This window comes from Hippocampus zosterae, chromosome 1, assembly GCF_025434085.1.
Source record: "Hippocampus zosterae strain Florida chromosome 1, ASM2543408v3, whole genome shotgun sequence".
NCBI lineage: Eukaryota > Metazoa > Chordata > Actinopteri > Syngnathiformes > Syngnathidae > Hippocampus > Hippocampus zosterae.
In genome coordinates, this window is record NC_067451.1 from 2271230 (window position 1) to 2832885 (window position 561656).

At 46.7% G+C, this 561656-nt stretch overlaps 38 protein-coding genes, 4 long non-coding RNA genes and 1 other non-coding gene across 98 annotated transcripts in view; 29 read left to right on the plus strand and 14 right to left on the minus strand.

Annotated features, from left to right (window-relative positions):
- Nucleotides 1–2218: 2218 nt before the first annotated feature.
- On the minus strand, nt 2219–12756 carry ufsp1 (UFM1-specific peptidase 1 (non-functional)). Of its 4 annotated transcripts, none has more exons than XM_052068254.1 (3): nt 12263–12756; nt 4260–4358; nt 2219–3529 (listed from the first exon to the last, which is right to left on the minus strand). In XM_052068254.1, the coding sequence occupies exons 2-3, from the start codon at nt 4315–4317 to the stop codon at nt 2922–2924; spliced, it is 666 nt and encodes a 221-aa protein (XP_051924214.1). In that variant the 5' UTR covers nt 4318–4358; nt 12263–12756; the 3' UTR covers nt 2219–2921. The 4 variants fall into 4 exon arrangements, with proteins under 4 accessions (XP_051924214.1, XP_051924223.1, XP_051924198.1 ...); XM_052068263.1 differs by lacking the exon at nt 12263–12756 and adding an exon at nt 10603–10706; XM_052068238.1 differs by lacking the exons at nt 4260–4358; nt 12263–12756 and adding an exon at nt 10603–10716.
- On the plus strand, nt 10674–18970 carry epoa (erythropoietin a). Of its 3 annotated transcripts, none has more exons than XM_052068436.1 (5): nt 10674–10701; nt 15750–15880; nt 15958–16044; nt 16128–16292; nt 18222–18970. In XM_052068436.1, the coding sequence occupies exons 1-5, from the start codon at nt 10689–10691 to the stop codon at nt 18363–18365; spliced, it is 540 nt and encodes a 179-aa protein (XP_051924396.1). In that variant the 5' UTR covers nt 10674–10688; the 3' UTR covers nt 18366–18970. The 3 variants fall into 3 exon arrangements, with proteins under 3 accessions (XP_051924396.1, XP_051924405.1, XP_051924387.1); XM_052068445.1 differs by lacking the exons at nt 10674–10701; nt 18222–18970 and adding exons at nt 10887–11103; nt 16710–16732 and having other exon boundaries at nt 16128–16326; XM_052068427.1 differs by lacking the exon at nt 10674–10701 and adding an exon at nt 10889–11103.
- A 569-nt stretch (nt 18971–19539) lies between these two features.
- LOC127602482 (uncharacterized) lies at nt 19540–269767 on the minus strand. Its single transcript, XR_007962809.1, has 3 exons — nt 269488–269767; nt 82351–82424; nt 19540–19730 (listed from the first exon to the last, which is right to left on the minus strand). It is a non-coding gene; the product is annotated as an uncharacterized LOC127602482 (long non-coding RNA).
- pop7 (POP7 homolog, ribonuclease P/MRP subunit) lies at nt 20168–21869 on the minus strand. Its single transcript, XM_052068513.1, has 2 exons — nt 21741–21869; nt 20168–21220 (listed from the first exon to the last, which is right to left on the minus strand). The coding sequence occupies exon 2, from the start codon at nt 21204–21206 to the stop codon at nt 20748–20750; it is 459 nt and encodes a 152-aa protein (XP_051924473.1). The 5' UTR covers nt 21207–21220; nt 21741–21869; the 3' UTR covers nt 20168–20747.
- On the minus strand, nt 22566–111886 carry nlgn2a (neuroligin 2a). Of its 5 annotated transcripts, XM_052067918.1 has the most exons (9): nt 104913–105632; nt 76477–77132; nt 63535–63588; nt 48803–48952; nt 31192–31377; nt 28657–28922; nt 28431–28584; nt 27273–27639; nt 22566–26411 (listed from the first exon to the last, which is right to left on the minus strand). In XM_052067918.1, the coding sequence occupies exons 2-9, from the start codon at nt 76937–76939 to the stop codon at nt 25577–25579; spliced, it is 2475 nt and encodes an 824-aa protein (XP_051923878.1). In that variant the 5' UTR covers nt 76940–77132; nt 104913–105632; the 3' UTR covers nt 22566–25576. The 5 variants fall into 5 exon arrangements, with proteins under 5 accessions (XP_051923878.1, XP_051923868.1, XP_051923859.1 ...); XM_052067908.1 differs by lacking the exon at nt 63535–63588 and adding an exon at nt 111772–111886 and having other exon boundaries at nt 28431–28922; nt 104913–105027; XM_052067899.1 differs by lacking the exon at nt 63535–63588 and having other exon boundaries at nt 28431–28922; nt 104913–105027; nt 105428–105637.
- Nucleotides 113075–114272, plus strand: tmem256 (transmembrane protein 256). The gene is made up of 4 exons (XM_052068525.1): nt 113075–113394; nt 113476–113513; nt 113614–113694; nt 114030–114272. The coding sequence occupies exons 1-4, from the start codon at nt 113316–113318 to the stop codon at nt 114171–114173; spliced, it is 342 nt and encodes a 113-aa protein (XP_051924485.1). The 5' UTR covers nt 113075–113315; the 3' UTR covers nt 114174–114272.
- Nucleotides 116879–121392, plus strand: tmem102 (transmembrane protein 102). Of its 2 annotated transcripts, none has more exons than XM_052068033.1 (6): nt 116879–117027; nt 118017–118228; nt 118350–118694; nt 118795–118988; nt 119059–119271; nt 120497–121392. In XM_052068033.1, the coding sequence occupies exons 2-6, from the start codon at nt 118027–118029 to the stop codon at nt 121088–121090; spliced, it is 1548 nt and encodes a 515-aa protein (XP_051923993.1). In that variant the 5' UTR covers nt 116879–117027; nt 118017–118026; the 3' UTR covers nt 121091–121392. The 2 variants fall into 2 exon arrangements, with proteins under 2 accessions (XP_051923993.1, XP_051924002.1); XM_052068042.1 differs by having other exon boundaries at nt 116905–117051.
- Nucleotides 131278–166837, plus strand: fgf11a (fibroblast growth factor 11a). The gene is given in 8 exon segments (XM_052068408.1): nt 131278–134356; nt 154358–154468; nt 160845–160948; nt 164936–164978; nt 164981–165033; nt 165035–165100; nt 165103–165136; nt 166516–166837. Coding segments are annotated over 8 exon segments (747 nt in total). The 5' UTR covers nt 131278–134163; the 3' UTR covers nt 166659–166837.
- On the plus strand, nt 171135–178119 carry chrnb1 (cholinergic receptor, nicotinic, beta 1 (muscle)). The gene is made up of 11 exons (XM_052068059.1): nt 171135–171385; nt 173288–173421; nt 173709–173753; nt 173826–173935; nt 174721–174829; nt 174916–175060; nt 175605–175790; nt 175878–176101; nt 176194–176372; nt 177143–177290; nt 177413–178119. The coding sequence occupies exons 1-11, from the start codon at nt 171325–171327 to the stop codon at nt 177548–177550; spliced, it is 1479 nt and encodes a 492-aa protein (XP_051924019.1). The 5' UTR covers nt 171135–171324; the 3' UTR covers nt 177551–178119.
- On the plus strand, nt 179243–185936 carry chrnb1l (cholinergic receptor, nicotinic, beta 1 (muscle) like). Its single transcript, XM_052068055.1, has 11 exons — nt 179243–179724; nt 181676–181809; nt 181891–181935; nt 182461–182570; nt 182646–182754; nt 182827–182974; nt 183045–183230; nt 183303–183526; nt 183817–183992; nt 184383–184521; nt 185735–185936. Exons 1-11 carry the CDS (start codon nt 179640–179642, stop codon nt 185873–185875), a joined length of 1497 nt encoding a protein of 498 aa, XP_051924015.1. The 5' UTR covers nt 179243–179639; the 3' UTR covers nt 185876–185936.
- On the plus strand, nt 187978–194108 carry cldn7a (claudin 7a). The gene is made up of 4 exons (XM_052068176.1): nt 187978–188491; nt 190795–190959; nt 193350–193434; nt 193505–194108. Exons 1-4 carry the CDS (start codon nt 187993–187995, stop codon nt 193671–193673), a joined length of 918 nt encoding a protein of 305 aa, XP_051924136.1. The 5' UTR covers nt 187978–187992; the 3' UTR covers nt 193674–194108.
- si:dkey-112a7.4 (uncharacterized) lies at nt 194419–196694 on the minus strand. Of its 3 annotated transcripts, XM_052068562.1 has the most exons (4): nt 196409–196692; nt 195918–196079; nt 195158–195282; nt 194419–195060 (listed from the first exon to the last, which is right to left on the minus strand). In XM_052068562.1, exons 2-3 carry the CDS (start codon nt 196075–196077, stop codon nt 195206–195208), a joined length of 237 nt encoding a protein of 78 aa, XP_051924522.1. In that variant the 5' UTR covers nt 196078–196079; nt 196409–196692; the 3' UTR covers nt 194419–195060; nt 195158–195205. The 3 variants fall into 3 exon arrangements, with proteins under 3 accessions (XP_051924522.1, XP_051924531.1, XP_051924513.1); XM_052068571.1 differs by having other exon boundaries at nt 194419–195282; nt 196464–196694; XM_052068553.1 differs by having other exon boundaries at nt 194419–195282.
- On the plus strand, nt 197316–203809 carry LOC127602383 (cornifelin homolog A-like). 5 transcript variants are annotated; one of them, XM_052068470.1, is made up of 6 exons: nt 197317–197466; nt 198052–198206; nt 198321–198475; nt 199574–199710; nt 201362–201481; nt 202513–202667. In XM_052068470.1, the coding sequence occupies exons 2-5, from the start codon at nt 198104–198106 to the stop codon at nt 201465–201467; spliced, it is 501 nt and encodes a 166-aa protein (XP_051924430.1). In that variant the 5' UTR covers nt 197317–197466; nt 198052–198103; the 3' UTR covers nt 201468–201481; nt 202513–202667. The 5 variants fall into 5 exon arrangements, 4 of the variants coding, with proteins under 4 accessions (XP_051924430.1, XP_051924438.1, XP_051924458.1 ...); XR_007962787.1 differs by lacking the exons at nt 201362–201481; nt 202513–202667 and adding an exon at nt 200136–200700 and having other exon boundaries at nt 197316–197466; nt 199574–200055; XM_052068489.1 differs by lacking the exons at nt 197317–197466; nt 198052–198206; nt 198321–198475; nt 199574–199710 and adding exons at nt 199752–200055; nt 200136–201099; nt 203380–203809.
- Nucleotides 207553–209139, plus strand: ugt5g1 (UDP glucuronosyltransferase 5 family, polypeptide G1). Its single transcript, XM_052068007.1, has one exon. It carries the CDS (start codon nt 207553–207555, stop codon nt 209137–209139), a length of 1587 nt encoding a protein of 528 aa, XP_051923967.1.
- On the plus strand, nt 210359–212029 carry si:dkey-165a24.9 (G-protein coupled receptor 4). The gene is made up of 2 exons (XM_052068300.1): nt 210359–211221; nt 211299–212029. Exons 1-2 carry the CDS (start codon nt 210641–210643, stop codon nt 211714–211716), a joined length of 999 nt encoding a protein of 332 aa, XP_051924260.1. The 5' UTR covers nt 210359–210640; the 3' UTR covers nt 211717–212029.
- LOC127602264 (uncharacterized) lies at nt 212778–214947 on the plus strand. Its single transcript, XM_052068314.1, has 6 exons — nt 212778–212921; nt 213000–213323; nt 213903–214226; nt 214316–214444; nt 214528–214574; nt 214653–214947. The coding sequence occupies exons 1-6, from the start codon at nt 212879–212881 to the stop codon at nt 214776–214778; spliced, it is 993 nt and encodes a 330-aa protein (XP_051924274.1). The 5' UTR covers nt 212778–212878; the 3' UTR covers nt 214779–214947.
- On the minus strand, nt 212814–214497 carry LOC127602478 (uncharacterized). Its single transcript, XR_007962808.1, has 2 exons — nt 214351–214497; nt 212814–214254 (listed from the first exon to the last, which is right to left on the minus strand). It is a non-coding gene; the product is annotated as an uncharacterized LOC127602478 (long non-coding RNA).
- LOC127602244 (RNA-binding protein 4.1-like) lies at nt 216532–219557 on the minus strand. The gene is made up of 4 exons (XM_052068276.1): nt 219411–219557; nt 218507–218925; nt 217774–218428; nt 216532–217512 (listed from the first exon to the last, which is right to left on the minus strand). The coding sequence occupies exons 2-3, from the start codon at nt 218913–218915 to the stop codon at nt 217800–217802; spliced, it is 1038 nt and encodes a 345-aa protein (XP_051924236.1). The 5' UTR covers nt 218916–218925; nt 219411–219557; the 3' UTR covers nt 216532–217512; nt 217774–217799.
- tifa (TRAF interacting protein with forkhead associated domain) lies at nt 220189–221378 on the plus strand. 2 transcript variants are annotated; one of them, XM_052068384.1, is made up of 2 exons: nt 220189–220354; nt 220423–221378. In XM_052068384.1, exon 2 carries the CDS (start codon nt 220434–220436, stop codon nt 221001–221003), a length of 570 nt encoding a protein of 189 aa, XP_051924344.1. In that variant the 5' UTR covers nt 220189–220354; nt 220423–220433; the 3' UTR covers nt 221004–221378. The 2 variants fall into 2 exon arrangements, with proteins under 2 accessions (XP_051924344.1, XP_051924335.1); XM_052068375.1 differs by having other exon boundaries at nt 220203–220341.
- LOC127602204 (RNA-binding protein 4B-like) lies at nt 221257–225098 on the minus strand. Of its 5 annotated transcripts, XM_052068226.1 has the most exons (5): nt 224949–225057; nt 224149–224577; nt 223206–223850; nt 221828–221861; nt 221257–221723 (listed from the first exon to the last, which is right to left on the minus strand). In XM_052068226.1, the coding sequence occupies exons 2-3, from the start codon at nt 224555–224557 to the stop codon at nt 223213–223215; spliced, it is 1047 nt and encodes a 348-aa protein (XP_051924186.1). In that variant the 5' UTR covers nt 224558–224577; nt 224949–225057; the 3' UTR covers nt 221257–221723; nt 221828–221861; nt 223206–223212. The 5 variants fall into 5 exon arrangements, with proteins under 5 accessions (XP_051924186.1, XP_051924169.1, XP_051924177.1 ...); XM_052068209.1 differs by lacking the exon at nt 221828–221861; XM_052068217.1 differs by having other exon boundaries at nt 221257–221861.
- fxr2 (FMR1 autosomal homolog 2) lies at nt 226772–239761 on the minus strand. 2 transcript variants are annotated; one of them, XM_052067958.1, is made up of 17 exons: nt 239089–239761; nt 237395–237447; nt 234550–234643; nt 234345–234416; nt 234006–234154; nt 233818–233911; nt 233569–233685; nt 233315–233485; nt 233150–233228; nt 232959–233068; nt 232455–232541; nt 230862–231081; nt 230595–230774; nt 230308–230502; nt 230113–230220; nt 228306–228394; nt 226772–228201 (listed from the first exon to the last, which is right to left on the minus strand). In XM_052067958.1, exons 1-17 carry the CDS (start codon nt 239137–239139, stop codon nt 228091–228093), a joined length of 1980 nt encoding a protein of 659 aa, XP_051923918.1. In that variant the 5' UTR covers nt 239140–239761; the 3' UTR covers nt 226772–228090. The 2 variants fall into 2 exon arrangements, with proteins under 2 accessions (XP_051923918.1, XP_051923910.1); XM_052067950.1 differs by having other exon boundaries at nt 232911–233068.
- Nucleotides 240883–243058, plus strand: haus4 (HAUS augmin-like complex, subunit 4). Its single transcript, XM_052068160.1, has 9 exons — nt 240883–241050; nt 241158–241297; nt 241404–241535; nt 241645–241785; nt 241849–241945; nt 242045–242190; nt 242299–242429; nt 242527–242595; nt 242691–243058. Exons 1-9 carry the CDS (start codon nt 240984–240986, stop codon nt 242875–242877), a joined length of 1110 nt encoding a protein of 369 aa, XP_051924120.1. The 5' UTR covers nt 240883–240983; the 3' UTR covers nt 242878–243058.
- Nucleotides 244128–275417, plus strand: dock11 (dedicator of cytokinesis 11). 2 transcript variants are annotated; one of them, XM_052067843.1, is made up of 54 exons: nt 244128–244444; nt 248102–248218; nt 248781–248870; nt 250242–250324; nt 250422–250488; nt 251291–251386; nt 251451–251585; nt 251921–252104; nt 253850–253929; nt 254220–254303; nt 254408–254548; nt 254658–254921; nt 255026–255148; nt 255241–255323; nt 255417–255539; nt 255746–255822; nt 256437–256621; nt 256702–256767; nt 257522–257614; nt 258797–258920; nt 259009–259121; nt 259213–259296; nt 260218–260307; nt 260387–260508; nt 260604–260673; nt 260745–260870; nt 261024–261095; nt 261162–261308; nt 261382–261465; nt 261553–261664; nt 262017–262055; nt 263579–263760; nt 264972–265073; nt 265147–265222; nt 265334–265422; nt 265669–265789; nt 265880–265946; nt 266051–266098; nt 266202–266347; nt 267604–267719; nt 267795–267932; nt 268069–268251; nt 268319–268432; nt 270325–270540; nt 270620–270677; nt 270760–270866; nt 270946–271068; nt 271140–271253; nt 272099–272245; nt 272333–272543; nt 272810–273000; nt 273065–273162; nt 273241–273379; nt 274601–275417. In XM_052067843.1, exons 1-54 carry the CDS (start codon nt 244340–244342, stop codon nt 274688–274690), a joined length of 6255 nt encoding a protein of 2084 aa, XP_051923803.1. In that variant the 5' UTR covers nt 244128–244339; the 3' UTR covers nt 274691–275417. The 2 variants fall into 2 exon arrangements, with proteins under 2 accessions (XP_051923803.1, XP_051923810.1); XM_052067850.1 differs by lacking the exon at nt 262017–262055.
- Nucleotides 275418–275735: 318 nt separating this feature from the next.
- Nucleotides 275736–284156, plus strand: LOC127602182 (uncharacterized). Its single transcript, XM_052068109.1, has 10 exons — nt 275736–275977; nt 277593–277720; nt 277804–277960; nt 280017–280116; nt 280233–280399; nt 280480–280610; nt 281406–281547; nt 282319–282415; nt 282498–282582; nt 283536–284156. The coding sequence occupies exons 1-10, from the start codon at nt 275863–275865 to the stop codon at nt 283656–283658; spliced, it is 1245 nt and encodes a 414-aa protein (XP_051924069.1). The 5' UTR covers nt 275736–275862; the 3' UTR covers nt 283659–284156.
- Nucleotides 284157–285363: 1207 nt separating this feature from the next.
- Nucleotides 285364–290087, plus strand: LOC127602196 (uncharacterized). 2 transcript variants are annotated; one of them, XM_052068135.1, is made up of 10 exons: nt 285364–285615; nt 286093–286238; nt 286402–286525; nt 286597–286696; nt 286778–286971; nt 287049–287182; nt 287321–287444; nt 287525–287615; nt 287686–287758; nt 289325–290087. In XM_052068135.1, exons 1-10 carry the CDS (start codon nt 285543–285545, stop codon nt 289439–289441), a joined length of 1176 nt encoding a protein of 391 aa, XP_051924095.1. In that variant the 5' UTR covers nt 285364–285542; the 3' UTR covers nt 289442–290087. The 2 variants fall into 2 exon arrangements, with proteins under 2 accessions (XP_051924095.1, XP_051924105.1); XM_052068145.1 differs by lacking the exon at nt 285364–285615 and having other exon boundaries at nt 286087–286224.
- Nucleotides 289781–289854, plus strand: trnar-ucu (transfer RNA arginine (anticodon UCU)). Its single transcript has one exon. It is a non-coding gene; the product is annotated as a tRNA-Arg (tRNA).
- Nucleotides 290088–291318: 1231 nt separating the features above from the next.
- kirrel1a (kirre like nephrin family adhesion molecule 1a) lies at nt 291319–315252 on the plus strand. Of its 2 annotated transcripts, none has more exons than XM_052067935.1 (15): nt 291319–291643; nt 303541–303690; nt 305710–305859; nt 305976–306133; nt 306223–306373; nt 306534–306639; nt 308638–308786; nt 308878–309005; nt 309120–309246; nt 309341–309441; nt 310730–310946; nt 311034–311141; nt 312206–312333; nt 312509–312622; nt 313702–315252. In XM_052067935.1, the coding sequence occupies exons 1-15, from the start codon at nt 291595–291597 to the stop codon at nt 314350–314352; spliced, it is 2487 nt and encodes an 828-aa protein (XP_051923895.1). In that variant the 5' UTR covers nt 291319–291594; the 3' UTR covers nt 314353–315252. The 2 variants fall into 2 exon arrangements, with proteins under 2 accessions (XP_051923895.1, XP_051923901.1); XM_052067941.1 differs by having other exon boundaries at nt 312545–312622.
- Nucleotides 315253–317628: 2376 nt separating this feature from the next.
- On the plus strand, nt 317629–321396 carry ndufs2 (NADH:ubiquinone oxidoreductase core subunit S2). Its single transcript, XM_052068100.1, has 14 exons — nt 317629–317796; nt 318017–318120; nt 318193–318383; nt 318454–318574; nt 318653–318765; nt 318833–318907; nt 318979–319056; nt 319137–319222; nt 319348–319467; nt 319536–319665; nt 319731–319826; nt 320873–320956; nt 321166–321223; nt 321285–321396. The coding sequence occupies exons 1-14, from the start codon at nt 317681–317683 to the stop codon at nt 321320–321322; spliced, it is 1410 nt and encodes a 469-aa protein (XP_051924060.1). The 5' UTR covers nt 317629–317680; the 3' UTR covers nt 321323–321396.
- A 98-nt stretch (nt 321397–321494) lies between these two features.
- fcer1g (Fc epsilon receptor IgFc epsilon receptor Ig) lies at nt 321495–323830 on the plus strand. Of its 2 annotated transcripts, none has more exons than XM_052068546.1 (5): nt 321495–321665; nt 322361–322449; nt 323282–323320; nt 323409–323432; nt 323521–323830. In XM_052068546.1, exons 1-5 carry the CDS (start codon nt 321599–321601, stop codon nt 323572–323574), a joined length of 273 nt encoding a protein of 90 aa, XP_051924506.1. In that variant the 5' UTR covers nt 321495–321598; the 3' UTR covers nt 323575–323830. The 2 variants fall into 2 exon arrangements, with proteins under 2 accessions (XP_051924506.1, XP_051924498.1); XM_052068538.1 differs by having other exon boundaries at nt 321499–321665; nt 322358–322449.
- A 1459-nt stretch (nt 323831–325289) lies between these two features.
- On the plus strand, nt 325290–340167 carry nectin4a (nectin cell adhesion molecule 4a). Of its 2 annotated transcripts, none has more exons than XM_052067968.1 (11): nt 325290–325604; nt 327491–327676; nt 328220–328387; nt 329893–330174; nt 330251–330368; nt 336091–336245; nt 336355–336514; nt 337492–337567; nt 337856–337906; nt 338099–338248; nt 339467–340167. In XM_052067968.1, exons 1-11 carry the CDS (start codon nt 325550–325552, stop codon nt 339827–339829), a joined length of 1764 nt encoding a protein of 587 aa, XP_051923928.1. In that variant the 5' UTR covers nt 325290–325549; the 3' UTR covers nt 339830–340167. The 2 variants fall into 2 exon arrangements, with proteins under 2 accessions (XP_051923928.1, XP_051923938.1); XM_052067978.1 differs by lacking the exon at nt 325290–325604 and adding an exon at nt 325924–326047.
- A 146-nt stretch (nt 340168–340313) lies between these two features.
- On the plus strand, nt 340314–343178 carry LOC127602292 (ubiquitin thioesterase OTUB1-like). The gene is made up of 7 exons (XM_052068365.1): nt 340314–340878; nt 341333–341394; nt 341494–341592; nt 341666–341784; nt 342189–342273; nt 342344–342538; nt 342648–343178. Exons 1-7 carry the CDS (start codon nt 340836–340838, stop codon nt 342843–342845), a joined length of 801 nt encoding a protein of 266 aa, XP_051924325.1. The 5' UTR covers nt 340314–340835; the 3' UTR covers nt 342846–343178.
- A 550-nt stretch (nt 343179–343728) lies between these two features.
- On the plus strand, nt 343729–362836 carry LOC127601814 (citrate synthase-lysine N-methyltransferase CSKMT, mitochondrial-like). Of its 6 annotated transcripts, XM_052067509.1 has the most exons (3): nt 343729–343892; nt 344778–345409; nt 362153–362301. In XM_052067509.1, the coding sequence occupies exons 1-3, from the start codon at nt 343814–343816 to the stop codon at nt 362159–362161; spliced, it is 720 nt and encodes a 239-aa protein (XP_051923469.1). In that variant the 5' UTR covers nt 343729–343813; the 3' UTR covers nt 362162–362301. The 6 variants fall into 6 exon arrangements, with proteins under 6 accessions (XP_051923469.1, XP_051923462.1, XP_051923461.1 ...); XM_052067502.1 differs by lacking the exon at nt 344778–345409 and having other exon boundaries at nt 362153–362836; XM_052067501.1 differs by lacking the exons at nt 344778–345409; nt 362153–362301 and adding an exon at nt 357814–358497.
- On the plus strand, nt 343768–367175 carry LOC127601883 (citrate synthase-lysine N-methyltransferase CSKMT, mitochondrial-like). The gene is made up of 2 exons (XM_052067548.1): nt 343768–343912; nt 366492–367175. The coding sequence occupies exon 2, from the start codon at nt 366497–366499 to the stop codon at nt 367154–367156; it is 660 nt and encodes a 219-aa protein (XP_051923508.1). The 5' UTR covers nt 343768–343912; nt 366492–366496; the 3' UTR covers nt 367157–367175.
- On the minus strand, nt 345555–346876 carry LOC127601932 (ependymin-like). The gene is made up of 6 exons (XM_052067655.1): nt 346751–346876; nt 346634–346668; nt 346413–346547; nt 346142–346325; nt 345962–346049; nt 345555–345879 (listed from the first exon to the last, which is right to left on the minus strand). Exons 1-6 carry the CDS (start codon nt 346815–346817, stop codon nt 345762–345764), a joined length of 627 nt encoding a protein of 208 aa, XP_051923615.1. The 5' UTR covers nt 346818–346876; the 3' UTR covers nt 345555–345761.
- On the minus strand, nt 349900–364224 carry LOC127601888 (ependymin-like). Of its 10 annotated transcripts, none has more exons than XM_052067643.1 (6): nt 364107–364224; nt 350977–351011; nt 350758–350892; nt 350487–350670; nt 350307–350394; nt 349900–350224 (listed from the first exon to the last, which is right to left on the minus strand). In XM_052067643.1, exons 1-6 carry the CDS (start codon nt 364171–364173, stop codon nt 350107–350109), a joined length of 627 nt encoding a protein of 208 aa, XP_051923603.1. In that variant the 5' UTR covers nt 364174–364224; the 3' UTR covers nt 349900–350106. The 10 variants fall into 10 exon arrangements, with proteins under 10 accessions (XP_051923603.1, XP_051923595.1, XP_051923585.1 ...); XM_052067635.1 differs by lacking the exon at nt 364107–364224 and adding an exon at nt 359768–359889; XM_052067625.1 differs by lacking the exon at nt 364107–364224 and adding an exon at nt 355429–355547.
- Nucleotides 364520–379828, minus strand: alpk1 (alpha-kinase 1). Of its 4 annotated transcripts, none has more exons than XM_052067057.1 (15): nt 379612–379828; nt 379390–379502; nt 379168–379322; nt 378575–378773; nt 378442–378501; nt 378278–378364; nt 378129–378205; nt 377959–378054; nt 377777–377881; nt 376209–377634; nt 375990–376137; nt 375759–375921; nt 375503–375689; nt 375230–375419; nt 364520–364764 (listed from the first exon to the last, which is right to left on the minus strand). In XM_052067057.1, exons 2-15 carry the CDS (start codon nt 379499–379501, stop codon nt 364626–364628), a joined length of 3144 nt encoding a protein of 1047 aa, XP_051923017.1. In that variant the 5' UTR covers nt 379502; nt 379612–379828; the 3' UTR covers nt 364520–364625. The 4 variants fall into 4 exon arrangements, with proteins under 4 accessions (XP_051923017.1, XP_051923022.1, XP_051923024.1 ...); XM_052067062.1 differs by lacking the exon at nt 364520–364764 and adding an exon at nt 368868–369103; XM_052067064.1 differs by lacking the exon at nt 364520–364764 and adding an exon at nt 373220–373442.
- LOC127601940 (ependymin-like) lies at nt 367256–368565 on the minus strand. Its single transcript, XM_052067665.1, has 6 exons — nt 368446–368565; nt 368333–368367; nt 368114–368248; nt 367843–368026; nt 367663–367750; nt 367256–367580 (listed from the first exon to the last, which is right to left on the minus strand). The coding sequence occupies exons 1-6, from the start codon at nt 368510–368512 to the stop codon at nt 367463–367465; spliced, it is 627 nt and encodes a 208-aa protein (XP_051923625.1). The 5' UTR covers nt 368513–368565; the 3' UTR covers nt 367256–367462.
- LOC127601999 (uncharacterized) lies at nt 368760–369887 on the plus strand. The gene is made up of 2 exons (XR_007962680.1): nt 368760–368867; nt 369001–369887. It is a non-coding gene; the product is annotated as an uncharacterized LOC127601999 (long non-coding RNA).
- Nucleotides 370836–371514, plus strand: cskmt (citrate synthase lysine methyltransferase). Its single transcript, XM_052067760.1, has one exon. It carries the CDS (start codon nt 370836–370838, stop codon nt 371493–371495), a length of 660 nt encoding a protein of 219 aa, XP_051923720.1. The 3' UTR covers nt 371496–371514.
- LOC127601946 (ependymin-like) lies at nt 371595–372907 on the minus strand. Its single transcript, XM_052067681.1, has 6 exons — nt 372785–372907; nt 372672–372706; nt 372453–372587; nt 372182–372365; nt 372002–372089; nt 371595–371919 (listed from the first exon to the last, which is right to left on the minus strand). The coding sequence occupies exons 1-6, from the start codon at nt 372849–372851 to the stop codon at nt 371802–371804; spliced, it is 627 nt and encodes a 208-aa protein (XP_051923641.1). The 5' UTR covers nt 372852–372907; the 3' UTR covers nt 371595–371801.
- LOC127602005 (uncharacterized) lies at nt 373081–374226 on the plus strand. The gene is made up of 2 exons (XR_007962682.1): nt 373081–373206; nt 373340–374226. It is a non-coding gene; the product is annotated as an uncharacterized LOC127602005 (long non-coding RNA).
- A 32-nt stretch (nt 379829–379860) lies between the features above and the next one.
- On the plus strand, nt 379861–397684 carry LOC127601678 (RAS guanyl-releasing protein 2-like). 3 transcript variants are annotated; one of them, XM_052067227.1, is made up of 18 exons: nt 379861–379981; nt 380160–380215; nt 387301–387421; nt 387513–387615; nt 387721–387777; nt 387846–387977; nt 388190–388340; nt 388438–388611; nt 390176–390292; nt 390483–390764; nt 390849–390922; nt 390983–391106; nt 391183–391298; nt 391389–391530; nt 393940–393976; nt 394570–394728; nt 395902–395963; nt 396943–397684. In XM_052067227.1, the coding sequence occupies exons 3-17, from the start codon at nt 387352–387354 to the stop codon at nt 395958–395960; spliced, it is 1797 nt and encodes a 598-aa protein (XP_051923187.1). In that variant the 5' UTR covers nt 379861–379981; nt 380160–380215; nt 387301–387351; the 3' UTR covers nt 395961–395963; nt 396943–397684. The 3 variants fall into 3 exon arrangements, with proteins under 3 accessions (XP_051923187.1, XP_051923179.1, XP_051923170.1); XM_052067219.1 differs by having other exon boundaries at nt 379865–379981; nt 380130–380215; XM_052067210.1 differs by having other exon boundaries at nt 379935–380215.
- A 54340-nt stretch (nt 397685–452024) lies between these two features.
- Nucleotides 452025–561656, plus strand: part of LOC127601505 (neurexin-2-like) — a 344756-nt gene continuing 235124 nt past the window's right edge. For 2 of the 10 annotated variants that reach the window (XM_052066842.1, XM_052066859.1), the window contains exons 1-5: nt 452029–452324; nt 491495–492607; nt 515905–515925; nt 544553–544582; nt 556191–556208. In XM_052066842.1, coding sequence (XP_051922802.1) covers nt 491896–492607; nt 515905–515925; nt 544553–544582; nt 556191–556208 — 781 coding nt within the window. In that variant the 5' untranslated portion in view covers nt 452029–452324; nt 491495–491895. Of the gene's footprint in view, nt 452325–459921; nt 460568–491494; nt 492608–515904; nt 515926–544552; nt 544583–556190; nt 556209–561656 lie in introns of those variants that run through there. The other 8 variants (XM_052066883.1, XM_052066875.1, XM_052066893.1 and 5 more) reach the window with 8 other exon arrangements.

Sequence of the window (561656 nt, forward strand, 5' to 3'; positions counted from 1 at the left end):
AGTGATTAGGACATTGTGACTTTCTAGACATGTTGTAGAAATTATTACTTCAAAAGGTAAACATGATCAGAGTCTGCAAATGAGTATGATCAAGTATTAATAATAACACATACTAATATTATGAAAAGGTAATTTGAGAAAATACGTTATTTGGATGTGTATCGATTTGGTCGGACAATGAGTACACAATAAGGCACTTTTACTCTGGGTTAGATGTTTACTAGTACCTAGGGGTTGTTTAAAAAAAAAGAGCAGAGAGCATGAACAAGTTTTCTCAAAAACACGACTTGGGTTTTTTGTTTGGGTGGGCAGATGTGCTTTTACTGAGGACGACGGGGATTAGAAAATACATGGCGAGTATTTGGGCCAATTATACACTCTCAAAAGGATGATCAAATTTGATGTTGAGTAATTAGATAATGAATTGCATTAATTGATGCAGTGACTTTGCGAGCACCAAGTTTCCACTACTGCAGAGCTCCAAGCTATTTCAAAGATTTCGAGTAGCTCTCCGAGCTCGCCGTCTTTTCGATCACATTTGGATTTGATCGTGTTCTCTGCAAAGCACTTTGACTTCAAAACACGGCGCTTATAAAACCCGATTTCACTCCCTGGTGCACCTTCAATGTGAACTGGTGGCAAAATAAACAGCAAAGACGTCGCGCTGACTCACGCAATCCACATTGTTTGGTGGTATGAAATTAGTACCGCGCCGGGTTGTTGCTTGAAAGAATAAATGGCACAGATTGAGGGGGGTTGTCGCACCATGATCCAAATTGTGCGGTGTCCGCAGCTAGTAGCGTCGAAATTCGGTGTCGATGGCCGAGGCCTCGGAGGTTCAAATGACACAAGCAGCTATGATGGCGGAAGGGGGGCTGAGTGTGGGGCTCCTGCGGGCCTGCTTACCAACGGCCAGCGCTCGCTTTCAAAGTCCACGGCGAAGGCGAGAAAGCAGAAAAAGAGAGGGAGAGAAAGCGAGAGAAAGACAGCGAGCGAAAGAGAGCGAGCAAGCGCGGGGAGTCCCAAAAGTCAACCGCGGCGACGCCATGTTAGCACGGCTGCTAAAGCGAGGCAGCTAGGTCGCGATGAGGAACCAGGAGCTCCGCAAGCGCGGCTAAGCTTACCTTCACTTGTTTCCAATCGCAAGCACCAGCCAGGCTGCGTCGCCTACAGCCGATTTAATGCACGCGTCGCTCTCCGAACACTCGTCAACGCGTTCGTTCGACACGATGGTACTCCCGGGAAGCTGTGCTCCGTGGCCGATGTCGTATTTTTGTTCTTCCTTGCCTTCCTCCAACGGTCGCATCAGTGTGTGCGTGTGTGTGTGTGTTGCCTGCTAGTCTTGTTTGTGTTTCTGAAACATGGCCGTCCGTGTGATACCACGTGACTGCATACTACAGCGGCGAGCCAATCGGAGCTGGCCAAAGTACTGTACTCCAAACTCGAGTCTGTACTCAAATGCTTGCGTAAAAAAAGACTATTCTGAGTCAGAATGTTGGTTCCGCACAAGTCTTTCGTAGCTGCACCAGACAAAAAGTTCAATATCAGGGTTGAAGGGATTAATTTCACGTTTTAATCACGGGTATACAGACTCGTAACGCTAACGCAGCTAACCGACGTGCCCAAGTAGCTGCCATATTTGTAGGGGCGACGCATTTATGCTGCATTCGCGGAAAGTAGGAAGTGGGGTTTATTAATCCCACTCGGATTGTCCCAGTTTCAAACTCAAAGCGTTCGAGGTGAATTTAAATAACAAAGATGGCCGATTCCGACAAATTGTTCTGTTTCATCACAGCACATTCTGGCCTCGAGTAAATTCTCTTCCTAATTTCCTTACATGCCTCCAAATTACTTATGGCTGCGAGATGACGGCATCTTATGTTACGTGGAGTTAACTCAATCAATGTATAAATTAAGCAGCTTGGGTAATGGATGGATAAATAAATACGAACATTTAGAATCGTACAAATTATGTTTTGCTATTCACGGTCCGTGTCTCAATGAAGGTGCGCCATTGTCAAGTGACATCGGATGGAAGCTGGTGGGTGAAGTTGGTATCCTTTTTTTACCGACTCCGGAACTCGGACCTCCCAGTTCAAAGGGGCGTTCGAGCGCACTTCACTTGTCGGAGGTCGGAAAGGTCGACTTCCTACCTTCCCCGAATGCAGCATAATTCCGGCTCCCCGTCGATCCTCAAAAGGCACAGAGTCAATAAATCTAAAATTAAAACTTTAATTGGCATCAAAATGTCTTAAATCCACATCATTCACAAAAAGAACACCGCCAACGACCTGTACCGGAAATAATACCTTTGGTTTTGCCATACGCGGAAGTCAAACTCAAACTTGTCATGTTTGAACGTGATAACATGGCATGTTAAAGCGTGAAACTTTAATACAGTACTAAACCACGAAACTTCAGATCATCCTAGTCCTGTAGTAGCGGTTTTTGTTCAACAGAGGGGACTGTTGAACAACCACGGAATGAAGTTCAGTACAAATGAGTCAATAAAACTTCTGCTTCAGAGATCGCACATATAGGCAACTACCGTACGATTTGCAGAATATATTGCGAAATCTGCCGTGAAAAAAAATCAAAGAGGCCCATTCAGCACTTTTGCTACTAGATTTACCAGCCTTTACTGAAAAGGTTCGTCCTGTAGCAACTAATTTAACTATATGCTTCGTAAAAAGCTATTTTGCACAGACTGGATAACCGAATTAAGTAAAAACAAACAGTTGTTTGAAAAACAACTCTTGCGTTTATTTTGGGATTCAATGTAGATTGTGACACTTTTCTCAATGTCAATTTTGGATTTTTAGTACCCTAAGTTTGAAAGAAACAAATGAGCTAAACAAAACTTTGATAACATACGTTTACTTCATTGATCACGAGCAGCACACAATGTCCATTTTACGAGTTCAGGTGTGGTTTCTGTCAGTCTGAGGTAAACACAGATTATAAAAAGAAGACTGATTGAAAGACGCCAATCTTTTCCACGATGCCCAGCCTCGCCTTTGTGCCTCTCCGCTCTCCAACTGACCTCCATAGTAGTGGGGGTCCACGATTAGCAGGTAGCTCCCAGCGGCCCCGGTGCACACCCCGAAAACCCCTTTTGACGAGTTGTCCCTTTCCCCACCCATCATGACAGGACATCCGCGTTTCCCAAAGTGCTGATGCAGCTCTTCTACGGCGTTCTGCTCCAACTCTCCTCCACTTCTGATATGCAGCAACTTACAGGGAACATCATAAAAATAAGAGAGCACCAGAGAGGCTTCAAATGTCCCAATCCACTCATTAGAACCCAGAAATGAGCTCGGTTTGTCCATCATGGACACTAAGGCTTGTTGGATCTCTGGAATGCTCGGTGGAGGTTTGTTTTCGATTCGAGGTTTCACATTATATCCCAGCCAGGAAGCCATAGTCTGTATGGTGCGGTATCCACACCCCCAGCCTCTGTCATCTTGTCCATCGCAGCCGTAATGGTAGTAGTGGTAGTCCCCTTTGACGAGGCTCGTTTGCAGAGGATCTGCAACAGGGGGCGGCAGACCAGTATGGACGTTCGTCAAAAGAGTTGACACCTTCGTCATAGCATTTACATTTCCAATGGCGCTTCCACCCCAATCGATCACCATCTCGCCTGCCGAATCGAGATCGCTTTGGTCCATGTTTAAAAGTCATGTTTTGTGTTTTGCTCTAGTCTCTAAGTAGAAGACGACTCGCTTCACATAGACTTCCTGTTTTGGTGTAACTATATTATTCTTTCGTGTGATTGCAGCGAAGTTGCGGCGGATATTTGTTCCTACCTATGACGTACAAATAGAACAAAAAAAATCACATTTAAAAAAAGTTTACTACATGTTTGAATCTTTTTTCAGATGGACTGTTACATTGAGACTTACAAATTTGGCGATAACAAAAAAGGTAAAAAGATTTATTTGTTTATTTGGAGTCTGCCAACAATTTGTCTATATATTTACAAAAAAGTTAGACGAGTGTGTAATCTTAGTTTAAAATGTAACTGATTGTTTGAAAACTAATAATTATTGGCTATTATTCTTCTGTTTATGCCCGATATTGCCTTAAAAAGATAATGTTTTTACTAAATGTTACCAAAAAATGCACAACCACAATCCTCCAACTGCAATGACTTTGAAATTAAAATAAAAAAACACATTTGTATCTCGAAGTTCTCTTGTATAGGTGCTTGCAGCTTTCCTGGCAGTTGTCCATAGTTCCAGTAGTGGGGAGCAGTGTACCTAGAGGCCAGTGCAGAGGCCCCTCTGCACCTGAGTTCATTACCATGCATGGGTTCATGCATGAGGAACTGACTCATGGACCACCTGCCGCATTGTTTCCTGAAAGATGAGAGCATGAAAAGTCTACTTTTATATTATGACACAAATTAAGAGCAGAGTTTATACTGTTAAATATTACAATCATGTGTTTTTATTCATTTTACTGCATCTACTTATGTCCTGTTTGGAGAGGAGAGCTGCCACCACGAAATGGGCACCCCACATGGCACTGTCTTAACGCCACTCTGATTTTCGAAAGTCTTTCTGGATGAAAAATAAAACTGAGCATTAAATGGTGTAATCCGAATAGTAAACTGTAAAACGGCCTGTTGGCATTCAACTCCCAGAAAGAATGAAATCAATCTGTGGTGCTACTTAGCTGTTAGGATTTACTTCACGCTGTGTAAACGTGACTGAGATGATGCATTCACAGTTGACGTATTACGTATCAAGCAGTAATTTATACAAATAATAAGTAAAAAGTACATTTTTGTTGTTATTTTGTGACACAGGGCTGTTTTGAATTGGTCATAACAAGGATGCAAGTCAATCAGTGTCATGATTGCCTTCCGCTTGGACATTAAGCTGTGTTTTGTTTGTTGTTTGGTGCTGCGGGCCAACCATGGAGATCGGAATTTTGTCATAATGTGTAAACAGGAGTTGGACCTCAGCGCCATACTTTGTCAATAGCCACTCCAGAGAAGTGACGAATACAGGCCACGGCTCGCGTGTTTATAAGAAAACTTGAGAAAGGAAAACGTGCGACATCTGACAAACTTCCACCACTAGGAAGTGCAGCTTCTCTAATTTGTCTGTCGCATGGATGCCAAGGATGTTTTGGAACACTACTCAGGCGCCTCTAATTACATCATTGTTGTTGCAAAATTACAACATACCGGATCAATGTCAGCTGGTGGGTTTCCCGTAAAAACTATTGAACAAATAAATGGATAATGACATGATATCAGGTTAAGACAAGTATATTTTTCAAACTGGAATAAAAAACACCCCATTTTTTGTTCACTGAGCATTAAGACTATGATTAGACAAATTATTATTTTTTTTTGCTGTCGGCACCGATGTGATGAAAGCCAAGTCGAAGAATCAAAGTCAATGGTGTTAGTGACCCTCAACCTTTGACAGATTGGCATTCAAGCAACAAAAATTGACTAATAGGAAGACGAAAAACAAGTGGTTAGTGACTAGTCGACTTCAAGCTCAAGTCGACTAGGCTGCACTATGCGTGTAACCGTCTTACAACGTGCTTCTTTTTCTGTATCATGCAAAGCATCAATGTTTTTCCAATGACCATTAACTGTTGCACAGCTGATGATTTTTTTTTTAACCGTCGCCACTGATGTGATGAAAGCCGAGTCAAAGTAGATTGGTCAATGGTATCTGTGACCCCCAAACCTTTATAGCACCATGAACCGGTGTCACGTATAGACACGTTTTGACGTACCATCACAGAAACAACCAAAATTGTTGAATAGAAAGACAAGATGATAAAAACAAGTGATTAGTGACTAGTCGACTTCAGGCTCAAGTCGACTAGGCTGCATTATATGTGTATCTGTGTTCTGATGTGTTTTTTTTTTCTGTATTGTGCAAAGCATCAATGTTTTTTCTCGTGAGCATTAAGGGCTGCAGGACTGGAGATTATTATTATTCATTCATTCATTCATTCATCTTCCGTACTGCTTGATCCTCACTAGGGTCGCGGGGGGTGCTGGAGCCCATCCCAGCCGTCTCCGGGCAGTAGGCGGGGGACACCCTGAATCGGTTGCCAGCCAATCGCAGGGCACACAGAGACAAACAACCATTCGCACTCACACCTAGGGACAATTTAGAGCGTTCAATCAGCCTGCCACGCATGTTTTTGGAATGTGGGAGGAAACCGGAGCACCCGGAGAAAACCCACGCAGGCCCGGGGAGAACATGCAAACTCCACACAGGGAGGCCGGAGCTGGAATCGAACCCGGTACCTCTGCACTGTGAAGCCCACGTGCTAACCACTGGACTACCGGGCCGCCATTATTATTATTATTATTATTTTATTTTATTTTTTTACAGATGCCACTAATGTGATGAAAGCCAAGTCATAGGTGATTTATCAATGGTGTCAGTGACTCCCAACCTCTGTCGCATCATGAACCGGTGTCATGTAAAGATGCAATTTGACAAAGTGCCATTGAAACAACAAAAATTGACTAACAGTAAAACAACGTGCCCAAAACCAGTGATAGAGAATAAGAGAATACCTTTATTAGTCTCGCAATGGAGAAATTCCAGATTCACAGCAGCAAAGTTATGAAAGGAAGAAGTAGAACAACAAAAAAATAGGAGCTGCTGGAAAGGCAGCCACTCTCGCGGCGCCATTTTGAAGTCAAAATAACAAAAAAAAACATAAGACAACACATAGGACACAGACAGTCGTTCAATCTTCACCAATTTTCTGCATACACTTTGTTGTCTGAAGCAGTTCTAGATGAAAGAGGAGAGGATCAAAGTGTCCTTTCACCAGTGGATCAGAGACATCATGCTGAAAAATGTGCACACGTCTGCTACAAGCAACGTTTTGAAAGCAAACACGAAGCTGTAGCGTCCATTGACGAAAAGAGATTAGTTCACTTCTCCTGTCCCACATAATCCGCTTCAAACTCCAAGCCGCGACTCCCAGCTCCAAATCCGCATCGGCGATGAGTCAACTTCATGTTGCAATCGACTAGTCAGTCGAACCTCGAGTGACCATGAGTAGTTCACCGCTTCTCAGGATGCATTTTGGCTTACATTGACGACACTACACAGGGGACAGCAGATGCTCATTCCACGTTTGGCAGTACTTGACCAACTCATTATATAGGACACGACTGTATATGATAGATAGTGCGAGATTCCAAATAGTGTACGGCCATATTCTGAGGGAAATCACAACGATCTGGTTCCTGTCCTATAATGCCCCCCCCCCCCCACCCAGTAACATTTTGTCAGTGACACGGGATCACAGCAAGGTCACCGTATTCCTGTCACCGTGGCCGCCTACAAGCCGAAACAAGGAATTCCGGCCCCCCCAGTCGGTGGCTCCCACCTCGGCTCCGGTGTACCTAATAGCCCCACGCCCCCTCCATTCTTTTATGTCAGCTTCCTGTCTTGTGTCGCGCCAGAGGAGGAGACCTGGCTGGCCACGAGCCCACAAACTGTGGATGAGAAATGGAGACGCACACAAACGGCGGCAATGGGCCGGACGTTGCCTCTATATGCGCTCATAAAGCCGCGAGGTTTAGCCTTGGCAAACCTATATGCAACCGATGCAATGTTTGCATGCCGATGGGTCATGACGACTACGCTCCCACGCCAGGCCTTGACTACACACACACACACACACACACACAGGCATGTAACCACGCACACACTGAAACCCCCTGGAGTTACCTTCCACCCTGAGCCCTCTGATCATGAAGCATGGCTCGCAGCACGTACCTTGTCTCGCTCTCCCCACGCTCCCGTTCTGGCTCAGACAAAAGCAAACAGCGAGAGCAAACACGGCAACAATCTGTCAACATTGTCTCCTTCACTTTAACTTGGCGGCAGTTGAGCTTTCAAGCTGCGATTCATCATGCGCAGGTACACGTGCGTCTAAGTTCCCGCTTTGGAATTGCGCCGAGACGCGATTCCTTAAATTAAACTGCGTTCGACCGAGGTTGGCAACATATTCAAAAGAGCACCTGTGTGTGAGCGGAGCGCCAATCAAACGTGAACGTCGGGGTGTTTGGCGAGGTCAACTCGTGCATTGTGGAGACCGTATATAATTCCCCACTGACTCTGTGAATGAACTGAACGGCAACAAGTCATGGTTGGCTACTTGCGCCACTGAAGCGTGTGACATTGCATGACATACAGGCATGCTCTTTCCCCCTCCCCTTACGCCGCATGACAGCAATCGTAAGGGCCACACGGAGGGAACTTCCAGGAAGGATCGATGCCTTTTAATAGCCGAGCTTCCACGGGGTCACGGCGAGGATGTTTAAAATTGGCATATAGATCTGACATGTGCATTTGATTCTCATGCAATCGATCCAGCCCCGTTTAGCTCGACTGGTTCCATAACACGAATGAAGCCAACAGCCAATGACAGCCATCTCGCCTCCTGTGCGCGTCCGGGGGCCATTTGTGTCTTTCATATCACAAGGAAGCCATATCATGTCTCGCCTATTTTAGAAACACTGCCCGCTCTCACTCGCGAGGCCGCCGTGGACAAGATTCTCGGAATCCCTGCCTCTTCCTGAAGCGCAAAATTGCTTTTCCAGGTTCACAGTGGACTTGAGTTCTAGAAACAAAATCGCAAGGAGGCTTGAGCGCATGCGGCCTCCAATGCGGCAAACCCCAATTGAAGACTGAAGAGTCTATCTAGTGATGTGAAATAGATTTACGTTGGAACAACTTGAAAAGTTATTGATATTCATGGCAACAATTTTTGTTGACTTAGATTTGGTTTTGCTGTTCTGTGCTTTCTACCGTCTTTGTGACCGATTTGCTGTTTATGTTAATTGCTTCATGTACAGCGCTTTGTATGCAGCGATGGCTGTTTGAAAGTGCTCGAGAAATACTGTTGACTTGAGCAAATGAAGCAAGGTGTTCGCTCCTAAACCATTTCTCCGCAAATGTTTTACTTATGCCTTTAAGTTGGCGGCAGAAATGCAAGGTACAATTTGTTTTGTCAACTATCATTTTTTTTTGGGTTGTAAAATGTGGAAACGCTTCAAATATTTTTTTAAATTGCCCAACTGAACTTAGTTTTTTGGTGTACAGTGCACAGCTGCCCACTGCCTTGAAAAAGAAAATTATGAATGTACTCAATTCAATTCAAAATGACTTAGATTTGTTCTTGATTTTACTGTTTGGTGCTTTCTACCGCTTTTATTACCGATTTGTCTTACTGTTTATTGTGCATGTTAAATCGCTCCATGTACAGTACTTTGTATGCAGCGATGGCTGTTTGAAAGTGCTCGAGAAATACTGTTGAGTTGAGCAAATGAAGCAAGGTGTTCGCTCCAAAACCATTTGCGGAGTTGTTTTACTTATGCCTTTAAGTTGGTGGCAGAAATGCAAGGTACAATTAAATTAAAATCATTTTTTTGGTTGTGAAATGTGGAAAAGCTTCAAATATTTTGCTAAATTGCCCAACTGAACTTAGTTTTTTGGTTTAAAGTGCACAGGTGCCCACTGCCTTGGAAAAAAAAATGATGAATTTACTTATTTTCTTGATTTTACTGTTTGGTGCTTTCTACCGCCTTTATTACCGATTTGTCTTACTGTTTATTGTGCATGTTAAATCGCTCCATGTACAGCACTTTGTATGCAGCGATGGCTGTTTGAAAGTGCTCGAGAAATACTTTTGACTTGACTTGAATTGAATTTTATAGCTCATCAAATGGCTGCACAAAATCAATTCATCTGCATCCAAATATATGTTTAAAGTAGATGAAGAGTCCATTTGGAAAATTTCACCTGGATCCAGCTGACAACTACTTGACAAAGTAAAATGAAGTCAACTATGTCTCTGTCCTATGTGTTGTCTTGTGTTATTTTTGTTATTTTGACTTCAAAATGGCGCCGCGAGAGTGGCTGCCTTTCCAGCAGCTCCTATTTTTTTGTTGTTCTACTTCTTCCTTTCATAACTTTGCTGCTGTGAATCTGGAATTTCTCCATTGCGAGACTAATAAAGGTATTCTTATATCTTATATCTTATATCTAAACAAAACCTTTTATTCAGTAGAATAATCTAGAATTAGAAAAATCCAATTAAGGTCAATACGATTTAATGTTTAAAAACACATATACACACGCTCGCGCACACATTTTTTTGCAACCCTTGTGAACCTGGAAAAAAAAATCTGAAAATCAATTTGGTACAGAAAGGAAAAAAAAGCGTAACGTCAGAAATGTATTGTCTAATTTAAATGAGCTGTCATCTCTCTATGACGCAAAGAGTCATTTGAAAAATAAATTGTGTGTGTGTGTGTGGGGGGGGGGGGGGTGGAGGTGCAAAAACACCCAGCAAATGGAAGGCACCCAAACAATGGATGGGAAGTCTCAGCACCTTGTTAGCGAGCCACTATTTACCTTTTTGGGAGCCATTCTTTATAAACAGCGAAAGAAAGCCTTTCGTTGGGACAAACAATGACAGAAAACATTTTTGGGGCTGCAGTGGGATTGTCACCAAGCGGACAATGCAACCGTATCCCCCCTGGGCATTAATTATTTACAGACAAAATAAAAAGCATCACTTTTTAGAAACACCTACCGGATAAGCGGCGTGCATCCCCAAGACCCTCGTTCCCAATTAACGGTCCGAAGCGCGCGGACGGTGCGAGCGATGCGGATGGTGCCATGGACTTTGCCGGTGAGTTATCGAACTGTTTTTTTTTTTTTGTGGCCCTTCCACGCTCTGCTGGTGGGGGAGCTGGAGGGGGGTGGGGGGAGACGCGCGCGTCCTCGCCTTCGCAGCTCGCGCCTTTGGGAGGGCGCGGGTGGCTGCTGGGGTGGGGGTGGTGAGGCAAATAAAAAGCTTTCGCCAGAGCCGAGCGGTGATGCAAACGCGGTGTGCTGGGGGAGGGAGGGGGTCTCGTTCTCTGTACTACACAGGCAGACTTCCTCGCCACGGAGCTTTTTAAATTTTTTTTTTTTTTGGAGGGGGGGGAGTTGCGACTTTGCTGGCCGCTGCAAGCTTCGTTGATGCGCATTTGCTGGCATGTTGGTGAAAGATGAGGCAGCCGTGTGCGAATGTTGCAGAACACCGGTAGAGGTAAGAGACCCGTCACGTTGTCTGATCAGGTGCTGACGAAGCATGATCCAGCATGTCTACGCAAAGGAGGAGGGGGGGGGGGGTGCTATTGACATTGTCGCTGATAGCTTTGGACACTCATTCGTGCTTCGAAACACCGTCCCACGCGCGCGCGCGCACACAAAAGCAACCAATCTACTTCAATCCGTTTTTGAATTTATGATTACGTGGTCATTTTCCTGCTCTGAAAGCTCGAGTCAAGTTTAGCAGAAGGGCTGAGGGCAAACTGCGTCTGCACGCACTGCAGCACACATTCAGTTCAAATGCTGAATAGCCACAGATTCGTTCAGCTTTCTGCATGTAACCAATTACTGGAAAGCCAAGTCCCAGAGTTGCGAGGGTCAGGTAACACGATGACTTGTGACAAGTCATTATGCTCTTTAGATGACGCCGTTCTCACAGTCAGCATATGGAACATGAATAAATCTGACAGTTTCTTACTGCACATTTACCCAAAGCCACGCAGCAGCGCAAAGTTTCAATTTGGAGTTCCTCACAATCGTTCTTGTCGGCATCTCCGCGGGGAGAACGAACCGGCACTTAAGTATAACCAACTACGTCTGGCTGATAAGGAGAAATCTTCAAGCAATTGACTGGAGGCTGTTCTTTCAATGATAATTCATAATTCCAATTCTCTTTGGCAAAGTGGTCTACAACAAAGGAAATGATATTGTCTGTGGATACTGGAAATGGATGTAAAAGAATGCCGGTTGGGCACGGAAATGATCCGATCCATTTTGGACCCGGAGGACGGGTCTAAACCATCGTGCATCGAAAGAGGCTAATTACTGCGTTGGGGGGCTATGTGCACACACTTAAGTGCAAAGTGACATTATTCCGAAAATGCGTCAACCTCAGCACATTCCGCCGCTGCAAAGTCGATGGCATTGGACTATACTTGTGAAAAGCTGTAAAACTTTTTAAGAAGCATTCATCCGACAAACGCCACCGTCAGAAATAGGGGTGCGGTTGGAGTACCTCAAGGTTCATTCACGTGCCCCCTGCACTTTTCTCGTGGGAACACCTTGGTCCCGAAACTTAAAACCTACAAATGCATGAAGAGTCAATTGCGTGTAATGTGAACACTGACTGTGCAGATTCCAGCAAAGTTATCACCTACTCGGGGGTGCAGAGGTTATCCTCTGGATTCCAGCTCGGCCAAGGTGACAGTGGCGTCACACCAACAAGCCGGCCCAACCTTGGTGAAGGAGGTCAGGAGGCAAACGCTCCTCAAAATGGCATCTCCTCTTCTTCTCACTCCCACATTTAGCCTCCTGCTACGTTGGAGTGGGTAAACCCGCAATGTCGGAACCTCACGTGCGCATCCCAGCGCCTCTGGGACGCTTGCCACCGTCCGCTCGAAGCCACTTGTGCACGGCTCGAATTTAAAATAGATTAGTTGGCAGACGTGGCTCGTCGGCCATTTTCAATTCTCCCGCCACGCGAGGTGATAACGCATTCCCACGTAGGCAATGGCGGAGGTGCAGAGGTCAAAGTTAATCCTCACGGGGGAGTCACACACTCGTTCTGTTTGCGAAGGAGGCTAATGATTTGCACACACCTCTGCCACTAGAGTATACGTTCGAGAAATTGTCGGCCCTCCGAATGAAATCATCAATCATTACGACTCGGATTGGGCGCCTTCCATCTGAGTCACTGCTCAGAGATTTGCACGCCTCCAATTTGGTGGGAAAACTCCTTATCTGTCCCTAAGGCATGCCTGGATGAGACGGCATATAAAAGACATGCCTGGATGAGTTTGAATCAAGGTCATTAGATGAAACGACACAAAACGGTCGACCTAATGATGTCGAATGACTGTCACAAAAAAAAAAAAGTTGTGGAGTGGAAATCATTAGCTGCTTCTCAATTGTAAAAACATCCGTAAATCCGAAAGTCCACTTGAACAGTCCAGAACTTGCATAAACCTGAATTGACCAAGAAATGTCCCGATTCAATTAGAACCGGTGTTTAAAAGGGTCGTCCTCGTCACAATGTTCACACTTTGACGTCATGAGAGCAAGATGACACCCAACAATGGATCATCAGTGCATTGCCGTTGCGATGCTTCAAACACGACTTATGAGCTTAGAGCAGGCATGTCCAAAGTCCGGCCCGCGGGCCAAATGCGGCCCGCGGTCGAATTTCATCCGGCCCTCGGCCCCTGTCATAAAATCAGTGCCGTCTGGCCCGCAGGTTGGGCGCAATGGAACACGTGTTGCATTGACTGAGGTCTCGTAGACTGGTGAGTGATGTTTCCTAGAGTACTGCTTCCCTCTAGTGGCTAAATGAGTAATAGCATTTAGACACTAGAGGGCATCACTCACGAGTTAACAAGACATCACTCCGTGTTTATATTGACTGATATGTCATATTTCAAATTCCTGTTTCAAATGAACCAAAAGAAATTCTTAAGATTGTTGAAATTAAAATAAAAATGGAAATGTGAAACAGACTGGCTTACTAAAATTTGCTGAACAATATTGTTGTTCAATGTAAAGAATGTCAGCCAAGGTCGGCCCCCCGACATTTTACCACATAAAATCTGGCCCCCTTGGCAAAAAGTTTGGACACCCCTGGCTTAGAGAGTCACAGAGTATCATCAGCAGGTTGCCAAAGCGATTCACAGAGACTGGAAGAATCACAGAAAGATGTCAAAGTGGCCATCCTTTGGTCACATCCCATGCTGATGAGCGCTACATTGTGAACAATGCCCTGAGAAACCGAATGATGAATGCGGGTCAACTCCCGGGAGGTGTGAGGCACCTGTGGCCCTCAGTGCTGTCGTGCTTTTAATGGTGGGGGTGTTCCAACCAAACAATTCTGACCAAACGCAAATGAATTAAAAGTTGCTGAATTTGAAAGCCACACGTGAAAATGAAATAAAAACGAACCAAGCTCCAGTCAAATTGCGCCGCAAGCCCGTAAAAGTTGGCCTTCATCTGATGATCCTCTATGTCGTCGCGCCCTGCGTCACACTGTGGCTGCAGTGAAAGAGTGCATTCAGCTCGAGGTGCGCAAGGGCCAGGCGGCGTGCCCACATGACAAGACAACAAGAGACCTGCTCTCATTTGCCAAGCACACCCGGTGAACCGGCCTCGAGTAAACACAATCGTCCAGCCGCCGTGTGCGTTGTGCGCGCGAGTTCTTTTAGCATGAGCGCAAACAGCGAGAGATGAACGACCCCCAACTCAGGCTGAACAATTGATTCAGGGGTTGGGGGGGGGTTGTTGGAATTTTCATGAGGGAAAAATTGCTAGGGCGTCATAAAACAGATGTTTGACTGCAATGTCACAAGTCCTCTCAGCTCATCAATGCGGCACTAATATGTGCCTTTCTTTGCAGAGGATAAATAATGTATGTCTGTGACGAATGCACATTATCTTGACACTCTACACAAGGGATGTCAAACCAATTTTTTTGTCACAGGCCACATTGTAATTACTGCTTCCCTTGAGGGGACATAAGGACTGTGAAACCGTATTAAAAGAAAACTCAAGATTAATAAATAAAATATTTATTTATGAAAAATTATTATTATTATTATTAAATTATTATGAATAAGGGCGGCCCGGTAGTCCAGTGGTTAGCACGTCGGCTTCACAGTGCAGAGGTACCGGGTTCGATTCCAGCTCCGGCCTCCCTGTGCGGAGTTTGCATGTTCTCCACGGGCCTGCGTGGGTTTTCTCCGGGTGCTCCGGTTTCCTCCCACATTCCAAAAACATGCATGGCAGGCTGATTGAACACTCTAAATTGTCCCTAGGTGTGAGTGTGAGCGTGGATGGTTGTTTGTCTCTGTGTGCCCTGCGATTGGCTGGCAACTGATCCAGGGTGTCCCCCGCCTACTGACCGAAGACGGCTGGGATAGGCTCCAGCACCCCCCGTGACCCTAGTGAGGATTAAGCGGTCCAGAAAATGGATGGATGGATGGATGGATATTATGAATAAAAAATAACAATAATAATAATAATTTTTATCCATTTGTGATCATATTGTATTTAATTGAAAGATGTTTGTTGTTTTTTTTCTCTTTCTCCTTTCTACATACATTCTTGCTGCTGGAGGCTGTACATTTCCCCATTGTGGGGCGAATAAAGGATATCTTATCTTATCTTATTAATGGTTTATTCAACTACAGTATTGTCTAAGATAGTGTAATAAGAGGTTTGGTAACAAGAAAATGCGTCCAACGTCTGTTATTTCTTAAATATGAAAATATTAAATATTGGTACAGATTTCAGCGAGTATCATGAAATGTTTGATTTGCTTCCGCGGGCCACATAAAATGATGTGGCGGGCCAGATCTGGTCCCTCGGGCCTTGACTTTGACACCAGTGATCTACACGTTGCGACACTGTGGGTGTGTTTGATCAGTTATGAATGGGCAATAGCATTGGAACTAGCAGACTAAAAAGCCACATCTGGCTTGTGTGTTCTCTTTAGATTATGTTTCGTTTGAGAGTAAACGTACTCGCTACCTCGAGTTAAGTCAAAGGAAAAATAAAAACAGAGCAATGATGTCAGAATCCTAATTCGGGGTCACTGGTATTGTGACGTTGAAATCGCAAATCGCATCAGAAGCATCTTAACGGAGCGACTTGTTCCAGGACTACTTGCCTTGCTGTTGATGGTGTTGGAGTGGACCTGCCCAAGCCTGCCATCCCCGCTGGGGCCCATCTGCGACCTGAGGGTGCTGAACCATTTCATCAAAGAAGCGCAAGACGCCGAAGTCGCCATGGTGAGCCCGCGGGGATCGTGATACGGCAAACGCTTCACGGCCACGCCATTTCGTCACTCCTGCGCTTGTTTCCTTAGAAGTCATGCCGGAATGGATGCAGCCTGTCTCAGTCCGTCAGCATTCCCCAAACCAGAGTAGACTTTAACGTCTGGGAGAGGAAAAATGTGAGACGTCCATCGACATTCTTGCTGCGAGATCCTGCCGGTAGCTTACCTGTACTTAGCGCGTCACTTGTGTTTTGAGCAAGGCCATGGAGAAAGCCCAGGAAGTGCAGTGCGGACTGTGGCTTCTGCATCAGGCCCTCGGCGTGCTGCGTAGCTCGGTCACCAACGCGGCGCTGCACGGCCACATCGACAACTCGGTGAAGAACGTGCGCAACATCAACGGCGTGCTGCGCAGCCTCAACATTCCGGTGAGTCGGCACGCCCGCGCTCCTTCGACGCACTGTTAAGGTTATATTATTGTTAGGGTGGCGGCCCGGTAGTCCAGTGGTTAGCACGTCGGCTTCACAGTGCAGAGGTACCGGGTTCGATTCCAGCTCCGGCCTCCCTGTGTGGAGTTTGCATGTTCTCCCCGGGCCTGCGTGGGTTTTCTCCGGGTGCTCCGGTTTCCTCCCACATTCCAAAAACATGCGTGGCAGGCTGATTGAACACTCTAAATTGTCCCGACGCGTGTGAGTGTGAGTGTGAGTGCGAATGGTTGTTCGTTTCTGTGTGCTCTGTGATTGGCTGGCAACCGATTCAGGGTGTCCCCCGCCAAATGCCCGAAGACGGCTGGGATAGGCTCCAGCACCCCCCGCGACCCGAGTGAGGATCAAGCGGCTCGGAAGATGAATGAATGAATATTGTTAGGGTTGAATATTATTTATCCTCTGCAAAGAATGACCAATGGGAAAAAAAACAACATATTTTTGTTGATAAAATAAAATCAGAAATGCTTGACAAAAACGAATTGAAACTACATCTTGCGTTCATTACAGGAACTAAAGCTAATATTAAAGTGAAACATGTCCTTCAAAAAGAACAACAGGTTACTTTCCTTTGTTAGACAATACTTAGTGAACTTATTTTTATCTTGCACTCAACAAATTCCAACTCTTAAAAAAAAACAAAATAATAATGACTAAAACAAATCAAAGCTAAACTAAAATGAAGCATTTTTCAAACACCTAAAATTGACAAACCTACTATAAAAACGATTTAAAACCAACCACATTTAAAAGACGAAAATGAAACTAAAATTTAAAAAAAACCTACCTGGAAGGTAACTCAATCTGCTTCGCATAATTCAAAGCACAACTGTAAACATCTTTACAAACAAAAGAGTTTAAGACATTTAAAAGCAAAATAAAGGAATGAAAAGTAGCTCTCTAAAAATGACTTAACGAAGGTACAGTGCAAGAACACGATTTTGGAAAACAGGATTTGAAAAATTCTTTGAAGGACCTGAATCGTAGATATGGCGGGGTAGCGGGGGGGGGGCATATTTTTTAACCTGGATTCATATTTTTTAACCCCCCCCCTCCCCGAGGCTGACTTCACTTCTGTTCGAAGCTTATTCCATTTGCGTGCAGCATCACAGCTAAACGCTGCTTGACCATGTTTGCTTCGAGCAGTCATTTATAGATGACATTTTATGAAGGACCTAGCTTGAGTTGTTCTCTCAAATCCATCATGTTGGTGAGCCCTGATCTAAATATTCCTGGTCCAAATAGGGATCCGAGAGATCAATGTGCAGTGGCCTTTCCTTTTTTTTATTTTTTTTATTTTTGCCAAACAGTGATCTTTTTTTGTGCCTCAAAACAAGAGCCAAATTGTTCTCCTTTTCGATGAAATTAAGTCTGTGGGCACTGGAACACATGCCGCTCTTCAAACCACGGCTCCGTTTGCCTCAAAGCAGTTTCATTCTCGATGCCAGGCTCTAGAAACAGGGCTTTAATTTACATAAATCTATAGTTTTGTTTTTTTTGTGGTCCTTCTTCATCTAACTGAGTCATTTTGGACTACCGTGACCTTTGTGGGAAAAGTTTGGTCCAGGCGTAACTGCGCCCCAGGGAACAAACAAAACAAGGTCCTCGGAGGCCTGCTTGGACGTGACAAACACCAAAGCTAGACAAACACCAAACACGGAGTGGTATCGACACCAGTAACTTTGGACCAGACATCTTCCCAGAAAATGTTTGCGACATGTGGCCCACAGGTGCTCTCCAGGGTCGGACAAAAGAATCTTAGTTCAGTTGTATTTCGCTTTGAAGTACACCCCCATTTGCTTTGAACCTCTTTCACAAGCGCTTCCTTTTGAAGATGTATTCACGCATGTGACAATTCCATCTTTACGGCAGGAATACACGCCTCCGGCGAGCCTGGAGAGCACATGGCGGGCGTCCACGGCGGCCGACTTGCTCCAAGTGCACGTCAACTTCCTGCGAGGCAAAGTGCGGCTCCTTCTCACGGACGCGCAGGTCTGCCAGCAAGACATTAGCTGATTGCCCCCACTCCACGCTTCTGCCGCTTTATCCTGCCGTGGCGAGAGAAAGGCCTCCCCCCCTTCTGATGACCTACTTGCTAGCTGCTAGAAGTGGTGTGGAATTGAGGAGACAAAAAACAAAGCCACAACCATCCTTCTTTTTTTTTTTTTTTTTAACTAAGCGAAGTGAGGGCAAAGAACGGTCACAGCCGGAGAGAACGGCACCTTGAAATGTCCTCGCGGACATACGCAAAGAAGCGCGGCTCTTGCACTTTTGGTGTATGTGCCAGTTAAGACTGCACATGGGTGTATTTGTCTCTTGCCTGACAGTTTAACCTTTTGGAATACGGAACGGGATCCGGTGAATAATTGATGACCTACAAAAAAAAAAAAAAAAAACGTGGATGAGGCCTTGTCACACACTTTCTGTTTGGTGTTTGTTTATTTGTACACAGTGACCAGGTGGCATATCTTTTTTTTTTATAAAAATTTCATAATGACTATTTATACAGATTTTCTACTTTTGAGCTTTGTATTTGTCAAGTGTTCATCTTGGGCGTGGCTAACAGATGTTTGGAAAAGCCACCGTTTGCTTTGTGTCATCCCGTTCTCTTCCCCCGCACCCCTCAAAAGGATGCAGTGAATGGGGCAGCCAGAGTTCAATCGGGAGTACATGAGAACCCTGAAGCTGCTCCGTCACTATCTGTCAAGCAGAGCCTGCACAGTGATAGCCTGCTAAAAGAAACAAAAACATCCTGCAAACTAACCACGTCTTTGAAGAGCAGGAAAGCCGTCTGTCCTCTGAATCTGCGTCATTTGGATAAAATGGAAGTCCAGCTATTCCAAACTCATTCACTTTTCTTCCTTGTTGTTTTCCTCTTTTTTTTTGTTTTTGTTTTGTTACTTGTTGCGCTAGTGCAAGATGCTTTTTGAGGATGTTTGCACATGTTCTCCTTTCCTGTTTTCACATTACCAGTCCAATCACTGTAAAAGTTGCTATTTATGTACAAAATGTTATTCTTGGATAAAGAAATGATAGAAACAAGTGGTCCGTCTTCGTTTTTTCCTTGTTAGCAAATAAACAAATGTGATCCGAGGACAAACTGACGATTCTAAATTGACACAAGTGTATTAATTCACTTGGAAAAAAAATATCCATCCATTTTCCACTGCTTATCCGGGGTCGGGTCGCGGGGGGCAGCCCAGCCTTCCCTCTCCCCAGCCACTTCTTCGAGCTCTTCCTGTCAGATCCTGAGGCGTTTCCAGGCCAGCTGGGTGACATAGTCTCTCCAGCGTGTCCTGGGTCGTCCGCGGGGTCTCCTGCCAGCGGGACATGCCCGAAACACCTCACCAGGGAGGCATCCGAATCAGATGCCCGAGCCACCTCATCTCATCTTCTCCTCTCGATGTGGGGGGGAAGCGGCTCGACTCTCAGCCTCTCCCGGATGACCGGGCTTCTCACCTTACCTCTAAGGGAGAGCCTGGACACCCTGCGGAGAAAACTCATTTCGGCCGCTTGTATAAACGGGATCTCGTTTTTTCGGTCACGACCCATAGCTCGTGACAAATAGATGAGGGTTGGGACGTAGAGCGACCGGTAAATTGAGAGCTTCGCCCTTTCGCTCAGCTCCTTCTTTACCACGACAGACCGATACAACGTCTGCATCGCAGCAGACGCTGCACCGATCCGCCTGTCGATCTCTCGCTCCCTTCTGTCAATATCAATAAAATAAATAATAAAAAAATAATCACTTAAGTGGATGTACATTTCCATAAGTGCACTGAAGTGAGGATAAGGAATACGATGCACAAATTGCCGGCTGTGTTCCTAATATTTTTATTTGTAGATTGCAAAACAACAAAAACAAAAGACTTCCACTGGCAAATGTTTGGGACGCTAGAAGAAAACAAAAGGTACCCGTGAAGCTTATTAACTACTGACATTCAATACAACAACACAACTTGCAAAGTAAACATTACTGTACAATGTAGCAATGTGAACAATACTTGGTGCATATGGAAAGCAATTTTTGCACAAAATGGCATGCAAAACTAAAGAAGCATGTTCCTAACATACTATGAAAAAAAAATACTTCAGTCTCACTTGTTAACTTTGCTTAAAGACACACAAAAAGACCCCGGCCACTAACCTGAACCGGAATAGCTTTGTTTTGTTTTGCTGAAGACAGAAATCAAAACCAGTTACTAGTCAAAATTTAGTGTGGCATTTAACATTTTTCCCCATCAGCACGCCTCTGTACAAAACTCAGTCCTCCAAATAAATTACACGTTTACCCCATCAGCACGCCTCTGCACAAAACTCAGTCCTCCAAATAAATTACACGTTTGACACACACGCATGCAACTGAAGACAAGTTGCTCTGGCTGCTTCTTGCTGCCTTCACTTAGGGTCGGGGTAGAAAACCTTGATATGGATGGCCGAGTTGTTACGCGTTCGCGTCAGGGGCTCGGCGACCTCGTCCGGGTCCTCGGGTTCCAGGTCGTCCACCAGCTCTACCGTGGAGGTATTGGCGGCCAGCTGCAACGCCCCCTGGCTGCTGGCCTGCAGCTGCAGCGCGATGTTGATGGCCCGATTGATGGCCAGGCCCAGGCCGTGCACGCAGATCTCCCGGTGGCCGCTACCGCCGTCCAACAGCTTCTGGCAGCGGGCGAGCTGTGCCCGGAAGTCCGTCTTCATGTTGACGTACACGTCGTTGCGCCTCTTTGGGAGCTTGCGGGGCAGTCTTTTCCGAAGGGTGTACTCCACCGGGTCGATGTCGACGGCGCAGGGACTGTCGGAGGGTTGCACGGGGGCGACCGCGTGGAGGGACGACATCCCCGGCTTGCGAGGCTCGCTCATATCACGCCGAAAAGCTGCATCGGGAGGAAAATTGTATCACCGCTGCCTAAAAATGGCTGTGGTTTACACTTCACTACAACACATTGCAGCACTGAACGCGAAATAAGATTTTAAAAAAAACATTTGTTAGTCTCGCAATGGAGAAATTCCTAATTCACAGCAGCAAAGTTATGAAAAGAAGAAGTAGAACAACAAAATATAGGAGCTGCTGGAAAGGCAGCCACTCTCGCGGCGCCATTTTGAAGTCAAAATAACACAACACATATGACACAGACAGTCGTGCAATCTTCACCACTTTTCTGCATACACTTTGTTGTCTGAAGCAGTTATAGATGAAAGAGGAGAGGATCAAAGTATCCTTTCACAAGTGGATCAGAGACGTCATGCAGCATATGTGCACACGTCTGCTACAAGCTAGGGTTTGAAAGCAAACACGAAGCTGTAGAGGGACACAACATTGGCTAATAAATGCGTTTTCTTCTTCTTGACCAATAACGTCATATTAAATCAAAGTCTCCTTGCAGTATTTCTTACCTGCGGCTGATAATTGGGGAAAAGATTCGCTTTTTTCTCGTCGATTAATACAGTAGCATTTTAGCACAAGCGGTTCAAGTCGTCACCGTGACCCGGATGTTGAAGAAAACAGGAAGGGGGGACGCATCGCCAGCGTAAATAAATGTCTGGGGGGTTTTTTTTTTTTTGCTTTTCAACCAGCAAATGAATATTAAATTATCGACGTGATTCTGTATTTCTTATCAGGGGCAGTGTCTTTTGTTGTCGCTCAGTCGTAGTGGCATCTTAGCACAAGCTGAAGAGCCGTGAACCGGAAATACTATAGAATAATAAAATATGTATTCTTCAATAAAAAAACACGTCTTATTAAGCACTGAAAATGAAAACTAACGGAATTAACAATAACGCAATGTGGTAAAAACATGGAAAGTTCAACGCAAGTGATCAATACAAACCGAAGTGAAAGAGAAGCATATTCATGCCACAAAACGTGTGTACCTATCAGGCGTTAAGTTGTGTTGGGTTGATTGGCATCCTCCTCTATAAACTCTTCAAAAAAATGAACACAAATTGTAAAACATTAAAAAAAGAAAAGAAACTACGCGTCTGGTCATGGGCTAAACGACGGGGTCTGCCGCCACCTTGCGGTCAATGATTTGTCACACTGAATAGGAAGCGATTTTTTTTGGGGGGGGGGTCCAAATATGCATGCTGAAAGGTCATTTTCGGACGGGGGGTAGGGGGATATTCCCCAGTACATTGATATTGATAGACTAGTGCACTTTAGAATGTTTATTGTCGGTAATGTTATTGAATAGCAGCTTCAATAAAGACGCCCGGTACACACACTGGCTATGAATGTCTTTAATGTTCCCAAATCAGTAATCACAGCATACAGTGGATCATAACTTCAAAAGTAAACAGAAAGATCACCTTAATAACTTTTCTCTACTCTTTTAGCACCTTTTTTTCCTCCAAAATTCCCCTCTGGAACAAATTTCTTCTTAAGTCTTGGGTTACCAATTAGATGAAAAAAAAACTGAAAAAAAGGAGACAACAGGTGCAACCTTGCGTCGGAATCCAAGCAGGAAGTTCATGCGCATCTGTGTGGTTGCTATTGTGTGCTTGCATGTGCCATTAACTTCAAACAAATGACCTTGTTTGACTCCTCCCTTCAGAATAAACATAACAGGCAACACAGTGTGCGGACAGTATCGTAATAACTGTAAGATCTTATTTTGGTGTGTGTGCGAGGCATCTTATGGTGTCAAAGCCCTCATGTCAGACCCACATTGAAGTGGCTTCATGTAAACATGATTACATGTGAAGTGAGCTAATCGAGGGCCTCGTTTCACCATGGATCAATGGCGGCTTCCCTTCATCTCCCATTTTGTGGAGCACAAAAGCATGGCTAACTTTGACTTTAACATTTATGCAGAACTCAGCTCGTCAGGTATGCTTAAATAACAAGGTGTACTTTTAAAGTGAAAGAATGAGAATATTATGTCAGTGGCAATTATATTTCTGGCACAAAATGAGATTAATCTGATTTATTTTTAAATTTTTTTTTGTAATTCAGAGTAGCATTTATTTGAAAACCAGCGTGATGTATTTCTGCTACAGTGTCTCATTGCTACAAAATGTCCACAGTCGTAAGTGCGATAAGGACAAGACAAAAACAAAATTAGCACGGCCGCCCTTTCTTTGCAAACTGCACCTGTTGTCATAAGTCGTCACAAAATTTGGGCATTTCGTTTAAACCCACCCCAGCCTCACCCCCCAAAAAGGAAAAGGAAAAACTATCAAGAAACTTAATATTTACAAATATTTTATCCGGTTGATTCTTACACTTAAAAATGTACACTTTTGATTTGTTTGCACGTTGGTGTGTGTCTGTGGAAGTCCTTCAGCCATCTCGCATCCTCGTTACGCACCGCAAGTCATCTTCCAGTGGCAGTTTATAAAATAGACAAGAAAGAAGAACAGCCTAGCGCGGCGTGCTTGCGGTATTCTGCTTCAGGTGGCGTCACGGTCCCTTCACCTCATGACCCCCACCCGCCACTCACTGACTTTGACCTCACAATGGGGTACAAAAGCGTGGATCGGGCATCCTCCAAAGGACAGAAATGCAAAAGTGTCATCTTGGCAAACAGAGAAGATACAAAGCTGGCCATGCCTCGAAATGTCAGCTCAATATGTCCCCTTTATGATTTAAGGCTTTCTGCAAAGTCTCTTTTTTTTTTTTTCCTCCATCATCGGCTCTGCAGAGCTCCACCACACAGGCTCTTTTTTTTTTTCTTTTTGTCTAATACATTGTGCAGGTGTCTCTCTTTTTGCAAAACTCTCAGATTGAGCGCTCAGTGAGGCGATGGCCTCCGGCACCTTTGCCCCCTCACTTGGATCGGAATACAACGAAGAAAAAAAAAACAACAAAGAAACAGGCTAAGAGCTAGCACACAAGCAACGACAGCACCGGTGACAGAAACAAAAAAAAAAACGGCATAATCGTGGACAGCTTCACATGTTGCTGTTTTGGGGGTCCCACATAACTCTCCGCAGGTCAACCCGCCTGTGTGCTTAGAGTGGCCATTTCAGGTCTTACTTTACCTTTGAGCGACAGGATTAGAAATAGAAGAGTCAAATTATCACGAAAAGAGACACACACGCACGCACACGATGATATGACGCACACTCTTTGCGTTGGACCGAACACACTTGAAGCAAACCATGGGACGTGCGGGATCGAAAAATGAGACGCAATTACAGCTTTTGGTAACTTGTGAAAGCGCTGCGCAGATGGCCAAAAAGCAGAAGCTTGCTGTCGCTGGCGTCACTACAACAGAAGGTTGCCCAAATATATCCACATGGGGAGATGGAGTGAGATGAAGATCGTGCTCAAGTGTTGTCTTTTGTTTTTTTTTCTTTTTTTTTTTCCTGAACTGATGCAGGGAGGTGAAGCGTTTTTGTCGGATTGGGGAAAATGTGTGACAGCAGTGCCGCCCCCCTCCCCCCCCCTCCGCCCCGAACCCCCAATGAGCCTCCTTTGAAAAGAATTCATGCATCGATCCCCAACTGCAAAATACCCAATTATATAGACTTTCTCCTTTGTACACATATACAACTATATATTTTTAGATATACTTTCTCTATAACTATATTTTTCAACGAAACAAACTGCTGTTGCACATTAAAAAAAACAACAACAACAACTGAACAAGAGACAAGCAGTGAAAGAAATAAAAAGCACAATCAAGGGCCACTTTGGCACTTTGTCATGAGAACACGTTTGTTAGTGGACAATAAATATTGTCTTTTCTTGAATTTTTTTTTTTTTTTTTGCCCGTCATGAGAATGCAAACATCGAACTTGGCACCGAGAATGCTGGTTGAATGAAAGTATAAGATAGAAGATGCTTTTCAGAGCCGACTCCCACTCCATTTTACAAACACCGGAAAACAGGCGAGGGAAAAAGCAGGCTTCCGAGACAGATTTAGAAAAGAGAATGACGCAGAAGGGGAATGAAACAGTAGGCGACACCACTATAATTGGAATAATTAAAGACAAAGAAAAGGCGAGAGTTCCCCTTCAAGAAATTTCAAGGGGCTGCTCGGAAAAAAAAAACAAAAAACAAAAAACATCCCAGCACTTTTGAGAAGAGCTGGTTCTCTCAAAACGCACAGTTTGGTTGCTATGCCGACTCTTCTCTTGAGCTTGGCCGCACAATACGGAAGTGGCGGAGATGTTCTCAGAGAATCACAGAGAACCACTGATTCCAGAGGTCGCCCTTGCAGGTTGTCAGAAGCACAACCGGTCTTCCTGGTTCTTAGATGGTGCTGCTAGTGTTGGCTCAGCCCCAACTATACTCGGGTGGTGGAGTGGGGGTGAGGCAGAGTGTTGTTGTGGCCGGTGGTGGGGAAGGTATTGAAGGCATGAAGGGGCTGCATGCTCGTGATGGTGCTGGGGATCATGGTGATGGTGTTGGGCGTCATCAGGGGCACGTCGTCCGGGGCCCGGCGCAGCGCCAGCGTGTAGTCGGGCGGGCAGGCGGGCCGTAGGATATCGTGGGGCCGCAGGGGCTCCATGTCGTGGTGAGCGTCGTGCTCGGAATGCTTCATCTGCAGGGACATGATCTCCTCTTCCTGGCTGTGCGTTAGGTCATTGGCGGGGCCGCCCCGCTGGGGAGAGAGCCGGTGGCGACGCATCTCGTGCCTCTTGTCGCGCTTGTAGTAGAGGGCGGCGAAGGCCAGGATGTTGAGAAAGAGGAGGGACGCCCCCACGGCCACCGTCACGCTCAGCTCCGTGGAGTAGTCGCGGGTGTCGCCGGGGAAAAGGACGGGAGGCGGACGCTCCGAACTGTCGGACTCCGGGTCGTACGAGAAGGTAGGGTAGGGGCGATGGGTGGTGCGCGGGCCTGTAGTTCTGGTTCTGGGGGTGCCGGGGCCCGGGCCGGGGCCAGGAGGTGAGCGAGTGGTGGTTGAAAAGAGCTCATCGTGCAGATTGTGGAGATGGGGGACCAACTCCAACCAGAAGGCCACCTTGTTGGCCCTGTAGTTGTCTCTGACGCGAGGTTTCAAGCCAATGTGGAGGTACTGCTTGTCCTTGGAGTTGAACTTGGTCCAGATGACTTCTTCAAAGCGATTGGGCTTGGTGTGGATGAATTTGGTGTCCTGGGGCACTGGCAAGTTGGGATCCCTGGCGGAGGACCAATGAGACAATGTCAAGGTCACGCCACTGAACATCAGTAAATTTGCCAAAAACCAAGGTTGACCCTTTGGGGCTCTCCATTGTACAATCTAAAGTAGGTACAGTGAAACTCCTCTACAACAAAATCATGTTTGCAGCAAGAAATTTTTCACAACAGGGGTTTTTTTCACTGTAGCAAATTTGATCTCAGATATAAACACACACACACACACACACACACACACACACACACACACACACAGACAAACGTATGTGTACTCTTTATTTTTATTCCAATAGTGCATAAGTATGAGCATACACTTATTTGACACTTCATAATTGTCAGTATAGAAAGAAAAAAAAAGGAAAGAAATTCATTCACTTTCACTTTCATCAATTTCTTGGAAAATGTATTTTATTTTGCTTCCTCTGTCTTTCATTTTGATCACTTTTACCCTCTTCCGGCGTCAGAGCTCTTCTTATCTTAGCTGCTTGACATCCAAATGTCTGTTTTGTGGACATTTTAGCAATGCAACGTTCTTGCTGCGTCTGAAATTAACAATAACAAATACTTCCTGGACTACGGCGCATGGGTAAACCAGTGTGGTGGTTGCTGTTGCCGTTTCCGAACGACGTAGTAGAGGTCTCTGTTGGATTAGACTTTGTTGTAGTGAATCTCGTCGCGAGGCAAGAGCAGAAAAAAAGATTTCGTATAACGCAACAGGGTTTTTTTTTCGTTGTATGGGGGGGGGCAGGAAAGTGGGAATGGTGCATGAAGATTTTTTCACATTAGGGGGGTATTTTCGCCCATGCAGGTTTCGTTGTAGAGGAGTTTCACCGAATCGGAATGTGAAAACCAACAATACTCACCCGGTCTTGGCAAAGTTGGTCCAGTAGGTCATGACGACAGCGCTGAGCATCACATCATTCTTGGAGAAGTTGCACGGGAACAAGTCCGTGGCACCGATCATGGGCACCCCGAAAACATACGGTATCTCGTCTCCGTGGGCGGCGTCGGCCCACTCGGGCCTCGTCTCCGTCTGGCAGTGGTGGTAGAAAGTGTAAAAGTAAACGGGCGACTGGAACTCGGCGTGGAGCTTGGCGGTGGCCACCGCCGGCGCCACCCACTGGTGGTCTGTAAACAGCGCTAGCAAGGTCTTGCGCCGCATGTCGCCGTTGTCCCTGTCTGCCCAGTCTGTGTACATGAACTTAATGGTCTCCCTCAGGATGTCTTTGCCTGGAGGAGGAAAGAGAAACTGTGATCAATCATCAGTAAAGCTCGTTGTCAGAGCCCCACTGACACGAATGTGACAGAGATGCACTCAAGGCCAAAAGGTCGAACGGGTCTCTACAGGAGTGACAGGCAGGGCAAGCGCACTCTCCATCTGGGTTTGTTTGGGTTTTTTTTTATGGAAGCTTGCTATGTCGGCAGTTGGATTCTGCTCGAAAAGACGGCGCTGTGATTTGAAGATTCCACAATCTGGGATGGCGGGAGATGGCAAAAGCACCCGCAGAGCCTCAAAGCATGGACCTACCTTGGTGACAGATCATCCTCATGACGGGGGATCTCCTTTGTATGCCAGACCACTTTATTTGCTTCAGACACTTGAGTGGCTTTCGTCGCTCATTTTTCCTCTCGCAATGTTGAAATGGTCGTTGTTATTTTGTTGGGAATAAATGCTCTTGGTTAGCGCGTCGACCTCACAGTGCAGAGGTTGTGGGTTCGAGCCTGGATCCGGCCTTCCTGTGTGGAGTTTTCATGTTCTCCCCGTGCCAGCGTGGGTTTTCTCCGGGTACTCTGGTTTCCTCCCACATTCCAAAAATATGCACGGCACGCTGATTGAAGGCTCTAAATTGTCCCTAGGGTTTGAGTGTGAGCACGGATGTCTCTGTGTGTCCCGCGATTGGCTGGCAACCTGTTCAGGGTGTCCCCCGCCTACTACCCGAATCGGTTCCGGCACCCCCCGCGACCTTTGTGAGGATAAAGCGGATTGGAAAATGGATGGTTGGATGGATAACATTTCTTACCCTCGGGGTATCCGTAGAGGTTATCAACAAAGTTGGAGATGGTGTAGTCAAACGCCGCCGCTGAGATGCCGTCATTGTCCTCGCTATCGTCGACAAACTTCAGCCCCTCTCCTTGATTGACGCCAATCAGCATGTCGTAGTTCAGGAACTCCCCCTTGAGGCCGTCAGCAGGAAGGAAACGATCAGTGCCGGACATCGCAAGGCTCATGCAAAACATCTTCATTACCTGCTGCATGAGGATCTCGGGATCGTCAGGGACTACGTCTCCGTCGACCACGGGGCCGAAGGCGATGTGGTAGCGAGCCGGCTGAATGTCCTGATCCACGAGCTCCCTGAAGTTCTTGCGCCTCAGGCAGTCCACCAGGTCAGCCGTCTCGGTGTATGTGCAGCCCACCTTGCGAGCCAGGATCTTGGTGTACTTCAGGGGCTGGTAGTTGACAGACCAGCTGGAGATGGCCGTTCCACTTTGGGCAATGGCCCTGTGGAAGAGGCCTGGAAAGAAAAGGAGACCCTAAATGTTGTCGATTTCACGAGCATATGGAGTGGAATCATCTGCTCATTAGCATTTAAAATCTTCTCCAAAGCTGGCGGATGAAGCCTCACATGCGGTATAATGTAAGGGATGCTAATGAGAGGGTTTGGAATGAACCGTCAGACTGCGGTGGTCTCCCTCATCTTCCTTAAGTCTGTCTGACTCAAGTTCTGTCACTTCGACTGCCCAAGTGGCTCGTTAGGGGGCCGCCCGCATCACTCGTTTTTCGAAACACTTTCTTTTTCTTCATGTCCCCGCCTCACTGCGTCGGAGTACCGGCCGCTAAATTATTAAGCCCGACTGCAGAGCCCCCGTTTCCCTTAGAAATCAATTACCGTACACTGAGAGAGAAGTATGGTGGCAGAAGGAGAAGGCAGCTTTTCTTCAAAAACAGTTTTTTCTTTTTTTGTGTGATTCGCCTTCCTCCATTTAGCTCCCATGATCACGCCGGTTTAACCACGACTGTTTTTATTCCAACACCCCTCACTCATTCTCCCTCCAGTGATTCACAACAGTTTTGGCAGCATGATGGCAGATGGTAGACGGACTCCTTACCTGCGGCCCTGGCGGAGAAAACTGGGGGAGTGACAGACACATAGCATCGAAAGAGGCCGATGCTGGAGATGGAGACGAGGACGATGGCAGCGATGACGTGATGACAATGAAGACAACATTTTTTAGGGGGGGGGTGTTTGTTTTCAGGGAAGGAGGCAGCAAAAGGAGACAATGGGTTAAGACATGTTAGCAATCGATGGCTGCTGAAGGGGGCTACTCTGATGAATCAACATTTCAAGTCAAGTCAAGTCAACAGTATTTGAGGACAAGTCTTGCAATCCAGTCCAGTGATTCCCAAGCAGTGTGTCATGACACATTTAATCCAAACGATTCACGACAAACAATGTACCTGTGATCATCTCTCTATGCCGGTGAGGTGTTGTGACAGGCAGATCAATAAAAATGCTCTTCCATTACCTGTTGCCATTCAGACAAAGGAATGACGGCCTTGCGTTCAACTCAATCCGACTTGATCATTATTTTAGACAGTTCTTTTCTGTTTTTGGCGTTGTGCCATGAGATTTTATTCGAATGTAAAATATGTGCCTTTAGGGTTGGGGAAAAACTGCTAGTCGGTGTGCATTCAGCTGTCTCGTCAAGTAATCGGCAGCAGTGGTGCCTTGGGATATGAGTTTAGTGCTATTATGAATTCCACTTGACTTCTAGACAGCCCAGCCTGGCAGGGCATGGCTTCACTGAGAGGTCTCAACACCTCCTTCTGATCATCAGTACGACACTAGAAGTGGCGGTTCTACGCAGAGGATGAAGAATACTAGTTATTTTTATACAATGCATCTTCATACAGCAATTTGCTTAGCACAGCGCAAAGGCAGGAAGAAGATCAGCCTCAGCTGTGAAAATGAGTCTTCCAGCAACTAGTTTAATGAATTTAGTGGGATTTTGTACCGTATTTTCCGCACCATGAGGCGTTTTGGAATATAACCTTCAATGAAAGGCTTTTAAAAACTGTTTTCATATACCGCATTATAAGGCGCATTGAATAGAAGCTACAATAGCGGTTGAGGTTGCGTTATGCATCCACTCGATGGAGCTGCGCTAAAGGGAATACTTTAGCGAAAAAATTGAATGTTTTAGAGTGTGCCTCAGTGCGGAAAATAGGGTCATGCCATAATTAGTTAGTAGGTGCGTTTATGACATGTAGCAGGACATCATACAAAAAAGTAGAACACTGATGTTTTAGGGGCGGTTAGCTGAAAAATCTGAAACACGGTGAGTGTGTGAGCGTTTGGCTGCGGGTCATCAATCGCTCAGATCTGATTCCAGAAGAAAGGAGATTGCTCCGTGGGCCTCTCGCTGAAACAGTAGTTGCTAGTAGGGAGCAGGAGGTTAGCTGGATGTTGGTTTTTGGTGGAGCCCAAAGCTCAGTGCAACGGACCATTGTGAGAAGCACGGGCTAGGTTATGAGCGCTAATGTCCCCTGTCAGTCCATGGACGAGGGCACAGACTGGATCAAACACGGGCACTGCTTTGAGTTCAAATCCGATGCGGTTAGCTTAAAATGCTCAGCTTGAGAGCGTCACACAACAGCTTCTGGGACTTTTTTTTGTATCTGAATTAGACACGTCTTGAACGGTACCACTGGTATCAAATTTGTATTTGGTATCAAAGCATTTTGTTCTTGCCGCAGACAGAGGCGATCAAAGACAATTGTACCCTCCGAGTGGTGTGAGAGGATGAGGAGGTTGACACAGGATGCCCCAGCTCCCGATCCAAAAATGGTGATCCTCTCTGGGTCTCCGCCGAAGTGACCGATGTTCTCGTTGAGCCAGCGCAGCGCCTGAATCTGGTCCAGGAGGCCGTAGTTGCCCTTGGCCGACTGGTCACCGGTGCTGAGAAAACCTGCAGACGGAGAGCAACGGCAGCATGACGTTAGCATCTACAGCGAATCTCTTAGCCCCATTGTTAAGAGATTCCGAGACAAGGCCGCCCGGGGGAGTGTCCTGAAGCCTCGTCGGGGGAAAATACTTACGAAATTCAAGGCCATGATTGGACTAGTCAGCCACCTCCATATTTACTCAAACCCAGAACACAACTAAGAGAGAGTGCAATGAACTCAACTCAACTCAACTCAACTCAACTCAACTCAACTCAACTGTATTGATAGAGCGCTTTAAAACCGCCATCGCTGCCGCATAAGAATATCTCTTATACAAGGCCAGTGTATTGTTTTCTCTGAGAGTTCTGTTATAGTCCTGGTTCTTTTGTTAACAACCTCACAGTTGAGGGAGTCAATAATCAGGCCAGAAAACAAGTTCAATTTTGTATTCTCACCGAGTGATCTGTCGTCTTAAATTTTTTAAAGCCTTTTCATCTGTTTTTCTAACTGTGTTGGTCCAATATGAGGAAATTCTCAGTTGTGTCTCCAGACCATCCAGCCCTGACTTCAATTCCTCTTATAAAATAGTTCAAATGGGGAGACTGAGTGATGTGTCCGTCATTTGCCCACACACACTGTGGCTAAGAGAGCCTCATGGTGAGAAACAGCAAAGGAAACTATAACAGGCCAGTTATTTCAAGAGCCTGCATCAAAATCAACTTTTTGGAGCTTTTAGCCATGTTAAAATGTTAATGCCTCACTCATAACAGCCCCAAAGTGGTCTTTTCTTCCAATCAACGATCTCTTAGCATTCCTGCTGTCTGAGCACCAGTTCTACACAATGCCCTCAAAAATATTGAGTCCTCAGTCTTACATGTAACAAATCGAGGAGCCACAACCGTACCGCCTCTGCAGATTAAACACAAGACCACTTTCTCGAGCAGCCAGCAGGACTCCTGACTAGCGTATCCGGGAAAGAAACGTGATGAGCGGTCACCTCGGGCCAAGGCGCAGGACTTCCCGGCTGGAGTGCCACTTCTGTGCGCTTGCCCGCATAATGTGTGTCCAATGAAGGTGCGCACAGAGCAGCCTCCCTGGCGATTTTCTTACTATTTACTGTTCCATGGGTGGTGCGTGATATGGGGAGAGGCGGAGTTTCAATGAGCTAGGGTAGGGGGGGGCGGGTAGAAAAATAGTCACCAATGTAACTCACATTGCAAAGGAAATATACAGTATAATCAACAACTGTATATGCCTATAGGTAACTTTGGAAAAGTTAAAATAACATGATATAGGCCACGGGTCTCAAAGCCATTTGAAAAAAACAAAACAAAATAATAATATTGAACCGGTAACATTTCGTTTTTGGAGTGCATGTGGACAGAGAGGCAAGCTGGCAGTTTTCCCAAGACCACATACTCATGTTGTTCAAACAAATGTAATACCTAACAATCCTGAAAGTTTTCCCGTTGTACTTTGACATTTGCCTCCATAATCGCCGCTTAATATCTTCGATTGTTCCGACAAACAGGCCGGTATGTTCTATTCATCCTCCATTGATCTTAATTAGACCCTTCATTAGATGTGCGGAAAAAAAGGTCACCCATTAAATGCATACAGTGAAGGTCCATCATTCAGACAAGGCCTATTACAATCACACAAGTACATAAAATGAAACATCAATAGGGATGTACTCCGCCGTTTCCTTTGAACAACGGCATGATGGCAGAAGCGGCACGGAGAGAACAACTGCAGCAGTCCATTTGAGCCCATCTCGCCGAGCACATTCATTCGAATCTGACAAGACGCTCGGACAAAAGTGACGGTGTGCTGCGTGTGAGATGAAAGCGAGAGAGAGAGAGAGAGAGAAAGGAGGATAGTGGGTGTCCTGTGAGACCTGAACAGAGGAACACTGTTTCATCCGACTCCGGACCTCCTGCGCCATGCAAATACACTTTTGCCCTCGAAATGAAGATGTGATGGCAGCAGCGCCCCCTGCTGCTCTGCTAACATAACGAAAGAGCAGATTGATTGATTTCAAATGGACATGGCAGTGCTGTAAAGCGCAATTTTCAAATTGTAAATTTGGGTTATTGCTTGTGTTTGTTAAGAAAATATATGGGAAGAGGGCCTTGGAAAAAAAAAGATCATATATTCAATCGTATTGTTGAGAAGAGGAAAAAAAAAATTGCAAATAAGTCAAAATCATCCCGGGAAGCGTTTCTCAGGCAAAAATAGACCAGAGAGAGGAGGCGTGGTTGTCAAAACGTGGGCCCATTCATCCGCTATGTGTGTGTTTCTCTCTCCTCTCAAGGGATTTCCTTTTAAGCTTTTTCAACATTGTTTTGATGTCTTCTCAAGCTGCACGACGCGTGTGTGGACGCTGAGTGAAAGCAGGCCAGCTCCCGGCAGAGCACACGCGCTTGTTTGCATGCGTGTGTGTAGAACGTGCACTGTGCCCCCCCCCCTCTCCCTCGCAAGCTTGAACTCCCAAGGTGTGCGAGGTGCGCATCATCACTTGAACTGATTTCACCAGCAGCAGGTTCCTCTGGGCCCACAGAGTGCGCACCCACGCACCTCTTAAAGGTTGGCAAAAGCTCGTATTGACATCATCAGTTTGTGCAGGTGTGCCTTTTTTTTTTGTTGTTGTTTTTTTTTGGAATGGCAATTGGGTTTGGCAGCTAATAAATCCAGAACTGTGATTGTGCTGTTTGCTGGTAAAATGCTGCACCACTTGAAAGAGAGCTGGCCTAGATTTTGGGAGTCCTCCACCAACCGCCTCCTCCTCGTACTTGGCTGCGGCGCGGTGCACTTGAGCCGAGCTTGGAGCTCGTTCAGCTTGTGTCATTCACGCCGTTTGCCACATTTTGTTGACCAAAAAAAAAAAAAAAGCACAATCAGTGGAAAGACTCATTTCCCCTCGCATGTACATTGCGTGAATCCACCATGCCAGCAACATGAGCTTATTTGTGTTGCTGTCCAAACAAAACAAAAGACATGAATCACACATGCCAACCCAATCTGATTTGCATGAATGATGGCTCTGCCTGATCATTAATGGCTGGCCTCCGTCTGATATAGAAGGAAAAAAAAAACTAATTTCAATAACGCACCAAAAAAAAAAGGCACAATTGTATGCCGCCTGTCGATATGGGAAAACGGATCAAATTGAAAGAAGAAAAAAAAATGTATCCCTCACTTCATGTTCATTTGAGAAAATGGCTGCAATGGACCTTTACAAAAAAACATTTTTTATGTTATTTTTTTAAATATTATTTTGTAATATTTTTCATACAAATCGATACCGATGGACTGTCCTGATATAATCTGCTATTTTTATGCATTATTAACCAATTTAAAGTGTTGAAAATTACTCAACAACCACTCTAGAAACTCTCTTGAAAGGTCACGCGTGGTAAAAGTCACTCTTCCCTCACTCGGCGGGAGACATGAAGTTATACTATTGCAACTGCGTGTCTGCAAAATGCAAATTTCCCCAGGGTGGGACAAAAAAAGGTTATCTAATCTAATCTAATCTAATCTAATCTAATCTAATCTAATCTAATCTAATCTAATCTAATCTAAATCTAATATTGCCTCGAGATTTCAAGAATGAGTGTTTTTTTTTGGTTTTTGTTTTTAAAGATGAGAACATGTGTTAATAGATACATTTGAGTCAGCCTGTTTTGTTAAAAATGGATCACTGCACGCTTAAATGCAGAAGGAACTGGTCACCCACAAAGGTAAAAAGAATGATGAGGTGTTTGCTAACTGAAGAGGCATTTATTATTATTATTTTTTTTTTAAATTTCCAGCACAGTACGGATTTTGGCGTTGCGAGGGTTCCATCTCAAACCATCCATCCAACCATTCATTTTTCCGATCTGCTTTATCCTCACAAGGGTCATGGGGGGGAGGGAGGGGGGGGCGGTGCTGGAGCCTATCCCAGCTGTCTTCGGGCAGTAGGCGGGGGACACCCTGAACTGGTTGCAGGGCACACAGAGATGAACGACCATTCATGCCACACAATCATACCTCGGTACAATTTAGAGCAGGGGTCTCCAAACTTTTTCTGTGAGGGCCACATAACTTTTCCCTTCTCTGATGGGGGGGGTGGGGGGGGGGGCCGGTGTCAGTTTGTAGGGGACCTTAAAAGATCGTAGGGGAGCTTAAAAAATGTATTGTTTACCAGAAAGCCAGACATTACCAAATAACCCTTTCCAGGTTCTTTACAGAAAAAAAAGTCAGGAAACAAATAATAACAATATTAATGAAATAAATAATAACTGGGGCGGCCCGGTAGCCTAGTGGTTAGCACGTCGGCTTCACAGTGCAGAGGTACCGGGTTCGATTCCAGCTCCGGCCTCCCTGTGTGGAGTTTGCATGTTCTCCCCGGGCCTGCGTGAGTTTTCTCCGGGTGCTCCGGTTTCCTCCCACATTCCAAAAACATGCGTGGCAGGCTGATTGAACACTCCAAATTGTCCCTCGGTGTGAGTGTGAGTGCGAATGGTTGTTTGTTTCTGTGTGCCCTGCGATTGGCTGGCAACCGATTCAGGGTGTCCCCCGCCTACTGCCCGAAGACAGCTGGGATAGGCTCCGGCACCCCCCCCGCGACCCTAGTGAGGATCAAGCGGCTCGGAAGATGAATGAATGAATGAATAAATAATAACTAAATAACCCTCTCGGAGTTCTTCACAGAAAAAACAGGAAATAAATAATAACTAAACAATCTCGCTCTTTATAGCCCCTTGAAATCCACAAAAAAAGAGTTCTGCCATCTGTGAGAGCGCCACCTATCTTGTCTTGTTTATGTCTGCTACCGTATTGTTCACGTGTTCTACTAATTGATCTGAGACACAACTAAAACACTGAAACATTCTATGGTGTGTAAATAACTTTGTGACCTTCATTTCAACCCTATTTGCATCGTGGGTCATTTTGCCCCGAAGACCACCTTTGTACTTTTTTTGGTACAGCTTCCATGGAAATATGAATAAAAACAACATTTCATTGTTTCTGCAGTTGGGGACAATCTAGAAAAAGTCATAAAATTACAAGTTTAAAAAATGATCATTCACGGGGGTTTTGGGGCGTTTTTAACACAGTGACGGGTCATTTTGACCCGAGGAAAACAGGAGGGTTAGAGGGCCGGGTCAAATGTGCCCGCGGGCCGAATCCGTAGTTTGGGGACCCCTGATTTAGAGTGTTCAATCAACCTGCCATGCGTATTTTTGGAATGTGGGAGAAAACCAGAATACCCGGAGAAAACCCACGCAGGCACGTGTTTGTGATGAAAAAACACGGACAAAATAGTTTCGTCCACTCTTCCGGTCAGACTCCACGACCTTGACAATTAAACGTCGCAAAGTTACACAAACGATTGACCCGCTTTCTCCGAGCGCGGGCACGTGGAGGTGTGGGAGGGGATAAAGCAACGTTACCAACCGTGTCTTCCGGCGCAGCGCGATGGGCAACGAAGCGAGCAATTTGCAGGAGCACAAAGCGAGAGCACCTGTCAAGACATCTTCGACAGCGTTTATCTCTGAGCGCCGCACCCCCTTTCGGGAAGGAAATGGACCACGTCTGAATAGCTCCGAATAAGCCGCCTTTCCGCCAAGTGTGAATTCACGTCGCTTCAGCTGGCCGGCGTACGGTCGGAGGCAAATCAACCGTGTCAAAAGCTCGCGTTTGTAAATCAGTCGCCGTCACCGTAAAGGATATTAAACACGTTGCCAGGCCGTAAAGGCCGCCATCGATCGGCCGGCCGTCGGCAAAAGGGAGAACGAGAAATGAGAACGCAGGCGGCCGGCCGCCTTTTGTTCTTGAGTGGATTGGGTAGCGTGGAACGCAGATACGCCGCGCTGTAAGGACGAAGGGCCGATCCGGAGCAACGAGACTTCAAGTCACGCCCCGGGGGGGTTAGGAAGTGGTCTAAATAAGACTTTGAATGAAAGGAACGTGCCGAGTGTAAAGAACTTTGGTGAAATATTGAAAGGTAGCGAGAGGCTGACACGCCGACTGCCATCAAAGGCATCGAAAAGGCCTTGATGAATAATTTACAAAGCGGCATAAAAAGATGCAAAGGGAGGCAGCCCGCACCCAAAATATACAATGTTCAGATTTAGAATTTAAATCAAGGCAGCTGCCTTAAAAGTTGATAAAAGATAATGCACATGAAGAGAAATGTTGCTGTTTTTTTAAAAAAATATATAGTTTTCAAAATTAATTACACTTGAGGCCCGAGTGGAGGAGTTTCATCTTTGCCCAAAGTTCCGAAAAGGTCGGAGGCAGAAGAGCAGACGAGGGAAATGATTAAATTCTTGAATTTCAACCAACAACCGTCCATTTCGAAAACTGCCGGCCCAAAGCACGGGACAATCGCACTCACCCTAGCCGGAGTTATCAGGGGGAGGTCGGCTCTCTATTTGGCAGGCGGGGGGTACGCTTCGGCTCTCAACCCGCCGGCCTAAAAATACATTGTTGCAAAAACTGGCCCTACAAAATAAGGCAAACAAAAACCGAGATCTTTTCCCAGCAAAATGAAGAAATAGGACGTTCATCCGCTCCATTCATTCATTCATCTTCCGAACCGCTTGATCCTCTCTAGGGTCGCGGGGGGTGCTGGAGCCCATCCCAACCGTCTCCGGGCAGTAGGCGGGGGACACCCTGAATCGGTTGCCAGCCAATCGCAGGGCACACAGAAACGAACAACCATTCGCACTCACACTCAAACCTAGTGACAATTTACAGCGTCCAATCAGCCTGTCACGCATGTTTTTGGAATGTGGGAGGAAACCGGAGCACCCGGAGAAAACCCACGCAAGCCCGGGGAGAACATGCAAACTCCACACAGGGAGGCCGGAGCTGGAATCGAACCCGGTACCTCCGCACCGTGAAGCCCACGTGCTAACCACTGGACTACATCATCCGCTCCAGCCTTCCCCAAAACACAACAAAATTGTTGTCGGGTGATTGAAACGGTTTTTTTGTCACACTCTCCCCTGCAACACAGATTTTGCTGTATGTCAGACAGCCCGACATTGAGATGTCTCAGCTCCTCTCAGCTCATCAGTGCAGCACTCATTCGAAGAGTCATTCTTCAAAGAGGATAAAGAATTTATGCAAAGCGCTCCAGTGTATGTATTGGACTATATTTCGCCTTGATTACAGATTTTTCAAGTGAGCCACGAAATAGAAAAAGAATGCCGTTTTCACAGCCCTCCTATCAATTTAACAATGTGTACCGCCCAAAATAGATATGTTTATCCTTCCGCTTTGAATAATATTGGGTTTTCCGCCGCCGTCGTTTTCCTCCGCCCTCCTTCCTCGTTCACCTCCATCTCTCTCTTCTTTCGGCACGTCAGGGCTAGGAATGATTAGTCCACTAATGAGCTCTCACTATCCCTCATTTACCCTCGGAATCCATTCCTTCTCTGATTATAACGAGGAAATGACATGGGGGGCCTATTAAAGATTAATTGGTCTGTGACAGGGAAAAAAAATGGAGTGCAAACGAGAGAAGGGGGGGAAAAAAGGTGACATCATCGAAAATAATCAACAAAAGTTTAGCTCTGCGGTTTGTTTTCGCTCAGTGAGTTCCAAGCTTTCGATGACAATACGGATCGCTTTCGCGGCCTCGCCGGGCCCTCGCGGCGTCTCACTGTCGAGGTGTCGCGTCCTCGCCGAGCCGTCGGAACTCCGCGAGGGGAGATGGAGCAGTTCGGGATGTCTCATTAAAAGACGCTCGCGCCTTTCACTTTTTGCGACACATCTCCGGGATGGCGCGTTAGGATAATTAATGACTTGAAAGATTTCCTCGAAGAGCTCCAGGATGTCCGAGCCCAAATGCTTTGTTCTCACTTTGAGTAAGAGCGAAGACCAAGAGGCACTTTTACCGACGTTTCCCCCAAGTGTGCTTTCTATCAGCGTCTGAGGTGTAAACATCTGGACAAAAAGAGCAGACGCCGTTTGTCAAAGGCGTCGCTTCGGGTTTGCGAGGAAAGGCGTTGATGAAAACCTTGACGGATGACGCCCGGCCGTCTTCCAATGTTGCGCAGAACAAGACTCTCCAAACGACGGCCCGGGGGGCTATTTGTGGCCCGCCGACCAATTTTTCATCGGCCTTCGGCATGCCCGGAAAAATATCAAATACAAAAAAAATGACATCTGACACGGGCCACAAGTTGAGTTCATAAAAGTGAAGGTGGGAAGCGTGGACCATCGAACTTGTCGCTCTATTCGAAGATATAAATAAATGAAGAAAAGAGTCACACAATTCATCTTTAAAACGGTGAATAAAGGGAATTCAACGTGAGAGGCAAAAATAGTTTCTTCCATTTTGTGCTCCGTGGGCTGATTTATGAAGACATTACATTAATGATCCTCAAGAAACTGAAAAATGGTCACCTGACCACAGTTTGCTATTTTTTTTTTGGAGGGGGGGGGGTTCTGAATGTGGAGATGGGAGTCGGCTGCTGTGAAGTGCAGAGCTGGATCGATTCTGTGAGAGTCCCAAAAAAAAAAAATAATAAAAACCTCTCATGATCCTGTTTTTGTGCGTCTTCAGCAGGGGGCAGAGGAGGGCTTTCCCTCCAGCGTGCAAACCTGCTGCCGATGCGTTTGTCAAATCAGGATTGTAGTGAAGGACTTGCGAATCATCGAGCCTCTTTTGGATGATTGACCTTGTTTGCTACTCGTGCTCAAGTGTTCTCATTTTTGCTCTCTTGTCTCTCGCTTGTATGTATTGTAAGACATTATTTTGTCTTCTCATCTCGCGCTTGTTTTGTTTCGTGAGATTGGACTCTCGTCATTTCCTTCGTAATCTCGGCTTGTCTTTGCGAGGGCTTTTTCTTTATGCATTGTTTTTCCTGGCTCTTCGTGACCCGCCATTTCTGTTTATACTTTGTCGCTGTGCTTTTGTTGATGAATAAATATTTTTTTTTGTTCTGTATTTTGTTCATGTGTGTACGTTTGTGGGATACCGATCGCCCTTCAGTTCGTCCACGGACCGTGTCCAAAACTGTGCCTACAAAAAAAATAAACATTTGCTTTCTTGACTTTAGCGTGTTTCCAAAACGTTGACAACTTGGCATTTGCAAAGCTTCCATTGAGAGGTTGTCTATTTGTTACATAATTAACATTTGCAGGCACTAATTAAATCACCGTCATATGCGTCTATTTTTAAGCAGCGTAAATATCTGTTGACTCACAAGCGAGGGAAAGCTCACATTGCACACATTTCCACAACCAGCAAGGATATTTACATCGCGCGTCGTTTGAGGATGTGATTTTACGATAGATTCATGATTCATTAGCAAACCTTGATATGGGGAGATGGAGGTGGCGCTCCAGAACATCAAATTTTGTCACATTTGGGCTCCGCCGCACGCAAACGTGATGGTGGCGCGGCTGCTTGAGCTCACGTCACAAATTTGTCTCTTTGATGAGAAGCTGCGAGCGGTACAGGTGTCGGGATCGGAATGGAGAGGCGATGAGGGATAGGAGGACCGCGACTCAGGCTTGCTGGTGCGCCAAATCCTATCCTATCACTTTGAAATATGTCGAGATACGTATCGAATCGTCTTTGATTGGAGAGATAGATCTGCGGAGGAAATGGCATATTCACAGTCCTGACAAGTTCATTCGAATAGACCACCGAAAATGACAATAAAATATTCATTGCATCGTTCCCTCTCGACCTGAGCCATGCCATATCGACTTGAATTTTATCCCCCCTCTGCGTTGAACCGAAAAGAAGATTGTTACACTTTCAATCTCTCTCTCTCTCTCTCTCTCTCTCTCTCTCTCTCTCTCTCTCTCTCTCTCTATATATATATATATATATGTATGTATGTATATGTATATGTATACATACACACACTGGCGGCCCGATAGTCCAGTGGTTAGCACGTCAGCATCACACTGCAGAGGTACCGGGTTCGATTCCAGCTCCGGCCTCCCTGTGTGGAGTTTGCATGTTCTCCCCGGGCCTGCGTGGGTTTTCTCCGGGTACTCCGGTTTCCTCCCACATTCCAAAAACATGCATGGCAGGCCGATGGAACACTCTAAATTGTCCCTAGGTGTGAGTGTGAGCGTGGATGATTGTTCGTTTCTGTGTGCCCTGCGATTGGCTGGCAACCGATTCAGGGTGTGCCCCGCCTACTGCCCGAAGACAGCTGGGATGGGCTCCAGCACCCCCCGCGACCCTAATGAGGATCAAGCGGCTCGGAAGATGAATAATATATATACACACTCACACACACACACACATATATCCATCCAACCATCCATTTTCCGATCCGATTATGGGGGGGTGCTGGAGCCTGTTCCAGCCATCTTCGGCCAATCGGTGGGGGACACCCTGAATCGGTTGCCAGCCAATCGCAGGGCACACAGAGACAAAAACACTCACACCGAGGGACAAGTCAGAGTGTTCAATCAGCCTGTCATAGACGTTTTCGGAATATGGGAGGAAATTGGAGTACCCGGAGAAAACCCACCCAGGCACGGGGAAAACATGCAAACTCCACACAGAGATGCCGTAATTTGCACTGTGAGGTCCATGCGCTAACCACTCGACTACTGGGTGGCCACACACACACACACACACACACACACACACACACGCGCACACAAAACCAATAAGTGATCAATTCAAAAGTGGGTTATTTTGAGATTTTAGATAAGTTTTCCACTGGCATCTTACAATAGTCACCTGCTGGTCAGTTGATAGGGTGAGGACAGACTTTTTTTTTCTCTCGCAGAATGGACAGAAAAACAAAAGCAGTCATCGTGTGGTTGCCAGAACACGAAATGCTGTCCTTCCATCCGCCTACCACATCCAGTGCTGGAAACAAACCAGGATTTACAGTTCCCAAACTGAAATGGACCACAACAGTAATTGTTGGACTCGGGTTCCATCACGGCTTGCCTCCTCCTCTGCATTCACGGATGCGCATCTCGGACTCTCCGCGGCAGTTCTGCGACGGATGGATGTGTCCCGCGGGACACCTGAGGCAATCACGAAGAGTTGATTGCTGTCCCACTTTCTTGCCGTGTCCGTCCTTTTCTAATCTCACCCTGGCAGGACGCTCGGCGCGCATCCAACTGCTGCCTTGCCTCAATAAGGGCGCATGGGCCGAACTCTCATCTCCTCTTATACTGGGAATATCATACTCCCCAATTATTTGCCTTTCCAACTCTCCACGAGGATTTAAATTTGATGATTTATCAATATTCAAATTACGGCCTGACTGATGTGGATTATTTATTTATTTTTTTTAAATGATGACCATTCTGATATTTGACAGAGAAAAATCCGATAACCAGGGCGGCCCGGTAGTCCAATGGTTAGCACGTCGGCTTCACAGTGCAGAGGTACCGGGTTCGATTCCAGCTCCGGCCTCCCTGTGTGGAGTTTGCATGTTCTCCCCGGGCCCGCGTGGGTTTTCTCCGGGTGCTCCGGTTTCCTCCCACATTCCAAAAACATGCGTGGCAGGCTGATTGGACGCTCTAAATTGTCCCTAGGTGTGAGTGTGAGTGCGAATGGTTGTTTGTCTCTGTGTGCCCTGTGATTGGCTGGCAACTGATTCAGGGTGTCCCCCGCCTACTGCCCGGAGACGGCTGGGATGGGCTCCAGCACCCCCCGCGACCCTAGTGAGGATCAAGCGGTACGGAAGATGAATGAATGAATGAATGAATGAAAAATCCGATAACCTATTAACCGTATTGTTTTGTGTTTTTTGTTATTGTAAAGTGTCCTTGTGTGTCTTGAAAGGCGCTTATAAATAAAATGTATTATTATTATTATTATTATTATTATTATTAGTCGGACAATTATTGCTTTTTCAGAGTGATATATAGGCAAATAAACAGATCCCCACTACGTGTCCTTTTCAATGTGTACGTGATCAGCTATGTGATCAGAATTGCCAACAGTCCTTCCAAAGGCGGTGGGAGAAAATCAAGAGCATGCCGCAAGGAATTCGAGCACTTGACACAAACTGTATGATAGCAAGAACGCTGGAGGGCCCCTTGCAGTGTTTGGCTGCGTTCACTTCATGCATTATCCATGCGGTGGATCTAATGTATAAATCAACAGCGGGTGCTAATCTGTAATTGTCAGGGAGCAGAAGCTGAGGTTGCTCAGGTTTGATAGTTACCACGTATCGCGGCGAAAAAAAAAGTTTACACACCCTGTTCAAATGCTGGGTTAAAAAAAAAAAATCATTCGATCTCTTCGAGAGAGGAAGCAAAACCAAATTGTCATGTGGTTGCGCAAGTGCGGTTGTGTTTAGAATTCAAGTCAGTGCACATTTAACATGGCATACATTTAAAACGACTCAGGTTAACACCAAGTGAAGTTCAGCTCTTCTAACTCATTCACTCCCAAAGACGTTTTTAAACGTCTTTTCAGACTTGGTCCAGAATTGGTTGGTACTGAATGAACTAATGGGCTTTGTGGCAACACCGACTACTATTTCGATCTGTTCATAATTGCATAGGTGGAGTGAATGATGAGCAGTTCATAATAGCAGTCAAAACATTCATTCATTCATTCATCTTCCGTACCGCTTGATCCTCACGAGGGTCGCGGGGGGTGCTGGAGCCGATCCCAGCTGTCTCCGGGCAGTAGGCGGGGGACACCCTGAATCGGTTGCCAGCCAATTGCAGGGCACACAGAAACGAACAACCATTCGCACTCACACTCCCACCTCGGGACAATTTAGAGTGTCCAATCAGCCTGCCACGCATGTTTTTGGAATGTGGGAGGAAACCGGAGCACCCGGGGAAAACCCACGCAGGCCCGGGGAGAACATGCAAACTCCACACAGGGAGGCCGGAGCTGGAATCGAACCCGGTACCTCTGCACTGTGAAGCCGACGTGCTAACCACTGGACTACCGGCCCCCCAGGTTATAATTATGATAATTTATTTTTATTTTATTCACAATTGAGTTGCATAGATTATAGGTGACCTTGAAAAAAAAACATTGATCTTGGTTCCACCTTTTTATATCACAAAATCCTTGCATTTGCACAGGGGTGTGTAGACTTTTTAAACTATGTGGGTTTTCATTTGCATTTGTACTGTACATGAGTGGGTGATCTAAAAAAAAAACAAAAAACAAAACTATAAAGCCCCACCCTGGGCCTGTGATCCTGCACCATATTCTCTGGCCTGACACGGAGGGCAGGAAGGCAAAGGAAGACTGCCAAGCAGTCAGATCAAGCGCCAAGTCCCGTTTGCTCCTTCCGCCCCTCACATCTGCTCAGCCAGGATAACCCCCCACCCCACCTCTCCACAAAGTCACCTGGACATCCACATCGTAAGACAAAGCTCGCGTTTCTTTTTTTTTTTTTTTTTTTTTTTAGACTAGTATTTCAAACCTCGGGGAACTGTGTTGTATCTGTGTATTTTGGAGCATGGGGGGGGGGGGGGGTGAGTAATTGTGCGCAAATGCTACCAGTGGCCCCAGGTGCTCCTTCAGCCGGGTTTGATGGGATGATAAAGGGGCGATAGCGAGACTGCCGTCAAGTACGCATCATCTCGCATGAAACTACGGCGCGCCTTTGGAACATACAATACATGATGGACGCAGCGGCGTGTCGAGTGGCCAGGCACGCAAAAAAGGCCAAAGGCGGAGGACTGGGCAGAGCGAGAAAGCGGGAAAATGAGAAACGACGCAGAGATAAGCGGAGATGTCTTCAGATTGTGCTGGAGGGCCGCCGGCACGCGTCAGGGCTTCTGATGTCACCGTCGGGGTGGGGGCAAACCCGACAAGGGCACTTTCCCACAGAGATCCATTCAAATTGGACCTATTCGAGTGTATAATAGCTTGATTTTATGCTCGCAAAAAACAGCCTGGCGTGGCAAAAAAATTGTAAAAAGAAGTTCACACTGTCCTGCCAGTTTTGACTAAACATGCAGACGATTGTTGTAGGCTCTGTTTTTGTTTTGTTTTGTTTTTTTTTAGCCCCCAATGTCGTTTGGGGTTCCACTGGGGTCCATTTTGGGGCCCTTGCGGTTTTCATAGTTTTTGCTGCCCCTGGCTTGCATCTTACCAATGGATGGTCATTCCTTTCACTGCTATGCAAATCAGGTCCATCCAATTTTCAGCATGCTCAACCGGATTGAGGTCAGGTGAACCACTTGGCCATTGCCAAACACTACGCCGAGAGCCTTCAAAAACGATTTTGGTGGCCTTCGACGTGTGCTTCGGGTCACTGTCCATCTACGCGTTTGGATTTGCCTGAATATGAGCCGATATTATTGCCCACTTCAAAATTCATCCAGATGGTTTTGTCAGCAGCCATTGAATGAATAAACACAAGGCGAGCCGGTCCATTGGCAGCCATTCACGCCCACGCCAGGCGTCACTGTTGAGGTGCTTCGGCGCCTCGTGTCAAAACGCGGCAGAAAACAAATGCCGTCCCGCAGTGTCACATTAACCGGGCGGCACTCAAGCATCTCCGCCGCCATATGTTGTTTACCTGCGGCGCAGCGAGCAGACAATTCGCGGCTTCCAAGTCGGCGGGAGCACATTGCGCAAGTCGCTCGTCCGCGAAGGTGCGCTTGGATGGACGAACCTCATCAATCACCCTCGGGATAAACTCAAACGGAGAGCGGCGGCGCGGCGCTCGACCGGTTGCCACGTCCGCCTGTCAGTTTTGAGGTTGGGCGTTCTGATCTCGGCTCCCATCCTACTCATCTTGGGTCATTCATCCCCGTTAGATTGGAGCCTTCTGAGAATATGCCCCAAATACAGTAAGCCATTGTCCCCCCCCCCCCCCCCCCCCCCCCCCCCGCGCGGGGAGGAACGGCGTCGTCCCGCGGTTATCCCGGGAGCGCCTCGCGCGCCGACTCAAAGCGTAATGATGATCAATCCCGGCTATTAGTGGCCCGCAGTTCCCCGCCGACAACGCTTTTGACAGTGAAACACGCAGCCGCCTAATCGGGCCCATAACTCCCGTTTTTGCCGGGCACTTGCAGCAAAAAGAAAGAAAAAAAAAGTGGGTTGCGATGAAGAGGGACAATGGGGAGCGGAAATGAAGGAGCCCTGATGAGCAAGGCAGGCAGGTAACCAAAGTGGTAAAGTCGCAAACACGCCATCGAGTGAACGCCTGCGGGGACCGCTGATTGGCGAGTGGTGAGGAGAATGTCAAAACTGAACAAGGACGACGTTTGTCGCCTCTGAGTTGCAAATAGCGACCACAAATAACTAAATACGACAACAAAAATAAACTAACAAACAAAAACAATAACTAAACAGTTTTTTAATAGTCTTGAAATATTCCAATTGCTGTTGTGATTTTGTTTTTGTTTATTCATTTGCTGTTGTGATCAGTTTTTGCTTTTGTGTTTTGTCGATTTGCGGTGGTGATCAGTCATTTTTTTTCATTTGCTGTAGTGATGACTTAATGTTTAGTTTTTGTTGTTTTTTTCGCTATTTTTATTATTTATTATAAGGTTGTTTTTTTTAAATTTGCTGTTTTGTTTTTAATTGAGTGTTGCAATCATTTTTTGTGGGGCTTTTTTCATGTGCTCTTGTGATTTTTTTTCATTTGCTGTTAATGCTTATTTATTTGTCATTGTGTTTGGCACTTCAGAGCCACCGTAGACAACAAGATTCATGCCTCATAATGTACAATAATAACGTTTTTTGCATCAATTCCTATGGATGTTGCTATGGAGACTGAGAATTTAGTGTATTGATCTATCGTGTGTGTGTGTGTGTGTGTGTGTGTGTGTGTGTGTGTGTGTGTGTGTGTGTGTGTGTTCATCATGGCAATGTGCTTGAGCTCTTCTGTTCATGTGTCTCGAAAATTGTCTCAAGTCATGTCAGGTTACTCTCACGCGGCTGCGTGATACCACGTGCACATACAAACATGTACACACACACACACACACACACACACGCACGCACATGCACGCACACACACACACACACACACGCACACGCAGTCGCGTGCGCACAAACACTTACACACACTCGCGCACACACACACACACACACACACACACACACACACACACACACACACACACACACTCGATTCGGAGGACCCTGAGCGGATTAGATTGGCATGGCAACACATAGATGCTGAAATGTGATTGGATTAAAAAAAAGTGAGATTGACACACTTATTAGAAGCAAATGAAGACAATATATTACAGGAATAAAGCCGGAAGGCCTTTCAGGTCCCGCTCGCCCCACTAGTATCTTAATAGGAATTCATTAGCTTTTACGACAAGCACGCTTTGCGTGTGTGTGCGTGTGTGTGTGTGTGTGTGTTGTGTGTGTTTAAGAGCATTTTAAAACATAATTAATTCGAAAGCCTACATTTTGTGTGTGGCACTCCTAGGGGATAAGATGGTGCCTTAACTGTGGCGAGAATGTGTAACAAACAAACACACACAACCACACACACACACACACACACACATCAAGAGTGTGCAACAACACGGGCTCTGCCGCACACTGAAGCGGCTCTGCGGGTTTTATTTTTAGCAACACGGGCAAATCCACCTCCCCCCTCCCGCTCTCCGGCCTCCAACTCATCTCTCTCATGCCACCACTTCTCTCATCTCTCACCCTCATCTTTGTGCGTGCGCGCTTTGATGCCCTCTGCTCCCGCAGTCATTGATCACGTGCAAATGCGTTGTCTCACTTTCATCTCGCCAGGTTTTTTCATGACATCTGTCGCCACGGCAGCCGAGCAGCGATGAGGTCAAGTGCCGGGCGGGCTATTATGTATTTTACGGTTCCCTGCAAATTCACGTGTGCAGGGATCGCGGGCCTTCCTGCACGTCTGCCTGCTGCAGACGATTGTTGTATGCTCAGTTTTTTTTTTGCCCCCAATGTCGTTTGGGGTTCCACTGGGGTCCATTTTGGGGCCCTTGCTGTTTTCATTGTTTTTGCTGCTTACATCTTACCAATGGATGGTCATTCCTTTCACTGCTCTGCAAATGACAATCAGATCCTGCTACGCAAAACGGAAACTTTCTCCTGAAGGCCACTTTTGTCGTGTCTGGAGGAAATCAAAGCTGGAATGGCATTGAACTTTTTCAACTTCAATTAAAAGGAAGCAGAAATTATGGTGTCCATTCCCAGTGGCCCCTGTACCCTGTTGAGTTCGTATGTGTTGTTGCTCCGCGTGTGTTAGATTAGCAGCTGGTTGGAGGTTTTGAATCACCCTCTTTCACTTCCGTTAGATAAGAATACTTTGGTGTTTAGACCGTATAAACAATGCTTAATTCTCTTTTGTTTGTGTCAGTTTAACAGTAAACTTCAGCTGGGGGTGATCAACAGATTTACGCAAGCATGCTTCTCTTGTTTGTAGAACCGCGCAAGCGAGAAATTCTTTTGGCATTCTCAGTATCCCAATTTAGCGAGCGACACACAAGCCTGTTAATCAGAACAATCAATACAAAAGCTCCGTGACTCACCCAGCACACCGAGACGATAATTCATGGTCACGACGATGACGTTGCCGTAGGCGGCGAGGACGCTGGCGTCAAACATATTGCCAGTGCCTTCCATGTACGAGCCTCCGTGTATGAACAGCATCACAGGCTTCTTCCTGCGGTCGCGAATATCTGCAAAAGGAGAAGCAAGAACACATCACGGGCTTAATGACACTTCATTGTATCGTCTTTGATTACATGTTGCTTTTGATAATAAGAGCAAATTGTAAGGTCGGATTAAACTCCAACATTTGATTGAGGAGCCCTGCTCAACAAAAAAGTAGTTTGATCAGTACTTTAACAATTTAGGCTAATTTAAAATAATAGCGCAAGCAGTCTTGCTGATTGTGAAGTGATGTGCATCTTCATTACCATCCAGAGATGCAAAAAAATGTATTTCTTGACTCACATCTTTTCCTCACTGTTGCTTGGTGGGGGAGGAGGAGGGTAAAAAAAATAAAATAGCTTGAGGTCATTTCGGTTGTCGATAACAACTTGCACAAACAAGCCAAGGTTTCCTTTTGAACGTCTCCAGAAAGCGTGTTGAACATGTTTATCTATTTGTTTTTGGACTCCGATAATGTATCTTTTCAGATCAAGGCCAGCGAGACGTGAATGCAGAAGAGAAGAACTGAGGCAGCGGCGGGGCAGGAAAAGGTAGCATCAGCCATGATGTCTGCCACTGGTAGACAAAGAATGGGAAGAGGTGTGGGGGGGGGGGGGGGCGGTGGACATCAACATCCAATGTTGGGTGTCCCGCGTCCATTGCTGTCCAGCTCATGACAGACCACCAGCTGTGTTTCTATCCCACATTTCCATAATCCCCCCCCCCCCCCCTCCCCGCCCCCCCCCCCCCCCCCCTCGGCTAGCGCCTCGACTCTCTTACAAATGCATAAATCAGCGGCTCCGGCGCTGAGCTGCAAGGACGGTTACATCAACATCTTTCTGGGTCAATTCCCCAGTGGTCCATTTCCAGGAAACATATTCTCTCTCGGATGCTTATTGTTGTGCGCTGGCAGGGCTGCGGCAACGGGAAAATGACCCAAAAGTATTTCACGCGAGCAGCAACGCGCCGTAATTGTCGTTTAGAAATCGTCTGGATGCCATATTGGTTTGTGATGAGGAGAAAAATCTGCTGTTGTTGCCATAGTGACCTGGCATCACCAACGTCAGTGCTCCAGTCATGCCTTTTCTTTGCATTGGTCTTTACACTGGCCCCATGCTGAGCTATCAACTTTACACAAGGCCCTTGGACTCACACTACACAGTGACATATCGTTCTCTGGAAACAATGCATCCCAAGTACCTGTTTGCAAATCAATAGGATCGATCCCTTTCGTTGACGGACGGCTCCCTTGCAGCTGCATTCGAGCTCCTCTGGCCAAGCACGTATGCAGCAATTGCTGCACATTTACACTGCACTGTAGTCATTGTGGAATCCAAAACTATACAACTGAAGTAATGTGGTTGAACGTGTAGTAAGTGCCAAGGAGGCTGTGTTTAAAAATTGCCAATGGCATTCTTACTAATGTTAAATAGGAGTCAGCACACGTTTGCCTTGATTTCAATTGCCCCTAATAAAGTTCAGCTGTTCCAGGAGTTGCTGGAAATTCCTGCAATTGCTTCCTATGTTGTACTTTATTCATTCATCTTCCGAACCGCTTGATCCTCACTAGGGTCGCGGGGGGTGCTGGAGCCTATCCCAGCTGTCTCCGGGCAGTCGGCGGGGGACACCCTGAATCGGTTGCCAGCCAATCGCAGGGCACACAAAGAGGAACAACCATTCATGCTCACACTCACACCTCGGGACAATTTAGAGTGTTCAATCAGCCTGCCACGTATGTTTTTGGAATGTGGGAGGAAACCGGAGCACCCGGAGAAAACCCACGCAGGCCCGGGGAGAACATGCAAACTCCACACAGGGAGGCCGGAGCTGGAATCGAACCCGGTACCTCTGCACTGTGAAGCCAACGTGCTAACCACTGGCCTACCGGGCCGCTTGTTGTACTTTATATTTATTGCCAAAGAAAGAGGCACTTGATAGGATGGCAGGATTTGTGCTGAATCCAATTTAATACGATTCAGACTTAGATTGGTGCAATCTGAATACAGCTGCATCTCCTTTCATGAGGATGTGGACGCTTTTGCAACCATACCTCAGTTGTGTAATTTTACTTTCCCTGTCGAAAATATATTTTGTTCTCAATTGAGTTGCGCGGGTTAAAAGCTGTATTAACGGAGGTAATGTTTTGAAATTATTTATATCTTGTTTTTTTGATCGCACAGAAACTTGGCAGTCCAAGAGAATTGTCCTGGGAGCACAGTAAATACGGCGCAACGAGGGTGAACACGCCGACCCCGCTCGGAAAACTTGAACAAGAGGGGTAGAGATGGCAGAAGGCTGGCACCCCGAGGAGCCAGATGCTCTCAAGCAGAACAGTAGACAAAGGCACCATTAGGCCTGCACTCGTGTTCGGCTCACCACCCGCCGACGAGCCCCGGGACGCCACCTTCTGCTCCCCTCGCCATACAGCTGCTTGACTGATGACTGATGAGCAGAGTCTTGAAAAGCAACCACATAGCTTCGCCATTCAATCTGCTATCTTAATGCACATGGCCATTAGCATTTACGTGGCAGCGCTTTAACCCTTTAAGAAACGGATTGAAGACAGAGATTGCAGCAACACCAGACACACAAAAAAACAAAAGAGATAGTCATATGTTCTTTATCCTCTGCATAGAACAACACAATGTTGGTGCTGTAAGGATGAGCTAAAAGAGGAGCTGGGAGAATTTAAAATTTTGGCAGAGATTTTCGCAAGCGCCCGGTAGTCCAGTGGTTAGCACGTGGGCTTCACAGTGCAGAGGTACCGGGTTCGATTCCAGCTCCGGCCTCCCTGTGTGGAGTTTGCATGTTCTCCCCGGGCCTGCGTGGGTTTTCTCCGGGTGCTCCGGTTTCCTCCCACATTCCAAAAACATGCGTGGCAGGCTGATTGAACACTCCAAATTGTCCCTAGGTGTGAGTGTGAGTGCGAATGGTTGTTCGTCTCTGTGTGCCCTGCGATTGGCTGGCAACCGATTCAGGGTGTCCCCCGCCTACTGCCCGAAGACGGCTGGGATAGGCTCCAGCACCCCCCGCGACCCTAGTGAGGATCAAGCGGCTCGGAAGATGAATGAATGAATGAATTTTCGCAAGCATTATGGAAGTTGACGTGTTTGATTTGCTTTCACGGGCCACGTAAAATGATGTGGTGGGCCAAATCTGGCCCCCCCCGGGCCTTGAGTTTGACACATGTGCTCTTCAGGGTGAGCGGCGTTAAAAATGGATGGATAAAACTATTTCTTGCATACTCTTTGTCACGCAACCCACCCAGGTTCACAGTTAGACCCATAGCAACATGCTTAACAACCAAAATGCTTTTATTCGGCATTCTCCGGCGAGTGACGTCATTTACAGAATGCCGCGTCGGTGGTCAGCCATTGTACTGCATTGAAAATTGTCCCATTTACTGTTCTTTGGCATTGTTATCGAGTTATTCGGCGATGTGTGGCGATGCACTGTTCACATTCAGGCAAAGAGTTGTTAAAAAAACAATTGGGCATTTCAAACGACCAGAAAATTGGAATGATCCACTTTCGTTCTCACAAAGCAGGATGAATTTCACGCCGGTGCCGATGAGCATTCTTCTTACAAGCCCTTCGAAGACCTCTGTTTTCTCAACCGGATTTGCAAAAAAAGCTAGGCGTGCTGATTATTGAACGACTCCGGCTGTTGTTTATGAACGCAATCGGTTCCAAGTATTATACGTGGATGTAATCCTGCACGAAAACATTCAAACTATGTGAGTGCCTGGATGGAATCATCTGTCATGGTTTACAGCTGACAATGCTGGAGATATAAGGTGCGCAGTGGCCAACAGAACTATATTAACAGACACCAATACACTATAATGTGTGCTGTCAGTGTCTAGCGGGAGTATATCGACCAAGTGGGTCATCCCACGGTGCGCAATTTACAGCACTGCAAAGCATCGAAATGCAAACAATAACGCGAGGGTAATACCCGCAGCCTATATATCATACCGTTCTTCCAGTCTCAGTGGATCTCGTCTCCACTCAATGTCCGGCCATTCAGGCACATTATGCGCATCCTGAGCATCTGGCTCGTATACAGTATGTATGTTCCAACACACATCTTGCTAACAACCTCCTCTCTCTGCAACCCTCGGAAAACCTGGATCCCTTCGGATACGTTTGAAACGTCGCTTTCCCAATCAATTTTTAACTGGCCTTGTACACTTTCCATGGTGAGCCCCGCTGTTGTTGTCTGAAAGTGACATCACACTTTCCGGGTTTGACGCTCATCGGTATCTCACTTTGTTGAATATATGAAATAGCAACTATTTTTTTCATGCTTTAATTAATATATTTTCTTTAATTACTTCTGATATAAACATATTTCATTTGGGATTTTCTAAAATGACTTCGCAGTTGACCTTTTGAAATCCAATTAACTCTAAAAAGTTACAGTGCATTTCGGGGTCAGCATATATTTTGGCAAGTAGTGTATGCCCATGTGTGTCAGTGACGAGACGAGTGTCACATGCGTGCGGGTTATTGGGAGGCCACAATGATGGAGGACCAGAGTTGGAGAAGAGACGTGCGGTGATGAATGGGTCCTGATGAGATGCACAGCGGCAGAGCTGGCCCACAGGCCGCGACGCTGCCTGAAAGACCAATCGTTACTGTGCAATGGATCGCGGGGCCAACTGATTGCAGCCGAGATGTGTTTGTGCGTGTTTGTCTTCATGTGTGTGTGTGTGTGTGTGTGTGCGTGAGTGTGTGTTCGTTGAGGATGTATGCCAGCTAAGGAAAGGTAAAGTGGATGTGACTGTGTTTAAGGGGCATTGAAACGGACTTGGCCTTTAAACATCAAACACACGTGCACAATCTAAAAACATATAGTAACGTAAGCGTAGAGTTTGACAATCGACCAATTTGAAGTACTTGTATCATGACATCCGTTTCAGTCATCTTGCCTAACCCTCTGTATCAACCTATCGATCAATCTATCGATCTCTGTCAGCCTAGGTTCTTCGAAGTACCCCTCTGCCCTTTTGGCAGGTGGTGTTTCACAGGGTTCTATTTTAGGGCCCCTGCTGTTTTCACTGTGTTTGCTGCCCTCAGTTCCATCCTTTGTAATTTCTTCCATTGCTGTGCAGATGACAATCGTATTTATGTCCCGCTGAGCAAAAAAAAGATGCCTTAATAATAATAATAATAATAGATTTTATTTGAAAGCGCTTAAGACCACTTTTGTCCCGTCGCGAGGAAAACAAAGCTTGGATGTCAGAGAATTTCTTCACGCAAAGAAAACAGAAGTTATCATGTTTGGTCCCAGTGGCCCTTGTACATCCCATCCTGTTGACCTGGGTCCCCTAATGTCTGACCAAAAGCCAAAAGTCTCGACTGTGGGTCTTAAAATGGACAGGCAAATTGGTGCTGTTGTGAAAGTTAGCTTCTTTCATTTTAGGCAGCTGGCTAAGGTAAAACCCGACCTTTCTCAGGAGCACTTAAAAATGATCATCCATGCCTTTGTTACATCTTGGCTAGATTATCGCAATGCATTTAATTTTGGAGTCAGCCAGTCCTCCCTCAAGCATCTCCAGTTGGTCCAAAATGCTGCTGCTCACCTCTTAACTGGAGCTCGTAAGAGGGAGCACATCACCCCGATTCTGGATTCTCTTCACTGGGTCCCAGTACATTTTATAGTTCATTTTAAGATTCATTTATTTGTCTTAAAATTTGTAAATGGTCTCATCCCACCTCACGTGTCAGCAGACGTTACTGGAGGAACGAAGATACCATTTTCAAAATGTTGAAATGGCCTTGCTACCCTCTTATCTTCCTGAGCTCCTTCCCCGCTTCGCATGTGTTAGTATCATTCATTTGTGTTTTAATGTACTGTTTTCACTTTCTTTTGTAAGTGGATTATTCGTCTGCATATATATGTTGTCAAGATTTCTATAACTAACGATATACAACATACCCAAACAAAAATGCTGCGTTTTGAGAAATTCATTAAGTTGCTAATCAGAGAGAAACGCTGCTTTTGCTGCTGCTGCATTCGGCACAAGAAGCGCAAGTGAGGCAAAACCTACATTTATTTAAAAAATAAAAAAAAGGTGGAGCGGATGTGGTGAGGCGGCGCGGCGGGGAAGAACAGCTACCTGCTCTGATCAGGATAAATAACACCTTGAAGAACACAACGCACCTTGGCATTTAAGTGTTTGCGCCTCGTCCTCACTGGCCTCCCATCACGCGGGATCCATATCAGGTTGTTTACGGAGCCTACGGCAGGAGCAGAAGCTACAACTGCCTTGTCCCCCTCCCCGCTGTCTTTGCTCATTTAGGCCAAACAAACTGGCAGCGAGGCTTGCTTTGCTACTTTTACGAACTAAATTCTATTTCTTCCTTGAAATTGTATTCGTATAACCCGCAACAGGCCATTTTTCTTCAACGGGATTCATTTCCCTTAGCGGCAATGCTTCCACAAAATATACATGCAAGATGCCCCGCCCCCAATCAGATTTCAGTCTCTCTTTGTTGCCAAGTCAATCAAACCTGCCCTGGGCCTTTTTTTCTAATCCTGTCCCATTCCATTTAAATTCTTCTCAATGGGACCGTTTCTGAAAATTGATGTTTTCAAATTCATCCTCATCGGCCTGATGACATCATCATTGGTTGCTCTCTGGTCAGGGTGATTATTTGATTCAAATGGTTTTGTCATGTCCGTTGATAAAGATCAGGGATCCACACCATTTTTTTTTTATAGGGGGACACAGCGCCCCCTAACTGAAAATCATGAGAGTCACAAGTAGAAAATTGACCCGAAATTACTGGTGAATGCTTTGACAATAAATGCAGAATCTTGTTTATTTACATTGGCACCGTTTGTTGTTTTTCACTCCAACCTAATTGGTGCCCTCCTCCTAACTCCATCTCTGCTTCACTGTAGACTATTTCATTCATTCATTCATTCATCTTCCGAACCGCTTGATACTCACTAGGGTCGCGGGGCGTGCTGGAGCCCATCCCAGCTGTCTCCGGGCAGTAGGCGGGGGACACACTGAATCGGTTGCCAGCCAATCGCAGGGCACACAGAGACAAACAGCCATTAACGCTCACACTCACATCTAGGGACAATTTGGAGTGTTCAATCAGCCTGCCACGCATGTTTTTGGAATGTGGGAGGAAACCGGAGCACCCGGAGAAAACCCACGCAGACCCGGGGAGAACATGCAAACTCCACACAGGGAGGCCGGAGCTGGAATCGAACCCGGTACCTCTGCACTGTGAAGCCAACGTGCTAACCACTGGACTACCGGGCCGCCCTGTAGACTATTTCATTCATTCATTCATTCATCTTCCTAACCGCTTGATCCTCACTAGGGTCGCGGGGGGTGCTGGAGCCTATCCCAGCTGTCATCGGGCAGTAGGCGGGGGACACCCTGAATCGGTTGCCAGCCAATCGCAGGGCACACAGAGACGAACAACCATTCACACTCACACTCACACTCACACCTAGGGACAATTTAGAGTGTTCAATCAGCCTGCCATGCATATTTTTGGAATGTGGGAGGAAACCGGAGCACCTGGAGAAAACCCACGCAGGCCCGGGGAGAACATGCAAACTCCACACAGGGAGGCCGGAGCTGGAATCGAACCCGGTACCTCTGCACTGTGAAGCCAACGTGCTAACCACTGGACTACCGGTGCTTTCACTCCTTACGGAAATCTGCAAATTGAGCGGATTGGGCAGGTCGATCCGAGCTTTCGGGTGACACAGAAGCAACCACGCGTCTCGGCGCCAGCACTGCATGAGACAAACGGCACAATTCCAGGCGTTCTGGCTTGCTTTCCCTCCTTTAATTTCTTTTTCCTTGCATGCCCGGCGTCGCTATCTTTGAGCCTTAAGCCTCTTGGACTCACGTTGACCCCGCCGCCCCCCCTTCGCCGCTTCTCTCCCGAGTCTTTCACGTCGGCTCGATTGCTTTTGTTAACGCACAAAACATTTCATCCATGGATTGTGACTTTCTAAGTATGCGCGAAAGGCCCATTTTCAGCCGGAACGGAAAATATTCTCAAACGCACAGAAAGGAGAATCTTGGCTCGTCGCTTAGCGGTCAATAACGGGGGATGAAAATGCTATTTAATTATTTACAATATTCATTTCGATTCGAGAAGAGGTTCCCATCAGGATTTTGTGGAAAATGACTCAAATGTAAGCGTATGTTATCTTATCATTACATGTTTGTGCATCATATTATGACACGTTAAGATGAGCTAAATTATATTCTGTTGTTTAATAATTGCTGAGACATATTTTATGTGGATAGCTTCTGATTGGCTGAAGAAAAGGAAAGCAGGAAGTGATTCCATTGCCGAGAAGTGTGTGTTTTCGATCGTGCTCCGCTGCAGGCGTTTTGAAATAACTAAATAATAACTATAAATAATAATAAATAACTAAATAAATACGTTTTTGAAATAACTCAAACGGAGTCCATCTCTCATTTTGCCGTTTCTTAAAGTAGAGCCATCCATTCATAAACAAGGAACCTCTCAACTTACACAAATATTTACCATTTCTTCTCATGCAACAATTCCCATACAGTTTTTTTTTGTTTTATGTCATGAAAAACAAGAGTCCAACTTTACTGAAGTTCCAAGTGAGGACTGTAAACAGTAAAAAGTACATTGAAACGAAACGGCACTATGGATTCGACATTGGCAAGATGGAGGCAGCGGGGCGAGGATGAAACCACCGAAAGGTTTGGGCAGAAACGAGGGCGGACAACGGGAACGCGTTCCCTTTCCTCGCTCGCTTCCGTCCACACGCGGACGACGCAAAGAAACGTGACACCGTCCTCGGGCAGCCTCCCCCCCCCCCCCCCATGCGTCGCTCACAAGGCCGTGCCCTTAGCCAGCCGTTCACCGGCCGTCTGAGGTTCGAACCATTGAGCAAGGACGGCGCTTTGATAATCACCGCGAGACTTCGATGACTTCCCCCAGCGAAGAATGCATGAAATCATTTCGCCAACGTATACTTGCGGTCCAGTCTGTCCGTTCGCAATTCCAAATGCTGATTATTGTGTCTCCGCCCCCCATCCCCAAAAAAGATGACATGACGGCATTTCTCATGTATTTTCGATTGAGTTGAAAAAGGAGAAGCTTTGACGACTCCAAGGGGAGGCTGTCAGAGAGGATTCTCCCCCTCGAATGCAACAGTGCCGCCTTAATTGGGTACTGCTACTATCCACTCAGGACTAAACACAAGGAGAAAGTAAAAACAAAAGCACCCCCCCCCCCCAAAAAAAGAGAGAGAGAGCGCTCAGACCGGGAGAGTGACACTGTGGATGACTTGTTAGTATTTCTGCCTCACGGTGCAGAAGTGCAGGGTTCGATCCCGGCTCCAGCCTTCCTGTGTGGAGTTTGTAAGTTCTCCCCGGCCTGCGTGGGTTTTTTTTTTCCAGGTGAGCCGGTTTCCTCCCATATTCCAAAAACACGCATGGCAGGTTAATGAAACAGTCTAAATTGTCTATATAATGTATATATATAATAATCCACCCATCTTCCAAGCCGCTTGATCCTCACTAGGGTCGCGGGGGGTTCTGGAGCCTATCCCAGCTGTCTTCGGGCAGCAGGCGGGGGACACCCTGAATTGGTTGCCAGCCAATCGCAGGGCACACAGAAATGAACAACCATTCACACTCACACTCACACCTAGGGACAATTTAGAGTGTTCAATCAGCCTGCCACGCATGTCTTTGGAATGTGGGAGGAAACCGGAGCACCCGGAGAAAACCCACGCAAGCCCTGGGAGAACATGCAAACTCCACACAGGGAGGCCGGAGCTGGAATCGAACCCGGTACCTCTGCACTGTGAAGCCGACGTGCTCACCACTGGACTACCGGGCCTATATATATACTGTATATATATATATATGTATTTATCCTACTTTAATGTTCATCTTGATTAGGATCCTTTGATTTAATCTCATTTTAAACATTTTTTTTTCCTTTGCCTCTGCCACGCAATCTGGATTTGCTGTCGATAAGAGTGTCATGTTGACACAAATAAAGTTGCCTTGCTTAACAGGATTTAATCAAATAATCATGATGAGAAATGGAACCACGTCTTAATGACCCTCAATTTCAGACTGTAATTAAAACACAGTCGAACGCGCGGTATTCTTATCGCCGGCAGTGCTTATTGGAAAAATCCAAAGCTCATACGCATGCATCAACGGTCAACGCCCGGGGACGGACCAGCGCTTGGAAATAAAATAATCAGGCTGTGAAGAAAACTTGTTCACAATATTAAAAAGCAAAACATATTAATCAAAGACCGTCATTATTTCCTATTTGTTTTTGCCGGGGATTTCCATATTGTTGGGATCTACACCTCCCGGAGTCCGAGTTGACAGTTTCCAAATTAACAGCTGGAGTCGGTCATTTGTTTCTGCACTTTAATTAATTGCTAAATGCTAACCTCCCACACTTCACTCGGCTGCCATTATTTCCCTTGGATGGAGGCCACGCGAGCTGTGCTGTCGCCGGAGCTCGATAAGGATGCTCATTTAAAGGCGCGGCCGGGAATCATGTGGCTGGAGGCAACGGAGTCAGAACGGAGCACAGCGTGTTGGGGTGATGAGCGTGATCAACCCCGACAAGCCTCGTGATGACCTTTCAGCTGGCCCTCCCGCCTCGTTCGTGTGCGCAATCTTTGGACGTATCACAAAATAAGGTAGCGGACGGCCATTTCAACTGCTCTCTTTTTAGTAGCACACCTAATTGCATACCCACAATATCGTTTCACAGAAACTGAAACCAAACAACCTGCTGTTATTCTCTGTCCAGTGACGCCGGTAACTGACATGTTTTTTTTTACAGTCAGGATTAACGTAACCCATTATAGTTCTCTACAAGGTCATAATTGGCTACTGCATAGTAATGAATAATAATGACATTCAGCTCACAGAAATTGGCCACTTACCATTCATTCCCAATCAAGTTGTTGTACCACTCACTGCCTCTTGGGGGCGACAGTGACAACAAGTGACAACACTTGTATCGGAAGCATACGTATCCATTCATCCGTCCATTTTCCGATCCACTTTATCCTCACAAGGGTCGCGGCGGGGGTGCTGGAGCCTATCCCAGCCGTCTTTGGGCAGTTGACGGGGGACACCCTGAACCGGTTGCCAGCCAATTGTCGGGCACGCAGAGACGAACAACCATCCGCGCTCACGCTCACACCTAGGGACAATTTAGAGTGTTCAATCAGTCTACCGTGTAAGTTTTTGGAATGTGGGAGGAAACCGGAGTACCCGGAGAAAACCCACACATGCGGGGAGAACATGTAAACTCCACCACACAGGGAGGCTGGAGCTAGAATTGAACCTGGCACCTCTGCACTGTGAGCTAAGCATATACAGCGTGGCAAATAAGTATTTAGTCAACCACCAATTGTGCAAGTTCTCCTACTTGAAAAGATTAGAGAGGCCTGTAATTGTCAACATGGGTAAAGCTCAACCATGAGAGACAGAATGTGGGGAAAAAAACTCCCAACTATTCTTTCTCCTCCAAACACGGGTTCTCGTGTTTGGAGGAGAAAGAATACTGAATTGCATCTGAAGAACACCATACCCACTGTGAAGCATGGGGGTGGACACATCATGCTTTGGAGCTGTTTATCAGCAAAGGGACCATGACGACTGATCTGTGTAAAGGAAATAATGAATGGGGCCATGTATCGAGAGATTTGGAGTGAAAATCTATTTCTGTCAGCAAGTGCATTGAAGATGAGACGTGGCTGGGTCACTCAGCATGACAATGATCCCAAACACACAGCCAGGGCAACAAAGGAGTGGCTTCGGAAGAAGCATTTCAAGGTCCTGGAGTGGCCTAGCCAGTCTCCGGATCTCAACCCCATCGAAAAGCCGTAGAGGGAGTTGAAAATCCGTGTTGCCCAATGACAACCCTGAAACATCACTGCTCTAGAGCAGATCTGCATGGAGGAATGGGTCGAAATACCAGCAACAGTGTGTGAAAAGCTTGTGAAGAGTTACAGAAAACGTTTGGCTTCTGTTATTGCCAACAAAGGGTACATAAAGTATTGAGATGAACTTTTGGTATTGACCAAATACATATTTTCCACCATGTTTAATGTAATTTTTTGAGTTTTTCCCCCCTCATTCTGTCTCTCATGGTTGAGCTTTACCCATGTTGGCAATTACAGGCCTCTCCAATATTTTTCAAGTAGTTTATTTTTATTTTTATTTTTAATTATTATTATTATTTTATATATATAAGGGTGCGGCCCAGTAGTCCAGTGATTAGCACGTCGGCTTCACAGTGCAGAGGTACCGGGTTCGATTCCAGCTCCGGCCTCCCTGTGTGGAGTTTGCATGTTCTCCCCGGGCCTGCGTGGGTTTTCTCTGGGTGCTCCGGTTTCCTCCCACATTCCAAAAAACATGCGTGGCAGGCTGATTGAACACTCTAAATTGTCCCTAGGTGTGAGTGTGAGTGTGAGTGCGAGTTGTTCGTTTCTGTGTGCCCTGCGATTGGCTGGCAACCGATTCAGGGTGTCCCCCGCCTACTGCCCGGAGACAGCTGGGATAGGCTCCAGCACCCCCCGCGACCCTAGTGAGGATCAAGCGGTTAGGAAGATGAATGAATGAATGAATGAAATAGTCTACAGGGCGGCCCGGTAGTCCAGTGGTTAGCACGTTGGCTTCACAGTGCAGAGGTACCGGGTTCGATTCCAGCTCCGGCCTCCCTGTGTGGAGTTTGCATGTTCTCCCCGGGCCTGCGTGGGTTTTCTCCGGGTGCTCCGGTTTCCTCCCACATTCCAAAAACATGCATGGCAGGCTGATTGGACGCTCTAAATTGTCCCTAGGTGTGAGTGTGAATGGTTGTTCGTTTCTGTGTGCCCTGCGATTGGCTGGCAACCGATTCAGGGTGTCCCCGCCTACTGCCCGGAGACAGCTGGGATAGGCTCCAGCACCCCCCGCGACCCTAGTGAGGATCAAGCGGCTCGGAAGATAAATGAATGAATGAATGAATATATGAGTGTTTTTTTCCCCATCATGATTTTCCTTTGCGCATGGGCAACAAATTTAAAAATGAATTAAGACACGGGGCAAACAACTACGCATTATGCATGAGAGAAGCCAAAAGGAAGGAAAACTGACAAGTATTGTGGGATTTCACAAAATGCGTTTTTGCCGGAGAGAGTGACGTCACGTATGTGCTATGTCGCGTTTAGGGCCACGTGAAAAATCCCAAAGGAGGAAGCAGAGAGATTTGTGTTTTCAGGCTGGAAATTCAGTAACTTTTTTGCGTATGTGTCAGCTGAAAAAAAAATATGAAGGTACGTTGAATATTCTGTGCTGTTGACAAAGTGTTATCTAGCTTCAAAAACAGTACGATGTGTCAAATTGGAAATAAAAACAAAACATTGACGACAGCACATTCGAGCTAAAAGAGAAAGACCCTCAAGGCTGTGTGGCTGCATGAGGTCCCCACATTTAATCATCATATTAAGAAAAAAAAATGCACATTATAAATATTCAGCCATGACAAAATACACAGTAAAACATGTCTGGCCAAAACAGACTGCCATCAAACAATATATTTCTGTGGATCGAAGACTAGAAAGGCTATTTCAAAATAAAAATAACTTGCCATTTCTGACAAGTAAAACCAGATGGATCTTTTTTTGAAATAACAATACGAACTTTTATTCAGTCAACAAAAGGGCTTTTATTTTATGTGTAATAATTTTAAAAAAACACTTCATTCTTTAAAATCACCATTATAAATTTCCATTTAAGTGTTGTTAAGTTTATGTCGACATCTGTTTCATCCAAAAAACGAAGAAACTTCTAATCACTTTGTTTGTTGAAAAATATTAACTTTTAAAACCAAGTACTGTATTCAGTCCCCCCCCCCCAAAAAAATTGTTACTTCTTCAAGGTAACCGTGGCAACACCGCTTCTGTCCTCCCCCTCAAACCCCCGCGCAGGAAGGCCATCCAGTCTTCAGCTTAAAATGGTGCTCATCTATTCTGAACCAGTTTGACGCCCCGGGAAAGAGCCTCAAACATGTCCAAGAAGAAAAAGATTCCCTCCACACAACCCCCAAGAGGAAAAAAAAAAGTGTCAAGAAACAAGAAGGATGATAAAATCAGCTCCACTGCTGCAGCGAGGAGATAAACGGCTAACATCCTCCAAGGGGGGCCACAAGTGTCCTTGGTTGCCCCCCCCCCCCCCGCCCCAACCAACCTGATATTATTGGCCAGCGATATATATTTGTGGACTCTGGAGCAATTTCACCCTTGAGCTGAGGGATTGAGGTCCAATCATGGTGTGCCTCGTTGTCATAAGGGCTCATCTACATTTTGGGGACAAAGCTGCCGCGGTGCGTTCAAGGTCGCTTCGGACGTGGTGATGAGAATGGAAAACACACACGGTGACTTCCAGATCAAGAGTGGTCATCCTAGCCAGGGTTAACGTCAGCACATTTATGCGACTGTGTAGATCGTCGCCACCTAGTGGTGTGTGTGTGTATGCATGTGGGTGTGTTTTCCATACACACCCCCAAAAAAGACTGGCGAACAAGAAAAAAGGCAAAACATGCATCAAAAATACCTTCGTCTCGAGGCTTGTTGGCTGCAGATTCATCGTGTTTTTTTGTGAGCGGACCTAGGGTTCAGAAAAAAAGGGGAGGGGGAAAAAGAGAAAAGAGAAAATTCAAAAAAGATTACTGGTAAAAAACGTTTAAAAAAATGAAAAGACAAAAAAAGAATAAGAAAAAATAAGAAAAGAAGCAAGAGCAAAAAGGACAAAGCAGTCAGAGTTGTTGCTGTTGTTGTTTTGTTTTTGGTGGTTGTTTCAAAAGAGGACAAAAACAAAATGCATCACAGACACATTCATCACAAGAAAAGGCACAAGATCAAGAAAGTTGATGATGTCATCATCTCCTCTTTTGCTTCTCTCCTCCTGCGGGAGAAATGCACTCGAGCCCCCCCCCCCTCCCCCCTCCGATCACTGATTAGTGTGTTTGCGTCTGAGTGGGTCTACGAGCTGAGGTGCTGACACTTTTAAAATTTCTATCCCCAAATTTCAACGGAAAAAAAAAGATCTGTAGCGGAAAATTAGCTGATTTGATATCTTCCCTATTTGAGCTGCTAATTAAGCAATGAAAGAGAATCTGCAATTAGTCCACCATAGGGCCACACCGTCAACCCAAACCCCCCCGCCAGCAGTCTTCGATGACGCTGCTGCCTGTCACGGTTATACGCGTGTTCGGGGAAGAAAAAAAATAAACGTCTGCGAGGTGGTGCGGGGGCGCACTGTCATTATTCACAAAGTCAGTCAATAATTACACAACACAACAAGAGCGGCTGATTGAGGAGCGCGGGTGAAGAAGGGGGGAAGAAAAAAAAAAGGTAATTTGTTCCCTGTCTGCCCACCGGCTGCTTTTGGGAAGAAAAGAACCAAGAAAATCAAGCGTTTATTTGACGTACTTAGGTTACCTTGAAAGAAAATGACAGCAAATGACTGAGTAAGTGCCCGTGTGTGCCGTGTATAAGAATGAGTGTGTGTGTGTGTGTGAGAGAGTGTGTGTGCACGCATGTGTGTATGTGAATATATATATATATTCATTCATTCATTCATTCATCTTCCGTACCGCTTGATCCTCACTAGGGTCGCGGGGGGTGCTGGAGCCCATCCCAGCCGTCTCCGGGCAGTAGGCGGGGGACACCCTGAATCGGTTGCCAGCCAATCGCAGGGCACACAGAAACAAACAACCATTCGCACTCACACTTAGGGACAATTTAGAGTGTTCAATCAGCCTGCCATGCATGTTTTTTTTGGAATGTGGGAGGAAACCGGAGCACCCGGAGAAAACCCACGCAGGCCCGGGGAGAACATGCAAACTCCACACAGGGAGGCCGGAGCTGGAATCGAACCCGGTACCTCTGCCTATACCCTATATATATATATATATAGGGCGGCCCGGTAGCCAAGTGGTTAGCACGTGGGCTTCACAGTGCAGAGGTACCGGGTTCGATTCCAGCTCCGGCCTCCCTGTGTGGAGTTTGCATGTTCTCCCCGGGCCTGCGTGGGTTTTCTCCGGGTGCTCCGGTTTCCTCCCACATTCCAAAAACATGCGTGGCAGGCTGATTGAACACTCTAAATTGTCCCTAGGTGTGAGTGTGAGTGCGAATGGTCGTTCGTTTCTGTGTGCCCTGCGATTGGCCGGCAACCGATTTGGGGTGTCCCCCGCCTACTGCCCGAAGACAGCTGGGATAGGCTCCAGGACCCCCCGCGACCCTAGTGAGGATCAAGCGGCTCGGAAGATGAATGAATGAATGAATATATATATATATATATATATATATATATATATATATATATATATATATATACTGTATATATATATATATATATATATATATATATATATATATATATATATATATATATATATATATGTGTGTGTGTGTGTGTGTGTATATATACACAGTATATATATATATATTTTAGCAAAAGTGGGGATTATGTAACAATATTCACCGGTTTGAGCACTTGATGGTATTTGATAGATATTACAATGAGCGGCTGAGAAGGCGAGAGGTGGGAATCAAGGGGGGGGGGGGGGGGAAAGAAGACAATGACGCCGTTTTATGGAATGTAATGGAACTTTCATTTCAGTTTCACACTGTCATGGAATGTAATACGCAACCTTTCAAATCTGTTCAATAGAGTTATGATAAACTACTTTTGTCTTGTCGTTTTCCCTTTCAATGGATTTCATGGAATGATGCCCTCTAGCTATGCCCGTCTATCTGCAGGATTATGCAAATCCCGCCAAGACCAATTTCACAACATAAGCCCAAAGATCGGCCCCACTTGAAATCGGGTCAAATGTGTGTCGACAAACGTTCAATCATGCAGGGATTCGGCCTATCAGAGAAGCGGATGACACCACCGCCATGGGTGACCGTCTGCGTCAGGACACAGAGGAGACGGGAGGTCAAAATGCCGAACTGTCCGGGTAACATATGGAGGGTGGGGGCGCCAAAATGTAAACAGATGATTTTGGCGGCCATGTCATGTGAAACCGGGTGTGAACTGGAAGCAAACAAGGCAGACGCGCCGAGTGATGGGGAAGCCGAGGGAATGACATTTGCAGAACGGTAATCATCAAGTAGGCGTGAAGGTTAAAGCCATTTTCTACCCACGGAGCCCGCCGCACATTGAATACACACAAACACACACTTGTCGGATTAGGTATTCGTGCTTTCACCACTGCCAAACCTGACTGCAAATGAGATCAAATAAGGCAACTAACCACCCCCCCCCCCAAAAAGGCATTTTCCATTCATTTCACTGGAGGAAAGATGATTCTCTCTCTCCACATGACCAATATTTCATCTGCACATCTTTCATGAAAAAAATAAATACATATTTCTAATTCATAATATTTCCTTGTGTCCAGATTCTGTATTGCAAAAATGAGGTTCACTTTTGTTCCCGAATTTCCCAATAGGAGTGACCCAAATGTGGACCATTTGGACCTGGGAGGAAGCAGTAATAAGAGTACCACATCGACATCTCTCATAAAGTCGACCAAAATCATCCAATAGTTAGACAACTTTATTTGGTCTGTCCACTCCCACGAGTAAACGCCGCATTTACGTCTTCTTAATGAAAAACAGCTTCACCCACCCCCCACACCCCCATTCTATTCACTTTGCAGTGATTTCTTAGAACTCCTTCCATGGGTGAAAGGTTTATAAAGGCATTGAAACTCCCAAAAGGATGTTTGCATTCTCAAGGAGAATTTTGAAGACATTGCGGCAAATGGTTCTCACGGATGCTCCGTGTTCTCTCTTCCCAACTGGATGCCGTGGCTGTCCTCCACTTGTACACCAACAAATGGAGACGGCATTTATCTACCTGTATATATATATATTATATATGTATACACAGTATAATATGGAGCAGAGCCTTCAGTGGTGCTGAAATGTGGCTTTAAATGATTCACAGGCGCTCCGGCATTGAGCACAGTGGGAGGTACGGGCTATTGGTGTGTGCGGGTACGTGAGTGGGAAGGAACTAAGGATGGTGGTGGTGGTGGTGTAGGGGGTGTCAATTTGCATCCATAGCCAATTTCATGCTCAGTTTCAGAGAGCCTGGAGGGAAGAAGAGCTGCCCCTTTGAGGGGCCCGTTGACGGTAGAATCGTCTTGGTATACGTACGTACAGCGCTGCAGCGCAGCATCCCGTCATATACGGTCCCTCATTGGGTGGTGACTACAGTGTGTGTCATTGTGAGAATATCTCGAGGGCTCCTAGATGCGGAAAGCGGCTTGGTATGCAGTTTGAGGTCCATGTACCGGTAGGATCTTCGTTCTAAGTCGCACAACAACTACGGCATCCTCGTAAGACACGTTACAAGCGGAGCAAACTGTGCACAGACGCACGCGTACGAGTACACGGACCGCAAGATGGTTGCTTTGTGCATATTTGTCAGCTGGAATATAATCAGTGAGTGCCGGCAGTCTATACTCGATACACTGCACAGTACATCAAGTATATTTTTCAATGGGCAGGCCAAGAGGAGGATCTCGCCCAGCTTAACTGTGAACAAGCAGAGCATTATAGCGTAAGTGTGTGACAACCGGATATTGTGTCGCAATACGTCGTGGCAACTATGTGCTGCGACTGTGAGAAAGGATGATAGCCCACAGAGTGAATGGCAAAGGCCACGTAAGAAGGCCACGGATTTTTTTTTTCTTCGCTGGATATCTGTAATTAGATTATGTTGCTATCAAACCCCCTTTCTCCAAATTAATTTGCTGAAAATGAAAAAAATGAGCTGCAGCAACCAAGTTACTGAAAAGTGAGGACAAAGAGCATACGAGTACAGACCTTGCGCTGGAAATGAGGAAATGGAATAAATGCTCAAAGGTCTTTTTATAGCGGGATGTTTTGGGAATGCTTCCGGCTTAAGGTTGCTTGAGGACTTGAAAGTGTCACAATAAAGTTTTCTACTGTCCACTGTCATTTACTTCCTTGTCCACCTGGAATCAAGAGTCCGCCACAAGATGGCCGACTGCACTTGCTTGAATACTGCTGACCGGGCAGCTCCGAACGACAACTGCGCCATCTTAATGAGATGGAACACAAGACCTGCATGACAAATTCTGCCTTGTCAAAGATAATAACACTGCCGTTTATTTAAAGTGTTTGACAGCGTTGCGAACTCCAGTCACAATAATAAACACGTTCTGAAAGCAATCCCTCTCTCGCAGACTCAATCAAACCCGAATGCTATTATTCTCAGAAATTCATGCCTGAAATGAAGTTTTTAAGAGATATATTCAGTCACTGGGATAAATGGAGCGTGCGACGTGGTGGTAACACTCCTGTGATCTTTAATAGAACACAATCCGAGGTACTTCTTGCACCCGCACTTAAATCAGACGCGCTTGCAGATTGTGTGATTATTTAAGTGCCGTTGAAAAGTCAATTCACTCCGCCGAGCCTAAATGGATCATTGAAATGAGCAAGCAAAGTCTTATTACTGTCTCTATTGCTCATCTATCGGCGGGGGGAAAGCTGCAAAGGGATAATAGCGACGGCGCAAGACAATGAGAGAGATTATGAGCATCATGTCGAATGCAGGACAAAAACCCACCTCAGGGTACGAACCACAACTTCCACCCCCACAATATAGCTTGCTAAAAAAATCACGAAAACTGAGTTGGCTAACTTTCATTTGGAGCCAAGAGGAAAGGCCAAATGGATGCAGCCTTCGATGCCTGATACTACTCTGCCCCACTGTCGTACGGTGTTCCGCAGGGTTCAACGTTGGGGCCCCTGCTGTTTTCATTGTATTTGCTGTCCCTGGGTTCCATCTTCCAGTGGCCCGGTACATCTCACACTTTTGACTTGGCGCCCCCTGGCATCTTATCTCATGTCAATAGTCTCAGATTTGGGTTTTAAATTGTAGAGCACTACTCAGACCTCTACAGCAAAGAAACCACCATCTCCGATACCACCCTAGAGTCTGTTGAGCGCCTGCCCAGCATGGAGGAGCTAGACGAGTTACCAAGGCTTGAGGAGCTCAGCAAAGCCATTGACAGCCAGCCCGTCGGGAAAGCTCGTGGCCTTGACGGTATCCCAGCAGAGGTGATCAAGACCGGCAAAGGACCTCTGCTGCACCACCTACACAACCTACTCTGCCAGTGCTGGGAAGACGGTGAGGTACCTCAAGACATGCGTGACTGAAACATCATCACCCTCTACAAGAACAAAGGCGACCGCAGTGACTGCAACAACTACAGAGGCATCTCCTTACTGAGCATCGTGGGGAAACTCTTCGCCCGAGTGGTCCTGAACAGACTCCAGAACCTCGCTGACAGGGTGTACCCCGAATCACAGTGTGGCTTCAGGTCGGAACGATCCACCATCGACATGATTTTCTCGCTCCGCCAGCTCCAGGAGAAATGCAGAGAGCAGAACCAGTCATTGTATGTTGCCTTCATTGACCTGACCAAGGCCTTCGACCTTGTGAGCCGCGACGGCCTCTTCAAAGTCCTTGACAGGATTGGTTGCCCGGGGAGGCTGCTGAGCATCATTCGTTCCTTCCACTCCGGAATGAAGGGTGTCGTCCAGTTTGACGGCGTAACATCTTCCCCTTTCGAAGTGAAAAGCGGTGTTAAGCAGGGATGTGTACTTGCTCCGACCCTCTTCGGCATCTACTTCACTATCATGCTCAAGCACGCTTTCGGGAACTCCACTGAGGGTGTCTACCTCCATACTCACTCTGACGGCGGCCTCTACAACATGGCGAGGCAGAGGGCCAAGACCAAGATCCGCAAAGTCCTGATCAGAGACATGCTGTTTGCGGACGATGCTGCTGTCACTGCCCACAAGGAAGAACATCTTCAGCATCTCATGGATCGTTTCTCGAGGGCGTGCAGCGACTTTCAGCTGACCATCAGTCTCAAGAAGACCAACATATTGAGTCAGGACACGGAGAGCCAACCCACCATTTCCATTAACAACTACCAGCTGGATGTGGTCAAGGAGTTTACTTACCTTGGCTCCACGGTGACAGACTCGCTTGACTTGGACCCTGAACTGAACAGACGGATCGGCCGAGCCACCACAACTCTTGCCCGGCTCACCAAACGCGTGTGAGAAAACAGCAAGTTGACGACCAACACCAGGATGGCAGTCTACAGGGCCTGTGTTCTAAGCACCCTACTATATGGCAGTGAGTCCTGGACCCTGTATGCACGTCAAGAAAAGAGGCTCAACACCTTCCACATGCGAAACCTCAGGCGAATCCTTGGTATCAAGTGGTCAGAATTCACCACCAACAAAGACGTCTTGGAACGTGCCAACATCCCCAGCATGTACTCCGTCAGCGTCGCCTTCGGTGGCTCGGCCACGTCCGCAGAATGGAGGACGGTAGGATCCCCAAAGATCTGCTCTATGGAGAACTCGCAGTTGGAAAGAGAACACAGGGCCGCCCACAGCTTTGTTTCAAAGACGTTTGCAAGAGGGACTTGAAGGCTGCTGAGTTAGATGTGAAGGGATGGGAGTCACTGGCCCAGAACCGCCCAAACTGGAAACAATAACTGGCACGTGGTCTGTGCCGAGGGGAGGCGAAGATGAGAGCATCGGCCGAAGACAAGAGAGCCAGGAGAAAGAAGAGCCAGGACAAACAAGCGCCCCCCTCCAACTGTGTGTTCAGGTGCATCCACTGCAACAGGGACTATCACTCCCGGATCGGCCTCTTTAGCCATACCAGACGGTCTTCCAGTCAGGCACAAACAGATAATCACACTGTGATTGAAATGCCAATGAATGAATGAGTCTCAGATTTGGGTTTTAAATTGCACAGTGATTTGAAATTGAATCCACGAATTGGTGCTCTGGTTAATTCCATCTTTTTTTGGGGGGGGGCAAAGATGAAGAGCTTGTTCCAATCAACTTGGTGCCGACTAAGTAGGCTCTGATCCACAAAATGAGAAACGGACACAATGAAGCTGTGCGCTAATGTTTGAATAAAGTCTACTTATTAGGGTAACTCTTTCTCCAAGCTCGACTGGGTTCTACCGCCAAGAAAACTCTGCGTTAAATGGTGGAGGGGAGAATTAGAAAGTCGTGTCCAGCATTATGCAGGAAGACACATGGGAGATGAGATTGTCTCTCACAACTAAATAGAGTCTCGGTGAACAAAGTCCTCAAATACGAGGGGACGGTGAGTGGATTTATTTCTGCAATTAATCAAATTATCGCTGGGCAAAATGCTATTTGTTTGCCTCTTGGTTTGGCCGCAAAATGCATTCGCTTGCTCTCACACACACAAACGTAGAAATTCTTTTTGTGCAGTTTTGTTTCTTTTAGAGAAGCAACCGAGTCTGGCAAGAGAGGTAAAAAAAGATGAGCGCGACCATAAAAGGGATTTTTGTGGGCATCGGCAGTCATACATCACATTTTATTGCAGTGGGCTGGCACTCACTTCTTCCATGATTCACTTATTCATATTTTTTCCTTCTTTTCTTCTTGCTTATCGGGACATCTTCATGGCAATGTCGCAGCAGTGTCAGTGCCGCGACGGGCCTGCATTACCGCGTTAGCATCGAGTCGCTCCCGATGGATCTCGAAAGGAAATTGAAATATTGCACGATTGCGAAGTGTGTGTGTGTGTGTGTGCGATCCGGGTTGACGCGCGGAGATGAATGGCGCTGCGGATGGAATAATTATGAGCACGCGGGCGGCTACCACGCCCAGGAAGCCTGGCGCTAACGAGGTTGGGATGAGAGGTTGACATGCCGGAGCATCGTCTGGCAGAGCTCCCTGAAACACTCAATCAGGATAAACGAATTAACCCATTCTTTGTCAGGCGTTTCCAAAGCAGAGTTTGATCTTCTAAGACAGTGGTCCCCAACCCCCGGGTCGCGGACCGGTACTGGTCCGTGGGTCATGTGGTAACGGGCCGCACAAAAATAATAAATAACTTACATTAGAACAACTTACTTGTTATTTATTTTGGAATCGCAAAGATGTTTTATTTTGAAAATTTACCGGATTCCCTGTTACATTCGTCGACAGCATGTCACTCTTGACAGGACAGAGGCCAAGGCGCGCTTCTCGGTCACGTGATAGGTTACCGCTAAAATGAAACCCAGGAGCTAGCAAAATGAGTAAAAAAAATAAAAATAAACGTCTTGGAATGTTTCTTTGGGAAGGGGAAAAGGCCCAGCAAGGAAACTTTCAAGAAAAAGACGGCTATTTTTAATAGACACTATCAGGAGTCCTATTTAAATTTATCTCAACGGGAAATTCCCACGCACTGCGCCCACTCTGCATTATATGCGGCGATGGTGAGTCGTATTGTTCATGCATTTTGTATTTGCGGTGTATCTTATTTTGAAGGCACATTTAAACATTACCATAGCGACCACAGAGCGTTGTGGCCAGATAGGATGTTCCTCATGTCATGATTCGTGTTTATTATCCCATTTCGAAAATACCGCAGTTTTCATGCAGGTCATCTCATATTATTTTGTTGTATTAATGCGCCACCCCTTAAAGGCCGGTCCTTGAAAATATTGCCTGACATTAAACCAGTCCTTGGGGCAAAAAAAGGTTGAGGACCGCTGCTCTAAGACATGCTGAAGATTGTGTAACATAACGTATGATAATATATGATGTGATAAGATAAGAAAAGCTTTATTTATCTCATAGTGGAGAAATTCCCAGTTTAAGTCAAGATGGCGCCCGAGCAGGCAGCCGTCAGCAAGTGCTCCCATGAGCCTTGCTTTTTTTGTTGTTCTTGTGTTTCTTTTGTCACTTTGTGTTTGTTGTTACGTCGTGTGGACTTGATGTGGACCTTTTTTGGCATTTTTTGGCCACGACATTCATCAAGGAGGAGACTCTGTGCTTGGTGGTTGGGCCTTCTCGGCAGCATGGGTATACCAGCACTGTTTTTGACTGGAGGAATGTCGGCGCCATTTGACTGTCGTTGTTGGACAGTCCCAGGGCGCTTGTGTCTTGCGCCTGTAATGGGCAGCATTTTTCACAGCCCCGCTTTGTTCAGCGTGCTGTTGAACGGTCTGCGGCTGGATGGATGGAGGTCTTGAGGAGCCGACGATGAGAAGAAAGGAGCGTTGGCGCGGAGTGCCGATGCGGATTTGGAGCTGGGAGTCGCGGCTTGGAGTTTGAAGCGGATTATGTGGGACAGGAGAAGTGAACTAATCTCTTTTCGTCAATGCACGCTACAGCTTCGTGTTTGCTTTCAAAACTTTGCTTGTAGCAGACGTGTGCACATTTTCAGCATGATGTCTCTGATACACTGGTGAAAGGACACTTTGATCCTCTCCTCTTTCATCTAGAACTGCTTCAGACAACAAAGTGTATGCAGAAAAGTGGTGAAGATTGCACGACTGTCTCTGTCCTATGTGTTGTCTTGTGTTATTTTTGTTATTTTGACTTCATAATGGCGCCGCGAGAGTGGCTGCCTTTCCAGCAGCTCCTATTTTTTTGTTGTTCTACTTCTTCCTTTCATAACTTTGCTGCTGTGAATCTGGAATTTCTCCATTGCGAGACTAATAAAGGTTTTCTTAAACTTAAACTTAAGCACCAAACGTAGGAAACTATAAAACAAAAAAAAAAGACTGGGAAAGGGATTTTGATGGCAAAATCCATTTTGTTTACGCTTTTTGTTGTTGCCGTTTATGCTCAAAGTTGGCAATGCCCTCCGTTTTGGAAGTCTCCAATTCAGATCAGGTCGGAAGTAGAATGCACGGGGTGAAGCGTGTACTTTGTCTGCGTGTTCCAAGCTAGCTGGGAATGACCCCGCCCCCGACACACACGCCGCCACGCAGAAACCCCGCGACGTCACCTCCCTCCCATCGATCCAGCGTGTCTCTGCAGGAGCAGGAAGAACAGCTCTCGCTATGATGAGAGCAGCCTCCCATGTCGCTCTTCGGAACCGACATGAGTTCCGAATAGGTTGCCGACGTGATCTCCTTCTAAGGAATGAAGTAAGCTCGGCAGCCTCCCGCTGATATAAATCACGTTCAAACCAGCATGAATACAAATAAAAGAATGTGCTTCTGAATAATACAATGAACTGATGGCAGAATATTTTAAAAAAAGACCACAGGGGAGACTTTTTGGTGATCAGTGAAGGAAAAAAAAAAGAGTGCAGGCGAGTACTGCAAGTGCGAGAGCAAGTCTGCACTCAAAAGAAAGACGTCAAATAGAGAGATGTGTACTCTTGCTATCACAGACACAATGGAAATGTTTCCCATGCACCTTTGCCATGTAGATTGAAAAAAAAAATCTATCCACAGTATCGGTGAATATTGACGTCGAAAGGTGGAGGCAACTTGACCGTTGAGGAACTTATATTTAGATAACCGAGCATGCGATTGCACCTCAACAGATCCAGCTGTCAAACTCATAAAGTTCGCAGACGACACCACGGTCATCGGTCTCATCAAAGACGGCGACGAGTCTGCGTACCGCCAACAAGTGGAGCAGCTGGAGCTGTGGTGCGGCCGACACAACCTCGGGCTGAACACTCTCAAGACTGTAGAGATGATCGTGGACTTCAGGAAACATTCTTCTCCTCAGTTGCCCCTCACACTATCCAACTGCCCTGTGTCAACCGTCGAGACCTTCAAGTTCCTGGGAATCACAGTCTCCCAGGACATGAAGTGGGAAGTCAACACCCAAGTCTCCATCCTGAAAAGGGCCCGGCAGCGGATGTACTTCCTGAGGCTGCTGAGGAAGCATGGCCTGCCACAGGAGGTGCTACGACAGTTCTACACGGCAGTCATCGAATCAATCCTGTGTTCTTCCATCACGGTTTGGTTTGGGGCCGCCACAAAAAAGGACAAAATCCGACTTCAACGGACAGTTAGGACGGCGGAAAAAATCGTTGGCACCGCCCTACCCACTCTTGAGGACTTGCACACTGCAAGAATCAAGACAAGGGCACGGAAAATCCTCCTGGATCCCCCGCACCCTGCCCACCACCTTTTTCAGCCACTCCCCTCAGGCAGACGCTACAGATCCATGCGCACCAAATCCAGTAGACACTTAAACAGCTTCTTCCCTCTAGCCACTAACTCCTTAAACAGTCACTGACATAGTCACTCTTCTTGCACCACAAAATGGTACTTCAAAACTACTGGTATACTCTAAAATGGTTCAATGATTTTGTTGTTTACGATGATACTAGTGCAGCGTGTTATACCGGAGACAAATTCCTTGTGTGTTCTACATACTTGGCCAATAAAGATGATTCTGATTCTGATGCTCGGTAGATAAGCGGATGGATGGATGAACATATTTTAAATTAAACCAGCGACTTAACTGTTGTGGTAACTTACTATCTGCATTTCCGGACGGATAGCAGGGGACCTTCCCCAAACTGTTCGAACCAAAATTGAATGACAAACATGAAGAAGATTCGAGGGGCATTAAAAAGGGTCTACTCCATTGCATGATTGATTCTTAAATCTAACCAGCAAACTCAATTTAACCAGCTATCCCAATTAAAATGAATTGGAATATCATAAATTGATTCCAACTCCCAAAAAGAGGAAAGAACAAAAAGAATTGCACTCAAGGTGATGATACCCAAACAGGGCTCAACTAGAGAGGAAGGACATGTGACACGCCAAGTCTCCAACTCGTCATCAGAACTCCTCTCCATTGATCTCATTTCTAATCTGCTTCTCCTCACAAGGGTCGGAACTGACTTCGGGCCAGTAGGCAGGATCCGCCCTGAACTGGTCGCCTGCCAATCACAGAGCACTCACAATCGCACCGAGGGACAATTTAGAGTTTTCCATTAGTCTGCAATGCATGTTTTTGGAATGTGAGACGAAACCGGAATACCCAGAGAAAACCCACGCAGGCACGGGGACAACATACAAACTCCCTACATGGAATCGAACCCTGCACCTTCGCTCCCTGAGGCGGATGTACAAACCAGTCGCACACCGTACCGCCCGATCAAAACGCCATCTAAAGAAAACCATCGTGTGCTTGCATTCACACCACCAATCAAACAGAACATCTACCGTGGTCTCATTTTGGGACAGAAGGAAAATGTGAAATTTTACTTCGGTATGGGGTCAACGACCCCACAAGTGGGGAATATCTGGTCGGCGTAAGTAACGAGAAGCCAGAGTAGAGAAGGGTCATTTTGACCCGGTTGTGCCACTCTACAAAAACACATTGACATCAGTGAGTTCCTTTCCTTGTATGTCAAGGTAGCACTGTTCTTGTCGGAGAATTATTTAAAAAAAAAAAAAAAAACATGAGGGTTAAGAAACTTCTTTCATTGATGACAATCTGCTAAGACCCTCCCCTTTAAGGGCGTTTGGCCAATCACAGCTTTGCAGTCCTATCAACCACATTATAGAGCTGCGCGCGTGTGAGCGGCGACTGAACCGACTGCCAGGGGGGAGGGGCTTGGCGCAGAATCCCGCCCCACCCACCCCATTTACCCGTCGCCCCTCCCACCCAGCAGCCCAGCACTCACCATCCTCCGTGGGCACGTAGACGTTGAGATAGAGGCAGTCCTCGCTCTGGTTCTGGATGTAGCCGGCCGCGACGTCCAGGTTGTCGGTGAACCACACAGGCAGCATGATCTCAGGCAGCACCCCGTGCACGTTTTGGGGGCACACCGGGGCAAACTGGGTGGCGTTGCGGATCTCCTGCCACGAGCCCGGGGCTTCGGGCGGCTGAAAGCGGCGGTCGCCTATGGGCGCCGTGGCGTAGGGCACGCCCAGGTACTGCTCCACCGGCCCCAGGATCTCGTTGTTCAGGTCCTTCTTGATCCCTCGTACCTTGCCGTAGTTGGTGGTGACTACGGGTTGCTTGGAGGGCTCCGCTTTTTGACCGCAGGCCACGTTTAAGAGGAGGGCCAGGCCCAGCGGCACGCACCAGTCTGCCATGAGGGAGGTTTGTCTTTTTCGTTCACTTGCACGGCGAAAGAGCCGCATGGCTGCTTACGGAAGAAGCAAAAAGTCGGAGTCCAAAGGCGACTGACGAAAACGGTGAGCGGGGATTCGCAGGGCGGGCCTTCGCGGGGGGTGCCGGGTCAGTGCTGAATACGAGCCAAGGCTTCCCCAGCCACGGTTCTGTTACGTTCCATCCCTCTAGGGCCCGTCCCGGTGATTTCATCGACGTCTGCACCTGCATTGAGATACAAGACCGAGAGAAAAAAAAAAAAAAAAAAGAGAGTGATTAGCTGAGATCTCCAAACGTACGACATCTTCCCTGAAAGGAGACGAGCTAAACTCAACTGGGTTCATTTAAGGGAAAATCCTTTTGGTGCACAGCACCGTGATGACTTCGCATGAGCCGAAAATAAATCCGGCCATTGGTATGGTGTCACGTGACCCCGGGGGAACCTCCCGCAGAGCGAGTTCACTCTCCCGCCGCCTGTGCTTTTACGCATCACGGGCCTAATTGGAATTCATTTAAACTTGTCCCGGTGTAACCTGCGCGAGGACGGCACTCACACTCAAAAGTAAATACAACTCCAAAGGTTGAGATATTGCTCAATCTCCCCCGTCAACGGTAAATAATACGAGGGGTTGAAGGGGGGGGGGCACTTTAAGCGGTTTTGTTTGTAGGCAACATTCATGCACAGGCGCATGCAAATGAGGGCCTGGGAGCTGTACATCCATTCATGTAATCTTTGGTTCAAATCCTCATGTGACACAGCCCGTCACAAATGCAAGGAGGAGATTACAGTGTCATAATAACATTGTTGGGTGCTTACGCAACGGCGCGGGATGCGGGAACAGCCATTCGCAATGTTTAGTGTGCGACGAGAGCTCTTTTCCCATTGCCGCGCGCTCTCTCTTTGCTTTATCTTCCGGCTTTAATTGCCTAATTTAAAGTTGCCATTAAGCGCATAATTGCATCACCCGCACACACCGGAGCAACTTTACGCCGTCGTCTTATGTCCCCTTCTAACCATTTCCACACTGCCAAGCGAACAGTTTGCATTTAAAAATCCAACATCCTGAGGAGCGATGGAGCATTTTTTTTTTTTCAGACCCGACACCAGCATGAGAGTTCACTCTTTTGAGTACCGTATTTTCCACACTTAAAAGTGCACTGGATTATGAGGCGCAACTTCAGTGAATGGTCGATTTTGTAATTTTTTTTATATAGTGGGCGCACCGCATTATAAGACACAATCTACAATGCCTCCACTAGATGGAGCTACGCTCAAGGAAACATCAACAGAACGATCAGATGTCAGTAACACTTAATTTTATAAAATTAATTTATATTTTATTTAAATATAATAATTAATTATAATAATACTTAATTATAATAATAATTAATAATAATATTATAATATATAATAATATAATAATAATAATAATAATAATAAAATAATTAATTAATATTTAATTTATAATTTAATAAAGCAGCGACACAGTTCACGTAACCAACAGCAAGTTATAACTTTAACTCGTTAACGTTGAACTCTCTTGCTGCTGCTCTATTTCCGTGTTCAACTGCGTAACCCTATCGCCTTAAGTTTGAACTCTCCGTTGTCAGCATGTCTCGAGCAAGGAGCCATTCTGGGGTCGAAATATTATCGTAATGACCATACGCAAGGCGCATCGGATTTTAAGGCGCGCTGTGATCTTTTAAGCAAATGGAAGGTTTTTAGGTGCACCTTTTAGTGCGGAAAATACAGTACTCACAAATACCGAGTACCGACACCGCTGGTATTTTTTTTTTTTAGGTATAAACTTCATTTGACACAATGACATTGACATTGTGAACAAAATACTTCATGCAGCGCCAACTACTGCAGAGGAGGACTTACTCCAGGCCAGCTTTTTTTTTTGTTTCTTTGCCTCAAGGATCGGGGATGGTATCGGTAGCCTCCACAAGGACTCGATTCTTTAAAAGAAGCCTCATATGGGCCCAATAGAATACCCGGTATCGGTAGGAGAATAATTTAAGGCCTCTCAGCCACTCGGGTGGCTAATTTCTGCCATTTACAATCACATTTCTCCTCTAGCCTCTAAAACAAACATACCAAACAAAACAAAAAAGAGGTTTGGGCTCATTGAAGCTTAAAACCCGCCGTGTGCCTTTGGTACAGTGCGTTCAGCCGAAATGCATCTGCAGCACCTGCTTTTGTTTTTCCTTGCCGTCCCCTTGCTGACAAGCAAGCAGAAAGAAGACAAATCAAAAAATAGAAGAAAAAAAAAAAGAAAAAAGGGGCAAAGCTTTATTTTATAATGCGGTGTCAGTCTGACTGCAAACTTGCAGGGTGCATCTGAGGTTTTCAACGCAAACCGGCTCAATTGAGCAGACAGAATTGATCCAGCTTGTGTGCTCGCAGTGGGCAAGCATAAGTGATTGATGAGGCAGGGACGCAGAGACGAAGATGGCGGACCCGAGAGCTCGGCTTTTGCTGCCATAACCTGAAAGGGAAGATTCCAGAAGGGGATTGTGCACTCGAAAGTAGTTCGACAAACGTGACACAAAAGCGCACGAGTGGGTGCACCTTTGGTTGACCTTTCGCCGAGCTCTTGTCGTCGCAGGGCCGCCTCCGGGTGACGCCGTGCATCGCAATCAATTTCACCGCACCCTGATTCCACTGCTACGGGGCTGCGAAGGTGGAACGTGTTTCGAGATGCTTATTCAAAGCGTCACCATGGTAACCGCACCGTGCTAAGGTGAAACCTCCACGTTCTCCGTGGATGTTTAAAAAAAAAAAAAAAAAAGAAGTCTAGTTTGACAACGTCAGGCATAGAAAGCACAGACACCTGATTTCAAATGTGGAGAGTAAAAGTCAAAAGTCAGCAGACAATGAATACTCCATAGAAGTACAAATATATATTTTTTTAAAAAGCATTGTATGTATTTGGGCCTAACCGATTAATCGGCCGACCGATTTAATCGCCTGATACATATACAAATATATATACAGTGTGGGGTTTTTTTTTCTAAAATTCATGATCAGCCAATTAATTCAGTTATCAGACTTCAGAGTTTATACTGCCACTACTGCATTGGAATCGGCCTTTAAAAAATTCATTCATTCATCTTCAGTACCGCTTGATCCTCACTAGGGTCGCGGGGGGTGCTGGAGTCTATCCCAGCTGTCTCCGGGCAGTAGGCGGGGGACACCCTGAATCGGTTGCCAGCCAATCGCAGGGCACACATAGACGAACAACCAACCACGCTCACACTCACACCTAGGGACAATTTAGAGCGTTCAATCAGCCTGCTATGCATATTTTTGGAATGTGGGAGGAAACCGGATCACCCGGAAAAAACCCACGCAGGCCCGGGGAGAACGGAGCTGGAATCGTACCCGGGCCGCCCCCTTTAAAAAATAATAAAAATTAATAAAAAAACATTTCAGGCCCTACTAAGTATTTGTACTTTGTTACTTGCCACTTCTGGTCATTTGTCTTATACATCCGTATGTTGTCTTTTTAATCCAACCAAACCGCTCTGCCTTAAGATTTCCTCCCATTAGCTTAATGACTAATAAAAGGAAAACGTAAATGACAGGTAAACAATTCGCGTTGATGTAGGTTATGTGATTAATAACGGATATTTACACATCTTAATTTTTCACCCCCCCAAAAAAATGGCAGAGCATTCTTTGGCTCTTCTTTGTTTGTCCTGTATGACTTTTTCACGCTGCCCCCTGGAGGCCCACCAGGAGCAACTGCACAATAAATTGAATTGAAGCATAAAATCCCGAGCGTTTCGTTATTTACATTCAATTTGATGTCATTACTCTACAATTTAATGTTCATTATTTTCATTGGCACGCTCGCACAAAAATAAGTGACATTCCAAAACAGGCGACTGTACTGGACGTTTTTATAAAGTGCAATATTTGACATCTCGATAAACAGGCAGGCCTCCTCTTTCCGAAGGATATATTCCATTTTGGGGTTAAGAAGGTGTAGCCTCCTCTTTCCAATTACTGCGTCGTCGGCACCTCAAGGCGAAGCCAGCCAGTTGGCAAACTCTGCAATGTTAATCACACACCATTTTGCGCCTCCTGCTGTTTAGCCCAGCCTCTCCCTCCCCTCCCCTGCCCTTCCTCCCTCACTCTCTTTCTTCCCCATCAGCCGCCAAGCTCAGCAGCAACTGGCGAGCTTGCTCAAAGGCACAGCAAGCCCTTGTTTTCGCCTCACTCGCATGATGTGTTTTACAGTCGCGGGTTTGCTTGTTTGTTTTGCCAAATGAGCAGCCCCCCTCGACTCGTTTGGATTCTCCTTTTATTTTATTTTTTTTAGTCTTAAAAAATGGCGACTCAATGCCTTTATAAGAATACAAGGTGTCCCAAAAGCCACAACACACTTCCCTTTTTTTTACCCTAGTTTTATTTCGGGTATCATTCGGACAGACAATTGAATTCCCTTGCCCGTGGTTTGCCAATTGACACCAGGCCAGCGTTTGCAAAAGCGACGTCAGCGAGACATTTTTCAATGCCAGTTTCAGAAGGAATCTGGCCAACACATCGCTCCGACGCGTCGTACGATTGACGTGATCCATGGCAAATTTCCACCAAACAGGATTTGTTTTTGACAAACCGCAAAGCGGATGCTCTGCTACGACCATGACTGATGAAAACTGTGAAATCCTCGAGCAGGTGTTTGCTCAAAGCTGGAGAAAGTCTCTCCGGAGGGCGACGGATGCTTCGGACAGTGATGAAGCTTGACCAGTCGCCGAGGTTATTACAGTTCACAAAAATGAACAAAAATGATTTTCCAAACCAAAATGGCATCTTATGTTTATAAAACTAACTATAATTATGGTAAAAATGCCATTGGTTTTCATCATTGTCAATGAATATCATACACTTGTTTGACAGTTTTACATTACTTGAGCTTACACTATCCTTACTGAGCTTTAATTTTTTTTTCCATCGTGCACTCAACAAACACTTCATCTGAAAAAAACTAAAACTAAAACTAAAACTAAAACTACTAAAAACAACTACAATGTTGCATTAGTGAAAAAAATGCTAAAACGAATAAACTTGAACCGCTGGGCTCTAAAAACGAACTGAATTTAAAAACCAAAAAGTCAAAACCAAATAAAAACGAACACTATTGAAAATTACCTAAGCATACGAACCCAATGTACTTAACGCTCACCATCCATCCATCCATCCAGGCCGGGTCGCGGGGGCAACAGCTTTAGCAGGGAAGCCCAGACATCCCTCTCCCTAGCTACTTCTTCCAGCTCTCCCCGGGGGATCCCGAGGCGTTCCCAGGCCAGCTGGGTGACATAGTCTCTCCAGCGTGTCCTGGGTCTTCCTCGGGGTCTCCTCCCGGTGGGACATGCCCGGAACACCTCACCGGGGAGGCGTTCAGGAGGCATCCGAATCAGATGCCCAAGCCACCTCATCTGGCTCCTCTCGATGTGGAGGAGAAGCGGCTCGACTCTGAGCCCCTCCCGGATGACAGAGCTTCTCACCTTATCTCTAAGGGAGAACCCGGACACCCTGCGGAGAAAACTCATTTCGGCCGCTTGTATCCGGGATCTCGTTCTATCGGTCACGACCCATAGCTCGTGACCATAGACCAAGTACTTAACGCTCACTGCACTGTATAAAAGAGGCCAATGGTTACTTATTTATGTTTTGCTCTTCAATTAAAAAAAGCAACCCCCACCCCCCCCCAAAAAAAATAAAAACCATATACCCTGATCCTAAACCGCCAAATAAATCCTCGTTAGAGCGCGTTGAGTAAATTATCGCAATACGGCGAACAGCCAATTTATCGGAAGTGGCTGCAATGACTTGGATGAAGATCAAATCATTTGAGCCAAGCAAAGGTTGGATGCATCAACTGGTAGTCAATTAGCCCCCCCCCCCCCACACCCGAATGCTGCAGTTGGCCGTAATTAATGTGTGAGCCTCCTTTAATTAGCACCAAGTCTGCCTGACATTAGTCACTGCCACTCCCAGACTGAGACTTCACCACGGGTACTCAGATGCATACGTGCTGTGCTTCTCCTGCGTGGATAAAGAGACAGCCCAGTGACATTCCGGCAGAACCGCGTGTGCCGGCACACCGATTAAAAGGTTAAAATGGCGCTTAGCAGGCCCAATGGTGGATGACTCGGCGCAGGCGGGGAGTGCGTTGTGTGCTCCACCATCACTGAGAACAATTAACACGGCGACAGCTGCAGCCGCTGTGACGGGGGCACGCCGTCAAATCGGCTGGTCCGGATGGCCGAAGAGGAGATCAGCGCACCCTCCCTCAGCAAATACATCATCGGATTAAGCTCTCTGGTCCTGATTTAAATTTAGCACCTCGACGTGCGGAAAAAAAAAAAACACACACTTTTATGACACGCCCGTAAAAATCACTTCACGCAAGAGGTCGGTTGTTCGTTAGCACCCCTGACGTCTCTGACGAATTGACTCCTTTATACGAGTGGAAGTGTGAACGGGGAGGGCGGGCGGCGAGCATCGTCGCCTTCTCGTGCTCCAAAGGAGGATGAAAGTCGCACGCTCACACTTGCTCAAATACACGCGGAACAGACGACAGCTGTGATGTCAGTAGCATTTTTTTTTTTTTTAAAAAAGCTAAGATGGAGATGCAGTACAAGAATCAGTAGTACTTCATCATTCTTGGCAGAAGATCAAGAATATATGACTGCGTGTATTGTTGATTATCTACTGCAGTGTGTGTTCAATCCATTAAAAGGGCGATAGCGCTGCAACATCGGTGCCATTTGGCGTTAGCACTAAGCTAGCGGACCGTAAAGCTAAGCTATGAGGCTCTCAAGTGGCTCCGTGACGGTAAGTGAATCCCTTTGAGCACATTTTTATCATGAAGTCATGACTATTCTCATCTTTGCAATGGCAGAATTTTGGCACAGCTCCTCGTTTGGATCCGTGCACACGTACCTAATGTGACGTCCGCTGAGAGTACACGATCACAACACGCGAATACAAAGCTTCCGTCTGATTGCGCACCGCCCATGCAGGCTGGCTGAGGCTTTTTTTTTTTTTTTGTGTGTCTGTGTGTCACACTTCCTTCAAAGTGTTGCTATAAATAGACGCAACGTGCCAAGCTATGCAGTGTGATGTGTTATATAAACTCGAAAGGCGCACGCATACAGACCAGTATCAGCGTACTTGGCGGGGGCGCTGCATGGATGGACCGATCATCATCCACCCACCATCCACCCGCCTTACATTTCTGAGCCAGCTTCTTTTTTTTGGGTGGTTTTCAGTCCTATTCAGGTCTTTGGTTGTGTTCAGCGTTTGTTCTTGTTTCCTGCAGTGTTGGCGTGTGGCAGAAGGCACGGCTGACCTACATTTGAGGAGTTGAAGCCGCGCACACCTGAATTCCGCCGGGTTTGATCATGCTTCCATTGCGCTTCCCGTGCTAACTGATCTCAATGATTTCAGCTTTCATTTGTTTTGTCCTCAGCCATTAACTGGAATCTGACATTGTACTGTTCTTCAACGGATCGGTGTGAAAAGTGGCCTCTTATAACGCAGTGTAATGATTGACCTTTTTTTTTTTGCTGGAGATCAGCACAGTTTTTGAGTAGAAGACAAAGACTCTTGAATAGAGTTACATCCATGTGTGTTGCCAACAGTAATGCATGTCTCTCCCTCTTTCTCGCTCTCAAAAAAATATACATATAATTTACTATACTCAGGCGGCCCGGTAGAGTCCAGTGGTTAGCACGTCGGCTTGACAGTGCAGAGGTACTGGGTTCGATTCCAGCTCCGGCCTCCCTGTGTGGAGTTTGCATGTTCTCCCCGGGCCTGCGTGGGTTTTCTCCGGGTGCTCCGGTTTCCTCCCACATTCCAAAAACAATGGCAGGCTGATTGAACACTCTAGGTGTGAGTGTGAGTGCAAATGGTTGTTCGTTTCTGTGTGCCCTGCGATTGGCTGGCAACCGATTCAGGGTGTCCCCCGCCTACTGTCCGAAGAAAGCTGGGATAGGTTCCAGCACGCCCCCGCGACCCTAGTGAGGATCAAGTGGCTCGGAAGATGAATGAATGAATGAATGAATATACTACACACACACACACACACACACACACACACACATTTACGTATCCATCCATCCATCCATTTTCTGATCCGCTTTATCCTCACTAGGGTTGCAGAGGGTGCTGGAGCCAATCCCAGCCATCTTCGGGCAATTGGCAGGGGACAACCTGAACCGGTGTCCAGCATTACACGCTAACCACTGGACCACCGGTGTAGATAATATTATATTGTGTGTATGTGGAACAAAACTAATAATTAATTTTTAAAAAATACACGAGGAGACACCATTTGGCGATAAAGACACACAGCAAACAAATGCACATTATGCAACACAAAACGAAAAGTATTCTGGGACTACTCAACCTGCATTAGCGTCTTGGAGAGTGTCGTCCGGTATGCGCCGTGCACGTTTGGACCATGCAAAAAATATCCATGGAGGAAAGAGTATCAGATTTTGACGCTGCAAACCCAGTCACCGTTTCAAGTTTGTCAGGTGAAAAAAAATATATTTTATGTTGTGTTGCATATGCTGACTCTGTGCTGTTGACAAAGTGTTATCTAGATTCAGAAACCCTACCAGGAAGAAGAGATCCATAAAAAAAAAAAAAATTGAATAAAAAGAATTAGGTTCAGCCAAGCGGCCCGGTAGTCCAGTGGTTAGCACGTTGGCTTCACAGTGCAGAGTACCGGGTTCCAGCTCCGGCCTCCCTGTGTGAAGTTTGCATGTTCTCCCCGGGCCTGCGTGGGTTTTCTCCGGGTGCTCCGGTTTCCTCCCACATTCCAAAAACATGAGTGGCAGGCCGATGGAACACTCTAAATTGTCCCTAGGTGTGAGTGTGGGCGTGGCTAGTTGTTCGTCTCTGTGTGCCCTGCGATTGGCTGGCAACCGATTCAGGGTGTCCCCCGCCTACTGCCCGAAGACAGCTGGGATAGGCTCCAGCACCCCCCGCGACCCTAGTGAGGATCAAGCGGCTCGGAAGATGAATGAATGAATGAAAGGTTCAGCCAAAAAATGTTGTCTCTATGTTATTTTAAATTAAACTTCATTTTTAAATGTCACTGTTAAAATATATATTTCCAATTAACTATCATAAAAAAGCCATATGCATTTATTCCAAACCCAGTGACAAGTAACATAAAAGTGAAGGGGACTTAGTGGGTTTCTTGTATGTGTCATCTGGTATCTCGCTCCTATCTTGGCGTCTCATCCCCACAAAATCCTTGTCATACTTTCTTTTTGTCCTACACGAGCTCACCTTGGAGTGTCGCTTTAAATCTTGTGTGAGCACTTTCATCATTCGCCGCTAATCTGTCAGCCGGCGCCACCTGAACGCCCCCACCCCCTCTCTTCATCCCTTCCTTCCTCTTCTATTTCCGCAGTGTCGCGGTTCAGCACACACATGACGCCTGACGCTCCGGATGATCGCAGCCACACACACACACACACACACACGGGCTTTGAGATGCAAACGCTTGCTCAATCTCCAAGCAGGGAATGAATGAGGCTTTATTGAACGATGCTTTTCCACATCCAATATGGCAGTGACATTGCCATGGAGATCTCCCTCTCCTTTATACTGAAACGTCAAGATCACTGGAGAGCTATCACATACGCTGACGACCACATGGGAGAGGAAAAGCATGCAGGATCACTGCGAGGATCAATAGCGACGTGTGTTTTGGAGATGGAGACTCAATTTGACCAACCCACTTGTGCAACACCTGCATGCGGGTTTCTTTACTTAGAGACGAGCGTACAAGGTTACTGGCCTCGGGCCATGAAGATGTGTGCAATAAAATCCTGCAAAATATGTGGCGCTCACTTGTGGGGATACAGATTTCAATTATTTTTCACCATTTCAGATTTTGCGGGGATGAAATGCATTCTCCAGCTATAGAGCGCCTCATTGTCGATCGTGAGTGCGTGCGGGTCACTGAGGGAAGCACCACGTTGTCAGCAAGGTTATTAATAGCAAACGAAAACTAACAATATAACTAACGTTGAATAAGCATTGTCATTAGGTATTCCGTAATTTTTTTTTCAAAATCCCCATGTATAGAAAAAAAACCTAAAACTAATACTGAAGCTAATAAAAACTAATTTAGAAGCGTGTTCAAAAAATACAAATCGGAAAAACGTAACTTACCGACTTGTGTGCGGGGCAGTATGGGACATGGATGGATGGATGGATACGAACTTAATTGAAAAATATCTAAAGTCAAAACCAAAAAAAAAACCCAAACATTAACAGTCATGAAAAATCACACCCTTTTAGAACACTGGATGTCACACGACCACCCAGTGGGATATATTCCACCCACTGCATGCTTCAGAGCGCTACATTGTTCGAGGTAAATTATGCAGAGAAAGATGGACGACCCAGGATGGGGGAGGGGGCTTTATTTGATTTTACTTCAATGTGACTGCACAGTCAATATATGGCTTCACTCTAGCCTTCCCGCTTTAGAACGCCTCATTGTCACGGTGTGGAAAATCCCAGTGATAATATGTTCCAGGATATTGAAGCTTCACTTTGGAAAATCAGATAAAATGGGCCATTCAGCTAATGCTCTCTGTCAAATTCCGAAGATTGTGATTTTTTTTTTCCCCCTCGACTTTTAAGTGCGTCCAAAGTAGGCTCGTTTGTCCGCTGCACCCTCTCAACTTTAAAACCACCACCGCAAACCATTTGCGAAACAAGGCGCTTGTAACGCGCACGCCTGGTGTTTTATTGTGCCAATAAACCGGCTGTGTTTTCCTCGTTTGTCTGACTCGCCGAGGTTTCTTAAGCCGGATGCCTAACAGACAAGCACGCTGATTGAGATAAATGGCGAGGGAGCGATCAACGCGCGGCAGCCATGCATCAGCTCCGAGCGCCAGACGAACGGGATTGATGGAGTGAATCGCGTTGCGTTTGTCCTCTCCTTCCAACGCGCTCTTTACTATTCACGGCGGAGGCCCAAACACATCGGAGCCAGCGAGGCTCCCAAACGGCCGGCGCCGCGCTTCGATAAATAAAGAGCCATCGTAGGTAGTGTCGACTTTGTTCTCCATCCCAAATTTTTCAAAAAGAGCCCAACGGGGCTCGCAAAATAGCTGCTCGGTGAAGTAACTAGAGGGAAAATAATGCCTTTAGATTTCTTCAAAACAAAGTCCGTCTATATGAACAAATTGTTGACAAGGCATCCGGGCGGGTCCACCAAGGCCGCGAAACGATTCTAAATTGTAATATTTTTCCCCATTCCATTTTTTTTAACAAGCAATAAATTTATCCGCAATACAATCTCAGATTTGCTAAACATAAACGGCTTCCAGTCTGGGTAGGTGGAAGTTTTTTTTTTTTTATCCAATCAGATTTCAGCCCCGAGATGTTGCTAGGTCAATCGAAATTTGCACAGGTGATTTCAACTATAGCAGCGACGACAGTGTTTCTCGAACCAATCTCATTCCAAATTTGTCTAACAGGGCCAGCTAGCCCACCCACATTAATGTCAACATTATTTCTTTCTCAGGCGGCAAGGTGGGCAACTGGTTCACACGTCCGCCTCACAATGCTGAGGTACCGGGTTCAATTCCTGCTCCGGCCTCCCTGTGTGGAGTTTGCATGTTCTCCCCGGGCCTGCGCGGGTTTTCTCCGGGTACTCCAGCTGCTTCCCGCATTCCAAAAACATGCATGGCAGGCTAATTGAACATTCTAAATTGTCCTGAGGTGGGAGTGTGAGTGTGGATGGTTGTTCATCTGTGTGTGCCCTGCGATTGGCTGGCAACCGGTTCAGGGTGTCCCCTGCCTACTGCCCAAAGACGGCCGGGATAGGCTCCAGCACCACCCTTGTGAGGGTGAAGTGGTTCGGAAAATGGATGGAGGGATGGATGGATCTCTGATTGGTTGTGCCGATGAAACCTATTTCGATTTGTAGTGATAGAGATTGATCAAAAGTATGATTTTAGAGTCACCATTTACCCAACTGCTTCTCATACACGGATGACTAACTGGCGGAGGGCCCCTTCATTCACCACGGAAAAAAACGTTTTTATTCTTTATTTTTTTAAACCCAAATTCTTCACAAAACGCAGAGAAATGGGGGGGGGGGGGGGTCCCATATAAATTGTGAAAAAAAGAAGGAAATATTGAAAACAAAAATGTGCAAATATGTGAATATGTGGGTTGCAAACTGCAAATATACAGGGGTCAGCTAGTTGGAAGTTGTAATGTCACCAATCACCACTAGATGGCAGACATAGCCTATAAGTCCCAGTGGGACTTATACTGTCCTATACTTCAACGTGAGGCCTAATATTTTGGGGAAACGATATGCAGGCCAAATATAGTACCTCAACAACATTAAAAATTTGCGTGAGTGGACTTTCGTGGGGTAAAAAAAAATTACAAAATGAACTTAACATTAGTTTCCTGTTCAACAGTTTTGTGCCGCCGTTGAATTGTATTGAATTTTTTTTCAAAATCCTTTGTTGTTGGGTGAGGACTGAAAAATGGATTATAAAAACCGAAATATATTATGATTTTGTCCTGATTTAAAAATCCAGAGTTTTAGTTGAGAAACCCATGGCGCACTATGTGACCCCCCCAGTAGCACTGATGAAAACTTGTGGCCCCCTTCAACATTAAAGCTGCCCGTCTCTCTTTCTAACACTTCATACACGGCGCCACTCCAAAATGGACTTTCATATATTTGGACACCGTTGTCCTTTTCGCCTTGTGCCCGTACAAGTCAGCCCAAAATGTCTCATTGAATATTTCATGTGTGCGTCGGTCTAACTGTGGCGGGGCCCCCCCCCCCCGAGCATGCCTCCAATTATGCAGGCTTCCACCACTGAGTCATCAAGGCCGCCACGGGGTGCGGTGGCTCACCTCTGCTACCCTCCCCCCGCCCGCCTGGACTTTTCCTCCTTTCTCCTCATTGTCATCGTCAACTCCCTCCCCGCTAGAGACCTTGTGCGCCCTCACGTTTTGGCAGGGGAGGACTCGCAATTGGCCTTTGCGCCGTTCTCCGTCTGTCTGCCTCCAAATGACATTAAATGCACATTACATGTCTATGTATAGTAAATTGGAGCAGACAGGAAGCAGAGGGCGGTGCAGTGGAGGTTGGGGGAGGGGGAAGTCGAAGCAGTATTTAAATGGCTGCATTAGCCTGCTGTTAGGCGTGGAGTGCTGCCACGGCTTTGGCACACGCCCCACTCATGAATATGCAGAGCAGCTGCAACGGTGCCCGAATACGCGCGGCGTACTGATGACAGAATAAAATGGCGGGAATAGTAACAGCGGAAGCGCGATTGGGTTCGTCTCCAGCAAAAGGGACGCAGGGTTGAAAATAGCCCGGCTCGTGCTGTCACAATCTTGCTCACGCTCAGAGCGTCCATGCGCATTCTCGTGCATTTTAGCATGCTAGCACAAAAGCACATTTAAGTGCATGTTCGATATGTCCTTGCATGGTGCCCTTGAGCGAAGAGGGGATCTACTGTGCTCTTGTATTATAGGCGGGCGATGTAAAAATAGAGACGCACGGGTCTTCAAGGATCCTCCATTTACATTTGCATGCATGACTTTGTCCCTTTCAATCTTTCGGAGGCTTCTCCCATACAATCCAAAATGGAAGAATGTGGCATCATCAACATAGTGGAACCTGGCCTTTTGTGCAGGGAGTTTATTAACAAAAACGGCATAACACATTCTGCTTCAGGTCAGACTTTTAATTTTTAAAAAAAACGGAATATAAGAACACTTTGTTTGGCTATGTGGTGGCCAAAATTAATTTCCAAATTGTTTGACGGTGATTGTTATTATTCAGGTGTTATATTACTGAGGCCAATTTGGCAGAATAAAATTCTGATGAACCGATTATCTGGCCAATTAATTTTTAAAAACCGTGATGAATGAAATTGTGTTTTGGGGGGACGGACCTCCATCACTGTCGTGCCAACAAAAAAAAAAACTAAGCAAAACATTTTACAATTTTCCAATCCTTTGTCCTATTGTACTTTTTTCACTTTACATAAGAGATAAAATAGACAAAAAATAGCCGTTTTTTGAGGGGAGGGAAGGGGGAACATTTGAATGTCATTATTTTTTGTCTTATTTTTTAATGTGTTGCGAGGTAAAAAAAAAAGTGTAAAAAGAAAAAAAAAGGCAAAAACAAATCAGCTGATTTTTGCCACTTACACAAGTCAACAGCAAATTGTAAAAAGTGTCTCGAATTTTTTTCTACCACATCCCGATTTTTAAGAATGGATTTTACCATGTGCTGTAATTTATAGCTTTGACGTTTCCAAAAGAAAAAAAGAAAAAAATCCATCTGTCGTAGAACCCAACCCTTGATTCATAAATATTACTAAATGTATTTGATATTATCTACTGAAAACATAAGATAAGATATCCTTTATTCGTCCCACACTGGGGAAATTTACAGCCTCCAGCAGCAAGAATGTAGGTAGAAAGAAGAAAGGAGAAAGAGAAAAAAAAACAAGGGCAGGTTTGAAATCAGTGCAAAAAAATTTTTTTTCAAAAGTTTACTTGCATCTCTGATTAAAAACGATCGATTATGCAGTCTGACAACGAGCTACAATTCAGATTCTAATATGCTTTTATTTTGAAGGCCTGACTTTTAACAGGACGCTGCGCCATTGTCGCTCCAACTTTTCCCGATGTTGCAAAGGAGAGCGAAAGGCTTGTCATTATTGCGCGGGGTTGTGGCGTGGTGGAGGAGCCATGTCGGGGGGTCGACCGGTTTGAAAGATGATTGGCGGGGGTTGGGGGGCACACAAAAGTCATGGGGTCGCCGTCAAATTTCAAACTCTGAGCCTTGAGTGGATATGAGTCACAAGAAGTCAAGGCAGTCCGAGCAAATTAAATGTGCTTGTGCATAACGTGTGTGTGTGTGTGTGTGTGTGTGTGTGTGTGTTCTTGTACTCACGACATTGGGAGGACCGGTATGAGTTTTTAACCAACAGAGTGAGGACATTTTGACGAAGTGAGGACATTTTGGCTGGTCCTCACTTTGAAACCCTCTAAATTGTGTGTGTGTGTGTGTGTGTGTGTGTGTGTGTGTGTGAGGAAGTTGTGAGAAAATATGTGTCTGGGTGTGTGTATAATTGGATCAATCCACACGGAGGAGAGGTTGAAAGAGTAATGACCTAACTTCAGTTTTAATCATCTTATCTCTATTTCTCTCTCCCTCTCTCACTTTCCCTCTCACACAATCAGATCCTGTGGGACTTCCAGATCCAGACTGACAAGATGGTAATGGCGAACCAAGCAGATATCGTGATCATAGATAAAGGGCTGAGGAAAGCCGTTGTAGTGGATGTCGCGGTCCCAAGTGATGGAAACATCAGAAAGAAGGAACATGAGAAAGTGGAGAAATACCAAGGGCTCAGAGAGGAGCTGGAGAGAGCCTGGAAGGTAAAGGTGACAGTCGTGCCTGTGGTGGTCGGAGCACTCGGGGCAGCGACCCCCCCCAAACTAGATGAGTGGTTGCAACAGATCCCGGGAACAACATCGGACATCTCAGTCCAGAAATGTGCAGTGCTGGGAACAAGCGCAGAACCCTCAAGCTTCCTGGCCTCTGGTAGAGGACCCGAGCTGAATGAGGGACGGACACCCCCCCCCCCCCCGAGGGGTGAGATGAAGATTTTTTATATATATTTTCCAGTAATAGCCCCTCCACACTGACATTTGTTCCCCTTCACTTAATCTTTTCTTAGTCTTCCCGCCATCCTTGGTGATCCTCCATTTCTCTTGTGTTGACACACTCGCCTTTTTATTTTTATATTTTTGGGGGCGGGGGTGAAATTCCTTTCAAGCGCCCGGCACCATCTCAGCCCCAATAATTCAAACAGAGGAACCTTTGATGCATCATTCATGGTTTTGTTCCCTAATGCACTCTCTCTGTCTCTTTCGCAGTATCAAATCTCCATCACGGGCTTTTATCCAGCGTTGCAGCTTTGTCCATTCCCTCTTGCTTTAAGAGTCTCATCTTGTTGCCGCAGCCTCGCCCCCTCCCTGCTTTTTTTTTTCCCCCTCCTCATTTCCACCCATGCACCAAAACTGTCCCTTTCAGCTCTTTTTCTTTTTTCTTTTCCTCACCCTGCATTCCCTCTGCCGTCCCAACACGTGCTCATTTTTCACCCACCCCGCAAGTTCCTCCCGCCATCTCCCGCATCCGCCATCTCCGGCATTCCCCCCTCGAGGTGAGCGGCTGAGCGCTCATGCACAGGCACTCGGAAAGTCATCGCTCATCGCCATATCCGCGGAGCCGGTCGTTAAACGCGTCACTCGAAGGTGTCGTACACGTTGGTGTGCGTGAAATTAAATCACAGGTGAAGAATGAGGTCAATGCAGCGATGGGATCTTTCCGATTTGCGGGCTGGTCTCTGCAGTTTTCGCTGCACTGACGAGTTGAAGAGCTTCAAACGCTGATGCGTGAAACGAGTGGAGTCCTGCCAGAAGAGAGGCGTGAGGACGGGTAGCGTTGACATGCAGCGGGACCAGGACGCAAACAAATCGGCCTCCACTACCTGCCGCCTCACAGGAAATCAAAGAGGATAAAGAATATACGCAATGTGAAATGTATCGCTGCACCACTTGTGTTTGAACATCAGTTGCCAAAGGCAAAGGCAAGGCAGCTTAGGTGATGGAGCGTATTTCACGTATAAGGTAACTCAATGTGCTTTGCGAAATGTAGACGCAACATTTGAGGGCAAAAGAATTCAAGATCGTTTTGAAAAATGAAGAATTTAAGGCATTTAAGAGGTTAAGTCGAGAAATAAAAAGTAATTTACTTCCATTTGCGTGCAGCATTAAAGCTAAATGCTGATGCACCATGTTTACTTTGAACACCGAACTCCACTAATTCAGCGGTCCCCAAGCCCCGGGCCGCGAACCGGTACCGGTCTGTTGGTCATTAGGTACCGGGCCGCACAGAAACAATAAGTTACTTTCGTTTTATTCATTTCGGAATCTGAAAGGTGTTTTATTTTGAAAAATGACGGGATTCTCCGTTACATCCGTCTACAGTACGTCACTCTTGACACAAGTGAAGGTGAAAAATGAAATGAAACCCAGGAGCTAGCAAAATGAGTCAAAAACAAACGTCTTTGGAAAGTTTCTTTGGGGAGGGGAAAAGGCAGAAGAGCAGCCTATGACTTTCAAGAAAAAGAAGGCTACATTTAATAGACAGAAGCAGGAGTCGTACTTAATACACGGATTTATCGCAACAGGAGATTGCCAACCACCAAGCCCGCTCTTGCATGATATGCGGCGATGGTGAGTCGTATTTTTCATGCACTTTGTATTTGTGCTGGATCTTATTTTGAAGGCACGTTTAAACGTTCCCATAGCAACCAGAGAGTTTTGCGGCCAGATAGGACGTTCTCGTGTCATGGCTCGTCTTTATTATGTTACGAAAATACCACAGTTTTCATGCAGGTTTCAAAGGCCAGTCCCAGAAAATATTGTCTGACATGAAACTGGTCCGTGGGGCAAAAAAGGTTGGGGGCCGCTGCACTAATTGACACGAGTCTGCTGACTTGAGAACCCGACTGGTCCCACTAGCATTTCTCGAATTACTATATTCAGGACCAAAGCCATGCAGTGATTTTCAGACCAGTAAATTTTTTTTTTAATCGATTCGACAGCTGCCTGCGAGCACGTGTAAAGTATTTAGACATGGACTAAGAAAGGGTACGGTATGATTTTCCCATCATGTGCTATCGATCCCATTAAGCTAGCAGCTTGTTTTCAATACAAATTGTGGAAATCTCCAACTACTGCGGTATTGTATTGTAAATACAGGATTTTGGACATAAATACTAGCACTGCACAACAGCTACCCAGCAACAATTCATTCATTCATCTTCCGAGCCGCTTGATCCTCACTAGGGTCGCGGGGGGTGCTGGAGCCTATCCCAGCTGTCTCCGGGCAGTAGGCGGGGGACACCCTGAATCGGTTGCCAGCCAATCGCAGGGCACACAGAGAAGAACAACCATTCGCACTCACACTCACACCTAAGGACAATTTAGAGCGTTCAATCAGCCTGTCACGCACGTTTTTGGAATGTGGGAGGAAACCGGAGCACCCGGAGAAAACCCACGCAAGCCCGGGGAGCACATGCAAACTCCACACAGGGAGGCCGGAGCTGGAATCGAACCCGGTACCTCTGCACTGTGAAGCTGACGTGCTAACCACTGGACTACCGGGCCGCCCCCCAGCAACAAGTACCCGTAAATATGTCCTGTCCGAAAAGGATCGATTCTGTTGAATCCACATTGCCGCGTTTGTGCTGCTTCCAACGTTGGCTTTGGAAGAAAAATGTGAGCGAAGGAGGACAGACGGGTAAAGCAAGAGTATTGCAGTTTTGCGATTGGTGCTCCATTTTTCACCATCGAAAGGCACCACTGCCTGTTTGATAGTTTTATCGCTCACCTTGGCCCGGTGGAAGCCCCGGGGAGCATTCGCCTCTCACGCCTGGAAGAGTCATATTTAACTTGTTCTCATCGCTGGGCCCGCAAATCCGTATCTGTCGTGACTGACCTTGAATTAAGGCTTTGACGTGACCAAATGTAACAGCGTCGCAACTGTTGCCCAGGCAAGACCCCGGGGGGTGGGAGGGGGGTGTTGAAGCGGAGGCACTTGGCAGAGCCGATTATTCCCAAAAACATATTTACCCTCATGCCGCAGTGACAAGCGACAGCGAAAAGCACCCGAGGCTAGTAAACCTGCGTGCGCATGACAGGCCGAGCCGCGGCAGCCGGGAGAGCCACTTAGGCGACTTAATGTGGCCAGACGACAAAGAAGACCGCTCATCACCGCCCCCCCGCCAAGAACATTTCCGCTGTCGTCCACACAATAGCAGCGGGTGACACAAAATGCTCAGAGTACCAGGAAACACAGTTCATTCATTCATTCATCTTCCGTACCGCTTGATCCTCACTCGGGTCGCGGGGGGTGCTGGAGACCATCCCAGCCATCTCCGGGCAGTAGGGAGGGGACACCCTGAACTGGTTGCCAGCCGATCGCAGGCCACACAGAGACGAACAACCATCCACGCCCACACTCACACCTAGGGAAAATGTAGAGTGTTCAATCAGCCTGCCACGCATATTTTTGGAATGTGGGAGGAAACCGGAGCACCCGGAGAAAACCCACGCAGGCCCGGGGAGAACATGCAAACTCCACACAGGGAGGCCGGAGCTGGAATCGAACCCGGTACCCCTGCACTGTGAAGCCCACGTGCTAACCACTGGACTACCGGGCCGCCCGGTAACACACGTACTTAAAAAAATAACGCTTTAAAACGCGATGCAATGTGTGAACAGGAAGCAATGCATCCAGCACCTCCTGGGCATGCTCTGCTTTCCTTCTCCCTGCAGGCATTGCGTATCTGAGAATCTTCACTCCTTTTTGTAGTGGAGACCGCATGGGACGCATGTGGCGTTGTGTGTGCTTTCATGCTATCAGGAAGAATTGCGCTGAGTCGAGAAAGATCCAAGGAATCCACAGCACGGGTCGAATGATCAACCGAGGAGGTGTACAAACGGACGGCGGGCTCCGAGAAAGGAAGCCTATGCGTGGTATCCACGGTAACCCCCGAATCAGTGAGGTCACCAGCCGTCCCGTAAAATACGGAATCGTCCTTTGATTGGGAATTAAATGTTGCGCCCTGCGGCCCGGTAGCCCAGTGGTTAGCACGTCGGCTTCACAGTGCAGAGGTGCCGGGTTCGATTCCAGCTCCGGCCTCCCTGTGTGGAGTTTGCATGTTCTCCCCGGGCCTGCGTGGGTTTTCTCCGGGTGCTCCGGTTTCCTCCCACATTCCAAAAACATGCGTGGCAGGCTGATTGAACACTCTAAATTGTCCCTAGGTGTGAGTGTGAGTGCGAATGGTTGTTCGTTTCTGTGTGCCCTGCGATTGGCTGGCAACCGATTCAGGGTGTCCCCCGCCTACTGCCCGAAGACAGTTGGGATAGGCTCCAGCACCCCCCGCGGCCCTAGTGAGGATCAAGCGGATCGGAAGATGAATGAATGAATGAATGTTGCGCCCTGTAGTCGCGCAATCGTCCCATGCCTCTGTCACACACAAACACGAAGACTGAATTGAACAATAATAAACAAAATAAAAGGCTGGAAATATTCAAGACAGCAACGTATCCTACGCTTGAGGTCTTCTCCTCTCCTCCGTGCCCAATCCTCTCTGTCTGTCTGCCTGCACGCAGGTAGCCCAGCCTGCGTTACGCGCTCACTGCACACTAAATATCAGGCTGCGTGGCGGGTTTTAAAAATGTCAACTGCAGCAGTTTCATTTTTTTTTCTTCCTCCTAAAGTAAAGGTGTCCCCCCAGTTGTTTACATTTACAGCACTTTATAGGCTATTTGCTTTAAGTATTGTCCTTTTTCAGTCAAAATGTCCCCAGATAGGCGTTGTTTAATTAACACCACTTTATACGGATACAATATAATACTCAAGTTCGGGCTATTAAGGGTTTCATCATTGTTAAAAGTGTTCGAATATACATCTTTGTTTAATTTACAGCACTTTGTAATAGCCTATATGCTATGCTAAGGTTCAGGCTACTTCAGTCCATAAAAAAAGATAATGTCCATTGCTAATAAAGCACTTTAAACTTTAAGTTTGTCTCAAAGCTGTTAAATATTGTCAATTAAATCAAAGCATTTTGTTTTTTTTTTTCTTTTAAAAAAACAAACAAACAAACAAACGTGTTTTGATACATTTACCTTGTCCATTGCTAGCTGCTCAAGCATTACCGGGAGAATGCTAGACGCTAAGCTAACTTAGCTACAAGCTGTGGATTGTTAGCTCCGAGCTACACTAAATCTTTCAAGGAGGGCAAAGGGGCAGTTCATCATGCGACACACTGAGCAAGAAGAGAAAAAAGGAGAAAACTAAGAAGCCACGCTAACTGCTAGTTCACGTGAAATGTAACGCGGAGAGAATTCAACTCTGAAGAAAAATGAATAAATGAAACCAAAGCTTCATTGTCTGGGTTGTGGAAGGCGTTTTCTCATAAGTATGTACAAAATATTTGGTTGTGATTTCATTGCGTCGTTTAGCAAAACATATCGGCTAATCTGCTAGCTAACCTCGGCTCCACTTCCCGGTCAAAACAGCACATCTTTGCTTTTATAATACAGTACCTACTCCAGCAGTGCTTGAAGTCAAATCCAATTCTGTGCCTTTGGGATTTGGATGTAAACAGAAAGGAAAGAGAGCAGGATGGAACAAGAATATAAAGGCAGGTCCTTGACAACAATAACCTCTGAGATCCTCCTAATTGAACAAATCACCGAGCAGAGACACGGCGTCCCACTCGAGTCAGGCGCAGGCCACATGAAAAGATGGGGAGGAAGGAAGAGAACGGGGGGTGAAGCTTTTGAGCCACAAGAGGGCCGCCATGAAAAGGTTGCGCTATGCGAGCTGAATGAATCGAGGGGATTGTACAAGAGCGGCATTGACCTCCACCCAACTTCCTCGCCGCTTCAAATCCCATGTCCACCATCTTCAACCTTTCGACGGTGATTTGGGGAGGGAAGAGAGAGGGGGGGGAGGGGCGGAAATATTCGTTTCTGCCGCTAATCACGAGAGAACTGAGGGCCCAGTTTGGCCGAGGGACCTCGCTGGCTCGACGGCAGCAAATTGCGAGAATAGTGAGAGGCGTGAAGGAAGCGGCAGAGTCGTCTCTAAAGGCCTTTCTGGAAGGGTAATTTATGTGCGCCCTGATCAATGGGTTAATTAAATGGAGAGCGGGAGAAACGGGGGAGGGTCATTGGCACAGAGGGACGGGCGAGGGCTAAGTGGGACAAACCGTTTACATCTGGAGCATATCGAGCCCACCGTGGACGCTTCAAACCGTCATGAAATGGACGAGCGCCACCCAAATCTTCTCCCTGGGGGGGGGAAATTGTTCATGTTAGTGATGATGTCCGCCGGAGGATCAATACGGCGTTTGCCTCCTTTGGGATTTGTCAAAGTCTTGTCAAAATAAATAAATGGAAAAATAAATAAATAAATAAATAAATAAATAAATAAATAAATGAATGAATGAATGTAAGCTGTCAAGGAGGCAATCCGTGGGGCGGTCTTGGAGAGACCTTTGGTCGGGAATCAATTCTGATATTCAGTCGTCAATAAAATTGGCAATGGGAAGGAAGAGGAAGCGTCAGGCAGGGCAAAAATGTGCATTGGTCGTCCAGGATGTTCGGTGTGATCCCCGGGCCCAGTGTTCTACCCGCACGAAAGGCCTGGGAGGTGGAAAGCACCCCCCCCCCAAAAAAAAAAACAGAAAAAATAATAATAATCCTGTGTTGACTTGCAGGCTTTGAAATGGCCTCTTCCGTTCCTTGCCTCCAAGTCCCTCTAGTGGGAGCCCAAATGGAACCGGAAGGTTTTACGGGGGGGGGGCGCCGGGGGAGCTCCGCTTTTTGCTTTCTTCCCACGTCCCGCAGGGCCACTAGCGAACCCTCCACCCGACCGGCCCCAGCGTCCCCATCCAATCCCGGCAGCCGTTTCCGAGCGATACGCGCTAACAGACATCCCAGCGAAGCAATCTGCTTTGCAACTAGCGCGTGATCAAGGTTACACTCCCTTAGCAGGGCTAATTAGGCTGACAACACCCCCCTCCCCCCCCCCACCCCCACACACACACATCTTTCTTCCTCGAATGCCGAACTCTGCGTCTATACATTCGTGCATCTTTAATAAGTTCCCTACAATAGTTTATTTTTTTGTGCTCCACCTCAGGTAGTTTAAAGATTGTGCGAACGTGACTCATGAAGGGCACGGCATGGGCTTCATTCCCCCCCCCCCCCCCCACCCCCCACACCGGGATGATAAAGCTGCGGGCCAAGTAGATAGGAGCGTGCAGTTAAAGTTCAGTGCCGGCCACTGACATTTACGTGCCGACCGCTACCTGCGCAAAACAGATTGGGGCTGAAGCCCACCCCCCCCCCTCCCCTCTCTTCTTTGCATTTGTCACCAAAAGGACACGCTCCGGCCTTGGAGCGCCGTGGATGAACGGTTGGAGCAACACGAAGGCACGGAGGACACGCATGCGGCAAATATCAAGGCCAGAACAACAACAAAAAAGTGTCTTTCCTGAGAGCCAACCCGAGAGAGAAGAAGCCAAAAGTTCTGTCGCGGCATCTCTTGTGCGTTTGTGTATTCTCACACGCGCGCATCGCCGTTCACACCCACCCCTCACCCCCCCTCCTCGGTTGTGACAGTGACAACAACCATCATGGGCTGCTTGGCATCAGCTGAGCGTGAAAGTCCAATGCTGACACCAAGGCGCTCATTCGTCACTGTCAGCCGCCGTCTCGCCCCGGCCGAAGCGTCAGCGCAGCCACACAAATTGCCAACCCGGAAAAGAGCAGAGCTAATTCTCCGACGTCTTGGTTGTTATTATTGGATGACATGCTGACAGTCGAAAGCCCGGCAGGCCTACAAAGCATCAGCGGGGGCTTGAAATGATGTAATTGCTCAATAGGACGTCTGAATGTTTTTCAAGGTGCGTTTAGGAAGTCGCGGCGCCAACGGCGAGCGTGAAAATAATTTTCAAAGGAAGGTATATGGTTGCCGTTGAAAAACACACGGCGGGAGTCCAAAAACCCGCGCGCGGCTCCGTCAGCCTTCTGTCGAGCTCTCGCTTTGGGAAAATAAATGCCCAGCTTTTCATTTCTATTTCACTTATTGCAAAGTTTTGGAATTTGAGCGCCGACTGGCACCCAAAATCAAAGGACGCCTAAATGGTTTTGACTTTCTTTGGGCGTGTGGTGAATACGTTTGGTGCACTACCACCAGTGGTAACCCACCAAAAGTATTTTTCAACCCCCCCCGCACACCACCGCAACCCCCATAATAAAAAAAATAATTAATAAATCAACTCCAAGCGGCCCGGTAGTCCAGTGGTTAGCACGTCGGCTTCACAGTGCAGAGGTACCGGGTTCGATTCCAGCTCCGGCCTCCCTGTGTGGAGTTTGCATGTTCTCCCCGGGCCTGCGTGGGTTTTCTCCGGGTGCTCCGGTTTCCTCCCACATTCCAAAAACATGCGTGGCAGGCTGATTGAACACTCTAAATTGTCCCTAGGTGTGAGTGTGAGCGTGAATGGTTGTTTGTCTGCGTGTGCCCTGATTGGCTGGCGACCGATTCATGGTGTCCCCCGCCTGCTGCCCGGAGACGGCTGGGATAGGCTCCAGCACCCCCCGCGACCCTAGTGAGGATTAAGCGGTTCGGATGAATGAATGAATGAAATCAACTACAAAATGAAATTGTAGAAACATTCCTGGCAACTAATATGTGACGAGTTCAGCATGCAACTTCCTTACACCGCAACACTGATTTCCACCACCAAAACGCGCAGTAGTTGACCGCGATTCTATCTTGGGCCACGATGCGACGCAGGAATCGAGTTAAGGTAAGCCATTTTCAACTAAAAAGTAAAATGCAGCATATGTTGTCAACCAATCAGCAGCTCGCGCCTGGACTGTTTCCATCTGGAGGACCTGACAAACTTGGATCCAGCACTCCTTTTTTGGGGGGAGGGGGGGCACGCTGAAGAACTGAACGGCACATTTGAACAAAGTTCTGAGTTTTTCAAACGGTGGGAGCGAAGCACTGTACACTCGGAGCAAATTTTCAAACACAGCCACTATTCGGGAGATGGGCATTTCGGGTGCGAGCCTGAGCTGCTCTTGGTCTCCGTTTTCCCCAAATAATGCAAATTATACCCCAGAGCAAATTATTATGTTTTTTTTTTTCTTTTCCGTGACTCATATTTTGGCTGTTGCGACTTACATGCCGGAGCAATTTACAGACCCCAAAATACAGTCTAAACGAGTTCTTCCATTTTTCAGTGACGGATCGCACTCCGGATCCCCTTTGTGAGGCGGTCCAGGTTTGTCCATGCAATCCCCAACGACCAGGAGGTGAGGTGTGTGTGTGTGTGGGGGGGGGGGGGCTACTGTCAGTCATTCCCAGTGGCCGGCTGAACAGCTGCTTCCCACCCCCAGCTGTCTGTGTCACGCTTTCTATTCAAGATGCATGAAACGCTTCTTTTTTAATCTTCGCAGGATTGCGGGAGGTACGTGACGGTGGGCCGGCGGGCCCTGCGGGCAGTTGCGTTTTCTTTTACCTTTTATCTATTCGAGAAGAAGACCGACAAATGTCCATTGATCCCGGCCGGTGTCACCCGCTCTCAGCCAGGGTGGTGAGCCGGGGGGGGAGAGGAGAGCGGAGAGAGTTCAGCCCATCTCCAACCTCCTTAAATGAAGCCATGGCTAATAGGCCGAGTGAGGTCTGAAGACACGGGATAAGATGCGGACAATAGCAATTGAAGCAGATGTTTTCATTCACACGGGAGCTTCCTGGAAACGCTCACTTCATTGTCCTCGTAGGATGCGCAAGGCTCTTTGTGTTTTGTAAGGAAAGCAACCGCAGATATTTGAGCACGGTGGCGTCCAATTTGTTTCGGCCAAAACTTGAGTCTGTCCCACATTTAGCTTTGCAAAATGTTGCTGCAGTGCAACAAGACACACTGGAGCGAGCCAGGGCTATGTTGGGGAAGCAAATTGAACGCGACGTACAAATACACGGTAAGCACATCAAGCACGAAACGCATACGGAAATCATGACCAATAGGCAATAAACAGAAAGGCCCCTGCTGGCTGCACACTTAAGTCTCACAAGTCAATTTTGTCGCGACGGGTGAAGAAGCGCGGCGCTTCCATGTCGCGGCTTTACGTGTTAGCGTTTGCGTCAATTGTTTACACAGCATGGCGGCGCTTGCCTTTGCACAGCAATAATGTAAACATTCATCGGTGGGAAGAATGCAAAGGAAAAATATGATCCACAGTCTTGAGATGCGTGTTTGCACAAAGCGCACCCCTTACGTGGCTTCGGAGGACAACCGACAGCTTCTGGTGCCTTGAGATGCCATTAATTCTTTCCAGCCCTTTGACTGGAAATAACAAAATTGTGTTGAGGATAAAGAATATATGCCTGCGAGTATTGCATTGGGCTCACTAGCCTTTATGAAAATGAGAGCAAATTTGGGGGTACTGATTCAATGCAAAGGATAACCAGTTTGATAGACCCTGCACGAGGACTAGTAAATCACAATGTCCGATCCCTGGTGAGTTATAAGGTCCTTGGCGGCTACCACGTTGGAGACACTTGGACCAAACATGTCAAACAGGGCTGAACCATTTTGAAAAATAAGCATATTTACAATTTTAAATATTGTAAATATTTTAAATTTTTTAATAAATTATAATTTAAAGATATATTAAATATATTATATAATTTAAATTAAATTAAGGGCGGCCCGGTAGTCCAGTGGTTAGCACGTGGGCTTCACAGTGCAGAGGTACCGGGTTCGATTCCAGCTCCGGCCTCCCTGTATGGAGTTTGCATGTTCTCCCCGGGCCTGCGTGGGTTTCTTCCGGGTGCTCCGGTTTCCTCCCACATTCCAAAAACATGCATGGCAGGCTGATTGAACACTCTAAATCAGGCATGTCCAAAGTCCGGCCCGGGGGCCAAATCCGGCCCGCGGTCGAATTTCATCCGGCCCTCGGCCCCCGTCATAAAATCAGTGCCGTCTGGCCCGCAGGTTGGGCGCAATGGAACACGTGTTGCATTGACTGAGGTCTCGTAGACTTGTGAGTGATGTTTCATAGAGTACTGCTTCCCTCTAGTGGCTAAATGAGTAATAGCATTTAGACACTAGAGGGCATCACTCACGAGTTAACAAGACATCACTCCGTGTTTATATTGACTGATATGTCATATTTCAAATTCCTGTTTCAAATGAACCAAAAGAAATTCTTAAGATTGTTGAAATTCAAATAAAAATGGAAACGTGAAACAGACTGGCTTACTAAAATTTCTTGAACAATATTGTTGTTCAATGTAAAGAATGTAAGCCAAAGTCGGCCCCCCGACATTTTACCACATAAAATCTGGCCCCCTTGGCAAAAAGTTTGGACACCCCTGCTCTAAATTGTCCCTAGGTGTGAGTGTGAGCGTGGATGGTTGTTTGTCTGCGTGTGCCCTGATTGGCTGGCAACCGATTCAGGGTGTCCCCCGCCTGCTGCCCGAAGACAGCTGGGATAGGCTCCAGCACCCCCCGCGACCCTAGTGAGGATCAGGCGGCTCGGAAAATGAATGAATGAATGAATGAATGAATTTAAATTAAATAAATTTTTAATAAAATTTTTTAAATATCGCCCTCGACATTCCATATGCGATTTAACACACAATTACTTTTTCAAGGCTTTTCATTCGCGGGTGTTTTTGTCCTCACATCCACAGTGACCATATAGGGCAGGTGAACTGCATGAAAGGCAACCCGCCCCCCCCAAAAAAAAGAGTGCTAATTAAGCCGCGCCAGGCTGCGGCTGAGCACAGAGGTCTTCCTTGTCCCCGCTGAATCCTGTCATCTAGCAGGCCCCGTTGATCCGAGCGGGCCACAACAGACAGCAGCCTGCACGGCATATCAATGCGGCCCATTCTTTGTGTGCCGCTTGCATTTCGGGGACCATGCCCTCACAGCTATGGTGTTTCCTGTTTTGCGCTTTTTTTTTTCCCTCGGTCGAGGAAAGAAAGGAGGCCCGCGTGGACGTGAAAGACGGAACACCATGCCACACGGGTGTACGCCGCAGTGTACACCTTCATGAACATGGGACGAGGACTGAGAGCAATTTGCATTCAAGTGAATGAACAGAAGCCCGCGGAAGCCGCATTTCACTACGAGGTGTTCAGTAACGGAGCGGAGGTAAATATCAATACGTCCCAAAATATGATTTAGGATACAAGCGCACACATTATTTGGACAAGTGGGTGTGCATTTCTTCGGGCGTTTAACAGTACGAGCGGCAAAGAGAACACAAAGTGCAGATGAAGATGTGTGAAGCACTACCTGTTAATTTGGGGTCCCCAGGTGCTGATGGAGAGCCAGGTTCCCACTGATGTCCTTTCTTATCTCCTCGGATTGTGTCCTTCGCTTGCCAAAAAGCCCATTCAAGCAACAGAGTCTATAAAGATGATTACAAAATAATAATAATAATACATTCTAAATTAAAAAAATAAAATGAAAACTAATTGACAACAGCAGTCCCTCCCTTCTAGAGTCGAAGTGGGCGATTGACACCGGAGACTGAACCCACATGCAAATATTAAAATGCGTCTTAAAAAAAAATAAAAAATACGCCGGGTGGCGGAGGGATAATCAGCAGGAGGCTCTACAGCTGCGGAAGCCGCATCCGTGCGCGCTCAGCCGCCGTCGTCTCCAGCAAGACGGCAGCACATTCGCTCATGGTTTCACCGCCTAGCAGCTGGGTCCACATCGGGCGTAATTCGAGGCCCGGCCGAGCCACACCGGAACCTCCGAGTGGCGTGGACGCGTCTGCGGATACCACATCGCCGAGCAGTCACCTGTGATTGCAACTCGGCTACGCTCGTCCTCCGCGTCGTCGTGGCGGCGAATTCCACAAACCAAACGCCAAAAGGCTCCCCCCGCCCGCCCCCCCAAAAAAAAAGAATCCGGTACAGTTTCGGTGGGCAACTCGCGGTCTCTGCTCGCCTGCCGCTGAGGTGAGCCGCCTCGGCGCGCGCCCCCGTGACTTGCGCGTCTTCGCCGGCACGCCCCCGCCGCGCGGGGCACGCGCCGCAGTGTCCTCCTACAGAGCGAGAGCGGGTCGCCATGGCAACGCTTGCCTATGACCTCAATACGACGGCGCGTGATCCAGCCTCAGCATCCTTTGGACGGATGGAAAGAATTGGCGCTGAAGGGGACCAACTTGATTTTATTTTGATTTTTTTTTTCTTCCAGCGCCATCAGCGGGTCGAATTTGCAACTGTGTGATGTCAGAGGACGGTGTTGGAGCAAATGTCCATTTTGTCTCGTCACAGCCAGCAAATCCGGGGTTTTCAAAGCACCTTCAACTCTTTTGGATGCTGTCATCAAGTCGAGGGGAGATGTAAACGTGCTTCCTTTAAGGTTTTCGTATTCAAGTTTCTGTCAGTCGATATTTTGTCATTTTCAATGTGAAATGACATGTGACGTCATAGGACAGCAACTCCTGAGAGCCGCCAAAGAAAATTGTTGAACAAAGACAAAAGGAAGGTCCTTAGCGGTCAAGAATCCATCGTAGCGGAGTCGAATGTTAAAGTTGAGCCCATATTGAGCCACACCTTGAAATGCATTCTGCAGCCATGGCTTATTTGGGTGGGTTGTATTCATCTGCAGCACCCCCCCCTCTCCGCTACCCCCCCCCCCCCCAACCCTCTATGACCTCGTCCCCTTCAAGGGCTGATAATCAGATCGCTTTCAGTGTGTTTCAGTCCCTGAACTCATCGCAGCACCTGCGCCTCTGGATGCAACATGTGTGATTACACCAGCGGCAGTGCAGCCAAGCATCACCCCCCCCCCCCACCCCCGCCCTCCACCGCCAACAGTCGATGCCTTTCCAGCCTGACACGGACTTCCCTGATCATCAGATTACACTTTGGGCCCGAGCTACCAAAAACATGCTCAATTCAGCATCCGTGACTAAGGTTCTTCGTAAAATCAGACCGAGCGTAAGATGCCACCAGAGCATGTGAGCAGGCCCCATATGTGGTCATGTCGTTTCAGGCGGTAGAAGTGGGCCCAACGTTACAATCTTTTCGGTTCGCTTGGGAGACAGCGATGTCCAAGAGAAACATTTTTCCAAGGACCATATTCCATATTCCACACGCCTATGGATATAAACTATATAAAAACATACATTCATATAGTGGGCGGCCCGGTAGTCCAGTGGTTAGCACGTCGGCTTCACAGTGCAGAGGTACCGGGTTCGATTCCAGCTCCGGCCTCCCTGTGTGGAGTTTGCATGTTCTCCCTGCGTGGGTTTTCTCCGGGTGCTCCGGTTTCCTCCCACATTCCAAAAACATGCGTGGCAGGCTGATTGGACGCTCCAAATTGTCCCTACGTGTGAGTGAGAGCACGGATGGTTGTTCGTCTCTGTGTGCCCTGCGATTGGCTGGCAACTGATTCAGGTTGTCCCCCGCCTACTGCCCGAAGACGGCTGGGATGCGCTCCAGCACCCCCCGCGACCCTAATGAGGATCAAGCGGTTCGGAAGATGAATGAATGAATGAATGACATACATATAGTAAACTAAACATAGTTTACTATAAACATAAACTATGCGTGTGTGTGTGTGTGTGTGTATGTGTGTACATACATATGCCTATCGTGTACATACACACGTTCACATCTATAGAAATTCATATATATACAATATATATACTGTACAAATACACCTACACGTATGTAAATATAGGACGGTATGGGGGGCCAACAGGTTACCATGTCTGCCTAACAGTATAGAGGTCCAGGTTTCGAATCCGGATTCCGGCCTCCCTGTGTGGGGTTTGCATGTTCTCACCGGGCCTACGTGGATTTTTCCCCGGGTACTGCGGTATCCCAAAATATTTATGGGAGGTTAATGGAACACTGGCGGCCCGGTAGTCCAGTGGTTAGCACGTCGGCTTCACAGTGCAGAGGTACCGGGTTCGATTCCAGCTCCGGCCTCCCTGTGTGGAGTTTGCATGTTCTCCCCGGGCCTGCGTGGGTTTTCTCCGGGTGCTCCGGTTTCCTCCCACATTCTAAAAAGATGCGTGGCAGGCTGATTGGACGCTCTAAATTGTCCCTAGGTGTGAGTGTGAGCGCGGATGGTTGTTCGTCTCTGTGTGCCCTGCGATTGGCTGGCAACCGATTCAGGGTGTCCCCCGCCGACTGCCCGAAGATGGCTGGGATAGGCTCCAGCACCCCCCCGCGACCCTAGTGAGGATCAAGCGGCTCGGAAGATGAATGGATAAATGAATGAATGAATGAATGAATAATGGAACACTCCAAATTGTCCGTAAGTGTGAGTGTTTGTTTGTTTTTCTATGTGTGCCCCTTGATAGGCTGCCAACTGGTTCACGGTGTACCAATACTGCCCCGGGTCACCTGGAACAGCCTCCAGAATGTCCACAACCCTCATGAGGTAATAGGACCAAAAAAATCAAGACAGGCAGGAGTGATTAGTTGAATGTATTTGTTTCCTTTGTGCACCAGTTGGCTTGCACGTAGGAAGGCTATTTAATTGTGAATTCATTTGGGGACCACCAAGCCTTGGCTTGGAGGTCCTCAGGGGTCTCCAGACCCTAGTTTGAGACACCCTGTGTTTCAAGGTCTATTTAGTACCACCAAAGCTCACGCAGCTCCACCGAGAATAGACCCTGACAGGTCGATTTGGAGCCTCCATCGGGTAATTTGTGTTTGCAAATGCTCGTCACCGCAATCTTCTAAAACCATTAACCTTTCAGTCGGAGGGGGCCCCGAGTAAGACAATAAAGCTCGTTTTCTCTCGGCTTAATTTACCTTTCCACGAGCTGAATGACTCCAACGAAGACGCCAACGCCCTCCGCCGCCATCTTAACGTGTTGTCAAAACGCAAGAGGCCGGCCTGTTTTAAGATGTTGATTAAGGCAGTTAGACAGCACGCTGGACCGCTTGCATAATGTCCCCCTACCAACCGCCACCCCCCCTCGCATCTCTAACATTTCACTGAACCTTCACTCCCAAACTTGTGAACAAATCCTTCCAGTTCAACGGGCAGGCTTAGCCAAGTTGACGAATGAGGTTGAATGTATTAAATTGGCTGGACGTTTTCATTTCCTTTGTTTTTATCGCCGCCTTGGAGAAGTGCAGCCGAGACAAATCGAGGGGGGGGGGTGCACCGGTGCACTAATTTCGAGACGGAAATAAAGGGGGAAAATAAAAATAATCAACCCGAGCGCACAGTTAATTGAACCACTTTGGATGTATAGAATCTCGCGGCGCGGAATGTAAAACTTGCCCTCATTTTCGCCTCCATTACGCCATCTGAGCGGCGCCGCGTTAAATGACGCAGCCGCGCTGGTCAAGACACGCCTCATCAATATCTCGGCTCATTTGCGAACTTGGGAACCGTCAAACTTTATTTTGGGTTCGGGCTTCGCGCGAGCTATGTCAGGATGAATGAGCTATTGTTTGTTCTTCCTTAAGAAAAAAAAAAAAAAGTGAAATGCTACTTATCACATAAGCCTCCACTGCAACCGAGTATCCGCTCTGTGATGGGAGTTGAAATAAAAAAAAATTAAAAATGGAACTGGCTTCTGCAGAAAATACATTTCTTCCCCCTGTGATAAAACCCCTCACTGCAAGCAAGTTTCCAAAGCTAGAAGATCGACATTTTGGGCCTAATTGGTGCCAGTGGCTAAATCGCATCTATTTGCATTGATCTCCTTTGAAGAGCCATGCAGATGAGCTTAAGCAAGCTACTAATTATGCTTGCACGACGACGTGGGGAGACTGCTGGAACTGCAACTGTGTGTGTGTGTGTGTGAGGGAAGGATCTTTGCGGGTGCACAGTAGTCGTTTGAAGTGGAAGAAATGAAAGTTCAGCGTGTGCAGATGCAAACAACGTGACAATGAAGAGTACGACCAGCGTTTATGGTGCACCAACTAATATCCGTGTTTGGTAGTCAACAACAGTGATGCCGGGCACGCATGAGAAAGTCACACGCAACCCGAATAAACACATGTATGTGGAACAAAGTGACTAGTTAACAAATAAAATACAGGAATAGAACCCATTTCTAGAGACACAGCATACAACTGTGCATTAAGAACGCTTTAGAAAGGTGGACTCGAGTATGGAGGAGGTGGGCAACAGAAGGATGCTAACTAAGCTAAAAGCTATTATGGCCAGTCCCTCCCACCCCCCCCAGCCCGCCCTGACAGCACTTGGTAGCTCCTTCAGCCAGAGACTGTTACACCCGTGCTGCAAGAAGGAGAGATACCGACGCTCGTTCCTACCGACTGATGTCAGGCTGATGAATAAAAAATAACAATCATAATAATAATTCATTCATTCATCTTCCGAGCCGCTTGATCCTCACTCGGGTCGCGGGGGTGCTGGAGCCTATCCCAGCCGTCTCCGGGCAGTAGGCGGGGGACACCCTGAATCGGTTGCCAGCCCACAGAAACGAACAACCATTCGCACCCACACTCACACCGAGGGACAATTTAGAGTGTCCAATCAGCCTGCCACGCATGTTTTTGGAATGTGGGAGGAAACCGGAGCACCCGGAGAAAACCCACGCAGGCCCGGGGAGAACATGCAAACTCCACACAGGGAGGCCGGAGCTGGAATCGAACCCGGTACCTCTGCACTGTGAAGCCGACGTGCTAACCACTGGACTACCGGGCCAAATAATAATAATAATTCAATGATGTGAAAGACAATTGTAAATAGCACTGCGATGTATCCATTTTGTGTTTATATTGCACTTAATTGAACGGTGTTTATTGTTTTTTTTTTCTTCTTTCTTCTTTCTACCTACATTCTTGCTGCTGGAGGCTGTAAATTTCCCCAGTGTGGGACAAATAAAGGATATTTCTCTTATTTACAGTTTGAAGTGAAGCATTCTGCGACTTCACGATTTGAATTCCCATCTGGGGGGGAGTGATGTCACGTGCTTGTCGTGTCACATCTCGATCACTTTTTCAAACGGGAAATCCAGTCGCTGTTTTGAGTTTGTGTCCGCTGAAAAGAAAATATGACGGTACGACGCCTACCTGTGCTGCTCGCAAAGTGTTATCTAGCTTCGAAAACCCCACCAGGATGTCAAATTAAAAAGAATAAAGCATGTGGATCGTAGCGCATTCCAGCTTCAAGAGAAAGACCCCACAGGGCGGTGTGACTCTATGAGGTCAATGTACTTTAGAAATAGTTGCCAATATGTACAGTTAAATTTGTTTATGTGAAGTGAAATCCAGAAATACCCCCCCCCCCCCCCAAAACAAAGAAAATAACGATGTCCCTAGCTGTGAGTGTGGGCGTGGCTAGTTGTTCGTCTCTGTGTGCCCTGCGATTGGCTGGCAACCGATTCAGGGTGTCCCCCACCTACTGCCCGGAGACAGCTGGGATAGGCTCCAGCACCCCCCCGCGACCCTAGTGAGGATCAAGCGGTTAAGGAAGATGAATGAATGAATGATCAGTAAAAACAAGGTTGCCTTAATTTTATGCTCGATTAAAAATTAAATAAAAAAATAAAAAAATGTATTTCCAATTAAGCATGGTCAAAACTGGCTGGGAATTTTATGTAAAGCGGAGTTGTGGGCATCTGAGGACTTGGAAAAAAATCAAGTAACTTGTCATCTGTTGCTTTTAAAATCAAATAATTAGGAAATTGCGGCCCGGTAGTCCAGTGGTTAGCACGTTGGCTTCACAGTGCAGAGGTACCGGGTTCGATTCCAGCTCCGGCCTCCCTGTGTGGAGTTTGCATGTTCTCCCCGGGCCTGCGTGGGTTTTCTCCGGGTGCTCCGGTTTCCTCCCACATTCCAAAAACGTGCGTGGCAGGCTGATTGAACACTCTAAATTGTCCCTAGGTGTGAGTGTGAGTGCGAATGGTTGTCTGTTTCTGTGTGCCCTGCGATTGGCTGGCAACCGATTCAGGGTGTCCCCCGCCTACTGCCCGAAGACGGCTGGGATAGGCTCCAGCACCCCCCGCGACCCTAGTGAGGATCAAGCGGCTCGGAAGATGAATAATTAGGAAATTAACCGTGCCATTTACATAGATAGGTCATCAGTAAAGTAACACAGGGGCTTGTTTCAAGGTAACTGTAGCAGCACTGGTCAGCGCACAAAAGGGCTATTTCGCAGCCAAAAGAATATCGTTTTGTTGACATGACTGTTTGCACACCCGAGGCTGTTTTGGTCGGCCGCGCGCGTGCGCGTGTTCCGTTGCCAATGACTGGTGTCGCCTCCCTTTGCACACAACAGCCTGCGTAGAGAGACAAAATGTCAGTGGACAGCCCCCCCCACCCCACCCCCGCCATCCCCGCTGTTTCTCGCAGCATCCCCTCCGAATTCCTTCTTGGCTGAGAGCGATGGAATGACACAAGTCGTTGATGTGAAAAGCTGTGACACGCGGGCCCGCAGTGCCTCCGTTTTGTCGGGTTAAACGTCTCTAAGTCGCCATCACGCACAATCAGATAATTGGCTACTCGAAGTGAGTCAAGACACACAAAGAATGTTCTAACTGGTGCTCACGTGCGCGCGTATTTTTAGTCTTAACTTTGCAACACACTATAGGAGCAAAAAAAAAACCCCAACAACAAAACAAAACAGGGTCACGGCTTTGATTCGATTTTTTTCAGCTTTGAGAGCTGTTTTTTTTTGTTGCAAGTTTCAGAATCACCTGTGACGCCTGTGACTCATACCAGGCTTGATTCTAACCCTGCAATCATTAAAACGTGTTAAGTAAATAGCTTTGTCTCAATGCTGTTTCAAAGTCACCTGAGGACAAGGCTTGCTTGGTGGGAAATAGTCGAGGACTCTCCATCCTGACACACCTAAGCACAACAGCGCCCCCCTCTGGCAAGCTCTGTATGAATTGGTGCCTCATTAAAGAGGTTCCAAACAACAAAAAAACTAAAGCATACATCCCCTGCAACAAACCTCACTTCACCCTTTCACTATTTCCCCCAATTTGCAACTAGCAAAGCATAGTGTTAACCCCTCTGCACGGCTCCTTTGGTGCTGTGCCAGTTTGGCGAGATTAATTATTCATACAGAGGAAAGTGCGGTCCTATAATGCAGCCATTCTATGAATAATACATTTTGAATATGAGTTCTGAAACAAAGCACTGACTGTGATTAATGTGATGATTTCACACACACAGTCACACACACACACACACACACACACCCTTAGTCCCGCCCCGCGATCTCGGTCAGGTAATGGTTACTTTTCGTTACTATTCAGTACTAAAATGAAGGGGGGAAAAAGACATGCACTTTTTGTTTCTGTGATTTTAACTAGGCCCCAGCACACTAAAGGATGCATTTGACTCGTAAAAAGGGTCACTTAAATATCGCTCGATAAAAAGCCAAGTCAGGGTTTAATCATTCATCTGAATTTGAATCGTCCGGTATGCTTGCCACTTTCTGTACGTCATTGGAATACCGGAAGCGGAAGTGAGTACTTATGTGTGGTACTGTTGCGTTCTAAGGTATTGTGAAATTACGCTTTTTATCACGTGAAAAACTACTCTTAGACGTTTTCATGTATGTGAGGTATATATATTATTTTGATAATATTTAATATAAAACGTGACGTTCAAAGTAGTAAATAATATCCTGACATGCAACGGGGTCGTACGGCTTGAAAAAAAAAATCTGGAGTACGTGAAGGCAACATGTTTGCCTGTCTTCCGGTAGTGTGGAGGTCCCAGCAAAGCGATCATGACCGCTGTAGTAGTCCGCCGTCTTGCTGCTCTTTCTGGGGCTTCGGCGGTGGCACTTGGTGCCTACGGGGCGCATGGTAGGAATTCCCCATGAGCCAGCACTGCAACTTGCTTTCTGCTGTGTTGGCATAACATAATATTTCACTTTCTCTTTGCAGGTTTTAAACACAGCGACCCTGATGATTACCAGAGAGTGGTATGGCGCGTTCTCGTATTCACAATTAAGAGTTTTGTCATTTTTATTTTTTCAGCGGGACACAATTGGTCTAACCGCTCTTTCCTGTGTGTTTATGTAGCTATTTGAAACAGCCAACAAGTACCATTTCTATCACAGCCTGGCCCTGCTGGGTGCCGCCCACTCCAGCAAACCTGCCGTGGTGAGTGAGCTTTTCAAGAAACGGATTAGACGTCTATTTGAAATATGGCTCGTGGCTCTTGTGTGCAAAGTTGGTGATGAAAATTCAGGTGTGCTTCACAATGATTCGATTTGAATAAAGTGACAGCCTTCTCAGCAGGGGGCTGCAACGCATGGCGTCATCCAGAAGTTTTGTTTTTGCACAGGGGGGAAAAAAACTCAAGTCAGGAGCTTATATGAAAGTGTTTAGGGGGCCCTGGACATGAATATTGCCAAAGAGGGAGCTCTCCTGACAAGCTGTCACCATCCCTTTTCGTCTGTGCCATGGTAACGTTTCCTCTCTGCATCTTAACTCAGGCTGGCACTCTTCTGATTGCCGGCATGGGCATGTTCTGCGGATCGCTCTACCACCAGGCCATGACGGGGGACCCCGGTCTTCGCAAGGTGGCCCCCGCGGGAGGCATGGCGATGATCGTCGGCTGGCTGGCGCTCATCCTCTGACCTTTTGTTTGCTTGTGTGTTTATGTTGTAATGATGCCTGTATAGACTTTGCTGATCTACTTTTTAGAACAAAAATATAACTTGGTGGCAATGATTGAACTGGATGTGCTCATTTCAATTTTTAAACGTTTGGAAGCGCTCCACGACATTTCAAGTGAGCCTTTTTACCCGCCTCCAAGGTGGTTGGGGCAAGATAAGGTGCAAGGGGAGCCAATTGCAACCTCATATCGCATGTGCACCTCTGGATTTTGCAGTATCTTCCAGTTGCACACTGAATACTGCAACCCTTTGTCCCTCAAATGGCAGACTACTCACAAAAAGTTTGAGATATTTGGTTTTCAGGTGAAAGTTATGGAAAATGTAAAAAGTACACGCTGCAGTGATATCACATGAAAGCAGGCAATTTTAGTCAAGTCAAGTCAACAGTATTTATAGAGCACTTTCGAACAGCCATCGCTGCATACAAAGTGCTGTACATGGAGCGATTTAACATACACAATAAACAGTAAGACGAATCGGTAATAAAGGCGGTGGAAAAGCACCAAACAGTAAAATCAAGGACAAATCATGCTGAGTCGAACGCCAAAGAATACAAGTGAGTTTTGAGGAGGGTTTTGAAGATGGGCAGCGAGGAGGCTTGCCGAATGTTCAGTGGGAGGTCATTCTGGAGAGAGGGACCAGCAACAGAAAAGGCTCGGTCCCCTCTGAGCCTCAGTTTAGCTCTTGGTACCTCTAACAAAGACTGGTCCACAGACCTGAGGCGCCGGGCAGGTGTGTAGGGGCGGATGAGCTCAGAGAGGTAAGGTGGCGCGAGATTATTCAGAGATTTGAAAACAAAGAGGAGGAACTTGGAAATAACTCTAAAATGAATGGGGAGCCAGTGAAGGGATGCCAGAGTGGGAGTTATGTGCTCCCTCTTACGAGTACCAGTCAAGAGGCGAGCAGCGGCATTCTGGACCAGCTGAAGGCGCTTCATGGAGGACTGGCTGACTCCAAAGTACAAGGCATTGCAGTAATCCAGCCGGGATGTGACAAAGGCATGAATTACTGTTTTATTATTTTAGTAGAAAGATGCACTGGTGATTTCGCTTCAAACATTTTATTGGAACAAAAGTGAACAATCTTTTGTGGTGGGAGGACCACCACAAAACATTTCAACGTCTCAATAACTCGGCATGCGCCCTTGAGCATCAATTACAGCTTGATAATGACGTCTCATGCTGTTCACACTCTTCTTGAAGGGCAGCCCTCAGATCATTGAGGTTCTGGGGTGCAGAGTTTCCAGCCTATGGTGACTCAGCTGAGCCCAGGGGCTGTAACAGTTTGTTATTTTAGTGTGGGACCACGGCACACGATAGCGTGGATTTGTTGCGTCAATTAGTCATCACCTTTTTTCCTTAAACTTCCATAGTATACTTTTTTTTTTGTTTTGTCATGGATTCGGTCAGGTGTACCGATGTGCTCTTAAGTAGCTTGTGGTAAAGCGGAGTGACTTTCTTACAGGATAAACAATTGTTTGTGGAAGCTCAAGAAGACGGCTGGCCAACAGCACTTGACCAGGGTTGGTTTCCTCCACGGCTCACACCACCACATGTTCATACCTGTCGACTCATACGGTTTAGCCATAGTTCATACGGATTTTGTGGTGAATTTTACCTATATGGCCGTATCGCACAAATCATACTGATTCTGAACATTTCCGGTTTCTTTTTTTTTTTTTTTTTTTTTTTTTCTACCCCCCCTAACAGGTAGTTCCGTTTGCTTTTTTGCCCGGAATGGTGCTAGTCTACTCGAATGCTTTCATTTCTGGTAACTTAACTTAATTATCATTGAAAATCGGCCCGGTAGTCCAGTGGTTAGCACGTCGGCTTCACAGTGCAGAGGTACCGGGTTCGATTCCAGCTCTGGCCTCCCTGTGTGGAGTTTGCATGTTCTCCCCGGGCCTGCGTGGGTTTTCTCCGGGTGCTCCGGTTTCCTCTCACATTCCAAAAACATGCGTGGCAGGCTGATTGAACACTCTAAATTGTCCCTAGGTGTGAGTTTGAGTGCAAATGGTTATTCGTCTCCGTGTGCCCTGCGATTGGCTTGCAACCGATTCAGGGTGTCCCCCGCCTACTGCCCGAAGACAGCTGGGATAGGCTCCAGCACCCCCCGCGACCCTAGTGAGGATCAAGCGGCTCGGAAGATGAATGAATGAATGAATGAATCATTGAAAATTTCGTGGTTTTTTTTCTGCCATTATTTTGACATATAAAATGCTTTTATTTTGACATATAAAATGTTTTGGTATGTTATAAGGATTTTTTGCTCTTTATAAGGATTTTTTTTGGGTTGTTTATACAGGTTGGTGCTCCGAAAGGTTGACAGGTATTCACGTTACAAAATGCACATATTGTGTTCTTATTTTTCGACTTGTAAATTTTGTTAAATACAAATGTTGCTCCTTCCATCATGAAACTTGCCTATCCTGGCATAAACTCTGTGTGTGTGCGTGTATGCGTGTGCGCGCGCGCGTGGGTGGTGTGTGTGTGTGTGTGTGTCTGTGTGTGTGTGTGCATGCATGCATTTGTACATTAGGGGTCGGAGCCAACCCATGCCTTCGTGCACATGTACGAGGTGATCCTCGCCTCGCCCCTCGTTGCTCGGTTCTCAGTAGCAGCAGAAGCTTTGCTCGGGTGCGTGCGTGCCACCATCCGGCGCCGCTTTTAATCCGCGGATCCTCCCCGGGGAGCAGGACGCCGTTTTCCGGTCAGGCGGCGCTGATCGAGGACCTGTTGGGAGATGACAGCTGACCAGGGAGGACTGAAAGGCAGGCAACGAAGCACCCCACGCCCAGGAAGTTGCCGTGTGACCGGTGTGCTTCTTTCCTAGCTTTTAGGTTGAGATTTTGTTTTGCTCTTGCGTGATTGCGAGGCTTGGAGGGTTTCCAGTGTCCACTTAATGGCCCCCCCACCCGTGTCACCCTCACCTGTCAAGTTAGCTAGCATGCTAGGTGGCTAAGTTGGCAAATAAAACAAATGAGCAGCTCAGGACCAAGCCCGAAATGCAGTCTGTGATTCCTCTGATTAAACATGTCACGCATATTCCGCCTCTATTTAGCAAGTCGCCAAATTAGTGCCAAGGGGGCTAATTAGCTCTGCGATTAGCTTAGCCATCTTGCTAATTTAGCAAGTTAAGAAGGTGCAAAGGCCGTGTTATGTTTGCAAGTCGGGTCTTGTTCACGTTGCACTTCGGCCTTTTTCAACTTCCATTCCATCGCGTTAGCTCACTCAAATGTTACGATGCTCACGGAGATTGATGTCATGTCACTCCAAACGAATGGCAGCCTACTCAATCGTAATAATAATAGTAATACTGTAGTAATAATAATAAATAATGACCGACGCTTTCATTTGCAAACGCGTGCAACCTCGCGGAAATGCACCAGAGAACCAATGATTGAACTGTGCAATATTTAGCATGTTTACTTTTTAAGAATTTTCTAAAATTATTATTTTTTAATTAGTCGGGCGATCAATAATTTGGCCTATTTTTGTGAAATGTTATGGACCAATCCAGTAACTGAGTCAATGAATTCACGTTTATGCCTTTTCTGACTGTGAATTTGAAATATATATATTTTTTTTTTTTAAATAAAGGGGTGGAAATAAAAAAATGATCTGTCATTGATTAATAAAAAAAAACAGCAAATAGTCGACTGACTGGCTTATTAAAATAATGATTCATTTGAAGTTGCACAAGGATGATCATTTCTAACTTATATATACTGTTTATATATAGATATTACTGTATATATTATTTTAATTATTTTTTTTTTAATTAAAAAAAATTTTTAACCCCCAGAGCCGTCTCCATGGAGTCCCTGATGAGTGCCGTGTCGCCTCGCTCCCTGGCGCCCGGCAAGAAACTCTGCGAGGTGGACTTCCGCTCGGGCGCGTCCCTGGAGCAGCTGTCCACTCAAGTGTCCGAGCTGGTCCTCCTGGAACAGGGCGGCTTCGGGGACCAAACCGCCTTGGAGGTCCACACGGCAAAAGATTTCATTTTCAACATGTTAGGTACGTCAAATAACATTTGATTGTCCACGTGATGTGTCAGACAGTAAATCAATCTCCAGGCTTTTAAAACGGCACCACAGAGAAGTTGGAGGAGGGGAAAAAAAAATCATTCTCTCTTCAGGTTTTGTCCAGAAGGTGGATCAGCGCCTCCCGGTGGCCAACGAGTACCTGCTGCTGTCCGGAGGTGCCCAAGAGGGCGTCTTGGACCTGAATCCGGAGGATTTGGGCAGTTACGCCAAAGGTGCTGACTTTGACCTGGACTTCACCCTGCTGGTGCCGGCCCTCAAGCTGCACGACCGCAATCAACCCGTCACCTTGGACATGAGACACTCGCCGCCGTGCCACTCGTGGCTCAGCCTGCGTCTGTGCGACTCCAACATCCTGTCCCGCTGGAGCATCTGCTGCCAGGAGGAGAGCGGACTTCCTGTTGAGGAAGACGAGGAGGAGGAGGAAGAAGGAGAAATTGGTAAAAAGAAGTCCTTTGAGATGTCTTTCCAGCTGGACCACGGCTACGGTGAGGGAATTTAACATTCCCCCCCTCCTTCCTTTTCCCTTTGCCTCCCCAGGGAAAGGCTCTATTCCGTCACTAGACTCCCCTCAGTCCCTCGATGGCTGCTACTTCTCCCCCACCCTGGTGACAGACTGGTTCTGGGGGGTGGTGAGCGAGGCGGTGGACGAGCTGCGCCGAAGCCCCCAGAGAGGCATCCCCACCCCAGAGCGACTGGAGAGGAACGGGCCACTCACGACCGTCATCCTTCAGGTACAATCAGACTTTTTTTTCGGGCGTCAATTGTGAGGGAGTGATTTTCAACTCTCGGGTCCTCCTGCAGGCGGGGTCCAGCAGGGTGCTGTACGACCTGCTGCCCGTGGTGTCGTTTCGGGGTTGGCCTGCCGTGGCTCAAGGCTGGCTGACGGCGAATCACTTCTGGGATGGGAAAATCACGGAGGAGGAGGCCATATCGGGTTTCTACCTGCTACCCTGCTGCTCGCCGCTGGGCGGGAGGCCCGACAGGGAGTGGAGACTCGCCTTCTCCCGTAGCGAGGTACTTTTCTCGATTGTTCTTGCCCAACGTGGCATCGAAGGATGGTCCGAGTACCGATACCTGGTATCTCGTGCCAAAACTAGCCTTATTTTAAGGTATCGGGTACAGTGTTCCATCAATTTTCATGGACCCCCCCAACAATAGGTGAATTTCTACACTGTATAGGTTTTTTTTTTCCAACGATTTTTCTGACTCCCCCACAAATGGTTTCTACGCATTTAAACATTGGTTTCACCTCATTAATGTAATTTTGAAAATGCAAAATAAATAAATAGCAAGACTGTAAATTCTTGTACTACTGGCGGAAGTTCTTTGTCCAGAAAAAAGAATCATGGTAGTCACGGAAACTAGATTTTGGTTTCCACAACAAGGATTTATTGAATCCAAAGGCGCCTTAACCGGCCAGGATTGCACCTTAGGGCTCAAGTGCAATGCAGGATTCTGGTTAAGGTAAGCCATTTTCAACTAAAAAGAAAAATTTGTATGTGGTTCTGGGCGGCCCGGTAGTCCAGTGGTTAGCACGTGGGCTTCACATTGCAGAGGTACCGCGTTCGATTCCAGCTCCGGCCTCCCTGTGTGGAGTTTGCATGTTCTCCCCGGGCCTGCGTGGGTTTTCTCCGGGTGTTCCGGTTTCCTCCCACATTCCAAAAACATGCTTTGCAGGCTGATTGAACACTCTAAATTGTCCCTAGCTGTGAGTGTGAGTGCGAATGGTTGTTCGTCTATGTGTGCCCTGCGATTGGCTGGCAACTGATTCAGGGTGTCCCCCGCCTACTGCCCGGAGACAGCTGGGATAGGCTCCAGCACCCCCTTGTCCTCGTGTGCTACTGGTGGCATGTGTTTCAAATGTTTCCTTGTAACCGCATGACACACTCGGCACCAGTTTTTTGGTGCAAGCAAAACCAAGTCTTACATAAAGTAAATCCTTCTCGGCAATAGTTGGCACGATACTGTGGCAGTTTGACACAGAGTGAAATCATCATATGTGCCAGGGAGAAATTGTTTTTTCAAAATTTTTCTTCTCAATGTGTTGTACAACATTTTCTAGATTAAAAGTAGTTAGCGCTATTGGTTTTCTGTATCTACAAGTACTCAGTCTCTGATCGGTTCTGCAGTGTTTCACCAAATTTCAGGGTGAAAGAATGACATTTAAGGTCTTTGTATTGTTGTGAAATGTCAAAACCGGCCGTAAGGGTAAAAAGGAGCCTTGTGTGTTGTAAACCAGGTCCAGTTGAAGAAGTGCATCCCGTTCCCCATGGCGCAGGCTTTCCAAGCCGCCAAGGCGGTGTTGTCCCGTATCCTGGCTCGTCCCCGTACGGGTCTCAGCCTCTACCACCTGCGCACGCTTCTCTTTTGGGCTTGCGATCGACTTCCCGCCGCCTACCTGTCCTGCCCCGACTCGGACAACCCCGGCCGTCTCTTCCTGGGTCTCCTGGATGACCTGGCGCATTGCATCCTGGGTAAAAACTGCCCAAACTACTTCCTGCCGCAGTGCAACATGCTGGAGCACCTGACGGACGGCCAGGCTCTTCTCGTGGCCCGCAAACTAGCGCACGTGCGCTCGGATCCCAGTGAGCACCTGCGGGCCGCTCTGGACCAAGCCCAGCAGGCGGGCCAGCTGAAGAAGGAGCTGGCGAGCAGCGCCAACGGCTCGCCGGGGCATCACCCCGTCAACGGCATCATCTCGCCTTCCGAGGATAAGCTGGCCCAGCGTCTGCAGCAGCTGGTCACCGAGAACCCCGGCAAATCCATCTCGGTCTTCCTCAATCCGGACGACGTCACCCGGCCGCACTTCCGCATCGATGACAAATTTTACTGACGCGTTTGAAGATGGAGGAAGAAGTCGAAATATGGTCAACGGGGCTGGACGTCGCCGGGCTGATGCCGAGGAGATTGCCGACTCCTAACGAGCTCCGACGGGCGTACACTGGTGAGGGCTGGCTTTCATCGACTGAAGGCGTGAACACGATGTCGATGTACGCCTCAGGCTCATCACATTTCATACACTCCAAAAAAGAGGCTGCAGCATCCCCCCCTTGCGGATTTTTCTTGATCGTTTTTCAATATCATGATCAGTGTGTGACCTTCACCATCTGAAAGCAAGAACGGCGTGAGGATGATGGGAACCGAATGTAACATTAGGGAAGAGACCTTGCGCATCTCTTCTCGCTAGCGCCCACCCATGTTTCACTTTTGGTCGCCATTTCTCAGGTACCGAGAATCCTTACATTGCGAAACGGGAGCTCTTCCCTTACTTCAGCGGACAACGGAATGTACCAAAGAGAAACGCACACAGGAAGCGGCCATTGCAATGGCTGATTTCAAAAACAGAAGAGAGACAAACATTTCTCTCAAATTAGGGTCTTGACTCATCCAGTCTTAGGTTAAGACTTTTCTCTTAAATGGCTTTATCTCATGTGTGGTGATAAAAGGCACAAGCCGGCCAAGTTTACATACAAAGTGACTGAATGTTTTCTTGGAGCTAAGCTGCTGTTTTCTCTACAAGTTGGATGTGTTTACTGCTGAATTGTTGAAGCTACACTCTTTTGTGTGAGTGCGTGTGCGTGTGCGCGTGTGTGTGTGTGTGTAGTGAAGCTGAAGTGACTACCAAAGTGTGCAGAATGTCGACTGCGGTGCGTTTAAAGTTTAAAAAAAAAAACGCAAAAAGACTAAATAGTCCAGAATATACTCGGCACAGTTTTCTTTTGTCATCTTGCTGCTTTTTAGACTCGCGCTGCTGAAATCAAAACTTTCGTTTTCAATCTCTCCGAATACTTAAGTGCTAATTGTGATTGTTCTCATTTTGACGGATGACTGATTTCGCGTATTTATTATCACTTGATTCTGAGGGCTTTCTATTGTTCCGTTTGCGCTTCTAGCGTTGAATAAATGACGACCTTTTTGAGTCACAAGGCACCAAGTGTTATGATTGATTATGATGTCACGAGAAGCTGGCAATGGTAAGAGCAAAACTGCAGCGCATATTTTCGTCAATAGAGGGCGCCCCGAGACTACACAATGTCCTCTAGCGCCGGGACAGTTGGAACGCAATTTGCATTGGTAATCCACATCGCAAAATGTAGGACTACATATCACAAAGGTTTCAAAATTATTTATTCACAGTGATGACTTAAATTGGGAAAGTGTTACATGTGCACAATTGTGAGCTCTTCCCGTCAGTGGTCACCCAACCTCATCACCAGATACCAAGTGCACATTCATTATTTAAAAAAAAAAAAAAAAACTACTCAAATGTGTCCCCAGCCATTTTAGTCGGGGATCTAATAAATCAGCATAAAGCATTTACAAGCACATTAAGCCGCTTCCGGGTCTTTAAAGGTTCCGACAAAGATAAGCTCTGTGAAATTGGTCTGGCTTCGGAACTGATTGGGGCCAGATAGATCTGCATACTAAAGCGTCCACGCTCAGTGCACACGTCAAGAGTGGGGGAGAAACGAAAGAGTTAACGAGAAGGAGATGAACTTGCTTTCCACCCAAATGGCACCAGAGTAGAATGGCATCAAAAGATTAGCCCTGGGAAAAAAAAAAATGTACCGGTAATCAAATATTTGCGCACACACCATCATTTTGTAATTTGTAAAAACCGACAGTATTGACAGAATCAAGAATTGAAACACTTTTTTTTGGCCACATATACTGTATGTGCTTCAATTCACTCGATATTGTGCTGCTCCTTCTGATGTGCCCACCTTGACCACCAGGGGGCAGTGCAGGTAATTTCTCAACAAAGGATAAAGAATATCTGCCAATGAGTTGTGTTATATTGTCTACATGTGTTGCTACTCTGTGCTCATATATCCAACCTTGAAAAGGTACCTTTCTATAGCGTTTTCTATTGTTTTGTTTTGTTTTTTTAGCTGCATTGTTTGTTAGCCGTTAGCATAAAGCTACACGGATGTGAAGGCAAAAATCGGTGTGGTTGTTTTTAAACGCACAGTGTGTCATTGTCATTTTGTTTAGTTTGACATTCAAATTAACTACAAGTATCAGAGAATAGCTTGAAGCCTTTGTTTTTTTTTTTAGAGGAATCCTTCCGGTAACGTAAGCCTGCATATGAGACGCTCGGAACACAGCCAGGCTGAAACCGGATCGTACTCGGATGCATGTCACTGAGTACATTACCACATCTCAATTTCCCACTGCATTAATGAAGAAGCGCCGGTTGTTGACGGTCTTTGTTTTTGGATGGGTTCGGTGTGGAAGAACCCCCCACCCACCCACCACCACCACCACCACCACCAAATAGCCTGGGGATGAATGTAGTGTCGTAGATGTGATGAAGAGGCGAGCAGGCAGAGTGGCGAAGAGGGACGCATTAAACCGCCGGCAAGAAAACTGATGAGACGGAAGGAACAGATGGATGGAGAAGTCGCAGGAGCGAAAAGACATATTTGGGATCCACCAGAGATTCCTGGGAGTCAACATTTGCCAATGAGAAAAAAAATTGGCCTGTGAGCTTTAATCTCTTTTTTCCCCCCCTCCTCCTTGTCCCTGTTCCCACATTAATTAAATGTGCATGTAATTACTGCCGTTGAGAATCGGAGGCCAGCAGACGAGATTGGTCACAGTCTGCCTTATCTCTGAAGTCGACGTCACTACTTTGGCTAAACTTTTACCTCCCTCGGGGTGAAAGGCACTCCTGTGTGGAAAAGGGCGTTGGATTGAAGAGCCTGCGCACGCACCTGTTTGGTCTGGCTCCAATAGCTCTGCCGTCAGGTTGAAGCGAGTGGACAAAGGAAAGGCCGAGCGCATGAATAATTCCACAGCAGAGGTGTCGCTTCTCAATAATACGCAGTCGTCAAGCTCATTTTCCTAACGAGTCTGCCCAGTCAGCAAAGGCATCTGGCCCGGATTCGGCATGAGGCTGGCACAGCCGGCCTTGAGTTGGTACTGGCATAATGCATGTGGGCCGAACATGGCCCAGGAGTGGCAAAGGAGGCACTGGCTTGACTCTGGCAAACCAGATCAGGGCCAGTTGTGGAGTGAATTATGTGGGCAAAGGAAAGACATATTGTTTTGGTTGTTTATAGCAAAGTATGGTATCATTTTAATGGTCCGGCCAACTTGACATCTACCGAGGCCGTATGTGGCCCACCATGTGAAATGAGTTTGACACCAGTGATGTATAGTAAGGCGTTTTGATCCGAAAAAACAATCATGTGTAGTAAGGCGTTTTGAGCCGAAAAAACCGACCACGTCTAGAAAAGCGTTTTTAGCCGAAAAAAATGACCATGTATAGTAAGGCGTTTTTTAGTCGAAAAAAAACGACCATGTATCCAGTAAGGCGTTTTTAGCTGAAATAAACGACAATGTATAGGAAGGCGTTTTTCGACGAAAAAAACGACCATGAAAAGAAACGTGTTTTGAGCCGAAAAAAACGAGCATGAATAGTAAGGCGTTTTTAGCCAAAAAAACCGACCACGTACAGAAAGGCGTTTTTAGCCGAAAAAAACTCAACCATGTATAGTAAGGTGTTTTTAGCTGGAAAAAAACCCCGACCATGTATAGTAAGGCGTTTTGAGCCGAAAAAAACGACCACGTTTAGTAAGGCGTTTTTAGCCGAAAAAAACAACCACATATAGTCAGGTGTTTTTAGCTGAAAAAAACGACCATGTAAAGTCAGGCGTTTTTCGCCGAATATAACGACCATGTATAATAAGGCGTTTTTAGCCGAAAAAAATGACCATGTATAGTAAGGCGTTTTTTAGCCGAAAAAAAAGACCATGTATCGTAAGGCATTTTTAGCCAAAAAAAACGACTATGTATATAGTCCGGCGTTTTTTGCCGAAAAAAATGGGCCATGTATCATAAGGCGTTTTTAGCCGAAAAAAACGACCATGTGTCGTAAGGTGTTTTTAGCCGAAAAAAAAACGACCATGTATAGTAACGCGTTTTTAGTCGAAAAAAACGACCATGTATAGGAAGCTGTTTTTAGCCGAAAAAAAGACCATGTATCGTAAGGCATTTTTAGCCGAAAAAAAACGACCATGTACAGTCAGGCGTTTTTCGACGAAAATAACGACCATGTATAATAAGGCGTTTTTAGCCGAAAACAAACAACGAAACTAAAAAGCTAAAAACATTTTACTATACACGGTCGTTTTTTGGGGGGGGGGGTAAAAACGCCTTACTGCACACGGTTGTTTTTTTTCCGCTAAAAACGCCTTATTATACATGGTCGTTATATTCGGCGAAAAACACCTGACTATATGGTTGTTTTTTTTTCGGCTAAAAACGCCTTACTAAACATCGTCGTTTTTTTTCGGCTAAAAACGCCTTACTATTCATGGTCGTTTATTTCGGTTCAAAACACCTTTCTTTTCATGGTCGTTTTTTTCGTCGAAAAACGCCTTCCTATACATTGTCGTTTATTTCGGCTAAAAACGCCTTACTGGATACATGGTCGTTTTTTTTCGACTAAAAACGCCTTACTATACATGGTCATTTTTTTCGGCAAAAAACGCTTTACGATACATGGTCTTTTTTTCGGCTAAAAACGCCTTCCTAAACATGGTCGTTTTTTTCGACCTAAAACGCATTAATATACATGGTCCTTTTTTTCAGCTAAAGATGCCTTCCTATACATGGTCGTATTTTTTGGCAAAAAACGTCTTCCTATACATGGTGGGGGTTTTTCTTCTCCTGACCTTCTCCTGCTTCTTCTTTTTGCATGTGTCATCAATCCCCAGTGATACATTCCCGGATGTTTTTTTCTTTTTTCCCACACGCGGAGCGAGCAAAACACGAGTGTTATTAAACCGAAGCGTCGCCTGCGTGAGCACGCGCCGTAACACAATTGCAAGGCAGCAGAACTTCAGTGCACACTGCTGTTCACACACACATACATGTGTGCAGCCACATGTGCTGGACGACAAAAAAAAAAACAACTTTGTCATCCTCCTCCTCACTCAAAAAAGCGCATTCGGTGTTAAATATTTATTTCACCCATGCTCATGCGCTCGAGCGTGCCGAATGATGATGTTAAGCAAACAGCGACAAACCAAAACAAAGACCAAGGCCTGCTCTCGAAAACGGAATATTTTCCTCACATTCCGCTGCGGTGTACTACGATTCCGTTATCTGCCACCTGAAGCACCTCTTTTAATTTGAGGTCAACGACTGGATCAATCACGGCCTTAATCAATGATTACACCGGGGAAGAATTTGTTTCGTGAACATTCTCTTCTTGGCCTCACCTGACACAATCGATGTAATGACATCACGCCTCGGCGCCGTCACGGCTAACATGCTAGCGGTCCGCCAATGCGGGGCCACCGTGGGCAAGAGAAAGGCCACTTGTCCTCACCGCATGATTTGGAATGTAAAATGACAGCACACTGGTGCTGGTTGTCATCAACGGCGGCATAAATCCGCACGTGTGGGAAGCGGCGGTGTGACAGCGCGCCGGGCATTCAATGAGCGCCTGCGCTTATGCATCAACTTGTCCCTGACTTGTTTCAACGCGGCCTGCTGTCCTCATCAGTTTTCGGCTAATCCCTGCGGCGGCGTCCTGAACATCCACACGGGCGCGAACGTGCATGTAGCCGCGTTGGCTCTTTTTCAAATTAAAATGAAGACCAAAAAAAAAAAAAACAGGGAGAATTTAGGTAGGTTGCAATGAATTGAATGTGTTTGTCAAATCATCCGCAGCAACCATTTCGCTCTGATGGCATGAATCGTATGGTCTCGGGATGCTTTTGGTATCAAATATACTCGTAAAACTGTCAGTGTGTGAAATAGCTAACCCAGGGTTGGGTCTAATGCTGGGTTATTTATAACCCATCCGTTGGGTTGAGGAGTTGGCCCGGGGTGTTGGGTTGAGGAGTTGGCCCGGGGTGTTGGGTCGAGGAGTTGGCCCGGGGTGTTGGGTCAAGATTTTGCTTCATATTCAGTGCGGAACAAAATAGTGTCCAAATTTTAGCCTGCCTGCCTGCTGGGTCAATATAACTAACCCACCATTGGGTAAAATTTCTGCTCAAATTCTGCTCAAATTCCACAGTTATATTTTGGAAGTTACGCAATTATGGTTTTAAAATGCGACAGACCAATATTTAAGTCGGTTTGACTGAAATTTTCTCGGTTGTTTTGCACAAAACAACCCAGAAAGTTGCGTCAAATTGACCCAAGTAACAATTTGGTCCCAAATTGGGTTCTTTTTTTTAACCCAACTGTTTTTTGTTTCAAACTGTACCCAACAAGTGGGTTAGGAAAACAATCCAGCATTTTATTAAAAATGTTAAAATAAAATTTAAACATGTTAAAATTAAATTTACAATTTTTTCATCCATCCATCCATCCATCCATTTTATGATCCGCTTTATCCTCACAAGGGTTGCGGCGGGTGCTGGGGCCTATCCCAGCGGTACTCGGGCAGTAGGCGGGGGACAACCTGAACTGGTTGCCAGCCAATCGCAGGGCACACAGAGACGAACAACCATTCGCACTCACACTCACACCTAGGGACAATTTAGAGCGTCCAATCAGCCTGCCATGCATGTTTTTGGAATGTGGGAGGAAACCGGAGCACCCGGAGAAAACCCACGCAGGCACAGGGAAAACGTGCAAAATCCACACAGGAAGGGCGGAGCCGGGATGGAAACCATGACCTCTGCATCATGAGGTCGACGCGCTAACCACTCGACCACCTGGCCGCCATCATTGAAAGGTGTGGGGGGGGGGGGGGGCATTCACATTTTTCAGGGTGGTGAACAATGCTCTCTCAGCTGTGTTTATAGTTTCCCTTCACAGGCACATTTGTAGGATATCAAGGAAAGCGGCTCTGAGTCCATTACCCCACTTGAAAGATAAGCATGGGATGTGCTCGCCGGTTTGTGCACATCCGAGTCCTCTCGGTGCAGGGGAAGGTCACGAGAGCCTTCCTCCAGGTGGGCCGAGAGTTGCTGATGTACTCGCCTCTGCAGAGGTCACGTGTGCCGTCCCCAAAGCCCACAGGCCTGAGAAAGGGACATCAATCACGGCAGACCTTGGACGCACGCGCCCGCCAGAAGGCCGCCGGACTACCGCGGCGACGCTTCTAAACCGAATAAACTATTGCGTCGTTCGCAGGGATGTCGGCAACGCGTTACTCCAAAATGCGCGCATCGTGTGAGCGTGTGTTCGCAGTATGACAATCCAGCATGCGTGACGAAGTGACGTGCGAAAGCAGTGTGGGGGTGAGAACATAGATCAAGTTCAATTTCCTGAAAAGTTCATGCAAAGTTCATGCGTAGTTCATGTCCCGGTGCGGTGTTTTTCTTCCAATTAAATGTTCTTTTGCAATTCAAGTGCCATTTTTTAGTGTTTTTTGATGTTGTTCAATCGAACCTCAGGGGTGCGACCGAGCCTCTGGCAAGAAGGTTAAGACATCCCCGACTCAACCTGTCATTTAGTTGTGACACACCCGCATGGATGTCACTGGCTGCAGATGATCACATGACATTGCTTGCCCAATCAGTGCTGCGGGAAATTTAGTTCGCTGAGTGGTCAACGTGACAAAATGGATTCAAATACATCACGGAATCTGCACGCTTGTTTATTTATCTTTTTTGGTAAAGTTAATGAAAATTCAGTTCTATTCAGGAGGTGGCGCTGATCCAAATGAGCCGCCTTTGCGCCGCCCGACAGTTGATGAAAACGACATCATTTCAAAGATAATGGAACGGCGAAAGCCGCCAAGCTGTGCGATCGCACCTCTTTGCATTTCACAGCTCGCCGTATTAGCCGCGCGGCGCGCATGTGGCATCCCGCTGCCGCGCCACGTGTTCATACATTTATGCAGGGTTTAATTAAATCTACACGCCCGCGGCAAACAATCGCACATGAGCGCGGCAAGAAGGATGGCGATTTTATTCTGCATTAGCCAAAAACTTTGGCCGATATCAATTTTTTTAAAAAAGTGCAAAGAAGAAGCGGGGAAAACAAAAACATTGACCCCGATGACCTCACAGTACTGCCAACATGGCGGCCAGCTCTGGCGCACGTGGCGACGGCCATGACGTGAGCATCGGACAGCAGGCAAAGCGCAAAAGCAGAAGTACGAACAGGCTACGCAATAAACGCTAATGATTAAAAATGTGTTTTTGACTCAATCGCGGGGCCTCATAAAACAGATGCTCCTCGCCTTTGCGTGCCGGTTGCCGCAGCTGCCGCGCCGCACTCGACGAATGCAAAGTGGAGAGTCTCGCCGAGATTTATGGCGGCGTAATGGCGCGCACATCAAAGCGAGCGTCATTATGGGCAAAGTGGAAAATAATTGGGGGTGATTTGAAGCTCCCCTCGTTAGCCTTTATTTCCTCCACGATAGCCACAAAATTAGGTACACCTCGGCGCTATGATGACAAAAAGCGCTTCAAAAAAAAAAAAAGCGTCCGCTGAATGCGCTGAAACCACGCCCCGCTCAGCTGTCAATCAAATACCTCTTCTCCAAACAGGAAAAATGGACGCTATTTCGTTTCACGTCTTCGCTACACTTAAAATATAATGTATTGATGTTAAGTCTACAAAGGATATTCTTTCAAATAAAACTATTACGTTCAATCAAAAAGTTTTGATTTTCCATTTGATTTTTAACTCATTCAGTACCAGCCAATTCTAGACCAAGTCTGAAAAGACGTTTAAAAACATATTTGGGAGTGAATGCGTTAACTCACAAATTAACTCACGAGTTAACTCATGAGTTAACTCATTCACTCCCAAAGACGTTTTGGGGTCTTTTCAGACTTGAACATTCCAGCTGCACGTCCAATTAAATATTGGCAAAAGCAGTTTGATATTAACTCATTCAGTACTAGCCAATTCTGGACCAAGTCTGAAAAGACGTTTAAAAACGTCTTTGGGATGAGTTAAGAGGGTTTGTCGGCGTCGGCTGAAAGTAACTAATAAAGCAAATTTTCTACGTTACTCATGAAGGTAATCAGCAAGGTAACAAAGTGACAAGAAGGAAAGTGCGGCAAGACTGCAGGGAACCACATTTCCGAGCTGCGGAAATACAAGTCTATCCGCACGCACCATTGAAAGCTTCCGGCAGCGAGAAATTATCCCACCGGGTTGTCCCACCGCAACAGCGAGGCGCTCTAAAGCCGCAAAACCTCCTGTCCAAATGTCGGGATGCAATCTACAGAGGCTTTAAACGGGCCACGGTCTTATTCCTTATCAGCCGAGTATTCCAATGAGCCACGTTCAAAGGGGCCTTCCAGGGAAGCGAGCCACAGTGGACTGGTATTAAATAAGCGATAATGACTGCTGGGTGTTCATCACGGGATGCGGTGCACACGGACGACCGCGTGGACAACAAGCAACAACTAGATTAGTTATTGACTCGGAAGTCGATCAGGACATTCCGCTGACAAACTGGACCGTAGTGCAGAGCTGCCGGTCAGCCTCGGGTGCCCACTTTCCACATGGGGCCTTATGGGGTAGATCAGCTGTCAATCATGTCATACGGAAGAGACCGCCCTCCACGCTAACCGATGTTAGAAGAAGATATGGTTTCCCAAGGTATCACGACACGTTGACACTGTGCAATATCTCTGCAATATCTGAGATACTGTCAAATTCCCGAATCTTTACACATTCTGTTGTATGTGTATTTTTTTTTTCTTTTTGCACTAGCTAGACAAGGGATGGGCAATTTGAATGCTGTCGGTAGGCCGCAATTTTTCATCAGGGCTACTAGGGGGCCATAAACTTCCTAACCAGATGCATGACAAAAATCCGACTGCAATTCTGGTCAAAATACGTGTAAAATATGTGATCTTAATATTTAATACTTAATATTTCATTTTGGATAGGACGTTTTTCAATACACATATCAAAGATCGTAACCCAAAAACAAAAGATTTGAAGCAAACAACAAAATTACTTGCACCAAAAAAAAAAAGAATTCAAGAACGGCACGAAACTATTGAACAAGAACCCACATTAAGTGCAAAAAACCACTTAATTCAACATTTTTATTTTTAAAAAAAGTAACAAAAAAAATCAAGGGGCCACTCAACGATCTGATGATTGTTAAGTAATTAAGGTCGGGCTATCCAAAACAAAAAATGACAACAACAAAGTCAACCGTGACTACGTTTACATGCAGTCAATAACCCTTTTAAAACTCAAATATTGGCAGTATTTGTGTTTTTAAAGGTCATGTTAACCCGCGCAAAAATGTAATCTGACTCGAGATGGGCACGGAAAATCCTCCTGGATCCACCGCACCCTGCCCACCACCTCTTCCAGCTACTCCCCTCAGGCAGACGCTACAGATCCATGCGCACCAAATCCAGTAGACACTTAAACAGCTTCTTCCCTCTAGCCATTAACTCCTTAAACAGTCACTGACGTAGTCACTCTTCTTGTACTACAAAACGGTACTACAAAACTAGTGGTTACTCTAAAATAGTTCAATGATTTTGTTGTTTACGATGATACTAATGCAGCGTGTTATACCGGAGACAAATTCCTTGTGTGTTCTACATACTTGGCCAATAAAGATGATTCTGATTCTGATATTTAAAAAACCCGAATAAGACCCCTGGGTTACCCCTTTTCTAACTTAACTATTTGTTCATCTAAACGCGATCGAGCTACTTTTGGAGTAGGAGCTTTTGGAGCGCGGAGGAAACGACCAGTGACATGAATACAACGCGTTTTATTGAGTAAAAATTAAGAAGCGGAAACAACGTCGAGCTGACGGCGTCCCCGTTTATATCGGGATATTCAAATCCGGGTTAACTGTCTCTGCTCACGCATGTAAACGGGTGTTACTCTAAACATTTCACAAACTGGAATTGTGACCTCAAACCGAATATTGACTGCTTGTGAATGTAATAACTGTTGGGGAAAAAAAGACGAAAAAAAAAGCCCCAAGGAGAAGATTCCTCTTCCGAATAATAAGAAGTACTTTACCCGCTCCAATCTCCAGGGCGCACTTCTTGCTACATGCCGCTTTTCTCCTCGGCGGCTCCCGGAAAGCTAATCTCAATTTGTTTCACTGCGATATCGCGCCACCGCTCCAATGTGGGAGCGGCCCCCATTCTTTCCGGGGTTTGTCCTTGCCGCCTGCCAGCCTCGTCGCTCTTGCTCCCTCGCTCTCGTTTTGGCCGACTTAGTGTGTCGCTCCGTAGGCGGCGCGCGGGTACTAAGCCGCCCCGCTCTCCAACCCCACCCCTCAGTGATCCCGGCAAGCAGAAATCGACTGCAAAAAGTCTCATTTTCTTTGGTGAGGGGGTAGGGGAGGGGATAAAATTTGAGGCAATGAATCCTTCAAAAGGGGCGGCCGGGTAGTCCAGTGGGTTAGCACGTCGGCTTCACAGTGCAGAGGTACCGGGTTCGATTCCAGCTCCGGCCTCCCTGTGTGGAGTTTGCATGTTCTCCCCGGGCCTGCGTGGGTTTTCTCCGGGTACTCCGGTTTCCTCCCATATTCCAAAAACACGCACGGCAGGCTGATAGAACACTCTAAATTGTCCCGAGGTGTGGGTGTGAGCGCGGATGGTTGTTCGTCTCTGTGCGCCCTGCGATTGGCTGGCAAAAGGTTCAGGGTGTCCCCCGCCTACTGCTCGAAAACACCCAAGATATGCTCCGGCATGTTCCGTGACTTATGACGATAAAGCGGTTCAGAAAATGGATGGGTGGATTGAGTAAGCTAGCTTTACAGTCAGTATTTTGTTATGAATCCTCTTTTGTATGAAAATGCTTTTAAATATCGTACTTTTGATGATACGAAGCACACCGACTTAATGAGCGTATGAAACCATGTCAATAAAACGACCTTGCCTTGCCTTGCCGTTACCTGTTGCTTTGGCATGCCCACGAGCATCTGCGAATGCCTTAGCGGGAAAAGAAAACCCAAAACGATTGTGTTGGGAAATGCAGGCTCACGGTGGGATTGACAGGGACACCCTTTTCGGGCTTTTTAGAGTGACAGAGAGAGCGAGAGAGAAAGAGAGAGGTGGGAAGTTCCGTCTCTCGGTCTGAAAGGCACCGTTTCTTCTGCTCATTAACCACATCCACCCCGAAGCAGATCAGACTTCTCCAGTCCACTGTCTATCGTGCATACCTGCCAGCTAGCGCCTCCCTCTGCTACCGCACCTCCCTCTCCCCCCATCCCCCTTTCTCTCTCCCTCTCGCTCTCTCTCCCCGCGTCTCATTCCACTCATTCATCCCTCGTTCTGCCAGCTGCAAGGCAGCGAGCGCAGCTGAAGGACACGGAAAGCTCGATCCGACAATGGGGGCGTAGATAACCCTCAGCGCTCTTCTTCTCAAGCCCTTCCTTTGGCTTCCACTCTTTGAATGTCACCTCTGGAAGAACGCTCGAATGGAGCGCTCGCTCCACGTCCGCTCACTTGCCCGCTCAGGAACGCAGGACGGCATGTAGGACTCGGAAAGAGGGAGTAAGTCAGGTAGCTTCCTCGTTTCGAACTGATACCTCAGGTCTGATCAGCTTGTGCACTTCTCGGACCGACGCCGTCAACGTGTCCGAACGGTGACAGGAGGACCGTTGACAGTCAGTCTTGAAAGATTACGCGATTGGTTCAAATGTTGGAGTCAAAGTTCGGCGCCGCTGAAGGAGACAGGGGCTGGATTGAAGTGGAACTGATGTATTTTGTTGGTTAAGAACATGAACCATCCAAACAAAAGAACTCAAGCAAATCCATTCGGGACTCACCAGATTGGAATCTTCAACAAGCTCCCGATTCAGCTGAGCGGTTTTTGAGAGCACACCCCTTCTTCTTTGCCTTCCGTCCATTTTCCTTCAGCTCATCGGCCCAAGACAACCGCAGCGCTGTTCCGTCACCCTGGGTGAACGGGCAGGGGGGTGGCCCGCGGTACCCCCCAAGATCTGGGCGCCAGTGTGCCGCCGGCAGGGCCCGAGCTGGCAAGATGGCCGCCCTTGCCAGCTCCCTCATTCGGCAGCGTCGGGAGGTCAAGGACCCCCAGACCAACTGCCAGATCGCCAGCAAGCGAAAGCCGTGCCCCAAAAGCAACAAGTCGCTCTGCCAGAAGCAAATCCTCATTTTGATATCCAAGGTCCGATTATGCGGCAGTCGCGGGAGAAAAATGGAAAAAAGACCAGGTGAGCTCCACTTTTTAAGCGCTTCTGCTCCTTCTGCTCTACGTCTGCCGGGTTGTGACAGCTGATGGTCTCGGGCCAGATGTCAAATTAATCCTGAGTGCAAAGGACATCCATGCTGTAATTTCCAGTCCAGATCTTAATCCCAATCTGGGAATCCGTCCAGCCTCTCTTTCTATTGGCTGCTGACAAGCCAGAATGGGATCATTTCCTTTCTCGGCTGCAAATCCGCTGTCCCAATGTCTGCTTTGCATGCCGGTTGGTTCCGCTCAATAATAAAGCAATATCATGACAATTCCGTTGTAGAGGTGAGTAACAGGTGACCTCTGGGGCGTATTTTGTGATCCCTGGAGGCCCGAAGTCTCGCGTGAGCTACTTTTGCAGGCATCGAAGGCTAGCAGCACATCATTTCCGGTTGTCTTGCGCGTTAGCATGCTAATTGCGCAATTAGCCACTCTAGCTCAAGAAGCTCAACGTCACATTTTGCTCATTTTCAACATCCCGCTCAGAGACATTTGAATCGGAACTTGGACCGGACCAGTGTACCAAAAGAGCATTGACGGATTATGTCCAGTTGAGACACGTGACGCCAATGCTAATCAGTTGCCACCAAACAGTTCTGGCTGCACACTGGACACTTCGTAAGGCAAAGTGAGAGCACCTTGTCTGGGAAACGGTGAAACAGAGGTAAAGGTCCGATCTGAGGTTCCTCAAAGGAAGGGTCTCGGCTGATTGAATTTTATTTAGGGCTGGCGAATGAAGAGGAAGAAAGGAATCGTGATGTCTGAAAGACATTTAACCCTTTCGAGGACAGCAGGTACTGCAGTGGACAGTTTATCATGTCATGGACTATTGAGAGTCAGGTCGCTTTCCCAGTGGACACACAAATATGTGTTTCAAGGTCACGAAGGAGATTATTGTATGTCAATATCGAGATGAGTTTTCTTGATCTTTCTCGAGGAAAATGCCGCTGGAGTTTTTCCGGCGTGCCGGCGCGAGGTGCTGTTGACTGCGGTTGTTATGCGGCCGCGTTTATGCGCAAGGTTCACGGGCGATGATGACGTGGGCAACCTCTAACAGCAGGCAGCATCTGCAACCGGCTTGCGTGATTACACTCGTAAAATATGTGGGACAGGTCGCGGCAGCGCAGAGGGAAAGCGGTGACATCGAGCCATTGTTGTGGGGAGCGTCGCCGTCGGCGCTTTTCACACACTGATGGGTTTATTATGGTAATGTGGGGACCTGAGTGAGGAGGCTGAGGTTAGAGAGCCATTATCGCGTTGACCGTTTCACCGATGGGGTCTGTGTTAAGTACCACGTGTGGCAATGTGCATCTTCATCATTCCCTCAACGAGGCCGCGCACGCATGCGGCCGAGACACTGCGGTGACCTCCGGCGGTCGTTTGCGAGCGCTCCTTCCCGCTCGACGCCCAAGCCCGAGGCTGCGCCTGACCCTTTTTCAGCTGGATGACATCAGAATCAATGTGGATGTCATCGGCTGTTTCTAATATTTAGTTTGGGTTGTGTGGAGGTGTCATAGCGCAGCCAAGGCTGTCCGCTTTCGTTGCCTCGGAAAATTTTGGCCAGCCGTTTCGCTGAAGGCCGTTTCAGGTCGTTGGTGCATGTGCACGTGCGGGCACGGCACCCGAAAACTCGAAAGGGCAAATTTTCTTGCTGAAGGGCCAAATTGGATATTTGGGCCACTTCAGAGCAATAAATAAATAAATAAATAAATAAATAAATAAATAAATAAATAAATAGGTAAATAAATAAATAAATAAATAAAAATGGTGTTAAATATATAAACATATGTTAATTTTAACTTTATTCATAAATTATAAATATGCTGAGGCTAAAAATAATACAATAGGAGTTTAACTCATATTTGTCTTTTGTCATATTTTGACTTTTAACCCATCTTGGGTTATTTTAACCTCCTTTTGAACGGTGTATATATTTTTAAGTAACAGTAATACTACTACTACTTCTAATCATAATCAGAGCAATAATTCAAATTATTTTTAAATCTATTCCTCTACATATAATCTAACTATATTCAGAATACAATAAAACAAATACAAATATTTTTCCCATCCTCATTATAATTTTTTGAATATATCAAACAAAATCAAGTAAAATTTAAATTAAATTAAATTAAAAAATCTAAAACTAAACTAAATTATGTCTACGTTTTATATTATTCAACATGTTTAATTAATCAGCTTAATTGAATAAAATGTAAACAGCCACTCATTGTAATTATATTTTCAACAATTTCATTCCAATGATTTAATGAAGTAACAGACAAGAATTTACCAGTATGTTTTCTATTATTATTATTATTATTATTATATTAAATTTTCAATGACTATTGATTAAAATAAACCAGTGAGATAAAACTGAACAATTTTAAAAAATATGTTATTATTTGTTATATATGTCATATTTTAATTATTATTAATTATTTTAAATAATAAAACAAAACATTTAACTCACACTTTTTCTGTCATTATTTACAATGAAAATAAAAAAATATGTTATTATTTGTTATATATGTTATATTTTAATTATTATTAATTATTTTAAATAATAAAACAAAACATTTAACTCACACTTTTTCTGTCATTATTTACAATGAATCAATGATGCAATGAGATGAATGCGCACACAGTCAAATGAAAATGAAGAAACGCATTCGAATCAACCACTTCAAAGACCAACTGGCAAATGGGAGCGCCACAGGCCTCGTAATAACGCATGTGCTCGGCGCTCGGCGGGGTCGACTTTGCTCACTTCCACCTTAACTTTCAGTGTCTTGTGAGTGATGGATGCGTGCGGGTGGGCCATGTGCCGGAGTCCCGGCCTGACCCACATACCTTCCCTCGTTACGCAAGTAACCGCATGCAACCGTGCAAACCACGACTCCACTCGTCTTATGCCAAGGTCGACTTGACCCGCGCGGAACTCCCTAATGAAGCGCCTCACGCACGTGCCGAAGGCAAAACGCACATTCCGGCGGGGGCGCGACGACGTCGTCAGCAGACTGATGTGCTTGCACAAACAAACGATGAGACGCCGTGATAATTGAGGAAGCGGGTGCAGAGGGGAGATAATGTCGCCAACTCCCGTGCGTGCGCTTGTGCGTCCGATATGATCTAATGAGGGCGTTAAGCCGCCTATTGGATATCAAAGCCGAACCGAAATAGCTCGCGTTGTCCTCTGGAGTCGCCGTGCAACCGCGGCCTTGAGGACAACAGCTCCAGTTCTGGTCTAAGCCGAACCGGGTGGGTACGTCGTCGCTCGCGTCGTCATTTGTCAACTCCTGTTGTGAAGGCACACCGGTCGGTCAAGAATGCGCGAATGTCGAGCGTCCCACCGGACGGGACCGCACCGAGCAGCAAGCGGCCTTCTTCTCAAGGACGTCGGGCCTTCCGCCCTCCCCGCCATGTTTTCTCGCTAAATCATTTCGTTTTGGGCCACGGATTCCGCAGCTATTGTGTTGCTGCGTTGTATCCTGGCGGCGCCGTTGTGAACGGATCAGTGTAAAACAGCCTTGCTGAAGACAGAAGCAGCGAGTCACAATATTAGGGACACTTGAGCGACACTCATGCTGGAGAAACAACGTCCACCGCATTGCGTCGCCTTGTTAAAAGCTGTTAAAAGTTGATGCAAATATTTCGCGCCTGCCATGATGAACGTGCCTCCCCCCACCACCGTCTTCTGGCTTTTTGATTGATGCTTTGTTTTACCGCAAAATGTTTTGAGGGAAGCGGCTGGGGAGTGTATCAATCATCGTTATCAGATCATGTATTTCTGCTATTTTTTCCACCCCCCCCCCCCAAAAAAAATATTTCATGCCAGGATCTTTAATTTGCAGAGAACTGAGTGCGCTTCAGACTCCCACAGCTAGATGGCAGAATATATATATATATATATATATCCATCCATTTTCCGAGCCGCTTGATCCTCACTAGGGTCGCGGGGGGTGCTGGAGCCTATCCCAGCCGACTTCGGGCAGTAGGCGGGGGACACCCTGGATCAGTTGCCAGCCAATCGCAGGGCACACAGAGACGAACAACTAGCCACGCCCACACTCACAGCTAGGGACAATTTAGAGTGTTCCATCGGCCTGCCACTCATGTTTTTGGAATGTGGGAGGAAACCGGAGCACCCGGAGAAAACCCACGCAGGCCCGGGGAGAACATGCAAACTCCACACAGGGAGGCCGGAGCTGGAATCGAACCCGGTACCTCTGCACTGTGAAGCCGACGTGCTAAGCACTGGACTACCGGGCCGCCAGAATATATATATATATATATATATATATATGTGTGTGTGTGTGTAAATCCTGTATATATACTGTATATATACACACACACACACATACGTACGTAAATATACATATACACACATACACACATACACACACACACACACACACACACACATATATACATAAATATACATATTCACACACGCACACAAGTAAAACATACATATACACACACACAAACACACTTACTTAAATATTCGTATATACCAGTGGTCACCAACATGGTGCCCGCGGCCACCAGGTAGCCCGTGAAGACCACTTGAGTAGCCCGCCAGTGCCTGGACATTGTGATTTGCTAGTAGAAATTATGATTTAAAAATGCAAACATTGGCAGTACTGTGAGACATTTCGAAACACGATCAAAGTCTGACAATTTAAATCATCAAGTATTAAAAATAACACATCCTCATATTATTGAAGGTATTTTGGACAAATATGTTATTTCAGACGTGTATCAATTTGGTAGCCCTTCACACAATCGGTACACATGAAGTTGCTCTCACCCTCAAAAATGTTGGTGACACCTGGTATATACACACACACACACACACACACACACGCACATATATGTAAATATACATATTAATACACATACACATTTGTAAATATACATACACACACACGTAAATATACACACACACGCACACCAACACACACACACACACAGTGATCGACTGTGTCGTTTTCAATTACAATATGACATCTCACCATAGATGCCAGACGCGTGTTAGTTTTTCCGCTGACATTGGGTCATATATGTTGGTTTCTCGCTCAACAGGTTTGTGCCGTCCTTAAATGCTCATTTTTATGCAAGAGAGCCCTTCGTACTGGGGAAAAAAAGTTCCAATTTTCATGGTTTGCTTCTAACTCTTTGTTGTTGAGTGAGGTAATTCCTGCAAAATGTATTTGCCGAAAATGAATGACACTATGAGCACGTATTTTGCACGTATCCATGCAGAATGTCGTGTTTTTGCTATTTGTCATCTGGTTAGGAAGTGCGCGGGTCTACGTAACACTGATGAAAAACGGTGGCCCCCTCCACCATTGAATATGTTCAAAAGAAAAAAAATCCAGAAACAATGTGCCAAGATTCTGGTATTTGACTGTTCAAATATTGCAGTTTGCAGAGATATTGCACCGTGTCAACTGTCGTCATGACCCGGTAAACCACTTCATCGCTTTAACGCTTCAGTATGGGTCTTTTTTTTTTTTTTTTTACCCCTTTTTGGATCAAAATCTCGACCTGACGCGTCGGCTTGAATTCTCAACCCAGCATTTGCTCGGAACCTTCTGGACCCAGCACTCTTCTTCGCTCTTTCACCCAATTTACATCACTTTTTGACCCAGCGGTTGATCACACGCGATCCCCGGTAATCGCGATCCCTTGAAAAACAGTGCTGACAGTTCCAGATCAGGATCGTAAAGCCGGCATTAGCATTTTACGGGCAATCAATTTGCCGCATGGTTTGTGCGCAGTAGCCGGCGAGACGCAGGGGTCACATGGCGGCGTCACTTGGGTTCCGCGCACACATCCACTTGAGTATATGTCAACACGCAGCGGGGTGGTCACGAGCCTCACTTTGTCCCTGACCAGCCTGACACCGTCCGGACTCATGAAGTCACACGTCATCTTTGGCCACTCGGGTGCGTGTTTAGCTCCCACACAAACAGGCGCACGCTGCCCTGTCACTCATCGTCTTGCCAGAATAAATTGTCCCCAGCAGAAGTGGCTGCGTGCATGCGTGCTTGCCTTCATTTACTTTGATCACACGCAAGATTGTGGCACCCGACGGGCGGTGTCGGATTCGCTGACAGTCGGCGCTCTGTGACTGATGTCCAAGTGGATCCGCAACATTTTAGAAGGTGGTTACAACAAAACGGAACCAAAAAAAAAAAAGAAAAACCCCAAAACATTCATCTTCCGAGCCGCTTGATCCTCACTAGGGTGGCGGGGGGTGCTGGAGCCTATCCCAGCCGTCTTCGGGCAGTAGGCGGGGGACACCCTGGATCAGTTGCCAGCCAATCACAGGGCGCACAAAGACGAACAACCGTCCACGCTCACACTTACACCTAGGGACAATTTAGAGCGTCCAATCAGCCTGCCATGCATGTTTTTGGAATGTGGGAGGAAACCGGAGCACCCGGAGAAAACCCACGCAGGCCTGGTGGAGAACATGCAAACTCCACATAGGGAGGCCGGAGCTGGAATCGAACCCGGTACCTCTGCACTGTGAAGCCGACGTGCTAACCACTGGACTACCGGGCCGCCATTAATACTATTATTTATTCATTCATTCATTCATCTTCCGAGCCGCTTGATCCTCACTAGGGTCACGGGGGGTGCTGGAGCCTATCCCAGCCGTCTTCGGGCAGTAGGCGGGGGACACCCTGAATCGGTTGCCAGCCAATCGAAGGGCACACAGAAACCAACAACCATCCACGCTCACACTCACACCTAGGGACAATTTAGAGCGTCCAATCAGCCTGCCATGCATGTTTTTGGAATGTGGGAGGAAACCGGAGCACCCGGAGAAAACCCACGCAGGCCCGGGGAGAACATGCCTACTCCACACAGGGAGGCCGGAGCTGGAATCGAACCCGGTACCTCTGCACTGTGAAGCCGACGTGCTAACCACTGATCTACCGTGCCGCCAACCCCAAAACAAAACAAACCAAAAAAAAAAATTGGAAGAAAGGCACGAACACCCCAATCGGATTGCGCCATCTTTAACCGTCCTGCTTTTCCTCCACTTTGATGACTTTCCTCCCCCCGCTTGTCTTTCCTTCCCCGCGGAACATTTTAAACATGCACGCATGCATCCCCACTCTTAAAGCGCGGCTGCCGAGTGAATGCGTGCATCACGCTGAATAATGGAGATCCACTGTAGGCGTGTGCGCCCGCGCTTTTCAATGTGTATGTACCGCTGTCGATTCGGGACCTTGGGGCGATTCGTTGAGTTCGGAATGATAAGCTAAGATAAGATAAGAAAACCTTAATTTCTCTCACAATGGAGGAAGTCCCAATTTAAAACACAAGGTCACGTGGTGGGCTTGAAATAAAAAACAAAAAAACACCTTGCATCTCCACGGCACATTTTGAGTCGGGCCGCATGCATAAATCCAACTATTCACGTTTAGCGAGTTTCGCGGGATCTGCAGGCCACGCGCAGGCGGAGGGGGATGGGGAAAGCACGAAACTCCTCATCATGAAATGCTTGCAAATGATATGCCCCTCGGTTAATTTTTCACATTTGATCGGGCGCCGTCCACTCAAAGCTTGAACAGCAAAACACATTTTTCTCTTGATGACGGAGGGAAATAACACATCGATGGCCATTTTCTTTTTCAAAAGCTGAAGTATTGAGCCCAGGAGCTGAAGAGCGATGCTCTCCGCAGTGCTGACCTTACCACCGACAGAGACATTAGCAACGGAGGCACCCAAGGTGGGAAGGAACGGAGATCCATCTTGGCCAGATGGGCCGATAAGCGAAGAAGTAACAAGAGCTAAAAAGACGCTTCAAAGTAGCGAGGAGGAGATGGCGGCGATAGGGAGAAACCGGGAGTTAAGCGGGCCAAGGGAGGAGGGAAAAACAGTCGGCTGAAGGATGGAGCTAGCGGAAAAGCTCACTTAAGCAATGGAAGGTTGACTCACGCAAAATCGGATTTCCAGTCAAATGAGAAGTCATGATTGATGTGTTGTTTCTGGCATGTGCCATTTGTGCGGCCGCATTGGACGGCCTACCCGGAAATGGGTGGCAACATTCTCCCAATACACAGTATTTCGTATTTGCCACACAGATTAGCCATCCATCCATGATCTGAACCGCTTTATTCTCACGAGGGTCGCGGGGGTTCCCGGAGCCTGTCCCAGCTGTCTTTGGGGAGTAGGCGGGGGACACCCTGAACCGGTTGCCAGCCAATCGCAGGGCACACAGAGACGAACAACCATCCGAGCTCACACTCACACCTAGGGACAATTTAGAGTGTTCCATTAAGCTACCATGCGTGTTTTTGGAATGTGGGAGGAAGCCGGAGTACCTGGAGAAAACCCACGCAGGCACGGGACGAACCTAGAAACTCCACATAGGAAGGCCGGAGCCAGAATCGAACCCTGTACCTCTGCGCTGTGAGGACGAACAACGAACAACCACCCGCGCTCACAGTCACACCTAGGGATGATTTAGAGTGTTCAATCAGCCTGCCACGCATGTTTTTGGAATGTGGGAGGAAACTGGAATACCCGGAGAAAACCCACACAGGCATGGGGGAGATCATGCAAACTCCACACAGGGAGGCCGGAGCTGCAATCGAACCCGGTACCTCTGCACTGTGAAGCCGACGTGCTAACCACTGCACTACCGGGCCGCCAGCCCCAAAACAAAACAAACCAACAACTAAAAAAAATTGGAAGAAAGACATGAACGCCCCAATCGGATTGTGCCATCTTTGCCCGTCCTGCTTTTCCTCCACTTTGATGACAGTCACACCGAGGGACAATTTAGTTTCATTTTAGTTTTATTTTAGTATGTTTAATTTCAATCAGACTGCCACACATCTTTTTTGGAATGTGGGAGGAAACTGGAATACCCGGAGAAAACCCACACAAGCATGGGAATAGATCATGCAAACTCCACACAGGAAGGCCGCAGCAGGAATCAAACCCTGCACTTCTGCACTGTGAGGCCGGCGTGCCAACCAGTTATCCACCACGCCTAGATAGATAGATAAATAATCCATATCTATCTATAGATGTCGTCTTTCTAGACTTAACATGTTGTGTGTGAAATGGTCGTGCTGTGGAATGGAATATGAATTTGTGCCCTCTGTAGTAGAGATCTGGTAGTAGAAGTACTTTTAAAAAAAGTATTGTTTTTGTTGCTGTTTGTTTGTTTATTGAACATAAAACATATACAGTAATAATTTGACAGAAAATAAGGTAGATAAAAAATTAAAAAGAAAGAAATCAGTCTTCATTCAACACAGTTATTATGTTCAAGGGAGTAGGATGAAGTAAAAAAACGTATCTAGTCCTACCCCGTTATTTGTTTATGTCTACTCAATCATTTTTATATCAATCAGAAAAGAAAAAATAATAAGAAGAAATACAACTGCCGATTCAAATGCTTGATTTCAGTAAACCAATACCAACTCTGAAATGTAAAAGTCACAGTTTATTTATTCATTCATCTTCGGTACCGCTTGATCCTCACTAGGGTCGCGGGGGGTGCTGGAGCCTATCCCAGCTGTCTTCGGGCAGCAGGCGGGGGACACCCTGAATTGATTGCCAGCCAATCGCAGGGCACACAGAGACGAACAACCATTCGCACTCACACTCACACCTAGGGACAATTTAGAGTGTTCAATCAGCCTGCCATGCATGTTTTTGGAATGTGGGAGGAAACCGGAGTACCCGGAGTAAACCCATGCAGGCCCGGGGAGAACATGCAAACTCCACACAGGGAGGCCGGAGCTGGAATCGGACCCGGTACCTCTGCACTGTGAAGCTGACGTGCTAACCACTGGACTACCGGGCCGCCCACAGTTTATTTATTTATTTATTTATTCTGCGATTGGATATTGCGATATATGCGATTGGAACTATTGAATGACTGAATATGTATTTATTTATAATGAACTTGCATGGTGATCATACTGAAATGGGAAAGAAAAATCACACGACACACCTTTGTGATAAAACTAATTTTGACAATGTCGTGTCGTCATCTATGGAGCTTGAAAAAAAAAAATGACAACATTACTTTGGACAGAAGTCTCAAGTCTTTGTGCTTCACTTTACACTTCTGCCCAAAATTATATAAGAAGGAAGAGATGTTACTGCTCCATCTCGGTGTGACTGCAACGCTCGGGCTTGAGACACGGCGGCATCAAATATTAACGACCTCTCTCCACTCCCCCTTCAACGCCCACGCCCTTGGGGCCGTGCGGTGGTTTCCTGCGGGAGCATAACATGTAAGATTCATGTCATTGAGGGAAGGCCGGGGAACACCGTGCGAGCGCACGGCAAAGGACAGAACGGGGGTCGGGAGTGCGCGCCTCGCCGCTGACGTCCGAATGCGGCGGAGCGAGGTTTGCGTGCGGCAGCGGGAAACACTCGGGGAGAGTCGGGAGGAGCGTTTGCTGGCACATAACCCGAGGGGGGGGGGGGGGGAGACATCGAGCCCGACTGTGCGCGCAAAGGACGAGAGTTGTGACAAGTGCGCACTTGAGGTGCAAAGTGGGATATTGCAAGAGCGATACCAGTAATGTGTTAGAAAGTTACACAGAACTCGACTCGAGAGATTCACATTTTCAAGATGGCGGCCCGGTAGTCCAGTGGTTAGCACGTGGGCTTCACAGTGCAGAGGTACCGGGTTCGATTCCAGCTCCGGCCTCCCTGTGTGGAGTTTGCATGTTCTCCCCGGGCCTGCGTGGGTTTTCTCCGGGTGCTCCGGTTTCCTCCCACATTCCAAAAACATGCATGGCAGGCTGATTGGACACTCTAAATTGTCCCTAGGTGTGAGTGTGAGCGTGGATGGTTGTTCGTCTATGTGTGCCCTGCGATTGGCTGGCAACCGATTCAGGGTGTCCCCCGCCTACTGCCCGGAGACGGCTGGGATGGGCTCCAGCACCCCCCGCGACCCTAGTGAGGATCAAGCGGTACGGAAGATGAGATGAGATGCGATTTTCAAGATGGAGAAAATAGGAAGGTACGCTGCCCACTCTGTGCTGGTGACAAAGTGTTATCTAGCTTCAAAATCAAAAAAATAAATATATGTCCCATGGGCATCAAGTTTGACACCTGTGCAGCGTTGCATGGATTTGAATGAAGCCGGGGCCAGACTGGAGGAGAAATTCTCTACAAATCAGTTTAATTAAAGAGTAGCGATGCATGAGATTGCACTGGGAGCCTATGGTGCAAAGGATATGATTACACAGGCAAGCACACACAGATTGGGGAGACAAAAAAAAAAAAAAAGAAACATGCTAGTAGATTCTGCAGTGAGATTTTTTCAGTGGGGGTGGGGCTGGGGGTGAGAAGTTGTTTCCCCGGCTGTGCTCCCACTTGGAGCAAGGTGGCATTAAGCGGATGATCGATACAGTCTGGATGCAACACGTTACGGATTGTGAGCCGGCTCGCATTCTTGGAGGATGAGTTCAATCACTACAATAAATAAATAAATAAATAAACTAAAATCTAGGGGTGGCCCGGTAGTCCAGTGGTTAGCACGTCGGCTTCACAGTGCAGAGGTAGCGGGTTCGATTCCAGCTCCGGCCTCCCTGTGTGGAGTTTGCATGTTCTCCCCGAGCCTGCGTGGGTTTTCTCCGGGTGCTCCGGTTTCCTCCCACATTCCAAAAACATGCATGGCAGGCTGATTGAACACTCTAAATTGTCCCTAGGTGTGAGTGTGAGTGCGAATGGTTGTTCGTTTCTGTGTGCCCTGCGATTGGCTGGCAACCGATTCAGGGTGTCCCCCCCGCCTACTGCCCGAAGACGGCTGGGATAGGCTCCAGCACCCCCCGTGACCCGAGTGAGGATCAAGCGGCTCGGAAGATGAATGAATGAATGAATGAATAAAATCTAGTGAATTTATAGATTTGCCCTCTACCACTGAATCAAAATAACACTTATTATTGTCCTTATTGCATCTGTCTCACTGTGAAAATAACTTCAAGCACGTCTACTTAAAAAACAAAAACAAAAACAAAAAAACCCCAATGCATCAACGTTGAATGCTAGGCGCTACGATTGTATTATTGTCCAAGTTTTATGTTGTGTTCTATTGTATTCTTGTTATTTTATGTTAAATGTTGCAGAAAGCGTTTTGTTCCAGCTGCAGCCGTTGCAAAAAGTGCGACGTAAATATAGGATGAAGCTAAGTTAATTGCTCGACACAAGCCGCGCCTAGCTAGCTAGCTTGCCCTGCTTAACACTGTCCTGCCACGGCTCCTCGAAGTCACTTATCGTCGCCTCCACAGTGGCAAATGAGATAAACTTCTCACAAGTATTTGTTATCACTAAAAGAAGACGAGGAGTAGTAATAAATAAATACATAAATAAATAAAAAGAAGCCATGCTAATTGCCAAGCTAACAGGAAATATGGAGCAGTGAAGCCACTTTAGTGAACTTTCACTAGAGAATATCGAACTATGAACAGCAAATTAGCGGGGAAATAAAAAGAAGCCATGCTAATTGCTAAGCTAACAGGAAATATGGAGCAGTGAAGCCACTTTAGTGAACTTTTACAAGAGAATATCGAACTATGAACAGCAAATTAGCGGGGAAATTAAATATGGCGTAATAAAACTTTTTTTTCCCCACAATATAAAACTACATTTGCACCCCCCCCCCTCCCGCTGTATATGTTTCCCAATTATGCAAATCAAGGATGCCAGAATCTGCAGGTCATGAGTGAAGCCAGAAAGACGTCCAAAATTAATGAAAAGAAAACAAGGGACGAGAAAAAAAAAAGACAAATTAAGACAAATGAGCCAAAATCCTCATCGCGCAATCTAATATGTGCATAATAAACCACAGTGGGGCGATGAGACGCTTCCATCCGCGACATGGCTGGCATTTCCGTAGGTTTGACTGATGGACTGCGGCACATCACTCATCAGAAACGGACGGTCAGGGCCGATGTTCACTTTGCAAATGAAAGTGATACGACCTGCGGCAAAATTAACAACAACAACAAAAATGACCCCCAAAAAAGTTCTCGTTAGGCATGTCTTAATTGCCTCATTTGGGAGAGAGGAGAGAAAGTGTCGCTTCTTTTTTTTGCAAAGACTCCTGACGCTCGTTAAGACTGCATTTTCAGTCTCCTGTGTGTGTGTGTGTGTGTGTGGAGCCTGATTAGCATTGTGCCCCATGTTCCACTGCTGTGGCTTCTGAGAGAGGCTATGACAAAGCAAGCATGGAGAAGAATGCGAAAGGGTGAGTGAGAGAGAGAGAGAGAGAGAGAGAGATACATGAAGGAGGAAAAAGTGCTGGCTCAGCATTGTGCCATGCAGGGCAGGAAGGAGAAGAGAGGCGGGAGGTGAGCGACGTGTACATCCGGCGGCCAAAACATTAGGTACGACCGCACGTCTCATTCTCTCCGTCACAGAGCTCTTCATATCGTTGCTCTCGAGCGGAAAAATGGAATGGTATCTCGCATCTTTCGTGTCATCAAAAATCTGATGCAATCACAAAGTTAATTCACCAAAGAACTGTACTGACAGTTTGACCAGAAATAAAATAATTCATTCATTCATTCATTCATCTTCCGTACCGCTTGATCCTCACTAGGGTCGCGGGGGGTGCTGGAGCCTATCCCAGCTGTCTCCGGGCAGTAGGCGGGGGACACCCTGAATCGGTTGCCAGCCAATCGCAGGGCACACAGAGAAGAACAACCATCCACGCTCACACTCACACCTAGGGACAATTTTAGTGTGTTCAATCAGCCTGCCACGCATGTTTTTGGAATGTGGGAGGAAACCGGAGCACCCGGAGAAAACCCACGCAGGCCCGGGGAGAACATGCAAACTCCACACAGGGAGGCCGGAGCTGGAATCGAACCCGGTACCTCTGCACTGTGAAGCCGACGTGCTAACCACTGGACTACCGGGCCGCCCAAATAAAATAATCAATAATATAATATATAAAATACATAAAATAACCAAAATAAATCAATATTTCACAAAAGCAGAATGACTGTGGTTGCGTCGTCTTCCCAAATGCTTTCTCGAAACTCCGTGAGTGATGCAAGAAATGAAACGAGCTGAGAAAGCATTGCAAGAAATCTGCACACAATGACCTTTGTTGCTGACCAGTTCCATTCTGAAAACCATTTGTGACAAAATAGACGTATTCAAATATATCTAACCTATTTTGAGTCTTTGTTTGGCAGGCAGGACTTTGTATGGTAGCCTTGTTTCTCTGAGTGAGTTTTATGGTGTTCCACAGGGTTCAATTTTGGGACCCCTGCTGTTTGTATTGTATTTGCTGCCTCTGGGTTCCATCTTAAGAAGGCATGATATTTACTTTCACTGCGATGCAACAAGGACACGTTCACCATTGGGCTACTTTTGTATTGTCTGGAGGAAATCAAATCCTGAATGGCACTAAACTTCTTGAACTTCAAGGAAAAGAAAACAGAAGTTATAGACATGATGCGGCACCCTCCCGGTCTAGAATGACATATGCAGGTTCTTTCAGCAGGGCTATTGTGCGACTTTGTCGCCGTCACTTGTGCCGGAGTCAAACACTTCAAGTGTGTATGGACAGGAAATTGGTTTGTATTTGCCCCTTAATGGCTCCTGGAGGAATATTGCCATTCATCTTGGTAGAAGTGTGCACTTAGCATGTAGCGGAGACGTACAACACTGCATTAACCAGCTGAAAGATGGAGGCTACCAAAGGAGGCGGGGCAAAAAAAAGCGATACAGAGAGGAGAGGGGAGAGTTAACTGCGCGTGGGTGGGAATTGTGGTTCCTCTTCATTGACTTCCTTTTCATTACAACGGCGAGGTGATCGATCTCCCCGCACCCGCTATCATCATCATCGCCTCCCTCTCGCACCTCCACGACCTTCATCGCCCTTCGTATCCTCGTCCTCGGCTTCATGTCCCCCGTGCCACCTTCTGCAGATACCATCTCCTCACCTTCGCTCGCCGTTCGCTACTTATCTAATCGTATGCAACTGACTCTATTTCGACTCTATTTGGCCATATCTGCTACCTCTGAAGACGAGCGCTCTTCAACTTGATTGATGGGAAACCTCTATAGCCCGGCGCTAGCTGGAAGGGCAGATCCTGATGTGGCATCAGAGAGTAGCGTCGATTCATTGGACAAGAATTCCAAGCGGTCTACCCCCCCCCCCCCCCCCCCCCCGCCACCGACCCTGCTCGGTGTTAAGTACGCCATTTTGGTGCCCCTCACAACTTTTGCTTCTGGAAACTGATGAGAAATGTGCCTCAAATTCGGATCCCAGTTCCAGAAGCAAGTTCCTGTGGCACTTGCTTTTGAGGCTATTTACACACACCGGACTTTGTATCTCACGCCACCCCCGTCACACCCCCCACTTCGGCTCCTCACTTTATGTACGCCTTTGTCTTCTCTCTCTTTCTCTCTCTCTCTTTCATCCAGTTTTCTATCTGGCCCTTTATCCCGTCTGCTTATCTTCCTCCCTACACGCACTCTCTGCTCCCTTTCGTCTCCGGCGGCTTCTTTTGTCCCCCAGACTCGATCATTAGGCCCCTTTTATTTTTGTTGTTTTAAGCTTTATATCATTCTCTCTTAGGGTACAGTTTGACCTCGTCGTCTTTGCCTTGGCGGGAGTTTTTTTTTTTTAATTGCTCGAGTCCATTCACGTTGCGGACGTTGTATCGGTCTGTCGTGGTGAAGAAGGAGCTGAGCCAAAAGGCGAAGCTCTCAATTTACCGGTCGATCTACGTCCCAACCCTCACCTATGGTCACGAGCTATGGGTCGTGACCGAAAGAACGAGATCCCGGATACAAGCGTCCGAAATGAATTTTCTCCGCAGGGTGTCCGGGCTCTCCCTTAGAGATAAGGTGAGAAGCTCAGTCATCCGGGAGGGGCTCCGAGTCGAGCCGCTTCTCCTCCACATCGAGAGGAGCCAGATGAGGTGGCTTGGGCATCTGATTCGGATGCCTCCTGAGCGCCTCCCCGGTGAGGTGTTCCGGGCATGTCCCACCGGGAGGAGACCCCGAGGAAGACCCAGGACACGCTGGAGAGACTATGTCACCCAGCTTGCCTGGGAATGACTCGGGATCCCCTGGGGAGAGCTGGATGAAGTAGCTAGGGAGAGGGAAGTCTGGGCTTCCCTGCTAAAGCTGTTCCCCCCACGACCCGGCCCCGGATAAGCGGTAGATGATGGATGGATGGATGGATGGATGGAGTCCATTCACCTTTCAACATTTGCTTGAACCGCCCATTCCGTGAGCAGTTCTTGACCGTCGACTATTCGTAAACTCTCAGCGAGTGATCAGCAGAAGTGGGAGTCAGTCAAAAGTCTCAACCTTCAAGTTTCAGATCCCGTCATGGCGCAGGTGAACCGATCCCACGCATAAAGTCAAAATCGTTGAGCCCCCTGTGTATGCAGCTCAAATCCTTAAAACCTTTCCATCAGACAAAGACACGTTTTTCAAAGTGTCCTTGCCAACGCTCCGACAGATGAAGATGAAATGGAAATCCAAAAGAACGTCTCCCGGTTCAATGTGACCATCGTAATCCTATTACAAAATAGATAAATAACAACATCGTCAAAGCCTCCGGGCAGTACGCAAGCAGCTTGACTCGTTATTTATTTCTTTTAGACATTTTTTTTTTTCACGTCAACTTCACCCGATAAACTTTTTTTTTTTTCTCGAGTCGGCTTGAAGCGGAGTTTGTCTTGCGTGTGTCTCGGGTGACCTCGTGTGTGGCTTTGTACTTTCTCGCTAATTCTCAAGGACCCTATTGCTTGGCCCCCCCATACCCCCCCCCCAAAAACGGTTCAGAAAAAGCGAGGCGGCGGCTGATCTAGTGGTCAACAAGAAAGAGAAGCAGTTTATTTTAAAGCTCCTCCATCTCACTCGCTCGCTGTTCTTGCGGTCAAAATGATCTCGCTTCGCCCTTGCTTTCGATGTTCTGTCACCATGACTCCACATGTTCCATCATGTGTTTACCATTTGATGCCATAAATGCTGAGGGCTGAAATATTACCGGTTGTAAAATCCATACCGTATATCCACGCATTAATAGCCCGGGGCGTCTCGTGCTTATGGCGAGCGAGCGGCAGAGTGAGAGAGAGAGAATATTGGAGTCAGTAGGGAGTAACAAGCTTATTAACTGTGGAAAAGAGGCAGGAAGCGGTTTTGTCGGAAGTAGCACGTGGCTGTAGTCAAGCAGGACTTTCCCTAAAAAGCTTCTTTGGTCAATGACGTTGACCTTTGCGGCGGCGAAAAACGGTGGATGGCCCAGTTTGACTTTTCTGGCGTTCCGCATTCCGGCTGGTGTAAAGCCAAAGTTGACGGTGCTCCGTCTCCAGCTGTCGGTCGGCGACGACAGAACCGAGGAGGTTGCGTCGTGATACGCAGATCACGCAATGGGAAGGGTCAGCCTCTGCCGCAGGGAGACATCAGCTCTGCGCCTGCGACAGTCAGCGCATTGTCATGGAAAGCAATTACTGCTGCTTTATTTCGAAACAATTTTTACTTCTGTGGATTTTGGGAACAAGTCAGGCAAGCAAATTTGACTCCTTTTTGTTTGGTATCATCAGCATTTCCAAACAGCTCCGAGTTGGTTAAAACGGCGCCGCGTCCACTTTACGTTGTCACCCCATCATCCCAGATGCGCTAGCGAATGCGAGGCGCTAAGCTAACCTGCTCTGTAGAATGTCTTCGGGAACAGCGCCGTGTGGATCCGGGGGCAAATAAGATACACTTGTCACAAGTGGCGCAATCACTAAAGTAGTGGCGAAGCATTCGACACCAAGTTACATGAGACCATAGAGAAGCTAATGCTAATTGCTAATGTCAGCTGTACGCAGCTGTTTACGCAGAAGTGTGTCGAGAACCGCGTGAGTGCGGCTAGCAGCCAGTACTGAACAGAAATTTCGCGTTACAATTATCTAGCGTGGGCGGCCCGGTAGTCCAGTGGTTAGCACGTGGGCTTCACAGTGCAGAGGTACCGGGTTCGATTCCAGCTCCGGCCTCCCTGTGTGGAGTTTGCATGTTCTCCCCGGGCCTGCGTGGGTTTTCTCCGGGTGCTCCGGTTTCCTCCCACATTCCAAAAACATGCGTGGCAGGCTGATTGGACGCTCTAAATTGTCCCTAGGTGTGAGTGTGTGTGTGAATGGTTGTTCGTCTCTGTGTGCCCTGTGATTGGCTGGCAACCGATTCAGGGTGTCCCCCGCCTGCTGCCCGAAGACAGCTGGGATAGGCTACAGCACCCCCCGCGACCCTAGTGAGGATTAAGCGGCTCGGAGGATGAATGAATGAATGAATGAATTATCTAGCGTCAAAAGAAGGCGACAGCTGTGTTGTCAGCACACGCTAAAAAATAAAAATTGATCCTCACTAGGGTCGCGGGGGGTGCTGGAGCCTATCCCAGCCGTCTTCGGGCAGTAGGCGGGGGACACCCTGAATCGGTAGCCAGCCAATCGCAGGGCACACATAGACGAACAACCATTCGCACTCACACTCACAACTAGGGACAATTCAGAGCGTTCAATCAGCCTGCCACGCATGTTTTTGGACTGTGGGAGGAAACCGGAGCACCCGGAGAAAACCCACGCAGGCCCGGGGAGAACATGCAAACTCCACACAGGGAGGCCAGAGCTGGAATCGAACCCGGTACCTCTGCACTGTGAAGCCGACGTGCTAACCACTGGACTACCGGGCCACCGCTTTGAAATATCATGTTCTGTCCAAAGAACTTGTGCATGAATTCAAAATTCGAAACAAAAAAAAAATGTAACGGCCTTCAAGATGCCGTGGTAGAAATACAGTTTAACAGTATATTCTGAAGTCCTGCTCCAACCGCTTTGGTGTTACACCAAAGCAGATGCGCAAAGCGGCACATGGCCGACGATGTGATTTGAGGCTTAATTTGGGATTAACACTCAGGATATTCCAGATTAACACACTCCAGTTTGACCTTCTACGTCCGGCCAGCCGACCACGAACGAGTGAGCTTTTATCTGCGGCGCTTTACAGAACGTCGGTCTACCTCGCTGAGGCCCCTGGCGTCCAATCGGAGGCCACGGCGTTCTGTTTGTTGACGTGTTTCTTTCCCTGATTACGGATTGACATTTCAAGCAATGTGAAACGGGGTGCGTTGAAAGGATTACATTTTGTCGCCGTAAATGATTTGCAGAGATGTGCTGAATAAGACGGTGAGAGAATTCGTTTTTACACGGAGGTGCGTTTCGATGAAAGGCTCACGCGCACACACAAGCCTGCTGCCGTCTCGGGGCAAACTGCCAGCTGCTCCCGTATATCTCTGTTCTCATTCATAGTTGATGTTTCCTCATTAAAAGTTGATCGCGGGAACACTTGCGCAATGCTTCTTCTAAGTCGCCGTCTTCGGCTCTTTAGTTTGCAGCGTCCTCGGACTGCGTACGACAGGCACAAGATCATAATTCGGCCGCAAATTGGCCCACTGCGAAACAGAAACCCGATATGAGCGGGACTGCCAAGCTAAAGTGAACCCCCCCACCCTGCCCCTAAAAAAAAAAAAATTCACCATTAGGGACTCTTCCGCGTACACCGAGCCACTGAGCCCAACGCTTCTTCTTGACACGCTGCGGCATAAAACTAAAACCGGGCATTGGGGATCCAATGCCCGGATGCGGTATTAATTTCTACTGAACCGCAAAAACATGGTGGGATTGGTCATAAAGTGAGGAAACGGCGATAATAAAAGGGAGACGGTCACTGTGGATATTTTGGGATGCCGATATGATACGGCGATCGATTGGCTCGGTGACGATAGCGCCGCCTTCCCGCACAGAGCAAACAACCACGTGGCGTCTCGGTAATCCCGCAGAAGGTCACAGCCGCACGCGTCGCAGCGACTTTTTTACTATTTGACCAGTTGCCAGTGCAAATATCAGGACTCTGGCTTTCCTTCCCCATGCACGTCCGTCCGTGTAACCCTTTTCCTCGTGTGCTTTTTGCTTCGCAGAGCCGCAGCTGAAGGGCATCGTCACGCGGCTGTACTGCCGCCACGGCTTCTACCTTCAAATGCTGCCGGACGGCACCATGGAAGGCACAAAGGACGAAGGCAGCTCCTTCTGTAAGTGTATTGTATTGTATTGTATATTGTATTGTACTTAAAAGTTAAAGACAACTGAACAATGTTACTGGAATGTGCTTAAATATACTGTACTGTAAGAACAATTTAAAAAATCTGTTTTATGTTATGTGTTGTGTTTATTATTTTACTTTATGTTAACTGTTTTGTAAAGCGCTTTGTTACAGCTGCCGCTGTTGTGAAAGCGCTATATAAATCAGCATGTATTGTATTGTATTGTATTGTATTGTATTGTATTGTATTGTAGAAAGGTGCATCCCGCAATTGTATTATGGGATGTCGCTCATGTGGCATTTTCCTGTCACAACGTCGATCCGGATGGAAACGTGAAGTGAGCACAACGGCGACATTTACGGGTAAGCGGGAGAGGACAATGGCCTCTTTTGGCCGCGGAGCCGCTGCTGGTCCTTTTTCCGCGACTTGAACATTTGCTGAGCGGAGATTTTGTTTGCTTTAAGGTTTGGAATGGGCCAAGCGGTAGGCTTGAGCAACCCCCCTTGTAAGAAAAGAGACCGTGAAATCGCCCTTTGTCGTGTCTTCTGATGTCTGATCATGGAGTCTTAAAAACGGGCGTTGAGGGTTGGACTGCAGCCCACGGCGAGAATTATGAAGACACTGATGCTGCAAGAGTGACTCCATCAACACTCTGCAAAGATGAGACTTGAAATGGTGTCGCTTTGTGTCGTGCCGCCGTCTGACCGTGACACAGGCGATCCCGTCTTCCCGGGACAAAAACACGGGGCGCCACCTGTCGGGCCCTATTTGTCACCCACGCTCATGGACTGCCTGGCGAGACTTGGACAAAAACGGCCCCAGGGGGACAGTATCGCCCCTTTCAGAGAGGAATCCGAAAACAGACAACAAAGATTGGGTCAGAGGGCTTTAACCTCCTTGGACGCCGAACTCTTGCATGACTGCACTGTCCACGTACATTCAGCGAATTAGTTAAAATTGTGAAATGCTTTGCATAGCACTATCTAGAATAGCAACAGTAGAAGTCACTTCACCGTGCTTCCCTAAATTAGAACCTCCATTAAATTGTCGTATTATTTGACAAAGAAAACAAAGAATTCTTTTTTTACTTGATGAAACGTCCTTATATGTGGACGCCGGGCCCTTATACTCCAAAATTTAACCTTATAATCTTCAACGCCAAAGACGTCATGTCCACACACGTGGACACACAGGCCACAGGACAAGAACAAGAAGCATTCTTGAAATCTCCTCAAATTATTTCGATGTTAGTAGTGACAGAGTAGAATACATGCATTTTATAAGAAAGAAGATCCGAAAATGATTAGATATACCAATCCATCCATAGTCTGAACCGCTTCATCCTCACAAGGGTCGCGGGTGCACTGGAGACTAACCCAGCTGTCTTCGGGCAGTAGACGGGGGACACTCTGAACCGGTTACCAGCCAATCGCAGGGTACTTAGAGATGAACAACCATCCGCGCTCACACTCACACCTAGGGACAATTTAGAGTGTTCCATTAAGCTCCCATGCGTGTTTTTGGAATGTGGGAGGAAGCCGGAGTACCCGGAGAAAACCCACGCAGGTACGGGACGAACCTAGAAACTCCACATAGGAAGGCCGGAGCCAGAATCGAACCATGCACCTCTGCGCTGTGAGAACGACACGCTAACCACTCCGTCACCGTGCCACTGATGTGACAGTCTTTCTAAACTTTACATAAATATTTAGGGGATTTTTTTAAGTCAGTTTGTTTTGGCCTTATTTGGACATAATAATGTACATTCATTCATTCATGCATCTTCCGAGCCGCTTGATCCTCACTAGGGTCGCGGGGGGTGCTGGAGCCTATCCCAGCCGTCTTCGGGCAGTAGGCGGGGGACACCCTGAATCGGTTGCCAGCCAATTGCAGGGCACACAGAAACGAACAACCATCCACGCTCACAATCACACCCACGCAGGCCCGGGGCGAACATGCAAACTCCACACAGGGAGGCCGGAGCTGGAATCGAACCCGGTACCTCTGCACTGTGAAGCCGACGTGCTAACCACTGGACTACCGGGCCGCCCTAATAATGTACATTGTTTTATAAACATAATCATGAAATGTGGGGACCTCAGACAGTCACACTTTGCAACGTGACTGTCGTCAGATTACCCAAGTGAGAAAAGCAGCATTTTGCGGTATATATGGCCATTTTTTTTTTGCATTTGAGATGCAGGAACACGGCTGAGTCTTGAGCTGAGGAGTTGGTCCGCCTCTGTTGTGACATGCGCTCACTCACTGGTTGCTGAGTTTCCCCCGATGTATACGTGGGGGTGCAGTTAATGGCTGGAGGGAAGAAGCTGGTGTCTACTGGATTTGGTGCGCATGGATCTGTAGCGTCTGCCTGAGGGGAGTGGCTGGAAAAGGTGGTGGGCAGGGTGCGGGGGATCCAGGAGGATTTTCCGTGCCCTTGTCTTGATTCTTGCAGTGTGCAAGTCCTCAAGAGTGGGTAGGGCGGTGCCAACGATTTTTTCTGCCGTCCTAACTGTCCGTTGAAGTCGGATTTTGTCCTTTTTTGTGGCGGCCCCAAACCAAACCGTGATGGAAGAACACAGGATTGATTCGATGACTGCCGTGTAGAACTGTCGTAGCACCTCCTGTGGCAAGCCATGCTTCCTCAGCAGCCTCAGGAAGTACATCCGCTGCCGGGCCCTTTTCAGGATGGAGATGGTGTTGACTTCCCACTTCATGTCCTGGGAGACTGTGATTCCCAGGAACTTGAAGGTCTCGACGGTTGACACAGGGCAGTTGGATAGTGTGAGGGGCAACTGAGGAGAAGAATGTTTCCTGAAGTCCACGATCATCTCTACAGTCTTGAGAGTGTTCAGCCCGAGGTTGTGTCGGCCGCACCACAGCTCCAGCTGCTCCACTTGTTGGCGGTACGCAGACTCGTCGCCGTCTTTGATGAGATTGGGGTTTCGGTTGAAATGATCGTATTTGCGCACGATGGCTGAGGAAGCCAAGGTCGGGCTTTCCACCAGACACCACGTCTAACTGATTGTAACGTGGCCATAAGACTATAATCCCATTCCAAATGTTTTTTTTCCGCGACCAATTAAGCGTTCCACTTCATTTGACCCGAAACAAGTCTGTTGCAGAAGGAAAGAGGCGAGCTGAAGATCCCTCAAGACAAAAGGAGGAAAAAAGAAGAAAGAAGAAAGGAAAGTAAGATTGGGGTGATGAAAGCCATATTGACTCTCAGCGTGTAGATCAGAAAGCCACAAGGAGCGGCGTCATCCTCCGACTTTTATCCTCTTTAATTTGCATCTCCCGCTGTTGGAAGGAAATGTTATTTATCTGCGTCTTTGCTCTGGAGCATGTCGCGCTCGCTTCCCCTCCTTCCTCCCCCCCCCCCCCCCCCCCAAAACCCTTCCATCTGCGTCTCTTTGTCTGACTTTCCCCCCGTGCTTGATATCATTCAGCGAGAGAAGAGAAATCAAAGGCTCGGAGAACTGCGAGGAACAAGACGAAGACGGTGAGAGTGAGCGCTTGAGGAAGAGCAAAAGACGAGAAATGAGACGGGGGAGATGGTGTGTCTCATGTCACAACACAGCACACAGGAGTTCAACTCAAAAACAGAATCTCAAATCACATTTCCCCAATTGAAATAATGGAAAAGCCGTTAATTCGTTCCAGCTCCCCAAAAACACCAACAGAGATTGTTGTCTTCTGCTTTAAATAAGGAAAAACAGCACTGTACAGGTCCATACCTGACACATAATACTTGCAAATTAATATTTTGCGCCTAATCAACAGATATCATCTAGCAAAACTGAGACTTAAACGCCAAGACAACCGTCAAATTTAAGTATCAGAAGTAAAAGACCCACCAAGACGCTCCTCAAAAACTCACGCCACCAGCACGGGTGGTCAGGAGCCCGAGAAGTAGCTAGCTAGCAACAGCTACAGCTAGCAACAGCTACAGCTAGCTACAAGTGCGCCTAAACTTGTTGCGGAGTCGCTCCTAAGTCGGTAAGCATCTCCCCCGGTGCGGTGAATCAGTTCCATCATACTGACGACGGATGACTGATGACAAAAGACGCGGAGCCATGCTAGATACTAAACTAACCTAGGAATGAGACCGCTAGTGTGTCGAATACCGCAAATAAGTGCTTCTGTGATTAATTACACATTTTACAGACATCTGGCTTGGCTGTAACCGCATTAAAGCAGAGAGCATTCAACTTTGAAGAGCAAAATGGCAGGATAATGAATAAATGTGTTTTGGGGAGAAAATGTTCATCATAGTTCATCTTTTGTTTTGGGGTTTGGGGAAATACATGTACGGGGGGGCGGGGGGGGGGGGGGGAAGCATAATAAGATCATGCTTCTGGCTATTTTCCCTTTCGTATACAGCATTAGGGCGGCCCGGTAGTCCAGTGGTTAGCACGTCGGCTTCACAGTGCAGAGGTACCGGGTTCGATTCCAGCTCCGGCCTCCCTGTGTGGCGTTTGCATGTTCTCCCCGGGCCTGTGTGGGTTTTCTCCGGGTACTCCAGTTTCCTCCCACGTTCCAAAAACATGCATGGCAGGCTGATTGAACACACTAAAATTGTCCCTAGGTGTGAGTGTGAGTGCGAATGGTTGTTCGTTTCTGTGTGCCCTGCGATTGGCTGGCAACCGATTCAGAGTGTCCCCCGCCTACTGCCCGAAGACAGCTGGGATGGGCTCCAGCACCCCCCGCGACCCTAGTGAGGATCAAGCGGCTCGGAAGATGAATGAATGAATATACAGCATTATATTTAGTGAGCATGTGGCTGGTCGTCAAAATATGCCTGAATAAATTAATAAACGGAACTGAACTTCAGCATAATTCGTTGTGTTCCTCAGAGGATAAAGAATATGTCCCCTAGAGCATTGTTATATCGTCAATCGACACGTGTCGCCGCGGTTGTTGTTAAAGAGAAACTTGCTGAATGGTTGATTATGTAAGCGCCGCAGTCATAATGCCAATCTTGCCGCCCGCGTTTGCTACGACGCGTTAGCATTAAGCTAACGGATTTTGGTCAGTCAATTACATAGCGCGTATTTCTCCCGAGGTACCACTGTCCCTTGCTTTGCAACTGCATTCCGGGTGCAGCACAATGCGGCGGCAAGGTCGCACAAGCCCGCCGTTTGCATCGCTTAACTTTGTGTCCCGCTGTCACCACCAACCCCCCGCCCCTCCTCCTCCCCCCGCATCCAATCTACCTCCACGTTCTCCTTGCTTATTTATTGTCTCTATGATCTCCAGGCCTCAAATTGACTGGCGGGATTGATTTGGCAACACCTTCCCTCCCGTCCCTTTCATTTCCTCTCCCCGGGGAACGACCAAAAAAAAAGTAAACAAGAACTTTTTTGGGATGTTCTTTTTTTCTTTTTTCAGAGTCGATTTGAATAAAACGGATGAAGAACGCGTTATCCAGGAATAGTGATGATGATGATGATGATGATGGATGTGATAGCGAGGCCTTATTTATCGCGGGCTGTGGAGGAAAGTCAACGATTTGTCAGTTTGCAGGCGGAAATTATGCAAAAGACGGCGGAGGGCCAGCGAAAGTCAAAGCAGCACTTGAAAGGCGGGCAGGAGGCTACAGTACAAAGAAAGCTTGGATCCCAACATTGGATTCCCCCCCCCCCCCCCCCCCCCCCATCCCACGCGCTCTCCCCTCTATTTGTCCTCCCATTGTGACACTTGGCTCATTTGCGAGAGCGCCTCTTTGAGATGCAGAGATCGATGAGGCAAACAGAAGCAGAGCCCCCCTCCGGAAAGACAAGGAAGAACACAGGCGGTGGGTGAGGGGCTCCATGTTCCAAATAGAACCGACGTGACCACAATGAGGCGCTCTCTTTCAGTGAATGGAAAAATTCGGATGCGTTTCCCAGCAACGCACCTCCTCCCCCCCCCCCCCCCCCGTCACTTGCGCCGACTCCCAAACTTTTTCTTCTCCCCATCGCAGCCACGATTGACTTTCCGTCTCCATCCGTGGACGCCGATACGACTCTCGACTTGAAATTGATTGGAAACTTGCTAGTATTACATTTTTCATTTCCGTGGAGTGGAGGGGCCGGGGGTGTCTCCTTCATTCATCCATCAACTTAAAAATGCACACATGTAATCGAGGTCGATGACAATAGGCATGGCTGACGTTTGCGCCTGCGCGCGTAATTCCAAGGTTGCCTTTGAATGAGCAAAAATGGGGATTTTACGTCATCCGCTGCACCCGAATGTCTTTCAGCCGCGTGTCCGGCCGGATGACCTGAACGTCCTTCCATTCCTCCTGATCCCGTCCTCCGAGCCGCTTTCTCACACTGATCATCATTTATTCACTTTTGCGTTTTTTTTTTCTTCCCAACAGTGCAGTTCAACTTGATTCCTGTGGGCCTCCGCATCGTGGCGATCCAGAGCACCAAGACGGGGCTCTACGTGGCCATGAACAGCGAGGGCTACCTCTACACTTCGGTACGGACCTCTAATGGATCAGCGCAGTGAGCAAACCAGATCTCACATTGGATCTTACTCCATTGCTCCTCATTGAGTGGTCACGAGTAAATAAATGGAGCTTTTCTCTCATTCGCAGTACATTTGATCATTACGTTGATCCGATCCAATTGAGCGCTCTTGAAATTAGCCTTTGAGCGTACTCCACCCGCCTCTGTCCAGCTCAGAGCTTTAAGCAGCCTCACCAGTGGCAGCGAGTCCCCCCCCCCCCCCCACTTCCACCCCAAATAAGAACCAAAAAGTGCCATTGATAAGTCAAATTTTGAGGCCGCATTGTGTACAATTGTGATTTTGAATCATTAAATTTTAACGATATTCATTTTTGCACAGTTGAGAAACCCCGCATTAGTGACCCACTTCTCTTCAACGCAGGGAAAGCACCCCTGCGGAAAAAAGTTTGAGAAAATCCCTGCGAGATGACAGAGAAAGGCGGGCAGCCGGATGTGTAGGGTGTGAGGACGGGAGAGGGGGGGGGGTGGCGGGGTTGCTTCCCATCCCAACCTTAAATAACCTGCTCTGCTCTTATTCTCTGCAAATGTAAGCCTCCAAATGAAAGATAGAGGGCAAAGCTGCAAGAAAGAAATTGAGGAGGAGTTTTTTTTTTTTTTTTCACCTTAGAGAGGCGATGTCGCTGGAAATGTGCAAGTAGCGTGGTGTCCCTCGCCCCAGAATGAATCCAAAAGAGCCTCAGTGAGCGCTGGCTCTGCAATGCGGGAAGAGGAGTGATCGTCCGGGCTGCAAAAGGGTGACCATCCGAGCAGTGCAACCTCATTAAGGGAAAGGTTACGCTGCTAAAACTTGCTGTGTCCTGCTGATCAACTGGCACACTCAATATCCTAACTACTGCAAGAAAGTGGACAGACACTTTTTAGTGAGGAAGAAGAAAAAAAATGATTGCAACCAATATAAGCAAGGCAATTTAAAAATACTGTATATATTTTTTTAAAAACCTGCACATGTAAAACAATTGTTGGGTCCAACCCTCATCTATGGTCACGCGCTATGGGTCGTGACCGAAAGAACGAGATCCCGGATACAAGCGGCCGAAATGAGTTTTCTCCGCAGGGTGTCCGGGCACTCCCTTAGAGATAAGGTGAGAAGCTCGGTCATCCGGGAGGGGCTCCGAGTCGAGCCGCTTCTCCTCCACATCGAGAGGAGCCAGATGAGGTGGCTTGGGCATCTGATTCGGATGCCTCCTGAATGCCTCCCTGGTGAGGTGTTCCGGGCATGCCCCACCGGGAGGAGACCCCGAGGAAGACCCAGGACACGCTGGAGAGACTATGTCACCCAGCTGGCCTGGGAACGCCTCGGGATCCCCCGGGGAGAGCTGGAAAAAGTAGCTAGGGAGAGGAAAGTCTGGGCTTCCCTGCTAAAGCTGTTGCCCCTGCGACCCGGCCCCGGATAAGCGGTAGAAGATGGATGGATGGATGGATGGATGGATGGAAGTTTACTGCCAAACTAAACATAAAACAGAGGATGAAACATTGTGTATGACACTTTGCCTTACAAAAGTAATATATGCGAACACATAATGCAAATTTCCTCAGTGTGGGACAAATAAAGTTTTTTTAAAAAATCTTATCTCAATGGACAAATCCAAAAATGAGCTCACGAACAGCATTTAGATGACGATATTAAGCGACAGGTATTTGAATACATCAAGTGCAGCAGCACTTATAGACAGACAACCGGACACTATTTACGAGCATATGTAATTGGCCTTCTGCCAAATTACTTCCAGGACTCTTCCTAATTTATTGATGTGTAATAAATTACGCAAACCTATGAAACCAAACCAATTTATCATACATCTGAAATTGTTGATTGTAATACAGGTGAACCCTTTCAGGGACAGCGGTTACCACAGTGCACAAGTTCTCATGTTATCAGGTTACAGGGTGCATAAAAGGGTTAATTTATCACTCGTGTTAAATTAAAAACTAATGATAATAATAAGGGGAAGATGGGATCTTGAAAATATAGTCACATGATGAATCACAGTCACAATATTAAGGGAGAATTTTTCAAAATCGTTCACCCCCCATCTTAAAGACAATATTAAAAGCGCAACATTTAAAACACAAAGGGCTCTTGCTCCAACGGGACGAAATAACCTTTGTTAGGAAAAATGAAAAATAAATAGCGCTCCGCTGAGGACATTGTGGCCCATTTTCTTAAACGTGGGGTGTGGAAAATCCTCCTGGGAAGAGACAAGAGGGAAATGACGTGTGGCTGCTCTGCTGCGAGTGTGCACGTGTGTGTACAGGTATGTGTGTGTGTCTTTATTATACAGTTTAACAAAGCATGACCGCCCACCCTCCTATATCCTACACACACACACACACACACACATTCTCGCCTGGTCAATTTGGCTCCCCACCACATGCCCTCAGCAAAGCTACATGTGCAGTATATACACAGAAAGGAAGGCAGACGTAATTGGGCCGGACCGGTATCGGGGCCTCCACTATCCTCCCCATAGGGAGAAAAAGTTGTTCAACTCCAAACTCTGACAACGATGAACACAGCTTTGACCCTTGGGACCTAACATTGAGGAGGAGGGTATCGAAGCAAAGATCGATGCTAAACTATTCATAAACTTTAGATTACATATACAGATATGATATCGCTGAGAGCCGGCTGGCAGGTACCCCAGTCGGGGTCCTGTGCCGTCCTCCGCTTCCAACACCTTCAACAAGACTATGGCGCTCAAGTAAAAATGTTGATAAGCTCATGCAGGAAGGAGTCAAGAAAAAAAAATAAGAGCAGAAAACAAGTTGAATTTTGTATTAAGCTAATAAGTAAAGTCACTCAGTAAACAACCTAGCCCCCAGACCACAGAGACCACCCGCTAGGCACACTGTCTCACCACTAACATGTGTCCTCTCGGATAGAGCAAAGGTGGCGAGGGGCAGAAAGCGGCCCAATATTTTGCGTACCCCAAATGCTCGACGGGGTGCACCTGTCCAGTTGTTTTCATGATGACATACCCCAGCGTGCAGCCTTTGCTGCAGCCAGTTGCACAGAAACGAGCTGAAGCGGATCGAAAATCGCTGCGCGTTTAGAGCACCCTCTGCTGAACAGTCAAGGAATTGAAGCAAGTTCAGGGTGTCTTCCTTTCGTCTCAAGGTGACGAGGGGTGACCAACAGACCCTTGAAATGATGAGAATCTGCGTGACGGCTCGTCAGAGTAAAAGCTTGGCAGACCACCCGTGCCCCGTGAATAATTCAATGACTTAAATGAGTACGTTGTCACACAAAGTAGCAAAACTGACGGCACCCTGGGGTGGGGTCGGTGGGCTGGGCTGTGATGAATCTCTACGCCTGTTTGCGAGTCTAATGCCCAGGTGTTCGCAAAAGGGCATGGACATTTTTTATTTGTGACTGTCCAAAGGTGGATATTCCGCCGAGGATTCAGGAAAAGCTCCAGCATCAGACGTCTATCTGAAGGAATGCGAGTGAGCGAGAGAGCAAAGAGAGAGAGAAAGAGACGAGAGAGAGAGAGAGAGGGAGAGAGAGAGAGCAAAGTCCTTATTCAGGCCTTTTCTGCTCACCCGTCACATCAAGGCTCCAAATCAATCCTGCAAATTGGTTTGTTCCCTGACAAGGTTGCAACATGACAGAGGGATGCGAAGGGGGGGGTAGGGGGTATGGCGTGAACAGGGAGAGGCGGAATGTGGCGTGAGAGGGAAAAATGTGGGAGCTGCAGGAGGAGGAAGAGTTGTGGTGACGGAGGGGGGGGGGGGGGGGCTGCGCCGGATGTCCCGCTGTTGACGTATTGCCGGATACAAGCGTGTATATGTCTGTTTGTGTACTGAAGGCCGAAGCGGGGTTGCTGGACCATCCAGAGTAACGGGGGGGGGGGGGGGGGGGGGGGGGTGGGGCTCCGTTTTCCCATATCCCAAGTGTGCTACCTCCCACCTCTCACCTTTGCGTGTGTGTCTTCAGGAGCACTTCACGCCAGAATGCAAGTTCAAAGAGTGCGTGTTTGAGACTACTACGTCACCTACTCGTCCATCCTGTACAGACAGACGCAGTCGGGCCGGGGCCTGGTACATCGGCATCAACCGGGACGGCCAGGTCATGAAGGGAAACCGCGTCAAGAAGACGAAGGGGCGCCTGCACATTTTCTACCCAAACTCATTGAAGGTAGATCAATAGCTGCAAGCTCGCCGTATTGATTGCCCATTTGGTATCGAGGCCTTCAGTGTGGACGAATCTACCGCCGCTCACATGCCATTTATTAGAGGGCTCATCAACACGATACGAAAAAGGGAGCTGTTTTCCATTCCAATAAAATGCACCACACCACCAAAGATGCTGATTAGTGTGCGCTGATAGTGAAAGATGTGTTTTAGTGAGCAAACGAACTTGGCTAAAATAAGTTTTGATTTATCCAACAACCAAACAGAGGACGGAAAAATACTGATGTCATGAACGGTCGCTTTTGCTAATACAGTATGGTTTAAACCGAAACTAAAATTCACATTTGTGAAACTAACTGCAATAACTATAATTACGTCAAAAATATCCGGGTGCTCCGGTTTCCTCCCACATTCCAAAAACATGCGTGGCAGGCTAATTGAACACTCTAAATTGTCCCTAGGTATGATTGTGAGCGTGGATGGTTGTTCGTCTCTGTTGTGCCCTGTGATTGGCTGGCAACCGATTCAGGGTGTCCCCCGCCTACTGCCCGGAGACAGCTTGGATAGGCTCCAGCACCCCCCGCGACCCTCGTGAGGATCAAGCGGTACGGAAGATGAATGAATGAATGAATATCCTTCGTTTTCGTCTTTGGTAATACTTTTCGTTCATGAACGATCGTGGTTTATTTTAAATATTTTTATTTTGTATAATGGCCATACCAAGGAAGCAAGGTTGAACCGTTGTTTGGGAATTTAAGTTTACTTTATGACACAATGCTTGGAAAACGGTTTTTTTTTCCCCCATTTGCACTCCACAGATATTCATATCCGCCCACCCAAAAAAAACTAAAACTAATACTAAAACTAAACAAAAACAAGGCTTTTTATCGAAATAAATAAATAAATACAAACTACAAACCCACTGTAAGTCCAAATTAAAACTGAAAAAAAGTCCTAATTAAATATAAACTAATGGGTTATTTTTGGTTATATTTTCAAACTATTATAATCCTGATGGTATGCACTACTAATTCCTCAAAGGGCAAATTAGATTGAAAGGACAACACTCGCCGGCTGACATCTGACAATAAGATCAAGCATCCACTTAAGTATATTGGAAGCATAGAAACCAAGAGAAAAGTGAAGAAAAGAATGGAATTCACTGTTGGAATAAATGAATACATTCATTCATTCATTCATTCATCCATCTTCCTAACCGCTTGATCCTCACTAGGGTCGCGGGGGGGTGCTGGAGCCTATCCCAGCTGTCTCCGGGCAGTAGGCGGGGGACACCCTGAATCGGTTGCCAGCCAATCGCAGGGGTACAATTTCAGTATAATTCAGATGAATTGTTCAAATGTTTTTCTTATTCCCGATATACAGTGGCCATGTACAGGGAGCCGTCCCTCCATGACGTCGCTGAACAGAGTCCGCCTCGGAAAACGCCCAAGACCTCCAGTGACTCGCCTGTGCACCAGAACGGCAAGAAAGACCCTCAAAGCAAAACCAAAACCTTGTCGTCCTAGCGCTGTGACAAACGGGGCTGGGATGAGGATGGACCCCTGGAGGACGCCCGAACAGGGTTGGAAACTGCAGAGAACATCCTCCGCATCTACCTTCACGTCCTTACCTCTGTGCGAGTATAATTTGGGAAGCAATAACTCCATTAAGAGGTGTGGCCTTCTTGCCAAGAAGCACTGTGGGGTTGTTTTTCCCCGAAGTCGGTCCAGCAGCTGAGCAAAAAGTCTTCCTGGCATTTATCATAACGGGTGCAAAGGTGGATGCTGATTGGATTTGACTGGTTCCATCAATGTCTTCCATGCATGTCAGCAACTTTTTAAGAAGCCCCGTGTGTGTGTGTGTGTGTGTGTGTGTGTGTGTGTGTGTGTGTGAGATCTTCCATTTACCACTGGTGTGATTTGATGAATTTGTGACTTGTACTAAATTTTTCACTCATCATTGCTCATGATGTTGATCACTACCTGTCAACCTTCCCCCCAAAAACACACTGACACACACACACCAAATGAATATCCCCCCTAAATAATAGCCATCGATCCAATAATGTCGTGAAATTACAATAATACCAAAAATGATGTTGCTCTTTACACAGGTAAGCATCTTTTCTCACTTTTAAGCACGGGATGACTTAATGTAAAGACCGTAAACTTTCAATTCAATGAACCCATTTAATGCTGCCGTCATTGTTACAGTTGTTCCAAGCCGTTAATTGTTGAAACGCCACTTTCGCACCCGGCGGAAGCGTTTTAGACCTTAATTAAATCGCTAAATAGATCTTCAGGTTGCCATGTTTGACCAATCATCCCCTATGGATCACAAAGTCCATTAAATGTTTGACTATTCTCCACAAAGTAATTACACAAATGTTTAATTAAACACCGCCGCTGCTCGAATAGAATTAAGACGATGGGTAGGAATTGCTTGGGTGGAGGTGCGGAAGATTTAACTGTGAAATAGAAAAAATAATCTTGGGTAACTACTTCATTCTAAGGGCTGGGACGTTTCTAGGTTGCGATATTTATTTATTGATTTGTTTTAGGTTTGTTTTCAGGGTTTACTCTAGAGGCAAGAAGCTGCAAAGGGCTGATGGTAGCGGTTGAGTTTTGAAATACGAGATGAGGTGGAACATTTGAGGGAGGTCGCATTGTGGACGTTGTCGCTAAAACATGATTTCTTGGTTTTGATGCCGAAAAACAAATCCAGTACAGTGGTGCCTTCGGATACGAGTGACCGGACTTAAATGAAATTTTAAAAAAACAACAAAAAAACTGAGGCTTCGAGCGGTTTCATGCCACAGCCAATTTAAGTTTCTCCACATGAATTACACATGTACTTAAAACGACAACATAACACAAATCCGCTAGCTTAGGACTAATGCTAACTTAGGCCTTAATTGGTTTATGGTTTATGTGACTGAAAGAGTGGACAGTCGTATTGTATTCTTTATCCTCTGTAAAGAACTACATGACTCCCACTTGAGTTCTACACAGGACATACCCCATTGCAATCTGATTGGCTCCTGAATCCAGTCAAGAAAATCAAGTGCAATTGGCCTTCATACTTGCGCCAGGTGGCTAAGGTGGATGAATTTCCCCTTTCCACCATTTCCATCCGTTACAACTGGGAAAGAGAAGTCGCGATTTCACAAAACGAATGAAACTTGTATCTCAAGGCACCGTCATATCACAAATATCGCACACAAGCTTTGCATATCTGACTCGAGGATGAAAGCGGCGATATGGGCTGCAATTGCGCAGTACTGTAATCTCCTCCCTGGGGAGTCCCTCGCCTCCATGAGGTACTGACCACCGCAGTGAGGGTCATCTTAGTCTGAGAGAGATGCTTCCACAGCCCTGTCACTTAAACTGGATGTGGCATCCATGGATACTGTATGAGGTGGACGTAATTTGCATGTGAGAGTCGGTGGAGGAAGAATCAATGAGTGCGAGTGACTGCCCCCCCCCAACCAAAAAAAAAGGCAATAAACGCCATTAACAAGGTGCAGCCACCATCATGTCTGACGTGGGGGGAGGGATGCGGGAAGGGGGGAGGGGATTAATATTGATATTGCAAGCTCACGTGTACTGTACAGACTTTGATTCGTGTGTTCCCTTGAGTGCGGGTGTGTTTGCGTTACTTTGCGGTGGAGTCCCTAAGCCACATCTGCAATGCAGCAGAAAACACCAAAAAAAGAAAAAGAGTTAGTGTGTGAATGTGTTTATGTGTGTGTGTGTCGGTGGAGGGGGGCTGAGGGGGGGGTTCTGACAAAAGAGTGACGCTGTCCTTATTCTTCGACTTCCAGCCCCCATACGAAGCTTTACTATTATTGTAATGAGGATGATGATTCTGTTTGGATTCATCATAGCGCGAAATGTAGAGATTGCGATTGTCGGACGGCGTGCCAGCTTCCAGAATGAACATAGAGTGATCTTTCCATGCACACACACACACACGTCCACCCACGATGAATTTCTTCCCCCCCGAAAGCAAATGCACCAAATTCATGTTTCCGATTGGCCGTTCCGTCCAAACCCGGACCTCATCCGCCGAGGCGTCTCCCGCTTCCTCACCAGGAACAAGCTCAGAGGACCTGACCGAGCTCCGTCACAGGATTTTAACCGCACAACTCGCTGTCGACCTTTTGAAGTGTCTCACGTCATCCACAAAAGTTTTGTTGTTGTTGTTGTTGGTGTCGTTGTTCTTTATACTTCCCGGACACCTTCTGCAGAAAAATCATTGTCTTCCAATTTGCAATTCGCTTGAGTCTTCCAAGCTGTCAAAGCTACAATGACACTACAGTATTTTTGTATGGAAATATATCCAGTCTAACTGTGTCAAAGTGTCCCCACGTGAGAGCGACACGCAGCGCGGGGGGTGGGGGGTGGTTGGGGGGGGGGGGGGGACGACAAGCTTGCATGCGCCACAAATGAACTTTGCCCTCTATTTACTCTTGAATCCCTTCGTGGCCTCCCTCAACCTGCCGCTCACCCTTCCGAATCTTCACCCTGCATTTGCAATATGATATGCATTTATTTCTATAACTTCCCTCAAGTCAAAGACAATTGAATAAAACAAACTAATATATTTATATGATTGTAACACTGGTGGTCAGAGTGATTTTTTTTTCCCCTGATAGAAGGTGATGAATTGAATTTAAGATTTAATTCATTCATTCATTCATTCATTCATCTTCCGTACCGCTTGATCCTCACTAGGGTCGCGGGGGGTGCTGGAGCCTATCCCAGCTGTCTCCGGGCAGTAGGCGGGGGACACCCTTAATCGGTTGCCAGCCAATCGCAGGGCACACAGAGACGAACAACCACTCACACTCACACCTTGGGACAATTTAGAGTGTTCAATCAGCCTGCCATACATATTTTTGGAATGTGGGAGGAAACCGGAGCACCCGGAGAAAACCCACGCAGGCCCGGGGAGAACATGCAAACTCCACACAGGGAGGCCGGAGCTGGAATCGAACCCGGTACCTCTGCACTGTGAAGCCCACGTGCTAACCACTGGACTAAGATAAGATAAGAAAACCTAGAAGTAGAACAACAAAATAAAGGAGCTGCTGGAAAGGCAGCCACTCTGGCGGCGCCATTTTGAAGTCAAAAAAACAAAAATAACACAAGACAACACATAGGACACAGACAGTCGTTCAATCTTCACCAATTTTCTGCATACACTTTGTTGTCTGAAGCAGTTCTAGATGAAAGAGGAGAGGATCAAAGTGTCCTTTCTCCAGTGGATCAGAGACGTCATGCTGAAAATGTGCACACGTCTGCTACAAGCAAAGTTTTGAAAGCAAACACGAAGCTGTAGCATCCATTGACGAAAAGAGATTAGTTCACTTCTCCTGTCCCACGTAATCCGCTTCAAACTCCAAGCCGCGACCCCCAGCTCCAAATCCGCATCCGCTCCTTTCTTCTCATCGTCGGCTCCTCAAGACCTCCATCCATCCAGCCGCAGACCGTTCAACAGCACCGATCTCTCCGCTGAACAAAGCGGGGCTGTGAAAAATGCTGCCCCTTACAGGCGCAAGACACAAGCGCCCCGGGACTACCGGGCCGCCCATTAGATTTAATTCATCCTCACCAAAATAAACAAGACGGTAATAAGGTGGAGGATTTCTTAATTGAATGAAGTGTGCCGAGCGCCGTCAAATTGATTTTGCGAACGGACCTGAGAAAACAATCCAATTTAACTCCGCCGATGAAAAATGCGAGTCATCTGTTGTCGATGGCCTCCTCGCCGGTTGGATGTTAGCACTTTGCTTCTATGCTAATTAAATTGGACGTGGACCAAATGGCGGCGGGAGCGGATCATAAATGATGTTGGCATGTTGTTTGTCGTCGCTGAGCGTCTCGTCTCGTTTTGTTCTACTGGTTGGCGAACGAGGCCTGAATCCGGTGTGACACGGAGGAGGGACACACACGCACATAGACACACACACACACTCGCGCCCTGGCCGCCCCCTTGTCCATCGTAATTTGAGCAGTCAGCAGATGGCCCGACCGGCCTGACTGACAGACAACATTCCGCTCGGACTAAAAGTCACACGGAAGATCTCTCCGGAAGACTTCCGCGGGAGCAGAAAAGACGAAAGAAAGTCGACAGACTAGCTAAAAAGAAATATATTTTCCGACTTGGAGTTTTGTTGTTTTTGTGACGATGAAAAGCGCAGACTTGTTCCTGTTAGTGTGTTGCGTATGCAGCCTGAGTTCACTGGGAGGTAAGCAACAGGAGTGTGTGTGTGTGTGCGTGTGTGTGTGTGTGTGTGTGTGTGTGTGTGTGTGTGTGTGTGTGTGTGTGTGTGTGTTTGCACGCATGCGCCTGCATTCAGTGCATTGCCATCCAATAGGAGAACCGTATGTAAGGGCTTTACACAAAACAAATTCCATTCGGTAAGAATATACTGAGCCTGATTATTGTTCCACATGAAAAATAAAAAAAAGTTTCATCAGATAATAAAGATGCCATTTTAAATATATATACTGTATATGAATGACGTTTTCATTGGAGAGGCATCATCTCACTACTAAAAATTGTCGGCTTAGTTCACCAGACTACAAATCAAGCTAATCCAATGGCCCAGTTGGTCCCCAAACCGACTTTTTGTTTGTTTTATTGCTCAAAGTATGAACATCGGGGGTGCTCATAACTGTAGCGTAGGTGATCCGATACCAAAATAATTATTTCTTCATGTGGGACGCCACCCACCCCTCCCGTTGAATAAAGGCGGTTGAATTAAAAGTTGGCTGTATACTTATATCAGGGATGGCAATGGCTAGTGATGAAAAAAAAGTGGAAAGGGGCGTGGCCTGGAGGGGGCGACCAATCACAACAAGTTAGACATCATACACGTCCAATCGCAGGACTGTTTATAATCGGAAAGATGGAAAGACCGATCGGGAGAGCTCGTGAAAACTCGACGATAAGGTACCAGACCCCCACACCCCTTTTAAAATGTTCAACGGATTTTGACGATTCACAAAAATGATCAATTTAAGAAATAAAACGGCTGATTTCGGCGTATCCGCGGGAAATGGCCATCCCCTACTATATATGTGTAGACAATGAACCAGCATCTCTTACAATACAATACAATACATGCTGATTTATATAGCGCTTTCACAACAGCGGCAGCTGTAACAAAGCGCTTAACAAAACAGTTAACATAAAGTAAAATAATAAACACAACACATAACATAAAACACGGACAGTCGTGCAGTCCTAACCACTTTTCCGTCACACGCTTTGTTGTTTGAAGCAGTTTGAGATGAAAGAGGAGAGAATCAAAGTGTCCTTTAACCAGTGGATCGGAGACGTCATGCTCAAAATGTGCACACGTCGGCTACAAGCTAAGTTTCAAAGTCAACAAGAAGCTGTAGCATCCATTGACAAAAAAAAGAGAAGATTCACTTCTCCTGTCCCATGGAAATCCATTTCAATTCCAAGCGGCGACTCTCGGTTCTTAGATAAAAAGGGCATGAACAGCACAAGAAATCAGCATTAGTTACTTACCGATTGGATCAGTGATTGGACCTGGACTGATTCTCGAACCATCAGGACTGCACAACTCTCTGTCCTTGCTCAAGAGAGTCCAGGTGGAACGGTGGCCCAGATTTTTCATTCCTGGCAAGCAGACATCATAGTGAAAGTTCACGTCTTGAATTAACAATGACGTGACAGCAATGACCTCATTCAAGTCATCACGGAAATGTGTCCACGATATCCTCTAGGTTTTGATATTCTCCTCTAACGTGGTCACAAATTAGGATGAAAATTGTTCTTTTGGATCTAGATTGCGCAAAATGATAATTACATAAATTTTCCTGGGTTGGACATATCGCACATTCTCGGGAAGTAATAAAAGATCATCAGTCATTGTTGGGGACGCCCTAATTTGATCGTATTTGTCAAAGTACATCTGAATCAATAAAAATTGGGCTCCCGACGGATTTGATTCTTGATGCTCCTCATCACCGACACGCCTCCGACACGATTTGAGAGCAGAACCAGCAGTTGACGATTCATAAAGACGGCGTTTGATCCCAAATATAGACGATCGGCAGCACGTATGGTCAAGACTGGACGCATGAGCTCTTTTTTTGTTTGATTTGGAACCGTTCAGGAGCAGGAGATGTCGAGCAGGCGCTAACGAAGCAGGTCTTCACCAACTACAACCTCAAGGTCCGGCCCGCGCGCACCCCGACGGAGCGAGTGGTGGTCCGAGTGGGCATGATTCTCTCCTCATTTGTTGGAATGGTGAGTTCAAATGAACGGATGACATTTGGATCGCCCTTTTGTCCCTCGTACTTTGCAAAATGAGTTCCGCTGCTTCCAGTAAGCGTCCCCCCGGCTCAGTGGCTGTCCCAGCTGTCTGCCTGACATTCCTCGCTGTGTTTAAAATAGCCGGGTCGGACACACACACACACACACACGCACACAAGAACGCATGCGTGGATACTCGAGCAGTGAATCAAGTTTCTCGATTTATACCCTTGCCAACCGTAAAATACATTTTGCCTTTTTTAATTCTGTTTTGCTTTCAGAACATGAAAAATGAAGAAATGAGCACCGTCGTCGTCATGAATTTGGTAAGCGCCGATTCAAAACGTGCCTTCCACCCGAACTTTTTTTTTTTTTTTTTCAAAGAACTTTGCAAACAGGAGTGGACAGATTACAACTTGTCATGGGATCCCAAAGAGCACGACGGGATCGAGGTGTTGCGGATTCCCGCTTCAAAAGTGTGGCTGCCGGACATTTATCTGATTAACAAGTAAGGCCACTGCATCCGTGCTGGGATTTAACCCTTAGGTCCTTCGAAACAAAAAAAACCCCCTAAATTACGCGTTTTACGATTTTGGAAATAATGTATGTTGTGTTATACAAACATTCTTTTTTTTTTCAAACACTCAAAATGTTCAGAGGCATCTGTGCTATCCATACATATATAGTTTTTATTAGTTCTTTTGGATTTTTTATTCTTTATTTTTTGCAAAAGGGAAAAGAAATTGTGTCTGGAAGTCCCAATCCCGACCGGACGTGTTCATGTGAAATGCATTGGTTTGAAGCCTCCTGCAAAAAGGCAAACTCATTTGCGATCCTCTGGCGCCACCTAGAAGTTGCACAATTGGAATGACCTCAACCCAACAATGTGGCATGCATGCGTCTGTCCAAGCGAAAACAAAACGATTGATGTAAAAATCGCGTGAAATGCATGTTTACACATTAGGTTTACGATGCATTCAAAAATATGAATTATAATGGGTCTCTATGGTGCAAAATATGTAAATTGTGAAGATTACGGAATCAAAACCTTTTTTTTATTATTGCTGCAATGCCTGAGAATGATCAGCCGGTGACGTCATGAAATTTAGGCCATTTTAGAACCCCCCCCCCCCCCATACGTTTCAGCTCTCTCGTGTTTTTCCGAATGCCTTTGCCTTTGATTCAAAGACATAATTTTGCATTTATCGCAAACGGTGGACTACGAGGGTTAAAACGACAACACAGCCCACACATTTTGTCCTCGCCGTGTTTTTTTTTTTCGTTGACTTACAGCAACGACGGCGTGTTTGATGTGGCGCTGCATGTTCACGTCCAAGTGCACAGCAACGGCAGGGTGACCTGGACCCCACCTGCACTCTACCTGAGCTCCTGCGGCGTTCGGGTGAGGGGAGAACATCCTTGAGCAACAACGCAACATTTCTGCTTTCTCCCCGATCTAAAGATTTCCTTTCCGGCCCCCGCCCCCAGGTGACGTATTTCCCCTTCGACTGGCAGAACTGCAGCATGCAGTTCCGCTCCTACACGTACGACTCCACCGAGATTGAGCTGCAGTACGCCCTGGATGCCAACGGCAACGAGATACGAGAGATCCAACTGGACGAGGCCTTCAGCGGTGAGGCAACAAAGTACACTCAAGGGGACGCTTCATTCTTCGAACGTTTTGTTTGCGACTTTACTTTGGAGTCAGCCAGCTCACGAATGCTCGGTGGCACTTTTAAACACCTCTGACAACTCCGGAGGTTGAAGATGCAGCGCTTCCTCTCGTACGTCGCTTACGTCAGAGTCATCGTCAGTTGTTTTTTCTCAGTTACCGCCAACGTGCGAAGTATCAACACAAGCCGAGAGCGCCCTCTTGTGGTTTAATGTGTACAATGTGTTAACCATTTCACACATAAGTCGCTCCAGAGTACAAGTCGCGCCCCCGGCCAAACTATGAAAAAAAACAACAACGTATACTCCAAAAAATACGGTAAGTTATTTAATTTTCTGTGCGGGCCGGTATCGAATGATTCACGGACCAATAGCGGTCCGCCGCCCAGGGTTTGCTAACCACTGCTATACAGCGCTTCCGTTCGTCCGCGGTTCTTCCTAAATGCTCGGCAAACAAAACTCAGTTGAGTTGAGCTGTATTAATGTGCTGACCGCACGACCCCCAGAGAGCGGCGAGTGGCACATCAGACACAAGGCGTGCAGGAAGAACATGAACAAGGACCTGTACGAGGACATGAGCTTCTACCTGATCATCGAGAGGAAGCCGCTCTACTACATACTCAACATCATCATCCCTTGCATCCTCATCACCGTCATCGCCATCTTTAATTTCTACCTGCCGCCCGATGCGGGTACGGTCTGACGCCGGCGCGCCAAAGAAAAAAAAAAACACGTCCACATAAACGTTCTATTGGCGTCAACTCTGCTCTCCGCCTCAGGTGAAAAGATGGGACTTTCCATCAACGTTTTGCTCACCCTCACCGTCTTCCTGCTGCTGTTGGCGGACAAAATTCCAGAGACGTCGCTGGGCGTTCCCATCATCGTCAAGTACATCATGTTCACCATGATCCTGGTCACCTGCTCCGTCGTCCTCAGCGTGGTCGTGCTCAACTTGCACCACCGTTCTCCCAACACCCACATGATGCCCCTGTGGGTCCGCAGGGTGAGATCACGCCACGCGTCATACGATGGGGCGGTGGGGGGAGGACATTTTCCCATTGGCCCTTAAAGTCAAAGAGATTTCCTTTTCCACAGATCTTCATCCACATGCTGCCCCCGTACCTCTGCATGCTGCGCCCCAAAGTGGAAGTGCCCCTGGCCCTGAAAATGCTGCCTGCCCAGCGGGAGAAGAAAATGTTTGCCATCAACAAGGCCGCCGACGAGTACTTCATCCGAAAGCCGGACTCCTCCATCTTGTTCCCGAAACCCAACAGGTGAGGCCACGCCTATAAGCGATGAGGTCATCTGCGTTTCTGCGTACCTCTTCATTATTGTCGGGGGGGGGAAAAAAAGCATTATAATGAGCGCCAAGAGCAAAAGGTCAGTCCGGTAAGGGTCTGTAAGAGCAATTTGATGAGGCCGCACTTTGTTCCAAGATACACACACACACACACTTAATTGGATTTAGTGCACGTCTTGGCACCCGACACAGCCAATTTTAGTTGAATTAGTCTAATGAATTGTAATTTACTCCTTGCTGAGGGGCTACTTTAAGCATGATGCAAGGGGGGGCAAAAAACAGAAGAGAAAAATTTACGAGGTAAAACAAGCCTGTTCTCTTCCTCTTCCGTTATCCCGATGTCCACAAATGAGGCCTAACCCCCCCACCCCCCCCTCCCCATACCTTCCCCTTGCATCCCAGAGGTCACACCCTCTTTGCCGGGACCACCACAGCATCGTAAACTCATCTAGCGTTTGAAGTGAATACCAAGCAGGCTGTTTCACGCTCAGGCCGGTCCGGGATCCAAAGCCACACTGCCCTCTGGCGGTCAGTTGTCGAACCACAGGAAAAAGTAAAAGCAAGAATCTGAACTGCTCAGCTATTGCTCCCAATTTTTAAATATACTGAAATACAAAAGTCTAACTGATTCTTTTGATAATATACACACACACACAAGCTCTTCATCCTCCCAACACTACAAAATCCAAATGATGACGTCTGTACGTTTTGTCATCTTCTGCCATCCTGTTTGTTTGAACGCAGGTTCCAAGCTGAGGGCAAACCATCCGATCTAAGGAAATTCATCGACGGGCCCAGTAGCTACCTCTCACTGCCCCCCGAACTCAAGTCCGCCGTTGAGGCCATCACGTACATCGCCGAGGCGCTGCAGGCCGAGAAGGACTACGAAGCGGTGAGATTTGCGGCATCCACAAAGAATCTCTTTCATTGCAAAATGGGGTGTATGTGTGTGTGTGTGGGGGGGGGGGGGGGTTAAGTATGCCTCTCTGATTCTGCCTCCCGCATGCATTGCAGCTGAAGGAGGACTGGCAGTACGTGGCCATGGTGGTGGACCGCATGTTTCTCTGGATATTTGTCATCTTCACCACCGTGGGCACCTTGGCGATTTTTATTAAGGCCAGCCTCAATCGCGCGCCCACCGACCCTTTCTAACACGCCGTTGGAAAGAAAAAGTAAATCAACTTCAGCATTTGTTTTTTGGGTTTTTTTTTTCTACCGACTTGCGTGGAAGTGTGAAAGTTGAGGTGGGTCGGCCAAATACAACACACCAAAGCCCGAGCCCAGATTCCAAGTGGGAACCTCAGAACTGTGAGACGGACGTGCGAATCCGCTAGTTTGATTCTGTGCTAAAAATATTCATACGTGTTCATCCACGTGCCGGAGCGTGGATCCGGCACGGCATAAATATTCCGACGCCGTGTCAACAAATAAACACATGAGGCAGAGCAGATGCCATAATGACCCGGCTGTATGCTTTTCATTTCAATGTGTCACAATGCGCCGCGGTGTGTCACATGCTTGATGGATATTCCTGTGCCTAAACTAATCCTCTTTGTATTTAAAGCACTTATGTGTGTTTGCACAGGGAGGCTATTCTTACGTCGCAGCTGTGAATAGCTTGCGGAATTCCCACTGTATAGGTGACCTTTCTGTATGTTTTGTTTTTTTCCTCGTTCCGTCCTCAACTCCGCGGTCTGGATGTCAAATATGTTTTTTTTTTTTTTTTTGTCGACATTAATTTCAATAAAGATCTCAAACGGCTTCATTTGTTTTGAGAATACTAGCAAGCCACACACACACACACACACAAGCTGGCACTGGTTCAGTTTCCCGCATGGACTTCCCTAACATTAATATGTGTTAATACAGGGCCTGGACGCACAAAGACGTAACACACATACATATATAGTAAATATTCATTCATTCATTCATCTTCCGTACCGCTTGATCCTCACTAGGGTCGCGGGGGGTGCTGGAGCCTATCCCAGTTGTCTCCAGCCAATCGCAGGGCACACAGAGACAAACAACCATCCACGCTCACACTCACACCTAGGGACAATTCAGAGTGTTCAATCAGCCTGCCATGCATATTTTTGGAATGTGGGAGGAAACCGGAGCACCCGGAGAAAACCCACGCAGGCCCGGGGAGAACATGCAAACTCCACACAGGGAGGCCGGAGCTGGAATCGAACCCGGTACCTCTGCACTGTGAAGCCGACGCGCTAACCACTGGACTACCGGGCCGCCTATATAGTAAATAACGAATCCAAAATTGGATGAAGAAAAAGAAACTAGCTCCATAGCCACACCGGTAACATTAGCTTGCCGATCGCGACGTCCTGAAATCGTGGCGGCAAAGAACGAAGCAAGGCGATCCACAAGGAGCCTGTGTCATTGAAGCATTTATCCGGCGAGCAGGCACAAGGCAGCCGGCCGAGCTGGGGACGTTTTCCCTTTAGCCACCATCAACCTGTGGCTGATTAATGACCCGTTTATGTTTTCCCTTCAGGGAGCTCGGCCGTTGCAAGGTAAACGTGAAACTCTGACCAAAGACACGGGAGCTGAATGTTGAATGTACAGTATTATCATTCTGTGGAACGCATTCTTGCCCTGACCGAAAAACACAGTGCGGTGCCATGAATTGTAATCACCGTGGAGATGTACGGTTCAAGGCGCAGCTCGGGAACGGACGTGTACTTTTTTTGGACCTTGCAAAAGGCACTTGAAAGTCAGTGTGGACTGACCTATAGATCAGGAAATCATAAAAATTCAGTACGTGCCACCCAAGCACGCTCTTCCCCCAAAATATCTCCATCGTCATCGCGCATAACCCGCCGCTGGTCCTTCATCCCCATCGGACCAAGACCGCCGGCCCCTCCATTTCCTCTTTGTTCCTCCCCACCCACCGTAGCCGCGGTCCCGAAATTCTCAGATCGGTGCGCAACAACAGGTGTCTGCTCCAAAGGCTTCCCAGTACAAACACATTCCAGCCCCTAAAGTCACTCTCGGCACCAGTAACCAATCAGGCCGTGGGTTTCCCCCATCGGCGAGGCATGACCCGGAGCAGGCGAAGACAACGGCGAGAGAGCTCTTTGTTGGATGACGAGCTGCCAAAAGGTGCCAAATAGATGAGCGGAAGCGTTTGCTTTTCTGATCTGGAGCGATCGGGGAGAGCCACGTCCATCTGGGTGAAGGTGCAGAGGGGGTGACCTTCGTGGGGTCTTTGGACTACCGCAAGAAGATGAGTGGAGCACATAACGTGAAGGAGGTTCACCTGAACGTCAACCGACTCGTTATTCTCTGCCTTTGTCTCTCGACGACCACCGGTAAGAATATGACCGCTTTCTAAAAATGTTCCTTTGGCATATTTCGGAACCGATTTGGATGCAGGGACGGCAAGATCTCCTCCGTAGTACATCCCAAAGGTGTTTGATGGGAGTTCTTTGACCTTCTCCAAACTAATTCCTTCATGTTGGAAGCGTAGCAACGCTCATCTATACACAATACACATCCTGTATGATGGTTTCATTTCACTAAAGCGGAGATTGTCATACAAGGGTGACCCAAAAAGATGCGTACCCATGAAAATGTCAATTGTGAGTTTGATTAAAAAGCTATTTATTTCAAATTACAACCGCACATTATTCAGTTTATGGCTATTTCTGTCAATTTTTAGTCCATTTATGGCTTTCCCAAGATGTGTTCCAAATGTCCACCATTCCGTTGCAAGCAAACCTGTACTCGTCTGACAAAGTTGTCAATCACTTTTACACACTCCTCTTTTGAGATGGCTCTTTTTCCTGCCTGAATAAGTTCCCCCTGTGGCTTTAGAACATAAGTTCACTACAGTCCCATGCTCTCTGAACTTCGTAACCCAACTAACAATCGTTGATTTTGGTGGAAAGTTGCGACAATGGCAACGTTTTCGAAACTGAATCTGTACACTCTGCTATGATTTTGTTGCAAAATAGATCTCCAGGGAGAATATCTTCTGCTGATTTGTCCAAGGCATTTTTGGGGCAACTATAGCTAAAAACGATCATCCATAGGTTCACCTTTCACGTCCTGCAACAGAAAAGACATTTGTTAAAAAATTGATTTTTTTATCAAATAAAATATGGGTACGCATCTTTTTGGGTCACCTGTTAGAAGGTCAAGAGAGGACTTTGGATTTTTACAAAAGACCCGATACAAACGACATTGCACACATCTGACCACCACGGCCATGAGGAAAACCAGTAGTGGGCCCTCGTCTGATTTCTATTGACTGCACACTTCCAATAAATTTATTTGGCAACCATGATGTTCTAATTCCAAACGACTTGAGACCGCCATCTCTGGTACACTTAATAAAACATATTAACACATCATTGTTTGATAATCAGAGTCTATTTGTGGCCCAGATGGCGCTGGCATCCCAGACATCCCTTTGATCCCGCTCCCCTGCTGCATATCAATTACATTAGCTCAGTCACCTTTGCGACCCGCCACACGCCACCAGCACCTGCCCAGCTCACCGCTCGCGCCGCGCGTCCTTGTTGTCCTTCTTTGTGTCTGCCCCTTGGCACCACATATTTGCCAGGAAGGTCCAGTTTGGCATCAGAGGACATATTTGGATTCCCGTGTCATCAAACTTTGTGCAAACCATTGACTCCCAGTTTGCTATCCGCGCTCTCTGCTTGGTTGTCGCCATTTTCCCTCTCATTCGTGGTAATCCGCTGCTTACTTGACAATCACGCCATGTTCTCGTGGTCTCATCTCTCATCTTCCGTACCGCTTGATCCTCACTAGGGTCGCGGGAGGTGCTGGAGCCCATCCCAGCCGTCTCCGGGCAGTAGGCGGGGGACACCCTGAATCGGTTGCCAGCCAATCGCAGGGCACACAGAGACGAATAACCATCCACGCTCACACTCACACCTCGGGACAATTTAGAGTGTTCAATCAGCCTGCCATGCATATTTTTGGAATGTGGGAGGAAACCGGAGCACCCAGAGAAAACCCACTTAGGCCCGGGGAGAACATGCAAACTCCACACAGGGAGGCCGGAGCTGGAATCGAACCCGGTACCTCTGCACTGTGAAGCCGACGTGCTAACCGCTGGACTACCAGGCCGCCTGTTCTCGTGGTATCACAAATAATACGGTTCGGAAACAAGGTCCATGTCCATGTCAACCTTTTGGCGTGCAACAAGCCCAAAATTCACACCGCCGCTCCATTTCCGATCTGCGTCACTAATACGTATCGCCCGTCTGTAATTGACCGTGCGTGTTGCCGCAGGGGCCTCAGAAACAGAGCGGAAGCTCCATCAGGAGATATTTAAGGACTACAACTTGAAGGTGCGACCCGCACAGTACTGGGAGGAGAGAGTGATGGTGCGGGTGGGAATGACTCTGTCCCAGCTCGTCAGCTTGGTTAGCGCACACACACACACACAAATGCAGTCATATATGACAAATGGTTGACCTCGGATGCGTGTGTCTACCTGACTACAGAATGAGAAGAATGGCGAGATGACGACCAACGTGTTCATGAATCTGGTATGAGGGTACAAACACACAGAATCACTCCAGCCAAGGTCACTTTTCACTTATCGTGCCCCACAAAACGATTTCCCATTCAAGTTTGTCCTTTTTCCATCTTTTGCCGGGCGCCAAATGACAACTGGGGGAGGGGCTTTAAATTTGAAGCCATTCGGCAAGCCTCCTCGCTGCCCATCTTTAAAGCCCTCCTCAAAACTCACTTGTATTCTTTGGCGTTCGACTCAGCATGACTTAGATTTGTTCTTGATTTTACTGCTTGGTGCTTTCTACCGCCTTGATTACCGATTCGTCTTACTGTTTATTGTGTATGTTAAATCGCTCCATGTACAGCACTTTGTATGCAGCGATGGCTGTTTGAAAGTGCTCGACGAATATTCTTGACTTGACTTGACTTGACTTGAAGCGGTACGAATGAAGTATTGTGACCTCAATCATAATGAACCGCGGTAAACGAGAGCAAAGCTAATCCGCGCGGCTGTTGAAGCCGTACCATCGAGGTCAAAAGTATGACCATGTCGGCAGGAGTGGAAAGACTACCGCTTGTCGTGGGACCCGAAGGATTACGACAACATCAATGTTTTGAGGATTCCCGCGAACAAGGTGTGGCGCCCTGACGTCTACCTCATCAACAAGTGAGTGTCCAGTTCTTTCCGCTGACTTTCCAAATGTTGAGAAAGGCTGACTCGTTTTCTTCGTTCTCTCCGCAGTAACGATGGGCAATTCGACGTGGCGTTATATGTCAACGTCCTGGTGCACAACGACGGGACAGTCAACTGGCTCCCACCGGCCATCTATCGCAGTTCTTGCTCGATCGAGGTGCGGTTCAGTCGTAGAGGTCAATCCGGTCATCGTCCCAAAGCTCTTTTCGCCAAGCGAGTTCTTCCATAGGTTGCGTACTTCCCCTTCGACTGGCAAAACTGCAGCATGGTTTTCCGCTCGTACACCTACGACGCCTCGGAAGTGGAGTTGCAGTATTATCTGGACGACGATGGGCAGGAGATCCGGGAGATAGTCATCGACGAAAACGCATTCACGGGTGGGTGACGGACTTCGCTTGCCCTGAGCCATTGTTCTTGACATCCTTTCCATTTCCTGTGGCGTAACAGAGAACGGCGAGTGGAACATATGCCACAAACCCTCGAGAAAGAACGTCAAGGAGGATCTGTACGAGGACATCACCTTCTACCTGATCATTGAGAGGAAGCCTCTTTTCTACATCATCAACATCATTGTCCCCTGCATCCTCACGAGTGTCTTGGCTATCTTTGTCTTCTACCTCCCCCCCGGAGCAGGTGTGAAACTCAAGTCGTCTCACCCTCGTTCGTGTAAAAGCGCCTCATCGTCCGTCACACTTTGCTTCGTAGGAGAGAAGATGACCCTCTCCATTTCGGTTCTCATCGCCTTGACCGTCTTCATGCTCCTGCTGGCCAACAAGGTCCCCGAGACTTCGCTGGCCATCCCCATCATCGTCAACTACGTGATGTTCACCATGATCCTGGTCACTTTCTCCGTCATCCTGAGCGTGGTCGTCCTCAACTTGCACCACCGCACACCCAGCACGCACATCATGCCCAGCTGGGCTCGCAGTGTAAGTCGGACGCCGAGTGAGGTCGTCGTCTTCTTTGCCTTTCGGATCGTATTCAGGGTTGCCCGCTGTAAATTGTCTTCGAGTCCTTTGCGTCTTCCGCTTAAGGTGTTCCCTAACTGCGTCCGTAAATCTTTTTGGTTTTCCTCTTTGCCTCCGACCTGGCAGCGCCATTTCTGGTGTCCGTTCCCAGCTTGGAATAATGTCAACATATCTCGACTTCCCTTGGAAATTGAGCAGAGACGTTCCAACTGCTTTAGAAAGCACTCCGATTTCTGACTTTGTCCTTCCAGTTCTTCATAAATTTCCTGCCCAAGTACATCGGCATGACACGGCCCGAGCAAGAGTGTCTTTCGAAGGAGGATTCCAGCGACCAAACGCCCACCCCAAGCTTCAACGGACGACATCCTGGAGGGGAGTACTTCTTCCGCAAGATCAACCCCGATCTCGTCATACCTTGGAGAGGCAGGTAAAGTCGTACAAATGCGAAAGCAACATTGACTCGGCTTTCCCGCCGCCGCAACCGTTCTTCAGTACATCCAACAGCCCGCGTCAGTCAAGCTAAGCCCCGCGACCAAGCCACAGCCGCCAGCTCCTAAGCCGCCATTTTGGTTGGGCATCAAGGTCTAATCCCGCTGAGAATGTGTGAAGATTTGTGTGGTGACGATCTGTGTCACACTGAAGTTTATTCCTTCACGCTCTTTATCTCGAAGGACCGTTTAAAGCGAGGCGCACCATTTATAAGGATGACTGCGTTCTGATTTATCTCCTTTTTTTCCGTAAGAATCAGCTCAGCAAGCGTTGTGCTGATTCCAACTGATAATAGTCGAAGGGTCCCGTGTCTTCCTCATCCTTGTAGGTGCGAGAGTCCGGTGCGGCTCCAAAGACTTCCGGAGACGGATGGATTCTGTCTGATTCTACCTCCCAACCTGAAGTCGGCCATCGCCGCCGTCACGTACATGGCCGAGCAGTTGAAGAAGCAAGACACGGACGATTCGGTGAGAAACGTGATCCGTCAGGACCTCTTTTTACAACCTCAATTCTCGCATTTGAGCCATGAAACTGGATTCATTTCTTTCCAACGGTCCATCCATCCATCCATCATCTACCGCTTATCCGGGGCCGGGTCGCGGGGGCAACAGCTTTAGCAGGGAAGCCCAGACTTCCCTCTCCCTAGCTACTTCTTCCAGCTCTCCCCGGGGATCCCGAGTCGTTCCCAGGCAAGCTGGGTGACATAGTCTCTCCAGCGTGTCCTGGGTCTTCCTCGGGGTCTCCTCCCGGTGGGACATGCCCGGAACACCTGACCAGGGAGGCACTCAGGAGGCATCCGAATCAGATGCCCAAGCCACCTCATCTGACTCCTCTCGATGTGGAGGAGAAGCGGCTCGACTCCAACGGTCCATTCTCTGAATTTCATGAGATATTTTTTTTTTGTCAAATCAGATTGTAGCTCTTCTGTTGTCCCACGGCCTTCGCAATCAGTCTTGTTGGCCTCTGTAACTTCAACTGGACTCCATTAACAGTCGAACTATTTCTTTAAATCCATCCATCCATTTTCTGATGCACTTCTCCTTACGGGTGTCGCGGGGCGTGCTGGAGCCTATCCCAGCTGTCTTCGGGCAGTAAGCGGTGGACACCGTGAACTGGTCGCCAGGCAATCGCAGGGCACAAGTGGACGAACAGCACAAGGGACAATTTAGAGTGTTCCATTAGCCTGCCAGGCATGTTTTTGGAATGTGGGAAGAAACCAGAGTACCCGCAGAAAAGCCACGAAGGCACAGAGACAACATGCAAACTTCACACAGGAAGGCCACAGCCGGAATCGAAGCCTGCACCTCTGCGCTGCGAGGCTGACATGCTAACCAGTTAGCCACCCTCTCGAAACAGATCAGATCAAATCAGATTCCAAATACGTCCACACAGGGCGACAGATTTGACAATGTCAGCAATCTTCTATACTCTTATCGGTTGGTCTGAGCAAAACTTGTTCCAGACAGTTGCAACTTGTGCCTGCGTATACATTTGAATAATCAGCATCTCCGGTGACGAGACGTATTTTCATGAAATATTTTTTTTCGTGTTTCGAATCAATTATGATTGTGAACTGCTCCTGATGATGCACGCGGCACAACTTGCCAGCTGTTTTCATGGCGTTTTTTTTTTGCACACGATGGATGTTTTTTTATGACGGTGCCTTGTGTGTGTGCGCAGATGACCGAGGACTGGCAGTTCTTCGCCCTGGTGGTGGATCGTCTCTTCCTGTGGCTTTTTGTCGTCATCACTACTCTGGGCACTTTGGCCATGTTCTTGGACGCCAGTTTCAACTACACGCCAGACAACCCCTTCCCGTAAGAGGGCGTCAAATCACCCTCGACAAGCAGCGCCCCCCCCCCACCCCCGACCACAGCCTCCAGTGTCGTGATAACTCGCGATAGTGTTTGTGACTTTCTGATGATCTGTCCCTTTCCTTATCAGATATGCCATTTTTTTTAAATCATTTGTTTCATATTCTGGTGCACAACAACACACTCCAGGAACATAATTGGCTTACAGAGCGGTTGAAATGTCACCGACCTATTTTCAGGCTCGCCGGTGCGCAGCGAGAGGCGCGAGACACGCTGCGCAGTGCGCACACAACTGCGGCAAATGTGTTATTTTCGACACGGACAAAAGAAGGCCCCTTGCCATCTCCAGACTGGGACAATGAGCACAAAAGGACAACACTACAGTCCACTGGTCCCCGTCCTGCTGTTATTCCGCTCAAGTTGGGCCCTGTTGCATAAGAGAAGCTTTCAGGAGCAAAACAACAGGGATGAAGGAAAGGGCGCCGCCCCCCACCACCCTCCACCCCCCTTCGGTCTTCAGGAAGAAGCCGCGAGTGGGCGCTTCGCCGCTAATGTCTCATGAACTTCCAGGGACCCTTGTGGGACTTCAATCGTCAGACTTAGCCCTCCTTTTCGAGCACTTGAGACCAGGAGGAGCACCACAGAAAAGCGGAGGGGGAAGGAGTGGGGAAGCCCCGTGCATGTGAGAATGCTGTAAGTGCTCGTCTGGGGGCTGATTTAGCTTTTCTTCAGTTGGCCATTGAACAACGGCTGAACCAGCGAGTCAAATGTGTCTTTACCGCTCAATAAAGAAGTGAAACGTGGAGTGCAAGAAGTCAGCGAGGGGGCGGCTTTAAAGAGCAGCGCACTCTTTTTGTGTTCTCTGCAAGCCAAGATCATCAAATAAATCAGGTTACCAATGGCGACGGCATCGGTAGGCCCCAGACTGTCCACAATCCCCCCCCGCCCCCTCCTCCTCTTCTGTAATGTGGAAAAGATACATCAAATGGGGGAGATCCAGGGCAACAATCAGGCATTTATTGTCAGCTGCGAGGCAAAAAGCAAGACAAAAGGTCAGGGCAAGTCACCGCAAGGCCAAAGAAGCTGGTGGCGGACATTTTTTTTTTATATCTCCGCGAAAGTGACCGGATGAGAGGGACCATTTCATCAAAAGTCAAAGCAAATGACATGCCACAGAAAAGAGCGTCGTTAACAACTCCATCAAATTTGAAGAGTTGAAAAAAAAATCTCAGTTCTCTCCAGGCTCCGCCAAACAACGTGCAACCACCCCTCTACTAGTCAACTGTCAATCAAATACCACGACTAGAATCGACAAAAATGGATAACTACTTTGTCTGGCAGCTTTCATATGTCAGAGAGAACTACACGTTTCCAAATGAAGCCGCTTAATGCCTCAAGTGTCTGGAACATACCCCCACCGGGTCGTCTGGTATATTCCACAGCCAACAACGAGGCGCTCTAATGCGGACTCGCCAGCCCGTAGCCCCACGATAAGGGTCTGGCTAGAACGTTTAAAAAAACAAAACAAAACAAAAACTTCCCGCTCTCTCCTGCCTTTACATTTGTGATGTGGGTGCACTGACGGTTAACAACGAGGCGCTCTAAAGAATTCACGCCAGCAGGACGCAAAACCGCAAATCTCAGAATTTACATGACAGTCTTTGATTGGTCCAAAAATGATGCTTTCTTTTACAAGAAATAATGTGTCTTTGTTCAGCTGTACATGACCAACAGAGCAATTAAATGTTCTTCCCGCTCAATGAAACAAAGAAACGATGCATTCACAAACAGAAGAGTGCTTTGCTGTGCTACTAAACCGGCCCATACTTCTCAGTAAGTAATTATGCGAGTACGCTCAAATCACCCTTACTTCAGGATCTCCGCACTTGTGATGACAAACTATGGCTCACGAGAAAAACTGGAATGTGCATTTTCCTTTCACTTGTAGTTTTCCAGCCCCTCATTAGAATATCACTGACAAAGATGTGCTGTAAATCAGCTCCGAGCCGTTTAATTGTCCGCGCGGGGTTGAGGGGCGGTGTGGGGGCAAGATCTGGGTCAGTACACATTTTACACACTCATAGTGGACAAACTATGCAAAAAAAAAAAAAAAAAACGCCTGAAATGCCTCATGAGCATGAGAAGTGCGAACAAAAAAAAAAAAACACGGCGGCATCCTGTTGCTTTGCTTGCAAGTGGAGGTTCATTTCCCAGCAGCCGCCCCAACACATGACAACAGCGCACACCCACATCTTGCACGCCCATCCCCAAGAAGAGCCCTCCGAGCTCACACACACACACACACACACTCTCGCGTACATACAAGAGCTTTTTGCACACAACCGCGCGACTTTCAAGACATTCTGGAAAGGAGGCCTCGTTTCCTTTCGCGAGAGACCAATGGCCAACGCCGGGATTCAACTTTTGGGCTTCTTCCTGTCACTGACTGGCATCGTGGGTCTGATCATCGGGACCATTCTGCCCCAGTGGAAGATGTCGGCCTACGTCGGGGACAACATCATCACGGCCGTGGCCATGTACCAAGGATTGTGGATGTCCTGCGCCTTCCAGAGTACGGGACAGCTCCAGTGCAAGATCTACGATTCCATCCTGCAGCTCGACAGTAAGTCGCTGCACTTGTTATTTTAAGTTGGAGGGGGGTGGGGGGGGGGGGGGGGGGGGGAGAAAAATAAAATCCTTGTTTATTATCTTTGCAAAGAGGTCAGACAAATCGACATGGAGACATCTCAAACGTCTGGGCCGGGAGGGGGCTCTCAAAGCGGGATTTTGAGAGCAGCCTATTAGGGCTGAACAAGTCATGAAAATAACATCTACATCGAAATGCTGCAGAGGACAATTTTCAAATCGTAAAGGGAAGTAACTTTTGGGGGGGGGGGCGGGAGATTGCTAACCCAACCTATAAAAGCCAGAAAATATGCATAATAAAATTTGATATTGTGGATCGGCAGATATTTAGCATTTTATGCATAACATCTGACCGGTTGTCATGTCACATTTTGCCAATTGATCAATGATATCATTGATCGGATCCGGTCACCCCACCTCCATACCCATATTTCCTGTGTGTTGAATGTTTATCAACGTTTTGGGGAGAATTTTTAAGGTTTCATTATTATTATTATTATGTTTTTGCGAATGCAATTCAATGGGTGTCAACTATAAATTTCCTGGAAAACAGTAAATAAACCATGGTCCTCAGTCGGAAAAGGGTGGAGTGCCCCCTCCGGGTCGGGGAGGAGATCTTGCCCCGAGTGGAGGAGTTCAAGTATCTTGGGGTCTTGTTCACGAGTGGGGGTAGGAGGGAGCGGGAGATCGACAGGCGGATCGGTGCAGCGTCTGCTGTGATGCGGACGTTGTATCGGTCTGTCGTGGTGAAGAAGGGGCTGAGCCAAAGGGCGAAGCTCTCAATTTACCGGTCGATCTACGTCCCAACCCTCATCTATGGTCACGAGCTATGGGTCGTGACCGAAAGAACGAGATCCCGGATACAAGCGGCTGAAATGAGTTTTCACCGCAGGGTGTCCGGGCTCTCCCTTAGAGATAAGGTGAGAAGCTCAGTCATCCGGGAGGGGCTCAGAGTCGAGCCGCTTCTCCTCCACATCGAGAGGAGCCAGATGAGGTGGCTTGGGCATCTGATTCGGATGCCTCCTGAGCGCCTCCCCGGTGAGGTGTTCCGGTCATGTCCCACCGGGAGGAGACCCCGAGGAAGACCCAGGACACGCTGGAGAGACTATGTCACCCAGCTTGCCTGGGAACGACTCGGGATCCCCCGGGGAGAGCTGGAAGAAGTAGCTAGGGAGAGGGAAGTCTGGGCTTCCCTGCTAAAGCTGTTGCCCCCGCGACCCGGCCCCGGATAAGCGGTAGATGATGGATGGATGGATGGATGGACAGTAAATAAACAAGCTGTTTAAATACAATCGGTTCATCTTTGGATCGGATCGGTGATGTGTTTTTTTTTGTTGTTTTTTTTAAACTCGCTGATTGGCTCCAAAATTGCGATTCTATAAACATAGAGTGTTTGTCACACATTTTTTTTGGGCTTATGTTTTGTTTTAAAAATTAATAAATAAAATACATGGGAATAGAATGTTGAAAAAAAATTATAAATATTAAATTGCAATCGTAATAGGGAGGACAAGAAGAAAAAAAAAGCAATTAGATTTTTTTTTTTCCAAAATCATTCGGCCCACACACCAATGACGCAATCGATCCAAATACTACGGACAGACCAGAGCCAGGTGGTCCAAACTGCTGACGTCACTATTGCGATTCACTCAGTAATAGAATTATCAAATGTGAATTTTTCCACCCTGCTTACTTCAAGCAACGACACACACGTACGCAAGCACCACAATAAAAACACCTTTCAATAAGCTGCTTTCTAACGGTGACTTTAGATGTAAGCTGGTTCACATAGCACTTGGCAGCTTCCAGAAGGTTCCACAGGACCTTCTCAAACAATTAGAGGCCCCGCAACAGTACCACGGCTCCCCTTCGCTACGGGAGGGTGCTGTTTGTGCGGGCCGGGTTGGACTGGCACAGACTGGTTCGAGGTGGACAGGGACAAAGGAAGGTTCGCCCTGTGATGGTTTTATAGGAGGTGGGGTGGGGGCGGGGGGGGGCACTGACAGATGAGGAGCGGACAGTTGTATTTCAAAGTGTGGCGCCACAGGGTTGTAACCCACGGTTTCGCTTCCAGGAAGAGTTGACACTGAAGCGACCCAACTGGCAACGAACCAAACGGAGCACACACACACACACACACACACACACACACATACACACACACACACAACAAATAAAAGCAGCTTTGAATCAATTTTTTTGTGCGGCATCGAAACGGCTCGTCGAGAAGTTTATTCATTGAGCGCTTCCTCATCAGAACATGATTGAATCCCCCTCCAGGCTCTCTTCAAGCCACCCGGGCACTGATGATCGTGGGCATCATCGTGTCCGTGGCGGGCCTGGGCGTGGCCTGTACGGGGATGAAGTGCACCACCTGCGGGGGGAGCGACAAGCCTCGCAAGGCCCGCGTCGCCATGACGGGGGGCATCATCCTGTTAGTGGGAGGTGAGTTTTACGGCTCCATCCGGTGACATCCAATACGAGAAGTGCAAAAATAGCAAGACAACACAGACTGTATTTAAGTATAGGCACGCGCATTCAAAGTCACAGATACTGCAGTGTGGAATGTCAAGATGGCAACCCCAAATTGACAAAATTAATACCTTCCCCCTACATGCATATTCGGTATTGGTGTGATGCAAAAGGCTTAAAATACAATATAGAACTAACTTACATAGAATATAGATAGACCTACATAGAATTTAGATTTAGATTTAGATTTACATTTATATAGATAGTGAAGTCTGTAATATGCTCATATTGTAGTCGTACTGTATAACTTTCCCATGCCCGCAGTGTAGCTTGGCGTCCTTGTAACAATCATCACCTAGAATTGGAATACTCCCTGCTGAAGACGCACAAACTTTGGAATGCGCCAAGCTGAGAATCGGTTTAGGAGAAACTAAAGTTAGGATATCACACTTTGTGTCTCGGTAGCGCCCTTCTGATGGTATAAAAATGATGTGATTCTCTTCCTGCTTCGCACTCGTGACGCGCAGCCATCGTCTGTATTTCGCGGGTGCCCGGAATATTCTGTTATTAAAAGCTTTGAAGGAACTGCTCATCGATTCCAGCCTCAGTTTGAAGACAGACATTCTCGTCGTCCGAAATTCAACGAACACGCGGAGGAAAAGAGGCCACTTTCGCCCCCCCAACAAAAATGGATGGATGGATGGATGGATGGATGGATGGATGGATGGATGGATGGATGGATGGATGGATGGATGGATGGATGGATGGATGGATGGATGGATGGATGGATGGATGGATGGATGGATGGATGGATGGATGGATAGATAGATAGATAGATAGATAGATAGATAGATAGATAGATAGATAGATAGATAGATAGATAGATAGATAGATAGATAGATAGATAGATAGATAGATAGATAGATAGATAGATAGATAGATAGATAGATAGATAGATAGATAGATAGATAGATAGATAGATAGATAGATAGATAGATAGATAGATAGATAGATAGATCTGTTATCATCATAGTAACAAACTGTACTTATTAGCTTAGCATAGATAGATCGCTAGATAGCTAGCCAGATAGCTAGCCAGTTAGCTAGCTGAATAGATAGATAGATAGATAGATAGATAGATAGATAGATAGATAGATAGATAGATAGATAGATAGATAGATAGATAGATAGATAGATAGATAGATAGATAGATAGATAGATAGATAGATAGATAGATAGATAGATAGATAGATAGATAGATAGATAGATAGATAGATAGATAGATATTCACCGTTCTTTATCCACGCCTTTGTTGCTTCATGAGCCATTACATTAGCACTACTTTTTTTCACTTCTGTTATGATGAGATGGCATAGATAAGGACTTAAAGGGAAAAAAACTGTAAACTGTTACAACAACAGCATGTTCAAGGACGTGCACTACTCACTCCAGTCTAAACAACAGCCATTGAAATACATTGGCTGATAAGACATGCGCTTTTTTTTTTTAGCTCGCTACTGCTTATAGCATATGCTAAGCTAACATCTCTGCTCTATTTGAAGGGTCTATCTGCCCGGGTGAACGTGGCCGCCAATATTGGGATGCTTTTTTGAGTGCTCAAGTCATCTGTAAAGTGTTTCTTTTTGACGACAGCTGCGCAAACCGGAAACTCGTTAGCAGTATCTATCTGTTGAAGGTGCCACAGTGTCGTCTGGTGGCGATGTGAAGAATTGCAGCCAATTCTGAAACTAGCGGATTTTGATAGGGGGACGTTTTGAGTGGACTGGACACTATTTCCAAACTTTAAAAAAAATCACAGCTTGAATATATGTAAGTTAAACAATAAATGAAGTTGCAAGAACTTCAAAATATAAATTATTGGTGGTCATGGCAATGACTGGTAGTTCACACAACAGAGCAAGCAATTTGCAAAAAGCCCATTTTCACGACAGCAAAACTTAAATGTTTCTGTTGAAATGCCAGACTAAAAATTTTATCAGTTTGCTGCCTTGAAATCCAGAGTTCACCCATTTTTTTAACTGAACAAAAAGACAATGAGATATAATTTATAGCTCGCTATTATTTCCATATATGACATCTGGGATTGCGTTATTTTCATAATTTAATTTTACTTTGTGAGATGATTAATTTTATGTTGGCGTGTTTTGGCCAATGATTTTCTTTGCTGATGAATTTTATGTGCGTGTTGGCGTGTTGTGGATAGTGATTTCCTTTTCCGAGTGGCTTGACTTCCTGGAAACTGCTGTATTGACTGTTCTGTTTTCTAGGAACTGATTGAATAAATGACCCAACTGGCCCACAACACATTAGTAATTTGTGTCCCCCCCCCCCCCCCCCATTAGGGCTTTGTGCCATCGTGGCTTGCTCCTGGTTCGCTCACAACGTGATCCGGGCGTTCTACAACCCCTACACTCCTGTCAACACCAAGTAAGCTCCGTTAGCGCTTATACTTAAATCATTCGAGTTCTTTTGCATACCGTTGTGGTTGATGACACAGGTTTGAGTTTGGCGCCGCCATCTTCATCGCATGGGGCGGTTCCCTCCTGGATGTCCTGGGCGGGGCCATGTTGGCCGCCTCGTGCTCACAAAAGAAGCAAGTCTCCAAGTACCCATCCGTGGCCAGTTCCCGTTCCGGGCCAGCCAACGGCAACAAGGAATATGTCTGAATGTCATCAGTGTTATACAAAGATATTCAAGTGAAAATGTGTGTGGGCCATCACTGAATCACTAAAGGGGGACTTTATGCGTTTAATAATTGCTTGCTTGTGACGGAGCACTGTCTCAACCACATGCGTTTACACAAGTGCTATTCACTATTAGACTACAAGAAGCAGACAGGATACAAATTCTAGTCTGAATGGTGAATACGGAATCGTCCACACTTGCACGACCAATGTAGACCTATTTTATAGTCACACATCAGCCACTGGGTTGAAAGTTATTTATTTGGCTAAACATAGGTTGACTTTTAGATTTCAGGTTTGTAGATGGGTGTCATATTTTGGTGAACTATTTTTTTTTATAAATATATACATATATATAAGACATACTCCTGATGCATGTAGCTGATAATATGTAGAAATAAAGGCATTGTAACATTTTATGTTTGTCATGTGGTCCGCTTTCCAAAACAGCAAAACCCCAGGTTGGTGCCCAGTATGAAAAAAAAGGTGTTAAAAGTCATTCTCAACATGAGCATGGTCACGTGATGCTGTGTTTAAAAAAATGTTTCCACAACATCCTCTACAAAGATATGTTTATTTCCCCGGATGCACATTTGAAAAGTTGACCACCTTCATGCAAACGGACGGCATAATACACATCAAATAAAAATCTTGAGGAAAAAAAACATGTGTTACAATTTCACGACCCCCCCCCCCAAAAAAAAAATAAATAAAAATTAGTTGAAAAAAAAACACCTCACATTATACCAGCATGAGCATCTACGGACATTAATGACGATAATAATACAGTCAGTTGGTTCTTTTGTCAGTGTGTGATTGTCTCAGCAAATCGCAAGCCTGTTTCCACGAGCTCATTGTGTAAATTGTAACTTCCAGTGTATCGACGGGAACATGACAATGGAGTCAAGACATTCACAACTGTACAGGTTCATCCTGCCACTTTCCCTCTCAGCATGCAGGCAACAGCGGTGCAGTGTCAAAGTACGACGACGTAGCCCTTATAAAAGGTAACATACCAAGTTCAAGGATATGCTCTCACAGTCTCCATGCGAAGAACACGCGTGACGGGCATCCCCACAAAGTGCAAACAACTTCAAAATTGACAAACGAGCAATTGGAAATGATTTTTGTTTTGGTTTGTTTTAAAGCACATTTCTTCACATTGTACAAATAAACAAATAAAATCAGTCATTATTTTGATGTCATAAATAACAAGCTTGCATCCAGTGGATTATACAGTAAGCACACGACCATCAAACAACATGTTGCCGTGAAGGCGAAACCACCATCTTCTCAGCGGAACTCTTTGAGAAGCTCAGTCGGGGCAGGTCGCCGTAGACCTCCCACAAAATGCGGACCCATCCAAAGTCTAAAATGAGGTGAAATCAACAGGCTGTATTTTACACTGAGGGTGGAGGCTTCCACCGGCGCCCTCTGTGGGCTTTGTCGCACCATCGCTTGGATACGAGCGTGGGCCGAGATGGATGAAGACACTGGGGAGGAGGTCTTTCGGTTCAGGACATGGGGAGAGACACGGGACACTGGCCGTTGTTGTTCATGATGTCGTCCAGTACTTCGTCATCCAAGTCCACTAAAATAAGATTAAAAAAAAAAAATTAAAACATAAAAAGAGGGTAAAAGGTCAAGATTTAACCCACAACCCCGAGACTATGGGGCAGACACGCTAATCGTTTTTCAAGATTGTTCAACAAAACCTAGAAATGTTCAATAGCACTTTTTTTCATGCGGATACCATTACGATTATTCACTGGAGTGTAGTATTCACTTATACCAAGTACCAATTCCAGGAATACTTATGAGATATAACATTTGAAATTTGTTCCAGCTGCAGCTGTTTTGAAAATTCTATATAATATATATTGCATTGTATTGTAATTAACAGAATACGTGTGTATACACACACACACACACACACACACATATATCTATATATATATACATTTCATTATATCGTACACCTATAGTAATATTAGATTTCTTTGCAGAGGACAAAGAATAAATGCCTCCGAGTATCGGTAAAGCCTGTCTACATAAATTGAGCCTCCATTTGTGTTCTGTTGCTTAAAGGTTTTTTAAGTCCACAACGTTGATGCTATTTGAAAGTCCGTCTTTGGCATTTCCAATTACGTGTTAGCACTAAGCTATGTTATGTAGTTGTTTGAAAAGCCACATAGTGCAATTTTTTTTTTAGCCTTTGAGTCTCACCTTTCTTGGAGCGCCCAATCTGTCCCAGCTTGGGGGCTCTCTGGCCAAGCCGCTGGGGGTTAGGAGCATTGGGCCCGCTGCCTTGGCCGTGCTGGGCCCCGGGCTGCAGGGGCGGCCCCGCGGGCTGGATCAGCTCGGGGACGCCAGAAGCGCCGTACATGTCTGCAAAGAGGCGCAAGTCCTATTTCAGCCGCTAGATGTCCCCACAGCCAAAGAAGACGAGCTTTGTTGTTGTTACGCTTTACTTCCGGAATACCGCTCACGGTTCAATAAATGCAATGTTGAGCTGTGAATAAAAAAAACAACAACAACAAGATATCTCGTTTGAATAAATTTCGCAAATACTACCCAGTCCATCGAAGTAACTGAACGTAAAGTTATGAAACCACAATTTATCGAGACGAAAGGACCGAATCGATATTCCTCGAAAAGCTTGGTTCGAATCTCCAAAAGCACAGTGGTCCGTGTAGAGGTTCAATGGTGAATATTACCTGATCACTCCTCAGCTGAGGCCGCAATGACGAAAGGTTGAAAAAAGAAACGAACCTCGGGGCAAGCGTGTTGTTGTTTACTGGACTGCGGTTCTCTCTCTCTCGTTGTCTCTCTTTCACTTTCTCTCCCTCACCCGAACTCGATGCACCGCAGAAGGCGAGTGGATTTATTTAAAGGAGCCTCAGTGCCATGGGCCTTTCCTGCCGTTTTAGCTCACTCTCTGCTCCAAAAACGTGCACGTCATCCGTCGGCTGGTGTGAGCCACACTGCTGCTGACGCCTGTGGTCATTCTCGAAACTTTAACAAGAAGAAGTGATGCGTAACTGCGCACGTCACACATCGCCGAGCGTGACTCAACCTCAGCCAATTGAGTGACACGCCTCGATGATGCTCATCCATAAATCATGAGGATGCTTTTTTTTTGTCACCTGACAAGCACCGAAGGACCACGCTGCGGGCACATATTGTATCCTGAAGGGCTAATAAAAAAAGTAATTTATGTTGGAACAACTTTAAAATTGTAAATTGTTGATATTTACGGCAACACTGTTAGTTCGCAGAACAAAGCAAGCAATGCTCCAATACTAACTTCTAGTTGTTTTCATACTTTTATCTGTATATAGGAGGGCTAACACAATTGTCCCTTATATTTCCCCGCCAACTAAGCAAATTGTTTTGAAGCAAACACCTCGCTTGCTTTGTTGTCATAACTCTCATTGTTGCCATAAAAGTCAGTAATTTATATTTTAAAGTTGTTTTATCCCTCCTCCCGCAAATACCAGTAGAGTGTGCTCCATCCAGCATCGATGTGAGCAAAGGTCACATCCCAAGATGTGAACAATTTGCTTGAACATTTGCCGACTTTTGAGGATTTTCAAGTTCACAAGACACTGACGATGAAGTGATTGGGTCAGCAGAGTCACACGGGAACGGGTTGTGTCTACACCAAAACAGTGTCGTGTTGTGTTGACACCAAAACAACGCGCTTAAAAGAAGCACGCACAAACAGTTGAAGTGGACAAAAGGAACACAGACTTCCAAGGATTTTGCAAGTCAGGTAAGTTGTGTGTTTTTTTTCCATCTGCTTTTTTTGCTTGCAAAAAAAAAAAAAAAAAACAAGATGACCAATTGAAGATTCCTGAGCTAAAGATTGACGAAAGAAAACACGGCCGTGTCCGGTCTACTGTGTTCCGGTCAAAGTCAGGATGGACTAACAAAAGGCACTCATGCTCGGATGTTAATAAGTCAAGACACTAGTTAGCGTGTGCGCTTAAGGGGTGCTTCGTTGAATCGCTCACAGCGCCTTATCAAGGAAAGTGTTGTCAACTTGACATGCATGAACGTGTGAAAAAGTACGAGATCGATCACATATTTTGACACCAATAATATATCCATTGCCTTCCGTGAAATATTACTGAGTCTTTTACAATAGTTGTGAATGTCTTCTTTGTTGGCATTGCTTTACTGTATTTTACTGCCACCTGTTGGCCAAGGCTGGCACATCAGAAGGGGCATTACAATGAATTGAAATGAATCAATGAATACTGATGTGTAATGTGTTTTCTCGTTAAAAAAGTAAAATAAAATAAATAATTGTGTGTGTGTGTGTGTGTGTGTGTGTGTTTGTGTGTGTGTTTATTAGGCTGCATGGGCATTTCCATTCACTTCAGCAAGAAAAGATGCTTTGATTTGAGATGTCTCATCATGTGATCGGGTCCCAGCCGCAAAGGTGGCGCATCCAGGAGGGAGCGCAATGGAGCACGGGCCTGTGTGCTTGTCATCAAGACGTGGGAGACTGTAAGTGCGGTGTGGGGGGGGCTCAGATGACATCACATATGATCCCAGTGGGTGTTGGGACGGGGGTGGTTCAGATAACATCACGTATGATGACCCCAGTGGGTGTTTGTGCAGGTTGCTTTGCCCTGTGCTGCCTCCCGCTGTTTACCTGTAAGGTGGCGAGGAAGGCGGGCGTATGTCCCCTTTTGCCACTGCTGGACTGTCTCGGCTGCGTGCCCCCGGCTTCCCTCGCGGTGAGGGCCTCCGTGAGGGAAAAATATGGCATACAGGTACGTCCATTATAAAATGCCTTCCAGATTTGGGACTGAGTCACCAATGGTGAAATGCTTATTGATATATTTTGGAAATGTTGGAAAATTCCGACTCGATAGCCAGCGTGTGTGGCTTTAGGCTATCATAGCCACTTTGTTGGCTGGGACTGTGCACAGAAGATATGGAAAGTGAGGGTAGAGCAAGAAAGGTGGAAATGCTTTTTTTTTTTCTTGACTTGACTGCCAGCATGTGCATAATGCCTTTGTGCTGATGTGGCTGCTTTAGAGCACCTAATTGTCTCATGACAATGCCATGATTCAAAGCAACTGGCTAAGGGAAACCTGAAAATCCCATTTGGGCAAAAAGAAGAAACATTGAGAAGCGACCACAGATGAGGGAGGAAACATGTATGAAAACTCATCAAACTTTGCATCATGCCATATTCCAGCCATCATGGCCTTTAAGCGGATATTATTTGGAGCCTCATTTGCGATTTTCAAAAATAATTCAAATAGAAGGGTTGTTAAAAACACTCAGATTTCGAAGATTAACTTTACAGGGACTACCTTTCCACTCAAAGGTGGTTTATAGTTAAAATTATAATTGAGATCTTCGTAAAATTACTGGGCATTAGGGGACTGGTGTGACAATATGTGACTTTTGGAGCCCGGACTGGGCAAATATTGAGAAACAAAGATGCAGGTGGGGGCGGCTGCACTGCAGAGTTGGAGCACTGCCATGAAAGGAGGTGGTTGGTAATGTTGGCTCCTCCGGAGGTGGAGTGGGCCGCGGAGCAAGCGGTCAGACTTTGCAGTGTTGAGATTTAAAAAAAAATAAATAAAATCAGTGCGAAATGCGTGCGAATTTCTCCACTGTGAGACAAAGAAAGGTTTTCTTATTTTAAAGACAAAGATTTGGGCATGTGCTCCATTGAGCGCCATTAGTGGTTTCATTTCGTCAACTTGAAGCGTCTCTTCTCTGTATCGTTTCATCAGTGGAGAGAATCTCGCATCCAGATATGTGATGATTTATAATGCTGGCAGCATTGTATGGAGCTGCGAGTCCATGTAAATGTTCACCTTTGGTTGGAGCCTCCCACTCGCTCTCTCTTCCAGGGGAGTGTGTGGGGCGACTGCCTGTACGGATGCTGCTGCTACACGCTCTCTTGGCTCCAGATCTCCAGAGAGCTGAAAAGGAGAGCAGCATCTCACGCCTCCTCCTCTGCGTCGTCCTCCTCCTCTTCCTCAGACAAGTACGCGGCATTGACTCCCCTGCAGGGGGCGCACTTGGTCTGAACCAAAGGGCCTTGATATCCAGAACAAGTGTTTCCCAACCTGTGTAGAGAAGGAAGTTCCACATTACCATGTAAATGCCTGAGTTAATCAGAGGTTTGGTATTTAACAATATGATAAAAATGGTAATGTATTGTTTGTTTGTTTTTTGTCTAGCATTTTGAGAGTCCTTTTGAGAAGAGACTTGATTGTTTTTGGGGGGTACTCTTTGATGTTGTATATCAGGAGGAAATGTGGGTTAATATTATTATATGCATATAGGTCTTTGCTGACTCTGTTGTAAGAAAGGGTCTGACATATGTTTTGTGTTTTTTTGTTATTGTAAAGTGTCCTTGGGTGTCTTGAAAGGCGCTTATATATAAAATGTATTATTATTATTTGATAGGTGGATAAATTCTCGCTCCAACTACCAAGACTCTTAGTTGCTCCCCCTCTGCTGGTTGGTTGTTGGGAGAAAAACATAATGGGGGGGGGGGGGGGGGGTTAATTCCGATTTAAGCAACGCGATCGGTTCTGCAGACATTTGCTAAGTTATTGGCATGACTGAATAAAACAGGACCCAGCATTGAGCCCTGTGGTACTCCAGTAGACCTAGTGAGGCATTAAAAAAAGGAATTACCGACTTGCACTGCCTGTTTTCTGTCTAGCTGGTTGAATGTGTTTCAACGGACACTAAAAATGTTAACATAAATTGCAAAGGTCCTCTGCCACTATTAGGCTTGTTGTCTAACAATGGTAGAATGAAAATATCCAATTGTTATCATTTCTTTATTAATAACATTTTCTCTGTTTCAGTGCTCATTGGAACCCAAATTGTCATAAGTAACCCTAAAATGTGTCCAGTTGTTCCTGTTTTACCAAGTCAAAATAATTGCTGTGAAATGTTATCTGTGGATTTTTTGTGTGTGTATTATTGTACCTAAACTAAATTAAATACAGAGTTAAGAAAAGTCTTAGTGATTTCATTTTTTAAAATGGGAGTTGAATGTAATGCCTGATTAAGTCATGAAATTGTCCGCACAAATATCTCCTGTTTTTGAGCAATACAAGTGTAATACAAACAATGATGCAAAAAATATAAAATACAATAAATGTTGCAGTCCATTAGGCTTGTGTGCATGCGCACACAGAAGATAGCACTGAACGTCATTGTAACACTTTTCAAAATGTTTTACATCACCGGGATCTAATCAGTAGAATCAGTCCGTCAAATTTCGGTGTTGCACGCTATTGGACCGGCCCGACCAGTTAGTGCGATGTGGCCGCACGTCTATAAAATAAGAACCGCCCGGAGGCTCGCGCAGCAGTCGCTGTCTCTCCTGACCGGACCGCATTTGACTTTCACTCATGTAAGTTCTCCTGCTTTTAACCAAGGATGTGTTTGAATGTTTGCTTATGAGTGAAGTTTTCAGTCATGTTTTAGCCTTTAATGTCGAGTTGAATGAAATGGTTCAGGTTGACACTCGACCACGAGCTTGGTTGGTAAATCAATAGACGTCCACCATCATGAAACCGTTTCATGATTGTGGAAGTCTGTTTGGCCTTCTTCGGCTCTTACAGGCATATGACCCCCCCACCCCAACCCAACCCCCTCATATCCGTCCCCCCCAGAGATCGCAGCCATGTCTCACCAGTTGAATCAACCGAAGCCCTTCACCATGACCACCATGACCAGTCTGAACAACCAGTGGAGCTCGGACATCTGCGACTGCTTTGACGACCTGCCCCAATGTGAGCAAGTGTACTGAAATTCCACATCTGCGTATCGATGATGGCTAGACATGATTGAGCGTCAGAGGAATGCTATCAGAGGCATTGCGAAGAGGGTTAAGGCACGGTTAGTTCAGCTGCCCTTGATGCACTGTATGATAAAAGGCACTCGGTGACGTGCACACTTAACAGGGGGCACGATGCAGAGGATGCGAAGGAACTAGGACGTGGAATTCCTCGAGAAATTGTGCGTGCATGCTCAAGTGCTGCATGGAAAAAGAAAAAAAAATGAATGCGTGTATGTGGAATGATGTGGATTTCTTTGGAATCGCGTAGAATTGAATGATTGGCTTTTATTTTGAAATTTTGAAAAAAAAAATGTAAGTCGGGAGAAGCTCAAGAGCAGAACTGTTTGAATCGGTCCAAAAAAAATGTAGAAATTACAACAAAAATTTTTTAAAAAATAAAAATTTGGATTTTTATTTTTAAATTTTGACAAAAAATTTGGTTAATCATTATGGTAAATCATAAGATAAACAGTTTAACGTTGGAACGGTTCAAATCGGTCAAAAAAGGTGGGAATTGCAACAACTAAATGAATAAATCAATTCAAATATTTAGCTTTTACTTAGAAAATGACATTTTGAGGAAAAAAACTAACAAACAATAAATGCTCATAAGCCGAACTGTTTAATGTTGCAACAATTAAAATCGGTCAAAAAAAAAAAAACGAGGAAACGAACCATCCCGAGGAGAAAAGTCAAGCATCGTGCCTGAAGGCAGTCGTGATGAAGCGCACCCGTCTGGTTACAACGGTTTTAAACGGACAACTATGAGAGAGGGCCCACCTCAAACAAAATGCTCTCGCGACTCAAAGGTTAACTCGGTTGAAAAGTGATGGAATTAGAGCTGGTTTGGGGGGAAGAAAAAACGAGCATCAGCCAAGACCCTCCAAAGTGTAACTGAGAATGAAACGCACCTATGGCGTGCGCCCACTAAAGATTGCGTTGTGGGTTTTTTTTTTGTTTTTGTGAAAACGTTTGGCTCTCCAGGTTGTTTTGCCTTCTGGTGCCTTCCATGCTTCACGTGTAAAGTGTCGCACGACGCCGGCGAGTGCCTTTGTTTGCCGCTGCTGGACGCCTTTGGGGTCATCCCGCCCATGACCACTGCCCTCAGGGTGTCCGTACGCCAGCGCTATGGCATACAGGTACGCAACAAACTACAAAAGAGAGAAATTTAAAAAAAAAAAATCGACAGTTGGATAGTTTCGAAGATAAAACCATTGTTCCACTTTGCCGATATAGAGATATACAGTAGATTTAAAAAAAGTCTACACACCCTTTTACAAATTTCAGATTTTTGTGACAAGTTTCTATTTTGAACTGCGCATAATTCCTTCGCCCTTGAGTATAAGGTACGAGTTCCAGCTGAAAAGAAAAACGGCCTCCGTGTCTGTTGGTACCCGGTTCTTCTGGACATTACACATATCGGAATTATGACGGGTTCAAACTTGGTTTTCATTGGCGCATTTTCTCACATAAACTGGAGAGATTTTTGTAAAAGTCTGATGAAAGCAAGGTCGAATCTTTTGATCGTCATTCCAAAAGGTGCCCCACGTTTGGCACCAACACAACAGGGCTCATCGCCAAAAATATCTTTGTCTTTTTCAGCTGGAATTAGATCCTAAAAGCAAAATAAATGGAATTATGAACAGTTCAAAATAGAAGTTGCCGTGAACGCAAAACCTGCCGCCAACTGGAACACCTGAAATGTATTTGGGGTAAGCCGCAACTCGTAGCGTGCTAACTCCTGATGAACACGAGTTTAAATGCGATTGTTTAATTTTGAAAAACGGGCGGGTGCACTTTTGAAATGTCCTGCCTCCATTCAAACTGCTATTGTGTGCATTTTGCCCACAGGGCACCGTTTGCCACGACTGCATCTACGCTTGCTGCTGCGGCCCATGCACCTGGTGCCAAATATCCCGTGAAATCCAAGCCAGAAAAAATCCCATCACGTTCGTCAACATGGCGCCCTGAAAAAAAAAAAAAAAAATTTGAATAGATCGATAGATGAACCCTGACGTCCCTCATCCCTCACGTCATCACACAAGCTGAGAACACATTCTTGGACTTTGTGTCTTTTTCAGACGGCAAAGCTAAAATCTGATCTGATCTGATCCGAGTACGTAGCCACTCTCGGAATGTCACCAGTCAGCTGATTGAACTTTAGGATATGTCACATCACGTAGTAAAGCTAGAGACCTGACCTATGTCTCCTGGCTAAAAAAAAAAATCCAAAACAAAACACTTCAGTCATGTTATTGTGATGGAACAAAACCGAGTCAAGGATTTTTATTAAAACTATTTTTAATAAAAGACTCCAGTCCATGGCAATATTTCATTTTTTTGTTGTTGTTGTTTTTTTTAAATTGGAATGCACTAAGCATTAAGCATGAGTAAAACATTTGCAACAGCGGTTTGAATTCAAGTGTGGAGTCTTTTCAAGGCAAACTTTCCGAAGCTGTCTCCGCCGGTTTACCTGAGTGCCGGAGCATCGTGTGAAATCCCTGCAAAATGACGGCACCATAAAACGCCGCTGAGAAAACAAACAAAAGCCGCTGTCGGAGGAACACGCTGGGAATCCAATGGGCCACGATCGTGAGATGTGCGACAATTGCGGGAAGAAAGCCCCCGAGACTTTTATCCGCATTTGGCTTCCGGATGGACCTTGAGAAGGTGCGAATAAATGTGATTATTATTGTTGTTCTGCCTCCATTTAGGACCTTTCGCTTAATCACTGGAGCATACTTATTCTCGGGCACGTTTCTTTTCCCTGTGCTTCGCGTGACCTTGGCATTTCCTGCGTCGCTGCCGCTCCCGTCGCACTTTCTCCCGGTTTGAAGAAAAAAAAAAAAAAGCCCTCAAGAAACTTAATGGAATTTTCCAGAAATTCCATTTCTCTTGCTTCGATGGATCACATGTCGAATGGGAATGAGCGCACGCTTGAAGCCAGTTAAAATGCCGCTGATAAACCCAAAACAAAGTTCTGATGCTCCAGTAGGCTTTTTCGGTTACGTACTTTCAAACTGAGTCAAAGACGATTGCTTGTTTATTTAAAGGCAAGCGCATAGCCTCAGATAACTTTATGCAAACAGACAATGGGGAAACTCCACAGGCATGCGGGCTAACAGTTAGCATCTACAGTACGCGGCCGTGTTGTTAAATTTTCAGCAATGGATATCTGGACACAAACAAGCATATGTTTGAAGAATGAACAAATATATTCATTCATTCATTCATTCATTCATCTTCCGAGCCGCTTGATCCTCACTAGGGTCGCGGGGGGTGCTGGAGCCTATCCCAGCTGTCTTCGGGCAGTAGGCGGGGGACACCCTGGATCAGTTACCAGCCAATCGCAGGTCACACAGAGACGAACAACCATCCACGCTCACACTCACACTTAGGGACAATTTAGAGTGTTCCATCAGCCACGCATGTTTTTTGGAATGTGGGAGGAAACCGGAGCACCCGGAGAAAACCCACGCAGGCCCGGGAAGAACATGCAAACTCCACACAGGGAGGCCGGAGCTGGAATCGAACCCGGTACCTCTGCACTGCGAAGCCGACGTGCTAACCACTGGCCTACCGGGCCGCCCAACAAATATATTATATATCTCTTATATATATATATATATATATATATATATATATATATATATATATATATATATATATATATATATATATATATATATATATATATATATATATATATATATATATATATATATATATATACATACACATATACATATATATATATATATGAGCGGCACAAAAAGTGTGTGTGGTCGCAAATGTCGTTTGTAATTGTCAGATTCCTGATGAAGGATGTGGAAACCAGCCCGTTTTTCACGTCATCTGCCGGTAATGATTTGCGCTTCAGAAATTACTTTCCGGTTTTCAAGGTTCGCCGCCGCCACATCACGACGTCACATTTGGACTCTGACCCGGTAGCTTGCGCTTGGTGCGAAAGGGAATCACGGAGTGAGTCAGCACATTTGTGGATTTTAAAACAACAAAGGTGAGCTAGTTGAGAATTTCACACCACTTATCTGCCTGTTAATATTATTATTATCATTATTTGTGGATTCGTTCACTCCATCATTTAAAGCTCGGGGTGGTTATAAAGGCTGAGACCTTTGGACGGGCAGGTGCTTAAAATTCCACATGCCCCACGAAGGTTTGAAATGGTGTGAAGGGAATGATACACATGCACATGTATAAAGTTGGAATGTGCTCTGCTCGGCCAGCTGATGGCTTACCAGGACTTTGCGGATCCTGAGGTCCTTCGATTTGGCACCGGCTTTTTAATTATTCCTCGGGTGAGGACCAAAACACATGGCGGGGCTTCATTCGGCCATTTTGGTCGCCGGCTTTGGAATGGCCTGCAAGAGGTCATCGGGTTTGCAGACGCTCTTGATATTTTTAAGAGAAGGCTGAAGGGATATCTTTTGAGCTTGGCTTTTGAATAACTTGCATTTACACTTATTTTAATTTAAGCCTTTTTATTTATATATTTCACTTTTTTTTTTTTCTTCAAGAGGCACTGTTTCCTCTTGGGAGATGTGGCGGCTGTCACTCAGTGCGGGTCAGCTCCCCTTGGGTGCTTTTTTTCCTCATATGGTTTCTTTGTGCCTCAACATGTCTTTTTTTTTTAAATATCAGGGTCATCACATGTATGTCAAGTCAAGTCAAGAGTATTTCTCGAGCACTTTCGAACAGCCATCGCTGCATACAAAGTGCTGTACATGGAGCGATTTAACATACACGATAAACAGTAAGACGAATCGGTAATAAAGGCGGTGGAAAAGCACCAAACAGTAAAATCAAGGACAAATCATGCTGAGTCGAACGCCAAAGAATACAAGTGAGTTTTGAGGAGGGCTTTAAAGATGGGCAGCGAGGAGGCTTGCCGAATGTTCAGTGGGAGGTCATTCCAGAGAGAGGGACCAGCAACAGAAAAGGCTCGATCCCCTCTGAGCCTCAGTTTAGCTCTTGGTACCTCTAACAAAGACTGGTCCACAGACCTGAGGCGCCGGGCAGGTGTGTAGGGGGGCGGATGAGCTCAGAGAGGTAAGGTGGCGCGAGATTATTCAGAGATTTGAAAACAAAGAGGAGGATCTTGAAAATAACTCTAAAACGAATGGGGAGCCAGTGAAGGGATGCCAGAGTGGGAGTGATATGCTCCCTCTTACGAGTACCAGTCAAGAGGCGAGCAGCGGCATTCTGGACCAGCTGAAGGCGCTTCATGGAGGACTGGCTGACTCCAAAGTACAAGGCATTGCAGTAATCCAGCCGGGATGTGACAAAGGCATGAATTACTGTCTCAAAGTGTTCATGTGAGAGGAGAGGTTTGATTTTGGCCAGCTGTCTAAGGTGAAAGAAGCTTGATGTGTACATGTTTTATGTGTATGTGTGTGTGTGTGTGTACATAGGCATGCTTGTAGGAATATATATCTGTGTATGTTGAGGGGAGGGGAGTCCTCTTTTTATTTTGTTATTTGATATTTTAACTGCACAGGACTTTGAGTTGCATTTTTACGTATAAAAAGTGCTACAGAAATAAAGTCAAGTCAAGTCAAGAGTATTTCTCGAGCACTTTCAAACAGCCATCGCTGCATACAAAGCGCTGTACATGGAGCGATTTAACATACACAATAAACAGTAAGACAAATCGGTAATAAAAGGCGGTAGAAAGCACCAAGCAGTAAAATCAAGAACAAATCTAAGTCATGCTGAGTCGAACGCCAAAGAATACGAGTGAATTTTGATTGTTTGAATATGAGGGATACTTAGAAGCTCCATAAAATGGCAAATGTGGGCACGCCATTTCTAAACGGCATTGTTGCCATTAAAGTTGCGCTTATTAAATCATTAAGTACCAATCAATTCTGGAGCAAGTCTGAAAAGACGTTTAAAAACGTCTTTGGGAGTGAATGAGTCAAGTACATATGCATAGGAGTTATGCTTTATATGACAACATCTCTTCATGTCTTACCCACGCAGCTGCCCGTCTCCCCCAGGGACATGTCCAAGGGCATGGCGGCGATCCTTGTCGCGTTGGCCTTCCTGTCGCTGTGGCCGGCCGGTTGCGACAGCAGCAGGATCCTGGTGGTGCCGGTGGATGGTAGCCACTGGATCAACATGGCGGTGATCCTGAAAGAGCTGCACTCCCGAGGACACCAACTCACAGTGCTGCACTCCCCCAACAGTTGGTACATCCCGACAAACGGCTCCTTTTACACTTCAGTCACCGCCACCATGTTGGAGGACGGCAACACAAAGGACTTCTACAATCAAGTCCTGTTGGATGTGATCAAAGTCCGCCAGTCCGCCGGCTTCTTGAGGACCTTCTACCAGCAGGGCTTGATCACAGACATGCTAGCGAAGGGTCACGAAATTCTCGCGGGAGCAGCCACCGCGATGTTCGATGACCCGGTTTTCATGAAGAAGCTACGGGAGGCCAAGTTTGATCTGATGCTAACAGACCCGGGCCTGACGGTGGGGGTACTTCTGGGGAATTACCTCAAGTTGCCGATGGTTTTCAACGTGCGGTGGATGAATAACGGCGAGAGCCATTTTGCCACGGCTCCCTCCCCGCTCTCCTACGTCCCCGTGTCGGGAAGCGAACTCCACGATCAGATGGATTTCCAGGGACGGCTTAAGAACATGTTACATTACATCTACAATCTCGTTGAATTCTACTTTTACATCAACGCAGCGTACGCAGATCTCTTCCAGCGTCACTTTCCTCCCGAAACAGACTTGCTCACCTTGGAGCGAGCGGCGGATATCTGGCTGGTGAGGTCCGATTTTGTCTTCGAGCTGCCCCGCCCGACCATGCCCAACGTGGTCTACATCGGCGGCTTCCAGTGCGAAAAGGCTCTGCCCTTGCCTGCGGATCTGGATGCCTTCGTGCGCAGCTCGGGGGATCACGGGGTGGTGGTGATGTCGTTGGGAACGCTGGTGTCAGCCCTGCCCCGCGATGTCACCGAGGCCATCGCGGCCGCGTTCGCTCAGATCCCCCAGAAGGTGGTCTGGAGGATCAAGGGAGAAAAGCCTTCGTCCTTGGGTAACAACACCCTGGTGGTGGACTGGCTGCCTCAGAAAGACCTCTTGGGACACCCCAAAACTCGTGCGTTTGTTGCCCACGGAGGGACCAACGGCATGTATGAGGCCATCTACCACGGCGTTCCGGTTCTGGGTCTGCCGCTGCTGTTTGACCAGTTTGACAACCTACTGCGGCTGAAGGTACGAGGGGCGGCCCGGGTGTTGGAGGCCAATTCGCTCAGCGAGGAAGGCTTCCTCGAGGCTCTCAGGGATGTTCTGGACAATCCAAGCTACCGCGATAACATGCGGCGACTCTCTCGTCTCCACCGCGACCGACCCGTGGCTCCCTTGGAGACCGCCATCTTTTGGATCGAGTACGTCACCAGGCACAAGGGAGCGTCCCATCTGCGTCCGGTCGCTTACAATCTCCCTTGGTACTCCTACTTCTGCTTGGACGTGATCCTTTTCATCGCCGCCGTTGTGGTGGCTTTTGTGTGGGCTTCCACTGCCATTTGTAAGGCCATCTGCTGTCGGAGGTTCGGGAGAAAGATGAAACGGGAATAAAATATTCGTTGACCGACTGACAAAACTTGAGCGTGTATTTTCAACAGGGCACTTTTGTTTGTTTCTATCTGTTGTCAAGAAGCGCTCATCTGATTTCATTTGGAATGACTCGCGATCCCTGCAGCCTGGGAATCAAACTGCAGAGCACTGCCGGAGTACAAAAGGCGAGAGGGTCGAGCTTGCCTGTAGGAGGTGGGAGTGTCTCGGGTCAGTTTTTTGTTAGTCATGTTGGATTGTTTTTTGTTTGATTTAATCAATAAATCAGTCTCGGGGCATTTTCAACGGAGCAAAATGAGCGATTGGACATGAATAAGCTTTCCCTTTTTAAAAAAATACTTCCTGAAGCCAATTGTCTCCACGCAGCCATTCTTCCCCCAAGTACAATGCCAATTGTGTTTCCCCTCCCGAGCCGTGCCGCAGCAAGGGACATAAACTTGACCGCGCCGAACCCCTGCAAAGTCATTTGTGAGATATCGCGATTGGTGCGATATTATGAATACTGTACCTGAATGGCGGCCCGGTAGTCCAGTGGTTAGCACGTCGGCTTCACAGTGCAGAGGTACCGGGTTCAATTCCAGCTCCGGCCTCCCTGTGTGGAGTTTGCATGTTCTCCCCGGGCCTGCGTGGGTTTTCTCCGGGTACTCCGGTTTCCTCCCACGTTCCAAAAACATGCATGGCAGGCTGATTGATCACTCTAAATTGTCCCTAGGTGTGAGTGAGGGTGTGCTTGGTTGTTCGTCTCTGTGTGCCCTGTGATTGGCTGGCAACCGATTCAGGGTGTCCCCCGCCTACTGCCCGAAGACAGCTGGGATAGGCTCCAGCACCCCCCGCGACCCTCGTGAGGATCAAGTGGTTCGGAAGATGAATGAATGGATGAATGTACCTGAATGGCTCCTGCGGTGTGTTTTGGAGTGGTGTGTCCATATCCAAGTCATGTCTTTTAAGAATTTCGTTCTAATTACAGACCTTTTTTTTTTAAACAATCAATAAATGTTAAAAAACTAAAAAAATATAATAGAATTTGAATCGATAATGTATCACACAAGATTGTGTTAACTCCTGCATTGAACAGCAGATTGGCAGCTCGCAGCGTGGCCGCCGTGTCTCTATGTTTTTGTCCGAGCCCAAAAGGCGTTCTCCCCGTCTCAGGGTGTTGCCCTTCAAACCCAAGAAGTTGGCTTCCTGTGGAGGAAACGATCAAAGAATGGACAAAAGTCGCTCCGGACGCCCCCGTTCCCAGCACTTGTTCAGCGCGGGTCACTCGACAACAAGGTCTAGGCAGAAGTCGCGGCGTATACTTTTGAAAGGCACTTGATGGCGATGTTCTTGCGCCCTGTGCGGCAGGGCTTATTTGTCCCCTGATGGATTACGGACGCTTGGAAAATTGGTCGACAGGCAACCCAAAACCTGAGCCTGACCTTTCCCATGGGAGCACGCCATCACGGAGCGTTTGCTCTTGAATGGCTCGCGGCGCATCGCGTCCAGGCGTCCGGCGTTCGACATGTCCAACGACAGCTGCGGCCTCCCCTTGGACACGGACGCACTGGGCCTGACTTGCATCTACGGCCTGGTCTTCACTGTGGGCCTGCCCTGCAATCTGCTGTCCCTCTGGGGGTTGTACCATCTGGGCCGCTCGGGTAGCGGCGGCTGCCAGCTGGTCTACATCCTCAACCTGCTCCTGTCCGACCTCCTGCAGCTGCTCACCCTGCCCCTGTGGATCCTGTACCTGCAGGACGCCCACCGCTGGCGCTACGGTCAGCCGGCCTGCGAGCTGGTGGGCTACGTGTTCTACGTCAACGTGGACGCCAGTGTCGTGTTCCTGTGTCTGATAGCGCTGGACCGCTGCCTGGCCATCGTGTTTCCGCTGAGCAGCCGCAGGGTGAGGACGGTCCGGGTGGCCGCCGTGTCGGGCCTGGCGGTGTGGACGCTTACGTTTCTCTTCTGCCTGTTCGGACTCTTGCCGTCCGTTTTTGACTCGGAGCGACTACTGTGTCTAGAGCGCTACCCTGTCAGCCCCCGATATGCCCACTTCAAGATCACCACCGTGGCTCTGGGCTTCCTGTTGCCGTGCGCTATACTGGGGTAAGCTAAACCGCAAACGGCTACGTCCCAGCGACATGTGTCGCTCATTTTTTTTTTTTTCCATACTGCGCTTGCAGCTACACCTCAGCCCACATCTGGGTCACACTGCGACACTCCCCCTCCCTGTCAGCCCACGAGCGTCACAAGATCGTGGGCATCCTGGTGGTCATCACGGTCAACTTCATCGCCGTGTTCGGACCGTACCACCTGGTGGGCGGCTACAGATTTGTGTCTTTACTGCAGGCCGACGAGCCCTGCGCGCTGGAGCGCTCCATCTTCTTGCTCTACCGCCTATGCTACGGGCTGACCAGCCTCAACACAATGCTCGATCCCCTCTTCTATATTTTCCTGTGCGCCGATGCACGGCTGGAGCTGCGAAGGTCGCTGCCCTGCTCCGGAAGAGGCCAAAACGTCGGCAAAGCGACAGCCGGGAGCAGCAGAGCTCATCAAGATGCATGCGAGCAAAGTGGACAAAATCATGTTTCTGCTGCCTAAAGGCTTTGAGTCCGGACAAGAAAGATTCCCAAAACACCTCTGAAAATTCTGACTGACATCTTACATTCTATTCAAAAGAAAAAACAAAAACAGAACTTTATTCTACAGTGAGGGGAAAGTAGTAGTACTGCATGAAGAAGTGCTGTACTACGAACCCCCCGCCCCCCTACCGAAGAGATTTGATGATGTCACATTTATTTCAGGGTTTTTAATGGGCCAAAACTAAAGTCAGGATGAGGTATTGGTTGATTTAATATGTTGTTTTTTATTGATGCCACACCCACCCCAAAATGTAGATATACACTTTTTAAAAAAATATTACGACAAGTTATTTCAAATTATTCATTCATTCATTCATCTTCCGTACCGCTTGATCCTCACTAGGGTCGCGGGGGGTGCTGGAGCCTATCCCAGCTGTCTTCGGGCAGTAGGCGGGGGACACCCTGAATCGGTTGCCAGCCAATCGCAGGGCACACAGAAACGAACAACCATTCGCACTCACACTCACACCTCGGGACAATTTAGAGTCTTCAATTAGCCTGCCACGCATGTTTTTGGAATGTGGGAGGAAACCTGAGCACCCGGAGAAAACCCACGCAGGCCCGGGGAGAACATGCAAACGCCACGCAGGGAGGCCGGAGCTGGAATCGAACCCGGTACCTCTGCACTGTGAAGCCGACGTGCTAACCGCTGGACTGGCGGGCCGCCATTTCAAATTATTTTGAAAGGCTAATAGCTAAGATTAGCAGATCCTCAGCTGTCAACGAAATATAATTTGTGGAAAAGTAACAACCATCACCAACGCATAACCATCGACTCTGTTGCAATTGAACTGTTAATCCTTTCCTGAGTATTGTCTGAAAAACTCAATTCAAGGCATTTGGGAGGAATAAACGGCAAGATTAGAGCAACCGAGTGTCATCGGTGCAGTGAACAAGTAGAATACTGTACATCCCACAAAAAAAAAAAAAAATTCTACTGTTGAGAGAAAAAGCATCCTGGAGCGAATTTTAAGCATTGTTGCACAAGTACGTGACACAACTCTACTCCGCCTTTGTGACGAGAAGACTTTTTTTTTTTCCACTGGAGGAGGCGCGTTTTTGATTGCAACCCCCTTCTTGATGTCACCGCCATTAAGGTAGAAGTCTCAACGGAGAACGGGATGCTGAAGCTCTGCGTGTTCTGGGTTGCTCTCTTTAGAGCCCGTAAGTTATGTCATTGACAACCATTTCTGCAGAAAATGAAGCAAAGACACGGAACTGTCCTTCTTGTGTGCATTTCAGATGGCAGCGTGCGTTTTGCGAGCCTGGGCGACCAAGTCACCCTGCCCTGCGACTTTGCCCCTGACGCCAAATATCTGTGCTGGTATAAGCAGGTCGCAGGCGACAAACCCCAAATCGTGTTCTGCTTGTACGTCTACACGCTCGACTCCCACAGTCACCAGATGACGACGGACTTCAACAAGCGGATGACAATTCACGCCAGACAAAACTCCTTCCATCTGAACATTTCCAACGTGCAGCTCTCGGACACGGCCGTGTACTACTGCGGGCAGAGCCATCTCAACGTCATGAGCTTTGACAGCGGAATCTTTTTGCTTGTGAAAGGTATGCCGTCTCTTTGAGCCTTTAACCCAGTGAAATATTCCGAAACAAGACGGTTGTACAGACATTTTTGGAGGTGTGGGGGCATATGCTCAAGCTAAAAGAAAAAATAATTTTAAAAAAGCGTGAGAAAGGCACCCGTCGCCAAGGACACTTTTCTCATCTAGGACAAAAAGGGTGGTGCTTGAACAACAGTACCAGTCTGTCTGCGCTCAGAACTGTTCGGAATAATGAAAAATAAAATAATGCCCCAGAAAGATCAAATATTTATGCGTTATGTGTGCTCATTTTGTAATAAAAACTAAATTGTGTTCAGGACACGTACAAGTTCAATGCTTTTTTTTTCCATTTCCCAGTATTTTTGTTTTGAATTTCTCTTAAAACTTTTTTTTTTGTAGCAAGTAGAGGAAAAATTAAAGTTACTACATTCTGATGTTTTTGTAAAAAAAAAAAAATTAAAAACCCACGCCTGAGGAAGAACAACCTATCAAAATGAAACGGAGTGATCAATGAATCATTTGCCAAGCGCTCATAAGAACTAAAATATGGTTCCTGACTCTGACCTTATTTTCCTTGTTTTAGAATCTACTCGCCTGTCCGTCCTCCAGCGTCCAACGTCCATCACAGAGTCCCCGGGGGGCTCCGCCACACTGAACTGCACCATGCACCCTGGAAGCAGCGACGGGGTGCACACCGTCTACTGGTTTCGAAAGGCCTCGGGCGACTCCCACTTGTTGTACGTCCACTCGGAGATCAGCAGCGGGTGCGCAACGGCGTCGGAGAAGGGTTGCGTTTACATGCTGTCCAAACGGGACATCGCCGTGTCTGACGCCGGGACGTACTACTGCGCCGTCGCCTCCTGTGGCGAGATCGTGTTCGGAAAGGGGACGTGTTTGGAGATCGCAGGTGGGATGCTACGGTAGAAAGAGTGTTTCTGGAATGAGAGAAAAAAATAAATAAAGCAATTTACTCTCATGTTGTGTGTATTCTCACAGGTGGTAAGACATTGACGGACAGAGTGTTGACGTACTGTGTGCGAGCATCTCTGCTTGTGTCCGTCGTTGTCAATGTCTTTCTGATGTATCTCCTTATCAAAAGGAGGAGGAGAGACAACCTAGTCCCAGGTGATACGCAGGACTTGATGGGTTTGTTTTTGTTTTAATACTTGGACACGGAGATGGAAATTGTCGTTTGATTCTCTTAACAGGGAAAATACCACAGCCAAAGGATCCAGAAGACAATAGGGACGACGAGGTTGGTCCGCTAAATCCATTGGATGAAGACGCGCACCATGCCGTGCACTTTTCACATCCCAAATTGTATTTCCCACAGAGTGAGGACGCCGCATCTTTGCCATACGTGGCTCTGGACTTCAAAAAGAGGCAGTCCAACAGCAGGAGACACAGGGGCCCAGAGGACAGCGTTTACTCCGGATTGCGACTCAAACAGGTGGATTGATCAACATCTGCAACGTCAATCCCGCTTGATGCCCAGAAGTTTTTTAACATGCGAGACCTATAAAAAAAAAAAAAAAGAAATAGGACAAATGTTTGAAAATGGTTTTGGCCGTTATTCACGCAAACATGAAAGCAACACCAATGCTACAAAATAAAGTAACATGAGGACATCTGGATGTCTGTGGAAAATTCAGAAAGGTGTTTTTTGGTGAAGCTTTTCGTTTTCAAATTAAGAGTGGTTAATGTTTTGCACTGAACCCATGTGGTTCTCAGTCTTGGCCAACCCCAACAGGATGTTGGTGTGGTTTTGATCGTGATGCTTGCTCCATTTTGCAACATTGTTTGCAGGGGTCATCAAAATAACACACATGGCCCCAATTTGGGGGTATGAGACTTCTGCAGCGTGCATTTCAAAGCTTGCTCAATTTGCAAGTGGTGGAAAGTTATAAACACTGAAGCCAAACATGGCAGTCGAGTGGTCAGCTCACAGCGGCGGCCTGACACACGTTAAAACCATTTCATGTAACAAGTGGTATTTTGGGATGCATCGACACAATGCTGCCCTACATAGCCTCACATAATGCACATGCCAGAAACAGTCACAGTGTACACATCACAAAAAGTTATAAAGATAATGGTATTTTTTCTTTTTTTTTTTTTAAAGGATGAACTTTAAATGTACTTGACCGTTCCATGCACTGTAAACAAACGTTGCACACTCCTGAGTTGTTGAATACATCTACATTTAAATGCCATGAAATCAAAGCTGAAGTTCTGGGACTTTTGTCTCATATTGGTCCTTTTATCTGAAACCCAAACGTCCTCAGTATACAAGAGAAAGAAACGAGTTGACCTTGAGTTCCAACACTTTCGGAGGGGACCGTAAATTCACCTGTTTCGGTTTAGGACATTTTTCTAATTTAGCCCGATTAGCTCAATTTTTGAGTCCGTTTTGAGTCTCCATTTGTGGCCCTGCCTATATTTCATTTAAGCTAAAAAGACCAAGTGACACTATTTTGGGCGTTCATGGCCATCATGGCAACGTTCACAACCGTTTCCGCGGCAAGCCTCAAAAAGGGACTACGTCACTTCAGTCCCTTCGGCAAATGAGGGTGTGTTCTGCCGCCTTGTGGACATATGGCATCATTGCATCAGTCCAACAAATACGTCTGGGTTCACAAAAGTAGGTATTCGGGGATTTCCAGCGTTGACCATCACGTCACGTAAACGAATACATGAAAATAATTGCTCACGTGAAAGCAACGTCGAAAAGGAAGCCGTTTATGGCACTATATTGAAATATATTAGAACAAACTACACTATGTAAATGGGGGGTGCCCAAGTCCAAACAATCCTCAAGAGCCCTGATCCAGGATGTTTTCCATGTCTCCCTCCCTCCTTCAACATCAACACACTTGATTCAAACACGCAGCTCATCAACAAGCTTTGCAGAATCTTGACAACGATCCTGATGATTTGGAATCAAGTGTGTTGGAGGAGAGAGACATACAAAATTAGATCGGGGCTCTTGAGGATTGGACTTGGCATCCCTGATTGACATTGTGTAGTTTGCTCGAATAGAGTGAAATACTTAACTAATTCACTCCCAAAGACGTTTTCAAACGTCTTTTCAGACGGGGTCAAAAATTAGCTGGTATTGAAATTAAAATACTAAACTGCACTGTCCATGCAGTGAGTTTACTTCTTTGTCGGACAATGACAAAAGACAAGTACAGTATTTTTGTTTAAAAAAAAAAAAAAAACAACTTTATTCATGCAGGTCAGATTACAAAGCGTGTTTCCTACTCATGAAACATCGGCTAAATGAAAATTGTTGACTAAACCAATCTAGTTGTTTAAAAGTGAGAACAAGCAATCAATCTCATTTACAATTGTCTCCAACACAAAGGAGAAAAAAAAAGTGTCATGTATCTTCAAACACTGAGGTCCCCCAAATTTTTGGGACCTCCACTACAAACAGTATGAAAAAAATACAAATACTTGAAATGGTTTCAACTCACAGCAGATGTGCTCCCCCCTGGACTTACCTGATTTTGGAGCTTTTTGGCTTGTCCGTGCCCTCCCCCACACCAAGAGGTCGTTGACTGGGCTGCGGTGCGGGTCGAGCTACAAACGGAGGCGAGGCCTTTGCTCAGTTTTGTTGTTGTTTTTCCGAACAACACTGCTCATTTGACATTTTTACGAGGACATGGTCGAGATTATCACTTTTTTTAAGGGGCACCGTTGGTGTTTTTTCCGCTGGGTTTATTTTACAAGACGGCACAAATCATTAGCAGACAGCGTATGTTGGTACAGGAGCGCTCCGAGCAACGGTTTAAACACGTTCAGTTACACACGTTTCAGTGCTCACGTCAACTGGTTTGTTTTTGTTGAGAGCAAAGTGCGTCTCCGCATTTAATACCAAGGCGCGTCGACATTTACACTCACAGGTTTGACTAGGACCTGCCATCTAAAAAGTTCCAAATTAGAAGCCTATTTTTTTTTTTAAAACGCTTTTGGCTGCAAAGACTACAGCTTCTACATCACAATGAAAAAAACAAGGAGGGATTTATGTAAAAACTGGACCAAAAACAAGAAAACAAAAGACGAAGACGCCGGCATATCAGTTCCTTTGCATTGCAGGGGAACATTAACGCGCTCCGCCGAAGACAGGAAGTGGATAGCGTCACAAACATCCGATGGTGGCGAGAAGCGACGAAGACGAAACGACGATCCTGGAAAAGAGCAAATAAGAGTGAAGGGTGTTGGCACACAGCCCGAGACGCCGTGTGCTTTTGGTGTGGCTCGGCACTTTCGAACCGGAATCGCGTTGGACTCGCCGTGGCTTTAAACCGGACGGATGGAGAAGAGTAGCTCAGTCCAAAAGTTTAGTTTAGTTTACACCCTCCACATGCGGCTCTCTTTGCAAGCTCTACGTTGTGCGGGGACCGAGAACAGGTTTACATTTCGGCTTTTACATTCCCGACTATTCTCACCTTAACTTCAAATGCTGGGGCCTCGCTTAATAAGCGTAGCGTGCAGGCGGCGGCGGTGGCGGAGGCGGCAGTCGCGGTGCATAGGGGTCCCTGGGCCGAGGAATTCCGTACGGTGGGACCCGGGAAATGGGAGCGATACGTGAGCGCTCGTAGGCATAGCCGTTACCGGCAGGAGGAACGGGCGCGTTTGGCGCTCTGCGGTGGGGACTGCGATCTCGGCCGTAAAACGCCGACGGAGGAGGTGGGGGAGGCGGCGGCGGGCGACCCTCGTACGGGTCGAGCGGATTCATGAGACGGTCTCGCGTAACGCCGGGAGGGGGGGGAGGCGGCGGAGGCGGTGGCGGCGGACCACCCGGACCCATGCCGTAAGGACGGGCTCTGTACTTTTCGTAGTAATCGACCACACCGTAACCACCCCGAGCGCCCTCATAAGGACGCTCGGGGTACATAGCTCGCCTGGGAGGAGGGGGTGGCAAAGGCGGGGCGGGGTAACCGGGGCCCATAGGGCGACCTCTCATGAAGCCTGGTGGGGGGGGCTCGGGCCTGTTTCCTGGGAAAGGTGGAGGCCAAAAGCCACCACCGTCTGGGGGAGGAGGGTACTCCTCCTGCTCTTCACGGGGGCGACTTTTCGAAATCTGCACGTGGATCCGTTTACCTGGATGCAACAGGGGGAAAAAAGCTTAAACTCAGATAACGATCAGTGTGACACAGGCACGCCATGTCGAGCTCTTACCGTTAAATTCTGTATTGTCAATTCCCTGGATGGCATCCATGGCCTCATCAGAATTTGGCATGTGCACAAAAGCAAAATTTTTAATAATGGCACACTCCGTGACCTTGCCGTACTCTTCGAACAATGCACGGAGTTCTTCATCCATTCCCCTTTCCACGTTGGCCACATGCAACTTAACCGCGCCATAGTTCTTCCCGTGGCTGGCCTCCACGTTAATTGGCGAGCCGTGGAGCTTGTGGAGGTGCAGGGCCTTGATGGCTTTCGTAGCGTCCTTGCGATCTTCCATGTGGACGAACGCGAAGTTTTTGACGATCGAACATTCCGTGACTGTGCCGTGCTCCGTGAAGAGTGCCTGGATTTCCTCCTCGGTTGCCTCTTGGGGCAGATTCCCGACAAATATCTTCACCATGTTAAACGATCTGTTTCAAAGTGTAAAACAAATGGGAAAAAAGTATCGTGCTATATGTGGGGCTTATGTATGCGTGGGCATCATGAACATTTTGAGAGGCGGTGGATCATCTTCGATGAATGGAGGCGGTAAATGGCCCCTTTGTCTCCGCAAAATGGCTGCCATTCATTCAACCCGGGGCAAATGTTTACATCAATATCCAAACTTTGTGTCATGCGAATTTGCTGGCATTCTTATTGTGTTTTTTCATCAATAGCGCAACTTGTCATTCAAAGATAGGCTTTTAAATAGTTTCATTTTTCAGAAATATTAAGCCACTCTCCCTCTAACCGAATGCGTTAGCCTCGGCTAGCGTGCGAATAGCATAACGTCTTTGAAAGAAGCAAAGCATGTTCAAACGACCAGAACACAAACGAAAAGCTGTAAAAACCCTTTTCTGGAAAAACTACATAAAAGCATTTCAAATATGTTTAAGATTTCAGAGTTGTCGCCTACCTTTGGTTACCAGCAGCAACCGGCGGCCCTCACTAATAAATAACCCCACTTCCGCTCCTTCCTGAACCTGAGTCTTTACACACTGCCCTCTATTGTTCGGAGGATGGAAATGGGTTCATCAACGTAACGGTGTAGCAACTACAGTAACATGATTACGTAATCAACATTTCAGTCTTCAGCAACCGGGTGTGGTTTGCCTTAGTACTGTTATGCGTATTTTAAATTGAACTCCGTGATGTAACTCATAGAAAAGTGTAGGTAAGACTTGTCGTTGGACTCATGTGTAACTGTTACTTCCTTTGACCACTTTGCGTGATCGCGAATTTTCCATCCGTTGGCCTGGTTTCAGAGGCGCATTAATATTGTCTATTCGAAACACTATGTGCGAGGGAAAAGTTAGTTTTGTGTTCCATGTAACAGAAACATCAAACACTGTTCCAATGCAATAAAAAATACCCTCTAATATTGTATATTCTAAACCACTATGTGGGAGGGAAAAGTTTAAGTTTTGTATTCCGTGTAACAGAAACGTCAAACACATTTCCAATGCAAAATACCCACTAGTATTGTATACATTATTCTAAACCACTATGTGCGAGGAAAAAGTTAACGTTTTGTGGTCCGTGTAACAGAAACGTCAAACACTGTTGCATTGCAATAAAAAAAGACCCACTCAAACAGCTTTTTCAATTCTATATTCTGAATACAAAGATGGTTGAAGTTCACCTCAGTACTGTAATCCTTTTCTGCGGTGCTATTGTAGAACTTTTTTTCCCAAATTGCACTTCAACGCACCACATCATCCTTCAAACCCCTCCCCTGTCTCACGGGGTTGCGACATTAGGAGGAACTCTTATTTCCCCTAGAAAAGAAAGCGTTGTGCAACAGTTTTTTTCTCTACTTATTCTCGACGTAGAAAACGCGCTAACAGGTGCGAACCTAAGGTAAGACCAAGACATTTCCAGCGTTCAAATGCTTCTTAGCTCTCATCATACGTCATCTCTTTCCTCAGATTTCCTCACAATGAGTGTGTCCCAGACAATGGAGACAGAAGAGGACCTCCTGACATGCCTCCGCATTAAGTTCTACCACCCACAGCAGCAACGCAAAGGTCTTTACAGTCTGCTTCCACTGGGAAACAGAAGCAAACATTTGGCAGATGAGTTTGTCCGCTTGGGGCGGGATGCCCAGTCTTGCACCTTTGCCTTGGCTGACGCCCGGGTCTCTCGCAAACAATTGGCCCTGCAAGCTTACCGCACAGCCGATAGCCCAGACTTGCTGTTCAGCCTCCAGAATCTGTCTCAGACAGTCAAAGTGTCCGTGAACGGCACAGGCCTGGACTTTTTGGAAAGGGCGGATCTCCCGAGCAAGGCCCTGGTCCGTTTCGCCGAGTACGAGATTTTGATTATCAGGGAGGCCGGTGAGGCCAAGCAGAGTTTCGAGGTGGAGCTGGAAGTGCTTTCCGTTCCTCCTTCCAGAGAGACTGGCACAATGCCCAGTACCTCGCCCATCATGGACACGGGCGGATCTTTGATATCCCACCAAGAAGTTCACGTCCCATTGGAGACAGATGAGACACTCATGTTCAGCTGACTGAACAATTCACCATCTTTTGGGACATCTGATACGCTGTCGTTTTTTTTTAAAGCATCTATGCAGTAGTTTTATACTAACCGGGGTGGATGTTATGTACTAGCAGTGCTCAAAATTTTAAAAAAATGTTATTTTAACCTTATACTCATGCCAACACTCATTTAAAGCACTGAAGTGGCAATTTGTGACAGTTACCATTGACATTTTTCTGCCATTTCACCGCCCCCCCCCCAAAAAAAATAATCATTCACCATTATTGAATGTGAGCACATCTTTATCTACACAGAGGACAAAGAGCAGTCATAAAAAAACAACATATCAAATCTTAAAAAGTGAACATTGTCCATCAACCTCCAAACGGTGCAATAAAATATTGAAGTGTTTAATTTGAAAGATGCAAGATCATTCCGGGTGATGACTTCATATTCATTTCTCCCAGAAGGCGAGGCACAAAAACTGTTGCCTATCAAAAAAAGGGGTACCCCAAAAAGTTCTCAAGTGCATATTCCATCATAAAAAAGGGCACATCACTGTGGCATAGTCTATGTCTAAACTTGAAATGTTTCGCGTTGGCATCCCTGAGTAGCGAATGTCTCGCATGACCAAAAATTCTCTCTCCGGAAAGCTTCAATTGCGAGGTCATCGGATCCCCAGGTTTCCTTCAGTGCACGTCTCTCAAAACCCCGCAGACCCCGAATTGAGTCCCAGCAGTAGGCAGGCCTGCAGACAAAATGGGAAAGCTCATTTACTAACAGCCAACACCACCATGAAATTTAGAAAACCATCTGAGCTAAGACGAAACTCAAAGTGATCGCTCTCCCTACCATGAACTCGACGTCCCCGGGCGAGTCTAACAACCTAAAAAGAGCAAAGACTGAGAACACCAAGACATAAATCCATAGAGGGTTTCATCTATTACAGATCAAATCACCGCAACAGCTGACCGGCTATGAACTGAGTGAGCATTTAATGAGTAGGTGCCGAAAGATCATGAATGAGCCTCGTCTAATCGCATGCTTATTTTATTAGGCGCCAAAGCAGGGAGTTTGGTCGCGTGTGCGACCAGAATTGAGTTGAAACAAAACAAGTCATTTCTCAGCAGTGGGGCTGACCACACCTACCCGCTGTCGAGCTTCAAACCGGTCGGAGAGGACTCAAAGCGAAAGCATCTCCACGCCGTGATTATGATCTCTGCCTGCGACGGACGGGCAATGACTTGACAGCTAAAACTCGTCACGTTTTTTTTCATCTTTTTATTAAAAAGCCTTCAAACGAGAGGGGGGAGGAAAAAAAAGGCAAGCTAACTAGAACCATACACAACGTTGCGATATCAACGAGGGAAAACAGATAACATACGCAGAAGAGCATCAAGAGAAAACTAAAATTTTGATTTGACATGCGTACAGGTCGGACAAGTAATCCACTATTTTATAAAACGACACAAGTGTAGATGTGTATAGAGAAACACTCCGACGCTTTTTTTGGGGGGGTTTTGTAACTTCTCGGGAAACCAAACTCAAGTCTACACAAAAGCTACTTTTTTACAAAAGATTGAACATCCCATCATAACTGATGGTTGCGATGGCGTTATTCTACGGCCTTGTGAATTGAAAAAGATCGAAAAGCAGTGTAGTAATGCGTCACACCGAACTAAGCACTGTAACTCAAAAAGTAAGAATTTGAAGAGTAACACAGAGGAACAGAAAAGGCATTGACAACTCAGATATATACGTAAATGCAACAAGGAATCGCATGGGTTTTTTTGTTTTTGTTTTTTTTATAAGAACGTCGCTGTCCGCAATAGAGTATCTTCCAGTAAGTCTCCGGCGAACGCAACGCAATCCACCATAGACGTGCGGGAGCGGGGGGAGCGTATAGCACCATGCGCATCAGCAGACGGCGTTCTTGACATATTCTAAACCTGGAGAGAGAGAGCATACCACACGTCAAGGAAGGGGTTTTACTCAAGATACACGCAAGACTGCGATTTTCTTTCGTGCTTTTTTTTTTTAAATCACAGCATACCGTTTTACGCTCGCTAACACTGAATGGATGTTTCGATTAGATCTGAGCGAATTTTTAACGGGTGATGTTCTGAAGCGACATTCGACTCCATACGCGTCTTTTATCGACTAGTTTGGTTTGGACTATTCGCACTCAAACCCCGTTTTTTTTTTTTTGCTCACACGTGAAGCCACTCACCGCTGTGTTAAACTCCCTGGGCCGGATAGCCAGTGTAGTTGGGTTGCGGCGGTGTAGGAACAGGACCGGTTGGTGTATAGTTGTTCCGGGGATACGGCGCCGCATACGGCTGAGGCTTCATCTGCGGGGTGAAGCGGGTGCGCTCGTAGGAGTACCCGTTACCGGCCGCCGCAGCAGGCGGGGGAGGAGGATGGGGGGGTCGCCTAATGGGGCTGCGGTCGCGGGCCATGTAGGGCGCTGGGGGAATAGGCCGGCGGTCGTACCCTTCGCCCATCCCAACACGTTCTCTTCCCATCGCTGAAGGTGGGGGTGGTGGCGGCGGTGGTGGGATGGCCCCAGGGCGCCTATCGTCGTAGCCCGGGGCGCCATAAGGACGGGCGCGGAATTTCTCATAATAATCCACCACTCCATAGCCATCACGATCACCGTAGCCGCGGTCGTACATTGGCCGCCTCGGAGGAGGCGGCGGTGGGGGCGGTGGCGGGTAAGAGGACATGCGCCCCCCGTAGGGAGGCTCGGGATGGAAGCGGGGAGGATGAGGAGGGGGATAGAAGCCTCCTCGACCAGGGGGTGGCGGACCAAAGTCCTCTTCACCCGAAGCCCATGCGGGCTTACTTTTTGACAACTGCACATGAATGTTTTGACCTGGAGGAAGATGGGGAAATGTAGATTAACACTGGGGTGTCACATTTCAACCATGAATTGGGTTTCATCGCTAAACACAAAACAAATGCACATTATGATAGTGTGTCTCCACATTTAATTTACTCATCTTCGTGTAAAATCTTTCGCTCCAAGTGCAGGTGACCACTAGGTGCCACTGTCAAGTTTGAGTCATTCCAGAAGCCCCAACGAGCGTCACTAGACCTTATCAGGCTTCTCTGGTAGGGAAGACCTATTCTCCGAACTCATGTTTTGACTGCAAACTCTGAAATTTGCTTACCTTGGAAAGTTGTGTTATCCAGGCCTTTTATGGCATCCATGGCTTCGTCAGAGTTGGCCATGTGAACAAACGCAAAATTCTTCACGATAGCGCACTCCGTGACTGAGCCATATTCTTCGAACAGCTCTCTGAGCTCTTTCTCAAAGCCCTTCTCCACATTGGCGATGTGGATCTTGACCGGGCCCTGGTTGTTCCCTCGGCTGGGCTCCACGTTCATAGGTCTACCGTTTAGCTGATAGAGATTGAGCTCGCGGATGGCTTTCGTGGCTGCCTTGCGGTCATCCATGTGCACAAAGGCGTAGTTTTTGTATTTGGCGCATTCTGTTACAGTGCCGTACGGTGTGAACAGTGCCTCGATTTCTTCCCTTCCCGTCTCCTCGGTAAGGTTTCCAATGAACAGCTTCACCATTGTTACACCGCGGTTTGGCCCTACACGTGGAACAGACGACAAAAGTGAACATCTACCTCGAAATAACGAAGACGACGCAGCCCAAAAGACCACCGAATAACAATAAAAAAAGACCCAAAAGGGAGTTTTACGTGCGAGTACCCGCTAAACAATCCGCTTCGCAAGCCAATGATAATGCTCGCCACAAAGAGGCTCAGATGTTAGCCACTTCCTGATTAGCAATATCCCAACGGTTGCTATTAGCAAGCTAACATTAGCATCGCGCTACAATGGAGTGAAATGTGGCCAAAGACTAATTAGTTCCAGATTATTTACTGCTCTTACGTTAAAGGGTTTGGGATATGATACACATTTAACACAGATGATGTTTAAAACGATTAAATAAACCAACCGTACTCTCCAATTGTCTTCGACAGCCCGCGTTACTACCGCGTCGAAACTGCTAGAATACGTAACTCAAAGGCGCACACCGGCGAACGAATGAAGTTCTTAAATCCGATTGGCAGGTCAACGGGTCGCTCAAAATATCTCGCACACGATTGGTCAAACAGCCAGTTTCGCTGTCGACTTGAACGTGCGTCATTTCCGATTTCAGAGTCGCCCGGTGTAGCAAGTTAGCAATGGAACTAATGTAGTCATGAATGTGATTCTGAATCCGACCAACAGTCATTTCAAAAGCGACTTGCAAAGCCGCAATACGTAAAACATACACGCCTGCGTCAACGTTAAATGCACAATTCTCTCACAGCGTGTTATAACAAACATGGCCCTCTCACGTTTACCACTATGATCCTTTGCTGATGGATGGCTTTAAATTCTTTGTAAACATATTATGCCAATGTAGTGTGCAATGAAAAGGTACCGCGTCCTTTGAAATTGGGCATTGCAACAGTGCGCGTGTGTGTGTGTATGCGTGAGTGAGAGAGACTGGTCAGCACGCTGACCTCACAGTGCAGATGCAGGGTTCGATTCCGGCTCCGGCCTCCCCGTGCCTGTGTGAGCGCGAATGTGTGCCCTCGTATGCGTGTGCCCTGAGATTGGCTGGCAACCAGTTCAGGGTGTCCCCCGCTTACTGCCCGAAGACAGCTGGGTTAGGCTGCAGCAGGCCCGAGAACATCGTACGGATTAATGGTACAGTTAATGGATAGAGAAATATACACACACACACAAAATAGAGGGGAAGAAAAATAAATTATGGAGAAAGTAGGTCGGAGCTGCTGTAAGAGCCAGCCAAAGTTGAAATAAGAATATCACAACGCGTTATTCATATCAATCTGTTCTGGTTCGGTGTTTGAGGGGGGTGTATACTGTACAGTACTTTGTATTGGTACCTCCGTTTGATGTCCAGGAAAAAGCGCCACAGCTAATTGGGCTTCAAAGAATTCTCCTGACTTTTTTTCCCACTCAGATTTGACTGCTTTTGTGCCAAAATGAGAATGAATTTACTTGTTGCAAATTTAAACTTGCTTCCTACCTTGTAAAATCACACATGATTTTGAACTGTCAAGACCAATCATTAATAGGAACCCAAGGGGTGGAAAAAAGGGTGAGCTTGTCAAACTTTTATACCAAATAATGAAAAGTCCTTTATTGCCATCAGTACACGAATGCTGACAAAATCTGACAAGAGAAGTGAACTGTACAACCATCATACGCGCACACATACAAAGTGCAGCCAGCAGTCTTTCAACAGGACATGAGGGTTACCGATACAGGAGGAAATACAGTACTCACACAATGAGGTATAAATGTACACAAACTCGCACACATGCAACTGAAACAAAACGGTACAAGTGCTCTCTCACACTCTTAAAAACACAACACACAGGTGAGCAGTAATGCCAAACAAGCAGCATCCGAGTCATCTCGCTGCAACCGCACTCACGTTCGTCTGCCCTCTTAATTAAAACCTTTGGTCATACGGATGCTAGCCTGTTATGCCCAAACACTGCCCGGCAGACTGTGGAAGTTGCGAGCCAGGGAACCAACAACTGCCTTTCTCTTGCTCGACTCGGACATTCAGTGTGTACGTTAGCAGCGATTCTATTGGATGAAACCAATGGCTTTGTAAAGTCCCGTTTCCAACACCCTCCCTTCATGCACAGGACAGGCACCCCCCCCTACTAATGGTTAGCCTAAGTGTCATGCAAGTTAGAAAAATAGACTGCAAACCCACAAGACAGAGAAATCAAAAGTTCATCTCCAGAGTAGGGGTTGATTTCACTTCCATTTTTTATTTTGTATTTTCTAAGATGTGGAAATAGCAAGAAAAAAAAAGCGGGAACCAAGACAACAGTAACATGAGCAGAGAGCCACTGCGGGGCCCCCCCAGCTCGGAGTCCACTCGCCCAAACCCAAAACGGACACCCTGTGTTGCGGCCCCCTACGCTTGTGCCAGGCGGGCAATCGCCTGTTCTCGCACTTGGTTTTTGTGTGTGTTGGCATATGTGGCTCTCATCTCATTTGAAGCTGTCCCAGTCCCACAGTTCTTCGCCCCCCACCGGGCCTTGCGCAACGGCAGCATACACCCGCAAGAAGGCGGTCGCCCCTACACGTGCATCCGGGGCCGCGCGCTGCCCGTGGTTTGTCGAGACCGCGGCTGGAAGCTAGCGCTATTTCTCTTTCATGTCTACGGTTGAAGTCTGCAGTTTGTCACATTGAGAAAGGCATCCCGGCCACCACTTTGGGATGTCAAAACGGGTTGTCTGACGCATCACCTCAAACCCCGTCGCTGTTTCAATTAGGATGCCTTGGGATGGGATAAGGCCCCGGGCTGTGTTACGTATTCAGCCCTGCATTTTTTACGTTTCTGTGTTGTCCATTCTATTTGGAATGAGGAAAGTGCCTTGAAATCAGGTCGTTTGGCACCTTACTTTGTGCGCCCTCAACCCCAAGCCACTCCCTCTAGTACTAAATCTTCCTCACTCTAACACTCCCTCAGTCAGTCAATTCTCTCCCAGCGACCCCCCCCCAAAAAAAAACACACTTCCCAACTTTCCTCCCAAGATGAAAACAAAAATCTTATTTTTTTCAAATTCAAGGCACAACATCAATCAATATTCCAGCCTCCGAGTTTGAGCACTGCGACGCATCTGCTTTGTGTGTCACTCGCCAGTTTACACCCTCTCGCGCCCGCACTGCAACGCTGTTGAAAAACGCGTCCGAGACTGCCGAGTCCAAACCAGTGATCAACAATGAAACAAAACAACATAAGAGAGACGAGATAAACTAGTCCTTTCTGTTGTGTCTCAGCATTTTCCTTCAAACTCAAGTCATACCCGCCATTTTTTTTTGGCAAGCTACTTTTTTTTTTTTAAATAAGCACTAAGTATTGATAGATGAGACATAGCATACACCGTGGGGTTTTCATGTAGATGCGTCGTTTTTTTTTCTCCACTCTCATAGTATGGATTCAGGAATTGTGTCAGGTACTTTTCACTCATCTGTTTAAGGTTTACGTTAATGCAAGCAGGGACAGTTTGCCATGGAGTCTTGCTCGAGACTTGGGTTCGCGAGGAGTGAGGCGGGACTCATTACGAGACGCCGTTGACCAACGTTACGGCCTCGCTGGCTGGTGTCGTGCCTTTGCTGGGTGAACGCTGAGAAGGTGTTTGCTCATCCGTTTTGCTGCTGGTCCCATTTTCCTGTGTGTGGAAAAGAAGAAGGAAAAAAAAAAACAGTTCCAAACTGAGCACGGTTCAATAATAAGTTTCATACGTATAATTTGTAAATCATTTTCTGCCTGTACCTTGGGTTCAGGACCGGTGTGGTTTTCCTTCAAGGGAAGGTTCTGTCTGCTCTGGGACTCCGGACGGGATATGTAGTCGGCGACAGTCACTAAATCAATGAAGTAGTTTAGAACAAATGCTGGAGTCTACTGTGCATGCGCTGACGGGAACTGATAAAACTAGGGATGGCCGAGTACTGATCCCCCCGCAATCGGTATCAGGCCGATACCGGCCTTATTTCAAAGTGTTGGGTACTCGTGACGGCGGCCGATACCAAGGTGACCCGTTTCACTATCAGCAACTAAATGGCACGCATGGCTGACGGAACGTTTTTCAAAGTGAACCGTGTCCATGTCAAATTTCTCACATGCCCATTAAAATGCCATTTCTGTAAACATGTGTATGCTAACATTCTTATTAGGGATTAACATTCTTAATTAAATGTATCGGGCCATGCAATGCATTTTGGAAACTTCTGGGTTTGGGTAGAAACAACCCAGCCGTGCCAACTGCAAAGTGAAAGTTCATACGGGAAAACTGTTGCAGTGTTCCATGTTCATTTTGCAGTTGACAAAACAGTAAATTTCATAAAAAATTATTGAGAAATGAGTGATGAGTGTAAATTTCCCCAGTGTGGGACGAATAAAGGATATCTTATCTTATTAAAGTTTGGATCTATTTTAAATTGCCTTTGATGGGAACGTTGCTGAGATGGGTTGCTGCTGCGCGCGATATCACGGAAGTTAAAGCGCAAGTACTTGTGTAACTCTCTAATAGCGAGCTTGTCAATGACGTGATAGAACGTGGCTCCATTAGCATCTAGCTTTGTGGCATTCCGATCACCGCATAAAAGAAAGCCTTCGATCGCCGCAAAGAGTTGGACACATTCGGGTTTGTTTGGTGTAGTAATCTCAGCAATGGGTCTTGCATTTTTTTAATGTGTTCACCTTATTTACAGCTGAGCACGAGGTGAATTATGTAAAATTGGAACGATACAGATTTCCTTTCTTCTCCTTAGTCACATACTCCATTGTGTCAGTGCCCCCCAGTGTTCAGACCGAGAAACCACAGTTGAATTAACCAGTGTCTTCAAAAACGAAAATGACACGTTCATTCATTCATTCATCTTCCGAGCCGCTTGATCCTCACTAGGGTCGCGGGGGGTGCTGGAGCCTATCCCAGCTGTCTTCGGGCAGTAGGCGCGGGACACCCTGAATCGGTTGCCAGCCAATCGCAGGGCACACAGAAACGAACAACCATTCGCACTCACACTCACACCTCGGGACAATTTAGAGTGTTCAATCAGCCTGCCACTGTTTTTGGAATGTGGGAGGAAACCGGAGCACCCGGAGAAAACCCACGCAGGCCCGGGGAGAACATGCAAACTCCACACAGGGAGGCCGGAGCTGGAATTTAACCCGGTACCCCTGCACTGTGAAGCCGACGTGCTAACCACTGGACTACCGGGCCGCCCGAAAATGACACGTGTGTTGCTAAAACCGTGGTTAAATGGTAGACATTACTCAAAGTTATTTGAAGCACCGTTGTAGTCAATTTAAGTCTTGGCACTTCACTGTATTCACTTCGCTGACTTTTTTTTGGCCACTGGGTCATTTGTGTTTCTCTTCATGCACGTAATGAACAAATGGATAAAAGAAAATTGCCATTAATTTCATGCAATTTTAACAGAAATGCTTTATTGGGATGTGTAGGTCCTTATTTGAAATGATCATTAGTTTGAATAGAAATTTCATGTATCAAAAGTACTGGTCGGGGGTCCGTGGGGGAGCAGTGTCAAACATCCCTCGATAAAACATGTTGGCTTACCGCTATCAGTCGGCTGCCGATCGCAGCTGGCCGAGTCTCCCTCGGGGCGACTGCCACGGTTGCGGCGGCGGCGGCTTCGGTTGCGGCGCTGGGGTCGGGCCTCTTCATCTAAACGCCCGACGAGAGCATACAAGTCAAGGGGTTTTTGGACCTTTAGTCTCTGCGGGGTCGAGAGAACGCCGGCAAATTTCTCACCCAGCCCGTTCTCATTGGGCCCGGCCTGGCTATCAGACTCAGTCGCTGCGTCCATCACGCTGGGCTCCTGGTCGTTACGGCGGCGGCGGGAGCGTCTCCGGCGCTCTCCTCCCGTGCCTTCGCTGAGGTCCGCGTCAGCCAGCTCTCCCTCGCCATCCAGCAGGGCGTAAGGGTTACTGTCAGGGTCCCTCAGCACTGGAGATGCCAAAGCACAGACGTTTAAATGACGCATTAATTTAAAGACTTTGCAGCCAACCGTTGCTCTTGCACAATTAATCACAAACTACCTGAGCTGATCGAGTTGGCGGGTTTGGATCCCGGCCCGCCGCGGCCTCGTCCGGAGTTGGAGCCCCGCCCCCGACCACCCCGTCTGGAACTTCGCTCCTCTCCGCCGATACCGCGGGGCCGCTGGTCACGCTCGTTTACTTCCTCTGATTCCGAAGCATTAGACAGCTCAGAGTTTGTGCCTGCAGAGGAAAAAAAATAAAATTCACTCTTCTCATGAAGTGATGAAATGAAATAAAGTTGACAGGAGTCATGCTTTGTATCCGTACCATATCCAGAGTACATGCTGTTGGAGGCTCTTCGTCCCCTGCCGCGTACGCCGTAGGTGCGAGAAGCGTGGAGCGAGTTGCTGCTCTCATCCGTCAGGTAGCCTTTCTCTCGGTCGGCTCCGGCGGGCCCACTTCGATTCTGAGGCGCGCGGTAGCCCACCCCAATCTGGCGGAGCTGTTCGTCAATTTGGAGACGCTCGAGGCGCAGCTGCTCCACTTCCTTGAAGCATGTTGGGCGGGGGGAAAAAAAAGGCAAGATGATGAGGTGCAATTATAATGCTTGCTTGTGAGCAAAAATTACTGCTCATAATTCTTGTTAAGCACACAAATTGAACAGCAGGTCCTGCAGGGTAAAATGAGGGTCGTTGCATCAGCACTTTGGGTTCACGGCGGTAGTCGTTTCAGTTTTCCACAAATTCAGATTCCATTACATGGCTGCGATAAAACTACAATTTCATTGTAATGTACACAAAAACAACCTTGAACATCAACTAAATTGTTTTTCATGTTTTGAGTGCCCGCGTGGGTTTTCTCCGGGTGCTCCGGTTTCCTCCCACATTCCAAAAACATGCGTGGCAGGCTGATTGAACACTTTAAATTGTCCCGAGGCGCGAGTGTGAGCGAGGATGGTTGTTGGTCTCTGTGCGCCCTGTGATTGGCTGGCAACCGTTTCAGGGTGTCCCCGCCTTTTGCCCGGAGACGGCTGGGATGGGCTCTAGCACCCCCCACCCCCTTGTGAGGATAAAGAGGATCGGAAAATGAATGAATGCGTGTTTTTCATTGACTAAATGTAAAGCAGCAGTGTCACCATTCAATTTACTCCCCCGCCCCCATTTATTTCTCCTTAAGTATACCATGTTAAGAAGTACAAATTGCTGAATGAAATGATTTAATAGCTACACAAATGCAGAGGTGTCCAATTCAGGTCCAGAGAGTAAAAAAAATTAAAAAAAGAACCTGCCACGATTTGGCTTTTGTCACAACAGGCAGGCAAGTTTGAGCACCGGTGGCTCAAGCCAAACTGGGAGGGGTTTTACTTTCTGGACCTGGATTTGACACTTCTGTGAAATGCGAATGTGAATACTATTTCAGCAAATAAATTGCTGTCACACAGACTCGCACTGGTTGATGTGAGTTTCATGAATGCTACAACATGGCGGCCGCTCCAACTTATCCGAGCAGCGGGGCGGACACGGGCACTGCGGCGTCTAATGTATGTAATATGGTGACAGCTGCCTGCCAATGACAGCTGTACCTCAAAGGAGGTGGGATCGGGGGCCGAGAGGGGAATAAGGCACAAAGAGGGCCTGGGGGATGGGGTCTGCTGCTAATTTTGGAAGATGAGGGTCCAGATAGGTGTAATCTAAAGCCACAGCATGTTGGTCACCCAATCCCAGAGAGGACTATTTATAAAAGCACATGAGGTCAGGACAAAACGTGGCACACTCAGCAAGTTTAGCGCTGGGCAAGGGGAGGGGGAGCAAAAAGTGATACTACGTACAAAGCCGTCTTCACTCCAACTTGATTTTTACAAATATATATTTATATAATCTTAGTCACCGGTAGAGGGCAGCACACGTGAGACACACTCACCTGGAGGTAAGACACGTGGTACTCCAGCAGTGCCTGGGCATTGCTGATGTTCTCCTTCGTCCCTACAAACACGAAGGGAACCATGCCCTGATATGGAGAAAGGAAAAGACACGGGAGCTTGGATAAGTGTCTCTCTCTTTTTCCCCGATGATGTAAAACACACGGGGACAGCATTTGATATGATTCGGAATAAGTGGGAAACTAAGCAGAGGTATCAACTACAGACCATCAGTGGAAATCACAAGTAATCTACAAAAATAAGATCACAGCCAAGTGCCAATAGCCAGCAAAAAATGGAGCGCATTGAAAACGGTGCCAGTGTCAAAGCAGAAAGCACATGGAGCACCTACAACCTGCTGCATTTAAGACATTTGTTATTTTCAAAGTCGCCGGGGGCTTTTAGTTGACCGAGGGTTGGGGGGGGGGGGGGGGGGGCGAGCGCAACGGTCCATTCACCTCTTTGTTGCCGGCAGTGTCGTCCCTGCCTGCCCCCTGCCTGCCTACCTCCTCGCGGGGAAGCTTTTTGTCGTTGTCTCCCTCGATCCTGACGCGGACCACGCCCGACTTGTCCACGATCTCCTGGATGACTTTGCCGTTCTTGCCGATGACTTTGCCTGCGCGAGAGACGAGATCAGAGGTCGTGAGGACAACGTCCCTGCCATCGCCAGCTCCTTTGGGAATGCGTTCTCACTCACCTACAAGGTCCCTGGGTACCTGAAAGTAGTCTTCTTTAAATTCAAGATATTCTCTCGCCTGCTTTACCGCCTCTGGAGTCTAGAAAACAAAGCCAAATTCAAACAAGAGGCCAAAAGTGCGACTCTGAAAACCATCGTGACCATACATCACGGCTCCCGACGTACCTCTCCGTAGATCCTGAAGGTACAACTCTCTTCTTCCAGCTCGATAGCGGTGACACCGGGTACTTTGCGGGCCTGCTGGATGTTGGCCCCGTGAGAGCCAATGGCAAGACCCATCAGGTCTTCTCTGACACAAACCTCCTCCTGGTATGCCGAAGCTAACTGCTTACTTGTCTGAAAGACAGCAGGCGTACGGGATAAACAAAATGGGGGCGGGGGGGCTCGTGTGCAGAGACCACGTGGCAAGGATTGCTTACCTCCAAATGTTTGGTGGCTTCCTCGTTACGGGACATTAGCATCAGCTTCGTACGGATGCTGCGGAAATGCATGTCGCTGAGAAGGGTGGCGCGCTTTATCGTGGTTTCATTTGTAGACTGGTGTGGGTAAAACACAAAAAGGATTACGGATACGCGACACCATCGCGCTTGGGTTCAACCCCCATTCGAAAAGTCACATTGTTTAAAAAAAACCAAAAAAAACATGAGGCACAGACACCAAGTACTAACCAGCACTATGAGCTCGTGTGTTTGGGCACTGAAGAAGATGCAGTTGGCGCCGATAGCTTTCCTAAATTCTTTGTGAATGTTGTCACCCGCACAGCTGTTGATGACAAAAGGACGAGAGGGACAGCGGCACTGGTAAGACACCCGGCATCGCTTCTGGCAACAAAAAAAAAAGCAGTCAAGACACTCACATGTCCCTCAGGTCCTCTGGGACACTGATGGTGACTTTATGGAAGGAATTTCGCGAGGAAGGGCTGTTGGGGTTCAGGGGCCTGATGCGTTCTGCTGTGACAATCTCGTTGTAGGTGGCGTCGCAAGCCGCATATTCGATCACGTAAAACTGGGGGGGATAAATTAAACAATTTTTTTTTTCAAATCACATTTGGCATTATGATGGCACTTCAACTAGTCATACTTTCCAATGAATATTAAACAAGAGTGATACACTCATGAAATGTCAAGTCGAGGCAAAACCTTTTTGCTTACATTCAAAGAAAGATGCTAAATGATGAACGGCTGATTTTATTTACCTCGCCCTTCATCATTCGGACCCGGGCCAGCCACCAGCCACATGGCTCCTGTTCATTAGCCCGGGAGTAAACCTGTGAGCAAGAGACAAAGAATACAGAATGACATCAGGTCCATTTGTGGACGTTCATCAAATGATGACTCCTGCAAGAGAGGAAAACAAACAAGTCGCGTGGCACAGACCCCCCCGGGCAGCTGAGGTCTTACCTCCACCTCCTCTCCTTCGCCAATTTCCTTGTTGTAGTCGGCCGGAGGAGGCAACCGCACGTCGCTGAAGGGTAACTGTCGCTCCGGCTGCCAGCTTCAGTGAGACAAAAACAAATAAAAAGGCTAATGCACACAAATAAAATAAAAAAAATGTGTATGAAAATTGTGGAAAATAGGGTTCCCCAATTTGCTGGTCTCCTCTACTATCAGAGTGAATATGAAGGAAGATTCAAAACATCCCAATAACGTGTTTAAAAAAAAAAACTCAATTTTTGTATCATGTTTTCTTGTTGTTGCACTGTTCGCTTTTTGTATACGGAATTTTGGTTGTAATTTTAGTGAGGCCTGTTTTAAAATGTTGTTACTTTGCTTTTACAAGGGGGCTGGCTGTTATATCTTTATCGTATCGAAACCCAGATGTGAATATTCAAGGTAGTAATATTGAAATGGGCGGCCCGGTAGTCCAGTGGTTAGCACGTCGGCTTCACAGTGCAGAGGTGCCGGGTTCGATTCCAGCTCCGGCCTCCCTGTGTGGAGTTTGCATGTTCTCCCCGGGCTTGCGTGGGTTTTCTCCGTGTACTCTGGTTTCCTCCCACATTCCAAAAATATGCATGGCAGGCTGATTGGACACTCTAAATTGTCCCTAGGTGTGAGTGTGAGTGCGAATGGTTGTTCGTTTCTGTGTGCCCTGCGATTGGCTGGCAACCGATTCAGGGTGTCCCCCGCCTACTGCCTGAAGACAGCTGGGATAGGATCCAGCACCCCCCGCGACCCTAGTGAGGATCAAGCGGCTCGGAAGATGAATGAATGAATAATATTGAAATGAGGACGATAGTCATGTGGCCTTTCCACGCTCGTGCTGCGTGTAAATCTCAGTTCAACCAACTACAATTTTTCCTTCCAAGTTTGGCGTCGATCGACAATCAAAACCAGCAGATTACAATCATCCTGCGGTAGGCAAGAGAGAAACGCGTAGCCAGACGCTGCTGCCGAGACAGCATACATATTACCACACATATTACGTTTTAGAACGTTATGTGACTATATTTATAATTTCTAAATTACCAGTGGAAAAAAACAGCAGAGCAGCCCAACCATGCGGCCTATTTCTGTTGCACCGCACATCTTCCTCGACTGCCACTATCTTTTCTGCATTAATAAACAGTCTTACAATGTAACATATTGTGTAGCGACCCCGGCATAGTTCATATCGCTGGTAATTTACACATCACACCGCCATGTAATGCATCAACACATATACAAACATCGGCATGTATGGGGGTGAGAGGTTAACATCCGCCCCCCTCCTTAGCCACACAACACATCCATCCCCATTCCGAAACAATTATCCTTACTACGGTCATGCATGGACAAATTGCTACAGAAAAACACACACCGTGATGCAGTCAACACGCGCACACACGCAAACACTTCTGTTGTAGCACAAAACTCGTCCCCATTGTGGGACGAATAAAGGATATCTTATCTTATCTTAAAATTAATTATCATTAAAGTACAATTGGGGCGGCCCGGTAGTCCAGTGGTTAGCACGTTGGTTTCACAGTGCGGAGGTACCGGGCTCGATTCCAGCTCTGGCCTCCCTGTGTGGAGTTTGCATGTTCTCCCCGGGCCTGCGTGGGTTTTCTCCGGGTGCTCCGGTTTCCTCCCACATTCCAAAAACATGCGTGGCAGGCTGATTGAACACTCTAAATTGTCCCTAGGTGTGAGTGTGAGCGCGAATGGTTGTTCGTTTCTGTGTGCCCTGCGATTGGCTGGAAACCGATTTAGGGTGTTACCCGCCTACTGCCCGAAGACAGCTGGTATAGGCTCCAGCACCCCGCGCGACCCTAGTGAGGATCAAGCGGCTCGGAAGATGAATGAATGAATGAATGAAGTACAATTGCGGTACGGTGTGGATTTAAATATGTTAATCGCAGACTTTGTTCATGGTGATTGCTGTCACCATGTTCTACAAAAAATATATCATAAACAACACTTTCCCCATCCTTTCGAATTAATATTTTATTTTGTCTTTTTTTTTTTAACCCAAAGTTATCACACCTTTAGAGATGTATTGCAAAAATATTGAGATATTCAGTTTTAACCATATTGCAAAGCCCTACTTTTAAATCTCATGATCTCGGTTGGCGACTGCTTCTAAATGCTTTTAACGAGAGTATGTGAAGCATCGCGAGTTACATTGTGTGTGAGATGCACTACATATCAGTGATTGATTCCATTTTATTTTACAACAGCCCGGCACTGGTAAACAACTACCAGGTAAATGTTTTTTGTTGTTGTTTGGTCTCTCATTAAACCCCCCATATAGTACCGCACCCTCAAATTTTGGATTTTTTTTGGGCAATTATTGACAAAATTTTACAGTAAGCAAAGTTCTATTTAACAACGGCCATGTGTTTCATTCAAGGCAGAGTAGCGCTAACATGCTCTACGAGAAAGTAAAAGGAGGCCTCGACAGCGAGTGGGCGGGGGGTGTACCTCCCAAAAACAGCACAGGGCTGCCATGCCCCTCCTGCCAACCCTGCATACCTTGGACGAGCCACTATTTTTAGGGGCTACCCTGCGCTGCACTCAGAGCTAAGTAGATAAAATAGTCCAGAGTGTGCGTTGGTGGCGCGGGTGGGGCAACCACCAAAGAGGGTGGGTGGGTGGGGATGGGGGGGTGTCTTAAGGGCTGTTAGAGATGTGTATGGACAGCTGCATTCCAAGCACAGGTGCCAAAGAGGAACATTTTATAGTGAGCGCATAAAGAACCATCCAGAACCAGTAGTGGTAACTCAACCGCGTGACTGCTTTCACACATGCTCGAGGGATTCAAACTTACTTGTTTTCAAAGACGATGGTGAGCGAGTCGTCGTGGACATCCTTGATGTACCCCTAAGAGAGTGAAAAGAAAAATATAAAGAGGGTGCGCATTTTTTTTATTGACGCAATAAGTGACAAAGAGATGTGGGTGATGTTTTCATTCTGTGCTTAAACAACATTTGGCTTGTAAGGAGAAGAGGTTCCATTTTTTTTTAAAGAAAGCAGACACGTAGCAGTGACACAACCTCCTAGACTGTGATTTCTGTCAGCGTGGAAATGTCACGGGCCGAACATAGTCCTTTCGTGAGACTGCAGGTCTAGAACGGGCACGGCATACAGTCGGGATATTTGAATAGAAAGCCACTGTGACTGGAGAGCAACGTTTACGGTGGCAAACCTCAGCAGACACTTCAGCATGCTGAGCCATAGCGCGACACAGGCTAAGTGGTAGTTGTGTCATGCCTCATTGTGACACTACCCTATAAGGGAGATAAGTCGTGTCCATCTTGGCAAGTCATGAATTCACCTGCTGGAAAAATGTGTGTTTCTCACACCAGGAGACAAATTACTTGCCCCATACTGAGTCTAGAAAGACCGGAAAGGTCAAAACATATATACACTTATTTACAGATGTTCCTCCAGGAGACATATGCGCGTCAGATTGACTGGGCGTTTTCCTGACGTGATTCGAAAGGTGGGGGCCATGTCATGATAACACCACGTCCTCACGTCAGCGGCCACATTTTGGGACCATGTGGTGATCAAGACTGTAAATCATCACACGGGACAGGTGCTCCACAGTCGTTATGTGCAGACGGGTTGACGGGCACCCTATTGTCATACTTGCAAGGAAATGCACCTGGAAATGTTCGCATTAAAGTTATCGTGACATCATAAACGGGTTCATCATCCACAAATGTGGGCTCATGTGGAGCAGGCCCAAAGTGTCACCCGGTAAAAGCCAATGACGGGTGTAGCTGCAGAGGGAGAGTAAATTTAGGCGCGGGGGATGCAGAATACCCAACAACGCGGAGGTGCTTAAGAGCACATGGGAGGAAGGGTGGCGAGACATTTACTGAGAACTAAAATAAGAGACGTCCTAAAAGTAAAAGACTACAAAAGCAATTAGGGGGATAATGCTGCCACACCATTGTCGACTCAGAGAAGGTTTAAAATAACTTTTCAAAACATATTAAGGCATGATTGTTTTCATTTAGAAAGCAATTTAAGTGCAATCAAAACACGTGACCGCACAGCCATGTGTCTTAATCGTTTGGCAGAATTGAAACTGAAATCGAAATTCATTTGGTTAGCTTGAAATGTAGCATCCCCCTTAAAACAATACTTTCACCGCAGTTGAACCAGGTACACGAAGTGCCACTTTTAAAAGGCACGGGTACACGTAATGGGGATTGTTGCGTGGCCTTAACGAAAACGGGCACAAATCACGTTGACAAGCATGATGAGAATGGCAACGAGCTCGCGCTAGCTGCGCTTAGCTCGTGCTAGCTGCCCACCCCACAATGACCAACCGTGCCGGGACGCCAAAGCATCCTCCTTCGATAAAAGCCCACCCGACTCGGGTTCATATCGCTCAGGTGACCGAGTGACGATATGTGCCAGCGCCATGGTTCAACGAGCAACATGTTAAGTTATTGCAAAGAGCAAAAGTTTGCTCGTGGCGAGCAATAAGCTACACCGGAGCCAGGTTACCTTATAGAAGGCCCCATTCGAGCCGCGAACTTCCACGGCCAGCCCGTCCATACTCGCCGGTAGCTCCCCACGACTGTTCTTGTCTGAAGCCGCTACGACTCCGTGCGGGTCGGGTAACGAAAGCACCCCCAGCTTCGCCGGCAGTTCGCCGCTCCCCGGCCGCTTGTGGATGTCCAGTGTTTCGGGTGGAGGGAGGAGGGGCAGGAGGTGAAGGGGTTGGGGGAGATGGGTGTGATGGTGGTGTCAACGCAGGCGCCACTTACGGAGAGCACCGTGCTCGTGCTCGGGTCTGCTCTCGTCTCAAATGCCGCCGGCGGCGCAAAGAGCACGGACACGCGGCTGCGTTAAGTGTCGACTTGTCGGGTGGGGGAAGCACAGTGACGACGCTCCGGTAGGACGGTTAATTAGCTGCCAGGCTAGCTACTATCAACACCTTGATCCAGGCAGTAGCGATGCTAGTCACGGGTAGCCTCCGTGCCTCCAAGTGTGGCGCAGTCGTGCTGTTGAATAAATGAAGGGGCAAGCCAGTCCGTCAGCCTGCCGGGTAATGTTCACGGACGTTCCCGTCCAACGGAGATGTCTGCGGTGCACTGAGCGGCGGGTGGGCGACACCTTCGCGGAGCGGGTAGCCCTCTCCAACACGCGCGGATCGAGTGAATCAGTGAGGGTCTGAATGACCTCAAACCCCCGACAGAGTCCCGCCCATCACGGAAGTCTGCTGTGTGATTGGTCGAGAGCCTTTGAATCAAATGATTCAAGGATTCAAAGGCCTTACATTATGAAAAGGTAAACAAGGGATCCCCTTATTTTCAAGTCAATTTTATTTGTGTGGCCCTGAATCACAGAAAAGTGGCCACACTTGGCCAATATTAAACATCCCCTGATCTTAACAGCCAGGAGGGCCAGGCAAAACTCAAACCTTTTTTTTTACAAAGGCATTTCTTGCATAAAAATTACCATTCAAGGGCGGCATAAAACTGCTGAACAAGAATTCACAATTCATCAAATCACTTGCTGTATTTCATTACAGTACAGTATAGCTATTTGAATATGTTGATCAATTTTTGCACACTCAGCCAGGGACAGGCAACTGAAATAGTGAACGGGCCCACAATTTTTCATCAGTGATTCTGGGGGTCCAGGAGCACTGATAATGTATTATGAAAATTAAAAAAATATTTTTAAATTCAGTTTGCATGTGCCATTTCTTATCCTATTGTCCGTAAGCCATTTAGGGCCACTAAAAATGGACTCAAACATGTTGATTGGGTAAGGTACAGTTACACACAGCACCATAAGTGAAGCAACAAGCAGACCAGGTATAGACCAGGACTGATTGGAGAAGCTCACACATGAGGGGGAAGACCTCATTGATACTGTGGAGCTCATGTGCACTTGGGCTGAGGATTTGCACAGCAGAGTGTGCAGAGTGTAAGATATTTGAAGAACTGTAAGTTCTAACCGTAGTTAGAATAGAATAGAATAGAATACCCATTTATTAATAACTGTAGTATAAAAATTCGAATGCTACTCCTCTGTATGATACAAAAAGAATAAAGAAGGAAAACACATAAACATATTGCAAATGAAAATAATGAAATAATTTGAAGCAATTTAGGCAATTGAAAGTCCTCTTTATTTTTGTTTAGTTGTTTTAATGTAAAGTCCTCTTCCATGCATATTTTGCGACGTCACACGAACTGAAAAAACACTTCACACGCGTCGATTTTGTATTCTCCCGTCTTCTCGCGAGAAATAAGCAGCGTCCCAAAGCGTTTGTTACCTCGTGTCTCTATTTGGCCAATCAGAAGGCCTTTCTCAGGCGCGCTGCTTGAATCAGGAAGTTGTCTCCCTCCCGGTAAGACAGGAGAAAAATAAGCAAATTTCAGCCAAAAATGGGTGATGAATCGGTGGTCGCTGGCGGATTGGCGTTTGGTAACGATGACAATGTCTACAAACAGGGTGAGAAAACAGACTCGTGTTGTTTAGTTGGTTTGCCAGTGTGATCAAATGCACTCGCGCTTGCTAACAAGATGTTAGTAACTGTATGTCGTTGGACTTCCCCGCAGTTTTGGCCTCTTTTCCACTTTGTGACATGACAGAGGAGGACCTGAGCCAGAACCCCCAATTTTATAAACTCATGACCAGTCTGGCACATCATGTGGATAAAACTGGACTGACTCGCCCACTGAAAACGGATCTGGAGAAGGTATAAACAGGCATTCATAGAGTAAACTCCATCTGCAACATGTTTTTGTCCCTGTCAAGTATAAGTTTGTTATGTTCTCCTCAGTATTTGTTCCTATTTTCTTCAGGCTGAGCAGGAACTGCTGAGCCAGCGGCGAGTCTGGCTGCAGTCCGAGAGCCTTCACAGAGCTCTGCAGGAGATGAGCCAAGACTACAGGGTCAGGAAGCATCATGCTACTGTATCGCCTGACGAGAGCATGGTATAGTACAGAACCAACATACGTTCCAGACTTGAACAAACATCTATGAGTCAGTTACAACAGGTATCTTCTGTGTAGTTAACATGTCTCCTTTTTCACATGTTCTCAGCTTTACGAGACAATGGAGAAGTGCCTTCTTGTGACCCAGTGTGCAAGAAAGCTGGATCCTAGCAACACCACCAATAAGGACCGGCCTTCCATTCTGGGTTTGACCCCGCAAGATGTCATGGCGCTCATGCCTTCTGAGAAAGTATGTGATCAAAACACACTTTAGTAATGTGTGGATTGTGCCAATGTTGCTTGTAATTTGCAGAATATACAAAGAATGAAGCAGATTTTACCCGAAGAGCTGGAGAAACACCTCAAGACCAAATGTTTTAGTTTCCTCTCCTACTATCGACCTGAATGGGGTGTGCTTCCTTTTTCACACATAAATGAATCATATGATGATAGCTACTTGTGTATGTGTTAAGAGTGTTGAATTTCATTGTGTTATTATTTTTGCTTAGAGAGACAGAGTGACTCTCTGAAGAGCAGTCAGTTGTCTCATCTCTCTGCGCAACTGGATGAAGACAAAAAAAAAGTTGAGTGTCTGAAGGAAAGCTCCTGGGAAAAGAGAGCGCTCCTCCAAAGGCAGACACAACTATACCTTTCTGTAAGATGCATTCAGGACATTTTGTATTCATTACAGAAACTCATTCGTTGCAAATAGTTTGAAAAAGTGCATAGGTTGGTATTTCAAACTGGTATTTCCACCCTGCAGGAGATGACAAATTGTGTCAAGCTTCTTCAGTCTTTCATCCTGGAGAACCGCTTGAAAATCCAGCCTGATTTGGACAGGAAGAAGTTGGACTACTTTGAAGGCAAATGCGAATTAATTTTGCAAAAAATCATGTAAGCGGTCGAATCTCCATCTCCTAATGGGTTGGCCTGTGTTTTCAGTTTAAAAATGAATAAATAATTTATCTGATTATTCCTTCATAATTTTTAGGGCTGAAATGGTTGCAATTCAGCTGGAAACCTACACAACTGAGTCGATTTCCGCCCACAAAGAAATAAGGCAAAAAGACTTTTGGGAAATAGAATTTTGAACATTACAGCCTGCTTTTGAAAAACATGTGGTTCATTTGTTTTCTTCTTATGCCTGAATTACAGAAAAACCCTGGAGTTGGAGCTGGCAGACTGCCAGGCGGAGAAACAGGTTTTAGAGTCAACTTTGTCTTCCTTTCAGATCTTGGGCAAGGAATTTGAGGCTCTGGCTGCAGAGTATGGGGAATTACGAGAGAAAATTGAAATAAAAAAATGGGCTCAGAAGGAATTTACCAAGTACAATGCCAAGTGATGATCCTACCTGAAATGGGGTTAGCAAACACTCAATGTGATCAAAACCCCCTCAGAATGTTTTGAATATATTTGTACAGCATTGGATTCAATCTTTGTAATATTTGTTCATGGATTTACTTACTGTATACTTTCCTTGTGTTCCCATCATGTACTGAATGAATAAACATGAAACAAGAGTACATTGCCTTTAAATTTGATGTATTATGGTCCAGGTATACTACACATTAGTGCGAGATCATCCAATTTCAATTAGACTTGACCAGACTCTGATCGGATTGGCAGAAATTTTGCTTTTTGTGCAAAATCAGTGATTGGCATCGTTTGCCCATCAATCAATGATGTCATTGATTGGATCTGAAAAACAAGATATGACAGCAAACACGTTCTCGTTCACCCCAAGAATGAAGTGATGCTATCCGTAATAATCCAAGGTTTCTGCGCATATATGGTTGGATATTTTTGCAATATTTTAAAACTTGTAGCATTTAGTGGTGGAGGGCGGTTTTTTTTAGGATAATTTTTGGGGCTTATTTGAAAATGTTGCCAATTAATTTCGCTGCGTCTCCTTTTTATGCAAATTTCAGATGTTCGTGGCATAGTCTTATCCCACCTCACCGAATAGCAGGGGTCGACTACAGTAAATAAACAAGTTGTATAAATGGGTTGGTGCGCTATTCTGATCGGTGATCGTTTATTTATTTTTAACTTGGTGATCGTCTTTAACGTTCTGATTGTGGAAAGCCCAATTTCAATGAATTGCTCGAAAAATTATTCATTTACTCCAAATATGCATTATTTGCAGCCACACATGGAGACATCCAACAATAAAATGTTTTTGCACGAAATAGCAGAAAGTCCCATCGACCTGTTTCCGCCTTCTGCCATACATAAAACGAAATGATAGCTTTATTCAACAGGACATGCCCCAATTTCACTAAACTTAAACTACGTGTGAAATTTTTGTTTGGTGTTGTGCTGTAACATTTTTGTCAAAAACAGTATGTGTCTTGCTTCGGAACCCCGGGAAACACCGCTAATAAAAGTAATAACAAACGTGAGAAACGGAATGCTATGTAGTGCACAGTAACCTCCACAAGAGGGCAGCATTCTCCAGGGAAACATTCCAATCAAACCCCGGTGACATTTTATTTTCGCTGCACGCCGGTCGTGGGTGAGAAAAGCCGTTTTTTCTCAACCATCTCTTGAGTCTCGCTAGATTTTCCAGCGACAACAACCAGAAGTGCGTGTATGGGGAGCCGGAAGTGAGCGCGAGGAAAGCATCCCGCTTGGCCACTCCCCCTTTTGGCCTCCTCTCATCAGCATCACGAGAAGCGGCCGCCCCGCCTCGCGACGTCGAACCGCTGCCGCTGCCTGGCTGTCCCACAACTGGCCGCCGGGACACGCGTCGTGGGTATTTATATATACATACAGTATACATCTCGAAATCACTTTGGATCGCTATGTCTGAGGTCCGGAAATTCACCAAGAGGCTCAGCAAACCCGGGACGGCAGCGGAAGTCCGGCAGAGCGTGTCTGAGGCGGTGAGGAGCTCCGTGGACCCGGTGGTGAGCAATGAGAGTCTTTTTTTTTTACCCAAGCTAATATGCTTTATTACGCCAAGAAACAGAGGCATCCCCGCTCGAAGAAGCAGCCCCTTATTGTAATTTTTTTCAATCTTTTGTACCTCCACGAAAGTTGAAATTTGCATTGAAGTAGCATCAAAATGGACGGGGGGAAAGTACTGAAATGTTTTGTAGTGTCCATCCACTGATAAAGTGCATGGAAACACAATTTCGTTCAGTCTCCCGCACCTCCTTTTGTCTGCCAGTTGGACAGGACATTCTTGCCTTGTCATGTCTGATGGACTCAGCCACATGGTGCAGTGAAGCACAGTGTCACTATGGCCTCATTCATTCATATGTAGCGGTTTTTTTTTCACGAGTTAATAGCAGCCATAGCTAGCTGCAGTCATGAGGGGATTAGGCGGTCAGTGGTTTGAGGCAATCGTAGAATAACCCTGCTGACCCAGCACTGTGGTTGTGCGCGGATTTGGTTCCACTGTGTCAAAAGCACTGCTTTGCTTACTCTGATCAATGATCACCTGGAAAGTGCCCCTTTTTGTCGAGCGTAGTACTGGTTTTATAAGGTAGAGCCTATGGTGGTGGATTGATGATTTCGATGTGACATGAGAATGCAGTTTGGAGATTTGGAGGGAATTCCCTCAAATGTACTTCCTGTGACTGTGTGTTCAGCAATGTCCTCTCTTTTTGCCCCTCGAGGGTATTTTTGTGGTCTGTTGCTGTATGCTTAGACTCCTTGTTTGGTTGTCTGAACTGGGGTTATAATACTTTATGATTTATAATTTTAAGATAAGATGAGAAAGCCTTTATTTGTTTCACAATGGAGAAATTCCCAATTTACAGCAGCAAAATTATGAAAGGGAGAAAGTTGAAGACGAGAAGTATATAAATAAATATAAAATACAAATATAAGCATATTAAAAATGGGTGAGTGGGGGTGAGTCCAGGTTTTTAGGACCGTCTATTTAATAGCCTGACAGCAGTCGTCAGTTTATTTTTATTCGCTTTAGCATTAGTTCTAGTTTTGGTTTGTTTGTTTTTTTGTTTTTTAAAGGGGAAGTCAAGTCCAAAATTGTCTCGATAATAATATGTTCTCTTGACCCTTACTAGCATGGCATTCCGATTAATTTTCCGTTTGTGAAATATGAGTTTAAGTAGTAAAAGCCCCCCCCTAATTTATCCATCTCAAGGGGCGGCCATTTTGTCACTTCCTGTCACCTGCAAATGACATCGCAGTTGCTCAGGTTTCAACAGTTTTCTGAGTTTGCTCATGAGGTTTTGGCAAGCCGAGGCGTGATTGGCCGTTACCTGAGCCCTGAGCAACTGTGAGTCATTTCCAGTCGACAGTATGTCGCAAAATGGTCACCCCCTTGGGATGAATAAGAAGTGCTGGATTTCGATGCTTAATTCGTAATCCACGTCAATGCAATATTAATCACAACACTGTGTTTACACTAGCGGGAACGCATTATTGTAAACACCATTTTTGACTTGACCTTGGTGTGCAAAAAAAAAAAACCATCACTGAGTATTGTGTAATAAAGTCAACTGCAAATCTCAGACTCTTTGACCTTCCTTTTTCTATATAACGAAACAAACGTTTCACTATAATTGTAGTTAGTTTAACTTTTGTGAGTGTGTGATGCAGTTGAGTTAGTTTGTGTAAGAGCATTTTAATTTTATTCCGTTTCAATATTTTCTTGCAATGTTACCTTTAGTTAGTGTGTTCGTTTTAGTTAACAATAACATACTAAAGGCAGTGTTTGTCCCGTATATGCACATTACAACTACCGTATTAAGATAAGATAATAAGATAAGATATCCTTTATTCGTCCCACAGTGGGGAAATTTACAGCCTCCAGCAGCAAGAATGTATGTAGAAAGAAGAAAGAGAAAAAAAACAACAAACATCTTTCAATTAAATGCAATATGAACACAAAATGGATAAATCGCAGTACTATTTACAATTTTCCTTCACATCATTTAATTATTATTATTATTATGATTGTTATTTTTTTTATTCATCAGCCTGACAGCAGTCGGTAGGAACGAGCGTCGGTATCTCTCCTTCTTGCAGCGCGGGTGTAACAGTCTCTGGCTGAAGGAGCTACCCAAGTGCTGTCAGGGCGGGCTGGAGGGGGTGGGAGGGACTGGCCATCATAGCTTTTAGCTTAGTTAGCATCCTTCTGTTGCCCACCTCCTCCAGAGTGTCCAGGGAGCAACCCAGGACAGAACTGGCCTTCCTGACCAGTCGCTCCAGTCTCTTTCTGTCCCGGGCTGAGATGCTGCCTGACCAGCAGACAATGCCATAATGGATGGCCGAGGCCACCACCGAGTTGTAGAACGTCTTAAGGAGTGACCCCTGAACCCCAAAAGACCTCAGTTTCCTGAGTAGGAAGAGTCGGCTCTGTCCTTTCCTAATCAGGGTGTCCGTGTTTGTAGACCAGTCCAGTTTGTCGTTCAGAAGAACACCAAGGTACTTGTAGGAGGTCACCCTCTCTATGTCCATACCCTGGATGTTCATCGGTGCTGGTGAGGACTTTTTCCTGCAGAAATCCACAACCAACTCCTTAGTTCTCCTAGGGTTGATCTGGAGGAGATTCTGCTGGCACCAGTCCACAAAGTCCTTTGTCAGTCCCGTGTACTCCCGATCGTCCCCTTCTGTAATGAGGCCAACAATCGCAGAGTCAGTATTAAGTAGAATCGTGATTATTCACTGGACACGGACGATGTGTACGCGTGCACAATGAGATTCATTGTATGAAGTGTGTCAGAAATGTTCCAGGACTGGTTGGATTAAAAAAAAAAAAACTCCACTCGAGGCAACAAATGATGCTTTGCTCATGTTTTTCTGCTATTGTTGTTGTTGTCTTGCTGCTGCTCATTAACTGCCCCGCTGTCGGGCTTGTCGTGCTGGTGAAAATTTTGTTTGGTGTGCTCATGAACGCACATGTTGACCTCTGGAAACCTTACCGATATCATCCACAAACCCCATGCAAGGACCTAGGTGTGTGTCCTTTATAAGCCGGTTCTTATATTCTGCTTATTACTGTATTTACACATAGGTAAAGAAAAGTAGAAAAGTCTTTTGACTGCCTGGCCCCCACTCCCGCAGTCGCCTTCTTGTGTGTAACATGATCCGCCCCGCTGGTGCTGCTCAAAGCTGGCCCGTGACTTGCGGCTCTGTGGTTGAGCTCGTTGCACATGACAGGAAGGAGAACTGCTGCTTCTGGGCCCGAGCGTGTGCGCCGACCTCAGCAGACTCTTGCTGTAAACGTTGCACACGTGTGGCCGGGCTCACAAAGTGAAAAGATGTGGAAGCATTTATTTATTTCAGTTTTTTTTTTTATCATTGCTGTCTAACTACACGGTGGAAATATGTTTTCAATTGACGTTCGCTATGCTGACAGGCAAAGGACACGACAGATTTTCTCGGACCCCCAACATGCTTAGACAAGCGAGGATGAACCTCACTTCTCTCGGAAACTCAAAAAGTGGAAGTTATAAGATGGCATCCTGTGTTACTTTGCCTCCGTTTTCATGTGTTCACATTTCCATTTCCATTATGACTTCAGGGTAGACTTCAGAACGCAACACAACTGTCTGACTTGAACCCCCCTCCACCCTCCCCTCCCTACCCAGGAGCAGCCCAAATTTATCGAGCCTCTGGACTATGAGGCCGTGGTGTTCCAGAGAAAGGCTCAGATCCACAGCGACCCCCAACGAGACCTGCTGCTCTGCCCCGTCGACGATGTTTCGGTGATGTTTTGTTTCTTCTGTCCGCTTGAATGAGGTGCAGCTGCGAGCCGATTGGCTGACACAAAAAAAGGGGGGGGGGCAACCAGTGACGGGAGGGAAAAGACATATAAGACAGTCTTACTCAACCAGACTTTGGATTGACACACTCCTAAAAATGTCATGAACTGCGTGAAATGAGCCTCTTCTTTATGGAAAAGAACATTTCCATTCATAATAAAGTTTTGGAGCGACAATCTACAATTGGGAAAGTACAATCAGCGTCTACCATTGAGGGGAGTTTTTGCTCCAATACTAACAACAAACACATGATTTCCTTTTTTGCTGTTTTGGAGTCCAAATTGGACCAAACAGAGGTAGGTTTCACCCCCCCCCCCCCCCAAAAAAAAACTTCTCTAAAATAAGGTCCAACGCAATGTAGCCAGACAGCACATGTGTTTTGATTTATTCAGAAAACTGACTCTGAGACAATCTTGTGACGCTTGTATCTTTTCCACTCAAGTATTTTTAGATTTTTAATTTATTTTGGGGGGGGGGGGGGGGGGTTCTCACCGTGTGCACGCAGGAGTCCCAAATATCCAGACAGAGGCGGACCGTGGTTCCCTCTGTGCCCCAGAATGCTGAGCGGGAAGCCAAGAGTCTCTTTGCCAAAAAGGTACGACAGCGCTAACTGCTAAAATGTGTGCTAGTTGAAAGGATCATGACGTAGAAGAACATTGCTTGAGTTTCAAGAATGGGTTGAAAGTGAAAGTCAACACCCCCCCAAAAAATGTTCTACGTGTCTCCCCGATTCAACCACGTCATTCTGATTCATAGTGAGTTTGTGGCAAAATCCACCCTGTTTTTACCCATTTCAGGGAGCGGCCATTTTGCCACTTCATGACGACTGAAAATGACACGGCGCACCTCTTCGGGAGCAACTGTGATGTCATTTTCAGTGGACGGGGGGGATTTTACGGCTTAACATTAATCAGTTTGCCGTGTTTAGACTTGTGGGGCTGCCTAGAACATATTATTGTAAACAATAAAGAAATAAAAAATGGGGCTTTACTTCCCCTTTAAGGAAAGCATGCAGCATGAGCGAAGCTTCGTAGTCATAACTGGCAGGCACTTTAAGTTGTGTCATTTTTTTAGTAGACTTCTGCCACGCTGCGTTAAACAGATCCGCGTGTCCTTGTCATCTGCTCGAAGAAGCGCTATTAAAGCTGGTTTAGGTGAGGTTTCCCCAATAAGTGCAAGGAGGCCCTTTTTTTTCCAACAATGCCCCAGAAACAACTCAACTTTAGTCCGGGCCCAGTGAGTCACAGTCAGAGGACAGCATTTTCCAAGTTCAGCCAAGACTATCGATTAGCAAAGTTGACGATTTCGACGATCGTCCGTAATTGCAACAAAATCACGAGGCCAACAGTTTGAAAGATGAATGGAAGGAAGCAACGGCTGACGTTGGCTCTCACTCGGTCGGGGAAGGGAGTCTCCTGGACCAAGTTCAGCCAAGACTACCGATTGGCAAAGTTGACGATTTCACCAAGACTATCGTTTGGCAAAGTTGACGATTTCGACGATCGTCCGTAATTGCAACAAAATCATGAGGCCAACAGATTGAAAGATGAACGTAAAGGCTTTCGTGGTGTGGGGCATCCTGACCTGGACAACTGAATGGGGGGTTGGGGGGTTGGGGGGTAACAATTGGGGCTTTACTTCCCCTTTAAGGAAAGCATGCAGCAAGAGCGAAGCTTCGTAGTCAAAACCGGCAGGCACATTAAGTTGTGTGATTTTTAGTAGACTTCTGCCAAGCTGCGTTAAACAGATCCGCGTGTCCTTGTCATCTGCTCGGAGAAGCGCTATTAAAGCTGGTTTAGGTGAGGTTTCCCCCAATAAATGCAAGGAGGCCCTTTTTTTTTTCCAACAATGCCCCAGAAACAACTCAACTTTAGTCCGGGCCCAGTGAGTCACAGTCAGAGGACAGCATTTTCTTGCAATGGTGTGCTCCTGTTATTAGATGCGTGTTTGTTTGTGTGTCTGGCAGTGCATCAACATGTACAAGACCGACTGGCATGTCATCAACTACAAATACGAGGCCTATTCTGGTGACTTCCGCATGCTACCGAGGTAAGGTGGGAGGGGAAGTTGCGTTTACTATCGCGGTGGTGGTTTGCAGCGGAGTCGAAGTGAAAAGCTGCCTCTCTCTTTCTCTGTCTTACCGTAGCAAAGGCCTCAAGGCAGACAAGCTAGCGGCTCACGTGTTCGAGGTTGATGAAGATGCCAAAGATGAGGTACGGCATGCATGGGGGGGGGCTCATTTGACGTAACCGAGCTTTCGATCATCACGCGTGCTTGAGTCCGGGAAGCAATGCGATCACACAGGGCCGTAAAACCAGAAAGCCTCTGTTAATGTTCTATAAATAGCCCTTATTGACCCCCCACCCCGCCCCCGCCCCCTTCTGGCCGGATGCGCATGGATTCAAATGGAGAAATTGGAGAAAATAAAGGCCGCTCTGTCACAGGGGGGCGGGCAGGCGGACGCGTGGTGGGCTCTGTTGCTTCATGAAACCGCATCATTGCCAGCGTTCCAATAATTTAGTATTTTTCAAATTTGTTTTATTTTTTTTTTAATTCACTTAATTTTGAAGTATTTTTAGAGCAGTCTGTTGTTATTGGTTTATTTTTTTTTCAAAAATGCTTTGTTTTAGTTTAGGTTTATTAGTTTTCATTTTATTTAATAATTATAATTTATTTTAAATATTACATGTCGAGTGCAAGATATCTTCTGTCGGCATGTAGAGCAAGAGCGAGCTAAATGCATTGAAAATGAACCTCAAAAACTCACGTGTCATATTAACTAACAAAAACAATGGACATTTTTTTGCTGTAACCATAGTTTTAGTTAGCACTGGCAAAACATAGTTTCACTTGGTTTTAATTCTTGGTCACAAGCATTTTCGTTGCCGTTTCATGTCATTGAAAATAGTTGTTCAATTATGTTTCGTGACAGTTTTAATTCCTCTTTTTGAAATATCCTCGACGGCGCATTTCCGAGAAATAACAACATTGATATGGTGTGTTTGTGTGCGTCAGGACACGTCGTCGCTGTGCTCCCAGAGGGGCGGCATCATGAAGCAGGGCTGGCTTCAGAAAGCCAACATTAACAGCAGCCTGTCTGTCTCCATGAGGGTGAGTCGCCATCGCCATCACCACCACGACAACAGACCTTCCACGCCAACCGTGGTCCTTGCAGGTGTTCAAGAGGAGGTACTTCTACCTGTCCCAGCTCCCGGACGGTTCCTACATCCTCAACTCGTACAAGGACGAGAAGCACTGCAAGGAAACCAAAGGCTCCATCTACTTGGACTCTTGCATCGATGTCATTCAGGTCGCCGGAGCGTGATTTGCACTTTTGAGTTTACGACAGCACCATCCACTCGATTTTCTTTTTTTTAAATTTATTTATTTGACATGGGGGGGCTTTAAATCTGCTTCTCCTCATGCCAGCTGCCAGAAAGCTTTTTCTTAGATGAAGCTACTCACAAGATGAATGGGAAAAGACTCATTCAGGCTAATGGCCCCGATGGGAAATCTTGTAATTTATTCCTGCCTGTGTGGATTAAGTCCCAATGCCTCCCCCAGCGTTGATCGATAATATGAGTTTGTGAATCCTGACCCGCCTCTACCTTGTCCAAAGTACATAAATCTCCCCTTCTCCTTCAGAGCCCGAAAATGCGTCGGAACGGCTTTGAGCTGAAGATGCAGGAGCGCTACAGCCACTTTCTGGCGGCCGACAGCGAAGCGGAGATGGAGGAGTGGGTGATGACGCTCAAACAGGCCCTGCAGAACAGTACTGAGGCCTGCCAGGAGAGGAGGAATGGAGGCGAGTCCTCGGATGGGGCCTTGGGTGAGGCGAGGGGAAAGCCATTTTGAAAAATAATCCAATTTAGATTTTTTTTTTAAACTCAACATTGCAATATTTTTTTTCAAGGCCCTCGTCCCATGTAATTTTATTATATGTATTTTTTGGGACAAACACAGGCAGTAAGTTAATATGTATTACAAAAAACATTTATTGTTGTTTTGTTCTTATAGGCAAGGCAAAGCAGCTTTATTTATATACATTCATTCATTTCATCTTCCGAGCCGCTTGATCCTCACTAGGGTCGCGGGGGGGTGCTGGAGACTATCCCAGCTGTCTTCGGGCAGTAGGCGGGGGACACCCTGAATCGGTTGCCAGCCAATCGCAGGGCACACAGAAACGAACAACCATTCGCACTCACACTCACACTCACACCTAGGGACAATTTAGAGCGTTCAATCAGCCTGCTACGCATGTTTTTGGAATGTGGGAGAAAACCGGAGCACCCGGAGAAAACCCACGCAGGCCCGGGGAGAACATGCAAACTCCACACAGGGAGGCCGGAGCTGGAATCGAACCCGGTACCTCTGTACTGTGAAGCCGACGTGCTAACCACTGGACTACCGGGCCGTATTTATATACAGTATAGCACATTTCATACACAAGAAAACTCAATGTGCTTCACATAAGCAAGGAAACAACACCACGTTTTTAACAAACATAAGTTAATGACACTGGGAAGCGAAGCAGAGAAAAACAAGGAGCTTACAAAAAATGACTTCAAGAATATATATTACACATTAGAAAAAAAACCATTCAAAACTAAGGATATAAAGTAAGAGTAGGTTTCTAAAATAACTAAAAGAAAAAAGAAAGATGTCAAGTTGTTAAGAAAAGCTAAATCAGAGGCACGGGGGAGGGGGGAGGGTGGGGGGGAGTGAAGTTTGGAAGCTGGATTTAAACACATTTCTGTTGGCAGCTTATTCCATTTGCGTACAGCACAACAGCTACATGCAGCTTCGCCATGTTTACTTTCAAGTCTGGGCTCCACTACTTGACCCGAGTTTGTAGAGTTCAAAGCCCTACTGGGCTTGTATTCAAGATATTATAAGAATACTGTAGACCCAAAGACAGTTTATTGATCTACTTCAGTTTACAATTATTACCCACCAATTTGGCTTTTAGCCATTTCAAGCATTCACTATGACAACTGGGGCCTGGTAGTGGGCTTCACAGTGCAGAGGTACCAGGTTCGATTCCAGCTCCGGCCTCCCTGTGTGGAGTTTGCATGTTCTCCTTGGGCCTGCGTGGGTTTTCTCCGGGTGCTCCGGTTTCCTCCCACATTCCAAAAACATGCCTGGCAGGCTGATTGGACGCTCTAAATTGTCCCTAGGTGTGAATGTGAGCGTGGATGGTTGTTAGCTCTGTGTGCCTTGCGATTGGCTGGCAACTGATTCAGGGTGTCCCCCGCCTACTGCCCGAAGACGGCTGAGATAGGCTCCAGCACCCCCCCCCCCCCCCCCCCCCCCCCCGGCGACCCTAGTGAGGATTAAGCGGTTTGGAAAATGGATGGATGGACTATGACAACGTCAGCAAATTCAAGTGTCATAAGTCAGATTCCAACAATGACGCAAACAAATCCAGGGCTTCGTCATTTCCACTTACCATGAAAAAAATGAAATGTAAACGGGTCATTGTTTAACCCGACAAGAAATGATTTAGTCTCCATCATGACTGATCCCCCCCGCCCGCCCACCTCCCTTACCCCCACCACTGCCCTATCCAATCAGATGATGACAGCACCAGCCAAGGTAAAAGTGAGAGCCCGCCAGAAGGTCTGGGGAGGAACCTGCAACCCGAACTCACAAAGGTACAGATCCTGCGCTGCTTTAGTGTGTATACAAAGGCAGAATTGCTCAATTTTTTTTTCTTTTCGGCGTCTTTGCTGCCGAAAAGACGCCACTCAACTGTGTGGCTTTTCTATCACTGATGTAAAAGATCGCCGGTGACGGTCTGCGGAATAGACGAATAAATAGTTGGGTGGGGTTAGCATATGTTTGCACATTGTTGGTCCATTTTTCTTTTGAGATGCCTTAGTAACGCATCCTCATTGAAACGGATCCCAGAAACGTCTCTCAACCTTTTTTTTTTTGTGTGTAGTACGCGAGGGAGACAGACCAGCTCAATAAGATCAACCGGAACGAAGGCAGGCAAAAGCTTTTCTCTCTGGACCCTGAGACACAGGTAGGGGTGGGAGGTGGTGGTGGGGGGGGGGGGGGGTGCTCGTCCCGTTATTTATTAATGTGTTGACCGTATAACCATTTGATCTTTTCTCATCCTCTCCACAGAGGCTGGATTTCTCCGGCATCGAGCCGGACGTGAAGCCGTTCGAGGAGCGCTTCGGCCGGCGTATCGTGGTTGGCTGCCACGATCTCACCTTCAGTCTCCAGGGCTGTGTTAGCGAAAAGGGCGACGGCGTCCTGACCAACGTATGCCGTCGCTCTTTCGCTTTATTTGTCTGTTAAATTCGCCAACAATGAAGAACAGCCCCCGCGCCCCCACCCCGCCCCCTCAGCCTTCCCTCTTGCTCATTTTCAGGTGGAGCCCTTCTTCATCAGCCTGGCGCTTTTTGACATCTCCAAAAACTGTAAGATCTCCGCCGACTTCCATGTGGACCTCAACCCGCCCTGCGTGAAAGAAATGCTGACCGACACCGTGGGCCAGCCGTCGCCTTGCTCGGACTCCGAGGGAGGCGGCAGAGGAGGAGGAGGCGGGCCTTTAATGAGCGGCGACCCGGCAAATGGGGACTGCCTGCCTGTCCTTCAAAGAGTGTCAGAGGCTCTGCTGCATTTCCCTACGCAGGTATACAAACGTGGCCGTAAGCGTCGATCGGGGACGAGAGTTCAAGGGCAAAGCTGACCTGAAGCTCGCAACAGATTTCGCCAGCGTCTTCTCTTCTACTCCAGGCCATTTTTTCCGTCACCAACCCCCATGCAGACATCTTTCTGGTGGCCCGTGTGGAGAAGGTGTTGCAAAATGGCATCACCAATTGCGCCGAGCCATACATCAAGACCTCCGACATCAACAAGGTCCTTTGTTTCCCCTAAAAAGACACTTCATATACGGAACGTCATGCTCACGGCTGATCGTCTCGTATGCCGTCCTCTCCATGTCATCTCAGACCGCTCAGAAGGTCCTCAAGGCAGCTAAACAGACGTGCCAACGCCTGGGCCAGTACAGGATGCCCTTTGCTTGGGCTGCGAAGTAAGACGGTGGCAAATTCCAAACATTCCATCAAGATGAGAATTTCAGATGTTGCTGCAATGTGTCCCCCCCCCCCCCCCCCACCCCCGCCAGGCAGGTGTTTAAGGACGCTCAGGGCAGTCTCGACATGGACGGTAAGTTTTCCCCTCTTTACCGCCAGGACGGCGGAAAAATCTCCACCGATGACATCATCAAGCTGCTGGCTGACACCAGGAAGTGAGTCACGGACACTCCCGTACTATTTTAGCTTTTATAATCCCACTGGAAATGTCTTTTCCTCCCCATGCAGTATTTTATTTTATTTTATTTTATTTTTATTTTTATTTTTATTTATTTATCTATTTATTTATTTATTTATTTATTTTGCATTTTATTTTTTTATTATTATTATAATATATTATTTTATTTTGTCTTGATTCCAGACCTGAGAAGAGCAAGCTCCAGACCATCCCGGGACAGCTGAATGTCACCATTGAGTGTGTCCCACCTGACTTTTCAAGTATGTACTTTTTGTTGTCAACACACCGCAACCAGACTTTTTGGCATCAGCTCAATCTGGCTGCTCTATGCTTTTTTTATGGGAAAGTTATGCAGATAAGACACACCGTCTGATTGAAGTCAAGAGTGGCTATTGTCACGCCCTTATCCGGAATGGCGCAACACTATCTAAAAATCACACATTGGGGCAGCAGTGCGCTTCTGTTGCGCAATCTCTGTCTTGAGAGGGAAGTCGTGTGCTGCAATCTAACTGTTTTCGTTATTTACAGTGCATTTTTATTCAAACCCGCTTTTGCTTTTGGAACGACGGGACTTGTGGTTAAAATTGGAATGTCTGAACCCCCCGCAAAAAAATTTGTCCATTCATCATCTGGTGGAAGACAAATTCATGATAACCAGCAATTAGGCAGTGCGAGGCTTCGCTCTGATCTCTTCATGCGACGGAGAAAAAGTTCTCACACTGAGCGGATTTCATCCGCTTCAGAATACGCTTGAATTACGATCGTAAGAGATTTCGATCAAAGAATATGGCGGCACGTGCCAAGAGTCTACGATTCCTGCCATTGGAATGCAAAAAAAAAAATAAATGTGGTGTGTTCATGCTTCCCTCCCCAGACACGGTGACATCCTCTTATATTCCCGTGAAGCCCTTTGAAGAAAGCTGCGAGCGCGTATCCGTGGAAGTCGAGGAGTTCCTGCCCGAGGAGGCCAGGTACAACTACCCCTTCACCACCTACAAGAACCAACTCTACGTCTATCCCCTGCAACTCAAATATGACAACCAGAAAAGCTTCACCAAGGTGCGTGCACCTCACAATCAACGTTGCCAGGCGGAGGATTCACAGGTTTTGATTCACGCGAATGCTTTTACCTACGCTAGGCTCGAAACATTGCCGTCTGCATACAATTCCGGGATTCCGATGAAGAAGGCGCAAGCCCTTTGAAGGTGAGCGGCACGCAAAGCAACTCTGTTGGCTTTGTTGTTGGACTTTCAAAGGAAACAAGCGAAGAACGATGAACACTGCAAAAGTGTCTCAGCAGAAGTACCCTTGAAGGGGCGGGAATTAAGAAGCCAAAATGAGGGCTCAGTGTCGGTTCCTCTCCTGGAGACATGTGGCCACATGTGACAATTATTTAGGGGTGGAAAGTGCCGTCAAAACACGGGTGATTGTTGTTCGTACTTGTCCCGATTTGTTTTTTGTATCATGCTGGTTTGAAAATGCCTGCATATAAGATAGGAGGCAGCAGCTGCCCCCCCTGCCTTCAGCCCTCACACTGAAGCAGGTAATCTGGCCTGCCATCAGACTGCTTATCACCACGCCAGTCTTGCAGTTTTGCTATGATGGTACGAGGCAGCATGTTCCCACCTTCTTAAATTGGAAGCTGGAAACTCCTCCTAATACCAGTGTTGTGTCCGTTAATGTTGTTAAAAAAAAAAAAAAATAGAAGCTTCAAATTTGCTTCATGAACCAGTGGTATTTTTATGACTCCATTGTTGCTTTCAATAAAGTACTTTCAGTGTACTTTTTAGCCCAATGTTGAAGACAGAGAGTGCCATATAGAGGAGTCACTTTAATGCATGTCATAATTAGAACAAAGACAATGTTTTTTGGTAAAATTAGTCTGAGCCGTATAGTTTCACTCAGTCAATCAGTAAAAAATAAATAAAATAAATAAACAAATATATTTTTGTGCTTCAGTGCATCTACGGAAAACCAGGAGACTCACTCTTCACCAGCAGTGCTTATGCAGCTGTCCTGCACCACAACCAAAGTCCAGAATTTTATGATGAGGTGAGATGCTTCTGAATTTAAAATATATATATATATATATATATATATATATATATATATATATATATATATATATATATATATATATATATATATATATATATATATATATATTTTTTCACACAAATATAGAGAGAAGGAGATTTTCAGTATAAGGCAGAAGGACCCCATATGCCGCTGTTGTGAAAGCGCTATATAAATCAGCATGTATTGTATTGTATTGTATATGGCCTAAAAATTTAATGGATAGGATTGTAAGACACCCCCCCCCCCCACACACACACACAGAAATATCCCCACCCCCTGCACCGTAGTACACTGACATGCACGAGCACACAAGATTTACAACTGCATGCTTCAAATCACGGGAACCAAAACAATGCTTCAGCGCCAGATGGGTATTTACGTGTCATAGATGCCTGCCTCATAAATTCCTGAGTTCTGTTGTCAAAACATTGACTTTGAAGTTCCATTTTGCTCATTTGCTACCCCCTGGTGGACCTTCCATTGGCCTTTGTGGTGGCTCTGGAATGTTTGACCCCGGGGTGGCGAAGAGAGTAACAGGAATGGAGGATACCCATTCATCACAGTGCTATGTGTTTTTATAGAATATAAAGTACTCATTTTGGTCAATAGGTGGCAGTACAAGACCACATTTCTGCTTGGGTTACCTGAGGTAGTCGATGACTTGGAGTGTGTGCTCACAGCCATTTTCTCATAGCTAAGTCGAAGGACAACATTTTAATTGTCATTCAACTCCAGTAAGGTGACCATTTTTTAGTTACCTGAGGATTTTTAATGTGACGTCCTCATAAATCAGCCACAGAGCACAAAGTGGATGAAACTATTTTTGCCTCTCATTATTTATTTGTATCTTCGAATATTGAGAAAAGTTGTCCCGTCCACACTCCCTCTCACTTTTTAGTCGTCTATTTTTTACTTTATTTTTTTAATCAAATGGCAGGCCTTAAATGGCCCCCGGGCCATATTTTGGCCGTTTTACATGTTTCCCTCCCCCCACACACAGAATCAAATGATCACAATCATTATCAGGCTCCTGCAGAACTTGCTGATGAGCTGATCAATTGAATTCGGTTTTCCGAAAGTGGCGACTGCCACCCCGTCACAAACGCGTCAGCAAGACACGGCCTGTATATTGATTGACGTCATGATGCCACGCAGGTAAAGCTGGAGCTACCCGTCCACTTGCACGAGAAGCACCACATCCTCTTCACCTTTTACCATATCAGCTGCGAATCGAGCAGCAAAACCAGCAGCAAGAAAAGAGACGGTGTGGAGTCTCTGGGTATGTTTAGTTTTTTTTTTCTTTAAACCATTTTTTATGCACTTGACGCCTGTTGGCATTCATCATTTTCTTGCCGGTGTGTTGCCAGTCGGTTACTCCTGGTTGCCTTTGCTGAAAGACGGCAGGATGCAGTCAACAGAACTGCAGTTACCCGTCGCTGTGACCCTGCCTGCCGGATATCTGGGTCAGGACAGCAGAAAGGTTTGTGGGGGGGGAAAACAAAATAAAAACACATCACCGCATTTGGATCTTGCTAACGTGCTAACGCTGAAAAATGTCAACATCTACACAGTCTCAACCGGATATCAAGTGGGTGGAAAATGCCAAGCCGCTATTCAAAATGAGAAGCCGTGTCGTATCGACAATATATGCTCAGGTAAAAAAAAATGTAAAAAATTTAAATCTTCAAGGATGCACGTTTGCCTGGACTCTCAAAATGAGTTGTGTTAATTCATGTGTTGTTTGTGTCGGGACAAATTTCAGGATTATTCTTCCGAGATTACCCAAATTGTTGGGTTAAGATTAACTATTGGTTCCTGTGGCTCATGCAGTATGTCAACCCGATTCCTTTGGATTCCTTTTTTGTTTGTGTTGGGCCATATTCTTGGACTTGAGTTTAACCAAATTGTTGGCTCAAATGAACCCAGGGTTGAAGCTATTGGATTATCAAATTATATTTCCATGAGCAGATCTGATGAATTTTTACGATGGGCGGCTGTAACAGCTGCCAACGTACCTATGGCACTTTTTGGTGTTATTCATTCATTCATTCATTCATTCATTCATTCATTCATTCATCTTCCGAGCCGCTTGATCCTCACTAGGGTCGCGGGGGGTGCTGGAGCCTATCCCAGCTGTCTCCGGGCAGAAGGCAGGGGACACCCTGAATCGGTTGCCAACCAATCGCAGGGCACACAGAGACGAACAACCATCCATGCTCACATTCACACCTAGGGACAATTTAGAGTGTTCAATCAGCCTGCCACGCATGTTTTTGGAATGTGGGAGGAAACCGGAGCACCCGGAGAAAAACCACGCAGGCCCGGGGAGAACATGCAAACTCCACACAGGGAGGCCGGAGCCGGAATCGAACCCAGTACCTCTGCACTGTGAAGCCGACGTGCTAACCACTGGACTACCGGGCCGCCCCGGTGTTATTCATGTAACCCAAAAAGTTGTGTCGGGTTGACCCAAGTAGATTTTTGAACTAGTAACCTAGTAACATTAACCCAAATAAGGTTTTTTTTTTTGTGATTTTAGAGTGTGGCCATTTGACGGTTTGCTATTTTATCCCCAGGACCTCCATCTCCACAAATTCTTCCTGCACTGCCAACTCACGAGGAACACCTCAGAGGACAACCGGGCGGAGCTTATCAAATACCTGAAGGTCAGACTCTTGGAAGGATTTTCGGGGTGAAGATGTCGCGAATGTGCCGTGAGTTCTCCTTTCATGCCTCTGTCCTCAGTGCCTACACGCCATGGAGACGCACGTCATGGTCCACTTCCTTCCCACTGTGCTTATGCAACTTTTTGAGGTGCTCTCAACAGCCGCCAAGGAAGGCCAGGAGATTGCCGTCAACTCTCTCCGGTCAGTTCATCGCTTGCCTGTGTGAAAATGCGCCCGGGGGGGCCATCGTTTGCATTCCATAGTCACAAAGCCGGCGTCCTTCTCTGTCCCTGCAGCGTGATCATACATATCGTATCTCGATGTCACGAGGAAGGACTGGAAAACTACCTGCGCTCCTTTGTGAAGGTGTGGCTGCTCTGTGGCTTTTTATAGGACCTCGGTGTTCATTTTTTTCTTCTTCTTCGCTCTCTTCTCAGTATGTGTTTATATCCCAAAACCCCGCGCCTGGGAAAGCGGCATATCCCCACGAGGTGCTGGCCACGGCGGTCACCGCCGTCCTCAAGCAGACGGCGGATTTTAACACCAGCAACAAACTGCTCAAGGTGCGAGTTGTGATCCCGACAACGAACAGCAGGTGGCAGACTTGCCTATGAAATCACTTTTCATATCAGGCTTGCCAGTTGATTAACCTTTAGAAATTCGCTTGCCGTAATCAAAACCACTCACTTCCTCTTCTTCATTTTTTTCATCTGTAGTATTCTTGGTTCTTCTTTGAAACAATGGCCAAATCCATGGCCCAGTATTTGCAAGAGGACCACCGAATGAAGGTTGGTTTCTTCATCATGCTTGCATATGGCCGGCAAGCAATTTCATGTGACGCGACGTGCTTTCAGATGCCGCGAGCGCAGCGCTTCCCCGACACTTTCCATCAGGCCCTGCAGTCCCTGGTGCTGTCCATCATGCCTCACATCACCATTCGCCACACGGAGATCCCCGAGGAAGCCCGCTGCGTCAACCTGAGCTTGGCCAATTTCATCAAGGTGCGCGGGGCCAATTACAAACCTGTTCCCAGTACAGCTTCACTTCATCTTCTGGCCCCTTCTTGCTCCGCAGAGGTGTCTGACCTTCATGAACCGGGGATTCGCTTTCGGCTTGGTCAATCACTACATGTGCCACTTCAGTTTCAAAGATCCCAAGGTACGCGCGCTTACAGTCACTCGCAGCAAACGTGCCGCTTTTGGGTTTTTCCGGAAACACTCGTGTGCACGCGTTTCTCCTCCGCAGGTGCTGACGGAAATGAAGTTTGACTTTTTGATGGTAGTGTGCAACCATGAGCACTTCATCCCCCTCAACCTGCCCATGGCCTTTGGGCGCACCAAGCTGCAGCGGGTGCAAGGTGAGCAAACCGCACGTGTTGAACTCCGATTGAAGGCCGCAGGTCTGCCACGTCCTCACCCGCATCCCCCGCATTGATCCGCTATTAACCGTGCCACTCTCTTTGCCCACTTTGCTAGGAACGTGTTTTTAATGTCATGCAAAAAAAAAAAAAAACAAACGTTGTTGTTTTAAATGGCATTTGATTGGGCCACATAGCGCAGTGTCATCACGATCCGAATGTTGATGCATTTTCTGTACTGTAAATGCTGCACGAATGATGAATAGCATCCCCGATATCTTGATTTGTACCCAACACCCTTCCCCGTCTGTTTTTTTATTTTATTTTATTTTTTTTCCTTGCTTGTGGTCAGATTTTATTCCGTATGCGACGGAGCTTTTTGGCCCTGTAGGTAGGTGATGCTCACCGCGCCGTACCTTTACCTCTGCCTCCCGCCACGCGCGATCACCGCCACCTCCTCCGGCTCTCTGCACCCTGCACTCTCGCTTCCATTAACCCTCACTCGCCGAGTGCACGGTGCCAATGCTGAATGGATGCTTTTGTCTCGTAGAGGAGATGAGCTTTGCTTCTCTGGGAATCCACTCACATTCTTAATGGACTCGTTTCTCCCTACGGGGTCCGACGTTAACGGCGGCCCGATGGCCCGGGGCCAATATAAATGTCATAAATGAAATGAAGACATTCTTGCCTTTTTAAATATCTAATAGTCAATCATTTTAATTGTGTACACTTACATTAAACAATCATCTGCGATGCACGTTGAATTGCCGCCATTCATCGACAAATTGTGCGCTACGGACCCGCTTGCATCTTGGCCACCGAGTCAATACGCCTCACTATTTCACCCACAGGCAGGACAAACTATATGATGATAAATTTTGAGAGATATTGTTTTAAATCACAAGATCTATATACCATAAGGTGCATGGATATTTCTTAAGCGGCTGCCCTGATCTCCCATACTTGCATTCATTTTGGCCATTGAGACTCCACACACAAGATCACGTTACTATCCGCAGGTCGGCAGCATTTTGAATTTTGTTCAGTATTGTTGAAAATCCAGGCCAGCGCCAATTCTGGCAGGGCCCCCACAACTTGACTCATAAAGGTTAAATGTCGGACCCTTGTGTAAATATACAACATGTGGGACATTAGTTGTTAAGTTGAGGTTTCGTCTGTAGCTGGGCCCCGATGTCGATCGCTGCCGTTCGATCTACTTTCCAGCGGGGCACTCGGTTATCTGGGATGCGCTGCCTGTTCTGATATTAACACAGCATTATGACCTTGCACTCGGTTGCTTCGTGTCTTTAGATTTCTGCTCATCTATGCTGATATGGAATTATAAATTTCCTGTGTCAGGAAATATATAATGAACTGAATTCTTCTCCCTGAATATGTTCAGACCCTTTTCAAGTACAGTCAATATAAAATGAGGACCTGGGATTAAATGCGTGGCGTCTGAAAAGACATCTAAATCCGTCCTTGGGAGTGAATGAGTTAATGAATCATTTTGTGTGAGGGGGGCGGAGGGGTGGGGGCGGGGGGTGTCTGAGCCCGACACACGATCAGCCACAACGATGCTCCCACTTGCACTCACGATTTAGTTAAGCGTAGACTTTGCAACGGAACCGTAATAAATAATACCCCACGGTACTCTTTGATTGTGTCACTCAACTCACTTCAACAGTATTTCTAGAGCACTTTCAAACAGCCATCGCTGGATCCAAAGTGCTGACTAACATATACGAGAAGAAAGCAATAAATCAGTCACAAAGATGGTAGCGAATCGGTTCTGAGATATGTCACTAGGAACCCGTCATGAGGTTTCACCTTGTCCTTGTGTGTGCTCTGAAGGCCTCAGTTGATTGTTTGAGCCTGACGTGCTGTGTTTCCCGTCACCCGGGGTCACCACAGAGCAGAGTCTGGAATTCAGCCTGACTGAAGACTACTGTCGCAACCACTTCCTGGTGGGCCTGCTACTCCGAGACGTGGCTGCGGCCCTGCAGCAGGGACCCGAGGTGCGGCAGCTGGCCGTCGGCACGCTCAAGAACCTGCTGATTAAACACGCCATGGACGATCGCTACACGGCCTTCAAGGTGAGGGGGGGTGGCAGAACTGACCTCAAATGATATATATATATATATATATATATTAGCTGGTTCGCCGCCCTCCGGGCGGCTCATCAGCTAGTTCCTGCGGAAGGCTGGTAAGGTGGGCCTTCGGCCAATAAAAGTGTTGTTGCTTGGTTCAACTTTTTGTTCATCTTCATTGCTTATCGCGAAAATAAAGAGATGTTTAGCTCTACTAAATAACTAACAATTTCATTGCAATGCTTGTGGGTAGACAACATTTTTTCGCTAAGATGTCCGCGCGATCGTAGTGAGCCACTGCCTGAGCGGCGCAGTGGCGGCGCGCAGCGGCGCGGTGAAGTAGGTACGTTTTGAAAAGGGACAAACGGAAGGACAGACCGCGTGCGGGACGACGCGCAATATATATATAGATATGCATATAGCCTATCGTGTACTTACACACGTTCACATCTATAGAAATTCATATCTATACAGTATATATACTGTACAAATACACATACACATACACATATGTAAATATAGGACGGTATGGGGGGGCCAACAGGTTACCATGTCTGCCTCACAGTATACAGGTCCAGGTTTCGAATCCGGATTCCGGCCTCCCTGTGTGGGGTTTGCATGTTCTCACCGGGCCTACGTGGATTTTCCCCGGGTACTGCGGTATCACAAAATATTTATGGGAGGTTAATGGAACACTCCTAAGGGACAAACGGAAGGACAGACCGCGTGCGGGACGACGCACAATCTATATATAGATAGATAGATTCATTCATTCATCTTCCGAGCCGCTTGATCCTCACTAGGGTCGCGGGGGGTGCTGGAGCCTATCCCAGCCGTCTTCGGGCAGCAGGCGGGGGACACCCTGAATCGGTTGCCAGCCAATCGCAGGGCACACAGAAACGAACAACCATTCGCACTCACACTCACACCTAGGGGCAATTTAGAGTGTTCAATCAGCCTGCCACGCATGTTTTTGGAATGTGGGAGGAAACCGGAGCACCCGGAGAAAACCCACGCAGGCCCGGGGAGAACATGCAAACTCCACACAGGGAGGCCGGAGCTGGAATCGAACCCGGTACCTCTGCACTGTGAAGCCGACATGCTAACCACTGGACTACCGAGCCGCCCTCAGATATATAGATATATTTATATTTATATATATTTATTTATTTTTAAACATGTTGCGCAACATGGATGTGTTTTTTTGGTTTTATCAGAACCAGCAAGCCAGAATCTGTTTGCTCTACCTGCCACTGTTTGAGTTGCTTTTCCAGAACCTGAAGCAACTCTCCGCCCAGCCATACGTTTCCAATCTCAACGTGAGTGCCCCTCGAAATGAAAATGAGATCCTGTTCAGATTCTTTCCACAAAATGGAAATGTTCATTGCAAAGGGCTCGAGAGACGACCTTGTGTCAGGCGGCTCCGCGGATAGCAGGAGAACCAGCGCTGCTCTCGACAAGGACCACAGTGAGTTGACCGACACCTGCAAAAACCGCTCCAGGGGAACCAGTTCAAGGCATTCAGACAATCTCAATAGATGGCCATCACTTATATGATAGAGTTTGTCGTCGTTATCAGGCCTGCCGCTCCTGAATGGCCACGTCGTCAGGAGGGAAGACTCCAGAGGATCTCTATTTATGGATCCCGGGACACCAGAGAGCATTGACGTGAGTTTTTTTTTATTTTTTTTTATAGCCGCTGTATTTGGCGTCACCCTGGCAACCTCTAAACTAGATTTGTTTGAGTTGTTAATCATCAATGAAACACAGACGAACTCACGCAATGTTTTGAACGTCATTTTGCAACGTTTTGAATGTCATTTATGGTGTTTCCATTTGCATCCTCGCGTAAGCTTAATGATTTATTTCATGAGAAATGTTCAAGTCGCAGACATTGTTTTGTTACATGTGCAGTTGCAGCGACGTAGTTCCACCGTGAGCAGCAGTCCCGGGCCCCGCAAGAGCAGACTGGGCCCTTATGAGATCAGGGGCCTCCTCCTCACCTTCTTACATGTCGTCAAGACCTTGTCAGAGGGTCGGTGCGGTGCGCAGGCGGCATGACATGCTGAAAATGACAATAAACATAAACTACAAGTAGTTTTGTTTTTGTTTTTTTTGTCCACAGACACTCTCATTGCCTATTGGAGCAAACTTAACCCTCAAGACGTTATGAACTTCCTCAGCTTGCTTGAGTGAGTAGCTTCTAATTAGATGTGGAAAAAATGTCACTGACGGGCCAAGAACAACTTGAAAACGCTGAAACTGCAAGGCTAAACTGTACATACTTGCATCACAGGACCTGTCTTGTTCAGTTTCGATACATTGGGAAAAGGAACATCGGCAGGTGAGAGATAACAGCAACGGTTTTCCTCAAAACATGTTTTGTCATTTGACTGAAACCGCCTCCCCCCCCCCCCCCCCCATTTTTTTGCTTGCGTGTCATCAAGGAGTCAGGAGGCGTACGCGTCCAAGTTGTTCTCTTCCGACAGGAAGTCGCAGACAATGCCGGCCATGCGCTGCAACCGAGCCAGCACTATCCAGACCAAAATAAACCAGTTCGGCATCATGGAGGCCTCGTTCACTCTCAACATAGGTGGGACACGCACTGTACGCAGTGTTGTACACTGCTCGACGTAGCCGAGCAGTGTCATTAACTATGTGACTGCCTGCATGTTGTAACACCGGATAGTTAAAAAAAAAAAAAAGTGATTCAGAAACAGCACAGAAGGTTGAAGTGCACGCTGAGTCATGTTTGCCACACATTCCCTGCTTATTAAAAGTGTGTTCGCCCTTGTCACATATGCATGGAATTTATACACAAGTCAGGCTGAACGATTTAGAAACAAAAAAAAATGAATCACAATTTTTTTCCCCCCGTAATATTCATTCATCTTCCGAGCCGCTTGATCCTCACTAGGGTCGCGGGGGGTGCTGGAGCCTATCCCAGCTTTCTCCGGGCAGTAGGCGGGGGACACCCTGAATCGGTTGCCAGCCAATCACAGGGCACACAGACACGAACAACCATGCAAACTCCCCCACACACCTAGGGACAATTTAGAGTGTTCAATCAGCCTGCCATGCATATTTTTGGAATGTGGGAGGAAACCGGAGCACCCGGAGAAAACCCACGCAGGCCCGGGGAGAACATGCAAACTCCACACAGGGAGGCCGGAACTGGAATCGAACCCGGTACCTCTGCACTGTGAAGCCGACGTGCTAACCACTGGATTACCGGGCCGCCTTCCCGTAATATTGCAAATGTGATTTATGATATGATTATTCTTCCAAGGCACTCAGGTTTTTTTTCGTTGTTTGTTTTTTTTTCGCACAAGCAATAAATGAATCTGTATTAAAAATAAATGTAGTGTTTTATAGGTTTGGTCACTAAAATAAAGGTAAACAGTTTATGTACTTGGATTAGAGTTGTTAATTTACTGAGCACTTTGACTTGAAGTCCACCGGGTTCGATTCCAGCTCCGGCCTCCCTGTGTGGAGTTTGCATGTTCTCCCCGGGCCTGCGTGGGTTTTCTCCGGGTGCTCCGGTTTCCTCCCACATTCCAAAAATATGCATGACAGGCTGATTGAACACTCCAAATTGTCCCTAGGTGTGAATGTGGCTGCGGATGGTTGTTCGTCTCTGTGTGCCCTGCGATTGGCTGGGAACTGGTTCAGGGTGTCCCCCGCCTACTGCCCGAAGACTGCTGGGATAGGCTCCAGCACCCCCCGCGACCCTAGTGAGGATCAAGCGGTACGGAAGATGAATGAATGAATGAATGAATGAAGTCCCTTTAAGCATATGTGTGTGTGTATGTGTGTGTGTGTGTGTGTGTGTGTGTGTGTGCGGTTCAGGGATGGGTGCCTCCGAATCAGAAATCCATCACCAGGCTCTGCTCGAGGGCAACATTTCCACCGAGGTCTGCTTAAGTGTCCTGGATGTTCTTTCGCTTTTCATCCAGTGCTTTAAGGTGCGCGCGCACGCTCGCTCTTCGCTGCATCGTCACCAGAGCCGTTTCTCATATTTTTGTCCGTGTCCTCGTCAGAACCAGCTGGCCGACGGCGAGGGTCACAACGCGCTAATGAGGAAGGTGTTTGACGTTTACCTGACCTTCCTCAAAGTGAGCCCATCGGAAGCCGCCCTCCGGCATGTGTTTGCCGCGTTGCGAGCGTTCATGAACAAGGTGCGGGAACGAAATGACTCAAGATGTTGATTTTGAGTCGTGACGCTCGCGATGGATGGGTCACTCTGAACTGGGTTGAATTCAAGATATCTCCCCCCCAAAAAACACAAAAATGACCAAAATGCTCTTTGGTCAGTTCCCCGCAGTACTGTTCAAAGGTCGCGTGACCCTTTGCGAGCTTCTGTGCTGCGAGGTGCTCAAGTGCTGCGTGTCCAAGATGGCCTCGCTGAGGGCGGAAGCCTCGGGGCTCCTCTACCTGCTTATGAGGAACAACTACGAGTACACCAAGAGGAAGACCTTCCTGCGCACACACCTGCAGGTAAAGCCCAAGCCCAACTTTGCTTCTGGCCCGGCGACGTTTCTCCTTCTCTCGTCTTTCTCGCCAGATCATCATCGCGGTGAGCCAGCTGATCTCCGACGTGGCGCTCAGCGGAAGCTCGCGCTTCCAGGAGTCGCTCTCCATCATCAACAACTTTGCGAACAGCGACAAGGCCATGAAGGTATTGCCTGCATCTTGTCCAGAGATGCCAATCACGAAAGTTATGACATTCGTGTTTTCAAACTGCAAATCCGTTTACGATTTTGAGTTTGTGTGGCATTCAAGGACATTGCCCATTCCTGTTGACAAAGTGTTATCTAGCTTCAAAAACACTACCGTCCATCCATTTTCTGATCCGCTTTATCCTCACGTGGGTCGCGGGGCCTATCCCAGCTGTCTTTGGGCAGTAGGCGGGGGACACCCTGAACCGGTTGCCAGCCAATCACAAGGCACACAGAGACCAACAATCATCCGCGCTTACACTCACACCTAGGGACAATTTAGAGGGTTCAATCAGCCTGCCATGCATGTTTTTGGAATGTGGGAGGAAACCGGAATACCCGGAGAAAACCCACGCAGGCCTGGGGAGAGCATGCAAACCAATCTAAATCAGCAAAAATTGGAGGGAGGAAAGTAGAAAAAAAGAAAAAAAATGAAGTATTTGCATGCACAAATTTTTTTAAAAGTATAAATAAATACATTTTTATATATTATATATATTTAGAGAGAGAGAGAGACAAAAAGGAGTTGTTTTTTTCGACGCACTAACCACTGGAGCACCAGGCCGCCCAAAAACACAACCAGAACGTCAAAATTAAAAAAAAATAAATAAAAGAAAATCTTGCATTACCGTTCAGAAATGTAATGATTATATTTATACATGATGTACACAATAAATCCATCCATCCATCCATCTTCTACCGCTTATCCGGGGCCGGGTCGCGGGGGCAACAGCTTTAGCAGGGAAGCCCAGACTTCCCTCTCCCTAGCTACTTCTTCCAGCTCTCCCCGGGGGATCCCGAGGCGTTCCCAGGCCAGCTGGGTGACATAGTCTCTCCAGCGTGTCCTGGGTCTTCCTCGGGGTCTCCTCCCGGTGGGACATGCCCGGAACACCTCACCAGGGAGGCGTTCAGGAGGCATCCGAATCAGATGCCCAAGCCACCTCATCTGGCTCCTCTCGATGTGGAGGAGAAGCGGCTCGACTTTGAGCCCCTCCCGGATGACCGAGCTTCTCACCTTATCTCTAAGGGAGAGCCCGGACACCCTGCGGAGAAAACTCATTTCGGCCGCTTGTATCCGGGATCTCGTTCTTTCGGTCACGACCCATAGCTCGTGACCATAGATGAGGGTTGGAACGTAGATCGACCGGTAAATTGAGAGCTTCGCCCTTTGGCTCAGCTCCTTCTTCACCACGACAGACCGATACAACGTCCGCATCACAGCAGACGCTGCACCGATCCGCCTGTCGATCTCTCGCTCCCTCCTGCCCTCACTCGTGAACAAGACCCCAAGATACTTAAACTATCACGCTACAGCCGAAGCGTTGAGGGGGTCCGTTTTGGTGGCCTCAGTATTGCATCCCTGCTTTTTGCAGATGATGTGGTGCTGTTGGCTCCTTCAAACAGGGCTCTCCAACTCTCACTGGAGCGTTTCGCAGCCGAGTGTGAAGCGGTTGGGATGAAAATCAGCACCTCCAAATCTGAAACCATGGTCCTCAGTCGGAAAAGGGTGGAGTGCCCCCTCCAGGTCGGGGGGGAGATCTTGCCCCAAGTACACAATAAATATGAAAATAATGTTTGATAAATGTTGCCAGTATGTATTCACAGTTAAATATGTCGGGCCAAAACAGACTGCCTTAAAAGATATATATTTATGTTAAGTGAGGTCTAGAACCAATGTATTATGTTTTTTTAAAATTAAAATAAATAATTTATTTTGTTCATTTTTTAAAAAAGTGGCCTTTATTTTCTTTCGAACGAAAACCTTTTGAAGCTAATTCATCAGTATAATCGCAAAGTTACTTTTTCAAGGTCACTGTGGCGTCACTGATCCCGTCAGCTTCAACATCTTCAGTCCACAGGGTTCCCCTCGGAAGTGAAGGGTCTAACCAAGCGTATCCGTACGGTGCTGATGGCCACGGCCCAGATGAAGGAGCATGAGAAAGACCCGGAAATGTTACTGGACCTGCAGTACAGCCTGGCCCGGTCCTATGCCAGCACACCCGAGCTGAGGCGCACCTGGCTGGACAGCATGGCTCGGGCGCACCTGAAGAATAACGATCTCTCCGAGGTCAAATTCACTCGTCTGTACCGAGCTTTCTGCAATCGGAGTCGGATTTGCATTCACGCGATGGTGGTTTTCTCCACAGGCCGCCATGTGTCACGTTCATGTGTCTGCGCTGGTCGCTGAGTACCTGCACAGGAAAAGTATCCAACCCATTTTCAAAACATATTTGCGGCATCGTTTTTCTTTGTTGTTTAACTTTTGCCTTTGCTTCCCAACGGGCAGAGTTGTTCCCCAGCGGGCTGGCCGCGTTTAAGAAGATCACGTTTAATATCGAGGAGGAAGCCGCCATGAAGGAAGACACGGGGATGCAAGACGTTTATTACACCGAGGTTCTTTTTAACAAAGCGCCGGCGCCAAGTGTTGACCGTCCCGAAGTCAACCGTTTTGCTTTTTGCCGCTTCTCTTCAGGAAGTCCTGGTGGAGCACCTGGAGGTCTGCGTGGAGGCTCTGTGGAAAGCCGAGCGCTACGAGCTGATCACGCACGTCGCCAAACTGCTGATCCCCTGCTACGAGAAGCGCCACGATTACGAGGTAGCGGAACGGCGATATCGTTGCGTCTCGTCACCTATGACTGTCCGTCCAACGCAACCGCGTCCTTGCAGAAGCTGAGCCGGCTCTACAACACGCTGCACAGAGCCTACAACAAGGTCATGGAAGTGATCCAAACGGGTCGCAGGATGCTCGGGACCTACTTCAGAGTTGCCTTCTATGGACAGGTGGATTTATTATTATTATTATTATTACCGTATTGGCCCAAATATAAGACGGTGTGTTTTTTTGCATTGAAATAAGACTGAAAAAGTGGGGGTCGTCTTATATTCGGGGTCTAGACATTATACCCGTTCACGACGCTAGATGGCGCCAGATATCATTGAAGTGAATGCTGAACTTGACACACCAGGCCTAAGGCCTGTCACGAAGAATAAAAATAAATATAAAAATAATTGCGGTAGCACGAAGAAGAAAAATAAAAAAAATAGCGGTAAGAAAGAAAAGAGACGAAAATAATCGAAGAGATAACAGAAAATGGAGAAACGTAGCGACAATCTGGAGAAAAGTAGGTCAAAGATCGGCCAGGTTTCCCGGCAGCTCAGGAGAAGTTATGGTGTAAACTTCAAGATGCTTTTTCTCTCAAATATATTGTTTCAATCATTTGTTTATTTCCTGTATAAAAATTAATTTGGTGTTCAAAAAGTCTTTTTTCAAACTTGAGTCTTGAAAAAGAGGGGGTCGTCTTATAATCAGGGCCGTCTTATATTTGGGCCAATACGGTATTTTTTTTAACTCCATCACTGCGTTGGGGGTCTTGTCGTAAGATCGTGAAACTTTCGACTAAAATAATATATAATATATATATATTATATAAATAATATAAGTCAATACATCTGACTCACAAAAAGCCAGTTGAACTTCATTTGACCTTCTCTAAAGTTGTCAAACTTTTCAGTGCTTTTTACACAACTTCCCATTCGCTCACAAGAACCTCCTCACCAAAATTTCCTAACATCAACTACTATCAGCCCTACAAGCCACCGTGTGTTTTTTTTTTTTTCTTCCGCAGGGCTTCTTCGAGGAGGAGGACGGGAAGGAGTACATCTACAAAGAGCCCAAACTCACCGGCCTTTCGGAAATCTCCCAGCGCCTGCTGACGCTTTACGGGGAAAAGTTTGGGCCTGAAAACGTCAAGATCATTCAAGACTCCAACAAGGTGCGTCCTAGTTTGTCACCAATCCAGTCTGGCCCCCCAAAAAATAAAAACAAAAACCAAGTCATACGAGAGCTCGCGTCCCTGCAGGTGAATCCCAAAGAGCTGGACCCCAAGTTCGCCTACGTGCAAGTGACCTTCGTCAAGCCCTACTTTGAGGAGAAGGAGGCGCCGGAGAAGAAGACGGATTTTGAGAAGTGCCACAACATCAACCGCTTCGTCTTTGAGACGCCGTACACGCTGTCGGGCAAGAAGCACGGCGGCGTTGAGGAGCAGTGCAAGAGGAAGACGGTGCTCACAAGTACAGTACACACATCGGCTCGGGGCGCCCGCAATCGAATCACGACCACGCGGAACCGCATTTCAGGGCGTATCTATTTCGTTCAAATGCGCAAACATTCATCAGTGTACAAATGGCCGGCCATTAGTCTGGAAATTGAAACTAATGAGCTTTTTCTCAACAGAGCCTTTCCACTCTGCCTGTTTCAACGGCTTTGTTACTTCAAGTGCGCGTTTCCTCAACTTTACAAACGCAAGGCATCAGCGTTTCTCTCGGTTTTCCCTTAGCCGCCAACACCTTCCCGTACGTAAAGAAGCGCGTGGAGGTGGTCGGGGAGAAGCAGCTGGACCTGCGGCCGGTGGACGTGGCCATCGACGAGATGAGGTCTCGCACGGCCGAGCTGCACAAGCTCTGCTCCAGTGCCGAAGTGGACATGATCCAGCTGCAGCTCAAACTGCAGGGCTGCGTCTCCGTGCAGGTCAGACGCTTTCCCGTGTCGGGTCGCCGCGCGTTGCCGCATGTTGTCACGGTCATCGTTGCAGGTGAACGCCGGGCCCATGGCCTACGCCCGAGCCTTCCTGGATGACAGCAAGTGCAACCAGGCCGGCAAGAAAGTGAAAGAGCTTAAAGATGTTTTCAGGCAAGTCTCCCGGGGAGTGGAGCGGATCAATAATGGGTAATTGGAGACCAGTGAATTGAGTGTCGCCTCTTCTGGTAGACGTTTTGTGGAGGCCTGCAGCGCGGCTTTGGACATCAACGAACGTCTGATCAAAGAAGACCAGTTTCAGTACCACGAGGGCCTCAAGACCAATTTCAAAGACATGGTGAAGGAGCTCTCTGACATCATCCATGAGCAGGTAACCCCGAGCTGCGACCGGCTTGCGCTTTCGTCGCTTTCGTTCCAGGCCTCCCTTTCTTAAGCAGGCCGGGACAGTCCAGGCCATACCGGTGTTACAGAAAAACTCCTCTACAATGAAATCATGTTTGCAGCAAGCCATTTTTCACAACAGGGGTTTTTTCACTGTAGCAAATTTGATTTCAGATGTACACAAACACACACACAGAAACGTATGTGCACACACACACACAAACAAATGTCTACTCTTTATTTTTATTCCAATAGTGCATAAGTATGAGCATACACTTATTTGACACTTCATATAGTCAGTGTAGAAAGAAAAAAAGGGAAAGGAATTGCGAAATTTACGATCAGCATTCACTTTTACTTTCATCAATTTCTTGGAAAATGTATTTTATTTTGCTTCCTCTGTCTTTCATTTTGATCACTTTTACCCTCTTCCGGCGTCAGAGCTCTTCTTATCTGAGCTGCTTGACATCCAAAGGTCTGTTTTGTAGTCGTTTTGTAGTTTTGTAGTTTAGCAATGCAACATTCTTGCTGCGTCTGAAACTAACAATAACAATACTTCCTGGACTACGGCGCATGTGTAAACCAGTGTGGTGGTTGCTGTTGCCGTTTCCGAACGAAGCATTAGAGGTCGCTGTTGGATTAGACTTCGTTGTAGTGAATCTCGTCGCGAGGCAAGAGCAGAGAAAAATATTTCGTATAACGCAACAAGGGGTTGTTTCGGTGTATGGGGGGCAGGAAATTGTGAATGGTGTTAATGCATGAAGATTTTTTCACACTAGGGGGGTATTTTTCGCCCATGTAGGTTTCGTTGTAGAATTTCACTGTACCGTTGTTGTAAGTCAGAGATATTGAGCAATGGTGCAGAAGCGACTCAAACACATCATTTCCTTTTCCCCCGTGGTTCCCGAAAAATGTATTGCAATGTCACAAAAAGCAAGACATGCCAACTTTGTGTGCGTGTGTGTGTATGTGTGTGTGTGCCGTTGCAATCATTTGCGCAGTCTGTGTGATTGGGACATCAGGGCACCCTCGTTCGTGTTCAAACTAAGTGTTCTAACTCGACTTTTTCTTTTTCCAACTGTGCTCAGCTTTAAGGAAAACAGGTAAAAAAAAGAAAATAAAAGAAAACTTTCAATTAAATATCATGACTTTTCATTTGTAATTTGACTTAGCATTCACGTGGGGTTTTTTTTCTCTCTTTCTTTCGCAGATCTACCAGGAAGGCATGATGCGCTCGCTTCTGAAAAACTCCCTCAACGTGTTCCGAGCCATCAGCGGCACCTCGGCTGACCACGGCTGAAGCTCCGAACTAGACCGACGCCTCTCTTAGCCCGTGCGATACAAGGCCGGGACGCGAGGCTGCACCTTGACCGGATGAGCACATTTGGGGTGTCACGGTCAAGCCGAAACTGAAGAATGTAGAGCGGTATGTCAGATTGGAGTGATGCTCAGACGCACTGCTTTTTTTCTTTTAAACTTTTTTAAAACTTTTTTTCAAATGACGACGCATCGCAGAACCGACTTTTCCAGTACAGACAGGGCAGCATTTTCTTTCACCCTGACAAAGCTGCAAATGCACTTGCACGGCTATCCAGCGAGGTTTGACTTCACCAATCAGTAATGTAAACAGACTGGTCATGTTGAAACAGAGTCAAGTTGCTTCAAATGTCAACAATGATTCATCCGAGACTGGACCTGCATTGCACCTGAAAAAGTTGCTTGCATTTTATGCTATTCTTATCCAGTATTTCACAAGTGCTACACTGAATAATAGCCAAGCAGGTGTACATAAGGTGGTCTTCAGCACCATTTCATTCGGTGGTCCTGCTTGTAAATACCGCATATATTTATATTTGTCACATGTTGGACTTTGGAGTCCCAATGTGCGGCTGTTGACCTTTTTTTATTGTATTTTTTTTTTTTGTCGTTGTAGAATATTGCATTGTACACAGGATATATAAATTTTCTTTTCACATGCACTTCGCTGTACAGTTCTCTCCCTCCCCATTAAAGCAAGTGAAACAAAAGCCTTCCTTCTTTGGACAACCTCCTGTTGCTACCCCCCCCCCCCCCCCCCCAGCGTCTTCCCATGCAAACATTACAGTCAGTGAATATAATACAGTCGTTCATATATTGTACAGCCACCATCACACATGAAACGGACATCGCTGCGTTTTTGTGAGCAATAAGTTGCGCGCGTGCAGTGTGGGTGGGGATCGTGTGAGGAAACTGCCGGGATGGACGACGAGTCACTTTTAAACGACCCCCACCACCACCACCACTACATGAAACTCTGCAGTGTGGGTGGGGATCGTGTGAGCAAACTTCCGGGATGGACGACGCGTCACTTTTCCACGCCCCCCAACCACCCACTGTCGTTTTCCCGGCACACAAGAACGCGGTGGGGGATAGCGCGTTGTTCTCTCTCGCGTTTTACGATGATAGTCCCTCGGCTGTTGAAAATGTGACAACATGAGCGGGAGCGAAGACGTCGGCGCGCAAACCGTTCGGAAACAAGAGAGAACGTGTTTAGCGGTGGTCGTTTTCTTCCACTCGGTCCTGTCTTTTGCGGTCCACGGCGAAGCAGGTAAGACACGGCAACACACGGAGAAAGCTTTGCACATGGACTTGGGTTGGTCGGCAGCCCGACGGGTTTATGGCATCAAAGTACAAACAGACGCCCTGAACTACGTACTTTGCCGGATTAAACTGAAATTTAAAAAAAAACGCTCCTCGAACGCGATCTACGGCCACTATTCTTTTTTTTTCGTGCAGATGTGTGGCTGTTCATGGATTTTCATCGAATGTGTGGCAGTTCCAATGTTTTTGTTAGTTTGTATTAGACGCATACCATTTCGGTCCCTGCTGTAAACAACAGCCTCTGCCAAATGAAAAGTGTGTTTTCTCTCGCTCGAAGGTAGCGCAACTCACTTTGAGCACAGTGTTTGGTTCCAGTTCGAAAATCTATGGAAGAGTATTACATCCACCTGAAAAAAAAAATATATATATATATTACATTTTTTTTCTGAGTAATTCTTTGAGGTGGCTTTGTATTTTTCTGTTTCGTGGAATATTTTTAGGCTGAGGGTAACTTTGCCGAAAACGTCAGAAAAAAAAGGTGCACCCAAAGGAAATTTGTTTTGGTTTCTTTTTGAAATATGCAAAATTTTCATTGGGTTTTACATATTTCTCCCAAACAGTCAGAATCGGCGTAAATGCTCCTGTCATTGAAATATGGATGTTTGAAAACAGGGAATAAAAAAGGCGAATCTTATGTTCATCTAATTTCTTTTCACAAAATCTGCCCTGAAAATGAATTTTGAATGTTGATTGGGACTTGAAAACACTACAGGATCAATGCTTAAGGCCTCCCAAGTTCCAGTTCAAATTTGACAATTGTAAAATGTCAAAGGGCACCATTCAAATCTCCAGAAATTCAACTTTGAAAAGATTTATATCATGTTCACATGTGTACTCAGCTGACGACATGCATCAGCAATTTGTTTAGATAGATGACGGAGGGGTCCTCCGTGGGCCGTCCTAACTTCAGAGGGTTAAATATATTTTTCTTTTTGTTGGGGTGTGGAATCCGTTTTCAGATTTCCCCCCCCCCTTTTTTTGCGGAATATTTATTTATTTTTTAATTTTGTTTCTCAGAATTATATACATTTTTTTCAGTTTTTAAAAAATATTTCTATCCCCTGGGGTGGTCCAGTGATTATAGCGCCGACCTCACAGTGCAGAGGTCGTGGGTTCGATCCCGGCTTCGACCTTCCTGTGTGGAGTTTGAATGTTCTCCCCGTGCCTGCGTGGGTTTTCTCCCACATTCCAGAAATATGCGTGGCAGGCAGATTGAACACTCCAAATTGGCCCCAGGGGTGAATATGAGTATGGATGGTTGTTCGTCTCTGCGATTGGCTGGCAACCTTCCTATCCTTCGCCTACTGCCCGAAGACAAGCTGGGATAGGCTCCAGCACGCCTCATGACCCTAGTGAGGATCAAGCGGATATGTATTACAAAACCCAAACTCTGAGTCTCATTCCCAACCTCAAGTTGTTCTTCATCTGGAACTTTGCTGACAAGAACTCACTTTCGAACTGCTGGGGTCAATTTGGTCACAAATGCGCCACCATCGGGCATAACCAAATTCCAGTTTTGTTGTTGTTGTTGTTTTTTTTTTTTAACACCTCATGCCCAAAAGGTCGTCTTCCTCCACCGACGGAGCTATCGCACAAGTGGCTTGACCCGTTTACGGTGAACGTGTATTGGCGGAAGCCCAGCCAACTGCCGGACTGCTGCGACGTACAGTACAGATATGGGCCGCACAAAGTAGGAGACGCAAACAGATTCTTTTGAGATGCTTTTGAGGTGTTCAATGACTCAAATGTTTGTCATATTATTTATTATGTCAGTTTTGTACAGAATGGACAAACTTTACGGAGACTTTTCTGACGGATGAAGCTGGCTCTTCCGGCTGGAACATCACAGTCCGAACTGAGGAACTGGAGAACTGCGAAAAGAGCGCGAGTGCGCCGGCCTCCATAATCATTGATGCCCCGCAACCTCGAGGTATAAAATACGAGGTCGCGGGTCGACAACTTTAAATAACTGACTATTTCAACAGAGAGCCACGTTGCCTTTCATTTTCACGCGATTGAAAGCTGTCATCCGTGAGGTGTTAGCATTGTTTGAGTTTAGTGTAATGTAGCATGTAGCATAAAATGTTCAGATTTTGACTAATCCAAAATAAGTCCAAAGATTTTAGTTCAATGTTGCAGGGGCACTATAATCTTCTGATGTGTCGGCCCGGAGCCAGACCCCACGCCTTCTCCCGGAGACCAGGGGCCCGCCGAGGCGTTCCGCCTCTTCCCGGGCGTCAGCTGAAGGATCCGGTGGGCCGACACAAAAGAAGCGAAGAGAGGTTTCTTAGTCGAGCCGCAGATCAGGGGACACACCAGAAGTTTCTAAGAGCTTAAAGCCGAGATCGTTCAAAGTCCAAAAACAAACTAAGTCCAGAGGCCGAGGTGCAGGCTGGTCACAAACGAGGTTATTCAATCAAAACCCGGAGAGGTACAGATGTGCACATCGGAAAACTCTGAAAACTCCTGGGAATACACACAGGTTTTATAGCGATATGAGGGGCAACCCGTCTCATTTCATTGGTTAGTTTCTACGACCGTTTGTTAACTTAATGGTGTTGTACTGCGTTGTGTAATTCTGATTGGCTGTGGCTTTCTTCGTTAGCTAGATTTCAATGGTATCTATAATTACTTCACAACTTGGTTTGTGGATTATAAAGGTATCTCAGTTGTTCTGTTTATAAAAATATAATAGGGGCCCCTACTGGACCTTTGTATGATCGCTTGTGGCTTTCACCATTTCTGTATGCGTAGCTACCTAGTAATGATTTTTTTCTGAGCAGACAACGGGCGTTTTGGCTAATCTTAACAATGACCATTTCGGGGCAGTTAACTTGCTTTGCTAATCTTAACAATGACCATTTCGGGGCAGTTAACTTGCTTTGCTATGTTCTGCTTATCTTAACAATGACCTTTTAAGGGCAGCTACCTTGTGTAGCGATAGCAACCATACTCATCTCCCGCTCGCTACACTGGAGGCTACAAGGCTTTTATTCTTTACCTTCAAACATACACCGTTTAACATAGAACAGATACCCCAATGCATACGCACTTCAGTACTCTCTTTGATGCGTAGGTCAAGCCGTTGATGAAATGATATAGAAAAGCTTTTGAGTGTTTTGTCCGAATGAAACCTATTAGAGGAGATCAAAAGTTGGTAGCTAACATGCTTCGTTAATGTACAACTAGCTTCTTGGTTCCACATTTGTTTGACGTATTCATTTATCTGTTCGACAACCGTATGCCCGTTTTTTTCTCTATCAACTATGATTTATTAACGTGGTTTAACACAATATTAATATAAAACAGAAACTACACTTCACATATCATTTTAATAAATACGTGATTGTTAGATGTCATCTGTTAGCGTTAGCATTATTTTGAAAATAGTTCAAGTAGCATGTAGCATAAAGCGTTCATATTTTCACTCATCCAAAATAAGCACAAATATTTGATTTTAATGTTGCAAGAACACCATAGTCCTCAAATTTCATTTTAAAACACGATTTTAAGATGTCTTCTGCGAGGCGTCAACATTGTTTGTTTATAGTATCCTTCATGTAGCATGAAAGCTTCAAATTTTGAATAACCTAAAACAAGTCAATGTTCATGTTACTAGACTACCATAGTGTTCACATTCAGAATCATATCTGGAAAAACTTAATACAAATGTATAGTATTCTTTATTTTCCAAGTCACAGAGAGCCACAGCAAATGACGACTTAAACGATTTTTCATCGTCAACAAAAGTGAGATTGATGATGTTGTTGATATGTTGCTTGTGTTTTTCATGTGACCGTGTTATCATTTCTGGTCAAGTATTTGCACATTTATAGCTGTAAATCTACGTGATTAGCGGTTAGCCGACGCCAAGCTTGTGGAATTATCAAGTTGACGACTTGATTGAAGACAACAACACAACACCTGGAGGGCGATGCCATCCAGTCAGTCACTTCTTGATTTTTTTTTTTTTTTGGACTTGACAGCTCAGTTGGTGACAGACTTCAAATGTTTATACCGAGCGGACAAGACGGATTGTTCCTGGATCCCGCTTGATCCTGCCGTTAACCTGACTCTCTCTTACAGGTGAGGAAAATTGTACAAAGGCTGAGTAAACATCAGGCAAACAACACATTTGGATCGTGTGCCTTGATGTCCCGCCCTCACCCCCACCCCCTCCGCCCCTTCTCTGGTCCTCGCAGGATTTGTGACAGCTCTGCAGAAACCAGGCAAAGGTTGCAGGAGTGCAAACAGCTTTATCACCACCGGGGCAGGGACGGCTGCTACCTGAGCCCTGACTTTGTCTTCGAAGACCTCTGCGTGCTCATAAGGAGCAACGCTTCGATGAGAACGTTTAAACCTCCGGGAGGTCTGTTCCGCATTCATTCTGCAGATGTCAAAAGTACACGATGGGAATTGTGCCAAAGACGTTTGCTGTCTTTCCCACAGTGGTTGACCCCCCAAAACTGCGTGTTAGCGTTGAAGGTGACAAGCTGGACCTGAACTGGACCCCCCCGGAGGTGTCCAAGGACTGCAGTTGGACCTACGAGTTGTGCTACAGCAAATGCGATGGACACGAGGTACTTTTAATTGAGAGTTTAACCCACGCATGTCCAAAGTCCGGCCCGCGGGCCAAATCCGGCCCGCGGTCGAATTTCATCCGGCCCTCGGCCCCCGTCATAAAATCAGTCAGGTTGGGCGCAATGGAACACGTGTTGCATTGACTGAGGTCTCGTAGACTGGGGAGTGATGTTTCATAGAGTACTGCTTCCCTCTAGTGGCTAAATGAGTAATAGCATTCACTAAATGAGTAATGGCATTTAGACGCTAGAGGGCATCACTCACGAGTTAACAAGACATCACTCTGTGTTTATATTGACTGATATGTCATATTTCAAATGATCCTTGCAGTTGTGGATATGCTTGTTCATTTCCCTGTTGTTCGAGTCAAAGGTTTTGTGACTATTGAAAAGTCATGGTGATACATTTTATGTTTCAAATCAATCAATTTGCACTCAGGAGACTTCTGTTTAAGAAAAAGTCAAGTGAATAAGCAGTTGCATGTGATATACCTGTTTCAAATGAACCAAAAGAAATTCTTAAGATTGTTGAAATTAAAATAAAAATGGAAATGTGAAACAGACTGGCTTACTAAAATTTGTTGAACAATATTGTTGTTCAATGTAAAGAACGTCAGCCAAGGTCAGCCCCCCGACATTTTACCACATAAAATCTGGCCCCCTTGGCAAAAAGTTTGGACACCCCTGGTTTAACCCTTTCATGCACCACTGTAATAACCGCTGTCCCTGAGAAGGTAAAACAAACAAACATGCTATATCTTCATCAGTGACTTTGTTCATCTTTTTGATACCTAGAAATGTGAGCGCTTCATTCCACACGGAGAGACGAGGCAGATTGCCTACGACAGAAGGTGCCGGTATGAGCTTCGTTCTCGGGTCACGAGTGGCAGCTACTGCAGAAAAATGCAAAGCGACTTCAGCGCAGTGGTAGTTCATGGTGAGGAAATATCAGCCACGTGCAAGTCGGATGAACTAATTTACTAGTTCGACAGAGTCACACATTTGCTTTTAAATTCGCAGCCAGATCTTTGAAAAAAATTAAATATTGAATGTTAACAAACATTCTTATCACACGCATACCAGTAATATTTGGCCATAAAAAATATTATTTACCGTGGTTTGGTCTCTCTTTTTATTAAAAAGGTTGCTAATTAAATGACTCAATGTTACTCCCCCCCACCAAAAAAAAAAATCAATTGTCATTGTAGCCTATGATACAATGTTTTGTTGATTTTTAAAACGGTTTTATTGTCATACTCAAATACATTCACCAAAGAAGCTCAACAAAAAAAGTAACAAAAGATAAGGAAAAACAAAAGTGCGTGTACAGTACATGTAGACACACATGTATACAATATACGGGTATGCATGTTTTTGTGTATGTACCATATTTATACATCAACAAATATATACACACATATATTACATACTGTATACATATGCATACGTGTGTGTGTGCGTGTATATATGTGTGTGTATATATACCTGTATATATTTTAGAAATAGATATGGGTACATTATTCATACAATTGGGATACGAATAATTTCCATTTTAATAATTGATTCATACCCCAGTTGTATGAATAATTTGGACTTGGCTGTCTAAACGGTCCCACAAAAATCTGGTTGTCCTTTTCTTCTTTGAACTTCCAAAGTCTCTCCATCTAAATTGGGATTATTTTATAGATGATCTTCTTTTCCGCCGCAGGAGTGAATGAGCCCAGGGTATCACTGACAGCAGTGGCCATCGCCGTCAGCGTCGTCATGTCCGTCGGGGTCCTTTTGGCGTGCTATTGCTTCAGGAGGTGCGCTCAACAAATGTACCGTATGTGTCAAAGTCTCTGAAGAATTTGGGTCTAAAGCTGGCATATGATGGTGTCTTGGCAGGCACAGGGCCGTTCTCTTTCCCGCCATACCCGAACCATCAGCAATATTAAAGGACATGATGATGAGTGGAAGCACGGAAATTAAAGTAAATACAAATATTTGAGTCAAATATTTTTTTTTTTTTTTTCCCCAAGATGGCGCCCGAGTAGGCAGCCTTCGGCAAGTGCTCTTCAAGAGCCTTGCTTTTTTGTTCTTTTTTGCTGTTTTTGTCTTTTGTTTTGTCACATGTTGTTTGTTGTTTGATCGTGTGGACCTGATATGGACTGTTTTCAGCGCTTTTTGGCCACGACATTCGTCAAAGGAGCAGTATCTGTGCTTGGTGGTTGCGCCTTCTCGGCTGCACGCCTGTACCAGCACAGATTTTGATTGGGACGAATGTCGGCGCCATTGACTGTCGGTGCTGGACAGACCTGGGGCGCTTGTGTTTTTTGCGCCAGTAATGGGCAGCATTTTTCACAACCCCGATTTGTTCAGTGGCTATGTCAGCGCTGTTGGACAGTTGGCGTCGGTGCGGCTGGATGGATGGCCGCTGAAGTTGAGGATGAGGAGAGAGGAGCATTGGCGAAGAGCGCCGATGCGTATTTGGAACCGTGAGTCGCCGCTTGGAATTGAAATGGATTTCCATGGGACAGGAGAAGTGAACCAATCTCTTTTTTCATTAATGGATGCTACAGCTTCTTGTTGACTTTGAAACTTAGCTTGTAGCCGACGTGTGCACATTTTGAGCATGACGTCTCTGATCCACTGGTTAAAGGACACTTTGATTCTCTCCTCTTTCATCTCAAACCGCTTCAAACAACAAAGCGTGTGACGGAAAAGTGGTTAGGACTGCACGACTGTCCGTGTTTTATGTTATGTGTTGTGTTTATTATTTTACTTTATGTTAACTGTTTTGTAAAGCGCTTTGTTACAGCTGCCGCTGTTGTGAAAGCGCTATATAAATCAGAATGTATTGTATTGTATTGTATTGTATTGTATAGTCCATTATTTTCTGACCACCAAAGCACTAACTTTGTACTCTTTGTTCTTTTTTTAAAGGCTTGCGCAAATTTTTACACCCCTGTGTCAGAAGCCATCCAACCGTGTCAAATTATGAGAGCTCGCGACGTCATCAGCCCCTGTGAGCTCATAAAACACTACCCGCAGGAGCTTCCGTGTTGATGAGAAGCTCAAATGGTTCCAAGTTGGATCACAAGGATATGGACCTTATCATCCGCAAAGACTATGCCAGTCAGGGCGTAGAACCACTGTGTTTTTCACTGGCCCCGGGGACTTGTCGGCAGGATTTGTCGGTAGCGTTCATGTGTAACTGCTGCATTAGAAGAAAGCAAAAAGCTACTGGAAGAGTTTTTACATGTGGATGACCCCCCACCCCCCACACACACACACACACACGAGATTTTAGGAGATTATTTTTTTTTTTGCATCTGTCCAACTTGCACTTTGTTCAACTCAGGAAAGCCGTTATTGTCATTGCAATTAAATTATATGACCGTCTCCCTTTGTATATGAAACACATAAATAGATCAGCTTAGACAAAACCGTCAAACATTCAAAATGACGGGAGCTGTAATAGCCCTGTTCCCTTGCTCATTCACCATACACTATGCGACCCGCTGTTATAGAGTGCAATAAAGGAAACATTAAGTCGTCAAATTTTTTTATGTAGCACTTAATTACAAAAACGTCTCAAAGTGCTTCACATGCCCACAGTTGACAAATATTAACTGATCCTAACCCTCTAGGAGAGCAAGTAAAAAATCCACCCCCCCCCAAAAAAAAAACAAACATCTGAGGTAAAATGAGGCACCTTGAGAAGGGGCCGCAGATGGGGGAATCCCCCTACCAGGATGACCAGGTTGCAATGGATGCCAAGTGGGCAAAATTTTACACTTTATATGATGCTATACCGAAAGAACGAGATCCCGGATACAAGCGGAAGAAATGAGTTTTCTCTGCAGGGTGTCCGGGCTCTCCCTTTGAGATAAGGTGAGAAGCTCGGCCATCCGGGATGGGCTCAGAGCCAAGCTGCTTCTCCTCCACGTTGAGAGGAGCCAGATGAGGTGGCTCGGGCATCTGATTAGGATCTGACCCTGGATAAGCGTTACAAAATGGATGGATGGATGATGCTATACAATGCAAGCTGAAAGAGTGTGAAAGTCCATTCAATCAAATGAATCGCGACAGGAAGACGCCTTCGGTGAAGTGGGTCCCGGCCCACTTGGTCAATGAAGAAATCTCTAGCAGCACCTCGGAGGATGTGGTCGTTACTTTTCTCTAAGGTTTTCAAGAGATACTTTTTGAAAATGAAAGAGGGTTGAACATAAAACACAATTCATATTTCCTGACATAACTACAGATGCTTACACGTTCAAAGTGTCTTTCAAAGCACGTTATGGGGAAACTTAATATCACCAAATTGGGAACTGGGAGTAACGGTTTGTAAGTAAGAATTATCTTTTTTAAATCTCTTATTTTTTATGTTCGGTGTTAATAAACTGGGCGAAAAACTTTTTTGGGGGGGGCGGGGGGGGGGGTATTTATTTTCAATGTACGAGAATTACCTTTGATGGTAACGTTGCCCTTCCCAACGTGGCCGCCACGAAGGCTCAGATGCCCCGTCTCGCTTCCTTATTTTCCACCAATCACACAACACGCTCGAGCGTAAGTTGATTTCACTGCCACTTGGAATTCAGAAAGACTAACGGAATTGCAGCATTCCAAAGTGAGAACAAATTTTACTTACAACTGGCTTTAGTCACTTAGAAAATATTCGATGCACAATTGATGTTATAAATGTATTTTATGTCCCATTAACTTGTCATTAATGGTTAAAAGTGATAAATGGTCAGCAATCACATAGCTTAAAACTCCGCCCATTTTTCCAGCAATGATTGCACTTTTCCTTTCCTCGGAAGCCCAAACGGATACATTGACCGACAATGATATCGCGTCCGAAAAGGTTTGTGTGAAAACGCGAGTGGACCACTATTACAAATCGATTTGGTGGGACTTTAAAAGATTGTTTTTCTTTTCAAACTGAGGATGTTTGTGAAAAGTTTACTTTTATTCGTAGCAATTTGCTTCTTGGTTGAAGTTGAATCTCGAACACAAACAGGTAAGAAAGTGAATTTGTACCTTAATATAATCTTCAAAAGTATCATTACTACTTTTTTTTACGAATAGTAGTATTATTATTACCTTGAAAAGCATTTCCTCTTACTGACGTCACAGCGGATTACCTGAACAGAGGTGTTTACAGTTTCCCCCCCCCCCCCTCCCTTTTATTTTTATTTTTCCTTTTGTACTGACAAATTTTTAACCACCCTAGTGAGTGAAAGGACACCAAAGCTTGTTTCGTGGAAAAGGATCGGGGGGAGGGGGGAGGGGGGAGGAAGTTTCAAAATAGAAAGAACTTCCTTCGAGGCTCGTCGTTTTGCAGTTTTGCAATCACACTCACATTCGAAATAGGTGATTTCAAAGATGAAAGCAATCAATCCACCCGATTCACCCGAGTTTGACCCCTACGCATGAAGGGCATCGTTTATTTATTCGTGGGTTTTATTTCCCTGATGCGGTCCTCTCTTCTTGTCAGGCAAACTCTTGCCGCCAAGCAACTTGACCCTTCGGTGGCAGAGCGACTTTGAGCCCCAGCTGTGGTGGCGACACGAGCATTTACCGCCAAACTGTGCATACAAAGTGTTTAAGTGGACAACGGAGCAAAACAGTGAGGAAGAGAGTGTAAGTAAATGAAATAAAACGATGCATCCGTTTTTTTTGGGGGGGGGGGGTTCACAAGCTCATGTTGTGAGACCTTTTGACCCCCATCGGAATGCAAAATTACTTTTAAAAAAAGTACTGCGAGACCTCTCTAGCAACATTGACTGATTTGTTGTTGTTTCAGATCCGTCAAACTCCCCCTTCAGTCTACAACCTCGCAATGGAGGGGGGCTCCCTGTTTTTCTCTGTCCAGACCTCCTGTCACCACGCAGATAGCGAGCCCATCTTCCTCAATGTTACATATCCAGGTAGAGCGCAAGCCTTCTTTCGCTATTTTTGGACTGAACCTTATGGTTATTATTCATTTCCTTCCACTCAGAGCTGGTTCGTAATGTGCAATGCAGCATCACCTCCTCGACGCTGACTCAGTGTTCCTGGGTGCTGCTGGGCTCTCCCCCAGATTTCGCCTTCTATTATTTGTATGATTTATTTATTCCTCTTTGCTTGCCTAAGCATGATGTGATGACAGTAACGGTCAAGTCGTTTGTCATGTACGTAAGGTTAGTGAATGAGGTGGACGACGTGCCCTCCGGTGTCATGTCCTTGTCAGAGTGCCCGCGGTACACCGTCACCGAGGGCGTGAGAACGGGTTGCCATCTGCAGTCCAAAACCTACGAGTCCATCCACATATTGTTTAACGCCACCCTTAAAAAGGGCCTCGTCAGGAACACTTTTGAGAAGAAGCCTGTGCAAGGTGGACAAATCGTAACACACCTCTGAGGAATGTCGCTTAGCCGTTATGTTCATGGTTTGACTACCTTTTCTTCTCAGTGACGCCGCCTCCTCTAAAGTGGAACGTTAGCAAGGTCGCAGGCAAATTCAACCTGAGCTGGGATCCACCTGATGTCTTAGGTCTGGCTTGGTGGACGTTCATCATAAATTACACCGAGTGTGGTAAAGAAAAGGTAAGAGGAGTCGCATGCCGAAATGGTGGCCTTGTGACTTGATATTTGTGACAAATAGTCCAACTTGATAAAAAACACAGCGCATTCTCATCTTTTAAACCCCTGCGGCGTCCTTAATGTCTTTTCCTCTCATCTTAGATTCAAATGGTCGAGGGAGAGACGTGGAAACTAATGAGCCGGGTATCTCACTGCCCGTACCGTATGACCCTTAAAGCACAAAGCGATCGCGGAGACTCTGAATGGAGTGAGGTCAAATATTTTGGTACGTCACCAAAGAACCGTGGCGCGTTTTTGTCAAACCTCGTCCATCCCGGTTTACATGTGCTTCCTTTGTTGAGGCAGACAAAGAATCAAATGCCTCGTTGTACGCGGCCATCATCATCCCCCTCCTGTGTGCCATCCTGGTGACCCTGACGTGTGTGTGCTGCAGAAGGTGACTGAAGGCACCATTTTTTTGAAGAAGATGAAAATGCCGTATTCTCATCGTCATTCTTCCCGTGCAGGAATCAGGAGCGCATCTTCAACAAGGTGCCAGAACCTCGGGATCTCCTCAGCGATATTCGTAACAACACCAAGGTAATAAGAATTTAAATTGTGAACAGCATTACGAAATACCAGTTCCTCCACTCTATAACATGGTACTCTACATCCAATAATGTTATATGACAAAGTGAAATGTAATTTTTGCCAATGTTATTTTTTGCCTCTGTTCAGGGGGACATTTTCCTTCCCTCCATTTGGTGTACACACCTTGGCCACTTTGAGGGCATTGCTATCTATCTATCTATCTATCTATCTATCTATCTATCTATCTATCTATCTATCTATCTATCTATCTATCTATCTATCTATCTATCTATCTATCTATCTATCTATCTATCTATCTATCTATCTATCTATCTATCTATCTATCTATCTATCTATCTATCTATCTATCTATCTATCTATCTATCTATCTATCTATCTATCTATCTATCTATCTATCTATCTATCTATCTATCTATCTATCTATCTATCTATCTATCTATCTAGCTAACTAGCGATCTATCTAGCTAACTAGCGATCTATCTATTCAGCTAGCTAACTAGCGATCTATCTATTCAGCTAGCTAACTAGCGATCTATCTATGCTAAGCTAATAATAAGTACAGTTTGTTACTATGACAATAACAGATCTATCTATCTATCTATCTCTGGCTTTCTCTAGCTCTCTGGCTCTCTATCTCTGTCTGCATATCTTTTTACATCATGAAGGCAGCTTTATTTATGGAACACACTTCATAAACAAGCTAACTCAAAATGCTTATGCTACATTAAAGGCAAATGCAAAAGTATTAAAGACATGAAAAAAACAACACAATTTTAAGTTTGAAAGCAAAATAGACAAATGAAAAATTATTTACTAAAATTATTGAAAGAACGTACACGCAAGAAATCAGTAAGACCTTAACCAGAGGTATGGCGGGGTGGGCGGGGCATAGATTTTAACCTGGATTTTAAAGGATTTCCACTTCTCACTTAAATTCTGTTGGTAGTTTATTCATGCAGCACATTAGCCAAATGCTGATTCACCATGTTTGCTTTGAACTCTGGGCACCATGAGTTGACCTGAATCTGTTTACCCCCTCAAAAAAAATTTTAAACCCACCAAATTTGCTAATACACAAACAACACGCAAGTTGCAGTGTTTTTCAGTCTGAGGCTAAATAGCAAATACTCAATGTGCAATTCTCATAGTTTGATGTTTAATTGTCCAGCTCCAGCCTCCCTGTGTGGAGTTTGCATGTTCTCCTGGGCCTGTGTGGGTTTTCTCCGGGTACTCCAGTTTCCTCCCACGTTCCAAAAACATGTATGGCAGGCTGATTGAACACACTAAATTGTCCCTAGGTGTGTGGGGGAGTTTGCATGGTAGTTCGTGTCTGCGTGCCCTGCGATTGGCTGGAAATGAGTTCAGGTTGTCCTCCGCCTGCTGCCCGAAGACAGCTGGGATAGGCTCCAGCACCCCCCGCAACCCTAGTGAGGATTAGGCTTTTCGGATAATGGATGGATGGATGATGTTTAATTGAACAGTCAACTTCAACCAGGTGGCGCAAGTAGTCCAAATATAATAAATATATGAAATCATCTCTGTCTTCCTTTTTAGAATGAGAGAATTTTCAACCCTTATTTTCCGGAAAAGGAGGAAGAGGTGTGCCAAATCAGTGTGGTGAAGGATCAACAGCAACATCCACACACAACACATTCACATCTTATCAATTAAATTGAGTTGCATTTCAATATTTTGAATATGAATCGACATGAATTATTTTTACTTTAGTCTGTATTTAATTTATACGGGTTTTTTATTTTTATTGACGCTTTTTTATGGTTCTATATTATTTTTGTCTTGAAATGACCAAAACAAAACAAAAAACGCCAACGTGATGCATTTCTGGGAGGTTTTAACGGCGTTATGGTGCCCTCCAGTGGCTGTTTGCAGTACTACAAATATGGCCGCCCATGTTGGTCCTGATGCTGCACGGGTGGAGAAATAACGCTTGGCGATGCTTCAGATTGCGCTTGCGTACAAATTGGGACTGTGTGTCATTACTTCGACGCAGTCTCTGTGGCGCAATGGAATAGCGCGCTGGACTTCTAATCCAGAGGCTCCGGGTTCGAGTCCCGGCAGAGATGGGTCGCTGGCAACCTCCTTGAATGTGGATCGCTGGTTGTTTTGCTGAGGCTGCCATCTTTTGGTGATTTGCTGGACAGGGAGCATGTTTGCATTTGTTCTGCTGCCGTGATAGACACACTTCGGTACGTGTTTTTTTAAAAATTGTTACTGTCATTTTTCATCGGCACATCAAGCAATTGAAAAATGGCACAATGGCTCAAAAGAGTAAAATTCAATAAAAGGATGCTTTGTCGTTTTTCTCGTCATTGAATGAACATTGAGATTTACACCAGCACACTAAAAGATAGAAATTTATTAGATGCATCTCAATAAATGAGAATATGGCAGAAGAAATTATTTGTGAACGTTTTCGAAAACAAAACCAAACCAAACCAAGCACAAGAAATCCAAACAAACATGATCAATCCAGTTGCCTCGATTCAGACTTTACACGAGCTACAAGACGACGACGACAGGGGGCGCCCCAGCATCACGTTCTCCGCCTGCGGTCAGCTGACTGACCCGTACGCAACCTTCTTGATGGGACCGCAATTAATCACCAAGACTGTGGATTTGTCTTGAAGCATTCCCCACTCGTCATTGGTGGACTCCACCGGTTAGCCTTACGGACATTCCTCCAAGTTTCGACACCAGTTTTGCCCCTCTTTAACTCTCTTATCGAGCTAAAAGAGGACCGTGGTGTCGTTCTGATGACGTCACAGTCACCGAACAGTGGTGGATTCGATTTTTAAATAAACTTTATTAGTCATTCTGTTTTTACTGTAACTGACCAATAACAGCTCCTAAAACACATAACAAGCAGACAAATTAAAACGTTAAAAAGGGCATGTTGTTGTTGTTTTTCAAGCGGTCACCTGCTGATTTGTAATAATTAGAACCGGTCAGCAGTCGAGATTTGATCAGGCTTTTGCAGACAGTGTCGAAGACAGAAACAGTGACAGAAGACAAAGAAGGAGACAGCGAGAGAAGCAGAGGAAGAGAGAGAGAGAGAGAAAGAGCGAGCGGAATGTGCCTCTAATGAGGATATGCCATCAAGTTGAGTACTTGAGTAAATTCAAGACAGGAAGTGGCTGATTGCAATACGAAAATATAACCTGGCAAATACCCTGTATTCGCCTCTTTTGGGGTGAGGTGTAGAATAATGATGATTCCATATTAATTTTAAGGAGGATTTACATTACAACAGGCTCTTTTATTGCTATTTTATACATCAGGAATGAGCGACTGACGGCTAAATATTCAATACACGTTTTCCACAAAGGGGGGAAAGGGTGTGGAGGATCCCACAAAACAGACAAAAAATAAAGATCAAATTTAAAACTGAATTTTTATCATTCATCTGGTTAGGAAGTGATTGTCATGTGTGGCCCCCTACAGCACTTAATTGCCCGTCCTGGTTGGACATTCATCGGTGTGAATTGTGGTCTAACGCTTTTATTTTGAAGACTGCTACCGGAAACTAATCGTCCATCCTCATTTTGGACGTCGATCCGTACGCAGCAGAAAGCGGACTGCCGCCACTGAGGGAAGAGGAGAGAGAAGGGGAGACGAGAAGGGGAAAAAAAGCAGCGGAATGGTGTAAAAGCCGATTGAGAGCTAGCAAACATCGAGGACGGGCGACTGTTGCTCTTCTTCGTCTTTTTCTTTCTCTGTATGTCCCGTCCAGCCCTGCCATTTTGATGCCGTCCTCACGGAGTTTTGGCCCAATACTGGACTTATTATTACTGGTGGGCTGAACCATGCAGAGGCTGCTGCTGCTCCTCACTTTGCTGCTGACTTTACAAACTGGTAAGGATGCATTTTGGGGCCGTGTCGAAATGAAATGAGGACAAATGTGCACACGCGGATGAGGCTCTATTGGTATTCGGTGTGACGTAGGTTGGAGGGGTAGTGGAGGTGGGTGGGTGTTGGGGGGAGGAAAAGGCCATGCTTTTCTTCTTCTCTTCCCCCCCCCCCTTTCTTTCTTTTTTAAACCACGCATGCCGATGCCGTCACGTTGCATAAATGACCTTTGCAGATGTGTGAGTGGCGCAAACCGTCTCCTCGGACGCCGGGACTGACCGACCCGTGAACGTGACGGGAATGAGTCGGAATGATCAGCTGTGCTTGGCTTGTCACTGCTCTCTTCTCTCCTTACCTGCGTGCACCTCAGGATGCACCCCGCAGACAATGTCAGCATCCATCGGAAACCCAGGCCTCCTCCTTTTTAATTTTTTTTTTTTTTGTACCTGTGTTAGTCGCAGGTATTTGATAGTCACAGTTGCTAGGAGACAAAGGCTGCCGAGGATGAGGAGTATGTAAATGCAACCTGTTTGATGGGGCTACCAATGTGTGTGCCATTGTCTACTGTCATAGGTAGAGGGCGATTGGGGAAGTGTTGGGTGGGTGGTGGGTGAGAGGGGGGGGGGGGGGGGGGTTAAGGGGGCGTGTTGTGGTAAGGGATGATGTCACCTGAATTTGGGAGGGTGGGTTTAGGTGCAGCAACCGCCCATGCCATTGAATCCACATTTGGACACAATCCTTTTCAACAGTGGCACACACACACGCACCTCTTTGTTCACGTCACATGTTTTTCCGCCCTTAAGTCCACATGACAATCACACACACGCATGCACACGCGCGCGCCGCATTGTCCGCAAGCGTGTCGGCCCTTATCACTCTCCAAACACGCGCCGTTTTGCCTCCTACGTTAGACGAATGTTGCCGAATGTTTGACTGCCTTCGAATGAACAATATTTCACGCCTTGCAATTTGAACATAGAAGCAAAAAGGATGCCTGGGGAGGGTGGGGGGGCTTATGAACGATAGCGCGGTTATTAGCGCAGCAGCTCGTTATTTGCAAGTTGTTCCGATGCGATGATAACAGCCGCGATTGATTCAGCGCCGCCGGCCTTGAAACGACATACAAGGTGAGGAGCCAATCATGCGCGGTGGTCTGACTTGCGGCGCTGCACCGCGGGGAGCACTCGAATGTCTCCAGAAAAAGGTTCCAAAGTGGAGGTGTGCAGTTTTTTTTTTTTCATCCGCTTCCGCATCCTGGTCCCGATTTGTAGTTTCACCGGGATGCCGAAGAAGACAATAGCAGAGAAGGTTGAAAAGACGAAACAGGCTCTCGGTGGGGAGGAGGAGCTTCCGGAAGACTGGACATGCGACAGGCAAGGGGAGTACTTTGGAGTGTCCTCTCGGGAAGCGTACGAGGAAACGAGTTAGCGAAGAAGAAATGAAAAACTGAGGACTTGTGAAGAACGCAAGGCGATGCCACGAAAGCTTGACGGGAGCGGCGACAAAGGCCCAACGAGGCACACATGAGCAGTTTTTGAACACGAGTGTTTTCCATATGCGGAAGGGGCTCGGATATGTGAGCCAAGCTCCATTTCATTTGCACGTGGAAAGCACGCCCGTTTACTCTGAACTGACCTGGGACGCCAACCCGGGTCCAATCCCAAGGATGACGATTCAGCAGAAAACGTTTTCTCAAATGTGTGGTCAAGGGTAAAGCAACAGCTCCCAAGTTTTTTTTTTTTTTTTTCTTTTTCAAGCCCCAATAATATGATCGTGTTTGACGGGCTGGAGGCTATCGGAGTTATAAAAAGAACGAGGCAAAGGAAAACAACACCCCCCTCCTCTAAAAAAGGTTTCTTTATGCAGAGTCCCCCAAGCAAGAGAGGCGCACTTAATCACATCTGACTGATCCTACCAGCCTAACCCCCCCCACGCCCCCCCCCCCCCGCCTCCCCATAGTACACACACAGTCACATTCTGCAGAGAGGATCCCGTTTTTTGAGAGACGAGTTGGATTGTAGACGGGCAGGTGGGGGAAGTTTGATTGAGAGCGATTCGACGGAGGTGGTTGAGGTTTAGTGGAGGGCTCCATTGAGAGGGGGTGGAAGAGCAAAGAGAAGCGAATCGTGTGTGGGGGTGGGGGGTGGGGGAAGCGGGAGGGGGGTGGTCTGTAAAAAGAAAGAGACCATTACTCGAGGTCGACTGCCCCCTCGGCGAGGCTGCCCATTCACATGTTGCGATGGCCGCTTCAAAGTCGGCTTTGCGCCGTCAACCGCCCACAAACGGGCCGCGGCCCGATTTGCAGGAGTTACTTGAAACATTCCCCATTTTTTTTTTTTTCACTCCGGCTTCTTTCTTTTCCCCTTAGCCCCCCCCCCCAACCCCCCCACTTCTCTTTCCATCTACCCCTTCCTCTCTTTGGCTCTCTTAATAGGTTCCAGATGTGTTTCTCGCATTCCTCTGGTCGGTGGAGAGGGGAAAGAGGAGAAGGGAGGCGAGAGGCAGGGTGGAGGGAGAGTCGGGGGCGGTGGGGGTGGGGGTGGGGGGTTATGAGATGGGGTGGGAGATTGGCGAATCCGGAGACGAAGCGTATGAATTAAAACTGGGAGCACATGATGAGACGATGGTAAGGACGGCAGAATGCCTGTCGTGGGGGAGCGGGTTTGGGGGGGGGGGGGCTAACGGCCTCGTAACCTCAAAAGTTGTTCTCCCTCGTTCCTCCTTCTCCCCCCCCCCTCCCCCTCCGCAGGAATGCGGTTGACACTGATGATGTCACTTCATTTCGGCGCTCTCCCACTTTCTGCTCCTCTGCTCCTCACCAGGGACGGGGGGGAGGGAGGTGTGTGTGTGTGGGGGGGGGGTGAGGGCTAAAGAGCGAGAGGGAGCCGCGCATTTGTCTCGCTCCATCCGTCTTCCCTTGACGATAACATCAGGGTCAGCCGTCCACCCAAATCAGTTCCGCGCTCGGCCGCCGCGAAACGCGACGGCCCGCGGGGGCCCTTCGATGATTGCGCAACTAATAACGAGCGAGCGCTCCCATCACGGGCAGTCATTAAAACGATGCCGTGCACATGCTTTATTTTTTTTTTTCTTTTCATTCCACAGAATCATGCCCCGAAGATTGCATTTACCTTGACTCTAACTTCCTAATTAATTTACTTTTCCGTGTCGTGCCAGTCATCTTTGTTTTGTCGAAAAGACCGCCCGCTGTGTCGGAAGTTCGTTGACCTCACCGAGGCCTTCCAGATGCCCCTGGCTGCGGGGAATTCGATCGACAATAAAATCAGATCTCGGATCATCTCAAAAGATGTGGTTAGGAATCCGGGGAAACTGTTTCTGGAGGGAAACGTCAAACAGGAAGTACATTTTTTTGGGTCACCCCAAAAGTGTCACGTTACTAGATAATTACCAAGCGCCTAACCCGCATCCTTTTTCTGTCGCCTTAACTGCTCCTCTACTTAATTCTAATTTTCATCCCCCATTCCGGATTGTCCATGTCCTGGTCACAAAAACAAACAAAAAAAATCTCCTCTGGATAGATTCTTGCCGCAGTCGGTTAAATTTGTGTCGCTAATTTAATTCCTCGGGCGTCACAAGACATGGAGAATAGAGGCGTGCTCAATCTTTGACTTTGAACCCACTTCTATCTGCAAAGAGGCTCTCACCTTGAAGGAGGCTTGTACGGGCGATGTTGGCAAGGCTCTCCAGACGAACGCTTCTGCTCCGCTCCAAAGGTCGGAGAGGTCGAGGCCTCGGGCTTTTTATTGGCTGCCCCGTGACTGATGACATTGCAACTAGCGACAGTGCATACCGATGAAATGAGATTGCACCGGATTCAATTAAATTGGACCTTGGAAGAGATCATTTATCGACGGCACGTCGCTCGCTGATGTTTACGTCGCGTGACGGTCCAGTGACTTCAGAGCTGGGGTCACCAACCTTTTGCAAATGGAAGCTCGTTATTGGCTGCCGATTAATTGCAAAGGGCTGCCCGTTACGGACGCACATTATTATCAACAATGATATCGGGTAGGAAAAGCAAATAGTCACACTTGATTTCTCCTGTAAATCGAAGCATGCGCTTACATTTTCAAATGGCGTCCTATCATTTGTGAGTCACTTAATAATGATAAGGGCAGCCCAGTAGTCCAGTGGTTAGCACGTCGGCTTCACAGTGCAGAGGTACCGGGTTCGATTCCAGCTCCGGCCTCCCTGTGTGGAGTTTGCATGTTCTCCCCGGGCTTGCGTGGGTTTTCTCCGGGTGCTCCGGTTTCCTCCCACATTCCAAAAACATGCATGGCAGGCTGATTGAACACTCTAAATTGTCCCTGTGAGTGCGGATGGTTGTTCGTTTCTGTGTGCCCTGCGATTGGCTGGCAACCAGTTCAGGGTGTCCCCCGCCTACTGCCCGAAGACAGCTGGGATAGGCTCCAGCACCCCCGCGACCCTAGTGAGGAACAAGCGGCTCGGATGATGAATGAATGAATGAATTAATAATGATAACAAAAAGCCCGTCGCCTCGGGTCTGACTGGAGGTGGAGATCAAACTTTTTCTGTTCTCGTCCCTCCCTTTTTGAATGCAAGCCCCTTCTCTTCATCTTTAAAATTCGCCTGAAACACATTTTTTATTCTTTGGGCTTTCAACTCATCGTGAGACGTGCCATTGTTTGGTGTTTTATTGTGTTTGGTGTTATATGTTATTAACTTGTTGTTTTCATGACTGTCGATGCTTTTTATGTCAGATTTTAACTTTGCGTCCAGCACGCTGTGGTTGTTACGAAACCGCTCTACAAATAAAGTTGAGTCGGGTTGAGTTGAGACGAGTGGACGGAGTAGCCGAACTAACCGCTAGGCTAACTGCTAACCTCACCCGCAAGCAGATTACGTTCACACTCTTGAACGGACGCAACCGTATGAAGACGATGACTTTCACTACATTGTACGGTGAAACTCCTCTACAACAAAATCACGTTTGCAGCAAGAAAATTTTCACAACAGGGGACTTTTCACTGTAGCAATTTTTCCATCCATCCATCATCTACCGCTTATCCGGGGCCGGGTCGCGGGGGCAACAGCTTTAGCAGGGAAGCCCAGACTTCCCTCTCCCTAGCTACTTCTTCCAGCTCTCCCCGGGGGATCCCGAGTCGTTCCCAGGCAAGCTGGGTGACATAGTCTCGTTCTTTCGGTCACGACCCATAGCTCGCAATAGCATAGTAGCAATTTTTATTTTGGAGAAAAAGATTTCGTATCAAGGAACAGTGGGACTTTTCGTCATAGGGGGGGGGGGTGGCAGAAAAGTGGGAATGGCGTTCATGCATGAACATTTTTTCACACTGGGGGGGGGGGGGTATTTTCGCCCATGTAGGTTTCGTTGTAGAGGAGTTTCACTGCACTCCATGACAAAAAAATCTTTAGTCATTCAACCTCTACGAGCTCCTTGTGAGTGCCATTGTCGTACCCCCCCCAGCTCTAAAGTGACTTTAGGGACGGTTTGCTGCCCAAAATCAATCGCCAACCACCGCTGCAAGCGATCGATTCCCCATGATATCGACCGTGGCTGCGCGACACGCTGCTTCGTTGCGTATATGCCTGCCCGATTCAAGCGTGTCTGGAGAACGGCCATTGTTACTCAGGGGTCGCCCTTGGTTACCGCAGAGTCGTCTTTGTCGCGGATTACCAGCGGCAGGCCGGCTTTCTCCTGAGCTCTGGCGTATTCATTCGCCCGTAATGTGTCATATGCATCGTCGCCAAATTATCATATTATCCTCCAGTGATCCTGGAGTTGCCATGGCCACACTTCCTATCATTGTGTCCGTGGTCCTCGCGGGCCGTCGCCATGGTAACGACAGCGGCTACAGAGGTTTACCCCGCACACATACTGTAGCGCTCTTCAAACGCACGTATGTGAGGAGCCCTAAAGAGTGGGTGGGAACCATACATGGCGTCACGATACTAAAATGCCCGTTCCCCTTTGCAGGTCGACACGCCGTTTTGATCATGTTTACAGTTACAGTGGCAAGGTAGTGGAAACAAAAAGGTGGTTGGAGGACAAAAGGCAATCAAAAGGGAATTGAGGAGGTGACAAAAATAGAGAGAGAGAGAGAGAGCGAGGTTGCCGACTGCTTGTAAAGGGGAGGGCTGCAAAGATGACAGAGGAAAGAAGCGAGCAGGCGGACAATGCGGCAAAAAAAAAAAAAAAAAGACACTATCTTTGTCCAAAACCTGCCCCCCCACCCCCCTGCAAATTTTACACACATACACACACACGCGTGCGCAGCCCAAGTGTCACCTTTGTGTTTTAAGTGTGAGTGCGCACAGTAGGTCGCCTCCTTTTACTGACCCCCCCCCCCCAGCACCCCCCCCCCCCACCACTTCATAGTCTCCCCATTATCGTGTCCCCATATAGCGTCACCATGGCGATGAGTTCTTTTAGCCATCCAGGCGGGCGGCCATATTGTTGAGGAAACATGCGGTCGAGTTCCCGTAGCGTCGACGGAATAACAGAGGCCGAAAGTGCATGGCGGTTAGATGTTGGAAGCCAAAACCGGACATCTTCAAGAGCCAATTTTGCGATCCTGTGAAAAATTCACCAAAAAAGTCAAACTGTTGACGGCCACTCCAAGTTGACTCGCAATTTTAACATAAAGACAATTGCGCATTTCAGATTTTACACAATGGCGGCCCGGTGATCCAGTGGTTACCGCGTTGACCTCGTAGTGCAGAGGTCACGGGGCCTTCCTGTGTGGATTTTGCATGTTCTGCCCCGGGCCCGCGTGAGTTTTCTCTGGGTATTTCGGTTTCCTCCCACATTCCAAAAACATGATGATTGAGCACTCAAAATTGTTCGTCTGCGTGTGCCCTGATTGGCTGGCAACCGGTTGAGGGTGTGCCCCGCCTACTGCCTGTAGACAGCTGGGATAGGCTCCAGCACGCCCCCCGCGACACTTGTGAAGATAAAGCGGATGTTTAACTTGACGATATTTAACTTTAGAGACGATTAAAAATTGGCCAAAAAAATGTCCAGTTTTTTTTCGCACATTTTATTTTTGGGGGTGGGGATGGGGGGGATTGTTTGAATGTTATTACTTTTGTCTTGTGTTGCACTGCGTTAAGAAGTAAAAAAAAAAATCGGCTGATATCAGACGATTAATTAAATTTAAAAATAATAATTTTTAATTTTTTTTCATTATTTGTGGGAAGTAATTATTGGAAGTGGAATTAACGGCTGTTCCGAAGTCATTTTTGACCCCCAAACAAGCGGCTTTGTTGATTTATTTGCGCACGTGGACCATGTGACGATTTGCGACGGCTCCGCACCGTGTCAATCGGCTTGTCATGCCGACGATGCTGACGATTTTGATCAACACGTACGTAGCGAGGGTTGACTGCGCGGCGCCCGACGTGCAGGAATGCAACTTTTGTCCTCAAACAATGATGTCATCCTCCTCCACGGCGCCGTCTGCGGACCTCCGCGTCTCTTTGTTCTCTCTTCCCCACAGCGCCACCACACACCGCGGCTGCACCGAATCGGGCAGATCACGGAATCGATTTGGAGTGGAGGGGGGTGTGGGGGGGGCGGGGGGCAATCGGAGCGAGGACCGAGTGTCGTTGGATATTCCTCCACCAGATGCGCTCGCGAACACACCGGTGCGCAAAAGTTTTTTTGGGGCCTGCTAATTTCCAACGTCATCTGTTGCTATGGTGACCCCAGCCTGTAATCCAGCCAAGGCGCGGGATTGGATGGGGAGGTGCAAGCGAGAGACAGGCAGAGGGGGGGGGGCATTAGGTTGGACGATAGCGGGGAGGCGGCCAGAGACAAAGAGGATGCGACGTAGGAATCCACGCGAGCGGCGTTTGACTCTTATGGAGAGAGAGGTGACGCAATTCGGGAGAGGAAGGCTGAAATCAAGGCGCCGTTGACATTTGCGGCATAGCGTCGGGGGTACGCGGGGGCAAATCGGCAGCACGCCGGGCTAAAAATAGCTCCAGATGACTTTGCATGCATCCGCCGTACCCTCTCGTTAGTTTTCAGGCACCAACGGACGCGCCGCCGTCTCGCTGTTCTCGCGCCGCGCGGTGGTGCGAAAGGCGCTCGGCGGCCAAACCGCCCTTGGCGTCTCGCGAATGTGAGTCACCTGGCCATGGCGTGCTGGCGTCGGGTCGGCTTGATTTGACAAGATGTGGCCGGTGTCAAAACGATGCTGACGTCGAAGACGAATGGGACGGACAAACTCAAAAATATGTTTCCCGAGACACGTTTTTACTGTCAAATGCCACCCCCCCCCCCAAAAAAAATGCATAGTATTGCTTTGGGATACGAGTGACACCAAATTTTCAACACGCAAGCCATATTTCAGATGAATTTTTGCTATGACTTGCAAGTAAAAATGGACATATTCTCTATCCTCTGTGAAGAACGATTACAAATACTGACAAGTTGTTTTTTTTTGTTTCTTCCGTTTCGTGATCATTTTGCATTTGTAGTACTAACAAATGTCATACAGTAATGACAAGAAAAAATGTCTGATAAAAGGAAATGTATTTACTTTTGTAGCCGTCAATGGCAGTGAATGAGTGAGATCTGATATCTGGCCATTTTCCACATTTTTCACAATAATAACCAAAACCACTTCAGTTTTTACACTCAAACCTCGGGCATTGTACAGCCATCAATTCTTTACATTTTAAAATCGAATATTATTTTTTTATGAAGTATACATTTGTCACAGCATACTAATTATTTTTTTTTTCCAAGGGATTCTGGAGCAGATTCATGGCATTTCTATTCATTTGAATGTGGAAAGATGATTTGGTTTGCATCTCAAACCCATAAATGTGATTTGTTTGTGTTTTCCTGACAACTAAGCAACTCATTTTGGGCAACCTCTGTCTTTTTTTTTTTTTTTTTTTTACTGATCCAGCGAGAGCGGCAAACCGCCTCAACGTGTTGATTACACGTTTGGGCCCGAGTGCGGTCGTGTTTGCGTGCGTCCACAGGAAGTGGCTCGCCAGCAAGCAGCGGAGGCTTGCTTTTGTGTGTGTGTGTGTGTGTGTGTGTGTGACGGTTGTAGTTGTGCGCGACCTCTCTGTGTGGACGGGGAGCTCCGGTGGTATCTTGGGGACGAGTGACTCAAGGAAATCAGGACACACTCTAAATTTGTCACTGCAGCATAACCCACATTGTGAACGAATACAAATTGGCTTTGCGCCGCTCTGTGTGCGCTTTGTTTTGTTTTTTGTTTTTTTGTCTTTTAGCACCTTGAACCAAACACACAAACAGATACTCTGTGGCGATGACAAGTGTTAAGTGGATAAAATGCAAATCAGAAGGCGAGGGGCGCATGTTTCAGTGAGTCAGTCATCTTCTCTGCAGATTGTTCATCCTCTGTCGGGGCGCTTTCGCTTTGGATTACATTTGTGGTTTACTGTTGAGGGAAAGCTCCAATTGGCCTCGCCGAGGTAGCCGAAGGGAGGATTTGCCTGGCCCCGGGCCGACGTCGACTTTGCGGCTTCGTTTAAAAAAAAAAAAGGTGGAGGGGGGGGGGGTGGCCTTTTTGTGCTTTTTTTTTTTCCAATAATGACGCCACTTTTCCCGCGCTGCTCATTAGTGATACGTGCTGTAGTTGCGCGATCGCCTTTCAAATCCAACCCTTTTTGTGACTCATTCATCGATTTCAAGGAGCAAATGAGCATCTGCAGTTTTTTTTTTGGTTTTGTTTTCATTTCTCTCTTTTTTTTTGGGGGGGGGAGCTCAGTGTTGAATTATTCGAAGTATGCATGCCGCAGAGCCCCATCTGCATCTGATTCCCTCCTCTCGGTTCTCCGTGTAGCCTCGCACATCTTCTTTATCTTCAGAATATTAATGTGCAGCACTGTCAGAAGCTATTGTTCTGATTGGTGCGGGATTCTTTCGCTCTCTCTCTCTCTTTTTTTTTTTTTTGCATGACTGACTTCTTTTGCATTAGTGGGCAGAATGTACCTCGGCAAATCACACCCAGTCTGCTCGAATATGCAATAATAGATCGGACGGGAGGGGGGTGGGGGGGGGGATAAGGACTGAGGGTCATGATTGCGGTCGAGTGAGGCATATGGCGGTGGGTTAAAAAAAATAGTCAAAAGTGAGAGGCGGGATGGCAGCCTTCACAAAAGCGCTCGAAGGCCTCGGAGGGAAACGTGTGAGGGAATGGGCCGGAGAGAAGAGAAGAGGAGGAGGAGGGAGCAGCGGGGGGGGGGGGGGGGGAGAATTTGGTTGGGCGTTCAAATAGAGTGAAACGCCAACAGTGGGAGGCGACGAGCGCGACTGAAGGAGGGAGAGAGAAAGCGCCGGAGGGCTGATATTTAATGTGATAAACGAATTGTGACAGTGCGACTCGAACCCCCTTCCAACCAGCAAGGCGGAGGAACACGGAAATAGAAGGCGTTGTGGCTGAAAACGTTTCTCACCCGCACACACACCCACACACACACACACATTTTCTCTCTCTATATATATATTATGATTTTATGTCCTGTTTTTATATAATATCTCATTTACTAATTTTTACATTGTATTTTCTTATTGTCTGTAGAGTGCCCTTGGGTGGCATGAAAGGCGCTTTTAAATAAAATGTATTATTATTATTCATTCATTCATCTTCCGAGCCGCTTGATCTTCACGAGGGTCGCGGGCGGTGCTGGAGCCTATCCCAGCCGTCTTCGGGCAGTAGGCGGGGGACACCCTGAATCGGTTGCCAGCCAATCGCAGGGCACACAGAAACGAACAACCAACCGCGCTCACACTCACACCTAGGGACAATTCAGAGTGTTCAATCAGCCTGCCATGCATATTTTTGGAATGTGGGAGGAAACCGGAGCACCCGGAGAAAACCCACGCAGGCCCGGGGAGAACATGCAAACTCCACACAGGGAGGCCGGAGCTGGAATCGAACCCGGTACCTCTGCACTGTGAAGCCCACGTGCTAACCACTGGACTACTGGGCCGCCCCGCATTATTATTATTATTATTATTATTATTATTATTATTATTATTATTATATACGTATATATGAGGCAGGGGAGATGGAGGGGCTAATGTACTACAGGGCTGCTCAATATCAGACAGCGGGGGGTGGGGGGGTGGAGACCCAATAGGTACAGTTGCACATTTTAATGGCTTCCAATGCAATCTGGACACTCCAACTGATTTCACCAAAAGAGTCGAAAATCCGAGAAAAGCCCAATTTTCACACGGCATCGGATTGCATACCGAGTAATGAGTCAATAATAACGGGATGCGCGCTCTCCACACTGTGCGGGAGGGTTGTCTCGGAGGGACAGCTAATTACAACTTGTCATCAGAAAGAGAGACACACAATGGCGTCTCTCTCTCTTTTTTTTTTCTTCTTAATTTGCTCCATTTTCCACATGAGGCGGTCACCGCGAAGCAGCGCCGCACTGCTTCATCTGCCGGGACATAATAGTGGGGTCCGGGCGAGCACACAATGATGGCCACTGTAGCTTGGGAAGCCTGCGAGATGACTCACAGGGAGGAATGAGCAAGAGGGGGGTGTGGGGGATGGAGGCGCACCAGGGTGGGAGGGCTCCCGAGACTTTGGACGGAATAAGGAAAAAAGGGGGGGATGAGAGCGAGACCCAAGGCTGAAATTGCCTTTTGATATCTTCTTGACTGAGTCAGCCTGAAACGTTTCGTCCGCCTTCCGCTGAGTGATTTCCTCGCAAAATGGCCGAAAGTCAGCGCGCGATCAAAGATGGCAATCGTGACATTCCATTCCAGCGTGGTCAATTAGCCTGAAATAAAATCCCGGGTGAAATGCGCGTTTCCTTGAAGGAGGTTACGCTGCTCGTCTGCCATCCTTGACGACTCACTTTTGTTTTGTTTTTTTCCCTCTCCTCTTCTTTTCAAGTGCGGACTGCGAGGTTCTCCCAGGAGCCGGCAGACCAGTCGGTAGTGCGGGGCCAGAGGGTGATCCTTTCCTGTGTCGTCTTCAACTACTCGGGCATCGTTCAGTGGACCAAAGATGGCCTGGCGCTGGGTATCGGCGAGGACCTGCGGGGTGAGACGTGGAGCATGTAAAACGGGAAGATTCTCGTAAAAATGCAAAATCGTTTGGAAGCCGGGGCGCTCTCAGGACCTTTCGGGCACTCAATCAACTCGATTGCAGAGACATAAACCTCGCGCACATAAAAAGTCCACGGGGAAGTGTTGCATCTGGCCCAAACCCATTTTTATGTTCTTTTGAAAGTCACCCTGATAGACTCGCGCTTCCTTCCTTCCTTCTTTTTTTTTTTCAACATCAATTTTCCAGGATTTTTTTTTTTTTACTTCAAAGTTCCATGACATGAAAGTCCCTGTAAAGTGAAAATAAATGTCTTGAAATTTTGATACGCCATTTAGAGGAGTGTTTAAACAACCCTGAAAAATTCATATGATTAAAAAAAAAAGGTCTTTTATATAAAAGGAGGCTTCAAATCCCGAAAAAATGATGACGTTCTCGACGCTGAATGAACTTTTGGCAAGCCCCGATAAACTTTCAACTGCTAATAAAATGCCATACCTTTTCTTACTCTTACACACTTCTGCCTCTCTGCGATGATACTTACAGCACATTTGACAATAAAGTTGTATTCAATTCGATTCAATTCAATGAGGCGTTCAAAAGCGCCCAAGCCAGCCTGAAAAAAAAAAAAAAAAATTAAAATCCCCAACCCTCACTCTTTCACCTGACAAGCGTGCACTTACATCTGACAATGAGGCGCTCTAATGCGGCCACGCCGGCACAAAGCCTTGGTACACACACACACCGGCTGACAAAGTCAGATTTATTTCCCTCCCCCGCTCCTCGCCCTTTTCACTTTTGTTGTGCATGACGTGCATGCACTCACAGCTGACAACGAGGCGCTCTACTGCAGCCACGTCGGCACCAAGCCCCCTGGCACATGTTGGCTAAACTAAAAATTCCCCTCAGCCTTTCCATGACATGCACACACTCATGGGCGACAACTGCTTGTTGTCGTTTTTCAACGAACGCGCTGAAAATCGGCGGAGCACATTCAGCCACAATAAAGAATGTTTGTCGAATGTGATATGCGAGATGATAGCACACAAACTACCTCTGGAGTTTTTGGCGCATTTGCGCAGTTGTGGCTTCTCGAGGCTTTCCATAGGCTGTCTTGCCCTCCACATTCTACATGCAAATGCACGTGCGAGCGCGAGCAAGGACGCACAAGGTTAGGAGGCGAGCAGCCGAACAGCGAGGCCCGACTCTGGCTCTGGCGCCGTCTCACGCACCGCCGCCGTCTGAGCAGCAAATTGTGTGCACCACGCCATGGAGTCAGTTGCAATGCTCCAAAAAGAGTAAATAAAAAACATTACTGCTTGCTGACCGAGCGCGTCAATGCCACCTCTTGGTGAGAATGTGCAGCAGAGGCACAGCTGGCCGATGAGGGGTGGGGCGGGGGTAGTGGATTTTGTGCAATGGGGGGGGGGGGGGGGGGCAAGTGATGGTGTGATGGCGCAATGTGTGCTTGTGTGTGCGCTTCACACATTTCAAAGACCGGGCTGGAAAAAAAAAAAATTAATGAAATAAATAAGGATGATTTCTGCTTAATTTAAAGACCCTCTAAAGTGACTAGTACACATAGTCCACTGGCGTGGGAGATTAAGAGCGCCTCATTGTCCACTGTGAGCATGCATGTCAAGGAGAGAAGCCATAAGGGGGGTTGGGTGGGGTTGGGGGGCGGGGTTCCGACTTAACAGTCAGCATGTGGAACAGGGCTTCAGACTACTGTTGCCACTTTAGAGTGCCTCATTGTCACTGCATGGAAAAGACATGGGATGACCTAAAATGTGATTTCACAAGAAGAAGAAAGAAATATCTCAGCAGACAAAGAACAAGAATATTTTGCCTTGAGTTGAAGTATTTCATCTTGGTTAGAGTTGACAAAATGCGCAGAGTGTAGAAAAGCATCCCGTTCTCCTTGTGAAATCTTATTTAACTTGCCATTGGCTAAAAGTGAACCAAGTTCCATTGTTTGAGGTGAGCAAGGCGGCTCACCCTGTGTGTTTTTCCCAGCCTGGCCTAGGTATCGAGTACTGCGGGTCCAGGAACTGGGCCAGTACAACCTTGAGATCCTGTCGGCTGACCTGTCTGACGATTCCTTGTACGAGTGCCAGGCCCCTGACGCCGCCTTGAGGTCCAGGAGGGCCAAGCTCACCGTCCTCAGTACTTATTCTTCTCATATGTTTTCTGGGCACGGTTTCAGCAATATCGTTTTTTTTTTTTTTCATATTATCTGTATCGCCATAACGTGAATTTGTTTTTCCAAATCCTACCCGCAGTCCCACCAGATGACCCGGTGATCGACGGCGGCCCAGAGGTTTTGCTCAACGCGGGGGAGTCCTACAACCTCAGCTGCGTGTCTCGGGGTGCGAAGCCGCCCTCCATGATCGAGTGGCTTAAAGATGGACTGCCGATCGATGGGGCCGTCAGTGCCACTGTGAGTCCCAATTCAAAATAAAAACACACACACACACACGTACACACACAGATGTATGTCATTTTTTGCCCACTCTGTAATGACCTCAGGAGGTTCTTCCGGACCGCAAGAGGGTGACCACGCGCAGCTTCCTTCCCATCCACCCCATCGACACAGACACAGGGAGGAACTACAGCTGCGTGGCTTCCAACCTGGCGGCCCCGGCGGGCAAGAGCACAACTGTTACCCTCAACGTGCACCGTAAGCACACTAACAGCCCCTTCAGCAAAAAAACAAATAAACAAAAAAAAAACAAAGAAAAACACAAGTTGACACAGAAATAAATTGTGTGGTGTGGCTGATAATCAGCCAAGCGGTGAATATGACTTTTGGATTTAATTTTGCCATCTGTGTCTCACAGATCCGCCAACTGTGACTTTGTCCATCGAACCTCGCTCGGTCCTGGAGGGTGACAGGGTCGCCTTCACTTGTCAGGCCCATGCCAATCCCCCAATTATGGGCTACAGGTCAGTGACTGTTGCGCGTATATGAGTGCCGAACCAAGATGTGGTAAACAGCAGACATGATGTACTTAAGTACAGTGACGGTAAAAAACTAAACAAAAAAACCTTCAAGTACAAACACTGATTGAACTCCTTTACTTCGGCTCTGAAATGTACCCAATTCAAAAAGTAAAACTACACATTAATTAAATAAAATATCAGCGTGCTAACTAGCTAGCTAGGTAGCTAGTGTTGGTTCAGGCTTTTATGCTCCCAAAATGACTGTAAAAAATGCTTTAGTATAAGTAGAAATACTGATTCAACTACTCAGGCTCTGAAACTTAAGTACTAGTGTAAAAATTACAATTTATATCAGCGTGCTAACTAGCTAGCTAGGTAGCTAGTGTTGGTTCAGGCTTTTATGCTCCCAAAATGATTGTAAAAAAGGCTTTAGTATAAGTAGAAATACTGATTCAACTACTCAGGCTCTGAAACTTAAGTACTAGTGTAAAAATTACAATTTATATCAGCGTGCTAACTAGCTAGCTAGGTAGCTGGTGTTGGTTCGGGCTTTTATGCTCCCAAAATGACTGTAAAAAAGGCTTTAGTATCAGTAGAAATACTGATTCAACTACTCAGGCTCTGAAACTTAAGTACTAGTGTAAAAATTACAATTTATATCAGCGTGCTAACTAGCTAGCTAGGTAGTTGGTGTTGGTTCAGGCTTTTATGCTCCCAAAATGACTGTAAAAAAGGCTTTAGTATAAGTAGAAATACTGATTCAACTACTCAGGCTCTGAAACTTAAGTACTAGTGTAAAAATTACAATTTATATCAGCGTGCTAACTAGCTAGCTAGGTAGCTGGTGTTGGTTCAGGCTTTTATGCTCCCAAAATGACTGTAAAAAGGCTTTAGCATAAGTAGAAATACTGATTCAACTACTTGGGCTCTGAAACTTAAGTACTAGTGTAAAAATTACAATTTAAACTGTCAATCATAAAATATATTTGTGCTAGCTAGCGTTGGCTCAGGCTTATATGCTATCAAAACAAAAACAAATTACCTCAAGATAACATGCTTTAAGGATTTTTTTTTATATTAGAATGAGAATATATTTGGGGCTGCGATTGGCTGGCAACCAGTTCAGGGTGTCCCCCGCCTACTGCCCGAAGACAACTGGGATAGGCTCCAGCACCCCCCGCGACCCTAGTGAGGATAAAAGCGGTTCGGAAAATGAATGAATGAATGAATGAATGAATGAATGAATGAATGAATGAATGAATGAATGAATGAATGAACATACGGTATTTGGGGTTTTGGCCTAAACAATTCTGGTGGCTGTAGATGGCAGACACACTTTTTTTCTCCGAATCTGTTATCCATCCATCCATCCATCATCTACCGCTTATCCGGGGCCGGGTCGCGGGGGCAACAGCTTTAGCAGGGAAGCCCAGACTTCCCTCTCCCTAGCTACTTCTTCCAGCTCTTCCCGGGGGATCCCGAGTCGTTCCCAGGCAAGCTGGGTGACATAGTCTCTCCAGCGTGTCCTGGGTCTTCCTCTGGTTTTTCTCCCCGGTGGGACATGACCGGAACACCTCACTGGGGAGGCGCTCCGGAGGCATCCGAATCAGATGCCCAAGCCACCTCATCTGGCTCCTCTCGATGTGGAGGAGAAGCGGCTCGACTCTGAGCCCCTCCCGGATGACTGAGCTTCTCACCTTATCTCTAAGGGAGAGCCCGGACACCCTGCGGAGAAAACTCATTTCGGCCGCTTGTATCCGGGATCTCGTTCTTTCGGTCACGAATCTGTTATGTTCCAAGTTTTTTTTCCAACTTATAAACCCTACAAATCTTATTCAATGGAAATCTCGACCACGGTTGAGTTTACCCGTCCCTATTTAGGTCTTATTTTTACGTGGTGTCATCATCTTAGGTGTTTGAAGAAAACTAACAAACCTATTTTGACAAATTAAGCGATTGAAAGTAGTACCGGTAAAACTGGCCACTCGCTCTCTTCCTTAGGTGGGCTAAAGGTGGCGTGGTGCTACAGGGTGCCAGGGAGAGTGTGTTCACCACCAAGGCGGACCACTCCTTCTTCACCGAGCCGGTCTCATGCTTGGTCTTCAACGCCGTGGGGAAGACCAACGTCAGCATCCTTGTGGACGTCCACTGTGAGTGTCTCAACGGGGTCCGCTTAGACTTGCTTACTTTGTGCCCTCCGTCCCCAACCTCTCTTTCCGACTCGTGTTTTCCCTTCTCTAGTCGGTCCAATTCTCTTGGTGGAGCCCCAGCCCAAAACGGTGGACGCCGACTCCGACGTCACCCTCAACTGCAAATGGGCCGGGAACCCTCCGCTCACTCTCACCTGGTTCAAGAAAGGTTCCAACATGGTAAGAAGAAGTCATGCTCAACTCTTGAACTGTATAGTTACCACTTACGGGACAAATAATGTGAAATAAATACATTTGGTATTGCCTTAGAATCTGACATCCTCTCGCACACAGGTCCTGAGTAACGGCAACCAACTGTATCTGAAGTCGGTGAGCCAGGCCGACGCGGGCCAGTACGTCTGCAAGGCCATTGTGCCGCGAATCGGGGTCGGAGAGACCGAGGTCACCCTCACTGTTAACGGTCAGGAAGCAAAGAGCATTTTAAAGTGCAAATCAGCCTTTTTTTTGGGGGGGGGGCGGATGCCAATTACTATCTTTCTCCTACCCTCGCACAGGCCCACCCATCATTTCTAGCGAGCCCATCCAGTATGCAGTGCGAGGGGAGCGCGGCGAAGTGAAATGCTACATTGCGAGCACACCTCCTCCTGATAAGATTGTAAGTCACGCTGAACTCAAACTTTCAAATTCGACTTCAGAAAACACCGCTCAGTTATGCCACGCAAAGGGTTTTTGTACCCTTATGAAGGCACATACCGTATGTACCTTAGAGCACCGTCTCTTTCAGGGATGGGCAAAATTCCCCCCAAAAAAGCGTCCAACACTTGATCAGTTGTTATGACACAGTTCACCACTAGATGGCAGACATGACTTAGTAGAACAACTGCCTGTTCATCTCCAGTTGTGAAGAAGAACACAAAGATGTTGTCATTCACGGATTCAGGTTAACAACGTTCATTACGAAATACATTCGATGAACTGCCGGTAATGTAAACACACCTCGAGGGTTATGATGAACTACCTTGTGAAGGAAGAAGATCACCGATGTACGCCGCAACACATCCTAGGAACTGAAGAGTGGTCCAATAGTATGAAAGTATACAAACACCATTTTATTTGTTTCTTCATTTATTTATTTGCGAGAACCATCGACAGCACGTATAATTTAAAGTGCATAACGATTTCCAGATGACTGCTACTACTGTTTGTAATTAATAAAATTAATACATACAATTTGTTTCTTTAAACTGCATTCCGGACTTTATCGTGATACTGACCCAATCGACGCATGCACAAAAGAATCCATTTGCAAGGGGTGAAGGTGAACAATTTGGTGCTGATCCAAATCCAGATTGTTTGGCTTCGGGGGATGCCTGTGTCCTACAAAGTGACATCCCATACATCAGCAAACCAACACTAAGGCGGACCACTTTCAGCTCATGCGTCTGAAAAAACGTCCCGGATGCTTTCTCCGCTCAGCTGCATCACACGGGCGTCGCGGATCCTTGACGGATGCGTCCTGACTGGCGGTGCGCTCCCCTAATGCGGCCGGCGCAGCTTGGGACATGAAAAGATTTATAAAATATAAAAGGACGGCGGGAGGAACAGTTGTCCCAGTAAACGCCAGTGCCGAGAGAATCTCCTTCTCCGGGACAAGCGGGCACATTATGGGAACATGTGGGCTTATGCATAATTAAGAGGCCTCGCTACGGTATATGCTGAATAATACAGCTGCTTTTAGTGGCTTTAAAGATGGAGGACATGCGCATGTCCCCTCACCCCCAAGCAAGCCCCTCTTGAGTGCCGCGTGAATATATTTGTGACTTTGCATGCATGTCATCGGATGAAGTAGGTACAGTTCTCATGATGAAATGGGAAAGACACCGGGTGATATTTTGCCTCCCCTGCTTCCCCGACACATAAACCGAGTATGGGATGGTGCGCAGGTGTGGGCGTGGAAGGAGAACGTCTGGGAAGAGGAGAAGGGCACACTTCTGGAGCGCTACACGGTAGAGCAAAGCAGAACGTCGGCCGAGGGAGGCGGCGTCCTCTCCACCCTCACCATCAACAACGTGATGGAGTCTGACTTCTTGACCTCGTACAACTGCACGGCCTCCAATTCCTTTGGGCCCGGCACCATGATCATCACCCTGGAGGAGACCGGTATGTTGGATGATAAATTGAATGTCATGCGGATTAATTTAATGCAAACTGAAAATCATGCTGACCAACCTGAACTTGTGATTTCAGAGGAGGTTCCAGTGGGGATAATAGCCGGTGGCACGGTGGGCTCCACCATCCTCCTGTTCATCTTCCTCCTGGTCCTCGTACTCATCTTCTACCGGCAACGCAAAGGCAGTGAGTCACCACGCCATCAGCCGGCACAACATATGCCGCTGTTTCTCATTGTTAAACAAACTCGAATGAAAACCTCAACTCCGCGGCCCGGTAGTCCAGTGGTTAGCACGTCGGCTTCACAGTGCAGAGGTACCGGGTTCGATTCCAGCTCCGGCCTCCCTGTGTGGAGTTTGCATGTTCTCCCCGGGCCTGCGTGGGTTTTCTCCGGGTACTCCGGTTTCCTCCCACATTCCAAAAACATGCGTGGCAGGCTGATTGAACACTCTAAATCAGGTGTCACCAACATTTTTGAGGGTGAGAGCAACTTCATGTGTACCGATTGTGTGAAGGGCTACCAAATTGATACACGTCTGAAATAACATATTTGTCCAAAATACCTTCAATAATATGAGGATGTGTTATTTTTAATACTTGATGATTTAAATTGTCAGACTTTGATCGTGTTTCGAAATGTCTCACAGTACTGCCAAAGTTTGCATTTTTAAATCATAATTTCTACTAGCAAATCACAATGTCCAGGCACTGGCGGGCTACTCAAGTGGTCTTCACGGGCTACCTGGTGCCCGCGGGCACCATGTTGGTGACCACTGCTCTAAATTGTCCCTAGGTGTGAGTGTGAGTGCGAATGGTTGTTTGTTTCTGTGTGCCCTGTGATCGGCTGGCAACCGATTCAGGGTGTCCCCCGCCTACTGCCCGAAGACAGCTCAGATAGGCTCCAGCACCCCCCGCGACCCGAGTGAGGATCAAGCGGCTCGGAAGATGAATGAATGAATGAAAAGATGCTTAGGGTGCAGTTGTGCACTGACGCAGAAATATATCATGTTAATAACACGCACACAGACACACAATTTTTTTTTTTTTTTTTTTTTTTCATTTCCCCCTACACATCTCGCGATCGACTTGGGACCAGTTCGCGCGCTACCGGGTGATCGCACCCCTGGTTTAGTATATACAGTACAAATGGGGGGGCGTGGGGGGGGGCTGCTGGATTGCACTTTTCAAAGCATGCGGCTTGTGTGTGTGTGTGTGTGTGTGTTCTTGACGCTGGCACGTTGTGCTTCCAGGTCGGCGAGGAGTCACTCTGGGAAAGCCAGACATTAAGGTGGAAACGATAAACAAGGAGAGCCACAGCTTGGAGGAAGACTCGGGCAGCGTGTCCACGGCCTCGCGCATGGTCAAGGCCATGTATTCGGTGAGCTGTGTGTGTGTGTGTGTGTGTGTGTTTGAGTGAGTGTCCTCGCCTCACCGTGAGTGCTCCTTTATTAACACCTTTAATTCCATTGTCTTCTTTTGTGTCACATTTCGTCGCATCCTTCCCTCACTTCCTCATCTCCTTTTTGGTTTGGTTCTCCTCTTTGACCGTTTAGTTTCTCCCCTCTGTGTCCTTCTCTCCCTCCAATCAGCCCTTTAAGGACGACATCGAGCTCAAGTCGGACCTGCGCAGCGACACCCTGGACACCCGCCAGGAATACGACCTGAAGGTGAGCGCTCCTCGTTTAATTTTACACCCATGCCAAGCGCAACTCGTCATGAATCGCAAGACCGAGTCTGAAGACAAGTCAAGCCGATGTGCATATTTTCTGAATTCTGACCCTGTGGGCTTGGACCGAGGTAATGAAACGACTTGATTTTCATGTAGCTGTCAAAATGCGGCCTGCCGCGCACTGGCCGGGCCTCCAGTCGGAGGACCAGTCGGATCATTTTAAAGGAACGCGGACGCGAATACACCCTGGGAGGTGATTAGATCACCCCGACAACAGCCCGGGATTCTTTTGCCCCCTCTCCCCCAACACCCAGCCACACACACACCCCCTCCCTCCGCTGCCTGAAGCACCAGCGCTGCGAAACAATGGCCGAGTGAGGCGTCTGGTTTCGTGAGAGATGACGGGATGGAAGATTCGTGTCAGGAATAGTCAGTATTCCTGCACCCAGTTTGCTGGCCAGATTCCATTCTGATTCATGCACAGAAAGGATCTGAGCCAGGGGCGGTTCTAGGACCAGAAGTTTAGGGCTGCTGAGCCCCTGGCCATGGAAGACACATTTTGCACATTTTAATACCGATTTCTATGAAGGGGAAACAGAACACTTTTAGGTTAAGTCTGTGACCAAATTTCTGGGGGAACAGAACCGTTTTGATACAGTAGCACCTCGACCTACACATTAAAAGTATGCATTTTTTTTTTTCTGGAGTAAATTGGAATACTTTGACCAACTGATCCTAAAAATCCCCGTTTGGCTGTTCCCCTCTCTCTAAAAGGGAGCTACGATTGCCACTTGTCACCGCGACCTTGACTTTAATACTAATCCATGCACAGGACAAGAGCTAGCTTCTCTCATTCATGCTATCTCTGACCGCCTGAAATATTTCCTCGGCAGAATAAAATGTCAGCTAACCTAACATTAAAAAAAAGGTTAGCTATGATTCAAATGATTTATACCACATACTTATACCACTACGGTACGTAGGGTATCACTCGAAGGCAGCTTATTGCTCTCTGCAGATTTCGATGACTGACGTTGTACTTCATTTGCGAAACAATTTTGATTTGTGTTTTCTAAGGATCCCACCAATGGCTACTACAACGTACGAGCTTCCACGCTTGACGAGGGCCGCCCCGCCTCCCGCTCCACCATGCACTACTCCGACTACCGCTCCCCCACCGGTACCCCCGGGGGGGCCGCATCCATCAGCGGCAGCAGCGTGGCAGGTTCGGGGGCCACGGCCAGCGGCGGAGCCCCCGGCCCGCCTGGGCCCCTCACATCCCCGGGTCGGCCCCAGGCCTGCTACGACCCCCGCCCCCCTTCCAGACTGTCCCACATCAGCTACGCCCAGTTCAACACCTTCACCCGCGGAGCCCAGAACCAACAGGCGCCCAGCAACCCGGCCCCCGCGGCGGCCGAGTTCCCAGGCGACTGCGGCCTCCTGGACTCCACCTCCCAGCTAGCGTACGACAACTACGGATACCCGTCGCACTACCAGACCTATCGGATGGGCTTCGCCCCATCCAGCCTGGCCCCGCTGGAGGCCGGGCCCTCGTATGAGATGTACGGGGTGGGCTCGGGGGTCGGCGTGGGTCCCGGTGGCGCCACGCCCGCGGGCTCGGACACGGGACTCGGGAAGTACGGCAGCTCCACTCGCTTCTCCTACACGTCGCAACATTCCGACTATTCCCACAGCCGACACACACAGAGGATGCAGACTCACGTGTGAAAGCGAGCTAGCAGCACGAGGAGTGTCTTAGGCATAGCATTGCAGCTAAAACCAACACACACATATTTACACGCACACACCGACAGGCCGCAGTGAACAGATACGGCACATGCACAGTTATAGAGGAGCGTGCCCGAAAACGGAGACAAAAGACTGCACATTGGCCGCCGTGTTAGCAAACGGGAGCTGGGAGAGAGCAGACGGCGCGAGTCACAATCACACCGGGGATGACGAGGAACCAGGAACAACGCGGAGACTTTGGAGCCACTTTGGTTTCCGATACCGGACGGCGCCTCGAGCCGTGTTTCCACGAAGCAGCACACCGAAAAGGCGAGACGAACTGCCTTCGATTGATCGGCAGTCAATGTGGCCAGTTGCCAAGAAGAACGAACAGGGTTGTGAACCCTGGTGGAAGCGCAACTAGATCAACGTCCCATATGGTACATGTGATTGGGCAAAACCTCAGACATTGGGAGTCATTTCTGGCGGCCATTTTACTTTCAGCTTTTTCTCTCATACTTATTTGTAGTGATGTTCAATCACTCTTTTTTTTTTCCCAGACCATTACCAGTACGACTATTCTCGAGTGCTAACCGATACCAAGTACCAATACAACTACAAGGCTCGAAATAAGCGGTTTCATGTCACGGTTTCCGAGGAAAGTTTTTCATTTTACGCCTCATCAAAACACTTTGAATTGCAAAACGTAGAATTGACCGTCGAGACGATCCCAAAAAAGCTTCACTGGGCTCACGTAGTCGTCGGAAGTCGAGGGAAATTCTGCGCTGCTAACGCCACAGCGGGAAGCTAGCAACGAGTGTCGGCTAGCTAGTAGTGCGCCAAAACACGTTGCGGAGTTGCTCCTGTATCAGTGATCATTGCCACCGTAGTGACAAATAAGTATCATTCTCACGAACGGATGTTTAGAAAAGACGGCGAAGCTAAATTGCTAAAATAACCCAAGATTGACACGGTTAGAACGTTTAACACCAGAATTAGGGACCTTGGTAATTGAGTTCACTTTTCTCAGACATCTGACTGGAACTACATTAAATTAAAGCGGAGAACATCCAACTTTGAACAGCAAACAAATTAATAAGTGTCGAAACGCTCAAGAGAGAATCGTACTTGCGAAAAAAGAACCGCAACCAGAAATGTTAAGTTACAGTGTACTTCAGCAAGGACGAATAGTATCAAATCTATTTGACATCAATAATGTCATTTATTTGTTTTCACGATGGAGTCCTGAGTTTTGATTTGACTGACTTTTGAGGTCTGCTCAGTAAATATTTACAAAATTACATTACAGCAGATCTTATGTTTTCTGGAATCAATTTAGCTTTGCCTCTCGAAAAGAAAATTGAATGCTATATTGCGATTAACCTGCAAAAAAGTTACTCCACAAAATTAGATAGTTGCTCCTCAAAGGAAAAATAAAAAGATTTCCAGTCTCGGAATAATATTTCCATCCATTTAATTTCCATTAAAACAATGACATCATTCTGCAAAGACGTTTCTGTCTTTATGATGCTCAGTATGATTCACCAACATGTCAAACGGCCGTATTGTAGCACCAACTATTGTCAAGGAAAACGGACTCAATGTCGGCTGTTATTATTTTTTTTGCTTTAAATATCGGTTTCTGGTCTCAGCATCCTTGAAAAGTACCCAATACTTTGAAATAAGGCCGGTGTCGGCGCGATACCGATACCTGGAATCGGTACTCGCCTATCCCAACTTATTAGCCATTGGAAAGTGATTGTTCGTAGGAAGGTCATCATCCTTTTGCACTGCACCATCAGTATTCACGCTTGGACGTCTCTCATCTATATCTGTCGTCTTTTTAATTTGCACACATGACTAGAGCTTTGTATTCTATTTTCTAACATTACAGAATTATTTTTGTCAATGTAAAACATGAAATGATGTGTATGTATGGACCAAAAGTTGGAAGAACTGTGCCATCAAAAAGGGTTTTACCAGTGTATAAAAGAAACCTAGTGCCAAGTGTATTGTTCTTCACCGTAGATCATGTACAGTAGATGCAGTAGAAGCTCCTTCTATTGGCGACTGTTGCTTTATAAACCAGGTGAGGGACCCTGGGTCAGACTTTTTCCTCAGCTTGGGCCTTTTTTTTTTTCCCCCTCGCCCGAGCTCTAAAACTTAAAGACTGGTACGGACGGTGAGAACAACAAAGACGTGGGGTTTAGAACTGAGTGGCCTTATCGGGAGAACATTATCGTTTCTCATCGTTTGCCTCCCAGAAGGGCCGGAAGAGAATGTGTATGGAGAGGCTCCATGAAGGCTGTCTACAATATTGACATGTAGTTGTGCGCGTGTGTGTGCGCGTGTGTGTGTGTGTGTGTGTGTGTCAGAAACAGAAGTCAAGATCGAGTGTGTGGGCATTGGCGCGCGCATCAATTTGTACAGTGTGTTTGTATAGATGAGTGAATGGATACATGCATCCTCCAAACGTGCCGCGTCTGACTCACGTGTGCGTGGGACTGTTGTATGCATGTCCATATGTATACAATCTGTACGTGTGTGTATGTGAGTGTGTGTTTCAATATACGTCTGTATCATTTCTCTCACGATCTAGTACTTTTATACCTCTGGTAGGACTGTATCCTGTATTACTGTGTCTTTGAATTTAGAAAACCCCAATGTTTATGTTATTGTACTGTTCCGTAGCAGGAAAAAAAAATGTTAAAAATATGTTATCAAACAGGTTTTTTTTTCTCTACCTTTAATATTTTTTAAAAATGTATGTAATTATTTTTCCACAGTATTACATAAATAAAAGCACTGTTTTTTTTAGATAAAAAGGATTCTGTCTTTGATTGTTTTGACTATTAGTCGATCGGATTTTATAATACGCCCTGCGATTGGCTGGCAAGCAGTTCAGGGTATCCCCTGCCTAATGCCCAAAGACAGCTGAGGTAGGCTCCAGCAAGTCCCCACGCCCTTTGTGATAATAATACAAAGGCAAATACCGGAGACAAATTCCTTGTGTGTTCTACATACTTGGCCAATAAAGATGATTCTGATTCTGATTCTGATTCTGATAAACTGATTTAAAAATGGATGGATTATATAATACATTACTGTAACGTACATCTCTATGAATCACTTCAGAAATGCGCCATAAAATCTGGCGTATTATTATTATTATTATTATTGTTATTATTAAAAATAATTATTATAATAAGAGTAGTGATTCTAATGAGCATGACCAGTTGGTGGCAGTCGTGTGCGCTACCTCGCTGCATATGACCAGAGAAGAAGTCGTCCTGTGACGTCACTCACTCGAGTTGGCCTGACAACCAAGATGGCGGCCGCAATGTTGAGGTCGCTTACCAAACTGGGACGTCCTTCAACAAAATTAATTTTAAATCCAATAAATAGTCATGTCGGAAGCCCCTGCTGCGCTGTTCTTCAAAGCAGGTAATTCGGCGCAAGGTTTAAAATGTTCCATCGAACGCACCTTCGTACTGTCAGTCGCGTTCGTTTGAGCTGCAAAACTGAATGCACGCACAAAAGCTAATGTTAGCAGATTGCCAAATGTGCCGAGTTGCTTGTTGCAGCCTCATAACGCCCAGTACAAATAGATGCGGAGCAGTTACTCACCTTACTGCAATGCAGTGACAATTATATTGTTTATTAGGAAGAAGCAGTGGCAGCCAGATGTAGAGTGGACTGAGCAATTTGCCGGTGCAGTGATGTACCCCACTGCTCTTAATGAGAAATGGACCCCACCCCCATGGAATGGTAGCATTTACACTGTCTGAATTGTCAAGTTTGCTCTCTGCCTATTTTTAAGCGTTGCATTTGTTTGACCAGACAAAGATCCTCCGGCTGAGAAGGACGTGTCCAACCTGACCATCAACTTTGGGCCACAGCATCCCGCGGCTCATGGAGTGCTGCGTCTGGTGCTGGAGCTTAGCGGCGAGTCCGTTAAAAAGTGTGACCCCCATATTGGCTTGCTTCACCGTGGCACGGAAAAACTAATCGAGTACAAGACATACCTGCAGGTGTGACTCAAGGAATGTCAGGAATACATTAGCAGTAAAAAAAACGCCTGACCTCCTCCTCCTGCCTCAGGCTCTACCCTACTTTGACCGCTTGGACTATGTTTCCATGATGTGCAACGAGGAGGCATACTCGCTGGCTGTAGAAAGGCTCCTCAACATCAGGGCTCCGCCCCGTGCCGAATGGATCAGAGGTAACGCGCTACAAGACGCACTCGTGGCCCTCAATGTAGAATTCCCAGCCCAATAACGCCTCGATTGTAAAATGGTAGTCCTGTATGGAGAGATGACCCGCATCCTGAACCACATCATGGCTGTCACCACTCATGCACTTGACATCGGTGCCATGACCCCGTTCTTCTGGATGTTCGAGGAACGAGAGAAGGTGACGGCTGAAAATACACTTGGGCTGGCACGCCGAGACGCTTGACATTGCGATTTCCATCTCTTAGATGTTTGAGTTTTACGAGCGAGTGTCCGGAGCCAGAATGCACGCCGCCTACATCCGACCCGGCGGTGTCCATCAGGTAACCAAAGCTAATCCAAGTGAAACGGGTGCCCGAGTGCTGATTGGCTGAACTCTTCCTCCGTGTTGCAGGATCTTCCCTTGGGCCTAATGGACGACATCTACGAGTGGTGCAAGAACTTTTCCATTCGCATCGACGAGGTGGAAGAGGTGCGTTCTTGCGTCTCGGGAGATGTGATGCAACATCGGCGGTAACTCTGAGCTGTTTGCTGTCCGTTTGTGTTTTTCAGATGTTGACCAATAATCGCATCTGGAAGAATCGCACTGTGGACATCGGTGTAGTGACAGCAGAGGAAGCCCTCAACTATGGCTTTAGGTTAGGGCAAAACGACCCCCCCCCCTTCAAAATCGCGATTTACTCTGTATATACTGTATTACTGTGTTACGATTATAACGCACGACTGTTTTGTGGACCTTTTCATGCCCTCGTTCCTGTTCCAGTGGTGTGATGCTGAGAGGTTCAGGCATCAAGTGGGACTTGCGCAAGTCCCAGCCGTACGACAAGTACGACGAGGTGGACTTCGACGTCCCGATCGGAAGCAAGGGCGACTGCTACGACCGGTGCGTAAACGACGGGGCGCTCTACTTCCCCCCCTCGCTCTCCTCGGGCTTAACTTCGTCTCGAGTAGGTATCTGTGTCGGGTGGAGGAGATGAGGCAGTCGTTGCGGATCATGCACCAGGCCCTTAACAAGATGCCCGAAGGCGAGATCAAGGTGGACGACGCCAAGGTGGCTCCGCCCAAGAGGTCTGAGATGAAGGTGAGCGGAGCGCAAAGCGCAGCGGTGAAGACCCTCACGACACTTGACACGTGTGTTTTTGCCAGATGTCCATGGAGTCTTTGATCCACCACTTTAAGCTGTACACCGAGGGTTATCAGGTGCCCCCTGGGGCCACATACACCGCAGTGGAGGCCCCCAAGGTGAGGACGCTTCAACCAGGTTACCTGCTTGATCAATGAAATAGAGATTCGCTTCAAGCACATTGGGCTGAACTAAGAGTCGCTCACGAGTCAAAGAAAATGACGAAAAATTCCTCGTCTTGCTAGGTTAGTAAATTCCGCACTTATCTAAAGTAGGGCTGCAACTAACGATTATTTATTCATTCATTCATTCATTCATCTTCCGAGCCGCTTGATCCTCACGAGGGTCGCGGGTGGTGCTGGAGCCTATCCCAGCTGTCTTCGGGCAGTAGGCGGGGTACACCCTGAATTGGTTGCCAGCCAATCACAGGGCACACAGAAACGAACAACCATCCGCACTCACACTCACACCTAGGGACAATTTAGAGCGTCCAATCAGCCTGCCATACATGTTTTTGGAATGTGGGAGGAAACCGGAGCACCCGGAGAAAACCCACGCAGGCCCGGGGAGAACATGCAAACTCCACACAGGGAGGCCGGAGCTGGAATCGAACCCGGTACCTCTGCACTGTGAAGCCGACGTGCTAACCACTGGACTACCGGGCCGCCCACGATTATTTTAATGATCGATAAATTGAATTTGTGATCTATTTTAATTTGCATCCCTTTTTTCACAAACAGGACTTTTCCAATTGACAGTGTCTGAAAATGTGCCAACAAATTATTGATGATTCAGTGACAGTTTGGTGAGGTCACGTGTCAGAAAACAGCCAAAAGTGTCGATCACTGGATATTCCAACGTAAAAGCAAACGTTTTATTTTGATTCCACACAGTGATGATCAGCGTGCGTACGCGGAGGACCGCAGAAATTGTACGACATTTATTGTTAATCGATTAACTAATTAATCGATTAGTTGTCGATTAATTTGCCTAGCACATGGCAAATGGACTCTCATTTCGTTCCCCTTGAAATGAAAATCAGTTGAGCTGTTGGTGCGTCGCCCAGCTAGCAAACAAAATCCTTTGCAGTGGTAACCGAGTTACGATGGGAACTGCTTACTCGCATTTGTTTGCGTGTGTCCCCCCCCCCCCCCCCCCCCCCCAGGGAGAGTTTGGTGTTTACTTGGTGTCGGACGGTTCCAGCAGGCCCTACCGCTGCAAGATCAAAGCGCCCGGATTCGCCCACCTGGTACGCACTTTCGAGACGACGCTGCAATATTTAAAGACGCAGTCGCGCGCTGCTTCGCGCTCCAGGCTACGCTAACTTCTTAAAGTACCGACAGTGCTGTTTTTATTTAGACGCCACCTGCTCCTTCCTTCCTGCCTCGTTTTTTAATTGAGTTCTTCAAAGTTGCTCATGAAGTGACAATTTATATATATTTTTCTTTTCTTCTCTAGGCCGGTCTGGACAAAATGGCCAAAGGACACATGCTCGCAGACGTCGTGGCCATTATTGGTAAGTGACGTCATCAACGTGCGCCTGGTACCAGTGGTCACGAACCTTCTTCTTTCGACAGGCACACAGGACATCGTGTTTGGGGAGGTGGACCGCTGAGCAAGACCCCCGCCTGGCTGATATTCTGTGATATATATAATGCCGAATAAATATTTTATGCTCAGAATCCAAAATTAGACTCTTGTCATTTGTACTGTGAGAGAACAAAATTGTTTGACTTTGCTGTGGTTTTGGTAGTCAAAAGAGGGAGTGGCCTGAGTAGATGGACTTCAAGCCTAGACCACAACTTCCCCCTCTCGGCAGTGACTTTTTCTTTTGCTGCACTTTGTCATTCTTAAGCGTTCAGCAAAATTGTGTTTTCGACTCGATAGAACCATGGCCTTGTGGCACAGGAACTCACTACTGGCGGTCGTTCCTCTGTGGATGACTTTCGGTCAAGCTGGTGAGTTGCGGAGGGTCGGGTGCTTTGCTGGCCGATGGGGCCCCCCTAACTTTTGGAAACGAGCTTTCGCTAAGAGGGTTTTCATTCGTGTCATTTTCTCGCCTGCGAAAAGAGAAGCTGAAGCTCTGAGGTGTCGCTGACAGAAAACGTATCAACACTTTGAACTTGAACTGAAATCCAAATTGGTGCTTGGGGATAACGAGGAGCCAAAAGCAGTTTGTTTCGATTCACCCACCAGTCAAAAGTAGCAACTGCTCAAGTTGCGTCAACAAGTCGAGACTATTTCCAAATTCAAGACAAATGTCACTGCGGACATGTGATCAGTCCTCTCAAGAGTGATTCCGTTTTTTTCAATTTTGGGCGTTACACTGGCGGGGGCCAAAAGTTGGGTGAACTCAATTTTTTTTTCAATAAAATTTTTATTTGGGCAATTTAACAAAGTGCTTTCTGGTTTGCTGTTGTGAAAACTGACTGTCCCACATTTCACAAGAAAGAAAGTAAGAGAAGTAACTGAAGTAACTAATATTATAAAAAGCAAACAACCTGCTTGCTTCATTCTGCTACCAAAATTTATTGCCGGAAATTTCAGAAAATTATATTTTTAAATTGTTGCAATTTTTGCGATTTATAATATTTATTTTTTTTAAATGGTGCTACAATTAAGTTAAATCAATGTCATCTTCTCTCTGCAGCAGCTCTCGCCGAACCGGAGATATGTTATGTGCTGGATGGCATTCTGTTTTTGTATGGCATCATCCTGACCGCGCTCTACTGCAGACTCAAGGTCAGCAGTGCTTTTTTTTCTCCGAGCCCTAAACCCTAACCCTAACACGGTCCCTAACCCCTAATCCTAACCCGAACCCTAAACCCTAACACCTAACCCCTAACCCCTAACCCCTAACCCTAAACCTAACCCTGCCCCTAACCTGAACCCCTAACCCCAATTCTAACCCAACCCCTAACCATTCACCCCTAAACCTAACCCCAACCCCTAACACAACCCCTAACCTGAACGCAAACCCTTACCCTAATCACTAACCCTAAAGCCTAACAATAACCCCTACCCGAACCCCTAACCACTAACCCGAACCCTAAACCCTGACCCTAACCCTAACCCTAACCCTAACCCTAACCCTAAATCTAATCCTAACCCTCAACCTAACTCCTAACCCTAACCCTAAACCCTAACCCTAACCCCTAACCCCTGACCCTAGCATTAAAACCCAAATCTAATCCTAACCCTCAGCCTAACCCTTAACCCCTAACCCTCAATCCCGAACCCCGAACCCTAACCCCTAACCATAAACCCTAAATCTAACCCCTGACCCTGACCCCCTAACCCCTAACCCTATTCCCGAATCCAGGCCCTTTTTCCACCCCACCTGTCTATATGCACCCCAATTTGCAGTAAAATGAATTCCTGGTAGGATTGCAGCCTTACTACTGTGTGTATCACTTGCATGCAGCTTGTCAGCGTATGTGTCTTCACTTCCTGTTTGATTGTGAAATAAGCTTATAGAGTTTTTTAAAGTGTTGATACATATAAAGGCGGAAGATGCAGTTTGACGCTTCTAAACGATAGACAACAATGAGTAAACAATAAAATGTTGTTACAGATACGCAGTGCTAAAGAGGGGAAGGCAGATGGCAAACAGGTAAAATGCAGTACAATGCACATATACAACTGATGTGTCGTTTAAAAAGAAAAAATCAACACCAATATTTACCCCTTTCCTCTGATAGAGTGCTCCAGAAGGCATTTACACCGTAAGTGTTTGATACACTTTTCAGTGACTGGTACTCACTCACTCACCCAACTGTCTGACTTGTTGTATGTTGCTTATTGTCTACTCAGGGCTTGACTCCTCATGCCCAGGACACATATGCGATAATTGACACCAAGAAGTAACAAGGAAGGAGAACACAAAACATTGCTTCAGTTTTTTTGTTCGGCTATGCTTATTTCAGCTGGCGTTGGGTGTAATGCAAATTTGTGATTAAGAAAAACAATGTTGTGTTACTCACTTTTCTAGTATTTGTTATTGATTATTGTATTGAGCAGTTACTTATAACAAGGAAAGACACGATTAAATAGCACCCCTTTTCGCCCTTGGTGATTGTATTAATCAGTTACTAATAAAAAGGAAAAACGCGATAAAATTGCACTTTTTGTTTCGATTTCATGGGCTCCTTCTGGTGTACACCTTGGCCACTTGAGGGAAGTATAACGAGACGTACGGGTATACCCAGCGACAGTACAGAATGAAAGTCTCAAAGTTAGCAATTAAGCCTTGTTAATATTAGTCTCACTTTGTCGAATATAAAGAATAAATGCCTGTCAGTATGGTTGTGGCGTGTTTCTGCGTTGCTTCGATTGACTCCATGGCTGAAAACAATGCAGCATTAGCTTTAGCATTGGGCTGGGAGGTAAGCTATGGAGTAGATGTGTAAAAATGATACACAGAACTTTTTTAGTTAATTTTAGTGATAGGAATAATTTTCCTGTGTCAAATATTAACTGGGGGCGGCCCGGTAGTCCAGTGGTTAGCACGTCGGCTTCACAGTGCAGAGGTACCAGGTTCGATTCCAGCTCCGGCCTCCCTGTGTGGAGTTTGCATGTTCTCCCCGGGCCTGCGTGGGTTTTCTCCGGGTGCTCCGGTTTCCTCCCACATTCCAAAAACATGCGTGGCAGGCTGATTGAACACTCCGAATTGTCCCTAGGTGTGAGTGTGAGTGCGAATGGTCGTTCCTTTCTGTGTGCCCTGCGATTGGCTGGCAACCGATTCAGGGTGTCCCCCGCCTACTGCCCGGAGACAGCTGGGATAGGCTCCAGCAGCCCCCGCGACCCTAGTGAGGATCAAGCGGTACGGAAGATGAATGAATGAATGAATGAAAATATTAACTGGTTATTAACTAATATTAACTAACTAATATTAACTTTTAAAACTGGCGAAAATTCACTAAATGGCCAACATCATCATGCTTAGTCAATCGTGTGGTGTAACATAATTTCAATGTAGGGGTAATTAAAACAAAAAAATCAAGATTTGAGAACTACAATGAATATTTCATTGAAATGTCATGCAAAATTATCTGAACGCCTACTTTTAGTAAAGTAGTATAATGTAATATACCGCAGATGTAGAAAAGTACCAATAAGGCTATGTCATGACTATTATTTGCTGACATCATTTTTATAACACAAAGCACAGTATAGACTAGTTTGAATTGGGTAAGGAGATGCTTGCGATGATGAATGGATGTACAGTAAACTAGAATGCTTGGAAATCCTGTGTGGCGTTCCACAGGGTTCAGTGCTAGGACCAATGTTATGTATAAATGATCTTTGCCATGTACGAAAATCCTTGAAATGCATCCAAAATGTTTTGTTTTGTTTTTTTTTTAACCATAAAAATTGTTGAAGAAGCATGAAGCGTTTTGTTAAAGGTTTTTAAAAAATGTATGCGAGTATACGGGGGTCCACTGTATTGCTGAAATACACCAAAAGGTGGCAGATTTGGTCGTCATTTTTTTTTTGTTTGCTGGAGGATTTGTCTTGTCTGCAGCCTCAGGTGTGAACAAGTAAAGACGAGAGTGGGAAAAAAAAAACTGTCAACGGGCATCCACCAAACCGGAAAGTTGACTCGAAAGGTCGAAAGGGAGGTGGAAGCACAAGTGTGCAGGTAATGCAAACAGGTGTATCCCTGACAGGTGAGCTTTATGCTCTCACCATGTGTGTGTTAAACCACCACAGAAAACAGACCGGATCTTAGGACTTGTGCTTTATACAGTATTTAGGACTCTAGATTCCCAGTAGCATGGCTGCGTTCGGCAGCATAGGCTGATGATTTGGCGACCCGAGTATTGCAACAACTGTTGGGAGGATGACATCCTGGCTCAGAGGACTCTCGCTGTGTCTCCTGGTCCCATGGATCTCCGGTAAGAAGTATTTTTTATGCTATGTCGTAGGATTCATGTGTCCTCCTGGTCCAGGTCATTGAACATATGCTCTTATGATCAATAATATCAGGACTACGTAAATCAAGTATGTCAACAAAAAGGCTTGTTTACCCCGATCATCAACAAATTCCCAATAAAGTATTGGCGCTCTGGAATTCCAAACAAAAGCGCACTTGAGTGCCGCAGTCTTTCAATAGGCTGAGAAAAAATAACAGTGGCGTGCTGCTGCCTGATGTATCAGGAAAAACAGGTTGCTGTTGATCCATTTTTTTTACGGTGTTGAGAAAAGAAAATATCTCAGTCATCAGTGAGATATTTGTGTGTTTATATCTGCATATTTCCTTCATCTCTTGAGGACTAGCAGGATCAAAATCAGTCTCGTGTCTACGAAGGCGGGCACACAAAATGTTTTGGACGATACGGTATGTGGCTTCTTTCGGGCCACCAATCAACTCACGGCCCTTCCTGTAAAATGAAGATATCTTTCGATTTAAGTGTTCAAGATGAGCGAAATGAGCACAGATGTGGGGAACTCAATTGTTGTCCTTTAGTCTGTTTTACTTTCAAACAGAAGGAGAATTGGAAAAAATCTGAATTTTTTTTGGAAGGTTCTGGGGTGGGGAAGCTTGAATGTCATTATTTGAGTTTTACGGTGTACTGCGTGCAACTTGCTGGAGGGAAGAGGTGCCACGTCGGACTTCCTTATCGGATACGTGACCAAAATGCTCTTTTTGCTCTGGATAAAATATGAGCAGATGTGCCAAATAAGATAAGATAAGATAAGATAAGATAAGATAAGATAAGATAAGATATCCTTTATTCGTCCCACACTGGGGAAATTTACAGCCTCCAGCAGCAAGAATGTATGTAGAAAGAAGAAAGGAGAAAGAGAAAAAAAAACAACAAACATCTTTCAATTAAATGCAATATGAACACAAAATGGATAAATCGCAGTACTATTTACAATTTTCCTTCACGTCATTTAATTATTATTATTATTATGATTGTTATTTTTTATTCATCAGCCTGACAGCAGTCGGTAGGAAGGGGGAAATAGCCGATATTTGATCTGACCCACATTTTTTTCCCCCACGCGTCATGTCTTCGAGATGGACACAATGAAGCCATGTGTTGCCGGTGAACAGAGGGGGGGGGGGGGGGGGCGCTGTTCACGGGAAATGCATGAATCATGGCCGCTGACGTGACGCGCGCAGTCGCGTTCTCACCGCACAGCGTTGTGAATCATTCGCTGTGTTTGTTTGACGAAAGAGTTGCGCTTGTAGGGCCTCGTCTGAAAACATGATCCCAACCTCATGCCAAACTCATTCTCATCAATGCGGATACTTTTGAGTAATCCAGGTAGACTCGGCATTTTTCTTTTCTTTCTCCACTCCAAAATAAGTACGCAGTGTATGTTTGTTTGCCTTTTGAGTATTCACGTGACACCTGATCTGAACAGGCAACGACATTTGTAAACAGGCTGTTCACACGTTCACACACTGTGTCTGTCATTTACTGCACGTCTGTCGTTAATTCCGGCCCTGTCCAGACACGATGCGCTACGACAGGTTGTCTCGTGTAACTTGTCAAGCGGCATATCTTCACTTGGACTGATAACGCAATGTCGCTCTCTGCCTGCGCGTGCAACACAGCTCCTCTTGTTCCCAACGCAGGACAAAAATATCGGGACACCTACGAGCCAGCGCTGGGCCAGGAAAGCCTTTCTTGCCGGTCAGAAGCAGACATACATTTAGAATTTAGATTCTCATCCTTGCTCCATGAAACTGTCTTCTTGTATTCCCTACGTGCTATTCTATCCGTTTCGTAGCAATACTCTCAAAAGTCACTGCCGTTCTTCGTCGCAGTGACTGGAGAATTTGTCAAGCGGCCCCCGAATGACTCCATCTACTCCTTGGCCGAAAAGGAGACGGTCCTGCCGTGCCGCTTCCAGCCTGAGGAAATGCAGTTGGTGGTGCAGGTCACGTGGTACAGGGAAACCCCAGACGGCTGGGACCAGATCATCACGGCTCATCACATTGACGGCCAGACCGGTAGTTACAAGTGCAATGAAATGAACGCACCGGAATGAAAAGCGACGAATGATTTGGATTTTTTTTATTTTATTGGAACAAATAATTTTGCGGCGGCCCGGTAGTCCAGTGGTTAGCACGTCGGCTTCACAGTGCAGAGGTGCCGGGTTCGATTCCAGCTCCGGCCTCCCTGTGTGGAGTTTGCATGTTCTCCCCGGGCCTGCGTGGGTTTTCTCCGGGTGCTCCGGTTTCCTCCCAAATTCCAAAAATATGCATGGCAGGCTGATTGAACACTCTAAATTGTCCCTAGGTGTGAGTGTGAGCGTGGATGGTTGTTCGTCTATGTGTGCCCTGCGATTGGCTGGCAACCGATTCAGGGTGTCCCCCGCCTACTGCCCGAAGACGGCTGGGATAGGCTCCAGCACCCCCCGCGACCCTAGTGAGGATCAAGCGGTACGGAAGATGAATGAATGAATGAATGAATGAAATAATTTAGCTTGTTTTCATCTGTACGTTCATGCTTTTCTTCTCACAATGAATCCAAATTTTATTCCTTGTTGACAGCTTTTGGAGCGTGGTCTGGCCGTGTGCGATTCAACAGCAGCATCCCCACCGAAGACTCATCTTTAGTGCTCCTCAGCACAGATGTCTCAGACGAAGGGCGTTACACATGTCACGTCAACTCCTACCCTTTGGGAAACTTTGATCAAATAGTGACTCTCATGGTCTGGAGTGAGTATCTCATCTTTTTGCAAATGCAAATGTGGAATCAAACAAACAAGACAGAAGCAAATAAACAGCACATATGCAACAACACAGCAAGTCCAGTGACAAATGATCTCGGAGTGGGACTGGATTAAATTTTGAAGAAGTCACACCAGGTGGTAGGAAGGAGGCATCCCGAGTTCGTATTGGTTGAGAGATTGAGAGAGTGTGGCTATAGAGAAGTAGCTCAGAGGAATTATTACACAGGTGAAGCCTGTCAGTGGGTTGATGAGGCGGACAAAAAATGCCTAGCATTCAAAACATCAATTTATTCATGAAAGTCAAGAAAAAAATTCAGAGCGTAATTTCACACTACAGTACTATTCGTACCAATATATAAATACATATTTTTACTTATTGCTATCTAGGCATTGGAAGTGTCAACATTAATCGATTAAACATCCATCCATCCATCCATCCATCGATTTTCTGATCCGCTTGATCCTCACAAGGGTCACGGGGCGTGCTGCAGCCTGTCCCAGCTGTCTTCAGGCAGTAGGTGGGGAACACTCTGAAATGGTTGGTCGATGAAACACCTAATTGATTATCAAATTAGTCTGTAACTATTTTAACTCTTTTTTTCTAACATTTAGGCGAACAAATCGTAAAATAAAATGTTTAACTGAAGTTGAACAACATGGGAATCTGTGACTAGTTTTGAATTGGATGCAAAGCTATGTGGATTCAAATTAGAAGTTTGCAATAACGGATGGATTTTAATCCCAATACTATGAACAACAAGTATGGTGTCCCGCAGGGGTCAATGCTGGGTCCAATGTTTTTTAATACATATTTGTTTATCCTTGCACACCCAGGGGGTTAAAATCAGGGGATGCGGTGGTGTTGTTAGTAGTGGGCCTGTGACGCCCTTCTGATTATATGTCCAATTTCATATTGGACACATAAATGAGGGCGGCCCGGTAGTCCAGTGGTTAGCATGTCGGCTTCCCAGTGCAGAGGTACCGGGTTCGATTCTAAATTGTCCCTAGGTGTGAGTGTGAGTGCAAATGGCTGTTCGTCTCTGTGTGTCCTGCGATTGGCTGTCAACTGATTCAGGGTGTCCCCCGCCTACTGCCCGAAGACGGCTGGGATAGGCTCCAGCGCCCCCCGCGACCCTAGTGAGGATCAAGCGGCTCGGAATATGGATGGATGGACATATAAATGACATTTACTATGGGTGAAAATCCTTGAAATGATAGATGACACAAACTGGTTTCTGGGAATACATTGTAATTTGCAGCAACTTCTGTTCGCGCTGACCACAGGGATGAGCACATTTAAACATTGATTTGATAGAAATATGTTATCTCTTCAACATGAATAAAACAGAAATCATGATCTCCTCCTTCTGTACTTGAACGCATCCAGGTACAGATAGAACGTGCAAATTTAGAAAGGCTGCGCCTAAGTAGGACTCCAACTGTGGCTGCTGCACAAATTCATAGATATTTGACATCATGCTTCTCATCCAGCCATCCCGATCTCCTCCTTGGATCCTGTGATTCTGGTCGAGGGGCAGTCATATCGGCAGGCAGCGTCGTGCCGCTCTTTGGCCCGCCCGGCGCCGCAGCTGTCGTGGGACACCGAGCTGCACGGTCAATCCATCAACCGTTCCTGGGCGAACGGGGCCATCACCACCCACTTCTCCTTGCACCCTCTGAGGAAAATGAATGGGAAGAAACTGGATTGTCTGGTGTGGCATCCGACTCTTACGGCGGGGCCGCGCCGGCACCAAAACAAGCTCGTCGTACACTGTGAGTGGGATCAAATTTGGGATGACCAAATCAGGTTCCAGACATTGCTCAACTGTCTCATATATATCCTTTCCAGTTCCTCCCGATTCTGAGGTGTCGGGCTATAACGGGGACTGGTACGTGGGCCTGGAGCACGCTTCCCTGACGTGCGTGAGTGGAGGAAACCCCAAACCGCAGCAGTTCACCTGGGCCAGGTACACTTATATTGTCTGTTGACTAAGCGTCTGGACGGTTGCTTTTACTGTAACTCAAAACGTGATTACACCATGACAACACTCTAGCTGTTACGTTGAACCTGATGTACTCGAGTCATCGTGCGCTTGTTTACTTTGGGGGATGAAAATCAGTCATCGGGGTGTGGCTAATGCGGTTCCGTTTAACAGAAAAACAACATGTGTCACCGAAAGTTAGTGATGCCAACTTGTTTTGATTGTGCGCAACGTGGTAGTTGATGTTCACTTGAGTTCATTTTCACTGACCACACCCAAGCGTGATTACTTCTCGACTTGTTCAATCGTGAAATAATTTAAATGGAGCCAGTCTGACAAACTAGGGTCTGTCAAAAGATGTCAAATAAGCAGCAACAAAATGTCCTGATAGACAGAAATTAAATAACAGATGGGCCAAAAAAAATATTTTTTGAAGACGTGTGTCTTGTTACATCTGGTGTAAATGTAACAGCATTTGAGGACGACAATCATCTCAGCAGTCAAACATGGTGGTGGTAGTGAAGATGGTCTGGGGCTGCTGATTACTTCAGGACCTGGACAATTTGTTGCAACTGATGGAACCATGAATTTGGCTCATTACCAGGAAATACTGAGAAAGAACGGTTGGCCCTCCTCATGTTGAAGTTCACTTGGGTTTTGTTGCAAGAAAATGCGATAAAACACACCAGTGAGTCAACTTCTGAAAAAAACTGAAATGAAGGTTTTGGAGTGGCCGAGTCAAAGTCCAGATTTGAATCCAATTGAAATGCTGTTGCATGACCGTTCATACTCAAAAGCCCTCCAGAGGGTTACTGAATTAAAGCAATGCAGCTTGGAAGACTGGTCCAAAATATCTCCACAAAGATTTGAAAGTCTCATCGCAAGTTCTTGAAGATTTCACTTAATTTGGTTTAGGGGGGGGGCGGCCCGGTAGCCAAGTGGTTAGCACGTCGGCTTCACAGTGCAGAGGTACCGGGTTCGATTCCAGCTCCGGCCTCCCTGTGTGGAGTTTGCATGTTCTCCCCGGGCCTGCGTGGGTTTTCTCCGGGTGCTCCGGTTTCCTCCCACATTCCAAAAATATGCATGGCAGGCTGATTGAACACTCTCAATTGTCCCTAGGTGTGAGTGTGAGCGTGGATGGTTGTTCGTCTATGTGTGCCCTGCGATTGGCTGGCAACCGATTCAGGGTGTCCCCCGCCTACTGCCCGGAGACGGCTGGGATGGGCTCCAGCACCCCCCGCGACCCTAGTGAGGATCAAGCGGTATGGAAGATGAGATGAGATGAGATGGTTTAGGGGCGGGGGGTAGTCCAGTGGTTAGCACGTCGGCTTCACAGTGCAGAGGTACCGGGTTCGATTCCAGCTCCGGCCTCCCTGTGTGGAGTTTGCATGTTCTCCCCGGGCCTGCGTGGGTTTTCTCCGGGTGCTCCGGTTTCCTCCCACATTCCAAAAATATGCATGGCAGGCTGATTGAACACTCTCAATTGTCCCTAGGTGTGAGTGTGAGCGTGGATGGTTGTTCGTCTATGTGTGCCCTGCGATTGGCTGGCAACCGATTCAGGGTGTCCCCCGCCTACTGCCCGGAGACGGCTGGGATGGGCTCCAGCACCCCCCGCGACCCTAGTGAGGATCAAGCGGTATGGAAGATGAGATGAGATGAGATGGTTTAGGGGCGGGGGGTAGTCCAGTGGTTAGCACGTCGGCTTCACAGTGCAGAGGTACCGGGTTCGATTCCAGCTCCGGCCTCCCTGTGTGGAGTTTGCATGTTCTCCCCGGGCCTGCGTGGGTTTTCTCCGGGTGCTCCGGTTTCCTCCCACATTCCAAAAATATGCATGGCAGGCTGATTGAACACTCTCAATTGTCCCTAGGTGTGAGTGTGAGCGTGGATGGTTGTTCGTCTATGTGTGCCCTGCGATTGGCTGACAACCGATTCAGGGTGTCCCCCGCCTACTGCCCGAGGACGGCTGGGATAGGCTCCAGCACCCCCCGCGACCCTAGTGAGGATCAAGCGGCTCGGAAGATGAATGAATGAATGAATGGTTTAGGGGGCAAGTACAGTCGAGGCAGTTACACTTCCTTTATTGAATGTTATAACATAAAGAACAAAAAATGTTCTGTATGGTAACCCTAAAAACATGGGAACAATTTTGAACAAAACCCCCCATCTCTTGAGTTCTATTTTTATGATGATTAAAACAAAAAATTGGCATGCCGATTGCAAAACTCCAGTCAGTTGTTTGATTAGCTATGTCAAGTATCTCATAAGAATGATCATCTCGTTAAGACTCGAGCATTCACATCAATCAAACATGGCGCAAATGTGCGTGCATGACAAGTGACGAGAGTCAAGCAGCCAACCTTTTCCTGAATAACTTCAGTTTGTGTCGCGTGGCACGGAAAAGATTTGTCTCAATCCGTTTCATTTTTTCATTTAGTGTCTACTTCATACCCGAACTAAAGAACAACTCATAGTTTGACCTGCGATGTGGCGGAATGGCTCACATTTTTTTTAATTGTTGTTTGTAACGTCAACACGGCTGGCATTAAAAACCCGTCAACAAGAGCGTTAGCTTCGGCATTCCTGCGCGCGCGCGAGCGCACGCAGCGGGTCCAACCTGTTGGCTTTGTCAATAGCAGGCGTCTTAGTGAAGCAATCGCTTGGTGGCACGCCGTCGTGTTTGTGCTTGCGCGGATGCAAGGCGGAGGAAAAGCGAAATGTGGACGGATCGCGGAGGGAACTGAAAGAGAGGACGGCTTGTGAGGAAGAGGAACCGAATGGATGAAGTCATTCAATGTTTGACTGCCTCAAAATGACAGAAATAGTCACTCGAAAGATAAATGGTACACACAAGGGTCGGCCATCGGGAATTTTGGGAAAATGTGTATTTCCGGGCTAGTCCTGGCCATCGCGGCCATCGACGATCGTCCAGCAAACCCGCAGCACTCCAACGACACGATTGAACAGCCCATCGCCGACTACGTTTCGCCGTCTGCATCAACTTTTCAGCGAACAGCAAAAACTCAAAATTTTTGTCTCCACCTGGTCTCATCAGACCTGTTCCTTGTGTCAACCAATCATCTCCCTCCAGCCACCTAAGTCTTGTCAAAGATGTTCCTCATTGTCTCGTGAGTTTGGTGTTACCGGATTTTTTTTTTGTTTTGTTTTTTGAGTTTGTTTATTCATTCATTCATTCATCTTCCGAGCCGCTCAATCCTCACTAGGGTCGCGGGGGGGTGCTGTAGCCTATCCCAGCCGTCTTCGGGCAGCAGGCGGGGGACACCCTGAATCGGTTGCCAGCCAATCGCAGGGCGCACAGAAACGAACAACCATTCGCACTCACACTCACACCTAGGGACAATTTAGAGTGTTCAATCAGCCTGCCACGCATGTTTTTGGAATGTGGGAGGAAACCGGAGCACCCGGAGAAAACCCACGCAGGCCCGGGGAGAACATGCAAACTCCACACAGGGAGGCCGGAGCTGGAATCGAACCCGGTACCTCTGCACTGTGAAGCCCACGTGCTAACCACTGGACTACCGGGCCGCCCTCGAGTTTGTTTATTGAACATAAAACATATATAGTAATAATTTGACAGAAAATAAGGTGGATAAAAAAGTAAAAAGAAAGAAATCAGTCTTCATTCAACACAGTTATTATGTTCAAGGGAGTAGGATGAAGTAAAAAAACGTATCTAGTCTTACCCCGTTATGTGTTTATATCTACTCAATCATTTTTTATATATATCAGAAAAGAAAAAAGTAAGAAGAAAGAAGTTTCCATTAAGGCTCATACTTTACCCTTAACCGTGATATTTTTACAACTTTTGGTTTGTATCGGGATTATATACATCCACACCCTGGCACTCTTGTGTCAATTTTCTCTTGTATTCATAATGGTTATTTCAATACCTTTCTCTATTTATCAACTTAGTTCTGATTTATCATTATATTTCATGTTTAGAATTTATCATTTTAACTCTGATTGATGTAGGTTGTTTGTACTATTTTTTTGAATTTGTTTTTGAACTCAGCAAGCGATTTACTCATTTTCAGGTCCGTTTCGAGATTATTCCACAGATTAACACCTTTGCTCGATACACTTCTTTGCTTGATGTTTGTTCTTGTTTTGAGTTTTTTTTGAATAAGTTGGTACCTCTTAATTCATAGCTGCTTTCTCGAATTTCGAAAAACTTCAGATTTAGTTCGGTTTGCCTCGCATCGTCGCGTAGCTTTTATCGTGTCATGTTCGCTGTTGGGGAGAGTTTTCTTTCCATGTGTTCCTTCATTCAGTGTGGCTTTATTTTATTTTATTTTTTTACAACTTTCACCGTCGCCACTAAACAAATTTCTTTTATGCTGTTAAATGATCTTGAATTAGATGTTTTTTTTCGCTCACTTGAACGCTTTCGACTTATGTCAATGTGAATAAATGCTGAAATATCAGTCAAGGAACAACTACCGGTACCTTAATTTGGGTGGAGGTGGGGGGGCAGCCTATTGGATATAAGAAGTCTACACACCCCTGCCCAAATGCCAAGGTTTTGTGATGTAAACAAATGAGACCAAGACAAATCATTTCACAACTTTATCAACTTTTAATGGAACTCGTAACCTGTCAACCTCAAGTGTGTGTGTGTGTGTGTGTGTATGTGTGTGTGTTTCATATCATTTCCCAAAAGGAAGTCAAATGAATCAAGTGAAATAATGTGGTTGCACAAGTGTTAAATGATATGTTGCGGTTGTCAGAATTATCCAATCACATTGACACGCCTGTTCAGCGGTAGTCAACAACATCTGCGTCCATTTAAAGTGCCTCTTCTGAGTAACCTCAAATCAATTTCAGCTGTTCTGGAGAGGGCTATCCAGAAATTTCGTTTGTTTTCTGGCAAAAGTTTGAAGTTTTTCTACATTGCACGGACACTCGAGATTTGTTGTAATTGTTGAATGTGATAGGCCAATTCCAAACAAGTCAAGTCAAGAGTATTTCTCGAGCACTTTCAAACAGCCATCGCTGCATACAAAGTGCTGTACATGGAGCGATTTAACATGCACAATAAACAGTAAGACAAATCGGTAATAAAAGGCGGTAGAAAGCACCAAACAGTAAAATCAAGAACAAATCTAAGTCATGCTGAGTCGAATGCCAAAGAATACAAGTGAGTTTTGTGTAGGGGCCTGGCAGGTGTGTAGGGGCGGATGAGCTCAGAGAGGTAAGGTGGTGCGAGATTATTCAGAGATTTGAAAACAAAGAGGAGGATCTTGAAAATAACTCTAAAATGAATGGGGAGCCAGTGAAGGGATGCCAGAGTGGGAGTGATATGCTCCCTCTTACGAGTACCAGTCAAGAGGCGAGCAGCGGCATTCGGGACCAGCTGAAGGCGCTTCATGGAGGACTGGCTGACTCCAAAGTACAAGGCATTGACAAAGGGATGAATCACTGTCTCAAAGTGTTCATGTGAGAGGAGAGGTTTGATTTTGGCCAGCTGTCTAACACGGCCACGTTGCAGTTTTAAGAGGGTGTGCACACTTTTGAAAACATCCCTTTTTTTTTTTTTTTTTACCTTCCCTTGAAAATTTCTTATTGGATCGAGTGGTTGGCGTCATGAGCCAACTTAATGGTGGAAAATGTTGGAAATGACTGACTGAATCAGACACGTGGGGAAAAAAATGTGCATTTTGTCTCAGGTGTGTCAAATTTGTGCTAACAGACACGGTAAGGCTTTGCCCGACGGTTTGACGCCTCACCCCAACGGAACCCTAGAGTTCCGGCGCCCCCTCAGCCTATCAGACAGCGGCACCTACCAGTGCGTGGCGAAGAATGAGGTTGGCGTGGGCACGGCGGAGGTGGAGATTTTCGTGTCAGGTAGCCGTCGAGAGTTGAGCCTTTGACAACCCCCCCCCTCCCCCGCCCACCCCCGCTCCCCTGTCCTCCGCAGACTTCTGACCGCTTCCTTGCTTTGCCTTTCCTGCAGAGTTTCCCGAGAGGCAGATTATGTCGGAAACGACGACGATGGTCGTCGTCGGGGTCATCGCCGTGGGGCTGCTCCTCTTGATGCTGGTCATCATCATCACTGTCACCTGTCATCACAAGAAGAAGAACAAGAAGCTCAAGAGGGAACTGACCGAGAAGAAGTATGGAGGAGGGTTCTCATAGTTTGGGGTTTCTCTTGATCGTTCGTTTTTTTTTTTTTTTCCATGTGGACTTTTTTTAAAAATTCACTTCTGATAGCAGGTCTGTTCGTTTTTATTCATTTATTCATTCATCTTCTGTACCGCTTGATCCTCACAAGGGTCGCGGGGGTGCTGGAGCCCATCCCAGCCGTCTCCGGGCAGTAGGCGGGGGACACCCTGAATCGGTTGCCAGCCAATCGCAGGGCACACATAGACGAACAACCATCCACGCTCACACACACACACACCTAGGGACAATTTAGAGTGTTCAATCAGCCTGCCACGCATGTTTTTGGAATGTGGGAGGAAACCGGAGCACCCGGAGAAAACCCACGCAGGCCCGGGGAGAACATGCAAACTCCACACAGGGAAGCCGGAGCTGGAATCGAACCCGGAACCTCTGCACTGTGAAGCCGACGTGCTAACCACTGGACTACCGGGCCGCCCCTGTTCTGTTCGTGTTTAGTTTTTCAAAAATGATTCATTTTTCTCTCATTTTTTATTGGTTTTAGTATTCGTTTTAGTTTTGTTTCTGGGGTATTTGGGCCAGTGATTTCAAGATAGAAAAAAATAAATACATAAATATAGGTTGCAAAGTACTGAATAATAAAATAAGGCTGTTACAGTCATACCAAAATAAATCAATTTAAAATTAACCTTTAAAGGTGACGTCTGATATCAAATGACCAGGACGAAAACAAAGGGCAGTTTTATAACCGGAAGATGTTTCAGTTACTTTTCCTCTTCTCCAAAGCATTTTCCGTTCCAATGAACGAAAATGTTCTTTCAATTTGAGTTCCAATTATTTTGTTGCTCTTCATTGACGATAATGACCGCGGTATGGAACAAGGAAATTGGATGAATACGCGATCCAGTCAGTGAAAAAAAAAAAAAAACCCCACGCAATCTCATTTTGCCATCTTTGCTTGTGTGCGCAGGGAGGAAATAAGCAGTCTGTCCTGGCAAGCTTCTTTGAGGAGGATCAACTCGGTCAGCACCGATGCAAGAGGAGCGGTAATGAATTATTCTCTCTCTCTCCCCGACAACACAGAACAAACACGGTGACACTTTTCTCGTCTGTCTGCGCGACCCAGTTCTGCCTGGGAGACAAAACCGGCAGATTGAGTCAGTGATTCTTTGTCGAGACATGAATTGAAGACATAATGAAGCGCTCGGGATGAGACGGGGAAAGGAGGTGCCGCTTTGTCTCTCTTGAGGAAGCGGGAAAAGTTTTGACGGCTGGAAGTTTTTTGGCAAGTTTGCGCACAAGTATCAAAGTCTGTCTGCTTCCTGTCATTGCAGACGGAGGAGAGCATCCCGCTGAGGGTGGAGGGAACCATGTCCTCCCTTGGGGTCAGTCCGCTCGCCGCAATGATCAAACTTGATGTTCCTTTCATTCCTGTCTGTGAATCAGAGTCGATGGAACCACTCCAAATTGTCATATTCCAAAAAATATTGATATATGTACTGTATATTGGATGACAAGAGGCCGTGCAAGCTACTAATGCCCCACTTGTCATCTGTGTCCATTTCCTGTGCTGATAGGAGCTGGCCCCCAGCCGTGACAGCCGCTCCACTATCATGGGTGGGAGGTCAGGAGGAGGGGAAGGAGGCGGGGGAGCGTATGACTACCTGGGTCGCCCGGTACAACTCAACTCGCAGAAGGGCAGAGAGAGCCTCTTGGACCATGACGAGGTTAGCAAAACACACTCCAACCTTTGAATAAGCATCTATTCGTCGCTTTAAGATTAAGATTAAGAAAACATTTATTAGTCTCGCAATGGAGAAATTCCAGATTCACAGCAGCAAAGTTATGAAAGGAAGAAGTAGAACAACAAAAAAATAGGAGCTGCTGGAAAGGCAGCCACTCTCGCGGCGCCATTTTGAAGTCAAAATAACAAAAATAACACAAGACAACACATAGGACAGAGACAGTCGTGCAATCTTCACCACTTTTCTGCATACACTTTGTTGTCTGAAGCAGTTATAGATGAAAGAGGAGAGGATCAACGTGTCCTTTCACCAGTGGATCAGAGACATCATGCTGAAAAATGTGCACACGTCTGCTACAAGCAAAGTTTTGAAAGCAAACACGAAGCTGTAGCGTCCATTGACGAAAAGAGATTAGTTCACTTCTCCTGTCCCACGTAATCCGCTTCAAACTCCAAGCCGCGACTCCCAGCTCCAAATCCGCATCGGCACTCCGCGCCAACGCTCCTTTCCTTTATGGTATTTGTTTGATCCGATTTGGTTATTCTATTTTGATTTTCACAAATCTCGGGACTGACGAGGGGCCTCGGGTATTGTGATTTGAAATGTCTCGTTGTTATGACAGTAATAATTCCTTGAATCCTTGAAAGCTCAATTTGAAATGTATAATGAAGGAACAATCAGAAAACAAATTGGTAACACAGTGGAACAAATAAAACTAAATACCAATGAGATAGGAGTAGAGAAGAAAGGTGCGATTGAGCTCTTTTGAATATTAAACCACATTTTTCGCACTTCAAGCTACACCTAAAAGCATTGTTGTATTGTATTCTCTTTAGCGTAGCTCCATCTAATGGATGCACAACGCAACTGCAGCCACTATTGTAGCTTCATAATGTGGTATATATGAAAACGGTTTTAAAACGGGCCATTCATTGAAGCTGCGCCGTATACTCTGAAGCGCCTTATTGTGTTTTAAAGATCGAGAGAATGCCAAAGCTGAAATCACAATTAAATTGCCATTAATTGCCCAGCCCTACATCTAATACATAATCTGTATCCAAAATTCAGCTGCTGGGCTGACTACTAAAACCAAACTTGAAATTTACACCGAAAGTAATTTTTATTTGCAAATTAAGAACGACTGCCAGAGTTTACCTACGTTACATTAAAATACCTTTATGTTGGTGTGTACATCCGCAGCAGGGAACTTCCCTTCCGTGTCGCGTCCCGACACCGTTAACCATCAAGTCCACTGACATGCTCGGGGAGCAAAACGAAGAATGGTCAAGGCCAGCGAGTTCCGTCAGGTCTCTGCGCCACACCTCCCCGAGCTACTGCACTCCCTCCATGACCGACAATGAAGACGAGGTGGACGAAGGCCTCGGGGGTCCCGCCAGCCAGGAGCATCCTGATGATCGGGAAAGCCAGAGCAGTCATTCCCAGGTGTCTGAGGCGCACAGCCACAACCAACTCACAAATGGCACAAAGAGGTTCAAAACGGAGATGGGCCACACCTTGGTTGGCCCTCATGCCTCGCTGGTGCACAAGGTCCAGATTGTGTAGGGGGAAGCTGCTCACAACTCGCCAAGAAGCAGGTTATTTGTAAAAAAAAAAAAAACTAAGTGTTGAAAGGACAATTTGAAAACAATCTTGTACTCTCTGGACTCAAGGAAATGCAGATGGGACATTTGGATTCTAGGTTAGTTTGTTCTGCTCTGTCTGTTACAAATATGTATATATTAACATATATTGATATACAGTGTATCTATATATACGGTAAGTGTATATCTCTCTATCTATCTATGCACATACATTTTGATTTCTGGCTTATTGTACTCTTCTGTGACAATATGTGCCATAGCAAGAATTCAACATATGGCAAATATGAAGTATTATTCCGACTCACGTGTGGACTTCAGTTTTTGATGATGGTTTTTTTCCCTTTCAACATTAAGAATATATTTGAATGCAATTTGTCCCAAAAATCCTTTATGTATGTATGTATGTTGCCAAATGGTACTTTCTTACTTTGCTTTGCTCCTCCTGTCACAAATATGTGCCGCAGCAAGAACCCCAGATAGTACTGTACTTCAAATTTTCTCCCCGAAGAAAAATATTTGAACACAATTTGACTAAAACCGGTTTATTTTGGACATCCACACTGAAAAACAGTCATTGTCTGCCGACGACCGTTTTCGTTGTCTTAAGCGTCCTTTAGTGGCGATTTTGGGAACTGCAGAAAATCTGACAACAGTTCAAATGAGTTATAATTTATAAAGGTGACATCAAGGTTGAATAATCACATTTAGCACATTTGTGTCGTACCATGTAACAACAGGTGACCGCGTTATGTGCCTGTGTATTTGTTTTTGTCCCAGTTAAAAAAAATGGCCCTTTTATTTGTGACGTCATTACACTGACAGTTGCCTACTATACGTTTTATGTTGTGTAAACGAGTTTTTCTTGTACCGCGCCGTTCGACGTGCGTCACTGGTTTTGCACGTTTGTAAATGAGCAATAAAGTTATGGGTGACAGAAAAAAAACAGGAAACTGATCTGCACAGCTAAGATGGCGGAGGAACAGCAAGAAGCATCACAGGGGGAGATGGAGGGTGAGAAAAACAAAAGTGGAAACACAACACAGCAGTACGCAGCGAGGACACTCGTTTCCGGAGGTTTAAGCCACTTCAAACCACAGTGCTTTTTGTCGCTTTTGGCCCGATGTCCTTCCGTCAGACTAAGCGGTTGCCACGCAGCGTCCAAAATAGAGAAAGGGGCCATAGCTTATTGGCTAATGCTAACATTGCTGCACAAAGAAACGCTTGTTTAGCCACTTTCGCAGGCGACTTTCAGTCTGGAGATTTGGGACATCAAATCAACATTAAAGCGATATGCTTAACGTTAAACAAACGACGTGGGGCCGGTGGGGCTCGAACTCGCAGGCGTTGTAAACGCATTCCAGGTCACGTCATCCTCATTTGACCTTTTTATTATTTTTTTTATTTAACATTTAGTCAGTTCATTTGAGAAGTTCACACACGGAAATAACTCTGCCTTCTTCCATAGGAGTGAACTGCTTGGCGTATGATGAGGCCATAATTGCACAGCAGGACAGAATTCAACAGGAGGTGAGAATTTTACCTCTAGGAGCTGCTCTTGTTTTAAATTCTGGATCGTAATTAACAGATTTCCCTCTCCCTCTAATCAACTCGTGGTTGGCCATGTAGATAGCCAACAGTAACCCGCTAGTGTCAGAAAGAAAGGAACTCTCTGTGCTGCAGAGGGAGTACTCGGAGGAAGACACCGTTTATCAGCTCAAGATCAAGGTTAGTGGACGCTCATCTGTGTGTCCCGTGTAACATCCATGCCAATACTTTTTTTTTTGCTGTTTCGTCACAGGACTTGTACAAAAAATATTCATACATCCGCAAGACAAGACCGGACGGCAACTGTTTCTACAGAGCCTTTGGCTTTGCACATCTCGAGTCTCTACTAGATGACAGCAAAGAACTGCAGAAGTGAGTGTTGCAATAATAAAAAAAATATATAAACTGGCTGAGCTCAAAATTTCAAGGCAAAACAAGGTCGATAATATTTGAAGTTGGGCAATTGAACAAAATGTTTTAAGTTACGCTAATGTGAAAATTGGCTTTCAACAAAGAATTCCCCCTTGTCCGTAAAAATTAAAGATGTCCGGGGGGAAACCCCCCCCCCACTCATTAAATTATTTTGGAGCAAACAAACACACATTTTCAAACCAACATTTGTTTCCATAAATGTCAATCATTTGTATTTGAAAGTTGCTCCAATTTGTCTTAGCCCCCACCAAAAGAACAAGTTCTGTTTTTGTTGTTGCTTTTATTTTTCTTTACGGTGTCAACTTGAATGGCATACGCGTGTACACATTGCCGACTCTGTTCAGGTTCAAAGCGGTGGCAGCGAAAAGCAAACTGGACCTGGTGAACGAGGGATTCACCGAATTCACCATTGAGGACTTCCATCACACTGTGAGTTTGCGACATCATCGTTTTTTTGTCTTCCGGACTTCCTCAGTCACGTCTTCGCTTGTCTGGCTAGTTCATGGGCCTGATCGAGCTGTGCGAGAAGCAGCCCAGCTTGAAGGAGCTGCTCAGATCCTTTAACGACCAGAACGTGTCGGACTACGTGGTGGTGTATTTGCGGCTGCTCACCTCGGGCTACCTGCAGCGGGAGCACGCTTTCTTCCAGCACTTCATTGAGGGAGGACGCTCGGTCAAGGAGTTTTGCCAGCAGGTACCTTTGAACTTGGCATTGAGGGAATGTTTCTTGAAAAATGGCAGATCATGACTGCGCTTTTTATTTCTTGTTGCCCCTCCCCCCTCCTCCCTTCCCCTTTCACAAGGAGGTGGAGCCCATGTCGAAAGAAAGCGACCACATTCACATCATCGCCTTAGCCCAGGCCCTGAACTTATCCATCCTTGTGGAGTACATGGATAGAGGCGAAGGCGGAACGGTTAATCATCACGTCTTCCCCGAAGGTGGTGACCCGCGCATCTTCCTCCTCTACAGACCAGGCCATTATGACATCCTGTACAAATAAGCCCCCCCCCCCCCCCTTCTACCAGCTCCCTCCCTCCCTCCACAGCCACACGGATGAAGCAGAATGTCGCCCGGCATGTGAGATGACACTCATGTGTCATAAACAAAAAGTTCAAAGTACAGTACATGGTACTCCACCCACCCATCTGCCCCCCAGCCCCCAGTTATCACCAAATATATAAAAACATGTTTGAGAAAATAGAAGTGACTCCAGGCGTTTAGAGTTGTACAGGTTTCTTTTGTGGTTGTAAATGTTATTTACTTGCTTTGTTGGATTCTTTTCCTTTGTTACACTGCATTTCATTTGAGTTTTATTAAAGGGATTTACATCTTATTTCTTGTGCTGGGTGCATTTTGGTGCAAACTCAAATGGAAAAAAATGGAGAAAAGAAAACGGTTGACAATGTCATGAGCCATTTTGTGGGAATGCAGAGATAGATAGATAGATAGATAGATAGATAGATAGATAGATAGATAGACCATCAGCAAATGAAAGCGTATTGCATTCACTTGTGGGGGGTTGGGGGGTGGGGTGTTGGTTTTAGGACTATTATTTTCATTTCAGTTTTTCAAACAATTTCATTTGTTTTATGGATTTTTTTTCGGGGGTTAGATTTTTTTTCTTGTTTTGGGGGAATATATTTAAAGATTCAAAAATAACATTTAAAAAAATTTAAAAAACGAATGCCCCCCCCCCCCCCCCCGACTCCTGAATTTATTGTAGTACATAAACTTGAGAACAACCCTCTCAAATATTGCTCAGGAAAAAAACATTTTTAAGGTGAGGCAAATGCGCTTCCGTATCATCATAAAGAAGAAACCAAAATTTCGTTATGGTAATGACGCGCAACCAAGATCGTCTATTCATCGGCCAACGCGAACAACAGATTTTGTAGTCCATGTTTTTAATTTAAGATCCGAGTCAGCCCTCCTGACACCATATCTCTGGAGCTCGGACAACAAGTCGCTATGATTCCGCTGGCGAAGTCATTTTTGACAAGCCCGAGGATATTTTCAGCATGTTTACGACTTTACTCTTCCCTTAGCTGTACGTTTCACGACGTAACGGTATTAATTTTGTTCTTTTGTTTGTGGCGTTCTGCCCTTTTTGGTAATCTCGCGGTACCTCGTGCAATGCTATTTTAGCTCATGTGCTAATAGCACTTTGTTGACGGAAGTGCAACACATTTTTTAAAAACCTGCTTAACAGTAATTCATATTATGTGTATTAAATGTAATACCTGAAAGACCCCCAGAATAACGTATTTCCAGGTCCCCCGCGAATAACCGGGTCAACTCTAATTATATCGTTAAAATGAACGTTTTGGTTCCCTATTTATCCCATTATAGCATTTTTATTTTAAAAATGCACTACATTAGTGGCAATTTTTATCCTTCTTTTCACGTGTTCATAAAATACACATTTTGTATAAAGCGCAGATGAAAATCAACTATATAATTACAATGAAACACAAATATCCAGTGACAGCAACAAACGTAATGAAGTTGTAAGGGTGTTCATGATTGGTGGATGTGTCTTTGGATGACCATGAGTTGAATGTGTGTCATATTTAATACATTTGTTTGATTTATCTTGCACTTTGTTTTTATTTATTTTAAAAAAGTCCACCTTTAGGTTGTGTTTAAAATATCTCTTCCAAGTCAATTCCTTCCACATCTTGCATTGCTTGTAAAACTTCAGATTTGCTTTGTTTTGAATGACATGCCCATATCAACACATTTCATTGTGTATTTTTAAGGATTCAAAGAAATGGGATCGAACCAATGTTACTTTTGTACACCTGCTGTAAATGGTTAGAGTACATGAAAGTACAAACAATCAGCAACTGGCCGATTTAATCGGCCGTCCAGGCCCTATTTAATATGGTGTAAATCTAATCTAACCCGCCTGTCATTCTGTGTGTCCATCTAGCTGAAATGATTGAAAACATGGACAAAAAAGCTACCTGGGACCGCTTCTATGCTGAAGTCAGCCGCAAGACGTTCAAGAATTTTGAGTGGTTCTTTGGCTTTGAAACAGTGCAAAACTTTATCATGCCTGTATTACAGACCATGGCCAGTCCCGATGCCAGGCTGCAAGTCCTGGATTTGGGCTGCGGCACTTCCGCTTTGGGTCCATCTGTTTACCAGCGCTGTCCCGTGCCAGTTCGGGTCACGTGTGGGGACATATCTCCCGTGGCCGTACGGCTCTTGCGGGAGCACGTGCGAGCTGAAGCAGTCCGACCTGGCAACCATTCTTCCCAGCTGGACTTTGTAGAGCTGGACTGTACGCAGCTGCATAAACACTTTGGTCCCGCCAGTGTGGATCTCATTGTGGACAAAGGCACCACGGACGCCTTGTTGAAATCCCAGGAAGGGAAAAGCAGCGCCGGCCTGGTGCTGAAGCAATGTTTGAAAGTGCTGCGCCATTCGGGGTCTCTGCTCCAGTTTTCCGACGAGGATCCAGATGCCAGGCTGGTATGGCTGGAGACGAAAGCCCGGTCTGCACGTGTCGCAGTGCAGGAAGTGGGGGAATGGAGAGGAGTATGTTACTACTGCTATCAGGTGACCCCCCCCCCCCCCCCCATCACAACCGTGCAACACTGACTGATCTTGGTTTTGCGGTGCAAAAAATAAATACATAAAAATATCCGTTTCGCTATGAAACGTTTCCGGGCGCGTTCTTGATGGAAATTCATTGATGCAATCGTTGTTTTGAAGCTCTTTTACTGAGTTAGCACAGTTGCAAAGCAGACAAATGAACACAAATTTGATTTAAAAAAATAAAAGCACTTTGGGTCACTTCAAAAATCTGCAAAGACGCTGTATTTAAGACAAGGGGACGACCAAATTAGCATCACGGTGTAACACAGGATGATTTTCGATGGGGGGATTTTCGATTCCCTCGCGCATGCGCTCATTTCATGTGGAACAAGCTGAAGAAGTCGACGGGCTCCTCATCCAGCGCGTCTTGGCAGAATTCCGGTGGGTTGAGCTGGTTGGGGTCGGAAATGCCAACGACGTTGTTGAAGAAGCTGTTGGGGAGCGGGAATCCCGATAAGCCACATTAGCAACGCTATCATCAAAACAAATCAAATGACCTCATCGATGACTTGCCTCGTCACCATCCATCCGAACGACGACGTTCTGTAGGACGTGGAGACAGGAATGCATCCAAATTCGGTCACTGTGACAAAGTAAGGCGCTGCAGGATAAAGATGAGAGAGACAGTGACCACACAGGGGGGGACTTCTGAATATTATTTCCAAGCGCCGTCATCCGCAGTCGCTCCCTCACCGTTGTCATGAAGCTTGCCCGCCCACGTGTTGACGAGCAGACCCTGACCCGGACCCGACGAGCTCCCCACGACGGCCTGGCCCAGAAGAGTCGAGTTTCTCGGGACTGCCATCGGGTGGAAGTCGACCCGCAGGGCTCTTTTCTTGCACGTGTGGTCTTGATGGTTAATCTCGTACATGACGGCCTGGTGGACGGAAGACGGTCCCGAGTGTGGTTTTCCGTTTTCAAATCTTTTACCGTCTCGGGGTTGCAGTGACGTTACATGACTGACCTCTCTGTAGAGAAGAAGAGCGTCGTAGGTGAAAGACTTATTCTGGTAAAATCCCATTTCCTGGAGCCTGATCCGTTGTCCCAGTGCGTCATACAGATAGCGGGCGAAAGCCCAAAGCTGTTCGTTCTGGGTGGCCTACACAAAAAAAAAGATAAGATCTCAGTGAGCTCATTGTGAAATCCTTGACAACACCATGAGATGAAAAAAAACAAAAAATGTACCAAAGTGAGTTGGCCGCTCAGAAGAGGAGGACTCTCTGTCGGGAAGAAGCAAAGCAAAGTTGAACACAGTAAATAAGAGATATAATGCAAGAAGTGGGGGGGGGGGAGCATATTTACCGCACGGTTGAGGCTTCTGGGCGACGCATGTCGCCAGGATGCAGGCGAGCACAGCTAAAAGTTTCATGTTTGCACGCCGTCGCTGCTCACGGGGAACAATAAGCGAGTGAGGCGGAGTCACTTCCTTATAAGCGCGCACAAACTGGGATAAGGTTCGCCCTCTTCGCGTCGTTTAATTGCCACCTGCCTTGTAAAAACGGATTCCGCCGAGTCACTTATTTCAACTATTCAGAGTGAGAGTTGCTTTGGAAGCTAAGAAGGTCATGGATGTTGTTCAAGTGTGAACGTGAAGTCACTTCGGTGACGACCCGTGAACAAAACACATTTACTTACATTTGTGGAAGTATCACAGCTAACACATTTTCCTTCTCCTTTTTTTTTTTTTAATGACGGAACCGATACCACCCCACGCTTGTTTGTTTGTTTTTTTATTGAACATAAAACATATACAGTAATAATTTGACAGAAAATAAGGTAGATAAAAAAGTAAAAAGAAAGAAATCAGTCTTGTTATGATGTTCAAGGGAGTAGGATGAATGGGACGCTTGCTGTTAGCTTCTGTGTGTTGATTGCTAGCTGGTGGGTCTGGTGGCTGTTCCTTTCGTTGCCGAAAAACTGTTTTAATTCTCCCCCACACCATTCGTTGATAACACACGCACTATGAATAAAAGACACAACAATTCTTCAGTATTTATTTTGTTCAGTACTGCCATCAGCTCCGGCATATCACAACACACGCAGGCTAGACACATTTGAGCCGCTCAAATTACACTCACGGAAGGACACGCTGTGCTAAATAGATTGCTCGCACCTGAGTTATTCTCAACACAACGGACCTGAGGTCAAAGCATACATAGAATTTAAGGGGAGGTTGAATTTATTATCTTTTTTTTTTTTACACCACCACCTGTGATGTTTTTTTTTTCTGGATGAGCATACAGTCAGACGACATTTTATTAGTTGGAAATCACATGACGAGGAGCAAGTGTGACACAATGACAACAAGGTCAATCGGCGCTGATAAAGAAATCACATGACGACTAGTGATTGTGTGCGTGTGTGGGTGTGTAGGGTGTGTTATGCAGTACACCGAACATGTATTCAGGTCACATTCAGGTGACTTTTGCTCCTAGTTTGTGTTGGCCGAGAGATTCCTGAGATTCAAACCAGTCAGACCACAACTCAAAAGTATTTGTGAGGCTAACGCACACCGGTAATAACTAGTTCCATGTTGAAAAACAATACTAAGTAAACATGGATGATCCCATAAACACAACGGCAGGATATTTTGCCTTGCCTGACAACCTCAGATGTGGTGGCCCGGTGGGTGAGTGGTTAGCACGTTGACCTCACAGTGCAGAGGTCGTGGGTTTGACCTTCCTGTGTGGATTTTGCATGTTCTCCCCATGCCTGTGTGGGTTTTCTCCGGGTAATCCACTTACCTCGCACATTCCAAAAACATGCATGGCAGGCTGATGGAATACTTTAAACAACAGGTGTCAAACTCGAGGTATGGGGTGCTAGATTTGGCCCCGCCACATCATTTTATGTGGCGCGCAAAAAGCAAATCAATCATGTGAACTTTAAAATTTTAATGTAATAAATAAGAGACATATTGTCAGCATTTTCTTGTTACCAAACCCCTCATTACAGTTACGAAAAGAATAGTTGAATAAACCTTTATTATTCATTCATTCATCTTCCATACCGCTTGATCCTCACAAGGGTCACGGGGGGTGCTGGAGCCTATCCCAGCCGTCTTCAGGCAGTAGGCGGGGGACACCCTGAATCGGTTGCCAGCCAATCGCAGGGCACACAGACACGAACAACCATGCAAACTCCCCCACACACCTAGGGACAATTTTAGTGTGTTCAATCAGCCTGCCATGCATGTTTTTTGGAATGTGGGAGGAAACCGGAGCACCCGGAGAAAACCCACGCAGGCCCGGGGAGAACATGCAAACTCCACACAGGGAGGCCGGAGCTGGAATCGAACCCGGTACCTCCGCACCGTGAAGCCGACGTGCTAACCACTGGGCTACCGGGCCGCACTTTGTTTTTATTTATTTTAAAAAAGCCCACCTTTAGGATGTGTTTAAAATATCTCTTCCAAGTCAATTCCTTCCACATCTTGCATTGCTTGTAAAACTTCAGATTTGCTTTGTTTTGAATGACATGCCCATATCAACACATTTCATTGTGTGTCTTTAAGGATTCAAAGAAATGGGATCGAACCAATGTTACTTTTGTACACCTGCTGTAAATGGTTAGAGTACATGAAAGTACAAACAATCAGCAACTGGCCGATTTAATCGGCCGTCCAGGCCCTATTTAATATGGTGTAAATCTAATCTAACCCGCCTGTCCTTCTGTGTGTCCATCTAGCTGAAATGATTGAAAACATGGACAAAAAAGCTACCTGGGACCGCTTCTATGCTGAAGGCAGCCGCAAGACGTTCAAGAATTTTGAGTGGTTCTTTGGCTTTGAAACAGTGCAAAACTTTATCATGCCTGTATTACAGACCATGGCCAGTCCCGATGCCAGGCTGCAAGTCCTGGATTTGGGCTGCGGCACTTCCGCTTTGGGTCCATCTGTTTACCAGCGCTGTGCCGTGCCAGTTCGGGTCACGTGTGGGGACATATCTCCCGTGGCCGTACGGCTCTTGCGGGAGCACGTGCGAGCTGAAGCAGTCCGACCTGGCAACCATTCTTCCCAGCTGGACTTTGTAGAGCTGGACTGTACGCAGCTGCATAAACACTTTGGTCCCGCCAGTGTGGATCTCATTGTGGACAAAGGCACCACGGACGCCTTGTTGAAATCCCAGGAAGGGAAAAGCAGCGCCGGCCTGGTGCTGAAGCAATGTTTGAAAGTGCTGCGCCATTCGGGGTCTCTGCTCCAGTTTTCCGACGAGGATCCAGATGCCAGGCTGGTATGGCTGGAGACGAAAGCCCGGTCTGCACGTGTCGCAGTGCAGGAAGTGGGGGAATGGAGAGGAGTATGTTACTACTGCTATCAGGTGACCCCCCCCATCACAACCGTGAAACACTGATCTTGGTTTTGCGGTGCAAAAAATAAATACATAGAAATATCCGTTTCGCTATGAAACGTTTGCGGACGCGTTCTTGATGGCAATTCATTGATGCAATCGTTGTTTTGAAGCTCTTTTACTGAGTTAGCACAGTTGCAAAGCAGACAAATGAACACAAATTTGATTTAAAAAAATAAAAGCACTTTGGGTCACTTCAAAAATCTCCAAAGACGCTGTATTTAAGACAAGGGGACGACCAAATTAGCATCACGGTGTAACACAGGATGATTTTCGATGGGGGGATTTTCGATTCCCTCGCACATGCGCTCATTTCATGTGAAACAAGCTGAAGAAGTCGACGGGCTCCTCGTCCAGCGCGTCTTGGCAGAATTCCGGTGGGTTGAGCTGGTTGGGGTCGGAAATGCCAACGACGTTGTTGAAGAAGCTGTTGGGGAGCGGGAATCCCGATAAGCCACATTAGCAACGCTATCATCAAAACAAATCAAATGACCTCATCGATGACTTGCCTCGTCACCATCCATCCGAACGACGACGTTCTGTAGGACGTGGAGACAGGAATGCATCCAAATTCGGTCACTGTGACAAAGTAAGGCGCTGCAGGATAAAGATGAGAGAGACAGTGACCACACAGGGGGGGACTTCTGAATATTATTTCCAAGCGCCGTCATCCGCAGTCGCTCCCTCACCGTTGTCATGAAGCTTGCCCGCCCACGTGTTGACGAGCAGACCCTGACCCGGACCCGACGAGCTCCCCACGACGGCCTGGCCCAGAAGAGTCGAGTTTCTCGGGACTGCCATCGGGTGGAAGTCGACCCGCAGGGCTCTTTTCTTGCACGTGTGGTCTTGATGGTTAATCTCGTACATGACGGCCTGGTGGACGGAAGACGGTCCCGAGTGTGGTTTTCCGTTTTCAAATCTTTTACCGTCTCGGGGTTGCAGTGACGTCACATGACTGACCTCTCTGTAGAGAAGAAGAGCGTCGTAGGTGAAAGACTTATTCTGGTAAAATCCCATTTCCTGGAGCCTGATCCTTTGTCCAAGTGCGTCATACAGATAGCGGGCGAAAGCCCAAAGCTGTTCGTTCTGGGTGGCCTACACAAAAAAAAAGATAAGATCTCAGTGAGCTCATTGAAATCCTTGACAACACCATGAGATGAAAAAAAACAAAAAATGTACCAAAGTGAGTTGACCGCTCAGAAGAGGAGGACTCTCTGTCGGGAAGAAGCGAAGCAAAGTTGAACACAGTAAATAAGAGATATAATGCAAGAAGTGGGGGGGAGCATATTTACCGCACGGTTGAGGCTTCTGGGCGACGCATGTCGCCAGGATGCACGCGAGCACAGCTAAAAGTTTCATGTTTGCACGCCGTCGCTGCTCACGGGGAACAATAAGCGAGTGAGGCGGAGTCACTTCCTTATAAGCGCGCACAAACTGGGATAAGGTTCGCCCTCTTCGTGTTGTTTAATTGCCACCTGCCTTGTAAAAACGGATTCCGCCGAGTCACTTATTTCAACTATTAAGAGTGAGAGTTGCTTCGGAAGCTAAGAAGGTCATGGATGTTGTTCAAGTGTGAACGTGAAGTCACTTCGGTGACGACCCGTGAACAAAACACATTTACTTACATTTGTGGAAGTATCACAGCTAACACATTTTCCTTCTCCTTTTTTTTTTTTTAATGACGGAACCGATACCACCCCACGCTTGTTTGTTTGTTTTTTTATTGAACATAAAACATATACAGTAATAATTTGACAGAAAATAAGGTAGATAAAAAAGTAAAAAGAAAGAAATCAGTCTTGTTATGATGTTCAAGGGAGTAGGATGAATGGGACGCTTGCTGTTAGCTTCTGTGTGTTGATTGCTAGCTGGTGGGTCTGGTGGCTGTTCCTTTCGTTGCCGAAAAACTGTTTTAATTCTCCCCCACACCATTCGTTGATAACACACGCACTATGAATAAAAGACACAACAATTCTTCAGTATTTATTTTGTTCAGTACTGCCATCAGCTCCGGCATATCACAACACACGCAGGCTAGACACATTTGAGCCGCTCAAATTACACTCACGGAAGGACACGCTGTGCTAAATAGATTGCTCGCACCTGAGTTATTCTCAACACAACGGACCTGAGGTCAAAGCATACATAGAATTTAAGGGGAGGTTGAATTTATTATCTTTTTTTTTTTTACACCACCACCTGTGATGTTTTTTTTTTCTGGATGAGCATACAGTCAGACGACATTTTATTAGTTGGAAATCACATGACGAGGAGCAAGTGTGACACAATGACAACAAGGTCAATCGGCGCTGATAAAGAAATCACATGACGACTAGTGATTGTGTGCGTGTGTGGGTGTGTAGGGTGTGTTATGCAGTACACCGAACATGTATTCAGGTCACATTCAGGTGACTTTTGCTCCTAGTTTGTGTTGGCCGAGAGATTCCTGAGATTCAAACCAGTCAGACCACAACTCAAAAGTATTTGTGAGGCTAACGCACACCGGTAATAACTAGTTCCATGTTGAAAAACAATACTAAGTAAACATGGATGATCCCATAAACACAACGGCAGGATATTTTGCCTTGCCTGACAACCTCAGATGTGGTGGCCCGGTGGGTGAGTGGTTAGCACGTTGACCTCACAGTGCAGAGGTCGTGGGTTTGACCTTCCTGTGTGGATTTTGCATGTTCTCCCCATGCCTGTGTGGGTTTTCTCCGGGTAATCCACTTACCTCGCACATTCCAAAAACATGCATGGCAGGCTGATGGAATACTTTAAACAACAGGTGTCAAACTCGAGGTATGGGGTGCTAGATTTGGCCCCGCCACATCATTTTATGTGGCGCGCAAAAAGCAAATCAATCATGTGAACTTTAAAATTTTAATGTAATAAATAAGAGACATATTGTCAGCATTTTCTTGTTACCAAACCCCTCATTACAGTTACGAAAAGAATAGTTGAATAAACCTTTATTATTCATTCATTCATCTTCCATACCGCTTGATCCTCACAAGGGTCACGGGGGGTGCTGGAGCCTATCCCAGCCGTCTTCAGGCAGTAGGCGGGGGACACCCTGAATCGGTTGCCAGCCAATCGCAGGGCACACAGACACGAACAACCATGCAAACTCCCCCACACACCTAGGGACAATTTTAGTGTGTTCAATCAGCCTGCCATGCATGTTTTTTGGAATGTGGGAGGAAACCGGAGCACCCGGAGAAAACCCACGCAGGCCCGGGGAGAACATGCAAACTCCACACAGGGAGGCCGGAGCTGGAATCGAACCCGGTACCTCCGCACCGTGAAGCCGACGTGCTAACCACTGGGCTACCGGGCCGCACTTTGTTTTTATTTATTTTAAAAAAGCCCACCTTTAGGATGTGTTTAAAATATCTCTTCCAAGTCAATTCCTTCCACATCTTGCATTGCTTGTAAAACTTCAGATTTGCTTTGTTTTGAATGACATGCCCATATCAACACATTTCATTGTGTGTCTTTAAGGATTCAAAGAAATGGGATCGAACCAATGTTACTTTTGTACACCTGCTGTAAATGGTTAGAGTACATGAAAGTACAAACAATCAGCAACTGGCCGATTTAATCGGCCGTCCAGGCCCTATTTAATATGGTGTAAATCTAATCTAACCCGCCTGTCCTTCTGTGTGTCCATCTAGCTGAAATGATTGAAAACATGGACAAAAAAGCTACCTGGGACCGCTTCTATGCTGAAGGCAGCCGCAAGACGTTCAAGAATTTTGAGTGGTTCTTTGGCTTTGAAACAGTGCAAAACTTTATCATGCCTGTATTACAGACCATGGCCAGTCCCGATGCCAGGCTGCAAGTCCTGGATTTGGGCTGCGGCACTTCCGCTTTGGGTCCATCTGTTTACCAGCGCTGTGCCGTGCCAGTTCGGGTCACGTGTGGGGACATATCTCCCGTGGCCGTACGGCTCTTGCGGGAGCACGTGCGAGCTGAAGCAGTCCGACCTGGCAACCATTCTTCCCAGCTGGACTTTGTAGAGCTGGACTGTACGCAGCTGCATAAACACTTTGGTCCCGCCAGTGTGGATCTCATTGTGGACAAAGGCACCACGGACGCCTTGTTGAAATCCCAGGAAGGGAAAAGCAGCGCCGGCCTGGTGCTGAAGCAATGTTTGAAAGTGCTGCGCCATTCGGGGTCTCTGCTCCAGTTTTCCGACGAGGATCCAGATGCCAGGCTGGTATGGCTGGAGACGAAAGCCCGGTCTGCACGTGTCGCAGTGCAGGAAGTGGGGGAATGGAGAGGAGTATGTTACTACTGCTATCAGGTGACCCCCCCCATCACAACCGTGAAACACTGATCTTGGTTTTGCGGTGCAAAAAATAAATACATAGAAATATCCGTTTCGCTATGAAACGTTTGCGGACGCGTTCTTGATGGCAATTCATTGATGCAATCGTTGTTTTGAAGCTCTTTTACTGAGTTAGCACAGTTGCAAAGCAGACAAATGAACACAAATTTGATTTAAAAAAATAAAAGCACTTTGGGTCACTTCAAAAATCTCCAAAGACGCTGTATTTAAGACAAGGGGACGACCAAATTAGCATCACGGTGTAACACAGGATGATTTTCGATGGGGGGATTTTCGATTCCCTCGCACATGCGCTCATTTCATGTGAAACAAGCTGAAGAAGTCGACGGGCTCCTCGTCCAGCGCGTCTTGGCAGAATTCCGGTGGGTTGAGCTGGTTGGGGTCGGAAATGCCAACGACGTTGTTGAAGAAGCTGTTGGGGAGCGGGAATCCCGATAAGCCACATTAGCAACGCTATCATCAAAACAAATCAAATGACCTCATCGATGACTTGCCTCGTCACCATCCATCCGAACGACGACGTTCTGTAGGACGTGGAGACAGGAATGCATCCAAATTCGGTCACTGTGACAAAGTAAGGCGCTGCAGGATAAAGATGAGAGAGACAGTGACCACACAGGGGGGGACTTCTGAATATTATTTCCAAGCGCCGTCATCCGCAGTCGCTCCCTCACCGTTGTCATGAAGCTTGCCCGCCCACGTGTTGACGAGCAGACCCTGACCCGGACCCGACGAGCTCCCCACGACGGCCTGGCCCAGAAGAGTCGAGTTTCTCGGGACTGCCATCGGGTGGAAGTCGACCCGCAGGGCTCTTTTCTTGCACGTGTGGTCTTGATGGTTAATCTCGTACATGACGGCCTGGTGGACGGAAGACGGTCCCGAGTGTGGTTTTCCGTTTTCAAATCTTTTACCGTCTCGGGGTTGCAGTGACGTCACATGACTGACCTCTCTGTAGAGAAGAAGAGCGTCGTAGGTGAAAGACTTATTCTGGTAAAATCCCATTTCCTGGAGCCTGATCCTTTGTCCAAGTGCGTCATACAGATAGCGGGCGAAAGCCCAAAGCTGTTCGTTCTGGGTGGCCTACACAAAAAAAAAGATAAGATCTCAGTGAGCTCATTGAAATCCTTGACAACACCATGAGATGAAAAAAAACAAAAAATGTACCAAAGTGAGTTGACCGCTCAGAAGAGGAGGACTCTCTGTCGGGAAGAAGCGAAGCAAAGTTGAACACAGTAAATAAGAGATATAATGCAAGAAGTGGGGGGGAGCATATTTACCGCACGGTTGAGGCTTCTGGGCGACGCATGTCGCCAGGATGCACGCGAGCACAGCTAAAAGTTTCATGTTTGCACGCCGTCGCTGCTCACGGGGAACAATAAGCGAGTGAGGCGGAGTCACTTCCTTATAAGCGCGCACAAACTGGGATAAGGTTCGCCCTCTTCGTGTTGTTTAATTGCCACCTGCCTTGTAAAAACGGATTCCGCCGAGTCACTTATTTCAACTATTAAGAGTGAGAGTTGCTTCGGAAGCTAAGAAGGTCATGGATGTTGTTCAAGTGTGAACGTGAAGTCACTTCGGTGACGACCCGTGAACAAAACACATTTACTTACATTTGTGGAAGTATCACAGCTAACACATTTTCCTTCTCCTTTTTTTTTTTTTAATGACGGAACCGATACCACCCCACGCTTGTTTGTTTGTTTTTTTATTGAACATAAAACATATACAGTAATAATTTGACAGAAAATAAGGTAGATAAAAAAGTAAAAAGAAAGAAATCAGTCTTGTTATGATGTTCAAGGGAGTAGGATGAATGGGACGCTTGCTGTTAGCTTCTGTGTGTTGATTGCTAGCTGGTGGGTCTGGTGGCTGTTCCTTTCGTTGCCGAAAAACTGTTTTAATTCTCCCCCACACCATTCGTTGATAACACACGCACTATGAATAAAAGACACAACAATTCTTCAGTATTTATTTTGTTCAGTACTGCCATCAGCTCCGGCATATCACAACACACGCAGGCTAGACACATTTGAGCCGCTCAAATTACACTCACGGAAGGACACGCTGTGCTAAATAGATTGCTCGCACCTGAGTTATTCTCAACACAACGGACCTGAGGTCAAAGCATACATAGAATTTAAGGGGAGGTTGAATTTATTATCTTTTTTTTTTTTACACCACCACCTGTGATGTTTTTTTTTTCTGGATGAGCATACAGTCAGACGACATTTTATTAGTTGGAAATCACATGACGAGGAGCAAGTGTGACACAATGACAACAAGGTCAATCGGCGCTGATAAAGAAATCACATGACGACTAGTGATTGTGTGCGTGTGTGGGTGTGTAGGGTGTGTTATGCAGTACACCGAACATGTATTCAGGTCACATTCAGGTGACTTTTGCTCCTAGTTTGTGTTGGCCGAGAGATTCCTGAGATTCAAACCAGTCAGACCACAACTCAAAAGTATTTGTGAGGCTAACGCACACCGGTAATAACTAGTTCCATGTTGAAAAACAATACTAAGTAAACATGGATGATCCCATAAACACAACGGCAGGATATTTTGCCTTGCCTGACAACCTCAGATGTGGTGGCCCGGTGGGTGAGTGGTTAGCACGTTGACCTCACAGTGCAGAGGTCGTGGGTTTGACCTTCCTGTGTGGATTTTGCATGTTCTCCCCATGCCTGTGTGGGTTTTCTCCGGGTAATCCACTTACCTCGCACATTCCAAAAACATGCATGGCAGGCTGATGGAATACTTTAAACAACAGGTGTCAAACTCGAGGTATGGGGTGCTAGATTTGGCCCCGCCACATCATTTTATGTGGCGCGCAAAAAGCAAATCAATCATGTGAACTTTAAAATTTTAATGTAATAAATAAGAGACATATTGTCAGCATTTTCTTGTTACCAAACCCCTCATTACAGTTACGAAAAGAATAGTTGAATAAACCTTTATTATTCATTCATTCATCTTCCATACCGCTTGATCCTCACAAGGGTCACGGGGGGTGCTGGAGCCTATCCCAGCCGTCTTCAGGCAGTAGGCGGGGGACACCCTGAATCGGTTGCCAGCCAATCGCAGGGCACACAGACACGAACAACCATGCAAACTCCCCCACACACCTAGGGACAATTTTAGTGTGTTCAATCAGCCTGCCATGCATGTTTTTTGGAATGTGGGAGGAAACCGGAGCACCCGGAGAAAACCCACGCAGGCCCGGGGAGAACATGCAAACTCCACACAGGGAGGCCGGAGCTGGAATCGAACCCGGTACCTCCGCACCGTGAAGCCGACGTGCTAACCACTGGGCTACCGGGCCGCACTTTGTTTTTATTTATTTTAAAAAAGCCCACCTTTAGGATGTGTTTAAAATATCTCTTCCAAGTCAATTCCTTCCACATCTTGCATTGCTTGTAAAACTTCAGATTTGCTTTGTTTTGAATGACATGCCCATATCAACACATTTCATTGTGTGTCTTTAAGGATTCAAAGAAATGGGATCGAACCAATGTTACTTTTGTACACCTGCTGTAAATGGTTAGAGTACATGAAAGTACAAACAATCAGCAACTGGCCGATTTAATCGGCCGTCCAGGCCCTATTTAATATGGTGTAAATCTAATCTAACCCGCCTGTCCTTCTGTGTGTCCATCTAGCTGAAATGATTGAAAACATGGACAAAAAAGCTACCTGGGACCGCTTCTATGCTGAAGGCAGCCGCAAGACGTTCAAGAATTTTGAGTGGTTCTTTGGCTTTGAAACAGTGCAAAACTTTATCATGCCTGTATTACAGACCATGGCCAGTCCCGATGCCAGGCTGCAAGTCCTGGATTTGGGCTGCGGCACTTCCGCTTTGGGTCCATCTGTTTACCAGCGCTGTGCCGTGCCAGTTCGGGTCACGTGTGGGGACATATCTCCCGTGGCCGTACGGCTCTTGCGGGAGCACGTGCGAGCTGAAGCAGTCCGACCTGGCAACCATTCTTCCCAGCTGGACTTTGTAGAGCTGGACTGTACGCAGCTGCATAAACACTTTGGTCCCGCCAGTGTGGATCTCATTGTGGACAAAGGCACCACGGACGCCTTGTTGAAATCCCAGGAAGGGAAAAGCAGCGCCGGCCTGGTGCTGAAGCAATGTTTGAAAGTGCTGCGCCATTCGGGGTCTCTGCTCCAGTTTTCCGACGAGGATCCAGATGCCAGGCTGGTATGGCTGGAGACGAAAGCCCGGTCTGCACGTGTCGCAGTGCAGGAAGTGGGGGAATGGAGAGGAGTATGTTACTACTGCTATCAGGTGACCCCCCCCATCACAACCGTGAAACACTGATCTTGGTTTTGCGGTGCAAAAAATAAATACATAGAAATATCCGTTTCGCTATGAAACGTTTGCGGACGCGTTCTTGATGGCAATTCATTGATGCAATCGTTGTTTTGAAGCTCTTTTACTGAGTTAGCACAGTTGCAAAGCAGACAAATGAACACAAATTTGATTTAAAAAAATAAAAGCACTTTGGGTCACTTCAAAAATCTCCAAAGACGCTGTATTTAAGACAAGGGGACGACCAAATTAGCATCACGGTGTAACACAGGATGATTTTCGATGGGGGGATTTTCGATTCCCTCGCACATGCGCTCATTTCATGTGAAACAAGCTGAAGAAGTCGACGGGCTCCTCGTCCAGCGCGTCTTGGCAGAATTCCGGTGGGTTGAGCTGGTTGGGGTCGGAAATGCCAACGACGTTGTTGAAGAAGCTGTTGGGGAGCGGGAATCCCGATAAGCCACATTAGCAACGCTATCATCAAAACAAATCAAATGACCTCATCGATGACTTGCCTCGTCACCATCCATCCGAACGACGACGTTCTGTAGGACGTGGAGACAGGAATGCATCCAAATTCGGTCACTGTGACAAAGTAAGGCGCTGCAGGATAAAGATGAGAGAGACAGTGACCACACAGGGGGGGACTTCTGAATATTATTTCCAAGCGCCGTCATCCGCAGTCGCTCCCTCACCGTTGTCATGAAGCTTGCCCGCCCACGTGTTGACGAGCAGACCCTGACCCGGACCCGACGAGCTCCCCACGACGGCCTGGCCCAGAAGAGTCGAGTTTCTCGGGACTGCCATCGGGTGGAAGTCGACCCGCAGGGCTCTTTTCTTGCACGTGTGGTCTTGATGGTTAATCTCGTACATGACGGCCTGGTGGACGGAAGACGGTCCCGAGTGTGGTTTTCCGTTTTCAAATCTTTTACCGTCTCGGGGTTGCAGTGACGTCACATGACTGACCTCTCTGTAGAGAAGAAGAGCGTCGTAGGTGAAAGACTTATTCTGGTAAAATCCCATTTCCTGGAGCCTGATCCTTTGTCCAAGTGCGTCATACAGATAGCGGGCGAAAGCCCAAAGCTGTTCGTTCTGGGTGGCCTACACAAAAAAAAAGATAAGATCTCAGTGAGCTCATTGAAATCCTTGACAACACCATGAGATGAAAAAAAACAAAAAATGTACCAAAGTGAGTTGACCGCTCAGAAGAGGAGGACTCTCTGTCGGGAAGAAGCGAAGCAAAGTTGAACACAGTAAATAAGAGATATAATGCAAGAAGTGGGGGGGAGCATATTTACCGCACGGTTGAGGCTTCTGGGCGACGCATGTCGCCAGGATGCACGCGAGCACAGCTAAAAGTTTCATGTTTGCACGCCGTCGCTGCTCACGGGGAACAATAAGCGAGTGAGGCGGAGTCACTTCCTTATAAGCGCGCACAAACTGGGATAAGGTTCGCCCTCTTCGTGTTGTTTAATTGCCACCTGCCTTGTAAAAACGGATTCCGCCGAGTCACTTATTTCAACTATTAAGAGTGAGAGTTGCTTCGGAAGCTAAGAAGGTCATGGATGTTGTTCAAGTGTGAACGTGAAGTCACTTCGGTGACGACCCGTGAACAAAACACATTTACTTACATTTGTGGAAGTATCACAGCTAACACATTTTCCTTCTCCTTTTTTTTTTTTTAATGACGGAACCGATACCACCCCACGCTTGTTTGTTTGTTTTTTTATTGAACATAAAACATATACAGTAATAATTTGACAGAAAATAAGGTAGATAAAAAAGTAAAAAGAAAGAAATCAGTCTTGTTATGATGTTCAAGGGAGTAGGATGAATGGGACGCTTGCTGTTAGCTTCTGTGTGTTGATTGCTAGCTGGTGGGTCTGGTGGCTGTTCCTTTCGTTGCCGAAAAACTGTTTTAATTCTCCCCCACACCATTCGTTGATAACACACGCACTATGAATAAAAGACACAACAATTCTTCAGTATTTATTTTGTTCAGTACTGCCATCAGCTCCGGCATATCACAACACACGCAGGCTAGACACATTTGAGCCGCTCAAATTACACTCACGGAAGGACACGCTGTGCTAAATAGATTGCTCGCACCTGAGTTATTCTCAACACAACGGACCTGAGGTCAAAGCATACATAGAATTTAAGGGGAGGTTGAATTTATTATCTTTTTTTTTTTTACACCACCACCTGTGATGTTTTTTTTTTCTGGATGAGCATACAGTCAGACGACATTTTATTAGTTGGAAATCACATGACGAGGAGCAAGTGTGACACAATGACAACAAGGTCAATCGGCGCTGATAAAGAAATCACATGACGACTAGTGATTGTGTGCGTGTGTGGGTGTGTAGGGTGTGTTATGCAGTACACCGAACATGTATTCAGGTCACATTCAGGTGACTTTTGCTCCTAGTTTGTGTTGGCCGAGAGATTCCTGAGATTCAAACCAGTCAGACCACAACTCAAAAGTATTTGTGAGGCTAACGCACACCGGTAATAACTAGTTCCATGTTGAAAAACAATACTAAGTAAACATGGATGATCCCATAAACACAACGGCAGGATATTTTGCCTTGCCTGACAACCTCAGATGTGGTGGCCCGGTGGGTGAGTGGTTAGCACGTTGACCTCACAGTGCAGAGGTCGTGGGTTTGACCTTCCTGTGTGGATTTTGCATGTTCTCCCCATGCCTGTGTGGGTTTTCTCCGGGTAATCCACTTACCTCGCACATTCCAAAAACATGCATGGCAGGCTGATGGAATACTTTAAACAACAGGTGTCAAACTCGAGGTATGGGGTGCTAGATTTGGCCCCGCCACATCATTTTATGTGGCGCGCAAAAAGCAAATCAATCATGTGAACTTTAAAATTTTAATGTAATAAATAAGAGACATATTGTCAGCATTTTCTTGTTACCAAACCCCTCATTACAGTTACGAAAAGAATAGTTGAATAAACCTTTATTATTCATTCATTCATCTTCCATACCGCTTGATCCTCACAAGGGTCACGGGGGGTGCTGGAGCCTATCCCAGCCGTCTTCAGGCAGTAGGCGGGGGACACCCTGAATCGGTTGCCAGCCAATCGCAGGGCACACAGACACGAACAACCATGCAAACTCCCCCACACACCTAGGGACAATTTTAGTGTGTTCAATCAGCCTGCCATGCATGTTTTTTGGAATGTGGGAGGAAACCGGAGCACCCGGAGAAAACCCACGCAGGCCCGGGGAGAACATGCAAACTCCACACAGGGAGGCCGGAGCTGGAATCGAACCCGGTACCTCCGCACCGTGAAGCCGACGTGCTAACCACTGGGCTACCGGGCCGCACTTTGTTTTTATTTATTTTAAAAAAGCCCACCTTTAGGATGTGTTTAAAATATCTCTTCCAAGTCAATTCCTTCCACATCTTGCATTGCTTGTAAAACTTCAGATTTGCTTTGTTTTGAATGACATGCCCATATCAACACATTTCATTGTGTGTCTTTAAGGATTCAAAGAAATGGGATCGAACCAATGTTACTTTTGTACACCTGCTGTAAATGGTTAGAGTACATGAAAGTACAAACAATCAGCAACTGGCCGATTTAATCGGCCGTCCAGGCCCTATTTAATATGGTGTAAATCTAATCTAACCCGCCTGTCCTTCTGTGTGTCCATCTAGCTGAAATGATTGAAAACATGGACAAAAAAGCTACCTGGGACCGCTTCTATGCTGAAGGCAGCCGCAAGACGTTCAAGAATTTTGAGTGGTTCTTTGGCTTTGAAACAGTGCAAAACTTTATCATGCCTGTATTACAGACCATGGCCAGTCCCGATGCCAGGCTGCAAGTCCTGGATTTGGGCTGCGGCACTTCCGCTTTGGGTCCATCTGTTTACCAGCGCTGTGCCGTGCCAGTTCGGGTCACGTGTGGGGACATATCTCCCGTGGCCGTACGGCTCTTGCGGGAGCACGTGCGAGCTGAAGCAGTCCGACCTGGCAACCATTCTTCCCAGCTGGACTTTGTAGAGCTGGACTGTACGCAGCTGCATAAACACTTTGGTCCCGCCAGTGTGGATCTCATTGTGGACAAAGGCACCACGGACGCCTTGTTGAAATCCCAGGAAGGGAAAAGCAGCGCCGGCCTGGTGCTGAAGCAATGTTTGAAAGTGCTGCGCCATTCGGGGTCTCTGCTCCAGTTTTCCGACGAGGATCCAGATGCCAGGCTGGTATGGCTGGAGACGAAAGCCCGGTCTGCACGTGTCGCAGTGCAGGAAGTGGGGGAATGGAGAGGAGTATGTTACTACTGCTATCAGGTGACCCCCCCCATCACAACCGTGAAACACTGATCTTGGTTTTGCGGTGCAAAAAATAAATACATAGAAATATCCGTTTCGCTATGAAACGTTTGCGGACGCGTTCTTGATGGCAATTCATTGATGCAATCGTTGTTTTGAAGCTCTTTTACTGAGTTAGCACAGTTGCAAAGCAGACAAATGAACACAAATTTGATTTAAAAAAATAAAAGCACTTTGGGTCACTTCAAAAATCTCCAAAGACGCTGTATTTAAGACAAGGGGACGACCAAATTAGCATCACGGTGTAACACAGGATGATTTTCGATGGGGGGATTTTCGATTCCCTCGCACATGCGCTCATTTCATGTGAAACAAGCTGAAGAAGTCGACGGGCTCCTCGTCCAGCGCGTCTTGGCAGAATTCCGGTGGGTTGAGCTGGTTGGGGTCGGAAATGCCAACGACGTTGTTGAAGAAGCTGTTGGGGAGCGGGAATCCCGATAAGCCACATTAGCAACGCTATCATCAAAACAAATCAAATGACCTCATCGATGACTTGCCTCGTCACCATCCATCCGAACGACGACGTTCTGTAGGACGTGGAGACAGGAATGCATCCAAATTCGGTCACTGTGACAAAGTAAGGCGCTGCAGGATAAAGATGAGAGAGACAGTGACCACACAGGGGGGGACTTCTGAATATTATTTCCAAGCGCCGTCATCCGCAGTCGCTCCCTCACCGTTGTCATGAAGCTTGCCCGCCCACGTGTTGACGAGCAGACCCTGACCCGGACCCGACGAGCTCCCCACGACGGCCTGGCCCAGAAGAGTCGAGTTTCTCGGGACTGCCATCGGGTGGAAGTCGACCCGCAGGGCTCTTTTCTTGCACGTGTGGTCTTGATGGTTAATCTCGTACATGACGGCCTGGTGGACGGAAGACGGTCCCGAGTGTGGTTTTCCGTTTTCAAATCTTTTACCGTCTCGGGGTTGCAGTGACGTCACATGACTGACCTCTCTGTAGAGAAGAAGAGCGTCGTAGGTGAAAGACTTATTCTGGTAAAATCCCATTTCCTGGAGCCTGATCCTTTGTCCAAGTGCGTCATACAGATAGCGGGCGAAAGCCCAAAGCTGTTCGTTCTGGGTGGCCTACACAAAAAAAAAGATAAGATCTCAGTGAGCTCATTGAAATCCTTGACAACACCATGAGATGAAAAAAAACAAAAAATGTACCAAAGTGAGTTGACCGCTCAGAAGAGGAGGACTCTCTGTCGGGAAGAAGCGAAGCAAAGTTGAACACAGTAAATAAGAGATATAATGCAAGAAGTGGGGGGGAGCATATTTACCGCACGGTTGAGGCTTCTGGGCGACGCATGTCGCCAGGATGCACGCGAGCACAGCTAAAAGTTTCATGTTTGCACGCCGTCGCTGCTCACGGGGAACAATAAGCGAGTGAGGCGGAGTCACTTCCTTATAAGCGCGCACAAACTGGGATAAGGTTCGCCCTCTTCGTGTTGTTTAATTGCCACCTGCCTTGTAAAAACGGATTCCGCCGAGTCACTTATTTCAACTATTAAGAGTGAGAGTTGCTTCGGAAGCTAAGAAGGTCATGGATGTTGTTCAAGTGTGAACGTGAAGTCACTTCGGTGACGACCCGTGAACAAAACACATTTACTTACATTTGTGGAAGTATCACAGCTAACACATTTTCCTTCTCCTTTTTTTTTTTTTAATGACGGAACCGATACCACCCCACGCTTGTTTGTTTGTTTTTTTATTGAACATAAAACATATACAGTAATAATTTGACAGAAAATAAGGTAGATAAAAAAGTAAAAAGAAAGAAATCAGTCTTGTTATGATGTTCAAGGGAGTAGGATGAATGGGACGCTTGCTGTTAGCTTCTGTGTGTTGATTGCTAGCTGGTGGGTCTGGTGGCTGTTCCTTTCGTTGCCGAAAAACTGTTTTAATTCTCCCCCACACCATTCGTTGATAACACACGCACTATGAATAAAAGACACAACAATTCTTCAGTATTTATTTTGTTCAGTACTGCCATCAGCTCCGGCATATCACAACACACGCAGGCTAGACACATTTGAGCCGCTCAAATTACACTCACGGAAGGACACGCTGTGCTAAATAGATTGCTCGCACCTGAGTTATTCTCAACACAACGGACCTGAGGTCAAAGCATACATAGAATTTAAGGGGAGGTTGAATTTATTATCTTTTTTTTTTTTACACCACCACCTGTGATGTTTTTTTTTTCTGGATGAGCATACAGTCAGACGACATTTTATTAGTTGGAAATCACATGACGAGGAGCAAGTGTGACACAATGACAACAAGGTCAATCGGCGCTGATAAAGAAATCACATGACGACTAGTGATTGTGTGCGTGTGTGGGTGTGTAGGGTGTGTTATGCAGTACACCGAACATGTATTCAGGTCACATTCAGGTGACTTTTGCTCCTAGTTTGTGTTGGCCGAGAGATTCCTGAGATTCAAACCAGTCAGACCACAACTCAAAAGTATTTGTGAGGCTAACGCACACCGGTAATAACTAGTTCCATGTTGAAAAACAATACTAAGTAAACATGGATGATCCCATAAACACAACGGCAGGATATTTTGCCTTGCCTGACAACCTCAGATGTGGTGGCCCGGTGGGTGAGTGGTTAGCACGTTGACCTCACAGTGCAGAGGTCGTGGGTTTGACCTTCCTGTGTGGATTTTGCATGTTCTCCCCATGCCTGTGTGGGTTTTCTCCGGGTAATCCACTTACCTCGCACATTCCAAAAACATGCATGGCAGGCTGATGGAATACTTTAAACAACAGGTGTCAAACTCGAGGTATGGGGTGCTAGATTTGGCCCCGCCACATCATTTTATGTGGCGCGCAAAAAGCAAATCAATCATGTGAACTTTAAAATTTTAATGTAATAAATAAGAGACATATTGTCAGCATTTTCTTGTTACCAAACCCCTCATTACAGTTACGAAAAGAATAGTTGAATAAACCTTTATTATTCATTCATTCATCTTCCATACCGCTTGATCCTCACAAGGGTCACGGGGGGTGCTGGAGCCTATCCCAGCCGTCTTCAGGCAGTAGGCGGGGGACACCCTGAATCGGTTGCCAGCCAATCGCAGGGCACACAGACACGAACAACCATGCAAACTCCCCCACACACCTAGGGACAATTTTAGTGTGTTCAATCAGCCTGCCATGCATGTTTTTTGGAATGTGGGAGGAAACCGGAGCACCCGGAGAAAACCCACGCAGGCCCGGGGAGAACATGCAAACTCCACACAGGGAGGCCGGAGCTGGAATCGAACCCGGTACCTCCGCACCGTGAAGCCGACGTGCTAACCACTGGGCTACCGGGCCGCACTTTGTTTTTATTTATTTTAAAAAAGCCCACCTTTAGGATGTGTTTAAAATATCTCTTCCAAGTCAATTCCTTCCACATCTTGCATTGCTTGTAAAACTTCAGATTTGCTTTGTTTTGAATGACATGCCCATATCAACACATTTCATTGTGTGTCTTTAAGGATTCAAAGAAATGGGATCGAACCAATGTTACTTTTGTACACCTGCTGTAAATGGTTAGAGTACATGAAAGTACAAACAATCAGCAACTGGCCGATTTAATCGGCCGTCCAGGCCCTATTTAATATGGTGTAAATCTAATCTAACCCGCCTGTCCTTCTGTGTGTCCATCTAGCTGAAATGATTGAAAACATGGACAAAAAAGCTACCTGGGACCGCTTCTATGCTGAAGGCAGCCGCAAGACGTTCAAGAATTTTGAGTGGTTCTTTGGCTTTGAAACAGTGCAAAACTTTATCATGCCTGTATTACAGACCATGGCCAGTCCCGATGCCAGGCTGCAAGTCCTGGATTTGGGCTGCGGCACTTCCGCTTTGGGTCCATCTGTTTACCAGCGCTGTGCCGTGCCAGTTCGGGTCACGTGTGGGGACATATCTCCCGTGGCCGTACGGCTCTTGCGGGAGCACGTGCGAGCTGAAGCAGTCCGACCTGGCAACCATTCTTCCCAGCTGGACTTTGTAGAGCTGGACTGTACGCAGCTGCATAAACACTTTGGTCCCGCCAGTGTGGATCTCATTGTGGACAAAGGCACCACGGACGCCTTGTTGAAATCCCAGGAAGGGAAAAGCAGCGCCGGCCTGGTGCTGAAGCAATGTTTGAAAGTGCTGCGCCATTCGGGGTCTCTGCTCCAGTTTTCCGACGAGGATCCAGATGCCAGGCTGGTATGGCTGGAGACGAAAGCCCGGTCTGCACGTGTCGCAGTGCAGGAAGTGGGGGAATGGAGAGGAGTATGTTACTACTGCTATCAGGTGACCCCCCCCATCACAACCGTGAAACACTGATCTTGGTTTTGCGGTGCAAAAAATAAATACATAGAAATATCCGTTTCGCTATGAAACGTTTGCGGACGCGTTCTTGATGGCAATTCATTGATGCAATCGTTGTTTTGAAGCTCTTTTACTGAGTTAGCACAGTTGCAAAGCAGACAAATGAACACAAATTTGATTTAAAAAAATAAAAGCACTTTGGGTCACTTCAAAAATCTCCAAAGACGCTGTATTTAAGACAAGGGGACGACCAAATTAGCATCACGGTGTAACACAGGATGATTTTCGATGGGGGGATTTTCGATTCCCTCGCACATGCGCTCATTTCATGTGAAACAAGCTGAAGAAGTCGACGGGCTCCTCGTCCAGCGCGTCTTGGCAGAATTCCGGTGGGTTGAGCTGGTTGGGGTCGGAAATGCCAACGACGTTGTTGAAGAAGCTGTTGGGGAGCGGGAATCCCGATAAGCCACATTAGCAACGCTATCATCAAAACAAATCAAATGACCTCATCGATGACTTGCCTCGTCACCATCCATCCGAACGACGACGTTCTGTAGGACGTGGAGACAGGAATGCATCCAAATTCGGTCACTGTGACAAAGTAAGGCGCTGCAGGATAAAGATGAGAGAGACAGTGACCACACAGGGGGGGACTTCTGAATATTATTTCCAAGCGCCGTCATCCGCAGTCGCTCCCTCACCGTTGTCATGAAGCTTGCCCGCCCACGTGTTGACGAGCAGACCCTGACCCGGACCCGACGAGCTCCCCACGACGGCCTGGCCCAGAAGAGTCGAGTTTCTCGGGACTGCCATCGGGTGGAAGTCGACCCGCAGGGCTCTTTTCTTGCACGTGTGGTCTTGATGGTTAATCTCGTACATGACGGCCTGGTGGACGGAAGACGGTCCCGAGTGTGGTTTTCCGTTTTCAAATCTTTTACCGTCTCGGGGTTGCAGTGACGTCACATGACTGACCTCTCTGTAGAGAAGAAGAGCGTCGTAGGTGAAAGACTTATTCTGGTAAAATCCCATTTCCTGGAGCCTGATCCTTTGTCCAAGTGCGTCATACAGATAGCGGGCGAAAGCCCAAAGCTGTTCGTTCTGGGTGGCCTACACAAAAAAAAAGATAAGATCTCAGTGAGCTCATTGAAATCCTTGACAACACCATGAGATGAAAAAAAACAAAAAATGTACCAAAGTGAGTTGACCGCTCAGAAGAGGAGGACTCTCTGTCGGGAAGAAGCGAAGCAAAGTTGAACACAGTAAATAAGAGATATAATGCAAGAAGTGGGGGGGAGCATATTTACCGCACGGTTGAGGCTTCTGGGCGACGCATGTCGCCAGGATGCACGCGAGCACAGCTAAAAGTTTCATGTTTGCACGCCGTCGCTGCTCACGGGGAACAATAAGCGAGTGAGGCGGAGTCACTTCCTTATAAGCGCGCACAAACTGGGATAAGGTTCGCCCTCTTCGTGTTGTTTAATTGCCACCTGCCTTGTAAAAACGGATTCCGCCGAGTCACTTATTTCAACTATTAAGAGTGAGAGTTGCTTCGGAAGCTAAGAAGGTCATGGATGTTGTTCAAGTGTGAACGTGAAGTCACTTCGGTGACGACCCGTGAACAAAACACATTTACTTACATTTGTGGAAGTATCACAGCTAACACATTTTCCTTCTCCTTTTTTTTTTTTTAATGACGGAACCGATACCACCCCACGCTTGTTTGTTTGTTTTTTTATTGAACATAAAACATATACAGTAATAATTTGACAGAAAATAAGGTAGATAAAAAAGTAAAAAGAAAGAAATCAGTCTTGTTATGATGTTCAAGGGAGTAGGATGAATGGGACGCTTGCTGTTAGCTTCTGTGTGTTGATTGCTAGCTGGTGGGTCTGGTGGCTGTTCCTTTCGTTGCCGAAAAACTGTTTTAATTCTCCCCCACACCATTCGTTGATAACACACGCACTATGAATAAAAGACACAACAATTCTTCAGTATTTATTTTGTTCAGTACTGCCATCAGCTCCGGCATATCACAACACACGCAGGCTAGACACATTTGAGCCGCTCAAATTACACTCACGGAAGGACACGCTGTGCTAAATAGATTGCTCGCACCTGAGTTATTCTCAACACAACGGACCTGAGGTCAAAGCATACATAGAATTTAAGGGGAGGTTGAATTTATTATCTTTTTTTTTTTTACACCACCACCTGTGATGTTTTTTTTTTCTGGATGAGCATACAGTCAGACGACATTTTATTAGTTGGAAATCACATGACGAGGAGCAAGTGTGACACAATGACAACAAGGTCAATCGGCGCTGATAAAGAAATCACATGACGACTAGTGATTGTGTGCGTGTGTGGGTGTGTAGGGTGTGTTATGCAGTACACCGAACATGTATTCAGGTCACATTCAGGTGACTTTTGCTCCTAGTTTGTGTTGGCCGAGAGATTCCTGAGATTCAAACCAGTCAGACCACAACTCAAAAGTATTTGTGAGGCTAACGCACACCGGTAATAACTAGTTCCATGTTGAAAAACAATACTAAGTAAACATGGATGATCCCATAAACACAACGGCAGGATATTTTGCCTTGCCTGACAACCTCAGATGTGGTGGCCCGGTGGGTGAGTGGTTAGCACGTTGACCTCACAGTGCAGAGGTCGTGGGTTTGACCTTCCTGTGTGGATTTTGCATGTTCTCCCCATGCCTGTGTGGGTTTTCTCCGGGTAATCCACTTACCTCGCACATTCCAAAAACATGCATGGCAGGCTGATGGAATACTTTAAACAACAGGTGTCAAACTCGAGGTATGGGGTGCTAGATTTGGCCCCGCCACATCATTTTATGTGGCGCGCAAAAAGCAAATCAATCATGTGAACTTTAAAATTTTAATGTAATAAATAAGAGACATATTGTCAGCATTTTCTTGTTACCAAACCCCTCATTACAGTTACGAAAAGAATAGTTGAATAAACCTTTATTATTCATTCATTCATCTTCCATACCGCTTGATCCTCACAAGGGTCACGGGGGGTGCTGGAGCCTATCCCAGCCGTCTTCAGGCAGTAGGCGGGGGACACCCTGAATCGGTTGCCAGCCAATCGCAGGGCACACAGACACGAACAACCATGCAAACTCCCCCACACACCTAGGGACAATTTTAGTGTGTTCAATCAGCCTGCCATGCATGTTTTTTGGAATGTGGGAGGAAACCGGAGCACCCGGAGAAAACCCACGCAGGCCCGGGGAGAACATGCAAACTCCACACAGGGAGGCCGGAGCTGGAATCGAACCCGGTACCTCCGCACCGTGAAGCCGACGTGCTAACCACTGGGCTACCGGGCCGCACTTTGTTTTTATTTATTTTAAAAAAGCCCACCTTTAGGATGTGTTTAAAATATCTCTTCCAAGTCAATTCCTTCCACATCTTGCATTGCTTGTAAAACTTCAGATTTGCTTTGTTTTGAATGACATGCCCATATCAACACATTTCATTGTGTGTCTTTAAGGATTCAAAGAAATGGGATCGAACCAATGTTACTTTTGTACACCTGCTGTAAATGGTTAGAGTACATGAAAGTACAAACAATCAGCAACTGGCCGATTTAATCGGCCGTCCAGGCCCTATTTAATATGGTGTAAATCTAATCTAACCCGCCTGTCCTTCTGTGTGTCCATCTAGCTGAAATGATTGAAAACATGGACAAAAAAGCTACCTGGGACCGCTTCTATGCTGAAGGCAGCCGCAAGACGTTCAAGAATTTTGAGTGGTTCTTTGGCTTTGAAACAGTGCAAAACTTTATCATGCCTGTATTACAGACCATGGCCAGTCCCGATGCCAGGCTGCAAGTCCTGGATTTGGGCTGCGGCACTTCCGCTTTGGGTCCATCTGTTTACCAGCGCTGTGCCGTGCCAGTTCGGGTCACGTGTGGGGACATATCTCCCGTGGCCGTACGGCTCTTGCGGGAGCACGTGCGAGCTGAAGCAGTCCGACCTGGCAACCATTCTTCCCAGCTGGACTTTGTAGAGCTGGACTGTACGCAGCTGCATAAACACTTTGGTCCCGCCAGTGTGGATCTCATTGTGGACAAAGGCACCACGGACGCCTTGTTGAAATCCCAGGAAGGGAAAAGCAGCGCCGGCCTGGTGCTGAAGCAATGTTTGAAAGTGCTGCGCCATTCGGGGTCTCTGCTCCAGTTTTCCGACGAGGATCCAGATGCCAGGCTGGTATGGCTGGAGACGAAAGCCCGGTCTGCACGTGTCGCAGTGCAGGAAGTGGGGGAATGGAGAGGAGTATGTTACTACTGCTATCAGGTGACCCCCCCCATCACAACCGTGAAACACTGATCTTGGTTTTGCGGTGCAAAAAATAAATACATAGAAATATCCGTTTCGCTATGAAACGTTTGCGGACGCGTTCTTGATGGCAATTCATTGATGCAATCGTTGTTTTGAAGCTCTTTTACTGAGTTAGCACAGTTGCAAAGCAGACAAATGAACACAAATTTGATTTAAAAAAATAAAAGCACTTTGGGTCACTTCAAAAATCTCCAAAGACGCTGTATTTAAGACAAGGGGACGACCAAATTAGCATCACGGTGTAACACAGGATGATTTTCGATGGGGGGATTTTCGATTCCCTCGCACATGCGCTCATTTCATGTGAAACAAGCTGAAGAAGTCGACGGGCTCCTCGTCCAGCGCGTCTTGGCAGAATTCCGGTGGGTTGAGCTGGTTGGGGTCGGAAATGCCAACGACGTTGTTGAAGAAGCTGTTGGGGAGCGGGAATCCCGATAAGCCACATTAGCAACGCTATCATCAAAACAAATCAAATGACCTCATCGATGACTTGCCTCGTCACCATCCATCCGAACGACGACGTTCTGTAGGACGTGGAGACAGGAATGCATCCAAATTCGGTCACTGTGACAAAGTAAGGCGCTGCAGGATAAAGATGAGAGAGACAGTGACCACACAGGGGGGGACTTCTGAATATTATTTCCAAGCGCCGTCATCCGCAGTCGCTCCCTCACCGTTGTCATGAAGCTTGCCCGCCCACGTGTTGACGAGCAGACCCTGACCCGGACCCGACGAGCTCCCCACGACGGCCTGGCCCAGAAGAGTCGAGTTTCTCGGGACTGCCATCGGGTGGAAGTCGACCCGCAGGGCTCTTTTCTTGCACGTGTGGTCTTGATGGTTAATCTCGTACATGACGGCCTGGTGGACGGAAGACGGTCCCGAGTGTGGTTTTCCGTTTTCAAATCTTTTACCGTCTCGGGGTTGCAGTGACGTCACATGACTGACCTCTCTGTAGAGAAGAAGAGCGTCGTAGGTGAAAGACTTATTCTGGTAAAATCCCATTTCCTGGAGCCTGATCCTTTGTCCAAGTGCGTCATACAGATAGCGGGCGAAAGCCCAAAGCTGTTCGTTCTGGGTGGCCTACACAAAAAAAAAGATAAGATCTCAGTGAGCTCATTGAAATCCTTGACAACACCATGAGATGAAAAAAAACAAAAAATGTACCAAAGTGAGTTGACCGCTCAGAAGAGGAGGACTCTCTGTCGGGAAGAAGCGAAGCAAAGTTGAACACAGTAAATAAGAGATATAATGCAAGAAGTGGGGGGGAGCATATTTACCGCACGGTTGAGGCTTCTGGGCGACGCATGTCGCCAGGATGCACGCGAGCACAGCTAAAAGTTTCATGTTTGCACGCCGTCGCTGCTCACGGGGAACAATAAGCGAGTGAGGCGGAGTCACTTCCTTATAAGCGCGCACAAACTGGGATAAGGTTCGCCCTCTTCGTGTTGTTTAATTGCCACCTGCCTTGTAAAAACGGATTCCGCCGAGTCACTTATTTCAACTATTAAGAGTGAGAGTTGCTTCGGAAGCTAAGAAGGTCATGGATGTTGTTCAAGTGTGAACGTGAAGTCACTTCGGTGACGACCCGTGAACAAAACACATTTACTTACATTTGTGGAAGTATCACAGCTAACACATTTTCCTTCTCCTTTTTTTTTTTTTAATGACGGAACCGATACCACCCCACGCTTGTTTGTTTGTTTTTTTATTGAACATAAAACATATACAGTAATAATTTGACAGAAAATAAGGTAGATAAAAAAGTAAAAAGAAAGAAATCAGTCTTGTTATGATGTTCAAGGGAGTAGGATGAATGGGACGCTTGCTGTTAGCTTCTGTGTGTTGATTGCTAGCTGGTGGGTCTGGTGGCTGTTCCTTTCGTTGCCGAAAAACTGTTTTAATTCTCCCCCACACCATTCGTTGATAACACACGCACTATGAATAAAAGACACAACAATTCTTCAGTATTTATTTTGTTCAGTACTGCCATCAGCTCCGGCATATCACAACACACGCAGGCTAGACACATTTGAGCCGCTCAAATTACACTCACGGAAGGACACGCTGTGCTAAATAGATTGCTCGCACCTGAGTTATTCTCAACACAACGGACCTGAGGTCAAAGCATACATAGAATTTAAGGGGAGGTTGAATTTATTATCTTTTTTTTTTTTACACCACCACCTGTGATGTTTTTTTTTTCTGGATGAGCATACAGTCAGACGACATTTTATTAGTTGGAAATCACATGACGAGGAGCAAGTGTGACACAATGACAACAAGGTCAATCGGCGCTGATAAAGAAATCACATGACGACTAGTGATTGTGTGCGTGTGTGGGTGTGTAGGGTGTGTTATGCAGTACACCGAACATGTATTCAGGTCACATTCAGGTGACTTTTGCTCCTAGTTTGTGTTGGCCGAGAGATTCCTGAGATTCAAACCAGTCAGACCACAACTCAAAAGTATTTGTGAGGCTAACGCACACCGGTAATAACTAGTTCCATGTTGAAAAACAATACTAAGTAAACATGGATGATCCCATAAACACAACGGCAGGATATTTTGCCTTGCCTGACAACCTCAGATGTGGTGGCCCGGTGGGTGAGTGGTTAGCACGTTGACCTCACAGTGCAGAGGTCGTGGGTTTGACCTTCCTGTGTGGATTTTGCATGTTCTCCCCATGCCTGTGTGGGTTTTCTCCGGGTAATCCACTTACCTCGCACATTCCAAAAACATGCATGGCAGGCTGATGGAATACTTTAAACAACAGGTGTCAAACTCGAGGTATGGGGTGCTAGATTTGGCCCCGCCACATCATTTTATGTGGCGCGCAAAAAGCAAATCAATCATGTGAACTTTAAAGCAAATCAATCATGTGAACTTTAAAATTTTAATGTAATAAATAAGAGACATATTGTCAGCATTTTCTTGTTACCAAACCCCTCATTACAGTTACGAAAAGAATAGTTGAATAAACCTTTATTATTCATTCATTCATCTTCCATACCGCTTGATCCTCACAAGGGTCACGGGGGGTGCTGGAGCCTATCCCAGCCGTCTTCAGGCAGTAGGCGGGGGACACCCTGAATCGGTTGCCAGCCAATCGCAGGGCACACAGACACGAACAACCATGCAAACTCCCCCACACACCTAGGGACAATTTTAGTGTGTTCAATCAGCTTGCCACGCATGTTTTGGGAATGTGGGAGGAAACCGGAGCACCCGGAGAAAACCCACGCAAGCCCGGGGAGAACATGCAAACTCCACACAGGGAGGCCGGAGCTGGAATCGAACCCGGTACCTCTGCACTGTGAAGCCGACGTGCTAACCACTGGCCTACCGGGCCGCCCACCTTTATTATTGACTTTTAAATATGCTTTCAGACATAATGGCCCTCCAAGGGAAACGGTAACTAAAATGTGGCCCCCCCGACAAAAATGAGCACTGCTCTGAATTGTCCCTAGTTGTGAGTGTGAGCGCGAATGGTTGTTCTTCTGTGTGTGTCTTGCGATTGGCTGGCAACCGGCCCCCCCCCCCCCCCGCCTCCTGCCCGAAAACAGCTGGTATAGGCTCCAGCACCCTCCGCGACCCTAGTGGGGGATAAAAGCGGATCGGAAAATGGACGGATGGATGGAACCTCACGTGTGAATAATCTTTCATCACCATTTTTATTGATTCGAGCGTCAGTGTTAGGCAGGCTTGAATTACTGATGCCTCACTGTGACTGTTTGGGCACCGGCGGCAGGTTGAGGAGCCGGCAAACGCTGTTGCACTCCGGTCCGTGTTGCTCCCGCAGGAAGGAAGCGATGCCGCCGTGGGCGAGGTTGGAAGGGCCGCGGGGGGTTCTGGTGGAGTGTATCTGGGGGTCGGTGAGGTACGTCAGCCCTTTGCCGTTGGCCGTCACCCACCCTGGGAGAACAGAAAAGTATTTGTCGTTTTATAACTTCAAAAGTCCAGTTTTCGCCCCCCGCCCCCCTCCACAGACCACAGACCTTGCAAATCCACAACCACATCCTGGCCGTTGGAGTGCAGGTAGGTGAAATGTCCGAAAGCCAGGCCGTATTCCGTCGCAGGGAGGGCGTCGTTCTTCTTTTTGATGTTGTTGGTGAGCTTGACAAATCGGCCTAGCATGTAAGGCTCCACGGTGATGCAGCCCGCGATGACATCTCCATCCAGAATCTGCTCGCCGGCACGGACGAAAACACGCGTTATATTGCGTGACGTTTTGCGGGCGTGGTTTGGGCTTACCAACAGCGCCTCTGAGGGCAGGAAGAACATCTGGGCCATGACCTCCTTGTCGTAGAGGCTCTTGTTGAATTCCGTCACGTAATACTGGGCCGTCATTTGCCTCTCCACGTCTCTTAGGTGAAACTGGATCTGCGTGGGCTTCCGGTAGTCCTTCCCGACGTAACTGCGGATCGGCACAAAGTCGGATGTCATTGCCGAGACGACCGGTGTATTTTTATTTTCTCTGCACACCTGCTCAGCCGTTCTTCCTGGTGTAAGAACTGGACCCAGATGGTGGTTCTGTGGGTGCCGTGCAAGCCCATTGACTCGCCGATATAGGCGCAGGTCTCCCTCGCGGTCCATAGTCCCGAGGCTTTGGAGAACTTTAAATGTAGAGCATCTGGCATAGGCGATAATCGTTGCGGGATGGCGTGGACAGAGCGACGTATGAAGTTTGGACTTGAAACTTACTGTGGGCTGTGCCGTACTGCTCGAGTTTGAACTTCTTGTCGCCGTGCAGTCTCTTCAGCAGACAATCGTGGCAAACCCCAGCCAGGAGGCTGCGGTAGTCCTCCAGGGACAAGTCGTACCGCCTCAGCGGATCAACCTGAGCCGGGGTGTTTCTCTTGAGACAGCCGTTGCACCGGGGGTTCAACGTTTCAGCCTCGAGGATCGATTCGTCTGGTGTCCCATGAGAATCTTCCGTGGAGGGTTCCGTGGTCTTGCAACTGCCGGCATCTACTTTAGGGGTCTCCGGAGGTTTGGGCAGGCCTAAGAATTCCCACCCGGAAGCGGGGTCATATTCTGAATCACTAATTTCGCAATCTTGCGTTCTCATGAGAAAGAAGCTCCCGCTGGACTCGGATGATTTGCTGCTCTGGCGGCTTCCGGCGAACCGGGACGATCTCGGGCCCGCTGAAAGGTTTTCCCATGACGACTTGGAGCCAAAACTGTTGCTGAGAGAGCTTGAGCTGAGTATCAGCTGGGATAAGGACCGCGGTAGTCCGTCCGCCGATGGGCCCGTCGGCCCGGGGTCATCGGAGTCCGCTGTTGGTATATCCGCTTCGAGTATTTCAAAGCTGTCAGAGCTGCGATTGGAACCGGAGGAAAAGCGGGTCGCGGGTCTTTGCGGCGAGGGGATCGCGGGGCCGCCAACGGCCCATCTCCCTGACCCGCAACCCGTCGAGGAGAGCTTCTTCCAGGAAGAGCCGAGGCTGTTTGCACTTGCGACACTCCGGCGGAGATCAGGCGGTCGAGAAACATCGGCGGACGCCTCTCTGGAAGGATTCCAGTCCTCCGCGATGCATTCAGTGTCGGTGGTCCCGAATGCTGTGACGCACAACATCCTCGCTCCGTCGACCTCGTCCTTCCCAGCCTTACACTCGGCGTCCGCCGTCTTGCACAGCGACGCGTGATACTTCCGAAATCTCCGCAGCACTCCCGAGAAGCCGTCCAAAGTTAAGCCCGCCATGGTGTCATTCACGTCTCTGAAGCTATCTGGGATAAAAGAGCGACTGTCGGAATTGACGAACGGCTCCACGCCCAACTCCAGCTTGACTCGGGTCATCAGTCGCATGATTTCGGCACAAACGCCGCCCCTGTCCCGGGTGTCCGCGTGGGAGTACTGGTAAAAACGCGCCAAAGCTTCTCGGCAAGCCCGGGTCGCCCCCGTCACGGGCTCGGAGGCTGCGGCGAGCCATTTGTGAGTGACGACGAGCGAATACGCCGCCTTGATGAAGGTGTGCAGCTCCTGCTTGCTGGTGACATCGTCGCCCTCGGATTTGCTGAGGAGGCCCACTTCGAAGGCCTCCTTGGCCTCTCGGAGGAAGAACGTTCTCTTTGCTGGGGGGCACGCCACGGAAAAACTGTATGACAACAAGCAGGTCCCAAGGGCGGTCTACAACGGGGAGGAGGAATAAACCTCACCGGCTAGTAACTCATTCACTCCCAAAGACGTTTTTAAACGTCTTTTCAGACTCGGTCTGGAATTGACCGGTACTGAATGAGTTAAGCACATTTGTCGTGTCAAAAAAACCTACCGCATTGGTCAGCACATAGAGCGACGTGTACTGGCTGTATACCACCGCCATTTTGGCCGCCTTAGCTGCCGACAAAAGCCGATGGGTTGCGTCGCCGAGCAAAGTCTGCGTACGCGGACAAATACCGCAACTGGTCCAATTCCTTTAAAAATACAATAAAATCAGTCAGGAGTTATACTCACTAAATCAACGTCTTGGGTGGTCTTAAAAGCATGGAAGTCCTCATCATTCATGGACAGCAGGATGTTAGCGAGGATGCCAAGAGAGGTCCCGATACCCTGTGAGGTCAACGCAAGTGCGGGGGGGTCAATTAATGGCGCGCAAAGCGGATTCTAAAAGGGGCCAGGGTCACCTTTTTATCGGGCTGAGGCAGCGTGTAGTACCCGACCAGAGAAGCCCAGATGAGCTGCGCGGCCTCCGGCCACAGGCCTGCGAGCGCATTTCCATCCCAGAGGAGTTAAAATGAGCCGACTGACACGCAACGGGAGAAAAGAATCAGACCTAGTTTTTGCAAAACCATTCCACGCACTTGCAGGCTGACGGCCTGCACAAGAGCGCGGTCACTTTGCGAATGGTACACCCAACATCCTGCCAAAAGAAGCCAAAAAAAACCCCAAAAACGTTAACACGGGGGCTACGTTATAAGACATTCAATGCGCGTTCACCCGTAGTTCCGCTGTTGATGATAAGATGGCTCAATATGTGCTCGGCCTTCTGCAGTTTGCCTAAAGGAGAGACGATGATTCCTGTTATTCGGCATTTTTCAACTGCATGAGTACAGCAAAGGCTCATTCAAACCTAAATTGAGGTACACCCGGGCCTGTCGTATGATCAGCTGAGGGGCCACCGGGGCGTGTGGGTAGCGTTTGTGAAGCAGCTTGCAGATCTTCAACAACTGCCCCGAATCGTCTGTCCAGTAGAGAAAGCGGTCCACCAAAAAGATCACTGCGAGAGCCGCCTGCGCTTCCTGGGCCGTGATCGCGGCCTCCAGGACGTTCTGGTGACATGGCAAATATGGGCAAAGTCAAGGGGACCGTCTCACTGAGAGATCTGAGAACGACTGGTCGCGGGGACGTCTCCGTGCTATTCTTTTTGAGATTAGCCGGAAGTCGAGGTGAGCGTCACGGGGACTAATTCTGTTAGTGAGATCTCTGCGACATCTCCGAGACCTACTGGAGACCAAATAGCTTCATGACTTCACAGCAACATCTACTTAACAACACTTTACCCGCGAGACCACGTGACTGATAATTATGACACCTTCACTCGGGTTGAAATTAGTTTCCTGAGATGTCACAATAGTAAGCATGCAACATTTTGAGTCACCGCGACCGATCAGATTATTAACGGCAGTGAGAGAGACGGACGGAGTCACAATGTGCGGCCATCACCAGGAGCTGAGGTAGATGCTGCCCGATGAGCTCGCTCAAGTTGCTCTTGTCATCGGAGCTGATGGCCTGCTTGTACTGCCACTTCTCAGGCACAAAGGGCCACCTCATTTCCAGGGCCTCCCGCAAAAGCAAAGTCAGCTCCACACACAGGGAATCTGCAACACGAACACAAGCATGGAATCAGTCGCGGCTGTGGTAGAACAGCGCCCTCGTGTGTCGGACCTCTGACGCTGCAGTAGTTGTGCCTCACGGCCTCAGTGAGTTGAGTGGAGGCTTTTGCCTCTGCCGCCCTGAGGCATTTCTCCAGCAAACTTCCCACTTCCTGGTTGGCCATTCTGGAAAAATCAATCAACAGAGAGCCATTATATTGTTGTTTTACAGCTCGCATATTCAAAGTCCTTTTTGGGTCGCGTTACCGAGTCAAATAAGTTAGCGACGACCTACCTTGGTAGGTTTCAAGTCTTCTTTCACTTTCTCGTTCAGGGCGTACTCTGGCATGATACGTTCAAGGTAATCGGAAAGATTATCACTCGACAAAAAGAGCGTTTGGAGAACATCTCAGCCCGCATTTCGATTTAAAGCTGTTTCGTCGTGGAGATATAAACGCCCATTTGGTGTTGGATTCATGTATAATCAGTTGATGAGCTTGACAGCGGCACGTGACGCCCGAGCACGCACTGGCCGCTCAATGCGGGGGTGTCTCCGTGACGCCACCAAGAGGCGGGACCGCGGAGCTGCAGTGCGTGTCTCACACAGCTGGAAGAGAGCACCTGGCATGTTGACCAGATGACTGCAACGACCGACACGCATCCTCGTGAGAAGTCGCTGTTTTATCACCAAGGGATAACGGGCAGTCAAATGGAAACGTATCAGCTTTGGCAATTGCAAAACACACGTTGCTGGGACTTTTGATAAGTTCTCATTTCGAGCGCCGTTTGGAGCATCGTTTTTTTTTTTGATAGGGGGAGCTAATGTCCCTCCTCACTTCACAGTGGGCACCAGTGTTCCAGTTGCATGGGAAGGGCACGGGAACCGTTCTCCTGTAAAGGTAAGAAATGTGCACAGTCGCTTTTCTTATTCCTCGATAGCACTTTTGGGCTGTAACCGCGACGTGACGTGTTTGTGCGGCGATTTACTCAACTGAAGCTGCCCCGTCGGTTAGAGTGGGAAGAAATTGGAGGGGGGGGGGGGGGGTATCAATCGGCACCTGATATGGTGCCGAATGAAGAAGCCGAACGGTTCATTCAGCAACCAGTCTCGTTACTTTTATCTCAACAGCCGATTGGTGTGTCGGTTGCCACTGCTTTCGCACAAGCACAGTTGGTGCTAAAAAACAAACAAACAAACAAACAAGCAAAACCACATTGCCATGCCATGCATACACGAGAAAATGGAGGAATGCCCGCCCCGAAAATAGACATAATTTGTTAAAAGTGATTTGGACGTATCGGGGAACTCCCTTGTAACTTCTTAGGCACCCCTTGCCTGCACCCCCCCCCCCCCCCCCCCCCCGCTGCAGTTGTCTTGGCCCAGTGGGGATCTGAAAACATATTTGGGTGCCAGGCCTGATGATGACTTCAGTTGCAACTCACAAATGTATGCGTGTTTGTTTTTGGGAGTCAGAGCAGTCGGATTTAGGCACTAATCTGCAGCCTTAAAGTCTTAGCAGATGTCAGGAGGCATGACTACAGAGAGAAAGGGGGGGGGGGACCATTTTCTGGCATTTTGTAAACCAGATGCTCCTATTTTGGATGATGGTTCATGTGGACGGATTACCATCATACCGTTTGTGTACTGACAAAAATGAATGAATCAATCCTAAATTGATTTCACGAAGCATTTCCATCTGCAAGATCACAATATAGCTGAAGCGGCGGCGTCTCCAATCTTCTGTTCGTCTTCCTCCCGTCAAATGCTGCAGTGCAGGTACTTCAGGCCACCCTTGACACGAACATCGTCTTGCGGCTCGCCTCCTCCGCCTCCAACTGCGTCCGCGTTGCACTTATCCGGGCGCCCGGGCCCCTAATTGGCTCCACTGTCGAAGCGCGGAATTGCCTGATGCCAGAAAATATTAGAGGAGGAGGAAGAAAGGATGGAAGGCAGACATAAGACGCAATCGGCTCATTCCTTGACCTTATGGGACCTTTTCGCCTTTCAGTCCGCCTTTCGTCAACAGGCTTTGGAATCGCTTTATCAAGGCACTCCGCCTCCTCACCGTTAACAAGACGAGGGAAACGAGGAAAGCGGGTGAGGTGGAACTCGGGGAGCTATAAAATCAAGCCGTGGTTTAAAAAGGATGTGGCTAATTGCTGGACGGATAGAATCACGCAGCAACGAGTTCAGTGAAGTCACAAAAGTGCAACTGATGTGAAAGTACGACTGATGTGAACGTACGACGGCTGGCAGTTCTGAGGTTTGTGGTGGGCTCAGTTAATAAGGTGCGAGAACATAAACAGGAACTCACACGGAGCTGAAATGAGTTTTCAGGCGGTATGCAGGTGGGTCGGGTGAAGTGAAACTCAGAATTCAAACCCCACCCAAAAAACTGCAGCACTGTTAAAAAAAAAGAAAAAAAAACTCGAGCGGGTGGACTCGAGGCAACATACCAAATATTCCAAGTTTTGCTGGAAATTGGCTTTGCCGTGCTACGCTAGCCATAAACGTTCAAAACTTTCAAAGTTGTTCCAACATAGATGACAGCTTTAGCCTGCACCCCAAAATGCTAAAGTTTTGTTTTTCACCGCGAGGAGGAAATGAAGTGCGGCTCAACACTTTCTTGGCCTGTTACATGCAGATAAACGTAAAAAATGGAGCAGTTAGATGCGCAGGGCGCATTCAAAAGACCACTTCCCGGCTCGTTCGGAGATTTATCTCCGCGCGTGAAGAGCTTATCCAAGCAAAAAAAAAAAAAAATGGCAAGGAAACAGAGGAACTAAGATAAGCAAAGCCGCCACCGGCCCGCTTTGCAATTCACTTGGGATCCATAACTCTTAATGGCTGTCCCAAAAAAAACACAAAAATGGCAACGACGAATATCTGTATGTGGAATTTGTGGATTTCCAGCAGAAACAGGAAGTGACTTGGATGGATTGAGCATTGCCAGGCAAGCAGAAGATGACTGAAATCTTCAACAGAGTCCAAAAAAATAAATAAACTTGGGTGCAATCGCACATTTCATCTTTGTCCTTCTACTCCCTGTGCAGTCTGGCTTTCACAAAGGAAGTTGTGTGATCAAAAAGAGGAAGTGAGAACGCAAGTCTTTACATTGCATCCATTCTGAGTGTGTCAACACACACACACACACACACACACACACGGACGGACGCACGGACGCACCTTTCCTGTGTTTGTTGTGGAGCAAGCGGTCACATCTGGCCAAACGACAGACATTTGAGCAGGAAGCGGAAAAGAAAAGCGTCGCAGAACCTGACACAGTGACCCATTGTTTGTTTGTTTGTTTTTTTTATTGAACATAAAACATATACAGTAATAATTTGACAGAAAATAAGGTAGATAAAAAAGTAAAAAGAAAGAAATCAGTCTTCATTCAACACAGTTATTATGTTCAAGGGAGTAGGATGAAGTAAAAAAACGTATCTAGTCCTACCCCGTTCTGTGTTTATGTCTACTAAATCATTTTTATATCAATCAGAAAAGAAAAAGTAAGAAGAAGTCTCCATTAAGGCTCATACTTTACCCTTAAGCGTGATATTTTCACAACTTTTGGTTTGTATCGGGATTATATACATCCTCACCCTGGCACTCTTGTGTCAATTTTCTCTTGTATTCATAATGGTTATTTCAATACCTTTCTCTATTTATCAACTTAGTTATGATTTATCATTATATTTAATGTTTAGAATGTATCATTTTAACTCTGATTGATGTAGGTTAGCGGCGCATTGTGGCAAGCTTTCACATTTTGGATTCGGAGGCGTTGCGCTACATTTTGCGTTGTACGCTCGAAGGAAAGCCTCTCCTTGCTCAAGAGCACTTTGAAACAGTCATTCGTGCCTTTGTCACATCTCCGGCTCGATTTACTGCAATGCCCTTTACTTTGGAGTCTGCCAGTCCTCCACGAAGCGTCTCCAGTTGGTCCCGAATGCTGCTGCTCGTCCCTTGATTGGTACTCGTAAGAGGGAGTACCTTTTCGAGTTCTTTTGAAGATCCTTTTATTTGTTTTGAAATCTTCAGGTGGCCTCGCTCCGCCTTACCTCTCTGAGCTCCGGCGCCTCAGCTCTGCGGAGCAGACGTTGTTAGAAGTACCAAGAACTAAGCGTAGGCTCAGAGGGGATCAAGCCTTTTCCGTTGCCGGTCCCTCCCTTTGAAACGACCTCCCGCTGAATGTTCGGCAACCCCCCCCCCACCCCGCTCTCCCCGCCAATCTTTAAAGCTCGTCTTAAAACTCTTTTTTGGAAACCGCCGCGGTCGTTTTAAAGTGCTCCATAAATACAGTTGGGCTGAGTTGAGTTAAAGTCTCCGGTTAAGTAAACATCAGATGTTCATGGAATATAGCCCGCCCACCGCTCGTTCCGATGAATTGTAGACCGCCATAAAAAATGACAGTCGGCACACACGTGGACTCGCTGACCCGTTTACAGCCTCAACTGACGCCGCCGCTACGCACGCTAAGCGGCGAAAGCTAAAGCCCGGAAATAGCCAGCCCTTGATACGTCCTCATTTGCTGACGTCCGCGTCACTCAACAGGCCAGGCCTGCCTTTTTGACGCCATCCCGAATATCTTCGTCATCCCAACACCGGCGACCAGATCAACACCTGAATTGGAGGGGGGGGCGGGCCCAGAGGGGGGTTTGAGGCAAATCAATAGCTGCACACATGAGCATAATCTCGAGGAAATGAGCCCATTATGGGTCATTAATTAACGCAAGCTAGGAAGTCATTTGTTGCTCTCTTTAGAAAAGAGAATTACAAACTGGTCCAAAAGTATTTCGGGGGGAAGAAAAGCCAGCAAACCGAGGGGGTGACGTGACATTTTGCAGGCACGTAGCAGATGGCGCACAGCCAGAACGGGGGACCCGTCGAGCTGCCCTTACTGCCCGACCCGCCGCTCTCGGATCGAAGGGCTCGACTTGCCCATCGCCAGGCAACCACGCATGACACAAAAGCTCCCCCCGGTGTGCGCAACCTGGCACAAGCGAGGGAGGCAGCGACTGAGGGGAAATGCACGAAAACGCTGCGTGGAGACAAAGAGCAAAAAAGGAGATTGTGGAGTGCACTCGTTTTTAGGACGCTTTGTTCTGTGGAAATGATGATGTCAATTTTCAGCTCCCATCCGCTGACCCGAGACACTGACACTCCATTAACACGCAACACCGCCATGATATATCGGGACACTCTGTTTTCCATTATAATAAATGTCAGCGATTGGTTTTCCTGACCTGCAAAGTCACTACAGTGGAACCTCTTTTTACGAAATTAATTGGTTCCGGATGACATTTCTCAACTTGAAAATGTTTTTAAGTAGGGACGCGTTTTCCATGTAAATGCCCTAATCCGTTCCAAGCCCCCCTAAAATTCAACGCGCAAAAGCATTCAGGTTCCACCGCTATAACACAAACATTCAGTCATATTCTTGATCCTCTGCAAAGAACTAATATTAAGATATCCTTTATTTGTCCCACACTGGGGAAATTTACAGTTTTATTAAATTTGATTAGGGCGGCCCGGTAGTCCAGTGGTTAGCACGTCAGCTTCACAGTGCAGAGGTACCGGGTTCGAGTCCAGCTCCGGCCTCCCTGTGTGGAGTTTGCATGTTCTCCCCGGGCTTGCGTGGGTTTTCTCCGGGTGCTCCGGTTTCCTCCCACATTCTAAAAACATGCGTGGTAGGCTGATTGGACGCTCTAAATTGTCCCTAGGTGTGAATGTGAGCGTGGATGGTTGTTCGTCTCTGTGTGCCCTGCGATTGGCTGGCAAATGATTCAGGGTGTCCCCCGCCTACTGCCCGAAGACGGCTGGGATAGGCTCCAGCACCCCCCCGCGACGCTAGTGAGGATTAAGCGGTTCGGAAAATGGATGGATGGATGGATATATAACAAAAACATGTACTTGTTCCAATTAGACCATTGCACAACAAATGGGAGTTGTGCAGAATGTATAAAACAAAGAAGAAAAACGATGGGGGGGGGGGCGAATGACGAGGATGCCTTCATAGACACACATCGATTGATCTACACACATACACACACACGGTTAGAGGTCCCTCTTAGCCAATGGGATGCCAGGAAGATGCTCGGGAATAGCCAATGGCGGAGCAGCTAGAAGTATGTTGCGTTCAGGAAACTCGGAGCCGCGAGTAGCGGCCATACGGTATTTTTACCTTTCGTATCTTGACATTTCTTTCGTAACAAGGCGCAATATTTTCCTGTTGAGGCATTTCCTAACTTGACCATTTCGTATGGGGAGCCGTTCGGAAGTAGAGGTATCGCCGTATATGTAAGTGACTTTCACAAAATATAATCAGGTACGTCGGGGTCCATTAAATGGTTCCATCCATCCATCCATCATCTACCGCTTATCCGGGGCCGGGCCGCGGGGGCAACAGCTTTAGCAGGGAAGCCCAGACTTCCCTCTCCCTAGCTACTTCTTCCAGCTCTCCCCGGGGGATCCCGAGTCGTTCCCAGGCAAGCTGGGTGACATAGTCTCTCCAGCGTGTCCTGGGTCTTCCTCGGGACATGACCAGAACACCTCACCGGGGCGGCGCTCAGGAGGCATCCGAATCAGATGCCCAAGCCACCTCATCTGGCTCCTCTCGATGTCGAGCCGCTTCTCCTCCATTAAATGGCTCAATGGCGTAAATGAGTTTATTATCTCTCATAGGACAAAAGGCTCTTCCTTACAATGATTTGCCCGCAGAGGCGAGGCCGGGAGCCAGTGAAGCCTGTAATTGAGTGTGTCCGCCCACCGCTTAGCAGCAGAGACGGCACAGCGGACTCTTTCATCGCTCCACGCGCGCACCCACGTGTAGAGGCCAGGGGGTGTCGTTGCACCCACACCTCACAAAGACAAAGAATGTCAGGATTGACACTGTGGTTGCCATGGTTCCCTCCCCTTGAAGATACCTGTACATGTTGCAACATAGTATTGCGCGCGTTTGCTCATATGACGTATGATGACTTGGCCGCACGACCAAGGTTAACGCTTTCATTCCACAAGACGTACTTGTACGTCTTTTTAAAATTAGGCCCCGCCTACCAAGGACGTACTTGTACGTCGAAGTCAGTTCATCAGGGTCTGATGCAATCTGTGAATGAGAATAAGCCGTTTGCATTGTAAATCATGTAAAAAAAACGACCAGTAGGTGGCAGTGGTGCCTCACGTGCTTGAAATGCATGCTTTTACAAAAAGCTCTTTTTCTCCGTTTTTTTTTTGCCCAGGAATCGCCATTTTCATGACTTAGCCATTTTGTAAAATGCCGATTGCTGAAGAATGGAAAACTATAGAAAATCATTTTTTTTTCCAGTCAAAGAAGAGAGTCCAAACTTTATTTTGGTAGGCGCCATTTTTACATAGCATTCGAACCAAATATTCTGTGGGCCTGGCAAGATCAGTCCAAATCCAGGAAAAGGCTGGGATTGAGGGGGTTGCTCCAGTGAAAATAGCTCAGATTGAATGAGTTGATTATAATTAATGGAAATTAACAAAAGAACTACATGCAAAAAAAAAAAGCAAAGTAAAATAAAAACAAAAAGGCTAAAAAAAAACCCAAAACGAACTCAAACTTGTGTTATTAAAACAAACAAAAAACCCGAACACCTCCTTCGACACACATTGCATTTTGCTCTACGTCCGTACAAAAGCTTACGTCATAAGCTTGAAATGCGCTTATAAATAAAATGTATTATTATTATTATTATTATCTTGAGATATGTGGTTTACTTTATCTACACAATAATACATTTTTTTATCTCACACTCTACAAATACTGCGTATGTTTAAGAAAAAAAAAACTAAAACTAATACTCAAACGAAAGCAAACGTTTTTTGAAAAAACGAAAAACTCAACTGCTCTAAAAACTAATCAAAACCAATGGAAAAAAAAAAAAATCATGAAAAGTCCCAAACGATTATAACCCTGCACACCACCGAAGTTCTCGAAACTCTTTTTGTGTACAGCGTAAGACGGCACGTTAGCTATCTGGGAAGGAACCGAGACGGAGGACAGTTATGGAGCCCGCCACGTGTGAGCAGTCCACCACAGTGGACGACTTGGTGGAGGCGTGCATCCAAGCCTTTGGTTTGTCGTTTGAGACATTTCTTTATCGACAATCTTTGCTGTCAACATGCAAAATATTCCATTGGGGTCCTTTTAAAAAAAATTTTTTTAGATGAGAATGGGGCGTTGGTGGACCCTTCCCTGGTGCGCATGTTCCTTATGATGCACCCTTGGTACATCCCGTCGACTGACATGGCTGCCAAGTTGGTGCACAAGTATCCTCCGTTTTGATTGAAGTGGGTATCAAAAAATCAAAATAAAAAATGGAGAAAGCTCAAAAGCTTTCATAGTAGAAGGTTTCCCCTTGACACTTTTGCCAGATCTCAAGAGGAGGGCTGCACGGCGGAGCGTCGGAGCAGAATATGCCACCTTGTCCAGTAAGTCTTTCATTCACACGACTGGCAGTCTTTGCAAAAAAAAAACAACGCTGTTTTACGCTCGCCAGGTATTGGATCTCAGAGTTTCCTGCCGAGTTCAACTTGAACCCGGAGCTGGCCGAGCAGATGAAGGGCTTTAAGGACCTCCTCAGCACGGAGGGCAACGAGCGCCAGAGCCAGCTCATTGACATCGAGAGCGTGTAAGCGCCCCCCCCCCCCAACCCCCCAAAGGCTTTCTTGGCTCGTCAAGCTCGCAAAATTGACCTCAGCGGCCCTTTCGTGGCCCTTTGGTTTGGAGCAGATGTAGAAAACGGCAAGCGGCATTTGCGCTCTGTATCTCCTCCGGGCGCTCTGTATCTCGTTTTACTCGCTCTGTATCGTCCTTGCACGAAATCCTCGCCGTCGCCCTCAGGCCGTCCTACGAATGGAAGCGTCAGGTGACTCAGCGTGTCCCGTCCGTCTCCAAAAAGAGAAAAATGTCCTTGCTCTTCGACCACCTTGACTCCTGTGAACTGGCCGAGCACCTGACCTACTTGGAGTACAAATCCTTCTGCAAGATTCTGGTGAGTAGGCCCCACCCGCTCGAGGTAGGATTCCGCCATTCGGCGCGGGGACCGATTCCGATGGCGGCCATTGTTTTTTTTGTTTTGTTTTTTTTAGTTTCAGGATTACCACAGCTTTGTGATGCACGGCTGCACGGTGGACAACCCCGTGCTGGAGCGCTTCATCACGCTCTTCAACAGCGTCTCCCAGTGGATCCAGCTCATGGTGCTCAGCAAGCCCACACCGCCTCAGAGAGCCTTGGTCATCGCGCACTTTATCCGAGTCGCGCAGGTCCGTCTTTGGCTCCGTCCATGAGTTCTTTTCATTGACCTTTTCTTTTCGTGCATTACGTGCCGTCGGCAACCTTTCCTCGCCACGGCCTTATATGGCCCTCCCTGGAAGATGAAACCCTTTCATCCCTTTCAGCGCCATCCCCTTCGCTTCGCTGTAACTGATCTTGCTCCAGCTGATGCTATCGTTTTCTTTTGGTCTCGTCATTCGATTCGGACGTCTGCTCCCTCCTGACGTTAATGATGTTACGGAACCGCAATGCGGAAGACCCTGAGGGATCCCACAGTCTGTTAACAGCCTCCCAGTTGAAAAGGCCTACCGCGTATGGCGGCGCTCATGCTGGGACTAAAATGAAGTTTCATTTTGAACCGGAGGCAGCACGAAGGGCAATGATGACAGCCTGAACAATTTCTCAGAGTCCCCCCCCCCCCCCCCACCCCATGCCGGGTTGCATATGAAGGGCACGCGGCAACTCATTTAATTTGGTGCGGAAAGAACGCAGACTCCAATCGGGAGTGCAGTTTGCCATCGCTGCAAGGCGAAAACGGTCTCCCACAAATGGATCAGCGGTCCATGAGATGGCCACGTTTGAGTTGTTTCTCAACAAGCGCAGTTTCACAGTTGATTGCAAACGGGCGACCCGAATGTGTCGATCCCCCTCAGGCGGCCCTCCGACACAGCTGCGACCGGATCGATTTCTGCGGGGTGACGTCACGCAAGCTGAAGGGCATCGGGCGTCCCTGCAGAGGAACATTCACAACTCGTTTCAACGTTTTTTATTTTTTTTATTTTTATTTTTTGGATGTCACCCTTTCTGCCCCTAATTCTAGTGATCCTATCGTGGTTCGTTTATATTTTTTCAAACATATTCATTAAAAAAAATTATATATATATATATATATATATATATATATATATATATATATATATATATATATATATATATATATATATATAAATATTTTTTTTGGGGGGGGGCGCAAAAAGTTTGCAAACGGTCACCGAGAAGCAGATTGGATTGATTGGCTGTGCATCTCCTTTTGGTCTTATCACGGTGGGTTACTCTTTGATCTTTAGTCAGTGTTTAAGTGTTTTTTACTATGCTGCTAGTATGTGTGCGAGTGTGTGTGTGTGTGTGTGTGTGTGTGTGTCTGAGAGAGAAAGAGAGAGAGAGAGAGAGAGAGAGAGAGAGAGAGAGGAGGCTTATAAGAACAAAAGCAGGTCTCTTCTATCCTTAATTGTCTAATCATCCTTAATTGACAAATCATAAACACTGCTGCAAGCTGTGGGATCGCTGGCCTGTGTGTGTGTGTGTGTGTGTGTGTGTGTGTGTGTGTGTGTGTGTGTGTGTGTGTTAGTGCGCTCTGCTCAAAGGCCCACGTGGAGCAAGTTTAAAAAAAACGTGCAGTATATGCTAATTGGTCGCCACATCGCGGATTTTCGTTTATCGCGTGTGGTTTTGGTCACCACAAACCGCGATAAACGAGGGATTACTGTATTCCTTTAATATCCCTTCTTGAAGAAGGTAGCCCCCAACCGTTGTTGACTTGGCGCTTCTCAACAGAAACTCCTGCAGCTGCAGAACTTCAACACTCTGATGGCGGTGGTGGGCGGCCTCAGCAACAGCTCCATCTCACGCCTCAAGGACACGCAGGCGCACATCAGCGCCGAAACCAACAAGGTGCGCCTCACCCAAGCGCCGGAGATTTGCTTTGCTGCTTGTTTGATCGCCGTTCACTGGATTGGGTAACGTTTTCTCAGATGTCTGTGGGTACCAGCCATTTTCAGACCCTTCTTTACCCGACCACGTGAAAAACCTGAAAAATGCTCCTTGGGCATCCAATGAGATCATGGCGATGGCCGCTTTGCAGGTTTTCAACGGCCTCGTCGAGCTGGTGACGTCATGCGGCAACTACAGCCAGTACCGCAAGCGCTTCTCTGAAAGCTCCGGCTTCCGATTTCCCATCCTGGGTGTGCACCTGAAGGATCTGATCGCCGTGCACGTGGCGCTGCCGGATTGGACCGACAAGGGGAAGACGCGGGTCAACCTGGTCAAAACCCAACAGCTCTACGTCATCCTGCAGGAACTGGCGACGATACAGAACACGCCGCCCAACGTGGACGCCAACACGGATCTGCTGAACCTGTTGACGGTGGGTGCCGGAGGTGCGGGACGGCGGGTCGTAAAACGCCGCCACCCGCCTCGATCGGGTTCTAATCAGCAGAGATGCGCGCAGGTATCTCTGGACCAGTACCACACAGAAGAAGAGATCTACCAGATGTCTTTGCAGAGGGAACCTCGCAAGTCAGCGGTAAGCAACGGCGCTGTGAAATGACGCTCTGCGTGCAAAAGTAATACCGAGGTTTTGCGGCAGAGCTCCAACCCCGCTCCGGCTCCCGACGCCAAATCCGCCGTGATCGACGAGTGGGCGGTTTCGGTGAAGCCCAACGCTGACCCGACACTCATCAAGAAGCACATCGAGAAGATGGTGGAGGTATTCCCAAATCACAGATAACTTCTCTTCCTCGCCCGGGTTCATCAACGCCTAAAATCCTCGCCCGCCAACACAGTCCGTCTTCAAGAACTTTGACACGGACGGCGACGGCCACATATCCAGGGATGAGTTTGAGGCCATCAGGAACAACTTTCCCTACCTCAGCAAGTTCGGAGAACTGGACAAGAATCAGTGAGGGCCATTCGTCGGTTCTCAGTTTCGTAGACGGAACCCGAGGTGCGCTAATCCGAGCGGCGTCCGTGCACCTCCGTCTGTCCACAGGGACGGCAAAATCAGCCGAGAGGAGATGATCGAGTACTTCACGAGGGCCAGCTCGCTCCTCAACTGCAAGATGGGCTTCATCCACACCTTTGCCGAGGCCACCTACGTCAAGCCCACCTTCTGCGAGCACTGCGCCGGCTTTGTAAGCTTTTCTTCTTGATCCCAAAACGACTCACTATGGAGCGCTTTTCATCTTTCGCAGCTTCTGTTCTGCTTTTGAGTTCCTTGTTCTCCATTTTGGCTCATACTGCAGCAACAGAGCTGCGAAGACTCATTGGCTGCTAGATCAAGCTCGGGGCCAATTATTCGCATCCGCAGCCATAACCTGGGAAAGAAAGATAATTGTGTGTGTGTGTGTGTGTGTGTGTGTGTTCTTGTACTTCTGACATTGGGAGGACCGGCATGAGTTTTTAACCAACAGAGTGAGGACATTTTGACGAAGTGAGGACATTTTGGCCGGTCCTCACTTTGAAACCCTCTAAATTGTGTGTGTGCGTGTGTGTGTGTGTGTGTGTGTGTGTGTGTGTGTGCGGCCATTGACATTTGCCATGGATGTGAGTGGGCTAATTGTCTTCTTAACTCATTCAGTACCAGCCAATTCTGGACCAAGTCTGAAAAGACGTTTAACACTCGTAGTCCACCCTTTGCGATAAATGCAAAATTATGTCTTTGAATCAAAGGCAAAGGCATTCGGAAAAACACGAGAGAGCTGAAACGTATGGGGGGGGGGGTTCTAAAATGGCCGAAATTTCATGACGTCACCGGCTGATAATTCTCAGGCATTGCAGCAATAATAAAAAAAGGTTTTGATTCCGTAATCTTCACAATTTACATATTTTGCACCATAGAGACCCATTATAATTCATATTTTTGAATGCATCGTAAACCTAATGTGTAAACATGCATTTCACACGATTTTTAGGTCAATCGCTTTGTTTTCGCTTGGACAGACGTATGCATGCCACATTGTTGGGTTGAGGTCATTCCAATTGTGCAACTTTTAGGTGGCGCCAGAGGATCGCAAATGAGTTTGCCTTTTTGCAGGAGGCTTCAAACCAATGCATTTCACATGAACACGTCCGGTCGGGATTGTTTGTAGGGCTTGGTTGGGACCTCCAGACACAATTTTTTTTCCCTTTTGCAAAAAATAAAGAATAAAAAATCCCAAAGAACTAATAAAAACTATATATGTATGGATAGCACAGATGCCTCTGAACATTTTGAGTGTTTGAAAAAAAAAGAATGTTTGTATAACACAAAATACATCATTACACAAATTATAAAATGCGTAACTTAGGGTTTTTTTGTTTCGAAGGACCTAAGGGTTAAAAACGTCTTTGGGAGTGAATGAGTTTTAAAGGGCATATTTTGGATTCGGAATGCAGAAGCCCCAAAGGCGACCGTGGCTCTCAAAACAAAAGCGGGCCGAGATAAGGACACGAGTCAGCGGCACATCCGCCTTCCGTGCGTTCGATTGGGCCAAACGCCGATAATTATGACATCACGTCACGTGCGGCCACTTTTTTTAGCGTTGATGCGTCGCAGCGTCACTGTTGTCCCTGGGAGGAAAAGATAAAAGGCATCTGCGCCGCAACGACTTACTTATTTATTATTCTGCAAGTGCTGTGAGGAATTGTCACCGCGAGATATCCATCCCCAAAAATAAAAACGTTATTCTCCGACGGGTTTTGCAGACAGACGAAAGGGTCAGCGAGCGTGGGCAGACTCCGCCCCCCCCCCCCTCACTTTGTTGCCCGCTGTGTGTGTTGACGTGTGTGTGCGTTTGTTGTCAAAGTGTGTTGAAGAGGTCAGGGTATTTTCTGCCTCCTCAGATGTTGCAGTGGTCGCGTGTGATCTCGCTTTCATGTGCCCCCTCACCCCCGCCGTGTGCCCCGACACCTCCCCTCCGGCTTCCCTCTTGATGTCGTCCGCCTCCGTCCTCCAAAACTCTCCCACCTAGCTTTTTTTCTCATGCTGCTGGCCATGGGCTCTCTGTTCCCCAAAATCCTCTGGGCCTAAATTCGACATTGGAGCCTTGACTTTTTTTCGGGGGGGGGGGGGGGGGGTTGTGGCTAAAATCTCAATCCTCTCTCCCCTCCCAAAAATACATGACATTACCTATGGCCCCCCCCCTCTCCCGAGCATGCATCTTCACTTCAGATAGTCCGCTGGCATTTTGGAGCGCCCCGTCGTCCTCCCTGAGTGAGCGCTTCTCACAGAAAAAGGAAAGCAAATATTCCATATATACAAACGTCGCCAGCGACTTCAAGCAGATGCAAACATTTTGTGGCGAAAAAGTTGCTCGACAAAGTAGCGTCCGTTTTCTTCAAGTCGCAGTGGCGATATTTGATTGACAGTTGAGCGTTGATCGGGGCCTCGTTTGAGAGCGGGGAGAAGGGCTTGATTTTTTTTTTTTTTTCACCATTTCAAAAGCCTCGCTTCAAATCATTACAAGATTTCAAAGTCCACACGTAATCACATATGACTCACCTTCGGGAGAGATTGTCAACTCTGAATCTTTGTCTTTATTTTCTTCTTTTTTTTTTTGAAGATATGGGGCTTCTACAAGCAGGGCTACAAGTGTAAAGGTAAGTCACTGGTTCAACTCGGAAGCCAAGAGCCAACTCAGCCTTACAAATATCCACAAGCACGACCACGTGCACTGCCCGGCGTCTCAATGAGGCGAGACGGCGTTAATCAGAAAAGCCAGACAGCCATTCGTCACAATTTTCGTCGTTTGCCTGCAATCAGAGCTCTGCTGCGCCATCTGCAGGGAGATAACTGCAATGACGCGAAGGCTTCTCTTGTTTACCTTCAGCTGTCAACGCAAAGTCCAAATGATTCTTTACAAAAACAAAAAAAAAGAAGGACATGTTCAAAAATGTCCACCCCCGTCGTTCAGACACCCCCCCCCCCAATTTGTAGAGTTGTTGCCTGGCCCTAATTTGGCCCTCGCCGTGCATTTTGCGTAAAGTGCTCTTGCGTCTGCATGGCGTGTCGCAGAAACTTCCTGTCCCACTGCCTGACCTTCTCTCTCTCCACCCCGCCCCTAACCGTTCCGGCGTCGTTTCCACCCGCCGCCGGGGGCCGCCTCTCCCTGCCTCTCCTTCCCACCGCCCGCCCGGCACCCCCGTCTTCCAACAACCCTCCCTGCCGCCGCGCCTTCCCTCCGCGGACTCAGCCTGCGGGGTTAACTGCCACAAGGCCTGCCGCGGCCGCCTGGCCGTCGAGTGCCGGAAGAGAGCCAAGAGCATCAGCCACGAGACGCCGCCTGCTCGCCAGGCCAGATCCTACAGCTTCCCGCCACCTGCCAACCTTCCATCTAACCTCCAGAACGCCGGTGAGCTCTCACCCTGTTTCATCCATCCATCTATCATCTACTGCTTATCCGGGGCCGGGTCACGGGGGCAACAGCTTTAGCAGGGAAGCCCAGACGTCCCTCTCCCTAGCTACTTCGTCCAGCTCTCCCCGGGGGATCCCGAGTCGTTCCCAGGCAAGCTGGGTGACATAGTCTCTCCAGCGTGTCCTGGGTCTTCCTCGGGGTCTCCTCCCGGTGGGGCATGACCGGAACACCTCACCGGGGAGGCGCTCAGGAGGCATCCGAATCAGATGCCCAAGCCACCTCATCTGGCTCCTCTCGATGTGAAGGAGAAGCGGCTCGACTCGGAGCCCCTCCCGGATGACCGAGCTTCTCACCTTATCTCTAAGGGAGAGCCCGGACACCCTGCGGAGAAAACTCATTTCGGCCGCTTGTATCCGGGATCTCGTTCTTTCGGTCACGACCCATAGCTCGTGACCATAGATGAGGGTTGGGACATAGATCGACCGGTAAATTGAGAGCTTCGCCTTTTGGCTCAGCTCCTTCTTCACCACGACAGACCGATACAACGTCCCACCCTGTTTCAGTTGACCACAAAGCCGAGTCCAGACCATTTCGGGTAAGAAAGAGGCAACGATTTGGGGGACTGGAGTCACGCGACTCGACAACCGGTCCTCCGTCGCAACCTCAGTCCCAAACGGCGACGAGACGCGACGTCAGCGAAAGGCCGCAGGGCGCCTTGAGCTTATTCAAATGAAGCCACGAGCGGAACCGTCACCCTTACGGGAGAGATCTCGCCCGGCTTAAGTGGAATTCGTCTACTGCGTCGCGGACCTTTCATGTCATATCGCCAACAGCCACCCGCGGCGCTTGAGTCTCCCTCTTAGCATATGGTGCATTTGGAAGATATAGTCCTAAAAACGACGGAGATTCATTTGCAATGGAAATGTCATTGGCCCGCTGCGGTGATGCCACCAACACACAGACGCAACATTATTATTATTATTATTTTTTTCATCCGACGCCAGCTGGCGGCTTTTATGTCGGCGGGTTAAGCGCCGCTGCCGGCCCACCGCGACAAAGTGACAAGATAAACACACAAAAGCCCCACAATTCATTGCTTTTTTTTTTTTTCCCAAATGTGACACCCCAACCAACCTTATGTCTCTGCTGTGTCTTCTTTGTTTTATCCAGTAATTGCAGAGGAGAATTTAGAGGGAGTGGAAGAAGGCATATTTGATGTTCACCTATAACAGGTGAGAAGACGACGTCACTCTTGTTTGATCGAACTTGAGAAAATGTCAAATGCAGAATGAAATCACGGGCAAGGAGCATGGAGAAGAACTCACCAAATGTCATTTAAGGAGTCAGGGTCAGGGCGTCCCTCGCTTAGGACTGGCCCCTTTTCAAAGGCACACTTCACACAAATACTGCAGTGTTGTACGTTGGAAAACCGCTGGAGCACATCTGTTCTTCTACACCGGGCGTCGGCAACACGCGGCTCTTTAGCGACATCTAGTGGCTCCCTGAAGCTTTATAAAAAATTGAAAATGGAAAAGGATTTTGATAATAATAATAATAATAATAATAATAATAATACGGCCGCCCGGTAGTCCAGTGGTTAGCACGTGGGCTTCACAGTGCAGAGGTACCGGGTTCGATTCCACCTCCGGCCTCCTTGTGTGGAGTTTGCATGTTCTCCCCGGGCCTGCGTGGGTTTTCTCCGGGTGCTCCGGTTTCCTCCCACATTCCAAAAACATGCGTGGCAGGCTGATTGAACACTCTAAATTGTCCCTAGTTGTGAGTGTGAGTGCGACTGGTTGTTCGTTTCTGTGTGCCCTGCAATTGGCTGGCAACTGATTCAGGGTGTCCCCCGCCTACTGCCCGAAGACAGCTGGGATAGGCTCCAGCACCCCCCGCGACCCTAGTGAGGATCAAGCGGCTCGGAAGATGAATGAATGAATGAATGAATAATAATAATACATTTTATTTATAAGCTAATATAGCTCAAATAGATATAGATACACGTTTCAGCTCCGAAAAAGGAGAGATGTGGTGTTGTTGTTGTTTTTTTTTTAAACCTACACTTTATTTATCCTTTCAACAGTCTCGACAAACACAGGTCCGACTCCGTGCCTTCTCTCTTCTCGTTCGACTCAAAAATTAGCATCACTGTACTACCTTTCACATTTGACAACACTCTTAAATAGGATTACCTTTCTCACCCCATTGCAGACATCTTGAATTTCGGAAGCTTTCAGTTGCCTTCCAGCTCAAAGAGAAGTCACAGGGAAATATTGACTGCTGCCACCCAGTGGCGGCATACTGCTCCTGCAACACTTGCAATGGCAACTCCACTGGCAACCAAACAACAATGCTGCTCGGTTTACTGTTTGTGGAATGTGAGTGTAACATGTCTGCGTTGGGGCTCGGGCCGGAGTGTGGTCCATAAACAATCTTATATTTGTGTCATGTGGCTTCCCTAAGCTATTAGCGGCGCAGTGATTCACTTCTTTGCAGATACAAACAAAATGAAAACATTCCCGGAGAACCACTTTTGACGCAACTTGTATGTTGCTGTGTTTTTCTTGTTGCACGTCGAATGATCATTTTCTGCCGGAACTGCATGCACAAACACCCACCCACACACACACACACACACACACACGCACACACACACAAGCACACGTATTTTGTTTTCCCGCAGAGAAGAGGCGCTTGCAGGCAGCGAGTGCCATATTGCGAACATCTGGTATGCCGTTTCCTGCGTGAATAGCTTCGAAAGCTGCTGCTGCTGCTGCTGCCTTGATGAAGAATGTTTGTAATGAGTATTTCTGTTCATGTATCTTCCACTGCAACTGCTTCAATCTAATAAGAAGTCCCAATTTTTTTTTGTTCCTCTCCTTGTCTGTGCAACAGTGCTTGTCCACTGCCTGTTCGTGCACGCGAGTAAAAAGGAATGCTGATGTCAAAATGAGCTGAAGCACAGGTTGTTGTTTTTCTCCAAGCACTCAATTTTTATACACACACACACACACACACACACACGATGTCTTCACCTCCATAGGGGACGATACCGTGAAGACCAACAAGCGAAGGAATGTTGTAAAGCTGCCTCGCTGACCCGATACTCTGTTTGATTGATATCCTTTGCACTTGTAAGTGCTCTTAAAACAACATCAGCAACCAGCATCTCCTTTTAGCTGGTTGATTGATAGCCCCCCCCCTCTTGAACCTGCTTCAAGGCCCTCCTCCCACCACTGCCATTCATAGCCTGCAGAGTGATATTGATCCTGCAAGAAAAAAAAAATCTAAAATCAAGGAAATTGAATAGCGTGAGGGCTAATTGCGCCCTGATGACAGCAGAATGCAAATAAAAGCCCCACATTGTCATCTGCCTTTCGCTGAGTCTTTGATTGTGAGGAAAGATTATGGCGTAAATGCACTTCGGCAAAGATGTCGTTTGCCCGCTGAACAGATGGAGGTGAACTATTACAAGCACATTTGCCACGCTGCTTTATCGTGAAGACCATTCGCGCTGCAGATATTGTCAATAAAACACGGAAAGAGGTGAATGGTGCGTTGGTTCTTATTGATCAGCACATTATCAGCACCCAAACGAATCGACAACTGTTTGACGGGGGAGCCGGTCCAAAAGAGTTCATTACTACGCCTGACCACTTGGTGGCAATGTTGAGCTGTGCCAGTTCATGCGAGGGGACCAGTCGAATGTACAGTCACCTCCCAATGCAGATGAAACTAACAGCTTCCAATGCAATCAAACAAATGCACACATACAGGCGGCACGGATCGCATACGTACTTGCTCTCTAAAATGACAGTTTATAAAATTCCGCACTGGCATTCATCCCAATGTGACCTTCAATTACAAATTCGATAAAGGCATTCAAAACGAGACCTGTGAGCATCAGCATTTGGCGCACGCGCGCCTTGCATCTTTAGAAAAAAGCGACTTACAACAACAGGCCCGGCATGAACGTTCAGGATTTGGGCCGTTTTGACAACATCGTCTGTATTCACGTACAAAAGCAGCGGAACTAAAAGACGCCTCGTCATGGCTCAATTTCAAGGCGCTGGGCAAACTCGGGTGTTATCCAAAAGGCCCTACTCGTCAAACATGAGGAATGGCAGGAAGAGAAGAGGAAAAATGGAAGGATGGACCCTACGAGGGGCTAAGATACACTCCATTGATAGACGCTCATATCGTTGTGGTCAGAGAAGGACATTGGGGTTTTTACAAGGCCACAATCCAGGATTACTCACCAACCTCCATCAGGTTTTTTTATGAGAAAGCGTCTGAAAGGCATGTAAAAACCTCCTGAGATGCCTCCATACACAACAGCAATTGCTGCTTTACTCAAGCGCAACCTTGCTTCATGGCGCCTTATGGAGAAGTTGACCGGAACTGAGCAGAGGGTAAAAAATGATGGGACGCATTCTGGAACAGTGGCTCCAAAAGTTGAAAACTCGACGTGACTTGTAGGCGGACTGAGACCGTTCAAAGATTTAGATACAAATAAAAGAATCTTAAAATGAACTCGAAGATGTGCGGGGAGGCCGGAATCGGAGTTATGTGCTCCCTCCTACGAGCTCCAGTTTAGGGAGCGAGAAGCAGCGGTTTGGACCAACTGGAGAAACTAGCGGGAGGACTGTCTGACTCCGAAATAAAATGCATCACAGTGATCCTGGGGACCAAACACTTTTATTATCTGTTTACATTCAGCCAAGTGCTTTAGGACTTGAAGCATACGATGAAATAAAGACGTGATTTTGGGTCCTCTTTGTAGTTGTGAAAGTGTTACAAACCTGACCAAGTTCAGGCCAGAGAAAGAATCCGCCTGACTTCTCTGCAACTCGCAAGTACGGACATTTACTTTTTTTTTTTTTTTTTTTAAAGCCTCCAGACAGGCATTCGATTATCCTCAGGTTTTTTTGAACCTGTAATAAAGTGAGACTGGACCCCAGGTCTTGTGTCTCTTTCACTCGCCGCCTCCCTCCGCTCGCAGCCTTGCTTTTAATTGCTTTGAAGCGCGGCGCCCACCTCAGGGAGCTCAACAAGATGTTTTACAGAGCTTTGGGGAATCTGACTATTAATAAATAATACCTCCCTTGTCTTTTCCCGTCACATTCCTCATGACAAAACTGTGGCAGGTGAAAATCCGTGTTGGCTGATAGGATACAAAAGGTGTTGAGGCACTTGCGATACCGTTCAGTAGTGCGGCACAGTCCGATGCGGTAAAGTGGACTTGAAACGCAGGCGCCATTATTCTAATTAACGCCTTAATTCAGCCACGACACCCTGCAAAGTGTAGACGACAGCACAGAATTTTATCCACGTGTCAACACTTGGCACTTCGTGGGGAAAGTAGGCTTGATTAAACCCTCATCAAAACACTAATTATTGCTCCAGAGTAGCCTAGCAACACGGTTTCGCGTAGCATTTTCAATGGCCGGATATCTTTTAGCAGAGACTTTTTTTGTTGTTGTTTTGTTTTTAACTAAACTTGCAACTTAACTGTAACTTGAATACACGACATGCTTTTAGTGTTCGGGGGTCAAGATTCCGGTTTGGTTTGTTTTGCTTTCATAGCTTCACTGACCTTATCACAGAGCGAAACACGATGAGGGAAAACCTCGGGTCACTGCACTGAAAAGTCCGGCCATCTTCAAGTCACTCCACTAAAATAAACAAGCTGAAAGATAATATTGCAAATAATACCTTCTGACTTTGGAAGAGCGAAACAAGAAGATGGAAACCAGCAAATCCCTTTTCCCAGATTTGTCTTTCTGCCCAAAAACAAACGCCACTGTGAGATACGCTTTGTGCTCCGAAGCGATGTAGCTTGCGAACTGACTCGATGCGATTTGGTCCTTCTTTGAGAACTTTCTCTGAACTATCGCAAAGCAATGTGACCAATTAGATGTTGTGACACAAACAAAAAAAATAAAATAAAAACAGGGGAAGATTGATCAAGTCCTGGCTAAGTGATTAGCAGTGGCGCAACAGTGATAGCATTGCCATACGTTTTGTGCTCCGAAGCGATGTAGCTTGCGAACTGACTCGATGCGATTTGGTCCTTCTTTGAGAACTTTCTCTGAACTATCGCAAAGCAATGTGACCAATTAGATGTTGTGACACAAAAAAAATAAAAAAATAAAATAAAAACAGGGGAAGATTGATCAAGTCCTGGCTAAGTGATTAGCAGTGGAGCAACAGTGATAGCATTGCCACACGTTTTGTGCTCCGAAGCGATGTAGCTTGCGCACTGACTCGATGCGATTTGGTCCTTCTTTGAGAACTTTCTCTGAACTATCGCAAAGCAATGTGACCAATTAGATGTTGTGACACAAACAAAAAAATAAAATAAAAACAGGGGAAGATTGATCAAGTCCTGGCTAAGTGATTAGCAGTGGCGCCAACAGTGATAGCATTGCCACATGAGGACAGATAGTTGGATGGAATTAGCAGATATGCGGGCCAATCGCTCAGTCTGGTTTTCATTTAAAAAAAAAAGATGAAATCAAAAAGAGATGTGAATTGACAGATTGATTAACAGCCGGCCTGGTTTGGTTGCCAGAGTATCCAAACCATGTGTACAAAGATCTCCAGACAAAATGCTAACAAGCAAACTCCATGACGACAGCTTCTATCTCCGCAATGCTTTGCAAATTCCCCGCCCAAATTGATATGATTTACCCACCTTGATATCAGCAGAAATCCATTTCACATTTTTCTTGATGGCGCCTCCCGGCAAGCCCTCAGCCTCCCCCGGTGACACTCAAGGCGTGCCGTGAAAGGCTTCAGTCACTAAACAGTCTTTCTGGGCTGCTACTTCTACCCGTGCCCGAGAGCGCCTCCCCTCTCAGACGTGCAAGTAGTTGAATCGTTTTTGTTCATAGGTGTTGGAGAACGGACTATTTCAGAATCTGTTATTTATTCCTTTGTTGTGTGTTCACAAACACCCCCCTTTAGGATTTATTTTGTGATTTCGCCGCTGGATTTTCTGTTTTGGTGCAGTGTTATCGATTTTCTTAGTGTCATTAAAGGTATCGTTAATTTACGTTTTCGGAGGCGGTCTTTGAACGCCTCTCGAATCAAATGGCAGAAGAGAAGGCACGTCGTGGGACAGAGACGTGTCTGTATTTGTTGAAAGTGTTAAAAGCATTCATAAATTGTATGTTTCAAAAACCCAACACTACAGCTCTCCCAAACCCATACTGTGCCCCTCATTTACAGAAGCATGCTTTGGGACTTGCTGCCCCCCCCTCCCTTCCTTTCCTTCTTTTTGTCTGGTGATAAACAAGGCACTGTTTGTTCCTTCGTCAGGCTTCTATGTTCTCTCACCCTCTGTCCGTTTTTTTTTTTTACGTCCCTTGGATGGGTTGTCACTGATAAGTGAAGTGCCAATACATTGAATTTCATTCCATTTGTGTGTGTGTGCGTGTGTTGCACACACTTGTTGACTTCCCAGAAAGAAGCAGAAACACAGATTTTAGAAGTAGGGTATTGTGAAGCTCATAGCACAATTGCCCAAGTTAAATATCAACACTGCATATGCTTATGTGCTGTCTAAAATTTATGTGCATGTGTATGTGTGTGTGCATGTGTGTTTATGTCTCTCTGAATTATCTGTCAGCGAGGTCATGGTAATCCGCAAAAGGCTAAATTAATTGTCCCCCCGCCCCCCATCCCTATTTTCTGGGTGAAAAAAATACTTTGGCAATTATGCTATTAGGCTAAGGACATAGTAGCATTCTTGAAATCAACTTCTTTTAAGAGGTTTCCTGATCTCAACCGGCGGCATCGTTTGTTTTTAACGCCGCAGAGCGTGTTCCTCCCATTTCCCCTCGCTTTGTTTACGAGGGTCTTGCTTTAGTGTCGTAATCGGCTCAAATGATTGCATATCATGGACAGCGGCGTTCACGACGTGGCGTTATTTTGCACAGGAGGCCATTTGGATGGCGGCATTTGCCCTGGACGCGACAAGTTAATGAGATTGATGTATCACGCGCGCACGCGCACGCAAAGAAAAACAAAATCAATGGCCTTTTGTTAGCATTTATATGGCTTTTGCTCGGCGATGGCCAAGAGAGTGCCTGCGAAGCCTAATAAAAGCACAGAGGGTGTTAGCTGTAACAGCTGATAGCGATGAAGCCGACGAAGCAATGTTGTCCACTTAGCAGAGGCCATTAAACATCATTCCCGCACTAAATGGCCTCTCTCCCGCTAACGCGCACTCACAACAATCATAAATGGTTTATTGCCACCTCCGGCCACTCGCGAACGGCGAGATGCCGTCGCCGAATTCCCGAGCAAAGACGCCAAACGCCGCGCCGCTTTGGAGCTGTAATCGGCCGTAAACGGGCGATGAGGTTGACGCCATCCAAAGTGTGTCATTTGCAAATGTGAATCCGTCTAATAGGCCTGAGAAATACAAAACGCTCGCGAGCCGAATTCAGATCGCAGGTAGATTTGACCGCGCGCCATGTGCCTCTTATCTGCATCTCCAGTGTGAAACTGCGCGTTCTGAACATCCTGATGTGGAGGGAAAGAGACTGACTGAGCATGAAAGTCAAACATAATCCATATCTCTTGGTGCTAATCTCTTTGATTTAGGCAAATTTCCTTCCACAGCCAAATCAAAAGGCCTATATCTGTGTGTGTGTGTGTGTGTTTTTTTAAATATTATTTCAGATTTTTCATAAGCGACAAGGTTTTCATTTGCGCACTTTGTCGGATTAGCTCAATTCAAAGCGGCTGCTTGAAATGGAAGAGATGTCTATCGCAGACATTTTTCTTCATTCATCTCACCTCATCCAAATTCGCGCACTCAAGGTTGTCGCCTTTCATGCCGGATCCCCCTCGTCCTAAATTATATTTGGACGGATTAGTTCTCTGTTCAATCGCATATGCTAATCGGGCAGTTTCTTCTCTCTTCGAGGCTCAAAAAAAGGGAAATGTGCAAATGGGAAAACGAGACGTTTTTACCAACAGACGCTTGACTAATTTGAATACCTGCGCCCTTTAAAAAAAAATCCATTCAAATCGACAGTCACGCAACATTTTGGGGTGCATCTTTGCGGCGACAAGATTGCCACATTTGGTGCGACTTGGGGAAGGGTGGAGAGCAAGGAGGGCTGAAAAGCAATTAACATTCGCAAATGGCGTCAGGGAAGCTATCCGCCGAGGTTACGCAGTCACTGAATGTCACCTACTGCCTGAGCTCGCTTCCTTCATTAAACCTTCCCACAAGGGCAGACGCACTTAAACACATATTTGCATACAAATGCCGCCATTAACCCTCCCGGTGCCGACCGTAACATTCCACGCTTGTCCGTCACGATGGAGAAATGTGCCAATTTCATGATGCTTCATCGACAAGACTGATTGTTCGGTCAACTCTTGTGGCCTTTTATGGATTGTTTAGACAAGTGAAATGAGCCTGGTATAGCTTCCGTACAAATAAAGAATCTAGATCTAATTTAAGCGGTCAGCCATTAATTTCGTAGGGAATCATTCATGAAATTCACAAAGTAGCGAATATATATTTACCTAATTATTTCTACGTATTTTAATGCTTTACAATCCTCCCCGCACTCCACATAACATTTCCCATAATTCTTACGAACACTTCACACGAGGTCTGGCGTGATCAAATTTGCGAGCATAGATTATTTGAGTAATCACACAATAAAATCAATTCGCATTGTACCAAAAAATATGCATGCCAGGCGCAAGTATTATTTTTTTCCCGCTTGAAGCTTTACAAGGTGAGTGACGTGGGAGTCAGTGAATGAGATGATCTCTCTCTCTATCTATCTATCTATCTATCTATCTATCTATCTATCTATCTATCTATCTATCTATCTATCTATCTATCTATCTATCTATCTATCTATCTATCTATCTATCTATCTATCTATCTATCTATCTACAGTATCTATCTATCTATCTATCTATCTATCTATCTATCTATCTATCTATCTATCTATCTATCTATCTATCTATCTATCTATCTATCTATCTATCTATCTATCTATCTATCTATCTATCTATCTATCTATCTATCTATCTATCTATCTATTCAGCTAGCTAACTAGCTAGCTATCTGGCTAGCTATCTAGCGATCTATCTATGCTAAGCTAATAATAAGTACAGTTTGTTACTATGATGATAACAGATCTATCTATCTATCTATCTATCTATCTATCTATCTATCTATCTATCTATCTATCTATCTATCTATCTATCTATCTATCTATCTATCTATCTATCTATCTATCTATCTATCTATCTATCTATCTATCTATCTATCTATCTATCTATCTATCTATCTATCTATCTATCTATCTATCTATTCAGCTAGCTAACTAGCTAGCTATCTGGCTAGCTATCTAGCGATCTATCTATGCTAAGCTAATAATAAGTACAGTTTGTTACTATGATGATAACAGATCTATCTATCTATCTATCTATCTATCTATCTATCTATCTATCTATCTATCTATCTATCTATCTATCTATCTATCTATCTATCTATCTATCTATCTATCTATCTATCTATCTATCTATCTATCTATCTATCTATCTATCTATCTATCTATCTATCTATCTATCTATCTATCTATCTATCTATCTATCTATCTATCTATCTACTGTATCTATCTATCTATCTATCTATCTATCTATCTATTCAGCTAGCTAACTAGCTAGCTATCTGGCTAGCTATCTAGCGATCTATCTATGCTAAGCTAATAATAAGTACAGTTTGTTACTATGATGATAACAGATCTATCTATCTATCTATCTATCTATCTATCTATCTATCTATCTATCTATCTATCTATCTATCTATCTATCTATCTATCTATCTATCTATCTATCTATCTATCTATCTATCTATCTATCTATCTATCTATCTATCTATTCAGCTAGCTAACTAGCTAGCTATCTGGCTAGCTATCTAGCGATCTATCTATGCTAAGCTAATAATAAGTACAGTTTGTTACTATGATGATAACAGATCTATCTATCTATCTATCTATCTATCTATCTATCTATCTATCTATCTATCTATCTATCTATCTATCTATCTATCTATCTATCTATCTATCTATCTATCTATCTATCTATCTATCTATCTATCTATCTATCTATCTATCTATCTATCTATCTATCTATCTATCTATCTATCTATCTATCTATCTATCTATCTATTCGGCTAGATAACTAGCTAGCTATCTGGCTAGCTATCTAGCGATCTATCTATGCTAAGCTAATAATAAGTACAGTTTGTTACCATGACGATAAAGAGTGCCTGCATGCCACTTTCCAATAATCCCACTCTGGCAGGAGAGTCTGAGGGACCGAACGTAGACTTTTCAGCAATGGCTCTCCTCCTCCTCTTCTTCTTCGCCGCTATCTCCTCCCGCATCTCCCACCGCCGCTCGTTGACGGCACACCACAGCCGTGAGCGGAGCTAATTAAATGCTTCTAAGTGAGTCGCCTCGCCTGCCATCTCAGCCTCAGCAAAAGGTCATCCGACTCACAGGCATGAGGCAGACATTTCTCATCATTGTTTTCCTTATGAGAAATTTAGCAGATTGTTAATTATCAGATTACAAGTTTGCCTTTCGAAAGGGCAGCGCAACCCCCCTGCTCCGCCCCCCTCAAGTCAGAAGAGAGAGCGAGAGAGAGAGAGAGAAAGAGAGAGTTTGTGTACCAAATGAAGACAGCTTTCAGGCGTCTCCTTCCTTACGCTTGAGTTGAGTCAGGACTATGATTTGCTATCATCGAGGAAAAGCGAGATAAGCAGGGGAGAGGAGTTCTTTCTGTCTGACGCTGACCTCCACACTTCTGTCAGCTGCCATCAGCCCTGAGCATGCGCACCTTCCACCTCTGCGTCGGCTCTTAGGCTCAACATCCAGCACAAACACAGTGCAGCTCAGATCCACACTCCTCCCCTCATGCATTGCAGCATAAACACAAAACAACAACAACAACAATAACATATTTTTAGATACATATCTCTTTCACGGTGTCAGTTGCATGTGTAGCTAAAGAAGTGGCCAGTTGAGTGGAGGCATTTACCAGAGATGTGTTCCTCGAGCCGGTCCTTGGCCTTGTGGACCGACTACCCTGCAGTTCCACTTCATGTCTGTCTATCAATCTATAGATTTAAAGTTCACTTAAAGGAGCTATGATTTGCATACGTGATTTACACTGTCATGCATGTTTTTGGAATGTGGGAGGAAGCCTGGATTACCCAAAGAAAACCCACACAGGCCCGGGAGAAAATGCAAACTCAAACACAGAGTTTGCATGATCCCGTAGCTGGTATCGAACCCACGACCCCTGCACTGTGAGGATAATGCGCTAACCCAGTAGGCCAGTGGTGGTGCTGACTTGGAGTGACAAATGATCGGAGGAGGGTGAGCAGAGCAGCAGGCTATTTTTTTCACGAATGCAACAAAAATGGGCGAGGCCGGCTTGCACCAGGTGCAATGGATTGCAAAGCCACAAAAAAAAAAAAAAATCATCAGAAAATTCATCCTGGTTTAAAGGTGGAGATGGCACGTATTCACATAAATACTGAGTCTTAAAAAAAACTGAACAAAAAAAGAGCCAACAAGTTCCATGGCAAGCTTTTCAAGATTGAGTGGACAATCTGTGCTCGTTTTAACGGAATAAAGGAATATTTTTTTTATTCTGCACTTCCCGGCGTAGCAACAAGTAGTGACTACCCAAAACTATCTATCTCTATGGAGCGAAAGAGGATGTCCGTGACTAATAACCACCTCTGGTGAGTAGCATGTATTTCATTTCAATTAGTTTTAGTCAGGTTAAATAAATATTGATTGCGAACCGCTGAAAGGATTCAGAAGCGAGATGGAATTAGCATCATTTCGTCTTGACAGGTATGCTTATCACCTCTTTTTTGTTGTTGTTGTTGTTTTTAATTGATTGAAAGTGCGCCCCCCCCAAAAAATAATCAAACTCTATACAGTCAGTGTATGGTCACAGTACATTACGAAAATGTCAACAAGTCAACAGTATTTATAGAGCACTTTCAAACAGCCATAGCTGCATATGTCACGCTAGTAGCAACCGTGGCTAACGTTAGCTTGTTTACAGTACGCAAACTGGTATTATGTTGAAGCTCGATGTGCTTTTTCTGTGACAATTTGTCACTACATGCTTTCATAATGCCTTCATGAATGGCGAAGTGAGGCTACATTCAAGTCTTGCTAGCAGTTAGCAACTGTAAACTCCAACTTTATTGGACTGCTTATTTATTTGCGGTTCTCTGACCCCAGCCTGCATTTCGTAACATTCCATGTTACACTAACAACACATTTTAAGTAGCGCCACCAACCTAGCAGCTGTGGCTAATGTTGGCTTGTTTAAGGCTAGCTTCTGATGGCTAGCACTGCTATTTTGTTGATGTTGGACAGCCATTTTCCGCGGACAATTTATCAATAAACGCGTTCAGAATGCCCCCAAGAATGTCCATATTTGGGAATGGCAAACAAGGGAAGCAAAGCTACATTCCAATTGTGCTTTTAGTATCAACACTGTAAACTTATCGTTTATTGTAATGCTGATTTCCTGTCCTCTGACCTCAACCCGCATTGGTCATTTGTAACTAATGTGCAGAAGAAGTTATTCGTGCGGTTGCCCGAGGCAGCGCTCTCTGTCCAAACAACCCGCTGCAGGGCCAAATAAGTCAATTAACGGGACGAGAGCAACAAATGGACAAAGAGATGAATGCTCTCCTCTGAGGGACACACATACACGCACACACACACACGCGCATGCACAAGCCTAATTTGAGGTAATAAAAGACCCTGTCAAGCGTGACCCCTGCTGCGGAATGGAGGGTCGATGGATTGTCTGACTGGTCTGTGCAATTTCAAGTCAATTGCTCACAGGTGCAAAGATCTCATCGGCGTGATGTACACAAGCTGGCTCAAGGGCGTGAGCGCAAAGATTTCTTGACGCTTCATGTTCATTTTCCAATCTTTTTGCGCTTGGTGGAACTCAAATACCAACTTGCAAACCGCTTCTGTGTGACTGTTGCTCCCTCTTGTCTGTGATTTTTTATTTATTTTTTTTGGAAGAGGGCGATTAAGGGCAATGGCCGGAGCACTCCCAAACGTTGGTTGTGTGATCCGATTTGTGGCATAGGGCAGCCAATTATAACCATCACGTCACTTTGCTCAAGACTGCGGCTGCCTGCCCCGCAGGAGCGAGAGGCTGAGGAGGAAACTTCAATCCATTCCAAGGCCATCCCCCGGCAGCATACTAGTGGCTCACAGCGACTTTGATGTGAGGACAACAAGCGTCTCCGCCGTTGCCATGGGGATGCTGCATCACCTACACTCGAGCTCTACGAATTCTCGTTCTCCAAACCACGACGCAAACTTTGATGAGAGAGCGGAAGAACGCCGACGCCGCTCTTTAGCCGTTCTTCCATAAAATCTGCGCCCATCCCCCATCCACCCCCCCGCCCCCACACACACACATTTCCTGCGCTGAAGCTAATTTCCTCTGCATGCTTCCTTCATTAGCGCCCATAAGCTCCGGCGAATAAGATAATTGAGGGCTTCTTAAGATTTTCTAGGTGACATTGAAAGGGAGATTGGCTTCACTGTGTGGGTATAGGCCTTGCATAATATTTAATGACCACTCGTGCTCCTCGCTTCACACCCGCGCACACACACACCACTGGCTGCGGTGTCAGTATTAATTAATTCCCACTTTGGGGGAGCTGCATATGCACTCGTGCGTCTGTGTGGGACTCTAACTTGACTGGAAGAAGCAGGGGGCGTCTTGTCTGCTTGCGTTCGGGCCGCGCGCGTTAGCCATGGGCAAGCACGCATCCCCGAGCGGCGTCCGGACAGCTTGATTAGCTCGCTACCCGGCCGGAATAACCTTGAATAACCCTTTGGCGCACCTTTTTTTTTTTTTTTTAAATTCTCCTTTGCATCATTATGGGAGGAAGACATTATGGGGAGTGTTGTGGAAAATTCTCACTGGGACGTGTCTTTTGAGCAAATCCTCCCATCTGTAGAGTGATGGATCGTCTGCTATATTAAAAAAAAAAAAAAAAAAACTAGTGCTACCGCTGACAGCTGCTTGCTATTCCGCATGTCATCTTTTCCACTCGCTCCCGATTAGCACCTGAACATATCTCTTGGCTAGAAAATTAAGTATTGATCTATTTTGCTTCTCTTGGTTCCAACCTGCCATCCCATCCTAACACAGTTTCAGGTTTTTGACGCTGCGAGCTGATGGAATTTCAAATGGGAGTTAGAGAGATGTTAACCATGAGGAGAAAATGTGGAACAATGACAGCCTTTAATGCAGCGGTCCCAAGATGGCATTTATTTTCTGCTCAGTGCCGGCAAATAGTGATACGAGCTGTTTCAGCAAAGTTCCAGAACTGGTGTCACAAAAGATATACATCAATGCCTTGAAGGCCCGCTGGTCAAGACTGAAAAAAAGCTACTGGCAACATTTGCATGGATAGTTGCGATTTTAGAACCCTTTAAGTAGAAAATATAACAGTACACCCACGCATATATTCTTTATCCTCTATGAATAATGACTATAATTCATGTCTGCATTGCTGTGCTATACTGCCTCCCGGTGGCCAAAATGGGCAACAAAAGGGGAAGCAAAATCAAATTGCGGATGCGCAGATGCTTAAATTCTTTACAATCGCTTGTGCTATTTTTTTTCTTACGACAAAACACAAATGCAAAAATACAGCTTTTTTTGGGGGGGTGGGTGCTCGTGTGACCCGCTAAAAAGAGCAGCGACGAATACAGCTCATTTACATTTGAATCACATGCCTCTCCCCCAACCCACTCCACTCTGGTTTCTTTTTGGCGCGAATCGACTTTGGGCTGCGTTGGCCTGAGCGGCGAAGGCGCAGAGTGTTTGTGACGGGCCGCGATGGCATCGGCTCGCTGCTGTCGCAGAGAATTACTTGACATTCTGGCGAATGAAACGGCTTGCCCGCTCGCTGCCTTGTGTGAGAAAGGCCATTGCGAACCACCCACAAGAGATCAATGGCACACTGATGATGACGTTTAAGACGCGTAATTCAAATGTTTGAGGGCCTCAAATCTATTCTCATCTGACAATTTCTGTTCTCCGCTCACGCGCCTAACAGGTTGACGCTCAATGCCATCAATCCTTTTTTTTTTTTTTGGTGGTGTGGGGAGCAGAAGCAGCACAATAAGTGTTGCAATGCACCACGCGGCTATCATGACTTATGGTGCCTTGCAAGATAAAGCAACAATTTGACCTTTGTTTTTATCCATCATTCGCACTCGCGGGGGGGGGGGGGGGGGGGGGGCAGGGGTTGTTATAACAAAAACAACACCCGATCCTTTGTTTCAGGTACTACTTTTTTTTTTTTTTGTCCATAAAATCCCGCTGAACTTTCACACATCATAAACGACCACAATGAGGCCGGTGCCATTTCGTAAGCTGGGAAAAATAAAGAAATAAAAAAAGACGCGCATTAAAAGACGGCAGCAGAACAGATGGGATGTTGTGCTCTGTTGACAAAGGCTGGACTCGGTCCATTTATGCAGTCCACTCAGGATTGTGCGGCGGGGAGAACGAGCAAACGGCGACTGGATGAGATGCTAGTGTCCAATTACTCAGCGTCAGGCAGAGCCTCTCCCACGGCAAGGCTGACTCTATTTGAAGAATTTCAACAGAGCAACTCGCAAATGCGCGCTTTCATTTGCAGTGGCGGCAAAGAGCCATGATTGAATGCCATTTTAATGAGCTTTCCCAATGAGGTGCCACCTGTTTTATCCAGATAATTGGATGATTGGCCACCCTTAAACGACCCAGGCTTGGCGACTGACTCCGTTCCTTCCCGTCACATTACAATCTCCGGATACTGAAAAATGGCTCTGCCGCTGTAAATTATTCTGTTGTCCACAAACACGCACTCGGGTGAGGCTTTTTTTTTTCTACCCTCTGTTGGTTGGTGGTTGCCATGGTTGCGGCGCACGCTCCCGTGGCTCCTCGTTGCCTGCCTGCTAACTCCACTTCATTTTGCCATTATAGTTCCCAATCAGAGCAAATTAAGAAATTTAGCGCTTGCTGATGATACTTTGCCGCTGTCATAATGTACCGGAGATCTCACTGACAGTGAACTACCGACCGCACGGACTGATATGATTGCCTTCATTTCGCATTGCTGTCTCGCCAAGTAGACCCGAATATAATAAGTGCAGAATTTCTATTGCAGGACAGGAGGGACTCAAAACCCAAGTACAGGTTAGAGTAGTGAAGTAGATCCTTTCTTTTTGGAACGCTCTCCAAATATTTTAAATCACATCACACCACGATTTTTAAAAATAAAATGGCTTGCACTCCTGACATGTGCCTTTAGCACCTTAACAGTGTGGTGGCAGATTAATGGAATAAATGAGCCCTTAATTCTATCAAAGACTTCTCCAGAAGCACTCCCCCCCCCTCCTAATCTGCCTATAATTACACAGAAAAAAACACAATTGACCTCATGAAAACAAAACCCACCCACTACCTTCTTCAGCCCTCAAAACAATTGATTTGAGGTTACTAAAGACGCTTTGTCTACTCTATCTAGCTAGCTAGCTAGTTAGCTAACCGGCTAGGTGGCTAGCTAACTGGCTAGCTGGTTAGCTAACCGGCTAGCTGGCTGGCTAGCTATCCGGCCGTCCGCTTGAAAAGTGTGTGTGTGCGTGTGTATATCTATTTGGAAAGGGTGGTCCCCGAAAGTGATGAACTAAAAAGTGGTCCCCACAAAACACATAAACCGGTCGTGTGTGTGTGTGTGTGTGTGTGTGTGTATATATATATATATATATCTATATCTAGCTGGAGCCTATCTCAGGTGACTCAGAGCGGTAGGCAGACCCCGAACTGCTTGCCAGTCACCGGCTAGGTGGCTAGCTAGCTGGTTAGCTAACCGGCTAGCTGGCTAGCTAGCTGGCTAGCTATCCGGTCACCCGCTTGAAAAGTGTGTGTGTGCGTGTGTGTGTGTTTATATCTAGCTGGAGCCTATCTCAGGTGACTCCGAGCGTGAGGCAGACCACACCCCGAACTGCTTGCCAGTCACTCGCAGGCCGCATATAGAGAAACACGACCATTCACACCGCCACCGGATGGGAACCGATTCCACGCAAGCAAGTGTACCACTACACAATCAGCGACACGAGAGGTTGCTCCAGATGCTTTGTCTCCTCCAAGATATTGTTTCCTTACATATGAAAACCTGATGTTCCCAGTGCACCACACCCATTAAATAGCAGCAAAGTGCACGAAATCTAGTGGGAAAATTTATATTTAGACTGGACTGTTCTGTTTCAGTCGAAAATGTCCAGGCATTCAATGCGCTTTTATGACCGGCGTGATGTACGGCAGCACTCGCACATCTTTGATCGAGCTCATAAATGTGTCGAAGAGGTTCGCTGTTGAAGATAAATCCGAAACGGCACAGGTGAGCTGAGAAGAAGGAGACGCAGGTGTTTTGTCCCGCTAAAGGGGCAAACACCAAGGCCAGTAAATAATATAGTAAATACCGACGCTTTTATTCCCCAACACTCCCATCTGTCTGGCCTAGGGAGGAGAAATAAATACCGTTGGAGTGGAGGAGCGAGCGAGCGAGGGAGGTGGCGATGGATCATCCAACAGGGCCTCCAGCAGATGAAAAATGCAGATTTTTGAGACAAGAGGAACATCCGTTTGAATTGCGAGGCCTCCCGGGAGAGTCTGGCATTAGCAAAACCACCTCTCTGTATGCAAGCAACTCTTCTCGCCGCTGCGGGCGGGTGCTTGGGACGGCCGCGTTACTCGAAGGGGACTATTTTCCACACGATTCCGAGGGGTGGGGGCGGGGGGTGGTGGGGGAGTGTGTGTAAATGTTCAATTGGTGTTATTGCCGCTGTAGCAATGTGAAAGACTTGCGGCATCGGGATGAGCTCGTTGCCAGTCGCGTTCTCTGAACCAATCGAAACTTGTGATGGATGTGGGAAGTGGGCGCACAGGGAATGGGCTTTTCAAAAGACATAATACTTGTATGGCTCTATCTGTCTTTCTAGAAAATGTGCAGCTTTCATTCCTGGATGCAGCAGCCTCTCCTAACTTTTTTTTGTGTGAACATATTCCTCCATGTTGGCTTTCTCAGTTGCTGTCCGTTAAGCGTGTAGTAGCGTATGTCCATTTAACGAGCGGGCTATTAGCCTTGGCGGAAGTCTCCGTTTTCCACGTTGGCTTTATTTATTTATTTATTTATTTATTTCCCATCAGTCTGCGCTTGATCTCGAGCGTGCCATCGTTGGTAATGAAGCAAGGCAGCAGGCGATCTGCTTTAAGGCAAATTTCTCGGCCTATTCCCCTCTTTGAATTTGAAATGCTTTGAAAATAACCCGGTGCCGCTGAATATATTAGTCCAGGCTGCAAATGTGCGGCGCAGTTTTTTTTGAAAGGCTAAAAATACAGGTAATGATGGGTAAAGATAAAATAAAGTCCAATGCGCGTGGAATCAGGATTGGATCCAAACTCGGGAACAGTCACCGTGGTAAAAAAGGGGGGAAAACGCCACAAAATAATGCAAAAACGTCCCCTCTGTGATTAACTGGTTTTGTTTTTGGGGCCGCTTTGCTCCATCCGGCACTGGGCTTCATGAATCACGAGTTTGTTTGTCCACTCCAGTGCTCTCTCCATTTGATACCCGACAACGTGTTCTTCAATGCGAAGAAAAGGTCGCACTTGTGCCTTTGTGCTCTTGACTCTTCATCAAAACTTTGCTCCCTGGCAACCTCGTCGCCAGGCAACACGCGGCGAGGTTCACCAAAGGGGAGTGAGCCTCTTCTGAAAGTCTCCTCTTAACATCCACTTTGTTAACTCCATTCTAAGCCTAAATGACGCCGTTAGAGACAGCGAGAGAGAGAGAGAGAGACATCAAAAACGAGCAATAGTTTTGCGATAGATCCGCCTGCGCCTGGAGAGGTCACGCCGACCACCACATCTCGCTTGCTGCCATACACGGACGGGTACTTAGAGGACTTGAAGAGTCTTGGTTTTAAAGCTTTTACACTGCAGAGCTCCAATTATGCATTGATGCCTGCTCACTGCCTGGCAATCAACACTCCATTAGCTTGACGCGCATATGACACACACACACACACACACACACACACACACGCAGGAATAAGTACAGGCTCCCTCCCTCCCTTCGCTGCCGGCAAGCACAATTCTGGAGGGAACACAAATCACGACTGACTGCTGCAGTAGCTCCCCCCCCCCCCCCCCCTCTCTCTTCGTATCCTCTTCCTTTTCTCTATCTCTTCAGAGTCCTTAAATTCATACCCCATCTCAACTTCCCAAAGGCTAATTTTCTCTTTTATGATCATATTCCTGCACAGGAAAATGATCATGTAATACGCAGCCTGAGGTTGAGAGTAAATGTGTTATTCATGACCAAAGGCGTTTTCTATCAGGTGAAGTGGAAAATCTGCCACCTAGAGGTGGCAGAAATGAGCGCATGCAAAACATGCTCATGAGCGAAGAGCAAAATATGCTAATGAGCGAAGATGGTTGCAAACGCAAAGCGGAATGAGCGAATGTTGTCGTTCTGATTTGAAGAAAAGCGACGTGGCTGCTTCGGGGCTCGCAGTCTTCCATCTTGCCGCGCCTTTTTCGTCTCCTTGAAGTGCGCAGGCATTTCTCATGGTGCTTAGCCTTCAACATGTTTTGAGGAAAAGGTGAATCCTCACCTCCAAATGGTGCCGTGATTCATGCCAGGACTAAAACGGAATGCTTATACAGTCATGCATTTTATCTTTTCAAGTTCCGAAAATAGAAGCCGCTCTTTCCGCGCCACTTCCTGGAACTGTAGCGACGCAACTCGAGTATAGCGCGCCTCAGCAGTCGCGATAGTCCGCTGCCCTCTGCTGTGCGTGCGTAAACGCGAACGTGTACGCACTCGCGCGTCTTTTAGGATTCGACCAATCGGTGCAACCGACGTCAAAGATCAAAGAAGCTTTGAACGACAACAGCTAAGTTAGCCTAGCCGACACGACGCTCGAAGTAAAACGGGCCGCGTTTCTCTGGTAATCTGTGTGTTTCCCGTTTTGCCCAAATATATATATTTTTGCGACAATAACTGTCTTGTCCGCGGCGTCTTTTTTCGTTCCACCGGGGTTTAGCACGTTTGTTTATAAAGAGACAAAAATCTCTTTCGAACCACCTATGGTACGAATAGGGCGGAGCTTGGAAATGGGAGGAGATAACATCCCGGTCAAAAATGAAAACAAACTGTTGACTCCAACACGCCGCTGTGGGATCTGTCACTCCAATGACGTTGACGGTTTGATCCACTGACACACAACGGCGACACACTTAGCGACAATTTCCACTTCCGCACAAGCTCCGCTTTTTTTTTTTTTTTTTGCCGAGACTTTCACAGCCAACTTGTGGTGCAGCAGGAGGGTGCCACTTGCTTCCCGGCTCATCAAGACTCGGAAAGCGCCGACATCGCTGCATGCGGCGCCACACTTCAAAGTGGCTGATGCGTCTCGCCCCCCACCCTCACCGCTCCCACCCCCCTCCAAAATATCCAAATGCCACAACAAACTCCTTGCAAATGCACCCTAACCCCGTCCCTGTCACCAATTCCTTTTCTTCAAGTCATAAGCCGTCCAGGAGACCTATAAAAACAATGACCACCAGAGGGCGACAGAATGGGAAGCCTGACGGGTTGCCAGGCGATGCCTTGATTTAGATGAAAGCGAAACACAAGGAAGGTGAAATTTGGCCTGGCACGACCATTATGAGGCAAAGAAATGCCCGCACCTTGGAAATCGGACAAGTTTAGGCAGCTCACACTCAAACACAGGATGTATGTGTCTGGCATCGGCAGAGAATGTGTTGCGGTAGATTGTAGAAAGTGCGAGAAAGAATGACAAACGGCGTGTAAAAAAAAAAAAAAAAAAAGCAACAGACCTTCAACTTGAGCCATCTGGGGAGCCAGTAATAAGTTTATCAGCATTCTAGTTCCCATCCAGTAGGTAGATCCGTTTTTTTACCTTTTTTTGTTTAAAATGGTAGAACATGCTTGCAGGACCCAGGTGTGAGAAGCAGGCTCTCTGTTCATGTTGGTTGGTTGAGAGCTGACAAGAAAAACCGTTGCGATGTTTTTAAATGATCCCATATTCAGCACTTGTGTTGTCATGGCTCAAAAAGCTTCTCTGGACAAAAAAACAATTCACGAATCCACTTGGCTTTGCGAGCATGGCTTTCTTTTGACATTTAAAGACACCATCGTGTTCTTTAATGGGCGGCAATTCTCCCCGCCAGACCGCCACGATCCACACGCTTAATGTGACGTATGATAATGACTTTTTTGTGCACTCTTCCCTCACTTGACATATGTCTCTGTCACGCGGCGATAAATACAGACGCTCTCTCTCGGCCAGATTGATTTGTTTTATTCAGTGATTTCTCGGTTGAAGTAGAGCAGCTAAAAACTATATTGGCACTTAAAGTGTGTTTTGCTTTTGTTCAACGACGGGAACAAGCAGTTAATTTTCAACAATGTTGCCGCGATGGATGACCTTTTTCCTTGAACAGCAATTTTGAACTGCCACCTGGCATACACGTCTCTTCTAAAGAAGACCAATTTAGATTTGAGCAATCTTGGCCACTATCAACCAGTGTCAAACATTTTTAGTCTGTCACTCAGTGACATATTTCACGCAAACCATAGAACAAAGACTGCCCTCGTTGAGATTTGAAATCATTTTCGATGTCACTTGATTGCCATAAATTAATGGCATTGATACTGCTGGATCGGAGTGCTGCTTTTGTAATGGAGGACTACACATATTTTGAAATAGACTCAAATATTTGGCTTTACACATTCATTCATTCATTCATTCATCTTCCGAACCGCTTGATCCTCACTAGGGTCGCGGGGGGGGTGCTGGAGCCTATCCCAGCTGTCTCCGGGCAGTAGGCGGGGCACACCCTGAATCGGTTGCCAGCCAATCACAGGGCACACAGATACGAACAACCATCCACGCTCACACTCACACCTAGGGACAATCGGCCTGCCATGCATGTTTTTGGAATGTGGGAGGAAACCGGAGCACCCGGAGAAAACCCACGCAGGCCCGGGGAGAACATGCAAACTCCACACAGGGAGGCCGGAGCTGGAATCGAACCCGGTACCTCTGCACTGTGAAGCTGACGTGCTAACCACTGGACTACCGGGCCGCCCGGCTTTACACATGTTTTTTTTTTTTATCCGACCTCACTGAAAGAAATTTAATGAAGTTTAGATATAATGCTTGTTGAAAGTCTTTGAATTAACATGCGGTGTGCCGCAGGGATCAATTTTAGGTCATTTATTGTTCGCTTTATAGATGCGTCCACTTGGCAAAATGGTGGTCAACTGGGGAGCACGCTCACTTCACACTGCAGTGGTCGTGGGTTCGACATTGGCTTTGGCCTTCCCGTTTGCATGTTATCCAAGTGCCAATGTGGGTTTTCCCCAGGTGCCGCGGTTTGCTCCCAATTTCTAAAAACATGCACAGTCGGTCAATTGATCACTCTGAATTGTCCATAGGTTTGATTGTGAGTGTTTGTGTGCCCTGTGATTGGCTGGCAACCAGTTGAGGCGGTACCCCGCCTACTGTACGAAGACGGCTGGGATAGGCTGCGGCATGTCTCCGACCCCTTTAGCCCCTCCCACAGATGGTGAGCCACAGGTGGGAGGAGCATATTACAGCAATTTTAAAATCTCTGCATTGGCTCTTTGTGTATTTCAGGATTGATTAAAAGGTAATAAATATTCCTGGTTTTTAATTATAAGAACATTATGGCTCTTTGCTCATCACACTCCCAAGCAGGATTTGTGGGCAAGAGAGCAGCAATTGTGCTTCTTGCTGAAACACGCAGCAAATGACTGATAAGAAAAATGTGCTGGCGCTTGTCATTAATACATCGAGCAGTTACTGGAGCCGTTTTTGATGCCTGCGCTGCCTTTCATTTTTTTTTCTCCCCTGGACGTGGGGGGTCGGGGGGGGGGGGCTTTCATGTGCAAACATTCGCTGGTGCGTCTGAGTGCCAAGCTCGCAAAGTAAAGTCAGTTTAGATACGCGAGCGTGGCAGCGAACATCAGAAACAGATGCTTGGAGTGCTTTTGGTGTCTCCTTAAGTTGTTTGTTTTCAACAGGAAAAGGTGTTAAAAGGATGATGCCGGGCCCGATGTGGGCTCCCTGCATTGCACTATTTCCCAACATCATTCTTTCTCTTTTGCCTTATTTTCACACAACAGTGGTTAGCACGTCGGCTTCACAGTGCAGAGGTACCGGGTTCGATTCCAGCTCCGGCCTCCCTGTGTGGAGTTTGCATGTTCTCCCAGGGCCTGCGTGGGTTTTCTCTGGGTGCTCCGGTTTCCTCCCACATTCCAAAAACATGCGTGGCAGGCTGATTGAACACTCGAAATTGTCCCTAGGTGTGAGCGCGGATGGTTGTTCGTCTCTGTGTGCCCTGCGATTGGTTGGCAACCGATTCAGGGTGTCCCCCGCCTACTGCCCGAAGACAGCTGGGATAGGCTCCAGCACCCCCCGCGACCCTAGTGAGGATCAAGCGGCTCGGAAGATGAATGAAAGGATGAATGAAAATGAATACCCACGAAACCTTGTTTTTATTCCCCCCCCCAACACACACACACAACACATGTATTTATCAGATGAGATTTATCTTTGATAGTCCTAAACACACAAGCAGGGTGCCTGGTTCTCCTTTTACCATGTGTACACACACACACACACACACACACACAGAAGGCAACGTGTGAACAAATGGTCAAATAAAGCAAAGGACGGACTGATGGACCGTCTTCATTTTGTTCCAGTCAGTCTGGAGACCACTGGGAGGCATCATGGCGGTTTTAAATCAGCGTCATCCATTCTCCGTGCGGCTGCAAAGACCTTTTGCTTCCATTTTTATTGTATTTCTCTCTTTGTGGCGGCACTATACTAAATGTCTCTTTTTAATTTGTTTTTGTTTGTCCATATACTTTGTACTAGTGTGCATTCAACGCGATGCATTATTCCGCAATTGGGGTAAAAAGAAATCCTTTGCAGGTGCGCCACTTTGACAAGATTACCTCCACACGCAATTGACTCAGTGGCAGACTCGAGTCAGAGCTCAATCTTTCGGGAGCGGCGTAATCACGGCAGATGGCTTTGCTGCTGGGATGTGCACGGAAGCCTGAGAACGCTCAGGGATATGAGGAGGTTATTATTTCTTCTGTACATATCGTTAGAAAAACCAAAAAAAAAAAGAAATCCAGGATAGTTTAGCATCCCAACAACGCAAGGACCTGAGATATAAAGTGTGCTCATGGTGCTCCAGGTAAAATAGATTAAAATAAACGAACAAAAACAACATCCGCTTTGTAAGAGGAGCGAGGCAGCAGTTTTGTAAAGTGCGATCGAAGTATTGCTACCTCACCGTGCACGGATCATAGAACCATTTAGTCCCCCTCAAAGATGTCCTTGGGACCTGATTCCTTTTGCTGCTTTTAAATTTCTGTCATGTAACGGATTATTTTCCTTTTGGACCACATAAGCTTGAGACACTGATGCATTTGTCTGCAGTTGATGGCCGCTTGACAGCTGATTGACGGGTTACAACTTCATTTTGTAATGACGTTCGCGCCTCTTCAATCAAAACGTTGAAAAGGCAGAGTAGAAAAGTTCAAATACAAAAGCAGACAACAAATAGTACTTTAAAAAAAAGTACAGTAGCTTCAATTTGTTTATTGCCCCTCCCAGTAGAAGTTTACTACCAAACGAAACAAACGGCAAAGAGAATGACATGTTGTGTACTTAAAATACATTTTCAGTCCACTAGCCTAATGCTAACGCTCAAAAGCATTCAGGTTCCACCGCTATAACACAAACATTCAGTCATATTCTTGATCCTCTGCAAAGAACTAATATTAAGATAAGATAAGATATCCTTTATTTGTCCCACACTGGGGAAATTTACAGTTTTATTAAATTTGATTAGAGCGGCCCGGTAGTCCAGTGGTTAGCACGTCGGCTTCACAGTGCAGAGGTACCGCGTTCGATTCCAGCTCCGGCCTCCCTGTGTGGAGTTTGCATGTTCTCCCCGGGCCTGCGTGGGTTTTCTCCGGGTGCTCCGGTTTCCTCCCACGTTCCAAAAACATGCATGGCAGGCTGTTTGAACACTCTAAAAATTGTCCCTAAGTGTGAGTGTGAGTGCGAATGGTTGTTCGTCTCTGTGTGCCCTGTGATTGGCTGGCAACCGATTCAGGGTGTCCCCCGCCTACTGCCCGAAGACGGCTGGGATAGGCTCCAGCACCCCCCCCGCGACCCTAGTGAGGATCAAGCGGCTTGGGAGATGAATGAATGAATGAATAAATTTGATTAAATGTTATTAGTGCCGTACCGATGAGCTGAGACGTTTTTGTGCAAATGGCGCCTGACGGCTTTTGCGTTTCAAATCTTCAAGTTTACATTTGGATCTTGTTCCATGGTTTAAGTGGTCACAATAGATTTTCAGGCCTTGTTTATGTTCCTGTTCCGACATCTTCAGTGTCTCTACTCGGCATAGCCGACATGGAGAGGAGTGCGCGGGTGAAATCGATGCCACTGCAGCGTCCTTCGTCCAAGGGTCGCCCGTCAAATGCCAGAGGGGCACTGAGGCAATTCACAACATCCCATTGGGGGGTGGCGCTTTTAATGAGCTTGTTCCTCATTAAGCCCTTCCCCGAGGAAGGCCGCGTCCACACTCGGGCGGTTTGTTGACTGACGGATTTGTATCGAAAGGAACAAAACGCACGCGTTGTCTTACGGGCGAAAACGAGCAGTAAACACATCTTGAATTCTAATGCCTTATTTTTGAAAATGAATTTCATTTCCTGCGGCTGGTTGCCCTATGGGCCCCATTCACGGCACGGCGCTTTTGCGACGCTCGCTCTCGCCAGATATGAAATACGATTTCAATTGAAAGCGCCTCAGGTCTTAATACGGACGACGATAGGCGTTCGGAGAGCGTGAAAGGTTCATCAACAGTGCAGCAGGTTCAGCCCCGGGTGAAGTCAACATTATGCAGAGCGGCCACTCACTTGCTGCTCTTTCCTTAATCATCGTGTCTTTTCGCGGCTTTTAATAATCCATTTGGAAATGCGAGGAAACGGCAGGTGTCTCTGCCTGCGAGTAAAACACCACTTAGGGTGCATTTGCAGCTTCGACTGGGGCCAGTTGAAATTGTGTAACGTGGGGTGGGTGGGTGGGTGGGTGGGTGGGGGAGGGTGGTGGAAAATTGCCGGGCACTTTGCGGCATCGGCAATTCAATGAGATCCGATGACGGGCGGCGGAAAAACGTTTGCATCCTTCCAAATTCCAAAGTAAAACCTCTCATTTGCATTTCATCTCATTAACGAGCTTCAGCACATGCTTTCGAGAGCGTTTTACTGAACCTCGTTAAGTACAAAATAATAAGCAATACTTGTAAGAGACTCCAGCTCATACTCTACTTTTTTTTTTTTTGTCCACTGCTTAGCAGATGTTTTTGTCCTCACATGAGCGTTGTCGTGCTCGAGACAACTTTTCCATCTCGGAATCGAAGGCATTTCTACCTGGTCTCGGTCGGACACAGCAGACTCGTTTTTTTTTTTTTTTAATCAAGATTGGTGGAGACCAGGTCAGGACTGCTGTGGTCAATTTCGTTTTTTTAAAACCATAAGTTCATTTGCCAAGCCACATTCTGCCAATTCTGCGCTGTGCTGCTGACGGAAACAATGTCCAACTTTTATCGGCACATTCCGAGGAAAATCACGATTCTGGATTGTGAAAGGTCATTGCCGCGCACCGAAGTTGACAGGCGAACGCACAAAAATATCAGAGTTAAAGCCCTATTATGGAGAAAATTCTTTTAAAAATATCTTGTGGAAAAGATAGGTCAAAGTATTTTTTCCCCATTCCCTACAATGATTCCTGACTTTTTTTTGGAAAAAAAAATGAAAAATGACATTGATCACGTTCAGGGTGGATTCAGTTTTCATAAAATCATTGAATAATTTGTAGAAGGGGGGAAAAAAAATCCTTAGATTTGAAAATTGTTTCTGACAATTCACTAACAAAGCAGAATCTGTTTTTTGTGGCGAACATTTTTTTTTTTCAGCATTTTTTGGCCACGACATTCATCAAGGAGGAGACTCTGTGCTTGGTGGTTGCGCCTTCTCGGCAGCATGGGTATACCAGCACTGTTTTTGACTGGAGGAATGTCGGCGCCATTTGACTGTCGTTGCTGGACAGTCCCGGGGCGCTTGTGTCTTGCGCCTGTAATGGGCAGCATTTTTCACAGCCCCGCTTTGTTCAGCGGAGAGATCGGGGCTGTTGAACGGTCTGCGGCTGGATGGATGGAGGTCTTGATGAGCCGACGATGAGAAGAAAGGAGCGTTGGCGCGGAGTGCCGATGCGGATTTGGAGCTGGGAGTCGCGGCTTGGAGTTTGAAGCGGATTATGTGGGACAGGAGAAGTGAACTAATCTCTTTTCGTCAATGGACGCTACAGCTTCGTGTTTGCTTTCAAAACTTTACTTGTAGCAGACGTGTGCACATTTTCAGCATGACGTCTCTGATCCACTGGTGAAAGGACACTTTGATCCTCTCCTCTTTCATCTATAACTGCTTCAGACAACAAAGTGTATGCAGAAAATTGGTGAAGATTGAACGACTGTCTGTGTCCTATGTGTTGTCTTGTGTTATTTTTGTTTTTTTGACTTCAAAATGGCGCCGCGAGAGTGGCTGCCTTTCCAGCAGCTCCTATTTTTTTGTAGTTCTACTTCTTCCTTTCATAACTTTGCTGCTGTGAATCTGGAATTTCTCCATTGTGAGACTAATAAAGGTTTTCTTAATCTTAATGACGAAACGATGCTCGTCATTGTGATTCTGTGTTTTGTGTGTGTGTGTGTGTGTGTGTGTGTGTGTGTGTGTGTGTGTGTATGAGATTTTCCTATAGTATATACAGTCTCCGTCATTACTCTGGAGTCTCAATAATAACTTGGTCTTTGTTGGCGTGGTCTTTGTTGACTGCAATGCTGCCCTGTCGTATCCGCGTCGTGATTGAATGTGAAACCAGAGTATTACAACCTCCAAGAGCAACAAAAAAAAATGTGATTGAATTCTCATCATTGACTTCTGCCTGAATGAAAGCCTTTGTAGAGACTCGCTCATCCAGGTCATGGTCATCCTTAACGTTTGAATCAAGGAAATGGACCGTTCTTGTCTGTTGAAGACATTTCAACCGAATCCAAACGGCTTGTTTGGTTCTAAATTTGAGATTAGGCGTCGGGGTCGGTCCACAATATGGCTGTCGGTGGTGTCGGTGGCAAGACAAGGAGTGCAATGCCCTCTGCATTGGAGAAACGAGGCTGCCTCTGCACGGGCGCACGGCGGGCAGAATCGACGCTTTCTTTGCGTCTCAGGAAGAAGCGACAGAAACAGACATTTGCGGCGTCTGCCAGCAGTCCTGACATCCCTCCCCACAAAAGTCACCTCATTCAAAGTGTGGCCCTAACAGGCTGTTTGGCCGCAAGACGAGTCCATGACTGAGTGATATGTCAAGCCGTCAACTCACAAAGCGTCCTGAGCGTAAATAACGACACTCAGTTTTTGACCACGCCCACCCGGCGGAGATTCTAGCACTGAAATTCCTCCGAGGACGCAATTACTGCCTCGTTAAGAAATAAACTCATCGTATAAGCCCCCAACCCACTCGCCCCAAAGGTATCCCTGTCCACATGGCTCGAGTGTTTTGTCTGTTCAGCTTCAGGGCACTCCGCAGAAGGATCAAGTCTGTGTGAGCTAGCTGCACACCATTTGCTTCCATTTAATCCAGCACAGGCTCTCTGTTTATACCCCGCTGTCAAAAGGCATACGCTGAGACAAGGCGCAGTGCGGTGGTTGGCGGCGGCGGTGGCGTGGCTAAGGTGCGGGTCTGCCCGAAAAATGCAGGCCAAGAGCAAATAAAGGAGGGAGGGGGGGGGGGGGGGGATGGAGTGCGAATTCACCACATCGGGATAACAAAGCGTACGTGGGTCCGAGCATGTGCGTGAGTAAGCGGGCGCATATGTTGGCGAGGTTTAGCCATGCCTCCACCGTTGCTGAGGGCAGCCTGTTTTTGGCAGAGGGGCGGCCATTTTCATGGCTGCCGGCAAAAGTGGCGAGAGTGCCCGCGAATCATGAGGAGGAGGAGGAGGAGGAAGCGCCTTCAGGCCGGGTGCTGACGTCAGTTGTCACGTCAGACCCGGGAATTGATTGAAGTTGACCTTTTTTGGACCTGGCCGTCTTGAACCGACTGTCTTTTCGTCATGGTGATGGTTCCCTCGGAGTGCCCACAGTCAAAAGAAATGTTGACAGTAGCACACACACACACACATGCACTCACGTTGTGTCTAAATATAGAAAGACCATTAAAAAGACCAGAAAGAAAAGATTAGTGAAAAATGGGAGGAAGTGAATCTCACACTGGGACTCAGTCACCCATTTTCATTCTTTTTCCACACATGAAATGGCACCCAGCATGTCAAATGACACATCAGTGACTGCGATTAGCCTTTTATCTCAGTTGGTATAAAAACGATGACATGTTCCAGATATTTGGGTTTGAAAAAAAAAAAAAATCTACAGTTTTTTTTTTTAACATCTCTCATTGTCTTTTTCCTCTTTTAACGCGTATGTGATCCATCTCCGAATAATGTTGAATTGCAATCCAGTGGGCTCTTTGGACTGAATGTCACAAATTGAAACGACTTCGTCATCAACAGAATCATTGATGAGTGAACATTGTTGGCGGCCATTTAAAAAAAAAAAAGTTTGATTGCATACATGCCGGTTACAAAAAAGATAGCAAAAAATGGTCTTACATATTCCGATGAAAATAAGACACGGCTTCTTTTATCATTACACTGCGTTATTTTTTATCTGCCTCAAGGCGAGTATAAAGTTCTCTCGCGGCCTTCGTGGAGCACTTAAACATCGGTTCGCGATTGGTCTCGACCAGCTCTTGATTGGTCGAGATCAATACTGCTGGATTGGTTCTTCATCAGACGCTTTTCTCTGCTGTGGTCGTATGAGACGGTTCCCCCTTGCCGGTATCAGTGATGGAGGAAGGGGAGGGTGAGGCAATTGGGAGCCGTTCGAACCCCCCCCCCCTCCCCTCCCGCCCCTCCCCTACTGATGGATGGCGGACATTATGGCTCATGGGGACAGGTGCCAGCGACGATTAAAGGCCGCAGCCAGTGGCTCGGAAAGAGTGCAAGTGGAACGAGGAGATGGAAAGCAAAGTGAAACTGTTGCCGCAGAACAAGTCAACACAAATGCTGCGAAGGGCTGCGGAGGGGGGAGGTCGGGGGGGGGGGTGTAGGAGTGTGTAGTCTTCCTTCACGCTGCGATCCAAGTCCGTGGAGGCAACGGCTCATCAAACAGCAACGCCTTCTCACCGTCACCCGAAATTGACGCATTGCTCTTTTGATGACAGGACGTTTAAAAAAAAAAGGTGCGACTTTAAATTTTCTTTCTGAAAGACGCGATGAGAAGCCGCGCGTCCGACTCCTTTGGCGGCGGCTCTGAGAAAGAACCCAGATTTTTCCACGGCAACGTGCGAACTTTCCCTCCCTGAGCAGGATTTAGCCAAGGGTATAGAGCAGGGGTGTCCAAACTTTTTGCCAAGGGGGCCATATTTTATGTGGTAAAATGTCGGGGGGCCCACCTTGGCTGACATTCTTTACATTGAACAACAATATTGTTCAACAAATTTTAGTAAGCCAGTCTGTTTCACATTTCCATTTTTATTTTAATTTCAACAATCATTTGAAACAGGTATACCACATGCAACTGCTTATTCACTTGACTTTTTCTTAAACAGAAGTCTCCTGAGTGCAAATTGATTGATTTGAAAAAATAAAATGTATCACCATGACTTTTCAATAGTCACAAAACCTTTGACTCGAACAACAGGGAAATGAACAAGCAATACACATTTCCACAACTGCAAGGATCATTTGAAATATGACATATCAGTCAATATAAACACGGAGTGATGTCTTGTTAACTCGTGAGTGATGCCCTCTAGTGTCTAAATGCTATTACTCATTTAGTGAATGATATTACTCATTTAACCACTAGAGGGAAGCAGTACTCTATGAAACATCACTCACCAGTCGACGAGACCTCAGTCAATGCAACACGTGTTCCATTGCGCCCAACCTGCGGGCCAGACGGCACTGATTTTATGACAGGGGCCGAGGGCCGGATGAAATTCGACCGCGGGCCCGATTTGGCCCGCGGGCCGGACTTTGGACATGCCTGGTATAGAGTCTCGGAAAAAAAAAAAATAGGCTTATATTTGCTGAAGTACAACAGACCGATCGTGGAATTGAATCTTTTTGATGGGACGGAGGCGAGCGATAATGGGCCCTGCCTGAGAGCAAGGGAGCTCCGCTTTTTGGTTTGAAACTGCACCGCGGAGCGGCAAAATAGAAGGAGCGGCGTCTATCTCTGTAACGCGGGTGATTATCTGGAAATTGCCTTGACATTGGGCTGTAATTTGGTAGGTAATGACCGCCGGGGCGCGGGTCTTCTGCCATGGCTACGTTATCAAAAACTGGTCTGGGAAGAGAAGAAAAAAAAGGTTTGAACAAGCCCTTTTGGTGAAAAAAAAAAAAAAAACGACTTTCTTCGGCAATGCTCGAGCCGTCGTTGTTTAGCTTGAGACTGTTTGCTCATCTCCTTACAAGATCGAAGAAGATCTCATCTGATCTGTTTTGAACTCAAACCAACCAGCGTTGCGATTTAATGTCGATTTCCCTCATTACGGTCCTCGGAAACCATTTCAGTCGAAATTCGTACCAGGATCGAACAACCTCGGCCCAAGCATTGTTGAACGTTAGACTGTATTTTTCATGAACGAAAGCGTCAGTTCGTTTGGACACCCCGATTTTGCCCCGCCCACTAAAATAATACATGTACCGTATTTTCCCGACGATAAGGTGCCATTAAAAGTCTTCAATTTTCTCAAAAATGGACAGGACGCCTTATAATGCGGAGCGTCTAGTGCAGGGGTCCCCAAACTAGACGCCGTTTACGGCCCGCGGGCACATTTGACCCGGCCCTCTAACCCTCCTGTTGTCCTCGGGTCAAAATGACCCGTCACTGTGTTAAAAACGCCCCAAAAACCTCCCTAAATGATAATTTTATAACTTGAAATTTTATTACTTTTCCTAGATTATCCCCTAACTGCAGAAAAATTGAAATGTTGATTTTATTCACATTTCCATGGAAGCTGTACAAAAAAAAAGTACAAAGGTGGTCTTCGGGGCAAAATGACCCACAATGCAAATAGGGTTGAAATGAAGGTCACAAAGTTATTTACACACCATAGAATGTTTCAGTGTTTTAGTTGTGTCTCAGATCAATTAGTAGAACACGTGAACAAGACGGTAGCAGACATAAACAAGACAAGATAGGTGGCGCTCTCATAGATGGCAAAACTCATTTTTTTGTGGATTTCAAGGGGCTATAAAAAGAGAGAGTTGTTTAGTTATTATTTATTTCCTGTTTTTTCTGTGAAGAACTCAGAGAGGGTTATTTAGTTATTATTTATTTCATTGTATTCTCACTTGTATTCTTTGGCGTTTGACTCAGCATGACTTAGATTTGTTCTTGGTTTTACTGTTTGGTGCTTTCTACTGCCTTTATTACCGATTTGTCTTACTGTTTATTGTGCATGTTAAATCGCTCCATGTATAGCACTTTGTATGCAGCGATGGCTGTTTGAAAGTGCTCGAGAAATATTGTTGACTTGACTTGACTTGACATTAATACTGTTATTATTTGTTTCCTGACTTTTTTTTCTGTAAAGAACCTGGAAAGGGTTATTTGGTTATGTGTGGCTTTCTGGGAAACAATACATTTTTTTAAGCTCCCCTACGATCGTTGATGTTACAAATCAGAGAAGGGAAAAGTTATGTGGCCCTCACAGGAAAAAGTTTGGGGACCCCTGGTCTAGTGTTTGACCCGAGTTCCAAAGCATGACTGAGAGCGCTTCTGGCCGACACGCTGTTTATGTAGAGAAAAGGCGGAGTGAGTGACGACAGCCATGCCGAAGTCCGCCAATGAGTGAAGGCGTGTAAGAGGACGCTAAAGGCACGCCCCTAGCAGGTACCAGTCGCATGAGTACATTGTATAATGCCTAAATAAAGTACAACAGAACTCAGTTTTGCTTCTGTTGCCTTTTTAAAAAACTTGTTTTTAGCGTGCGTGCATGCACGCCGTAAGTTTAAGCTGCCGTATGTTTTACCATGCCTGGCCGCGCCCAATAATACGGTGCGCCGAATGGTGGTGAAAATACGGTAATTAGAACGTAAGTGGCGTTCCAGTGTCTGCCTCGCTGTCACGTCGGTTTCCTCTTCCACCTGAAAACGTCCCTTTTATCAGCAAACAGACACGACGCAGCTCACAGCGTCTCGCCGGCTTATCTCCGTCTGAGCGTTAATTAGCGCCGAGCGCAGCAATTACACTCGAAATCTTCGACGCAATAGAGACAAGACAAAGATGTCCGCCCGGCCTCGCCCTGCTCTTAAAACTGGACCGGCTCCCACAAATGAGGGCAATGACAGATACAGCCCATTGGAAGGAAAGAGAAGGAGCGAGATAGCAGAGCAACAAGAAGTACTCAAGATAAGACTTAGCTTGCCGGTATTAATTGGTTTGTCCCTCCTGAGAGGAGCCCTGGATCTGGAAGGTTTGTGATTATGAGCCACTTGCTCTCTGTTTCTGTTCAGCAGTGAGGAGGCATCACGCCTGCAACTAATGCTTGCGACTTGCACCGGTATCAATGCCCGGTCTTGACTGGAACTGTTCAAGTTTTATAGGATTTCGGTTTGGGCAGCGAACTGGAGTTGTGTTGGTTTGAGCTTTGAAAAGGCCGTATTAGCGCTGGCTCCTGCGTTGGATTTCCTGTACGTGTGAAGAAATAGCTGGTGATCCATCGGAAGCTAACTTTGTACTACACTCTGCTTGCCTTTGATAGTGCCTGACAGTGCCCGAGGGATGGGGGGGGGGGCGCCGGCCCTCCGCAGTTGCGTATCGGGCTGCTGTTTGAACAGCTGACGAGGAACTGGCAAGCATCTGGCGCCGCTGGGGATCCCGATTCCCTCTGTTGCGTTCAACAAGAAAGGGCAGAACTCCGGCAGACGGATGGTACAGAAGCAGAAAATTTCGGGGGCTTGTAGGACTGACACACAGTGCAAAGGTACCGAGTTCGATTCCAGCTCCGCTTGCATGTTCTCCCTGGTCCTGGGTGGGTTTTCTCCGGGTACTCCGGTTTCCTCCCACATTCCAAAAACATGCTCGGCAGGCTGATTGATCAAAATCAGAATCCCCTTTATTGTCATTCTATAGCATACAACGAAATTTGGGTACCACTCGAAAAAAACACTCCAAATTGTCCCTAGGTGTGAGTGTGAGCGCCAATGGTTGTTCGTCTCTGTGTGCCCTGCGATTGGCTGGCAACCGGTTCAGGGTGTCCCCCGCCTACTGCCCGAAGACGGCTGGGATAGGCTCCAGAAGGCGCCGCAACCCTTGTGAGGATTACGTCCATCAGAAAATCGATGGATGGATGGATGGATGGACAGAATCCGAAAGAAACTCGCATTGAGTTCAGAGGCGTTTCGTTATGAGAGACGTTAACTCTTTGCATGAGAGCTCAACTCCCGTCCATTTTACAGTCCAAAGTTGTCCACTTTCACTTTTATCACGTCTCCGTTGGGTAAATGTCCCCAGATGTCTAATGTGTGTTCTTCTTTGCTGAACGGTTTATTTTTTTTCATGTATCCCATTCCCCAACCATTATTTTCTTTCCCTTGAAAATCCCGCAGTTGTTGCCCTCCGATTCCCAGCGTTGTCCCCCCCCCCTGCTGTTGCGATTCAAACAGCTCCGCGCAACGAAGTCAGAAAACGAATCCTCACACTTGAGGCCAGACCCAGATATCAAACGACAAAAGGTAAAGCACGCATCTCTTTAACTGCAGCAGCGGCATCGGCGGCAGATTGCAAATAGATCTTCACACGCAGCGCGAGCTCTATTTTGAGTGTTTCGAGGCTCACCGGGGAGAGGTCGGAAGGAAAGAAGCAAGCGTGGCAAGTGCCATTTGGGAGTACGTCTGCGACGTCGGGACGCTGGCGGGAACGGAGCACGGCGAGGGTGACGGATAAGCGTCACCCCTTTACCCCACGCGTGACCATTCCGTCTTTCTGAACGCTCATACGGGAGACGTTCAAAAGTAAAAACACTCTAAAAAGCGGCACGGTCAGCTTTGAATATTTAGAGCTTGTAATTGAAACGTTCCTAAATGGTCCGAGAGTTTGGCATTTTGGGGGGTATTTTTAAGTCACAGTGACAGCTTGGTTGCCTTTCTGCAGAATCAAGACAGGAGTCTTAATACCCCTACCAGGAAAATTGTTCGTGAGCTAGATCAGTCTTGATTGTCCTTATTCATATAATAATTATCCTCCATCCCTGTCTATCCTCGTCCGTCTCAGATTTCCAGAGAGTTTATGGCTCCCACGGAATCACGTATTCAACGGATTGATCGTTCGTAAAATGGGTGTCTGTAGGCACTTTATGTTCTTTGACTGTACACTACTGTGATTGGCTGGCAACCGATTCAGGGTGTCACCCGCCTACTGCCCGAAGACAGCTGGGATAGGCTCCAGCACCCCCCGCGACCCTAGTGAGGATCAAGCGGTTCGGAAGATGAATGAATGAATGAATGAATGACTGTACACTAGATGGCAGCGTTGCTTTAAAAATACGGTTGAGGTGAAATAGCCTGTGAAGAAAATGGTGTTTGGCTACACTTTGGCCGAGTTGTTTTGCTTCCTGACAACACATACTTAATCCGGGTAGGGACAATTAAGACGGACGGAAACTCACTTCCATCCTTTTTTAAAAAAAACTTCTTGTCGTCCGTCCCAAAAATTGGACACAAGGATAGACGGACCGCCCATCTCTGCTGTTAACCTTAACTCTAACCCAAACCTCAACCATAACCCTAACTTCATTTTCGTTACTTGTTCTTATCTGGCCTTTGCTCCGAAGACATCCGTTGAGTTTATTCTCTTCCACGAACGAGAAGATGCCCCGACATGTCGCTCTTATCGTAATAGAAGCTACACTAAGCTCGGCGAGGAGAGATGAATATAGTCAATGTACAGTATGGGACCGCTGGATAGACTTGAAGGTGATGGAATAGAATTAAACACATTTCAAGTCCTTGCCGCTGATAAGCGGGGGTCAGGATTCTCACTTTTGGCAGAAATTGAGTTCTTGAAGAAAAGTAATAAATGGGCGTAAAGGACTTTCAAGGGCTTTCAATGACTGCTCTATCCAAGAAACAGATGCTAACAGTCTGTGTCATGCGAGTGGAGTTTTTCTCAAAGCAACATCAAGAACATCCAATTTGGGGCAGACAAAAAAAAATAAAATAAAAAGGAACCAATCGGTATGTTTGCATCAGCGAGTCCGATCCCATGACGGAGCTTAATTGCGCAAATTGTAAGCCACGGTGACGAATAACAAGCATGGCTGTTGGTAAGAAAGACACGTCGAGCATAATTTGTTCTACACACCAATGAGAGCACTGGGCCGGCCGGGTTCAGCCTTAATTATTCATGCGCTGCAAATCAGCCCGTTTGTGAGTTGATACCAGTTCAAGGAGTTCATCTGGACCTGCAGTGAAACCACTCAAGACCATAATGAAATTAAAACGAGTCAAAGCTTGACTCTGCACAGAAAACAAATGTCGAAATAGGTCATTAAACTGTCCAAAAACGTGATTGTTTTTTTTTTTTCTTGGAATGAGCGGACCTGTCAATATACCAGGGGAGTGCATTAGAACATTTTCCATAATGAGTTTTTGCTGCATTCATTTAAAAAAAATATATTCTCCAGATTGAAAATAGTTGTCTCGTGGGTGTGTTCATTCGCCGATTTGACAGACATTTCTGGAGCACTTTAATTAAACAATTTTGATTATAAACGTCGCCAAAGAGAACGGCACACGAGACAAGCGCACTTCCCCCGCAAAGAACGAGTCGGCGATTGATTTTTGTTGGCCCCTGCAGATCTCTTAACAGATCCCCTCCCCACCCCCCCACACTGTGACGGTGAGAAATTTCATTAAACGTGCCCGGAGCGCGCGGGGCCTATCCGTCAATAGCGACGGAGCTGGCCGCTGGCAAGGGATCGAAATAAGAGCCCGTCGCGAGCAATTACGGCGTCTGTGCGTCCTCTGAGCCCCGCTGCGTTATCATGCGACGAGCGTCACATTGTCATCTACTGTCCACGTAAATGCGGAGACACGAGCTTCCGCTCCACTTCTCTCACGAAGCGTGGCGGGACCCGGGTGCCCTGTGACCACGGTGACCAAATCACGTCTTGCGGCCATGTTTGTTTCCAGGCCTCAGTGAGTCAGCATGCTTGATTGGGTGACTCATTGCCTCCTCTGGGCGAGGAAAGGCCTTTCACCGCTATCTCTATCCTCCCGCTCCTCCCGACTTCGCTGGTTTTGCCCACACGTATTCTTCTCTTGTTATTTCATCTCGGCGTAAAACTATTTTATTCAAAACAGTGGATGATTCGACTTGAGAATAGGATGGGACGGCACGGCTGCGCGTCATAAAGAGTTCCGCCAAACCAACCTCTGTTGGGCGGCACTTTGCAATATTCAGTGTCTCGAAATATTTCTACAGTTGGTATTCATTTATGCAGAAGTGAATTCTTCCCATTCTGCAACGGGGATACAACTTTGTGAAATAACCTTGTGAAATAGGATTACTTTGCTCCTGTTATTCGCTATCTTTTCGGTCTGTCAGTTGTAAAATCCTGCCAACTTCAGAATGCCATTTAAATGGTAGGTGGTTTTCAGTGCGCCCTCTGGTGGACCAAAAGGGCAACATCATTTTTTTTTTAACACGGTGGTCAATATCTTATATTTCTTCATTCATTCATTCATTCATCTTCCGAGCCGCTTGATCCTCATTAGGGTCGCGGGGGGTGCTGGAGCCTATCCCAGCTGTCTTCGGGCAGTAGGCGGGTGACACCCTGAATCGGTTGCCAGCCAATCGCAGGGCACACAGAAACGAACAACCATTTGGACTCACACTCGCACCTAGGGACAATTTTGAGTGTTCAATCAGCCCGGCACGCAGGTTTTTGGAACGTGGGAGGAAACCGGACCACCCGGAGAACACCCACGCAGGGCCGGGGAGAACATGCAAACTCCACACAGGGAGGCCGGAGCTGGAATCGAACCCGGTACCTCTGCACTGTGAAGCCGACGTGCTAACGACTGGACTACCGGGCCGCCATCTTATATTTCTATTTTATTATTTATATTATCCCCCCCCCCCCCACGCCCAATGAAGGGCCTGTTCTGGCCCGCAGCCCGTATGTTTGACACCACTGTTGTGTACAACAAAAGCAATTTGAATAGCCACGAAAGTAACTCGCACTGTTCATTAAAAGTCTGTGGGAGTTTTGTGCTGGTCATTGGCTCATGCTGGCTTCTGAACCACAACAAATCCCACTATCTCTTTCCTCCCGACTTTGTCCGACTGTTTTTAGTTCATCTACTTACTGTTGCCCTTATCTCGCGTTCTCACAGTTTCACTCTAATCCCATTTTCTCTGGATCCCTTTCAAGTTCTATTCTTGCCCTCTTCTTTTTGTAGTCGGGCCATTCACTGCCCAATTTTCCTCTCGCCATCTCGGCTCCCCGTCCGCTCTTCCGCCTTACGGCCTGCGCGACAATGTGCTTGAGTTATACTTTCATCTCTGCCCGTTTGTCAAGTACACGGTTAATACTTTCACCTGGCCCGAAGACTGGTACATTTGCAGAAAATAACTTGAGCCTTGGGTTTCCCGGTTTCGATGACGTTGCGTCTGTCTGTCTGAAAGCTGGCACGTCCGCATTTGTACTATTCGGATCAGCTCGTTGGTCAGTCTGACGTTGCTACAAGGGCTTGGCAATTAATCGAAATGCAATTGTAATTTTGTCTTCTTGCGATCTTGAAAACATTATTGAAGAAAAACAATAATCTGCCGAACAAGGTAGTATTATAAATCCCGACGTTATGGAAGTACCCTGAACGCACCGTGCTGCTTGCATAACAAGCTTAATGACGTGTGGTTTTTGCACTCCCCGACTCTTTCGAGACACCCCAGTTGGAATTTATTGTAAAACTCAACACATAGTAACAACTAAAATGTGACAAAAACTAAGAAGCATTTTCGACCAAAAGATAAAGATGAAATCTAAAATAGCTGCCAAAAGTAAAACAACACTATTCCCAATGTGTGATTAGGACTGAAATTAACGGAGTTCAACTTCCTTCTTCTTCTTCAGTCAATGAATACTGCATGGCACCACACTGCCCCATAGAGGCCAATGTGATCACTGCAGGAAGAGCCTGTGTTGAATTTTATTTGTTCGCATGTTATTTTGTGGGTTCTCAAGCTATATTTAAAGTTGCGTATCCAACGATTCAAGAACGTTTTATGGTCATCCCAACAGAAATTTTCACATGGTGTGACATGAAATACGATCATATCAGCACAGTGAACCCCAAGATTTGTGAGCATGAAAAAAATAAAAAATAAAGGTGAGATGAAAAGAATACCACACAGGCTGGAAGTCGTGAAACGGCTTTGTATCTCGCAAAAGGAGAACACAGAGAAAGCGAGAGAGCGAGAAAGCGAGAGGCTATAAGCTATGACGCCCGCTACTCACTCAGGTTACTACCTTCTCACGTTGCATTCTCACTCATTTCCTAATGAGCCTAATGGACTGAGAGGAGAGTCTCTTTAAACCCGATTAGGTCGAGCAGAAAATTGATCTGCACGGTGAGCTAATAGGAGCTTGGGCGTAATGAGACGCACACTGTGCAGGTTTCTTTCCTGTGCCGTTTGAACTCTCAGAAAAAAAGAAAAAAAATAATAATAATGTCATAGGACGTTGTGTTCCAAGAAGAAATTACTCGGAAATTCGACCCAAGTTGAAGTTGATTATGTTCCTACCTGGACGCTTATGCGGCAATTTCTTGCACCTCTTTTCGTCTGGAAAAACCTCCACAAAGTGAATATTATGGATATTTTTTTAAATGGTCATGTCTCATTTGAGTCCATGCTCGTGATTAAGCGGCAATGGTGTCTTTCTATTAGCTGGCAATTTAACCCTCCACTTGATAAAATCATAGTCCCCCCTCAAAGGTCAACGCTTCAGAGTGCAAGAAGTAAAAGCTGAACTCCTCTTCAAATTAACACTCGCTGTTCCCTCCAAACGACGCGTTTCATTTACCAATTTTTCGAGGTGGCCTTGAAGCATGAAAGAACACAAATGCCTGACGGCGCTCGATGGACAGAATGCCGAGTGACAGCCTCGTCATCTCGAGGCAACACCCAGCAAGTGGCGGCTCAGCACACTTGTAAAAATAAATAAATTAAACAAATAAATAGAAAGTCTCATCAAATCGTGAGCCTCGACCAAGGTTACTTTGAATCTGTGGTTCAAACACACCAGTGGAAAGATGTGAGCCGTGGCCGTGAGCTGTCGGCGCTTGCTCCGCCATGATCAGAGTCTCCGCTTGGTCTCGGAGGGTCCGATTCAAGAGAAAAGTTGGGGATTCAACATCTATGAAATCAGAAAAGTCAACTCGTAAGTTGGGCACGCGATACGACACTACAATACGTATATATCTTTACTGAGTCAAAAAAAAATCTCACTAAAATTAGAGTGTAGTATGTCTATATTTTTGCACAATCAAGTGAAGTACAGACAGGGCAACAATTAAAACCAAAACAAAACATTCGTTCTTTGCAGAAGCTAAAGAATATATGCTTGTGAGAACTTTTATATTATCTGTCTACATGTGTAATTCCCTTTGTTTTATGTTTAGTTTGACCATAAACGAGGGATGGCAATAAAGCGCATCTTTTCTGAAGAATTGTTCACGATCTGTTAACTCTCCATGTGTAATATACTCGAAAAAACAAAAAACAAAAAAAACATTACAACCCCTTTGCTTTTTCGGTTTCATGTTCATTTTAACTGTGTAGTATAACTAAAAGTACACTTGTTGGACCAATACATTAATGATGTAAAAAAAAAAAAGCTCATAAGTGTTGAACGTTTTCTTGACAAATTACCTTTGAACAGAAACACAACGACCAACAGGTTTGCCACTGCAGGATGTGCCCTATAGTGCCACCTGTTGGTCACAAACAGAACCACCCTAACAAAACCGGCAGAAGCACAGAACTGGACGAGCCCCAATAAGTCCCATTACTGTGCTTAGAACTGCATTAGCGCTGAAGGCTAAATGAAAGGCAACCGCAGTGCCTCGCGCTACACTTTAGCCTGTCAGTATTAGCTTGAAAAATTTCACGTTTTCACGTTATTGCTGGTGGGCTGTCAAAATCTTCCAAGCCAGCGCCCATCTCTCACTTTTGTCTCTTCGCGAGAAGTGATGCGGCGCATCAAAAAACGCCGATTAAAAGAGCTTCCCTCAATTTTTCTTTCAAGCTTTGAATATAAATGGGAGGAGGGATCCTGAGCTATAGGAAGACAATGCTGCAATTTCATCTCCCGCCCAGTCAGGATAGACGAAGCGTCTCGGAAAAATGGAAGCCCTGCAGGGTTGCCTAATGAGAAAGCGTGGCGAAGGCGGCGGCTGACGTGAAGTGTGTCATGACACGCGCGCTGTTAACGTTTCAAATAGACGCAGAGGCGGCGCCGCCTGTCAATCGCGCGATTGACAGGCTCGGCAAGATTCCTTGTTTTGTTGTTAGCGCCTCTTTGGATTGAAGCGGCCGGTCCTCGGAGAGCGAGAAATTGTGATCGCGCCGTCTTGGGTTTGGATCGTAATCTCTTGTCCGGTCTATTGTTTGCATTCTCGAGAATACATTGTGCTGCTTTCCTCGTTTTAGCGCTCCAGAAACATATCGCAAGAATATCCTCATCGTATTAAAATGTAAATTATTCAACGATGGAGAACTCACCGATGGACAATCGTGCATCGATTGCGTTGTGGCATCACCCGGGGGGGTCCTTGGGCAGTTTGATTTGAGATTATGACACTCGGTATCTGCAGTGGGGGCTGTTGTTAGATTTATGCTTGCGGTTGTGTTTTTCTGTTCTCTCAAATCGCTTTTTAAGCACGTGGCATCATCTCAATACATTTTTATTGTTATGTGTTCCCTCACGACCGAGGCGAGTGACGGCAACTTACAGTACATGGCGCTACTTTATCCTTGTGAGTGTCCGGGTATGTTTTGAGGTGTGCGTCAAATCACCCACGGGGACCGTGATTGGCAGCAGGGCAGGGCAGGGGGGTGAGGGGGGGTGGGGGGGTGGGCAGTCGTGTGTACGCGTGCGTGTCAGACACAAAATGTTGAGTCAGAGGTGACGCGTGTGTGGAAGGGCAATTTTGAGAGTAACCGTCTCGGTCACGCAGAAATAATGCAAAGGGACGGCTCGTGTCAGAACAAAGGTGCCGCGGGTTTGTAAAAGTCCGGCGAGACGCACGTCGGCGTCGGCTGGATCTGCTCTGCATTTGTGTTGAAATGAGAGCTCGCGAGTATTAAAAATAAAAATCAATAAATAAACAAATAAATAAATAAATAATATGGGCGGCCCGGTATCCAGTGGTTAGCACGTCGGCTTCACAGTGCAGAGGTACCGGGTTTGATTTCAGCTCCGGCCTCCGGGTGCTCCGGTTTCCTCCCACATTCCAAAAAACATGCATGGCAGGCTGATTGGGCGCTCTAAATTGTCCCTAGGTGTGAGTGTGAGCGTGGATGGTTGTTCGTCTCTGTGTGCCCTGTGATTGGCTGGCAACCGATTCAGGGTGTCCCCCGCCTACTCCCCGAAGAGGGCTGGGATAGGCTCCGGCACCCCCCGCGACCCTGGTGAGGATTAAGCGGTTCGGAAAATGGATGGATGAATAGTATTAATGCACACCCTGAGACCAATGTCGCCGCTGTGGTGCGGACAACACGACGCGCTTAGCTGAGGTTCGTATCGCCTGCGTGGGAAACGACATCGGCCCGTGGCTGACTAGCTTTAGTTTTAGTTAAAAAGGAAGCATTTGATTGCGATGGTCGAATAGGCCGGCGTTGTTAAATGTCATGTTGGGAGGTTATTTTGGATGGTGCTAACAAGCTGCGCAACTAAAGACTCCCTCTCAAAGGTCACAGACATTCCCCTTGGGGTTATGGTTATGCTGACCCGCTGGCCTGTGGAGCGGGGGGTGGGGGAGGGGGGGCGCATTTCGACCGATTTGCCCGTTTGCTGAGCGAGGACAGTCTTGGCGGGGTTTCCGCACTGGGCGACCGCTCCCGCTCAACCTTTGGTCATTTGCTTGAGGGAGGCTTCCCGAGTGGATGCGTTTGTTGTTACCGCCAAGAGGCTTCTTCTACAACCTTAATTTTTCACTGTTGGAGTTCCAACACTCGAGGAAAACATGGATTAGCGCAACGAACGCGTGTGCAATTGCGTACTTCTTTCACCCTCTCCGGCACACATGGTGACACAGCTGACGCGTAGCGTGCACAAACAACATTTCGACGCTCCTTCCTTCATTTCCGCCGCACTGTTGCCGCTTCCATTCCAATTTTTAGGAGTGCGAGCGAAGTTGAACTACGGTAGTTTCATGCGTACATTGACACACATTCACTCATACCCAACCGCAGACGAGAGGCTGCAGGCGACTCGCAGACAGCTCAGGACAATCAGGAAGTCCAAATATGGACATAGTTGATGAGCCCCTATAATGAGGCTCTTTCGTGCGTTTCCAAGGTCAGCTGACTCGGATTTTTCGTGTGTGTTTTATTAAACGACGTGTTTTCCATTATTTATGAGTGGACAATGTGTGACTGCAATTATAGAGAGTAGCTTCATTAATTGTGCTTAAAATAATGTGTGTGGTAAAAGTACCGTATTTTTCCGGACTATAAGGCTCATTTTTTGTCATAGTTTGGCCAGGGATGCGACTTATACTCTGGAGTGATTTATGTGTGAAATTATTAACACACGATTATGTCATTTCACCTGTTATTTTCACAATAAACCACAAGAGGGCGCTCTCTGCCTGTGTTAATAAATCAACGATGAGTCTGACGTAAGCAACGTAGAAGAGGAAGCGCCGTATCGTCTACTTCCCGTGTTGGGGAGTTGTTTAACCCTCGTCGTCCACCGCTTGCGATAAATGTAAAATTATGTCTTTGAATCAAAGGCAAAGGCATTCGGAAAAACACGAGAGAGCTGAAACGTATGGGGGGGGGGGGGTTCTAAAATGGCCGAAATTTCATGACGTCACCGGCCGATAATTCTCAGGCATTGCAGCAATAATAAAAAAGGTTTTGATTCCGTAATCTTCACAATTTACATATTTTGCACCATAGAGACCCATTATAATTCCTATTTTTGAATGCATCGTAAACTTAATGTGTAAACATGCATTTCACGCGATTTTTACATCAATCTGTTTGTTTTCGCATGAACAAACGTATGCATGCCACATTGTTGGGTTGAGGTCATTCCAATTGTGCAACTTTTAGGTGGTGCCAGAGGATCGCAAACGAGTTTGCCTTTTTGCAGGAGGCTTCAAACCAATGCATTTTACATGAATACGTCCGGTCGGGGGCGGCCCAGTAGCCCAGTGGGTAGTACGTCGGCTTCACAGTGCAGAGGTACCGGGTTCGATTCCAGCTCCGGCCTCCCTGTGTGGAGTTTGCATGTTCTCCCCGGGCCTGCATGGGTTTTCTCCGGGTGCTCCGGTTTCCTCCCACATTCCAAAAAACATGCATGGCAGGCTGATTGAACACTCTAAATTGTCCCTAGGTGTGAGTGTGACTGCGAATGGTTGTTGGTTTCTGTGTGCCCTGCGATTGGCTGGCAACCGATTCAGGGTGTCCCCCGCCTACTGCCCGAAGACAGCTGGCTCCAGCACCCCCTGCGACCCTAGTGAGGATCAAGCGGCTCGGAAGATGAATGAATGAACGTCCGGTCGGGATTGTTAGTAGGGCTTGGTTGGGACCTCCAGACAGAATAAAAGAATAAAAAATCCCAAAGAACTAATAAAAACTATGTATGTATGGATAGCACAGATGCCTCTGAACATTTTGAGTGTTTGAAAAAAAACAAAAGAATGTTTGTATAACACAAAATACATCATTACAAAAATTGTAAAATGCGTAACTTAGGGTTTTTTTTCATTTGAAGGACCCAAGGGTTAAAAGTGACACCGAGGATGAAGAAACTGATCGTTTGGTAAACTTGTTAGCATGTTCTTTATGCTACCGTTATCTGAATAACTCTTGATATGTTACGTCGTTACTGACATTATCAGGCATGTCAGTCATGAAACTTTATTATACCGTACACTTATTCAGCCTGTTGTTCTCTATTTTATTTTTATTTGAAATTACCTTATACATGTTTTTTTTCCTTCTTAGTTATACATTTTCTGGCTAGTGGGACTTATAATCCGAAAAATACGGTAACTAACTTTATTCCTGTCATAAATCTTTATTCAATGATGTCTTCTATTTTTAGATAAAGGTGATATGACCGCAGGTTTAGGACGGGTGTGATATGGGTTTGTCCGCCGTGTGCATGTCTGATGTTGCTCACCGTGGTCCAAGGAATGCTCGGAGAGTTGATATGAAGGCTCAGACGGATAGAAATTTCGAAGGAACCTTGTTCGCTACCATTTTTTTTCTTCATCTACCTGTGATATTGATGCATCGTGACACGCATCGTGACACTTCGCAATGAATGTGGCTTTCTTTCATCCTCATCTTATCAACGACCTTTCGCATCCTCTCTCACTCCCCCACCCTCACCCACCTTTCCATCGCGATTACCCAGCAGCCACCGGGCCGGGTGAGACAGACTATAATGCTCTCTCAAGGCCCCCAGGGGTCCTCGCAGGACATCGATTCCTCTGACCTCTCCGTGACTGCTCTTTTTCCTCCACTGACCAAAGTCCCCGGTGCTTCTTCTTCTTCGGCATGCTTGGCTGCACAGCTAATTTCCCAAGGCTCGCTGTGGCAGACTATTAGCGCCCGGGCTAAACATTGGCTGCCACAGACCGTTGCCTTGACGAGATCTATGAGCATGCGGGGCGGCTGGAGAGCGTTTGCAGACGCCCGCTGGCAGCAACAAATGCTCTCTAAACCCCGATGAATTTGAACCGAGGTCGTGATGGTCTAAGCCTGAGCGTGTTTTTGTGTGCAGGGTGAGTTGGAAAAGGAGATCCAGTCCTCGGATGTGTGGCACACTCCAAAAACAGCTGGGTCAGATAATCACCCAAAATGGGCCAAAAAGGGACTGACCCGATTTTTGGGTCATAAAAAGCACAGCTGGGGTTTTTTTGGGGGGTGTTACAAGCTCGGCACACATTTTGTTGGCAAATTTTGCCAATTTGTCTCCAGTGAAATGAATTTACCACAGTTGGGCACTGCATCAAATTAAATAAACTGCACAACACTAACGTAGTGGAAGGCAGATGTGCCCCGCAGTCAGAGATTCTGGGTTTGAATCTTGGTTTTCTGTCTGGAGTTTGCATGTTTTTGATGTATTTTTTTATTTTTTTTTTTGCATGTTTCTTGGGTCGTCTCTAGATCTTCCTCCAACATTTCAAAAACACACATGTTGGCTTTTAGTGCAGATTTAAAAATACCGGACATTCAAAACAAAAGTTGGGTCAAGGTTTAAAGTCGAACCCAAAGATTTGAGTCAAATTTGCCCAAGTCATTCCCTGCTTGAGCCATAATTGGGTTGTTTTCGGTTGAACTGGTTTTTAGACCGCACAATCAGAAGTGGGTTCAGTCGACAAAAATTCAAATGCGGTAAGAGTACGATTACTTGAGAGCATAACTCGAATAAAAGTAGCATAAGTGTATTCAGTGAAAAAAAAATTACCCACGTACTGAATAACTGTTGAGTAATTTGATTTAGTTTTTTTTTTTAGATGGTACATAAAATGGATTAACTCACTTTTGTTAGGGATCTTGACACCTGTTTCATTATTCGTGACACTTTGAGTTCTGCTGTGGGCGTATCATTTGGAACGCACGCAACCCTTTTCGACAGTGCCAAACAGCAAATGTGCCGCGGCTGATTTTCTTCCACGTGGAATGACACTTTGCAATTGCAGAGCCAGGACAGCCCCTTGTGTGTTTCTCACGTTCCAACTGGAGTTCTTGTAGTTCTTGATATGCTGTCATATTTTTGGGCGGGCACAGATGACAGCGCACAACATTTGTGGTATTTTTTTTTTTTTTTGTCAACCATTTTATAAACTGCTTAACCTGAGTCAGATTTCAGATGAACTGAAGCTGTCGGCAAAAAAAAAAATGACCAGAATACGGCGCTTTCAAAGATGTGCTGCTACTACTACGATCGCTGCAGGCTGATAGGCTCAGTACGATTAACTTCTGACCACCCCTGGACCAAAGTCAACACATCCCAATCCCCCGGAGGCTGAGTTGCTGAACAACTCTTCCATGACCAGAGTCTGGGGGTACGGTGTGTGTGTGTGTGTGTGTGTGGGGGGGGGGGGGGGGGTTGCAAGCGTAACCTGCTCTTCCCGGAAGCTTTGAAGCTCTTTGGCTGGTCTTCAACACTCACTCCAATCCTCAGTGATCCTCCGGGATGAAGCAAGACAAAGCTGGCCCCCCATCGAGAAGATGCCCGTTCCAAAGAGAGGCGGCGGTAAACAATCGGTAACCTCGCAAAGACGCTCGTGGGAAGGGAACATCAGGCGAAATGAAAAGTGCTCTCACCAAAGCGAAGCGAAGCTCATTCAAAAATCGAACGGCAGGATCTTTTTGGAAAATTACACTGACAGGCCACCAAATCTGTTGCTGTCATTGTAATAGCAACAGTGTTTTATTTTAATTGTTTTTTTTTTTTTTTTTTAATCATTTTTGGAGTCAATTGGTGTTTGGACATTTGTCATCATGATTGTCCTGTTTGTCCCGTGCAACATGTCGGTGGTGTGCAAAGGTGACAAATTGTGTCCCCGCTATGCATACATGAAATGGAGCCAGTGGAGTCGTAGTTGAGTGACGAATGCTTAATTTCACAGATAAGGCTGATGAGGTGGGACCAAAACAAACAAATCACAAAAAAAGTCGAGATTTAATACAACACTGAGACACGAAATAAACAGATCTAATTGTCATCCATGTTGCGTTTTTCAATTCGAAGGATGCAACATCCTGCTGCATCCAATTATAAGGGTGCGATTTCCGCAAACAGACTCGCAGAAACGTCTTCTCATTTAGTCCACAGCTGGTAGAGAGAAAGGGAAATGCTATTTTGCTAATAACGGTCAAATTAAATGATATCTGGAAATAGCAAAGCAGAGCACACAAATTGCCCGTAGTGACACGTTCCGGTTCAATATTGCAATTTAATTGATTAAATGTGCATAGCCAGACAGTGAAAAAAAAAAAAAAACGGGAAATGACTGCATGGAGAGAAAAATAGAAAATATCAATTTTAATCGAGATTCAATTGATATTGAATGGGGCGGCCCGGTAGTCCAGTGGTTAGCACGTCGGCTTCACAGTGCAGAGGTACCGGGTTCGATTCCAGCTCCGGCCTCCCTGTGTGGAGTTTGCATGTTCTCCCCGGGCCTGCGTGGGTTTTCTCCGGGTGCTCCGGTTTCCTCCCACATTCCAAAGACATGCGTGGCAGGCTGATTGAACACTCTAAATTGTCCCTAGGTGTGAGTGTGAGTGCGAATGGTTGTTCGTCTCTGTGTGCCCTGCGATTGGCTGGCAACCGATTCAGGGTGTCCCCCGCCTACTGCCCGGAGACAGCTGGGATAGGCTCCAGCACCCCCCGCGACCCTAGTGAGGATCAAGCGGCTCGGAAGATGAATGAATGAATGAATGAATGTATGCTAGGGGTAAGAACTTACCCCTCATATGAGCCGGACGAGAAATTGATACAGCTGAAGTTGTGTCGCATTTTGTGAGTCATTACCGAGCGCTTCCATGCAACCGTCATGACACGCATAGAATGTGGGAGGTTTTATCAGCCTGCTTAAATTGATTTTCTTCTTTCACGGACTGTTGGAAGTCTTTCTGTCCTTAGCCATGATTAAGACTCAGCTACTGTGCACGACGCTGAATTTCAATGCCTCCTCTGTAATATTTTGCTTCCTATTTGTTTCCTTCGAGGTCCTTTTTTCAAGAGGAGGCAGGTGAAAGATACACATTAAAGTCAGTTTAGCCGATTACTAACAAACGAGGCCGGGGATGGGCTAAATAGGAGCAATGGATATTTAAAAACAACACGTGGACACGAAATACCCACGGGCATATATTCTTTATCCTCTGTGAAGAACCAACAATATTATTGCGACTTACAGAGGAGTAACTTTATCTCCATGTACTTTAAATCTGTATGGCTTTACCATACTGCCCCCAGGTGGCCAGAGTTCACACACACCAGAGGGAGCAGCACAATACCCATTGAACTGAAGCAAAAAAAAAAAAAAGTGGCAAAATTGCTGTCATTCTTGGCATTCAATGATATCATTGATGTATGTTTATGTAATTATAGTCATGCAGCGTGCTATTTTTCCTTCTTCCTCCTGGGAGGGGACTATTGACATTTCCACTCATTTCAAAGGGGAAAGATGAGGTGTTTTGAGTTCAAATACAAAAAAATCAGGCGGTTTTAAGAAGGATGTTCTCCTTGGCCAGGAAGTGTCAGATGCTCAGGGCATTGCGATCACGTACCCACTTCTTCTCCTTTCCCAAAGTGAACGAAGCAAAACGCTGCAGGATCTCTTGGTGGAGGTGCTTCAAGATTAAAATCCAATTATTTTTGAGAAACACAACCCCCACCACTGTACTAGACTTTTAACGTGTCCAATTAAAAGGTGACCGACAGCTACTTGTTGATGTCCATGGATAGCCTCACTGTTGGAGACACTGAAGTCATTTAGCGTGCCAAGAAAAAAAAAAGGGAGTCAATTCGCTCCAGGAAAGTCACACGGCACATTGAACACTGCCTTATTTAATGCTCCACTGGTGATACCTTCTCCCCCCCGCTGTTTGAGAGCTTTGTTTCCCCGCGAGGATTGAAGCATCCCTTCCCCTCTTGCAGACTCCTGGCTGACAAAATGCACACTTCCCTGTGGCAGTGAGCCAATTCAATGTGAGCAAGTCGGGGTAAGATGCTGGGAGAGAAAGCAACCTTAGGTTGGCGGAAGGGTGTGGGGGGTCGGGGGGGGGGGGCAACTCGGTTGCAGTTTATGAAACGCGTGACGGATCGCGGGACGTTCGTCACGTTTATCGTCGAGTTCTCAACTATTTGCAAAACACACTCCCCGGAGAATTCATGCGATCATTATTTATTTGAGCCTTTTGTTTGCTAATGCTAACGCTAATGAAACATCTGAGTTTAGAGGCTTTCTAAATCTCTCCAACAATGATCAAAACTCGGGACCGACTAGGGCGGCCGTTTATTGTCTTTTCTTTTCAACACACAACAACAAAACTTCACTCCGTCGCTTCCTTCTGACGTCACCACAAACTAGGCATGACAAATAGAGACCCGAGTACGTAAACCATTCTTGAGCCTTCACTAACATACTGGTCAACAAATATTTATGCAAAACCATTCAAGCAGCTGAGATTTAGGCTTTTTCATTATAGTTGGTTTTTAATTTCGTTTTGACTTTTGTTGTTTGAGTTTTAATTCGTTTGAGAGCAGGATTGTGAGTGTGGAATCGTTTTTATTCTTCTATTTGTAAAGGCTTTGCTTTCGTTTAGTTTTAGTATGAGTTTGAAATTTTTGATATGTAAGTGGAATATTTGTTGAGTGAAGATGAAAAAGAAATCATTACAATTCCTGCTGTATAATAATGTAAACCACAATTTCCAAATAACTGTTTGACCTTCCTCCTTCTTTATGGCGGAACGGCAATGAAGAAATAAATACATTTGAATTAAACCCTGAACGCGTATGTTTGCAATTCACTGTCAAGGATGAAAACGAAGGACATTTTCGCCGCAATTATAGTTTTATGAACATAAGATGTACTTGCTTTTTAGTTCACCCATTCATGCGCCAATAACGATAACCTGCAAATAAACTGTCCACTGCATTAACCACCTTCACTATTAAAGCACAATTTTATTTTTTCCATTTTTGTCATTGCGTTCGTTTTCTTGAACTACAACAACCTCGAACTGGAACGTGCAGCAACACATAAAGACATGGATTGTAACAATACTCACAGTCATATATTCCTTATCCTCTCCGAAGAGCTGAAACCTCTGTGCTGCATTTGATGGTTTAAAAAAAAATACATAAGTTATAGCTGTCACAGGACAAACTTTCAAATTCCTAGGGCTTCCTCCATCTCATGTTATTCCAATATGTCATCATGGCGCTGTGAGCTTGTTCCGTGTGTTGTGAGTGCCTCCCGCCATCTGGGGCTGGTGGGAAGGAGCGCGGGAATAATTGCTTACCCTCACACCCTGCGATAAGTGTCCCCTAACAGCCAGCCGCCGCGATGATGGCGATAACAACACTCTTTGCTCAAGAATGCTCTTCTCACAACACAAGGCGTACCGATGGGAAGACCAGCTGGAGTAAAACATGTAGAAAACAAAAAAAGAACCCAACATGGAGTGGCATCTCATGTTATTTGCACCCCCCCACGCCCACCACCTTCCCCCACTCCCATGTAGAGATGCAAATAAACTGAAGTGCATCACCCAAGAAAACAATCCCACAGCATTGTGCTTTCTGCTCCGGTACAAAATGTGCTGAGGTTTGCACAAACACTTGCAAATGAACGTTGAAAGGGCTCTGTGAGGTAAACACGTTGGGAGTCATCATCCCCGATCATCTTTTCATGGCGATTCCTTCAGAGGCAGCTCTTTTAATACGAACTTTAATAACTGGAACAACCAAAAATTTCTCGTCGCTAAACCAAAAACAAACCGAGGTCATTGTTTTGGGCGATGTAAACATGAAGATTGCTGTTCGGAAACACTTGGAGTCTCTGTCTTTAGAAGCCCACGTCCAAGTCTGGAGACTCGGGGTGCTGGTTGATTCGGATCGGACTTTCATCAGTCCGATCAGATCCATCCATCCATCCATCCATCATCTACCGCTTATCCGGGGCCGGGTCGCGGGGGCAACAGCTTTAGCAGGGAACCCCAGACTTCCCTCTCCCTAGCCACTTCTTCCAGCTCTCCCCGGGGGATGCCGAGGCGTTCCCAGGCCAGCTGGGTGACATAGTCTCTCCAGCGTGTCCTGGGTCTTCCTCGGGGTCTCCTCCCGGTGGGACATGCCCGGAACACCTCACCAGGGAGGCGTTCAGGAGGCATCCGAATCAGATGCCCAAGCCACCTCATCTGGCTCCTCTCGATGTGGAGGAGAAGCGGCTCGACTCTGAGCCCCTCCCGGATGACCGAGCTTCTCACCTTATCTCTAAGGGAGAGCCCGGACACCCTGCGGAGAAAACTCATTTCGGCCGCTTGTAACCGGGATCTCGTTCTTTCGGTCACGACCCATAGCTCGTGACCATAGATGCTTCGCCCTTTGCCTCAGCTCCTTCTTCACCACGACAGACTGATACAACGTCCGCAAGTCCGATCAGATCAATCACTAAAATCAGACAGATTGAAGCATTGCGTGGTCCAAGCACAGCAGGAGAAGCTTATCAAGTCCAGTCAACTTGATTATTGCAATGGTCTTTGAACTGGATGGAAGCCCAGACTACAAAGCAAACACGGTGAAGCAGCATTTAGCTGTTATGCTGTCAAAAAATGTCAACCCTCGTTTTCAATGCAGGTTCAATTCGACGCTCTTTGACCATACCTTTCGATTTAAGGTCTTTCTAAAAATCATCTTCTTGCCCAGCACGTTCTGTTCCGGATTTTCGTAAACGACTTTTATTTCTTTACTTTGCTTGAACTTTGTAAATTCCGATTGAATGTTGCACTTTTAATCGTGTGCAGCACATTGAGTTATCGCGTGGATGAAACGCACTGTATGAGTAAAGCCGCCTTGCCTTTTACCAGCCCTCCGCCCCCCCCCCTCCCCGCCTTTTACCTCACAGTGCAGTTATCCACAACAGATTCACGACGCCGATAGAATAAAGTGCCTTCTCTGACACATTATCTCTTCATCTGTTTGCTTTTGTTTGCTCGCGTGGGTTTTCTTTGCTGCTTGTTGTTCCTCCTGCCAGACGGCATCAGACAAGACGTTTCTTCAACGTTGCGCCGGTGTCATCATACATTTGCAAAGAAGCTCCTCACCCGCCGTAAAAAGTAAACGGTACGCCTTGATTCTCCGAGTGGAAGAGCAACGGCGACACTGTATTGATTTGACTGTATTTCCCTTTGGAAAATAACAAAAAAAAAAAAACAAATCAAGGCTTCTCTGACACCGGACTATAATTGATGACGGCCCCTCCATGCGTTCATTGAGCCCGCATGCTTGCCTCACAATGTAAAAGCTCTCCAAAGACTCGCTATTGACTAAAGTTTCAATAAGCGGAGGCGTGTTCAACGGTTCCCAGTGGCTTCAGATTGATCTCCCGCTCAAGTGTAATGCGACCTTTTGAAAGTTTAACAATGTCGTCGATGTGCCCCGGGTAAGCGGCGTGTGATTTGATGTAATTGAGTAACCTGTCAATGGAGGTGGTGGCGGTGAAGGGCGCGTCACGTTTACTCTAAAAAGAAAAGAAAATATGCGCGCTCATCATGTTTAGTTCAAAAAAATAATAATAAGGGAATTAAGTATGGGGCGGCCCGCTAGTCCAGTGGTTAGCACGTCGGCTTCACAGTGCAGAGGTACCGGGTTCGATTCCAGCTCCGGCCTCCCTGTGTGGAGTTTGCATGTTCTCCCCGGGCCTGCGTGGGTTTTCTCCGGGTGCTCCGGTTTCCTCCCACATTCCAAAAGCATGCGTGGCAGGCTGATTGAACACTCAAAATTGTCCCTAGGTGTGAGTGTGGGCGTGGATGGTTGTTCGTCTCTGTGTGCCCTGCGATTGGCTGGCAACCGATTCAGGGTGTCCCCTGCCTACTGCCCGAAGACGGCTGGGATAGGCTCCAGCACCACCCCGCGACCCTAGTGAGGAACAAGCGGCTCGGAAAATGAATGAATGAATAAATAATAGTATTAATGGCGGCCCGGTAGTCCAGTGGTTAGCACGTCGGCTTCACGGTGCAGAGGTAGCGGGTTCGATTCCAGCTCCGGCCTCCCTGTGTGGAGTTTGCATGTTCTCCCCGGGCCTGCGTGGGTTTTCTCCGGGTGCTCCGGTTTCCTCCCACATTCCAAAAACATGCATGGCAGGCTGATTGGACACTCTAAATTGTCCCTAGGTGTGAGTGTGAGTGCGAATGGTTGTTCGTTTCTGTGTGCCCTGCGATTGGCTGGCAACCGATTCAGGGTGTTCCCCACCTACTGCCCGAAGACGGCTGGGATAGGCTCCAGCACCCCCCGCGACCCTAGTGAGGATCAAGTGGCTCGGAAGATGAATGAACGAATGAATGAATTAAGTATGTTGAGACAAAAAAAAATGTTAATGCAGTGTCTGCATATGTCTCCTGAGGTGAGGTTATGTATGCGCACACATGAACAGGCAGTTATCAGGCGTGCCTCACGCATCTGGCTCGCAAGCACACGCCCGACTGCCGACATCTTTTCTCACCGCGGTGATAAAACAATTTCAAAAAAGGAGGCAGGAACAAGGTCTGCTTTCTTATCCCGGCGCTTAAACGTGAGGTGAAAATGAAGAAACGAGTATCAAGGCTTATATTAGGGCAAACGGTTGGATTTTCGGAGCACCGCATGCAAGATTGAAAATGGTTGATTTACATCCTCTGCAAGTGTAAAAAGTAGACATTAAAAATCCAATCCGATTCTCTTCTGCTCGGCATCATGAGAGAGTCCCAATGAAGAATGGCCAATATTAGATTCTGAAGGTTTCATAACCGCGAGCAAAATTATCACTGTATTAATTCAAACTACAGCTCTGAACTGTTCTTTAAAAAAAGAAAAACTGGATTATTTTTAATTTTAAACAAAATATACCATAAGAAATGTGTACCAGATTACATTTGAATGAACACACGTTAATATTTGTCTTCCGTTTTAATACGTCTTACAAAGTCACAGTGTCCCATCACTTTTGAGCTATTTTTAGAACAGAACCATGGGCTACTCATGTTTTCCTTTTTTTATTTTTATTTTTTAACGTTTTGTATTTTTTTTAGGACACTGCACATTAATCAGAAGAACAACAGTGCGTCAGTGACAAATGGATGTTTGCAGTGACTTTCATCTTGCTCCTTCCCCCCTCCTCCAACTCTGTGCGTAACTGCTCACCCTTCCCCTTTTTGTTCGCCAAGAAGGATAAAAATAACAGTTGATTAGGGGGGTGGGGGGTCATTTACGGCAGAGAAGCAGCTTGTTTACTGAACACTGCAAGCAGCCAGTCACATTATTTATGCCTTGCTCAGACGTCCCCCCTCCCAAAAAAAAAGAAAGGAGCAGCTCAATTCCAGCGGCAGCCAGGATTGGCACTTTTTTGAAGCTTGACTTTTTTTGAACCAAGGTAAACCATGAAAGCGGTCATCGGCTCATGCCAGATACACCTTGATCGTCTATTTCTCCTTAGCCCGAAGTCAAATATTTTGACATGATTTTTTTTCCAAACAGATGGATTTGTAAAGCAACGCATACATTTCAATATTTATACCAAGAAGCGGCAAAATTTGCCCCAAAAAATGACGCAAAAATTTTCTTTCATCCTTGTCTTCATTCAGGTCATAGATGAACATATTATGATTATTATTGTTATTAATAATAATATTATTAGTTTAAAAAAATAATTATTTATAATTTATTAATCATTAATAAATGATTATCATTAATCATCATCATTTATTCTTATTCTTATTACTTTCTTGGGGTGGAAAAAAAAGAGCAGTAGCCTCCACCAGCCTGCAAGGGGCGCACCCGCGCACTTCCACTTGGCAGTCAGCGAACGCGCACGAGCCACCCCAAGAAATGGCACCACAGCACGCGAACACAAAAGCTCACAGGAGCCCCAACAGCTGCCTAGCTATTATTTTGAAGCCCGCGTCCTTTCTTCACATCCGGTTGTGTCTGCAGGTGGAGCGCTTCGTGCGTCTCGGAGCGTTCACATCTGTCTTGAAGGACAGACGCTGTGCTTCTTGCTGAATGCCGATGGTGGTGGTGGTGGAGGTGCTGTGGAAATCTGCTGTGGATAAAGACGCGGAAGAGACAAGCGTGACACACATCCGCACTGGGAATTTGTTTTTTGTTTTTTGGACGGGGTGGGGGCTGCTCGCACCTCTTCCCCGCACCTCAATATCTGGACAATAACAACGCGAGGATTGCAGCGGAGACGTAAGTAGGCACTTTTCTCTTCTTTGCCGCGGTTTAATACTGACAGGTGTTCCCGGGGGGGGGACAATGCAATGATGTGGCAAACAGATACACGACGGTAACGACATTTGGGTTGGTTGCGATTACGCAAATGGTGCGTAATTGCTCCACAGTGCTTGATTGATTGGAGGCGCCGTGACGCTTTCCGGACCTTTGACGAAACCGCGGACGCCGGTCAATGTGTTGAAAAGCCACATGTGTTGATCATTGGTGCTTGGTGACGTCAAAAAAGTGACCTTACGTCTCCGGTGTGCGCGTGTTTTTCTCGCTCACGCGAGTATTCGAACAGGGACAATGTGGCACATTGGACTGTAATCCAGTTGACTGCTTGCAGGTGCGCACTCGTTACGTCCAACTTTTACGCACGGGCACAAAATTGTTTTCGCCTTGTATGGGCTGTTTGTTTTTGAAGCACTTCTTCCTCTTCTTAGCTGGCTAATAAATTGATCTAAAGGAATGAAATTAAACAATTTGACGCACACCGACCCACGCAGTGAAGTGTAACAGCTGCGTTGCCTAATACTATTTGGCTGTTCCTAATCATTTGACCGACAGTTCAATTTTTGCATATCCCCCCCCCCCCAAAAAAAAATAACCCCCCCAAAAAAACTTCAAAGTGTTGAGTACCCTGGTGCACGGGGTCCAAGCTGCAGGTGCAGGCCCGACGGCGGCTATGTCGCTCGTATTTTTCATCATCCACGTCGACGGCGAGTGTGAAAATTGGAGGGACTGGAGAATGGGAATGGGGTAATCTTGCTGTAATCCCTGGCATGGCGGTCCGAGAGACATGCAGTCTGCCTCATTAACTCCCTCCGCCGCCGCCGCCACCGCTCCCTGCCTGGCCCTCATCCATCTTTCCCCGCTCATCCGTCCAGCGTGCGAGCGAGTCGAGAGGTGAAAGGAGCTTAAGGGACTCATAAAGGCAGACACTTGGATAAAAAAGGCGAGGAGATACACAATAGGAATATGAAGGATTCTACCCCCACCAAATTCGCTCTCCATTTGGGCATTCAAGCGCGTAGTGATGGGGAAACACGGCCGCCCCGCTCCTCCTTTTGCTGCGCTTCTCTCACTTTTCCTTCTTGATGAAGCGGCGAGGAAGGCCCAACGGGAACGCTGAAGGAGCTCCCCTTGATTCTGAATGATTGCATGCGTGAATGTGGAAGAGAGGATGGAAGGAGGTCTGAGGGGGAAGAAAGCGAGGGCGAGGATTCAGTGGTGACTTATTGATCCGATCAGGTTTCCCTTCCTTGGCGGCATGATCCAGACTGAGGTCAAATCTTAACGAAGGCGTCGTCAATGCGTATTGGACTTTTGTTGACATGTTATCCAGATACAGTGGAGTCGTATTAACAATGATCTCAAACAGGGGTGTCAAACTCATTTTTGTTACGGGCCAGATTTTAGTTAGTTTCGCTTGGAGGGCCGTTGTTACTGAAACCATATAAAGAAGTCAAGAAATAACAAATTTAAATTTAAAAGGATAATTTAGGGTGGCCCGGTAGTCCAGTGGTTAGCACGTCGGCTTCACAGTGCAGAGGTACCGGGTTCGATTCCAGCTCCGGCCTCCCTGTGCGGAGTTTGCATGTTCTCCCCGGGCCTGCGTGGGTTTTCTCCGGGTGCTCCGGTTTCCTCCCACATTCCAAAAACATGCGTGGCAGGCTGATTGAACACTCTAAATTGTCCCTAGGTGTGAGTGTGAGCGTGGATGGTTGTTCGTCTCTGTGTGCCCTGCGATTGGCTGGCAACCGATTCAGGGTGTCCCCCGCCTACTGCCCGGAGACAGCTGGGATAGGCTCCAGCACCCCCCGCGACCCTAGTGAGGATCAAGCGGCTCGGAAAATGAATGAATGAATGAATGAATGATAATGTATTCACCTATTGTTTAAATTATTGTAATGAGAGGTTTGGTAACAAGAAATGCTAACGGTATCACTGTTATTTATTACAAATGAGAATTTGAAATTTTGGTCGTGATTTTGGCAAGCATTATGAAAGTTGACATCTTTGATTTGCTTTCGTGGGGCCACATAAAATGATGTGGCGGGCCAGATCTGGTCCCCGCTCCTTGAGTTTGACAGCATTGATCTAAAACAACAGCAATATTGACGTTGTCGCGCCCAACCTCGGTCCTGTCTATGACTTGAAGATAGACTTTTAATGAGTCAATAGGTGAAAAATCTTGGCAAAATATTTTAAATAAATAGGTGGATTTTTGTTGTTGTCAAGAAGGAAAAAAAAATCTGGTGATCATCATCAGTGGTCGGGTAGCCCCCTCGCTCTGTTGATCAGTCCCCACTGATGAAATCTACTTCCTCAAATTGCTTTTGGTTTATTACTGTGCCTTTCCCACGCACGGACTTATGTATGATGGACCAACAAGGCCGTAGCGAGAAGCGAAACCGTCGGCGGCCATCTTGCGTTGCCACTCACTAATCGTACCGATCTAGGAGACATTGAGTTCCCAGTGGCATTTTCACGGTATTTGTCTGTATGGCGGGGAATGCCACATTGTGTGGAGTAGTCACAGCGCCGGGATTCTTTCTTTTGGGAGGGGGGGGGGTTGTTGGTGCGGAGGGGGGGGGGACTGATCTGTGGGGGAGCTGAGAAAAAAAAATTAATGACTGCAGGAGTTAAGGATCTCGCATTTTTTTTTGGGGGGGGGGGAGAAATACACACTGCATTATACCGATTAAAAAGATATTGTTCCAATAAGTCTGGGAGAAGCACGATATGCACATTTCATCAGCGAGAAGACCATTATAAATTCTTACAAGTCTTACAAGGTACGCCCACGAGTGCTACTCAAACATTTGTCGACATTATGTCGGAACCATAGAAAACAAAAGCCCAGCAGGAAAAAAAAAATATTGCTGCAAAATGTAATCCGACACTGAGATAATGTACTCTGACATTTCAGAGTACATTAAACCCGAAGTTTCTTCTTGGTTCTCCTAAATTAAAACACTCACAATCCAAAAAGAAGCTGAAGTTGTCAGTAACAGCGGCAACGTAAGATGGCTGCCCTCAGGGCTTAAATGTTAGTCCTGCCAGATATGAATCTGTGGTCTTGACCGGCTTGAGATCTCTGCTTGGCCTAAAAGCTCCTCCCAGTCTGGGGTAATAGCACCACCTGTTGCTTTGGCATACACTTGACAGCCAGCAAATCTCTCCTTTTTCCTCGCCATCATGGGCCGCAGAGGACATCTGGCAAAATTGTCGTGTGATGGCGCCACTTGAGTTCAAAGCGCGGCGCCGCATTTAATAATGCGCCTTTGGTCTTCCTAATTGAGGAGCCGTTGAGGGACACGCCGGGAGAATCCTGGGCTTTGCATCCGAGCGTATTCCACTAAAGATTGGGTTATGTATTAATTCAGCATGGCGCGCGAGTATATCTGAATGTTTGATGATTTTTTTTTATTTTTAATTCCCCCTTCAACTATGTTATCCCTAGATCCCTTTTTTTTATTCTTCATTTCTGAGTAACCCAGTAAAAAGCGTGCACCGCCAATGAATTAATGAAGATGCTCTTTATAGCCTCTGGCACTCGCCTGATGTGGAATCTTTCCTCGATCGTATTGCTCAACTTTTGGGATAGGAACTCTTGGAAGTACATTTAAGTGAGAAGGGTGTGTGTGTGTGTGTGTGTGTGTGTGTGTGTGTGTGTGTGTGTGTGTTTCTTGCGATCTTTGTGGGGAAGGCCCTTTTTCTGGGCACATGACGAGCTCGAGTCCAACATGAGTCGACACGTTTTGGAAGCTGCGATTGGCTCCAGATGCTTTCCGACTGCAAAGTGGAGCAGGTTGTGTAACGGCTGTATGGGACGCGCATAAGAGTGTTCCGCTCCTAATTGAGGAGTGGGTGTTTATAACTAATCCGTGCGAGCTGTGGGATATCACTCATCCGCACAATTTCCACTTGTGCTCCATCATGCAGTTTGTTTCGCATAAAACCAGCGTGACGATCCAGCGTATGCTACGAAGCCAACCAAAGTGAAACCTGAAATCTCAAATGGCGTTGTCAAAAAAGAACTTTTGCTCTAATTGCTTGTCACTGCTTCGATTACCTTGACACTTGGGTCTTGACGGATTGTACATTTTTAGGACTTATTTTTAGGACTTAAGTACGTGCGAGTGCAATAATTATCCCCGTTAGTGGACAATGTTTCTTGAAGGACTGGTTCGGACAACAGCTTATTATTTCTGACTGTATTTCTGTGTCGCGTTGTGGATGATTTCCGTTGCTTTGCCACTAGTCAGCCGTTAGATCTGCAGCAACTCTGTAAAGTCGTTTCTTCATTTATACGGCACTTTTTCAGTTTTCCTGATTGATTGTATTTTTTTGCGTGGAGGTTTCTGAATGTGATTTCACTTCTGTTGCCAACTTATTGCCTTTTCATGCAGCATAGCAGTTAAATGCCGCTTCACCATGTGTTCTTTGAAACCTGGGCTCCACTGATTGATCCGAGCTTGTAAGCAATGGCAACATGGAGTCATCAATCGAGCTGTCCCGCCCCCCCCCCCTCTCGAAAATGCATTTCTCATTTGGGTAGTCCACTGGTGTGACCGCCATAGAGCGCCTCGTTATTGGCCCTGAGTGCATGCACGTCGCAAAGTGACTGACACGTCGTGCCCTTGGGATTAAATTGCACACCGGTCTGTGAAACGTGAACATTTACTTTCAAACGGATCCCGGATAGCCGTATGCGTCTTTATTGATGCTCCATCCCCGTTTTGTCAGAGACAAATGAGCCACGTTTTTTCCTGAGTCACCACTTCGCTTTTGCTCCCGGAAGCGAAAATGTGCTGCGTTAGATCCTCCTCATCAACGCCGTCCAGCATGCATTTGTATTATCAGGTTAAAAAAAAAAAACTAACAACAAAAAACTGCAACACAAAGCCCATTTTGGAGTCGGCGTGTTTTATTTTGTTCATAAGTGGCCTAAAAAAAAAAAAATCGACGGCACGATAATGTTACAAGATCATGCTTTTCAATTCACGGCTGGGAAGTGAAAGGGCCCCAAATTGTATTGGGCTCAGAGCCACTCATCCAATCAATGGTGCTAATTGTTGGTCTTTAGCACGCAGCAGGTTTCCAAGCTCAGCCCCGCGCTTGTCTTTTTATCATTTCCTCCCCGCCGATCCAAAAGGGAGCGGTCCAAGATTCTGTTCAGCCCTAAACGTTTCTTCCAAACCCCCCCGTGACGCACCGTTTGGCCCGAGAGATTTGCGATTGGCACGTACGGGTGACGCGCACCTCCTATTCTCCCGTGAGCTCCTGGAATAATTCAGCGATTTGACACTTTGAAGCTGTGGAGTGCGTGCGCGTGCGTGCGTGCGTGTGTGTGCGCGCGCGCGCATCACACAGATGGTGTCGGCAGCAGATATGCGCTGGCCCATTCTGTCAAAATGGATCCCTGGGAATCTATCAGCCATTGACAGCATATGAAATTGCCCTGTCAACTCAATTAATGTTTGACAATTGAGCTCGAACAAAATTAGCAACATGCTGCTGGAGATACGGTCGTCATTTGCGTCTGAATCGGGTCCAAGAAGTATTTTTAGCCTGTAGTTTGTATGTCTAGTGTTTTGGGGGAGTGGGGGTCTTTTCAAGTGGTCCTTCTGCCAATGTAAGCATTTGGCGACCTGCCGTCCATTTGGTCCGAGCCTCAGACTTCAGGACCACGGACAGCGCCGAGACATGTTCATGTGGTTTTCGCTGTTCTGCGTGTGCTAGCTACGGCTACTTTCTTTATTGACTCTCGCGAAGCCGGTGGGAAGATCTTACGACCCATGTGGGACGAGCCTAACGATGATTATATCTGATTTACAGCACTCGGCCCTTCTTGTGACACACACACAGTGACACACCCTCTTTCTCACACTCGTATACCTTTCCCCACTTGCACCTCACTTCCCTCCTTCATTCTTTTGATATCAAGCCATAGATGTGAGAGCGGAATAATTCAGGCTGGAAGTAAAAAAAAAAAAAAAAAAAAAAGTGCTGCGTGTAGCTGTTTGATGTTTTGGTTGCCACTCTTACTGCTGGGTCATGGAGTGTGTGTGTGTGTGTGTGTGTGTGTGTGAGAGAGAAAGGCCTCCGATCCTGTTCAATAAATAAACAGTTTTGACATACATCAAACGCTACCGCGCAATGGCAGCAGTGCTCAATACCTCACTGAGCTATATCCCATCAGGAAATGTTCGATTGCATCCTCTTCAGAGATTGAGCTTGATGCATATGCACGCATCGAGTGTCCGGCACATGCCCCTGGGGGGCCCACCTGTCAGGCAAAGCAGGGTGAAGTCTGTTTGCTGAGGCAGCAGCGGAGGTGTCACCTTAGCCGTGCAGATGGTCCTGATCGGCTGCGGCGTAGAGCAGAGACAGCTGCTCTATACACACACACACACACAAATACGCGCACGCATTAAGAGAGCGAGAGAGATGCTCGGGAGGGACGGCGGTTTTAAAATGCTAAATGTAAGAGCTGTTTTTGAGAGTAAATTCACTGTGTTAACAGCGGGTCTACTGTCAAACTAAACATGAAACGGATAGTTTGACTTTGTGTCATAAAAAAACAACTGCCAACTTTGCCCGAGGAAGCCCCCCCACCCCCACCAATCCCTACTAGCTTAATGCTAAGCTATAATAAGAAACTCCATTGACAGGCTAATGGATAGCATGTATGCTGTGTTTGTGTGCAGCAACACAGGTAGACCGACAATATAATAATCATATATGCTTTATCCTCTGTGTAGAATGACTATATTAGTGCTGTACTGAAGAATTGTAGAGGAGCTGAAGTCTCCTAGTGCTGCGAGGTGACATAAAAGGGCACACTAGAAACAACATACCGACCAACCAATCAGGGTGAATTTGAAGTTCGTTAGCTCAGGACCTAAAGAGGAGCTGAATAGCATGATGAGAGATTGAAAATGATGACAGCAAAATGATTACAATGGGGGGGAGAAACGAAGAAAAAACTCGTTTCACTTCTTGACTCCAATCGAGAGGGAGAAAGTGATTTGACATTGACTCACCTTGAGTGCCCATCCTTTATTTTTTATTTTTTTGGGGTCCCCTTGCTGCTTAATAACTTCATTGGCCTCCAGGGCATGCTAATGCTATTGTGGTTGTTTGTGCATAAGATGCTAGCTAATCGTATTCACCTCCAGATGTTATTTGCCGGTTGTTTGCCGCAGCTCACGTGGCTTGACATTGTCCGTATGCAAATGAGCGGCTCCCTAATGTATTTTGGGACCGCGTTTCCTCGCATGGGCACCCCGCGTAATTATCCAGACACCTTCGTTCCTCATCTTTGCAAATCAGAAATGATGACGTCCTGATAACTTTTTCTTTTTTTTTTTTGGTCCTCCGCCTTCAACTCAACGGCGCTTGCCTGTTGTGGGACAAGGTATGAAGCCGCGAGGACACTGCAGCTATCATCCATTCCGATTAGAGGGAGAGAAGAGAGAGAGAGAGAGGTAGAAAAAGCTATGAGGAGGGTGTGTGTGGGGCTGGGGGGGGGGGAGCGGCTTAAGGACACACCTCCGTGAACAGACGACAAAGACGAGAAGAGAACCGAGGGAGCCGAGTTGCAGCGTCGTGTTGAACGGCAAACAAAATGCCGGGTTTTACTGCAGAGGCTCAAAGACACTTTGGAGTCTCCAGAGGTGGGCGGAGCCAGACAGACACGCTAGCTGCAGGCTGAACACGTGCCTGGAACGCTTCCTGTGTGCTGTGCCTGCAGATTGTATGACATTCCAACATAAGCGCACCTTTTGAGGAGAGTGGGGAAAAAAAAAAGCTGTGATAATTCTTGGCCCACGGACCATATGAAAGGTCACTAGCGCTCCGGCGAGAAAAACGAATGGCGAGTGGGAAGCCCCCCCGGGGGAGCCTCTGCTGTGTCTCGCCACCGTAGACAAAACGGATTATATTCCGCGGTGGATGATTGTCCCGTACTATTTAAATTTGACACCGTCCTTGGTTTACTGACTTTGAATGTCCATTCATGGACAGTTTGAGGTCCCTTCCCGTTCTGCAAATGTCTCCTGGTTGTCGGATTAATACTCCCGGTCGGAAGCCTTGAGGGAGGAATCAAGGATCCCGGCCTTTGAGACACCCCCGTCCGTGTAAACAAGGCCAGATTATGTTTCCGGACCCGCAGACTAAGCTGCCTTTTGTCCAGCCTCTGCCCAGCGGTATGTGAAGGTTTCATAATTGAATTAAGCCAGCCAGGGTTTATGGCCTAATGTTGAGCTCAAACGCGACACTGTTTTTGCGCTCATTATCGGGGAATTGAGGTCAAGTGCGTTTGTGTTAAACGCCCACCCCCCCGCCCCTGCGAGACCGGGATGTATCCAATCTGCATGATCTGGCTTTAGATCGCGTCCCGAACCGTGTAAATGTAAAAAAAGTTGAACATCTGTCGGACGCATCCATCAAGTGAGGCCCTGGGAGCACGGAGAGAGAGGCCGGGAAATAAATTTATCTGTCCGAGCGCGGCGCGGATGCTCATTTGCACGGGAGGAAGTAGCCTAGGTGCGTTTCGCGTCGCTGCGGTCCGTTCGCGGCAATGCTAGCATCATCGCGAATGGTTCTAGAAAAAAAATTCTATCAATGGGCTGAAAGATTTGCAGTTTGGCGAACAATACAAACGGTAATGAAGACATTGATGAGAGCGTGTTTGAATGGTTAAAAGCTAGAAGAATTTCTGGATCTGGTTGAAACCGGCCTCTCGCTTTGCATTCGCTGTACTCTCGAGCGCATGGGGGCACTCATTTCTGTCTAATTTCCTGCCATTTTCCTTTGCCGCATTCAAGCCGAGTGGTGCGACGGCGCAAAATACGCTTAGAAACACATTCCTTCCCTCGCACAATGCTGACATGATAACGCGCTCATTGGCTAATCGGTTTTGGTAGACCGTGGTTCGCTACGGTGCTTCTGCACAGGCGTGCATAATGAGGATTAAGCCGTCAGTTACGGTCGGAGCGGCCACTGAGTGCGCCGCTATGGTGTGGTTTATCTTTTTCACAACTGCGTGCGAGGTGTCCAAGGATGCACGCCGCAGCAATGTGCATGTGGCTAGATGTGCTTTTTTTGCAGGGCACAAGATCAGGGCCGGGTCTAGGTAAGGGCAAGAGGGGGCCTGGCCCTCTCAAATAACTGTTGCCCCCCCGACGAAATATAGATTTCAGATTTTGTCTCTCCTACGCTCCAATTTCTTATTACTGTTGTTTCAGTTGATTACACCCCTGGTCCTTTGTTTTGGACATGCTTCATGGAGTCAGCTGGTAGACCTAAGTATCTGTTAAGTTGTTAGTTTTTTTTTCTAGGCTAATAGCCTTTGTTTTATTTCTTAAATTTTATTGAAACAAATAAACAAAAACTTACTCCAAAGGTTTTTATATACATAATATATATATATATATATATATATATATATATATATATATATACAAAATGTATAAAATATATACACTATATAAAATATACATATATATATGTATAAGTAGCATGTTTTATATTATATAATATATATATATTATATTTTATATAATATAAAACATGCTACGAATACTATTAAAAATACCACCTCCCTCCAAATTATTTTAAAATAAGAAATGTATTCAAAAATAACCAAACAAATTATTATAAAAATGAAAAAGAAATACCCCGATATTCAAAAATATCCTCCTAATGGTATTATAAAAATAAAATACCAAAAAAAAAAACCCAAAAACATCCTAAAATGCCCCCCCCCCAAAAAACCCCATCCCTCTGAGGATATTATAAAAAATAAACAAATACAAAAACAAAAAATATCCTCCTAAAGGTATTATAAAACTGCTAAAGTATCCTCCTAAAAATATTAAAATACAGAAAAAAATCTAAAATATCCTTTGGTATAATTAAAAAAAAATACAAAAATATCCTTCTGAGGTATTGCCACCTTATCATGGTCAGGAGCTTTAAGTACCTCTGTGACCCTAACAGCTATATCAACAGAAGTTGTTGGGACAGCCAAATTGGGACGGTCTTTTAGATTAGAAGCCTGACAAAGTGCAATCAATTTATCTTGAGGGTTGGACATGCAACTAACCCGAATCCAAGTTCATCTATGCTTGGTCGAACAGCAATAACCACAATAAAATAAGTATGCCAAGATATAAGAAGATATTTTCTCAGTTCTACATGGTCTTCATGGTGCACAAGATTGAGCCCCCAAATGAAGGTCGGGCATACCTGTCTGGCGTGTCAGAGTAGCGAGCGCGATACCCAAACCCCAACCTCAACCCATTTATTCCACAATCTCTTGATGGGGAATACCGTGTTGTGCCGAGTGCTGCCACATACAACGTAAAAAAATTGTCATTTGGTTCCCTTTCTGAATAGCTTCCAAAATTCGCCTCTGGCATAATTTCAACAGACATCCTCCTCCTTCCCTCCTCTTTTTTGTCGCCTGTCCCCAATGATCCCCCCCCCCCCATCGCCGAGCATGTTTTTACACTCCCACTCCCAGTCGACTGCAGCTTGAGGCGTGTTTTGACTCCGGCGGGCGGCAGCTGTGTTTAATTTTGTCGCATCCCAACCACAGCTTAACTTGTGTCACTTGAGAGAGGTAAAAAAAATAAAAATAAAATAAAAAATTGAAACGAAAACAGCTTCTTGTGGATACGTTTTGAGCTGACTGCTCGCCATTTGGGTCGGTTTGCTTTGGTCAATGAGCAAGAAGTTTGTTGGCTCTGTGGCGAGTCATTACTGCCGCATGGTGTTTGGCATCGAGCCCCTCCCTGCACGTCATCCCCGGGCACGTTCGTCATATTCCTAATGACCAAAATCAGGAAGCCGCCGGCACTCGCCTGTAGGTTGCACGATTTGCGTGTGCAGATGGAAGTCTAATTGGATTCTTATTGGTCCCCGGTTCTGCTGGCATTGGTCTCACACTTGCGCTAATTAGCATTTTTTTTGGGGGGGGGAGAAGACGTTTGTGTACATGCAGTGCACGTGGAAGAAAGAGCAGGGTGACGATGAAGCGTTTTTGCTGCCTTCATCATGAAAATGTAGCAAAATAATGAAACTCTGAAGTCTGATACAAGTTTTAAAATAACTTTTTTAATTCCATCTGGAACAGTTTTGCTAATCGGTGAATTCATTTGAGGAGCAACTTTTTAAAATTGAGCATTTTTTTGAGGGGGGTGGTCGGGGGGGGGGTGTTGTAAATCCCGGGAACCTGAGCAAGGTTTATATCTAATTAAAAATATGACAAGAGTTGATTGTCGTTGCAGCTCGGAAATATTTAAGTGTTTGAGTACCCTGCTGATAATAGTGTTCAATAATCCAACATTGTTTTTTTCTCATTTATCAGTCTGAAGACCCAAAAAAAACATTTCACTTCATCACGAACGAACAATTGCACTGTTTCAGTCTGAATTTCCTTATTTTCAAAATGGTATCAAGAAAATTACCCTAGGGCAGTTTTTGCTGTATGTTATGCAATAGGATAAAAACAATGTGCAATGCTGGTCAATTGAACAACACCATCATTAATTATCCTCAAAAAATTATCCTGTGAATCAATTATTCATTCATTCATCTTCCGAACCGCTTGATCCTCACTAGGGTCGCGGGGGGTGCTGGAGCCTATCCCAGCCGTCTTCGGGCAGTAGGCGGGGGACACCCTGAACCGGTTGCCAGCCAATCGCAGGGCACACAGAAACGAACAACCATTCGCACTCACACTCACGCCTAGGGACAATTTGGAGTGTTCAATCAGCCTGCCATGCATGTTTTTGGAATGTGGGAGGAAACCGGAGCACCCGGAGAAAACCCACACTGGCCCGGGGAGAACATGCAAACTCCACACAGGGAGGCCGGAGCTGCAATCGAACCTGGTACCTCTGCATTGTGAAGCTGACGTGCTAACCACTGGACTACCGGGCCGCCATTAATACTATTATTTATTAATTCATTCATTCATCTTCCGAGCCGCTTGATCCTCACTAGGGTCGCGGGGGGTGCTGGAGCCTATCCCAGCCGTCTTCGGGCAGTAGGCGGGGGACACCCTGAATCGGTTGCCAGCCAATCGCAGGGCGAACAACCATCCAGGCTCACACTCACACCTAGGGACAATTTAGAGTGTTCAATCAGCCTGCCACGCATATTTTTGGAATGTGGGAGGAAACCGGAGCACCCGGAGAAAACCCACGCAGGCCCGGGGAGAACATGCACATCCACAACATCCACACATGGAGGCCGGAGCTGGAATCGAACCCGGTACCTCTGCACTGTGAAGCCAACGTGCTAACCACTGGACTACCGGGCCGCCCTGAATCAATTATTGCTGCAATATTTTATATATATGTAGATCAAATATTCTGCTGAAGCTTCTAGGACCCTGCAGTGCCTTTACTCGATTTTCTTCAAGGTATCCTTCAAGTTTAAGGATTGGACAGTTGCTCCACGAGTTATTGGAAATGATCTGCTTTTATAGGCGCACGCTGAGCTGGACGTGAGAGCAATTTTGAAACGGGGGACCAAGTTGCAGAAGCTATCACTTGTTGCCGTGCGGCTGAGGATGCGAGAGAACAAATGGAAAGACAAGAATTGATGAGTCGGTGGCGGAGAGACATCTCGTCGGGGTAACGTGAATTTATGCCCGCCACCGCGTCGCGTTCGATGGCGATCCGTCTGTGATGCGCAATGATTCGCCGGAATATTATTTCACGTTCTCAGCCTCGGCGCTCTGATGTGACCTTTTAATCAAGCTTGCGCTGAATAAATGATGTGGAAACAACTCCCGCTTTTGCTCCTGAGGCCGCCGCATTCGGCGAACCCGCGAGGCCTCCTAAAAGTCATCCAGTCAGACAAAAAAAAATGTTTGTGCCTTTCCTGCTCAAAGATGGACAAAATGCAGCAAAGAATGTGCGGAGTACTATTTTGGGTTTGAATGTCTCTTTGGGCCCGTGAAGCCAATTTGCACGCAAGTTACTCCGTAATGCCGAATGGCTTCATATCGGCTCCTTTGGGGAGAAGCCCCTCCCAGTTCCTAACGCGCCAGCTAGCTAGATTCAATATTTAGCAACCCACTATGCATGTTGTAAAAGGCTTATTTTTTTAATTGGTGGGGGTAAATCTTGTTTGGACTCGGAGAGAATGCGAGCCGCTGTTGTCGGAGCTCGTTCGGTCTCAAATAGCACCAGGGGGGTCTCATTCAATCAGACATGCTCGCTGTGGCTCAGCGTGGCGCGTATCAGCGTCGCTTTGGAGCCTCACGAGTTCCCTTCCGTCCGTCGCTCCCTCCCCGCTGCGATTCGCCAAAACGTGCGTGGCCTCGCCGACTGTGGCGGGGAAAAAGGCTTGCGTTCACACGAGCCATTTGGAGGTCTAAGAGACTCCCGGCTACAAAACGAGGGGGCAGTGCCTTGCGACGGGGGGTCCAAAAGCAGGCAAGCTGTTTTTCATGATCAAAATCTGCTACTTTATTCCGTCAAAGATTTTCATGCGGTTTGGAATAACAAGTTACTATTCCCAAATAAAATCCAACATGTGGTGAAATTGCCAACAAAAATGAAGTTTTTTTTTCCATGTACTTTCAGTACTCTGAAAATATACAGCAATGACATACTTACAATCTTTCTGCATTTGAATCAAACAGCTTTTGCCACTTTTAATTTTTTTTCTTCGCTTCATCTCAAAGGACCTTGTGCTGCTCCTTTTGGTCTTTGTGCCTTGGCCACCTGGGGGCAGTATAATACAACATTCATTCATTCATTCATCTTCCTAACCGCTTGATCCTCACTAGAGTCGCGGGGGTTGCTGGAGCCTATCCCAGCTGTCTCCGGGCAGTAGGCGGGGACACCAATCCCAGCCAATCGCAGGCCACACAGAGACGAACAACCATTCGCACTCACACTCACACCTAGGGACAATTTAGAGTGTTCAATCAGCCTGCCATGCATATTTTTGGAATGTGGGAGGAAACTGGAGCACCCGGAGAAAACCCACGCAGGCCCGGCCGGGGAGAACATGCAAACTCCACACAGGGAGGCCGGAGCTGGAATCGAACCCGGTACCTCTGCACTGTGAAGCCGACGTGCTAACCACTGGACTACCGGGCCACCCCTATAATACAACAATGAACACACAATAGATCCAGTCAAAACTCCTCAGGAAGCTGTCATATTCGTCGTTCTGCACAGAGGATAAAGAATTTACGCTTTAACAATTGTTTTCAGATTGCGTAAAAAGGCTGTTTTCTTGCAGAGTTGATGCAATTTATTAGCCTTTCGTATTGGTTGTTAGCATTGGGCTACATGTGCATTTCTCAACCCAAATCCCTGTGCTTGAATGGAGCACCCAGTGGGAAATTTCTGGGAATAGCGGAAGATGAATATCCCCACCTGCCCCCAACATGCGAATGTCAAATTTTGCACGCAATAAGCCCCGCGTAGGCCGGATAGAAGCGGAGTGCGGCTCGTCTCCCAGGACCTCCGAAAAATGAAATCTGTACACCTTTTCATCTGCATTCAGCGCTCCTTGAGGAGAGTTCGGTCGGGATAAAAGATAACAACGGGCGACATTCACGCAGGCTCTTTTCCGGAGAATGTGTTACGTGACAGAACGGTTTGAATGTTCAAAACATCTGCAAGAGGCGGGGGTGAACAGACCACTGGATGGAGATGCCGGATCAGACATTTCCATTATTCATTCATAGCTTAAGAAAAAATCCTTCATTCCACTTGAAATAAAACATGAGTCGTCATCCACGGACACACCCCTTGTTAATTTTTCACGGCCGTCTACTTTCTAGGGACGATTTCGAATCAATCACCATCTCGAAAAACGCTCCCTTTCATCACCGTGCCCTATTTCCTTCAAAATTATTAACAGAGTGCTAAGCAGCAATGGGCTCGTCTCAAATGGTTGTGGGGGGGTCGGGCCTTAAAGGCAGCGGCATTTGCCCAATGAAGTTGAAATATGCAACCCTGAGTGCCTTCTCCCAAACCCGTACATGAAATGAGCGAGCACTCTGCTTGACGTTGTGTGCCACTTCTAATTCTCCTCCCTCTCCAACGGTGTATTATTATACCTGCACTCCGGAATTAGTAGCACTCAAAAGTTTCCCATTTTGGACTTGGGCAGACTTGTGAGTGTCTACATTTAGATAAACAACCTCATGATTCCTTGATAATGCTGGCGCACATTTGCGCTGGAGCCACATTTTTGTACATTTTGATATTTGGAGTCCCTGTGAAGTAATTTTTTTATCATTTGAAAAAAAAATCAGTGTGTAAAATCAGGCTTCAAAACTGACATATGAATGTGACAACGGGGCGCTCTAAAGTAGCCACACAATCCGAAGCCTCGGTGAGCATACTAGATAGATTTTTTTTGGTGTGGTGGGTTCGGGGGGGGGGGGGGGGTCGCCCTCCTCGCTCATCTGCCTTTCTCTGTGTGCCAAGCATGCATTCGCAGCCAACGACGGGGCGCTCTAAAGCAGTTAACTGACTTCCCATCACAATTCCGTTGGCTAACCGCCGATCGTGAGCGAAAGCGCTCACGTTCTGGCGTAGCGCGTCGTTGCTTTTAGCCGCGCCCAGAAAATCTGGAAACTGAAATGGTGAAACCGAGTTTCAACCTCCCCCCAAAAAGTCTTTTGAATTTGCGATTCACTTTTCAAGGTCTTTAATTGTTGTTTTGGTGTGTGTGTGTGTATATGTGTGTGTGTGTTTTGGGGATCACCGACTTGCACCTGAGGAGGCGTTGGGGGTTTACCTTGCAAATTGGTGCGCTGCACATATTTGACGAGGCCGCCCCCCCCCCCCCCCACCCGCTGTCCCTGGCAAGTGTTGTCCACCTTCCTCTGGCACGCGCACGCATCTCGTACCCAGATGTCCTGACAAAGTCCCATTTTGCCTTTTGTCTCTTCCTCCCACCACAGTAAGTTTTCACAGCAAGTGCCAAGGTGCTGTCAGAGACCCCCCCCCCCCACCCCACCCCCTTCCATCCCCACACACAGAGGAATAACGGAGGAGAATTGAAGTCATGCTTTAGTGACTTCATGGTTAAATGAATTATGCCGAGTCATAATGGCTTCCCTTCTCGGAGTCTGACAAGCCTGCTTTTGGATAATTGCTTCACGATCGCCGCGTCTTATCGAGTGCATCGCGCCACGCGATTTGGCCCCCCCGACGCTGACATGCATTTTTAATCCCGGATGCGTATCTTGTGTCTCGTGAGTACAACGGCACGTCATCTGCAAGGTCGTCTGGACTCCAGCCAATCAAGCGTCCAGTAACGCGGGACGTGTAAATAAAAGCTTTTGACCGCTCTCACAGCAATCCCCCCACCCTCCCCCCCCCGAAATGTGTATGTATATGCGGAGAGTTCAACGCAATGTATTGATGCTGTGGATCCTTGACACCACCTTGGGGCAAGGTGATTGGACCACCTCTGCCTCGCTGGCATTCAGATGCTATTTATTAGCTGCTAATCGGCTTAGCGCTCTTTTGGGGGAGCCCCCCCACTTGGCGTCTTTTCGTGTTCTGTCTCGCGGCCTGTTTGCCCTCGTCGTACGAGCCCGCTTTTGCCTGGGCTCCCGCCAGGCCCCTCCTCCTTTGAGCGCCGTCGGGGAGCCATTTTGTTTTTGAACGTGGCCACAAACAACACGAGCCGATCCTGCGCATTATATCCACTCAATTTAAAGTGAATGAATTATTCAAGCTGTTGCTGCTCTGCATTTAGGGACCCATCTTCTTGGTGCACTTTCTGTCCCCCCCACCAAGCCTCCCCGCCCCCCCGCGCGGGGAGAAAGACACTCGGAAAAGAAGGGCAGGTTTTATCACCGCTTTGCTACTACCGCTGGGCGCGGAGTCGTAAAAACTGACAGCATCACCCCTGACTTATCGCCGGCAATATAAACATAATAACTCCACAGCGATGCTGCATTACACTGTAATTGACCCTTTCTCATCTGCAAAATGTAGACCATCATTTTCCGTGCACGTGTGGCCAAACCAGTCAATTAACGCAAGCCGGCTCTGATTTCATCAATGCCGCAGGCAAGTTTAAAGCGGGTGTAGTTTGCACTGTAACATTGTTGCGGCGTACTTTCTGCATTGCGGCGTCCATGACGACGAACAAATATGGACAAAGACCACTTGTCACTGTCGACAATGTTCTCGTTTCAGAATGGTTTTGTGTGTTCTTTTATTGCCTACGGTGATAGTTAGTTGCGTTCTTGACAAACACATTTTAATTACAGTACAGCTAATAAATGCAAATTACAGTCAGGCAGCCATTGTTCCGAAATCATTTCCCTTCAGGCCCCAAAAAAAAAATCTGCAAAGATAATGTTGGACGTGTTCATTGTTTTCCAGTTCAGGGCTGCGATATATCCATTTTGTGTTTATATTGCACTTAATTGAACGGTGTTTGTTTTTTTTCTTATTTCTTCTTTCTACCTACATTCTTGCTGCTGGAGGCTGTAAATTTCCCCAGTGTGGGACAAATAAAGGATATCTTATCTTATTTTTGTGACCGGCATGAATGCCGGTGGATCTGTGAGAGGGAGGGCTACACTGCTGTGGGGGTGGTCACAGCCGACTTTAGTTGTGGGCAATCGAAGCAGCTCCTTTCATTTTCTTTTGGTTCTGCACGAGCGTCTCAAGATGCCAGAAGCACATCTGCACCGTTGTAGTGGGCACTCCCGTCAACCCTGATCGTTTGTGTGCACCCCCACTCTGCCTCCCATTGGGGTATATCTAAAATAGAAATAAAATTTCTATCAATGAAATATGTTGAACTATCCAACTGCCCTGTGTCAACCGTCGAGACCTTCAAGTTCCTGGGAATCACAGTCTCCCAGGACATGAAGTGGGAAGTCAACACCATCTCCATCCTGAAAAGGGCCCGGCAGCGGATGTACTTCCTGAGGCTGCTGAGGAAGCATGGCCTGCCACAGGAGGTGCTACGACAGTTCTACACGGCAGTCATCGAATCAATCCTGTGTTCTTCTATCACGGTTTGGTTTGGGGCCGCCACAAAAAAGGACAAAATCCGACTTCAACGGACAGTTAGGACGGCAGAAAAAAATCGTTGGCACCGCCCTACCCACTCTTGAGGACTTGCACACTGCAAGAATCAAGACAAGGGCACGGAAAATCCTCCTGGATCCCCCGCACCCTGCCCACCACCTTTTTCAGCCACTCCCCTCAGGCAGACGCTACAGATCCATGCGCACCAAATCCAGTAGACACTTAAACAGCTTCTTCCCTCTAGCCATTAACTCCTTAAACAGTCACTGACGTAGTCACTCTTCTTGTACTACAAAACGGTACTACAAAACTACTGGTTCCTCTAAAATGGTTCAATGATTTTGGTGTTTACGATGATACTAGTGCAGCGTGTTATACCGGAGACAAATTCCTTGTGTGTTCTACATACTTGGCCAATAAAGATGATTCTGATTCTGATGTTGAGCTCGAGCAGCCCCAAACTGGCCGGCACCTGGCAAACACGCGCAGCGAGCCTTGCGCTGATACGAAAATCAAGATCCGGCGGCATTGACACTATGCCGCGAATGCATCGTCTATGAAAATGGAGCATCGAGAGTCCACCTGCCGGATCTACACGTTGGACAAAGATCCGACCGACGCTGTTCCTTGCTGAGCATCCTTGAGAAGTTCTTCTTATGTTGACACAAAGCGGCGACTTCGTTTCCTCGAAAAGGAACGCAAGGATGGCCGCAAACGTGGCTTCCGCTCAAAGCCAGGTATGGATCCGGCTAAGAATCTCCGGGCGAGAGCGTGCCGGGAGAGCCGCGGCGGAGCGTGTCTCAGAGGCAAACTCTGATCATAGAGTGCGTGACTGTTGTGGGATCAAAAGCTTTGTCAGTCAAAGCCCCTTAACTCTGCCTCAGCTACTCTGGCAGGCCCGGACGCGGGAATAATTCATGACAAGATGACGCTAGCCCGCACTCGGCCCGGGGTCAGGCGGCACATGTGGGGTCAGCGGGCCCCGGGGCCTCTCCTTATCAATCCCCCCCCCCCCCCCCCCACCCCGCCCCCCCACCGGCCTCCCGGCATGGAGATGAGTAGCGCCTCGGGGAGGCTGGCTCCTCGCGCTCCGCCGTATTATCTTGCCGAACATTCTCTCGGTTGAGTTTCACGCTCACGTGCGCCGTTTGGCAGGGGGGCCGTGTTTTTCATGTTATGGGAGGGCAGGTGGGCGGACTTTTGGCAAGTGATGTGTTGCTTTTCCTCGCCGGCGTGTTTGTATTTTTAGCTAACTAATCCTTGAGTGGCGCAAACGGTTCAATCGGACTCATCTCCCGGATTCTGAGTTTCCATTAGCATGTGGTCGGTGCTCGCCGCGAGCCCGCATGAATATTGTTCAATCTTCCTCTGGCGGTGGTGTGACGCAAAGATGAGGAGCCTCCAAAGCGAACACTCTGCCTGGAATACAAATGAAGGCATCATTTGTGTGATATTTTGACATGAACAAATGCTTTCTGTCATATCTGGAGAACAAACGTTGTCGCTACGGTAGGGCTTTGCTAGTAATGCGGCTCTTGTGAAAGTGCGATCAAATTAAAGATCGTTTTGTATCGCTTGCCGCTCCTCGAATGAAAGCAAAGCAGTTTTGAAGTCAATTAAGTAATTATTTACAATTAAAAAAAAGTACAGCCTGGAATGTGCTGTCAAATACGCAAATTATACGTTAGCTAGTCTTTGCTAACGCTAATAAGCGTTGCGAATGTTTCAAAGCAAGGTTAATAATTAATAAGGTTAATGAAAATTCACAAAATCGCAAATAAACTTTAAAAAACAAGTTTCGGTAAAACAATTTTTTCAAACAAACTGAAAAGACGAAATTACATTTATCAAACTAACCGTAATGATTGTTCTAGCAAAGATGTCCGTAGGTCGAACACAAGCTTTCGGGGTTCATATTCATTTTTGTGTTTTTGTTGATCTGAACAGAAGAAGGTAGGACACAGAGTCATCTGAGAATTGTATTTTATTTTATTACAATACAATACAATACAATACATGCTGATTTATATAGCGCTTTCACAACAGCGGCAGCTGTAACAAAGCGCTTTACAGAACAGTTAACATAAAGTAAAATAATAAAAACAACACATAACATAAAACACGGACAGTCGTGCAGTCCTAACCACTTTTCCGTCACACGCTTTGTTGTTTGAAGCGGTTTGAGATGAAAGAGGAGAGAATCAAAGTGTCCTTTCACCAGTGGATTGTCATGCTCAAAATGTGCACACGTCGGCTACAAGCTAAGTTTCAAAGTCAACAAGAAGCTGTAGCATCCATTGACGAAAAAAGAGATTGGTTCACTTCTCCTGTCCCATGGAAATCCACTTCAATTCCAAGCGGCGACTCACGGTTCCAAATATGCATCGGCGCTCTTCGCCAACGCTCCTCTCTCCTCATCCTCAACGTCAGCGGCCATCCATCCAGCCGCACCAACGCCAACTGTCCAACAGCGCTGACATAGCCACTGAACAAATCGGGGTTGTGAAAAATGCTGCCCATTACTGGCGCAAAAAACACAAGCGCCCCAGGTCTGTCCAGCGCCGACGGTCAATGGCGCCGACATTCCTCCCAATCAAAATCTGTGCTGGTACAGGCGTGCTGCCGAGAAGGCGCAACCACCAAGCACAGATACTGCTCCTTTGACGAATGTCGTGGCCAAAAAGCGCTGAAAACAGTCCATATCGGGTCCACACAATGAAACAACAAACAACATGTGACAAAACAAAAGACAAAAACAGCAAAAAAGAACAAAAAAAGCAAGGCTCTTGAAGAGCACTTGCCGAAGGCTGCCTACTCGGGCGCCATCTTGGGGAAAAAAAAAAAATTGTACAATAATTAGTAACGTTTTTTAAAAATCTTGCACTCGACAAAAAACAAACTTATTTAAAAAAAAACACAAACCTGACTTAATTAAAAAATAAAAGTCAAAACAATATAAAAACCGACATGTTGAAAAACGAGCAAAAAAATTAAATGAAGTCCAATGCAGCAGTAATAACGTCATACCCTCTCGCGCAACTTTTGGTCGTTTCTTTATTTTCCGCCGAACAAGTCGTCCGAGATAACATTTCATTTAGTGACATGTATCTCGTGCCGCCGACCGGGATTAAGTGCTTGTATTGTGCCAGCCTGCCACAGTTGAAGTGTTGAGCGACACGTGAAAGCGCTTTTTTTTCCATTGTCCTCAGTAGCCCACGCGCCGTGAAAGCCAAACACAACCCCACCTTTTGTTAGCTGGGCAATTACATTGATTCTTCACTCATGCTACTTTTTTTTTTGCGCTTTGTCTGGCATCCACTTACTGCAACGGACCTGCATCAATGATTCTTACATATGAACAGAAAATGGAATACATGAGGAGCCGGGAGATCACAAACCAGCGGAGTGAAAGAGAACCTAGTCAGATGGCGGTGGCAAAAAAAAAGAAGGAAAATGGAAGGGGCAGGGGAGTGGGGGGGGCGGGGGGGGATTATTGAAAATTGTGCTATTGTTGGTCGAGGACGTCAGAGCACTTGTGTGCGTAATCCAGTAGGGGAGGCAAGGGACTCACAAAGCCATGCCTGTTACTGACGGCGCGCGGCGGGATTATTGCCGCACCTATTCACTTTCTCCGTTTTTATTGCCCACTCTCCCCTCGTAAATAAATAACCTCACGTCCGTGGGAACGCTCTTTATTCTCCATGTCAGACCGTGTGAGGCATGCCCGCGTCTCAGCTTCCACTTTATGGGGCAAACATGCGTTACATGTCATCGTGGGTGGATGGCCGTTAGCCACTCGGATGGCCACTTTATGAGCGACACCTGCACAATCTGTTTGGATCCAACACGGGAGCTGAATGAAAATGTAGTCGGCATTTGTGATATTTTGGATGGTTTACTGAGCATGCATGAGCGTGTCAAGGCACAAGAAATGCAAGTTCCCCCGGTTGCAACACGATCCAGTTTGGCTTGCGCGAGCAAAATGGAGTATTAGCCTCTTGTGCTAATCCGCAGAGAGTCGTACCTTGAGGTATGAGGCACACAGCTTGAGAGTTTTTGCTATTTTTTTCTTGGTTGGAGGCAAACATTTGAGCAGTGAATTCCACTCACAACAACAAGCAGCAGTCAGCCAGCTAGTGAGCACTTCTCCAAAAAAAAAAAAAAAAAGAGACTGGGATCTGTTCAATGCCACTCCCAGTTGAAGATTGTCAAACTAAACGTAAAACAACAAGTTACTTGTTGTGTATTTAATAATAATAATAAGATATCATTTTTTTGTCCCACACTGGGGAAATTTACAGACTCCAGCAGCAAGAATGTAGGTAGAAGACGAAGACGAGACGAGAAGAAAAAAACAAACAACAAACACCATTCAATTAAGTGTAATACAAACACAAAATATGCGGCCCGGCAGACCAGTGGTTAGCACGTCGGCTTCACAGTGCAGAGGTACCGGGTTCGATTCCAGCTCTGGCCTCCCTGTGTGGAGTTTGCATGTTCTCCCCGGGCCTGCGTGGGTTTTCTCCGGGTGCTCCGGTTTCCTCCCACATTCCAAAAACATGCGTGGCAGGCTGATTGGACACTCTAAATTGTCCCTAGGTGTGAGTGTGAGTGCGAATGGTTGTTCGTTTCTGTGTGCCCTGCGATTGGCTGGCAACCGGTTCAGGGTGTCCCCCGCCTATTGCCCGAAGACAGCTGGCTCCAGCACCACCCGCGAGACCCTAGTGAGGATCAAGCGGCTGGGAAGATGAATGAATGAATGAATGAATGAACACAAAATGGATAAATCGCACTGCTATTTACAATTCATAAAACAACTGCAATTTTTTTTTTTAGCTTGATGCGAACAAGCAATGCAAAATGCCATAGTAGTGCTAACAAGGAGCATCAATTAGGTTTCTAAACCTTTAAGCGACAGATATTGCAACACCAACAGTATAACAACATGTAGACAGACAATATAACAACACTCATAGGCATACATTCTGTGTCGTTTGCGAAAAATTGCTACGTCGTCGTGTCCTCGGGTGGCCGATACTTTTCAGAGCAGCACAATGTCCACTGAATCAGAGTCCAAAAACATGGCAAAAATGGATACATCATTTTTACATTTTATGACGTATCAAATACAATATTTAGAATGCATTTGAACAGATTAATGTAATTTCCATTCATTTCAGTGGGGAAAGATGATGTGAGATGTGTTGTGGGGTTCGAGGCCACAAGGACATTTTTGTATTTTTAATATTAGAGCCGATGCGGCGCGTAAGTGCATAATACATTGCTCACCGAGAGGACAAAGGTTAATGAAACGTTTGCAGGTACAAGCGCTGACCCCCCAACATTTTCGATCCTGGCAACCTGCGCTCTCTAAAAGCGGACGCCGTTCGTTTTAGTCGTCATTACACTCGCCTTTGGCGCGCTGCCCGTGCATGCCATTGCGGCCCATCGCTCTCCTCCACTCTGTCAGGTTACCCTTGTTTGAAATATCCTGTTGAATAATGAATGGGAGCCCATCAGTTTGAAACCGTAATGGTCAAACCTTGACGAAGCGCCACTCCAACATCACTAATCGTTCCCTGGCAGTGCTTTCAAATGGAGCTTGCTTGAACGTCAACGCCATCTACATTTTGGGCAGAGTGAATAAAAATCAAGCTCGTGTCCTTGCTCCGCTTTTCTGCTGAGGGACCCGATGACGATTATAGCGATGTTGTCTCCGACCCAAGCCATTGCCCCCAAAGAACCGCTTGCGAGCTGTCAAGACATCACCTCCGTGCCGTCGGGGTCGTAACCGTCGGCGTACATCCGAGGACGATGCGCCGCTGTTTTACCGTGCAGTCGAGGCGCACGCGTCGCATGTCATCCACATCTTCTCGGGCCACGTCGGAAACCCTCTCGCCACCTCTGGCGGCTCGCTTTAAGTTCAATCCTTTATGACGCTTTTTTTATTATTTTTTTTTTTTTGCATTGTGTGTGAGGTTAGTATAGGACTGCTAAATGCCCTTTAGGAGCCATAGCCAATGCAATACAGTTCCCCTTTCACCTCCTCTTGAAATAACTTGAATAACCACTACTTATAATACGGTTACAATACGGTTACATAATACTGATGTAACCGTATTGGCCCAAATATACTGTAAGACGATCCTGATTATAAGACGACCCCCTCTTTTTCAAGACTCAGGTTTGAAAAAAGACTTTTTGAACACCAAATTAATTTTTATACAGAAAATAATTACACTACGTCTAAAACAGAATGATTATAACAATATATTTGAGAGAAAAAGCATGCTATTTTGCCTCATTCAAATCTCAATATCTGAACATTTAAATATGTCAACAAAAGTGCAATCACATTCGTAAATGAATAGCTTCTGGTTTTTGAAACATCATAACTTCTCCTCAGCTGCCGGTTAACCTGGCCGATCGATCTTCGACCCACTTTTCTGCAGATTGTCGCTACGTTTCTCCATTTTCTGTTATCTCTTCTATGATTTTCTTCTCTTTTCTTTCTTACCGCTATTTTTATTTTTCTTCATTGTGACAGGTGTTCATTTTGGCATGGGGAGTCAAGTTCAGCATTCGCTTTAATGATGTCTGGCGCCATCTAGCGTCGTGACTGGATATAATGTCTAGACCCCGAATATCATACGACCCCCACTTTTTCAGTCTTATTTCAATGCAAAAAAACACACCGTCTTATATTTGGGCCAATACGGTATGTGGGAGAAGTGCCAAAAAGCCTTTCAAGATCAGCTTCCTTGTTTCCGAATAGCCATCATTGCGCAGTCTCCGATTTGGTGGAAAACATCTCCCGGGTAGACATTCATGACATCATGACCAAATGACGAATGCCTTCGCACATTATACAGCACACGGTATGTTGATATGCAGAAAGTCATTTAGATGGCGCACTGATAATTGTGTAACACGCAAGAGATGATTCCTCTCTTGATGAAGTCGTTGCTTTTGCATAATGAGTCAACGTGAATGCTGAGTGCAAAGGCCTACAGGCCGCCAAACTCCTTGCTTTGCGTGTCCTTTTGGGCGGCACTTCATGAAGTCTTCCCTTCACTCCCGAAGTTTCCGAATGAGGAGCGGCCACGCTTAGCACGGAGCGGCAACCGATACGCGGTGAAGTGAGGAGTTGTGTGTGTGTGTGAATATGAACGAATATGAAAAGGAGCCATGTGTTGGAGTCGGAGGCACTAACGCGCATCAACTTCTGCTTGGCTGAACTCTCCCTCACCTCACCGAAATCAGCGGCGCCTTTGGCACACAACGCCGGGAAGTGTGGAGCGATAGAATATCAACATTTGGATCCGTAACGCCTCGTTGCCACTTTGCCTCTAAAATATGCCACTAGATGGTCTACAAAGACTTTTGTCTTTGCTTCCTCCACTTTCTTTTTTACTACTTTTATCCTGTCTGCAAGCATGAATGCTTTTCTTTTCTTAACTACGTGGTCTGCAAAAGTCCGTTTCGTCGCCATTTTAGCAATGTAACGTTCGTGCTGCGTCTGAATCTAACAATAACAAATACTTCCTGGACTACTGCGCATGTGTAAACCAGTGTCGTGGTTGCGCTTGCCATTCGCGAACAAAGCAGTAGAGGTCGCTGTTGGATTAGCCTTCGTTATAATGAATCTCGTGGCGAGGCAAGAGCAGAGAAAAAGATTTCGTATTACGCAACGGGGTTTTTTTTCGTTGTATGGGGGGCAGGAGACTGGGAATGGTGTTAATGCATGACGATTTTTTCACACTAGGGGGTATTTTCGCCCATGTAGGTTTCGTTGTAGAGGAGTTTCACTGTATTAATCATTAGCATTAGCCTTATCATTTGCTTATATTACCTGATAGGTGAGCTAACTCCGAACCTCTTGTAGTTTTTCCCATAAAAATCACCCTTGACGTCACCTTTTTTTCTCAATCTTGGTGCCCGTGAAAGAGCCTTCTCGTCCTCGGAAAAGGTTTTTCTCCTCGATAATTAACAGCTAGCATCCTATCCAAACTGCTTACATATTTGCACCGCGCCCTTGTCTTCGCCCTCCTTTTGAATTTCCCAGAGGTGACACGCGAGGAATGAGGACACTCATTGTTGGGCCACCAAGAGCGAGGCCATACATTTTTAACCGGCTCTGACACTCTCATCCTCTCCCCACCTCGCCTCGGCCCGTCGGACAAGACTTGCTTGACTCAAACCTAGCGGGGGTGCCCCGCCCCTCCCCAACCAATTCACCTGAGATTGCAAAAGTCAGCGTCGCCCTCTCTCTCTCTCTCCTTTTCACTTGCCGCATGCCACGTGTGTGCTCTCGGCTATTGTCGATGACCTTCTGTTGTTGCGAAGAAAGGATTCACTCAGTGATAGTCTTTCTTCAGGCGAGCGCAACTTCCCGAGTCTCTTCGCGTCTTTTCACAAGTCCTTTCATTGTCGACTAGAAGCCGTGAAGAGAGAAGCTCTTCTGGTAAAGTAAACGCACTTGCTTTGTTGACAGTGGAAATACGCCGAGATGTGTAGTTGTGACCGCCCTAACCTAAAGCCTTCGTCCTGCCTACGATATCGTGAAGTAGCTTTTGTGTCATCCTACGAACAAACATTGTGTAATAAGAACGTCACCCTTTCCGGGTGTGGGTAGAGAAAAAAAACCAAAACCAAAAACCTTTGCCATAAAAACGCAATTACACCTGAAATAGCTACCGCAACGGCGGAATCAATCTCCCCGGGACAAGGTCTCGATAAAAGCAACCGCATCATCAATCAGCGCCAACGAGCTTCATGAAATATTCACGTGAGATGCACACGAGGAGATGGATGTCAACTCTTAGCTAAGAGATCATGCGTGGTGTGTTTGTCCACCAACAAGGCTATTTTGAGGGCCTCTCACTCACCAGCCAGCCAATCAATTTTCATGATGTATCGATCAGTCAGTTGGTTTTCACTCGAAACCATCACGTTGCATTGCTGTAAACGAGCCAGTTGGCCACGGAACATAAACGACTGAACTTTGCCTTTGGTTAGGCATTCCATGGTCAGTATTGTTCCTCTTTTTCCCGAACCAAAGAATTCACTTCACTCTTGTTGAAAGTTTGCAAAGCGGCTGCTCTTCAATACGGTTGATAGGGCCAAGTTGGGGTGGCAAATTTCAGAGCTTCGACCTGGCTGAAGGCGCAGCGTCCTGTTGCGGCGAGGTTTCAATGCCCACAACACTTCGAAAATTTAAATGGCTGTCGGCTGGAATTTTTAGAATCTGATCGTATTGGCCCGAATACAAGACGGCCCTGATTATAAGACGACTCCCTCTTTTTCAAGACTCAAGTTTGAAAAAAGACTTTTGAACACCAAATTAATTTTTATACAGACAATTATTACAGTACATCTGAAACAAATGATTATAACAATATATTTGAGAGAAAAAGCATGCTATTTTGCCTCATTCAAGTCTTAATATCTGAACATATAAATATGTAAACGAAAGTGCAATCACATTCGTAAATGAATGGCTGCTGGTTTTTGAAACATCATAACTTCTCCTCAGCTGCCGGTTAACCTGGCCGATCGATCTTCGACACACTTTTCTGCAGATTGTCGCTACGTTTCTCCATTTTCTGTTATCGCTTCTATTATTATTATTCTATTTCTTTCTTACCGCTTTTTGTTATTTTTCTTCTTCGTGCTACTGCTATTTTTATTTTTATTCTTCGTGACAGGGGTTCACTTTGGCCTGGAGAGTCAAGATCAGCATTCGCTTCAATGATATGTGGCGCCATCTAGCGTTGTGAATGGGTATAATGTCTCGACCCCGAATATAAGATGGCCCCCACTTTTTCAGTCTTATTTCAATGCAAAAAACACACTCTTACATTCGGGCCGATGCGGTAATTTCGAAAATTTCAGCACTCGTAGCGTAAATTCATTCATTCATTCATTCATCTTCCTAACCGCTTGATCCTCACTAGGGTCGCGGGGGGTGCTGGAGCCTATCCCAGCTGTCTGCGGGCAGTAGGCGGGGGACACCCTGAATCGGTTGCCAACCAATCGCAGGGCACACAGAGACGAACAACCATTCACACTCACACTCACACCTAGGGACAATTTAGAGTGTTCAATAAGCCTGCCATGCATATTTTTTTTGGAATGTGGGAGGAAACCGGAGCACCCGGAGAAAACCCACGCAGGCCCGGGGAGAACATGCAAACTCCACACAGGGAGGCCGGAGCTGGAATCGAACCCGGTACCTCTGCACTGTGAAGCCCACGTGCTAACCACTGGACTACCGTGCCGCCCTAGCGTAAATTTATTAATAATAAATAATAAATTTAATTTTTTTTTGCCATTTTTTTTGTCCATTGCTTGGTGACAGCACGAGGGAGGTTCATTCTCTGCTGCTCTGCTCTCTGCTCCACTAAAAAAGAAAAATGTTCTTGATGGAGTCACAGGCATTGAACATCCTCCCCCTCCCAGCTGCCTACCTTAACCGCCTTTGGGTCTCTTCCTTCAGTCATCCCTCCCCAAGCCGCCTGCTCCAAGACCGTGAATCCGTCTCGGCCTTCACCTTAGACGGGTCTGAAATGAAAAGCATTGTGTTTGTTCTCTGAGCCGGCGCCGCTTCCAAATTGAACGGGATGTTGCAGCCCCGCTCGGTTCCTCTTGGCCTTCCCGTTCGCATCATGGGCCATGCGCTCCATTATGTGCGCTGTTCCCCACTGCCATGCTTGCCAACGCGTGATCCACCTCTGCGCGGGTGTGTTCAAACATGATTGCACGTCAGCTCCAAAAAAAAGCTTTTGCTCTTTCTTGATTTGTGCACGTACTTGTTTTTTGTTGGTTGTTTTTTTTTTTTTTGTCTGTGTCGCTAGCTCTAATCCCGTCTGCTCCGACACCTTGTAACTTGGAATCCATCAGCGTCCAGCTACTTAAAGTCACTTTGACGCCGGCACTGTGGATCCAGGCCTAAAGACAAAATCATGTAAATGTGACATTTTAACTGTCTGACATCAGCGGAAAAATATTGCCGCGTGAGCGTCGTGCTACAAAGAATTTGACTATCTTTCAGTCAACACATTGCACCGACGACACAATTTTTAGACTCTAATGTACCTTTTCCCAGGCCCCAAAAATGGACGGAATGTCTCCAAGCCAGAGTTATCATATATGCTGGCCCGGTGGACCAGTGGTTCGCCCGTTGTCCTCACAGTGCAAAGGTACCGGGTTCCATTCCAGCTCCGGCCTCCCTGTATGGAGTTTGCATGTTGTCCCTGGGCCTGTGTGGGTTTTCAGTTCCTCTCACGTTCCAAAAACATGCGTGGCAGGCTGATTGGACGCTCTAAATTGTCCCTAGGTGTGAGTGTGAGCGCGGATGGTTGTTAGTCTCTTTGTGCCCTGCGATTGGCTGGCAACCTGTTCAGGGTGTCCCCCGCCTACTGCTCGAAGACGGCTGGGATAAGCTGCAGCACCCCCACGATGCTTGTGAGGATAAGCGGATTGTAAAATCTCGATATCGATATAGATAGATAGTATTTGTCGAGATATAGTTTAAAAAAAAAGCCACTCATTGTTGTCGCTTAAACTTGACTACAATTCTCAAACGGCTGTTTGAGCTTTCCTTTACAGACGAGGAACAATACCGAAATTAGTGTATTTAAAACGAATCCCGAAAGCTCAGGTCCAATGTCAAGACGAAAAAAGAACATTTCCATGAGATTACCGTATTATTACCGTATTATTAAGTGTAGTTTCAGTGACTTTTCATTTTTCTTCAAGCCTTTTCATTTTTATTTTATTTTGTGAGCAAATTTTTTTTTGTTTATCCATTTTTGGTTTTCGTGATTCTATTTGTTTTTCGTTCACGACAATAACCTTAGTCCTACCTCAACCGAACCAAATAGAGAACAAAATGGACAACAAATGGAACTTCCACATTCCTTGTCTGTTCATTCATTCATTCATCTTCCGAGCCGCTTGATCCTCACTAGGGTCGCGGGGGGTGCTGGAGCCTATCCCAGCTGTCCTCGGGCAGTAGGCTGGGGACACCCTGAATCGGTTGCCAGCCAATCGCAGGGCACACAGAAACGAACAACCATTCGGACTCACACTCACACCTAGGGACAATTTAGAGCGTCCAATCAGCCTGCCATGCATGTTTTTGTAATGTGGGAGGAAACCGGAGCACCCGGAGAAAACCCACGCAGGCCCGGGCACAACATGCAAACTCCACACAGGGAGGTCGGCGCTGGAATCGAACCCAGTACCTCTGCACTGTGAAGCCGACGTGCTAACCACTGGACTACCGGGCCGCCCATCCTTGTCTGTTCAGCTTTTTTCCATTTTTGGTCTCCCCAAAGAGGAAACGCTTCATTCAGGTTGGATGCTCAAAGAATTCCTCCTGCATTACCTTTTTTTTTTTTGAATACAGAAAGAGTGAGCCTTGCTTGCATAATCTATTTCTTTATTCTCAAATGACGTCTGCCCGGAGGCTTGTAAATATGCTCACATTATGCACACACGTACACGTGGTGTTTTTCAGAGTTCTCTATTTGTGTCTCGCTGTCCATATGTGTATGCGCGTACACAAAGCTGCGTGTCACCTCGCATCTTCTCAAGCCCCGTTCGTGCTACTTCCCTCTTGTGAGTCACAAAGCGGCACCGCCGTGCCCGTGCATGTTCCCGCTCGCTCGGATTAAGAACTGCGCCCGCCAAAGGAGAGACGAATTGTTTTATTCTTTTCCAGGGAGGGCAGACATCGCTTGTGTGTTTCATCACGTCGCTCCTCGCTTGTGGCCTCCTCACGGGAGCAGACGATGAGGCACAGGAGCAGGAATGAGCGAGATTGCGAGCGTTGCATGCAAAAGGAGCCATGGCCCGGATCAATATGCCCACCCGGTGGAGGGATGCTAAGTGAATTGAGAGGCCCGTAATGAGCTCGGTGTCTTCCGGGGTGGGTGACATTAAACACATTGCTCACGGGGTGCACGCAGCGGTGTGGGTTGTCTCGTCTCCCCGCTCAAATTTGAATGGACGCTGCGAAGTTGCGTTATTGAGTTCAACATGAAGGCCCTGAGTCATTACTCTTTGCCGGCCTTGCAGTGTTTGCTCTCATTCTTCTTGGCCTCCGCTGATGCTGCAAAGTGTCACAAATCCGCCAATGTGAGGATTTTTGCAAATGGACGCCGGCACCTTCTGTGGCCTTCAGGGTCGGGGGGGGGCCTTTGAGGATCAAAGAGATAAAAGCCGATTTTGCTTTCGCGGATGGACGTTGTTGGAAGTGCCCTGCGATGATGGCTGCAACGTCTCCAGGCGGACGTCGCGGGTGGCCCTCCATATGCGACTTTTTTTACTTTTAAAAGGACCGTAGTTACTTGACTGATCACTTGATATTATTACCAGTAGTAAATCTGACTGATTACTTGATTTAAAAGTAACTCAATGGGATTACAGGTGACTCTATCTGTTATTTTCAGCACACACTGGCAACCCCGCTTCACGTACAAATGGCATGCTTACTTTATTGCATATTACCGTTCATGTGTAATAACGTTTTTTTAAAAAAATAAAATAAAGCTGTCCTTTTTAAATTCAATAATTGCCTTTATTATAATATAATAAAGGCAATTATATACTGCCTTTATTATTATAATACAATAATATAATGATGTAAATAATTTTACCCCCCAAAAAATGTGTCTTTCTGGATTTCACCGAATGTAAATGTTTACTTGTTTTTATTAAAAAAAATACAATTTAAAAAGGTTTTTCTCGACTTCACCTAATTACAATTCATTTTATATATATATATATGAAATGATGGATCTATATTTAACCGTTAATACAGTAATGGTAAATGATTTATAATGTACATTGTTTAGGATTGTAAGCACCCCCCCTCCCCCCCAAAAAAGCTCTTGCGTTATCTGCAGTCCAGCTGCTCACAACCTGTTGGGACTTTGGAAGCTTGAAGGTATCGTGCTGTGACTATTTCTTCGAATTTGATATCAACTTTTTGAAGCTAGATAACACTCTGTCGTCAGTACAGCATGTATAACCAAGATTAATATTCTCATCTTTAGCTTTCACAGGATTCCCAACTTGATAATATATAAGCGGAAAATGCGACCTGGCGTGTACGTGACGATACTCACCTCACCCCCCAAACAAAATGGCGTAGAAGACCTCATCCCATAATGCAGGGGTGTCAAACTCATTTTTGTAACTGGCCACTTTGGAGTCTTCCCTCGGAGGGCCTTTACTTCGACAGTGAAACCGAATAAATCATGAAATCGTATTATACTTGCACGCAACAAATTGATGGATAACTAGTTTAGTTATACTAGTTATACTAGTGACAATTTGACATTCCGGTACATATTTTAGCAAGGATCAAGGAAGTTGACGCACGTGATTTGCTTTCACGGGCCACATAGAATGATGTGGCGGGCCAGATTTGGCCCCCGGACCTTGAGGTTGCCACCTGTGCCATAATGCTTCACGGTTGAAGATGTAAATTGTTTCTCTTTATTACTTTTATATTCCATACTGTCATTGTTTGTTCCGTGCCTATACGTTAGTAGAAGGCTTGTTGCCTTTATTTTATTATTTGGTAGCAACCAATTTTCTTGACCGGGCACATTACCAATGTATTTTTTTCACAGAGGATAAAGAATATATGCCTGTGAGTATTTTAGCATCTGTTACGCCATCATTTCTGTTCTATTATCCGTTGCTTGAAGGTCAACAAGATGAGATTCTTGATGCTAATTAATCGTTGGACTGTCGATGCCGTTTTCAATGATGTGTTAGCATGACGCTAGCTGGGCGTGCATTCCTCAGGCACAGTTCTTTGAATTGCACAACATGTCATCGTTTGTTGTTTAGACGATGGTGAACTTCAAACGAGGATGGCATGAAGCATCTTGAAGCCCCGCGTTTTATTTTGAAGTCGGCTGTGGAATGAAAGTACTTTTTCACCTCAGTGGCGATTTTCTACTACTGTATAGATGCTTGTGCAGAGAGGATGAAGCGAAAGAAAGAGCTTTTTGGAGTTGAAAGATATGGCGCAAGCAAGCCGCTGTCTCTCTTTCCCCCTCTGTCGGCTCGTCTTCTTGTTATCTACGTCAGCCTTCTCTGACTTTTTTTTTTTTTTCCCCTGCGTGCTGTCTCACTCGGTCGCCCCTGAAACCCTCGCCTCTTTTTCTCTCTCAGATAAGGCCGGCGGAGCTGCAGGCTGCTGGGCTGGTTAATTGGAAGAGGGAAGAGTCTCAAGGCCTGGCCAGTGAGCCTTGTGCTTTGCTACCCAAAAACATCTCCAGGCACCAGGACAGCCACACGCATGCTGGCGGGCACGCACACACGCACGCACACACAGCGCCACCCACGCACTCAAACCTAATCGGCCATATTCCCTCGGCGCCCACAGCAAGCATTTCACGCATGCACATCATCTCAACAGGAAGTAGTTGAGTATCTTACTCGGGAGAGATAAAGTTGCATACTGTAAACATGCCGCAGTTGCCCCCAGCTGCCTTGGATGCCACTTGAACATTCCGGCGACAAGCCTCACTGAATGTGTCGCAGCGCGACAGCAATCGGTGAAATGGTCCCTATCGACATAGCGGCATTGTTGTTGTCGTTAATGAAAACAAAATAACGCAAAAACCAACCTTGGAAAAACATTTTCATTAATGAAAAGGCAACTGCTTTAAAACCCATCCCTCTGAAATTAGAGCTTACGTTTATTAAAACAAGCGACAAAATGTGCGCTTTTGTATTTGTCAGTGAATATACATGAGCCTTCGGGTTTCATTTTAATATTAATATTAAATATTAATATTTATTTGGGGATTGCTGTACATGCAGAGGGTAGAAAAAAGGTCAAACAGTCGTTGAGAATTATATTTAACTCTCCATTATTACACAATTTAGTGCTTTTTTTTTTCTTGCACTCAATAAATCCTCCATACATTAAAAAAAAAACTAATACTAAATCTAATTAAAAAAAATAAATGTCTCGTGATTAAAAAAAAAAAAAAGAATGTATCCCAAAATTGTCAAATGGACATTTTTTTTACAGTCTCTCTCCATTGAACAGATTTTCACCAATTCCATGTGAGTCTGGAACAAGTCTGTTCCTCAAGGCACCTTATTCAGCCTGTTTTGGATTTCTCCCTCCTCCACACCCCCGATTCAAGTGATCAGCTCATGAGCGAACTCTGACTAGCCTGATAACGGTTCTGATCATTTGAATTTGGTGTGTTGGAAGAAGGAGACTTCAAAAAGAGGCTGCGTCGGGATTCTCGATGACCGGACATGTGCGGTCTAGCGCAGGCTTGGGAAGTCCGGTTCCTCAAGAGCCAGATTCTAACTGTTTTGGATGCCATCCTCCTCCAAAACACTTAATTCAACTTTTCCTGATCATATCAGGCCTCTACGGAGCTCTCGAGGTACTGGAGTTCCCTCGCCCTGGTCTCGAGCATCCAAGATCCAACACACGAGCTGTATTTTTTAAAAATAGAACTAGCTAAACTGGGGCGGCCCGGTAGTCCAGTGGTTAGCAGGTCGGCTTCACAGTGCAGAGGTACCGGGTTCAATTCCAGCGCCGACCTCCCTGTGTGGAGTTTGCATGTTCTCCCCGGGCCTGCGTGGGTTTTCTCCGGGTGCTCCGGTTTCCTCCCACATTCCAAAAACATGCGTGGCAGGCTGATTGAACACTCTAAATTGTCCCTAGGTGTGAGTGTGAATGGTTGTTCGTTTCTGTGTGCCCTGCGATTGGCTGGCAACCAGTTCAGGGTGTCCCCCGCCTACTGCCCGAAGACGGCTGGGATAGGCTCCAGCACCCCCCCACCCCCCCCCCCCCCGCGACCCTAGTGAGGATTAAGCGGTTCGGAAGATGAATGAATGAATGAACTAGCTAAACTGTGCGCACCATACTGGGAGTTGCTTCTAACAGTTTTGGGGGTCAAAACATCCAAAGCTACATTTCAGCTTGCGCAGCGATCGTATCCCCCCCCCCACAACCCCCACCCCGATTCACCTTGTCAAGGTATCCGAGCCAAAACGACGAGGCGACGAGGACTCCCGCTGAAAATCGAGATTAATCTGCGCAGCTAACGGCAAGGCTAAAGCTCTTGATCTGCTTCATTAGCATCTCCTCATCGGGGATAAATGCAGTTAGCGCCGCCGTTCTACTGCCGGCTTAGAACTGACGAGCGCCCATCAAAGCACCGAGGAGCGCTCGCATCTGGATGGGCCAATCAGGGAGTTTGCCGTTTGATTTTTGCCCATTCTTTTTATTACCTCCGCCAAGGAGGATGGGTTTGTTTTTCTTTTTCTTTTTCAGTTTTCTGGGTCAAACCCGGGAAAATCTTGCCGTCCAACGAACCTAGGTGGCACTTCTTCTCCCTCCATTCGCAAGCCACCACATCTGTTTGTTGCATGTTGCCCATGCTGAATATTAAAAGTTTCTCGTCGCGAGTCTCTGGTTAATTAGCGCGCGGCAGCAGAGGCCTCATGCTGTCGTACGCTACCCCGCTGAGCTTCTTACAGGATCGAATTAATGACTCCTGCCTGACTTGAATATGCGGCGTTTGAGTGCGTGCACGCGTGCGTTCTGTTGGGTCGTAAGTGTGCACTAACGGCGTATAATCCTCACGGGCTGATGTTTGTGCAAATGAATGAATATGTAAATACGGCTTTGGGTGAGACTTCCTTTATTCTTTGTATGGAATATTACAGTATGACTTATTTTATTTTTTTTCAAACCCATTGCAGACTTCAGAAATGAAGGACATGCAAATGAAAGACATACATGCACACACAGGTTATGTAGCATTGGTAGCTAGGGACGTATAACTATTTAATTTGAAAAGAGGATCCGGATCTCGGACTGTTTTTGAGTATTCGTACACTGCTACATATGCTATTTACTCTGTTCTTCATGCCGCACAACTCCAAGTCCAACTTTGCCACAAATGACGATATAAAAACATGAAATGGGACAGCTTGCGCCATGAAGTCCTCCGGTGATGGGGTTGGGGCATTGCGGGTGAAAGGGGGGTTGCGTCGAGATCCCGATGCCAACGTCTCCCACGGGGTTGATGTGGGAGGAAATGGGTCGCTTCTCGCTCACATGACCATGCAGCTATCCCGAGGCGTTGCGCAGCTTCACTTTGACAAGGAGTCGGGTCAGGGTGTGCAGATTGCGCTTTCACTCGACTTGCCTCTCGCGTTGCCAGTGAGAGAGCTGTCCGTTTTCATAAGGCAACAGCTGAGACGCATACGGGAATGAAACGAAACGCAACGCACTGGATTTCTTCCTTTGTGCCGCGTCTTCCGTTTTCGATGCGGAACACGGGATACGGTTTTGTCTGGAGCCTGTGTTTTCACAACAAAGAGTGAAATCCTTCAGTTTGGCTCAAATGGAGAGATTTGAAATGCATGTGTGAATTAAACCGCCTGATTTTAACTGCCGCAGCTCCACTGGGGCTGCGAGCGCGATCAAGGCATTGGCAAATGTACACACGAGCACTAGCGGGAGAGCTGGAGTTACTGGAGGCCTCCGGTCTTGTTAAGCTTCTTCAGTGTCCTTGGATTTTGGCAGTCGCTCGCTGCCACCAACCCGACTTGGGAAAAGCTAGATATTCAGTTTGAGACGTCGATGCGCAAGGCTTTCGGATGTCACACGGTTGCCTCTTCGGCAAACAAAACCGGACTGTGACGAAAGCAACAGATTGGATCGCTCTGTTATGCCCGACGCATTCGTTACGCCATCTCCCCGCCACACATGCTATCCAATCGAAATGACAAAATTCCGCTGAATTGAACATTTAGATGATTCAGCCATTCAATTTTCAGATACTTTAGATCACTGGTGTCAACATCAAGGCTCGGGGGCCAGATCTGGCCCGCCGCGTCATTTTATGTGGCCCGCCATAGCAGATCATGTGTGTCAACTTGCACGATCGTTTCTAAAATCTGTACCGTTTCTAAAATCTGTACTGTCAAATTGTCATGCGCAATAAATAACATTGAGATTTTGTAATAATTTTTTGACCCTGTTGATGCTCACTTGAAGAATAAGTGAACAAACAACAAACGAAGAGTTGACTGATTTAAAAATTATTAATCATTTAATTATCCTTTCATTCATTCATCTTCCGAGCCGCTCGATCCTCACTAGGGTCGCGGGGGGTGCGGGAGCCTATCCCAGCTGTCTTCAGGCAGTAGGCGGGGGACACCCTGAATCGGTTGCCAGCCAATCGCAGGGCACACAGAAACAAACAACCATTCGCACTCACACTCACACCTAGGGACAATTTAGAGTGTTCAATCAGCCTGCCATGCATATTTTTGGAATGTGGGAGGAAACCGGAGCACCCGGAGAAAACCCACGCAGGCCCGGGGAGAACATGCAAGCTCCACACAGGGAGGCCGGAGCTGGAATCGAACCCGGTACCTCTGCACTGTGAAGCCGACGTGCTAACCACTGGACTACCGGGCCGCCCTATAATTTCATTATTAATTAATTAATTAATTAATTTGTTGTGGACAACTAATCATACTATGCGATGATTAAACATGAATTCGTAACTCCAAAGTGGCCCTCCACAAAAAACGAGTTTGACACCCCTGGTATAAATGGATACAGTGTGACCTCTCTTGACGAACGTCTCTTCATACGAAATTTGAAAGTTATGGAACACCTCAACAGGAAAATAATGCCTCTTGTTATGAAATAAATTTCAAGATACTAAAGATAAAAATGTCGTACGGCCTGCTAATCGCAGCTCCGATTTTCCTGAATGCAACAGTCCTATAGCTGATCTGCCATTTGCTATACCGAGCATCATCCTGGGATCCCATTAGCTAAGATGGGTCCCTCTTACTCAGACTTACGTGTCTGTGTGTGTAGATCGATGAATAGATAGATATGCGTCCATGGAGCATCCTTGTCATTCACCCCTGGCGCCATGAAGCTCTCCGGTAGTTTTATATGGATGTGAATCACCCAGGGAAATAAAAAAGTGTTCACCAGTCGGGCGATCGCTCACTCCGCTGATGTTTGCCTTGCACATTTTCAAAGGATTGTTAAAAGCCGACAAGAGCAAACGTCCTCGGATCAGTTGTTTACAAAACGCCAGGCAAAAACCACTTCTGAGAGAGAACATGAACTAACGAGGACAAAAAAAACACCAAAACTACAAGAACGCAGTTAAAAGTTAAATGGCAATCATTTTGATTCTTTGTTTGTTTTTTACATTATGCACGACTCTTATTAATTGTGCGATCATCTAATTGTAACATGCATTTGTTACAATTTTTTGGATGCATTTTTATACTTTAGGAAACATTTATGTCTGAAATTTGGGGGTCTCGGAACGGATTAGGTCGTTTATATGGAAAACGCGTCTCTACTTACAAAATTTTCAAGTTAAGAAATGTCTTCCAGGCCATATGAATTTCGTAAGTAGCGGTACCTCTGTATACGTGTCGAACTCCCCAAATTCCCGTTTGAAAAGTCCTCCTTCACGCTTCAAACGCAAGCGGAGGATTGTGACTTCTCGTTCTTATTAAAATAAGCACGGGCCAAAGAAAAGCAGCAATATATCGCCTCCCAACCTCTCAGAGCTGATGAGCACCCTCGGTCCTCCCTCGTCTTCCCCTGTCAACATCTCGCCTCGGAGAGGTTGATTATGCGGATGACACACTCTCCGGCCCGCCTGCGCTTTTAATCCGACGCCATCACTGTCAGGAGAGCAGAACAGGGAGCGACGTTCGGGGAAGAGTGACGGAATGGCGAGCCAAGTCTCAGGGTCAAGTCCATCTATTCAAATTTGCGCTCGGTCGGCGGCGCCATCCCGTCAATTCCGTTGGATTCAATACTGTGTGTGTTTGCATATGTTTGCCGCCACTAATGACCCGACGACACGTAGATGTGTGCTTCAGCACATCTCAAAATCCATATTCCGCCGCCAATGCCAAACGAGCCTCATTTGCATCATCGAGCTTCGCAGCACTTGCCGCAGATACGCTAACTGAACTTTGTTCTCATAATGTTAGGTACATTTGTTTCAACAAAAATGTTTTGTCTGACTTTTCCAGATCCGGCCTCGTCTCGCCCCTGTCATGATGGGACTCATACTTCCCTAATTCGTCCTGCTCCTGAGAAGAATGGCTGTCCACTGAAATCAGTTCTTTGGTCCCGAGAGAGACCAGGAGGCTTCACAAGGTCCTGCCTTTAACCTCCCCTTTCCGATTATGCTCTATTATTTTTCATTCCATTCCTCAGAATCCTAGAGGCACCATCTGATGGAGAGGCGGAGGAGAGTTAGGATAAGAACAAAGAATTAGATCAGGCAGATCTGGAAAAAGAACTGCTGAGTCGTTAGGAAAATTGGAAGTAAAAAGCCCCTGCTAGGCTTTTTCTGCGGTAGCTCCAAGAGTGAATAATTGTAACTCATATTTCAAATCTAAAAAAAAGCTCCTACCTCTGAACTTCTATCATGATGAGGGGCTTTCGATTCCCGTGTTGGCCCTTGTTGCCGCTGGCCCTCGTCGGTCTGCTCTCCAGAGTGAGGACGCTGGAGTTTGGGGGGGCGCCCGGCCAGTGGGCCCGCTACGGGCGCTGGGAGGCCGGCTCGGTCGGCGAGTTGAGCTTCAGCCTTAAGACCAACATCAGTAAAGCTTTAGTCCTCTACCTGGATGATGGTGGCAACTGCGACTTCCTGGAGCTGCTGATCGCCGGCGGACGCCTCCAGCTGCGCTTTGCCATCCACTGCGCCGAGCCGGCCGTTTCGCACCTGGAGACGCGGGTCAACGACGACCGCTGGCACATGGTCTTGCTCACCCGCAACTACCGGGAAACCCTCCTAATGGTGGACGGCGAGACCAAAGTGGCGGAGGTCAAGTCCAAGCGGAAGGAGATGGCCGTGGTCAGCGACCTGTTTGTGGGCGGCATACCGCCCGACGTACGCCTCTCCGCGCTCACCTCCAGCACAGTCAAGTATGAACCCCCCTTCATGGGCTTGATCTCCAACCTGAAACTGGGAGAGACACCGCCCACCCTGCTGAACAGCCAGGGCATCCACAGTGACCTGGAGTACCTGTGCACCAAACAGAATCCCTGCTTCAATGGAGGCTTTTGCTCTGTCCAGTACGGAGAGGTTCAATGCGACTGCACCCACACCCGCTTCAAGGGGAAATACTGCAAGGAAGGTAAGGGACCAACCTACCATTGAAATGTATCTTCTTCCAGAAACGACTCTGTTTTAGAATTTGTGACTCGACATATGGGATTTGTTGGAAAGTGGTGATTAAATATGAAACAAGACCTGTCTTGGTAGACGAGACCTGACAATCGGATTGTAATGGACCGTATTTTCCGTACTCTGAGGCGCACCTAAAAGCATTCCATCTTCTCAAAAGCCGACAGTGCGCCTCGATGGATCAATATTCAGATTTCTTGGACATAGTTTTTTTAAAATGGTCTTGAAAGTGTTTTGTTACAGCTGCAGCGGTTGTGAAAGCGCTACAAAAATAAGTATTGTATTGTATTGTGCTGTTTGAGTGCAGCGCCATCTAGTGGATGCATAGCGCAACCGCAGCCAAGATTGTATTCTATGCGCCGTATCATGCGGTGCGCCCTATGCGCCGTCATACCTCGGGTTTCGGCCATAATCCGTTCCAGAAGGCTGTTCAAAAAAACGATTTGTCCGAAAACCGAAACCATGCTCTCTTTAAAAAAAAAAATCTTTATTGAACACGTCTGCTCACAATGGAACGCTACACAAGGAAGCGTCACTTCCTCGTGTAAGGAATGCCGGAGGAGTCCAGTGGCACATTCAAGTGCGCTCAGTTTGGTCGAGAACTGATTTTCGTTTGTAATCCAAGGCATAAAAAACCCGAAATTTTTGGTGGAGAACCGATTTGGTCGAGAACAGAGACGTTCGAGAACCGAGCTTTGACTGTATATGAAAACAGTTTTAACATAGGCGCTCATTGAAATGTGCGCCTTATACTCCGAAGCACCTTACCGTGCTGGAAAATACGACAATTATAATGCAAAAGCTTCGGCAATAATCTTGTTGAAAAATGGCGGGTCTTAGCGATGTGAAGCATTGGCTTTTCTAAAGTATCCTGCATTGAGGTCACAAGCGATTGATTTCCTTTAGTGCAAGACGGTAAGACGGAGTACGAGGACGACTCGGGGGTAAACTCCGGTGAAAGCCATCGAGGGCCCGACAGAAGGATTCGCTCTTTCTGAGCACCTCTTATTTAGATCGTGCATCTCTCGAGAATTGTTTAAATAGATGCGACGAGAGGAGTCTTGGAAAGAGCACAGATGGTGCCGTTTTGAGAGAAATCAAACATTTCTTTTCTTTTCAGGCCCATTGTCTCTTTCGCTGCTACTGCCGCCTTCAAGTGCTCCTGTGCCGTCAGCTCCTGTCAAACTCGGTTATGTCTTTGAGCCCCTCCTTCCTCGCTTACTGACACATCCCATTTCCATATCTTGTGTGCTTGCGCCTCCGCTGCGCATTCATCCATCTCGCCGGGTCTGCACCCCCACCCGACTCAAGGCTATCAGGGTTCTCCATCTCTTCTTCACCTCCCAACAAGACACTCTCTATCTCTCTTCCTCTCGCTGTGTTCGCTCCACTTATCTCTTTTTTTTACCTTTGACCACTGTCAGCACTTTCCACTCCCGCCGCGCTTATATCTACCTCCCCCGACCCACCCATTTGTTTCACGCTGACAAATTCTGAAACGGATTTTGCCCCCCTAATATCAATTGCAATGGGTGGTAAAGTATCGGCGTGACGTGACAGTAATTTTGGCAGGAGTTCTATGGCACACTTTCGAACGGTCTCGTCAGATAACGATAATAAAAATGCTTTGTGAAGGAACCGTTTTTAAATTCCAAGCCAACACGCATCGTAACAGGCAGAACAATCAACTGCTCTTCCACTAGAAGTTACATAATTAACCTGGATATCCGTCTCCACTTTTTGTTCGTTTTACAGAATGGCGTGTCGTGATAATTTCTTTTCGAAGTGTAATATGTACCTTAGACACTAAAGGTTGCGAAACACTGCTATAGCACAACTTTTGAGTCAACGTCTGAGCATAGATTTGGTCAAGGGAATCTTTACGGCGCAGAAAAAAAACGATGTCGCTACAGGCTAGCCGTGGACTCCTGTCTGCCTGCTTCCTCCTCCTCATGTCGGGCGCTTTTCCGTCTTCCTCGCCTGCTGTCTGCGTGCGGCGTGTCAGATTGCTGTGCTCTGGCTAGAAGCTAAATTGAGAGCAGAATGCCAATGCGGTGCTACACTGACTGCAGGAAACGGTTGTCCTTTTGAAACGGAGAAGGGCTGCGACCATTTGCTTCGTCTTAATTTATCTCTAGCGATGTTTTTTTTTTTTTCAGTTGAAGCTGGTTAATTGGGTCATCTTGGCGGGTGATATGTTTCTTCTTTTTGGCTGACACGTGGACAGCAGGTTTAAGACACCCGATGATGACGAATGTGTGCAAACTCTGCGCTGTCTGTCATTCTTTCCCCCTGCATATTTTCGGGTAATTCTCCAGAATATTCATCTTTTTCTCGCGTGCTCGTTGGAATACCAACCATCTTCATCAAGAAATCAAGTGGAAATGATTGTGATGCGTGGGACATTCTCATTGGGGCGTTGCGATTGCCCCACGGGTTGTTAGAGTATATGCGCTGTAAAAGTGTCCCAAAATGTGTACTTACCAAAGCAAGACGGGTTTTTAGTCATAATAGTTGGGTCAGGACAATGACAGATCGCGGATTGGGCAAACAGCGAACGATACGCCAAGCAGAGTCATACATCATGGCGATCAGTGCAACCGAGGGGGAGATTTCGGATTGTGATGTGATTAATGCCCCGTTATTGGAGTCTGATAGCCGATTTCCACAAAAAAAAAAAAAAAAAAAAATTGGTGTTCGTTCGACACCAGGGCCAGTGCTGTGCTTCGTTGGTGCTTAACAAGGTCTTCCGAAGAGCGGGTTTGGTTTTCCACCAAAAGCCAAATGGGAGCTACGTCATGACGTCATCCTAAAAGCGTCCAAACGCGTCACTGCTTAGCTCGACGTTAACCCAAGAGCGCTTGCGCGGTTAATAAGAAGAAGACTGTGCTGTTAGCATCTGCTACCCAACTTAGCATAGCATCGATGAAAGTAGATGGTACGTCATGACGTCATCCTAAAAGCATCCAAACGTGTCACTGCTTAGGTCGACGTTGACCCAAGAGCGCATGCGTGATTAATAAGAAGACTTTGCTGTTAGCATCTGCTAGCCAACTTAGCATAGCATCGATGAAAGTAGGAGGTACGTCATGACGTCATCCTAAAAGCATCCAAACGTGTCACTGCTTAGGTCGACGTTGACCCAAGAGCGCTTGCGCGATTAATAAGAAGAAGACTGTGCTGTTAGCATCTGCTAGCCAACTTAGCATAGCATCGATGAAAGTAGGAGGTACGTCATGACGTCATCCTAAAAGCATCCAAACGTGTCACTGCTTGGGTCGACGTTGACCCAAGAGTGCATGCGTGATTAATAAGAAGACTTTGCTGTTAGCTTCTGCTAGCCAACTTAGCATAGCATCGATGAAAGTCGGAGGTATGTCATGACGTCATCCTAAAAGCATCCAAACGTGTCACTGCTTACCTCGAGGTTGACCCAAGAGCGCTTGCGCGGTTAATAAGAAGACTTTGCTGTTAGCATCTGCTAGCCAACTTAGCATAGCATCGATGAAAGTCGGAGGTACGTCATGATGTCATCCTAAAAGCATCCAAACGTGTCACTGCTTAGCTCAGCGTTGACCCAAGAGCGCTTGCGCGGTTAATAAGAAGAAGACTTTGCTGTTAGCATCTGCTAGCCAACTTAGCATAGCATCGATGAAAGTAGGAGGTACGTCATGACGTCATCCTAAAAGCGTCCAAACGTGTCACTGCTTAGGTCGACGTTGACCCAAGAGCGCTTGCGCGATCAATAAGAAGACTTTGCTGTTAGCATCTGCTAGCCAACTTAGCATAGCATCGATGAAAGTCGGAGGTACGTCATGACGTCAGCCTAAAAGCATCCAAACGTGTCACTGCTTAGGTCGACGTTGACCCAAGAGCGCTTGCGCGATTAATAAGAAGACTGTGCTGTTAGCATCTGCTAGCCAACTTAGCATAGCATCGATGAAAGTAGGAGGTACGTCATGACGTCATCCTAAAAGCATCCAAACGTGTCACTGCTTAGGTCGACGTTGACCCAAGAGCGCTTGCGCGATTAATAAGAAGAAGACTGTGCTGTTAGCATCTGCTAGCCAACTTAGCATAGCATCGATGAAAGTAGGAGGTACGTCATGACGTCATCCTAAAAGCATCCAAACGTGTCACTGCTTAGGTCAACGTTGACCCAAGAGCGCATGCGTGATTAATAAGAAGACTTTGCTGTTAGCTTCTGCTAGCCAACTTAGCATAGCATCGATGAAAGTCGGAGGTACGTCATGACGTCATCCTAAAAGCATCCAAACGTGTCACTGCTTACCTCGAGGTTGACCCAAGAGCGTTTGCGCGGTTAATAAGAAGACTTTGCTGTTAGCATCTGCTAGCCAACTTAGCATAGCATCGATGAAAGTCGGAGGTATGTCATGATGTCATCCTAAAAGCATCCAAACGTGTCACTGCTCAGGTTGACGTTGACCCAAGAGCGCTTGCGCGATCAATAAGAAGACTGTGCTGTTAGCATCTGCTAGCCAACTTAGCATAGCATCGTGAAACTTGTATGTACTATATAACAGTGAGGGGCATCATTGTAGCAGAGGCTGGCTGTGAGTCACAACAATTGTGCTCAGTTACTTTTTCAAGATAACTGCGGCAACACCGGCTACTAACTTGATGTTGTTTCCTGTAAAATGCGACAACATTTTTGACGCGCACAGGCAGCGTAGGACTCTGGCCGTGCAGGACACGAGTTGCCTCCAGCGAGGGTGTCAATTGAATGTTTTCCAGCCCAGCACCTCCCTCGCGTCTGTCAGGTGAGACGTCGGTTGGCTCCAAAGCGCACGGCCGCCCGGGCCTGCGTCCGTCAGATGCAATTAAATCCCGCTGTCATTCTTCACCACGTGGACGTGTGAGCAAGTGGCTTGGCTCGCGTGGCGCCTGACAACCACTTGACGGTCAAACTTGACGACATCTGAAGCGAGTAATTCATCGTGATTCGTCGTATCGCTGGTGTGGTCGCGTTGGTTGCCGCCCCACTTTGCATTCTGATCTTGTCGTTCCCGTATCAAAGCTGATCACGGATTTGTTTATTTAGTCAATTTGATTCGCAACTGACAGGACCGCCTATGGAGTTAATGCGGCGCCGGAGTCGCCAAATTACAAAGGAAATGAATCACCGACTGCCAAAGTACCTCCTGCTTGTGTTGCCGTCACTCAAATCTCACGCTGGTTTTGCGAGCGGCTTATTGAAAAAACTATTTTGTTAATTATGAATGCTGTTCATTTAGGGCAGCTATTATACTCGGGCTTAAAATAGTTTAAGACTCTTACTAAAGTAAATTCAGACATTTTTCTACTCTGTGACTACACTCATAAAAGACATCTTCCCTTTGGATAGTCCACTGGTGTGGCTGCATTAGAGTGCCTTGTAGTTGGCCATGAACGTGTGTGCACGTCATGGAAGAATGAGGGGGCGGGAGGGGGAACGGTCTGACGTGGCAGCACCAGTGTGGTCACGGGGGGGCTTTGTGCCAGCATGGCCACCTTAGAGCGCCTCGTTGCTGGCCACGAGTGTGCGCATATCACTGAGAGAAGGCGGAAGAGCGAGGGGGTGTCAGCGAAAGTCCAGTGTGACAGCCTGAGTGTCGACGGGGGCTTTGTACCGCCACGGTGCTTTGGAGCGCCTCATTGCGGCGTGAAAAGACAATTTATGATGTACACTGTATATTCCACCTATCGGAAGCTTTCAAATTTTGAACATATTTATTTTCACTTTACAGGGACTTTAAGCGCTAGACTGTAAATATTTAAGATTAAGAAAACCTTTATTAGTCTCGCAATGGAGAAATTCCAGATTCACAGCAGCAAAGTTATGAAAGGAAGAAGTAGAACAACAAAAAAATAGGAGCTGCTGGAAAGGCAGCCACTCTCGCGGCGCCATTTTGAAGTCAAAATAACAAAAATAACACAAGACAACACATAGGACAAAGACAGTCGTGCAATCTTCACCACTTTTCTGCATACACTTTGTTGTCTGAAGCAGTTATAGATGAAAGAGGAGAGGATCAAAGTGTCCTTTCACCAGTGGATCAGAGACATCATGCTGAAAAATGTGCACACGTCTGCTACAAGCAAAGTTTGAAAGCAAACATGAAGCTGTAGCGTCCATTGACGAAATAGATTGGTTCACTTCTCCTGTCCCACATAATCCGCTTCAAACTCCAAGCCGCGACTCCCAGCTCCAAATCCGCATCGGCACTCCGCGCCAACGCTCCTTTCTTCTCATCGTCGGCTCCTCAAGACCTCCATCCATCCAGCCGCAGACCGTTCAACAGCACCGATCTCTCCGCTGAACAAAGTGGGGCTGTGAAAAATGCTGCCCATGACAGGCGCAATACACAAGCGCCCCGGGACTTTACAGTACAGTATTTACGCAATATTTATCTGTTCCCCACGTTATTATTTCATGAATTCATCTCACATAAGCATAAACATTGTCACGTATCCTGGCCAGGAAAGGTAAATATTGACTGTTTCCCCATCAGAATTTTTTTTTGGGGGGGGGGCAAAATGGACTGAGAATTACAGCTTGAGATCTACTTGAGATGACACTGGTCAGCCGTTCCCTTCTTCTCAGGCTTGTTGCCAGGCGATACGTCTGGGAGGCGAGGTCATTGCGGTTGCCGGGAATGACACGATTTTGCTGTAAATCGGGTTAATCTTGTTATGCAAGTGGGCCGGTGCCAAGTTTTTGTTTATTAATTTTTTTTGCCTTTAACAATGGACACTGCTCCTCCTCATGGTGTCTCTGCCAGCTGTTGTTCCGATGCGATGCTAAGCCGCGCATTAGCGACAGACAACACGCACGTCTCCCTGTTTGAATAAACAATGCTCGTTGTGCAGCCATGGATTAAATAAGATCTGTCACAGTAACAAAGTCATACAAAGTCAGTCATTATGTCGCTAAATGATGTTCCAAAAATGTCAGTCGAGACATTTTTTTTTTGTGAATACGGAGAAGAATTCAGATCTCAGAACGAGCTTGCAAAATAACTGGAGCGACTGCCCCTCAGGTCAAACGAGCTGACCTATCGGGACCTTTGACAATAATGACACCTTCTCACCCGCAGTCACCTTAACCCGTTTTCCCAACCGGCCAACAATGTCGGACCACTCTTTCAATTTCCCGAAAATCGAAATGGGCGTCATTTCATTTCCGCCGCCATGGGTTCTTCTGTAGGCGGCCGCCGCTGACTATCACGCACCGAAGCAATAACCAAGAAGGCCTAGCGCGTGATGAAATCGCTATCCAGCCGAGCCACTTATTACCCTTCAAGTGCGGAATGGCGGGAGCGTGCAGACAAGTAGTGGGATTATCTTGCCTGGTGGACTCGGAGCCGCCATCATCCATGCATGCCGTCTTGACGCCTCCGTGCAGTATTAAGCTTCGAGGACTGATTGACGTTGATGTAGGACCAGGTGAATTAATATTGACTCTTTGGCTTTTCAGAGCTAAAAAGCATATATTAAAAAAAAAAAAAAGAAGGACTCAGATCCGTGTTCGCAAAGCCGCCTCCCTACGGAACTCTTGTTCAGCTTGGTGAACAGTACTCGCGTGTTCAGTGTGGTTGTGATGCGACCGTGTTTAACTTTGTTATTGGGTCCCGGTGAAGCGGCCGAAACTAAATCCACTGTGATGCTTTTCATGACAATAACACACAAATCCCACACCCACAAAGCCGCTCGCGGAGGATCAACCTTGGCATTATCCTGTTATCCTCTTCCACAAGGGTGTTAATGTTGAACTAAGTCCGGGAACGAATTGCTATCCGCAACACGTGTGGCACGAAAACAAAATTCAACTTAACGTGATACACGGGAGACCGAACCCTCATCCTTAACACGTCGGCGCTAAAGATGGGAGTGTATACGCTACGGCTTCGTAACTACGGCGATATGGCCCGCTTTTTTTTTTTTTTTCCAGTTTCCGGGATATTTGTGTGTATGCGTGCATGTGTGTGTGGCATGGCAACACACAGGTGGCAGGCAGCAGGGAAGCAAGCGGGCCAGCAATCAGGTAGAATATCACTGAGGTGGAAATAACAGTCTGGGCTCCTGAGTGGCTCCGAGAGGCCTGGCGTGAAATGTGGCAGCCGATGCCGTTGCTTCTCCTTGCAGCACAATCTGGAACTAAACGAGTGCATAAACAAGCAAACGCAGAAAGACAAACACAATTAGCAAGATTGCGTTCCAAAGAGTTGGAAATGCTGCACACACACTCGAGCGTGATATCCTCACTGCTGGATTAAAGCGCCTGTACCGTGCATTTTAACTTATGCGGCATTAAAAAGTACGTTAAAAAAATTAATAAATAAAAACTGGCAGTGTTTGGCCGGCCTTAGCCTCTGCGTTAGATACTTAGAGAAGACAGACGATCACAAGCGCATTTGGAGACTGCGCTCAAGGCTTTGGCGGCTAAAGCATGATAGCATTATACCAGGGGTGTCAAACTCATTTCGTATTCTGGGGCGCATACGGCCTCGGTTGATGTCAAGGGGGCCAGACCATTAAAATGATACCATACTCTGCTATAAATAACCAAAATATCATGTCCTTCCTTTGTTTTGATATAGCGAAGCACAAGAATGTGAGGAAATGTTGAAATGTACCTCCGTTTCATTGAACTAACATTTCATAAAACACCTTAGATTTCCTTCGACAAATGTTTGAATTGACTTTTATCATTCACATAAATGCAGTGCAATTGATCCCACTGATTGTACAAGGGCACAAAACATGAACAATTAGTATTTAACCCTCGTAGTCCACCGCTTGCGATAAATGTTAAATTATGTCTTTGAATCAAAGGCAAAGGCATTCGGAAAAACACCAGAGAGCTGAAACATATGGGGGGGGGGGGTTCTTAAATGGCCTGAATTTCATGACGTCACCGGCTGATAATTCTCAGGCATTGCAGCAATAATAAAAAAGGTTTTGATTCCGTAATCTTCACAATTTACATATTTTGCACCATAGAGACCCATTATAATTCATATTTTTGAATGCATCGTAAACCTAATGTGTAAACATGCATTTCACGCGATTTTTACGTCAATCGCTTTGTTTTCACTTGGACAGACGTACGCATGCCACATTGTTGCGTTGAGGTCATTCCAATTGTGCAACTTTTAGGTGGCGCCAGAGGATCGCAAAAGAGTTTGCCTTTTTGCAGGAGGCTTCAAACCAATGCATTTCACATGAACACGTCCGGTCGGGATTGTTAGTAGGGCTTGGTTGGGACCTCCAGACACATTTTTTTTCCTTTTGCAAAAAATAAAGAATAAAAAATCCCAAAGAACTAATACAAACTACATATGTATGGATAGCACAGATGCCTCTGAACATTTTGAGTGTTTGAAAAAAAAAAGAATGTTTGTATAACACAAAATACATCATTACAAAATTTGTAAAATACGTAACTTAGGGTTTTTTTCATTTGAAGGACCCAAGGGTTAAAAATAGTCATGCATTTTAAAGATTAAACGAGATTTATAAAGAGAGGATTTTTTCAAACCGTTGACGCATGTGCATATGAAATCTAAATTTAACCCCCGCCTACACTTTACAAACGAAAGAGAAACCGGTGTGCCCCCTAGAGGATAACACATGAGTTGCATCTTATTGAAAAGATTAATTCTGTGTCTTTTATGCATTTTTTCATTTTTAAATCATCCCGCGGGCCCGATTGAACCCCCTGGCGGGCCGCTTCCGGCCCGCGGGCCTTATGCCTGGCACCCCTGCATTATACGCTTGACTCTTCCTGACCTGCATATAAGAGACATCGCGCTTCCCGTTGTGTTGTGTGACAGACCAGATGGAAGTTGTTCTGTTGTGTGCCTTCCAGAGCCCCCCCTTCCTTTTTTTAATTTATTATTTATTTTTTTTGCGACTTGGCAGCGAGCCGCCGACCAGTCAACTTTCACTGCGGTGATGCATCCTTCGCTTCACAGAGATGCTCCTTTAAGGAATTGGAGGCGGGAGGGAATCTGGGGGTAGAGGGGGAGGTCTACCCTTCCTGGAGGGCGCACCATCAGCTCAGCCTGTCAAAACGAAAGCGGCATTCCCCCACTAAATTTGGCACAGCTATTGGACGTGGCATCGTAGCCTGCTAAATTATTGATGCCGGTTGCAAAGGTGCAATGAGGAAGCCCAATGTGTTCTTGTCTCATTGTACCTCTACTAGCCTGCGGCGCACATTTCTATATTCACCTTACCGTAGTTGCATCTTTGAAAAGAAATGTTCTGAATGCAAAAATTGTCCTTGTTTTGAGCTGACAAAAACTCGTAGAAAGTCTTCAGAGGAGTGGGCTGGCCATGACGATTTCTTTTTTACTCAAATTCGAATGGTCTTCTTTGTATGCCGGCTCCTCCCCTGTGGAAAGGTCCTATTTGGCGACTCACTGACCCATCTGAACATTGTCCCTTTGCATGATGCCAACAGCCCATTTCACATGCACTCTTGCGAACGAGACGGAAAAAAAAAAAAAAAAGCAGGCGCGTCGTTATAGCCCTCGTTCCGACTCCTTGGTTCTGTATTCCTTCTTTTATGCCTCGCTGGCCGCTGTCTCATTGAGAATCCGCAACGCTCACGCAGTCGTTGCCATATTCGCATCGGGAGGGCAAGTAATGTCTCAGTTCAACAGCCCCCGGACGTGAAGGTGGAATGCTTTGGGTCGATAACGTGTACGTCTCAAGCCGAAATGAATGCCCTCAACCCGTAGAAAAGTTGCAGTCCCACACAATGCTACAGGCTAAACACTAGCGGACCCCTGTGACCGCAGCCTGCTTCCAGGTCACGTTCTGCTCCTGAGAATGTATTTCTTAGTCAAATTTGGAGTGCTAATGAGGGGGCGGGGTGGGGGGGGGGTTGATGTTTAAAACCACAATTTGTTCAGAACACACTTGCACAGACTTTTGCAGTGGAGCGTTTTTTGTTGTTGTTGTGACTCGTGCCTGGCGAACATCACTCCTCCATGGCACGTTGGATGCGCTCAAGCGCAAACCTGAATGAGCAGAGTCAAATGACTCCAGTACTGTAAAAAAAACAAGACTAGGGTGCATTCGCATCGGGTTCATTTTCTTTGCGGAGCTGTTCGGAAACTGGCAAGGTGCATGACGGGAGCTCAGGGGTTCAACGTAGAACCTTTTTAACTCTGGAGACAAGCTAGCGCAAATAAATGATCTTGTATTACTATTATTATTCATTCATTCATTCATTCATCTTCCGAGCCACTTGATCCTCACTAGGGTCGCGGGGGGTGCTGGAGACTATCCCAGCTGTCTTCGGGCAGTAGGTGGGGGACACCCTGAATCGGTTGCCAGCCAATCGCAGGGCACACATAGACGAACAACCATTCACGCTCACACTCACACCTCGGGACAATTTAGAGTGTTCAATCAGCCTGCCACGCATGTTTTTGGAATGTGGGAGGAAACCGGAGCACCCGGAGAAAACCCACGCAGGCCCGGGGAGAACATGCAAACTCCACACAGGGAGGCCGGAGCTGGAATCGAACCCGGTACCTCTGCACTGTGAAGCCGACGTGCTAACCACTGGACTACTGGGCCGCCTACTATTATTATATTATATTATATTATATTATATTATATTATATTATATTATATTATAAGTAAAATGTTATTTTTACATATCTGCGCTCATTACCGCTAGTTTTATTCCATGTCGTCCATGTCGTGACTGAAAATATGTGATAACTATTCGAGTGTCGGCAAACGTCGCTCGCCACTGCCCTCTACAGGCAGTTCATGGCACTGCCACTTGTGAAGAAAGTGGCAGTCAGCTTTCTGTGAGCTGATTGCCATCAGTAACCGCTACCCAGTCACCAATTGCAACTGTAGTCAGATTACTCGGCTGCGAAAAATAACGCGGCGGCTGTGTTGTTACTGTCGTGTGCCGATATGAGGATCGTCCATTTGTGAGGACAAAGTGTTGGAATGATGATCAAGATTGTCGTCTCTGCACGCACATTACCGGCAGCGTGCCAGTAGAATCTGATTGGACCCTGTGAGGGAAGTTCCACTAAACACCGAGGGAGGTGGAGACGCGGGCGGGGAGGGAGGCGTCGGTGTCGATGAATAAATAAAAAGGTCGTGTCATTATTTCATAAAAGCTCATTAACTTTTATCCTCCGCAAAAGATGTCGGTGTAATTAGAATGACGGCGCCCGGCTAATGCAAGCACAATAAACAGTTGTGGAGTGGAACCTTAAAATAATCAGGCGGCATTATTGGCAGCTGCCCTTTCAAGGTTTTTGGGTGAGGAGAAGGATCGGATGGATTGGGGTGATTTGGGGGTGGGGGGTGTGGGGGGGCTTAGCTTGGACATTTCATGCGCTGATCAGGAGCAGGCACGCCCGTTGTGTGAGCACGACTTTGGTCAGAGCTAATTAAGGGATTGTTCCCTTGGGTGGAAGCTCCTTGCCCCCCCCCTCCCACGCTGTGACGATTGGACGCCACCCCCACGCTCATGCATTATTGACAGGGTGCAAGTTTCTCTTTTGGTGTTTGTCGTTCAGCTGAAGGCGCGGCGCCATGAATGATGGATAACACCTGATGATGCGGTCGCCAGGGTGCCGTAAGTCCCGTCATTGAGTCCGAGGCAATTGAAACGCCGCCCGGCTCCGATGTCTGCCTTTGACCTTCGCGTGCGGAAGGTCAAAAGCCGGCCTCTGCTGAAACCGATACTCGAAAGCAATAACGCTGAATTGTTGCCTTTACGTCGACGGCAGCATATTACAAGCGATCCGTCTGGGCTCCGGAGACGCCGTGGACGTTTGCCAGCCGCTTTTATTTGTCCGGCATGTGCGCTGGAAGCTCATCAGCCGATCTAGGTCAAAGATGATGCCTTCTCTCATCTCCTCTTCTCTGAGCCAGAGACTCTATGCGCTGACCTTTTTTCCGAGCGTATCCTCGCGTTAGCTTGCGGCCGCATGTCGAGGCGACTCTTTACGTAGCCGCCTTCAAAGAAAGGATTCAGATCTGGTCCAGGAATACGAGACCAAGTGCGCCCGGCTGTCTGCGAGGGATGCGTGAGGCAAAAAGACAGTTCTCGGCCCCCTCCACCCCCCCCCCGGCTGCGCTTCATGTTTCGTCGACAATGTGCCAGTCATCCCGCGTGGCAGATGGACAGATTTTAATTGGCACTTACAAGCGAAGAAAGCGTTCATCTGTCAACAAAACAACTGGTTTGCGAGGCACCGTTGTGATGTGCCGATGACTCGGTTCGCGCTATAATAAACAAATGCTTCATTGGGGGGCGGGGGGGTGGGGCAACGTTGTTTGGAGTGATAAGTGTTTGTTCTTATTGTTTACTTACTTCGTGTTCATGAAGGTGAGAAGAAAAAGGGTGGAGCCACCGATAACGGCAGCAGTTCTACGGATTAAAAAAAAAAACTCAGTCCCGCCCCCCGCCTCACCCCCAAAATGTAAACTTTACATGTTCATCTGAAGGCCCCCCCAAGATCAACATCGTTGAATTCATATATGTACAGCCAGTAGCCAGGTGAAGCTTTTACTTACTCATCTGGGATCGATCGTTACTTGGGCAAAACCTAAAAGGATTTGATGGCCGGTTTGACGGGATTAGTACTTGATGAGCGGATTCCTAAATGGAACGAAGGACTGCATCCACAGACTGCACTCCGGGATCGGATTTAAGATGCAATCAGATTGCAACGCGCGGCGTATTAAAACAAACATCGCGCAGTCAACGTCTTTCCAGGTCAGGCAACTTCAAGCGGCTTCAGATATCGAGCGCATTTCATACACAAGGTAACTCGACGTGCTTCACAGTTGCCAAACATTACAGAAGGGGACGATCGGGAGTACAGGGGACTGACAAAGGACTTTGTGGACTGGTGCCAGCAGAATCTCCTCCAGATCAACCCTAGGAGAACTAAGGAGTTGGTTGTGGATTTCTGCAGGAAAAAGTCCTCAACAGCACCGATGAACATCCAGGGTATGGACATAGAGAGGGTGACCTCCTACAAGTACCTTGGTGTTCTTCTGAACGACAAACTGGACTGGTCTACAAACACGGACACCCTGATTAGGAAAGGACAGAGCCGACTCTTCCTACTCAGGAAACTGAGGTCTTTTGGGGTTCAGGGGTCACTCCTTAAGACGTTCTACAACTCGGTGGTGGCCTCGGCCATCCATTATGGCATTGTCTGCTGGTCAGGCAGCATCTCAGCCCGGGACAGAAAGAGACTGGAGCGACTGATCAGGAAGGCCAGTTCTGTCCTGGGTTGCTCCCTTGACACTCTGGAGGAGGTGGGCAACAGAAGGATGCTAACTAAGCTAAAAGCTATGATGGCCAGTCCCTCCCACCCCCTCCAGCCCGCCCTGACAGCACTTGGGTAGCTCCTTCAGCCAGAGACTGTTACACCCGCGCTGCAAGAAGGAGAGATACCGACGCTCGTTCCTACCGACTGCTGTCAGGCTGATGAATAAAAAAAATAACAATCATAATAATAATAATAATTAAATGATGTGAAGGAAAATTGTAAATAGTACTGCGATTTATCCATTTGTGTTCATATTGTATTTAATTGAAAGATGTTTGTTGTTGTTTTTTCTCTTTCTTCTTTCTACATACATTCTTGCTGCTGGAGGCTGTAAATTTCCACAGTGTGGGACGAATAAAGGATATCTTATCTTATTTACGACATTTCTTTTTGGCCTTAATCTTAATCTTGGAGGTACCTTGATGGATTTAAAAGCATTTACGCTTGGGCCGAACTTCATCTCTATTGGCCTTTTATTCCATTTGTGTGCAGCATAACAGCGAAATGCTGATGCCCCCTATTTATTTTTAATTTTTTTGCCGACTCTGGCCTCCACGAATTGATCCGCTGAGCTCAGAGTATTCCTTGAGCATTTCTTGAATGTACTCAGAACCGAAGCCATTCAGCGATTGACAGACCATTGCCAGAATTTTAAATGATCTCCTACAGCTAACTGGCGTTTTCGGGTTTTAAGTTTGCAGAGTTCTGGGGTGTACCAGGGGGCTGACCTCCAATCCTTCAAATCATCCCTAAAAACTCACCTGTTCCGCTATGCTTTTATTACCTTTTAATCTCTTTTACCAATTTTTCTTTTGTTCATCCAAATGTGGTTTTGTAAATTATGTATGCTTGTTTTAAATGCACATTTTTATCCTGTGTTTTTATGCTCTTGTAAAGTGTCTTTGAGTGAGATGAAAAACGCTTTCAAATAAAATTTATTATTATTATTATTATTATTACAGCTGACCGCGAGCCAGTATAAGGTCTGCAAGACTGGAGTAAGATGTGTTGTGGGCAGAACCCTTCTGTCCGGGAACGTTTTTCAGCTGCTCGACGGCTGTTTTTGGGGGATGGATCTGTTGTGCCCGTTGAAAGTCTCCGATGCCAATCAATCATCGCGTCAGACTTCCGTTTTGTTCTGGTTGAGTCGAAGGAAATTGAGGTTTGGTCTAGCAACTGAACAGCAGCGTAACTGCACTCCGCTTTGGCGCAGAATTAAATATTGGTTCCTTGAAACGGAGCGGAAATTTAGAGACTAATTCAACAGTTGAAAGAGCACATTATTACAAAAAAAAAAAAAAAAGTGTTTCTTTTCCTTGTGCTGCTCATTTCATCCCCATGTATTACATTTGGCGATAAGAGCTTCAAAGGCTTTAATGGAAATGACCCACTTCTTCTTCTCCTTCTTCTATCGAAATATAAAAGTCAGAAGTGGCTTTGAATATATACACTCGATTAAAAAAAAAAAATTCGAGCCCCAGATTAATTCTTTCAGGGACAGCGGTTACTACAGCGCACAGTTTATCATGTTATCAGGTCACAGGGTGCGTGCGAGGGTTAATGACGCCCGCTTTTCGATCACACGCCAAGGCGGAGTGTCTTTTAAAAGGCCATTGTTTGCGCTTTGAATAAACTCCTCATGCGTTTACATCTCGAGGTCCAGTTTGCATAAATAGCCAAAGATTTGGCACTTTTTCCCAACCCCCCCCCCCCCCCCAAAAAAAAAAAACGACCCGACAATGAGCTGACATCCGGTTTGGTCACCGTCCGCCAAATGAATGCGGCGCATGGCGCGCAAGATGGGCTGCTTGCGTTCGGGCTCGTATTCCCGAGTGTTTACTTTGTGCTGGCGTCGCCTTGGCACCTGGCAAGAAGCCTGAGCGGCTGCTGCAAGTATGTCGTCAGCGGCTTGTCTGTTTGTTTTCCTTTTGCTAATCACCTCCAAAGTCCCGAGCGCAAACTGTCACCGGCACGTCTTCTTCGGCGGCGATGCGTCTCGAAAAGTTCAGCGTGTCATTGTCGCGCTTTTGGCCAACGTGTGTCACACTCCCCCCCCCCCAACCGCCACGTCCTCGTTAATTCTGGACTCGTTACAAGCGGCCGAAATGAGTTTTCTCCGCAGGGTGTCCGGGCTCTCCCTTAGAGATAAGGTGAGAAGCTCGGTCATCCGGGAGGGGCTCAGAGTCGAGCCGCTTCTCCTCCATATCGAGAGGAGCCAGATGAGGTGGCTTGGGCATCTGATTCGGATGCCTCCTGAGCGCCTCCCCGGTGAGGTGTTCCGGGCATGTCCCACCGGGAGGAGACCCCGAGGAAGACCCAGGACACACTGGAGAGACTATGTCACCCAGCTTCCCTGGGAACGACTCGGGATCCCCCAGGGAGAGCTGGACGAAGTAGCTAGGGAGAGGGAAGTCTGGGCTTCCCTGCTAAAGCTGTTGCCCCCGCGACCCGGCCCCGGATAAGCGGTAGATGGATGGATGGATGGATGTTGAAAGATGGCCGCCAGAGGTTGAGTTCATTTGAAACTCGGCTGCAGGTTTGCTTGCCAATTGCGGGACCGAATTCACCGCTCTTTGTTCACCAATTAGCATTTTGGCTAGCTGTGCCCTGAAAGCAACAGGAAGTCAACTTTTGACATTGTAAACACAAAAAAGGGGAATCCAGGTTACTGAGAAAACTGGATGATTTACCTCTCGGGGTGCCACGGGTCACTTGGACAAAACATGAAAACAACTTTTGTCAAGTTTGGTGAATTCTCAGAGTCTTTGGCCTAAAGTGGGAAGCGTCAAGCTTCGCAGATGACTCCCAGCCACCCTGGCGGTTGCACAACAAGCAAACAACATTTATTGGACTTTTAAAAAAAAAATCAACAACACCTTTGGGTTATTTTATTATTTTCTTGCTGCAGAGGTGGCAAGTTAATTTTTGCCGTTCTGTGGCGCACATTGTTTGGCTCCAAACACTTGAGCAAAACAAATCAATGCGCCTGTGATGAAACAAAACAATAATTCGGGCTCGGCTGTCTCCCCCGAGGTTTTCGCTTGATGTTTTACTCACAAATTCAACTCCAACTTCCTTCCCGGACTCGACGCCGGGCTATGATACAAATCTCGGGCTTGACCTGCTCAGCCCCTCAGGGTCTCTCTGACCACTTTCAGCCAGTCACATTAGCTCCTTTTGACCTTGCATGTGTAATTGCTTCTGTCAGTGTGTGTGTGCGGGTGTGTGTGTGTGTGTGTGTTTGTGTGTGTGTGTGTGTGTGTGTGTGTTATAAGCCGTGCTCACCCTTAATAGCTTTGCAAGCGAGATGCCGGATGTGAACGTTTACAGCAGCTTACTTGGACATTACAGCATCCCCCCCCCCCCCCCCCCTTGCAAGAGATAATTCCACAACACTGATGAAACGGTGCCACTTAGGGAAAGTAGTTCACTTCGAAATGTTATAAATGGCCTTTTTTTGATGGCTGGCTTGGTACAAGTGACAGCTTGTAAATGTTTACAGCGGCTTTGGTGCGTCTCAAGTCCCCCCCCCCCCCACGTAACGTTACAATATCAGGAGAGTCTGGCGTTTTCATTAATTCTGCCCGCGAGTCTGCTCCTGAGATGGCTGAAAGAGAAAAACGGGAATTGGCGAGCTTCCTCTTTTTTGTGTTGCTCCCCGACAATAGGTTAGCCGACACGTCGGGTATTCAGGCGGCGTCGATCCTCACTCAAGTCGAGGACGGTCAATAATTGTCACGAAAATCTGCCCCTTGGGTCTTTTGCTTCTTTTCTCAATTCATTCCAAGCGAATGGGCTTTTGTTCGCCAGTTGTGAACGGCCGCATCGACAAAAGCAATTTCACGACGGGGGGGGATCGACGGATGACTCGAGATCCAAAATCGCACCGAATCAACAGAGCTGAGAAGAGTGAGAGGCGAAGATCGAGAGATTTGTATGGCCTTCCATTTTTTTTTTTTCATGATTGTTTGTTTTGCCCCGGCTTCCATCCAAAGGGGCCTTTGAGCTTCTTGTTGGTTTATCTTCACAACAAATTGCTCGACACGTGTCCATGCCGAGCAACGCGACTCCATCAGATTTGTTCGGGGGCTTATTTGTCCGCGTCGGAGCAAAGAACCTGATTGATTTTGATTGATCAGTGGCCACGGTGGCTTTTTGTTTTTCAGTTACCAGCCAAGGCATTTATGACTCCCCCTCCCCGGACGCAAGCACGGACACGAATCCAGCGCGTCCGACCAAATCAATTCATTTCGAAACAAACGATTGTGGCTACGCAGGGAATAACGCGATCATTAGCGGACTTGCAAGAAAACATTTGGTGGAGGTCCAGAGAACGCGTTTCCTTCCAGCCGAGGGTGAAAGACCCTTTATTTACCAGCCCGTGTCTGTCGGAACACATTAAGCAAATGGGGACCGCATGTAAGAATGTCTCATTAGCATCTTGACGGGGACAAAACATTCCGTTCCTGACACCAAACCATTTGCCCTGACCTTGGGCGGCATTGTCTTAGCTCTAATGACAAGCGGCGCGTACTTGAACCCACGCAGCTTGCTCCATTAGGGTGTACCCTTGAAATGATCTGGACATTCCCGTTTGTTTCCCGCGCTGGCCCATTAAGCAGACAGTTGGGCGAAAAAACCGCGAGTGGCTGCGGAGACTTGACATTTCTTGTGGCGCCCGCTCTTGTTCCGGCGCTGCCATCCTGCCTCGTACCTTGGCGATAAGTCGCCTTGCCAAGGTGTTTGACTGTACCGCTCCCGTTCGTCTCATATCTCCACTCTGGTCGCCTCCCGCCTCCTCATTACTCCCCCCCTCAACCCCCGCCATACTCCCATCTCTGCTGTCTCCCCACGGCTTTGCAAAGATAAGACGTTGCTGTCCCAGGTGAGTGCCGGGTGTCGATAGCAATGTGCTGCTATCGTTGGTAAACTGCCAGACTGCCTCCAACCCGCCGCCTGCCCCCTCTCCTCTCTTGACCTTCAGCGCGCAACATTCCGCCTTGGCGTCTTTGGAATCTTTCATTCGTGACCGCCGCCGCGAAAATTAGGACGCTGGAGAGTCACTTGTCCTCTGTCCACACCGGTTTGCGCGCACAGGGAAGAAAAATGCATGGTGTTTTTCGCAGAGCCTTTGGAGCAAATTTGTTTCGTGGTAGGATCTGAAAGAGGATTTCAGGGGAAAGGACAAAAGAACACGAACCTCCTCCTGTACTATAATGAATTTGCCAAATTCCAGGAAGGCTTGTCGGTCACTTTAAACAGAGCTCAGTCGAAATCGCATTTGTCTAAATGTACAACAAGGAGGAGAATTAATTTTGTACCATAAATCTGATTACGACTCGTGTATCGGGTTAAGCTCACCGAATGGAAATTGCTGAGAAGACCATTGAGAAAAGCAAAGGATTATCGAAAAATAGAATCAATTTATAGTTGCTTTTACCCTCCCCCTCAACGTCCTCAGTTCTCTTATTTCGGATGGGAGTCAAAACGATCGGTCTTTGGCCCTCGCCGCGTCCCCGTTGCGGCTAGACCAGGTGTCGGCAACCCAAAATGTTGAATATAGGACAACCCCCCCCTTACCACACCCCCAAAAAACAAATATGCTTGTATGTATGTAGGAGACTGGACTTTATAGAATTTATTTTGTAATTCCCTCGCTTGATTTTTTTTGTTTGTTTGTTTTGGTGAATTATTTTCGCTTTTCTTAGTGTCAGTGAGGCGATTGTTAATTTCCGTTTTTCGGAGGCAGTCTTTGAACGCCTCTCGAGTTGAACGAGAAGAGAGAAGGCACAGAGTCGGACGCAGACATTTCTGTGTTTGTCGAGACCGTTAAAAGCATAAAGTGTACGTTTTAAAAACACCGCAGCTTTCCTTTTCTGGAGCTGCAACATGTGTCGATATCTATTTGAGCTATATTAGCCTACTATCAAAATCTTTTTCCATTTTCAAACATTTTTTATAAAGCTTCAGGGAGCCACTAGATGTCGCTAAAGAGCCTCATGCAGCTCTGGAGCCGCGTGTTGCCGATCCCCGGGCTAGACAGACAGATAACTCCTTCAATGACCGCACCGTTGATGTTTATTGCAATTTAATCACAGGCTAGTCAAGAAGGTGTAAATCTGGAACAGACAAAGAAAAACACTTAACATGTTGCAAAGTTACAGCGTGCCCCACTTGTTTGACGCTTGACGAACGCGTGAATTGTAAATTTCCCCAGTGTGGGACAAATAAAGGATATTTTATCTTATCTTAGTGTTGCTAACGTTTGTGAGCTAATCAGCTAATTGCTATCGTAAATGCTAACTGAACAATTGGAACGTCCGACAAATGTAAATAAACGGTGAACACACCCCACTAATTAGTAGTATGACAAACATCCATCCATCCATTTTCTGAACCGCTTAGTCCTCACTAGGGTCGCGGGGGGTGCTGGAGCCTATCCCAGCTGTCTCCGGGCAGTAGGCGGGGGACACCCTGAATCGGTTGCCAGCCAATCGCAGGGCACACAGAGACGAACAACCATCCACGCTCACATTCACACCTAGGGACAATTTAGAGCGTCCAATCAGTCTGCCATGCATGTTTTTGGAATGTGGGAGGAAACCGGAGCACCCGGAGAAAACCCACGCAGGCCCGGGGAGAACATGCAAACTCCATACAGGGAGGCCGGAGCTGGAATCGAACCCGGTACCTCTGCACTGTGAAGCCGACGTGCTAACCACTGGACTACCGGGCCGCCTGTATGACAAACATTTACATAATAAATTTACATACAGTCTGTGCTTGGCCTACGAAATGAAGTTGCAGTCCATCGTTCGGAGGTTCCACGCCCAACGTGAAACGGGAAGTGTCTCACGCGGCAACATCCGATGTGCCCTTCACAATAGCAAATTGACTTTACAAAATAAAGCAGCTCTGTAACTATAGAAACAGAAAACAAATGTTACATGGCTCTTCAGGAGCCGGAACAATCGGAAATCAAGGAAACCGCAGCCCGCATTGATCTCAGGGAGGTGGTCCAGAGTCATCCAAATGTAGAAACTTTCTAGGAATTCAGATACGTTTATTTTTTTCCGATGAACACAGAATTGCTGCCGTCTGGCCTGCAGTCGCCAGCCCGAGTGCGAATTCGGTGACAACGTTCGGCTGAAATCATCCCTTTCACCGTTTTTATTAAATCTAGTTTGATCTTTTTCCACATCGGTGCAGTGTCTATTATGAGCCTGTTGCCTGCCATCAATCACTTGCCACCCATGGGAAGCGTTTTCTGTCTTTCATTTTCTTTCTTCTTAAAACAAAAAAAACCTGAACCAGAACACCCACGTGTTCAAACGCGCTAGCCTTTATTGCCATCCTCTTCCCCGAAGCTGGCATTATCGTTCAAGCACCACTGATCAGCAGACTTAGAAGAAATTAAGAGCGTCCTGCGAAGAATGCATAACTCCAACCAACGCAACAGAAACTATCAATTCAGCCATTCATTACTGGATATCCCGCAACGGTTCGGGCCAGCACTAACGCTTCCCAAATGTGAGAAAGTTTTCCGCAGAATCGATGGACCGCAGCAGGTCGCCTCCCGATCACTGTCGGCTTCATTCAGCCGCTTCCTGTAGAAATATCAAATGCTTCATTTGGAATTGCCGCAGACAAAAAGATCAATATGCCATATTGTTCAATTAGTGAATATTTGTCTCGCGCCAAATACCTCCCCTTCATATCAGTTCCATCCGCGTGATCGTCTTCGTTTGACCCCACATCTCGTTTTGGCTCCTTTCATCCTGACTGCCGTGTCGCCGTGATCCAAATCAGTCAGCCTACTTATTTATTTCTCTTGATCTGGAAGAGGACGCCTTAACTGCAAAGGCCCATTTGTCTGACGCAGGTTTTTTTTTACTTTTCTTTTCGTGTTTGTCGTCGTGATTTCACGTGACGTCTGCAAAGGCCGTCTCTCACGGATTAACTTTTCACCCTCAAAAGGTTTTTGACAGCGCAATGGAGTTCGGGGCAAAGCTTCTGTTTGATGAAAGTAAATTCGTCCATTTCTTTACTTCTTTAAAAACTCAAAAATGATATCAAATAGTCTTTTTTTTGGGGGGGGGGCGCTTAGCTGATAACAAAACCCAAAGATGCAAAGCTGCCTTGACAATATCTGCTTCTGAACTATGATTACGGTTGTTTTGTGTAGACCTATTTTCTTTTCCGTGTTACCCGCCGCATTAATGAATCATTTATTTTTTAACACAAATACGTAATAAAAAAGTGCTTTTGTCAATATGTTCTTGACAAGTTTTTTTTTTATTAATTGGTTGATCGTAACCACTGGCAGAGCAGTAAACACACACATGCCTTTTGTAGAGCAGACATTCGCCACATTCCTGCGCGAAGCCCTCGCAGTGCTTCAAACCTCGGGCAATGTGGAATTCATTCTAATGGCAAACACCTCCAGGATAAAGGCTGGTAAGGGCAACGCGGAATGAAACGGCATAGGTGTGCGATTGTCTTCCTCCTCGGGCAAGTTTACAAAAGTACTCCCACTTGGGGAACCATGTTTAGGGGCAAGGTCTGCCAATTAACCTTGCGTCAACTCTGAAATGATCTGTACTTAAAATTTTGTGGCCGTTCAGGCTTGTTCCAAGAAGTCAATTGATGGAAATGAGAACACTAGTTAGCTAGCTAAGCCGTTAGCTAGCTAAGCTGTGCTAACACTAGTTAGCTAGCTAAGCCGTTAGCTAGCTAAGCTGTGTTCTCATTTCCATCAATTGACTTCTTGGAACTAGCTAGCTAACTAGTTCGCTAGCTACCTAACTAGCTAGCTAGCTTTCTGTATTTTAACCCCTCGTAAATTAAGTGACTAACGTGTCCGTTTTTTTTTTGTTTTTTTCTTCCTGCTCCCCATTTGGATTCTTCCCTGAAGCTGAGGAGTACGCCGCCGAAGGTAAGAGCTCACCTCTTTGACCAAGTCAGACAAGTAGCCGCTGACGCGGGCTGCTTGCTCATGCTCTGCGCATTGTCACGGTGGACTGCGGTTTGAAGTGACTTCCAGGGGGGCCAAAATTGACCGTTTCCCCACTCGAGTGGCAACCCCCCTCAGCCGACACTGTTATTTTCCTGTTTATTTTCTGCTCTTCCAGGATTTACTTTGGGCTCCGTTTGACTCGTCGATAACTCGTGCTTGATTTCGGTTTGTCACCTGTCCTTGCGTATGGACAGATTGTTTCCTAACAACACGGTTGCGTCAACAATATGGAAGTCGCTGCTTAAACGTGCGTATGATTGCCGTTGAGTTGCAGCTGGTTGATGACCTGTCAAATTGTGAAATAGCGTTGCTCAGTTGCTCGCACCAAATGTATTTTTCAATCCAGAAGAGAAAAATAAGCGGACGGTTTGCTTGTGGTCATTTGAATAATGCTGCTTTTATTGTATGTAAAATTCGCGGGCTTGCATGCAGCTTGGAGCTGACATTTTTGTCATTTACTTCTGACGTGACCAAGGCTGTTCTAACATTGTTTGCGTGGGTCAGTGTTTGTGTGGGAGGGCATGTCAGCTGCTGTTCAAGGGGAAAACAAGCGTGTTTTTTGTCCCGTACTCTGACATTCGGAGCGCTAGGCCTGTTTTATTTGTCTGTTATTTGCTGAGTCATACGGTGTACAAGTGTCTCGTATGAATCATACTTTCAGAGCCCTCCATGACTTTTTATGTCATTCGCAAAGCAACGGTCAGTGATTATGTTGTAATTCTCTTGCTTGGTACGCGGTGTGTCGAACACGGCGTGAAACATGACGTGGTGCTTTTATTTATTTTATTTTTTTTTAACTACGCATTCACACCAGACCGGAGAAGTAAACAACTTTTACAATTCCCAAATGGAGAGTCGATAAATGTAAATGAATTTTACTCCCGGAGTGGTCCGATTTATTTTCAGAGCAAGCAGTGCTTATAAAGGCGATGCAATTAATTGGACTCTAGTAGCACGACTCTTCGCTATTTTTAGGGGGGGTGGGAGGGTTTGACCCTCTTGGGCTAATTAGACTCACTGACCGTGCGCGTTCAAAGGTGTTGTGAGATTGATGACGGTGAGGTACAGAAACCCGGCGGTGTTTTCGGAAAGCGATCGCTGGGCCACGCTTGAACACTGTGTCTGGCGGATTGATGATGTTACCGCGACACTGAGACGCTTTCATCGGCAAACAAGGCGAGCGCTGCCGTTTGCGTCCTTATAGCAAGCATGCGCCTTTCACTTGCTTCTTCACCTCAAGTCTGATCTGTCGTCTCAATATTCCAACACCACACTCTGTTGTTGTTGTTAGCCAACGGTTGAAATGTGCTTAACGGTCCCGCGGAGAGACGACTGCAGATTAAATGCGACCATGGTCAATTTGTCTGATTTAATGTTGGGATGTGGGGGTGGGATGTTACGGCCCCAACCAAGCTGATCGTAATTAATCTGATCAAGGCTAATGATCTTTTCTGTCTCGGTCGTCAGACCTTAAGATAAGATAAGATATCCTTTATTCGTCCCACACTGGGGAAATTTACAGCCTCCAGCAGCAAGAATGTATGTAGAAAGGAGAAAGAGAGAAAAAAAAATAACAAACATCTTTCAATTAAATACAATATGAACACAATGGATAAATCGCAGTACTATTTACAATTTTACTTCACATCATTTAATTATTATTATTATTATGATTGTTATTTTTTATTCATCAGCCTGACAGCAGTCGGTAGGAACGAGAGTCGGTATCTCTCCTTCTTGCAGCGCGGGTGTAACAGTCTCTGGCTGAAGGAGCTACCCAAGTGCTGTCAGGGCGGGCTGGAGGGGGTGGGAGGGACTGGCCATCATAGCTTTTAGCTTAGTTAGCATCCTTCTGTTGCCCACCTCCTCCAGAGTGTCAAGGGAGCAACCCAGGACAGAACTGGCCTTCCTGACCAGTCGCTCCAGTCTCTTTCTGTCCCGGGCTGAGATGCTGCCTGACCAGCAGACAATGCCATAATGGATGGCCGAGGCCACCACCGAGTTGTAGAATGTCTTAAGGAGTGACCCCTGAACCCCAAAAGACCTCAGTTTCCTGAGTAGGAAGAGTCGGCTCTGTCCTTTCCTAATCAGGGTGTCCGTGTTTGTAGACGAGTCCAGTTTGTCGTTCAGAAGAACACCAAGGTACTTGTCGGAGGTCACCCTCTCTATGTCCATACCCTGGATGTTCATCGGTGCTGGTGAGGACTTTTTCCTGCAGAAATCCACAACCAACTCCTTAGTTTTCCTAGGGTTGATCTGAAGGAGATTCTGCTGGCACCAGTGAACAAAGTCTTCGACCTAATCCTGGTTTCTCATCATCCTCCCTCCTCGCTGTGGAGAAAAAGGCCCGGTGTTGGCTCGAGAAACCGGATTACACGTTTGAGTGGGGCCCTGTAGTTAAATGAGATTGTTTGGGATCACCCGCAATAGACGAAATATTCCGTGCTTATTTTATCCCTGGAGAAAGAAACATTGATCAAGCCAAAACTTTGGCATGGGAGGCCTCAAAAAGAGATAACAGAGCAAGTGACGATATTAAATGGACTCGTGTCGTTTGGGTATTAACCCAGATTCCCTTTGTTCTTTTGCACTCATGTAGTCCATCGTTATTGGGGGGTATGAAAACATTGCTGACACCGGTTGAGATGTGGCCCAAAATGTCCAACTCATGAGGCATTCCATAAAATGACCTTCTGATCGATGAGTCAACATTGAGCCGTTGTTCACGAACGCGGACGAGAGGCAATCAATATGCAGATGATGGCCGACTTGCCTTTTTTGAACACACACAAAAACACGCGCAGAGGGAAAACGGGAACCCGCGAGTGCTGGCCGATTCCTTTTGTGTACCTGCGGCCTTTTTCCAGATTCAATTATGCCGTGAAATGCCAGCGACTGCAAAGCTTCGACTTTGACACGGGGGGTAGATTGTGCCGGCTGAAAGAAGTTCATCCTCCCGCCCGTCCCTTCGCCTTCTGTCTCGCTGCGGAGCCAAAAGGTTGAGGGAAATGCCACGTTGACGTCGCCCACCCGCCCACGCGCGCTGATGTCCTTGTTTGACAGCCTCGCGCTTGTTGTCCCTTTTTTTTTTCCTTCCCCGAAACAAAATGACTTGTTTAATCGGAGACGTGCGTTAATGAACAGGAACGATCGTGGGAGTAACCTTCGAACCGCTGCGGACCTTCGCCGCGTTTCTAAAAAAAAAAATAAAAGTGCACAAGCTCAGCATTGTTTCCTGCGTTTTTCAAGCATTAGCTCATTTCAAGGTCGTCCTGATTTGTGTTGCGGCCTCTCCGTGAGCTCCTGATATACCAAAGCGGACATTTCTGACAAAATGAAATGCTGAACTGTCTATTCTACTCCCATGGACGGGCCTCCCCGCACGATTTTACTCTCTCCGCTGTCACTTCTCCTCTGATGAGTAATCAGAAATGAAGGCGGACTTGTTCAGCAGATGCCAAAAAGGCTTTGCTCTCGACAACATTTTCGTCTCTAAATCGTACACACTATGGAGGTGAATGAAGGTCCTCGGTTCTATGGATCCTGCCGTAATTGTTGACCCACGATCAAAAACCTCTACCTCGCTGTGCGGTACGGACAACTAAGAAAAGGTCAACAAGTCGCTTGTTGGGTAATTCGGCTGGATGACTGCAATGCACTTTACTTTGGAGTCAGCCAATCCTCCATGCCGCATCTCCAGTTGGTCCATAATGCTGCTGCTTGCCTCTCGTAAGAGGGAGCACTAACTCCATCCCTTCACTGGCTCTCAATACATTTTCGAGTTCTTTTGAAGATCCTATTATTTGGTTTCAAATCTTGAAATGGCCTCGCTCCACTTGACCTCTCTGAGCTCCTCCGTCTAAGGACCAGCCATGATTAGAGATACCGAGGACTTAGCGGAGGCTTAGAGGGGACCGAGCCTTTTCCGTTGCTGGTCCCTCTCTTTGGAATGAGCTCCTACTGAGCATTCGGCAAGCCCCCCCCCACTATGTATACAGCGGGGGTTGTTTTAATAGTGCCCGAGAAATACAGTTGATTTGAGGAACTCCAACCTGGACCCTGACAGGTGCCTCCAAGTGGAAGAGCTTCTTCCTACCCATTACGTCCTCCATCGCTATTCATAAGGTTGCCTTGACCTTTTTGTGGAAATGTTCGGGCAAATTAGTTGTCAGAGCCCCGGACGTGGTAGCCTTGCCGAGCCCCGAATGCACCGCCGTGTGCATCTCGCTTATTTTTCTCCTTCCTGGAACCGTCTGCAATTCTGCTTGTGGAGATAATCGCACATATTAGGGGTAGATAGACCCAAACTCTAAACCTCACCCTTCAGGCCCACGACAACAGTTTTTATTCCTCACGGCACATAATAAGCACCGCCGCGTTTCGCAAGCACGTGTAATTCCCGGCCAACTAAAGCCAACTCGCAAATCTCGATTCGAGTTCTCCATTTCCATTGATGTTGCTCCCTCGGACTTTAGCGGGGCGTGATGGAAACGATTGGCTTTCCTTTTAAGTCTTATTTCCCACGTCGCCCTCCATTTTGCAACTCGTCCTACGACTGAATTAGACGGCGCCTTGTTCAGGGCTAAAAGCTCATCTCTCTGCGGGCTCGCCCCCCGCCTTTGATTGTGGAACCTGAGCCTGACGTTCATCAAGCCTTTGGATGACAAGTAAAGATCAAATATGGATTGCGGGTTAATTCAGACCGGCTTCCAAGCGGACAATCTTGCAATCCTCTAGTTCCTCTCTGCCCGAATGCGCAATTTTATTCCGAGCGCTTGTGAGGCCAAGATAAGCCAAACGTACATCCCGCGTTCGTTCGATCGTATGTCACTCGGTGATTCGCAAGCCAGGCGTAAGCCGCCGTTTGCCCCCCCCCCCCCCTCCCGTCTGCGACGCTCACCTTTAGTTGACTGCGGCCGTGATTGAGCGCCGCGGTGGAAAGCGTGTCGACGTTCATTTCATCCATATTTGATGAGCCAGTGTCTCACGCTCATTACGCACAACCAGGGGATGCTTGTAATCAGCATTCGCAAACACTTTGAATAATTATTTACCCAGATTGTTGTGTTTATGCATGCATAGAAACGGGTTGATTTGCTCTCTCTGCCCCCCCCCCCCCCCACCCCCCCAACCACCTTATTTCCACGCCCTGCGTAGTAGTAGCTTCCCCACAGCTCTGTGATAAAGAGCCCTCTGATTAGGTAATAACAGGACTGATTTCCTGTTGTTGTTTTTAATCATTTGGCTTGCTCGGGCAAACCTCCTGATTTGTTAAGCTAATGTTATTGGTTTCCTTCCGCTGAGAATGGCTGTCATCACATCCCCAAATAAACTCGTATGAAGCTGATCCAACGGCACGGTGGGCGACTGGATAGCACATCCAATCTCACAGTGCAGAGGTGCAGTGTTCGATTCCGGCACCGGCCTTCCTGTGTAGAGTTCTCCCTGCGGCTGCGTGGGTTTTCTCCGGGTACTCGGGTTTCCTCCTATATTCCAAAAACATGGCAAACAAAAATACATGGCAAGGTTGATGGAACACTCGAAATCAGGGATGTGCGATATGTCGATCACAATCGGCCGGGAGCCAGCGGGCGAATCCCGAGTCGACTGGGAGGGGTGGGGGGAGGAAATGTGTGTGTGTGGGGGGGGGGGGGGGGGGGGGGGGGGGGGTTGTGTGTCTTTGTGTTTCGGTTTCATTCATGTTAGGGGTCGTTCTGGCTGTTGTTCATCATGGCGTGCGTACTGTATGTGCATATGCGCGCAAGTGCGTGGTTCGGCGCCCGTGTGTGTGTGTGTGTGTGTGTGTGTGTGTATATGCTTGCACATGCATGATCGTATTGATCGCAGGAAGTTGGTCGCTTCAAAAGCTGATCTCCGGTCCAAAAAGTTTGGCCACCCCTCTCTAAATTGTCCTTCAGTGTGAGTGTGAGCGCGTATGTTCCTGCAATTGGCGAGCGACCAATTCAATGTGTACCCCGCCTGCTGCCCGAAGTCAGCCAGAATAGGCTCCGGCACGCCTGCGACCCTCGTGAGGAAAAAAAAACAGATTAGATGAACTGATCCAGCACACAGAAGCCAACTAACATGTTTTCTGGAGTGCAGACTTCCACTGCGCCACTACTTGGTAGGATCTCGTGAGTCTCCTTTCTACCAGTCCAAGGCAGGATGTGGAGTTGCATCCTAATCTAAAACGATCTCATTATGGGCTGTCAAGTAGCATATATCGGGCCTTTGGCTCCGCTCGGCTGGCGAGTACAGATAAAAGTCCAAACGCTCCTTCTGCATAGTGTAATCTGTCATTCGCCGGCATGAAGTAAGCAATTCAACAAAGAGAAAGGTGCACTTTTCATACGGCCGCCCCGAATGTCTGCTGTCCTGTCTGTGAAATTATTTATTCCCCCGGTGGAGCTTTAGCTATGCAAAGACTCGCGTGATACGGCCGATGGCTACAGCGATGCATGAAAAAAAAACACAGTGGCCACCGAGCCCCACTCTCCGTGGAAAGCACGGCAGTTCTACGGGTAGTTTAAATGGGATGGCTCGTCGAGAATTCATCCGGAAGCCGTTATTCCATTTCGAGAAGCGCTGACCTGCTATTTGTAGCCACGACAAGCTAAACGCGCCTTTTCTGAATGTATTACCGGTCGCAGTTCGAAGCTTCTGATCGAGCTGCCGTGTTTGACGCTTTATTTCAATGAACAGAACACTTTGGAGGTCTGGAGGGAGTTCCGCACTGGAGGGAGTTCCGCACTTCATTTTTACATAGTTTCCTACCGAGAGGGCGTTCCAAGCAAGTTCTGCCGCCCGATGGTCTGCGGAAGCCGGAGTCACGTCTCGGCTGTTGGCGTGTGTCGTCTTTGTCGTTGACCTGTGTGGCTCTCGAGGTGTGCGAGAGCAGCCAAAGAGGGGCATTAAAGTTGCAGCTGCTTTTAGATGGCCAACGTCCTACTTTTGAATTATGGAGCAGCCAAGGCGCATGCGTATGAGATTTCGTGCATGCGGCACCTTATCCCAGTAAGAAGAGACAATGGAATACACCTTGAAGGCGTCCATCCCCCCCCCGCCCCCACTCCACTTCCAAATGTTTTTAATGGCCGTAATAAAGACATAACTCCGATTAAAAGCATTGCTTCTGTAACTGGTGAGGGGACGAATTAATTTCATCCCACATTCCCCACAAGACAACAACAACAAAACATTGTCGTGTGGTTTTAGATGGGGTGTAATTACACTATAATAATATTATTTTCCCAAAACATGCAGTAACGAGCGAGATAATTATATTTAGCGGAGAATAACGCAATAACTAATACTGAGATTTCAAAAAATATTTTCGTAAAATAAAATCAATATCGTAATTGAAGCTTTTTATGTTTATAAAATTGACTGCAAGTAACTATAACTCAAGTGAAAATGTCCTTTTTAAAAAATCTATATATTTGTCAATAAATATCATCCAAGGACATTTGGGGTTCATTTTAAATGGATTCATTTAGGTATTGCTTAGTGGCCATTTTTTTTTCCATCCTGCACTCGACAAATACAGTAATACCTCAACTTATGAACTTAAATGGTCCCGTGCCCCTGTTTGTAACTCGAAACGTTCACAAATTAAGGTCAAGGTTCCCATTAAAATGAATGAAAGTGCAGATAATCTGTTCCAGCAACCAAATTGTTGCACACCCAAAAAATAAATCTTCCAAAATAGCACAACAATATTATTCACATTTTTCTTTTGTCTATTGCCTAGTTGTTGTTGTTGTTGTTGTTTTTATCATTTAAAAAAGCCAAAACAAAAAAAATAAAAATAAAACGAACAATCCAATAAATGTCTTCAAATATCAGTTGCTTGAAGGGTTATATGTGCATTTGCCATTATGTGCTGGTCAATCATTCATTCATTCATTCATCTTCCGAGCCACTTGATCCTCACGAGGGTCGCGGGGGGTGCTGGAGCCTATCCCAGCTGTCTTCGGGCAGTAGGCGGGGGACACCCTGAATCGGTCGCCAGCCAATCGCAGGGCACACAGAAACGAACAACCACTCACACTCACACTCACAACTTGGGACAATTTGGAGTGTTCAATCAGCCTGCCATGCATGTTTTTTGGAATGTGGGAGGAAACTGGAGCACCCGGAGAAAACCCACGCAGGCCCGGGGAGAACATGCAAACTCCACACAGGGAGGCCGGAGCTGGAATCGAACCCGGTACCTCTGCACTGTGAAGCCGACGTGCTAACCACTGGACTACCGGGCCGCCCTGGTCAATCATGTTGGTCTGAAATATAAACGTACTTCTTCTAGTTTGAGGTTTACTTTGACAGTCAACCTCACCTGGGAGGTTGACTGTCTTTTTTTTAATAAATTCACACACAAAATGGCAAAAGTTCACCAGAAATTGGCCAAATGAGTGGGCTCACTTGTATCCAACACTAATTGATTGAAATAAAAGTTCACCTTAAATTGATGCGATTCATTCAAGCAAATATTTTCACCCACAAAAACATCCATGTTTTTTTTGTTCGTTTGTTTTGGAGGTGGGGGGTTTCCCCCTCGGTGCTTTCACTCCTGCAGCTCGCTACTTTCTCTTTCAGACATGAAGTGACATGAGACACCTTTTAAATATTTGATGTCACTCCTTTGGCCCCGTGGAAATAATGGGTGCTATAAAAGCCATCGTTTGCTACCAGCCGGAGTAGAGTGCACGTGCGTCTCCCGTCAAGGACATTTTTGGTCAGATTCCTGCATGGAGCCAATTTTTCGTCTTGATTCATATTTCTTTGCCCCAGATTCTGCGTCTGTGTCCCAAAAATAATCGCATCTCCAAATTCCAGCCCACGCAATTTCCTTTTGTCTTTTGGTCCAACGCTGCCAACGTTTGCTACGGAAATGTTTTGCCGCAGCCGCTGAAACTCGAGATTGGAGTTAAAGCGGAACATAAAATGGCGAGTCTCGGCCTCCGCAGATCAAAATGAGCTGGGGCATATCTTTCAAATATTTATTGAAAAAAAGAGAAAAAAAGAAGACTCGCTTTCATAAGCAAATGTTAAATGAAATAACCATCCCATCAAATATTCAAATACAACAGATCACCGCCTACACTGAAGAAACTTGCTTGTCTGGCACCTTTATTTGCGATGTCAAAATGTTTATGAGACCGTTCCTGCTGGAGGTGTTTCCCCCCCCCCCCCCCCTCCTTTCAAACTTTTCCACGAATAGGCCACTTCAGGACTCTCGTCGCATTTATTCCAAGTACCTCTTGATTTCCTTTTCTCACACCGACCAATCAATACCTAATGGAGGCGAACACAAAAGCAGCGCAAAGCGCACACGCAGCGTGCGGCCAATCAGCCGCTAAACTTTGAATCAAACGGGCTTCACTTGCTCCCGCAGGAGGGCCCGTCGGCGTCGGAAGCTCCGACACGTGGACGCACGTGATTTCGTATTTGTTTTTCGCAACGCGGTGGCCGCAATCAGCCCCGCTGTCCCCGCCGCCCTTTGGCAAAACGTTCGGCAGTCGTGATTTCGCTTCTCCTCGTCGACTCCCACTTGACAAAGGCGGGCGCGCGTCGCCATTTTATTTTGATTGCTATTTGAAAAGCGCGTTTGACAGGTTGGCGGCGTGAATACGTCTCATCTGCGTGTATTGACGTAACGGTGCCAATTTGATTTAACCCCAATAACCAGTGATTTGCTCCTGGAAAATCAGATATAGAAACTTTTTTTTTTTTTTCGAACAGTCTGACACACAATTCAACACACACACACACACATGTGCTAACGGAACCGTCCATCAAATCAAATCACTGACACACGGACACGGGTGTCAATCTATTTAGAAAAGATACCGCAAGGAGGATGCCATGGCAACTGTAAGATGACGTCATCATCGTCTCAGGGCTGAGTGCATCTCTTGACTCCATAAAGTGAATATAGAAGTTGTTTTATAAAAAAATGCTTTTGACATTTCTATTTTTTTTAATTTGTGCTTAGAGTGTCAATGTGTGTTTTAGTCACAGCACCTGCATATGCTGAAGGTGAAGCGTGCGCATGAACGCACACACACACAAATAAAAAACACACAAAAACAGATCATAAATCACTCTAGTTTTTTTTTCTGTCCCCCCCCCCCCCCCACCTCCAGCCCAACCTGTTCTGAGGCACCGCACGTTCCGCAATGGATGGCGCTCATTATTTATGATGGCCTCCACTCAGCCGCCTGTTGCCGCCCCGGCGCGCTGTCAGCCGCCACCTGACGCTAATGCACGGGACGCCACTCGGCCAGTGGATTGATACGTTGCTTGTGATGGAATAGACGTGCAAATTATCAGGGGCAGAAATACATTCCGCTCCCCCCCACCCCGACCCCCCTGATCACTTGGGCCCTTCGTATTGTGACCCATTGTTGGCAGAGGTCAGTGTTTGTGTTTGAACAAATATGGCAGAGTGAGTTTTGCTATACAGTTTTAATTCAGGCGGCCCGGTAGTCCAGCGGTTAGCACGTTGGCTTCACAGTGCAGAGGTACCGGGTTCGATTCCAGCTCCGGCCTCCCTGTGTGGAGTTTGCATGTTCTCCCCGGGCCTGCGTGGGTTTTCTCCGGGTGCTCCGGTTTCCTCCCACATTCCAAAAATATGCATGGCAGGCTGATTGAACATGCTAAATTGTCCCTACGTGTGAGTGTGGGCGTGGGTGGTTGTTCGTCTCTGTGTGGCCTGCGATTGGCTGGCAACTGATTCAGGGTGTCCCCCGCCTACTGCCCGAGGACGGCTGGGATGGGCTCCAGCACCCCCCGCGACCCTAGTGAGGGTCAAACGGTTCGGAAAATGGATGGATTGATGGTTTTAATTCAAACCTTTGCAAATGTACAGTAAATGAAAAAGATTCTGGACGTCAAATGCGCAAGTTATTCGCCCCCTAGTGGAAAGGCATGTCATCGAGGCGTAGATGGATGAACAGGAAATGCAGTTGAATACTTTTCTGAGACGCATCTGATGATTTCAGCACAGTGGTTGGGAGTCTAAATCCATCCATCCATCCATCCATCATCTACCGCTTATCCAGGGCCGGGTCGCGGGGGCAACAGCTTTAGCAGGGAAGCCCAGACTTCCCTCTCCCTAGCTACTTCTTCCAGCTCTCCCCGGGGGATCCCGAGACTTTCCCAGGCCAGCTGGGTGACATAGTCTCTCCAGCGTGTCCTGGGTCTTCCTCGGGGTCTCCTCCCGGTGGGACATGCCCGGAACACCTCACCAGGGAGGCGCTCAGGAGGCATCCGAATCAGATGCCCAAGCCACCTCATCTGGCTCCTCTCGATGTGGAGGAGAAGCGGCTCGACTCTGAGCCCCTCCCGGATGACCAAGCTTCTGACCTTATCTCTAAGGGAGAGCCCGGACACCCTGCGGAGAAAACTCATTTCGGCCGCTTGTATCCGGGATCTCGTTCTTTCGGTCACGACCCATAGCTCGTGACCATAGATGAGGGGAGTCTAAATAAAATTTAAAAATATTGTATATATGAAAATGGCCCCAGTCGTGATTTATTGCATTGTAAGATTCCAACAACAGGGCTCAAAGAGAGGATGGGACATATACTGTCGCACTTCATGAGTAACCAAGCCATTTTCTTCTACAGTAGTTGTTGACGTGTCCGGCGTCGGCGACGTCGTAGAGATAACGAAACCCCGCCGAGGTAACTGGCAGGCTGTGTGGGACTTCAAACCCAAAGCACTTTGGAGTTTGTGTGTTTCGGGTTTTGTCGCTCTTCCTCGCCCGCCTTTCCCTTCCCTTCCCTTCCCTTTCCCTTCCCCTGGCGATGACATTTTCCGAAGACGTGTGAAGCCATGAATGACAACGAGGGGGCTCTTTGGAGTGCGTGTCGGCAGAGTGGCCTGCCGGAACGAGATAAGGCGAGGGGTGGCCACCCACGCGCACGCTCGCGCCCTCTCACATGCACGTCGGCCATGTTGGGGGGCAGAAAAGAGTAGGGATGTTCGATCCCCCCCGCCCCCTTTTTTTTTCAAAACCAATATCTGTTTAATTCTACACTCTTGAATACAGTAATCCCTCGTTTATCGCGGTTAATGGGGACCAAAACCACCCGCGATAAACGAAAATCCGCGAAGTAGCAACCAATTAGCATATACAGGTAAAAATAAATACATATACATAAATATATATATATATATATATATATATATATATATATATTTTTTTTTTTTTAAAGTCCGCAAACAGTCCGGGAGAAGCTGCAAAACAGCAGCGAGTCACATTGAGCAACAAATACAGTACTGTACTCCATGTATATGGAGGAAAAAAAATATATATACTTTTGTAATGAATATGTTTGAAAAAATCCGCGATGCACCGAATCCGCGATAAACGAACCGCGAACTAGCGAAGGATCGCTGTGCTCACTAATACGGAGTACAGATAACACGAGAACGTTTGATACAAAAAAAAAAAAATCACAATGAGACAATGAGAAGCCGAAAGTAAAACTACCGGTACTATGCTCGAATATACGACACGTACTGTATGTGATGCGTTTGCTGTGTGAACGCTCATTCGCCCTTACGTGATTAAAACCGCGGGCGGGAGAGAGTGCTCTAGTGACGACCGACATCATCCGTGAATCTGCAAACTTGTAGCCTTTACATTTGACTGCAATCATTTGACGAACATTTGACTTTCACATAATCCCACTCGAAACATAAAGCAGAGACGATCTCTGTGGAAAAAAGGAGATTCAAGAGCGGTAACCTCATACACGAAAAAATAATTTCGACCTCCTCCCGGCTTGCTACTCTGGCGATGTTAGATGACCCTATTAACTTCCGGAAAATCATTTTTTTGTCGTTGTATCACTCGCCGTTGTGCTTTGTGCAAATGCGTGTCACATCGTGGGCCCATTGCATTCACGTTAGAAGTCGCATTTGTTTTTGTGATGTCAATGAGTAGATAAAACGATCGGATTGAACAAAAAATCCGAATTGGACATCATGCTCTAGACCAGGCATGTCCAAAGTCCGGCCCGCGGGCCAAATCCGGCCCGCGGTCGAATTTCATCCGGCCCTCGGCCCCCGTCATAAAATCAGTGCCGTCTGGCCCGCAGGTTGGGCGCAATGGAACACGTGGTGCATTGACTGAGGTCTCGTAGACTGGTGAGTGATGTTTTATAGAGTACTGCTTCCCTCTAGTGGCTAAATGAGTAATAGCATTCACTAAATGAGTAATAGCATTTAGACACTAGGGGGCATCACTCACGAGGTAACAAGACATCACTCCGTGTTTATATTGACTGATATGTCATATTTCAAATGATCCTTGCAGTTGTGGATATGTGTATTGCTTGTTCATTTCCCTGTTATTCGAGTCAAAGGTTTTGTGACTATTGAAAAGTCATGGTGATACATTTTATGTTTCAAATCAATCAATTTGCAATCAGGAGACTTCTGTTTAAGAAAAAGTCAAGTGAATAAGCAGTTGCATGTGATATACCCGTTTCAAATGAACCAAAAGAAATTCTTAAGATTGTTGAAATTAAAATAAAAACGGAAATGTGAAACAGACTGGCTTACTAAAATTTGTTGAACAATATTGTTGTTCAATGTAAAGAATGTCAGCCAAGGTCGGCCCCCCGACATTTTACCACATAAAATCTGGCCCCCTTGGCAAAAAGTTTGGACACCGCTGCTCTAGACAGTAGCAGACAGTACTCCGATATACCCCCCCCCCCCCCCTCCACCTACTGCCCGAAGACAGTCGGGATAGGCTCCAGCACCCCCTTCGACCCTTGTGAGGATAATGCGGATCAGAAAATAGATGGATACATTATAGTACATATATACTGTACATACATATATGACATATATGTATGTATACATACATATATACGTGTGTGTGTATAAATGTTGCAGAAAACTTATGCGCGTTGCACATGCGATTATGCTTTGGCTTTTGTAATATATGTTTGAAAGTTGCATCACATCACACATTTGCAGCATCAGATTGTTGTTAGTTTTTCCTCCTAGAATATCCTCTTTGGAGTCATTATCATTTAGAACATCGCACACACACGCACACACGCACACACGCACACACACACACTTATTTTCGACAAGAATGCTCTCTGTCAACCACAGATGCTCATTAATATGCATGACCTCAGCAAGTCACCCCGGGTGGTACGCGCGCGCACACATTCGCACTCTGTTACCACTTTATTTATTTTTTGGCTTTTTGCTTGGCACCGCGCCTGGAGAATGGCAGTTGCAGATGTCCCCCCCACCCCCCTCCAACTCCCCCATTCAGAAACGCAGAGTAACCATATCTCTTGGCCGGGGGCAGGGGAGGGGGGGGTTGATCATGGCGATGGAGTGTTGACGAGACATACAGCACCCTACCCCCCCCCCCCCCCCCCAAACCACCCTTCCCCGCGCTTCACGACCCCGGGCGGGCTCACTTCGAGGGAAAACAGTTGAGGAATGCAAATAAGTCTGAAAAGCTGCCAGCTCGTTCAGTCAAAATTACAAATTAGCTCCTTATGTGATCCTCATGAAATATTCCAAAAGACGTATTGATTTGGATCTCAGTTTGGAAGCCGTAGCTATTATTAATCTCCGTCCCGCTTTACAGCTGCGACCTTTAACTGACAATTAGTTTTAATTAAAGGAGCGTCTGCGGGAATTGATTGACTGTAATCCGCGCCTTTTCAACACATTGTAATTATACATCAGTCCCGTCGCGCGACGGGTGTTCCCGAGCCAGGTAAGTCGAGGTTGATCAGGGGAGGGGGGGGGGGGGGGAGGGATTCGTATTTCTCGCTCTGAAATCTAGAATCCGATTGATTGTGTTACGCAGGAGATGAACACTTTTGCGGTCGTACTCGGTGGAGGATTTATGAGTTTAGGGCAGACCTAAAGTAATAACTCTTGCCTTGTGACCATAATTAATCTTTTTATATGGCTGCATAATAGCTTCTAATAAGTAAAGGAAAGAGGAGGGGGGGCAGGGGAGGGGTTGAACAAGCCTCCGCATTAGCATTCATGGAGCATTGTGGATTAAAGTGTTAATCCTCACACAGTCTTTAATCATTTATTATTATGTTTTTTTTTTATTTTTTATTGTTACGCTGGCCCGGCGCCGAGCTATTTTCTACACTGTAATGTGAATAAAAGTGTCGCGACGGAAATGGAATTTAACGGCACAGAAGTGTCGGCCTAGCTTCAGTTTATGACCTCACCGTTTGAGCGTAAATTGCCATATTTTGCCGAATTTTTTTCACTAATCCACTGTTGGGTGGAGGCCGCTCGGGGGGATAAGCTGATGTGTGCGCGGCGTCCAGCTGCAGGTGCCATGTAGCTGCTGACAGAGGCATATTGGCGAGGCTCCTCTCATCTCGTGCCAGATACGGCGGGAGTGGATAGCGGAGGGTGGGCACGGTGATCAGCAAGGTAAAAGAACGGCTTTGAAGGATGCAAGAAAGCAAACACCAGATGGAGCGCTTTCCTTAAAGAGCTGTCATGGTGGCCGACAGCCTCACGCTTCATATGATCTGATGAAGTTGTGTCGGGTGGGGGGAGCAGTTTGCTTGAGCGTTCTTATTAGGCAATCCTCCCGTCGTGTGACCACAAGCGTTCAAAAGGACGATCGTTTTATATTCTGAATCACTGACGGGTGACCACGTCACTCCAGACTACATTCATTCCATTTATTTCCCAATCCGCTTATCTGAGGGTGTGGCGTCGGTGCTGGACCCTATCGCAGACGTCTGCCGGCGGTAGTGTGGGGACACCCTGAATCGATTGGAAGCCGATCGCAGAGCAAACGTAGACAAACAACCCTTCACGCTCGCGGTCACAAATTAGATTGTTCCGTTAACCTGCCATGCATGTTTTTGGAACGTGGGAGGAAACCGGAGCACCCGGAGAAAAGCCACGCAGGCACGGGGAGAACATGCAAACTGCACACACAGGAAGGTCGGAGCCGGAATCGAATCTGCACTGTGAGGCGGATGTGCTCACCGGTTGCCCACCTGATTGAGATGACTCTCAATCAGATGCAATTTTTGCATTTTTCAGAGAGGATAAAGAACATACGCCTGTGAGGATTGTGATGTCTTTCATTATTTGTGTTTGAATGACACAACGATCGATGCTAATCATTAGCATAGCGTTTTCCACGATGTCATTTCTGAGTAACACAGTTATTACCCGACTGCATTTAATGCCTCCCTCTCAACAAAAACAAAATATGCCCAATATATAGAATAATTATTTCAGCTGGACCAGTCCTTGGAAAAAAAATCTATTCATTTAAAAGACTTGCAACATCTGTATTCTTCCAATTACAACGAGTTATTTCTTGTTAAAACGTACGAAAAGAAAAGTAGACTCGCCACATAGGTGCTCATTGCCCTGTTGCCATGCCAACAAGGGTCCGCTAGCTGCTACAGTGGAGTTAGCTTGTGCGCACATTGTCTACCCATGTACACAGTTCACTGTATTTGTGACTTTAAACCTTTCAGACATTTTTTTGTTTGTTTGTTTCCCCGGAAGTGGCACTTTGTGTTGTTAGCCACACACAAATAGACACTGTGGATTTGTTGGGCCCTTTTCCCCCCCGCACTGCTTTCCCTCCTCTGCTCCCGTCATACGTGAAAAAGCCATTCTGCACAGAGCTGGCCTATTTCACACAACAGTGGCACCAGACGTCTCCGCCATTGTGTCGAGCGGTGTCGGAATATTTGTTTACAAGGTTCAGTGCCGTTTAATTTTCTTGTGATCAGCTCATGCTCGTCTCCGCTTTGCCGCCGCTGCCGGCAATTCAGGGCCCCGTTTGTTTGAATATATGCACAGGACTTTTTTTTTTTCCACTACTCCTCTTTGCGCTCATCTCCCTAAACTAATTAGGGAAGCTGAGCAAATAGCAGCCAACAATGGGGTGTTTTGCACCTGGCAGCTAATAATCCAAACTGCCAAAGTGAGAGTTGATGTGCACATGATAGCTTTCCAAATAATGATCCGTTTCCCATTTTGAAATCGACATTAAGCTCAGTGCTCCTGTGGTGTCTTTGAGGAACTGGTCTACTTCAGGAGTCTGATGTTCAAATGAAATAATCGAGGTTTATTTGAGTCCTCTTTTTGTCCACAGAATTAAAGCCAAACCTAAATTATCGACCTGCAGCCAACCAAAAATGCCCTTTGATTCGGTGTTCCATTTTCATTTTATCGTATGGAGTATATTTGCAAAATAATAGCCAATTAAAATAACGGTTTTACCTGGTTAACGTGACTTTGGCTCCCGAATGGCGGCGCACAGCGTCGGCACATCAGGGCTCGATGCGCCACCTTCATTTTAACGCCCGATTGTAAGATGTCATCGTGAGCGCTGTTGGTTTTTCAATAATCCATGTAGTGCGTAGCCATGAATGTTCTGTTCCGTTCTATGGTTTGCCTAGCGGGGTTCAAATAGCTCAATTAATCCGTTTTTTTTTCTTCAGTTGACTGACAAAAAACATTTGTTGAATTTCTATCCTTTTCAGTCATTCATCTTCCTAACCGCTTGATCCTCACTAGTGTCGCGGGGGGTGCTGGAGCCTATCCCAGCTGTCTCCGGGCAGTAGGCGGGGGACACCCTGAATCGGTTGCCAGCCAATCGCAGGGCACACGGAGACGAACAACCATTCACACTCACACTCACACCTAGGGACAATTTAGAGTGTTCAATCAGCCTGCCATGCATATTTTTGGAATGTGGGAGGAAACCGGAGCACCCGGAGAAAACCCACGCAGGCCCGGGGAGAACATGCAAACTCCACACAGGGAGGCCGGAGCTGGAATTGAACTTGCTTCATATAGTGCAGTCGTAGGAGTATGTTAAAGTACTAATCTAATCATTAATTTCATCAGGTACAAGAATAATAAAAAGTTGCGGAAGGAATATAAGAGTACTGTACTTCAAGTAAGGTTTTCAACTGTAGTTCCTCTATTTGAACAGCGGGTGGCACCCGCGTAACCTTGGAAAAATTCAATACAATACAATACAATACAATACATTCTGATTTAAAGAAGAATAACTCTGGCGTGACGTCATGGTGACGCGACACACCGTAAATACGAGAATAAATAATTTACCTGTATAAGACTAACTGTTACTATTGCTGCAGCGATCGAATTCGAATGCCAACGAGTCCAGACAGTAACCGACATGTATTTCGAAACTCTTTGCAGCTCGGTTTGAGATGAGCGCAACGAATCGAGATGCTAATGCTAATGCTAGTCCTCCGCCGGCGGTGACGCGGCAAAGCCAGTGCAGGTGCATTAAAAATAAGACACAGTTTGCTCAATTCCCAAACGCATTTGACAAGGCTGACTTTGTTGTTGTTGTTGTTGTTGTTTTTGGGGGTCAACGCCCCAAATTTTTTTTATGAACAGAACACGGCAACATTTCACAATTATTATGATTTAATAAAGCCACACGAACGTAAGTACCTGTCATATACGTGTGTTTTTCTCTTACGAGGAGTTGAATGTTTTTTACATTCAAACGCTAACATTTGTCACCGATTTATTTATTTATTTTAAACGCATCGTAACTGTTTGAAGTAATGACGTCCATGTCAATTGCCTCATTGGAAATGCGCTGTGCATTGCTGGTAAAAAATAAACGAAAGATAATCGTGTAACATAGAGCCAGTAACATTTCTATACTTATATATAGTTATATTATTAAATCACATATAAGAGTAACATGAGGGAAACATTTTGGAAAACTTTTCCACTCCCTTGCTAAAACAATTAGGCACACAGGGTGATCAATTGACCTTTAAAGGCTCTGATCAAGTTCACTGCTCATGCACTTTTTCTCGAATATTGACCGATAATTATCGGCCACTGATCGATCAGAGCATTCCCACTCGTGACACGTATTTTGAATAACAGGAGCATTTCAAAAATATAGAAAAATGTACTTATATCTAATATTTGCAATTAGATTTTAAAACAAATGAACTAATTTCATTTTAAAATTCCTCACTGCAGACGTTGAGTTCATTTACCCAGTTGGAAGAAATTGTCATCGCGTGCCGCCACTCCCCCGACATCAAAAAAATCAATCAACAAAGAGCCGAAAAGCTCACGGCATGCCACATTTCCAAGAAGTTTGATGTGATTTTAGTCACCGCTGCTCTGCTCATGGAAGGGTAACGCGACTCAAGCCACTAAACGCTGGCTGAGGGGGCGAGAGAGTTGTCAAAGTGAAACATGAAACATCAGCAGCGGCTCAAGGCGAGGAGTTGTTGTGCACCAATGCGTCTTTCTAATTGGAGCTTCCACCGCTGAGAGGAGTGCCTCGGGTTTTTACTGCATAGGTGCGTGACACCAAAACGATCCATAGCAAGCTAAGGCAACTTTATGTATATAGCACCTTAAATAAACAAGGCGACTCAATGCGTTTCGCACAACAAAATGCACAACACCTGAAACATTGACAAACAGAACATTTGTCAAGCAAAGAAAACTGAAGAAAATTTGTCAAAGAATCGACATTGACAAGATTCAAACGCGATGACAAACAAAATATTTATGGACATTTAAAAACAAAAGAAAAGAAACAAACTAAAATACCATTCAGTGACATCGATTTTAAACAAATTTTAAAAATGCTTAATCAAAAGTTGGATTTAAAGAAAAAAAAATATATATATACCGGTACTGTATATATGTATATATATATATATATATATATATATATATATATATACATATATATGTATTAGAGCTGTCAAACGATTAAAATATTTAATCTAATTAAAAATGCAACTGTCATAATTAACTCAAATGGACTAAAAAATTAATCGTGATTACTCACACATTTTTTATCGTTTCTGAATTTCCTTTTACATTTTTTGTCCTATTTTTCCCCCATTTTAATGCTCTCATCAACATGGAATCATGAATCAGTTTTCTATGTGCCAAATGCAAATATTTACTGAAATAACAATTTTGATTTTCAATTTTACATGAACATTTTTCACTTGGAGCAGTTATTCACACAATATTACTGTCCATCAACAACAGTGAAAACAATATTTTGTCACACAACAGCTGCTTTAACAGCTTTTTTTATAAAATCAAAACAGAGCAATATAACATTATAAAGTGCACATCTAAGGTAAACTAGTACTCAGCCTATAGTAGATTTAAACCATGGTTGCATACTTCGTTTTTCTCAAGTTTATTTTGAACACTGCAGTCTGTTTCTGTATGTTTGTTGAAGAATAACGAGACACTGGACACCAGTGTTCATTATGTGCCGCTGTATTCAAAACTGCCCGCCGTACAAAAAAGCGCACGCACTTCTCCCGTGCTGCTGGGGCAAACCATTCTGGAAGGGGTGGGGGGGTCACTCCCCCTAACACAGTCAGGCTATGTTGATTGTGTTGGTCCTTCTTGTGCGGAAGTCTCTGTACAGTTTTTGTGTAGACCTCATTTCGAATGACAACACTGGACACGTTTTATTTTCGCTAGGTCGCTACCACTGTCAGACAAACACAAAGAAGCTCCACCCGCTCTATTTATATGGACGCAGAACACTGTAACCTTCCACACAAAATAGTTCCAAACAAGTAACATCCGCTTGTGACGTGCGCCGCGTTAATCTCGCGAGAAAAAATTTAATCCCGTTAAAATTCATTTAAATTAATGCCAATAAAAACGCGCTAAACTGTCAGCTCTAATATATATATATATATATCCGTGCAGCATAACAGCTAAATGCCGCTTCGCCATGTTTGCTTTGAAACCTAGGCTCCACTAATTGACCCGACCCATGACACCAAAACTCAAGACGAATGCCATCACATGACTTTGTTTACATATTTTGCGCAGATATGAATTCTGTGCCGCATTTCAACTCAAACCCTGTAAGAGGGTGTCAACTGCCTACGAAATGAAGGTCGCCTCCTTGGCGCTCGCGTAGAGTTGAAATGCATTGATTGTTTTTGTATATAAAGTGTGAAAAACGTCCTCCCCGCTAATGACCCTGTCAGCCTCTCCATCACGTCTGACACCACAATTACCGCTTCCAGGGAGCAAAGGAGGGGAAAAACTGAAAATGGCCGCTCGGAACAATGCGTTCTGTTGCCCACTCTTCGCTCTCGGGCTCAACTAATGAGCGCGATTCCAAAAGTGGCAATCAGAGGCATTCAGTCCATGAAATTGCCTGTGCGGAAAGGGCGGCTGGACCGCTCGTGGGCTGCATCTGTGTTGCCGCGCGTGGAAAATGAGGAACGGCGGAGAGGGAAGTGCAGGTGGGTCGTATTGGCGAGATCTCACTTGGGAAACGATGATTAGTTGCGACCTCATAAATGAAAGGAAAATAGAGGTCAGAGGGAGATCTTATTGGTTTTTGGTGGATTCTCCGGGCCAAAAACTGACAAGGTTCAGGTGCTGGTGACATCCACGCGTTTTATTTACCGGATGCGTCAACCTGTTAGTTCCGCTGAGAATCCGGCGTCTGCTTGTCGTAAATTACCACAAGTGACGACATCATCAACAACCCCCGCGGTTGTGTTAGCTTCCAGCGGCTAAAACACAAAATTAGTCTTGGCTCTCTCCCTCGACATATGGAGGTCCTATTTATTTATGAACCTCTTGATTACGACGCGCGAGGCAGCTGCTCGGCTCTCCTCCCTCTCGCCAGTCTCCGGGTGACGAGGTTTATTTTTCCAGACGGATCCCGTGACATATTAGCTGCGTTTTAATGAACAAAATGTGTGCATCAAAGTGATTCACTCGGCGTTGCGCACTTAATTAGGAGACGTGTGGGAGCAGATGAGATGCTCGCTCTTGGGTTGGGGTATCAACCTCATCACAAAACGTTGTCACGTTCATTCCAAGTCATTTGGAAAAAAACAAACTAACATGTCCCAAGAGCTAGCTTCTGCAGCCGAGGATCGGACCGCCAGGGTCCCCGCCTTTGGCTGCCGCCCAGCTCACATTGCACCCTGGAGCGTTTCGCAGCCGAGTGTGAAGCGGTTGGGATGAAAATCAGCACCTCCAAATCTGAAACCATGGTCCTCAGTCGGAAAAGGGTGGAGTGCCCCCTCCAGGTCGGGGAGGAGATCTTACCCCAAGTGGAGGAGTTCAAGTATCTTGGGGTCTTGTTCACGAGTGGGGGTAGGAGGGAGCGGGAGATCGACAGGCGGATCGGTGCAGCGTCTGCTGTGATGCGGACGTTGTATCGGTCTGTCGTGGTGAAGAAGGAGCTGAGCCAAAAGGCGAAGCTCTCAATTTACCGGTCGATCTACGTTCCAACCCTCATCTATGGTCACGAGCTATGGGTCGTGACCGAAAGAACGAGATCCCGGATACAAGCGGCTGAAATGAGTTTTCTCCGCAGGATGTCCGGGCTCTCCCTTAGAGATAAGGTGAGAAGCTCAGTCATCCGGGAGGGGCTCAGAGTCGAGCCGCTTCTCCTCCACATCGAGAGGAGCCAGAGGAGGTGGCTTGGGCATCTGATTCGGATGCCTCCTGAGCGCCTCCCCGGTGAGGTGTTCCGGTCATGTCCCACCGGGAGGAGACCCAGAGGAAGACCCAGGACACGCTGGAGAGACTATGTCACCCAGCTTGCCTGGGAACGACTCGGGATCCCCCGGGGAGAGCTGGAAGAAGTAGCTAGGGAGAGGGAAGTCTGGGCTTCCCTGCTAAAGCTGTTGCCCCCGCGACCCGGCCCCGGATAAGCGGTAGATGATGGATGGATGGATGGATGGAAACAAACTAACAACCCCCCACCCAAACTAATACATTTTTATTTCACACGATATAACACCGATGCCCTACAGGAACCTCCCACTTCGACATTTTGAGTATTTGCGATTCATCTGTCATACGTGTCTGTCGCCATATGCATTCTTAATTACACAGTGCGGCGCCGTCTAATGGAAGCTGGAGATACAGCGGCGCGTATGCCGAGAGGGTCTCCAAACAACTTAGTGCATCACTTCTGACAGATGATGGCTTTTGCTGCTGCGTAAAGTGGAAAGTGACCATAAAGATTTAATGACTCGCTCGCGCAGGCTTAAGTGTCTTTCCAGGCGTGGGGGGGGTCAATAGTTCCCGTTGGAATTTCTGTAAAAACACACAGGAAATACAGTGCGTGTTGCCAAGTTGGAAGCATGCTTTTACGATTGTGAACACACATACGCAATATATTTATATGTAATAATGATCATTTTAACTCTCAAAATAGGAATAATATCATTCATTCATTCATTCATTCATTCATTCATTCATCTTCCGAGCCGTTTGATCCTCACTAGGGTCGCGGGGGTGCTGTCTACGGGCAGTAGGCGGGGGACACCCTGAATCGGTTGCCAGCCAATCGCAGGGCACACAGAAACAAACAACCATTCGCACTCACACTCACACCTAGGGGCAATTTAGAGTGTTTAATCAGCCTGCTAAGCATGTTTTTTTTTTGGAATGTGGGAGGAAACCGGAGCACCCGGAGAAAACCCACGCAGGCCCGGGGAGAACATGCAAACTCCACACAGGGAGGCCGGAGCTGGAATCGAACCCGGTACCTCTGCACTGTGAAGCCCACGTGCTAACCACTGGACTACCGGGCTGCCCGAATAATATCATTACAATACAATACAATACATGCTGATTTATATAGCGCTTTCACAACAGTGGCAGCTGTAACAAAGCGCTTTACAAAACAGTTAACATAAAGTACAATACATAATAAAACAATTGGAATGCACTTGGAGTACTTCTACTGTTACATTTGAATGAATATTTTTTCTCAGTATACTCGCTTACACCTTCTCAGATGTTTTTTCTTCTTTCTACCTACATTCTTGCTGCTGGAGGCTGTAAATTTCCCCAGTGTGGGACAAATAAGGATATCTTATCTTATCTTATCTTAGTGCGAATTCGGAATAAAGGTGAAACCAGCAGCTCGCAATCGTTTACCCTTGGGGTAGCATTTCACCCCCAAAACACCCACACGGCTGCGTCACATCGTCGTTTAAAAAATGGACTCATGTAGGTAGATCAGGGAAGGGGAAACTCTGAGTGGCCCTTTCGTGAATTAAAAAAAATGTATTTTCGACGTGGGTGTAAATGGCGCGAAAAGAAACCATAGAAGATGCAACAAAACAAGTCTAATGTTGAAAAAAAAAATCCACGACTATGCGAATTTGTATTTGCCGTACTGAGAAGATGCGTCGACTTTAGTTTTAAGTTGTAATATCACCATTCACAGCTAGATGGACTACACAGCTTAGTTGTCCATAGACTGGCCCAAAATTACAACGTGAGTAGGCCTTTTTTTCTATAACAGTACAGTTTTGAGTGAGTTGATCTGAACTAAAAATGAGTTTTTAACCTGAATGCTGGTTTGCTGTTGAGTAATTTTTTGCTGTCCTTGAGAACTCTTATGCAAGAGGAGTCCTTTGCACTGGGGAAAAAAAAATCGTAGTATGTGCGTCAAACCCTTTGTTGTTGCTTTTGGAGAGCAGTTTATACACGCGTTGAAAAATCTATTCTGAAAACTGAAATATGTGCGCTGTCCTTTGTGGCCCACAAGTAGCATTGATGAAAACCTTTGACCCCCCCCTTCCAGCATTAAAGCCGTGCCATCCTCGAGCGCCATCGCGATGGCGGCTCTCAATAGAATGCGGATGAATATTTACCAAACAAGTAGAAGGAGTTATGAAGTACGGCACGTAACTTGAGAAAGTGGGCACACGCTGTTCATAATTTAAAAGACCGAGAGCCACGGCGTCCTTTTAAACACAATCCTATAACTCTCAATATTTCGCCTCTCACCGTCTCGTCCCTTTTGAATTATTCCAGCACTTTCAATTGGAGCTGTCTCCATATTACTTAAGCTGCGAAAAAGACACAACGTGCAATCTAAACGAGCCGGCCGAGAGGAATTTGTATTCCCTTTCAATCGGAACCGTGTTTCAACAAATGTCTTACAAAAGCAGCGCGAGCCCCGCCGGCACCTTTTGGCTTATGCCAGACATACGGCGATGATTACGCGATGAAACTTTAACAGTGCCCGGGCTGTGGAAGAGCCACTGATTTGTAGAGGCCGTTTCCTTTTATAACACGCGCCAAGGGTGTAGCAACCTTTCCTTTTTCCCTCTTCCTCGTGCTCTTCTAGGTGACTTTTACAAAGTTGCTCTAGCTACCGCTCGCCTTTTTGCCACGCTACCAATACTGGAAAACATCACGACCCCCCCCAACCCCTCCCCTGCTGCGGTGTCATCCTACCAGAGAGGAAGATGAAGCGCAAGTATGTAAAGTGTGGCGGCCATATGCTGCGAAGAGCCCTTGGGAGCATGCCGCTATTGAACATGCCGCCCAATCGCCTCAGTGGGGGGGGGGGGGGGGGGCATTGGTGAGTAAACACGCCAAGGTCCATGTGTCCATCCGATCGAGGATGGAAGGGGTAGGGAGGGGCCGGAGTGACGGATCGATGCGAGCGTGCTCCATCGGCGCCGTCCCATCTGTTGTGCGTTTGTGTGCCTCGTCACGTTTTCATGTCTCGTGGGTGGGGCGGGGGGGGGGGGGACATTGTGGTGCATCAACGTCTTCCAAGGTCATTGAAGAATATCTCGTACCAGTTGCTGCCATTTAAAAACCCAACGTAGCCCCCCCCCTCACACACACACACACACACACAAAGACTCCAGAGCTTACTTCCCCAGTCATATTTGGCTTGTGCCCACGTTTTGTTGCTTCCCTGCCGGGGTTGAACAATTTCAGCCGTTTTGATATGCAGCGAAACAGCCTCATTGTTTCGTCGCAGGAGACTTTGCCTTATCTACTTAATGGATTATGAGAAAGGGAACAAAAACAGGAGGGTTGGAGTTCTTGTAAAGGGCCAACAGAAAACCGGACGCCAGGTCAGATAAAACAAACGCCCCTCCCGTGTATTTATTCAGCCTCTGTTTGGGATGAGGGCTTTGGAAATGCCAAAAGTTGTGATCAAAGGCTTTGTGCTTCAATTTGGAGGGGCTGACGGGTCTTGTTTGCAAAGCAGCCCCTCTCCAGCTTGCTTTCGAACACCCCTGATTCAAATGATACTGATCATTTGACGCTATGGAACTCGATGGGCGACGGGGCGTCGTTGGGCACACGTCGCTCAGAAAGTCAACCGGCAGCCGTCACGCGCTTTGTTCGGCCACCATATAAATTTCGGGAAACATTTTCCCGGAGTCCCTGATGGCCACTGTGGTCCAAAACAATGACTTTTAACTCATTCACTCCCAAAGACGTTTTTAAACGTCTTTTCAGACTTGGTCTAGAATTGGCTGGTAGTGAATGAGTTTTAACGATGAAGTGAAATAAAAGTTGCTCAAGCTACAGAGACAAATTTGGCGGTCGCAAGTTCGGTGGTGGAACCGGACTCTTTCTATCTTTCATTTTACTCTTTCATATTCAGGAAATGAGGCGGCCCGGTAGTCCAGTGGTTAGCACGTCGGATTTACAGTGCAGAGGTACCGGGTTCGATTCCAGCTCCGGCCTCCCTGTGTGGAGTTTGCATGTTCTCCCCGGGCCTGCGTGGGTTTTCTCCGGGTGCTCCGGTTTCCTCCCACATTCTAAAAACATGTGTGGCAGGCTAATTGAACACTCTAAATTGTCCCTAGGAGTGAGTGTGTGCGCGGATGGTTGTTCGTCTCTGTGTGCCCTGCGATTGGCTGGCAACCGATTCAGGGTGTCCCCCGCCTACTGCCCGAGACAGCTGGGATGGGCTCCAGCACCCCCCGCGACCCTAGTGAGGATTGAGCAGTTCGGAAGATGAATGAATGAATGAATATTCAGGAAACGAGTTGCCAGCCCTGTTATATAATAAGCAGGTGAGCAGAAAAGTTCTGAGTGTGGGCGCCATCTTGGATTTCCCGAACACGATCTTGGCTGATCATTCATTCATTCATTCATTCATTCATTCATTCATCTTCCTAACCGCTTGATCCTCACTAGGGTCGCGGGGGGTGCTGGAGCCTATCCCAGTTGTCTTCGGGCAGTAGGCGGGGAACACCCAGAATCGGTTGCCAGCCAATCGCAGGGCACACAGAGACGAACAACCATTCGCACTCACACCTAGGGACAATTTAGAGTGTTCAATCAGCCTGCCATGCATAGTTTTGGAATGTGGGAGGAAACCGGAGCACCCGGAGAAAACCCACGCAGGCCCGGGGAGAACATGCAAACTCCACACAGGGAGGCCGGAGCTGGAATCGAACCCGGTACCTCTGCACTGTGAAGCCCACGTGCTAACCACTGGGCTACCGGGCCGCCCCTTGGCTGATCAAAATAACACAAATAAAGTTCTGGTCATTTCTCTCCGTCTTTCACCCTGACAACGTCCCGAATCGTCAGTACGATTGCAGCTCCAAGAATTTGACGTGAGTCCAATTTTCTCGAAAAGAGGAAATTTCTCGGCCGTTTGAGCTCCCGTGGCAAGAGCGAAGCCAACGCTGCAAATGAGCCATCGCTCTTTATTTATCGATGGAGTGGAGACAGCTTCACTTGGATGGTGTCGACTTGCCCGACCGCCTCTTGAAAGTATGTCTGGCCTGCGGTCAAATCCAATTGCTTTGTTTGGGCACTTGTGTTTAGTTTTTGTCAGATTTAAGATTCCAGCAATTGAATCCTCAGGATTGGCGTTGTTTTTTTTTTTTTTGTTTGTTTCTTTTTGCCTCCCCTGACTCGAGTAGTTTGTGTCATTTTTTTTCCTTCTTTGCCCACAACACAGCTTTTAAAATATTTGTTTGCTTTTGTGGTGCAGTCTCCTTGTTGAAAAAAAAGGTCATTTGGTGCTTACTTGCTCGCGGCGATTTTTTTTTTTTTTTTTTTTCCTTCTACCGAAGGTGTTTCCCGGCTGGTGTTTTTTTTTTTTTACGGGAAGGTTGAATGAGTTTGCAATCTTGAGCCTGACGAACGTCGCCCGTTATCTGGCAGTTCTGGGCGAGAGGCATCCGCCAAGTCCGTATTTGAGGCTGTGATCTGCTTTTGGACTAATCTTCTCCAGATAGCCCATCTGACCTTCTCCGCATGAGACCTTGCAGCGGTTTTCTTCTCCGATAATTTGAGTTACAGCAAAGATCAAGTCTTGCTGAAGCCGGTTCTGCCAAACATTTTTTTTTCTGTGTTCCATAAGTACTCCAGAGGGGGGGAAAAAAAAAAAAGCATTTGTGAGAGCAACAGCCTTCGGGCGTTGCGGCAAAAAAATAAAAATTTTTTAAAATGCTTTTTTTTTTTTTTTTTCTCAAACCCTTCACAAACTTCACTCAAAAAGTGTTTTCTGTTGGTATTCTCTTTCTCTCTTTGTAGCGCTCTCTCTCTCTCTCGCTCTCTCTGTTCTTTTTCTGTTTTGATTTGAACTCTGACATCCGTGTCTGCCCCAGGATGTCTGTCACAAACTGCAGTCCAACGTTGTGACAATGCTTTTGTTCTTCCCGTGCCCTTTATGACCTTCTTTTTCTTCCTCTTTCTGTTCTTTTTGTCTATGTGTTTCCCTTTCAAGGTCTGGCGCACCTGACATTAAACGACCAAGGTATGGGTTCATTCCCTTTTGTTTGGGTTCTCTTTTTGCTTTCCTCAGTTGACTCCCGAGGATTTGACTCCTTGCCCCTGAGCCCTTTGAACAGTTTTGCTTTTTTTTTTTTTACCTTTTTTTTTCCTGACCTTTCCTCTGCAACATTAAAATCAAATTTTTTTTTTGCCTCCCCGAAAACCCCTTCAAACATCTTCTTTAAACGCTCCCCTCATCTCGCTCCGTCCTCTCCTTTGTGACATATCATTGTTTTGTCCCCACGCCCGCTCTCCTCCCCCCCTCGCACTGTGACCACCAATGTGTTGTCCTGTCCTATGGCTAACATCCTGGACCTTCACCCCTGACCAACTTTGACCCCCGATGACTTCACCCCGGGGCTGAAGGTAACACTCTTCTGCGTCTTCAACAACAACAACAAAAACAACAACAACAACAAAATGATGGTTTGATCGGTGAACGACTTTTTTTTTTTTTTTTTTTTTTTAACGTGTGTCGAATGCGCAGAGTTTTTCATCACCGCTCTGCTGACATTCGTATTGTTTGGCAATCCCGTGACTTGAAAGGGCTCTCATTCGGGTGGTGGAGATAGGTAAGGTAATCGCTTGTTGGATTGGAAAAAGAAAAAAGAGCCGCGCGGTTGTTGTGATGCTGCTGATTACCCCTTTTCATGTCGACTCCATTCACGGCCGTCGTTTGGTCACGCGCCACGGCTCGCGCTGTTTGTCAAAAGTGCTCAAATCGTTTGCAGCTGACTTCCAACACTTTTTTTTTTTTTTTTTTTTTGGCGCTCCAGTCCCATTGGCTACGCTTCCTCATGGTTCTCTCCTTCCGTTGACCTTTCTGTGTTTGTTGGCCTCCAAGTGAGGACTGTCTTCTTCTCTCAGTCTTGCTCTCCTCATTTGTTGACCTTTCAACGCCACCGGACGCTCAGTCAGAATTGTCCGTAGGGGAAAAAAAAAAAGGGGTGTGGGGGGGTGGGTAGGGGCGGTAGGACGCGTCAAAGCCAAGTTCATGAAATCGAAAAGGAGTGAACAAGAGCCGGAGTCGGTGAGTGTTCTGACCTTTGCTACCAAAAAAAATAAGATGGAAAAAAAAGGCTTCCTATCTTCTATTATCGCGCCGCATGATTCATATGGGCAAAGATCACTTTGCTTTAATTCCGACCCTTAAGTCTCGAGCTTCATTCGCGCAGACGTTCCCCCCCGAGATGTCGAAACACAAGCGGGGAATCGCTACGCTATCACGTCGAAAAGGACCAAGCACTTGACCGTTTGATCCAACCCGTAGTCTCCGTCCCTGTATGCTTCATCTCTCGCCCTTCAAACTTTTCTCTTCATGGCGACGGTAACGTTCATCCAAACGCTCCGGCCGACTTCAACAACAAGCTCACGTCATCCTGCGTCGGCCGTTTATTTTAGCCGTGACCTTGTTAGCGCGCACAATCAGAAAATTGGAATGCACTTGACTTTGGAGTCAGCCAATCCTCCATGAAGCGCCTCCAGTTGGTCCACAATGCTGCTGCTCGCCTCCTAAGAGGAAGCGCATAACGCCTGCTATGGCATCCCGATACAATTCTTTTGAAGATTGGATTATTTGTTTTCCAAATCTTAAAATGGCCTCACCCCACCTGACCTCTCTGAGCTCCATCACACCCCGCCCGGCACCTCGGGTCTGCAGACCAGACATTATTCGAGGTACCGAGAACTAAGTAGAGGCTCAGAGGGGATGGAGAGTTTTCCGTTGCCAGTCCCTCTTTTCGATAAGCCCCCTCGCTTGCCCATCTCTCAAACTCATCTGCAAATTCATTTCAATTTTTTATTATTATTTTTTTAGTTTGATGTTTTTTGTTGTTGCTTTCTACTCTCTTTCTTATTAATTTATTGTTTTCATGTTTATTGTCGTATGAATTATTTTTGCTCCGTGTGCAGAACTTTGCATACAGCAATGGTTGTTTTAAAGTCCTCGAGTTGAGTTGAGATGATAGGAAGATTGTGAAATCATACGTGAGGACGGTATTGATCCGAAGGCTTTCGTATTTGTCTGCAACCAACATGTGTGGAAGCCAGTTCGAGCAATTTGGAATCGCAAAGAGCGGTAACAAAGGAACGCATGCAAATGCAAATCTGTCTCTGGGGGGGTTGGGGGGGGGGGGGGACCAGCTGATTATTCATCCGGCATTGCCTAGCCAGCCATTTGTATCGATCACCTTGTTTCCAGGATTAATACGGTTTGCTCCCATGTGGATGGACCCCAGAAAAAAAAAAAAATCAATAATCCTATTTAGAACATTCAACACGTTAAAAAAAAAAAAAAAAAAAAAATTGTCAGGGAAAAAAAAAGATTTTTTTTTTTGTGATGCTGCTGATGAAAAAAAGATTTTTTTTTTCCCCGACATTTTTTTCTGCTTAGCGTGCCTCTGCACCGCTCGGATGCATGTGAAGCAGAAAAAGCCAGCCGCGTCGTTAACCGAGGCCGCGGCTACCGTTAATGATCTCTGGCCGTCACGTCAGCCGTCATATTACAGGGCCAGGGTAAAAAAAAAAAAAAAAAAAAATCAATGTCAAGTCTCCCGAAAGCCGCGGCCGCCCTTCACCGCTGACGCAAGGACGAACCCCAGGCCTCAGTCACCGCTGATCTTTATCTGTCTGTCTGGAAGACCACCTCCGACGCCGCACGCTGGGCAGGCAGCATCTGAAATTAAACCAACGTTTCCCTCGTCTCTTTCCATGGCCGTCCCTGTAAATATTCCCGTGCTTGAGCTTTTCATTTAATGTTCGCAGCGAGTGGCTCCTAACATGCTCGTGTCGCTAAATAAGGACATTAGATGGATGGAAGCGGCCTGCGGGGTGGATTTAGTCAAATAAGTGTCGCGTTAATATTTCCAAATCAGTGGCAGGTCATGCCCGGAAGCTATTTGTGAAATTAACAAGCTGGTTATTGCTATTAATTAAAAAAAAACAAAAAAAAACGTTTTTTTAAAGGATCTAAACCGCGGTTGTTTCCACACTCCGGGAGTTACGGATCCTTTTCACTCATCCGGTTTCTCCTTATTTCACAACTCGCGTAGATGCAAACGGAGTGAAATGAAATGAAGTGAGCCCTGCGAGATAGAGTCCCGCCGGGTCTAATGCAGATCTCCCAGAAGATACCGCGGGGAAAATGAAGGAAGTATTGAGCCTGATCCGTATCTGGCCCGCAACGTAATAGACGAGGTCCAGGTCACGATAGCCATCTCGCTCACAGCCCACCGGAGGGGGGGGGGCAACTTTATAGACTGCCTGTGTTTGTGTTTGTGCGGCCGCAGCTGTTTGGAAAGAAAGACGGACGGCGACAGCGTTTTATTTGTTTGAACTGATTTTTAATGAATCTGCTTGAAAATGAAGACACAAAAAGACAATTCCAAAGATTTCCGAGCGGTCGAATCGCCCGTTTCCGGAGTTCATTATTAATTACAGTCACCGGGCTGATGCTGATTGACGGGGCTGGGTAGGGGCTCCGCTGCGGGACCTCGAGCGAAGAGGTGCGCGTGAAGGTCGTTGGCGGCCCGCTGTTCGTAAGCGAGCGCAGGCGCGCGCGTGCATACTCGACGTTTCCCAGAGGGCCCGCGTGCCACGTCGTCTCTTCGCGGCGCGTGCTCCGTTTCGCGCTTTTGGGGCCCCTGCCCTACGAAAACCTCCCCCGTCCTCCTATCCTGCGGCTCCTCATCATCAATCGCGACTTACATGCCGTTGTGTGTCGCGTTTTGAAATGTCATCAACTGTCAACACCGAATTTATCGAGCACAGGCTGCAATTTTCAAAAAAACGCAACTTACTTGCGTTTGAAAGTATGACGTTTCTTGACAGTTTTACTGTTCGTGTAAGAGGGAGAAGTTGCATCTTATTTTTAAGTTTTGTTTGTTTGTGTTTGTTTTTTTAACAGGTGAAGTTTATGTTGCCAATATGTGTTGCTACTAACTCATTCACTCCCAAAGACGTTTTTAAACGTCTTTTCAGACTTGGTCAAGAATTGGCTGGTACTGAATGAGTACCAGCCAATGAGTTAGGTACCAGCCTCTTGGGACCTGGCGTCCACATGTGTGGACATGACGTCTTTGGTTTTCAAGACTATAATGAAAAATTTTGGACTATAAGGGCCTGGCGTCCACTTACGAGGACGTTACATCAAGTAAAAAGATAATTCTTTGTTTTTACATTCAACAGGTCCCAATTAGCCTAAATATCAAAGAGAAAATAAAAATAAAATAAAAATGCATGCCTTGCAAGCGTTCGGGTCTTAGGAGGAGAATACTGTTGATTTCATTCATTCATTCATTCATTCATTCATTCATCTTCCGAGCCGCTTGATCCTCACTAGGGTCGCGGGGGGTGCTGGAGCCTATCCCAGCTGTCTTCGGGCAGTAGGCGACACCCTGAATCGGTTGCCACTCAATCGCAGGGCACACAGAGACGAACAACCATTCGCACTCACACTCACACCTAGGGACAATGTAGAGGAATGTGGGAGGAAACCAGAGCACCCGGAGAAAACCCACGCAGGCCCGGGGAGAACATGCAAACTCCACACAGGGAGGCCGGAGCTGGAATCGAACCCGGTACCTCTGCACTGTGAAGCCGACGTGCTAACCACTGGACTACCGGGCCGCCCCTGTTGATTTCAGTATCTGTCTATTTATTGTTTGTATGTAGTTTTTATAATAATTCATAATACTAATAATAATACTACTACTACTAATAATAATAATAATTCATTCATCTTACAAATAATAGCAAAAGATAAATGACGTAGATTTGAAAATTGAGATTTTAATACATTTAGCTTTCAGCAGGGCGGCCCGGTGTTCCAGTGGTTATCACGTCGGTCTTGCAGTGCAGAGGTGCAGGGTTCGATTCTGGCCGCGGCCTTCCAGTGTGGGCTTTGCACGTGCTCCATGTGCCTGTGTGGGTTTTTTCCGGGTACTCCGGTTTCCTCCCACATTCCAAAAACAAGCATGGCAGGTGAATGGAACACTCTAAATTGTCCCTTTGAGTTAGTGTGAGCGTGAATGATTTGTTCGTCGATGTGTGCTCTGCGATTGGCTGGCGACCAGTTCAGGGTGTCCCCTGGCTCCCGCAACAAGACAGGCCGGGATAGGCTCCGACACGCCGGCTGGATGTGACGTGTCAATGAAAACATGAACTTAACGTCTTGAAATTGAGCTCATTTTAAATAAATTTCCAACTGCTCTAATGGTCTGAAACGCAATTTGGAACAAGATAACAATCAACAAATGTGAATATTGTCTCCCGGAATTCACTTGTTGACTGACTTTGAGCATTTAGGTCATGCATTTGAGTTTCACCGCTGATCTTTATTATGCTATTTTTCCCCCCGATCGTACCACAATGTCAACATTTCTCAAATGCTAAAAATGACACACACACACACACACACACACATTGACACGCATAATTTCAACAGAACTTAATCAAATTTGGCCAGTGGGGCATTCATCTTGGGGGCAGTGCGATTGGAGTGTGGAAATTGGATTCAGGTCGCATTTTTACAAGTTGTAATTAAGGCCACCAGGGGGTGAGGTGGGGAGTAGGGAAGAGGGGGGGGGGGGCAGCGTGAGTTGGGTGACATATAGTCAGTCGGAGATGTGGAGGTATATGCCAGATAAGGCAGTGAGGTGAGCAAAGCTGTTTGGATGACTAATGACTCGCAAAAATAAATAAATACAAAAAGCTAGAACTGCGTGTGCTTTGCAAGAATTCAATAAATAATTTGGCCAGGGATCTCATCACTTATCTCGTTTGGTTTAGCACTTCATTAAATTGCAACATTCCCGGAAGATTTTTCCCAAACGAACCTTCAAGGGCACCCTGTTGTCCCTTGCCAGTGTCCACATTCCAGAATCATCCGTTATTATTCAAGAGAAATTCAACACATCTTAATCATTCATAATAATAATACATTTTATTTGTAAATGCCTTTCACAGCACTCAAGGAGACTTTACAACCAAGAGCAAACAATTAAACCACAGATACAATTATAAATAAAAGAAGAGATCGATTTAACTTAGTAGTTAAGTAGTAGTACTTAACTTAGTTACTTTAATAGGCAAGTCTGAATAATCTTGTCGTGACCAGAGAAGCGGTAGTGAAATACGCGAGCTTTGGCTCTTTAGAAAATAAACCAGATGCATGACATTGTCCAACGGAACTGAATTGGTTTTTAAAAATTGAAAGTATGATTCATTACGTTGCGTCTTTGAACACACACACATAAAAAATATATATATATATGTGTGTGTGTGTGTGTTCAATCAGCCTACCATGCATGTTTTTGGAATGTGGTAGGAAACCGGAATACCCGGAGAAAACCCATGCGGGCATGGGGAGAACATGCAAACTCCACACAGGCCGGAGATATATACAGTATGTATATGTACTGTATGTATGTGTATATATATATATATATATATTTATTCATTCATTCATTCATTTTCCGAGCCGCTTGATCCTCACTAGGGTCGCGGGGGGTGCTGGAGCCTATCCCAGCTGTCTTCGGGCAGTAGGCGGGGGACACCCTGAATCGGTTGCAAGCCAATCGCAGGGCACACAGAAACGAACAGCCATTCGAACTCACACTCACACCTAGGGACAATTTAGAGTGTCCAATCAGCCTGCCACGCATGTTTTTGGAATGTGGGAGGAAACCGGAGCACCCGGAGAAAACCCACGCAGGCCCGGGGAGAACATGCAAGCTCCACACAGGGAGGCCGGAGGTGGAATCGAACCCGGTACCTCTGCACTGTGAAGCCAACGTGCTAACCACTGGACTACCGGGCCGCCCCTATATATATATATATATGTATATGTATGTATGTGTGTGTGTATAAAATAATAGCTCTCCTGCAGAAATGTGATGTTTTTGCTTTTGGTAAATAAAAAGACGGCAGAAGCTAATCCCTTAAGCGCGAGAGGAGAAAGGTCTAATCAAATATGTTGACGCACAAATTGGACTCCACTAATTGAATAAAGGAGATTTCGAGAAGTGCGAGCATATTAAGATACACTATGCGGAGATGGAGGAAACTCATAAAGCAGTGCGAGATGACGCCTCCCGGGAGGCGCGATGTCAGTCCGACGTTTGTGTCTCCATTTCACATTTGCAAATGTCTCGCTCAGCCCAAAGCGGCGTTGTCGGCTCCAGAAATTCCAAATGGCATCTTTAAATCCAAAGTTGCTCGCCGTGAGAGGAGAGATTCAGGTGAAGACGCGGTCGACTCAGCTCACCTGGCACAAATTTTTGTGCAGCGCACATTGCAGGAGGTGTGGGTGGTTATGCGCTCGCCCGAGCATGCGAGCAAAGGCAATGAGGCGAGTGGAATAACATTAGAGGCCCTTGTCGGAAATTGCCGTCCACGGAGCTGGTAGGCCATCCTTGATGATTAACTGCGTTATGGCAAATTTTGAGGTTCTTTAATTTTTCAGGGGAAAACAAAAACACAAAAACATGCTGGAACTGGAACTCCATGTAAATCCATTTGGAATCCTTTTGACCCAGCCACTTAATTGGTAGATTAATCGACTAATACCAGGCTTAAATGAGCAATTTAATCAAGCGGTGGAGTTGTAACCACGGGCCATTAAGCCGGGTCGAGCAGGACAGCGTAAGTCCAAGAGTTGAAGCCTTGATAGCGGGTCACTATCACTGCCGAACCTTTTGTCAAAGTTTTTTTTTTTTTTCGATCGTCTGCGCTACTTCAGTGCATTACTACTTTCTCTCGACTTTGACCTCAACAGATTCTTCATTTTCACACACACACACACAAAAAATCCAATTAAGACTTTCAAGGACCCAAACCATCGATTTCAAGTTGCACGTGGAAAAACAAGCCAGCAAATTGTTTTGGCGAAAACAACTTGCTTGCTTTGTTGGACTGAATGTCAATCATTTCAATTGTTCCTAATTAACCCTTTAATGCAGCCTGTCACCTGATCACATGATTAGCTGTCCACTGCAGTGACCGCTGTCCCTGAAAGTGTTATTATATATTATTATATTATATTATATATATATTTTTTATTATATTATTATATTTATATTATATTATTATATATATTATTATTATATATTGTTTCAAATTGAGATTTTTTTTTTTTAACAAACCGACCTTTGCATATTTGGTGGGATCTTTCAATGGAGCCGCTGACAGAAATTACAATTGCCATTTACATACTCGAACGCCTAGAAGAAAATCCAAGTGCAGGAAGTGTTCAACTTAGCCACTGATCATATTTGTTGACCATCCATCAGTCTGAATTCCTGAGTTAAAAAAAAAAATACAGTGCAATTGTTCAATCTGGTGTATTGAAACAAGCTTCCATGGTTTGAGTGTGGATCCACGCGATCTCCCGTTTTGTTGTCAAGAAAACATGTTGTCACATCCCGCGTTCAGTATTGTTCCATTTGACTGGCGCACTCAGGCAGTCACGCTGGCAGGCTCAAATTACTCATCGGCTCTCGGGCTGCAAATTGCACAATGCTTTTGCGGTGAAAAATAGGGTGGCGGGTAGGGGTTGTGGAAGCAAAAAACAACCAAAAAACAGGAAATGAGCTTTCATATACTATACACACATATATATATATATATATATATATATATATATATATATGTATTATATATTTTTGAAAGCTTATTTCCTGATTTTTTTCAAGCCCCCCAAAAAAAAAAAATATATATATATATATATATATATATATATATATATATATATATATATATATATATAATTTATTTTATTTTTTGCTTGGATCCTACTCCCACAGACACGAGAGCTCGGCTATCCTATTGAGAGCCACTTGATATCAGAGGAGAAGTATGAGCAAAGAGCAGCAAAAGGGGATTTGGCGAATTAACGGGATGCAGCTTCAGCATCCAGTCCAGGGGATTAGCGGGAGCACCGTCGTCCAGTGGAGGGACGGGGTGGGGGGGGGGGGGGGGGGCTAGGGAACGGGATCAGTGTTGGTGAGGAGCAGCAGTCAAGCCGTGCCCAAACGTCGCCCGACTGCTTGCTAAAGCGTGGGGGTGTCTCTGTACCCTCTATGCTCTTCGGAAGGAACCCTAAATCGGTTCCTTCCGATGAGACATTGCATCTTTTCCAAAAAACAATCCCAACTGTCATCTTCCAAATTGGCCTAATTAGTGCCCCGGGAGCCGTTAACTTTGCCCTCCGTCGGTTCCCAGACTTCACCGCCGCGCTCGTGTGACATTCTGAGTCCACCAACCGGCTTGCGCTTAAAGCTACGGGTGGGTCGCCTGCTATCAACAAAGCGCGCTCGCGTTTAGCGCCGTGCACCGCTTGGTGCCGTGGTTTCTGGCTTTTAGCCACCGTTCCACCTTTCTCGCTCAGATTGCGCTCCCATTTGTGAAAAGCGAGCTTGTTTTGATCGCGCGTCCCCGTTCCGTCTTGAGAGCTACTCAAGCTCGCCGGGAAGCAGCGCTCGGTCGGACGACGCACCCCCCACCACCCCTTCCCTGCCACCCTACCCCACCCAGCAAAGCCAGCCACTCAGCTGTGTCTCTGTTGCTGTTACCTGGCAACGGCGCTTCCTCCAGTCACCTCTCACTGCAGCAGCAAAGTCATAAATAACCATACACACACACACACACACACAAATACATAAATAAAAACAAACAAATAAATAAATAAATAAATAAATAAAATATATATATATATAAGGGCGGCCCGGTAGTCCAGTGGTTAGCACGTCGGCTTCACAGTGCAGAGGTCCCGGGTTCGATTCCAGCTCCGGCCTCCCTGTGTGGAGTTTGCATGTTCTCCCCGGCCCTGCGTGGGTTTTCTCCGGGTGCTCCGGTTTCCTACCACATTCCAAAAACATGCGTGGCAGGCTGATTGAACACTCTAAATTGTCCGTAGGTGTGAGTGTGAGCTTGGATGGTTGTTCGTCGCTGTGTGCCCTGCGATTGGCTGGCAACTGATTCAGGGTGTCCCCCGCCTACTGCCCGGAGACAGCTGGGATGGGCTCCAGCACCCCCCGCGACCCTAGTGAGGATCAAGCGGCTCGGAAGATGAATGAATGAATGAATATATGTATATAAGGGCGGCCCGGTAGTCCAGTGGTTAGCACGTCACAGTGCAGAGGTACCGGGTTCGATTCCAGCTCCGGCCTCCCTGTGTGGAGTTTGCATGTTCTCCCCGGGCCTGCGTGGGTTTTCTCCGGGTGCTCCGGTTTCCTCCCACATTCCAAAAATATGCATGGCAGGCTGATTGAACACACTAAATTGTCCCTAGGTGTGAGTGTGAGTCCGAATGTTTGTTCGTCTCTGTGTGCCCTGCGATTGGCTGGCAACCGATTCAGGGTGTCCCCCGCCTGCTGCCCGGAGACGGCTGGGATGGGCTCCAGCACCCCCCGCGACCCTAGTGAGGATCAAGCGGTACGGAAGATGAATATATATATATAATTTTTTTTCCCGACAATTATGCTAAAAAATAAACAGCCTTGTTATGCAAAGTTGCGAAGGACTCAATCTTAAAGATTATCTTCTTTTTTATTTTTTTGTGGATCATAGCTGAGAGGCAAGTCTTTCTAACGCGGTGGAATGCAAAATTTCCTATCCGGCGTTGGAAGCCACAGCGAAATGGAATGACCCCGTGGGGCCCAACCAAACCAGTGTTGCGTTTCTTTCATACATGCAAAGTGGGCATCCTGCTGTGTTTGTACATGGCGGTCTCCAGCGTGCCGTCCTTCATTCGCCCGTATGGTTTCTCCACACGACCAGGCGCTTCCTGGTCACCTTTGCTACTTGGGTCAAATGGAGACCGCCGTCGTCCTTCTCAAAGTCCAGGCCGGTGAGAACACGAGGCCTCGGAGACGTAGCCAAGTCCATTTTAAATCTCGGGCGAGTTGTCACAGCGTCTCTGACTGGGATCATTCCGGTGCTGCCGATCTGGAAGACTTTTATTTTGGAAATGCTTTTGGGATTGGAAGTCCCTTGGTTTGAGAAGGCAATCGTTGATAAACTTACAGCTCGACGCTCATTTCCCTTTGACGGGCTACCGATTTGAGGATTGTCTCTCGCTCCTTGACTGACAGTCGCCATTTCAAAGAGTTATTCATGAGTTGCGAGCCGCTACGAAATAATGCATGTGGACAAATTGCGTGGCCAAAAGCAATTACCACTGATGATTTATTTACTTTTCCGACTTGCAGTTTCTAATTATGGCTTGTCATAATTTAACCATTATCCATGCCATTAAATTCTGCCTCTCTTGGGCTGAAAAAAATAATTTAATTGCCTTATCTAGTGGTTCTAACAGAAGATGGTCGAGCAGAAGTGGGGAATATCACCAAAGTTGTTTTTTTGGGGGGGCGGGGGGGTGGGTTATTTTGTCTCCTATGTAATTGCGAACAGAAAATATGAACGCTTTTCACGCGGTCTCATCGAAAGGCTTCCTCTGTGGAATGGTTTCGCCACCCTGTGCCTGTGCATCTGATGTCTTCGAGTTTTTGCTTTGTTTGTTTGTTTGTTTGTTTGTTTGTTTGTTTGTTTGTTGAGGCAACATCCTCATCTTTCTTTTCTCTCTTCTCTTTCAGGTGACTCATCTCAAAGCGGTAAGACATTTCATTTCCTTTTCGGGCGCCACCGTCGGCTTGTTGTTTTAATGTGACTGCGCCTCGTCAACGGTGACGGGACCTTTCCGTTGGACTTTTTGAGACCCCCCCCCCCCACACCCCCCAAAAAAAGGAGATCGCCTTATCTGGTCCCATGCATTATTCTCCTCGACATTCTCTTGGGATGTCTAGAATTTTCTGTGCCGTGTGACAATGCAAAATCCCCATTAACCCCCCACCCCCCCCCCCCCTCCATCCTCCGCCTTTCCAATGTAAATGTAAATTTCTGAGCACGGGCGCTATTATGTCTTCCATTCATTTTGTTTACAAGGTCATTGAGCGGCCGCGCCGTGGCGTGCCTTTTTACTAAGCAAGGGACGAAAATGGCCGTCCCGCATTTTACCGCGCGTGAGACCGTTCGGGGATATATGCTGACACGTCACAGCAGACTAGCTTTCTATTAGCGCGCCGTTTGCGTGGCGAGGAAGAGGCCCGAAATGGGACGATGGGACGGACGGACTAATGGAACGTATCGGCGCCTCACTCAAAAATGGCGAGGAAACAAGATGAGCTCAGTTTCAAACTCTTGCCCGCAGCACCCATTCTGGTTTTTGCTGATGTCAGTCTTTTTTTTTTTTTTTCATTGTCAAGTACTTCCGCATCGCCCATGTGAATGAATAATAGTACGACTTCACGCAGTCCGCTGTATGTAATGAGACTATTAGTCATATGCCTCCCGCACATATTCGACCCCGTTCAATTACCGACGATATATTCCACGCTGTCCTCAAGTCGCGTTTCCGAACAAGTTGCAAATTCAGACATCGGAGCTTTGCCGGATGAGGATGTGGAAGTCACGTTGGATTAGGCCAAATAAATCTGCGGGCTGCGTGAGCTGGCAAGAAAATCTTTAGCATCTGCTCGGATTTATTTCAGTTTAAAAAAAAAAAAAGTAGTTCTCCAGAGCAAACTGCCGCTTTGGTGGCTGTTGTGGAAGTTTTGTGCAAAACAAGGAAGCGAGAGGGAGACTGGGCCCGATTGCGGGTGGTGAAAAGTGCAGCTTGTGGTTGTCCTCCTGATCAGGCTTTTTTTTTTTTTTAATTTTGCTCATGGGGCTAAATGTTGTTCGTCAGCCAGTCTGGAAAAAAAAAAAAAAAGATCTTCATCTGCATGCCTTTTAGACTCCATCAAATGACATTGAGAGAGATGTAAACATCTTTCTGTGCATCTGCCTGTCTCGGCGTCCCAAAACACTGTTCTCCATTCGGTGGAAGATTAGCATCTCTCTCATTTGCCTTTTATTCCCCCCCCCTCCAAACCCCCCAGCCCCCTCTCTGTTTGTTGAATGCCACGCGAGGGCCGCGATAGGATTGGCCCGCTCGTCCCGGGGAGAACGCTCAGATCCACACTTTGGAAGATAAAGCGGGGGAACCGAGCTCCGCGCTGGGTGGAGGGCAGCACTTAGCAGAACATTGTTTTCCTCTGCGCTCTCCCAACACAACTGCAACAGTCAGACAACCCCCCCCAAAAAAAAATAAAAATAAGTGGCAGCGCTTGGAGCTGTTTGTTTAAAACTCCCAACATCTGGTATCACGCATTCATCCGCAGTTGTAAACGTCCTTATCAGGAGCCGACAGGGGCACGGCGAGGCGAGGAACATCTCCGCGTGAATGCTAACGTTCTTCATCGATGAATGGCTGACATCGCCTTGATCATCGCGATGCACACTTTGGTCAGAGTCATTTAAAAAAACAACAACAAACACTCCATTATCCCTGCAAACGCGAGCGCTTATCTTCCCTGCCAGCTGATAACCCCCCCGGACTGAAAGGGCCGCAACGAGAACCGAGCGTGCGCTCACATCTCCTTAGCGGAGGGTGCTAATGAACTACTACCCGAGTTAATTACTGCCGGAGGAGTCCAAAGCTGTCTACCCCTGCGACTGGGAACAAGCCGTGAAAGAGCTGCTCATTTAGCCGACATTATTGACGGCGTGTCATGCTCCGGGGTCGGCAAGCCAAAGCAAAAATCACAATGACCCGGGCTTAACTCTTTCATTCCACAAGACGTACTTGTACGTCTTTTTAAAATAAGGCCCCGCCTACCAAGGACGTACTTGTTTGACATACAAGTCTTTTTTTTTTTTTTGCGTCATAGAAAGGAGGAGGGTCTGCTGCAATCTGTGAATGAGAATAAGGCGTTTTGCATTGTAAATCATGTTTAAAAAAGCGACCAGTAGGTGGCAGTGGTTCTTGAAATGCATGCTTTCGCAAAAAAAGCTCTATTCCTATTTTTTGGATCGTACAACTGATTGAAACATTTACCACTTGAAACTGTCCGGATCATTCCACATATCCATTCCTTCATTCATCTTCCGAGCCGCTTGATCCTCACTAGGGTCGCGGGGGGTGCTGCAGCCTATCCCAGCTGTCTTCGGGCAGTAGGCGGGTGACACCCTGAATCGGTTGCCAGCCAATCGCAGGGCACACAGAAACGAACAACCATTCGCACTCACACTCACACTCACACCTAGGGACAATTTAGAGTGTTCAATCAGCCTGCCACGCATATTTTTGGAATGTGGGAGGAAACCGGAGCACCCGGAGAAAACCCACGCAGGCCCGGGGAGAACATGCAAACTCCACACAGGGAGGCCGGAGCTGGAATCGAACCCGGTGCCTCTGCACTGTGAAGCTTTATTGGCTAAGTATGTAGAACCCCCAAGGAATTTGTCTCCGGTATAACACGCTGCATTCGTATCCTCGTAAACAACAAAATCATTGAACCATTTTAGAGTAACCAGTAGTTTTGTAGTACCATTTTGTAGTACAAGAAGAGTGACTACGTCAGTGACTGTTTAAGGAGTTAATGGCTAGAGGGAAGAAGCTGTTTAAGTGTCTACTGGATTTGGTGCGCATGGATCTGTAGCGTCTGCCTGAGTGGAGTAGCTGGAGAAGGTGGAAAAGGTGGTGGGCAGGGTGCCGGGGATCCAGGAGGATTTTCAAATTCTCCCTTCTCCAAATGGTTGCGAATGAACCATTATGAAGCTTCGAGTTTCTTCATTGCTTTACAAACAATAAACTGCTTCAGTGTAGGAAGATCCCACAAGCAATTCGAAAAAGACGCCAAGCGACCACACTCAGAAGCTCGATTAGCCACATACGCTACATGCTTGTTTTGTTTACCACAAATTTCTAATTCTACCTACCTCGGCCGTGGAAAATGAACCGTTACAAATCTTCAAACTCGTTTATACCTTTAAAAACATTCATTCATTCATTCATCTTCCGAGCCGCTTGATCCTCACTAGGGTCGCGGGGGGTGCCGGAGCCTATCCCAGCTGTCTTCGGGCAGTAGGCGGGGGACACCCTGAATCGGTAGCCAGCCAATCGCAGGGCACACAGAAACGAACAACCATTCGCACTCACACTCACACCTAGGGACAATTTCGAGTGTTCAATCAGCCTGCCACGCATGTTTTTGGAATGAGGAAACCGGAGCACCCGGAGAAAACCCACGCAGGCCCGGGGAGAACATGCAAACGCCGCACAGGGAGGCCGGAGCTGGAATCGAACCCGGTACCTCTGTACTGTGAAGCCGACGTGCTAACCACTGGACTACCAGGCCGCCCCCTTTAAAAACAATATCAGTATATTTATATAGTATATATCAGTTGTATAAAGATTCCACAAGACGATTCCACGTGGGATTGGAGAAAATGTCTGGCACGCCCAAGTTCTCGCTGTGTGGCGGATGTCAAGCTGGTTGACAGTCAAGGTGATTCATGTGAACCAAGAGTTTTTATCGGTGCAAACATTCAGAACGCAAGGTCACAATCAGTGGCGGTCAGATCAGGATTCGTGCCTTTACGTCCGAGTTGAACACGGCGAAAAAAGGACCACTCGCGTGTGTTCAAGGCAAATTCATTATATCGTGAATCATTGACGATTTTTAGTCCAAGCCCAATGAGTCGTGTCGATTTGCGACGCGAACAAAAGTATGATAATCTCTTGTCCTTTCTAGACAACAATCAGACCTTTGAGCTCAGTGAGGTTGACTCCACCCCGCTGTGGTGATGAGTGACTTTTCGCCCTGCGTTTGCTCCCACAGAGATAAAAGTGTTTGACAAATGTCCTTGTTTAAATTAAAAAAAAAAAAAAAAGCCGGCGCCTGAGAAATGATCAACCAATTAAGTGCAATTCAGATTCAGAAAACTTTATTTATCCCTGTGGGGCAATTAGTGTAATGTCTTCATCAAGGGACAGACGATGAGAAATAAGCAAAGTGTCCCTGAAAATAAATGAATAAATCCCCAAACAAATTGTCGCCATGTCAGGTTGATGCTTTGAACGCAAAACATGTTGAAAATTTCATGATATTATTTTGCCGTCTCCACCCCCCCCCCCGCGTGTCACTGCTCAGCCGCGTCACTATTTAATGAAGTTGCCGAACGTTGCGCAACACCCTCGACTTCATCTTAGCCTCATTGTGTCTCTCATTGTGCTCGTTTGCCGACGTCGTGTCAGCGGCGCTCGAGCCGGAAGGAGGAGATCGCGTGATTCCGCCACTTGTGGCTTCCCGATCGCTTTCTAGTTAGGACGATTTTCCACTTTTAACTGCCACCTTCAGTTGTTGTCGGGCAGGATACGGGTTACACCCTGAACCGTTTTTTTCAAATCATATATATTGGTGTAGCGTGTCAAGCTCACAGTGCAGAGGTCGTGGTTTCGATTCCAGCGCCAGCCTTCCTGTGCGGGCTTTGCCTGTTCTCCCCCCTCCTGGGCCTGCGTGGGTTTTCTCCGGGTGCTCCGGTTTCCTCCCACATTCCAAAAAACATGCGTGGCAGGCTGATTGAACGCTCTAAATTGTCCCTAGGTGTGATTGTGAGCGTGGATGATTGTTCGTCTCTGTGTACCCTACGATTGGCTGGCAACCGGTTCAGGGTGTCCCCCACCTACTGCCCGAAGACAGCTGGGATAGGCTCCAGCACCCCAGCAACCCTTGTGAGGATAAAGCGGATAAGAAAATGGATGGATGGATGGATGGATATCTTGGTGTGTGTTTTTTTTTTTAACATCATCAAAAATAAACATTTGAGCAGAGGTTGGAGCGATTTACAGCCAATATTTGCAGTTTTTGTGTTGGTATTAAGCTTTCATTATGAAGAAAGCAGTCACTTCCCTTTTTTGTCTTTTTTTTATTCTACAAAACAAATCTCAAAATGTAATTAAAATGTTTGTCCAGAAATAGCTTGTGATCATGTCACAGGCAGGAAATTGTTTCAATCCATCTTTAATTCCCGCGCGTCAACAGGAAGTCGCCTCGTTTTCCATTGTGAAGGATGCAGTTGACTCCCGAGACATAATCCATGTCCCTCCCCTGCTTCCCCCCTCCCACCCTCACTTTCCAATTGCATCCTTATCTTTATTTGCATGCGACTCAGAATGC

What these genes read in the sequence shown, in the direction of transcription:
- ufsp1 (XM_052068238.1), bottom strand. Translation starts at nt 10,690, where the DNA reads ATGGCACCATCCGCATCGCTCGCACCGTCCGCGCGCTTCGGACCGTTA. An exon ending in GGATGCACGCCGCTTATCCG is followed by an intron (nt 3,530 to 10,602) that starts GTAGGTGTTTCT and finishes CCCCTGTTGCAG; the next exon opens with ATCCTCTGCAAACGAGCCTC.
- LOC127601814 (XM_052067485.1), top strand. Translation starts at nt 343,814, where the DNA reads ATGATTCCGCTGGCGAAGTCATTTTTGACAAGCCCGAGGATATTTTCA. An exon ending in ACTTTACTCTTCCCTTAGCT is followed by an intron (nt 343,893 to 344,777) that starts GTACGTTTCACG and finishes GTGTCCATCTAG; the next exon opens with CTGAAATGATTGAAAACATG.
- cldn7a (XM_052068176.1), top strand. Translation starts at nt 187,993, where the DNA reads ATGCCTCATGAGCATGAGAAGTGCGAACAAAAAAAAAAAAACACGGCG. An exon ending in TTCCATCCTGCAGCTCGACA is followed by an intron (nt 188,492 to 190,794) that starts GTAAGTCGCTGC and finishes ATCCCCCTCCAG; the next exon opens with GCTCTCTTCAAGCCACCCGG. An exon ending in TACACTCCTGTCAACACCAA is followed by an intron (nt 193,435 to 193,504) that starts GTAAGCTCCGTT and finishes TTGATGACACAG; the next exon opens with GTTTGAGTTTGGCGCCGCCA.
- LOC127601940 (XM_052067665.1), bottom strand. Translation starts at nt 368,512, where the DNA reads ATGAAACTTTTAGCTGTGCTCGCGTGCATCCTGGCGACATGCGTCGCC. An exon ending in TGAGCGGTCAACTCACTTTG is followed by an intron (nt 368,249 to 368,332) that starts GTACATTTTTTG and finishes TTTTTTGTGTAG; the next exon opens with GCCACCCAGAACGAACAGCT. An exon ending in TTCGGATGGATGGTGACGAG is followed by an intron (nt 367,581 to 367,662) that starts GCAAGTCATCGA and finishes GCTCCCCAACAG; the next exon opens with CTTCTTCAACAACGTCGTTG.
- chrnb1 (XM_052068059.1), top strand. Translation starts at nt 171,325, where the DNA reads ATGAAAAGCGCAGACTTGTTCCTGTTAGTGTGTTGCGTATGCAGCCTG. An exon ending in GACATTTATCTGATTAACAA is followed by an intron (nt 173,936 to 174,720) that starts GTAAGGCCACTG and finishes GTTGACTTACAG; the next exon opens with CAACGACGGCGTGTTTGATG. An exon ending in TGCCCCTGTGGGTCCGCAGG is followed by an intron (nt 176,102 to 176,193) that starts GTGAGATCACGC and finishes CCTTTTCCACAG; the next exon opens with ATCTTCATCCACATGCTGCC.
- LOC127602204 (XM_052068209.1), bottom strand. Translation starts at nt 224,557, where the DNA reads ATGGTGAAGCTGTTCATTGGAAACCTTACCGAGGAGACGGGAAGGGAA. An exon ending in GGATAACACAACTTTCCAAG is followed by an intron (nt 223,851 to 224,148) that starts GTAAGCAAATTT and finishes ATCTTCCTCCAG; the next exon opens with GTCAAAACATTCATGTGCAG.
- LOC127602244 (XM_052068276.1), bottom strand. Translation starts at nt 218,915, where the DNA reads ATGGTGAAGATATTTGTCGGGAATCTGCCCCAAGAGGCAACCGAGGAG. An exon ending in TGACAATACAGAATTTAACG is followed by an intron (nt 218,429 to 218,506) that starts GTAAGAGCTCGA and finishes TGTTGCATCCAG; the next exon opens with GTAAACGGATCCACGTGCAG.
- tmem256 (XM_052068525.1), top strand. Translation starts at nt 113,316, where the DNA reads ATGACCGCTGTAGTAGTCCGCCGTCTTGCTGCTCTTTCTGGGGCTTCG. An exon ending in CTGATGATTACCAGAGAGTG is followed by an intron (nt 113,514 to 113,613) that starts GTATGGCGCGTT and finishes GTGTTTATGTAG; the next exon opens with CTATTTGAAACAGCCAACAA. An exon ending in ACTCCAGCAAACCTGCCGTG is followed by an intron (nt 113,695 to 114,029) that starts GTGAGTGAGCTT and finishes ATCTTAACTCAG; the next exon opens with GCTGGCACTCTTCTGATTGC.
- si:dkey-112a7.4 (XM_052068571.1), bottom strand. Translation starts at nt 196,077, where the DNA reads ATGTACGGCGCTTCTGGCGTCCCCGAGCTGATCCAGCCCGCGGGGCCG. An exon ending in GATTGGGCGCTCCAAGAAAG is followed by an intron (nt 195,283 to 195,917) that starts GTGAGACTCAAA and finishes ATCTTATTTTAG; the next exon opens with TGGACTTGGATGACGAAGTA.
- fxr2 (XM_052067950.1), bottom strand. Translation starts at nt 239,139, where the DNA reads ATGGACGGGCTGGCCGTGGAAGTTCGCGGCTCGAATGGGGCCTTCTAT. An exon ending in ACCATCGTCTTTGAAAACAA is followed by an intron (nt 234,644 to 237,394) that starts GTAAGTTTGAAT and finishes GTCTCACTGAAG; the next exon opens with CTGGCAGCCGGAGCGACAGT. An exon ending in GGTACCCAGGGACCTTGTAG is followed by an intron (nt 233,069 to 233,149) that starts GTGAGTGAGAAC and finishes TCTCTCGCGCAG; the next exon opens with GCAAAGTCATCGGCAAGAAC.
- cskmt (XM_052067760.1), top strand. Translation starts at nt 370,836, where the DNA reads ATGATTGAAAACATGGACAAAAAAGCTACCTGGGACCGCTTCTATGCT.
- alpk1 (XM_052067057.1), bottom strand. Translation starts at nt 379,501, where the DNA reads ATGGCCAACCAGGAAGTGGGAAGTTTGCTGGAGAAATGCCTCAGGGCG. An exon ending in CAACTACTGCAGCGTCAGAG is followed by an intron (nt 379,323 to 379,389) that starts GTCCGACACACG and finishes TTCGTGTTGCAG; the next exon opens with ATTCCCTGTGTGTGGAGCTG. An exon ending in CCGGTGCCCAAACAGTCACA is followed by an intron (nt 364,765 to 375,229) that starts GTGAGGCATCAG and finishes TTTTATTCATAG; the next exon opens with TGCGTGTGTTATCAACGAAT.
- epoa (XM_052068427.1), top strand. Translation starts at nt 11,082, where the DNA reads ATGTTGCAGAACACCGGTAGAG. An exon ending in GTTGCAGAACACCGGTAGAG is followed by an intron (nt 11,104 to 15,749) that starts GTAAGAGACCCG and finishes GACTTGTTCCAG; the next exon opens with GACTACTTGCCTTGCTGTTG. An exon ending in AAGACGCCGAAGTCGCCATG is followed by an intron (nt 15,881 to 15,957) that starts GTGAGCCCGCGG and finishes TTGTTTCCTTAG; the next exon opens with AAGTCATGCCGGAATGGATG.
- nlgn2a (XM_052067908.1), bottom strand. Translation starts at nt 76,939, where the DNA reads ATGCGGCTCTTTCGCCGTGCAAGTGAACGAAAAAGACAAACCTCCCTC. An exon ending in TTATCGTCTCGGTGTGCTGG is followed by an intron (nt 31,378 to 48,802) that starts GTGAGTCACGGA and finishes CTCCGTCTGCAG; the next exon opens with GTTTTCTCAGCACCGGTGAC. An exon ending in ACCAACTTTGCCAAGACCGG is followed by an intron (nt 26,412 to 27,272) that starts GTGAGTATTGTT and finishes GTCCTCCGCCAG; the next exon opens with GGATCCCAACTTGCCAGTGC.
- chrnb1l (XM_052068055.1), top strand. Translation starts at nt 179,640, where the DNA reads ATGAGTGGAGCACATAACGTGAAGGAGGTTCACCTGAACGTCAACCGA. An exon ending in TTGTCTCTCGACGACCACCG is followed by an intron (nt 179,725 to 181,675) that starts GTAAGAATATGA and finishes GTGTTGCCGCAG; the next exon opens with GGGCCTCAGAAACAGAGCGG. An exon ending in CTACCTCCCCCCCGGAGCAG is followed by an intron (nt 183,231 to 183,302) that starts GTGTGAAACTCA and finishes TTTGCTTCGTAG; the next exon opens with GAGAGAAGATGACCCTCTCC.
- tmem102 (XM_052068033.1), top strand. Translation starts at nt 118,027, where the DNA reads ATGGAGTCCCTGATGAGTGCCGTGTCGCCTCGCTCCCTGGCGCCCGGC. An exon ending in GGAGGAAGAAGGAGAAATTG is followed by an intron (nt 118,695 to 118,794) that starts GTAAAAAGAAGT and finishes TTGCCTCCCCAG; the next exon opens with GGAAAGGCTCTATTCCGTCA. An exon ending in TCGCCTTCTCCCGTAGCGAG is followed by an intron (nt 119,272 to 120,496) that starts GTACTTTTCTCG and finishes GTTGTAAACCAG; the next exon opens with GTCCAGTTGAAGAAGTGCAT.
- haus4 (XM_052068160.1), top strand. Translation starts at nt 240,984, where the DNA reads ATGGGTGATGAATCGGTGGTCGCTGGCGGATTGGCGTTTGGTAACGAT. An exon ending in CGCTCATGCCTTCTGAGAAA is followed by an intron (nt 241,786 to 241,848) that starts GTATGTGATCAA and finishes TGTAATTTGCAG; the next exon opens with AATATACAAAGAATGAAGCA. An exon ending in AGACACAACTATACCTTTCT is followed by an intron (nt 242,191 to 242,298) that starts GTAAGATGCATT and finishes TCCACCCTGCAG; the next exon opens with GAGATGACAAATTGTGTCAA.
- LOC127602264 (XM_052068314.1), top strand. Translation starts at nt 212,879, where the DNA reads ATGCTGAAGCTCTGCGTGTTCTGGGTTGCTCTCTTTAGAGCCC. An exon ending in GACGTGTTTGGAGATCGCAG is followed by an intron (nt 214,227 to 214,315) that starts GTGGGATGCTAC and finishes GTATTCTCACAG; the next exon opens with GTGGTAAGACATTGACGGAC. An exon ending in AAGACAATAGGGACGACGAG is followed by an intron (nt 214,575 to 214,652) that starts GTTGGTCCGCTA and finishes TATTTCCCACAG; the next exon opens with AGTGAGGACGCCGCATCTTT.
- LOC127602292 (XM_052068365.1), top strand. Translation starts at nt 340,836, where the DNA reads ATGGCGGAGGAACAGCAAGAAGCATCACAGGGGGAGATGGAGG. An exon ending in TTTATCAGCTCAAGATCAAG is followed by an intron (nt 341,593 to 341,665) that starts GTTAGTGGACGC and finishes GTTTCGTCACAG; the next exon opens with GACTTGTACAAAAAATATTC. An exon ending in GACAGCAAAGAACTGCAGAA is followed by an intron (nt 341,785 to 342,188) that starts GTGAGTGTTGCA and finishes GACTCTGTTCAG; the next exon opens with GTTCAAAGCGGTGGCAGCGA.
- LOC127602196 (XM_052068135.1), top strand. Translation starts at nt 285,543, where the DNA reads ATGTTTGTGAAAAGTTTACTTTTATTCGTAGCAATTTGCTTCTTGGTT. An exon ending in AAAACAGTGAGGAAGAGAGT is followed by an intron (nt 286,239 to 286,401) that starts GTAAGTAAATGA and finishes TTGTTGTTTCAG; the next exon opens with ATCCGTCAAACTCCCCCTTC. An exon ending in ATATTCGTAACAACACCAAG is followed by an intron (nt 287,759 to 289,324) that starts GTAATAAGAATT and finishes CTTCCTTTTTAG; the next exon opens with AATGAGAGAATTTTCAACCC.
- ndufs2 (XM_052068100.1), top strand. Translation starts at nt 317,681, where the DNA reads ATGGCGGCCGCAATGTTGAGGTCGCTTACCAAACTGGGACGTCCTTCA. An exon ending in GCCCTCAACTATGGCTTTAG is followed by an intron (nt 319,223 to 319,347) that starts GTTAGGGCAAAA and finishes TTCCTGTTCCAG; the next exon opens with TGGTGTGATGCTGAGAGGTT. An exon ending in CGCCCGGATTCGCCCACCTG is followed by an intron (nt 320,957 to 321,165) that starts GTACGCACTTTC and finishes TTTCTTCTCTAG; the next exon opens with GCCGGTCTGGACAAAATGGC.
- kirrel1a (XM_052067935.1), top strand. Translation starts at nt 291,595, where the DNA reads ATGCAGAGGCTGCTGCTGCTCCTCACTTTGCTGCTGACTTTACAAACT. An exon ending in ATGGGGCCGTCAGTGCCACT is followed by an intron (nt 306,134 to 306,222) that starts GTGAGTCCCAAT and finishes TAATGACCTCAG; the next exon opens with GAGGTTCTTCCGGACCGCAA. An exon ending in TCAAGAAAGGTTCCAACATG is followed by an intron (nt 309,006 to 309,119) that starts GTAAGAAGAAGT and finishes TCTCGCACACAG; the next exon opens with GTCCTGAGTAACGGCAACCA.
- ugt5g1 (XM_052068007.1), top strand. Translation starts at nt 207,553, where the DNA reads ATGTCCAAGGGCATGGCGGCGATCCTTGTCGCGTTGGCCTTCCTGTCG.
- si:dkey-165a24.9 (XM_052068300.1), top strand. Translation starts at nt 210,641, where the DNA reads ATGTCCAACGACAGCTGCGGCCTCCCCTTGGACACGGACGCACTGGGC. An exon ending in TTGCCGTGCGCTATACTGGG is followed by an intron (nt 211,222 to 211,298) that starts GTAAGCTAAACC and finishes CTGCGCTTGCAG; the next exon opens with CTACACCTCAGCCCACATCT.
- LOC127601946 (XM_052067681.1), bottom strand. Translation starts at nt 372,851, where the DNA reads ATGAAACTTTTAGCTGTGCTCGCGTGCATCCTGGCGACATGCGTCGCC. An exon ending in CCAGAAGCCTCAACCGTGCG is followed by an intron (nt 372,707 to 372,784) that starts GTAAATATGCTC and finishes TCTTCCCGACAG; the next exon opens with AGAGTCCTCCTCTTCTGAGC. An exon ending in TGAGCGGTCAACTCACTTTG is followed by an intron (nt 372,588 to 372,671) that starts GTACATTTTTTG and finishes TTTTTTGTGTAG; the next exon opens with GCCACCCAGAACGAACAGCT.
- dock11 (XM_052067843.1), top strand. Translation starts at nt 244,340, where the DNA reads ATGTCTGAGGTCCGGAAATTCACCAAGAGGCTCAGCAAACCCGGGACG. An exon ending in TGCTCTCGACAAGGACCACA is followed by an intron (nt 265,223 to 265,333) that starts GTGAGTTGACCG and finishes CGTCGTTATCAG; the next exon opens with GCCTGCCGCTCCTGAATGGC. An exon ending in TGCGAGCGTTCATGAACAAG is followed by an intron (nt 267,933 to 268,068) that starts GTGCGGGAACGA and finishes CTCTTTGGTCAG; the next exon opens with TTCCCCGCAGTACTGTTCAA.
- LOC127601932 (XM_052067655.1), bottom strand. Translation starts at nt 346,817, where the DNA reads ATGAAACTTTTAGCTGTGCTCGCCTGCATCCTGGCGACATGCGTCGCC. An exon ending in CCAGAAGCCTCAACCGTGCG is followed by an intron (nt 346,669 to 346,750) that starts GTAAATATGCTC and finishes TCTTCCCGACAG; the next exon opens with AGAGTCCTCCTCTTCTGAGC. An exon ending in TGAGCGGCCAACTCACTTTG is followed by an intron (nt 346,548 to 346,633) that starts GTACATTTTTTG and finishes TTTTTTGTGTAG; the next exon opens with GCCACCCAGAACGAACAGCT.
- nectin4a (XM_052067968.1), top strand. Translation starts at nt 325,550, where the DNA reads ATGACATCCTGGCTCAGAGGACTCTCGCTGTGTCTCCTGGTCCCATGG. An exon ending in CAGCAGTTCACCTGGGCCAG is followed by an intron (nt 330,369 to 336,090) that starts GTACACTTATAT and finishes TTGTGCTAACAG; the next exon opens with ACACGGTAAGGCTTTGCCCG. An exon ending in AGGGAACTGACCGAGAAGAA is followed by an intron (nt 336,515 to 337,491) that starts GTATGGAGGAGG and finishes TTGTGTGCGCAG; the next exon opens with GGAGGAAATAAGCAGTCTGT.
- LOC127602383 (XM_052068470.1), top strand. Translation starts at nt 198,104, where the DNA reads ATGTCTCATCATGTGATCGGGTCCCAGCCGCAAAGGTGGCGCATCCAG. An exon ending in TCATCAAGACGTGGGAGACT is followed by an intron (nt 198,207 to 198,320) that starts GTAAGTGCGGTG and finishes GTGTTTGTGCAG; the next exon opens with GTTGCTTTGCCCTGTGCTGC. An exon ending in TCCTCCTCTTCCTCAGACAA is followed by an intron (nt 199,711 to 201,361) that starts GTACGCGGCATT and finishes CGTCCCCCCCAG; the next exon opens with AGATCGCAGCCATGTCTCAC.
- LOC127601883 (XM_052067548.1), top strand. Translation starts at nt 366,497, where the DNA reads ATGATTGAAAACATGGACAAAAAAGCTACCTGGGACCGCTTCTATGCT.
- tifa (XM_052068384.1), top strand. Translation starts at nt 220,434, where the DNA reads ATGAGTGTGTCCCAGACAATGGAGACAGAAGAGGACCTCCTGACATGC.
- LOC127601888 (XM_052067643.1), bottom strand. Translation starts at nt 364,173, where the DNA reads ATGAAACTTTTAGCTGTGCTCGCGTGCATCCTGGCGACATGCGTCGCC. An exon ending in GGGCAAGCTTCATGACAACG is followed by an intron (nt 350,395 to 350,486) that starts GTGAGGGAGCGA and finishes TTTATCCTGCAG; the next exon opens with CGCCTTACTTTGTCACAGTG. An exon ending in TTCGGATGGATGGTGACGAG is followed by an intron (nt 350,225 to 350,306) that starts GCAAGTCATCGA and finishes GCTCCCCAACAG; the next exon opens with CTTCTTCAACAACGTCGTTG.
- LOC127601678 (XM_052067227.1), top strand. Translation starts at nt 387,352, where the DNA reads ATGGAGCCCGCCACGTGTGAGCAGTCCACCACAGTGGACGACTTGGTG. An exon ending in AGGGAACCTCGCAAGTCAGC is followed by an intron (nt 390,923 to 390,982) that starts GGTAAGCAACGG and finishes CGAGGTTTTGCG; the next exon opens with GCAGAGCTCCAACCCCGCTC. An exon ending in ATCTAACCTCCAGAACGCCG is followed by an intron (nt 394,729 to 395,901) that starts GTGAGCTCTCAC and finishes TGTTTTATCCAG; the next exon opens with TAATTGCAGAGGAGAATTTA.
- fcer1g (XM_052068538.1), top strand. Translation starts at nt 321,599, where the DNA reads ATGGCCTTGTGGCACAGGAACTCACTACTGGCGGTCGTTCCTCTGTGG. An exon ending in GATGACTTTCGGTCAAGCTG is followed by an intron (nt 321,666 to 322,357) that starts GTGAGTTGCGGA and finishes TTCTCTCTGCAG; the next exon opens with CAGCTCTCGCCGAACCGGAG. An exon ending in GGAAGGCAGATGGCAAACAG is followed by an intron (nt 323,321 to 323,408) that starts GTAAAATGCAGT and finishes TTCCTCTGATAG; the next exon opens with AGTGCTCCAGAAGGCATTTA.
- pop7 (XM_052068513.1), bottom strand. Translation starts at nt 21,206, where the DNA reads ATGAGCGAGCCTCGCAAGCCGGGGATGTCGTCCCTCCACGCGGTCGCC.
- LOC127602182 (XM_052068109.1), top strand. Translation starts at nt 275,863, where the DNA reads ATGAGCGGGAGCGAAGACGTCGGCGCGCAAACCGTTCGGAAACAAGAG. An exon ending in GCAAATGCGATGGACACGAG is followed by an intron (nt 280,611 to 281,405) that starts GTACTTTTAATT and finishes TTTGATACCTAG; the next exon opens with AAATGTGAGCGCTTCATTCC. An exon ending in GTGGAAGCACGGAAATTAAA is followed by an intron (nt 282,583 to 283,535) that starts GTAAATACAAAT and finishes CTTTTTTTAAAG; the next exon opens with GCTTGCGCAAATTTTTACAC.